The sequence below is a fragment of the Elgaria multicarinata genome, chromosome 4 (assembly GCF_023053635.1).
Source record: "Elgaria multicarinata webbii isolate HBS135686 ecotype San Diego chromosome 4, rElgMul1.1.pri, whole genome shotgun sequence".
Classification (NCBI taxonomy): domain Eukaryota; kingdom Metazoa; phylum Chordata; class Lepidosauria; order Squamata; family Anguidae; genus Elgaria; species Elgaria multicarinata.
This window is the reverse complement of record NC_086174.1, coordinates 4,412,901-4,989,616: the sequence shown is the minus strand read 5'-3', so window position 1 is coordinate 4,989,616 and position 576,716 is coordinate 4,412,901. Positions and strand designations below refer to the sequence as shown.

The 576,716-nt window shown below is 46.6% G+C and overlaps 6 protein-coding genes across 6 annotated transcripts; 4 read left to right on the top strand and 2 right to left on the bottom strand.

The window, feature by feature from the left end:
- Positions 1-41,576: 41,576 nt before the first annotated feature.
- DNAJC27 (DnaJ heat shock protein family (Hsp40) member C27) lies at positions 41,577-54,502 on the top strand. Its single transcript, XM_063123771.1, has 7 exons — positions 41,577-41,813; positions 46,147-46,229; positions 46,970-47,039; positions 49,094-49,258; positions 49,784-49,906; positions 51,205-51,365; positions 54,080-54,502. The coding sequence occupies exons 1-7, from the start codon at positions 41,736-41,738 to the stop codon at positions 54,210-54,212; spliced, it is 813 nt and encodes a 270-aa protein (XP_062979841.1). The 5' UTR covers positions 41,577-41,735; the 3' UTR covers positions 54,213-54,502.
- A 13,715-nt stretch (positions 54,503-68,217) lies between these two features.
- On the top strand, positions 68,218-77,305 carry LOC134398263 (zinc finger protein 420-like). The gene is made up of 5 exons (XM_063125518.1): positions 68,218-68,656; positions 69,495-69,621; positions 70,456-70,526; positions 72,273-72,399; positions 75,270-77,305. The coding sequence occupies exons 1-5, from the start codon at positions 68,243-68,245 to the stop codon at positions 77,303-77,305; spliced, it is 2,775 nt and encodes a 924-aa protein (XP_062981588.1). The 5' UTR covers positions 68,218-68,242.
- A 53,918-nt stretch (positions 77,306-131,223) lies between these two features.
- ADCY3 (adenylate cyclase 3) lies at positions 131,224-254,868 on the top strand. The gene is made up of 20 exons (XM_063123784.1): positions 131,224-132,083; positions 161,451-161,600; positions 189,809-189,939; positions 194,119-194,230; positions 201,766-201,893; positions 206,140-206,298; positions 210,454-210,616; positions 215,114-215,233; positions 217,517-217,659; positions 221,146-221,307; positions 223,171-223,258; positions 228,742-228,858; positions 234,725-234,981; positions 238,743-238,824; positions 239,795-239,953; positions 241,798-241,944; positions 246,344-246,463; positions 248,281-248,407; positions 249,663-249,787; positions 253,845-254,868. The coding sequence occupies exons 1-20, from the start codon at positions 131,409-131,411 to the stop codon at positions 254,025-254,027; spliced, it is 3,348 nt and encodes a 1,115-aa protein (XP_062979854.1). The 5' UTR covers positions 131,224-131,408; the 3' UTR covers positions 254,028-254,868.
- Positions 254,869-258,030: 3,162 nt separating this feature from the next.
- CENPO (centromere protein O) lies at positions 258,031-269,690 on the bottom strand. The gene is made up of 7 exons (XM_063125517.1): positions 269,479-269,690; positions 268,768-268,888; positions 267,033-267,202; positions 264,548-264,677; positions 261,960-262,219; positions 259,301-259,472; positions 258,031-259,085 (listed from the first exon to the last, which is right to left on the bottom strand). Exons 2-7 carry the CDS (start codon positions 268,796-268,798, stop codon positions 258,886-258,888), a joined length of 963 nt encoding a protein of 320 aa, XP_062981587.1. The 5' UTR covers positions 268,799-268,888; positions 269,479-269,690; the 3' UTR covers positions 258,031-258,885.
- A 750-nt stretch (positions 269,691-270,440) lies between these two features.
- PTRHD1 (peptidyl-tRNA hydrolase domain containing 1) lies at positions 270,441-273,518 on the top strand. Its single transcript, XM_063123780.1, has 2 exons — positions 270,441-270,656; positions 272,744-273,518. Exons 1-2 carry the CDS (start codon positions 270,462-270,464, stop codon positions 272,912-272,914), a joined length of 366 nt encoding a protein of 121 aa, XP_062979850.1. The 5' UTR covers positions 270,441-270,461; the 3' UTR covers positions 272,915-273,518.
- Positions 273,519-277,954: 4,436 nt separating this feature from the next.
- NCOA1 (nuclear receptor coactivator 1) lies at positions 277,955-548,570 on the bottom strand. Its single transcript, XM_063123721.1, is given in 22 exon segments — positions 277,955-278,909; positions 285,099-285,185; positions 289,737-289,923; positions 290,775-290,949; positions 291,459-291,861; positions 297,673-297,774; positions 298,302-298,607; positions 300,004-300,172; positions 309,202-309,328; positions 315,070-315,255; positions 316,303-316,474; positions 325,288-325,551; positions 325,553-326,624; positions 328,782-328,929; positions 332,025-332,165; positions 333,644-333,739; positions 339,091-339,270; positions 348,170-348,347; positions 357,073-357,167; positions 397,569-397,735; positions 415,697-415,802; positions 548,392-548,570. Coding segments are annotated over 21 exon segments (4,515 nt in total). The 5' UTR covers positions 415,786-415,802; positions 548,392-548,570; the 3' UTR covers positions 277,955-278,738.
- Between the last annotated feature and the right edge of the window lie 28,146 nt (positions 548,571-576,716).

Sequence of the window (576,716 nt, the reverse complement as noted above, 5' to 3'; positions counted from 1 at the left end):
AACAGTCTTCCAGAATTTAAGAAAGCCATAAAGACTGATCTCTTCCGGCAGGCCTACCCAGCTGAATTTTAAGATGCCTTTTTAAATGGTGTGCTGCTTTTAATGATGCACTGGTTTTAAACGTTTGTATTAGTTGTATGTATTTTATGGTGATTTTTGTGTGTTGTACCCCACCTCGATCCAGAGGGAGAGGTGGGTAACAAATAAATAAATAAAATTATTATTATTATTATTATTATTATTATTATTATTATTATTATGTTTACAGTAGTGTGCATTGATGGGACAAGCCTTTTGATTAAGATCATGCAAGGACAGGTAGCACAGATTCACACCTTATTATCATCACCAAAGACTAACCTTTGGCCAACTCACATTCCTTTGAATGTGCTTTCAGAGGCCTCGCCTTGTAGCCACTGCCCAGGGCCTCTAGCCTAAGTTCTCTGCCTGACAATGCCAGAGCACTTAAGACGATCCATTGTGTTTTGAAAGAAGCTGCTGTGCTTTGTGAGTTGGCCTTGGCAACAACACCTGTAGTTGTGTTCCTAAACTCTCCATTAAAATTCCTCTGGGATTACCGGCAGTCACACATAAGTGGTCAAACCAAACACATAATTTTAAAAAGTGCATAATTTAAAAAGTGCACCTCTCTTCTATTTATTGTGATTAAACCACTGAACATAAAGATAACTGTGGGGTTACTTCTATCTCCTTCCCTCTTTATTGTTAACTACAACTTATTAGATTGTAAGCCTATGCGGCAGGGTCTTGCTATGTACTGTGTTATCTGTACAGCACCATGTACATTGATGGTGCTATATAAATAAATAATAATAATAATAATAATAATTGTCTTTTCGCTGCATCACCGGCCTCGAATGGTCCGGGTTCTAGTCCTCACCCAGCCATGGAAACACACTGGGTGACTTTGGACCAGTCACAGCCTCTCAGCCCAACCTACCTCACAGGGTTGTTGTTGTTGTGAAGATAACATGGAGAGGAGGAGGAGAAGGAAGAGGAGGATTATGTTCACCACCTTGGGATCTTTAAAGGAAAAAAGGCGGGATATAAATGCAATAATAAATAAATACAATATTTTAAAAATGTGATAGTGCAGTCCTAGGGAGCAAGTGCTATGCTATGATCCACAATGGACACAAATCTTTTATTTAAATGCTAATTATGTCCTTTGCATCATGATATTTTCCTGTGTATTTTGAGACCTTGGTGAAAAATCTAGGCAAAAAATAGGAAAAGACAGAACAGCCAGGTATCGCTGCCATCTTATTATCAGGACTTGATGTCACTTAGAAAACAAACTGACCTATGAATAAATATACTGGAAAGAAAGGACAAGAAAGGAGAGTACTTTCCTAGATGTAAACCATACTTGCCCATAGTGAAGAGATACTTGCAGATAAAGAGACATAGGACAGCAGTTGTCCACAGAGAAACCACAGTTGCTCATAGGGATCCATAGAGAAGCACTTTTCCAGAGTGAAAAATAAAGACATGGTTTCTCTATGGACAGGTTTCTCTATGGATCCCTATGAATCATAGAATCATAGAATAGCAGAGTTGGAAGGGGCCTACAAGGCCATCGAGTCCAACCCCCTTTTCAATGCAGGAATCCACTCTAAAGCATCCCTGACAGAGGGTTGTCCAGCTGCCTCTTCAATGCCTCTAGTGTGGGAGAGCCCACAACCTCCCTAGGTAACTGATTCCATTGTCGTACTGCTCTAACAGTCAGGAAGTTTTTCCTGATGTCCAGCTGGAATCTGGCTTCCTTTAACTTCAGCCCATTATTCCGTGTCCTGCACTCTGGGAGGACCGAGAAGAGATCCTGGCCCTCCTCTGTGTGACCACCTTTTAAGTATTTGAAGAGTGCTATCACGTCTCCCCTCAATCTTCTCTTCTCCAGGCTAAACATGCCCAGTTCTTTCTGTCTCTCCTCACAGGGCTTTGTTTCCAGACCCCTAGTCAACCTGGTTGCCCTCCTCTGAACACGCTCCAGCTTGTCTGCGTCCTTCTTGAATTGTGGAGCCCAGAACTGGACGCAATACTCTAGATGAGGCCTAACCAGGGCCGAATAGAGAGGAACCAGTACCTCTCATGATTTGGACGCTATACTTCTATTAATGTAGCCCAAAAGAGCATTTGCCTTTCTTGCAGCCATATCGCACTGTTGGCTCATATTCAGCTTGCGATCTACAAGAATTCCAAGATCCTTCTCGTTTGTAGTATTGCTGAGCCAAGTATCCCCCATCTTGTAACTGTGCCTTTGGTTTCTATTTCCTAAATGTAGAACTTGGCATTTATCCCTATTAAATTTCCTTCCGTTGTTTTCAGCCCAGCACATGGATAAGTTCTGTCCCATGGATCCCTATGGACAAGTCCTGTTCTTCGGATCCCTATGGATATGTGTTTAACTATTTAAACGGATGAACAAGTGGGCTACAAGAGTTCCCTGAGAACGGGGCTCTCCCCATTTTGTAGTTTTTAACAAAGCCTTTTCAAGAAAGTCTTTAACAAAGCTTGGTTAAATTCAGCAAGCTTGCACATCGTTTTAACTGTTTTAATTGTTTTTACTGCTTTTAAATTATATCCTGGTTTTAACTTGATTCATGGTTTAATTTGTGTTTAGCAGTGTATATTTATTGTTTTATATTGTATGATTTTATCTGTACGCCGCCCTGAGGTCCTAGTAATGCAGGGCGGGATACAAATGTTTTAAATAAATATTCTCTCTGTGATTGGCGATGAAGGAATGTAATTCGAGCCGGAGGGAAGGCGGGAGAGGGAGGGGCCGTGTTCTGCTCTGAACTGACCATAGCAGTGACCAAAGTGGAAGTGCAGGTAGAGAAGGAAGCATCCAGGTAAGGAAGAGCGGTGGGGGTGCTTCAAGCCATCTCTGCACAATCAGAAGGGATGCCAAGCCGAACTTATTGGTCAGATCACGAGGTCACCAAACTCATGACGTTGCTCAACGAAAGCCCCTTGGTCGCTCGGCTCGTGCAGAGTTCCTCACGCCCGACTTTGGCTGTATTCCGTAGCGCAGCAAGAAGTTTGGGGGCGAGTGGGTACGAGCGCACAGCTGCTCAGTGCAGGTCCAAATTCAAGACCGTGAAAGCAGCTTTTTTCGCGGCCTTGGAGCAGCACGGGGAGCATCCCGCTCGGGCCTTGCGGCCGCCCTTTTTCACGCTATTCCGAAAACTGTGGATCAACGCCGGAAGACCAAAGCCAGAGGATAGGTTTACTGGAGGTAAGTCCATGACTTCTGCTCCTTCATGCTTCCGTTGGGATGAAATAGGTGGCAGTGGTCACACTATGCAAAAGGAGGGGTGGGTAGCGAATTTGGTCTTTGCTGAATGTCCGATCTACTGGTCACCATCAGGTGCGGCACTGCCTGCTTATCGTTTCCATACGGTGATACCTGCATGGGGGGGGGGGGAGAAGGTCCCTGGTGGTCATCTATTCTGTGTTGTCTTTCTTTATTTAGCACAGCGAAGACGAAGACGAAGACAAGTAGGGGGAAAAGACAGCAGCCCCAGTGAGTCCTCAGACGAGACCAGTGCAGCTTCCAGCCCTGTGCAGGCGCAGCATCCGTGGACAGGCGGTAGTAATTCTCTGTCTCTCTCTTACTGACCTCTGACCTCTACTCCTTTTCCACTGGCCCCGTTCAGACAACACGCTAAACCATGCTGCATGGTTTAGTGTGTTGTCTGAACCAGGCCACTGTGGCCACGTTCAGAAGACACCTTAAACCATGGCTTTAACCATGATGGTTAAGCCAGAAAGCCGGGCTGTGTTCAGAAGACACCTTAAACCATGGCTTTAACTGTGGTGGTTAAGCCAGAAAGCCAGGCTGTGTTTAGAAGACACCTTAAACCACGGCTTTAACCACGGTGAATAAGGCTTTTTGCTTTATTCACCATGGTTAAAGCTGTGGTTTAAAGTGTCTTCTGAACACAGCCCAGCTTTCTGGCTTAACCACCATGGTTAAAGCCATGGTTTAAGGTGTCTTCTGAATGAGGCCACTGTTTGTGATTGTTGAATTTCCATGTTGACCCTTTAGTCAGCCTCAGTTGATGGAAGAGGTTTGCTCATAAATCTGAATGTGCTGCAGTGACCTGGAATGTTTCTGCAGACAATTTGAATATTATGGAGCTGGAAAAAGTGCAGAAAAGGGCAACTAAAATGATGACGGGGCTGGAGCATCTCCCCTACGAGGGAAGGTTACATCAACTGGGACTGTTTAGCTTGGAAAAAGGAGGCTATGATAGGAGACATGATAGAGGTGTACAAAATGATGCATGGTGTGGAAAAAGTGGATAAAGAGACTTTTTCTCCCTCTCTCAAAATACTAGAACCCAATGGGGTCATCTCGTGACGCTGATAGGTGGGAGATCCAGGACTTCTTCACAGAAGAAGGAAGGACTTCTTCACACAGTGCATAGTTAAACTATGGAACTCACTACCACAGGATGTAGTGATGGCCATCAGTTTGGATGGCTTTAAAAGTGGGTTGGATAAATTCCTGGAGGCGAAGGCTATCTATGGCTACTAGCCCTGATAGTTGTGTGCTTTCTCTCCAGTATCCGAGGCAGTAAGCCTGTGTGCACCAGTTGCTGGGGAACATGGGTGGGAAGGTGCTGTTGCACCATGTCCTGCCTTGTTGGTCCCTGGCCAATGGCTGGTTGGCCACTGTGTGAACAGAGTACTGGACTAGATGGACCCTTGGTCTGATCCAGCATCAGGGCTCTTCTTATGTTCTTACATTAGGCCTCATCTAGTTAGGCCTCATTTAGAGTATTGCATCCAGTTCTGGGCACCACAATTCAAGAAGGACGCAGACAAGCTGGAGCGTGTTCAGAGGAGGACAACCAGGATGATCAGAGGTCAAGAAACAAAGCCCTATGAAGAGAGACTGAAAGAACTGGGCATGTTGAGCCTGGAGAAGAGAAGATGGAGGGGAGACATGAGAGCACTCTTCAGATACTTCAAAGGTTGTCACACAGAGGAGGGCCAGGATCTCCTCTTGATCCTCCCAGAGTGCAGGACACGGAATATAAGGGGCTCAAGTTAAAGGAAGCCAGATTCCGGCTGGACATCAGGAAAAACTCCCTGACTGTTAGAGCAGTACGACAATGGAATCACTTGCCTGGTGAGGTTGTGGCCTCTCCCACACTCGAGGCCTTCAAGAGGCAGCTGGACAACCATCCGTCAGGGATGCTTTAGGGTGGATTCCTGCATTGAGCAGGGGGCTGGACTCGATGGCCTTGTAGGCCCCTTCCAACTCTGCTATTCTATGATTCTATGATTCTTTACTTTGGTGCATGGGAGGTACATGAATTTCAAATGGAGCACAGGCAACTGTATCAGTGCATTTGCTATTTCCTCCCCTCTTAATCCTAGAACAGCATAGAGAGCTGGACGACGACTGTGTTGTTTCCACGCCTGAGCAAACTCATCAGTCAACGCAGGACCGCCGAGAAGACGTGTGCCACCCACCACCAGGTAAATGGTGAACTGGGTGTAACACAATCCAGGTCTTCCACTGATGTCTCATGGCCCTCTCCCAAACACCGAAGAACTGCAGGACATCTTATTCGTATTCAACAACTTACTGCTTGCTGTCTTCTTCTGTTTTGTAGCAATGCACAGGAAAAGCAGAGAAAGGGCTGCAGCTGTCAACAGCATGTATTCCAGCAAGGCCGCAGTTGAAGACCTCCAAGCTGTACCTACCGATGTGCTGTTGCAAGCAGGTTACTTTGTTTGCTCTCAATATTGCATTGACTCTTTCGCTGGTCTATGGGCATTACATTATTATTATTATTATTATTATTATTATTATTATTAATATTAATATTAATATTAATTACATTTTTATAGCGACCAATAGCCGAAGCTCTCTGGGCAGTTCACAAAAATTAAACCATGAAGAGCATAAAAACAACCAACAATCTAAAAACACAAATACAAAATACAATATAAAAAGCACAACCAGGATAAAAACGCACAGCAAAAATTGATATACGTTAAAATATGGAATTAAAACAGCAAAGTTTACATTTAAGTTAAATTCGGTGTTAAAATACTGAGAAAATAAAAAGGTCTTCAGCTGGCGACGAAAGGAAAACAATGTAGGTGCCAAGTGAACCTCTCTGGGGAGCTCGTTCCACAGCCGGGGTGCCACAGCAGAGAAGGCCCTGCTCCTAGTAGCCACCTGCCTCACTTCCTTTGGCAGGGGCTCAGGGAGAAGGACCCCTGTGGATGATCTTAAGGTCCGGGCAGGCACATATGGGAGGAGGCGTTGCTTCAAATAGCCTGGCCCTAAGCCGTTTAGGGCTTTGAATGTTAGTACCAGCACTAACATTCATGTAACCTTTAACACTGTGTTTACCACTGTAGCTACGCTGATTGGGGATTCCATTTGGGGGCCAGTGTTTGGCCCGGACACAGTACCAGAACTGCACACAAGGAACTGGTTAAGTCTTTCCTGCCTTGCGTTCAACTGTGAAAGGGTGTGTGAACTGCACTGTCAATTACCTTCTTAAGTTATTCATTTCCTTTCATAGACCACCAAAGAACAGTAGAAGTGCCCTGTGTTGCTTCTTCGGCAGAGGGTGCCGCAGGTGTGAAGAGGGAGCGCTCACCCACGCCTCCTTGGGCCGTGCCCCGTGAACCTTCACCAGCGGAAGTGGATGGAGTCCCTGAGCAAACAACACCTGGTAATGTCACCCCCTGTGTTTGACATTTGTCTTTTACAGATGTTTTGAAATGTTACAATCCACTGATTAATGCAGCCTGGGCTGCCGTTCTGTATTTTCCACAGTGCAAAGGCAACCACTGTCTCATCCCCTTGATCCCATCCCTGGGAACCGCGAGCTGTATGAAATAATCCAAAACATGCAGTCAACATTCTCAGTTACCGGTAAGTGCGCAAGATGACCCACCTGTACAACTCTGACCCTCCCCTCCGCTGACGCTCACAGTACAGCTAGTTTTCTAAGCCCTTCATCCTTTTTTTCTTTCTTTTTATGTTTTTATTGAAAATATACAAGAGATCCAATGATAATAATCAACAAAACAACAACGCGAGAAACAAAAAGAAAAAGAAAAAAAGAAAAAAAAACCACCAAAAAAACGAGGAAAGGAAAAAAGAAAACAATATTCCACTATAATCCAGACAACATATGGAGATTTAGTATAGAACATGGTCATATAAGTTAAAGTAGCCTCGTGCGGCGCAGAGCAATAAAGCAGCAGTTTCTGCAGCCGAAACTCTCCCCACGGCCTGAGTTCGATCCCAGCGGAAGTTGGTTTCAGGCAGCAGGCTCGGGTCGACTCAGCCTTCCATCCTCCCGAGGTCGGTAAAATGAGTACCCAGTTAGCTGGGGGAAAGGTAATCACGGCCGGGGAAGGCAACAGCAAACCACCCCGCTATAAGGCCTGCCAAGAAAACGTCAGCGAAAGCTGGCGTCCCTCCAAGAGTCAGCAATGACTCAGTGCTTGCACGAGAGGTTCCTTTCCTTTCCTAAAAGACTCTGAGGTATATTACAAATACAAATGTAAGCATAGACATTACATTAAAAGGAATGATTATGTTTTATGTAGACCAAATATTCCTAAAAGCTTTCGGAACTGGATGTGTATTACTATCTTTATTCATATATATAATAAAAGTCCCCCATTTGGTGGCAAATGTATCTGATTTTTTTTTGTCCTTTTGCTATACATAGCTTTTGAGTCTAAGCACTTCTTTCTGTTCTCTCCCTTCTCCCCTCTCAGTATCTGTTCTGCACCAGAGGATAGAGCGTCTGGAGGCAACAGTGCAAAACCATCGCCAGCAACGGGGCAGGGGCAATTTGCGTAGCCGTGGGCGTGCACGAGGGCGGGCAGGGCCATGACAGCAGGCCATATTTTGTTTGTGCGTTTCACAATGTTACTGTTATGTACTGTTTCAACTCCGGTTATAGTTCAAAGTAAACTGTTGTTTCACCTGTCTGATTGTCTGTCTGTCTGTTACTGAATAATAATAATAATAATAATAATAGTAATATTTCTTACCCACCTCTCCATTTGGATCAAGGCGCAGAACAACAATAAGTATAAGATACATAAAACTGATTAAAAACATAGTATACATTGTTAAAACATCCTAAAAAAACATCCTAAAACCATCCTAAAATTCCATTACATAGGCCTGCCGGAAGAGATCAGTCTTTATGGCTTTCTTAAATGCTAAAAGACTCTTAAGTTGACGAGTAGTCAACTGTTTGAGTAGTCTGCTGGTTTCCAAAGATTGTCTGAAACCTGATAGACAAAAAAGTATACACACACGCACACACACACAGGGCTGGTGCCAGACTATTTTGCGCCGTAGGCAAGGTGAGCGATTTTCACACACACACACACACACACACACACACACACAAATGCCAACTTTGATTTTTAAGAACGTATGTTTCCTGGAAAAAATAAGAAGCACAAAACTTGAAACTGCTAAATTTATTTCAAAGTGCAAGAAATACATCATGCCAATTATAGCAAACAAATTGGAAAGGAACGTCTATAGGACTAAAATGCATTATTTAATAGGAATATCACCTCCAAATCATCCCCCCAACTCACACGCGCCTGCGCGCACACACACACTCAGCATCACTCACTCCAAACAAACACACGCATGAACACATGCATTCACTCAAAGATCCTATGCACCCCATTCACCCATACTTTCTCTCTCTCTCTTCCGGGCACATTCCGGAGGTCCAAATGTGGAGCCACCCCACCCCCATCCCAGCGTCCCTGGCTTCGCTTCGGCTGGGTGGGTGCAGGGTCCATCTTGCCCGCCCAGGCCCAGCTGAATCCTCAGGCTGGGCCGGCTCACAGCCAACGCGCATGAGTGCTGCGCTGTGCCCGGCGCCCCTCTTAGCTTGGCGCCCTAGGCGGCCGCCTGAGTGGCCTCTATGGTAGCACCGGCCCTGCACACACACACTGTTGAAGTGTGTCTTGAAAATAAACAACACCTAGAGTTGGTGAACTCTGCCACTCGATCTCAATGCAGTATCATAGGTTGCTTGAAATTAGACAGCCATACTGCCAGTTGCTGAATGTTGTTGATTAGGGTCTATGTACATCCGAGGAGTACAGTTTTCAAAAAGATGTATCATTTTTATTTAACTTTAACGCTTTTTTTAGAAGATTTTAAGAACATCAGTAAAACAGATTGAAAACACCAGGACAACTATTTACAATATAGACAGTGTTGTTGACTGCCACAAACCACTAAAAAACAGCAAAAACAACTTTCACTGGTTTTGATCATCCTGGGCACGAAGCTCCACTATACGGCCCCCCTCCAGATATCAGACAGGTCAACCTTGCCTCCACTCTTGATAGGCTGGAGTGCTGGGCTGAAAACAACAGAATGAAATTTAATAGGGATAAATGCCAAGTTCTACATCTACGAAATAGAAACCAAAGGCACAGTTACAAGATGGGGGATACTTGGCTCAGCAATAATACCAATGAGAAGGATCTTGGAATTGTTGTAGATCACAAGCTGAATATGAGCCAACAGTGAGATATGGCTGCAAGAAAGGCAAATGCTATTCTGGGCTGCATTAATAGAAGTATAACTTCCAAATTGCATGAGGGACTGGTTCCTCTCTATTCGGCCCTGGTTAGGCCTCATCTTGAGTATTGCGTCCAGTTCTGGGCACCACAATTCAAGAAGGACGCAGACAAGCTGGAGCGTGTTCAGAGGAGGGCAACCAGGTTGATCAGGGGTCTGGAAACAAAGCCCTATGAAGAGAGACTGAAAGAACTGGGCATGTTTAGCCTGGAGAAGAGAAGAATGAGGGGAGACATGATAGCACTCTTCAAAGACTTAAAAGGTTGTCACACAGAAGAGGGCCAGGATCTCTTCTCAATCCTCCCAGAGTGCAGGACACGGAATAACGGGCTCAAGTTACAGATTCCAGCTGGACATCAGGAAAAACATCCTGACCATTAGAGCAGTATGACAATGGAACCAGTTACCTAGGAAGGTTGTGGGCTCTCCCACACTAGAGACACTCATGGCAGCTGGACTGCCATCTGTCAGGGATGCTTTAAGGTGGATTCCTGCATTGAACACAGGGTTGGACTCGATGGCCTTATAGGCCCTTTCCAACTCTACTATTCCCTGATTCTATGATTCTGTGAACTGAGAAAAGAACAGTAAGTGCTTGTTTCACATTGCGCATTGATGACTGACCTTGCCTAATAAATGAAGCTGTGTAGTATAATGTCAAATACAATTGAAATGGAACACTTTATATTCCCCCTTTGCAGTCTGTAGAAGGTCAACACAGACACATGCAGAGATTTTTCTGTGGTCTCAGTCCTTAGGACCTGTAGCTGAGGGAGAGTGGGTGTGCTACTTACAGCCATGATTAATTAGGCATTGCATCGACTGGAAAGCTGCCATTAGCGACTCCACATGGTCAGCTGAGGGTGGAGAGACCAGTGTGTGCTGTGTCGAGGTGCCTGGCAGATAGGGCTGTGCATGGACCCCCCCAATCGCTTCGGATCCCAATTTGGACCTTCCGAATCAAGCCAGATTCATTTCAGATAGATTCGGACCCAGTTCGCCTCGCCTCGGGTCCAAATCCGAATCGAGATTCAGATGTCCAAATCATTCTTTTTTTCGATTTCCCATAGACCTGCATTGGGAAAAAATAAATGCCTATAACTTTTTTACTTTTTAAGATAGTAATATGAAAGTTGGTGACCTTACAGATGGCCTGGAGGTGCTCATGTGTGCCAAGTTTCAGACACATCTGTGCAGTGGTTTTTCTATAATCCACTGCTAAAAATGTGACTTTTCAGGCAAGCCAGTCAAAGCAAAGTACTATAACTTTCTCATTTTCATGAGACAAACATGTATTTTGGTGACCTTACAGATACCCTGAAGATGCTCATGTGTACCAGATTTCAGACACATCTGTGCAATGGTTTTCCTGTAATCCACTGCTCACAATGTGATTTTTCATGCAAACCAGTCAAAGCAAAGTGCTAAAACTTTCTAATTTTTCATGAAACAACAATAAAAGTTAGTGACCTTGCAGATGCCCTGGAATTGCTTATGTGTACCAAATTTCAGACACATCTGTGCAGTGGAATTTCTGAAATCCACTGCTAAAAATGCAATTTTTCAAGGAAAAAAAACAGCCACTCAAAGCAAAGAGGAATTTAAGAAGGTATGTAATCAAACTCACACTATTCCTTCCCTAATCTCTGTGTGTTCCTGAAGCGCAAATCTCCCCTATTTGAGTTTTCTTTTGTGTGTTCTGAAGCTAACACATCCCTGAGGCCCTTCCCATTCAGACAAGAAACAGGGAAAGTAGGCTGCCTGCAATACACACATTACCTGGCTGGGAGCAATTTACCTCTGAAATTGAGTCAAACCAGCCCTGCAAGGCAGGACCAGGCCGGTAATATTGGAGAAGTGTGTAGGTGCTCAGGCAGGCAGGCAGGCAGGCAGCAGGTAGCTATGCAAGCATGAGTAAGTGAGCCAAGGATTGTCTCAATTCAAAGCCAGAAACACAAACCAGCCCTGCAAGGCGGGACCAGGCAGGTAATATAGGTTTATTTATTTATTATTGCATTTATATCCCGCCCTTTTTTCTCCATGGAACTTAAGGCGGCATATATAATCCTCTCCATTTTATCCTCAGAACAACAACCCTGTGAGGTAGGTTGGGCTGAGAGTCTGTGGCCGTAGCTAGACCTAAGGTTTATCCCAGGATCATCCTGGGTTTGTCCCCGCCTGAACGGTGGATGCCCTGTGTGGCACTTAGATGAACAGGTTTGACCCCAGGACAATCCTGGGATAAACCTTAGGTCTAGCTACGGCCTGTGTCTGGCTACCTACTCGCAGGTAGGGCCTTGCGCCCTTCATCGTGGTTCTCTCCACATCCTTTCGCCAAAAGATCAGAACTGCAGGGTTGGGGGCGGGTTCTCAGTTATTAACCTGTTTTTCCATCTTTTCTTTCGCCCTCTCCCTTCCTTCTTCGTGCCAAGTTTTGCCACCTTTTTTTTAAACTGCTGTCTGCCCTTCCTCCCCCTCCAGGAGGCTTGGCCAGGGCCTTTGTGATGCAGACTTGGTGCATATCAATGCTAAACAGGATTATCCTTCTGTCCTCCGTCCCACCCCTCTCTTGGCCTCCAGGTGGCCAGCCAAGGTTCTTTGACATTCATAATTTGTATTCACTGATATCAGGCTAACTACATAACCCATTGGTCTTCTGCTCAGCGCAGTCTATCTGTTTTCCTTTACAGAAGTAATTATCCATGCCAGTAGATAGAAGCAGAACCAGTAACTTGGGCATCTACTGTTAATCTTTGATTTAAGACTGACTGTTGTTGCCCCAAAGTACAGAACAAGACAGGAGGGCAGTTGTCCCTGGAAAAAAACTATGAAATCACGTCATAGAATCATACAATCGTAGAGTTGGAAGGGGCCTATAAGGCCATCAAGTCCAACCCCCTGCTCAATGCAGGAATCTACCTTAAAGCATCTCTGTCCAGCTGCCTCTTGAAGGCCTCTAGTATGGGAGAGCCCACGACCTCCCTAGGTCATTGGTTCCATTGTCATACCAATTTAACAGTCAGGAAGTTTTTCCTGATGTCCAGCCAGAAAGTGGCTTCCTGTAACTGTAGCCCATTATTCCATGTCCTGCACTCTGGGAGGATTGAGAAGAGATCCTGGCGCTCCTCTGTGTGACAACCTTCCAAGTATTTGAAGAGTGCTATCAGGTCTCCCATCAGTCTTCTCTTCTCCACGCTAAACCTGCCCAGTTCTTTCAGTACCTCCTCATAGGGCTTTGTTTCCAGCCCCCTGGTCATCCTCATTGCCCTCCTCTGAACCCCCTCCAGCTTGTCTGCATCCTTTTGAAGTGTGGTGCCCAGAACTGGACATCAGTTATCCCCAGACAAGTGGTTGTGAGACCAGCACAGAAACATGCATTAGCTGTTATTGGAGGAGAAGGGGGGTAGAGGCGGGACCGAAGGTATCTCAATTCTATTGCCTGGGAATGAGAGCCATTAATCGAACCACCGAACATATGTTCTTTCGTACGATTGGAAGTGTGTGAGAAGGGCAACCTGAAAGTAAAGAAGCTTCTGCTCTCCTGTTATGTGAGCAGTTGTCACATCAAAATACTGTGCAATTGCGCCAGCTATTGGCAGATGAGTGACAGTGATCAATTCCCATAACCATGCAGTTCAAGGAAGGGGAGTAGAGGGAGGTTGAAGTAAATACAAGTCAAATAAACAGGAGGCAACAGTGAATAAGCACGCCCACATCCCTGTGGTCTTTCATGCACTTGGAAGTGTGTTACTCAGGAAACACTGCATCCTCCCCTGGTAGCCAATAATAGTTGTAGCTGGTTAATGAGTTAATGTATGGGTAAACGTTGCAGGTGGGTTATAATCAGTCACTCCGGAGCAAAAAGTATTGGTTCGTTTGGAAATGTTTCACACCAGCTGTAAGAGGCACCCGCCCTGGGAGATACACCACTGCTGGAGATTTCAGAAATAGTTTTATTAAAAGCTATGTATGCAATGTGCCTAAGCCTCCAGGTAGAAACCCAGTTAGCCTGTTCCCGTTTCCACAAACCTTGTGAATAACCATGACAGTACTTAGGGGGGAAAGAGTTCCTTTTCCAAAAGTGTTCAGTAACAAGAGAAGCTACTCCCAGTGCAACACCCGGTTGTCTGACTGGATGAATGGAGGGAGAGTTGTCCAACTTCCAACAACCAAGAAACTATAGGGGGAGGTACAAAGGAGATCAATGGGTGGAGGCGATGGCGGAAAACACAAGGTGTGAGAGTGAACCTCAGCGGGATAACAGCAAGCGCTACAGGAGAGATGTAAAGACGTTTGGAGGTACAAGCGCACAGGTGTAAGTTTGCAAGCTTTCATACGCTATAGAAACGAAGTGGGATCATTCAAGGGAAAATGTGTAGGTGTGATGGAGCTTCTAGCCTTTTTATTAAAGTAGGGTGACCCTATGAAAAGGAGGACAGGGTTCCTGTATCTTTAACAGTTGTATTGAAAAGGAAATTTCAGCAGGTGTCATTTGTATATGCTTACCCTACCCTGTGCCTGTTTGCATTCTCTTCCCCTCCTTATTGTTTTACTATGTTTTTATTAGATTGTAAGCCTATGCGGCAGGGTCTTGCTATTTACTGTTTTACTCTGTACAGCACCATGTACATTGATGGTGCTATATAAATAAATTAATAATAATAATAATAATAATAATAATAATAATAATAATAATAAGGAACCTGGTGGAATTCCTTCTTCATCACAACAGTTAAAGCTGCAGGTGCCCTGCCCTCTTTTGTATCTGGCCACTCTAGTATAGCTCCTGCACCTTTAACTGTGGTGATGAAGAGGGAATTTCACCAGGTTCTCCATATATACAAATAACACCTGCTAAAATTCCCTTTTCTAGGCAACTGTTATAGATACAGGAGCCCTGTCCTCCTTTTCATAGGGTCACCCTAATTAAAGCCATTGAAGCTACTGCTCTTCACCACTGAACTGCAAAAGTTAATTATGTGAAGTAGTACTTGGTTGTTCTCTCCTGAAGCTAAAAAGGTAACAAGAGCATTGTTCCCAGGTGATGTGTGTGATTAAATGGGGACCATTGTTCTGCAGTGGGACGTGCTGTCCCAGTATTCAGATGTGCTTTCTCCTTTGTTTAAAGTGAATTATGACTTGGTCTTGTTTCAGGTGTTCTCTTCTCTCCACCCCAGGAGCAATGGCTTCCCACGTGCATCTTCTCTCTTGCCACTTGGATTCCCTTCCTATTGCTAATCTGTTTACGCAGCTCCTGCAAAGAAACTCAGCTAGCCACACTCGCACACACACACACATACACACACCTGTATCTACCCAAAGGACATAGTGACAGCACTCACAGCTCCCTAATCGTTTTATTTAAAAGTTCCTCGGTAAGAAACAATCCTCAAGGCAATCAATATACTTTGCTTGAAACACACACAATCCCCAAATCAAGGCTTAGTGAAGTTAAGCAGCAGCACTGTTTCATAAAACCCAGAAGGAAAGGATGGAAACTAATAAAAACTGGAGACAATCAAGATCGGGTTAACTTGGCGCTTACCTCAGGAACCACCTCCCTCCTCATAGAATAGTAGAGTTGGAAGGGGCCTATAAGGTCATCGAGTCCAACCCCCTGCTCAATGCAGGAATCCACCCTAAAGCATCCCTGACAGAGGGTTGTCCAGCTGCCTCTTGAATGTCTCTAGTGTGGGAGAGCCTACAACCTTCCTAGGTAATTAGTTCCATTGCCATATTGCTCTAACAGTGAGGAAGTTTTTCCTGATGTCCAGCTGGAATCTGGATTCCTGTCGCTTGAGCCCATTATTCCATGTCCTGCACTCTGGAATAATCGAGAAGAGATTCTCGCCCTCCTCTGAATGACAACCTTTTAAGTATTTGAAGAGTGCTATCATGTCTCCCGTCAGTCTTCTCTTCTCCATGCTAAACAGGCCCAGTTCTTTCATTCTCTTCTTATAGGGCTTTGTTTCCAGGCTCCTGATCATTCTTGTTGCCCTCCTCTGAACCCCCTCCAGTTTGTCTGCATCCTTGATGCAGAGCAGTAGAGCAGTACGACAATGGAATCAGTTACCTAGTGAGGTTGTGGGCTCTCCCACACTAGAGACATTCAAGAGGCAGCTGGACAACCATCTGTCAGGGATGCTTTAGGGTGGATTCCTGCATTGAGCAGGGGCCGGACTCGATAGCCTTGTAGGCCCCTTCCAACTCTGCTATTCTATGATTCTATGACAGCGCTCCCGTATGTTAAAGTTGTATAGAAAAGGGAATTTCAGCAAGTGTCATTTGAATGCATGTAGCACCTGGTAAAATTTTGTCTTCATCATAACAGTTAAAGCTGCAGGAGTCCTGCCCTCTTGACCAGATACAAAAGAGAGGAGGGCACCTGCTGCTTTAACTATTGTGATGAAGAGAGAATTTCCTCAGATGCTGTAGGCATACAAATGACACCTAATAAAATTCCCTTTTTTATGCAACTGTTAAAGGTACAGGAGCCCTGTCCTCCTTTTCGTATGGTCACCCTACTTTATCTGTCAATGGTGGCTTTGGTTCAGGTTAAAAAAAAGTGGGCGTACCTAGGGGCAGATCCCAGCGCAGGGTAATAATAATAATAATAATAATAATAATAATAATAATAATAATAATATTTATTTCTTACCCGCCTCTCCCTTTGTATCGAGGCGGGGAACAACACTAGTAAACTGGAATCAACACATTTTAAAAATTCTTGATTTTACATTGATCTGGGTAGGCCTGCCGGAAAAGGTTAGTCTTCAAAGCTGCCTTAAAATCACAGAGAGAGTTAATATTACGAATCTCCTCCGGCAGGCCATTCCATAATCCAGGGGCGACAAAAGAAAAGGTCCCCTGGGAAACTTATGTCAGCCTAGTCTTGGCTGACTGAAGTAAGTTCTCCCTAGAGTAGGGTGACCATATGAAAAGGAGGACAGAACTCCTGTATCTTCAACAGTTTTATTGAAAAGGAAATTTCAGCAGGTGTCATTTGTATATATGGGGAACCTAAGGAAATTTCATCACAATAGTTAAAGCTGCAGGTGCCCTGCCCCCTTTTAAATCTGGTCACTCTAGTATATCTCCTGCAGCTTTAACTTGTGATGAAGAGGGAATTTCACCAGGTTCTCCATATATACAAAGGACACCTGTTTTCGCAGTCTGACAATGGCACTACTAGGGTGACCATATGGAAAGGAGGACAGGACTCCTGTATCTTTAACAGTTTCATAGAAAAGGGAATTTCAGCAATTGTCATTAGTATGCATGCAGCACCTGGTGAAATTCCCTCTTCATCCCAACAGTTAAAGCTGCAGGAGCTATACTAGAGTGGCCAGATTTAAAAGAGGGCAGGGCTCCTGCAGCTTTAACTGTGGTGATGAAGAGAGACTTTCACCAGGTGCTGCAGGACACCTGTTAAAATTCCCTTTTCAATACAACTGTTAAAGATATAGGAGCCCTGTCCTCCTTTTCATATGGTCACCCTAGAGTAATCTGGACCCTGCAGTTCTAGCTCTCTCCTGCGTAGGGCACCTGTTAGTCCAAAAAAACACCACCACCAAAAGATGTTGCTCATTTGTCATTTTTCCTTGGAGCGGTGAGACCATGGAAGCGGGTTCTAACTTCACATTTCCCCTGGTTCTCTCTGCAGCCTTCCAGTGTGGAACTCATGACGTACAGGGCCTTTAGTGCCAATTATGCCCTTCAGGTTCGCTTCTTCGTCTAATCAGTCTTGCAGTGGTTTCTTACTCCACAGTCAGCAAGGCAAAGGGAAATCGTCTGCAATTACCTCTTAAGTTTTATTGATATTTTCCTTCGCAGCTTCCCAAGGTGTGTTTCTGACAGCAATTGCAGGGGCTTAGAATGGGTTAGATGCAGGTTGATGGGCAGCAGACTCTCCAAAGAACAGCCCATCAGAGGGCTGAGACTCTCCGCATTCCTCCAATCGCAGCCTTGCTTTCTTGCTAAGTTTAGGGGAAGGGAAGGGGCCATGACAATGGACAGTGTCTGTTTTTATGGTTTTAAATTTTGTATATTTGTTTTTAGTGCTCACTGGTTTTAACCTTTGTAAACAGCGCAGAGAACTACGGCTATGGGGCGGCATATAAATGTATTAAATAATAATAGGTTTTGAAAGCGAGGGTGACCATATGGAAAGGTGGACTGGGCTCTCGTACCTCTAACAGTTGAATGGAAAAGAGGATTTCAGCAGGTGTCATTTGTAGGCCTGCAGCACCCGGTGAAATTCCCTCTCCGTCACAATAGTTAAAGCTGCAGAGTGATCAGATACCAAAGAGGGCAGGGCTCCTGAAGCTTTAACTGCTGTGATGAAGAGGGAATTTCACCAGGTGTTGCATGTGATAATGAAAGAACTGGGCGTGTTTAGCCTGGAGAAGAGAAGATTGAGGGGAGACATGATAGCACTCTTCAAATACTTAAAAGGTTGTCACGCAGAGGAGGGCCAGGATCTCTTCTCGATCCTCCCAGAGTGCAGGACACGGAATAACAGGCTCAAGTTAAAGGAAGCCAGATTCCAGCTGGACATCAGGAAAAACTTCCTGACTGTTAGAGCAGTGCGACATTGGAACCAGTGACCTAGGGAGGTGGTGGGCTCTCCCACACTAGAGGCATTCAAGAGGCAGCTGGACAACCCTCTGTCAGGGATGCTTTAGGGTGGATTCCTGCATTGAGCAGGGGGTTGGACTCGATGGCCTTAGAATCCCCTTCCAACTCTATTATTCTATGATTCTATGATTCTACCTGGAGATGCCAGGGATTGAACCAAGGACCTTCTGCACCCAAACCAGGGGTTCGACCACTGCGCTACGATCTGAGTGTGCAGCTTGACAGAGGAAGGCGCAAGCTGCCGTCCTGTGAAGTAATTAACACGACGTTCTCATCCGTCTATCTTTGCCCCTGCCGTTGCCATGGCTACATCCACTTGTAACAGTTTGATGCATTATCATGGTGTTAAAAAAACCCTCTTGTTTTGTAAGGGTTTGGAATAATGGCTTTTGCCTGGACTGTACCACAGGACACCGAAATAAATGGCTATAAATAAATAAATTTAGGAACATCCGCACGCACGCCCTCCGGAAGCACCGCCGCCACCGTCTCTCCAGAGTGGCTCAAAGAGGCTAAAATAGGAGAGTGAAGCGTCAAGTGCCTCTTGTTCCTTCCCCCTGCTGAAGCAGCAACCAGCAGGAGAAGGACTGCCAAAGAGGAACTGGAATCAAAAGCTGAGCAAGAGCCGTAGGTACCTTCCTGCCTTTCAGGATGGATGTTCAGAGGAGCGTGTTCAGTGGAGGGCAACCAGGATGATCAGGGGTCTGGAAACAAAGCCCTGTGAAGAGAGACTGAAAGAACTGGGCATGTTTAGCCTGGAGAAGAGAAGATTGAGGGGAGACAGGATAGCACTCTTCAAATACTTGAAAGGTTGTCACACAGAGTAGAGCCAGGATCTCTTCTCGATCCTCCCAGAGTGCAGGACATGGAATAACGGGCTCAAGTTAAAGGAAGCCAGATTCCGGCTGGACATCAGGAAAAACTTCCTGACTGTTAGAGCAGTACGACAATGGAACCAGTGACCTAGGGAGGTTGTGGGCTCTCCCACACTAGAGGCCTTCAAGAGGCAGCTGGACAACCATCTTTCAGGGATGCTTTAGGGGGGATTCCTGCATTGAGCAGGGGGTTGGACTCGATGGCCTTGTAGGCCCCTTCCAACTCTGCTATTCTATGATTCTATGCAAGAGGCGTGACTTGTGGCACACTTGCCAAAAAGATTACTTGGCTTGCCACTGTTTCAAGGCCTAAGAATGGGGTCCTGGGTTGCACAGCTGTTAATATTTTTCAATTTCCTCTATGCCTTTCCGGGGGTGGGGGAACTCATGGAGGCTGACAAAATTAAAACACAGGAAATTTAGAACAGGTTAAAAAAGATTTATTTATTTATTTATTACATTTATATAATGCTCCATAGCCGAAGCTCTCTGGGCGGTTTACGAAGATTAAAAAAACAGTGGGCATTAAAAACAAATTTACAAATTTTAAAAGCATAAAAACGTATCATACTAAAATACAGCCACCATTTGGGAGAAGAGAAAAACCTCGACTTGGTCATTGAAAAGATGAATATGTTGGCGTGGGGAAGGTGTCCCTGTTGGTGGGACTACCATCCACCTTCCAGCAAACAGAGGCAGTGTTCTCCAGAGCCCCAGCCTGCTATTTAAGACCCAGAAGTAGGGTGACCCTATGAAAAGGAGGACAGGGCTCCTGTATCTTTAACAGTTGCATAGAAAAGGGAATTTCAGCAGGTGTCCTTTGTATATATGGAGAACCTGGTGAAATTCCCTCTTCATCCCAACAGTTAAAGCTGCAGGAGCCCTGCCCTCTTATAAATCTGGTCACTCTAGTATATCTCCTGCAGCTTTAACTGTTGTGATGAAGAGGGAATTTCACCAGGTTCTCCATATATACAAAGGACACCTACTGAAATTCCCTTTTCTATGCAACTGTTAAAGATACAGGAACACTGTCCTCCTTTTCATAGGGTCACCCTACCCAGACAGGGCCGGTGCCAGACTATTTTGCGCCCTAGGCAAGGTGAGCTACTTTCATACCCTCCCCCCCAAAAAAACCGCCAACTTTGATTTTTAAGAACAGATGTTTCCTGGGAAAAATAAGAAGCACAAAACTTGAAACTGCTAAATTTATTTTAAAGTGCAAGAAATACGCCATGCCAATTATAGCAAACAAATTGGAAAGGAACGTCTAGGGGTCTAAAATGCATTATTTAATAGGAATATCACCTCCAAATCATCCCCCCTCAACTCACACGCACGCACGCACACACACACACACACACACACACACACACTTTGCATCACTCACTCCAAAGAAACACAAGCGTGAACACATGCATTCACTCAAAGACCCCATTCACCCATACATCGTCTTTCTTCCGGGCGCGTTCCGGAAGTCCGAACGTGGAGCCACCCCACCCCCACCCCAGCGTCCCTGGCTTCACTTAGGCGGATGTGGGGTGCCATCTCGCCCACCCAGGCCCAGCTGAATCCTCGGGCCGGGCCGGCTCACAGCCAATGCGCATGAATGCTGTGCTGTGCCCAGCGCCCCTCTTAGCTTGGCACTCTAGGCGGCCGCCTGAGTGGCCTCTATGGTAGCACCGGCCCTGTACCCAGAAGGCCAAGGTAGCGGCCAAAGGGCATCATCCGTTTGGTGCCCGTTCGTAGCCCATTTGGGGCTTGTTGCCGCAGGTAGACTAAACTGTGTACTAAAAATTACTGTTCATTTTCAAGGCAGAGCGCCACATTGTCCCATTACTTTGGGCAGTTCTGGAGCCTCAAAACGGCCACCGTTTAAACTTGAAACATTAAGATGGCCCCAGATACAATGTTTTAAGAGGAAGCCAGCATAAAATTGGCCTCAAGTGCCGTGGCCTGGCCCTCCACCAAATGGCAAGGAAAACCAGTTGGCCTTAACTGCCCTCCTGAATTAATACTGTTAAATTATGGTGACCGTGTGGAAAGGAGGACAGGGCTCCTGTATCTTTAAGAGTTGTATAGAAAAGGGAATTTCAGCAGGAGTGATTTGTACGCATGCAGCACCTGGTGAAATTCCCTCTTCATCACAACAGTTAAAGCTGCAGGAGCCCTACCTAGCGTGACCAAATACAAAAGAGGGCACAGCTCCTGCAGCTTTAACTGTTGTGATGAAGAGGGAATTTTACCAGGTGCTGCATGCGTACAAATCACTCCTGCTGAAATTCCCTTTTCTATGCAACTGTTAAAGATACAGCAGCCCTGTCCTCCTTTCGATGGGGTCACATTGGAACAGCTCACCAGGGTTTCAGGCAAGAATTTTTTCTTCCCTTTTTGGAGATACTGGGGATTGAAACTGGGACGTTTTGCATGCCAAGCATGTGCTCTTCTCACTGAGCTACATCTCCTCCCAAATATCTGTGCCATTGACAACAGCGCCACAATGGACTAAGAACGTTGGAAGATGCCTTGTTATATTGCACATCAGTGTGCATCCAATGTGTGACTGGAGGAGAAGGTTATCCATGGCTACTAGCCCTGATGGTTGTGTGCTATCTCCAGTATTCGAGGCAGTAAGCCTGTGTGCACCAGTTGCTGGGGAACATGGGTGGGAGAGTGCTGTTGCACCATGTCCTGCTTGTTGGTCCCTGGTAGACAGCTGGTTGGCCACTGTGTGAACAGAGTACTAGACTAGACAGACTCTTGTTCTGATTCAGCATGGCATTTCTTACATTCTAATGTTGTTGTTACTGTATTTCTTCGATTGTAAAATGCCATCGATTGTAAGACGCACACTAATTTCAGTACCACCAACAGAAAAAAAAACACCTAAGACACACCCACGATTCTAAGACATACCCCATTTTTAGACATGTTTATATGGGAAAAGAAATGTGTCATGGAATCAAAGAAATAGGGTATTATTATATTTATTTATATCCTGCCTTTTCCCCAGTACTGGGACTCAAGGCGGTTTACAAGATTAAAACATGTACAATTAAAACATACAAATTTACAAAAGTAAAATAGAATTAAACCTGCAGTAAAATTAAAAACATGTTAATTAAAAAAAAAAAAAACAGTAACAGATTAAAAGGCAGGGGTGGAGTGGTGGAATCCAATACATTAACACAGGTCCAGAGTAGTTCCAAAAGCTTGCCAGAACAAAAAAGTTTTTGCCTGCCTCCGAAAGTGTAGCACAGAGGGAGCCAGCCTAGCCTCCCTGGGAAGGGAGTTCCAGAGCCTTGGAGCAGCCACCAAGAAGGCCCTCTCCCGTGTATCCATCAGGCATGCCTGGGATGTTGGTGGGACCGAGAGAAGGGCCTCCTCAGAAGATCTCAGAGCACGGGCAGGCTCATATGGGAGAATACGGGCTTTCAGATAACCTGGACCAGAACCGTTCTTATGACCCATAAGTTTACAGAATATTAGTGCCTGCAGTTGCTCTGAAGTTGTATGTGAATGGATGCTTCCCAGAGGCATCTCGATCGAGACTGCTGGATTTCACAGGCCTTTGGTCTGGCTCAGCAAGGCAATTTTTAATGGCCCAAACTTGAACGCATTTTGCCCTTCCGTTGTCGCAGACAAATATGATGGTTGAAAGGCTATTTTAATTTCCTCAGACAAGAACAGAGGATCTTTAAAGGTAGACTGACTCCTGAGGCCCCTAATTGTTAATTGATCACAGAGCTTGAATGTATAAAGTCTGCCTGTCGTGGTCAGATCTCACTCCGAAGTCTCTCCTTCCAGCTTCCTGCAAGAGCAATGACGCGGAAAAGGCTCTTAATTGAAATGCAGACCATGTCACTAATTGATTTCTGGCTTGCAATCTTTCTGTTTCCTTCTTTCGCCTTAAACTTTCCCACTGACAAATCTATTGCCAAAAGCAATATGATCCAGCAAATTGACTCATCTACTCAAACTCTACACTGATGGGTTGTGTTATGTTAATTTGCAGGAGGTGTATACCGGCTGATGAAAATCTATTTTCTGAACTTTTACCTCTTCCAATTTGATCTCTGTAATTAGGTGTGCTGCAAAGTGCTAATTTGTTTGCAAATGCTCTAAGTTGTGTTTTGCTCTGACCGAAATTCAGCTCTTGGGCAGATTTTTGTTGTTGTTGTTGTTGTTAAACACACTGTGGGGAGCCCTCCAAAGTCACTTTACAATCTCTCAGGTTTTCTAGGTTGCTCAGCATCAGTAGCGAGTCACAGGAAAGGGGATCAGGACAACGGCTTTTTAAATGGTTCAAAGGCTCTGAGGGCCTTGCTAGACCTACCTGATAATCTGGTGGGGAGTAGGGGCGACGCCGCGCTACAGCTAGCGTGAGCCGTCGCCCCTTTCTACATGTAACACGCGACGGGGAAAGGGAAAGCCCCGTCGCATCCTCCATTTTTTTTTTACTTAAAGGGCCATGTGCACAGGAGTGCACCAACGGAAAAATAAGCGTTGTTTTTTTTAAAAAATAAAGGGTTCCCCGCTCCCCCTGACCCTGATTTCCCCCACACAATGTCTGATGCCCCCCTGCCCGCTCGCTCACCCGTCCCCACTCGCCATGCCCACCCGATCACCCGCCTGCCATGTCCGATGCCCCCTCTGCGCCCCCCCGTCCGTGATCTCCCCACCCTGGCTCTTTCCCCCCATCTCTCCTGCTGGGTCCGCTCTTTCCCCCAGCCCCCATCTACCCGCCCCGTGATTTCCCCCCCACCGGCCCGATGGGCACAGCGCTCCTGTGGAGTGCTGTGCCCTGTGCGTGGCTTCTCCTGGCTACTCACGAGTAAGCGAGCAGCCGGGAAAAGCCATGGAAGTAGCTAGACCTTCCGCAGCCCCAGCCTCAGCCTGGGGCTGCGGAAAAGCCGGGCCATAAGCGGATCCGGTTATCCCGGGTCAAGGGAGGACTTAGCCCGGCCTGACCCCGGGATCCTCTGTGCGTCATCTGGATGCACAGCAGGGAGCCCGGGCCTCACACCGGGCTAACTCCTCGTCTAGCAACGGCCTGAGTGAGGTGGAGATGGGGCAGAAGAAAGACAAAGCAGGAGTAAAGAGCTTCAGGAGGAACGGCTGGAAGGAGCACCTGGCAAGGAACAAAGACACAAAACATATGAAAAGGGGTAGTGGGAAAGGACCAGTGAGCTGATTAGAAGGCTAAAGAGCTGAATCAGATGAGTGGATGCTATGAACAGTTAAAGAGACCTTCCAGTACAGACAGAAAAGTACAAGACCAAGAGGACAAGAAAAGACTTTCCTATTTCATAGCAGCATTGGCGCCAGGTGAGCCTTGCCAGGGAAATCGTTCCATAGTCTGGGGGCCACCACCGAAAAGGCCCTGTTCCCTTGTTGCCACACTCTGAGCCTCTCTCAGAGTAGGCACCTGGAGGAGGACCTTAGTAGGCACCCGGAGAAGGACCTTAGATGTTGAATGTAGTGACCGGGTATATTCGCTTCGGGAGAGGCATTCCGTCAGGTATTGTGGCCCCAAGCCGTATAAGGCTTTATAGGTCAAAACCAGCACCTTGAATTGGGCTCGGAAACATACAGGCAGTCAGTGCATGCAGACCAGAGCAGGTGTTATATGGTTGAACCTTCTGGTTCCTGAAATCAATCTGGCCGCTGCATTTTGCACAAGCTGCAGCTTCCGAACCATCTTCAAAGGCAGCCCTACGTAGAGCGCATTGCAGTAATCTAACTTGGAGGTTACCAGAGCATGGACAACTGAAGCCAGGTTACCCCTGTCCAGATAGGGGCGTAGCTGGGCCACCAACCGGAGTTTGTAAAAGGCACTCCGTGCCACTGAGGTCACCTGAGCCTCAAGTGACAATGATGGGTCTAAAAGAACCCCCAAGCTACGAACCTGCTCCTTCAGGGGGAGTGCAATCCCATCCAGAACCGGTAGAACACCACCCCCCATCCTGTCAGCGGAATCACCTACTAACAGCATCTCAGTCTTGTCTGGATTGAGTTTCAGTTTATTTGTGTAGTTCTCCACATCTAAAAGGATTCCAGAACAGTGAACAACAAGGGATAAAATTATAAAAAGTTTAAAAGAATGAAATACAAGATTAAAACTATCCTTTTTAAAAACAATATTAAAATTATCCTTTTTAAAAACAGCATCGCTAAAACCATGGCTGGTTAGCCAAGGAAGGTTTCCTGGAAAAGTTGACCTGGATGTATCCCGAGAGAAAACATCAAGTTAAAGCCCTATCATTTGGGCCAAAAAGTTCTTTGAGTAATGCAAACTTTATGCTGAGGGAGGGTGTAGCACTCTCACATAAATGGGTGCACTCTTTTGCTCTAATCAAACCCTGCTATGCCCCACTTCGCAAGGAATGGCAGAAGACCCGGTTTTAATCAAACTTCACGTTTGGCCCTAAATCCAACCAGTGTCTCAATGCTGCATTAAAACATCAATACATCAAGCCCTTTATAACCGAAAAGGGGGTACTTAGATATTCCCAGGCATGCCTTGCAGACATGCAAGTATTAAAGAAAGGCTCATTAAGCTGATTTAATTTGGAACATCACTGCTTTTTAAAAGACGTGCACACACACACACACACAGCTTATGTCACAGCTACCAACCAAAGCTATTTGTAACCATTATAAGCATAATCGGAAGAGGACTAATTTAAGGGTGCGGGGGAGACAACAGAAGACATTTATAAGGGGTTTCTTTTTAAAAAAATAAATGAAAGAACTCCATAATTAATTCCTTGTTATTTATTTATTATCTTTTTGCCATTAAACTAGCCAGAGAAAGTCTGTTATGTCTCTGGGTTTCTGTTGGGAGTTCTTTCTTCTGTAGCCGTATTATGTAAATTGCATTTTGCATCGATTACGTTTTATGACTGCCAGTAACCACTTCTTGGTTACTCTTTGGTCTCTGTGTGTTTCCCGATTCTTATCTCACTTCCAAGTAAACATGTTTAGTATCAGAGAGTGAATCTTGTGTTTCTAAGTACTTAAGATATCTAAGATTATGAAGTACTTAAGATTTCCAGCCCAGGGCTGCCAATTTATAAACTTGTCCCTGTAGGTGTTCCTTTACAACTGTTTATTCCCTGCTCATTGTTGCAGATTTAAGTTTAATGCCATGCCATTAAAACTTTCATCTCTGACTTCAGCCTATCTAACAGCTAAACACACAGGAGCAGGCTACAATGAGTAGATCGCAAGCTGAATATGAGCCAACAGTGCGATAGGGCTGCAAGAAAGGCCAATGCTATTCTGGGCTGCATTAATAGAAGTATAGCTTCCAAATCGTGTGAAGTACTGGTTCCTCTCTATTTGGCCCTGGTTAGGCCTAATCTAGAGTTTTTTTGTGAACCGCCCAGAGAGCTTCGGCTATTGGGCGGTAAAAAAATGTAATAAATAAATAAATAAATAAATATTGCGTCCAGTTCTGGGCTGCACAATTCAAGAAAGACGCAGATAAGCTGGAGTGTGTTCAGAGGAGGGCAACCAGGATGATCAGGGGTCTGGAAACAAAGCCCTATGAAGAGAGACTGAAAGAACTGGGCATGTTGAGCCTGAAGAAGATTTATTTATTTATTTATTTATTTATTTATTTATTACATTTCTATACCGCCCAATAGCCTGAGCTCTCTGGGGAGACATGAGAGCACTCTTCAAATACTTAAAAGGTTGTCACCCAGAGGAGGGCCAGGATCTCTTCTCGATCCTCCCAGAGTGCAGGACACGGAATAACGGGCTCAAGTTAAAGGAAGCCAGATTCCAGCTGGACATCAAGAAAAACTTCCTGACTGTTAGAGCAGTACGACAATGAAATCTGTTACCTAGGGAGGTGGTGGGCTCTCCCACACTAGAGGCCTTCAAGAGGCAGCTGGACAACCATCTGCCAGGGATGCTTTAGGGTGGATTCCTGCATTGAGCAGGGGGTTGGACTCGATGGCCTTGTAGGCCCCTTCCAACTCTGCTATTCTATGATTCTATGATTCTATGAATGTTTTTTTCTTTTCCTGGTCAGTTGGCAATCCTACCGTCACAAGATCAACTTCTTGGTTCCAAACTGCCAACTCCTGACCAGACTATGTCCGGCCATATTCCCGTGCCTTTAGCAGCAGCAGCTCATACAGAATATAGCTAGCGATGCCTCTTCTAGGAAGGTGCGCTAGCTATACTTCTGCACGCCAGCCTCCTGTTTAAATGCGCAGGAACACAGGAAGTGTAGAAAGTGGCAATCCTGTTGCAAGCTAACAGTTATTGAACATGTTTTCATAACATGACACCACTTTGCATATCCAACCCCCGCTCAGGGGTTGTTGCATCGATCAAGCAAACCCGGTGAGCGTTGCTCATGCAAGGGTTAAACAACACTTGCATACCCCATGATCTGTTCTAGGGTTATGAGAGGGTTGTTTAACCTTTGCATTAATTTATTAACAAAAAGTCCAAGGTGTTTTGCCTGTCTCTTGTTTTGAGGCCTTCTTCAGGGAGCTGTCATGTTATGATAATACAAATTACAAATGGGACAACACATAATATTGAAACACTTTTTTGAAATAATTTAGTCAAAAGTTTTCCTTCCCCACTGTTTTGAGGCCTGGGCCTCAGTTGAAGCCTGCGCCAGACCGCGATGGACGCAGGTAAGCCCCCCCTCCCCACTGCCCCCTTACCTAGCTCTGCCGCCGTCGCCACACAGACTGCAGTACCGGCGCCAGGTGAGAACCCTCCCCCCCTTTTACCTGCATTCGGAGCTCTGGATGGAGGCGAACCGCTTCGCCTCGATCCACAGCTCCCCCGACCCGATTCGGATCCGCCTTTGGCGGAGGCAGATCGGGTCGCTCCGCTCCGGATTCGCAATCCAAATTGGAGCGGAGCACAGCCCTAGTTACCACATCTTGTGGCAGCTTCCTTCAATTCGTTATACACTGTCTAAAGGGCCTCCGTTCATCTGTCTGTAATCTCCCACTGTCCACGTTCTAGTAGAGCCTTCCCTAAGCTGGTGTCCTCCATATGTGTTGGACTGCAAATCCCATCATTCCCAGCCAGCATGGCTATGGAGATCAGGCTGTTCTAGCAGTGGCCCTGCCTTCATTCTTCTCTCCCTCAGCTCAGTCTGCTGGAATTGCTACTGGAGGTAAGAGCTCAGGGAGACGAGCCTTCATGAGGGAGGCCTTGCTGTGCACCCAAGTACCATAGGCCAGACAAATGGGTGTAAAGACTGAGTCCTTTGGTTAAACTGCATTTTGTGTTCAACTTCGTCCCCTCCAGAGGTGCTGGACTACATCCCCCATCATCCCCCATGCTGACTGGGGATGATAGGAACTGTGGTCCAACACAAAGTTGGGGAAGGCTGAGATAAAGCTGTTCTGTTTGCAATGGTCCCTTTGTACGTGTGAGTCGTCATCAGGTCATGAACATGCACTTGTGAAGCAGCTCAGGTTTAAGCATGGAGATTTCCCTGCACTGCTTGCAAACTTTTTGGGGGCAGCTAAGTGATCACTGTTGAGAGACAGAACACTGCTGAGCTTGAGGCACCATCGTTTGCCCTGACCAATGTGGCAACGCCTACGTCTCCATCTTCCTCTTCCATGCTGACCTTCTCTGTGCGCAATGATTGGCGCTGTGCGCTCGAAGTTCGCTCTCCACGCTGGGAATTAATCTGGTATAAACAGCTTCTTCCAGCTTCTGTATTCACAAATCAGGCACACACACATCATTCAAAAGTAGGCACGGAACGGGGATTAAAGGGTATGAACTAATCTGCATTACTGATTTGCCCTAAATAAGCCTAATTATGCAATTTGGGAGTATGGATCGTGCTAAATTTGTCCACAGGGAAAGGATTAAACCTTTAAGAGCTCCGTGGTTCAGCTTCCTTACCCCCAGTACGTTGAAACCAAACATTTCGCCGCTTTAACAATTTTTATTTATTTATTTATTTATTTATTTAATTTTAACTTGACCTGATCTTCCAATGTATTTCTAACCACACGTGGGTCACCGTCTCCCGCTAAATTCCCACACTCAGTCAAAGGAAAGCCCACTTCAGTGGCACACAGGGGCACAACAGTGGTAGGCAAATAGCAGAATTGCCCACCCCCGGGGCAAAAGGTGCTTTACCAAACTGTCACATACAGCTAGTTTAGTATCATGTTTAATATCAACATCAGAGGAGGGCAACCAAGATGATCAGGAGTCTGGAAACAAAGCCCTATGAAGAGAGACTGAAAGAACTGGGCATGTTTAGCCTGGAGAAGAGAAGATGGAGGGGAGACATGATAGCACTCTTCAAAGACTTGAAAGGTTGTCACACAGAGGAGGGCCAGGATCTCTTCTCAATCCTCCCAGAGTGTAGGACATGGAATAATGGGCTCAAGTTAAAGGAAGCCAGATTCCAGATTCCGAAAAACAGATTGATTTGGATCTCAGGCCAAAAAGTCGCGAATCTCCAGGAGCAGTGAGTTCTTGACCAGCTTTGATGTCATTTAATATTTGAGCAGTTGTGTGCCAATTAGCATTTTCCCATTTTGTCAAATCCAACTGCTGCCTTCTGCACTGTTGTAGAGTGGCATTTACAAACCATTATGCTTACTGGACATCAGGAAAAACTTCCTGACTGTTAGAGCAGTACGACAATGGAACCAGTTACCTAGGGAGGTTGTGGGCTCTCCCATACTAGAGGCCTTCAAGAGGCAGCTGGACAGCCACCTGTGAGGGATGCTTTAGGGGGTTGAGCAGGGGGTTGGACTCGATGGCCTTGTAGGCCCCTTCCAACTCTGCTATTCTATGATTCTACATCTTTAATGTCAACATCCTCATTCTTTCTCTTTAAAAGCTCATGATTCTAACCTGGTCATTATATGCAAGAGAATGAGATGATAGAATGGATACTTCAAACTGCGCGTGGATGAGGTCTCAGATTCTAAATATTTCTCTATGTTAAAACAAAACTATTCGTGTCGGTAGAAAACTAATACCATAGGAAGCAGGCTGGAAACTTCTCCCTAATGTGCTAGGTTTTTTGTTTTGTTTTGTTTAAGTCCTGCAGATAATTTTTATTATACATGGAGAAGCATTAAAAGAAACATGCCCCATCAGAGGTCTAAAGTGATAGAAACCACCTCAGGATTGAATTGCGATTCTGGTCCGTTGAGCACCAAGAAATAGAATACAGGATGGGGTTTGGTAAATTAATGAGACTATGCAAATAGAAAACAACTCCAGTGACTTCCAATGAATTCTATGGGGAAACAAAACCAGCGAAAACCAGGGATAGTGTTGAGCTGTGTGTGTGTAAAAACCTTCCTCTTACCTAGTGTCAGGGATAGTTTCGGCACTGCCGTAGGGTCTTGTACTTTTATCTAAGATTTAATTAGTAGTAGTCTGGAAGGCTTTGGAGCTGTTCAGCCTCTGGAATGTTAGAATCTGTGAGAGTTGATCTCTGTCAGCGTTCTCAGAACAGGGATCAGGATTTTCCCTACTACCCACAGCCACCTGCTTGCCTAATGTTGGCAGAGAAGCTGTCTGAGAGAATTTGATAGAGAAAGAAGAGGGGTTTGGTGATATAAATAATAGTTAACTAATCGTTAGCTGTTCTCTATCAGAAGACAAGCGGTAAGGCAAATATGAAGCCTAGGCGCCTGGTCAGGAGAGGAGTAACTTATAGGTAACCTTTGCCTTGTCAAACATGCAGCTTAAGCAAAGAGACCACATACACAGCTGGGGTCAAGAGATAAGCGCGTTATCTGGAAAGGCCCAGCTTGCTTAGTCAACAGACAATACACAATGGGTTTCTGCTAAGTCTATGAGTTTCTTGTGGAAATATACCCAAGCATGACACTGTATGACCAAATATGTAACTTGTTTGCCACACAGTATAAAAGTCCTGGATGAGAAGCGTTCAGGACTGCTGCTGCTCCTGAATTTTAAGCAGGCAGTCTTTTCGCTGCGGAAATAAAGCCAAGGCTTTGATCTTACCCCGTGTCTATTTGTTATTTGGTTCCAGCGGCTAAACACGATCCGAGAGAGAGAGAGAGCTCAATTTGAGGGCTCTTACCACGTTGGAGAAGGATCACCCAGATTGAAGCGTTATCTTGGGGGGCTGAGCAGTGCCGTCCTGTCTGAACAGGGGCATTGCTGAAAGGTTAAAAGCCTGTCTGTCAAGTATTCTGGAAGAGGCCTACATCTCCCTTGTTAAGATGGTGCAAAGGCGGGGAGATTTTGCTAGGAACATCTGGTCTGCATTCTCAAAAAAAAACCCGTTTGGATCCATCATCGTTTGAGACCCTGGGGGCACTCTGCACATGCTCCTTCTTAGGTGAAACTTTGTTTTTGTTTATTTTTATTTTTTAATTCCCTTTTAAAACAAATACAACCAAATACATAACAATTACTTGATTATAAAAATGTTAACTACTTGTTATCCATAAACAATCAACAAAATACTAGTGCCCCCCTTCCCTTCGGGATCACTCCTGTTTCCAGAATCTTAACACCTCTTCTGGTGGTGGGTTTCCACTTCCCTTAGAAAACACAAATTTTAGGAACTGTTCCCATATCACATCAAATTCATTCATCTTTGCTATACTATTATTATTATTATTATTATTATTATTTATTTATTTATATAGCACCATCAATGTACATGGTGCTGTACAGAGTAAAACAATAAATAGCAAGACCCTGCCGCATAGGCTTACATTCTAATAAAACCATAATAAAACAATAAGGAGGGGAAGAGAAAGCAAACAGGCACAGGGTAGGGTAAACAGGCACTGGGTAGGGTAAAACTAACAGTATAAAGTCAGAACAAAATCAAGTTTTAAAAGCTTTAGGAAAAAGAAAAGTTTTTAGCTGAGCTTTAAAAGCTTCGGTTGAACTTGTAGTTCTCAAATGTTCTGGAAGAGCGTTCCAGGTGTAAGGGGCAGCAGAAGAAAATGGACAAAGCCGGGCAAGGGAAGTAGAGACCCTTGGGCAGGCGAGAAACATGGCGTCAGAGGAGCGAAGAGCACGAGCGGGGCAATAGTGTGAGATGAGAGAGGAGAGATAGGAAGGAGCTAGATAGTGAAAAGCTTTGTAGGTCAACAGGAGAAGTTTATATTGGATTCTGAAGTGAATTGGAATTGAAGTGAAGTGAATACCTCTTCTTACCTTAATATTACATGTCAATTTATCATTAATAGCAATATCCCAAACTTTTTATACCATTCTTCGATATGATAATCCCTCTGAATCTTCCAGTTCGTAGATATAATCAACCTAGCAGCAGTCAGCAAATTTGTTATCGACTCCTTAATTTCTTTTTTACTCTTTAAATTTTCAAATAGTGAGAGTAATGCCACTCTTGGTGTCGCTTCAATCTTCATTCCAACTATTTCTTCAATCTCATTGAATTTAGGTGGCACTTTGGATTACTAAAAACTTGCTATGAAAAGTAGTGAGGCTTTTCAAAGACCTGAACTCTCATTTGCTGTGGATTGTGTGTCTTTGTTTGTTGTCAGCTCAGTGAACCAGCAGACTGGGTTTGATGACTGTTGGACTTTCTTTCCTCTGCCTGGACTCATGTGGTGAGGAGTTGCCCGTGCAAAAGCAGTGGCTTGCCTTTGAGGGTTTGCCTCAAAGGGTGGATTCCTGCATTGAGCAGGGGGTTGGACTCGATGGCCTTGTAGGCCCCTTCCAACTCTGCTATTCTATGATTCTATGATCTTACGCCTTGACCACGTTGCCTGGAGTTACCAACGTATGATCCGAGGTTAGACTAGCTCTCTTTGACGTGGTTTGTTAGGCCTTTTAAGAATTTGCCCCTTTGATTGCCCAGGTTTGGGACCTGTGTAAGGATTGACCTTCCCTTGCGTTCAGAACCGTGGAGATGGCAACAGGGAAACCACATTGGTGGGGATCTCGTCATGGTAGTAGTGATTAGCTTTTGACTGTTCTGGAGTTTTTTTGAGCCTATAACTACTGACCATCAGCTTTATGATTTCTGAAGTGTGAAACACTTAAGCTTTTGCTGTGAGATTTCCTGCAGTAAAGAAGTCTCACGGATGTGGGTGTCCTGTGTCAGTTTGCCAGAATGTGCGCTTGCCTGAGGGACCGGGAAACCCGACACCTAGGCTCACTTGCTGCACATTTGAACTGTTAACTTCCCTTCCTGCTAACCCTGATCTCTTGCAAGAAAAACTGAAGAGTTCAGTCCAGCACGACTACTTTATATTCCTCATCACATTCCCTATACTCTGTGTAAGGTTGGCAACGCACATTGGAAAGAATCCTCCCTAGGGAATTGCTCTAAATAGGGCCAGCTCCAGATCTGAAGGGGCTTCCAAGACAATCCCCGTGGCTGGGCCTTTTCTGACATTGGCCCTCATCCCCTGCCCCATGAGGCCTGGCAGGGCGACCTGGTGGTGAGAAGTGGCTGGCAGCAATGATTCTCTTTCTATGCCCCAGAGCACGCCTGAGGTAGCCTTCTTCAGAACATAAGAAGGACCCTGATGCTGGATCAGACCAAGGGTCCATCTAGTCCAGCACTCTGTTCACACAGGGGCCAACCAGCCTTCGGCCAGGGATGAATAAGCAGGACATGATGCAACAGCACCCTCCCACCCATGTTCCCAAGCAACTGGTGCACACAGGCTTCTTGCCTCGAATACTGGAGATAGCCCACAAGTTATGAACGTGCAGGCAATAATATGTGGGCAGTGGTAGCAACCTGTAGAGAGAAAGCACACAACCATCAGGGCTAGTAGCCATGGATAGCCTTTGCATCCAGGAATTTATCCAATCCCCTTTTGAAGCCATCCAGATTGGTGGCCATCATCACATCCTGCGGCAGTGAGTTCCATAATTTAACTATGCATTTTGTGAAGAAGTACTTCCTTTTATTTGTCCTGGATCTCCCACCAATCAGTTTCATGGGATGACCCTGGGTTCTAGTATTTTGGGAGAGGGAGAAAAATGTCTCCCTGTCCACATTCTCCATACCATGCATCATTTTGTACACCTCTATCATGTCTCCCCTTAGTCTCCTTTTTTCCAAGCTAAAGAATCCCAGTTGATGTAACCTTCCCTCATAGGGGAGATGCTCCAACCCCTTAATAATTTTAGTTGCCCTTTTCTGCACTTTTTCCAGCTCTGTAATATCCGTTTTTTTAGGTGTGGTGTCCAGAACTGCACACAATATTCTAAGTGTCATCACACCATAGATTTGTATAAAGGCAGTACGATACTGGCCGTTTTATTCTCAATTCCTTTTCTTATAATGCCTAACATGGAGTTTTCCTTCTTTACAGCGGCCGCACACTGGGTGGACATTTTCATCGATCTCTCCACTGCAATCCCCAAGATCTCTCTTGTTCGGTCACCGCCAGCTCACATCCTGTTAGGTTATACTTGAAGTTGGTTTTTTTTGCCCCAACGTGCATCACCTTACACTTGCTTCCACTGAACTGCATCTGCCATTTGGGCGCCTGCTCTCCCAGAGTGGAGAGATCCCTTTGGAGCTCTTCACAATCCCTTTGTGTTTTAATAACCTTAAATAATTTGGTGTCAGTCAGCAAGTTCTTCCACGACTTTGTAGGAAATGTAAATTATATCCCCTCCCCTATACAGGCTGCCATTTAAATTTCCCACAAAGCGCTGTGGCACATTGCTGGCCGTTAAAAGACCTGCCCCATGTCACCCAGCACCCATTGGAGTTCCAGAAAAGGGGGGGAGGCAAGGCACGCACCAGCCATGGGCCTGGTTGTGGTACCTTAGCAGCTACCTGAGACTCTAAATTTTCTTAGGATAGACTGCCGATCCCTGTCTTTTGATTCACTGAACTGCAGACGCATTATAAAGAATGGATATTTAATCCAAATGAATCATTTTATTTATTTATTTATTTATTTATTTATTGCATTTCTATACCGCCCAATAGCCGGAGCTCTCTGGGCGGTTCACAAAAATTAAAAACATTCAAAGTATAAAAGAACAGTATAAAACCATAGTATAAAATACAATATAAAAGCTCAACCAGATAAAAACAGCAGCAATGCAAAATTACAAATTTAAAACACCAAGTTAAAATTTATTTATAGACTGTTAAAATGCTGGGAGAATGAAAAGGTCTTCACCTGGCATCTAAAAGCATATAATGTAGGTGCCAAGCGAACCTCCTTAGGGAGCTCATTCCACAGTCGGGGTGCCATAGCAGAGAAGGCCCTCCTTCTAATCATAGAATAGAATCATAGAATAGCAGAGTTGGAAGGGACCTACAAGGCCATTGAGTCTGACCCCCTGCTCAATGCAGGAATCCACCCTAAAGCATCCCTGACTGATGGTTGTCCAGCTGCCTCTTGAAGGCCTCTAGGGTGGGAGAGCCCACAACCTCCCTAGGTAACTGATTCCATTGTCGTACTGCTCTAACAGTCAGGAAATTTTTCCTGATGTCCAGCTGGAATCTGGCTTCCTTTAACTTGAGCCCGTTATTCCGTGTCCTGCACTCTGGGAGGGTCGAGAAGAGATCCTGGCCCTCTTCTGTGTGACAACCTTTTGTATTTGAAGAGTGCTATCATGTCTCCCCTCAATCTTCTCTTCTCCAGGCTAAACATGCCCAGGTCTTTCAGTGTCTCTTCATAGGGCTTTGTTTCCAGACCCCTGATCATCCTGGTTGCCCTCCTCTGAACATGCTCCAGCTTGGCTGCATCCTTCTTGAAGTGTGGAGGCCAGAACTGGACACAATACTCTAAATGAGGCCTAAACAGGGTCAAATAGAGAGGAACCAGTACCTTACGTGATTTGGAAGCTATACTTCTATTAATGCAGCCCAAAATAGCATTGGCCTTTCTTGCAGCCATATCGCACTGTTGGCTCATATTCAGCTTGTGATCTACAACAATTCCAAGATCCTTCTCGTTTGTTGTATTGCTGAGCCAAGTATCCTCCATCTTGTAACTGTGCATTTGGTTTCTATTTCCTAGCTGTAGAACTTGGCATTCATCCCTATTAAATGTCATGCTGTTGTTTTCAGCCCAGCACTCCAGCCTATCAAGATCACTTTGAAGTTTGTTTCTGTCTTCCAGGGTATTAGCTATCCCACCCAATTTTGTGTCATCTGCAAATTTGATAAGCGTTCCCTGTACCTCCTCATCCAAATCATTAATAAAGATGTTGAAGAGCACTGGGCCCAGGATGGAGCCCTGTGGTACCCCACTCGTTGCCTCTCCCCAGTTTGAGAAAGTTCCATTGATAAGTACTCTTTGAGTCCGATTCTGTAGCCAACTGTGAATCCACCTAATATTTGTTCCATCTAGCCCACTTTTACCTAGTTTATCAGAATGTCATGTGGTACTTTGTCAAAAGCTTTGCTGAAGTCAAGATATATGACATCCACAGCATTCCCACAGTCCACAAGGGAGGTTACCCGATCAAAAAATGAGATCAAATTAGTCTGACAGGATTTGTTCCTGACAAATCCATGTTGGCTTCTAGTAATCACTGCATTGATTTCAAGGTGTTTACAGATTGACTTCTTTATAATCTGCTCCAGAATTTTCCCAGGGATGGATGTCAGACTGACTGGTCTGTAGTTCCCAGGTTCCTCCATTTTGCCCTTTTTGAAGATAGGGACAACGTTAGCCCTCCTCCAGTCGTCCGGCACCTCACCCGTCTTCCATGATTTTGCAAAGATAATAGACAAAGGTTCTGAGAGTTCTTCCGCTAGCTCCTTCATTACTCTAGGATGCACTCCTGTTTGGTAATCTAGAAGTCCTGTGGTAAATAAATAATTCAGGAGATGGTGACAGCTAGTGATCTAAAGTATGTTTGAGATGTGCGGTAAACTTGTCCTAATATAGATTTCCACAGGTCCTGGGATAAGGAGAAGGGGAGGCACCCAGGGATCTGTGTCGTCAGCATTCACGTTTCCCCTCCCTGGGTTCTACAGAGCCTGATATAATTCAGCTGGATATTTCCGCTGTTCCATCTTCGGCTGGAAATACGAGGCAAAATTGTGTTAGGCTTCTGCGCTCACACAGGAAATGTATACCAGAATCCTCCCTGCATTCTTCTCTACAGTTCTACTTCTGACTAGTAATTGCCTGCCATGGACCTCAAGAATTGTTCTTCTAACCTTACGGTCCTTGTTCAGCACTCCAACCATTGTGCAGTTTAGATTGATGGATAAGCTGCTGAACAGAGAGCAGAAAACAATTTAGATTAGAAAGGAATTGGTGGCTTTTTTCCCTTTTAAGCAAGGGGGTGAGACAACTGAATGTGCTTAATACTGTGCCTATTACTGATGTTATTCAGGGCCGCTGTTCCTGAGAGGATAAGGCTGGCGGTTAAGAACTTGCAATAATGCATTAAATGGTGCTATTGTGTTGGGGGGGGGGGGACTTACCTAGCAAATCCTGGAGAGCCAACGTTAGGAGGAGTCTGAGACCTTTGATCCAGGCCATCCGTTCTCAATCTGCTGTTTTGGGAAGCAGACCACTTAAATTAAGAATGAACCATCTTTCTTCAACAGCTGATGAATTTAATAGTGGCTATGTACAAACCTAGGAAACACGAGGTCCCTATCCCAGCACATGTTAAATAGTAAGATCTCTCTGAACATGTGCAGAGTTCATTTCCCTGAGCAGCTGTAGCTCAGTGGTAGAGCATCTGCAAAAGGCCCCAGGTTCGATCCCTGGCATCTCCAGGTAGGACTAGAAAAAACTACCTGAAACCCTGGAGATCTGCTGCCGGTCAGTGTCGACAATACTGGGTTAGATGCACCAATGATCTGAGTCAGAATAAGGCAGCTTGCTATGCTCTTAACCACTCAATAAGCATAGCCGGCACCTATCTGGGATATGGATATTGCCTTCAATGAAAGAGGGTTGGACTTGTAGACAAGCTTTCAGTCCAAATCAATAATAATAATAATAATAATAATAATAATAATAATAATTTTATTTCTTACCCGTCTCTCCATTTGGATCGAGGCGGGGAACAACAGCAAGCATAAAATACATAAAATACTAATTAAAAACAGAGTATACATTGTTAAAACATCTTAAAAGCATCCTAAAATTCCACTGGATAGGCCTGCCGGAAGAGATCAGCCTTTATAGTTTTGTGAACCGCCCAGAGAGCTTCGGCTATTGGGCGGTATAAAAATGTAATAAATAAATATATAAATAGTTTTCTTAAATGCTAAAGGACTGTTAAGTTGACGAATCTCAGGCTATTTCACAGTTTGGGAGCAGCAGAAGAGAAGGTCCTCTGGGTAATACCTGTCAGCCTAGTTTTGGCAGGCTGAAGGAAATTCTTCCCAGAGGACCAGAGTGTGCAGGGCGGATTGTACAGAAGGTGATCCCGCAGGTAGCCTGGACCCAAACCATGTAGGGCTTTAAAGGTGATAACCAACACTTTGTACTTTGCCCGGAAACTAATTGGCAGCCAGTGAAGAGATTTTAAAACTGGTGTAATGTGGTCCCCCCTAGGTGTACCGGTGACCAGCCTGGCTGCCATATTTTGAACTAGTTGAAGTTTCCAGACTAGGCACAAAGGTAGCCCTATGTAGAGCGCATTGCAGAAGTCAAGCCTCCAAGTTACCAGCGCGTGCACGACCGTCTTTAGGTCTTCCGACTCTAGGAAGGGGCGCAGCTGGCGTATCAGCCGAAGCTGATAGTAGGCACTCCTGGCCGTTGCATCTATCTGGGCTGTCATTTGGAGTGACAGATCCAGAAGCACCCCCAAGCTGTGAACAGTCTTTCAGGGGGAATGTAGCCCCATCCAGAACTGGTTGACACACCTCCAAACCCAGGTTGCAGCCTTTTGACAGCAAGCACCTCCTTGTCTGGATTCAGCTTCAGTTTGTTTTTCCTCATCCAGCCCATTACCATCTCTAAGCATTCATTCAGAGGAGACACACTATCCTTAGTTCACACTGTTGTCGAAGGCATAGATTAATAAAATCATTTTTATTAATGATTTGGACGAGGAGGTGCAGGGAACGCTTATCAAATTTGCAGTTGACACAAAATTGGGTGGGATAGCTAATACCCTGGAAGACAGAAACAAACTTCAATGTGATCTTGATAGGCTGGAGTGCTGGGCTGAAAAAACAGAATGAAATTTAATAAGGATAAATGCCAAGTTCTACATTTAGGAAATAGAAACCAAAGGCACAGTTACAAGATGGAGGATACTTGGCTCAGCAATACTACAAACGAGAAGGATCTTGGAATTGTTGTAGATCGCAAGCTGAACAGTGCAATATGGCTGCAAGAAAGGCAAATGCTATTTTGGGCTGCATTAATAGAAGTATAGCTTCCAAATCACGTGAGGTACTGGTTCCTCTCTATTCGGCCCTGGTTAGGCCTCATCTAGAGTATTGCGTCCAGTTCTGGGCTCCACAATTCAAGAAGGACGCAGACAAGCTGGAGCGTGTTCAGAGGAGGGCAACCAGGATGATCAGGAGTCTGGAAACAAAGCCCTATGAAGAGAGACTGAAAGAACTGGGCATGTTTAGCCTGGAGAAGAGAAGATGGAGGGGAGACATGAGAGCACTCTTCAAATACTTAAAAGGTTGTCACACAGTGGAGGGCCAGGATCTATTCTTGATCCTCCCAGAGTGCAGGACACGGAATAACGGGCTCAAGTGACAGGAAGCCAGATTCCAGCTGGACATCAGGAAAAACTTCCTGACTGTTAGAGCAGTACGACAATGGAATCAGTTACCTAGGCAGGTTGTGGGCTCTCCCACGCTAGATGCCTTCAAGAGGCAGCTGGACAACCCTCTGTCAGGGATGCTTTAGGGTGGATTCCTGCATTGAGCAGGAGGCCCCTTCCAACTCTACTATTCTATGATTCTATGAAATATATTTGGGTGTCATCAGCATACTGATAGCACCCGCCCCATGCCTCCAGATGATCTCTGAATTGCCTTCTACCACACCAACTTGTCTGAACTCTGCAGTCATCACTCAAAGCTTGCCATATCCCCTGCCATCTGAAGTTAAGGAAGTTGTTACTGAGGGAAGGCTTGTTTGAATTGCCTGGTCTGCAAAATATCCTTGTGTGAGACATGCACCTAGCACCAAATTTATCATTCTGATATTAGGTAAATTACCTGTTTAAAAGTAATAACATGGGCATTTAAGCTAAGTTTTGAATGTGGTTTTGTGCTGACTTTGATGGATTTGTTTTTAAATGGCTGCTTTTGCTGTTTCGTTGCCAGTCCTGATGGCTGTTTGCCACTTCCAGTATCCAAGGGAGTAAGCCTGTACACACCAGTTGCTGGGGAACATGGGGAGTAGGGTGATGTTGCATCTGTGTCCTGCTTGTGGTTTCCGCATGAACAGCTGCTTGGTTACTGTATGAACAGAGTGCTGGACTAGATGGACTCCTGGTCTGTTCCAGCATGACTCTCTCTCTCTCTCTCTCTCATCTTTATTATTTTAAGTGTTTTCCTGAAGAGTTGCACAAAGTTCCTCGCCCTACTCCTATGGCATTCCCTGCCTCTGGAAGTTAGGCAGGCGCCAACTTTGTACTCCTTTCGGCGCCTCCTGAAAACACCGTCGTTCCAGGAAGCCTTCCTTTGATGACCAGCCGCGTTTCACTTTGCATTTTGCTGTTTTTTAAAAAATCTACTTTAATGTTTTTATATTATCTTCTACACCGCTCCAAAATTTTGAACTGGGAGCATTATAAATAAATAAAACCACTGCAGGTACCATATTTGTCTACAAAAGTTCGGTTTAACAGCTATCCTTTTTCTCTGGCATTATGGATCAAACTGCATTTCCAACCATATATATATATATAAATGAAAAATAAGCAACCAGGCAGCAACTGTCCTTCTACCCCTGGTCTAAACCAGTGTTTAAAATCTGGTGAGCAGATCAAGCCTTAAATAGATGCAGCAAATTCCCTGGCTCTTCAGTCTTAGGAAAAAGCAGCAGCAGCAGCCCTGGCTCCCCATCCTCCAATGTATTGGACTGCGACTCCCATCATTCCCTGCCAGAATAGGTCGTGCTGGCTGGGGATGATGGGAGTTGCAGTCCAAAGAGAGCTAGAAAATCTCGCGGGACTAAACTCGTCGCCTCTTTTCAAACGCAGGCTTGGTTACCGCACAGGTCTGTTGGTGTCTACTCAGAAGTAAGTCCTAATGAGTTCAGCGGGGTTTACTCCCGGGTAAGTGGGACTACGAGGGCAACCTTCAAGCTTAACCCCACGTATCTGGGAATAAGACCTACTGAGCTCATTTGGATTTAATTCTGAGTAGAGACCAAGAGACCTGTGCGGTCACCAAGCCTGCGTTCGAAAAGAGGCGACGCCGTTAGTCTCGCGAGGTTTCCTAGCTCTCGCGTTGCGCGGCCCGAGGAGCGTTCTTGGGCCAGTTCTCGCGAGATCGGGAAGCCTCGCGAAGCGTCGCCTGGGCCCTGGCAGCAGCGGCAGCGCCGAGCGGACCATGGAGAGCGGGGTGGCGGAGGTAAGGGCGCGGGCCGGGGCTCCGAGCGGCGGACTTGTCGGGGGGCCCTGAGCCGATACCCAGCCTCGGTGAAGAGAGAGGCCTTCTCTACTCCTCGGAGATGGAGGCGAAGCGGAAGGAGACGCGCAAGTCGTTGAGGATCAAAGTCATCTCCATGGGCAACGCGGAGGTGGGCAAGGTAAGAAGAGGAGGAGGAGGGGAATAGGAGAAGAGCCGCCTTATTGGCCCGAGGCGGGGGGAATGACAAGGCCGACAGCCAATCAGGCGCTCCTCTCTGATTGGACCGTTATGACAGTTGAGGTGTTTTCAGCGTGGAATGAGGCGATGTGCGCCAGTTCGGTGGCCAAGGCGCAAAGGCTTCTGGGTCAAAATAGGGTGACCCTATGGAAAGGAGGACTGGGCTCCTGTATCTTTAACAGTTGTATTGAAAAGGGAATTTCAGCAGGTGCCATTTGTATGCATGCAGCACCTGGTGAAATTCCCTCTTCATCACCACCGTTAAAGCTGCCCTCTTTTAAATCTGGTCACTCTAGTACAGCTCCTGCAGCTTTAACTGTTGTGATGAAGAGGGGATTTCACCAGGTGCTGCATGCATACAAATGGCGCTGTTGCAAAAAATAGCTCGTTCCCTGGTGTACGAAGTCCGATACAGCACACAAGGAGGAGAGGAGATGAAGTGTGGGTCTAGCAATGTTTATTCTGCAGAATAAGAGACGCAAGGAGCTAACTGCTGCAAAGCATGTGCCTACCTCGCAAGGGAGGTAGCTAGGTTTTATACAGTATCTTCTTTGGTGCTGCAGACGTAGACACCATCTAACAGGAAATTTCTAGCTGAAAAGAGAATACATGGCATGTTCTTTTGGCAAGCACCAACACAAAGAGAGAGGTACTCTCTGTTCCTTAAGAGAACATTAACTTGATTTTTGGTTATCTAGGAATGCTCCGGCCCAGATATTCCAACTTTGCAATTTTTCTTTAGCAACTACCGTAGCAACTCTGCCTCAGAGAGGGCACTTTTCCAACAGCACCTGCTGAAATTCCCTTTTCTGTGCAACTGTTAAAGATACAGGAGCCCTGTCCTCCTTTCCATATGGTCACCCTAGGTCAAAAATTACTTTAAAATGTAATTTTCTTATAATTCTGTCTTGCCTTTCTTTGAAGGAGGTTAAGGCGTATGAAATTGTTCTCTCCCTCTCCCCCCCCCCCCCATTCATATATATAATCATTTATTTAATACATTTTTATACCACCCAATATTTATTATTTATTTAAAATATTTATATCCCGCCCTATATTACTAAGATCTTAGGGCGGCGTACAGATAAAAACATACAGTATAAAACAATAAATATACAGTTAAAAACAAATTAAACCATAATCCAAGCTAAAACAATATATAATTTAAAAGCAATAGATGCAGTTAAAACAATGTGCCAAAAGCTCTCTCACAACAACCCTGGGAAGAAAGTTAGTTTTCATTATTATTAATTAAATTTGCTTCATACTGCAAAAAGTAGTCTCAAAGCGCCTTATACAACCAAATACAAAAATCCATAATGAATATAACAGAGTAAAACCAAAGTCAATATAAACCACATTCAGTGCATTAATACAAATAAATCTGGAATAAATGGCAGCCCTGTTCAGAAGACACCTTAAACCACGGCTTTAACCATTGTGAATATGCCTTTGTGCTTTATTTACCATGGTTAAAGCCGTGGTTTAAGGTGTCTTCTGAACACAGCCTGGCTTTCTGGCTTAACCACCGTGGTTAAAGCCAAGGTTTGAGGTGTCTCCTGAATGGGCCCACTATCTTTCCCACAAAAGTTTGCTGGAAAGGTATGGTCTTAACTGTCTTCATAATACCCATCAATGGAAGGTTTGATGAACCATTCTTGTGACTGACTTCCATAATAGTAGTAGTATTTTTATCCCATTTCTCTGCCTTCCCTGGCTGAGGTTGCCCAGTGTGCTTTATGGCTGAATGGCAGACCTGGTCTCCCTGGTTACCTAGTCTGACACCTTTATCCACTATAAGACACTTAACTCCTTAAGAAACACCTTGATGAACAAACCTAACGGCTCAGTTCAGGCAACGCTGTGCAGTTGAGGCCCAGTATTGGGCAAAAGGCGGGATACAAATAATAATAAAACTCCGTGGTGGAGTTTTTACACCACCGTTGAGAATTGTGTTGTCTGGGGGAGAAATACTCCACACTAAATATCCACACTGTGCAGAGGAGAGTTCCTGCACAACCATTGCGTTGGCATGTTGTGTGGTGGGCTCCATGGAGTTTCCCGTTGCATTGAATGAACTGTTCCCTCTGGCTACAGAGTTCCCTGGCAAGAGCAGCGAAAGGAGCGAGGACCATTTTAGGAGTGCTGCTGGGATTGGTTCTTTTGCAGCAGTGGCTGATGGGATACCATCAGGAGTTGTACTCCAACATATCTGCGGGGCACCAGGTTGGAAGGCTGCGCTATAGAAAAGCCTCTGTCCTTTGCTGCTAATGGCCTCACTTTTGACCGGCAAAACCCAGAGCGGGGCTTCCAGTAATGATGATCTCAGGATACCACTTTAAAGAAATGTGCTGGTCTCTCAGCTGAGCCAGTGCAGTGGCCCTGCTACCCTTCCCTTTGCTGTCGCCTGATGGAATGGCTGCTGTCAGGTGACAGTTGAGGGAGGTAGGGAGGAACCTGGGGTCATCCCATGAAACTGATTGGTGGGAGATCCAGGACAAATAAAAGGACACACTTCTTCACACAGCGCATAGTTAAATTATGGAACTCACTACCACAAGATGTAGTGATGGCCACCAGTCTGGATGGTTTCAAAAGGGGGTTGGATAAATTCCTGGAGGCGAAGGCTATCCATGGCTACTAGCCCTGATGGTTGTGTGCCATCTCCAGTGTCAAAGGCAGAAAGCCTGTGTTCAGCAGTTGCTATGGAACATGGGTGGGAGAGTGCTGTTGCACCATGTCCTGCTTGTTCATTCCTGGCCGATGGCTGGCTTGACCACTGTGGGACTAGATGGACCCTTGGTCTGATCCAGCATCAGGGCCCTTCTTATGTTCTTATGGAGATTTCTTTTCACTCAGTGCTAAGGACTGTGAGACTCTTGCTTTTCGCAGATGATATAGGGACACTTTTTTCATGCTAAGGAACACCCCTGTATACACACGTGTGTGTAGGCACGCTATTTGACAATGCTGAAGGCTCTTCTTCCCTTGGTTTATGCTGTATACATTTATTCCACCTGTCATTTTAAAGCCAAGTGTGTTTTTATGGTTTTGGTTAAAGACATACGAGGAAAAAATGTAACTGGGCTGTCAGCAGTTAAATATACACCTCACCAGCTTCAGCAGCCGCTGAATGTTCCTTAGCATTCATGCACATACATTTACATGCATGTGCATTAGCATCAAGATGCATCCCCCCTCCCCTGAATTAACTTTGAGAGACTCAAGAGGGATCTGAACCCTGAAGAATGACCGCTTTAACAACTGGCAGCAAGAATTCTAATATCCTCAAAAGGCCAAATAATAATAATAAAGACCAGGAGACAGGGACTCTGGCTAAGTAGGGATTCTGGAGCACGTGGGTTCACATGGGAGTGGCAGTCCTAGTCCTCATCGAATAGTAGAGTTGGAAGGGTCCTACAAGGCCATCAAGTCCAACCCCCTTGCTCATTGCAGGAACCTACCTTAAAGCATCCCTAACAGATGGTTGTCCACCTGACTCTTGAAGGCCTCTAGTGTGGGAGAGTCCACCACCTCCCTAGGTAACTGGTTCCATTGTCGTACTGCTCTAACAGTCAGGAAGTTTTTCCTGATGTCCAGCCAGAATCTGGCTTCCTTTAACTTGAGCCCATTATTCCGTGTCCTGCACTCTGGGAGGATCGAGAAGAGATCTTGGCCCTCCTCTGTGTGACAGCCTTTAAAGTATTTGAAGTGTGCTATCACGTCTCCCCTCATTCTTGTTTTGTTTCAGTGAGTTAAAAAAACCCACCCACAAACCTTTAGTAAAGAAGCATTCAGAAACAATAGAAATAATATGGATTGTCTATATCCCCTCTGAAAACACAATTCTGGGAGCTTTCTTTCAGTCATTTTTGTGGATAATGAGGATTTCAATATGGCTGTATGTAAGCTTGATGAAAGGAAGCCTTCTATTTTTGTCTATGGAAGTCTGTAATGTGCTGTATACACTGATGGCACTGTATGAAAAACAGTTATAATAAGATGGAAATATAAGAATCTTTGGGAAGATGTAAATTATGGGACTTTTAAAATAGAAAACTGATACTTTTAACCATTTTGAGATGATAACAGAATTTACAATTGCTTAAATTGTATAATGTTTATCAGACTCTCTCTCTCACACGCACGCATACAGGAGATGTATGTTTTTAAAAGGATGTACATTGCAATTAGCGTTGCAAAACACGTCACACAGAGGGCTGAATGGACAGCGTAGTCAATTTGGTAAAATTCACCATTCTTTTGCTTTTTAGAGCTGCATTATAAAGCGATACTGTGAGAAGAGGTTTGTGCCCAAATACCTTGCAACAATCGGCATTGATTATGGTGTCACCAAGTGAGTACCCTTCGTTCAGAGCAGACAACAGTTTCACACAGCAGTTCCTGAAAATAGTCTGATGTGGTGAGAATTAAGGCAAAGCATATGTCTATGTAAGAGAGAAAGACTGGAAATCATGGTCTGATTGTTCAACCACTGCAATCATTCATCATTTTGCTGCCGTGATATTGCTGGAAACCACTGCTCTAAGGTTGCGTATATATCTGTTGGCATCTCATTGCATTTTGCATTTTTCAGAAGAATGTGTCCCTGTAGATAGCCGGTATATGTATAACCTGGAGAATACTTTGAGTGTCCAAACAATCCCTTAGTGCAGCCTTCCTCAACCTGGGGCGCTCCAGATGTGTTGGACTGCACCTCCCAGAATGCCCCAGCCAGCCGAGCTGGCTGGGGCATTCTGGGAATTGTAGTCCAACACATCTGGAGCGCCCCAGGTTGAGGAAGGCTGCCTTAGTGTGATACTAGTGAAATCCTCAGAGGAAGGAGAGTTTATAATCTGATTTTTTTGAGGTCTCCTTTCACTGATTGTTTGTCCAATTACTAATCCTTTTCACAAATTTACCCTGGATTTTTTTTTATTATCCAATCCTAAATGTCCACATGAGAATTCAGGTGTGCTGGTGGATCAACTTTCATGTTGACATGCTTGCTAATGCCTGTATCACAGAACACCTGAATTTAGTGCTGGACAGAAAGGTGTTTGTAATACTTGAATCTCATGGCTGTCTTTCTTTCAGAGTGCAGGTTCGGGACCGAGAAATCAAAGTGAATATTTTTGACATGGCTGGACACCCCTTCTTCTATGAGGTAAGCAAGATGGCAGATTTCTGGTGATGAAGTCAGGACATAGATCCAAATATTTCTGGCCCTGGTAGATGGCTTCATGGTGTAAGAACATAAGAAGTGACCTGAGGCTGGATCACACGAAGGGACCATCTAGTCCAGCTGTTGAGGAAATCAAGCTGGGTGATTCTTTTACCCATGCCCACAGGTATAGGAAAATGGCGCTATAAATCATTAGCTCTATAAACCATAAAGTTCATGGCTTCCTGCTTAATTAAAACATATTTTTAAGGCTGCAATTGCTTTCACAATTAAGCTGATGCTGAAACCATGTCACAAGACAGACGGTTAGACAGATAGAGGGTGGAGTGAGATATTTTTAAGGCAAGCTAACCAAGAAAAGGAAACAGATAGAGATGCATTTCCTGTAACTATTGCAATACCCATTTATGGTATTCTAGTCAGAGAAGTACTTAAACTCTGTACATGCCTAAATGCTTTGCTTCTCATTGGTTATTGTATTGCAGAGCTGTATTATGATTGGTGTGAATGTTCTGCCATTGTGTCTGAGGGGAACTGACCCTATAAATATGTTAACCTTTCCTGAAATTGTTGGGCTTCCTCAGTTCCTCAGGTCTTCTGAGACTGTCACCTTGCAGCGCTGCTTGTAATAAACCTTCTAAAGAGAGAGAAATTGTGTCTTGAGAGTCTGTGACCACCACTCAGCGAACCACGGGGACCTGCCTTTTCGGGTCCCACCACACAGCACTCTGTTCACACAGTGGCCAACCAGTCATCAGCCAGGGACCCTCAAGCAGGCCATGGTGCAACAGCACCCTCCCACCCATGTTCCCCAACAACTGGTGCACCCAGGCTTACTGCCTCGGATACTGGAGATAGCACACAACCATCAGGGCTAGTAGCCATGGATAGCCTTTGCCTCTAGAAATTTATTCAACCCCCTTTTAAAGCTAGAATGTATGTTAAAATAAACACGCTAATATAATTTTGTTTTTTATAGTGTTGCATTGTATATTTATTTCCTATTTGTAAATTATTATTATTATTATTATTATTTATTTATATAGCACCATCAATGTACATGGTGCTGTACAGAGTAAAACAGTAAATAGCAAGGCCCTGCCGCATAGGCTTACAATCTAATAAATCCTACTCTGCTTTGAGAAGATGGCCTAAAAATAATCTGTTGGAGTCCAAGTGGTTGCTCCAATAAGGTCCACGTGATGCCATAACCTACTATCCATAACATGTAACTACAGTGGAGTACTCAGTTGACCATCCTACAGCTGTAGTAGGACTCCGTCATCTTGTGCAAGCGTAACATGAAATCCATTTCAACCCACATGATTATTGCATCCTCCTTGCTTTTCAAGATGGAACGGATGGGTCACCTTGTCTCATCCCCATATTATATTTATGCTGGGGCAGATTTAGTCGTGTGCAATGAAGCATGGGCTTGCTGTGTACAGCCAAAGCTGCCTTTCCTGAAACGGTTCAGGTGATAGCATTGCAGGTGAATCCTGGAGTTGCATTTTTTGCCTGTGTAGATTATGTCAGATCAGCTGTATGCTGACACCCAAGTGATAAAAAAAAATCCCCATAGACTGAAGATAGCACTCTTCAAATACTTAAAAGGTTGTCACACGGAGGAGGGGCAGGATCTCTTCTCCATCCTCCCAGAGTGCAGGACACAGAATAACGGGCTCAAGTTAAAGGAAGCCAGATTCCAGCTGGACATCAGGAAAAACCTCCTCACTGTTAGAGCAGTACGACAATGGAATCAGTTCCCTAGGGAGGTTGTGGGTTCTCCCACACTAGAGGCCTTCAAGAGGCAGCTGGACAACCCTCTGTCAGGGATGCTTTAGGGTGGATTCCTGCATTGAGCAGGGGGTTGGACTCGATGGCCTTGTAGGCCCCTTCCAACTCTGCTATTCTATGATTCTATGATTCCACAGTCTGTGCACTGATGATTTATGGTACTTGTGGTCCCTTCTCTTTCCTGGAGCATCTTGTTGGTCCATAATATCTGCTTGCTTTGTTCCTGTGCTCTGTTTAAGGTGCGCAATGAGTTTTACAAGGACACCCAGGGCGTAATCCTAGTGTATGACGTTGGGCAGAAGGAATCATTTGACGCTCTTGACTTGTGGCTCGCTGAGATGAAGCAGGAACTTGGGCCGCATGGAAACATGGAGAACATTGTCTTTGTGGTTTGTGCCAACAAGGTAAACCGTTTCTAAGAGGAGTATAAGGCGTAGAAGAGGGTGACCCTATGGAAAGGAGGACCGGGCTCCTGTATCTTTAACATTTGTATTGAAAAGGGAATTTCAGCAGGTGTCATTTGTATATGCGGGGAACCTGGTGAAATGTCCTCTTCATCACAACAGTTAAAGCTGCAGGTGCCCTGCCTTCTTTTAAATCTGGTCACTCTAGTATAGCTCCTGCAGCTTTAACTGTTGTGATGAAGAGGGGATTTCACCAGGTTCTCCGTATATACAAATGACCCCTGCTGAAATTCCCTTTTCTATGCAACTGTTAAGAATACAGGAGCCCTGTCCTCCTTTTCATATGGTCACCCTAGTGTAGAAAGGTTCTTGCTTGTAACACTAGGCTCTTGCAAAGGCTCTCAGATCAGAAAGCAATGCGGTTGATGTGAACTACTGGCTTTTAAAAAAGGATTAGACAAAATCATGGAGTACAGGTCAGTAGCTATAAGCCAGGGTCATGCTTTTCTCCCATTTGTGTTTCAGATTGACTGTGCCAAGCTCCGCACCGTGGACGAAAGTGAAGGACGGCTGTGGGCAGAAAGCAGGGGCTTCCTTTATTTTGAGACCTCAGCTCAGACTGGAGAGGGAGTCAATGAGATGTTCCAGGTAAAACCTGCGCTGTCCTCCTGCATCCCTCTCCCTTGGCTTCCAATGGACGGTGTCCTGTACACTCTCCTAAACAAATGCTTTGAAGTGGCATTTTTTTAGCCTCTGTACAAGAGAGGCTGCATTTTTGCCTGCCTAGAAGCTGCTAGCAAGTGCGACACTGAAGCAAAGTTTGAGTCAGCTGGAAGCTGAAAATTCCGAATGAAAAACGGTGTGTCTTAACGATACTGATGAAACTCTGTCATTATCTGTCTTGGAATTTGAATTTGCCTGGCTTGTAATGCATGGTAGTGTTATGAATGGAATATTGTTGGATGGCAGAGCAGCCTTTGGAAAAGATGAGTTGTGTGTGTTTTTAAAGCTTGTCTGATGAAGCTTGAAAATATCGAGCCAATTCCAAATTGTGTGGAGGGGTGTTCACCCATCACTAACACTTAGTAGTTTGGTTTTTGCAGATCCCAGTAGTTTGGTTAGAAGCTCTTAGCATTTCTGTAACTTTGTGCCTTTTCGTTTTGAATCATATCTGTCTATTACAGCCTTCCTCAACCTGGGGCGCTCCAGATGTGTTGGACTGCACCTCCCAGAATGCCCCAGCCAGCTGGCTGGAGCATTCTGGGAGGTGCAGTCCAACACATCTGGAGCGCCCCAGGTTGAGGAAGGCTGGTCTATTAGATCGTAAACCATTCTGGAAGCAATTTTTCTGTTCTGACCCTCCTCCTCCTCTTCCTCTTCCTCTTCCTCTTCTTCCTCTTCCTATAAAGCCCTTCATGGCCTAGTCCCAATATACCTTAGAGCAGGATTTCTCACATTCAGAGATGAGGCTGATTCTTTTCAGACGTCAGCGTTACCAAACATTTAGAATGTTTAGAGTTTAAGATTGGTCCACTTGTATTGGATCCTAGCCACCATATTTTTTGCATGAGTCACAGTTGAGCTGGGCGGGCCTCTTCACTGGAAGGGTTCATTCAGAGACTCAACAGAGAAGTCTCCTCAAAAGACAGGGAATTTTGCTGGCCCTTTGCACTGGGAGAGATTGAACGGTTCAATTACACCGCAAATCAAGGCGTAGCAGAATTTACCCCACCCCACCCCCCACACATACTCCAGTCATCCTTATTCTGTAACATTCAAAGGTCTTAGGCTTGTAGGATTAAGAATTTTGATCTTCTTCTTCTTCAAAAAAAAAATTGGTAGCCTTTCCCCCTTGTTTCAGGTTTCTGGGCAGTTCATAAAATTCGGATTGTGGAGCGGTTGGCACAGACAAGCTTTTGCGAACTCTGCCTTCTGTGTTCTTTCAGACTTTCTACTCTGCCATTGTTGATTTGTGTGACAATGGTGGAAAGCGCCCCGTGTCCAGCATGAGCATCAGTTTCACCAAGGAGCAAGCGGACACGATTCGGAGGATCCGCAGCAGCAAGGACAGCTGGGACATGCTGGGTGTCAAGCCAGGGGCCACAAGGTAATGGAGTAGAGAGTGGTCCCCGTTGGTGTAGAAACCAGCAATGGAGAATTAGGCTGGGAGAGAATGAGAAAGGGCTTCGGGAGATGTCCTGATCATTTCTCGGCCGGTGCGTAATGTCTTTCTGCACAACAGGGTTCCCAAATACCTCTTTGTGCCAGTGCCTCTACATCTTTTTCTTTCTCCTAGTGGCTATTGGAATATGTTGGCCTAATATTTACAACCTTATTTTAGTTATTGCCAGACTGGGCTTCTGGCCAATAACCTTATAACAGAGTTTTGCAGCGGTTTCCAGCAAACTCAGCACAGACACAGATTAAGACTGAGACTTTCAGTAGGTTTAAAGAAACCTTTACTGGCATATAAAAATATAATTCAGTTATGGCAATCACAAATACAAATACTTACATACGGTCAGTCAATACAGCTCTGATACAGTGATCATTTCTGATATCTGAGTTATTTCTGTACATGGGAATACAATCCTTTTTATAGGCTAACTGTACAATGATGCAACTGCTTGCAATCCCTTAATTGAAACAACCAAGTCACCAATTATTCAATCATGACATCAATGTCCAGGTGCAACGTTGACCTTTAAGTTTTCTGCTGAGTCTTCTGATTCCTCCAGCTCCTCAGCAATTAGTAAATCCATGGAAACATAACCAGAACCCTGATCCAGGATTCCAGCAGTGGCTGTAGACGCCCTATTGCGCATTGGCAGCATCCTCGATGATGCATGTCTGATCCCTGTCCCTGCTGTTGGATTTGGTCTCCTCCCGATCATGCTGTGAAGGGAGGGAAGAGGGGCTCTGAAAGTTCTCTCTGTGATGATTGCCATTCCTCATCTTGACTTGAAATGGTGGGGAACTGCATGAGATGAACACAATGAATTCTGGATGTATTTGTAATAAGGCTGCTTCATCCATCTGTTTCACTGGTCACAGTGGAGATGGTTGGTTGCTTGGCTGATTTTATATTTAAAAAATGACCTGTTCATTCAGAATCATAGAATCATAGAATAGCAGAGTTGGAAGGGACCTACAAGGCCATCGAGTCTAACCCCCTGGAATCCACCCTAAAGCATCCCTGACAGGTGGTTGTCCAGCTGCCTCTTGAAGGCCTCTAGTGTGGGAGAGCCCACAACCTCCCTAGGGAACTGATTCCATTGACATACTGCTCTAACAGTCAGGAAGTTTTTCCTGATGTCCAGTAAGCATAATGGTTTGTAAATGCCACTCTACAACAGTGCAGAAGGCAGCAGTTGGATTTGACAAAATGGGAAAATGCTAATTGGCACACAACTGCTCAAATATTAAATGATATCAAAGCTGGTCAAGAACTCACTGCTCCTGGAGATTCGCGACTTTTTGGCCTGAGATCCAAATCAATCTGTTTTTGGAAGTCTTATGTATTTTATACTCGATCAGGATGGAGAGGCGGGTAAGATGATGATGATGATGAGTAAAAGCCTTTTTGAAATATGAGGAATAAAACTCAACAAATCCTCCTCTTTCCCCAACCATAAGCAGCACTAAGCTTTTGTAATGTTCTGATCCTGACGAAGCAGTTGTGAAACAGGTAGAAATAAAACCGGAGGCCTGTAGCTTAACTGTTCAGTTATCGCTCTGTTATTGTAAACTGTTTGAGAGTTTGGTACTGTTAACAATATGTTCAGTTACGCTTGATCATTGTTATATAAAATGTTTGTTCACCTATGATCAATTTGTTCAGTTACGCTTGATTATTGTTATACGTTTGTTCACTTGTGATCAATTTATACAAAACTTTTGTTTACCACCCCAGTTGCTTTGACATCATTTAATATTTTAGCAGCTGTGTGCTGATTAGCGTTTTTCCATTTTGTAAATACCACTATTCAGGTAATTTCAGTGCTCTGTTTTGGGTCCTGTGGGCCAGTGGATAGAGCCAGGACATATACCACCTCCTGAAACTAGGGCTGTGCTCTGCTTCTCGGACCGGAGAAGCAGAAGCGGATCGGGGTGCTTCGCCTCCCCTTAAGGCGGAGGCGAAGAGGATCGGGGGAGGAGCGGAGCTGATCGAGGTGAAGGCGGATCCTTCGCCTCGATCCGGAGCTCCGCAAAAAAGGTAAGGGGGGTTTACTTGGCCCTGCCGCCGCCGCCCATGCGGCGACAGCGGCAGAGCCAGGTAAGGGGGGAGGGAGGGGGGTCTTACCTGTATCCGTCCACGGCCCCGCGGCTGCTTCAACTGAGCCCGAGGACTCAAACAGGAGGCAGGTAAGGGGGAGGAAGGAGGGGGTGGTTACCTGGCCCTGCCGCCGCCGCCTGTGCAGCAACGGCAGCAGAGCCAGGTAAAGGGGAGGGGGGGCTTACCTGCGTCTGTTGCAGCCCGTCGCTGGCTTCACTAGAGCCCGCGGCTCAACCCGGAAGTGTAGGCCGCAAGCGGGGCCTACAGTTCCTGGTTGAGCCGCAGGCTCTAGTGAAGCTGGCGGCAGGCCGGGACGGAAGCAGGTAAGGGGGAGGAGGGAGGGGGGCCTTACCTGGCGCCGCCCCCTGCCTCTGCGGAGCTCCGATTCAGAGCCGGAGCTCCGGAGCAGAGCGGACCCTAGGCGGATCGGGAGCGGGGCGGAGCGGAGCGGGGGCTCCGTGCACAGCCCTACCTGAAACCCGGCTTCATTATTACGCCCGCAGTTGCGGTGGCAGCTCTTGATGCGTTTCTGTCTTGCCCTCCAGGGACGAGGTGAACAAGGCCTATCGGAAGCTGGCAGTGCTCCTCCACCCGGACAAGTGCATGGCTCCCGGCAGTGAGGACGCCTTCAAAGCTGTGGTCAACGCGCGGACTGCCTTGCTCAAAAACATCAAGTAGAGCGGGGAGGACGTGGCGCGCAGGTGTTCACAGCCCTCCCGAGAGACCTGCCCCCTCCTCGTGTCCGAATGAGAGGCGTCAAGGGTTGCCTGCTGCTTCTAGCCAGGCCAGCAGGAGCACGTCCCAGAGAAACCGCTGCTGCTGCCATAAGCTCGCCGTGACGGCCCTCTGCGACGGCTTTCCACATCCGCCTGAATGCCTCAGCAGCTGTAATGCCCTCTCCTTCCCCTGCAGGGAAGTTGGCCTTGGATTGAGTTGACTCTAAAATATGTTACTTCCATGTGGACGGACACGTTTCTGTGGCATCCCTGTGCTTTGTTATCCAAACGTGGGGCTTTTCAGCCTACCCTGATTTACCGTCGAGCTGCACCTCCTGGCCCTACACTTTGGCAGTTTGCTGTTTCCATTGGGTCCGCTCCCTCGATAAGCGGCCGACGGGCCCCTGCCTTTCCCCAGCTCTTTCGCTGTATATGATGGCCCCTAGATGTCTTTTCCTGGCTCTGATGGTCTCTTATACTGCGCACACACACACACACACACGGATAAAAAAAAAATTGGCAGCTAGAACTGGGGCGCTGGGAGCCACTAAGGCAGCCTTCCTCAACCTGGGGTGCTCCGGATGTGTTGGACTGCATCTCCCAGAATGCCCCAGCTGGCTGGGGCATTCTGGGAGTTGTAGTCCAACACATCCGGAGCACCCCAGGTTGAGGAAGGCTGCACTAAGGCCTACTTCCTAGTTTATATACCAAATGATTCCTAATACAAGCTAGCAGACAAGGAAACCATGGTCAGCCTGGCTTCAAGAAGAAGCTGAGTTGGAGGCAGGCTTTAAGATCTCACTGGCTGCTTCTCCATTTCATGATGAGACTAAAACAGCCAGAAACATTTTTGGTGTTGATCAAATATGTTATGGGATTATTATTTTTTTGCTTGGGAGTCAAAGCAACAGGGTAATTATTAGCCAGTACATCTGAATTGCTTCTGGAAACTGAGGCTTGGCCTGCAGGCTTCACTCCCTCACCTGCCTGCAGCTCAGCCCCTGTCAAAGGTAAAATCCTCTGCCATGGAGTTTCTCTGAAATTGAACTAACGCTGGCTCCAAATGACTGGAAGGGATGGAGTCGGGAGCTGTCCCCTCCCGAAAATACTTTGCGGCCCTTCCTGCTATGAGATGTCAGGGTATAATTTGGGAAAAGAGAAACCAAATTATACTCGGGGCTCAGTAGGTGAGATCCCCAAAGATCCCTCTTCCCAAGGTCAAGGGTGGTGGTGGTGGTGGTAGTTTGGCAATTCCAAAGCTAGAAAATCTCTTTTAGCCTCATCAGGCTACAAATGTAAAGAACTGGCATTTTCAAGATCACTTTCTTACAGCTAGTGTTCTAATTAGGGAATACGGGTGGAATTCTGTCTCAGTTTTTAGAGTGTTTGGACTCTGGGAAAGTCATGTAGCCGCTTTCACTGTGGAAAACATGTGTCTTTATCATACCTTTTGGAAACTTGTTTTGCCCTTGGGCTACTTGGGCCAGCAAAGGGGTGGCGGTTCACCCAGCAAGTCTCCAACTCACTCTGCCTCTTCTTTATCTCTCCCCACCCACCACCACATTGCTATCTAGAACACTTCAAGGTAATACAACTGGAAGTGGAGGAGAGGTGAAGGTGCATGTGGGTACAGGTGAGATCCCCCTCCTAGTGCTCCATCACAATCTGTTTCTCTTCCTCCAATCCCTCTAAAGAATAGCTTATTGGGGTGGGGCAGAGGGGACTGCATGGCAGCCTGATTTGCAGTAGGAGCGGGTGGGAATGGCATTTCTTAGGCAGTAGGGTTTTTTCTGGACTCTGGGAGTTGCCATCTCTTTATCTGATGCCTTTGCATCCCCGAGCTTCAGAGTACCACTTTCAGAAGATAATCACGAGAGCGCCAAAGTGTTCCAATCAGGAGAGGCCTTGAGATTCTCCTACCACAGTCCCGCAGAAGAGGAAGCTCTCTCGACATGGACGTGGGTGAGCCTTGCAGGGCTGCCCTGCTAGACTGGTCTTGACGGCCTTCAATACAAACTGTTTAGCTACTGAACGAGTAACTGGGGGAGAGACTCTCCTCCCCTTAGCCAGAAACGAGGCTCTACTCTGCAAGGTACGTGTATATAAGCTAAATTGATTCACATCTGCACTTTAAGCTTGCAGACTTCTGCAAATCCCTAATAGCATTCCGTCATCTCCCTTTAAAACTGAAGCTCTGTCTTTTGACCACTGTGAATGTCTTGTCACGTAAAATCCCCGTGTGTTCATGGATTTGCTGTATATTTTTGCAATTGCACTTTCCTGCCTTCTGTTTTGTGCACATCGTTGACGTCTGCCTTCGCTCCCGTGCCCTCTGGTGCCAACAGACACTACCTCCTGTTGAGATTTTGACTTCTTGAGCTCCCGTTTCCAACCACCACCTCCCGGGGAAGTTGTGAGTGCTGTTGCAAAGGTCTACTCCCTACAGCCTAGACGTGTTGGAGGGAGCTAGAGCCCTTACCTGTTGCAAATGCAGGCAGGGCTGCCCCAAGGAAAAGGTACCACTTGTCTTTTGCAAGCCTGAGAAGCTGCTCTTGAGTAGATCCGCTACCTCTGGTTCAGGTCTGGCAGGCTGCCCTCCTCCTGGGTTCTGGACTTCCACAAAATGGGAAAGGACAATCGGGGCACCCCAGGAGGCTTGAAACTAAGCTGAGTAAATCTCATAAGATTTTTGTTAATGTGAATAATACTTTTGCGTTTTCTCTATGGTATAGCCGAAAGCCATCTTCTAGTTTCATTCTTAAGTTATTATTTCCCATCCTTGTTTTGGGGTGAAGAGCCTTTCTGTTTTCATTTCGCCAAGGCTGTTAAAAGTTGCAAGTGACTCTCCCTTTGTAGGGGAAACTTTGTGGTCAGCCACAAGAAGCCACTCCGTTACAAAGGCGAAATGCCACCAGGTCACAAAACGCAACATAAAGGGATCAGAAGACCAAATGTCGTGAAGGTGATATAGCCTGGTCAGATCCCGCTCCTGAGAATTTGCCTAGGGAGCAGCTCATCGTGTTCTCGTGATATTGACACACTAAGCAAGACACGTGGAAAGTAATTTCTGCCAGTGCTGGTGGTGTCCTTTCTGGCATGCTGTTCTAGGGCTCTTTTAGTTGCAAAACTTACGCGGTCTTTCTTTTCCCCTTCACTTTTGCACAGCCTGAGGTTTGGATTAGCAGGGAAAGGGTGTTTGCATGGGATAATAAATAGATGTGCTATGGATATGCATTTATCTCCCCTCCTTGCATTGAGAGCCATGAGTGATCATGGCCTTGCAAGGACATCTTCTGCCTTCAGTTCAGATTTCTGTGCAAAATACCCCCCCCCCATCCACACCCAGCATAGGTATTGCTTCTGAAAGAAGAAAAAGCAAATACAGGGTGGTTAAACTCCAAGCCATAAAGGCAGGGATCTCGTTTTCAACGCATTTTCAAAGGGTCCCCCATCCCTCCTTGTGTGATGTATGGATTTCAAGGCACTGTATTTGGTAGGTACAACTTACACAAAAAGGCTCCTCGCTATACATCAGCTGAAGGTGTAGATCAGCCTAACGCGAGGTGACGGAAAATGCTGAAATGCCTGCACTTGCACGTCTTTGTATAGTAAACCTTGGAAATTTATGTATTATTTTTTTACAAAATTAAATCGGATTTAAAATGCACTTGCTGTTTTAGCTGTCCAACATGTGAGTTGCTTTTTTTTTGGCCCCGTATGTCAAAGACCACATAGCGTCAAGCAGACTCCCTGACGCTGAGGCAGTTGAGGTTTTTCTCTCCCATCTGAAGCTTCCTTGATTGCAGAGGGAGCTGTTAGCGGAACCCCTACAAAAGGAAGAAGTTCAGGTAGTGATTAAAAACATGCATGCAAGGAAAGGCCCCTGGCCTTGATGGATTCTTCGTTGAGTACTGTAAAGCCTGCTTTGAAATCTTGACAGACTTTATTTATTTATTACATTTTTATACCGCCCAATAGCCGAAGCTTTCTAGGCGTTTCACAAAAATTAAAACCCTGAAGAGCATAAAAACAATAATCTAACAACACAAATACCAAATACAATATAAAAAGCACAACCAGGATAAAACCACACAGCAAAAATTGATATAGGTTAAAATATGGAATTAAACCAGCAAAGTTTAAGTTAAATTAGGTGTTATTGGAGCATTATTGGAATGTTACTGAAACAGGCACACTATTTATTTATTTATTTATTTATTTATTTATTTATTTATTTATTTCATTTCTATACCGCCCAATAGCCGGAGCTCTCTTTACTTTGCAAAACTCCCACATCTCAGGCCTTAGCTAGACCTAACTATTATCCCAGGCAAATGGAGGGGTCGTCCCTGCCTGCTCCCAGGATCCCCTGTGTGTCATTTGGATGCACAGGGATGATCCCGGGACAATCCCCGGATATAGGCCTGGTCTAGCCATGGCCTCAGTCATCCCCAAACCAGGAAGCGAACATATATTATGTACAAATTCTAGACCACCACCCCGATTAACGTAGATGCCAAGATACTGTTCCACTAGCTAACAGAAATAATAGCAATGTTAATTCACTGTGACCAGGTAGAGTTCATACACACCAGGCAGGAAGGAGCAGGAAATCTGAATTTGTTAGTACACCAAGTGGCACTTAATGCTGCCAGAAATTCACATGCCACCATGATATCGCTAAACACTGAAAAGGCTTTTGATAAAATTTATCGGCCGTCTAGCAGCGTTACGCTTTCTCAGTTTGTCTTGCCTCAAGAATTTCTGGCCTGGGTGAAGATTGATGTAATCCTTTCAATGCTGTTCCCACTTGAAAGGGACACATAGAATCATAGAATAGCAGAGTTGGAAGGGGTCTACAAGGCCATCGAGTCCAACCCCTTGCTCAATGCAGGAATCCACCCTAATGCCAGTGTTGTCCACTCCCCCCTGATATTCAATACTTTACTGGAACCATTGGCTGACACCATCCAACAGAACAGGACAATAATGGGTTTTAGTTATTATATCTGAGTTTATCAGATTAACAGACACATTTAGATCAATATCAAGGTATACGATCAATTTGTCTAAATCAGAATGTATGCCTGGGGGAAGGGCACCTCTTTTGCCCTGATTTTACTACTGTAATTACATTTTTATCCTGCCTTTTCCCCTCTTGCAAGGACCCCAAGGTGGCTTACATGGCACCCCCTCCATTTTATCCTCACAACCACCTGTGAGGCTGGTCAGGCTGAGAGTCAGTGATTGGCCCAAGGTCATCCAGTGAACTTTGTGTCCAGGTGGAGACTAGATCGTGGATCTCCCGAGTCTCAGTCCGACACTCTAACCACCACACCGGCTCTTTTGAGATGGCAGTTCAAAGAATGCCCCAATGCCATAGTTTATCTGGGAATAAAGGTCCTTAGGGATACTACTTATCAGTTTTTTCTGATGTCCAGCTGGAATCTGGCTTCCTTTAACTTGAGCCCGTTATTCCGAGTGCAGGACACGGAATAACGGGCTCAAGTTAAAGGAAGCCAGATTCCAGCTGGACATCATGAAAAACTTCCTGACTGTTAGAGCAGTACGACAGTGGAAACAGTTACCTAGGGAGGTGGTGGGCTCTCCCACACTAGAGGCCTTCAAGAGGCAGCTGGGCAACCCTCTGTCAGGGATGCTTTAGGGTGGATTCCAGCATTGAGCAGGGGGTTGGACTTGATGGCCTTATAGGCCCCTTCCAACTCTGCTATTCTATGATTCTATGATTCTATTTATTTATTTAGTTCTGGGGTATGTACATCATCAGCGTTCATTTAAGGAGTGTTATGCGTGTGAGTGATGGCGTTCTGATCATTGCAGGCAAGTTGACAGTCTTATATTGGAGGGATAAATGAAGTTTACACATTGTTCCTTATAGTTATGAAATGGGCTCCCAATGAAATAAAAATAAGGGATCCAAAGCTCAACAAAGGGGAAGGCATCAAAAAATGAAAGGGGTCACATACGAAAATGGTCTTGTGGAGCTGGGAAAGGTACAGAAAAAGAAACCAAAATGATTAGGATGCTCAGCAGTTTCCCTAGATAGAAAGATTACGATACTTGGGGCTTCTTGGGTTATAAGCAAATCAAGAAAATCAGGACTTGGTAAACATATATAAAATTATGCGTGGTATGGTAAAAGTGGAGAGGGAGAAATTTTTCTCCACCTATTATAATACTAGAACTTTGATTCTGTGATTGTGTGAGTGTGTGTCCTATTGCAGCAATCCCCTCTACTCATGTGGAACCTGGTTGGCATGGCTCATTTGGAAGTTGGAATTCCAGGATTTCTCTCCCCCACCCCACAGCTTGTGGAAATTTAGGGATAAATAAAAGTATGATATTCAAATGGCTTCAGTTCAAAAATATTGTTCTTACATCGCTCTGTGTTTGACACCATTTTTCAATATATAAAGGACCCATTCCAGCATGTTTTGTGACGGCTTTCACAACCTCCCCATGTGAACTAGGGCTGCAATGCTCTACAGCAGCCTCGCTCAACCTGGTGTCCACCTGATCTTATGGACTACAGCTCCCATCAGTCCTAGCTAGCATGGCCAATGGTCAGGAACTGAGAGCTGTCCTTGGAAACAGGTTAAGGTACTCTATTACAACCATGTATGGAGCCGCCTCCTGCATCACTGAGCCCTGGGAGAGGAGACGGGAGCATTGCTGCCTGTGCTGCCTCCGGGACGGGCCAGATGAACCCTCATCCTCACCCTCAGTCACTTGCAGCAGCATTACTGCAAGGAGGTGTATCAACCAGTTCTGGATGGGGCTACGCTCCCCTTGAAAGACTGTGTTCGCAGTTTGGGGGTGCTCCTGGATCCGTCGCTCCAAATGACAGCCCAGGTAGATGCAATGGCCAGGAGTGCCTACTATCAGCTTCAGCTGATACGCCAGCTGCGCCCCTTCTTAGAGTCAGAAGACCTAAAGACGGTCGTGCACGCGCTGGTAACCTCAAGGCTTGACTTCTGCAATGCGCTCTACATAGGGCTACCATTGTACCTAGTTCAGAAACTTCAACAAGTTCAAAATATGGCAGCCAGGTTGGTCACCAGTACATCTAGGGGTGAGCATATTACCCCAACATTAAAATCACTCCACTGGCTGCCAATTAGTTTCCAGGCAAAGTACAAAGTGTTGGTCATTACCTTTACAGCCCTAAATGGTTTGGGCCCAGGTTACCTGCGGGATCGCCTTCTCCCATATAGTCCGCCCCGCACACTCAGGTCCTCTGGGGAGAACTTACGTTAGTCAGCTAAAACTAGGCTGACATCAGTTTCCCACAGGACCTTTTCTTCTGTCGCCCCCAGATTGTGGAACGGCCTGCCAGAGGAGATTCGTAAAATTAACTCTCTGTGTGATTTTAAGGCAGCTTTAAAGACTAGCCTTTTCCGGCAGGCCTATTCAGATCAATGTTAAATCATGATTTTTTAAGATGTATTGATTCCTGTTCTAATGTTGTTCCCCGCCTCAATCCAAAGGGAGAGGAGGGTAAGAAATTATTATTATTATTATTATTATTATTATTATTATTATTATTATTGAAGTCTGGAGAGGAGGGGAGGAGAAGGCTTCAATCCTGTCCCCATTCCAGCGATGTTCCTCAAGATCTCTGGGATGGGAGTGGGATTAAAGCTTCCCCCATGGCCTTGCCAAAAGGTGGGTGGCTTCAGTGGGTTGGTGTGACCCCAGCGGCCAACCAACAATCCATAGAGGATAGCCCTAAACATTTTGTTGCATGAGGGGAAGATGCAAAAGCCAATTGGACTCTGGCATTTGAATCTTTCTTCAACTCTGGTCAGGGCCGGCGCTACCATAGAGGCCACTCAGGCGGCTGCCTAGAGCGCCAAGCTAAGAGGGGCGCCGGGCGCAGTGCAGCACTCACGCGCGTTGGCTGTGAGCCAGCCCGGCCCGAGGATTCAGCTAGGCGGGCGAGATGGCGCCCCACACCTGCCCAGCCGAAGCGAAGCTGGCATTTTTGGGAGGGGGGTGAGCTCACCTTGCCTAGGGCGCAAAATAGTCTGGCACCAGCCCTGACTCTGGTGATGGGACAGCACCCTCCTCACCTGAAGGCAACAAGTTAGCTTAGGGCAGTGGTTCTTAACCTTTTTTGAGTCACGGACCCCTTTGGAAATCTGGTGAAAGCTATGGACCCCCTCCCTAGAAAAATGCACATAAGCGCATAAACACAACTTTACATGCAATGCATATACTTTATTTTATTGAAAACTGATTGACTCATATAGTGTATGGCATACACAAAGTATGAATAAAGTGAACAAGCTTAATAATAAAAAAATGTTTCTCATTCTTTTTCATGCAAAAATAAATGGCCACTCCCTACAAAAATGAAATACAATTATCATGTGCAAATTAAACGAAACAACACTTTTTAAGACAACTCCCATCAGCCCTGGCCAGCAAAGCCAAGCGCGCGAGAGCAAAACCGTGACAACCGAACAGGCACGTGCAACACCCCTTGAACAGTTTCATTCTGCAACGAAACCACAACTAAAACAGAACCTGCCAGCTGCTTGGCTCTCTAAGGGTTAAAGGCACAGAGATGGGTTCCTAGAGGGGAGGGCAATTTAGGGTGGGAAGGACCTTGGTTTCCATGGCAAAGGCACCTCTTCGCCCCCCCCCCCCCGGCCCCCAGTCTCCTCTCTTGTTTTTTCCTTCCAGGGCAAAGGGCACCTGAGTCTTTCCCAGGTGCTGCCTTGATGCTTCCCTGCCTGCTGGCATCAGGTGAGACACCCCCCCCCTCCTTGTGTGTTTCTGGGGTGGGGTAGGGTGGGGTGAGGTTGGGGAGGGGAAATGGGGGGGGGCAAACTCAAAACCCTGGGCTGGGGCGTTCCTACTGATTTCAGGGTGGTGTTAAGAGGGGTCTGGAAAATGCAAGCTGGACCCCCACCCCCTATCCCCCATTTCACCCCATAGAGGAGGTGGCTTCTGCAGCTGGTCTATATGGGGCTTCCCCACTTTTCTCCTCAATAAAGCCAGAAGGACTCTTTCATTTGGGTGGGGGTGGGGGTGGGAGTGGGGGAAGCACTTAAAGGAAATATGCCAAGAATCAAACAGAGTCATGGGTTATGCATCTGTGCATCGCCTAACATAGGGTGACCCTATGAAAAGGAGGACAGGGCTCCTGTATCTTTTAACAGTTGCACAGAAAAGGGAATTTCAGCAGGGGTCCTTTGTATATATGGAGAACCTGGTGAAATTCCCTCTTCATCACCACAGTTAAAGCTGCAGGAGCTATACTAGAGTGACCAGATTTAAAAGAGGGCAGGGCACCTGCAGCTTTAACTGTGGTGATGAAGAGGAAATTTCACCAGGATCTCCATATATAGAAATGACAGCTGCTGAAATTCTCTTTTCAATACCACTGTTAAAGATACAGGAGCCCTGTCCTCCTTTTCATAGGGTCACCCTAGCCTAACATGGTTCTGCACGCCTCCCCCTATTCTTCAATAATAATAATAATAATAATAATAATAATAATAATAATAATAATAATTTCTTACCCTCCTCTCCCTTTGGATCGAGGCGGGGAACAACATTAGAACAGGAATCAATACATCTTAAAAATTCTTGATTTTACATTGATCTGGATAGGCCTGCCGGAAAAGGCTAGTCTTTAAAGATGCCTTAAAATCACACAGAGAGTTAATTTTACGAACCTCCTCCGGCAGGCCGTTCCACAATCTGGGGGCGACAGAAGAAAAGGTCCTGTGGGAAACTGATGTCAGCCTAGTTTTAGTTGACTGAAGTAAGTTCACCCCAGAGGACCTGAGTGTGTGGGGTGGACTATATGGGAGAAGGCGATCCCACAGGTAACTGGGACCCAAACCATTTAGGGCTGTAAAGGTAATGACCAACACTTTGTACTTTGCCTGGAAACTAATTGGCAGCCAGTGGAGTGATTTTAATGTTGGGGTAATATGCTCACCCCAGCCTGGCTGCCATATTTTGAAGTAGTTGAAGTTTCTGAAGTAGGTACAATAGTAGCCCTATGTGGAGCGCATTGCAGAAGTCAAGCCTTGAGGTGCACCACCGTCTTTATGTCTTCTGTCTCTAAGAAGGGGCGCAGCTGGCGTATCAGCCGAAGCTGATAAATATTTATTATTATTTATTACATTTATATACCGCCCCGTAGCCGAAGATCTCTGGACAGTTTACAAAGATTAAGAACACTGAACGTTAAAAAATCAATATACAAAATTTAAAACCATAAAAGCACAATTTTTTAAAATAAATATATATATATATATATATATATATATATATATATATATACACACACACATTTAAAACAACTATCAACTCTCAGCAGATCCGGGGTCAATTACAAACTCAGCATATGCTGCTAACTTATTTATTTATTTATTTTATTACACTTATATACCGCCCCCATAGCCAGAACTCTCTGGGCGGTTTACAGAAATACTAAAATTCAGATAAAAACAAGTATACAAAATTTAAAATTTTAAAACACAGAACATACACACATAAAGCATTAACAAACGTTTAAAAACTAAAACATGTGGGTGATTAAGATGTGCCGCCATATGCCTGGGCAAAGAGGAAAGTCTTAACCTGGCACCGGAAAGATAGCAGCGTTGGCGCCAGACGAGCCTCGTCAGGGAGATCGTTCCATAGTCTGGGAGAAGAGACAAGTCTTGACCTGGTGCTGAAAAGATAACGATGTTGGTGCCAGGTCAAGACCTGGGCACTGCTGCTCCAAGGTCGTTCCTGTGTGGCTGAAATGCCTCCTGGAGGTGTCTGCATTAGCAGAAGCAAACAGAATTGGGCCCAAGGGCAGCCCCACCCCCACCCTCCCCAAGGCTCGCCTATCTTCAGGCAGGGTGTGGTGTGGGCTCAGACAGATGGTTTGGGGTGTCCTGAGAGTCAAATAATGTAAGTATTTGCTGACATGTTGTTGTATTTTTACTGCCAGAGATGTGGGGAGGCGCTTGAGGGATTTCCTGACTCAGGTGCTAAAAGAAATAGACAAGCCTTGGGACTGTCAGGGTGGGGTGGGGGGAACATTTGCCAGCTTTAATACATACCTGCAGAAAAAGACAGTTATATGGAGTCTATTCCAGAATCCCCTATTCTATAGGGTGACCCTATGGAAAGGAGAACTGGGCTCCTGTATCTTTAACTGTTGTACAGAAAAGGGCATTTCAGCAGGTGTCCTTTGTATGCATGCAGCACCTGGCTTGGGACCGCAATACCTGATGGAACGCCTCTCCCAACATGAACCTACCCGTACACTGCGCTCAACATCTAAGGTCCTCCTCTGAGTGCCTACTCCGAGGGAAGCTCGGAGGGTGGCAACAAGGGAGAGGGCCTTTTCAGTGGTGGCCCCCGATTGTGGAATGATCTTCCTGATGAGGCTTGCCGACATGAACCTACCCGTACACTGCGCTCAAAATCTAAGGTCCTCCTCCGAGTGCCTACTCCGAGGGAAGCTCGGAGGACGGCAACAAGGGAGAGGGCCTTTTCAGTGGTGCCCCCCCCCGACTGTGGAATGATCTCCCCGATGAGGCTCGCCTGGCGCCAACATTGGTATCTTTCAGGAGCCAGGTCAAGACTTTTCTCTTCTCCCAGGCATTTAACAACACTAAGTTTGTTTTTTAATGGGCCCCAGAACTGTTGTTTTATAAATGGATACTGTCGTTTTTATATTGTTGTTTTTATGTTTCTGATGGTTTTTAAATTTTGTATACTTTTTAATGTTTACTGTTTTAACTTTTGTGAACTGCCCAGAGTTTTGGCTGTGGAGCGGTATATAAATGTAATAATAAATAAAAAATAAAATTCCCTCTTCAACACAACAGTTAAAGCTGCAGGAACTCTACCCTCTTTTGTTTCTGGGCAGGGCTCCTGCATCTTAACTGTTGTGATGAAGAGGGAATTTCACCAGGTGCTGCTGGCATACAAATGACATCTGCTTGAAATCTTTTCTATGCAACTGTTAAAGATACAGAAGCCCTGTTCTCCTTTTCACATGGTCACCCTATATAAGCCTGTTGTTCAAAATTGCTTTATATATTTGGGTTTTAAATTACGTCATTCTGTTTTACTTTTAGGGTTTTAATCTTTGTAAACTGCCCAGAGAGTTTTGGGTATTTGGCAGGAACATAAAATGAAATGAACTTATGATTTATTTATTTATTACATTTCTATACGGCCCCACAGCCGAAGCTCTCTGGGCGGTTCACAAAAGTTAAAACAGTAAACATTAAAAAGTATGCAAAATTTAAAAACCATCAGAAACATAAAAACAACAGTATAAAAACAAGAGTATCCATTTAAAAAACAACAGTTCTGGGGGCCATTAAAATTATTCTTGCAGAAATTAAACAAGAATGAAAAAGAGGTATTAGGCCATATGCCTCAGAAAATCTGGGATAAATGTTAATTGGTTGTTAAAATTATTAATGTAAGACAAAACATGTCTAAAATAAAGAAATTGTTCCCCTCCTCCTGAATTTCTAGGTTTTATGTACATGTGTATCCAGTTGATTAATACATTGATTTTCATTTAACATTTTGTATTTTAAATTATTATTGCCATGTATTTTTTAAATGTAACAAATCTTTTTTTTAAAAAAAACCCCAACTATTAATCAACAAAGATTTCCTAAATCGAGGGATGACCTTAATTTAAAACAACATCCATGTAGTTTTGTGTAAGAAAGGGTGAAGGAAAATGTGCAGTAGCAGAATGCATGATGGGGAAGTGTGATGGAGGCTTAAGATGGAGAATGGACAGGAGGATTATTAGAAGGCCCGCAGTGGGAGTGTGCTTGGAGGATGAAGAACAGGTTCAAGGGAGGATGCTGCATCTTCTGATTTTTGGTTCATGGCTCTTTGGTAAAGAAACCTCCTCAAGTCTCTAGTTTCTCTTCGAGTCATGGCATTTATTTATTTTATTTATTTATTATTGCATTTATATCCTGCCCTCTAAGGAACCCAAGGCGGCGTACATAACCCTCCTCTCCATTTTATCCTCACAACAGCAACCCTGTGAGGTAGGCTGGGCTGTGAGAGTCCGTGACTGGCCCAAAGTCACCCAGTGGGCTTCCATGGCTGAGTGAGGACTAGAACCTGGACCTCCTGACACCCAGGCCAGATCTACATGTCGTTGCGAAGGCGCCTTTTTTAAAGACGTACCTAAAAGAAGCGCCTCTTTCTTTACTGTGTGTACTGTGAGCGAGGCAGCGCCGCCTGCGGAAGAATCTCTACTCCATTCAAAGATGCTGCTCGGGCCGCTTCCCCCTCGCGTGTTCTTCCATTCGAATAATCCCCCCTCCCACCTGGCGGCTCTTCTGGCGCATCCCGGCGGCGGCGGCTCCTCCTGCAAAACACTTTTCTCCCTCGATGTGTTTGTATTTGCGTTTGCGTGCACGTTTGCACACCGAAGAGAGTCCTGGGGAGATGACACCGCGGGGGAGAGCGAGAGGCAGGAGTTGAACTCGTCCACCGCGAGCACGCAAATGCAAATACAAACACACCGAGGGAGAAAAGTGTTTTGCAGGAGGAGCCGCCGCCGCCGGGACGCGCCAGAAGAGCCGCCGGGTGGGGGGGGGATTATTCGAATGGAAGAACACGCGAGGGGGAAGCGGCCCGAGCAGTGTCTTTGAATGGGGTAGAGATTCTTCCGCAGGTGGCGCTGCCTCGCTCACAGTACACACAGTAAAGAAAAAGGCGCTTCTTTTAGGTACGTCTTTAAAAAAGGCGCCTTCGCAACGACGTGTAGATCTGGCCCCAGTCCAACACTTTAGCCACTACACCACACTTAGACTCCCTTTCCTTCCGGGACATTTCGTAGTTGCTCCTTGGAGTCCACCACATTAACAGATTAGCGTCTTGGCTTTGCAGAGCTTGAGTAGCACTTCCTGGAAAGGCTGTCTGTGGTTTGAGACAGAGATCCGTTGGAGGCTTCTGTGGAGCAAGATGGAAGAGCAAGAGTCAGCTACCCATGGAGCAGGAAGAGGACCAGATGCCGTCAAGACTGGGAGTGGCAGGGGAAACTGGGAGAGAATGGGGCAGGCGATCCTGGCCGAGGCCACGGTCAGCTCCGATGTACAACGCCAGCGTTTCAGGGAGCTCCACTACGGGGCGGCACAGGGCCCCCGAGAGGTTTGCAACCTGCTCCAACAGCTCTCCCGTCAGTGGCTGAAGCCAGAGCAGCACACGAAAAATCAGGTTGTGGACCTGGTAATCCTGGAGCAGTTCCTGAACATCCTGCCCTTGGAGATGTCGAGCTGGGTGAGAGAATGTGGAGCGGAGACCAGTTCCCAGGCGGTGGCCCTGGCAGAAGGCTTCCTCCTGAGCCAGGCGGAGGACACGAAGCAGGAAGAGCAGCAGGTGAGAGCATTGCATTGCGGGAGCTCCAGGGGGTCAAGCATGTGAGAGATGGCATCTTAAAACTCTACTCTTTACCCAACCTTTTCTGGAAAACATTTCATAGAATCATAGAATAGCAGAGTTGGAAGGGGCTTACAAGGCCATCGAGTCCAACCCCCTGCTCAGTGCAGGAATCCACCCTAAAGCCTCCCTGACAGAGGGTTGTCCAGCCTCTAGTGTGGGAGAACCCACAACCTCCCTAGGTCACTGGTTCCATTGTCGTACTGCTCTAACAGTCAGGAAGTTTTTCCTGATGTCCAGCTGGAATCTGGCTTCCTTTAACTTGAGCCCGTTATTCCGTGTCCTGCACTCTGGGAGGATCGAGAAGAGATCCTGACCCTCCTCTGTGTGACAACCTTTGAAGTATTTGAAGAGTGTTCTCATGTCTCCCCTCCATCTTCTCTTCTCCAGGCTAAACAGGCCCAGTTCTTTCAGTCTCTCTTCATAGGGCTTTGTTCCCAGACCTCTGATCATCCTGGTTGCCCTCCTCTGAACACGCTCCAGCTTGTCTGCGTCCTTCTTGAATTGTGGAGCCCAGAACTGGATGCAGTTTGAGGAGTGATGTCCCATACTCTTCATAAAGAATCATAGAATCATAGAATAGCAGAGTTGGAAGGGGCCTACAAGGCCATCGAGTCCAACCCCCTGCTCAATGCAGGAATCCACCCTACAGCATCCCACCCTCCTCCTTCAAGTCCCCACGCCCCTCCACACACACCCCAGTAAAGCTTTGGCCTCTATAATTCCTTTCCTACCTCTTCTTCTAATTGCATGTCTTGGATCCTCATTGCTGTTTCAGGTAGAGAATCTCTTTGCAGAAATGGGGCCTGATTTCCATGTGGAAGGGGAGGCTCCATCGGACACTGGACAGAATCCCCTGCGAAGGGGGATCAAGCAGGAGAGGAGTGGAGGAGCCACCTTGCAGGGTAAGGATTAATTGCTGGGCAGGGGGTGGGGGGCATGCGAGAAATCGTTGGGCTGCTTTTATTTCCCATTGCGTCATTGGGGGCAGGTTGGAAATATAGTTTTATTTTAACATAGAGAAATATTTAGAATCTGTGACCTTCCCCCACGCACAGTTTGAAGTATCCATTCTATCATCTCATTCTCTTGCATATAATGACCAGGTTAGAATCATGAGCTTTTAAAGAGAAAAAATGAGGATGTTGATATTAAACATGTAACTTACTAGCTGTATGTGACAGTTTGGTAAAGCACCTTTTGCCCCGGGGGTGGGCAATTCTGCTATTTGCCTACCACTGTTGTGCCCCTGTGTGCCACTGAAGTGGGCTTTCCTTTGACTGAGCATGGGAAATTAACGGGAGACGGTGACTCACGGGTGGTTAGAAGTACATTGCAAGATCAGCTCATGCTAGAGCTGCAAAATCATAAAATCATAGAATCGTAGAGTTGGAAGGGGCCTATAAGGCCATCAAGTCCAACCCCCTGCTCACTGCAAGAATCCACCCTAAAGCATCCCTGGCAGATTGGAAACTCTTTTCTCCAGCCTTTTTCACAGTAAAAAAATACCCATTTTAATATTCAATACTTGAAGACTTTATATGTCGAAATCAGCACTTTGGATCGTGGGCAAGAGCACAATTGGGGAGAGATGAAGAAAAAAGGATGAAGTATCTGCTAAAACACATCTGCCCTTACACATGCATTACGTAAAGTGCAATCCTGTTACTGGGAACTGTCAGCTTAGTCTCCGAGACTAGTACACACTCCTGTTTCCCTGCTACCTTTCTCTCTCACAGGGGATGGAATGACGCCAGCAGTGAGTGCTCAGACACCTCGTCTTCTTTGTGATGGAATGGGAGCGGATCAGGTATGGGGGTTGGTCACTTGGGTGCCCTGCTCACCTCCCCGGAGCTGAGCCAAAAGGCCTCCAGTTTTCTTCTGCTAAAGCTAAGCGTTTATTAATTTATTGCATTTTTATACCGCCCAATAGCCGAAGCTCTCTGGGCGGTTTACAAAAACTAAAACCGTAAAAACCACTCAAAATACAAAACGAACAGTATAAAAGCAGAATATAAAATACAGTATAAAAACACAGCCCGGATAAAACCAAGCAGCAGTGCAGAAATTAAATTTTGTTGTTTATTCATTCAGTCGCTTCCGACTCTTCGTGACTTCATGGACCAGCCCACGCCAGAGCTTTCTGTCGGCCGTCGCCACCCCTAGCTCCCCCAAGGTCAAGTCTGTCACCTCCAGAATATCACCCATTATTATTATTATTATTATTTATTTATATAGCACCATCAATGTACATGGTGCTGTACAGATTATACACAGTAAATAGCAAGACCCTGCCGCATAGGCTTACAATCTTAATAAAGTTGCAGTAAACAATAAGGAGGGAAAGAGAATGCAAACAGGCACAGGGAAGTGTAAACAGGCACCAGGTAGGGTGAAGCTAACAGTATAGAGTCAGAACAAACTCAATATTTAAAAGCTATAGGGAAAAGAAAAGTTTTTAGCTGAGTTTTAAAAGCTGTGATTGAGTTGGTCGGCCCCTCTTCCTTTTGCCTTCCACTTTCCCTAGCATCAGCCTCTTCTCCAGGGTATCCTGTCTTCTCATTATGTGGCCAAAGTACTTCAATTTTGCCTTTAATACCATTCCCTCAAGTGAGCAGTCTGGCTTTATTTCCTGGAGTATGGACTGGTTTGATCTTCTTGCAGTCCAAGGCACTCTCAGAATTTTCCTCCAACACCACAGTTCAAAATACAAATTTTAAACAGCAAAGTTAAAATCAAGTTGCTGGACTGTTAAAATGCTGAGAAAATAAAAAGGTCTTCACCTGGTGTCTAAAAGAGTATAACATAGGTGCCAGGTGAACCTCTTTAGGGAGCTCATTCCACAGCCGGGGTGCCACAGCAGAGAAGGCCCTGCTCCTGGTAGCTATAAGAAGCTCTCTGCTGAATTGGACCAGAGGCCTGTTAAGTCAAGCATCCTGTTTCCCAGAGTAGCCAACCAGAAGACTTGTGGAATCCACAAGCAGGGCATGGGCCTAATAGCCCTCTGCTGCTTTTCTTCCCTAGTAACTGTTCTTGACATGAGCCTCGTGTGACGCAGAGTGGTAAAGCACCAGTTTCTGCAGCTGAAACTCCCCATGGCCTGAGTTCGATCCCAGCGGAAGCTGGTTTCAGGCAGCCGGCTCGGGTCGACTCAGCCTTCCATCCTCCCGAGGTCGGTAAAATGAGTACCCAGTTAGCTGGGGGAAAGAGAATAACGGCCGGGGAAGGCAACGGCAAACCACCCCGCTATAAGGCCTGCCAAGAAAACGTCAGCGAAAGCTAGCGTCCCTCCAAGAGTCAGTAATGACTCAGTGCTTGCACGAGAGGTTCCTTTCCTTCCAACTGTTCTTGAGAGGCATGCTTCCTCAGATCTTGGAGGCAGCCATCATGACCAGTAGCCACTTGATAGCCTTGTCCTCCAGTAGGAAGGCTGTGAATACTGTCCATGAACATTTAAGTCCTGCAGTTTAATGGACAGACACCTCTGGTTAAAGAGCCTTTTCGAGTTTGTTAGTAGAGCTATGAGGAGGAAACATGGTTGTTTTTTTCTGTCCAGGGTCTGGTGCGCTTTGAGGAGGTTGCTGTGTATTTCAGCGAGGAGGAGTGGTCACTGTTGGATCCTGAACAGAGAGCCCTGCACAGGCAAATCATGGAGGAGAATTGTGGGATCACGGACTCCCTTGGTAAGGCTCCCTCTTACCCTGGCTGACGATAATATCTATTAATAAAATACAGTGATGATAACATTCATAGAATCATAGAATAGCAGAATTGGAAGGGGCTACACGGCCATCGAGTCCAACCCCTTGCTCAATGCAGGAATCCACCCTAAAGCATCCCTGACAGATGGCTGTCCAGCTGCCTCTTGAAGGCCTCTAGTGTGGGAGAGCCCGCAACCTCCCTAGGTCACTGATTCCATTGTCGTACTGCTCTAACAGTCCGGAAGTTTTTTCTGATGTCCAGCTGGAATCTGGCTTCCTTTAACTTGAGCCCGTTATTCCGTGTCCTGCACTCTGGGAGGATCAAGAAGAGATCCTGGCCCTCCTCTGTGTGACAACCTTTTAAGTATTTGAAGAGTGCTCTCATGTCTCCCCTCAATCTTCTCTTCTCCAGGCTAAACATGCCCAGTTCTTTCAGTCTCTCTTCATAGGGCTTTGTTTCCATTCACCTAGGGTGACCATATGAAAAGGAGGACAGGGCTCCTGTATCTTTAACAGTTGCATAGAAAAGAGAAATTCAGCAGGTGTCCTTTTTATATATGGGGAACCTGGGGAAATTCTTTCTTCATCACAACAGTTAAAGCTGCAGGAGCTATACCAGAGTGACCAGATTTAAAAGAGGGCAGGGCACCTGCAGCTTTAACTGTGGTGATGAAGAGGGAATTTCACCAGGTTCTCCATATATACAAATGGCACCTGCTGAAATTCCCTTTTCTATGCAACTGTTAAAGATACAGGAACCCTGTCCTCCTTTTCATATGGTCACCCTACGTTCACCGCGTTTTAGTACTGTATTGATCTGAAGTATTTTTAGGCTCCACTAGATGCTACTGTGTATAATGGTTGGGAGAAATCTTTTCTGCTCTCACCGCCGTAGCTCAGGTGTTAAAAGGGGATTTGTCCTGAGTCGAAGCTGTATTGTGAGGTGATATTTAAGAAGCAGAAAAGCCTCATAACTCAAATTTTAGGATTTCTTTTCTTAGTTTTTCCCCATTCTGTTCAATGCATGGAATCATAATTTGATTGTAGTCTTACAAACGGGCCAGACGTCTAGCCGCTTTATAAAGGTATATCCAGGCAGAGCGTTTCTTCAGGAGATGCACCAGAAATCAGTCAGCCAGAACTTACTGAAAAAGGGGGGATAGAGGAGCAGTTCTTGATCCAAATGAAGAGATGCTTTTATTATAATTGCAAAGAAATGTCCTTTTTCTCATAACGGCAATCCACAAAGATGGAGATTTTTTTGTGGCTGGGTGACTAGCAGGTGAGCGTCTGAGTCTAGCATCTATTTTTAGGCCCAATACAAGACAACGAATATTCCTGGAGGACACCTTTGTATAGGATGACCATATGAAAAAGAGGTCAGGGCTCCTGTATCTTGTATTGAAAAGGAAATTTCAGTAGGTGTCATTTGTATACATGGGGAACCTGGTGAAATTCCCTCTTCATCACAACAGTTAAAGCTGCAGGTGCCCTGCCCTCTTTTAAATCTGGTCACTCTAGTATAGCTCCTGCAGCTTTAACTGTTGTGATGAAGAGAGAATTTCACCAGGTTCTCCATATATACAAATGATACCTGCTGAAATTCCCTTTTCAATACAGCTGTTAAAGATACAGGATCCCTGTCCTCCTTTTCATATGATCACCCTACCTTTGTAAAACCCCAACAATTTCAATAAGGTGAAGTGCTTCTGAGAAGTGCGTTAAACATGGTGGTGGATGAAAGTCAAGACAAAACTTACAACATTCCTCTGCATGGCTAACAAAATCGTTCCCATCACACATTTTGATAGACGTTTGGAGAAAACTACACCCCACAGACATGGCCTTTGCTTTCTACTCAGTCTTCTTGTTGTCTCCCCAAAACCCTCATTCAAACCACTCAGCTATTCCAAATCAAATTAGCCATCTGCAGTTTGAAGTAGCCTCTTCAGTCTTGTTAGCAAAATTATTTAAGCCTTTTCAGTGTCAGATTAACAAATATATGCTGTCATGCATTGAGACATAGTGGAGCAGAAACCACAAAATAATCTAACGCAAAACAATTTAGATGCACAGCTGAAAAGAAAACATAACCCTGCCCTGAAGGATGCAATATAACGCCATGCATCTCTGAAACCTAATGAGATTTTGATCACGGCTGTCAAAGACATTTTGTCTCCCTCAGCAATTCAGTTATAACAACACGCTAAAGGGTATCTAGGAACAATCCTGTCTATTGCCCAGGCAATTTTGCCATTCCAGAGATTGGCACAGACATTGACATAGCTGCCAGTCATAGAATCATAGAATCATAGAACAGTAGAGTTGGAAGGGGCCTACAAGGCCATTGAGTCCAACCCCCTGCTCAATGCAGGAATCCACCCTAAAGCATCCCTGACAGATGGTTGTCCAGCTGCCTCTTGAAGGCCTCTAGTGTGGGAGAGCCCACAACCTCCCTAGGTAACTGATTCCATTGTCGTACTGCTCTAACAGTCAGGTAGTTTTTCCTGATGTCCATCTGGAATCTGGCTTCTTGAGCCTGTTATTCCATGTCCTGCACTCTGGGAGGATCGAGAAGAGATCCTGGCCCTCCTCTGTGTGACAACCTTTTAAGTATTTGAAGAGTGCTCTCATGTCTCCCCTCAATCTTCTCTTCTCCAGGCTAAACATGTCCAGTTCTTTCAGTCTCTCTTCATAGGGCTTTGTTTCCAGACCCCTTATCATCCTGGTTGCCCTCCTCTGAACACGCTAGTTTGTCTGCTAGCAGGAAAACCCATAGGCCTTTGGGGCACATTGTCTTAATTCTCCATTTCTAACTTTGTTTTTTTACCAACATCTTGTCTTCATTCCAGAAGGTGACCGTTGGCAAATGGAGAATAAGAGAGAACCATATGGGATGTCACCAAAAAGAGACAGACCTAAATATAGGGAACAGCAGAGAAGGAAAACTGAAGTAAATCAGAAGAGGAGAAATAAACCCTCTACTCCTCGGGGCGGTGATGAAGACAATACCACAATTCAAGAAGAAATAGTTAAAACACAGGAAAATACGTGTTCAGAAAGTTTCAATTCCAAATCAAATCTTAATGCCCGTTGCAAAAGCCATACAAGGAAGAAACCGTGTATAAGTTTGGAATGTGGGAAGAACTTCAGTCAAAAGACACATCTCACTTCTCATCAAATAACTCACACAGGGGAGAAACCCTATCAGTGCTTGGAGTGTGGAAAGAGCTTCAAACAGAAAAGAAATCTTACTTCTCATGAAAGAACTCACACAGGGGAGAGCCCATATCAATGCTTAGTGTGTGACAAAAGCTTCAATCAGAAAAGAAGTCTTACTACTCATCAAAGAACTCACACAGGCGAGAAACCATATCAATGCTTGCAGTGTGGAAAGAGCTTTCATTGGAGGGAAAGCTTCATGTACCATGAACGAACACACACAGGAGAAAAACCATATCAGTGCTTTGACTGTGGAAAGAGATTTATTTTGAGTACACACCTTACTACTCATCAAAGATCTCACACAGGGGAGAAGCCATATCACTGCATGGACTGTGGTAAGAGCTTCAGTCAGAAGATACATCTCACTTCTCATCAAATAACTCACACAGGGGAGAAACCCCATCAGTGCTTGGACTGTGGAAAGAGATTTAGTCAGAAGATAAATCTCACTTCTCATGAAAGAACTCATACAGGGGAAAGCCCATATCAATGCTTATTGTGTGGCAAAAGCTACAATCAGAAAAGAAGTCTTACTACTCATCAAAGAACACACACAGGCGAGAAACCATATCAGTGCTTGCAGTGTGGAAAAAGCTTTCATTGGCGGGAAAGCTTTATGTACCATCAAAGAACTCACACAGGGGGGAAACCCTATCAGTGCTTGGAGTGTGGAAAGAGCTTTAGTTCGAGTACACACCTCATTAAACATCAAAGATCTCACTCAGCTGAGAACCCATATCAAAGCATGGACTGTGGAAAGAGCTTCAATCCAAAGACACATCTCACTTCTCATCAAATAACTCACACAGGGGAGAAACCATATCAGTGCTTGGAGTGTGGCAAAAGCTTCAATCAGAAAAGAAATCTCACTTCTCATGAAAGAACTCACTCAGTTGAAAACCCTTATCAATGCTTAGTGTGCAGCAAAAGCTACAGTCAGAAAAGAAATCTCATTACTCATCAAAGAACTCACACAGGAGAGAAACCTTATCAATGCTTGCAGTGTGGAAAGAGCTTTCATTGGAGGGAAAGTTTCATGTACCATAAAAGAACTCACACAGGGGAAAAACCCTATCAGTGTTTAGAGTGTGGAAAGAGCTTCTATCAGAAGACACGTCTCACTAAACATAAAATAATTCACACAGGGGAGAAACCATATCAATGTTTGCAGTGTGGAAAGAGCTTTCATTGGAGGGAAAGCTTCATGTACCATCAAAGAACTCACACAGGGGAAAAGCCATATCAGTGCTTGGAGTGTGGAAAGAATTTCTATCAGAAGACATGTCTCACGAGACATCAAATAATTCATACAGGGGAAAAACCGTATCAGTGCTTGGAGTGTGGAAAGTGCTTCAGTCAGAAAACATATCTCACTTCTCATCAAAGAATTCACACAGGGGAGAAACCATACCAGTGTTTGGAGTGCGGAAAGAGTTTCGTCAAGGGTACAGACCTAAATAAACATCAAAAAATCCACACAGGCGAGAAACCATATCGGTGCCTGGACTGTGGAAAGAGCTTTTGTCAGAATATAAATCTCACTACTCATCAAAAGATTCACACTCGGGAGAATACATATAAATGCTTGGAGTGTGACAAAAGTTTCAATCAGAAGAAAAATCTCATTTCTCATCAAATAGCTCACACAGGGGAAAAATCTTAGAAATTATTATTATTATTATTATTATTAATATTTATTTATATAGCACAATCAATGTACATGGTGCTGTACAGAGTAAAACAGTAAATAGCAAGACCCTGCCGCATAGGCTTACATTCTAATAAAATCATCATAAAACAATAAGGAGGGGAAGAGAATGCAAACAGGCACAGGGTAGGGTAAACAGGCACTGGGTAGGGTAAAACTAACAGTATAAAGTCAGAACAAAATCAAGTTTTAAAAGCTCCAAGAAATGCTTGGAGTTCCATTTGGCACAGCACTGAGTACCTGCTATGGACATACATTTTTTAAAAAACTATTCAAGGGCAGTGGGGGGGACATTGGGGGGCATGCATTTTGCAGGCTACAAGTGGCTCACTCCTGGTAAAAATGAATGCCAGGCATGGAACTAAATTTATATGCTTAACCTAAAATAGCAAAGGACAAAAAGAAAAGAACCTCTCGTGTAAGCACTGAGTCATTACTGACTCTTGGAGGGACGCCAGCTTTCGCTGACGTTTTCTTGGCAGGCCTTATAGCGGGGTGGTTTGCCGTTGCCTTCCCTGGCCATTATTACCTTTCCCCCAGCTAGCTTGGTACTCATTTTACCGACCTCGGGAGGATGGAAGGCTGAGGCGACCCAAGCTGGCTGCCTGAAACCAGCTTTCGCTGGGATCGAACTCAGGCCGTGTTGCCCCAGAAGCCTTTGTGTCTTGCAAGACGCCTGCACTGACCTGCATAATAGTCAACTTTGCAAATATTTATCTGAAATGAGGTCTTCCACATTTCCATCATAAATTTCAAAACTGTGCTAAGCTATGATTTTCATAAGCAAAGGTCTCCGAATACATATTCAGATGTATTCCTGTGTTAAGTTTGATTCTGGGCTTATTTGCACCAAGCAGGATATTCCACTATGAAAGCGGTATATAAAAGTCAGGAGCCACACTACTGCTTTGTAGCGGTATTGAAGTGCACTGACAACTGTTGAGGCCCATGGACACATCCCATATACTGTTCTCATAGTGGAATATCCTGCTTGATGTAGATGAGTCCCATATCAGAGGCACCTATAGCTAGAGCATTCATGCTCACATGGTGTAACTTCTCACTGATGTATGAGCCTGTTATTGTTAAAGGAACATGAGAGAAAATCAAAGTATAATTAATTTCCCCATGTAAACTCAGGAAAAGCAAGTTAGGAAAATGTGTATCAGATCAGAAATGTGCATCAGATCCATGATCTAGCTAAATACAAAAAATCCCATATCATTAAATCCCTAAACAAGGACAAAGCTGTCACAAAATATTAAAGTTGTTTAATGTTTTTCTTGTTGTTTAACGGAAAGAGTTAAGTAGAACAAAAATGCGTATTTCATTACTGAATCCATAAGTGCAATTAACAAAACCAAAACAATGGGTTTGTTTTCTTCTTTATCTTGGTTTTGGTGCATGTACAAAGTACCCCCTAGGACTGGGGTTTTCAATGTGGTACCTGTGGGTTTCAGTGCTCCCATGCAGACTTCTCTTGGTCTATGCTGTGATGTGGAAAATTAAATCCTCTGCCTTGATCATAAACTGGATCCTCTAAACCAAAAAATGGGTTCTCCCCCATTGAACTTCTTTTTGCAAAGTAACTATAATTTGTCAAATGCGTTTTCAGCATTAAGTGAAATAATTGCAGCCAAATCCATTCTTTTAGTATCCAGTACAATCAGATTTGGTACAAGGTTTAAATTATCTAGTCTCTGTCTTTGGTGAACAAATCCCACTTGATCGGGATGTATTATTAACGGGATGTTGTAATCATGCATTGTATGTTTTAATTTGTTTTAATGTGTTTTTTATATCATGTTTTTATACTTTTTGTTTTACACTTCGAATTGTTTTATTTTTTGTGAACCGCCCGGGGAACTTCGGCTATTGGGCGGTATAAAAATGCAAATAATAATAATAATAATAATAATGATGTATCACACACTGAAGTATATTAGCAAGAATTGCCATTAATGTTTTAGCATCCATGTTGTTTAAAGAAATTGGCCTATAATTTATTTATTTATTACATTTATATACTGCCCCACAGCTGAATCTCTCTGGGCGGTTTACAACAGTTAAAAACAGTAAACACTGTTAAAAACAGTAATTTGCCCAGTTACTGCAGGACTTAAACAAAACAAAACAAAAAAATACCCTAGCACATTAGGGAGAAGTTTCCAGCCTGCTTCCTATGGTGTTAATTTTCTACCGACAGGAATAGTTTTATTTTAAAATAGAGAAATATTTAGAATCTGTGACCTCCCCCACATGCAGTTTGAAGAATCCATTCTATCATCTCATCCATAGAATCATAGAATCATAGAATAGCAGAGTTGGAAGGGGCCTACAAGGCCATCGAGTCCAGCCCCCTGCTCAATGCAGGAATCCACCATAAAGCATCCCTGACAGAGGGTTGTCCAGCTGCCTCTTGAAGGCCTCTAGTGTGGGAGAGGCCACAACCTCCCTAAGTAACTGATTCCATTGTCGTACTGCTCTAACAGTCAGGAAGTTTTTCCTGATGTCCAGCTGGAATCTGGCTTCCTGTCACTTGAGCCCATTATTCCGTGTCCTGCATATAATGACCAGGTTAGAATCATGAGCTTTTAAAGAGAAAGAATGAGGATGTTGATATTAAACATGTAACTTACTAGCTGTATGTGACAGTTTGGTAAAGCACCTTTTGCCCCGGGGGTGGGCAATTCTGCTATTTGCCTACCACTGTTGTGCCCCTGCGTGCCACTGAAGTGGGCTTTCCTTTGACTGAGCGTGGGAAATTAGCGGGAGACGGTGACTCACGGGTGGTTAGAAGTACATTGCAAGATCAGCTCATGCTAGAGCTGCAAAATCATAGAATCATAGAATAGCAGAGTTGGAAGGGGCCTATAAGGCCATCAAGTCCAACCCCCTGCTCACTGCAGGAATCCACCCTAAAGCATCCCTGACAGAGGGTTGTCCAGCTGCCCAATCCTTATTCACATGAACTTCCTTTCCCTTTCAGTGTTGTCCATTTTCCATGTATGGGTGTCCCCCCACCCCACAAATCGGAGGGAAAAAAGGATAACCACATCATGTGACAGGTGATCTCCATGACGGCTGGTAAATGTTCAGTCTCCCATTCCGGATCTGAATTAAAGCGATCTGGAGACCAGCTCAGCCAGTGAGTGTCCCAGTTACCTTGTTGCTAGGCCTGCCTTTGTGCTGGAACACTTTGTAGGGTGGACACACTTGTCTTCCAAATCACGTGAGGTACTGGTTCCTCTCTATTCGGCCCTGGTTAGGCCTCATCTAGAGTATTACGTCCAGTTCTGGGCTCCACAATTCAAGAAGGACGCAGACAAGCTGGAGCGTGTTCAGAGGAGGGCAACCAGGATGATCAGGGGTCTGGAAACAAAGCCCTAGGAAGAGAGACTGAAAGAACTGGGCATGTTTAGCCTGGAGAAGAGAAGATTCAGGGGAGGCATGAGAGCACTCTTCAAAGACTTCAAAGGTTGTTACACAGAGGAGGGCCAGGATCTCTTCTCGATCCTCCCAGAGTGCGGGATGCAGAATAACGGGCTCAAGTTAAAGGAAGCCAGATTCCAGCTGGACATCAGGAAAAAATTCCTGACTGTTAGAGCAGTACGACAATGGAATCAGTTCCCTAGGGAGGTTGTGGGCTCTCCCACACTCGAGGCCTTCAAGAGGCAGCTGGACAACCCTCTGTCAGGGATGCTTTAGGGTGGATTCCTGCATTGAGCAGGGGGTTGGACTCGATGGCCTTGTAGGCCCCTTCCAACTCTGCTATTCTATGATTCTATGATTCTGTTAAAATAAACTTTGCTGGAGAAGCTACCCGAGTTTTGCTGCATTGACCACTGGGTGCTGCTGTAGGCCCACATGTACCTGAAATTAGCATCCTGAGGACTATTTTCTTAGTTTTCAAATCAGGTCTTCTTTTTTAAAGTGCTTGCTTCTCATTTTTTACTCCAGTGCTGCTGGAGCTGTCTCCCACAGGGCCAGGCATCCCATGAAGCAGGGTGAGGTGCTTGCATCAGGCGCTGGAGCAGGAGTAGCAGCAAATGGGGCCACTCCCTCACTGGCCCTGTCAGGGTGGCTTAACACCGCAGCTGCCCCATCACCTCCGGTGGATGCTCAGGAAAGCCGCCACAGCAAACGAGCGGCCAACAGAGCACTCTGGAGCATCAACCTATGCTAATATGAGCAAGATTTCCTAAAACCTTTGCTGGGTCATCATACTTGGGATCAGGAATTTTCAGTCTTGAAGGAAACTCTTTCCCAACATAGATAGTTGTTTTTAGCCATCCTCTGTGGTATGTGGTTTGGCTCGCTTGCTTGAGTTACTTGTGCCTACTTGCTCTGTAGTGCAAAGGAAGAAGTGGGTCTCTAGGTGCTAGAAGATAGTAATGCATTTTTTTAAAAAATAATGCATTTTGACCCATAGACCTTCCTCTTCAATTTGCTTTGATATAATTGGCTTGATATATCTCTATATATAAAACACTTAGGTATGTTTCCTTAAAGGCTTCAGCTAATACAGGTTGCTAAGCAACAGTAAAAACGTGTATCGTCAGCTGATACAGGTTGCTAAGCCCCTCGCCCGACTCCTCTGGGGTTTCCAAGGTAATCCTAACCCCCTTTCTGCTTCTTCACTCCCCACCCACCCCCGCACGAAGGGGGCACCACCATGGTCCAGAGCATGAGCGAGGCACGGCTGGGGCCCTTGGTGGCTAGGTGGGAGGCTGCTCGCCTACTGCGAGCTTAGGCCCCGGCCTAATCTCATGCAAGCTGGGCGGGCGGCCCAAGGCTGAAAAGAACCCCGGGCACCTGCTCCCCCTCCCCCGACCTCTCTGTCCCCCAGGTCTGCCAGACAGCACTGTATCAGCCTCCAAGCAGCCCATGCCCCCCTCCACCCCGTCTGTCTCTTGGCCGCTTAATGTCTACATGACTGGGCTGAAGTGAGTCATGACTCATAGAATCATAGAATAGCAGAGTTGGAAGGGGCCTGCAAGGCCATCGAGTCCAACCCCCTGCTCAATGCAGGAATCCACCCTAAAGCATCCCTGACAAAGGGTTGTCCAGCTGCCTCTTGAAGGCCTCTTAGTGTGGGAGAGCCCACAACCTCCCTAGGGAACTGGTTCCATTGTCGTACTGCTCTAACAGTCAGGAAGTTTTTCCTGATGTCCAGCTGGAATCTGGCTTCCTTTAACTTGAGCCGGTTATTCCGTGTCCTGCACTCTGGGAGGATCAAGAAGAGATCCTGGCCCTCCTCTGTGTAACAACCTTTTAAGTATTTGAAGAGTGCTCTCATGTCTCCCCTCTGTCTTCTCTTCTCACTCGAGTCCCATTCATTTCAGAGGGAGCTTAGATTGGATTTCGCCCAGGGACTGCATCACGAACGCATATATATATATATGAGCAACAGTAACAACATGTAACGTCTAATTAATCAACTTTAAGGTATGCTACAACGGCGTATGTTACGCCGGGTACAGCTAGTATTTTATAACAATTGCTGATAATTGTTCATCCTTCTTAAAAAAAATAACACGGTTGCCATTATTATTATTATTATTATTATTATTATTATTATTAACTGTTTTCTTGCTTGTGGTGGTTTTTCTTGATGAACGTGACAGACTTTGCCAAGTCATGCTGTCTTTTACTGATTCATAAATTTGCTGACTATTGAACATGTTTGAAGTATGACTGCTTTCTGGGTGTTGGTGTGGATGTATTTTGGTAGGCTTAATTTCTGAAGGTTTTCTGTAAAAATAATTTTTAAAAAATGGATGTGATGCTGGTGACTGATGTGACTAATAGAATAATTGTAACTTTTTCCTGTTACCATAGTTCTTTAATTTCCATAGCCAGTGGTGTATATTTGTCTGTCTTTTCCTCTTCCTTTCCTGCACCTTTTTTGTCATTAGGTATTGCAGTGTCAATGAGATAGGTGTTTTTTTTTTGTTTATGACCATTTGTCTGGTTGATTGTAAAGGATTGTCTTGTCCCAGAATTGTTATGTCCCAGCAAGACAATAATATGAGTGCATAGTGTGCCTTGGCTTGATGTGTTTGAGTGTGTCTGGATCTCCTAGGCTCTGAAAGCATCTTTCTGGAGAGCACCTGCTGGTTGCATGATCCACGAGGCCAGGTTCTGGTGAGTGAATAGTTATTTTTGACAGGAGGGGCTTGCACTTGCTAGAATAAGGTGAACAAATGTGAAGAGGCTGCAATCCTATATTCATTTATCTGGGAGTATGTTTTATTGAAAGCAATGAAACTTCTTTCTGAGGATTCTTTCGGCAGGTTTCTTTGGGTCCCTGGTTGGGATTTCTGTTCTCTGCACACTGAGGGAACAGTATAAATTCAGGAGATATTTGGATAAAAGGAGGGAAAGATCCTTGTCCAGCATTGTGATAATGGGCATCCGTTCTGGCCTTTCTTTGTATTGCTACTGACCATGGTTTTGTTTACATGGCTAATGAACCAGAGGTATAATGACAAATGTTATATTAGTTTCTCATTGATAAACCAGAAGTTGAAACAAGCTAAGTGGTGCTAGTGAGAAGTGACTGAAACAAGCCTTTAGTCCATTTTGTTCTATGGCTAATGTTTGCAGGGTAACAGTATTTTATACACTTTCTGAATGCAAGTTTGCTAGTTTGTTGAACTATATTTTTCGGCACTTGTCAACTGCTTCATTTGTTCAGTGGTAGCAGTATGCTGAATCTGTGAGTATGAATATGAGAAAGGTGATGGGGAATGTGTGTTAAATGTTAGGAAATGTGAGACTATTTATTTTTATTTATTAATTTATTTATTACATTTCTATACCGCCCAATAGCCGAAGCTGTCTTTCAAAGACTATGGTCATCCAGTGATGGATTTGCAGTCAGAAAAGATATTTAAGGGAAGGGGAGACTGTATCATACAGAGTATAGAAAAAGCTTCAAAGTACAGCAAAAGCTACAAAAGTAGGAGTGAGTGAAGTTTATTTCAGATACATTGAATGTCTCACTTGATCTTTATTTCAGTGGTTTTAACATTAAGATGTTGTGTAGAACAGGTTTGTCTTAATTATGTGCTGTAAAATCAGACATGTGACCAAGGCCATGTTCGGGTGGGCACACCCACTTGGGGCTGGACACACCCCCTTCAGGGCCAGACATGTTGGTGGGCACACACCCTTGGGGGCCGACCATGATGTCCTCCTTTTTGGTTTCCAAAATATGGTCACCCTATCTCTGAATCCCTGCTAGAAATGGATGCTCTGATCATAAAGACAACACGCTAAACCATAGTTAGGCTGCTAACCCTGTTGCAGCAAATGGTTAGTGAACGTGTTTAAACTATGGTTATGTAGCCACCATGGTTAGGAATGGTTCACACAACACGCTAAGTTCACATGATACACTGCTTAACCACCATGTCTTAGCGTGTCCGTCTCAACCGTGTCAAAGAGATTGAAGTATAGATCATAGAATCATAGAATAGTAGAGTTGGAAGGGGCCTATAAGGTCAAGATATGTTTGTGGCAGATTGGAATGGATGAAACTCCCAATTTTAGCTGTTCTCAGTGTCTCACTTTTCCTGTCTTAGGTACAGTTCATCCTGAATTTTCCCAATCTTAAATTTGGTTCACCCCAAACATTGAGATTAAAAATAAAATAAAATGGATGAACCTTCATTTGCATTTCTTGTGCACAATTCTCCCAGTACATTCACATTTTCTATGCAGATTGGCCCAAAGTTCACATTTTTTTCAAGTAGGTTTCCCAATATAATGCATTTAAAACATTATTTGCAGTAATATATGCATTTTTGTGAGCACTTTCTCCTAATATATTCATTTTGGAAGGTGTGTATGAATGAATAGTTTATTTTAGCCACAGAGCAGTATAACAAAACAATAAAAACATGTTAATAAAATGCATAAAATCCTTATATTAAACACAACAGTCCCAACCAAAATCTAAAATGCTGTTGTTCAATAATACCGTTTGACCATTCTTTGATTGGAGAGCCCCATTGCAAAATTAGGAGAAATGTAAATTTCAAAGGTTAAGTGAGTTTCGGTTTGCATATTGGTTCGAAAGTGTGAAGGAAATTATAACAACAACAAGAGTTTATAAAGCGCTTTCTAACACAGTGCTGTACATGAGATAAAATAGGTCAGGACTTTACAAAAATGGAATAAATACGCTAATTCTAATAAAAGGCCTTAACTGAAATTAAAAGAATATAAAAATAAAACCTTAAAAAAACCAAACATATAAAATGGGTTGCGGCCACCATGAAAACCATTGGCATGCTTTATCTCAGGAACAACCAGCCAACCCCCTCTATTCAAAAAGAAAGGTTTTCAAACCTTTCTTAAACACTTCCAAATGCTTGGTCAAGTGCTATTTTACTGAAGATAGTCCTCTGTTTGAAGGTCCCTCGGAGGACAGTCCTCTGACTGTCTTCTGAGGGCAACCAGGATGATCAGGGGTCTGGAAACAAAGCCCTATGAAGAGAGACTGAAAGAACTGGGCATGTTTAGCCTGGGGAAGAGAAGATGGAGGGGAGACATGATAGCACTCTTCAAATACTTCAAAGGCTGTCACACAGAGGAGGGCCAGGATCTCTTCTCGATCCTCCCAGAGTGCAGGACATGGAATAATGGGCTCAAATTGAAGCCAGATTCCAGCTGGACATCAGGAAAAACTTCCTGACTGTTAGAGCAGTACGACATTGGAACCAGTTACCTAGGGAGGTTGTGGGCTCTTTTTTATTTATTTATTTTTTATTTATTACATTTCTATACCGCCCAATAGCAGCAGCTCTCTGGGCGGTTCACAAAAATTAAAAACATTCAAAGTAAGAGGCAGCTGGACAACCATCAGTCAGGGATGCTTTAGGGTGGATTCCTGCATTGAGCAGGGGTTGGACTCGATGGCCTTGTAGGCCCCTTCCAACTCTGCTGTTCTATGATTCTATGATTCTATTTAATGTCCCTTCCTCTAGAGGGGCTGCTCAGTCTGGTTTGGGGTCAGCAATTTTCTCCCTCGACCATTTCACCCCTGTATGAATGGAGGTCCCATAACTTCCACCAGCTCACAGGATTGTAGGTAGGGAAAGTGGGATTCCATTGGAGAGAAAACCCAATGATTAGACTCAGTGCAGCTACAAGGGCCTTCCAGAAACTCTCAACCTAAGGGCAAAACTAGCCATGACATCATTCACGCAATGTGCAACTGGATATTGAGTTATGAAGGGTGTTTATTCATTGCTTTGCAGGCTGACCTCACAAAGCAGTTCACATGAAATTATTAAAACAAGAAAATCAATAAAATATCCAATAACAAACAAACAAGATAGACCAACAACTCTTTGTGTTGGAGGAGGTCATTCTGTTTCTTCTCCTGTCACGGCGAGGTGGGAGTCTACGTGTCACTGATGCCACCCTCCAACGGATCTTGGGAACTGGGGCAGGTCTACGGTGCCCACGAAACCCCCGCATAATGACCATCCCGTCTGACTTTCAGACACCGCCAGACCCATCCATGGCTAGTCTCTTGTGAGGAAAAATCTTCCGTGCCTTGATGATAGAATCAGGAATCGTAGCATCGTAGACCAGGAAGGGGCCATTGAGACTAACCCCCTGCTTAATGCAGGAATGAGGTTTCAAGCATCCATGACAGACAGATGCCCAGTCCCTGCTAGAATATTTTCAGTGACGAAGAGCCCAGCACCTCCATAGGCATCTCATTCCATTGTCTGATGGCTGTGACCATTAAGGATGTTTTCCTGAGGTTCAACCGAAGTCTGCCTTCTTCTAAGTTAAGCCTGCTATTTCTTGTCTTGGATGAGAAAAGGACGGGTCGCAGCCCTCTTCTGCAGGACAACCCTTTAGATACTTGGAAAGTGCCATCATATCCACCTTTGGGAGGCTAAATATTACCAGTATTTTCCATCTTTCCTTGTAGGATTCAGATTCGAGTCCCTGATCCTCTTTATTCTCCTTTTCTGAGCTCATTCCAATTTAATTTATCTCAAGCCTTCTTCAGGTGTGGTGCCAAATCTGGACACGGTTCCTAAAGTGAAGTCTGGCTTGCGCAGAGGAGAATGGAACTTCCATTGATATAATCAAAAATCATGGTTGCACTTTTTGCAGAGGATTTGGAATTGCTGGATCACCAAAGCTTCCTCCCTGCCTTCTCTGGAGCATCAACCTCTGAGGACTCCTCCATGACAGACTGCCTCTTCCAGCAACGGCTGCCTTGCCAGGCCCAAAACCTTCCTCCAGTCCTAGAAGAAAAGGCTCTTTGTTTTGCGTGTTTTTGGAAATTTACTTCCATTGATAGAACCTCAAATTGCTTTTGCCTTGTTGCAGAAGATTTGGAATTGGGAGACCATCAGCACTTCTTCCCAGCCTGCTCTGGAGCAACAGCCTCTGAGGACTCGTCTATGTCAGATTGCGTCTGTTGCAGCAACGGCTGCCTTGCCAGGGCCCAAAAAATATTATTATTATTATTATTATTATTATTATTATTATTATTATTATTATTATTATTATTTATATAGCACCATCAATGTACATGGTGCTGTACAGATAACACAGTAAATAGCAAGACCCTGCTGCATAGGCTTACAATCTAATAAGTTGTAGTAAACAATAAAGAGGGAAGAAGAATGCAAACAGGCACAGGGAAGTGTAAACAGGCACCGGGTAGGGTGAAACTAACAGTATAGAGTCAGAACAAACTCAATATTTGAAGGCTATAGGGAAAAGAAAAGTTTTTAGCTGAGTTTTAAAAGCAGTGATTGAGTTTGTAGTTCTCAAGTGTTCTGGAAGAGCGTTCCAGGCGTAAGGGGCAGCAGAAGAAAAAGGACGAAGCCGAGTAAGGGAAGTGGAGGTCCTTGGGCAGGCGAGAAGCATGGCATCAGAGGAGCGGAGAGCCCGAGCGGGGCGATAGTGTGAGATGAGAGAGGAGAGATAGGCAGGAGCTAGACCGTGAAGAGCTTTGAAGGTCAGCAGGAGAAGTTTATATGGGATTCTGGAGTGAATTGGAAGCCAATGAAGAGATTTCAGAAGTGGAGTGACATGGTCAGAGCAGCGGGCCAAGAAGATGATCTTAGCGGCAGAGTGGTGGACAGAGACCAGCGGACTGATGTGAGACGAAGGAAGGCCAGAGAGAAGAAGGTTGCAGTAGTCCAACCGAGAGATAACCAGTGCGTGAACGAGAGTCTTGGCAGAAGAGACAGACAAAAATGGTCGAATCCTGGCAATATTATACAGGAAGAAACGACAGGATTTAGCTACTGCCTCGATGTGAGGAGTAAAGGAGAGCGAGGAGTCATTTTGAGTCCAAGAAGTCCTAGAAGAAATGGCTCAAAGGGCCTGGGCTTCCCAGGAGTTGGGCTCCTGTGGTGTTTACTCCCCTGTGCCCCATTGAACTGTGTTATGGGGCACCATCTCTGTGGCCGGTTGAGCCTGCAATGGGGCAGAGAGAGGTCTCGTCTCCCCCACACATTGGGCACCAAACCCATCAGAGGGGGGGGGAAAGGCGACGTCACATCAAACTGGAAACCCTGCGCCTTCTTTTAACGTGGGAGGTGGTTAACTCTGCCCCTGCCGGAAGTCCGATCCCATCCCCGCAAGTCCCACGTCCGGAGCCCTGCTCCGGAAGGAGGGATCACCAGATGGGGGTCATGTGACCCCTCAACGAACTCATCAGGCCCCATGGACCAAGAGGATGAGGCCATAGACCCCTGCTGTACATGTGGGGGACTGGAAGTGACCCCTTATGGGTCATTTCCGACCCCATGCCAAGAAGCCCTACTCTGGGGGGAGGGATCACCGGATGAGGTCAGGTGACCCGTCTACAAACCCATCGAGGGCATGAGGAGGTTGCAGAGGGGTCACGTCACCCCATCAGGGACGCCGTCCATCCAGGGAAGGACGTTTGTAACTGGGACGTCTTGGGATGGGGTGGGGGATGATCCAGGGCCTGCTGCCTTCCCTCCCAAATCTTGCCCTGCGACTGGTGCTAATTTCTACTGGCCCCTGAACTCCGTTGTGATTCTGTTTTTGGGCTGTGTAATGTGTGTGTGACTGCCTGGCTGTGTTTTGCCCTCTGACTGCTGTGTCGACCCCTCCTGCCTTAGCCTGAACCCATTAGGGATGTCGGAGGGATCCAGTTGGGGGGTGGAGCTCCACACATTTTTCTCAGCTCCGGCCCCCAGATTCTGTTCCCTCTTCCACCAGCTGTGGCAAGAAGACAGGCCAGCTGGCGGAATTTCTGCAATTTTTCTCTTTTTGGTGCACAAAGCGTTTCTGCCAATTTTATGCCAATGTGCGCAATTTATAGCCGAATTCACACAAATTTCTACTTGGACATCCCTTACCCCTATATCTAACGGCTTCCATCCCCCCACTTGTATGGCAGGGGGCTAAAGGGACGAATCTGTTAGAAGAGGCACATGGCCCCCGTCAGGAGATGCCTCCATCTGGGTGGGGCTTCCGGGGGTGGGGTGGGGCTTCTGGCAGAGGCGGGGCTAAACCCCCTGACTATGGGCGCATGGTGGGTTTCGAGTCTGATGTGAGGTGGCCTTTTTCAATACTCACCTGACCTCGACCCTCCGCCTCCCATTGCAGGCTCGCCAGATCCCCAGTCCAAGGAGCTGTCTTTGTGCCGCTTGGACTCAAGAATGGACTGAGGGGGGTGGAGGTGTCCCCATGAACTGGATGAAGGGGAGGAGGCATTTGCCTAGAATCCTTCCCCTGAAGCTTTCGCGATGGCTTTCCTCGCTCCAGTCCAGGCCCCAGGGAAGAGGTCGTCACGCAGTGACCCCTGTCTCTTCTGGGTTACGCTGAGCAAGGCAGCAGCCACATCAGCTCAGGCTGGAGGCAAGGCAGGGCCTTGGAGTGCAGGAAGTGCTGGCTGGAAGATCCTCTCTAAGGACCTGTTCTTCAGGCAAAGGTCTGCAGTCCATAGAAGCCAGAAGAAGGCTGGAGGAGACTTGTGCAGAGGAGAATGAGGCTCTTTGTTTTGTGTGTTTTTGGAAATTTACTTCCATTGATAGAACCTCAAATTGCTTTTGCCTTGTTGCAGAAGATTTGGAATTGGGAGACCATCAGCACTTCTTCCCAGCCTGCTCTGGAGCAACAGCCTCTGAGGACTCGTCTATGTCAGATTGTGCCTCTTGCAGCAACGGCTGCCTTGCCGGGGCCCAAAAATTTCCTCCAGTCCTAGAAGAAATGGCTCAAAGGGCCTGGGCTTCCCAGGAGTTGGGCTCCTGTGGTGTTTACTCCCCTGTGCCCCATTGAACTGTGTTATGGGGCACCATCTCTGTGGCCGGTTGAGCCTGCAATGGAGCAGAGAGAGGTCTCGTCTCCCCCACACATTGGGCACCAAACCCATCAGAGGGGGGAAAAGGCGACGTCACATCAAACTGGAAACCCTGCGCCTTCTTTTAACGTGGGAGGTGGTTAACTCTGCCCCTGCCGGAAGTCCGATCCCATCCCCGCAAGTCCCACGTCCGGAGCCCTGCTCCGGAAGGAGGGATCACCAGATGGGGGTCATGTGACCCCTCAACGAACTCATCAGGACCCCATGGACCAAGAGGATGAGGCCGTAGACCCCTGCTGTACATGTGGGGGACTGGAAGTGACCCCTTATGGGTCATTTCCGACCCCATGCCAAGAAGCCCTACTCTGGGGGGAGGGATCACCGGATGAGGTCAGGTGACCCGTCTACAAACCCATCGAGGGCATGAGGAGGTTGCAGAGGGGTCACGTCACCCCATCAGGGACGCCGTCCATCCAGGGAAGGACGTTTGTAACTGGGACGTCTTGGGATGGGGTGGGGGATGATCCAGGGCCTGCTGCCTTCCCTCCCGGATCTTGCCCTGCGACTGGTGCTAATTTCTACTGGCCCCTGAACTCCGTTGTGATTCTGTTTTTGGGCTGTGTAATGTGTGTGTGACTGCCTGGCTGTGTTTTGCCCTCTGACTGCTGTGTCAACCCCTCCTGCCTTAGCCTGAACCCGTTAGGGATGTCAGAGGGATCCAGTTGGGGGGTGGAGCTCCACACATTTTTCTCAGCTCTGCCCCCCAGATTCTGTTCCCTCTTCCACCAGCTGTGGCAAGAAAGGCCAGCTGGCGGAATTTCTGCAATTTTTCTTTTTTTGGTGCACAAAGCATTTCTGCCAATTTTATGCCAATGTGCGCAATTTATAGCCGAATTCACACAAATTTCTACTTGGACATCCCTAACCCCTATATCTAATGGCTTCCATCCCCCCACTTGTATGGCAGGGGGCTAAAGGGACGAATCTGTTAGAAGAGGCACATGGCCCCCGTCAGGAGATGCCTCCATCTGGGTGGGGCTTCCAGGGGTGGGGTGGGGCTTCTGGCAGAGGCGGGGCTAAACCCCCTGACTATGGGCGCATGGCGGGTTTCGAGTTTGATGTGAGGTGGCCTTTTTCAATACTCACCTGACCTCGACCCTCCGCCTCCCATTGCAGGCTCGCCAGATCCCCAGTCCAAGGAGCTGTCCTTGTGCTGCTTGGACTCAAGAATGGACTGAGGGGGATGGAGGTGTCCCCATGAACTGGATGAAGGGGAGGAGGCATTTGCCTAGAATCCTTCCCCTGAAGCTTTCGCGATGGCTTTTCTCGCTCCAGTCCAGGCCCCAGGGAAGAGGTCGTCACGCAGTGACCCCTGTCTCTTCTGGGTTACGCTGAGCAAGGCAGCAGCCACATCAGCTCAGGCTGGAGGCAAGGCAGGGCCTTGGAGAGCCAGAAGTGCAGGCTGGAAGATCCTCTCTAAGGACCTGTTCTTCAGGCAAAGGTCTGCAGTCCAGAGGTGCCAGAAGAAGGCTGAAGGAGCCTTGTGCAGAGGAGAATGAGTTTGATATGAGATGGCCTTTTTCAATCCTCACTTGACCTCCCCTCTCCATCCCATGTCGCAGGCTCAGGAGATTCCCAGGCCCAGCACCCGTCTTTGTGCCACCTGGACATAGAGTTGAGCGAGGAGGATGGAGGTGTTCCCATGAACTGGAGGAAGGTTTGCAGTCAAGATGGGCCTTAAGAAAACTGGCTGAGGCAGATCTTTCAATGGCTGCAGCTGGTTTGCATTCTAACTGCAGTTTTTAACAGGCCAGCTTCAATTTCTATGTTCTCATGCTCTTGGTGGCTGAAGAACACATATAGAAGAGGGGTGCTGAGGATTCCTCCCAAGCTGGAATTGCATGCAGTCTGTCTTAATCTGAAATGTCCTCAGGGTGTTGTTGAACCTCAAAAGGAGGGGACCAGGCACTGCCTTCTAGGCAGACCCCACCTGGATTGACTTGATCCAGGCTTTGATGATATCGTTCATGAAATTTCTGGATGCGTTGATTTCCTTGGACATACTGGGAGACTCGCACGAGCGTGCTTCTAGTTGATTGCAACCTTTGCAATCAACCAGATATTGGAGTCCGTCCACTGTATTCTTATCCTGGATCTTAAACTCTTCTTCTCTATCGATTTGTATGGGAGGCGGGAGGCTTGATACTGATGTGGGTCTGAGTCAGCTGTGAAGGGAATAAGGAAAGATGGAACACTGGATGAATGTTGAAGGAGCTGGGAAGGTGGAGATCGAAAGCCACAGGAATGATCATCTGGATGATGGGGGAAAGTCCCAGGATGTGATGCTCCAGTTTTCAGCAGGGATGAACAATTTTGGGATACTTGGGAGAGAGCCAAACTTTATCTCTGATTTTTCAGGGTTGGTCTGGTGGTTGCTTCTTATCAGCCTGGGCCTTATATGACTCTTCTGCTTGTTCCCATTCTTCTCTATGGCCCTTCTGGGCACGTGCAACTCCTCTAGGAATTGGTAATCTGCTGGTCCAGTAGGATGTGGGCAGGGATTTGGGAAATACTGGGCATGGAAGTCATCATTTGAGAAAAATGAGCTTCATTGCATAGACACATGAACAGGGTTGTTGTAGGCCAACTCATTCATGGGTTGAATGAGTTGGTGAGGCTCAGTTCTCATGTGGATCAGTCGTATATCAACACAGCTGTGGTTCCAGAAGTTGATTTGTCTATTCCATCTGCCTATCTGTTGGAGGGTGATGAGCAGAGGAGAGCTATCCTATATCCAGTGACTGAAAAATACACCAGCTGGTCCAGGAGGTCTTATGAAAATATTAGTTGGAAATAGAGTTGTTCTTTTCCCTCTAGTGTAGAAGAATGGTACAAAATAAGGTAAAGGCATCAACTACCACTAGATTGTCTGTGTGTTATTGAGGCTTAGGTAGCTCTGTATGAACGTCTAGGGTCACTGTTTCCCAGGGTCCATCGAGTTGACACAGGAGGTATCAGGTCCTCTGCTTTCCCAGCGTGATCGTTCACACGAACGCACAATTCACAGGAGGTAACATAACATGGTGTGTCTTTCTTCATGTGTTTAACCACCAGAGATCTCTGGTTATTCGGTGGAGTGTTTTAAAAAGTCCAAAGTGGCCTGACAGAGGTCAAGAACTTGAGAATGAGTGAGACCAGCAGGGAAATACCAGCAAGAATGCATAGATAGAAGCACGTCAGGGCTGTCATCTTCTGCTGGTGCTTGTACCTGCACAATGGCAAGCATCTTTTTGCTGCCATTGGCGGACAAGGGTTAGCAAGTTGGAGTCTTGGATGGTGGCTTCAAAATTCCGTCAATACAAGAGGCACATCTGGCGCTTTCTACAGATCTTCAGGTTTCCAAGAAAGAGCATCAGCCCAGTGGATTTGGCTGAGTGGAATTCACAACAGTCTGAAAGCTGATCAGCAGAAAAAGCAGAGACCACCGTATTTGGGCGCTGGTTGAGTTTTTTAAGCTCTTCGAAGGTGTTCAAGATTGCACAGATCAGTCTGAATTGTCACAGTGTAATATACTCCTTCTACGCCAGGTTTTGGAGGCTCCCTTGATAACCAGTAGCTCCTTCTGTCAAGTGGAGTAGTTGCATTCCTATGAGGTCTGTTTTTGAGAGAGGCAGGCACATGGGTAGGGAGGTTCTGTGCCACACTTGATGCTTCAACCGTTTCTCAGGTAATGTAAATGAGTACTTGAGCTCCAATGAGCTGCCTTTTGAGAGGGTCAAAGGACATTTGAGCCTGAAGGGTCCACTTGAAGGCCACCTGGGTTCACAACAGGTCTGCTGACGGAACAAGTATTCCCTATTGAAGGTCCGTCTCTACCATGATTGTATTTGAAAAGGACAGAGCGTCCAATTGAAGGTGGAGTGGGTTTTTCCATATTTTGCGCTGTATCTGTTGACTTGTAGTGAATTTTGGTCTTTCCACCTTGGTCAGTTTTGGAATCTTAGTGCCAGGAACCCGTGGTTTCGGGTTCCACCACACTTCCCCTCTTGGACAGGGAGGTTCTGTGCCGTGTCCTGGTTGATATAAAATTACTCCAATGGCCACACGGGATGCATCGGCCATTTCCCAGGTCAGGGTGTCTCTACCTGTCACATCAATGGATCTTAGGCTATGTCTTATTCACCAAAACCTTTTGTGTTGTGCTGGTTGGACGCCGTGACGTCTCTTGTAGAAAGGACTGTCTAGTGCTTCTTTTAAACAAACGTTTTGGCAAGATCCAGTCATTGTTTCCTTTTGGGAGGAGGTTCTCATACTGAGGAATTTTTTTAAACAGTCTGCATAAATGGATTCTCTGCACCCTTTTGTCAGTGAAAAACTGATATTGTGGCAGTAGAAGGATAAATGGACTGAGAACTTTCCAACGCTTCCAGTATTTGAACGGGTGTCCTATAGACATGGTCTTCGAATGGATCCCTATTTGGATATCTGGTCTGCTTTCTGTTATGTACGTAGATTTCCTCCCTCTTTTTTCTTTTCCTTTTGTTGAAATTTCACAATAATATTTTTTAAAAAGTTTTAAAAAATGGCTACACCAAAATGGGACTCTTCGTTGTGGACTGGTGGCCTCTTAAACGTTGATCCAACTGCAGTGGGGTCCATCGCAGTACAGCTTACGGATTTTGCCATCCTCCAATTCTCCAAACATTTTCTCTGGATGCACTGCAGCGCACTGCAAATGTTCTCTGGCCCCATGGCTCCACCGCTGCTGGAAAGCGACTCCAGGTGTGAAAGGGCCGGCACCAATTCCTCTAGGCCCATCCTCCTACACGGCTGAGGGACAGGAGAAGCTGCAGCGGGGTCATTGCCAGAATCCGACAATGGGAGAGCAACAGTCTCGGGCCGAGCAGGAAAAGATGGGAAGGGGTGCTGAAGGCTCCCGCTGAAGTCTGGTTATGTGTGACCTGTCTGAACCGGAGTCCTTCTCGGGGTACTGCAGAGCCTGAGAACCAGGGGAGGCCCTTTGCAGCCAAAGAAAAACTGCCAGCCGTTGTGTCACTGGCTGGATCTCTTGTACCCTCAGGGCTTCAACAGGTGACTCCGTTTTGTCATGAGGAGCTGACACATGCAGGAACCGGGACTGTGCATTTCATCGAGAGGGTCTACGGTACGCGTGGAGTTTGCTGTAGAAATGTGTCAGGAGCCGTGCCAAGAAGGACCGCTGCCCTCGGAACACCTACCGTGGAAGATCTGGTGAGTGGGAGCTTCGAACTCTCAGCCCGACTGAAGAATGAAGGGATCTTGTCACCTCTGCTGTGGAGTTCCAGCCATATGTCTTTCCCCACTTCACCACATGCAGCAAATCCAGGCCCTGGTCCATGGCTGCTGTTTTGGTGGGTGTCTCCCTCCTATTCAAGGCCACAAGGCACCAAGTGCTAGAAAGATGATGGGGAACAAAGCAGTGTTGTATGACATCACCTGCAGGGGAGTCCAAGATCCAGGCCAGCAAGGAGAGTCGGGGAGGGAGGGATTGATCCTGAAAAATGGCAGTAAAACTGTCCATTGGGAGAGTAGAACAAGGGGTGAATGAAGCAATGTTCCAGGTTGGTGAAAAAAGCAACATACTGTAGATCTTAGGTAGATGGACCCTTGGTCTGATCCAGCATGGCTCTTCTGATGTTTTGATCCAGCATTAGAGGCACTAAGCTGATGAACACCAGTTGCTGGGGAACATTGGTCTGAGGGTGCTGTTGCACCGTGTCCTGCTTGTGAATTCTTGGTCGACAGCTGGTTGGCCACTGTGTGAACAGAGTGCTGAACTAGATGGACCTTCAGTCTGCTCCAGCAGGACTCTTTGGATATTCTGATGTTATTAAGGTTTATGTTTAGGGCTTAGCTCAAAGCATGCACAGGTCTCCCTAGTGTCAGAGTTGAGGATGGAGTTTTAAGTCGGGCAGCTTGAGGCCTTCAAGAATTCCCAGGGCACCTTGAGCTCACTGCGGCCTTCTCTGTTGAGGTGAGATGTCTTGAAATGGTTGGGGAACTCTTGACAGACGGATAGAGCAAAGAGCTGGAGGCAGGAGAGATAGGCCAATGGGCCAATGGTGGTCTTGTTGTCCATTGTGCCTTTTGCTTCTAATGCTTGTTTCGTGTGTTCCAGGGCCCTTGTTGACGTCCGTCTTTCTGGGTCTCTGGCACAGGGAAGTGATTTCAAGGAACTCCTTGACAGGGAAGAAACTCCATGGTTCCTTTCTGTTGTCAAGATCGTCTACATTGAGATGTCCTGTAATTGCAGGAGAACTCTTGACAGGTGGGAGCCCTGAGGGAAACGCCGTGGGAACGTGGGAATGGGTTGGCGAGTTGCTGTCCCCCAACTTTCTTGAAAGGAGACTCCTGGAGAGGCAGGATTTCAGCACTCGTCTGTGTTGCCTATGTAACTCCCTGGATCACTTCTGTAGAATCAAAAGGGGTGATTTCTCTAAAGAGAGAGAGCTGACAAGAAAGCCAGCAGTCCCCAGCAGTCCCAGTCTTCAACTGGTTTCTCAAGTGCCCAGCTCACCCCCCAGGAAATTCCACTGTGACCCGCACAGCATGGCTCAAAGCTCCCCTTTACTGACAGAAAAAGATACATCACAAAGAGGACTCACCATCACTGGTTTTCCTCCTGTGGGTTATTTTAAATTTGCTCCCCTCCTCAAAATGGGAGTGGCTGACACCAATGACAAATCCATCACCTCTCTAGCAATATTCTTGGTTGGTGAAAAAAGCAACAAAGATCTTAGGTTCATATCTGGTAGATGGACCCTCGGTCTGCTCCAGCAGGGCTCTTCTGATGTTCTAATCCTGCATTAGAGGCACGAAGTCTATGCACACCAGTTGCTGTGGAACATGGGTGGAAGGGTGCTATTGCACTGTGTCCTGCTTGTGGATTCCTAGTTGACAGCTGGTTGGCCACTGTGTGAACAGAGTGCTGGACTAGATGGACCCTCGGTCTGCTCCAGCAGGGCTCTTCTGATGCTCTTAAGGGGACGTTTAGGGCTTAGCTCAAAGCATGCACACACAGGTCTCCCTAGTGCCAGGGTTGACGATGGAGTTTTAACACGGGCAGCTTTTGCAAACTTCTCACTGATGTCTGAGCCTGTTATTGTTAAAGGAACATGAGAGAAAATCAAAGTATAATTAATTTCCCCATGTAAACTCAGGAAAAGCAAGTTAGGAAAATGTGTATCAGATCAGAAATGTGCATCAGATCCATGATCTAGCTAAATACAAAAAATCCCATATCATTAAATCCCTAAACAAGGACAAAGATGTCACAAAATATTAAAGTTGTTTAATGTTTTTCTTGTTGTTTAACGGAAAGAGTTAAGTAGAACAAAAATGCGTATTTCATTACTGAATCCATAAGTGCAATTAACAAAACCAAAACAATGGGTTTGTTTTCTTCGTGGTTTTGGTGCATGTACAAAGTACCCCCTAGGACTGGGGTTTTCAATGTGGTACCTGTGGGTTTCAGTGCTCCCATGGAGACTTCTCTTGGTCTATGCCGTGATGTGGAAAATTAAATCCTCTGCCTTGATCATAAACTGGATCCTCTAAACCAAAAAGTGGGTTCTCCCCCATTGAACTTCTTTTTGCAAAGTAACTATAATTTGTCAAATGCGTTTTCAGCATTAAGTGAAATAATTGCAGCCAAATCCATTCTTTTAGTATCCAGTACAATCAGATTTGGTACAAGGTTTAAATTATCTCGTCTCTGTCTTTGGTGAACAAATCCCACTTGATCGGGATGTATTATTAACGGGATGTTGTAATCATGCATTGTATGTTTTAATTCGTTTTAATGTTTTTTTTATATCATGTTTTTATACTGTTTGTTTTACACTTCGAATTGTTTTAGTTTTTGTGAACCGCCTGGGGAACTTCGGCAATTGGGCGGTATAAAAATGCAAATAATAATAATAATAATAATAATAATAATAATAATAATAATGTATCACACACTGAAGTATATTAGCAAGAATTGCCATTAATGTTTTAGCATCCATGTTGTTTAAAGAAATTGGCCTATAATTTATTTATTTATTACATTTATATACTGCCCCACAGCCGAAACTCTCTGGGCGGTTTACAACAGTTAAAAACAGTAAACACTGTTAAAAACAGTAATTTGCCCAGTTACTGCAGGACTTAAACAAAACAAAACAAAAAAATACCCTAGCACATTAGGGAGAAGTTTCCAGCCTGTTTCCTATGGTGTTAATTTTCTACCGACAGGAATAGTTTTATTTTAAAATAGAGAAATATTTAGAATCTGTGACCTCCCCCACATGCAGTTTGAAGAATCCATTCTATCATCTCATCCATAGAATCATAGAATCATAGAATAGCAGAGTTGGAAGGGGCCTACAAGGCCATCGAGTCCAACCCCCTGCTCAATGCAGGAATCCACCATAAAGCATCCCTGACAGAGGGTTGTCCAGCTGCCTCTTGAAGGCCTCTAGTGTGGGAGAGCCCACAACCTCCCAAAGTAACTGATTCCATTGTCGTACTGCTCTAACAGTCAGGAAGTTTTTCCTGATGTCCAGCTGGAATCTGGCTTCCTGTCACTTGAGCCCATTATTCCGTGTCCTGCATATAATGACCAGGTTAGAATCATGAGCTTTTAAAGAGAAAGAATGAGGATGTTGATATTAAACATGTAACTTACTAGCTGTATGTGACAGTTTGGTAAAGCACCTTTTGCCCCGGGGGTGGGCAATTCTGCTATTTGCCTACCACTGTTGTGCCCCTGCGTGCCACTGAAGTGGGCTTTCCTTTGACTGAGCGTGGGAAATTAGCGGGAGACGGTGACTCACGGGTGGTTAGAAGTACATTGCAAGATCAGCTCATGCTAGAGCTGCAAAATCATAGAATCATAGAATAGCAGAGTTGGAAGGGGCCTATAAGGCCATCAAGTCCAACCCCCTGCTCACTGCTGGACAACCATCTGTCAGGGATGCTTTAGGGTGGATTCCTGCATTGAGCAGGGGGTTGGACTCGATGGCCTTGTAGGCCCCTTCCAACTCTGCTATTCTATGATTCTGTTAAAATAAACTTTGCTGGAGAAGCTACCCGAGTTTTGCTGCATTGACCACTGGGTGCTGCTGTAGGCCCACATGTACCTGAAATTAGCATCCTGAGGACTGCATTCTCTTAGTTTTCAAATCAGGTCTTCTTTTTTAAAGTGCTTGCTTCTCATTTTTTACTCCAGTGCTGCTGGAGCTGTCTCCCACAGGGCCAGGCATCCCATGAAGCAGGGTGAGGTGCTTGCATCAGGCGCTGGAGCAGGAGTAGCAGCAAATGGGGCCACACCCTCACTGGCCCTGTCAAGGTGGCTTAACACCGCAGCTGCCCCATCACCTCCGGTGGATGCTCAGGAAAGCCGCCACAGCAAACGAGCGGCCAACAGAGCACTCTGGAGCATCAACCTATGCTAATATGAGCAAGATTTCCTAAAACCTTTGCTGGGTCATCATACTTGGGATCAGGAATTTTCAGTCTTGAAGGAAACTCTTTCCCAACATAGATAGTTGTTTTTTGCCATCCTCTGTGGTATGTGGTTTGGCTCGCTTGCTTGAGTTACTTGTGCCTACTTGCTCTGTAGTGCAAAGGAAGAAGTGGGTCTCTAGGTGCTAGAAGATAGTAATGCATTTTTTAAAAAAATAATGCATTTTGACCCATAGACCTTCCTCTTCAATTTGCTTTGATATAATTGGCTTGATATCTCTCTCTATATAAAACACTTAGGTATGTTTCCTTAAAGGCTTCAGCTAATACAGGTTGCTAAGCAACAGTAAAAACGTGTATCGTCAGCTGATACAGGTTGCTAAGCCCCTCGCCCGACTCCTCCGGGGTTTCCAAGGTAATCCTTACCCCCTTTCTGCTTCTTCACTCCCCACCCACCCTCGCACGAAGGGGGCACCACCATGGTCCAGAGCATGAGCGAGGCACGGCTGGGGCCCTTGGTGGCTAGGTGGGAGGCTGCTCGCCTACTGCGAGCTTAGGCCCCGGCCTAATCTCATGCAAGCTGGGCGGGCGGCCCAAGGCTGAAAAGAACCCCGGGCAGAGGGGGACACCTGCTCCCCCTCCCCCGACCTCTCTGTCCCCCAGGTCTGCCAGACAGCACTGTATCGGCCTCCAAGCAGCCCATGCCCCCCTCCACCCCGTCTGTCTCTTGGCCGCTTAATGTCTACATGACTGGGCTGAAGTGAGTCATGACTCATAGAATCATAGAATAGCAGAGTTGGAAGGGGCCTGCAAGGCCATCGAGTCCAACCCCCTGCTCAATGCAGGAATCCACCCTAAAGCATCCCTGACTGATGGTTGTCCAGCTGCCTCTTGAAGGCCTCTTAGTGTGGGAGAGCCCACAACCTCCCTAGGGAACTGGTTCCATTGTCGTACTGCTCTAACAGTCAGGAAGTTTTTCCTGATGTCCAGCTGGAATCTGGCTTCCTTTAACTTGAGCCGGTTATTCCGTGTCCTGCACTCTGGGAGGATCAAGAAGAGATCCTGGCCCTCCTCTGTGTAACAACCTTTTAAGTATTTGAAGAGTGCTCTCATGTCTCCCCTCTGTCTTCTCTTCTCACTCGAGTCCCATTCATTTCAGAGGGAGCTTAGATTGGATTTCGCCCAGGGACTGCATCACGAACGCATATATATATATATGAGCAACAGTAACAACATGTAACGTCTAATTAATCAACTTTAAGGTATGCTACAACGGCGTATGTTACGCCGGGTACAGCTAGTATTTTATAACAATTGCTGATAATTGTTCATCCTTCTTAAAAAAAATAACACGGTTGCCATTATTATTATTATTATTATTATTATTAACTGTTTTCTTGCTTGTGGTGGTTTTTCTTGATGAACGTGACAGACTTTGCCAAGTCATGCTGTCTTTTACTGATTCATAAATTTGCTGACTATTGAACATGTTTGAAGTATGACTGCTTTCTGGGTGTTGGTGTGGATGTATTTTGGTAGGCTTAATTTCTGAAGGTTTTCTGTAAAAATAATTTTTAAAAAATGGATGTGATGCTGGTGACTGATGTGACTAATAGAATAATTGTAACTTTTTCCTGTTACCATAGTTCTTTAATTTCCATAGCCAGTGGTGTATATTTGTCTGTCTTTTCCTCTTCCTTTCCTGCACCTTTTTTGTCATTAGGTATTGCAGTGTCAATGAGATAGGTGTTTTTTTTTTGTTTATGACCATTTGTCTGGTTGATTGTAAAGGATTGTCTTGTCCCAGAATTGTTATGTCCCAGCAAGACAATAATATGAGTGCATAGTGTGCCTTGGCTTGATGTGTTTGAGTGTGTCTGGATCTCCTAGGCTCTGAAAGCATCTTTCTGGAGAGCACCTGCTGGTTGCATGATCCACGAGGCCAGGTTCTGGTGAGTGAATAGTTATTTTTGACAGGAGGGGCTTGCACTTGCTAGAATAAGGTGAACAAATGTGAAGAGGCTGCAATCCTATATTCATTTATCTGGGAGTATGTTTTATTGAAAGCAATGAAACTTCTTTCTGAGGATTCTTTCGGCAGGTTTCTTTGGGTCCCTGGTTGGGATTTCTGTTCTCTGCACACTGAGGGAACAGTATAAATTCAGGAGATATTTGGATAAAAGGAGGGAAAGATCCTTGTCCAGCATTGTGATAATGGGCATCCGTTCTGGCCTTTCTTTGTATTGCTACTGACCATGGTTTTGTTTACATGGCTAATGAACCAGAGGTATAATGACAAATGTTATATTAGTTTCTCATTGATAAACCAGAAGTTGAAACAAGCTAAGTGGTGCTAGTGAGAAGTGACTGAAACAAGCCTTTAGTCCATTTTGTTCCATGGCTAATGTTTGCAGGGTAACAGTATTTTATACACTTTCTGAATGCAAGTTTGCTAGTTTGTTGAACTATATTTTTCGGCACTTGTCAACTGCTTCATTTGTTCAGTGGTAGCAGTATGCTGAATCTGTGAGTATGAATATGAGAAAGGTGATGGGGAATGTGTGTTAAATGTTAGGAAATGTGAGACTATTTATTTTTATTTATTTATTTATTTATTACATTTCTATACCGCCCAATAGCCGAAGCTCTCTTTCAAAGACTACGGTCATCCAGTGATGGATTTGCAGTCAGAAAAGATATTTAAGGGAAGGGGAGACTGTATCATACAGAGTATAGAAAAAGCTTCAAAGTACAGCAAAAGCTACAAAAGTAGGAGTGAGTGAAGTTTATTTCAGATACATTGAATGTCTCACTTGATCTTTATTTCAGTGGTTTTAACATTAAGATGTTGTGTAGAACAGGTTTGTCTTAATTATGTGCTGTAAAATCAGACATGTGACCAAGGCCATGTTCGGGTGGGCACACCCACTTGGGGCTGGACACGCCCCCTTCAGGGCCAGACATGTTGGTGGGCACACACCCTTGGGGGCCGACCATGATGTCCTCCTTTTTGGTTTCCAAAATATGGTCACCCTATCTCTGAATCCCTGCTAGAAATGGATGCTCTGATCATAAAGACAACACGCTAAACCATAGTTAGGCTGCTAACCCTGTTGCAGCAAATGGTTAGTGAACGTGTTTAAACCATGGTTATGTAGCCACCATGGTTAGAAATGGTTCACACAACACGCTAAGTTCACATGATACACTGCTTAACCACCATGTCTTAGCGTGTCCGTCTCAACCGTGTCAAAGAGCTTGAAGTATAGATCATAGAATCATAGAATAGTAGAGTTGGAAGGGGCCTATAAGGTCAAGATATCTTTGTGGCAGATTGGAATGGATGAAACTCCCAATTTTAGCTGTTCTCAGTTTCTCACTTTTCCTGTCGTAGGTACAGTTCATCCTGAATTTTCCCAATCTTAAATTTGGTTCACCCCAAACATTGAGATTAAAAATAAAATAAAATGAATGAACCTTCATTTGCATTTCTTGTGCACAATTCTCCCAGTACATTCACATTTTCTATGCAGATTGGCCCAAAGTTCACATTTTTTTCAAGTAGGTTTCCCAATATAATGCATTTAAAACATTATTTGCAGTAATATATGCATTTTTGTGAGCACTTTCTCCTAATATATTCATTTTGGAAGGTGTGTATGAATGAATAGTTTATTTTAGCCACAGAGCAGTATAACAAAACAATAAAAACATATCAATAAAATGCATAAAATCCTTGTATTAAACACAACAGTCCCAACCAAAATCTAAAATGCTGTTGTTCAATAATACCGTTTGACCATTCTTTGATTGGAGAGCCCCATTGCAAAATTAGGAGAAATGTAAATTTCAAAGGTTAAGTGAGTTTCGGTTTGCATATTGGTTCGAAAGTGTGAAGAAAATTATAACAACAACAAGAGTTTATAAAGCGCTTTCTAACACAGTGCTGTACATGAGATAAAATAGGTCAGGACTTTAGAAAAATGGAATAAATACGCTAATTCTAATAAAAGGCCTTACCTGAAATTAAAAGAATATAAAAATAAAACCTTAAAAAAACCAAACATATAAAATGGGTTGCGGCCACCATGAAAACCATTGGCATGCTTTATCTCAGGAACAACCAGCCAACCCCCTCTATTCAAAAAGAAAGGTTTTCAAACCTTTCTTAAACACTTCCAAATGCTTGGTCAAGTGCTATTTTACTGAAGATAGTCCTCTGTTTGAAGGTCCCTCGGAGGACAGTCCTCTGACTGTCTTCTGAGGGCAACCAGGATGATCAGGGGTCTGGAAACAAAGCCCTATGAAGAGAGACTGAAAGAACTGGGCATGTTTAGCCTGGGGAAGAGAAGATGGAGGGGAGACATGAGAGCACTCTTCAAATACTTCAAAGGCTGTCACACAGAGGAGGGCCAGGATCTCTTCTCGATCCTCCCAGAGTGCAGGACACGGAATAATGGGCTCAAATTAAAGGAAGCCAGATTCCAGCTGGACATCAGGAAAAACTTCCTGAATGTTAGAGCACTACGACATTGGAACCAGTTACCTAGGGAGGTTGTGGGCTCTTTTTTATTTATTTATTTTTTATTTATTACATTTCTATACCGCCCAATAGCCGGAGCTCTCTGGGCGGTTCACAAAAATTAAAAACATTCATAGTAAGAGGCAGCTGGACAACCATCAGTCAGGGATGCTTTAGGGTGGATTCCTGCATTGAGCAGGGGTTGGACTCGATGGCCTTGTAGGCCCCTTCCAACTCTGCTGTTCTATGATTCTATGATTCTGTTTAATGTCCCTTCCTCTAGAGGGGCTGCTCAGTCTGGTTTGGGGTCAGCAATTTTCTCCCTCGACCATTTCACCCCTGTATGAATGGAGGTCCCATAACTTCCACCAGCTCACAGGATTGTAGGTAGGGAAAGTGGGATTCCATTGGAGAGAAAACCCAATGATTAGACTCAGTGCAGCTACAAGGGCCTTCCAGAAACTCTCAACCTAAGGGCAAAACTAGCCATGACATCATTCACGCAATGTGCAACTGGATATTGAGTTATGAAGGGTGTTTATTCATTGCTTTACAGACTGACCTCACAAAGGAGTTCACATGAAATTATTAAAACAAGAAAATCAATAAAATATCCAATAACAAACAAACAAGATAGACCAACAACTCTTTGTGTTGGAGGAGGTCATTCTGTTTCTTCTCCTGTCACGGCGAGGTGGGAGTCTACGTGTCACTGATGCCACCCTCCAACGGATCTTGGGAACTGGGGCAGGTCTACGGTGCCCACGAAACCCCCGCATAACGACCATCCCGTCTGACTTTCAGACACCGCCAGACCCATCCATGGCTATTCTCTTGTGAGGAAAAATCTTCCGTGCCTTGATGATAGAATCAGGAATCGTAGCATCGTAGACCAGGAAGGGGCCATTGAGACCAACCCCCTGCTTAATGCAGGAATGAGGTTTCAAGCATCCATGACAGACGGATGCCCAGTCCCTGCTAGAATATTTTCAGTGACGAAGAGCCCAGCACCTCCATAGGCATCTCATTCCATTGTCCGATGGCTGTGACCATTAAGGATGTTTTCCTGAGGTTCAACCGAAGTCTGCCTTCTTCTAAGTTAAGCCTGTTATTTCTTGTCTTGGATGAGAAAAGGACGGGTCACAGCCCTCTTCTGCAGGACAACCCTTTAGATACTTGGAAAGTGCCATCATATCCACCTTTGGGAGGCTAAATATTACCAGTTCTTTCCATCTTTCCTTGTAGGATTCAGATTCGAGTCCCTGATCCTCTTTATTCTCCTTTTCTGAGCTCATTCCAATTTAATTTATCTCAAGCCTTCTTCAGGTGTGGTGCCAAATCTGGACACGGTTTCTAAAGTGAAGTCTGGCTTGCGCAGACGAGAATGGAACTTCCATTGATATAATCAAAAATCATGGTTGCACTTTTTGCAGAGGATTTGGAATTGCTGGATCACCAAAGCTTCCTCCCTGCCTTCTCTGGAGCATCAACCTCTGAGGACTCCTCCATGACAGATTGCCTCTTCCAGCAAGGGCTGCCTTGCCAGGCCCAAAACCTTCCTCCAGTCCTAGAAGAAAAGGCTCTTTGTTTTGCGTGTTTTTGGAAATTTACTTCCATTGATAGAACCTCAAATTGCTTTTGCCTTGTTGCAGAAGATTTGGAATTGGGAGACCATCAGCACTTCTTCCCAGCCTGCTCTGGAGCAACAGCCTCTGAGGACTCGTCTATGTCAGATTGCGTCTGTTGCAGCAACGGCTGCCTTGCCAGGGCCCAAAAATTTCCTCTATTATTATTATTATTATTATTATTATTATTATTATTATTATTATTATTATTATTTATATAGCACCATCAATGTACATGGTGCTGTACAGAGTAAAACAGTAAATAGTAAGACCCTGCCGCATAGGCTTAGAATCTAATAAGTTGTAGTAAACAATAAAGAGGGAAGGAGAATGCAAACAGGCACAGGGAAGTGTAAACAGGCACCGGGTAGGGTGAGGCTAACAGTATAGAGTCAGAACAAACTCAATATTTGAAGGCTATAGGGAAAAGAAAAGTTTTTAGCTGAGTTTTAAAAGCAGTGATTGAGTTTGTAGTTCTCAAGTGTTCTGGAAGAGCGTTCCAGGCGTAAGGGGCAGCAGAAGAAAAAGGACGAAGCCGAGTAAGGGAAGTGGAGGTCCTTGGGCAGGCGAGAAGCATGGCATCAGAGGAGCGGAGAGCACGAGCGGGGCGATAGTGGGAGATGAGAGAGGAGAGATAGGCAGGAGCTAGACCGTGAAGAGCTTTGAAGGTCAGCAGGAGAAGTTTATATTAGATTCTGGAGTGAATTGGAAGCCAATGAAGAGATTTCAGAAGTGGAGTGACATGGTCAGAGCAGCGGGCCAAGAAGATGATCTTAGCGGCAGAGTGGTGGACAGAGACCAGCGGACTGATGTGAGACGAAGGAAGGCCAGAGAGAAGAAGGTTGCAGTAGTCCAACCGAGAGATAACCAGTGCGTGAACGAGAGTCTTGGCAGAAGAGACAGACAAAAATGGTCGAATCCTGGCAATATTATACAGGAAGAAACGACAGGATTTAGCTACTGCCTCGATGTGAGGAGTAAAGGAGAGCGAGGAGTCATTTTGAGTCCTAGAAGTCCTAGAAGAAATGGCTCAAAGGGCCTGGGCTTCCCAGGAGTTGGGCTCCTGTGGTGTTTACTCCCCTGTGCCCCATTGAACTGTGTTATGGGGCACCATCTCTGTGGCCGGTTGAGCCTGCAATGGGGCAGAGAGAGGTCTCGTCTCCCCCACACATTGGGCACCAAACCCATCAGAGGGGGGGAAAAGGCGACGTCACATCAAACTGGAAACCCTGCGCCTTCTTTTAACGTGGGAGGTGGTTAACTCTGCCCCTGCCGGAAGTCCGATCCCATCCCCGCAAGTCCCACGTCCGGAGCCCTACTCCGGAAGGAAGGATCACCAGATGGGGGTCATGTGACCCCTCAACGAACTCATCATGACCCCATGGACCAAGAGGATGAGGCCGTAGACCCCTGCTGTACATGTGGGGGACTGGAAGTGACCCCTTATGGGTCATTTCCGACCCCATGCCAAGAAGTCCTACTCTGGGGGGAGGGATCACCGGATGAGGTCAGGTGACCCATCTACAAACCCATCGAGGGCATGAGGAGGTTGCAGAGGGGTCACATCACCCCATCAGGGACGCCGTCCATCCAGGGAAGGACGTTTGTAACTGGGACGTCTTGGGATGGGGTGGGGGATGATCCAGGGCCTGCTGCCTTCCCTCCCGGATCTTGCCCTGCGACTGGTGCTAATTTCTACTGGCCCCTGAACTCCGTTGTGATTCTGTTTTTGGGCTGTGTAATGTGTGTGTGAGTGCCTGGCTGTGTTTTGCCCTCTGACTGCTGTGTCGACCCCTCCTGCCTTAGCCTGAACCCGTTAGGGATGTCGGAGGGATCCAGTTGGGGGGTGGAGCTCCACACATTTTTCTCAGCTCCGGCCCCCAGATTCTGTTCCCTCTTCCACCAGCTGTGGCAAGAAGACAGGCCAGCTGGCGGAATTTCTGCAATTTTTCTTTTTTTGGTGCACAAAGCGTTTCTGCCAATTTTATGCCAATGTGCGCAATTTATAGCCAAATTCACACAAATTTCTACTTGGACATCCCTTACCCCTATATCTAACGGCTTCCATCCCCCCACTTGTATGGCAGGGGGCTAAAGGGACGAATCTGTTAGAAGAGGCACATGGCCCCCGTCAGGAGATGCCTCCATCTGGGTGGGGCTTCCGGGGGTGGGGTGGGGCTTCTGGCAGAGGCGGGGCTAAACCACCTGACTATGGGCGCATGGTGGGTTTCGAGTCTGATGTGAGGTGGCCTTTTTCAATACTCACCTGACCTCGACCCTCCGCCTCCCATTGCAGGCTCGCCAGATCCCCAGTCCAAGGAGCTGTCTTTGTGCCGCTTGGACTCAAGAATGGACTGAGGGGGATGGAGGTGTCCCCATGAACTGGATGAAGGGGAGGAGGCATTTGCCTAGAATCCTTCCCCTGAAGCTTTCGCGATGGCTTTCCTCGCTCCAGTCCAGGCCCCAGGGAAGAGGTCGTCACGCAGTGACCCCTGTCTCTTCTGGGTTACGCTGAGCAAGGCAGCAGCCACATCAGCTCAGGCTGGAGGCAAGGCAGGGCCTTGGAGAGCCAGAAGTGCTGGCTGAACGTTCCTCTCTAAGGAGCTGTTGTTCAGGCAAAGGGCTGCAGTCCATAGAAGCCAGAAGAAGGCTGGAGGAGACTTGTGCAGAGGAGAATGACTCTCTTTGTTTTGCGTGTTTTTGGAAATTTACTTCCATTGATAGAACCTCAAATTGCTTTTGCCTTGTTGCAGAAGATTTGGAATTGGGAGACCATCAGCACTTCTTCCCAGCCTGCTCTGGAGCAACAGCCTCTGAGGACTCGTCTATGTCAGATTGCGTCTGTTGCAGCAACGGCTGCCTTGCCAGGGCCCAAAAATTTCCTCTAGTCCTAGAAGAAATGGCTCAAAGGGCCTGGGCTTCCCAGGAGTTGGGCTCCTGTGGTGTTTACTCCCCTGTGCCCCATTGAACTGTGTTATGGGGCACCATCTCTGTGGCCGGTTGAGCCTGCAATGGGGCAGAGAGAGGTCTCGTCTCCCCCACACATTGGGCACCAAACCCATCAGAGGGGGGAAAAAGGCGACGTCACATCAAACTGGAAACCCTGCGCCTTCTTTTAACGTGGGAGGTGGTTAACTCTGCCCCTGCCGGAAGTCCGATCCCATCCCCGCAAGTCCCACGTCCGGAGCCCTGCTCCGGAAGGAGGGATCACCAGATGGGGGTCATGTGACCCCTCAACGAACTCATCAGGACCCCATGGACCAAGAGGATGAGGCCGTAGACCCCTGCTGTACATGTGGGGGACTGGAAGTGACCCCTTATGGGTCATTTCCGACCCCATGCCAAGAAGCCCTACTCTGGGGGGAGGGATCACCGGATGAGGTCAGGTGACCCGTCTACAAACCCATCGAGGGCATGAGGAGGTTGCAGAGGGGTCACGTCACCCCATCAGGGACGCCGTCCATCCAGGGAAGGACGTTTGTAACTGGGACGTCTTGGGATGGGGTGGGGGATGATCCAGGGCCTGCTGCCTTCCCTCCCAAATCTTGCCCTGCGACTGGTGCTAATTTCTACTGGCCCCTGAACTCCGTTGTGATTCTGTTTTTGGGCTGTGTAATGTGTGTATGACTGCCTGGCTGTGTTTTGCCCTCTGACTGCTGTGTCGACCCCTCCTGCCTTAGCCTGAACCCGTTAGGGATGTCGGAGGGATCCAGTTGGGGGGTGGAGCTCCACACATTTTTCTCAGCTCCGCCTCCCAGATTCTGTTCCCTCTTCCACCAGCTGTGGCAAGAAGACAGGCCAGCTGGCGGAATTTCTGCAATTTTTCTTTTTTTGGTGCACAAAGCGTTTCTGCCAATTTTATGCCAATGTGCGCAATTTATAGCCGAATTCACACAAATTTCTACTTGGACATCCCTAACCCCTATATCTAACGGCTTCCATCCCCCCACTTGTATGGCAGGGGGCTAAAGGGACGAATCTGTTAGAAGAGGCACATGGCCCCCGTCAGGAGATGCCTCCATCTGGGTGGGGCTTCCGGGGGTGGGGTGGGGCTTCTGGCAGAGGCGGGGCTAAACCCCCTGACTATGGGCGCATGGTGGGTTTCGAGTTTGATGTGAGGTGGCCTTTTTCAATACTCACCTGACCTCGACCCTCTGCCTCCCATTGCAGGCTCACCTGATTCCCAGTCCAAGGAGCTGTCTTTGTGCCGCTTGGACTCAAGAATGGACTGAGGGGGATGGAGGTGTCCCCATGAACTGGATGAAGGAGAGGAGGCATTTGCCTAGAATCCTTCCCCTGAAGCTTTCGCGATGGCTTTCCTCGCTCCAGTCCAGGCCCCAGGGAAGAGGTCGTCACGCAGTGACCCCTGTCTCTTCTGGGTTCCTCTGGGCAAGGCAGCATCCACATCAGCTCAGGCTGGAGGCAAGGCAGGGCCTTGGAGAGCCAGAAGTGCTGGCTGGAAGATCCTCTCTAAGGACCTGTTCTTCAGGCAAAGGTCTGCAGTCCATAGAAGCCAGAAGAAGGCTGGAGGAGACTTGTGCAGAGGAGAATGACTCTCTTTGTTTTGCGTGTTTTTGGAAATTTACTTCCATTGATAGAACCTCAAATTGCTTTTGCCTTGTTGCAGAAGATTTGGAATTGGGAGACCATCAGCACTTCTTCCCAGCCTGCTCTGGAGCAACAGCCTCTGAGGACTCGTCTATGTCAGATTGCGCCTCTTGCAGCAACGGCTGCCTTGCCGGGGCCCAAAAATTTCCTCCAGTCCTAGAAGAAATGGCTCAAAGGGCCTGGGCTTCCCAGGAGTTGGGCTCCTGTGGTGTTTGCTCCCCTGTGCCCCATTGAACTGTGTTATGGGGCACCATCTCTGTGGCCGGTTGAGCCTGCAATGGGGCAGAGAGAGGTCTCGTCTCCCCCACACATTGGGCACCAAACCCATCAGGGGGGGGGGGAAAGGCGACGTCACATCAAACTGGAAACCCTGCGCCTTCTTTTAACGTGGGAGGTGGTTAACTCTGCCCCTGCCGGAAGTCCGATCCCATCCCCGCAAGTCCCACGTCCGGAGCCCTGCTCCGGAAGGAGGGATCACCAGATGGGGGTCATGTGACCCCTCAACGAACTCATCAGGACCCCATGGACCAAGAGGATGAGGCCGTAGACCCCTGCTGTACATGTGGGGGAATGGAAGTGACCCCTTATGGGTCATTTCCGACCCCATGCCAAGAAGCCCTACTCTGGGGGGAGGGATCACCGGATGAGGTCAGGTGACCCGTCTACAAACCCATCGAGGGCATGAGGAGGTTGCAGAGGGGTCACGTCACCCCATCAGGGACGCCGTCCATCCAGGGAAGGACGTTTGTAACTGGGACGTCTTGGGATGGGGTGGGGGATGATCCAGGGCCTGCTGCCTTCCCTCCCAAATCTTGCCCTGCGACTGGTGCTAATTTCTACTGGCCCCTGAACTCCGTTGTGATTCTGTTTTGGGGCTGTGTAATGTGTGTGTGACTGCCTGGCTGTGTTTTGCCCTCTGACTGCTGTGTCGACCCCTCCTGCCTTAGCCTGAACCCGTTAGGGATGTCGGAGGGATCCAGTTGGGGGGTGGAGCTCCACACATTTTTCTCAGCTCTGCCCCCCAGATTCTGTTCCCTCTTCCACCAGCTGTGGCAAGAAGACAGGCCAGCTGGCGGAATTTCTGCAATTTTTCTTTTTTTGGTGCACAAAGCGTTTCTTTTATGCCAATGTGCGCAATTTATAGCCGAATTCACACAAATTTCTACTTGGACATCCCTTACCCCTATATCTAACGGCTTCCATCCCCCCACTTGTATGGCAGGGGGCTAAAGGGACGAATCTGTTAGAAGAGGCACATGGCCCCCATCAGGAGATGCCTCCATCTGGGTGGGGCTTCCAGGGATGGGGTGGGGCTTCTGGCAGAGGCGGGGCTAAACCCCCTGACTATGGGCGCATGGTGGGTTTCGAGTCTGATGTGAGGTGGCCTTTTTCAATACTCACCTGACCTCGACCCTCCGCCTCCCATTGCAGGCTCGCCAGATCCCCAGTCCAAGGAGCTGTCTTTGTGCCGCTTGGACTCAAGAATGGACTGAGGGGGATGGAGGTGTCCCCATGAACTGGATGAAGGGGAGGAGGCATTTGCCTAGAATCCTTCCCCTGAAGCTTTCGCGATGGCTTTCCTCGCTCCAGTCCAGGCCCCAGGGAAGAGGTCGTCACGCAGTGACCCCTGTCTCTTCTGGGTTCCTCTGGGCAAGGCAGCATCCACATCAGCTCAGGCTGGAGGCAAGGCAGGGCCTTGGAGAGCCAGAAGTGCTGGCTGGAAGATCCTCTCTAAGGACCTGTTCTTCAGGCAAAGGTCTGCAGTCCATAGAAGCCAGAAGAAGGCTGGAGGAGACTTGTGCAGAGGAGAATGAGGCTCTTTGTTTTGCGTGTTTTTGGAAATTTACTTCCATTGATAGAACCTCAAATTGCTTTTGCCTTGTTGCAGAAGGTTTGGAATTGGGAGACCATCAGCACTTCTTCCCAGCCTGCTCTGGAGCAACAGCCTCTGAGGACTCGTCTATGTCAGATTGCGCCTCTTGCAGCAACGGCTGCCTTGCCAGGGCCCAAAAATTTCCTCCAGTCCTAGAAGAAATGGCTCAAAGGGCCTGGGCTTCCCAGGAGTTGGGCTCCTGTGGTGTTTACTCCCCTGTGCCCCATTGAACTGTGTTATGGGGCACCATCTCTGTGGCCGGTTGAGCCTGCAATGGGGCAGAGAGAGGTCTCGTCTCCCCCACACATTGGGCACCAAACCCATCAGAGGGGGGAAAAAGGCGACGTCACATCAAACTGGAAACCCTGCGCCTTCTTTTAACGTGGGAGGTGGTTAACTCTGCCCCTGCCGGAAGTCCGATCCCATCCCCGCAAGTCCCACGTCCGGAGCCCTGCTCCGGAAGGAGGGATCACCAGATGGGGGTCATGTGACCCCTCAACGAACTCATCAGGACCCCATGGACCAAGAGGATGAGGCCGTAGACCCCTGCTGTACATGTGGGGGACTGGAAGTGACCCCTTATGGGTCATTTCCGACCCCATGCCAAGAAGCCCTACTCTGGGGGGAGGGATCACCGGATGAGGTCAGGTGACCCGTCTACAAACCCATCGAGGGCATGAGGAGGTTGCAGAGGGGTCACGTCACCCCATCAGGGACGCCGTCCATCCAGGGAAGGACGTTTGTAACTGGGACGTCTTGGGATGGGGTGGGGGATGATCCAGGGCCTGCTGCCTTCCCTCCCAAATCTTGCCCTGCGACTGGTGCTAATTTCTACTGGCCCCTGAACTCCGTTGTGATTCTGTTTTTGGGCTGTGTAATGTGTGTGTGACTGCCTGGCTGTGTTTTGCCCTCTGACTGCTGTGTCGACCCCTCCTGCCTTAGCCTGAACCCGTTAGGGATGTCAGAGGGATCCAGTTGGGGGGTGGAGCTCCACACATTTTTCTCAGCTCTGCCCCCCAGATTCTGTTCCCTCTTCCACCAGCTGTGGCAAGAAGACAGGCCAGCTGGCGGAATTTCTGCAATTTTTCTTTTTTTGGTGCACAAAGCGTTTCTGCCAATTTTATGCCAATGTGCGCAATTTATAGCCGAATTCACGCAAATTTCTACTTGGACATCCCTAACCCCTATATCTAATGGCTTCCATCCCCCCACTTGTATGGCAGGGGGCTAAAGGGACGAATCTGTTAGAAGAGGCACATGGCCCCCGTCAGGAGATGCCTCCATCTGGGTGGGGCTTCCGGGGGTGGGGTGGGGCTTCTGGCAGAGGCGGGGCTAAACCCCCTGACTATGGGCGCATGGTGGGTTTCGAGTCTGATGTGAGGTGGCCTTTTTCAATACTCACCTGACCTCGACCCTCCGCCTCCCATTGCAGGCTCGCCAGATCCCCAGTCCAAGGAGCTGTCTTTGTGCCGCTTGGACTCAAGAATGGACTGAGGGGGATGGAGGTGTCCCCAAGAACTGGGTGAAGGGGAGGAGGCATTTGCCTAGAATCCTTCCCCTGAAGCTTTCACGATGGCTTTCCTCGCTCCAGTCCAGGCCCCAGGGAAGAGGTCGTCACGCAGTGACCCCTGTCTCTTCTGGGTTACGCTGAGCAAGGCAGCAGCCACATCAGCTCAGGCTGGAGGCAAGGCAGGGCCTTGGAGAGCCAGAAGTGCTGGCTGGACGTTCCTCTCTAAGGAGCTGTTGTTCAGGCAAAGGGCTGCAGTCCAGAGGAGCCAGAAGAAGGCTGAAGGAGCCTTGTGCAGAGGAGAATGAGTTTGATGTGAGATGGCCTTTTTCAATCCTCACTTGACCTCCTCTCTCCGTCCCATGTCGCAGGCTCAGCAGATTCCCAGGCCCAGCACCCGTCTTTGTGCCACCTGGACATAGAGTTGAGCGAGGAGGATGGAGGTGTTCCCATGAACTGGAGGAAGGTTTGCAGTCAAGATGGGCCTTAAGAAAACTGGCTGAGGCAGATCTTTCAATGGTTCCAGCTGGTTTGCATTCTAACTGCAGTTTTTAACAGGCCAGCTTCAATTTCTATGTTCTCATGCTCTTGGTGGCTGAAGAACACATATAGAAGAGGGGTGCTGAGGATTCCTCCCAAGCTGGAATTGCATGCAGTCTGTCTTAATCTGAAATGTCCTCAGGGTGTTGTTGAACCTCAAAAGGAGGGGACCAGGCACTGCCTTCTAGGCAGACCCCACCTGGATTGACTTGATCCAGGCTTTGATGATATCGTTCATGAAATTTCTGGATGCGTTGATTTCCTTGGACATACTGGGAGACTCGCACGAGCGTGCTTCTAGTTGATTGCAACCTTTGCAATCAACCAGATATTGGAGTCCGTCCACTGTACCCAGGAGTCCAGAATATCCTGGATCTTAAACTCTTCTTCTCTATCGATTTGTATTGGAGGCGGGAGGCTTGATACTGATGTGGGTCTGAGTCAGCTGTGAAGGGAATAAGGAAAGATGGAACACTGGATGAATGTTGAAGGAGCTGGGAAGGTGGAGATCGAAAGCCACAGGAATGATCATCTGGATGATGGGGGAAAGTCCCAGGATGTGATGCTCCAGTTTTCAGCAGGGATGAACAATTTTGGGATACTTGGTAGAGAGCCAAACTTTATCTCTGATTTTTCAGGGTTGGTCTGGTGGTTGCTTCTTATCAGCCTGGGCCTTATATGACTCTTCTGCTTGTTCCCATTCTTCTCTATGGCCCTTCTGGGCATGTGCACCTCCTCTAGGAATTGGTCATCTGCTGGTCCAGTAGGATGTGGGCAGGGATTTGGGAAATACTGGGCGTGGAAGTCATCATTTGAGAAAAATGAGCTTCACTGCATAGACGCCTGAACAGGGTTGTTGTAGGCCAACTCATTCATGGGCTGAATGAGTTGGTGAGGCTCAGTTCTCATGTGGATCAGTCGTATATCAACACAGCTGTGGTTCCAGAAGTTGATTTGTCTATTCCATCTGCCTATCTGTTGGAGGGTGATGAGCAGAGGAGAGCTATCCTATATCCAATGACTGAAAAATACACCAGCTGGTCCAGGAGGTCTTATGAAAATATTAGTTGGAAATAGAGTTGTTCTTTTCCCTCTAGTGTAGAAGAATGGTACAAAATAAGGTAAAGGCATCAACTACCACTAGATTGTCTGTGTGTTATTGAGGCTTAGGTAGCTCTGTATGAACGTCTAGGGTCACTGTTTCCCAGGGTCCATCGAGTTGACACAGGAGGTATCAGGTCCTCTGCTTTCCCAGCGTGATCGTTCACACGAACGCACAATTCACAGGAGGTAACATAACATGGTGTGTCTTTCTTCATGTGTTTAACCACCAGAGATCTCTGGTTATTCGGTGGAGTGTTTTAAAGAGTCCAAAGTGGCCTGACAGAGGTCAAGAACTTGAGAATGAGCGAGACCAGCAGGGAAATACCAGCAAGAATGCATAGATAGAAGCCCGTCAGGGCTGTCATCTTCTGCTGGTGCTTGTACCTGCACAATGGCAAGCATCTTTTTGCTGCCATTGGCGGACAAGGGTTAGCAAGTCGGAGTCTTGGATGGTGGCTTCAAAATTCCGTCAATACAAGAGGCACATCTGGCGCTTTCTACAGATCTTCAGGTTTCCAAGAAAGAGCATCAGCCCAGTGGATTTGGCTGAGTGGAATTCACAACAGTCTGGAAGCTGATCAGCAGAAAAAGCAGAGACCACCGTGTTTGGGCGCTGGTTGAGTTTTTTTAGCTCTTCAAAGGTGCTCAAGATTGCATAGGTCAGTCTGAATTGTCACAGTGTAATATACTCCTTCTACGCCAGGTTTTGGAGGCTCCCTTGATAGCCAGTAGCTCCTTCTGTCAAGTGGAGTAGTTGCATTCCTATGAGGTCTGTTTTTGAGAGAGGCAGGCACATGGGTAGGGAGGTTCTGTGCCACACTTGATGCTTCAACCGTTTCTCAGGTAATGTAAATGAGTACTTGAGCTCCAATGAGCTGCCTTTTGAGAGGGTCAAAGGACATTTGAGCCTGAAGGGTCCACTTGAAGGCCACCTGGGTTCACAACAGGTCTGCTGACGGAACAAGTATTCCCTATTGAAGGTCCGTCTCTACCATGATTGTATTTGAAAAGGACAGAGCGTCCAATTGAAGGTGGAGTGGGTTTTTCCATATTTTGCGCTGTATCTGTTGACTTGTAGTGAATTTTGGTCTTTCCACCTTGGTCAGTTTTGGAATCTTAGTGCCAGGAACCCGTGGTTTCGGGTTCCACCACACTTCCCCTCTTGGACAGGGAGGTTCTGTGCCGTGTCCTGGTTGATATAAAATGACTCCAATGGCCACACGGGATGCATCGGCTATTTCCCAGGTCAGGGTGTCTCTACCTGTCACATCAATGGATCTTAGGCTATGTCTTATTCACCAAAACCTTTTGTGTTGTGCTGGTTGGACGCCGTGACGTCTCTTGTAGAAAGGACTGTCTAGTGCTTCTTTTAAACACACATTTTGGCAAGATCCAGTCATTGCTTCCTTTTGGGAGGAGGTTCTCATACTGAGGAATTTTTTTAAATAGTCCGCATAAATGGATTCTCTGCACCCTTTTGTCAGTGAAAAACTGATATTGTGGCAGTAGAAGGATAAATGGACTGAGAACTTTCCAACGCTTCCAGTATTTGAACGGGTGTCCTATAGACATGGCCTTCGAATGGATCCCTATTTGGATATCTGGTCTGCTTTCTGTTATGTACGTAGATTTCCCCCCTTTTTTCTTTTCCTTTTGTTGAAATTTCACAATAATATTTTTTAAAAAGTTTTAAAAAATGGCTACACCAAAATGGGACACTTCGTTGTGGACTGGTGGCCTCTTAAACGTTGATCCAACTGCTGTGGGGTCCATCGCAGTACAGCTTACGGATTTTGCCATCCTCCAATTCCCCAAACATTTTCTCTGGATGCACTGCAGCGCACTGCAAATGTTCTCTGGCCCCATGGCTCCACCGCTGCTGGAAAGCGACTCCAGGTGTGAAAGGGCTGGCACCAATTCCTCTAGTCCCATCCTCCTACGCGGCTGAGGGACAGGAGAAGCTGCAGCGGGGTCATCCCCAGAATCCGACAATGGGAGAGCAACAGTCTCGGGCCGAGCAGGAAAAGATGGGAAGGGGTGCTGAAGGCTCCCGCTGACGTCTGGTTATGTGTGACCTGTCTGAACCGGAGTCCTTCTCGGGGTACTGCAGAGCCTGAGAACCAGGGGAGGCCCTTTGCAGCCAAAGAAAAACTGCCAGCCGTTGTGTCACTGGCTGGATCTCTTGTACCCTCAGGGCTTCAACAGGTGACTCCGTTTTGTCATGAGGAGCTGACACATGCAGGAACCGGGACTGTGCATTTCATCGAGAGGGTCTACGGTACGCGTGGAGTTTGCTGTAGAAATGTGTCAGGAGCCGTGCCAAGAAGGACCGCTGCCCTTGGAACACCTGCCATGGAAGATCTGGTGAGTGGGAGCTTCGAACTCTCAGCCCGACTGAAGAATGAAGGGATCTTGTCACCTCTGCTGTGGAGTTCCAGCCATATGTCTTTCCCCACTTCACCACATGCAGCAAATCCAGGCCCTGGTCCATGGCTGCTGTTTTGGTGGGTGTCTCCCTCCTATTCAAGGCCACAAGGCACCAAGTGCTAGAAAGATGATGGGGAACAAAGCAGTGTTGTATGACATCACCTGCAGGGGAGTCCAAGATCCAGGCCAGCAAGGAGAGTCGTGGGGGGGAGGGATTGATCCTGAAAAATGGCAGTAAAACTGTCCATTGGGAGAGTAGAACAAGGGGTGAATGAAGCAATGTTCCAGGTTGGTGAAAAAAGCAACATACTGTAGATCTTAGGTAGATGGACCCTTGGTCTGATCCAGCATGGCTCTTCTGATGTTTTGATCCAGCATTAGAGGCACTAAGCTGAGGAACACCAGTTGCTGGGGAACATTGGTCTGAGGGTGCTGTTGCACCATGTCCTGCTTGTGAATTCTTGGTCGACAGCTGGTTGGCCACTGTGTGAACAGAGTGCTGAACTAGATGGACCTTCAGTCTGCTCCAGCAGGACTCTTTGGATATTCTGATGTTATTAAGGTTTATGTTTAAGGCTTAGCTCAAAGCATGCACAGGTCTCCCTAGTGTCAGAGTTGAGGATGGAGTTTTAAGTCGGGCAGCTTGAGGCCTTCGAGAATTCCCAGGGCACCTTGAGCTCACTGCGGCCTTCTCTGTTGAGGTGAGATGTCTTGAAATGGTTGGGGAACTCTTGACAGACGGATAGAGCAAAGAGCTGGAGGCAGGAGAGATAGGCCAATGGGCCAATGGTGGTCTTGTTGTCCATTGTGCCTTTTGCTTCTAATGCTTGTTTCGTGTGTTCCAGGGCCCTTGTTGACGTCCGTCTTTCTGGGTCCCTGGCGCAGGGAGTCGCTTTCAAGAAATCCTCCTTGACCAGGAAGAAACTCCACGGTTCCATTCTGTTGCCCAGATCATCTACACCGAGGTGTCCTGTAATTGCAGGAGAACTCTTGACAGGTGGGAGCCCTGAGGGAAACGCCGTGGGAACGTGGGAATGGGTTGGCGAGTTGCTGTCCCCCAACTTTCTTGAAAGGAGACTCCTGGAGAGGCAGGATTTCAGCACTCTTCTGTGTTGCCTATGTCACTCCCTGGATCACTTCTGTAGAATCAAAAGGGGTGATTTCTCTAAAGAGAGAGAGCTGACAAGAAAGCCAGCAGTCCCCAGCAGTCCCAGTCTTCAACTGATTTCTCAAGTGCCCAGCTCAGCCCCAGGAAATTCCACTGTGACCCGCACAGCATGGCTCAAAGCTCCCCTTTACTGACAGAAAAAGATACATCACAAAGAGGACTCACCATCACTGGTTTTCCTCCTGTGGGTTATCTTAAATTTCCTCCCACCCTCAAAATGGGAGTGGCTGACACCAATGACAAATCCATCACCTCTCTAGCAATATTCTTGGTTGGTGAAAAAAGCAACAAAGATCTTAGGTTCATATCTGGTAGATGGACCCTCGGTCTGCTCCAGCAGGGCTCTTCTGATGCTCTTAAGGGGACGTTTAGGGCTTAGCTCAAAGCATGCACACACAAGTCTCCCTAGTGCCAGGGTTGATGATGGAGTTTTAACACGGGCAGCTTGAGGCCTTCGAGAAATCCCTGGACACCTTGAGCTCACTGTTGCCTTCTCTGTTGAGATGAGATGTCTTGAAATGGTCGGGGATCTCTTGACAGATGGATAGAGCAAGGTGCTGGAGGCAGGAGAGACAGGCAGACGGGCCGGTGGTGGTCTTCTTGTCTGTTGTGCCTTTTGCTTCTCAGGCTTCCGCCATGTGTTCCAGGGCCCTTGCTGATGGCCCTTCTTCTGGGTCCCTGGCACAGGGAGTCGCTTTCAAGAAATCCTCCTTGACCAGGAAGAAACTCCACGGTTCCATTCTGTTGCCCAGATCATCTACACCGAGGTGTCCTGTAATTGCAGGAGAACTCTTGACAGGTGGGAGCCCTGAGGGAAACGCTGTGGGAACGTGGGAATGGGTTGGCGAGTTGCTGTCCCCCAACTTTCTTGAAAGAAGACTCCTGGAGAGGCAGGATTTCAGCACTCTTCTGTGTTGCCTATGTAACTCCCTGGATCACTTCTGTAGAATCAAAAGGGGTGATTTCTCTAAAGAGAGAGAGCTGACAAGAAAGCCAGCAGTCCCCAGCAGTCCCAGTCTTCAACTGGTTTCTCAAGTGCCCAGCTCACCCCCCAAGAAATTCCACTGTGACCCGCACAGCATGGCTCAAAGCTCACCTTTACTGACAGGTACATCACAAAGAGGACTCACCATCACTGGTTTTCGTCCTGTGGGTTATCTTAAATTTCCACCCACCATCAAAATGGGGGTGGCTGACACCAATGACAAATCCATCACCTCTCTAGCAATATTCTTGGTTGGTGAAAAAAGCAACAAAGATCTTAGGTTCATATCTGGTAGATGGACCCTCGGTCTGCTCCAGCAGGGCTCTTCTAATGTTCTTATGTTCTTAAGGGGACATTTAGGGCTTAGCTCAAAGCATGCACACACAGGTCTCCCTAGTGCCAGGGTTGACAATGGAGTTTTAAGATGGGCAGCTTGAGGCCTTCGAGAAATCCCTTGACACCTTGAGCTCACTGTGGCCTTCTCTGTTGAGGTGAGATGTCTTGAAATGGTCGGGGATCTCTTGACAGATGGATAGAGCAAAGAGCTGGAGGCAGGAGAGACAGGCAGACGGGCCGGTGGTGGTCTTCTTGTCTTGTGGCTTTTGCTTCTCAGGCTTCCGCCATGTGTTCCAGGGCCCTTGCTGATGGCCCTTCTTCTGGGTCCCTGGCACAGGGAGTCGCTTTCAAGAAATCCTCCTTGACCAGAAAGAAACTCCACGGTTCCATTCTGTTGCCCAGATCATCTACACCGAGGTGTCATGTAATTGCAGGAGAACTCTTGACAGGTGGGAGCCCTGAGGGAAACGCCATGGGAACGTGGGGATGTGTTTGCAAGTTGCTGTCCCCCAACTTTCTTGAAAGGAGACTTCTGGAGAGGCAGGATTTCAGCACTCTTCTGTGTTGCCTATGTAATTCCCTGGATCACTTCTGTAGAATCAAAAGGGGTGATTTCTCTAAAGAGAGAAAGCTGTCAAGAAAGCCAGCAGTCCCCAGCAGTCCCAGTCTTCAACTGGTTTCTCAGGTGCCCAGCTCACCCCCCAGGAAATTCCACTGTGACCCGCACAGCATGGCTCAAAGCTCCCCTTTACTGACAGAAAAAGATACATCACAAAGAGGACTCTCCACTTAATGGTGGCAATTTGCATATTTCCCCCCCCCTGAAATTGGGGTTCCACCATTTGTGCAAATAGTAATTTTCATAATTTTTTTGTTGTTTGGAAACTTGAAAGGCGTGCAAATGTTGCCACCTTTTCAGAAGTTGCACTTTTGTGCAGCTGTGTATAATTGCTTTGCAGCTCCGCAGAAGCATATTATACCGCTCTTGTTAGTGTGAATGGGAGTTGCGAAAACAGGGTGGAGTGTAGATCTCCGTTAAAAGGACTTGCTGGAGAATCGGGGAAGTGTGCAATGGAAGCGGGCACGTGCCCAAATGTTAGTTAAACACTTCAAACCCTGAGGATCAGTTCGTTAAGTGGGTGATCTGGTCTTCCTTTCCCAACCTGTCAGTGGGTAATTTGACAGCTGTCAGTGTCAAGCCTGTGCAAATTACCCTTTTGCAGTGATCAGGAGCAAAGGGGAGGGGAATTGACAAGTCGTTTGACAAGCTGTTTTGACAAGTACAAAATATGGCTCTGATGAAGTAATGCAGATGGGGATGAAACTGACAAGGATATTGACATTGATGCCTTGGTGGCGCTACATCGTGGGCACACACCATATTTGCGATGGTGTGAGTGTCACTGAGTGTGATAATGATGTTGAATGGCAGGAGATTCAGGACAAACAAAAGGAAGTACTTTCTCACAGCACAAGGTGTGGTGGTACCAACTCAGATGGCTTTAAAAGGACATTTGTGAAATTCACGGAGGACAAGATTAATGGATACTAGTTATTTTGAAAGGTTTTAATATCTTGAGGTTGTCAAGACTTGAAAATTCTAAACTCAGTTTCATCCTTCATAGATTTTGGATTCTTTGTTTGGTTGATGAGTTGTGGTTTTAGTGGATGACAAAATTAGTGTGTGTGTGTGTGTGTGTGTGCTGGGGGGAACTGCCTTTTGATATCTCCAACTGTTTAATCCCCTCGGATGATGTAATTTTTATTCTCTATACTATGTTACATGGGGTAGCACCAGTAATTAGCCACAACTTATATAAACAAGTTACATAACTCAGAATAGATGAATATTAAAGAACAAATAAAAAAGCAGGGGGATCCTATGAATACTAAGCAAGGAACTGCAAGCAACTCCTTCTCCGTGAGCCCCTGACGAAGGAAGTGAGGCAGGTGGCTACTAGGAGGAGGGCTTTCTCTGCTGTGGCACCCCGGCTGTGGACCGAGCTCCCCAGAGAGGTCTGCCTGGCGCTTACATTATTTTCCTTTCGTCGCCAGCTGAAGACCTTTTTATTTTCTCAGTATTTTAACACCTAATTTAACTTAAATTTAAACTCTGCTGTTTTAATCTCATATTTTAACCTATATCAATTTTTGCTGTGTGGTTTTATCCTGGTCGTGCTTTTTATATTGTATTTTGTATTTGTGTTTTTAAATTGTTGGTTGTTTTATTATGCTCTTAATGGTTTTAATTTTTGTGAACTGCCCAGAGATCTTCAGCTATTGGGCGTTATAGAAATGAAATAAATAAATAAATAAATAACAGGAAATCTGAAAAGAGGAACAAATTATCGAATACAGAATTACAAATCTTAAAGAAACAAAAAAGTTGAAAACTCACCATGTAAAAAAGAGATGTCTTAAAAGGGTTAGTCCAGATGCAACAGCTGCCAGTTTAAAGGAAATCTTCACAGTCGGGATATGAAAGCTTAATGTACTGATTTCACAGCAGATATTTCGGTACATGGAAACTTTGTGTGAAGTCTTATTTCAGGGCTTGGGCACCATTAGTGGAATTTAACCAACAAAATGTAAATTTCTTTTAAAATAAGTTGTGTTCGTAGTTTCTCATGGGTTTTACACTGACCATGCCGTTCCTAACATACACCAAAGGATCCAGTTCAAGAGATGCCGGCGGGGGGTGGGGGGATTTATCATTCCAAATATTCCACAGAAGAATTGGCAAATCTATATGGTTTGGGGCCATGTTCCCTCCCGAAGGACCAGGTTCATAGCTTTGAGGGTTGCCAAATTCAGTGTTGTCATCAGAGACTTCTGTGTCACGCTGTGACTTTTGTCTGTTGATCCCTTATGGATAAGAGAGAACGTAAGACGTGCCCTGATGCTGGATCAGACCAAGGGTCCATCTAGTCCAGCACTCTGTTCACACAGTGGCCAACCAGCCATCGGCCAGGGATGAACAAGCAGGACACGGTGCAACAGCACCCTCCCACCCATGTTCCCCATCAACTGGTGCACACAGGCTTACTGCCTCGAATACTAGGCAGGGCTAGCAGACATGGGTAGCCTTCGCCTCCAGGAATTTATCCAACCTCCTTTTAAAGCCATCCAAATTGGTGGCCATCACTACATCTTGTGGTAGTGAGTTCCATAACTTAACTATGCGCTGTGTGAAGAAGTCCTTCCTTTTATTGTTCCTGGATCTCCCACTACTCAGCTTCATGGGATATGACCCCAGTGGGTTCTAGTATTTTGAGAGAGGGAGAAAAATGTCTCCCTATCCACGTTCTTCACACCAGGCATAATTTTGTACCTGGCTACAGTTCTCCATACAGTGATTGCCTCTACTTTAGACTACTGAAATGTACTGTATGTGGAGGTGCCTTTCAGGCCTTCCTGGAAACATCACTTCATACCAAATGTAGCAGCTCAGATACTAACTGGGACCCGTTTTACAGAGTATATCTCGCCAGTTGTTTAAACAACTGCACTGTTTCTGGCCAATTTCTGGCACAATTCAGACTGTTAGTGCTTCTCTATGAAGCACGGAGCAACTTGGGATATTGTTCCTATTGCATAGCTGTGCCCAAACACTGCACCCATCCTCTGAAAACCTCCCAATTCCCTCACCATCTGAACTCAGGTGGGTGGCGATTGGGGAGAGGGCCTTCTGAGTTGTGGCACCCCAGCTGTCGGGAGCCTGACGGGACACCCGCCAGGAATTCAGGCAAGAACTTTGTCTCTCTTAAACAAGGACAGAATAGACACAGAAATCTCCTGTCTCCTCTCGGACATGACAGAGTGTGCAGTGTCACTTCATGACTAAAATATATAAGGACACGATGCACACACCACCTTACCTGGCACCAAGAATGCACTATTTTCTGCACCAACGTGTATCTTGAGCTGGCTTTAAGCATTGGCATCTTTTCTCTCTCTTTTTTTAATGGATGTCTTGATTGTTCTCTGTCCATTTCAATTTTGCAATCTCCACTTTCTTACTTTTATGCTACCCAAATAGCTTTGAAGGGGCAGCCTAGGGATTATTTTAAATAAACAAATATTTGAAAAAGGAGCTATCAGCCTTTAGGCCCCGGACTTCTTGAACATTTAGTAAAAGACAGAGAAGGGTGGTCATTCTCTTCTCTCAATGGGGAGACGGGCAAGGCTTTTTGCTGCTGGAAAACATTTAATACCTCCACTCTGCAGTGTGCAATGATTCTCTGTATTGCAAAGTTCAGGATGCAGACAGTGTAGGGTGATATTGATAACTTGAGCCCGGAATAACGGGCTCAAGTTAAAGGAAGCCAGATTCCGGCTGGACATCAGGAAAAACTTCCTGACTGTTGGAGCAGTGCGACGGTGGAATCGGCTACCTAGGGAGGTTGTGGGCTCTCCCACACTGGAGGCATTCAAGAGGCAGCTGGACAACCATCTGTCAGGGATGCTTTAGGGTGGATTCCTGCATTGAGCAGGGGGTTGGACTCGATGGCCTTGTAGGCCCCTTCCAACTCTGCTATTCTATGATTCTATGATATGATATGATGAGAATACAAAAGAGGCCGTATCAGTGTCATTAATTTAATCTACACATATTTGTCTCCTTTGCTTTCTCTTATACCTGGAAACACTTCCCAGAATACCTTCATGACATTCTCTTACTCCCTTTCCTCAAAACCCACATTTACCATGAAGTGTTGATATGCCCCACCTATGCCCCACATTACCTGCTGTAATGCCTAAGGATTTTGACCACATAATGCCTGTGCTTCCTTATTTGTACTGATTCCTGGTCTGTTTCCAGGCCCAACTCAAGGCACTGATTTTAACCTTTAAAGCCCTCCATGGCTTGGGACCAGATGACCTTAAAAGGTTATCACACAGAGGAGGGCCAGGATCTCTTCTCGATCCTCCCAGAGTGCAGGACACGGAATAATGGGCTGAAGTTACAGGAAGCCAGATTCTGGCTGGATATTAAGGTAGTATGGCCGTAGGCCGGCTGGACATCAGGAAAAACTTCCTGGCTGTTAGAGCAGTACGACAATGGAACCAGTTATCTAGGGAGGTGGTGGGCTCTCCCACACTAGAGGCCTTCAAGAGGCAGCTGGACAACCATATGTCAGGGATGCTTTAGGGTGGATTCCTGCATTGAGCAGGGGATTGGACTTGATGGCCTTCTAAGACTCCTTCCAACTCTACTATTCTGTGATTCTATGATTCTATGACCTGAAATACGACCTTCTCCCATATGTGCTCCTTCACACCTTAAGTTCTTCAGAGGTCCGCACCAGATGAACTGAGGCATTTAACCACTAAGGAAGGGGTCTTTTTGATCATGCCAGTGAGCCAGTGTGGTGTAGTGGTCAGAGTGATGGACTGGGAGCCAGGAGATCCAGGTTCTAGTCTTCACTTGGCTATGTTGCCCTCCCATGGTCAGGAGGGACAGTGGGAAAGAGGGAGGAGGGAATGAGCAGACACTCCTCAACCCCCAGCATTGGTAGGGCTTTGTGGTGACACTGGCCGGACGAGGGTCTTGTGAGGCGATATTAGCTTTTGGGGGCCTCTTCCTGGCCTCTTTGAAATATGGCTTCCAGCAGAGAGATATTATTGCTTGAGACATTAAGGTGTGCCAGGGCACACCCCTTGCGCACGCCTATGCTGGGCTAGACGACCAAGGTCTGACTAAGTATAGGCAGCTTCCAATGTTCCTATATTTGAAGACTGTTATCTTGTCTTCCCCTTATTCTCTTCTCTATGTAAACATAGCTAGTTCTTTCAGTCATTTCTCAAGGACTTGGTTTACACACACAAACACACACACACATACACCCCATCCTGGTCACCCTATTCTGGATGCTCTCTGGTTTGTCAAAACCCTTTGCCAATGCCATGCCCCTTAATCTACGCTTGCCAACCACGCAATTATTGTTTTGGCTGCAAGACACTAGATTTATTTCCCTCATTTTAAACTGAATTGAAATAACGGTGTGAACCCTTGTAGAAAAATCTGGTTCTCTTTGGCTAGCATTTGATTTCCTCATAGCTAGAGAAAGAAATACAGTCTGACACCATCATCATCATCAACAACAACACAAATACTTAACATTTCTTTAGTACTTTCAAGAGTTGAAAGCACTTCACGTGCGTTATCTAGCTTTAATCCTCACAACAACCTTGTAAGGTAGGTTAAAAAATAATCCCTAGTGCTGGCAGTTGGGGCCTATTCATTCCAATGAGTATTTAGAAAAGTATAATTGTGTAATTGAAGCAATGAGTAATTTTCCCACTCCCCGTTTTAAGTTGTAGTAAAAAGGTATTCCATTTGCTCATGCAACTAAGATGGTCTTGTGAATCCACCAGTATGTGTGAAATTTGAGATGGCACTAAACATGCTGCTTTCTGAGTGTTTATAGCGGTGGCATGGCCAACCCAAACAATGAACATCAGTGCTACTTACTGGTAGACTTTCCTGCTTGTAGGTCCTCAGTGTTCCCATTTTACTGACAGGGAAACTGAGGCCAAGGCATATTGATTTCCCAGTGGCCACCATCCAAGGAGTTCTGAGTTGAGCGGGGGAATTGATCCCCTAACTTTTAGGCTCAGACCATAACATTGTGGCTATTGGACCATATCAGCCAGTCAAGGCTGTGGCTCCCATTTTTGGTGGGCTATGAATCCACTCTGGGTTTCAGTCAGAACCATCCAGAACGCTAAAGGTGCTAGACCGGTACTAGACCTAGTTTGGGAATAGTGTTCAGCAGTTTGGTTAGCCCCCTTAGAGTTCTGATTGCTTCTGATTGAAACCCAGAATGGATTTACAGCCCCATCGAAATCGGAGCCACCAACCTTCACTGACAACAGGCCTCAGATGTTGGGAGCAAGGCTGAACGAGATCCTGAAATCCTCTTTAAAGGCAGGGGTTGAGTCTTCAGCACACGTGAGCCTAAAGGTTGAGCCTTCAGCATGTTTAGCCTGGAGAAGAGAAGATGGAGGGGAGACATGAGAGCACTCTTCAAAGACTTGAAAGGTCGTCACACAGAGGAGGGCCAGGATCTCTTCTCGGTCCTCCCAGAGTGCAGGACACGGAATAACGGGCTCAAGTTAAAGGAAGCCCGATTCCAGCTGGACATGGTATGGAGAATATGGATAGAGAGTCCTCCCATGAAGCTGATTGGTGGGAGATTCAGGACAAATAATAGGAAGTACTTCTTCATACAGCACATAGTTAAATTATGGAACTCACTACCACAAGATGTAGTGATGGCCACCCATTCGGATGGCTTTAAAAGGGGGTTGGATAAATTCCTGGAGGAGAAGGCTATCCATGGCTACTAGCCCTGATGGTTGTGTGCTGCCTCCAGTATCTGAGGCAGTAAGCTTGTGTGCACCAATTGCTGGGGAACATGGGTTGGAGGGTGCTGTTGCAGCATGTCCTGCCTTGTCGGTCCCTGGCTGATGGCTGGTTGGCCATTGTGTGAACAGAATGCTGGACTAGATGGACCCTTGGTCTGATCCAGCATCAGGGCACTTACGTTCTTATGACATCAGGAAAAATGTCCTGAGTGTTAAAGCAGTACGACAATGGAACCAGTTACCTAGGGAGGTTGTGGGCTCTCCCACACTGGAGGCCTTCAAGAGGCAGCTGGACAACCATCTGTCAGGGAGGCTTTAAGGTGGATTCCTGCATTGAGCCGGGGGTTGGACTCGATGGTCTTATAGGCCCCTTCCAACTCTACTATTCTATGATTCTATGAAACGACCGTAAGAGCGCTTCTTTGTTGTTTATTCGTTCAGTCACTTCCGACTCTTCGTGACTTCATGGAGCAGCCCACGCCACAGCTTTCTGTCAGCTTCTGGCCATGTACAAAGTGCCTTCCCCTCTCTGCCAAGTTCAGTCGTGGCGACCTGGGAGACTGGGCCGCGGGCATCTTCTCCCCGTGGTATCTCCGTGGTGGTGCGGAAAGAGTTACCTCTCCAAGCAGCCGAGAGAAAGAGGGTGGGCTTGGGGCGGGAGCCATCACGCTCCCCCGCCTCGCCTCATAGAATCATAGAATAGCAGAGTTGGAAGGGGCCTACAAGGCCATCGAGTCCAACCCCCTGCTCAGTGCAGGAATCTGCCCTAAAGCATCCCTGACAGAGGGTTGTCCAGCTGCCTCTTGAAGGCCTCTAGTGGGGGAGAGCCCACAACCTCCCTAAGTAACTGGTTCCATTGTCGTACTGCTTTAACAATCAGGAAGTTTTTCCTGATGTCCAGCTGGAATCTGGCTTCCTGTAACTGGAGCCCGTTATTCCGTGTCCTGCACTCTGGGAGGATCGAGAAGCGATCCTGGCCCTCCTCTGTGTGACCTTTTAAGTATTTGAAGAGTGCTCTCATGTCTCCCCTCCATCTTCTCTTCTCCAGGCTAAACCTGCCCAGTTCTTTCAGTCTCTCTTCAGAGGGCTTTGTTCCCAGACCCCTGACCATCCTGGTTGCCCTCCTCTGAACACGCTCCAGCTTGTCTGCCTCCTCCGCCACGGGCTGCCCTTGCCCAGACTCCGGAGCAGAGCGTGGGAGAGGCCAGCCCAGGGCGCGGGGCCCGCCCGGGGTGGGGTCGCTGCCGCTGCCTCGTTTGCTCCAGGAGACAGCGAGCAGGGCGCCAGGGGGGCGATGCGGCCCCGGAGGCTGCCCGGCAGGAGCCATCGCCCTCCCCTGGAGTGAGCCCCGAAGGCTGCGCGCAGAGCAACCCGGGTTGGGCAGGAAGGGGGTGGGGGAAGGATACCCGCCCCCCGTCCCCGCCTCTTTCTCGTGATCTCTTCTGCTGGGATCCTCCGGAGATCTGGAGAGGCGCGAGCGCCCCCCACCCCCTGTCCAAGCTTTCTGGCTGCCGGAGGGATCAAGCAGCCCCCAAGCACCCCTGATCATTGGGAGGTTCTCCCCCTCCTCGGTGGGGGGTGGAGGTTAGTGGGGGGAAGCACCTCCCAGTCCTCAGCGCCCGAGAGAGGGATAGCCAGCCAGCCACGTGGGGGCACGTCCGCGTCTGCCCTGCACTTGTCGGAGTTCATTAAATGTCTCGCGTCTTTTGGCTCGTCTGCAAGGAGCCGCCCCAACCCGGCCGCTTGGCTCCTCCTCCCTCTGCTCCTCTCGCGTTTGGCGTTGCGCTCGGGAGGAGGCTTCGCAGGCGCTCCTCTCTCTTGCGCATGGCCCTGGCGCGCGCCGGCTCAGGCGCACGGGGCTTTCAGGTGCCGCCGGGGGAAAGACGCCCACGCTAGAGAGAGAGAGACAGACAGACACAGAGAGGGATCATCTTGGATCCCTGGTCCAAGGAGCCGGGGAGGCTGGTGCGCTGGGAGGATCCGAGGGCGATGGAGGAGAACAGAAGGGTGGAGAGACCGAGCGGAGACCGGCTGCGCCGAGGATGAGGCGCCGCGGCTCTTCCGTGGGTTAAGGGCGCTGCTGTGGTTTGGGCTGTCTCGCTGCGGAGGAGGCTTCCCTTTTCCCTCCTCTTCCTCCTCTTCCTCCTCCTCCTCCAACCTTCCATCACAAACCGGCAGCCAGGAAAAGGATGCCCGGAGCAGCGTGGCGGAGTCTGCGCCCACCTCCGCCGCTCCCTCTCACCGTGGGAAAGACCTGATTCGCTCGGCCAACCCTGGGGTTCGTTTGGACCGACCCGCTTCTAGACACGCGAGAAACCTGGTAAGCAAGGGGAGCTGGGCGTTTGTGGAAGTGACGCCAGGCAACGGGGCGAGGCGGTGGGGAAACTGAGGCAGTGTGTGTGTGTGGGGGGGGGGTTCTACCTGTTGGGACGTCCACCTGCTTTCCACTTTCCCAGGTTGTTTCCCCCCACCACATCTGGATCCGAAAACTGTCAACCCCTTCTTGACCACAGCTGGATGAGCTCTGAAAAGAAGCCCGGAGGGACGAATCCAACCTCCGCCCAAGCGTGTTTTTATTCCTGCAGTCACAGATTTGGGGGCACAGGAGAAGAGCAGCTAGGAAATATATTATTATTATTATTTTCAGGGGAATCAACTCCATCTTCAAGGACCCTTTTCATCTTTGTGAGGGTGGGGAATCTCCTTTAATTCTTGAAACTGAGGGGTAGAGAGACAGAGTGTTTGATTAAAAAAAAAAATTCTCTGCTGCCTGGCCAGCTATGTCTTCGTTTTTTAAAAAAACAACATGTTAGTTTTTAATTTATTTTTAGCGCACAAACGGTGGGGTGAAGTTTGAAAGGGCGGTGGGAGGGCTCACAGCCGGCGTGTGGGAATTCAGCGTTCGGTTCACTAGGGCGGAAGTGGGCAAAATGGAGGACGTGTTGTTGTTGTGTGTGTTTTTGTGCTATCAGGATGTTCCTTTCTCCATTAGGGGCCTGTATGTGTTGGACGGCGAAGGACGTCGGAAGAAGGCCATGGATAACGGCTCCTGACGCCTCCATGCCTTGACCTGCCCCTCGCCTGGTGTTCATGGGAGACGGATCGTCGCTGAGGTAACTTTTGGCCTTTAGGCAGGTCCTCTTCACAAATTCTCTGCGGGTTGGTTGGCGAAAACGAGCAGAATGCCCCGGAACAGGGCCTTCTCCGAGCCCGAATACTCGGCGGAGTATTCTGCAGACTACTCGGTCAGCTTGCCCTCCGACCCCGAGCACGGGGTAGGACGGACCCATGAGGTTACCGTGAGGAACTCCGGCTCGTGCCTGTGCCTGCCGCGCTTTATGCGCCTCACGTTTGCCCCGGAGTCCCTGGAGAACCTCTACCAGACCTACTTCCGGCGGCAGCGCCACGAGACATTGCTGGTCTTGGTGGTCTTTGCTGCCCTCTTCGATTGCTACATCATCATCATGTGCACTGTGCGGTACACCGCGGAGAAGCTGCCCCCCACCTTAGCCGCCTCCGTGGCTTTGGCCGCCCAGATCCTCCTCTTTGTCCTATGCAAGTATGAGCTCCTGCCAGATCGCGTCACCCGGAAGTTCATGCCTTACGTCCTGTGGATACTCATAGCCGCCCAGATATTCTGCTACCTGGGCCTGAACTTCTCCCGTTACCACGAGGCCAGCGACACGGTTGGCTGGCAGGCCTTCTTCGTCTTCTCCTTTTTCATCACCCTCCCCCTGCGCCTCACGCCCATCGTCCTCATCTCGGCCGTCTCCTGCGGCATTCACACCCTGGTGTTGGGGGTCACCATCGCGCAACAGCAGCAGGAGTTCCTCAAAGGGAAGGACTTGCTGTGGCAGGTAAGGCCCGTCGTCTTTGACTCTGGCAAAAGGGAGAAGGCCTAGGAGTTAATGGAAGGCTGGTCAAAGGAAGGAGGCGGTGGGCCTCTTAGGTTTTGCTTGGTGGATGACTGGGCTTGTCCAGGTGGAAATGGTGGAAGACTCTGGAGACAAAACGCTTCCACAAGATGGAGGAAGTTCTTCTCCTTCCCCCCTTTCTATTCAGGCAAGTTCTACACTAGAGGAGACTTACACCTGCGGTGTTATAAGAATTTGACTTAAATTCAGGGCTGCTAGTCTTCAGCTATTGCACATATGTCATTAGGGTGACCCCATGGAAAGGAGGATCGGGCTCCTGTATCTCTAACAGTTGCATAGAAAAGGGAATTTCAGCAGGTGTCATTTGTATGCATGCAGCACCTGGGGAAATTCCCTCTCCATCGCAACAGTGAAAACTGCAGGAGCCCTGACCTCTTGACCATATACAAAAGAGGGCAGGGCTCCTGCAGCTTTCACTATTGCGATGCAGAGGGAATTTCATGCCTTACGTCCTGTGGATTGTTTTATTAACCTGTTGGTTGTTTTACGATGGTTTTAATTTTTGTGAACCGCCCAGAGAGCTTCGGCTATTGGGCGGTATAAAAATGTAATAAATAAATAAATAAATAAATAAATTTCACCAAGCCCTGCATGTATACAAATGACACCTGCTGAAATTCCCTTGTCTATACAACTGTTAATGATGCAGGAGCCCTGCCCTCCTTTCCATAGGGTCATTCTATACCAGGCTATTTTAGCTTCAAGCTCTTTACTGCCTGGTACTGAGCCATCGGAGAGACATGTAGAATTCCAAGCATCACGAGGGACTCTGTGCACAATTTGGATTCCTCAGAACCTTAGCTGGGGTTTACAAAAGCAAGTGTGCAAAAAAAAAAAGTCCAACAGCAAGGGGTGAAACCGAAACAGGAGTCCTTAAAGAATGTTATTTCTATAAGGCTTTCTTGAAATAATGTTTATTCCGACAAGCCAACGCGTTTCGGACTCCAGAAACAACCTGGGTCCTTCCTGAGGGCAGTTTCAAAAAGCAGCTTTAGTTCCTTATATGGATACAGTAAATTCCTAAGCATTATTTCAAGAAAGCTTTATCGAAATAACGTTCTTTAAGATAAGGAGACCATATGGAAAGGAGAACAGGGCTCCTGTATCTTTCACAGTTGTATTGAAAAGGGAATTTCAGCAGGTGTCATTTGTTATGCATGCAGCATCTGGTGAAATTCCCTCTTCATCACAACAGGTAAAACTGCAGGAGCCCTGCCCTCTTTTAAATCTGGTCACTCTAGTACAGCTCCTGCAGCTTTAACTGTGGTGATGAAGAGGGAATTTCACCAGGTGCGACATGCATGCAAATGACACCTGCTGAAATCCCCTTTTCTATGCAACTGTTAAAGATACAGGAGCCCAGTCCTCCTTTTCAGAGGGTCACCCTATTTAAGAACTCCTGTTTTGGTTTCACCGCTTGCTGCTTGGCTTTTGTTTTGCACACTCCTACAGGGTTCTCCCTTCCTCCCTCCGTTTACAAAAGCAAACTAGAACAAACCCCTTTCTTGGGGCTGGCGCAATTGCAGTTGTGTGTAATAGCAGTACTTTGAAGGGTGTCAATGGGAGCCCCACATTGTGCACTGAGAGGCGTGTCCCTCTGCACAGGATCACTTGCACTGTTGCAGAAGATGGCGGGGTGCAACGGTTGTTCTCACATAGCTGCGCGTAATGTGATGGTTGTGCCTGCAGCAACAGCCCCAAGGTATTCCCAGGGACTGCATGTTCCAACCAGCTGGGGAGGCAAAATGGCTGGAGAAAGTGTGTAACTCAGTGGCAGAGCGCCTGCTTTGCCTGCAGAAGCTCCCAGGTCTGGTCTGCTGCATTTCCACGTAGGGCAGGAAAAATTCCTGCATGAAACCCTGGAAAGCCATTGCTGCCAGTCAGTGTCGTCAGTACTGGGCTACATGGACCCAGGGTCTGACTCAGTATAGGGCTGCTGCCTCTGTTCCTGGCCTTGTCTTTGACCTGTGACATGGCAGGATGAATCCGAGTGCATTTCCTGTACCTACTTACGTCTGTTGGGATCTAAGGGCCCTGTTTGTTGACTCAGGCTGCTGGTCCAAGAGTAAACATGCGATCTACTTTTTCTGTCTTATCTAGTTTTTCTATCTTTGCGAAATCCCACTTTTTCTTTTTTATCACCCAGTAGACTAGCTCCTGTATGGACCTGATGTAGCCGCTTTGTCATAGAATCAGAGAATAGTAGAGTTGGAAGGGGCCCATGAGGCCATTGAGTCCAACCCCCAGCTCAATGCAGGAATCCACCCTAAAGCATCCCTGACTAATGGCTATCCAGCTGCCTCTTGAAGGCCTCCGGTGTGGGAGAGCCCACATTCCTGCTCATCATAAGCGACGCTGATTAATAAGAGACTGATCTATGCGTGCCATAGAACGTGGTGCTAGAACACTGAGCTGTATCGCAGGGACAGCATTGTACTACACAATCACATTTTTTAATGCTCCACTACATGAAAATCTCCCTTCCGTTCAAAAACCGCCAGACCAGGCTTGTGGTAGAACCTTCCACCCCAGGGTGATAATTTCTGTGTGCGTGTGTGCCACGACACAGGCTCTGAACACTAGACCCGGCTGCAGCTACTCCCTGCTCAAGCCAAGCCCCACCGCTTGATACGCCTGAGGCAAGGGATAAAGCCCACCTTCCTCCAAACTATGTGGAGAAAGGGGTTAAAATGGAGAAAGATCTTAATATATATAATAATGCGCTGTGAGTTATATCTACTTAGGTGAATGATTGTCAGAGTGGGTGCTACATGTGTAAACTTAAGATGATAAATGCCAAACAGACACGTGGGATTTTTGTGGTAGTTTAAAAACAAAACAATCAAAATTTATTTTTAAAAGTTCATAAGCTTTGTTTCAAATAACAACATTTAAAAACCTTTTTGAAACCTTTCATACAATCCTGTCACTCATTCACATACGCGCTTTCCTTTTTCTCACACAATCACTCTTGAACTTTCTTTATGCTCAGTATTTATTAATATACTTCCACTACGTGCACACCACACTCCAAAGACACCACTCTCTACACTGACTCTCAAATTTCCCAGAACTTAAGTACCATAAACACAGAGAGCACTACAGACTCTAAGAGTCCCTAACAAGTCCCCCCGAAAAGTTCTCTCAATCCCCTCCGTCCTTCCCTTATATAGGACTCCTCCCCACTCCCCAGACATTCTAACTCCGCCCACTCAGGCCAACATTCTAAAAACCACAGACTTACAAACCGCAGACATACATTTGGAATTGACTTGTGGGGAGTAACGCCACAGTGTGGGCTTACATGGAGGAGGATTTGAAAATGGTATTCTCCACCGGAAATACGAAGTGATGTAGTTCATTCTGCCCTCACCTCATTCTCCTGCTTTTGTACACCAGGCCAGAGTTTGAGGGATAATTTGTGTATGAAAAGGAAATTTGGCCCTGCACCTTTCCCTCTGAAGTGGCACCGGAGACAGAATTTGGGGTTAAAACTGGGGTGTTGATCTAACCTGACCTGACTATATTGGTTTTTGGTTTTTTTTGTAGTAGAGATGTGGGTGTAGCTCTGAGAATGCAAAAGGATCCAGGGGCAAAGAATGAGTGGAGTGACCAGGGTGATTGGGTGGAGAAAGCTCGAGCTAGTAATTATGCACTATCTAGAATAGTAATTTCTTTAGAATAGTATAGAATAGCAGAGTTGGAAGGGGTCTACAAGGTCATCGAGTCCAACCCCCTGCTCAACGCAAGAATCCGCCTCAAAGCATCCCTGACAGAGGGTTGTTCCACTGCCTCTTGATGGCCTCTAGTGTGGGAGAGCCCACCACCTAGGTCATGGGTTCCATTGTCATACTGCTCTAAAAGTCAGGAAGTTTTTCCTGATGTCCAGCTGGAATCTGGCTTCCTTTAACTTGAGCCCGTTATTCCGTGTCCTGCACTCTGGGAGGATCGAGAAGAGATCCTGGCCCTCCTCTGTGTGACAACCTTTTAAGTATTGTCATGTCTCCCCTCAGCCTTCTTTTCTCCAGGCTAAACATGCCCAGTTCTTTCAGTCTCTCTGCATAGGGCTTTGTTTCCAGACCCCTGATCATCCTGGTTGCCCTCCTCTGAACACGCTCCAGCTTGTCTGTGTCCTTCTTGAATTGTGGAGCCCAGAACTGGACGTAATACTCTAGATGAGGCCTTATCAGGGCCGAATAGAGAGGAACCAGTACCTCATGTGATTTGGAAGCTATACTTCTATTTATGCAGCCCAAAATAGCATTTGCCTTTCTTGCAGCCATATCGCACTGTTGGCTCGTATTCAGCTTGTGGTCTACAACAATTCCAAGATTCTTCTCGTTTGTAGTATTGCTGAGCCAAGTATCCCCCGTCTTGTAACTGTGCCTTTGGTTTCTATTTCCTAGATGTAGAACTTGGCATTTATCCCTATTAAATTTCATTCTTTATTGGTCCTTTGCTTCCTGTATGGGAAAGAGCGGCCTGTCTTAGTCAATTGTAGCATTCAGTTTGTGTCCACCAAGGGCATGTCTACACCAGCCATTTATCCCAGGATCATCCCTGCGCATGCAAATCACACACAGGGATCCCGGGAACAGGCAGGGACGATCCCTCCATTTTCCTGGGATAACCCTTAGGTGTAGAAAGGGCCCAAGTCTGGAATTACAAAAAGAGCAACTTGGCCTTCTGTGAAAGCAAAGTTGTACAATGAGCTGTGGTGTTGTTGCATAAATAATTATTAAGTGCCTAATATTAAATATCTCCCCCCCTAGAGGCCTTCAAAAGGCAGCTGGACAACCATCTGTCAGGGATGCTTTAGCGTGGATTCCTGCATTGAGCAGGGGGTTGGACTCGATGGCCTTGTAGGTACCTTCCAACTCTGTTATTCTGTGATTCTATGATTCTATCACATTTCACAGCTCATGTGAAGTTCGTAGAAAATCCCCCATCTAGGCTGAGAGTTGCTTAGCTTTTCCAGAGATTCATTTCCCCTCTGACTCTTCTCTGTGCTTAATAACAATTTCTGTGCTTGTCACGGAATAACCACAGAACTATGTCTATTAGGATTTATTTTTGGCGACATTTAGGTTATTCTTACTTCTCGGATTGTACTTCTCGGTTTTACTATAGAGTATCCTCAGCCAAGTGGGTGTACAGCTGCCGCCTTCTCTGAGGAAGTAGGGTCCTTGCCTATGAAATCTAATGAGACAATTTAAGTCGCTAGTCACCAAGATGCTGCAGCGCTTTTATTTATTTTGGTAATCTTGTAAAATCATGGATATCTCTTGTATCAACATTGAAAAAAAGCAAGAAAGTGATGTCATTGGGATGCTGGCCTCACATTATTTAATCTATCTGAGGAAAGAGGCGATGTGGAGAAAAACAGCAATAGCAAACAAGGTTTTTAAAAGGGGCTATTTTAAGGATACGGTGAGGGCAACAGGCCTTTATCTTTGAAGACAGGTCACTGCCAAAAGCCAGAAATGGTGCGGAGGTGTTGACAATTTCCAACAGAGAAGTGGGGCAGAAGTGGTAAATCCAATGTGCACCCTTCCACCGTCCCCCCTAGCAGCTTTTCTCATAGCTAGGCTCCAATCCTGTAAACTATCCCAATTACAGGGTGAAAAGGACCTGGGAAATGGGTTCTTCTCCACTGGAAATCACCCCATCTCCTGCTGATTAACTTTCTATTTGGCAGTAGAATCATAGAATCATAGAATAGTAGAGTCGGAAGGCGCCTAAAAGGCCATCGAGTCCAACCCCCTGCTCAATGCAGGAATCCACCCTACAGCATACTTGACAGATGGTTGTCCAGCTGCCTCTTGAAGGCCTCCAGTGTGGGAGAGCCCACAACCTCCCTAGGTAACTAGTTCCATTGTCGTACTGCTCTAACAGTCAGGAAGTTTTTCTTGATGTCCAGCTGGAATCTGGCTTCCTTTGACTTGGGTCTATTATTCCGTGTCCTGCACTCTGGGAGGATCGAGAAGAGATCCTGGCCCTCCTCTGTGTGACAACCTTTTAAGTCTTTGAAGAGTGCTCTCATGCCTCCCCTCCATCTTCTCTTCTCCAGGCTAAACATGCCCAGTTCTTTCAGTCTCTCTTCATAGGGCTTTGTTTCCAGACCCCTGATCATCCTGGCTGCCCTCCTCTGAACACGCTCCAGCTTGTCTGTGTCCTTCTTGAATTGTGTTGCCCAGAACTGGACGCAATACTCTAGATGAGGCCTAACAGGGCCGAATAGAGAGGAACCAGTACTTCACACAATTTGGAAGCGATACTTCTATTAATGCAGCCCAAAATAGCATTTGCCTTTCTTGCAGCCGTATCGCACTGTTGGCTCCTATTCAGCTTGTGATCTACAACAATTCCAAGATCCTTCTCATTTGTAGTATTGCTGAGCCAAGTATCCCCCATCTTGTAACTGTGCCTTTGGTTTCTATTTCCTAGATGTAGAACTTGGCATTTATCCCTATTAAATTTCATTCTGTTGTTTTCAGCCCAGCACTCCAGCCTATCAAGATCACTTACATGCCTTTGAAGACACAGGTTGGCCGCAAGCTACCATCATGTGTAGTCCTGCCCTAAGTTGTTTTATAGAGAAAGTTCTTTTGTGGGGATAATGTTGTCTTGTTCTTCATGACGACACTGAAAACTTGCTGGGTAGGACTAATAAGGGGTTGTAGTGACCAATAGGCATTCGGGATCAGTTTCTGAGCTCCATCTAATATTGAAAATAATTGAAATCATGAAACTAGTTCAACTTTCCCACATCCTGGTGCTCTTCATTCATGTCAGGCTACAGACCCCATCATTCCCAGCCAGGGCATGCTGGCTGGGGATGATAGGAGTTGCAGTCCATTGTGTCTAGAGGGCTCCAGGTTGGGGAAGGTGGCATAAAGTATGGGTTGTGAAATCAGGCATAACACCAAACCATAGTTAGCACAAACCATGATTTGCAAACTAGCTGGGGTGTAGTCTTGCAACGGGCTGCTGCGGGAGCCAAGCCTGCTCCACATGGCCACAACTCAGATGCGCCAGAGGCAAAGGTATAAGTAGTCATGGGTGGTCCAGAGGCCAGATTTCAGGAGAGGCAAGCAACAGTTTGCTCAAACAGGAGCTGGGTTAGGGTGAAGGTTTTATGGGCCTGGAGTGTCTCCATCAGCTTGCGAGGTTAGCTGATAGATCTCTGGCCAGTGCTGCAGCTGAGAGACTGTCCCTGAGTTAGAGAGCCTAGGCTGGTGGGGTCACGCAACAGTTAGGGTGACCCTATGAAAAGGAGGACAGGGTTCCTGTGTCTTTAAGAGTTGCATAGAAAAAGGAATTTCAGCAGGTGTCATTTGTATGCATGCCGCACCGGGTGAAATTCCCTCTTCCTCACAACAGTTAAAGCTGCAGGAGCTATACTGCAGCTATCCTGTGACCAGATTTCAAAGAGGGCAGGGCACCTGCAGCTTTAACTGTTGTGAGGAAGAGGGAATTTCACCAGATTCTCCATATATACAAATACCTGCTGAAATTCCCTTTTCAATACAACTGTTAAAGATACAGGAGCCCTGTCTTCTTTTTCAGATGGTCACCCTACGCAACAGAGTTCTGGTGGCGCAGGAAATAAGGCACTGGAGATCTTGGTTCAAGATTTCCCTTGGAACCTCACACAAAACTACTTCAAACTATGCATTCGAATTCTGCCTTGCTGGGCGGTCAGAAGCCATGGGCCATTAATTCGGACATTGCAGCAAACCGTGCTTACATTTTCTGAACTGTTGGGTTTCGGTGTGTGATGTCTGGATTGAGGCCGCGTCTTTCCTGCATAGGAATCAGCGTTTTGCCCTTTAAAGGTTTTTCTCATGGGGTTGCTTGTAACACAGCTGTGGATGTTAACACTAGAGATCCGAGTGTGTCACCGAGCAAGTATGGAGTGTGTGTTTATTACATTGCTATTTCTGGACTTTAGTGCTTTGTGACAGATGGAGCGCATGTTCCTTTTCTCTCTGCGCATTCTCTCTGTGTGTATGTGCACATAGTATTCTGAAAAGCCAGCAATCTGAAACTGCACAGCAGGCCTGCAGAGCGTGGATAGGGAACAGTGGCTTGGACGTGGGCAATAGGTGCTTCAGAGCTGGTTTGCTCGTGGTTTGCACGCTCATCCCATTCCCTCCTTTGGTAAGCAGGTTGGCAAGTTTTTATACTGTTTCAAAAACCTGCACAACCTGGTTGGCCAGAAGTGGTAGTGGGTTCGAAAGAAATACACACACACCTTGGATGTGAAGTCTCTCTGTCTCTCAAGCTTCTTCCATCTCTCTTAAAAGCATTTGTCTGCTTTTAGTCTCCGTCAACCATGCTTGAGATGCCAAAATCTATGTTGCTGTAATACCTTCATGCCTTTATAACACCTTGCCCCAGAGTGTGCATGGCCTAATAAAGGTATTACAGCAACATGGATTTTGGAATATTTCTTATGATCAACATGAGTACCTTCACCTTTTTGTCATCCTGAGAATGTATCTTTCGTTTGAGAGTGCCCTCGCGTGTAGCACGATTCACTTATAAATTATTTTTATTTATTTATTTATTTATTTATTTATTATTTCATTTATATCCCGCCTTTTTTTCCTCCAAGGAACCCAAGGCGGCGTACATAAACCTCCTCCTCTCCATTTTATCCTCACAACAACAACCCTGTGAGGTAGGCTGGGCTGAGAGTCTGTGACTGGCCCAAAGTCACCCAGTGGGTTTCCATGGCCAAGTGGGGACTAGAACCCAGATCTCCCGACTCCCAGTCCGATACTCTAGCCACTACACCACACTGGCTCAATTATTATTATTATTATTATTATTATTATTATTATTATTATTATTATATCCTGCCTTTTGTTCAATGCTGGGCCTCAAGGCGGCATTACAAAAGTTAAAACATACAAATTTAAAGCCTATAAATAGATATATACGAAGTTAAAAATATATTAAATATATTCCAATATTAAAACATTTAAACATTTAAAATGGCAGTTTTAAAAGTCGTTGGCACAGACAGAGGTCCTGATTATTCGCCAAAGGCCTGCCGGAACAGAAGTCATCAGTCTGCCTCCTAAAGCACATCAAGGAAGGAGGCAGTCTAGCTTCCCTGGGAAGAAAGTTCCAGAGCCCCGGAGCAGCCACCGAGAAGGCCCTCTCCTGCGTTCCGACCAGACGTGCCTGTGATGGTGGTGGGACTGAGAGAAGGGCTTCCCCTGAAGATCTCAAAGCACGGGCAGGCTCATAAGGGAAAATACGGCCTTTCAGATAACCTGGACCCGAGCCGTAGAGGGCTTTATAGGTCATAACCAGCACTTTGAATTGTACCCGGAAACAAACAGGAAGCCAGTGGAGTTGTCTGCTCCCTGTAAAGACAAAGACTGACCCTTCTGAGCTAGTTGTGTACGCTTTGCTCTTACTACTTTAAAAATAAAAATGCTGCTTAAATTCTGCTCCAAAACTGCTAAATTCTGCAACCTGTAAATTATGCTAGGTAATAATACACCAAGGACCCAATCCGATGCATCTTTAGACTGAAAAACGCCCTACAATTCCCAACGTACTCCAGCCAGGCATGCTGGCTGAGGAATGCTGTGAGTTGTAGGGCTTTCCCCCCTTGTCTAACCATGCATAGAATTGTGCTCCAATTCAGCCATCCCCCAACCTGGGGGATGCTGGGATTTGTAGTCCAGAACATCTAGAAGGCACCAGCTTGGGGAAGATAAAGCCAGTGTTGAAAGAATAAAACCAGTTTTAAAATAAATGCACTGGCTGGCTGTTAGCTACCGAGCCATGTACAAGGTTCTGCTATTATCTTACAAAGCCCTAAACAACTTGGGACCAGGATACTTTTAGGGTGGATTCCTGCATTGAGCAGGGGGTTGGACTCGATGGCCTTGTAGGCCCCTTCCAACTCTGCTATTCTATGATTCTATGATTCTACCTAGCAGACGGCCTTCCCTTATATACACCCAGGCCTACGACCTTCAGAGGAGGCCCTGCTCGTCATCCTGACACGAAGAGAATGTCACCACGAAGAACCTCGATGGCGGGGCCTTCTCTGTAGCAGCCCCCACCCTCTGGAAAACCCTCCCTCGTGCGGTTCGGGAGGCGGGAAATGTAATAATTTTTAAACGCCTCCTAAAAACATATCTTTTTAAGCAAGCCTTCCCTGGACTGTAATTTATTCTGGTTTTATGTGATTTTAAAGTTTTAGTCTGGATTTTAGGGTTTTAGTTGTAAACTGCCCAGAGAGCTTACACTGCTGGGCAGTATAAATATTATTTATTTATTTATTTTATTGCATTTGTATACCACCCCATAGCCGAAGCTCTCTGGGCGGTTCACATAAGATAAAAACACTAAAAAACAATATACAAAAATTAAAAACCACAAAAACATGCAAAATGCACATTCATTTAAAACCATTCTAACAACTTTACAAACGATGAGCCGAAAAAACAGACCCAGGTTCGTTACATTATTATTATTATTTATTTATATAGCGCCATCAATGTACATGGTGCTGTACAGAGGAAAACAATAAAATAGCAAAACCCTGCCGCATAGGCTTACATTCTAATAAAATCATAATAAAACAATAGGAAGGGGAAGAGAATGCACCAAACAGGCACAGGGTAGAGTAAAACTAACAGTATAAAAGTCAGAGCAAAATCAAGTTTTAAAAGCTTTAGGAAAAAGAAAAGTTTTTAGCTGAGCTTTAAAAGCTGCGGTTGAACTTGTAGTTCTCAAATGTTCTGGAAGAGCGTTCCAGGCATAAGGGGCAGCAGAAGAAAATGGACGACGCCGAGCAAGGGAAGTAGAGGCCCTTGGGCAGGCGAGAAACATGGCATCAGAGGAGCGAAGAGCACGAGCGGGGCAATAGTGTGAGATGAGAGAGGAGAGATAGGAAGGAGCTAGACAGTGAAAAGCTTTGTAGGTCAACAGGAGAAGTTTATATTGGATTCTGAAGTGAATTGGAAGCCAACGAAGAGATTTCAGAAGGGAAGTAACATGTTGCTAAATGCAACATATTGCTAAATGCTTGGGAGAACAGAAAAGTCTTGACCTGGCACCAAAAAGATGACAATATGTAATAAATAAATAAAGTGGCACTTAATGTTTTTGTACTGGTGGTGAAGCTTCTAGCAGCGATTGACTGAGCTGTGCGAATTTCACAGACAGCAAAAAAGACAGGCCGAAAAGTCTTTGTCTGTCTGTCATTGGCTGAGAGGGGAAGGGGGAAATGGAGATACGCTTGGAAGAGCATGTACATTTAGCCTGGACATCCTGGATGCAACTTCAGTTGAAGGATAAATAGTAACACTTGCCTACCTTACAGTGTTGTACTTATTGAGATAGTATATATAAAATGTTTTGACCAATTACTATATAAACACCAAAAAAATATTCCTAACAATAAAGAGGCAGGCAGATTGGCTCATTTGCTAGAGTCGCTTAACTTGAGTCCTTTGCAATGAATTGGCTTCTCCATCAGTTGTATATTTATGGTTTTAACTGTGCACTGGCCAGAGAGCGTGTTCAGAGGAGGGCAACCAGGATGATCAGGGGTCTGGAAACAAAGCCCTATGGAGAGAGACTGAAAGAACTGGGCATGTTTAGCCTGGAGAAGAGAAGATGGAGGAGACACATGATTGCACTATTCAAATCCTTAAAAGGTTCTCACACAGAGGAGGGCCAGGATCTCTTCTCGATCCTCCCAGAGTGCAGGACACGGAATAACGGGCTCAAGTTAAAGGAAACCAGATTCCAGCTGGACATCAGGAAAAACTTCCTGAGTGTTAGAGCAGTACGACAATGGAACCAGTGACCTAGGGAGGCTGTGGGCTCTCCCACACTCGAGGCCTTCAAGAGGCAGCTGGACAACCCTCTGTCAGGGATGCTTTAGGGTGGATTCCTGCATTGAGCAGGGGGTTGGACTCGATAGTCTTGTAGGCCCCTTCCGACTCTGCTATTCTATGATTCTAAATGTAATAAATAAATAAAATCAAAACAGAATACCAGCGGACTGAAATGTGCTATAATAATAATAATAATAATAATAATAATAATAATAATTATTATTATTATTATTATTATTATTATTCTTACCCGCCTCTCCATTCTGATCGAGGCGGGGAATAACAATAAACGATAAAATAAGTCCATTGAGTAGCAGTGCAGAGAAAGCCTTGCCCCCAACACAAGAAAGTGACGCAAGAAAACCGGTGCTCCCCTTTGGGAGATGTGACAGCGCTAGGGAGGCCAAGCAAAGATCTCCCCATCATCCATCCCCCCCCCACAAAAAAAATTGGGGGAATGCCCCTGGATGACAGCTGTGCCCCTGGCAGGAACAAGTAGCAGACTTGTCAGTAGCTTTCTGGTTCTCTCTGTGTTGATTGTTTTCGTGGTACAGGCAGTGGTGGTGGTGGGGGCAGCAAAACCTTGGCAACGCAGCGTGCTCCAGACTCTACACACTGGAAAAAGAGGAACACGGTGTCCCGAAATAAACATCATTTACTAGGACTGCTTTATTATGATCATAATTGTGACATGGAAATTCGGATGGTTCACGCTGGGGAGGTGCTATTAATAGGGCTGTATGTGCGGGCAAGATGAACATGGGAGGATCTTTCGACTCACGATACGCCTGATGAGCAACGCATGTGACAAGGGACAAGGGACAGGTTTTGATAGATTCCCACCCCACTTGCCACATCCCAGACTCCTCTATTTTTCTTCTCAACAAAATGGAGTTTAATAGGGAGAAATGCCAAGTTCCACCCCATGGAAAAAGAAAACAAATCCACAGTTACAAGATGGGGGATACCTGACTCAGCAATGCTACAAGCGAGAAGGATCTTGGAATTGTTGTAGATCACAAGCTAAATAAGAGCCAACAGTGTGATGTGGCTGCAAAAAAAGCAAATGCTATTTTGGGCTGCATTAATAAAAGTACAGCTTCGAAATCGTGCGAGGTACTGGTTCCTCTCTATTCGGCCCTGGTTAGGCCTCATCTTGAGTATTGCGTCCAGTTCTGGGCTCCACATTTCAAGAAGGATGCAGACAAGCTGGAGAATGTTCAGAGGAGGGCAATGAGACGGATCAGGGGTCTGGAAGCAAAGCCCTAGGAGGAGAGACTGAAAGAACTGGGCATGTTTAGCCTGGAGAAGAGAAGATTGAGGGGAGACATGAGAGCACTCTTCAAATACTTAAAAGGTTGTTGCACAGAGGAGGGCCAGGATCTCTTCTCGATCCTCCCAAAGTGCAGGACACGGAATAACCGGCTCAAGTTAAAGGAAGCCAGATTCCAGCTGGACATCAGGAAAAACATCCTAACTGTTAGAGCAGTACGACAGTGGAAGCCGTGACCTAGGGAGGTTGTGGGCTGTCCCACACTCGAGGCCTTCAAGAGGCAGCTGGACAGCCATCTGTCAGGGATGCTTTGAGGTGGCTTCCTGCATTGAGCAGGGGGTTGGACTCGATGGCCTTGTAGGCCCCTTCCAACTCTACTATTCTATGACTCTATGATTCCTCTCACCAGGCAACCTTCCGGCTTGAGTTGCAGGAGGAATTCGATCTTTGTTCAATCTGATACAGGCCCCCCTCATCTGCATCTCCTGGGCTAAATGTGTGAAAGAGAATTCAGTTACCCACCAGTGTTTGTACTTCCCAAATATGCTGATGCAGTTTTTCGCTCAAAAAGGTGTTCCTTTTGAGAGAAGCTGTGTTTAAAAATATATTTTGAAGTACTATTTAAATGCAGCGTAAAATGGAAATGTAGTTTGATGCAGCAATAGGAAGGAGCAGATTTGTGAGCAAAAGTTACATGGCCGGGAATTACACTGGTTCAGCCATCTGGGGTCTCTCTGAAGCCATGGGACTCATACTGTTACCGCTTTCTTCATAACCCCACTGTTCCCAGGCCCAGTTATGTGGCTTCTCCTTCCCCAATCTTTGTCAAGACCTGGCTGTAGTGCAGTGTCACTTGCTCGCTCTTTCTGCAAACTGGTATGAACGTATCTAGACACTGTAGTCCTCACCTGTGGCCCTCCTTCTGATGGAGGTTCGGAGGATGGTAACATGAGAGGTGACCTTCTCGGTTGTGGCCCCCTTGTTATAGTGGAATGCTCTTCCCAGTGAGAATGGTGGTTATAGTGGAATGCTCTTCACAGTCTCTCAGCCCACCTGGTGTCAACATTGTCTTTTTTTGGCACCAGGACAAGACTTTCTTCTACTCCCAGTCATTTGACAGCATATGAGAAGGCTTTTTAATGGCACCTGGTTTTTTTTTTATTGTTGATTGTTTAAAATTTGTATTTTATGTATGTATTTTATTGTATGTTGGGTTTTTTAATATTATTGTGATGATGTTTTCTACTGCGCTGGTCTATGACCGAAATAAACAAACTCAACTCAGCTCCTCTGCAGAACCAGGATACGTCCTTGACAAATGTCACACTTGTAAAATAATAAAAAAAAATTATATGGACAAACGTCACACTTGTCCAATAGGTGAGCCGGCAGCCAACGTGGTGTCTTTGCAAAAGCAGCGTGCAAAACTCTTGCATTCACAGCGGCCCAGTTCAGACAACACGTTTCTCAGTGGTGGTTTTAGAGCTCCACGATGGAGTTTTTACACCACCGTTGAGAAATGTGTTGTCTGGCAGGAAAACTCCACCCCACAGTGGATTTTTTTTTTTGGAAAATGCTCCATGCAGAATATCCACACTGTGCAGAGGAGAGTTCCTGCACAACCGTTGTGTGGCGGGCTCCGTGGAGTTTTCTGTTTGCGTTGACTTTTCCCACTGGCTACAGAGTTCCCTGGCAAGAGCGTCAAAAGGAGTGAGTGCCGCTCTAGGAGAGCCGCTGGGATTGTTTTTCAGCAGCAATGGCTGATGGGATACCATTGGGAGGACTGGGGGAAGAAAGAGGTAGAGGAACTGTCCAACGTCGCGATGGATTTTACTCAACTCCATGGTAGCCCACAGTCACACAACGGTGGAGTTAGAGCATGTTGGGTGGGGAGTACCCGCTAGAAACTCAACCGTTGAGTGGAGTTTTCACACTGTGTTGACTAACGTGTTGCCTGAACTTTGCCATCCTGTCCTGCCAACCAATTTCAGGCAGGTAACTGTTAATTTAACTCATTAAGCACCAGATTAACAGTAATGTAGTGCAGAGTAATTCTCACTAATGGCTGATGGTCCGGCCATGCTGCGGCTAACAACACGAAATGGCAGCAATAAAATTGCTGAATTTCGGCACAGCCGTCCAACTCCCTCTCCTAAGAACAGTACCCTATAGTGCAGTGGTTTTCGAACTTTCTGCCTTCAAAGAACCTTTTGCACATTGATGGATCTGCCAAGCAAGCTTTGAACACCTATGTGCTGCAATGGATTCTGGGACGTATTCGCTCTGCCTAGGCCTGAACCGGGGAAGGCAGCATGCGAAGTGAGCTCATTCCTGGTCCCGCCTGCTCCACCCCTGATCTTCTCGCACCCGTCACCCACTCCATGTGTTGCAGTTCCCTGTTCAGGCACAATACCTGTGCACATTCAGCCCACACATAGAGCACTACTCAGGCCTCTTGGGCCTCACTGTCGCTCTGCATCAACTGAACACGTTCCCTAAATCATCACAACATAAAAAGAGCCATGCTGGATTAAACTAAAGGCCCATGTAGTCCAGCACTCTGTTCACACAGTGGCCAAGCAGATGCCTGTGGGAAACCCACGACATGAATGCTACACCACCCTCCCACCCATGTTCCCCAGCGACTGATGCACACAGGCTTATTGCTTATTACAGGAGGTAGCACTTAGCCATCAGGACTAGTAGCCCTTGATAGCCTTCTCCAGGAATTTATCCAACCCCCTTTTAAAGCCATCCAACTTGGTGGCCATCACTACATCTTGTGGTAGTGAGTTCCATTGTTTAACTATGTGCTTCCTTTTATCTGTCCTGAATCTCCCACCAATCAGTTTCATGCGATGACACCATATTATGGCGGCATATTTTAAGGTAGGATTTGCAAAATACTTTTCCTCCAGAGACCTTTGGCCACCATTTCTGGTCTTCTTACCAAGGAACTTCTGATAAGCATCCAAGGAAAGCCAGACTCCCTTTGAACATAGTTTGGAAACTGCAATTCTACTGAAGGCATATCCTACAGGTGGGGGAACAGTGTTGTGCAATGGTGGGAAACTCCGGTGGAGTTCCTGGCCTGGCCAGAAAGCTGTGGTGGTCATGGGGTGACACGGACACTGAGGTTAAGGGAAAACTTGGGATGTGTTGCTCTATGAAGGGGAAGCAGCTGGCCTACTCCACAGGATTGTTGTGAGGCTAGTAAAAAATAGCCAAAGGCAAGGGTGGAACCAAGTAATCTTCAACAATAATATTAGTAAAAGTTTTATTAAAGTGCCAGGTGGCACTTTAATAAAACTTTTACTAACATTATTGTTGAAGATTACTTGGTTCCACCCTTGCCTTTGGCTATTTTTTACTCCCCTATGGAGTTTTCCTTGCTTTCGCACTTGTTGTGAGGCTAAACATTGTTTCGAGGACTTTGGAGGAATGGGAGACAAGTGAAGGTGGTGTTGTTTTAAAAAAATGTTGTTGGAGAAATGTGACATAGATGATTGACTTGACATGTTCAGAGGCACGCTGCTTTTCAGCCTGACTACTGATGTGGAGAGTCACTGTTCCAGACAGCTTTGTAGCTGCTGTGGGGCATCTTTAAAATACTCTTTTAAGCCTAGGTGATCTGCTTCTCAGAAACGTTCCAACATAACGTTCTGCTTCTCAGAAACGTTTAACACTGGCAGCTCAAAAGTCTGCCACCCCTTTGTCCATTTTTAGACCCCGTTCAGATAACACACTAAACCAGTGGTACCCAAACTTTTTCAGGTAACCGCCCCCTTGGTTCCACAAACTCATGCCCACTGCCCCCCTACCCTACCCTATAAAAATCATTATTCAGAATAGCGGTTTTCAATGACCTACTAAGAAAGATAATAACAATAAAATTCAAAACAGTAACAATTAATTGAATATTTATTCAAAATCCGAAGCACCCGCCGCAGGCTTGCTGAGGGAGGGAGAGAAAAGAGAGCGAACGCCTCTGTTTTGCAGCCGGCGTGACGGGGCACACCAAGCAGGGTATGTCTCTTCATTAGGGTTCTGGTGCTTTTGAAACATTTCAATTCACTGTTAAACGGTATTAATACATGAGTATATTCTTCCCCTATATGGCTTGGGACCAAACTACCTTCTCCTATAAAAATGTCCCTGGGTTTTAAGCCCTTCTGGAGAGGCGCTTCTCGAAAAAGACCACCTGGAGCGCCCCCCTGCCGCCCCTTTGCCTCTTAGCGCCCCCCTATGCAATCCCACCGCCCCCAAGGGGGCAGTACCGCCCACTTTGGGAACCACTGCACTAAACCATGCTGCTTAACCACAAAATGGTTGAGGGATTAACCATTTTGTGGTTAAGCAGCATGGTTTAGCGTGTTGTCTGAACCAGGCCTATGACTCTTAACTTCCTTGCATCCAGGGTTGCCTGGCTAGGTGAGTTGTGTGCTATTGCTAGTGTGCGGTGGCAGTTTTCAGCTCCAGCATTTTTCTTTCCATCTAGCGATGCATCTCGGCTGTTGGGCTTTGTTTGTGTTTTCTGTTTCTTCGTCTCCCGGCCCTTTTTAAAGCTAATTGCTTGTGTTTAACACTGGCAACTGAAGCGCTGGACGGTCTCCACAGGGAGCCAGACACCTCTGGAGTCAGAAACATGCACAATAATAACACACAAGCTGCTTCTAAACCTTCCGCTGCGGTTAAGGCAGTGAGGCCTTTCAAACCCATCTTGTTTCGTAGGCTGCAGTCCAAACCAGCATTGGAGCCAAGGGCCTAGGGAGGTGATGGGGTCTCTGTCACTGGAGGCCTTCAAGCGGAGACTGGACAGCCATCTGTCAGGGGTGCTTTAAACTGGATTCCTGCACTGAGAAAGGCGTTGGTCCCGATGGAGACGGAAAGAACTGGGCATGTTTAGCCTGGAGAAGAGAAGACTGAGGGGAGACATGATAGCACTCTTCAAAGACTTAAAAGGTTGTCACACAGAGGAGGGCCAGGATCTCTTCTCGATCCTCCCAGAGTGCAGGACACGGAAGAACGGGCTCAAGTTAAAGGAAGCCGGATTCCCGCTGGACATCAGGAAAAACTTCCTGACTGTTAGAGCAGTACGACAATGGAATCAGTTACCTAAGGAAGTGGTGAGCTCTCCCACACTAGAGGCCTTCAAGAGGCAGCTGGACAACGGGGTGTCAGGGATGCTTTGAAGTAGATTCCTGCATTGAGCAGGGGGTTGGGCTCGATGGCCTTATAGGCCCCTTCCAACTCTACTATTCTATGGCCTAAACAGTCCCTTCCGATTCTAGGGAACTGTCTTCATGGCACCAGGTTTTCTTCTCCCGGGTAATGCCAGCGCCCAGGATGGAGTGCGGGGTTTCTGGGCGGCCTTCTGGGTCCCCGAGCTGTCTCCCCTCTCTTCCTGGTGGAAGGCGACTGTTCGCTGGTCGCCTTCCACCAGACCCCGCCCTGGGTTGGCTGTGAAGTGCCATTACATGGCGAAAGCACTGTCTTGACGTCACTCCATCGCAGGGAAGCCCCGCGGAGGCTGTGATCCTGCACCTGCGCTGTTTAACCGACGGGGTGCAGATCCAATAGGCGGATAAACAGGCAGGATGCAGTGGTGAAGAGGAGGAGTGGGTCCAGGAGCTCTTATCAGTCAGCCCTCTCCGGGCCATCAGCCGGTGCCCAACCATGCCCAACCATGGCACCAAAGAATTCCTCAAAGGACAGGAACGGAACAGGACTCCCCCACTCCACTCTGCTTCTTTTTTCCCTTTTTATCTAGCAGACCGCTTTGCCTTTCCTGCAACAGTTGCATGCCAGGCAGAAATTAACATTTAAATTAACATTTAAAGCCCTAAAGGGCTTGGGGCCAGGCTATCTGAAGGAACGCCTCCTCACGTATGTACCTGCCCAGACCTTAAGATCATCTACAGGGGCCCTTCTCCATGAGCCCCTGCCAAAGGAAGTGAGGCAGGTGGCTACCAGGAGCAGGGCCTTCTCTGCTGTGGCACCCCGCCTGTGGAATGAGCTCCCTAAGGAGGTTCGCTAGGCCTGATTCAAAGTGCTGGTATTGACATTTAAAGCCCTAAAGGGCCTGGGGCCAGGCTATCTGAAGGAACGCCCCCTCCCATATGTACCTGCCCGGACCTTAAGATCATCTACAGGGGCCCTTCTCCATGAGCCCCTGCCAAAGGAAGTGAGGCAGGTGGCTACCAGGAGCAGGGCCTCCTCTGCTGTGGCACCCCGGCTGTGGAATGAGCTCCCTAAGGAGGTTCGCTTGGCACCTACACTATATTCTTTTAGGCTCCAGGTGAAGACCTTTTTTTCCTCCCAGTATTTTAACAGTCCATAAATTAATGTTAACTTGGCTGTTTTAAATGTGTATTTTAAATTTGTATTTTTGCATTGCTGCTGTTTTTATCTTGGTTGTGCTTTTATCTTGTATTTTATATTATGGTTTTATACTGTTGTTTTGTTTTGAATTGTCTTAAATTTGTAAACCGCTCAGAGAGCTTCGGCTATTGGGCGGTATAGAAATGCAATCAATCAATCAATCAATCAATCAATAATCCAATTGATGCAACCTTTACCATCGCTGCATTTCTGTGCTGTGGGAAAGCTGTATGCAGGAGCAGGGAAAATAACCAAAAGGGCAGGTTCCCTTTTGGGCTAATGCTCTTTCCACCCCACCCCACCCCACCCCTTTTTTAAAAAATATACAGCTATCCCAGAATAGTGAGCTCCCACACATTTGCTGTGTGGCCGGTAGTAGCTGTTGTGACATGGCTTAAAAAAAACCCAACCCTGGAGCCGGCGCATCTTCGGTGCTTTAGAACTGGGTTGTCATGACAACTCCAAGGCGTTAAAAATAGCAAGTCACTGGTGCACATTTATGAGCGGGAGGAGGCAGGGATGGGTTTCCCCCATCTTTCCCTGACGGTTTTTCTTTGTCAGCATGTTCAGTGGGGCATTCTTCGTTCTGCTGATTTTTAAACCTCCACGGTGTCCACAGTCCTTCTTCTGGAAGGACTGCTGTGGGGCAGTCAGAAATCCAACAGGTGCAGCTTTTGTCGTCTTCTTCCTCATTTCAAATCAAATTGTTATTTATTACGGTCACAGACCAGCAAAATCAACACCAAAACATGCAAAGAATAGATAAAAAGTGACATAAAAACAAAATACGGCTTAGTGAGTTACTTCTCTCAGAAGGATTGCAGCGTTATTTTTCTAATTTGCGTTGAGGTCATGAGAAACTTAGAGACCCTTTCAGTAATATGGGAGGACATATCCCTTAAACAGATTAATACCAATGTTGTGGGGTTACATCCAGAGAAGGCTGTTAATAAAGGAAAGTTTAACTTTTCCCCTCATTTATTATTGCATGTTATTTATTTACAACTTTTGTCTAGAGCTTCCCAACAAGTGTTAACGACGGTTTCTAGAGCACTTCATGCATACTGGGTACTTAGTAACTGGTAAATATTCACAAAGATCTTTGTATACGCCTTTACAATCTAAAAAGTGATGGAAAGTATGGTGTGGCTTACAGCAGAGTTGCTTTATATACAGAAAGCGTGGCAACACAGCCTTTAGTATCGGAGGCAATAAACATAGCCTGGAGCCAATTTAGAAGAATTTCAAGACAACTTACTTTATTAGTGCTTGTATACACATCATCAGAGAAGGCTATCTAACACTGTTTAACTACAAGCACCCCTTAACACTGGGTAAGTGAGTGTAAGTGAGCAAATGCATGAGATATGGTTCCTTTGTTCCTTCCTGGAGAGCCCACAAGGTGCTTGTGGCAGAGGGAAGAGGAAGAAGAAAGAGGAAGGGGAGGGAGCAGGAAATGGGAACTTTTCAAGCTACAGGAAATTGTGGGTTTCCCAAGGGCAGCTGACTGGCCACTGTGGGAGCAGATTGCTGGACTGGAAGGACCCTTATACAATCATAGAATCATAGAAGAGTAGAGTTGGAAGGGGCCTACAAGGCCATCGAGTCCAACCCATCGTCAGACTGCTCTAACAGTCAGGATGTTTTTCCTGATGTCTAGCCAGAATCTGGCTTCCTGTCACTTGAGCCCATTAGTCCGTGTCCTGCACTCTGGGAGGATGGAGAAGAGATCCTGGCCCTTCTCTGTGTGGCAACCTTTCAAGTATTTGATGAGTGCTATCATGTCATAGAATCACAGAATAGTAGAGTTGGAAGGGGCCTACAAGGCCATCGAGTCCAACCCCCTGCTCAATGCAGGAATCCACCCTAAAGCATCCCTGACAGAGGGTTGTCCAGCTGCCTCTTGAAGGCCTCTAGTGTGGGAGAGCCCACAACCTCCCTAGGTAACCGGTTCCATTGTCGTACTGCTCTAACAGTCAGGAAGTTTTTCCTGATGTCCAGCCTTGGTCTGATCCAAGCATAGCAATTCTTACGTTCTTATTCTTGATCGCCCCCTAGTGTCTAGCAGCATGCGGAGTTGTTCCTATTATCCAACAAAAAGGAGGAGAAGAAGAGGGGAGGAAGACCAGGACGATGCATGGAACGGGGTTAGAGAAATATATAGAGCAGCCTTCCCCAACCTGGTGCTCATGAGGAGAATGGTTGTGGATGAGCCACACTCGTACTGGCTTGGGGATGCTGGGTGTTGTAGTGCAACACGTCTGGAGGGCGCTAGGTTGGGGAAGGATGCTCTAGAGATGCATAGTGTGACACGTGAATAATCCCCTCCCCCGTTCTTTTTTTTTAAGCGACGGTTCAGACGCAGTGCAGTCTGAAAGACAAACATTGCCCTTCTGTTTATTGTTTCTTAGCAACCCCAGAGGAATAGACTTAAATAAAAACCACAGAAAATAGCTTAAAAAAAAAAACCAAATAAAAAGTATATTTATATGGAAAAACACAACCTTTGGTAGCTACTCCCCAAATTTAAGGTCAGGGTGAGAGAGGGAGGAAAGCCTATTTTGGGCAGTTGCCCCAAATCCACCCTGCCCCCGCCCCGTGAATCCACTGCCTTCCTGCTGCTTGATGGTGTGGCTGGCTGAGAGAGAAGGAGCAGGAGAAGTTTCCATTTCAAGGATGCCTTTGGCTTAGGAAGATTGGAAGATCCCTTCTACTGAATCAGACCAGGGGTCCATGTAGGCCAGTACTGTCGACACTGACTGGCAGCATCTCTTCAGGATTTCAGGAAGGGTTTTTCTAGCCACACCTAGAATTGCCTGGTGTGTGTTTTTTCCTTCATGCAAAGCTGGTGTTCTGTCACTGAGGGCCCACCCTTAGGTGCTGCTGATTCCATTACAGAAAAGGCGGCGTTCAGTTCTAGGGGCTCATCTACACCAAGCAAGATATTCCACTATGAAAGCGGTATATAAAAGGCAGGAGCCACACGACTGCTTTATAGCGGTATTGAAGTGCACTGCAGGATCTACACCACTGATTTATTGTGGCACTGAAGTGCACTGGCAACTGTTGGGGCCCATAACACTTCTATAGCCCGTTTACTAACAGGGACTGGCCGGCGAGATCACATTATGCCAGTCCTTTTACAACTTCATTGGCTGCCAGTCCAGGTCCGGGCCCGATTCAAAGTGCTGGTATTGACATTTAAAGCCCTAAACGGTTTGGGGGCAGGTTATTTGAAGGAACGCCTCCTCCCATATGTACCTGCCCGGACCTTAAGATCATCTACAGGGGCCCTTCTCCGTGAGCCCCTGCCAAAGGAAGGGAGGCAGGTGGCTACTAAGAGCAGGGCTTTCTCTGCTGTGGCACCCTGGTTGTGGAATGAGCTCCCCAGAGAGGTCCGCCTGGCACCTACACTGTACTCTTTTCGTCGCCAGCTGAAGACTTTTTTATTCTCTCAGTATTTTAACACTTAATTTTAACTTAAATTTAAATTTTACTGTTCTAACTCTGTATTTTAATCTTATATCAATTTTGCTGCGTGGTTTTATCCTGGTTGTGCTTTTTATACTGTATTTGGTATTTGTGCTTTTAACCTGTTGGTTGTTTTATTACGGTTTTAATTTTTGTGAACCGCCCAGAGAGCTCCGGCTATTGGGCGGTATAAAAATGTAATAAATAAATAAATAAATAAATAAATACACCAAGCTGGATATAACACTATGAAAGTGGCATGAAAGCGGTATATGATAAGCGTCAATGGGCCCCAACAGTTGTCAGTGCACTTCAATACCGCTACAAAGAGTAGTGTGGCTCCTGCCTTTATATACCACTTTCATAGTGGAATATCTTGCTTGGTGTAGATGAGCCCGGGAAGTCTCTGTGTTTCAGCCAAGTCTTGGATAAAACACCAAAAAAACAAAACAAAAGGAAGAGAATATCCAAGCCAGATCAGGAAAAAAAGGAGAAATGGGTTCTTAGGATGCAAATAAATCATTTTCACGAAGCCCGATGCATTTCAGCCTGTATTTTATTCAAAGGCCTTCCTCGGGGTTGTTAGAAGATAGTGTCTGCAGAATTTCCTCTAGCAAGGTAATTGTCTCCTGTGATATCTTGCTAGAGAGCTTCGGCTATTGGGTGGTATAAAAATGCAATAAATAAATAAATTCCGCAGACACTCTCTTCTAAATGCTGAAAATAAGTTTGGCACCTACCAGAAACATGTATTAATGGAATTGATCCATCTCGCAAAGTTGTTCGTCTCATAAACCTTCTTTGCAGCCCTCCAGATAGGTTGGCGATTAGCCATGTTGGTTGGGAAAGATGGGAATTGTAGTCTAACACTGCGCTCAACATCTAAGGTCCTCCTCCGGGAGCCTACCCTGAGGGAAGCTCGGAGAATGGCAACAAGGGCCTTTTCAGTGGTGGCCCCCCAATTATAGAAAGATCTCCCCAACGAGGCTCGCCAGGTGCCAACATTGTTATCTTTTCGGCGCCAGGTCAAGACTTTTCTCTTCTCCCAGGCATTTAACAGCATATGCTGAGTTTTTTTAACTGACCCCAGAATAGTTGTTTTAAACAGATATTGTCTGTTTTTGTTTGCTTTTTTATGATTTTTATGGTTTTATTTTTGTTTTTAATGTTCACTGATTTTAATTTTTGTAAACCATCCAGACAGCTTCAGCTATGGGGCGGTATATAACTGTAATAAATCATCATCATCATCCATCTGGAGGGCACCAGGTTGGGGAAGGCTGATCCAGTTCTTTAACTGAAGTTAGGAACTGTTTGTTACCTGGTGGTCGGATGCCAGCTCCTTTTAAGAAGTTGCTTTCCCCAGCTGTCTTCGTCCCCCTTGGCACTGAACTGTTTAGAGACTTGACAGTTGTTGTTTTTCCAAAACACCTTCATAAGCTTTAATTAAGAGATTAGACAACGGGCATCTGAGAGAACCAAGAAATGGAGAGTAAAAATCCTCTATATCCCAGGACATATTGGGAGCAGCTCAGACACACCCACATCTCACCGTGGGTGGTGGTCCTGGGAGGGTTGCCAAGTCCCTCTTCGCACCCCAGCCTGTGTTCCTGTGCCTGATTTATTTATTTATTGCATTTCTATACCGCCCAATAGCCGAAGCTGTCTGGGGGGTTCACAAAAATTAAAAACCATTCAAAGTATAAAACAAATAGTATAAACACATGATAGGAGTTATTTTAGCTGGAGCTATATCATTGGTTGAAAGACTGGCTACCCAGACTCCTCTCCTTCCCTTGCTCGGCTTCGTCCATTTTCTTCTGCTGCCCCTTACGCCTGGAACGCTCTTCCAGAACATTTGAGAACTACAAGTTCAATCACAGCTTTTAAAGCTCAACTAAAAACTTTTCTTTTTCCTAAAGCTTTTAAAACTTGATGTTGTGCAGACTCTATACTGTTAGTTTTACCCTACCCTGTGCCTGCTTACCCTACCCTGTGCCTGTTGGCATTCTCTTCCCCTCCTTACTGTTTTACTATGATTTTATTAGATTGTAAGCCTATGCGGCAGGGCCTTGCTATTTACTGTTTTACTCTGTACGGCACCATGTACATTGATGGTGCTATATAAATAAATAAATAAATAAATAAATAAATAAATAATAATAATAATAATAATAATAATAATATAAAATACAATATAAAAGCACAACCAGGATAAAATCAGCACCAGTGCAGAAATACAAATTTAAAATACAAATTTAAAACAGCCAAGTTAAAATTAAATTTCATAGAATCATAGAATAGCAGAGTTGGAAGGGGCCTATAAGGCCATCGAGTCCAACCCCCTGCTCAATGCAGGAACTGAACCCCCTGCTCAATGCAGGAATTTATAGACTGTTAAAAGGCTGAGGGAAGAAAAAGGTCTTCACCTGGCGTCTGAAAGAATATAGTGTAGGTGCCAGGCGACTTAGGGAGCTCATTCCACAGCCGGGGTGCCACAGCAGAGAAGGCCCTGCTCCTGGTAGCCACCTGCCTCACTTCCTTTGGCAGGGGCTCACGGAGAAGGACCCCTGAGGATGTACTGGGCAGGTACATATGGGAGGAGGCGTTCCTTCAGATAGCCTGGCCCCCAGCTGTTTAGGGCTTTGAATGTTAATACCAGCACTTTGAATCGGGGCTGGACCTGGACTGGCAGCCAGTGAAGCTGGAAGACGCCTGACATGATTTGCAATCCTTGGCAAGTGCTCAATGCTTATCTCCCTGTGGCAAAAGCTCTGCTTACTGATTTCTGTGGATGGGCACAGGAACAGGCTAGTGAAAGTGTTGTGGTCACACTTGGCAACTCAACTCTCCGTTTTCTTGCGGGTTTCTTTGTTCCAGGGAAGTCTTTAATTTCTGTGCAATATCCTTTTGAACGATTGGTTGAAAGGTTGCTGCTTGATGTGGAAGACTGGGACAATTCCGTGTGCCTAGATCTACTGGAATACAGGAACACAGGAAATTGCCTTATACCGAATCAGACCTTTGGTCCATCTAGCTCCATACTGTTGACACTGACTGGCAGTGGCAGCAGCCGCTCTCCAACGTTTCAGTCAGGATTCTGCGCTAGCCCTACAGGGGGCACGTCTATTTACTCCCTTGTGGCTGCGAAGTTGCACAGCTTTGTTTATACGATGCAGCCTCCAATTCACAGCCCCATCGTGGTTTCCGTCCCAAAGGTGCGCATTTTCTCAATCCAGTTTTACCGCGTAATTTAACTCTACTCCGCCGTCACTGTGGTTCTCATTGGTAGGGTGAATGCGGTTTAGGACAGTGGGCGTACTTTGAGTGATGATTGGCGGAAGGGAAAGTCGGGTGGGGCGGGGTGACGGGGGAGAGTAGAGCTCGAACCTCGTCTATTTGCGAGTAAGTCATTGCCTTGATACAAAACGATGGTGTGAGCACAATTGGAATACTGTGTACAGTTCTGGCCACCACACCTACAAAAGGGATATTATAGAGCTGGAAAAAGTGCAGAAAAGGGCAACTCAAATGATGAGGGGGTTGGAGCATCTCCCCTATGAGGGAAGGTTACATCAATTGGGATTGTTTAGCTTGGAAAAAAGGAGGCTGAGGGGAGACATGATGGAGGTGGACAAAATGATGCACGGTGTGGAGAATGTGGATAGGGAGACCCGGGGTCATCCCATGAAGCTGATTGGTGGGAGATCCAGGATCTCTTCTCGATCCTTCCAGAGTGCAGGACATGGAATAACTGGCTAAAGTTAAAGGAAGCCCGATTCCGGCTGGACATGGTATGGAGAATGTGGATAGAGAGTCATCGCATGAAGCTGATTGGTGGGAGATTCAGGACAAATAATAGGAAGTACTTCTTCATACAGCACATAGTTAAATTATGGAACTCACTACCACAAGATGTAGTGATGGCCACCCATTTGGATGGCTTTAAAAGGGGGTTAGATAAATTCCTGGAGGAGAAGGCTATCCATGGCTGCTAGCCCTGATGGTTGTGTGCTATCTCCAGTATCCGAGGCAGTAAGCCTGTGTGCATCATTTGCTGGGGAACATGGGTGGGAGGGTGCTGTTGCACCATGTCCTGCTTGTTCATCCCTGGCCGACGGCTGGTTGGCCACTGTGTGAACAGAGTGCTAGACTAGATGGACCCTTGGTCTGATCCAGCATCAGGGCACTTCTGATGTTCTCTCTTATCTATAAGGGATCATCAGACGAAAGACACAGCGTGACACAGAGGTCTCTGATGACAACACTGAATCTAGCAACCCTCAAAGCTATAAACCTGGTCCTTCGGGAGGGAACATGGCCCCAAACCATATAGATTTGCCAATTCTTCTGTGGAATATTTGGAATGATTAATCCCCACCCACCCCAGCATCTCTTGAACTGGATCCTTTTGTGTATGTTAGGAATGGCATGGTCAGTGTAAAACTAGAACCCAATGGGGTGCATGGTCAGTGTAAAACTAGAACCCAATGGGGTCATCCCAGGAAGCTGACGGCTGGGAGATCCAGGACAAATAAAAGGAAGGACTTCTTCACACAGTGCATAGTTAAATTATGGAACTCACTGCCACAAGATGTAGTGATGGCCACCCATTTGGATGGCTTTAAAAGGGGGTTGGATAAATTCCTGGAGGAGAAGGCTATCCATGGCTACTAGCCCTGATGGTTGTGTGCTATCTCCAGTATCCGAAGCAGTAAGCCTGTGTGCACCAGTTGCTGGGGAACATGGGTGGGAGGGTGCTGTTGCACCATGTCCTGCTTGTTGGTCCCTGGTCGACAGCTGGTTGGCCACTGTGTGAACAGAGTGCTGGACTAGACGGACCCTTGGTCTGATCCAGCATCAGGGCCCTACTTTATGTTCTTATGGGAGTACAGGAGCAGAGAGATCTGGAGAATTCCTTTGCCAGGCCTTTTTCATTCAAACTTGCTGTGTTGGGAACGTGGAGTCAGTTGCTGGATAATCATGCTTACTCTAAGTAGGGTTAGGGGACTGAGCCTCAGGATGTGTGAAGAATCGAAGGATCGGTGCTTTGTAAACGCCTCTCCCCCCTTTTCTCTCTTTCTTCTCTGCCTCCTCTCTGGGCTGCAGTTGCAGATCCAGGAAGAAACATCACAGGCTTCTGTTGCTGCTGCTCTCAGCCATTCAGGGCCAGGACCATGGCAGTGTCTACTCTTAGTAGTAGTAAGGATCCGTGCTTTTGCAAATTTCGCTCTCCTCTTCCTTCCCTGCCCCTCCCCTTCTTCATACAGCCACATCTACAGGGGGCAAGGAGATATAAGAGCAGCCGTGGGTCTGGTTTTATTGTATTAGTACCGCTGATGCTCAGTCTTTCATAATATTGGGCTTACGGGCAGGGACGGGCAAAGCTGGTAGTAGGCCCATGCCAGTTGGGAAATGTAGGCCCCATTGCAAACTGCTCATTAAGTATTTTTTTAATCAGTTCTAATTACATACGAACTAGAACGATTTATTTAAAAAAAGGTAATGGCAAGACATAATTTCTTCACATTCAGAAATGCCTTACGTGCTTTTCTTTGGGCAAATTCATCATCAACAACAGAAAAATCAAGCAACTTTGCCCAGGGGGACTTGGAGTAGGCCCCCTCAGAATTGTAGGGCCATGCCAACTGGCCCTACTGCCCCCCCCCTCTGCTTACGGGTTCCCCTCCCAGTGCAGGGAGAAAGAGGGGTGTGAGGGTGGATATTTGCTTATTAACTCAGAAGTAACTCTTCCATTTCACTTTATCCGCATGTGAGATGATTCAAAGCTGATTCAGAGCTTCACAGCTACAACGGAGTCCAAAAGCATGTGGAGGGCCGTGCCTTCCCGACTCCTGCCCTACACGGCCTCTGCCAGTCCAGAGAAATGGGTTGGATGACCCAATATAGAGCCGCTTCAAAGGGTGATGAGTCCTTCATTCTTGCCCATCTTGTAATGTGGGTTGTAATACGTCCATACAGGATCTGTGCCATTTCTGCGTCTATACAGCATAGGCTATAGCAGAGGTGAGCAAGGTGGTGTGCTCCAGATATTTTGGACTACAACTCCCATCAGCCTCAGCAGCATGGCCAGTGGGGGGAATTATGGAAGCTGAAGGCCAAAATTCATGGAAAACACCAGATGCAGGGAAAACCTCACACCTGGGAAAGTGGGCCTAAAAGTGTCGCTATCTCGCATACCTCCATCTTCTGGAGGAAGGAGATCACCCCATCTTCTGGAGACTGATAGCTGTCATTTCTCTCCCCCCCTCATCTCTTTCGTTCAAGATCTTGTCCAATGTTGCTATCTACCTGTGTACCATCTGTGTGGGCATCATGTCGTACTACATGGCCGACCGCAAGCACCGCAAAGCCTTCCTGGAAGCTCGACAGTCGCTGGAGGTCAAGCTCAACCTTGAGGAGCAAAGCCAACAGCAGGTAAGCACCCAAGAATGCCAGCAGGTAAGCACCCAAGCTGTAAGCACCCAAGAATACCAGCTGTTGTTAATATTTCCTCCTTGTCTCGCATCCATGGAGTAGCTCAGCTGGATATCCATGTTCTGGCATTCCATGGAGGAAAGGTCTACCTGGGCAGTTTTCCGGTTGATGAATGTATGTGTGTCTGTGAGTGCATGTGCATGGCAGGACTGGAGTTTTAGGGGATTCCAGTCCCTAAACTATGTCGGTTTGCATAGTGTAGTATTGTCTGGACTAGCCTTCCCGAACCTAGTGTCCTTTGGATGTCCCATCATTCTCCAGCCAGCCCCCAATCTGGATGGGGGACGCTGGGAGTTGTAGTTCAGAAAAAAAGGAGAAAAAGCGCCATTATCTGGTATGAAAAGAGAGACTGGCTCTGGTGCTGTGTAGGATAAAGAGTCTTTTATGGTTGTAGTTCACCACGTCTGTAGAGCACCAGGTTGGGGAACTCTGGTCTGGAGCATGGGTCCTGAGGAAGTGGGCCAATTTATTGTGGGTTCATTGGCGTTCACTCCCCCCTCCCTTTAGTGCAATCGTGCTGTGAAGGACTTAACACAGAAACACATCCATAGCTTTTCAAGGGTACAGTTGGGAGGAGGTTAAAAATACACACGACACCCTTTTTATAGATGTTGCTGTGTCCGATTCATAGCTGCTGGCCCTGTTGACACCTCCCTGCGGCCTGTCCCATGCCAGACACTTCATAACACTTCCCTGACGAGCGTCACCGAGGTGCTATTGATGTCAGCCAGAGCTGCGAGTTCATGAGGAGGGAAAATTTACAGGCGTCAGAGGGTGTTGGGATGGGTCTTTGAAGAGATATTTATGCTCTGTTGGGAAAGATGGTGTTGGTGTATCCTTAATCTAAGGCTTGTCCCACACGTCTGATAAGCACACAAGGGTACCCTCAGATGAGAGGGATCTTGCAATTCTCGCAAAAAACAAAGTGGATCCGGCAAGCTACGGCGTCTGTATTTGTGGCGTTCCTGCGGCACTCCTTGAGAGGCAAAAGGGGATGGGATCTTATGAGGGAAGTAGAAAATTCCAGGGAGTAGATTATGGCAGCATGATAAAGCACATGTTTTGCATGCACAGCGCCCCGGTTCCAGGCCCTGGCATTTCTTTTTTAAAAAAGATCTCAAGTAGCCTGATTAGGAAATACCCTGGAAAAAGCTGTGAGTTGCCGGAGGGTAGACAAAACTGGATAACAAAGAGCTATGATCTGACACATATATTCCTTTTTTTGGGTAGCTTTAAGTATAAACTCTGCTTTTCTGCTCTGTTAAATTGTCAGGAAGAGTTTTTTTGTGACTGCTCTCTGTGTAAGCCCTATAGGATTATTTTAAAATTTGTATTTTATTTATCTTAATTGCACGTCGCCATGAGCGGGTTTTATCCCTTTGGGAAAATGACTGATTTTTAAAATAAAATAACACGATCCTTTTGAGAGGGGGCGGAAGAAGGCTCTTAGAATGCCCGTTCCTTTCCAGATCCCAAATTCTGCAACTATAACCTGGGTCTGTATAAAAGAGCAGGAGGACACAGGAAAATGTCCCTCAGGAATAGCATTTCAGCTGTTTATCAGCTGTGCTTGAATGCGTTCTACTGAACCTGGAGCCGCTTATCGGTGTACATTTTTTCCTATTAGATAAGCATACAGAGCTGAGGTCAAAGGAAGCAGACACTCCATATTTCTCGTCTGTTCCCTTCCTTTTAGCTTCCGTTCCGTTAAAATCTAATCCTTATTTCATGATGAATAACCTTTGGATTATAATGTATCTCAAATAGAAAACTACCTTTAGATAGATTTTTCCTCGAAAAAAAATCTGATTTAAATTAAAAAAAAATCCGATTTAAATTTTAAAAACCGATTTTTTAATTGTTTTTTAAAAAATCATTGATTTTTATCCACCCTGATTCCAAGCATATGTCTTTTGCTGCGGTGAAGGCTCTCTGCTCCTGGGCTTCGTCCAAGCTGCGCATTTGCGCAGTGCAGATTCGGGTAGCATCAATCTGTAGAGTTTGGAGATTGAGACATTTTTCTCCGTCTCTCAAAACCCTGGGTCATATTCCATGAAGCTGATTGGTTGGAGATTCAGGACAAATAAAAGAAAGTACTTCTTTACACAGCAGATAGTTAAATTGTGGAAGTCACTACCATAAGAGGTAGTGATGACCACCCATTGGGATGGCTTTAAAAGGGGGTTGGATAAATTCCTGGAGAAGAAGGCTATCAATGGCTACTAGCCCTGATGGTTGTGAGCTATCTCCAGTATCCGAAGGCAGTACGCCTGTGTGCACCAGTTGCTGGGGAATATGGGTGGGAGGGTGCTGTTGCACCATGTCCTGCTTTGTTGGTCCCTGGTCGACAGCTGGTTGGCCCCTGTGTGAACAGAGTGCTGGACTAGATGGACCCTTGGTCTGATCCAGCATCAGGGCACTTCTGATGTTCCTACCATCTGATCTGTAGCGTTTGTACTCACTTTGTATCTGGCTATATATTTATAAAGCAGCTGCCAAATTCTAAGCACCCCCGAACTTATACGACAGTGGGATATTCTGTGTCAAATGGGTAGAATGATAGAGTTAGACAGGTCCTTGTAAGCCAAGGGTGAGAAATATTTTTATGATCTTAGGGCTACATTCCCTTGTGGCTGCCTTCAGTGGGCAAGGCCAGAGCCAAAAGAAGGCAGGACCAACTCATATGGCCCCTGGGGGGGCGGCTGAGAAAGGGGTCTGTGGGTTGGTTGGGGAGGCTTCACCATTTATAGATACTCCATCCATGTTGTAGGCCAGGCTTCCTGAATCTGGGGCCTTCCAGATGTTTAAACTACAACTCCCACCTTCCCCCAGACAGCTGAAGTCCATTGGATTTCATGAGTGGCAAAATACAATTTAACCTTAGGAAATACAACTTTTCGAGGTTTCATGTGTTTATTCATTGATCACATTTCTATACCGTCCAAGAGCCAAACTTCTCTGGGCGCTTTACAAAAGATTAAAAAGGCATCTACACAGATTCCCTATAGTGTGGTATCCTCCAGATCAGCCTTCCTCAACCTGGAGTGCTCCAGATGTGTTGGACTACAACTTCCAGAATGCCCCAGCCAGCTGGCTGGGGCATTCTGGAAGTTGTAGTCCAACACATCTGGAGCACCCCAGGTTGAGGAAGACTGCTCCAGATGTTTTGGCCTACAGGTTAGGAATCAGAAGCTTAACCTGCCCAGTGTTTTTAAAAGTTTCATTATTAAAACTTCATTTTACTATAATTTTGTAAGAGTTGCAGCCAATAATATGAATGGCTTTTAATTATGATTGTGAGTAGATTTTAGCATTTGGGAAAGGGTTGCTTTTCTGGGGAGGGGATGCATTTAAATATGCTCTCCCTGAAAGTTGGGAGCATTTTATGCTTCCATACTTAGATTCTAACTGCTAACCATATTTGGGGATCTTTCAGACTTTTACTAAATTTGGATATAGCCTGTTTCTTACCCATTCTCTGTTCCTTACTATGGGGAAGAAATTCCCAGTGGATTGCGTCTTTTATTTCTTGCTCACCAAGGCCTCTCTTTCATCTGCTGTCTGCCTGCAGATAGTCTGGACTTGGGGATAAATTACATCCTAGCCTGGTATACATATAAACCACCCTTTCTCAGATCCATTTTTAAATTTAATTATTATTTAAAATATCTTTTTGGGCCGCCTTCCAGGGCAGGAGCCCTCCCAAGGTGGCATAAAACAAAGTGGATTCCTGCATTAAGCAGGGGGTTGGACTCGATGGCCTTGTAGGTCCCTTCCAACTCTGCTATTCTATAATTCTATGATTCTTCTTTTAAAAACTTTTTATTAAACATCAACATAAATCAATACAAATCAATACATCAGTACAATAAAACAATACTATGTAATACACAATAATATAAAATAAACATTTGATCATATATATTCTAGCTTAATTCTATTAACATAATCATACTTAACATAAAAGTGCTTCTCCCACCCACGGGATCTTATTCATGTTTCCAGAATCTCATTGCTTCCTCCGGAGGTGTTTTCCCTCTCCCCTTTGATAAAACAAATTCTAGAAACTGTTTCCATATTCCCTCAAAATCATTCGTTTTTATCATCCCTCTTCTAACTTTTATATTACATGTTAATTTTTCATTAATAGCAATATTCCATATTTCTTTATACCATTCTTCTATATGATAATCCCCTTCAACCTTCCAGTTTCTAGATATCATTAATCTTGCTGCTGTTAACAAATTCGTTATCAATTCTTTTGTCTCTTTGGTACAATTCAATTCTCCATATAATGATAACAATGCTACTATAGGTGTCTCTTCAATCTCCATTCCTAAAATTTCTTTTATCTCATTAAACACCATTTTCCATAATTTTTGCACAAATTCACATTTCCACCACATATGTAAATACGTTCCTTTCTTTTGACAACCTCTCCAGCAGCTTGCTGAGTTCAAGTTATTTATTTGATTTAATCTTACCGGGGTTAGGTACCACCTCCATACAATCTTATAATAATTTTCTTTTATCCTCACAGACATATTTCTCAACACTCGTTGTTTCCATATCCCTTCCCAACTCTGTTGCCCTATTAGTTCCTTCAAGTCAGTTTCCCAAACCATCTTGCCAGTACTTTCCGTCTATGATTCTATGTAACATAACGAAAACAGATAACGATATTTAAAATGTTAAAAACGTCATAAAACCAGCAAAAACGCAATAAAAACAGAAAGAGCGGCAAACCTTCTAAAATACAGGAAACGCCAGCGTAAAATAAAACTTACAACACGCAACTACAGCCACAACCGAGTCCAATAAAATATAATCAGGGGAAGCCCAGAGTGAAATAATATGTTTTCAGCTCTTTCGTAAAAGCCTGCAATGGTGGGGCCTGGCAGAACCCCAGTGGTAAATTATTCCAGAGGATTATTTTTGTGGGGAGTGGTTATGGATTTCAGCAGGTGTCCTTGTATGCACGCATCACCTGGTGAAATTCCCTCTTCATCACAACAATTAAAGCTGCAGGAGCCCTGCCCTCTTTTGTATCTGGTCACTCTAGTATAACTCCTGCAGCTTTAACTGCTGTGATGAAGAGGGCATTTCACCAGGTGCTGTGTGCATACAAAGGACACCTGCTGAAATCCCTTTTTCTATGCAGCTGTTAAAGATACAGGAGCCCGTTCCTCCTTTCCATAGGGTCACCCTAGTTCTGACTGAAGCCCAGAGTGGATTCACCACCAACCTGACATTGCAGCCGCCAGCCAACACAATATGCCAGAGCAGCTGTTGGCAATACTTCTGGGTGATTTTCCTGCTGTACCTGTATAAAAAGGAGCCCTGACATTACTGCCAGAGTTGGCTCCAGCTTTTTAAGGACCTTTGGGCAAGATACCTTCAATGGCCTGCCTCCTTTGGTGAGTCCAACTTCTCACCGCCATTGTCTCAAACTGCTTGTACCCCTCCTCCGCTTTCTCATCATGGCTGCCACTTCCTTGCTTGGCAGTCAGAGAGCCAGGGAGCAAGGAGGCCGTGTCTCCTCCTGCTTCGAACCACCACTGTTGTCTGGACCAGAGCGAGAGGCAGGTGAACACGCAGGTTGCAAGGGTGAAGAGCAGGAACAACTCCAGGGGGCGCACTTGTCAGTGGGGCACTGCTTGGATGTGGGCCTTGGCAGGTGCAAAGCCAAGCCTAGCGTTGATCCCAATCCTGATAACTGGGATGGACTAATGAAATACTGGCAAAAATGTATCTGTGTCGATATTCCCTATGGACCATGGTGGCTTTGAAATTCCCCTGCTGGGGGACCTGCACACAAATACACATAATTGGAAGTTGGGATGACATTTTATTTTTCCCTGAATCTTTTCCATATATGGTGACAATTTGTTCATACCAAGAATGAAAACCAATAAAAGGAATGCTTCTGGGGTATTTATATCAATATCGTTTCACCTTTTGAAACAACACATTCCACCATTTTAGATACACACTTGTCAAGACGTATTTTGCATATAATTAGTTTACTGTATCCTCAAATAAGATGATAGACTTTTTTTAAAAAAAACACACAGCAATGTTCAAAACATCTCGGTATAGACAAGTTTATAGTTTTTAAAGGAATAAAGACACTGGGCCCTTGTTTTCTCATAACAAGGGACATTTATTAGTTTTTATGAAAAAGTGCCTGTGGATGTCTTTCTTACACTCAAATCAACTTACAGGTGGAGAATATGCCACAAAAGGAGTGGAACAGCACACAATGAAACCTCTTTGAAACAACAAGGGATTGTGTAACATGATAGAACTCTTCAAATACTTAAAAGGTTGTCACACAGAGGAGGGCCAGGATCTCTTCTCGATCCTCCCAGAGTGCAGGACACGGAATAACACGGCTCAAGTTAAAGGAAGCCAGATTCCAGCTGGACACCAGGAAAAACTTCCTGACTGTTAGAGCAGTATGACTATGGAACCAATGGCCTAGGGAGCCTGTGGGCTCTCCCACACTAGAGTCATTCAAGAGGCAGCTGGACAACCATCTGTCAGGGATGCTTTAGGGGGGATTCCTGCATTGAGCAGGGGGTTGGACTCGATGGCCTTGTAGGCCCCTTCCAACTCTGCTATTCTATGATTCTATGAACTCAGCTGAAAGCTCTTAACTAGACAGGCCAAAAAAAAAACAGCGCAAAAAGATTTTGAAGCCCTTTCTAAAAGCTGCCCAAGACCTTCAGTTTTGTATGGGGAGATAATTCTGCAATCTTGGTGCCACGGCTGTAAAAGGCCCGATCCTAGCAGCAGACACTTCCCTTAAGAGATGGAATTAAACCCCATTTGCAACAGGGTTGTTGTGAAGCCTGAGGTAGTGTGAAACTGAGGCTCTTCCCATGCAAGCAAGTGATAGGGAGCTTCGGCTATTGGGTGGTATTAAAATGCAATAAATAAATAAATAAAAAAATAGCAATGAGGAGGAAGAGCAATAGCAGCTGTTGGCCATGGTAGTGAGATGGTAGATTCAGGGAGAGGGACCGTTGAGCATAGAATCATAGAATCGTAGAGTTGGAAGGGGCCTACAAGACCATCGAGTCCAACACCCCCCCCCCCCCCCCGCTCAATGCAGGAATCCACCCTAAAGCATCCCTGACAGAGGTTTGTCCAGCTGCCTCTTGAAGGCCTCTAGTATGGGAGAGCCCACAATCTCCCTGGGTAACTGGTTCCATTGTCGTACTGCTCTAACAGTCAGGAAGTTTTTCCTGATGTCCAGCTGGAATCTGGCTTCCTTTAACTTGAGCCCGTTATTCCGTGTCCTGCACTCTGGGAGGATCGAGAAGAGATCCTGGCCCTCCTCTGTGTGACGACCTTTCAAGTCCTTGAAGAGTGCCATCATGTCTCCCCTCAATCTTCTCTTCTCCAGGCTAAACATGCCCAGTCCTTTCAGTCTCTCTTCCTAGGGCTTTGTTTCCAGACCCCTGATCATCCTGGTTGCCCTCCTCTGAACACGCTCCAGCTTGTTTGCATCCTTCTTGAAGTGTGGAACCCAGACTTTCCCAAAGACTCACAAAAATGTGGGCCCTTTCTACACCTAAGGATTATCCCAGGAAAATGGAGGGATCATCCCTCCTTGCTCCCGGGATCCCCTGTGTATCATTTGCATGCACAGGGTGATCCTGGGAAGATCCCAGGAAAAAAAGCGGGTGTATTTATTTTATTTTAATTTATTTTAGCATTTATATCACACCTGTCTTTGTCCAAGGAACCCAAGGCAGTGTACATAATCTTCCTTCTCTCCATTTTTATCCTCACAACAACAACCCTGTGAGGTGGGTTGGGCTGAGAGTCTGTGACTGGCCCAGAGTCACCCAGTGGGTTTTCCGTGGCTGAGGGGGGACTAGAACCCGGATCTCCTGACTCCCAGTCTGACACCTTAGCTGTCTAACTGGTGTAGAAACGGCCCTGGAGCCATCCCTGATTTGTTTATTCATAAGAACATCAGAAGAGCCCTGATGCTGGATCAGACCAAGGGTCCATCTAGTGCAGCACACGGTGGCCAAGTGGCCACCCAGGGAAGCAGCTGGTTGGCCATTGTTGCACATAGGTAGGACATGAGTGCAACAGCACCCTCCCACCCACATTCCCCAGAAAGTGGTGTACATAGGCGTACTGCCTTCAATACTGGAGGTAGCACACAACCATCAGGGCTAGTAGTCATCGATAGCCTCTTCCAGAATTCATCCAGCCCCCTTTTAAAGCCATCCAAGTTAGTGGCTCTCCCTATGCCTTGCGGTAGCGAATTCCTCAGTTTTGATGTTTCAAAACATTCCTCCTCCCCATTCTTTCCAATTCAGAGAAATGTCAAGGCAGCTTCTAAGAATAAAAGCACACAGCAATAATAACCGAGATAAAGTCACATTAAAATGCCATTACAAAAACAGAGCTGATAAAACAGCACGTTACACAGCATCAGCGGCAATAAAAACACAATATTGTTCACAATAGCTTGGGGAAATACAACAAACAGTTTTGACCTAGTGCCGAAAATTCAGTAAATCGGGCACACATCTCTAGGAGAGGGCATTTTTTTAATTTTATTTTTAATAGCAGGGGCACTAGTACAGAAAAAGTCTTCTGGGCAGCTCCTGACCAGATGGAGATACCCAGGTTCTCTGAAGATGAGTTTATTTGAAACACGGAAGGTTGCATTCACTGCCTTCCTCTGATGTAAAGAGTTTTCTCCGACAGGAGGAAACTGTGGAGTGAACTGCTATAACTTGGGTTGTGTGCAAATTTGTTTATTTATTTGCAGTATTTATCACATTGTTTTTAGGTAATGCGGGACCCCTGTCCTGCTCAGTCACCTCCCCACCATCAAAGCAATTTGAGAGGGTTGTGTTGGTTTCTTCTTCTGAACCCACATGAGTATTGTAGGAGAAGATGCATTGAGCAGGGTCAGCCAGTCTTTATCCCAAAGCAGTGGAAGTCCATGTTGTGTGGACCTCACCCCACCCCACCCCACCCCACCACATTCCGTGAATGAGGCAGGGTGATGGGACAATGAAAGCCTTGTCTGGGAGTATCTGGGTGATGGTAGTAGTGGTGGACCAGGTTCAGAAGAAGAATGCAGGAGGCCACAACCTAACCCACGATTTCTCCGGGAGCCGAAGCTCAAATCATGAGAGAGAACACTAGGCTTGCTGAACAGATCCAGGAAGACAATCATTTATTGCATGTTACCTAGGGAAGTTGTGGGCTCTCCCACACTAGAGGCCTTCAAGAGACAGCTGGACAACCATCTGTCAGGGATGCTTTAGGGTGGATTCCTGCATTGAGCAGGGGGGTTGGACTCAATGGCCTTGTAGGCCCCTTCCAACTCTGCTATTCTATGATTCTATGATTCTATGTATTATATTCCACCTTTCTTTCTAAGCTGCTGAAGCTGGTGAACATGGTTCTCTCCCTGCTCACTTTTATCTTCACAACAGGTAGGTTAGGTTGCTAGGCCCAAAGTCACCCAGTAAGCTTCTTGACTGAGTGGGGATTTGAACCTTGATCTAGCCTGGCACTCTAAACCTGACACTACAATCAGCTACTTTTTGAAGTGGATGATTCTTAAAGAATATAGCCCATTTTACAAGCTAGATGAAGCATTGGAGTGACGTTGCACATGTTACAGGAAAATGCAGGTCCTTACGTTTCTGCAGAATGCAAATATACAGGAAACACATGCCTAGAACCCTTGGCCAACTGCAGTTCCCTGGGGGAGGGTGTCCCCCAATATTTGCTGTAAGCATCAGTTGCATATTTAGCCTGGAGAAGAGAAGATTAAGGGAACCGTGATAATGGTCTTCAAATATCTGAAAGGCGGTAACACAGAAGATGGAGAGATGTGTTTTCTGTTGCTCCAGAGGGCAGGACTAGAACTATGGGATGGACATTCCGGAGCAGCAGGTTTTGGCTAAACATTAGAATAAACTTCCTAATGTAAGAGCTTTGGAAGGTGGTGGGTTCTCCTTTGCTGGAGGTATTTGGTATTCGGCCCTGGTTAGGCCTCATCTAGAGTATTGCGTCCAGTTCTGGGCTCCACAATTCAAGAAGGATGCAGACAAGCTGGAGCGTGTTCAGAGGAGGGCAACCAGGATGATCAGGGGTCTGGAAACAGCCCTGTGAAGAGAGACTGAAAGAACTGGGCATGTTGAGCCTGGAGAAGAGAAGATTGAGGGGAGACATGAGAGCACTCTTCAAATACTTCAAAAGTTGTCACACAGGAGGGCCAGGATCTCTTCTCAATCCTCCCAGAGTGGAGGACACGGAATAATGGGCTCAAGTTACAGGAAGCCAGATTCCAGCTGGACATCAGGAAAAACTTTCTGACTGTTAGAGCAGTACGACAATGGAACCAGTTACCTAGGGAGGTGTTGGGCTCTCCCACACTAGAGGCCTTCAAGAGGCAGCTGGACAACCATCTGTCAGGGATGCTTTAGGGTGGATTCCTGCATTGAGCAAGGGGCTGGACTTGATGGCCTTAGAGGTCTCTTCCAACTCTACTATTCTATGGGATTCTATTTCAGCAGGGGCTGGAGGGCCATCTGTCAGAGATGCTGTAGCTGCAACCTGTGGTTCCAAACCTGCATTAAACAGGGGGTTAGACTAGATGATCTCTAAAGCCCCTTACAACTCTATGATTCTTGCTGTGTGTAGCCCATCCATGAGAGACAGATCCCTTGTGAGGGGAGTGACTGAGCACTTCCTCTGGAGCTTAAGATTTGTCTCGCAGTTTAGTGTTGCTCCTAGCTGAAAGGATTTTTCCTTGTTTATATTATTACAGATTGGCCGTGAAATCAAGAGGGAGGCCATGGTGACAGTGCAGTTCCCATAGCAACACACTCTCTGTATATGCTACCAAAGAGTAACCCCTGTAGGCTCTCAGTAAAAAAGTCCACTTAATTAACCAAGTTATTTACATTCAGAGCAAATCCCAAAATAAAATCAGAACATGCTTTTGAAAAATTATTTTTAAGTGCTCTCTGCAGAAAGTATGGATACAAACACCCTAGCTTAGTGAGGCTTTTTTCTTTTTCGGTGGAATGCATTTCTTGTAGGCCTAAACCAGTTTAAGGTATCAGTAAAGGACCCACCGCTGCATATACTGTGGAAGTGGCTTGGGTCTACTGATTCACATCAATGGGCAACGTAATCTTTAATCTAGAGGCATCAAAATGACTAAAATGACCAGATTTTTAAATGAATCAAGAGTTAAATAATAAAATTGTAAGCAAAACTAAACTGAGGGACGGCCTGATCCTATGCACACTTTGGAATTAGCAGCACAATCCCTACGCATGATTACTTGCAAGTAAGTCTTTCTGAATTCAGTGGTGCTTACTTAGGGTGACTCTATGGAAAGGAGGACCGGGCTCCTGTATCTTTAACAGTTGCATTGAAAAGGGAATTTTAACAGGTGTCCTGCAGCACCTGGTAAAAGTCTCTCTTCATCACAACAGTTAAAGCTGCAGGAGCCCTGCCTCCTTTTGTATTTGGTCACTCTAGTATAGCTCCTGCAGCTTTAATTGTTGTGATGAAGAAGGACTTTCACCAGGTGCTGCATGCATACAAATGACACCTGCTGAAATTCTAAGCAACTGTTAAAGATACAGGAGCCCTGTCCTCCTTTTCATAGGGTCACCCTAGTTTACTCCCTGCTAAGTTTATATAAATGTAATAAAATAAATAAATGAATAAATAAATAAGTTGCAGCCTAAATCAGACTGACAAGTGCGACCACCTACATGTCTAGGACTTTACTCCTAGGGAAGCGTGTATAGGATTGTAGGGCTTGCTGCTAGCTAAACATACATAGCATCAGGCCATTAGAATGGCAGGTGGATGACAGCAGCACTGTCTTTCAATTAAAGAAGTCTTGGTGAACTATTTCATATGAATTTTAGTTGATTAATCAATTAACATTTCCAGAGCATATGAGAAAAACCCAGTAGTTCTGGTGGAACATGCATGGTTTCTTCTTTCTTTCTTTCTTTCTTTCTTTCAGTTGAGGCATGTAGATTAGGGTGACCCTATGAAAAGGAGGACAGGGCTCCTGTATCTTTAACAGTTGTATTGAAAAAGGAATTTCAACAGGTGTCATTTGTATATATGGAGAACCTGGTGAAATTTCCTCTTCATCACAACAGTTAACGGTGCAGGTGCCCTGCCCTCTTTTAAATCTGGTCACTCTAGTATAGCTCCTGCAGCTTTAACTGTTGTGATGAAGAAAGAATTTCCCCAGGTTACCCATATATACAAATGACACCTGCTGAAATTCCCTTTTCTATGCCACTGTTAAAGATACAGGAGCCCTGTCCTCCTTTTCATAGGGTCACCCTAATGTAGATGTTGTGGCAGGCATCATGTTAGAAGAAGCATTCCTAGTTATGTAAAAGAAAATAGGAAGGGATGCCTCTTTAAAGATGGTGCAGTTTTTACAAGTACCTGGATTGGTAACAGTTGCCCTCTTGATGCGTTCTTCCAGGGTTCTTAATTGCGTAGGGGAATCTTTAATTATATATCAATGGAGGCTCTTCTGTTCAGACCACTGCCCTCTACTCATTCAGGGTGATGGATGCAACGGCGGAGCAGAAGAACTCATGAAAAGGGCTATATTTTTTAAAACACCTGCAGTCCGGTGAAAAGGAACACCTTTTCAGTCAGTCAAAAAAATGTGTAATCTAACCACTTAATTGATTAAACTTCATAAGCTGTCTAATTTATTTTCAATCAGGGCCTTGCTAGACCTACCAGATAATCCGTCTGGGAGGAGGGGCGACTGCGCGCTACAGCTAGCGCGCGCTGTCGCCCTTTTCCAGACGTCAGCACGCGACGGAGCAAGGGAAAGCCCCGTTGCGTGCTCCGCTTTTTCCCCCCTTAAAGGGCCATGTGCACATGAGCGCACCAACAAAAAAGGTAAGTATTTTTTAAAAATAATAAAGGGTTCCCCACTCCCCCTGATTTCCCCCCCACGATGTCTGATGCCCCCCTGCCCGCTCACTCAGCCGTCCTCCCCCCGTCCGCCATGGCTGTCCTCGTCCCCGTTCTTCTTCCCCCGTCCCCGATGCCCGTCCCGTGCCCATTCTTCTTTACCCCCCGCTCGCCAGGCCCGTCCCCGATGCCCGTGCCCGCTCGCCAGGCCCGTCCCCCATCCCCGATGCCCGTGCCCGTCCTTCTCCCCCCCCCTCCTGCCAGGTCCGGTCTTTCCCCTGGCCCCCATCTCCTCCCCCCCCCGTGTTTCCCCCCCCCCAGCCCGATGGGCACAGCGCTCCTATGGAGAGCTGTGCCCAGTGCATGGCTTCTCCCGGCTACTCGCAAGTAAGCGAGCAGCCGGGAAAAGCCACGGACCCTGCTAGACCTTCCGCAGCCCCGACCTCAGGCCGGGGCTGGGGAAAAGCCGGGCCATAAGCAAATCCGCTTGGTTAAGGGAGGACTTGGTTAAGGGATTCCTGACCCCGGAATCCCCTGTGCGTCATCTGGATGCACAGGAGGGAGACCGGGCCTCACACCGCGCTAACACCTGGTCTAGCAACGGCCTCAGACCCTTGACCCTTCCTAACTCAGTACTCAGTGGCTTTCTAGAGAGTCAGGTAGGACTAGATGGACCCTTGGTCTGATCCAGCATCAGGGCACTTCTGATGTTCTTACATTCTTGGGACTTTTAAAGCCAAATGTACCATAATCCCCAAAGGTTCTTGGCAGATAACAACACTTAAGAATAATTAATAAGTGTGTCTTATATCGGTTATATTGATATATCTTTAAAAGATATCGTTCAGAGGACTCCCTGTCCTTCTCTGGCCAGAAAATGCATTACTTATTCAAAAAGTAACTTAGCCATCATGAACGTAAAAAGAGAGTAGCAAAATAAAATACCTATTAAATACAACACTTCTGTGATATTGATTAGAAGCATGGCAGAAAGGCACACCTTGGGGGACGTATCGAAGAGCAGGAGCTGTCCTGCGTAAAGAAGGCCTTGATTGGCAGAAAGACGCAAATTCCATGTAACAGTGTTAGTTGGTTCCACCAAGGTCTAACGTGAAAACAAAAATTTGAAACCAAGAAGTTGGTAGAGAAACGGCCAAACTGAAAACTGACCCAGCTGAAGCCAAAAAATAATAATAAGGATCTGAAAAAGTTTTTTAAAAAAACATTGAGATTTGTTTATTTTGAAAGCTGGGTTCTGGAGTTTTGAACTTGGAGCATGTATTCTGGATCAGATCAGATGAGTTGTCATGGTAGAAGAGGACAATAGAAGAACCTGGGTAGAGTGATAAACCCGGGTGGTGGAATACAGGGAATAAGAACAAAACGGAATAACGGGCTCAAGTTAAAGGAAGCCAGATTCCAGCTGGACATCAGGAAAAACTTCCTGACTGTTAGAGCAGTACGACAGTGGAATCAGTTACCTAGGGAGGTTGTGGGCTCTCCCACACTAGAGGCCTTCAAGAGGCAGCTGGACAACCCTCTGTCAGGGATGCTTTAGGGTGGATTCCTGCATTGAGCAGGGGGTTGGACTCGATGGCCTTGTAGGCCCCTTCCAACTCTGCTACTCTATGATTCTATGATTCTGTGACCACCTCCCTGGCATTAAGAGTCCAGCGATATTCTTCATTACCAGACTTAAGAATGACTGAATGTGCTTTGCTTACATCAAGGAAGTCGTTATATCTTGGCTCTTCTTAGCAAATGTTGCCCCAGCCTCATCAGCAACCCAGGCAATTAGCTGAGACAGAAGAGCTAATTAGTCTGGCACGCTTCATCTTTAAACACCATAATAGGGTGCCTGGAGAGCTAAAGTAAAGGAGACAGGAGGAGAGGTTTGTCTCTGATAGATTCTGAATTATTACTCCTCTCATCTGGAATTTTCTGCAGATTGAAACTGCTGCAGTTCTTGGGTAAAGGAAGGTGCGATCCAGGCCTCTGATCATCCTTAATTTTAGCATCTGAGAGTTCCTTTACAAATTACTTTTTCCAATTATCTGATTGACAGAAGAACTATGTCTTCGGTATGCAGAGTTCAACTCCGGCACCTGCTAGTTCTCCCTTACACACACACACGCACGCACACACGCACAAACACACACACGGCCAGTTTCACATCCAGGTTTGCAGGTGGGGGTGGGGGGAAATGTATGGGGGAGGGAACTTGAACAGGAGAATCAGAGGCACTGCAATTGCTCCTTACTCTGCTACAATGCTGGGAACCAGGTTGAGCAGGTGGCATCAGCGCATAGTTAAATTATGGAACTCACCGCCACAAGATGTAGTGATGGCCACCCATTTGGATGGCTTTAAAAGGGGGTTGGATAAATTCCTGGAGGAGAAGGCTATCCATGGCTCCTAGCCCTGATGGTTGTGTGCTACCTCCAGTATTTATTTATTTATTTATTACATTTCTATACCGCCCAATAGCCGGAGCTCTCTGGGCGGTTCACAAAAATTAAAAACTTTCAAAGCATAAAACAACAGTATAAAACCATAATATAAAATACAATATAAAAGCTCAACCAGATAAAAACAGCAGCAATGCAAAATTACAAATTTAAAACACCAAGTTAAAATTTATTTATAGACTCTTAAAATGCTGGGAGAATAAAAAGGTCTTCACCTGGCGTCTAAAAGCATATAACGTAGGTGCCAAGCGAACCTCCTTAGGGAGCTCATTCCACAGCTGGGGTGCCACAGCAGAGAAGGCCCTGCTCCTGGTAGCCCCCTGCCTCACTTCCTTTGGCAGGGGCTCGCGGAAAAGGACCCCTGATCCGGGCAGGTACATACGGGAGGAGGCATTCCTTCAGATAGCCTTCAGATAGCCTTCAGTACCCGAGGCAGTAAGCTTGTGTGCTGGGGAACATGGGTTGGAGAGTGCTGTTGCACCATGTCCTGCTTTGTTGGCACGTGGCCGACGGCTGGTTGGCCACTGTTTGAACAGAGTGCTGGACTAGATGGACCCTTGGTCTGATCCAGCTTGGCACTTCTTACGTTCTAACAGTTTCTTCTTCGTTAAGGTTAAACGTATCATGCATGCAATCTATAAGAATGATGCTCATTAGCAAAAGATGTCAGTTAAGTCTTATGGAGGCCTGATATATCCATGGAGCAGAATTAAGTTTTGGAATCCTCAGGTAGCAGAATGAACTGTACTGCTTAGGATTGGGGTTGGATGGGCAGCTTGGGTGTAGTGATGGCTACCAATTTGGATAAATTCCTGGAAGAGGAGGCTATCCATGGCTACTAGTCCTGATGTCTGTATGCTACTTCCAAGTTTGCTCAAGAGTTTTTGATGATTTATTTATGGGGCAGAGTGGTAAGCGGCAGTTACTGCAGCTGAAACTCTCCCCACGGGAAAAGTTGGATCCCAGCGGAAGCTGGTTCTCAGGAAGCCGGCTCAGGTCAACTCAGCCTTCCATCCTTCCGAGGTCGGTAAAATGAGTACCCAGCTAGCTGGGGGAAAGGTAACCATGACTGGGGAAGGCAATGGCAAACCACCCCACTACAATGTCTGCCAAGGAAACGTCAGTGAAAGCAGGCGTCCCTCTAGGAGTCAGTAATGACTCAAGTGCTTGCATGAGAAGTTCCTTCCTTTTTCCTTTATTTTATTACATTTATATCCCAGCTTTTTTCCTCCAAGGAACCCAATCCTCCTCTCTCCATGTTATCCTCAAAGCAACAACCCTGTGAGGTCTGTTGAACTGAGAGTCTGTGACTGGCCCAAAGTCACCCAGTGGGTTTCCATGGCCGAGTGGGGACTAGAACCCGGATCTCCTGGCTCCCAGTCGAACACCTTAGCCACTACACCACACTGGCTTTACAAATTGAGCACTGACCAAGTTTGGCCCAAGTGAGATAGAGCCGATGGTAATGGTTTATTTCATTTCTATACCATGCCATATAGCCAAAGCTCTCTGGGCAGTTTACAAGAATTGATAAAAACATTACAAAATACAACGTAATAAAAACAATCTAAAAAAAATTAACACACTGTAAACAGCTAAAACAATTTATTTCCTAACATACCTGTTTAAAAACAGCACACCTATATGCCTGATTGTACACCATTAAATGCCTGGTCTTTACTTAGAGCTGAAAAGATGCCAGTGTCGGTGCAGGTGGGCCTCAGTGGGAGCTCATTCTGTAGCTGAGGGGGCCACCACTGAGAAGGCCCTTTCCTTCGTTGCCACCTTCCGAGCCTCCCTTGTTGGTGGCACTCGGAGGGAGGCCCCAAGTTGCCCCATGGCTAGATCCAGCCCCCATGATCTTCCAATCGACCAGTCCTACCAGAGAACACCCCCCCCCCCAAAAGAGCAGGGCTGTTGGTCAGCCTGACTTGATTTCATTGCTGATGGCAAATACGGCAAATGTCAGATCCCAATGGCCTCTTCACTTGATCATCTGGGTGTATGGTGGCTTCTAGAACATTCTACACCCCCAGCTTGTGGCAGCTTTACCACATGGCAAGTTACTTCAGGAACTGTATGTTCCCACTTGAACCTGCCCAGTTCTTGAGATGAGCATGAAAGGCATAAGAAGACAAGGGATGTCCTTGTGAAATTCTGTAGGGCATCCCCTCTTTCTGTTTTTAGATGGCTTTTGAAAGCTTTCAAACAAACAAAACCCAGCAAGCTTCTAACGTCTAACACCTCTTGGTCTCTGTCGCTTCTTTTTCACATGGCAGCGATGTCCTTTTTGCAGTCCAGTGCTAGACACCGAGAGCCACGTTAATGCCGCCACTCGCTGCTTATCGCTGCTACTGGAGACTGTCGGCACGGCAACTTCAAGCGCCAGTTTCCTCCTTCCATAGAGAGAAGGGTGATAGAGTCAACGTGTTGACTGTCCCCATGAATACCAACCAGCTGGCCGGCTCTTGAGGGGAGGAAGGCCATGTGCCCACCTCCTGGGTGTCCTCGTGTGAGTGTAGCAGTGTGGGTGTTCACAAACTGTAGAGCATTAAACGTACATGTTCTCACTGTTTCCTTCCCGTACCTATTTATTTATTTATTTATTTATTTATTTATTTATTTATTTATTGCACTTATATACGGCTCCCATAGCCAGGGCTCTCTGGGTGGTTTACAGACATTCTAAAATTGAGAGAAAAACGAGTATACAAAATTTAAAATTCTAAAACACAGAACATACACACATAAAGCATTAAAAACCGTTAAAAAAACCCCTAAACATGTGGGTGATTAAGATGTGCCGCCATATGCCTGGGCAAAGAGGAAAGTCTTAACCTGGCGCTGGAAAGATAGCAGCGTTGGTGCCAGGCGAGCCTCGTCAGGGAGATCATTCCACAGTCTGGGGGCCACCACCGAAAAGGCCCTATCCCTCATTGCCACACTCCGAGCCTCTCTCGGAGTAGGCACCCGGAGGAGGACCTTAGATGTTGAATGTAGTGACCGGGTATATTCACGTCGGGGGGAGGCGTTCCGTCAGGTATTGGGGTCCCAAGCCGTGTAAGGCTTTATAGGTCAAAACCAGCACCTTGAATTGGGCTCGGAAACATACAGGCAGCCAGTGCAAGCGGACCAGAGCAGGTGTTATGTGGTCAAACCTTCTGATTCCCGAAATCAATCTGGCCGCTGCATTTTGCATGAGCTGCAGCTTCTGAACCGTCTTCAAAGGCAGCCCAACGTAGGTAAGGATGGCTTGGGCTTGCCATCTAAAACTAAGGTTGTCACACAGAGGAGGGCCAGGATCTCTTCTCGATCCTCCCAGAGTGCAGGACACGGAATAACGGGCTCAAGTTAAAGGAAGCCAGATTCCAGCTGGACATCAGGAAAAACTTCCTGACTGTTAGAGCAGTACGACAATGGAATCAGTTGCCTGGTGAGGTTGTGGCCTCTCCCACACTAGATGCCTTCAAGAGGCAGCTGGACAAGCATCTGTCAGGGATGCTTTAGGGTGGATTCCTGCATTGAGCAGGGGGTTGGACTCGATGGCCTTGTAGGCCCCTTCCAACTCTGCTATTCTATAATTCTATGACCCTCCGGCTGCTCCACTGCTCCACTGAAGAACTGATGCCTTCAAGAGAGTACCATCACTCCTGGCAGCAGGAATGGAAAAGAATAGCTCTGCCAGTAGCTGTCCTTCAAAGACGCCAGGAAGAGGGCCTTGAAGGCTAATATCACCTTGTGACCCCCTTCTCTAGCCAGTGTCTCCTCGAAGCCCCACCAGTGCTGGGGCTTGAGAAGCATCTCCTCATTCCCTCCCACCCCACTGCAATGGCCATCTTGAGGTCAGTCAACCCGAACATAGAGTACGGCATCAGCGTCTACAGTGTTTAATAAATAAATAAATGAATAACAATAAGGCCCTTTATTGTTGAGTAGTCAATAAATGTTCACCTTTAAAACATAAATCCCTGGGTGCACCCCCTAATGAAATGTGCTGTGCACGCCTGTGCTCTCCAACCACACAATTTAGCAGTCAGAAGTGAAGCATACACATAGATCTGCCCTGTTTTGCATAATGTAATCCAGGAGTGCTGGACTAATTTCACCGGCCCTCCATAGACCAGGTGACCACGGTGGGTACAGCCACGCCCACTCATGTCATCACTCTGCTCCCACCCATTTTGCCTGTCTCCTTGCTGAGAGAGGCACAGAGTTCCATGCCTCTCTCAGCATGGAGAAAGGGACTCGGCTGGACCTGGAAGGAGCAACCGCTGTTCCCAAAGCTGACATGCATTGGCTTCATGCCATGCTTGTTGTTCCATGTGAGTGGCATACGCCACTTGAAAGGACAAGGCTGGGTAGAATGGCTGCTCCTCCGAGAACTGGTTATTCATCACCCACATCCCTGGTGTTATCTCCATTCTCGGGTTGGAGATAACAGCAGGGATTCCTCCAGGAAGGATCCCCCCAGGAGGAACCCAAGGACACTCCATTGGGCCAAATCCAGAACATTCACAGGTTGCATTAGGCCCATGGGCTGGGGGTTCCACACCCTTGACGTAATCAAGTTGTAAAAATCAGGAAGATATTTTAGCAGATAATTCTACACCTCCCACACATCCAATGTTGTCAGGTTGCAGCTGGATTATTTTTTTCTTGTGTTCTTGGTTTGATTATGGAACGTGCAGCTGATGCAGAACAACATTTTGGGCTGCATTAATAAAAGTATAGCTCCCAAATCACGTGAGGTACTGGTTCTTCTCTATTCGGCCCTGGTTAAGCCTCATCTAGAGTATTGCGTCCAGTTCTGGGCTCCACAATTCAAGAAGGACGCAGACAAGCTGGAGCGTGTTCAGAGGAGGGCAACCAGGTTGACTAGGGGTCTGGAAACAAAGCCCTGTGAGGAGAGACTGAAAGAACTGGGCATGTTTAGCCTGGAGAAGAGAAGACTGAGGGGAGACATAATAGCACTCTTCAAATACTTCAAAGGTTGTCCCACAGAGGAGGGCCAGGATCTCTTCTCGATCCTCCCAGAGTGCAGGACACGGAAGAACAGGCTCAAGTTAAAGGAAACCAGATTCCAGCTGGACATCAGGAAAAACTTCCTGACTGTTAGAGCAGTACGACAATGGAACCAGTGACCTAGGGAGGTCGTGGGCTCTCCCACACTAGAGGCCTTCAAGAGGCAGCTGAACAACCATCTGTCAGGGATGCTTTAGGGTGGATTCCTGCATTGCGCAGGGGGTTGGACTTGATGGCCTTGTAGGTCCCATCCAACTCTGCTATTCTATGATTCTATGATTCTATGAACAGTTTGGTGCCCTGTCTCACGTGGACAGCTGCTATGTTTGGAGCAACTAATGGTGTTGGCAATCTATGGGACCGGAGACTGAAAGGCTGCCAGAAGTTCAGTGATGTTTGCTGTTGCTACTGCAACATCCTCCTGGGAGTTTCTCAGGGAGGATGCAGTGGGGTTAATTTGATGCTTGAGTTTTAATGAGGATGATTTGACAATCCAGATACGTTCAGGAAATGAAGGACGAGGCATTAAATGCACGCTGGCTGCTTTCCCTGACGTGGAGCCGTGCCTTGGTGTTTGTTGTTGAAAATGGAAATCAAAATCCCGACCGTTCTGACAGCCAAAGAGAGGACTCTGCAGAGCTAATGGCTGAAACAAAACAGGCAGGGAGGCGTCTGTAATCAGATCTCCCAGCCTTTCTATTTTTCGTTAAAAGGTTATTTTCACTGGGGCTGTGGGCCATGGCTGAGATGTATTGGACAGTCTCCCTGCCTCATTCGTGGAAGGTCCAGGAGGGTCCAGACGCCAACGCCCATTTGTAGCCTTCCTGGGTTTTCCTCCCACTTCTTCCATTAAGGAGGAAGAGACGGAAGAGCGGCACAATGTCTTTGGATTGGCTGTATTAGGGGTCGTCCACCTGCAAGCACCCAAAGCCTCCAGTTCAGTCCCTGGCATCTCCTTTTAAAAGTATATCATGTAGCAGAGGACAGGAGAGACCTTCCTCTGCTTGAAACTCTGGAGAATCACAGTCAGCCAGAGCAGGCCTGGATAGACAAAGAGTCTGACTTGTTATAAGGCAGCATCCTCTGAGAACACCCTGAAGATTAGAATCATAGAATAGTAGAGTTGGAAGGGGCCAATAAGGCCATCAAGTCCAACCCCCTGCTCAATGGAGGAATCCACCTCGCTCGCTATTAAGAACATAAGAAGGGCCCTGATGCTGGATCAGACCAAGGGTCCATCTAGTCCAGCACTCTGTTCACACAGTGGCCGACCAGCCGTTGGCTGGGAAACAACAAAGCAGGACATGGTGCAACAGCACCCTCCCACCCATGTTCCCCAGCAACTGGAGCACACAGGCTTTTAGGGATGATTTTAGGGATTATTTTAGGGGTGATGAGTAGTGGTGGGCATCCATTTGTTTCAGGGAAGCGTCTGCCTTTACTGATCTTGTAATTGGGCTCCTCTAAATGAATGATTTATTGCATGCTTGTGATTGGCCATTCATAGAAGTCTTAGGGTTGATTTCATGATGTCAACAACCAGGAGGTAGTGGGCTCTCCCATACTAGAGGCCTTCATGATGCAGCTAGACAGCCATCTCTCAGGTATGCTTAATGTGGATTTCTGCACTGAGCGGAGGATTGGACTCAATGACCTTGTAGAACCCTTCCAACTCTACTATTCTATGAGGACATCTCCAGCAGAATCCTCTGGAAATCCTGGAATAAAAATAACCGCTTTTAAAGTGGCATGGAGTGCCTTTTACAGACTCCAGTTGGTGGCCCAGCTACGCCCCTATCTGGACAGGGATAACCTGGCTTCAGTTGTCCATGCTCTGGTAACCTCCAAGTTAGATTACTGCAATGCACTCTACGTTGGGCTGCCTTTGACGACGGTTTGGAAGCTGCAGCTCATGCAAAATGCAGCGGCCAGATTGATTTCGGGAACCAGAAGGTTTGACCATATAACACCTGCTCTGGTCCGCTTGCACTGGCTGCCTGTATGTTTCCGAGCCCAATTCAAGGTGCTGGTTTTGACCTATAAAGCCTTACACGGCTTGGGACCCCAATACCTAATGGAACACCTCTCCCGACATGAATATACCTGGTCACTATGTTCAACATCTAAGGTCCTCCTCCGGGTGCCTACTCCAAGAGAGGCTTGGAGTGTGGCAACGAGGGACAGGGCCTTTTCGGTGGTGGCCCCTGACTAGGCTCGCCTGGCGCCAACGCTGCTATCTTTCCGGCACCAGGTTAAGACTTTCCTCTTTGCCCAAGCAGATGGCGGCACATCTTAATCACCCACATGTTTAGTTTTTTAATGGTTTTTAATGTTTTATGTGTGTATGTTTTGTGTTTTAAAATTTTAAATTTTGTATACTTGTTTTTAATCTCAATTTTAGAATTTCTGTAAACTGCCCAGAGAGCTCTGGCTATGCGGCCGGTATATAAGTGTAACAAATAAATAAATAAATAAATAAATATAGTAATAGCTAGGAAACAGCAGGATCTTCTGCCACTGGATGGCACTGTCTCAATAGAACTCAATGGAACTGAACGGAGGGGATGTATTCAATTCAAACCCCTTGCTGCCCCTCTTCTCCTGTGTAATGCAGCCCATAGCAATGGTGCCAAAGAACCAGGAAGCACAAAAGCCCTGAGCAAACAATATGATTTCCTTTAATGTAGAGGCGCTAATTGAATGGGCCACCTGATAAAATTTCAAAGAACCATTGGCAGTGTAGTAGCAGAGGCAGGGCTTATAGGGTCAAAGCACCAGCACTTCCTGATTAGCAGGGATGGTGCTGTCTTCTGCCCCTTCCCCTGTTCTCTTTGTTCTTAGCTGTAATCCTCGCAGTAGCTGGGGGGAAATGGACTTCCCCCATTGTTGTGAGCTATCACTGTTAATTTTGGGGCGGGGTGGTTTTCCATGGGCGATTAAGAACCATTCACTTTTGCAAAAGACCTGCTCCTAATGGAGATAAAATTGCTAGAAGCCCTCGTTGCTTCGAGAGTGAACAAATGATCAGAGCTGTGCAGATAGACAGCAGAATCAGCGATCATAAAGGGCAATTGATTGTAAAGGATGCTAGACTGTCAAGCAAGGATGGAAAAGGTCTTCTCCGAAATCGATGCCAGAAAGAGCAAAAGGTTCTGAGCTTGACAGACCAAGGTTCTTATTCGGTATAAGGCGAATTCATTGGTCTGGATCAGCCTGGATCTTTCTTGCATCTGGCCGTCCCAGCCCAGGGAATTGCTTCTAAAAACATTGCATGCTGGGAATGATCATTTTCCTCCATGTTAAGCATCTCTTCAGAGGGAACCTGCTAGCTCACGTATGCCAGCCTGACAGCACTTGATCGCACTCAGAGAGAGGCTAGCTGCATGCCACCGGGGTGGGAGGGTAACTTTTGCTCCCTGAGAAGATTTCTCATGTTATGTGATCAAGGGCAATTAGAAGAGCAGCCGTCCCCGCCCAGCAGGAGGAACAGGGACAGGAAAAAAATGGCGTTTTCTATTTTTAGAGTCAAATGATAAGGAATCTAGTGGGTGCTGTATGCCACCGAGGAGGACTCACTGATATATTGCAACTTTAGATGGGATCTGTCTCTCCCACACATTCTATCTGCTGATATATTGCTTCTTCCTGGTAACTGACAAGATATGGCAGTAGATAAACTCAAAGCCAATTAAATACTTTGTTTCCAGATCAGGGGTCTGGAAACAAAGCCCTATGAAGAGAGACTGAAAGAACTGGGCCTGTTTAGCCTGGAGAAGAGAAGATGGAGGGGAGACATGAGAGCACTCTTCAAATACTTGAAAGGTTGTCACACAGAGGAGGGCCAGGATCTCTTCTCCATCATCCCAGAGTGCAGGACAGGGAATAATGGGCTCAAGTTACAGGAAGTCAGAGTCCGGCTGGACATCAGGAAAAACTTCCTGACTGTTAGAAATGTAATGTTCCAAGCTCCGTGGCTATCTTTCGTTAGAACAGAAGAAGTGCCCTGATGCTGGATCAGACCAAGGGTCCATCTAGTCCAGCATCTTGTTCACACAGTGGCCAAACAGCCATCAGCCAAGGGTGAACGAGCAGGACATGGTGCAACAGCACCCTCCCACCCATGGTCCCCAGCAACTGGTGCACACAGGCTTACTGCCTCAGATACTGGAGATAGCACACAACCATCAGGGCTAGCAGCCATTGATAGCCTTCATCTCCAGGAATTTATCCATCCTCCTTTTAAAGCCATCCAAATGGGTGGCCAAAACTACATCTTGTGGTAGTGAGTTCCATAAGTTAACTATGCGCTGTGTGTACATTGATGGCGCTATATAAATAAATAAATAAATAATAATAATAATAATGAAGAAGTCCTTCCTCTTACTTGTCCTGAATCTCCCACCCATCAACTTCATGGGATGACCCCATTGGGTTCTAGTATTTTGAGAGAGGAAGAAAAACGTCTCCTTATCCACCTTCTCCATCCCATGCATACTTTTGTACACCTGTATCATGTCTCCCCTTAGCCTCCCTTTTTTCCAAGCTAAACAATCCCAATCTTGTTTGCTGTGACTCCACTGATGTGAATGGGAGCCACTTACTCCTAAACAGCTATGCACCCATGGCACTAAGCCCTGTCTGGCTGTACTTCCTCAGGATTCAAGCAGACTTTTTCTGAACTCGGTGCAAGCATATAACACTCCTGCTTTCAAATGCTGGAGGATTGGTTGGAGTCCTTCAGTTCCTTAAGGTTCTTTTAGGTTGTAAGCCCCACTGAATTCGGCAGAGATCTCTAGTTTAGTCAGTTTCACAACTTATCACATCACACAATGCAGTCTAGTTAGTTTCATAAAACCCTAGCTGTTTCATAATGCAAATAGAAAATTGGCTGGCTTGATTTCCCCCCTCCTTGTTAGCTGGCTCTCCAACATCTGCAGAGAGACTGAAAGAACTGGGCATGTTTAGCCTGGAGAAGAGAAGATTGAGGGGAGACATGAGAGCACTCTTCAAATACTTAAAAGGTTGTCACACAGAGGAGGGCCAGGATCTCTTTTCAATCCTCCCAGAGTGCAGGACACGGAATAACGGGCTCAAGTTAAAGTAAGCCGGATTCCAGCTGGACATCAGGAAAAACTTCCTGACTGTTAGAGCAGTTCGACAATGGAATCAGAGGTTGTGGCCTCTCCCACACTCAAGGCCTTCAAGAGGCAGCTGGACAACCCTCTGTCAGGGATGCTTAAGGGTAGATTCCTGCATTGAGCAGGGGGCTGGACTCGATGGATTTGTAGGCCCCTTCCAACTTTGCTATTCTATGATTCTATAAGATCTTACTCCTGGCCTTTAAGGCTCTTCGATTGCACCACCCAGCTTCCCTTTCATCCCTTTGGTCCTGGTATGTTCTGGGCCAGGCCACCAGATCCATGGGTCAGGCCCCTTGACCTGTTCTACCTCACAGATCATGGTGTCCTGGTATCGTGCATTCCAGGACCTTGTCCCTTAGCTGTGGAATTCACTCCCCCTGCCACTGCAGCTGACTGAGAGATTGGAGGTGTTCAAGAAAGGTTTGAAAACCTTTCTCTTTGAATAGAAGGGGTTGGCTGGTTGTTCCTGAGATAAAGCATGCTGTTGGTTTTTGAAGCGACCACGACACATTCTATATTATGTGTATTATGTTATAATTCAGTTTAATGTATTTGATATTTACTGTTGTTCCCCGCCTCGATCAAAATGAAGAGGCGGGTGCCACGACACAGGCTTTGAACACCAAACCTGGCCGCAGCTACTCCCTGCTCAAGCCAAGCACCACCGCTTGATACGCCTGAGGCAAGGGACAAAAACCACCTTCCTCCAAACTATGTGGAGAAAGGGGTTAAATGGAGAAGGATTTCAATATATAAAATAAAACACTGTGAGTTATATGTGCTGAGGTGAATGATTGTCAGAGTGGGTGCTAAATGTGTAAACTTCAGATGATAAATGCCAAACAGACACGTGGGATTTTTGTGGAAGTTAAAAACAAAATAATTAAAATTTATTTTTAAAAGTTCACAAGCTTTGTTTCAAATAAAACATTTAAAAACCTTTTTGAAACCTTTCATCCAGTCCTTTCACTCATTTACATACACGCTTTCCTTTCCCTCATACAATCACTCTTGAACTTTCTTTATTATCAGTATTGATTAATATACATCAACTACGTGCACACCACGCTCCAAAGACACCACTCTCTACCCTGAACCTCAAATTTCCCAGAACTTAAGTACTCTAAACACAGAGAGCACTAAAGACTCTAAGAGGACCTAAGAAGTCCTTCTCAATCCCCTCCTCAGTCCTTCCCTTATATATGACTCCTCCCCCCTCCCCAGACATTCTAACTCCGCCCACTCAGGCCAACATTCTAAACTCACCACAGACTTACAAGCTGCAGACATACATTTGGGAACTGACTTGTGGGGTGTAATTTAATAATAATAAAATTATTATTATTATTATTATTATTATTATTATTATTATTATTATTATTATGGCTTTATTTTAAGGCCTTATTTTTATAATGAGGAGGTTCTTCCTCATTTGTTCTCCTGCCCTATCTATTCCCAAATTCGTTCTAAATGTTTAGATTGTTTTCTTGAGGTAAAAGTCCGGCTGGTCCGATTCAGAAAGAATATACTTTTTGTTTACATGCAATAACAAGACTGTCCTATTCACGTTGGCCAACTTCGCTCTTATAGCCCAAATGTATAGAGGAAAATTTCTGACCTTCCAGAATGTGTGATTTGTTTTATTCATTGGTTTTACTATGCTTGTTGTAACCACTGGTTGAAACAGTAAAGATCTATCTATCTATCTATCTATCTATCTATCTATCTATCTATCTATTAAATCCAGTTAAGGTCTTTTATTAGAATTATTGTATCTGTTGCCTTTTTATAAACTGCTGACCTATTTTATTTCATGTACAGCGCATTGTAAGAAGGCGCTATATGAATAAATTCTCCTCCTCCTCCTTCTTATTCCGTGGTTCTCCCTCTCTCATGCCACGGGATGAGGAAAAATCCCCATATTGATTCTGATAGTCTAACGATAATTGTATACTCTTGAGCTGGTCTGGTACAACGCTCACAGCTTTGCCAATAACTCTCACCCATCCTTTCATAGACTCATAGAATCATAGAGTAGCAGAGTTGGAAGGGGCCTACAAGGCCATCGAATCCAACCCCCTGCTCAATGCAGGAATCCACCCTAAAGCATCCCTGACAGAGGGTTGTCCAGCTGCCTCTTGAAGGCCTCTAGGGTGGGAGAGTCCACAACCTCCCTAGGTAACTGGTTCCATTGTCGTACTGCTCTAACAGTCAGGAAGTTTTTCCTGATATCCAGCTGGAATCTGGCTGCCTTTAACTTGAGCCGTGTTATTCCATGTCCTGCATTCTGGGAGGATCGAGAAGAGATCCTGGCCCTCCTCTGGGTGACCACCTTTTAAGTATTTGAAGAGGGCTATCATGTCTCCCCTCCATCTTCTCTTCTCCAGACTAAACATGCCCAGTTCTTTCCGTCTCTCTTCATAGGGCTTTGTTTCCAGACCCCTGATCATCCTAGTTGCCCTCCTCTGAACACGCTCCAGCTTGTCTGCGTCCTTCTTGAATTGTGGAGCCCAGAACATTCAACATTTCCTTTCTTGTTTCTTCTACACAGGAAGAGCTGATGCTTTCAATTTTGCCCAAGCACGTAGCTGATGAAATGTTGAAGGATATGAAGAAGGATGCGAGCCAGAAAGAGATGCAGCAGTTTAACACCATGTACATGTACCGACATGAGAACGTCAGGTAACAAGCGTGGCTTCTTTTAGGAGGGGATTTCACACATGGGGTGCTACTACTGAGAAGGCCCTACCCTGTGCCCTGGCCAGTTTTACTGCATGAGAAATCAGGATCCAAAATCCAGAGCTGAAGATTTATGTGTTTATTTAAAGCACGGGAATTGAACTTCAGGCTCACAAATCCCTCAAGCTGAAATAGGTTCAACGCCCTCGATTTAAGGGATTTATTTACTCTCCTCAATTTGATATATCCTATGACAATTCACAATAAGAATCACTATAGCACAATACAATTACATAGTTGAAATACTGCAGAAAGCACCATTAAAATAAACATCAGTTCACACGCACCAGAATGGATAACTCGGCTGATATGAGATTTATTTATTTATTATTTATTTTATTATTTATTTATTTATTACATTTCTATACCACCCAATAGCCAGAGCTCTCTGGGCGGTTCACAAAAAATTAAAAACATTCAAAGCATAAAACAACAGTATAAAACCATAATATAAAATACAGTATAAAAGCTCAACCAGATAAAAACAGCAGCAATGCAAAATTACAAATTTAAAATATCAAGTTAAAATTTATTTATAGACTGTTAAAATGCTGGGAGAATAAAAAGGTCGTCACCTGGCGTCTAAAATCATATAATGTAGGTGCCAAGCGAACCTCCTTAGGGAGCTCATTCCACAGCCGGGGTGCCACAGCAGAGAAGGCCCTGCTCCTGGTAGCCACCTGGAGATGCTAAAAGAAGGTAGTGAAGCGAAACATGCAGAGGTCTGTTCCTTCCCTGGGAAGCACAAAGAAAGAAAGAAAAATAAGCAGGAGAACTGAGAACAGAGATAATGAGGGAAGTAATACCAATAAGCAAAATGTTTCAATAGCAACCACAAGACAGAATGAGAATCTGAATGAAAGTTTTCATCGAATCTCTTGATCAGACTTCCCCAACTGAGATCTCTCCAGACGTTTTGGACTACAGTTCCAATCAGGCCTAGCCAGCATGGCCACTAGCCAGGGATGATTGGAGATGGAGTCCAAAGTATCTGGAGGGACCCAGGTTGGGAAAGGCTGCTGTGACAGCACCGACCTCACCCAGAAGGCCTTGCCTAGCACACCATTCTCAAGCCAAGCGCCACCTCTTGAAAAGCCTGAGGAAAGGGTAAAAACAACACAACCGCTCCCCTATATGTGAGGGAACGAGGTAAAGAGTTTTGGCAAATAGGTTCTATTACTGAGGTACTGAACAGCAGGTGTATTGTTAGATGTTTTTACACTGTGTAATATAGCAGGTAATAACTCCGAGCTGATGCGTGGTTTGTGGTAACAGAACACAAAATAAAGTTTATTGAAATTTAACAGGTCTTTGGTATTTCAATTTGGATCAAACCTGCTTATTTTTATACTTAAAACAACAATCCCAAGTCCCTTAAAATCCTATCTCTTCTCACTCCTCACACACCAAACACTCTCACGAAGCACAAGCCAGACTAAAACTCCCAAACTAAAACCTCACAATCCCCTCAGCCAACCTATTTATACTCCTCCCTCTCCCCTCTCTCACCGCATCACTAGCCACACCCACTCAGTCAAACATTCCGCACTCGCTACATACAAACTTAGAGATACCTAAAGGACAAAAAGGTGGGTTTCGCCACAGCTGCCCTTGATAAAAAAAAAGTACTACCATATTTCTTCGATTGTAAGACGCCATCGATTGTAAGATGCACACTAATTTCAGTACCACCAACAGAAAAAAAAAAACCTAAGACACACCCGCGATTCTAAGACGCACCCCGTTTTTAGAGATGTTTATATGGGGTGGATGGGGAAAGTGCGTCTTAGAATTGAAGAAATACGGTATTAGAACTATAGTGAGAACCAACAAACAAGTTGCATGAACTGAGAAACAAACAGATCAAAGGCTGACTATGAGTGACGTGGCCAGAAAGAGAAGATGGAAATGAAAGGTCAAAGGCAAGGCAATAAATGTTGTCTTCTTCAGGTTGAGATAATGATCTGACTTCCATGCAGAAGAAGTCTTAAGACGCTTGGGACTTCTAGAAAGGGGAGAAGGGAGGGGACAGAAAGATAGAACTCAGCTCAATATCATCAGCCTGACAGTGATATTGCAAGTCGAAAGAGGAAATTGGATTGTCAAATGAAAGAAGTGGGAACTGAGCCAAGAATAGGCCTGAGGGGCCCCAACTTGAAAGAGGAACTGGGAAGTAAAAGAGCCATGGCCAGAAACTTTCAGAGAAAGATCCATGAGGCAGGAGCGAAACCAAGGGAAGACAATGTCACCACATCATTAAAAAAAGAACAGGACTAAGAAGTGGCGCAGTGTTGGACTGCAACTCCAATACTACAAACAAGGATCTTGGAATTGTTGTAGATCACAAGCTGAATATGAGCCAACAGTGCGATATGGCTGCAAGAAAGGCAAATGCTATTTTGGGCTGCATTAATAGAAGTATAACTTCCAAATCACATGAGGTACTGGTTCCTCTCTATTCGGCTCTGGTTAGGCCTCGTCTAGAGTATTGCGTCCAGTTCTGGGCACCACACTTCAAGAAGGATGCAGACAAGCTGGAGTGTGTTCAGAGGAGGGCAACCAGGATGATCAGGGGTCTGGAAACAAAGTCCTGTGAAGAGAGACTGAAAGAACTGGGCATGTTTAGCCTGGAGAAGAGAAGATGGAGGGGAGACATGATAGCACTCTTCAAATACTTAAAAGGTTGTCACACAGAGGAGGGCCAGGATCTCTTCTTGATCATCCCAGAGTATGGGACACGGAATAACAGGAAGTCAGATTCCGGCTGGACATCAGGAAAAATGTCCTGACTGTTAGAGCAGTACGACAATGGAATCAGTTACCTAGGGAGATTGTGGGCTCTCTCACACTAGAGGCATTCAAGAGGCAGCTGGACAGCCATCTGTCAGGGATGCTTTAGGGTGGATTCCTGCCTTGAGCAGGGGGTTGGACTCGATGGCCTTGTAGGCCCCTTCCAACTCTGCTATTCTATGATTCTATGATAACTCCTATCCACCCCAGACAGGATGGACATTGCTGGTTTGGGGTGATGAGGGTTGTAGCCCAAAATATCTGGAGGATTAACTGTATCAAAGACTGATGAAAGTTCAAGCAGAGAAAGAGGAGGGGAAAAAGAATAGGAAGACCAAGTTCAACTGTCCAGACGTTCAGTCAGTTGGGTAGTATCCAACGGTGTCTTTCCACAAACTCAAATATCGCTAGCGGAATTCCACTGAATCTTTCCCTTGCACAAGTGGTTATTTTTTTATTTATTACATTTTTATACTGCCCAATAGCCGAAGCTCTCTGGGCGGTTCACAAAAGTTAAAACCGTAATAAAACAACCAACAGGTTAAAAACACAAATACAAAATAGCTCTGGCTATTGGGCGGTATAGAAATGTAATAAATAAATAAATAATAAATAAAATACAGTATCAAAAGCACAACCAGGATAAAACCACGCAGCAAAATTCATCACAACAGTTAAAGCTGCAGGAGCCCTGCCCTCTTTTGTATCTGGCCACTCTACTATAGCTAGTGTAGCTTTAACTGTTGTGATGAAGAGGGAAGTTCACCCACTTCAATTGACACCTGCTGCAATTCCTTTTTCTACATTACTGTTAAAGATACAGGAGCCCTGTCCTCCTTTTCATATGGTCGCCCTAATATTACCCCAACGTTAAAATCACTCCAATGGCTGCCAATTAGTTTCTGGGCAAAGTACAAAGTGTTGGCCATTACCTTTAAAGCCCTAAATGGTTTGGGTCCAGGTTACCTGCAGGATTGCCTTCTCCCATACAGTCCGCCCTGAATACTCAGGTCCTCTGGGGAGAACTTACTTCAGTCAACCAAAACTAGGCTGACATCTGTTACCCAGAGGACCTTTTCTTCTGCTGCCCCCAGATTGTGGAACGGCCCGCCCAAGGAGTTTCATAATATTAACTCTCTCTGTGATTTTTAGACAGCTTTGAAAACTAGCCTTTTTCGGCAGGCCCAGATGAATATGAAATCAAGTATTTTTAAGATGTGTTGATTCTTGTACTAATGTTGTTCCCCGCCTCTATCCAAAGGGAGCCGCGGGTAATAAATAAATAAATTTATTATTATTATTATTTGGTTCCTGTGCCTTTCATTTCCACAGCATCCTCTTTGCTGACATCGTTGGTTTCACACAGCTGTCGTCTTCATGCAGTGCCCAGGAACTGGTAAAGCTTCTGAACGAACTCTTTGCTCGCTTCGATAAATTAGCAGCGGTAAGTTTGTTGATTATTTCCCACCCCCACCCCCTAGGATTCCTCCCACCCAAATTTATTTTGGACAACGCTAAAGTCTTGGGAAGGAACTGCTTGTTACATTGCAACCATCTATAATTAAGTCCTGAAAGACCGTTTTCTTTTGCGAAAATGCCTGTGGGCTCTTTGATGAGAGGTAGGCCCCAGTCACATGCGCAAAGAGGGGTGGTGGTTAGGATAACGATGGAGAGGGGAGGGTTATTTATTTATTTTATTTATTTATTGCATTTCTATACCGCCCATAGTCGAAGCGGTTAGCAAAGCTGCTGCAAGCAGGCTTGTCAGTGTCACATGACTGTGGAACCAGGCCTTGCTGCATGGTTCCGCTATCCAGCCCTCTCCATAGGTACCGGTCATACTTCGCTGTAGTTTATTTATTATTTATTTATAATAAATAAATTCTAATAGTTTAACCATGTATCCCGGTCTCTATGGCATGAATGGGCTCTCGAGGGCCGCTCTGGCAGAAAAAGTAAAATAATAATAATGGCTATGCGACCATAGAGAAAGCCTGTGGCGGTAAGAGTGTCTCCAGAAGTGGCGGTCGCGCTTGCTGGTGGACTCTGTGGTCGCAGCCTTTCAACCACCCAAAGCCCATTTTAATCACTGGGGCAACCGCCATACGTAATGGCAAGCCACCCCAGGACCTCTTAACCCTCCTGCAGTGGGATGGTTATCCGAGGTGGATCACTAACCACCGTTGTTGCGTTTTTCTCCCCCGCACGACACGCTAAGCCACCATAGTTATCCCAAAACGCTTAGCTATCGTGTCTTAGCGTGATGTCTGTAGAGAGGAAGGTAGTGGCAAAAGCAGACGGGGAGACATTTTAGGGGGAAAACAGGCTTTTGGGGGAAGGGTTAAGCATCCCCCACACACCCGCTTCTCTCCACTTTAAAGAACCTGTGGCGGCTGCAGTAGGCCATTTAGTCTGGCACTTAAGAGTTGATTCTTATCATTGTTTTCTTAGACTCCGATGTTATTACATTACAAAGAAGGATGCATGAATTGCTGGGTATTAATCTGACCCAGACGACAAAGCCTGATGTCTTCGGAAGCCCTGAGGTGTCTCAGAGTCACTTCCCCGCTTAAAAGCGTCGAAGCACAAATGGCCAAATTAATAATTGATAAGCAAGCCGCACTAGCCCAGTCTCAAGAAAGCAAATAAAACCGGAGCGTAAAACACATCTCGGATTTTTCATTGAAAGTCCTGGACAAATAGAAAGGTTTTCACCTGCCTCCAAAAAAGATATCGGAGCCAGTGCCGGAAGAGCATTCCACGGTTGAGGTGCCACAAAAGAGGAAGTCAGGGTGGGGGTTTGTGACGCCACCCCCTCACACACGAGGCTTTGACGTGCACACCTCCCTCAGGCTAAGCACCACCGCTTAAATACCTGAGGAAGGGGTAAAAAGGAAAGTATAACCTTTCCCTTAAAGCAGAGGGAAAAGGTAAGGAGATTTGGAAAAGGCTTTTCTGGGAATGTAGCAGGCTGAAGGTTTAATGTAATGCGTTTATTTATGAACCAATAGAGTAGGAGACACAGCCAAACTGACACGTGGTTTTACGGTAGCAAAATAAAGGAAATGTTTATTGTAGATTACAGTTCTTAGTTCCTTCAAATTCTATTCAACTCCTGCCTATTCTTAGGAATACTGGTAGAAACAAATCTAATAATAACAATCCGTAGTCCCTAGGATCTTATTTTCACTCGCTCCTCACACAACTCCTGACAAGAAATCACACAGCTAAACACATCTACCCTCCAAACCCAACCACCAACTGAACCCCTCAAACCCCTCAGCTCCCCCATATATATAGACTCCGCCCTCCTTTCCACAGCATCACCAGCCACACCCACTCAGTCCAACATTCTGCACTCTCTAGACATACTCATTCTTCTTTTTAGACATACCTAAGGGAATAGAAATGTGGGTAACGGCACAGGGCTCTTATACCAAACACAGAATTTTTATTGCAGTTATATAATACTTGCATGGATTTGGTAGAATCCGTTCTGTCTGCGTTTCCCGGATCATAAGGTGCCTTTTGTTCCATCGTCTGCGCATTGACAGAATCACATTCCCTTCCCCCCCCCCATTTTCCAAATTTGTGCAATTTGGCCTGTGGAGTGTTCCCTATCCAACCTGCTAGCTTTCCCCCCCTGCCCAACCTCATAGAATCATAGAATAGCAGAGTTGGAAGGGGCCTACAAGGCCATCGAGTCCAACTCCCTGCTCAATGCAGGAATCCACCCTAAAGCATCCCCGACAGATGCTTGTCCAGCTGCCTCTTGAAGGCCTCTCGTGTGGGAGAGCCCACAACCTCCCTAGGTAACTGATCCATTGTCGTACTGCTCTAACAGTCAGGAAGTTTTTCCTGATGTCCAGCTGGACATCATCTCTCCACCCAGGGAAAATCTCTTCTTCCTGATCAACTGAGAAGGTGTTTCCCCTGTTGCCTTCCTAGCCTGCCCCCACGTTGCACTAGCCTTTATTTATTTATTTATTTATTTATTTATTTATTTAAGCATTTTTATGCCACCATTCAGCCAAAAAAGGCTCTCACGGTGGCTTACAAAAGTATTTCTTGACAGCCCCTGCCCACAGGTTTACAATCTAAAAGACATGACACAAAAGGAAAGGGGATTGAGAGGGAGGAGGAGGAGGGGGGGAAAGGAAAGCAAATTCAGGCACTACAATCTTAGTTGCAAAGTTCAACAGTGACAGTTGGCAGTTGGCAGCAGGAGGGAGGGGGCTCTCAGCTTGAGCTGGACCCAGGCATGATGGAGAGGTGCCTGGCTGCTACTTCCTCCCTCACTGGTGGCCTCTGCAGAGACACTTGGTAGCAGGAGGGAGAGGGCTCTCAGCTGGAGCTGGACCCAGGCACGATGGAGAGGTGCCTGGCTGCTGCTTCCCCCCTCACTGGTGGCTTCTGCAGAGACAGTTGGCAGCAGGAGGGAGGGGGCTCTCAGCTGGAGCTGGACCCAGGCACGATGGAGAGGTGCCTGGCTGCTGCTTCCTCCCTCACTGGTGGCCTCTGCAGAAAAAAACCTAATTGCCATGTGGGAGGACATTTTTGGGAGTATGGCATGCGCATAAATATGCGCAAAGGGTGTCCTGGGTGTGCCCAGGGACACACTAACGTCTCAAGCAATAAGCGCCAAATTGAGGGGCATTGAGTAGGGATGCAGAAGGAGATCCAGACACAATGGGAATGGGCCTCCAGCTGCCCTCTGGCTGCTCCACTGTCGCCACCCCTGGCCTCAGAAGCGAAAAGGAATCGCTCTGTTTGGAGCCTCTCTTTCAGGAGCCACATGTCAAAAAGGCCAGGAGCGGACCCCCAAAGGCTAACATTGCCTCGTAGCCCCTCCTCTGACCAGTTTCACCACAAAGCCCCACCAGTGCTGCAACGGCCCTCCTGCAGTCAGGCAAGCTGAACGCGGAATAAGGCATCCGTGTCTACAGTGTTTAATAAATGAATAAAAATAATGTCCTTTATGATTGAGTGTTCAATAAATGTTCGCCTTTAAAAAAGAAATCCCTGGGCGCACACCCCAATGAAATGTGCTGCGCACGCCTATGGGCATGTGCGTTCATAGGATCATAGAATCACAGAATCATAGACTCATAGAATAGCAGAGTTGGAAGGGGCGTACAAGGCCATCGAGTCCAACCCCCTGCTCAATGCAGGAATCCACCCTAAAGCATCCCTGACAGATGCTTGTCCAGCTGCCTCTTGAAGGCCTCTAGTGGGGGAGAGCCCACAACCTCCCTAGGTAACTGATTCCATTGTCGTACTGCTCTAACAGTCAGGACGTTTTTCCTGATGTCCAGCTGGAATCTGGCTTCCTTTAACTTGAGCCCGTTATTCCGTGTCCTGCACTCTGGGAGGATCGAGAAGAGATCCTGGCCCTCTTCTGTGGGACAACCTTTGAAATATTTGAAGAGTGCTCTCATGTCTCCCCTCCATCTTCTCTTCTCCAGGCTAAACATGCCCAGTTCTTTCAGTCTCTCTTCATAGGGCTTTGTTTCCAGACCCCTGATCAACCTGGTTGCCCTCCTCTGAACACGCTCCAGCTTGTCTGCGTCCTTCTTGAACTGTGGAGCCCAGAACTGGACGCAATACTCTAGAAGAGGCCTAACCAGGGCCGAATAGAGAGGAACCAGTACCTCGCGTGATTTGGAAGCTATACTTCTATTTTTGCAGCCCAAAATAGCATTTGCCTTTCTTGCAGCCATATCGCACTGTTGGCTCATATTCAGCTTGTGATCGACAACAATTCCAAGATCCTTCTCGTTTGTAGTATTGCTGAGCCAAGTATCCCCCATCTTGTAACTCTGCCTTTGGTTTCTATTTCCTAGATGTAGAATTTGGCATTTCTCCCTATTAAATTTCATCCTGTTGTTTTCAGCCCAGCACTCCAGCATATCAAGATCACTTTGAAGTTTGTTTCTGTCTTCCAGGGTATTAGCTATCCCACACAGTTTTTGCGTTCTTTGTGTGCAACTGTGCTGTGTGAAAACGGCTGTGTGTGTGTAATTGAATAGGTCTGGATAATCATGTTTGGGGGAACGGGATTTGTGACGCTTCTGGCTTGGTTGACTGGAGCCAACTTTGCTCTTAGGTCAATAAATGTTCCCCATCATTGGTTTACGGGGAGGAAGATAATGAAGAGACTCACAAGTGATGCTGCAGGACCCTTATGATAAGCTGTTTAAAAATCCATCTTTGTATGGATAACGGCAGATAAGAATAAACCAGGATGAACCCTGGAGCAAGAATTCTTCTACGTACCTCTAGAATACTTCCCATGCTGCTATTGAGGATAATGCAAATCCTGTTTTAAACTGATGCAATTATTATTATTATTATTATTATTATTATTATTATTAGCAACATTATCTGCTTGTTGTTGTTTTAATAACTGTTGCGAAATGATACCTTCCTCTGTATTTAATCAAAGCTTTGTTCTGTAGGGAAATAAGCACTGTTGGATTGCATGTGAGTTAGTCAGGTTCTTGGATGTAATTCAGAGAGGAAATGACTTGTCTTGAAATGAATGAAGTCACTCAATGAATGCGGAAAATGCCCTAGGCTGCTAATATTTCCAGTTAAGAGACTTCAAACGAGAAGGATCTTGGAATTGTTGTAGATCACAAGCTGAATCACAAGTTGTGGGCTCTCCCACACTAGAGGCCTTCAAGAGGCAGCTGGACAACCATCTGTCAGGGATGCTTTAGGGTGGATTCCTGCATTGAACAGGGGGTTGGACTCGAAGGCCTTGTAGGCCCCTTCCAACTCTGCTATTCTATGATTCTATGAATATGAGCCAACAGTGCGATATGGCTGCAAGAAAGGTAAATGGTATTTTGGGCTGCATTAATAGAAGTATAGCTTCCAAATTGCGGGAGGTACTGGTTCCTCTCTATTCGGCCCTGGTTAGGCCTCATCTAGAGTATTGCGTCCAGTTCTGGGCTCCACAATTCAAGAAGGACACAGACAAGCTGGAGCGTGTTCAGAAGAGGGCAACCAGGATGATCAGGGGTCTGGAAACAAAGCCCTATGAAGAGAGACTGAAAGAACTGGGCATGTTTAACCTGGAGAAGAGAAGATTGAGGAGAGACATGAGAGCACTCTTCAAATACTTAAAAGGTTGTCACACAGAGGAGGGCCAGGATCTCTTCTCGATCCTCCCAGAGTGCAGGACACGGAATAACGGGCTCAAGTTAAAGGAAGCCAGATTCCAGCTGGACATCAGGAAAAACTTCCTGACTGTTAGAGCAGTACGACAATGGAATCAGTTGCCTGGTGAAGTTGTGGGCTCTCCCACACTGGAGGCCTGCAAGAGGCAGCTGGACAACCCTCTGTCAGGGATGCTTTAGGGTGGATTCCTGCATTGAGCAGGGGGTTGGACTCGATGGCCTTGTAGGTCCCTTCCAACTCTGCTATTCTATGATTCTATGATTCATTTCAAGCAGCGCAAGGAACGGGCCCCCAAAAATCCTTTCACCAGATGTAAAATTATCGCATTGAATAGCCAATCAGAAGTGGGACTCTTGCAAACATTATATTCCTTTTTACTGAAAATAGGACATTCAGTGGTATATAAATTAAATTCTGTTGGAGAAGAATGACTAATCCTGATATTCCAGAAGATGTTTGGGTATACATTTTCACAAAATGTATAGCAGCATCTAATAGTGTTAATATTAAGATAATTTTAAAATTATGTATTAATGGTACTTTGCTCCTTATAGGCTAAAATGATATTTATCAAAATGGCCAAAATAAATGCTTCTTTAGTTTTAAAAAAAATCTGCTACTGATTTTATATGGATGCATAAAATTCCACTATTTTTGGTAGAAAAGTGAGATATGAATTTAATAAATAAATAAATACAGTGGTGGGTTTGCCCTAAAATAGGATTTATTTTTTTAAAGGTAGTTTTTACTATTAAGGCTATAATCCTGCATATACTTAGCTGGGAGTAAGACACATTGAACTCAGTGTGACTGAGTTCTGAATGGACATGTATAGGATTGTTTTGTAAGTGAATGACCAATAATAAAATTCCCTTTAAGACAATACATGTCCTCCTGTGTTTTATGGATAATTTGGTAATCCAGTATCAACAAAGCTTAATATGAAACCATTCAATTGAGGCTAACATTTTGATAGCTTCTAAATGGATGTCTCTAAGTGTTAAAATTAACTGAGATTGCTTAAATATAAGGGAGTGTAGAAACAAAATACAGACTTTTAAATTGAGTTGATTACTATTTATTAATTTGTAATCTTGATTTAAATAAATGTGCATGTTTCTTAATCATAAAAAACTAAAACAAATATAGCCATGCTGGTCCGTAAGGGGAAAAAAATCCAGTGTTGAGCAATATACATTTATTAGAACAAAAAGTGTGAAAACTCCAGATGTAGAATCATGGAATCATAGAATAGCAGAGCCTACAAGGCCATCAAGTCCAACCCCCTGCTCAATGCAGGAATCCACCCTAAAGCATCCCTGACAGATGGTTGTCCAGCTGCCTCTTGAAGGCCTTGAGTGTGGGAGAGCCCACAACCTCCCTAGGTAACTGATTCCATTGTCGTATTGCTCTAACAGTCAGGAAGTTTTTCCTGATGTCCAGCTGGAATCTGGCTTCCTGTCACTTGAGCCCGTTATTCCGTGTCCTGCACTCTGGGAGGATCGAGAAGAGATCCTGGCCCTCCTCTGTGTGACAACCTTTTAAGTATTTGAAGAGTGCTATCATGTCTCCCCTCAATCTTCTCTTCTCTAGGCTAAATATGTGAATGTCTTACAGTTTAACTAGCTCCTTTGGCTCACACAGAGAGCTATGCACTGGAGAAATGGGTAGAAGAACACATCTCTGGTTGAGGAGTGAATTTAAAAGTACCCTGTAGATCTCCAACTTATTACCTGGCAACCTTAGGCTGTTGGCATTACTTTCTTTTTTATTATTATTATTCCACTCTTCTAGAAATATCACCAGCTGCGTATCAAAATCCTGGGAGACTGTTACTACTGCATTTGCGGACTGCCTGACTACCGTGACGACCATGCCGTCTGCTCGATCTTGATGGGTCTGGCTATGGTGGAGGCTATTTCGTAAGCATTCCCTCTCTCCCAGGGTGCTTCCAGACAGAGGGTCCCTACTGCTAACAATGAGCAGGCATTGTGAAACATTTCTGTCCTTTTTTTGGTAGGAAAAACAGCGGAAGAAGCGGTGGGAAACGTGGGAAAGTTACAAATGGAAAATGACAATGTCTGGATCCCTCATAAAAATCTCTGAATGAGGCAACCTTGTCTGAACGTAACCCCCCTGCCCAAGTTTTCAAGGTTAGGGCTCATCTACACCAAGCAGGATCTTCCACTATGAAAATGGTATGAATAATGGGCTCAAGTTACAGGAAGCCAGATTCTGGCTGGACATCAGGAAAAACTTCCTGGCTGTTAGAGCAGTATGACAATGGAACCCATGACCTAGGGAGGTTGTGGGCTTTCCCACACTAGAGACATTCAAGAGGCAGCTCTTCCGGCTGGACATCAGGAAAAACTTCCTGGCTGTTAGAGCAGTATGACAATGGAACCCATGACCTAGGGAGGTTGTGGGCTTTCCCACACTAGAGACATTCAAGAGGCAGCTCTTCCGGCTGGACATCAGGAAAAACTTCCTGGCTGTTAGAGCAGTACGACAATGGAACCCATGACCTAGGGAGGTTGTGGGCTTTCCCACACTAGAGACATTCAAGAGGCAGCTCTTCCGGCTGGACATCAGGAAAAACTTCCTGGCTGTTAGAGCAGTACGACAATGGAACCCATGACCTAGGGAGGTTGTGGGATCTCCCACACTAGAGGCATTCAAGAGGCAGCTGGACAACCCTCTGTCAGGGATGCTTTAGGGTGGATTCCTGCATTGAGCAGGGGGTTGGACTCGATGGCCTCATAGGCCCCTTCCAACTCTATCTATGATTCTTTGATTCTATGGAAGCGATATATGAAATGCAGGAGCCACACTACTGCTTTATAGCGGTATGGAAGTGCACTGACAACTGTTGGGGCCCACTGACACACACCAGATACTGCTTTCATACCACTTTCATAGTGTTATATCCTGCTGGGTGTAGATGTGTCCTGGGCCCCAACAGTTGTCAGTGTACTTCAGTACCACTATAAAGCAGTAGCGTAGATCCTGCAGTGCAGCTCAATACAGCTATAAAGCAGTAGTGTGGCTTTTGCCTTTTATATACCGCTTTCATAGTGCTTTTATAGTGGAATATCCAGCTTGGTGTAGATGCGGTTTTATTCTCTCTTTTGTTGAGTCTGGGTTGGGTTTTATTTTCAGTCTACGACACTGTTGCCCATAAAAAGTCATTCTTTTTATGAATTTCCTAAAGAACATGTCTTGGGTACTCCTTTTTGAATTCTCTTGGGGCCCATCTACATGGAGGTGCTTCCTAATCCGATTCAGTTGAAAGCTGTGTTTTTGTAAAATCAGATTTGCTCCTCCCCTGGCACACGCAACCAATTAAAGTGGCTTATACAACAGAAAAAATAACCTCTTTTGCATGGCAGGCTGCACAAGAAACGGCTCTTGTTCAGGCATCAGCCTCATAGCATCAACAAGATCCCTTTAAAAAAACAACAACCCAGCTCTGTGCTGAGTAAGTGCTTCAGAGTAGACATGTTTTCAGGGCAGAAGTGGAAATCTCAGAAGAACAAAAGCCATCCCAAAGAAACGTGCTGACTTTAAGGCTCAGTTGGGTAAAAACAAAACACAATCATGTGCAAGCCCATTCCTCCGGATAGGACGCAACATTCCCTTTCTCCTATCAGCGCTACACACACACACCCAGACAGTGCCAAAGCCCGTGTTACTAATTGAGACCACACAGATCCCCAAACTGCACTCAAGACGGAAAAATCCATCACAAAATGGCTTTGCAAAAATGCAGGGTTTATGGTAGGGCTGTGCACACACACACACACCAAACTGCTTCAGGGCCCGATCTGGACCTTCTGGATCGGGCCCGAACCGGTTCGGGTCGATCCGACCCACCTCCGATCTGGAACCAGATCCGGAGCGAGATCTGGAGGGCCGGAGCGAGATTCAGCCCCCATTTTGCCTCCCCTTTCCCCACTTACTTGCCTCTGTGGCGGACAGCGGAGGCAGGTAAGTGGGGAAGAGGGGACAAAATGGGGGCTGAATAACTCCCACTCCCCCACTTACCTGGTGCCGCCACTGCCAGGTAAGCCCCCTCCCCCCTACTTACCTGGCGCCGCCGCCACTGCATGGACAATGGTGGTGGCGGCACAAGGTAAGCCCCCCTTCCCCGCACTTACCTGCGTCCGGAGCTTCGGAATGGTCCGAATCGCTTTGGACCGTTCCGAACCGCTTCGCGCCGATCCAGACCTCCCCCGATCCACTTCGGAACCGGGCTTCAGAGGTACAGATCGGCCTGCTCCGCTTCAGATTCGGGGATCCAAAACGGAGTGGAGCACACCCGTAGTTTATGGCATGAAAACCCGCAGCTGTTGCAGGGGGGGGGGGAATGTCTTGCGCAACGATCGTGTGTAAGGTGCAGTAGCACTGGAGTAAATCTGCTGTGTAGATGCGGCCCATGATCAGAGCCTTGCAGCTCAAAATTTGGCTGGTTAATTTGCTCCGTGTAGATCTCATTCAGGTGGAAACATCCCTGTGAAACTGTTCTATTTCATTGGATTCTTCAGGCAGTCACCTTGTCCTTTTTTCACCCTACTGGTCTTCCCTGACCTAGGCCAATAGCTCAGTGGCAGAGCACCTGCTTTGCATGCAGAAGGTCCCAGGTTCGAACCCCGGCGTCTCCAGGTTGGGCAGGAAAAATCCCTGCCTGAAAACCTGGGGAGCCATTGCTGCCAGTCAGTGTCGACAGTATTGGGCTTGATGGATCAGTGGTATGGCTAAGCATAAGGCAGCTTCCCATGTTCCACTATTCTTTGCATCGGAACAAGCGGACAATTTGTTTTCCTTGCACAAAATTCTTCTTCTTCTTCTTCTTCTTCTTCTTCTTCTTCTTCTTCTTCTTCTTCTTCTTCTTCTTCATCATCATCATCATCATCATCATCCTTCAAAATCTCCCCTTAAAGTGTGGCTAGTTTTGAGAGGCAAATGTTCGTAGCTGGTGATCTTTTTTTGCAACTGGAGGAAAAAGATCCCTCTGGGTCTTGTTTCCAACCCACAGAGTCACAGCTAAGCAATATCTCTCCAGCTAATTATTCCTCCACTTTTCTAAAAACAACAAAATAATCCGCGCTGAGCTGAGATTTCATGGATGGAAAATGTTGGCTTATGGAAATGATAGGTTTATGGGGATTGAAGCCCAGAAAGCTGGTTTCCCAGCTCAGTATAGAAAGAAGGAGCTAGAATTCAAATTCTAAGGATATAAGGGTTGTACGTCTGTCCCAATAACGCTAAAGCCCATGTTTCTGGCTTTTAAAATTGTGCAGGCAAATTAGCTGCACAAAGCAAGGATAGGCTAACAGTGGACCCAAGAGCTCAATGCAGCTCACGGCCTGATTTTATGCATCCCTCAGCCTAATTTCAAAAGTGCCCTGCGTGTGATCAGTCCAGACCTTTGACAAGAGCACCCTGCCTTTTCCCTAGCTGGCCACTGTTTGGGAAATGAGAGAAAGAGAGAGAGGGCATGGCTAGACGGGGCGATATCCTGGGGCTATCGCCCCGGGATGACGCACAGGGGATGCAGGGAGCAGGGAGGAATTATCCCTCCCTTTCCCCAGGATATCACCCTACCCTTCTATCCTGACTTTTCCTGTTGGTCCTGGGATGATCCCGGGACGTGTGGCCGGGCATTCCGTTTTCATCCTGGCTCCTCGCGAGTAAGTGGGACTATTTTTTAAAAAAACAACAACTTACCTTTGCGCAGGAGTGCTCCTGCACTCTTTTTCGAAAAAAGAAACAAAAGCAAAATGGCGTGTGCGATGTCCTCTGTCCTCCTGGGACATCGCGCACCATTTGTAGGCGTAGGGCGATGATCCCGGAAGTAGGTAAGTCCGGGATTGCCCCCTCTCTGGCCCTCTACACCCATAGGTGTAGACATGCCCCGAGAGAGAGAGAGACAGAGAGAGAGCAAAGAGGGTAGGCCATTTTTGTCTCTGGCCCCGCACATACTACTGGCCTTGGCCCCACACACCACCAACCTCCAGCCCCTGACAAATAACCCTTGATGGAAAGGAAAGTTTCCCACCCCGAGCTAAAGCTTCCACATCTATTAATGACAGATAAATGCTGCCTGGGGGTTAGTAAAGCAGGACCGGATTAAGTCTTGTTCATCATTGTTGACCTCTTCCCTCGAAGCTATGTGCGAGAGAAGACCAAAACGGATGTGGACATGCGTGTGGGAGTGCACAGTGGCACCGTCCTGGGGGGCGTTCTGGGACAGAAGCGTTGGCAGTACGACGTGTGGTCCACGGATGTGACGGTGGCAAACAAGATGGAAGCAGGAGGCATCCCTGGGTGAGTGCTTCTTTGGAAACGGGGTTACTTCCATGTTCTTTTAATGCGCCTGCTATCTATGAAGATTCTCACTATCCTAGCACATGATTTGGACGAGGAGGTGCAGGGAACGCTGATCCAATTTGCAGATGACACCAAATTGGGTGGGATAGCTAATACCCTGGAAGACAGAAACAAACTTCACAGTGATCTCAATAGGCTGGAGTGCTGGGCTGAAAACAGCAGAATGAAATTTAATAGGGATAAATGCCAAGTTCTACATTTAGGGAATAGAAACCAGAGGCACAGTTACCAGACGGAGGATACTTGGTTCAGCAATACTACAAACGAGAAGGATCTTGGAATTGTTGTAGATCGCAAGCTGAATATGAACCAACAGTGCGATATGGCTGCAAGAAAGGCCAATGTTATTTTGGGCTGCATTAATAGAAGTATAGCTTCCAAATCGTGTGAGGTACTGGTTCCTCTCTATTCGGCCCTGGTTAGGCCTCATCTAGAGTATTGCATCCAGTTCTGGGCTCCACAATTCAAGAAGGACGCAGACAAGCTGGAGCGTGTTCAGAGGAGGCCAGCCAGGATGATCAGGGGTCTGGAAACAAAGCCCTCTGAAGAGAGACGGAAAGAACTGGGCATGTTTAGCATGGAGAAGAGAAGATGGAGGGGAGACACGATAGCACTCTTCAAAGACTTGAAAGGTTGTCACACAGAGGAGGGCCATGATCTCTGCTCGATCCTCCCAGAGTTCAGGACGCGGAATAATGGGCTCAAGTTAAAGGAAGCCCGATTCCGGCTGGACATCAGGAAAAACTTCCTGACTGTTAGAGCAGTACGACAATGGAATAAGTTACCTAGGGAGGTGGTGGGCTCTCCCACCCCAGAGGCTTTCAAGAGGCAGCTGGACAATCATCTGTCAGGGATGCTTTAGGGTGGATTCCTGCATTGAGCAGGGGGTTGGACTCGATGGCCTTAAAGGCCCCTTCCAACTCTGCTATTCTATGATTCTATGATTCTATGCAACAGACATGTCTGTACTACGAGCTTAGGGATGCAATCTTATGCATGTTTAGACAGAAATTAATCCATATATTAATTAATTCTCATGCTGGCAGTTGCTTTTGCCTAAACATGCATAAGATTACACCCTGAATTAGTTTAAAACCGGTTAATCTGTCAAGAATTTATCCTAGCTGGCAGCTAGAATATTCAGTGGAGGAAAAAAATGCTCTTTGGGAATTACATTTTTGTGCAATTTGGCATCATCATTTCATTTATTACGATCATAGTCCAGCAAAGTTAATATAAAGCATGCAAAAGATAGTTAAAAAGTGACATGACAGCAAAAGGCAGTTTTGCAGAATTCCTTCCCTGAGGATGATAGCAACATTTCCCCCCCTAATTTGCATTGAGGTCATATATGACCTTTGATTTGGTGTTCGGCTGCTTCTCAAAAGGAAATTGGTGAGAAAAAAAGGAGATAAAAGCAATAGAAAAGACAGATGAATACTGTTTCTTTTCATCACTTTATGCTAGTAAGTATACGTGCCAGTGTGCTGCGGTGGTTATAATTTTTATTTATTTATTTATTTATTTATTTATTTAGAATATTTATATACCACTCCCCATTGAAAAATTTCAGAGCGGTGTACAAGATAAAATGAAAATAAAACCAGAATAAAGCAGTTAAAACAAATTTCAAAAGAAGCAAATACAGAGATTCAAGGCTGCATATTAAGGAAAGGCTTCCTGGAATAAAGATGTTTTTAGGAGGCACCGAAAGGAGTACAAGGATGGAGCCTGCCTGACCTCCAGAGGCAGGGAGTTCCATAGGAGGGGGGCCACCATGCTGAAGGCTCTGAATTATTATTATTATTATTTGTTTATATAGCACCATCAATGTACATGGTGCTGTACAGAGTAAAACAATAAAATAGCAAACCCTGCCGCATAGGCTTACATTCTAATAAAATCATAATAAAACAATAAGAAGGGGAAGAGAATGCACCAAACAGGCACAGGTAGAGTAAAACTAACAGTATAAAAGTCAGAACAAAATCAAGTTTTAAAAGCTTTAGGAAAAAGAAAAGTTTTTAGCTGAGCTTTAAAAGCTGCGATTGAACTTGTAGTTCTCAAATGTTCTGGAAGAGCGTTCCAGGCGTAAGGGGCAGCGGAAGAAAATGGACGAAGACGAGCAAGGGAAGGAGAGACCCTTGGGCAGGTGAGAAACATGGTATTAGAGGAGCGAAGAGCACGAGCGGGGCAATAGTGTGAGATGAGTTAGGAGAGATAGGAAGGAGCTAGACCGTGAAAAGCTTTGTAGGTCAACAGGAGAAGTTTATATTGGATTCTGGAGTGAATTGGAAGCCAATGAAGAGATTTCAGAAGTGGAGTTACATGGTCAGAGCGGCGAGCCAAGAAGATGATCTTAGCAGCAGAGTGGTGAACAGAAACCAACGGACTGATGTGAGAAGAAGGAAGGCCAGTGAGAAGAAGGTTGCAGTCGTCCAACCGAGAAATAACCAAGGCATGAGCAAGAGTCTTGGCAGAAGAGAGAGACAAAAATGATCGAATCCTGGCAATATTATACAGGAAAAAACGACAGGAAGATAGTATAATGTTGGAATAGGACCCAGGTTCAAATTATGAGGCGCAGTGGATTACTTTGGAACAGACACCATCTCTTAGCTCAACCTACCTGTCAAAAACATCTGGAGATCTCTAATTTAGGGGGCCAGCTGTACTCGTCCAGCCTGGGTTATGTCTTTCTGTGCATAAAAGCTGGACGTTGACATCTCAAGATGGCCTCCATATTGCAGGCACGTAAGATTTTCTTTGGATTTATTACAAGCTAGCAGAATGCGCAACTAACTCACTCATAAGGACTGAATTATACTTTCCCAAGGGATCCGATTCAACTTTCTGCCCCAGTCAACAGTAGACGATCAAATTCGGGTCACATCCAGTTAATGGCTAGCCCATCAAAAGCGTCCAGAGAGTTCTAGAAGGCAAGAGGGTCTGGCAGGGTCTCATTCCCATAATGAGCTGTGATTTGCAGAGAAATTACAGGGATTTCCATAAAAGTAATGTAGCCCAAATAGCCATAAAGAAGCCATTTACTCAACATGGAAGGTGTAAACGGAGTAGCCACTCGGCAAGCTGCCCCACAAGTGCGAGCAGGGGCTGTGGGTGGGGGAGAGTCTAATAGACTCCCGGACCTAATCTGGCACTTGTGATATCCCTGGTTTACCTTAAGAACAGTTTGGACAACTTTTCCATGTATCCTGATGAACATGCAAGAACCATGAAGAAGACAGATTCTCCTTGGAAAGGACCCCCTCCTGCCATCCCCAGCGCTGAGGTTTGTCTGCTGACCCGTGTTTCCTCTGTCTCCTGCCAGCTGTGACGAAGTACAAATAAATCTGAGTGCCCTTGAACTCATCGGCTGTCAGAAACGATAGCTGCAGGGCAAGGATCAGGCAAACAAGTGAAGTGCAGCCAGCCAGAAACTAAAGGGAACTAATAAATCTGCATTCTTCTAAGAGGGTCAGTGTCATGGCCCCGTAGAAAGCAAAGGGGCTTGGCTATTAATAGTAATAGCCATGCTTTATTTAGAAGCAGAGACGGCCCTGAATTTTAAAGCACTGACCAGTCGTGGCTTCCACGGAGGCCGGATTTCAGGGAATTTAAGTTCAGCATCAGGATCTCTTCTCGATCATCGCAGAGTGCAGGACATGGAATAGTGGGCTCAAGTTACAGGAAGCCAGAGTTTGGCTGGACATCAGGAAAAACTTCCTGACAGATAGAGCAGTACGACAATGGAAACAATGACCTAGGCCACAGCTAGACCTACGGTTTATCCTGGGATCATCCAGGTTTCGCTCCTGCCTGAGCACTGGATCCCCTGTGTGTCACCTCGATGAACAGGTTTGACCCCTGGACGATCCAGGGATAAACCTTAGGTCTAGCTATGGACCTAGGGAGGTTGTGGGCTCTCCCACACTAGAGGCCTTCAAGAGGCAGCTGGACAGCCATCTGTCAAGGATGCTTTGAGGGGGATTCCTGCATTGAGCAGGGGGTTGGACTCGATGGCCTTAGAGGCCCCTTCCAACTCTACAATTCTATGGTTCTATGAGTCTACCTTTTCTGTGATCCTTTTAGGCGTGTACACATTTCCCAGAACACCATGGACTGCCTGAAGGGAGAGTTTGAGGTGGAGCCAGGAGATGGCGGGTCACGGTGCGAATACCTGAAGGAAAAGGGGATTGTCACCTATCTCATCCAGGTTCCAAAGCAGCCAATCAAGAATGGAATCAATGGTGTGGTGAGTATTCCTGGGCAAAAGTCTCCTTTGTCCGATGTTTGGGCTGGCACTCTAGAGATCCTCTGGGAATAACCGGCCTTTTTGGTACTTACTGTCAGGTGTGGTTATGAGCTGTGGGTAAGAACATAAGTGCTGTGCTGGATCAGACTGAGGGCCCATCTAGTCCAGCACTCTGTTCACACAGTGGCCAACCAGCCATCGGCCAGGGATGAACAAGCAGGACATGGTGCAACAGCACCCTCCCATCCATGTTCCCCAGCAACTGGTGCACACAGGCTTACTGCCTTGAATACTGGAGATAGCACACAACCATCTGGGCTAGTAGCCATGGATAGCCTTCTCCTCCAGCTTGGCTTCTAGGGCAGCACTTGAGGGCTTCTAGCCTTCTTCTCCCCACACACACCCTTTAAAGCCATCTAAATTGGTGGCCATCACTACATCTTGTGGAAGTGAATTCACTGGGCCGTGGGGGGCGGGGGGAAACACCCTGACCAGAACGCAGAAAAACTGGGCGGTGTCCATTTCAAAGTGGGAATGATGGAGACAGCCATGTAGTCATTTAACTTGCACCAAAAGTGGACAAAAGTATTTGAGGCAGTAAGCCTGTGTGCACCAGCTGCTGGGGAACATGGGCGGGAGGGTGCTGTTGCACCATGTCCTGCTTGTTCATCCCTGGCCGATGGCTGGTTGGCCACTGTGTGAACAGAGTGCTGGACTAGATGGACCCTTGGTCTGATCCAGCATCAGGGCACTTCTGATGTTCTTACTAATGGGCAGGGCAGGTGTCTCTGTTTCTATTAAGCATTCCAGTAGCTGAAAAAGTAAAGGAAATTTCATGCCCTGGTTGTTGTTCTGTGTCTGTGTCTGTCTCTCTCCCTCTCTTTCTTTATGCAGTGCATTCGATTTCCATTTACTTGGACAGCCAGGATCAATCAAGTTGATTAATCAGCCTGATTCTCCATTTAGCTGGGAATTAAAATAGCCTGCCCCAGCGGGCTAACGGCTCTCGGGGATATAGCGAACCCTTCCTTCCTCATTTCAGTCTGTCACAATTTAAATGTCAGACCCTGGCTTGCGCTTGGAACTCATTCTCAGCATGAGCTGCAGTGGAGGGTGTGCTGTAGCACATTTATATTATTATTATTATTATTATTATTATTATTATTATTATTATTATTATTATTATTATTATTATCCTGCCTTTTCCCCAGTACTGGGACTCAGGGCGGTTTTACAAGATTAAAACATGTACAATTAAAACATATCAATATACCGTAAATTTGCTAGGGAAAGTGGAAGGCAAAAGGAAGAGGGGCCGACCAAGGGCAAGATGGATGGTTGATATTCTGGAGGTGACAGACTTGACCTTGGGGGAGCTGGGGGTGGCGACAGCCGACAAAGCTCTGGCGTGGGCTGGTCCATGAAGTCACGAAGAGTCGGAAGCGACTGAACGAATAAACAAAACAAATACCGTAAATTACAAAAGTTAAAATAGAATTAAAGGTACAGTAAAATTAAAAACATGTTATTATTTTTTTAAAAACTGTAACAGATTAAAAGGGGCGGGGGAAATCCATGCCTGCCGCCTCTGTGCCAAGGCTGCCCTCGGATTCCATGGCACTGCGCAAGCATTGCTCAACAGTTTCTGATTCGTTGTCAGCTTTTGCAACACACGCCATTAAATTTTAAACAAATTCTCCCAGTTTTTCATCCGCTTTTCAGCCACTGTTTAGCTATTAAAAAACATCAGGTATTAAAGAACTGATGTTTAGCTATTAAATATTCATTTCCCGCCATATCTTCTGTTTTCTTTTTCTGCACAAAATCTGTTAAGGTAGGAAAAAGTGAGATAACTTCACGGTGCCTTTCGACAGGTGGAGCAGCCTTGGAGTATTGTCAGGGATAAAGCATCCTTGACAACCATCTGTCAGGATGCTTTAGGGTGGATTCCTGCATTGAGCAGGGGGTTGGACTCGATGGCCTTGTAGGCCCCTTCCAACTCTGATATTCTATGATTCTATGATTCTATTCTGAAGGCATTGGGGGAGGGAATCTTCATAGAATCATAGAACAGCAGAGCTGGAAGGGGCCTACAAGGCCATCGAGTCCAACCCCCTGCTCAATGCAGGAATCCACCCTAAAGCATCCCTGACAGAGGGTTGTCCAGCTGCCTCTTGAAGGCCTCTAGAGTGGGTTTTGTTTTGCTTGGTTTTGTTTTGTTTTTCTAGATTCAGGCTGAGAACATTCCCCTCCCATTGTTTAATTGTGAATTTGGAATGAAGTAAAAGCAAAAGAGTATGGGAAGAAGGAGCCTGAAAGAAATGCTGATTCCGCAGTGAAGGGGACCACGTCGCTTCAAGTGGAACCACATAAGAACACGAGAAGAGCCCTGATGCTGGATCAGACCGAGGGTCCATCTATTCCAGCACACTGTCCATACAGTGGCCGACCAGCCATCGGCCAGGGATGAACAAGCAGGACATGGTGCAACAGCACCCTCCCACAGGATGTAGTGATGGCCACCAATTTGGATGGCTTTAAAAACAGGGTTAGATAAATTCCTGGAGGCAAAGGCTACCCATGGCTACTATCCCTGGTGGTTATGTGCCACCTCCAGTATTCAAGGGAGTTAGCCTGTGTGCACCAGTCGCTGGGGAACATGGGTGGGAGAGTGCTGTTGCACCATGTCCTTCTTGTTCATCCCTGGCCTATGGCTGGTTGGCCACTGTGTGAACAGTGTTGGACTAAATGGACCCTAAGGACTCATCTACAGTACACCAAGCAAGACATTGCACTATGACAGCGGTACCCTATTTCTTAGATTCTAAGACATACTTTCCCCCCATATAAACATCTCTAAAAACGGGGTGCGTCTTAGAATCGCAGGTGTGTCTTAGGGTTTTTTTTTTCCTGTTGGTGGTACTGAAATTAGTGTGCGTCTTACAATCGAAGAAATAAGGTATAAAAAAAGGCAGGAGCCACACCATTGCTTTATAGTTATATTGAAGTGCTCTGCAGGATCTACACTACTGCTTTATATTCGTATTGAAGTGCACTGACCACTGTTGGGGCCCATTGACACATACCATATGCTGCTTTCATACCACTTTCATAGTGCTATGTCCTGGGCCCCAACAGTTGTCAGTGCACTTCAATACCGCTATAAAGCAGTAGTGTGGCTCCTGCCTTTTATATACTGCTTTCATAGTGGAATATCTTAGAATCATAGAAAAGCAGAGTTGGAAGGGGCCTACAAGACCATCGAGTCCAACCCCCTGCTCAATGCAGGAATCCACCCTAAAGCATCCCTGACAGAGGGTTGTCCAGCTGCCTCTTGAAGGCCTCTAGTGTGGGAGAGTCCACAACCTCACCTGGCAACTGATTCCATTGTCATTCTGCTCTAACAGTCAGGAAGTTTTTCCTGATGTCCAGCCGGAATCTGGCTTCCTTTAACTTGAGCCCGTTCTTCCGTGTCCTGCACTCTGGGAGGATCGAGAAGAGATCCTGGCCCTCCTCTGTGTGACCACCTTTCAAGTATTTGAAGAGTGCTCTTATGTCTCCCCTCAATCTTCTGTTCTCCAGGCTAAACATGCCCAGTTCTTTCAGTCTCTCTTCCTAGGGCTTTGTTTCCAGACCCCTGATCATCCTGGTTGCCCTCCTCTGAACCCGCTCCAGCTTGTCTGCGTCCTTCTTGAATTGTGGAGCCCAGACCTGGACGCAATACTCTAGATGAGGCCTAACCAGGGCCGAATCGAGAGGAACCAGTACCTCACGTGATTTGGAAGCTGTACTTCTATTAATGCAGCCCAAAATAGCATTGGCCTTTCTTGCAGCCATATTGCATGTCTTGCTTGGTGTAGATGAGCCCTTAGTCTGATCAAGCATCAGGGCTCTTCTTATGTTCAGAGCAAGCGTCCATCTTGTCCAGCATTCTGTTTACACAGTGGCCCACCAGCTGCCCACAGGAAACCCACAAGCAGGAGACAAATGCAACAGCACCCTCCCGCCCATGTTCCCCAGCAACTGGTGTATGTAGGCATACTGCCTTTAGGTATCCTGGAGGTAGCACTGGCAGCCATGGATAGCCTACTCCTCCGGGAATTTGTCTAACTCTCATTTAAAGCCATCAAATACGTATTGCGGTAGTGAATTCCGTAGTGTGACGCTGCCGTGTGGAGCAGCACTGTCCTGAGTCTCCCACCAGTCAGCTTCACCGGATGTGACCCCTTTGATTTGGGAATTATGAAAGAGGGAGAAAAATCTCTCCGTATCCACCTTCTCTACAGCCAAAACGGGGCCATGAAAGTCACAATAAATCTGGCTTGTGTGGTGTTTGTGCCTGCAGCAAACCGGAGGAGAGAAGGCAGCCTGCGTTTTAATGGTGCAGAACACTTTCTTAAGCGCCGCCTCCTCCAACCCTGGGTTTGGACGGCCTCAGGAGCTCGTGCGGCACCCTTGACTTCCTTTGTCCCTTTTCTGTTTCATTTCCTGCTGCAGAAGTTGTCCGTCTCGTCTTCTCACGGGAACTCGCCTCAGCTGATCAACACCAAAGAGTGCAATGGGAGCATTAACATCACCTGCACGACCCCAGACGAGGCGGAGGAACTGGACACCAGGGTATGGGGCAGGGGAAGACACAAGGGGCGGGCAGCGAAGGACGAACAAATAATCCAAATCCTGCACTCCAATTCTGATCCAGGGGAACCTCCCTTCTGCAGCGCGTAGGAATGACAGCAGTGTAGCAGATTTGCACGACTGAGCACAGTTTGTTTGTTTGCTTGTTGGTTCGGTGAATATGTAAACTGCCTTTCATCGTAATGGTTCCTGGGGCGAAGCATGTTAAAAGAAATCCAATTAAAAAAACAACCTTCAAGCAAGAAAGATAAAAGCAGCCGTAACCAGGCAGTGGGCCTGTTCAGACAACACGCTAAGCCATGGTTAGGCTGCTAACCCTTTTGCAGCAAATGGTTATTGAGCGTGTTTAAACTGTGGTTATGAGTAGGGTGACCCTGTGAAAAGGAGGACTGGGCTCCTGTATCTTTTTTGTGAACCGCCCAGAGAGCTTCGGCTATTGGGCGGTATAAAAATGTAATAAATAAATAAATAAATAATAATAATTATTATTATTATTATTATTTATTTATATAGCACCATCAGTGTACATGGTGCTGTACAGATAACACAGTAAATAGCAAGACCCTGCCGCATAGGCTTACAATCTAATAAGTTGTAGTAAACAATAAAGAGGGAAGGAGAATGCAAACAGGCACAGGGAAGTGTAAACAGGCACCGGGTAGGGTGAAGCTAACAGTATAGAGTCGAAAAACTCACGATGGATCTTCTGGATTTCCTTTTACAGGGAAAATGACAAAATGTAGTGACATGTCTGTTGATTAAACAAAACTAAGAAATGTAGGATGATTTACCCCTGTTGCATGTTTTGCATACATGACACCATTCCATTCTCCTTCAATTGAGTAGAAGGATTTCTTGTCATTAGGAGAAAAGATTTCTGCTGTAAATAAATAAATCTTTAACCGTTGTGTAGAACAGGGAATTTCAGCAGGTGTCATTTGTATGCATGCAGCACCTGGTGAAAGTCCCTCTTCATCACAACAGCTAAAGCTGCAGGGATGAACTACAGGGGAGAGCTGTTGACTTTATATACATTGTGTATATAAAATTATCATTTTCCATCATATGTATCGTTAAAAAACGGGGGGAGAGAGAGTTACACAAAGGTTTCAAGAAAAGCAGACCAGATATCCATATATTTATCCACTTGCAAGTTGCGTCTACATAACACTCGTTGAAAAGTTGATAATGTTATTAGGTCCTCGATCCATTGCATTATGGGAGGTGTAAATTTGTCCTTCCAATGTGATAATATAAGTCTTTTGGCTGTCATAAGGGCTCTGAAGATCCGTCTGCGCTGACCATGTATTAACTTCCAAGAAGCCGGTAGGTAATTTAGGAGGAGACGCACATTCTTCCATATTATAGATGGTTTCAGTACAAAGTTCATCCTTATTATAGCCTCCTCCCCAAAAGAGCAACTACTGGGCATTGCCAAAACATATGAGTTAAAGAAGCATTAGATGTGTTTCATCTCCAACAATTGTGCAAGTTAGACAAACCCTAATTGAAAAGGCATCGTGGAGTCCAATAGACCCGAAACATGTTTTTTTTTCGCTGAATAAGACATAACCCGAAATGCATAGAAGCTTCAGATACAGATACTAGAGCAACTGTCCATTGGTTAGACAAGATAGGGCCTATAAGAACTTTAAAAAAACTATGAGCCTAAAAAAACAGACCCAGGCTCATCACATATTGCTAATTGCCTGGGAGAAAAGTCTTGGCCTGGCGCTGAAAAGATAACAATGTTCGCGCCAGGCGGGCCTCGTCGGGGAAATTGTTCCACAGTTGGGGGGCCACCACAGAGAAGGCCTTCTCCCTTGTTACACAGAAAAACAACTTAAAACAATCAACGATTAAAATCTAAAGACCACTTAAAAGCTTGTCATATGCTGTCAAATGCCTGGGAGTAGAGGAAAGTCTTAACCTGGCCCTGAAAGAATGACAATGTTGGAGCCAGGCAGACCTTACTGGAGAAAGCATTCCACAACCAGGGGGCCATCACTGAAAAAGCCCTTTCTCTCCTTCGTCGGAGGAGATACCTGGAGGAGGGCCTCAGATGACAATGGTAGTGTTGCTCTGTTGCTTTATTTCCCTTACCTGCATCCTCCGATGGTTTAATCAACGCCTTCCCCGACCGTCGTCCAGTGGAATATGCACTCCTAGAATCCCTTGGCCAAAAGCTGTCTCCTCTCTCCACCCCCTTCCTTGACTTCTGAATTTCCGCTGCGGGCTTTTACATCTCTCTCTCCTCCTGCTCAGGTGGTGAACCCTTCCTTCCCCAACCCTCGGAGGCGCCTGCGCTTGCGTGACCTGGCCGAGAGGGTGGTGGACGCGTCGGAGAACGAACAGGAGCTCAACAAATTGCTGAACGAGGCTTTGTTGGAGAGGGAGTCGGTGCAGGCGTAAGTTTCTCCTTCCCACACTGTGGTGTCTGTTGAGTGGCTCCGCAAATACAACAGAATGACATTTCATAGGGATATATGCCAAGTTCTACATCTAGGAAATAGAAACCAAAGGCACAGTTACAAGATGGGGGATACTTGGCTCAGCAATACTACAAATGAGAAGGATCTTGGAACTGTAGATCACAAGCTGAATAGGCTGCAAGAAAGGCAAATGCAATTTTGGGCTGCATTAATATAAGTATAGTTTCCAAATCGCATGAGGTACTGGTTCTTCTCGACTACTCTATGATTCTATCCTCCATCAGCGGTTTGCCCTCTCCTTGGTCATGGTGCCATCATGGTGCCCACCTCCTTTATGATTGTGGATACCTGCAGATGGCTTCTCCCCTTGGGGGTTCTGGCTCCTTTTCTTCCTCCTTTGGTTGCTATTTTGCACGGACTGTTGCGTTATGGCTTTAGAAGCTGTTTAGTTATTGCACAGACTGGGTTTCTGGCACATAACCTTTTGTGTTAAGTCTCTGTCTGGGCCCTACAGAGACTAGCAGAGATTACAGCGGTTCTCAGCCAAGTCAGCAAAGACGTGAATTAAGACAGAGATTTATGTAGGTTAAAACAAACCTTTTACTGGCAAATAAATATATAATTTAGTTATGGCAGTACAGATACAAATACTTACAAACGGTCAGTCAATACAGCTCACATCAAGTTGGGTAAGGGACATGGAAGTTATACAGGAACTTGAAAACACATTTACTTTTATAGACAACCTGTACAATGATGCAACTCCTTGCAACCCTTAATTGAAGACAATCAGTTAGACAATTATTCAATTATGACACTCAATGTCCAGGTGTAGAGTTGACCTTTAAGTTTCTGCTGAGTCTTCTGTTCCTCCAGATCCTCAGCAATTAACAAATCAATGGAAAACATAACCAGGATCCATTCCAGGATCCAACACGGGCGAGAGGAAAAGACTTCGCTATTATTTTTTAAGTGTTGTTTTAAAATATATATATATATATATATATATATATATATATATATATATATCCATTTACACCTTCCCACATGGAGCGTACCTGGGGTTGCAGGGTGGTGACCGGACCTAGATCTGCCTTGCTTAATCAAGATAGCTGCAACAGTTGCCTTCAGACCATTTATTTGTCTTGTGTATTCATTTCTAAATTTCAGACGTGCCTTTCAGCCCAGGTAAGGCCCTCAAGGCGGCTTACAATTGAAACTTAATTTTTAAAAAAAAACTTTGAAAAAAACAGAACCCAAGTTCAACACTTGAAAACACTATAAACAGCAGAATTAAGAGCAGGAGAAAAATCTTAAAAACCGAGTGTGGACCCTAATACATTTCAAATGCTTAAAAGACATGTGGAACAAAAATGTTTTATTTATTTATTTATTTATTTATTACTTTTTTATGCCGCCCAATAGCCGAAACTCTCTGGGCGGTTCACAAAAATTAAAACCATAATAAAACAACCAAATACAAAATACAGTATAAAAAGCACAACCAGGATAAAACCACGCAGCAAAATTGATATAAGATTAAAATGCAGAGTTAAAACAGTTTTACCACCCTGCCTAAAATTGAACGAAGAAGGGCCCAGTCTCATTTCTTTCGGGGGAGAGTTCCACATACCTGGAGCCTGCCTTGTCCAACCTGATGCCTTCCAGATGTTTTTGTCCCATCTAACACATCTGGGGAGTACCAGGTGGGGAAGGCTGCCCTGGGACAAGCAACCAAAGCCGTGTTTTTTAAGGTGGGTGAACGCAGGTGCGAGGGCCTTTTCTGCAGTGGCCCCACACCTGTGAAGTAAGCTGTCAGCAGGGGTGCACCATGCTCCATCATTGCAGGCTGTTAAGAAGGCCTTGAAAACGTATAATTTTACTCTGCCCTTCCTCAATATGATTGCTTTTGTTGCTGTTTTTATGGCTGGTTTTGTTGATGGCTTCATTGCTGTTTTTATTGTATTCTTACCAGTTTTATTGTGTTTTTATCATTCTTAATATCATGCTGGTTTTATACGTTTTATTGCTCAATGCCATTTTGAGAAGCCTGCCCTGAAAGGGAGCCAAGAAATATTTTTAAATAAATGAATTATTATTATTATTATTATTATCATCATCATATTTATTTATATCATACCTTTTTCCCAGTACTGGGACTCAAGGCAGTTTACAAGATTAAAACACGTACAATTAAAACATAAATATAAATTACAAAATTTAAAATAGAATTGAACCTACAGTAAAATTAAAAAACATGTTTTTTTTTTAAAAAAACTTACAGATTAAAAAAAAGGGGGGATCCAATACATTAACACAGGCTCAGTATGGTTCCAAAATCCTGCTGAAACAAAAAAGTTTTTGCCTGCCTCCGAAACTGTAGCACAGAGGGAGCCAGCCTAGCCTCTCTGGGAAGGGAGTTCCAGAGCCTTGGAGTAGCCACCGAGAAGGCCCTCTCCCACGTACCCCTCAGGTGTGCCTGGGATGTTGGTGGGACTGAGAGAAAGGCCTCCCTAGAAGATCTCAGAGCACGGGCAGTCTCATATGGGAGAATACGGTCTTTCAGATAACCTGGGCCCGAGCTGTAGAGGGCTTTATAGTTAGGGTGACCCTATGAAAAGGAGGACAGGGCTCCTGTATCTTTCACAGTTGCATAGAAAGGGGAATTTCAGCAGGTGTCATTTGTATATACGGAGAACCTGGTGAAATGCCCTCTTCATCACCACAGTTAAAGGTGCGGGAGCTATACTAGAGTGACCAGATTTATAAGAGGGCAGGGCTCCTGCAGCTTTAACTGTTGTGATGAAGAGGAAATTTCACCAGGTCCCCCATATATACAAATGACACCTGCAGAAATCCCCTTTTCAATACAACTGTTAAAGATACAGGAGCCCGGTCCTCCTTTCCATAGGGTCACCCTACTTTATTGGTGATAACCAGCACTTTGAATTGTGCCCGGAAACAAACTCCAGTGGAACCCAAGCAATGCTGGGGCTAATTTGGAGTAAGGCAGTTTCATCTTACCCCAGATAAGAACGTACGAAGTGCCCTACTGGATCAGTCCACTGAGCTATCTCCAGTATCCAAGGCAGTAAGCTTGTGTGTACCAGTTGCTGGGGAACATGGGCAGAAGGGTGCTGTTGCACCATGTCCTGCCTTGTTGGTCCCTGGCCGACGGCTGGTTGGCCACTGTGCGAACAGAGTGCTGGGCTAGATGGACCCTTGGTCTGATCCAGCATCAGGGCTCCTCTTAGGTTCTCTAGTCCAGCCCTCTTTCCCCAGAATGGCCAATCAGATGCCCCAGGTTCACAAGCTGCACGCCTCCCCAGCAGCTGGTCCCGAGAGGCAAACTGGTTTTGCTGGAGGTGTCAGTGAGGTTGGTCTTTGGACCGGTCCTCATGCCAACGTTCTGGAACTCCAAAATCTCCTCGGTGAGGGTCATGTGTCCTATCTTTACGGCAGGCTGAAGGGCCGGTCCACCTATCGCCTGTCCATGCGCTTCATTGACCCTGAGATGGAGACGCGTTACTCCGTGGAGAAGGAGAAGCAGAGCGGAGCGGCCTTCAGCTGCTCGTGCGTCGTCCTCTTCTTTACTGCTGTGGTGGAGATCTTCATCGATCCGCGGTGAGTGCAGCTAGATCTGTGGAGCGGTGTCTCTTGCCACCTTTGCTGAAAGGATGTAGTAAAACTTGTACTTGACTCCAAATGCCATCCTATGTGTGTTTAGACAGAAAAAAGAGTCCTACAACTCCCAGCAATGCTGGGAGTTGTAGGACTTCTTTTTCTGTCTAAACACGCATGTATAGGATTGCGCCCTTCATTATTCATGACGTTTATATCCCCCTGCGACCCCACCCCACCCACCCCACCCCACCCCCACACAAGGCTTTGATGCACACACCTCCCTCAGGCTAAGCACCACCACTTAAATACCCAAGGAAGGGGTAGAACGAAAAGTATCACCTTTCCCTTATAGCAGAGGGAAAAGGTAAGGAGATTTGGAAAAGGCTTTTCTGGGAATACAGCAGGCTGAAGGTTTAACGTAATGTGTTTATTTATGAATTAATAGAGCAAGAGACACAGCCAAACTGACATGTGGTTTTATGGTAGCAAAATAAAGAAAACTTTTATTATTTACAGTTCTTAGTTCCTTCAAATTCTATTCAACTCCGGCCTGTTCTTAAGAATACTGGTAGAAACAAATCTAATAATATCGACCCTTAGTCCCTAGGATCTTATTTTCACTCATTCCTCACAGAACTCCTGACAAGAAGTCACACAGCTAAACACATCTACCCTCCAAACCCAATCACCAACCGAACCCCTCAGACCACTCAGCTCCCACATATATATAGACTCCGCCCCTTTCCACGGCATCACCGGCCACACCCACTCAGTCCATTATTCCGCACTCTCTAGACCTACTCATCTAGACATACCTAAGGGAATAGAAATGTGGGTAACGCCACACCCACCTTTTCTCGAAGTTGCTCAGGGCAGCATACAACATTCTACCTCACCCACATTTTATCTTCTCAACAACCCTGCGAGGTAGGTTAAGCTGAGAGACACTCACCTAATGGGTAGAATGTAACAGAAGTGTTGCCTAGAGTAGACCCATTGAAATGAAGGGAACTTAAGTTAATCATGTCTAATTTAAGTTCCCATCGTTTTAATGGGTCTACTCTTTGTAAGACTTTTGCTGGATTTTACCCAAAGTCACCTGGGTCTCTCTCATCCAGCCTTCCCCAACCCGGTGCCTTTTAGATGTGTTGGACTGCCACTCCCATTTTGCCCAGGCAGCAATGGGAATTGTAGTCTGGCACACCTGGAGTGCACCAAGCTGGGGAATCTGCTCTAACCACTATGCCACGCTGGCTTTCAGGTTGATTTACAGTGTGATTATTTTTTTTAGCAGGGAACTCTACTGCTTCTGCAGCCAGAGTGAAAGCAAGGGGCAGCTGGACAACCATCTGTCAGGGATGCTTTAAGGTGGATTCCTGCATTGAGCAGGGGGGGTTGGACTCAATGACCTTAGAGGCCCCTTCCAACTCTACTATTCTATGATTCTATGTTTGTTTGTTTGTTTGTTTGTTTATTTATTTATTTATTGCATTTCTAAACTGCCCAATAGCCGAAGCTCTCTAGGCGGTTCACAAAAGTTAAAACCATCAAATACAAATCAAAGTATGACACAAACAACAGTATTAAAAACACAATATAAAAGCACAGCCAGGGTAAAACCGAGCAGCACTGCAGATATATATATACAGATTTAAAACAGCAAAGTTAAAAAAAAAAACCTAAGATGATAAACTGTTAAAATACTGTTAAAATAAAAAAGGTCTTCGCCTGGCATCGAAAAGAGTAGAACGTAGGTGCCAGGCAAACTTCTTTAGGGAGCTCGTTCCTCATTTTATATTTGACTTTGCATCTTTGCTAACATCTTGTAGTTCCTTCTTCTGTCTTTCCCTCACTCCTGTGCAGGTTGGTGACGAATTACGTGACATTTGTTGTCGGTGAAATCCTTCTGCTCATCCTGACTCTGTGCTCGCTGGCTGCCATCTTTCCCAGGGTAAGGAGTGTCTCCCCACAATAGTTCTCTTCCCCCCCCCCCCAACGACAAACAATAAATGCACAATTGTTACTCAGTGGTTGTGGGGGAACCCGGGTGCTTGCTCTCTGCAGTGGCAATATCAGTTTTCCAGTACTCTGCCTGGGCAGTAGCTAAATCCTGTCGTTTTTCCCTGTATAATATTGCCAGGATTCAATCATTTTTGTCTGTCTCTTCTGCCAAGACTCTTGCTCATGCCTTGGTTATTTCTCGGTTGGACTACTGCAACCTTCTTCTCACTGGCCTTCCTTCTTCTCACATCAGTTCATTGGTTTCTGTTCACCACTCTGCCGCTAAGATCATCTTCTTGGCTCACCGCTCTGACCATGTTACTCCACTGCTGAAATCTCTTCATTGGCTTCCAATTCACTCCAGAATCCAATATAAACTTCTCCTGTTGACCTACAAAGCCTTTCACGGTCTAGCTCCTTCCTATCTTTCCTCTCTCATCTCACGCTATTGCCCCGCTCGTGCTCTTCGCTCCTCTGATGCCATGTTTCTCACCTGCCCAAGGGTCTCCACTTCCCTCGCTCGGCTTCGTCCATTTCCTTCCGCTGCCCCTTACGCCTGGAACGCTCTTCCAGAACATTTGAGAACTACAAGCTCAACCGCAGCTTTTAAAGCTCAGCTAAAAACTTTTCTTTTTCCTAAAGCTTTTAAAACTTGAATTTGTTCTGACTTTTGTACTGTTCGTTTTACTCTACCCTGTGCCTGTTTGGTGCATTCTCTTCCCCTTCTTATTGTTTTATTATGATTTTATTAGAATGTAAGCCTATGCGGCAGGGTTTTGCTATTTTATTGTTTTACTCTGTACAGCACCATGTACACTGATGGTGCTAAATAAATAAATAAATAAATAATAATAATATTTGTGTCTCTGGGAAAGTGGAATTCATCCCCCAGCTAATAATTTCATTCGTATTGCACATTCTGCATGAGATGTGATGGTAGGACTACAATGCCCCCTTATTGAAAGCGGCTGAGACACCATTGACTGCAAACCAGACAATACCTGCTCCAGCATCAGCTCCACCCACTTGTAGCTGGATTTGATTTTGTTTGGGTTGAGAACTACAGTAATTTCACACACAGGTGCCAGTTCGTTGCATGTGCAATTGTGCTCATTGAATTTGAATTGAGGGACTGTTTCAGAAAGTCGGAAATTGTTTATTTATTTATTTATTTATTACATTTCTATACCGCCCAATAGCCGAAGCTCTCTGGGCGGTTCACAAAAATTAAAACCATCATAAAACAACCAACAGGTTAAAAGCACAAATACCAAATACAGTATGAAAAGCACAACCAGGATAAAAACCACGCAGCAAAATTGATATTAGATTAAAATACAGAGTTAGAACAGTGAAATTTAAATTTAAGTTAAAATGAAGTGTTAAAACACTGAGAGAATAAAAAAAGTCTTCAGCTGGCGACGAAAGGAGTACAGTGTAGGCGCCAGGTGGACCTCTCTGGGGAGCTCATTCCACAGCCGGGGTGCCACAGCGGAGAAAGCCCTGCTTCTAGTAGCCACCTGCCTCACTTCCTTTGGCAGGGGCTCGCAGAGAAGGACCCCTGTAGATGATCTTAAGGTCCGGGTAGGTACATATGGGAAGAGGCGTTCCTTCAGATAACCTGGCCCCAAACCGTTTAGGGCTTTAAATGTCAATACCAGTACTTTGAATTGGGCCCGGACCTGGACTGGCAGGACAGGAATGCTTGGGCTGTGGATTCAATTACTGTATGTTTTTCTCCATGAGGCATTTCTTATGTACTTATGATTCCTTACTCATGGTTGTTTATTTATTTATTTATTACATTTTTATACTGCCCAATAGCCGAAGCTCTCTGGGCGGTTCACAAAAATTAAAACCATGAAGAGCATAAAAACAACCAACGAATTTAAAACACACATACAAAATACAATATAAAAAGCACAACCAGAATCAGTTTGTTAGACAATGTTGTGGTCCTCCAATTTTGCTTCTGTTTTTTAAGAGCACTTTCCCCGTTTTTTTCAGAACGGGGGAAATGGGGCATTACTTCTGAAAGCGAAAGAAAAGGCGTTTTCCAACTAGTGCAATTGTGTTATTCTGCTATACCACAGCCCCACCTAGAGGTTATGTAGCAGAAAAGCAGGAAAGATAAAGGTCTTTGCGTAGAGCTTGGATCAGTTCTGTGATAAAATTAAAGTAGATACAGCGACTAGCAACCTTGTGTAGAAAAGATCCAGATGCATAAGTGCCATCAAAGGCATGAGGATTTACACTAAAACACTTTTGTTGTAGTGTAATGGCAATGGCATTTGAGTTTCAGTTCACATATAAACTTCTATCTATCTATCTGACACATAAGCATCTATCTACCTGTCTGTCTATTTGTCATTCCATCCATCTATGTTTCCATCATTGTAAAGAATTAAGCCATCTAACTAACACACAAATACATAACTGATAAATCAGCAAACAGGCTGGCTTCAATTTTGGCGGTGCCCTGGTCGCCATTTTCAATTTATCATAGTGCCTCATAGCAACCTTTGTAGCATTGGTAAAGACCACTGTGGGAACTTCAAATGGTGTCCCTGACAGCTGCCTGAGGATGCTGGGAGATCATGCTGACCCTATTATTATTATTTATTACGTTTTTATACCGCCCCATAGCCGAAGCTCTGCGGTTTTACATAAGATTAAAACAATTAAAAACCATATACAAAATTTAAAACCACAAAACCACGAGGTGATGTTTGCCCTGTCCTGCACGGGGTTGCACTCTCCCTAAAGGATCGGGTCCGTAGTTTGGGGGTGCTCTTGGATCCAGAACTGTCACTTGAGGCACAGGTGAACTCAGTGGCAAAGAGCACCTTTTATCAGCTTAGGCTGATACACCAACTGCGCCCTTATCTGGACAGAGATAGCTTAGCTACAGTGATCCATGCTCTGATAACCTCTCGTTTGGATTACTGCAATGCGTTATACGTGGGGCTGCCTTTGAAAATGGTCCAGAAACTTCAACTGGTACAAAACAGGGCAGCCCACCTACTAACAGGGACTGGCCAGAGAGACCACATCACGCCAGTCCTTTTCCAGCTTCATTGGCTGCCAGTCCAGGTCCGGGCCCGATTCAAAGTGCTGGTATTGACATTTAAAGCCTTAAATGGCTTGGGGCCAGGCTATCTGAAGGAACGCCTCCTCCCATATGTACCTGCTTGGACCCTAAGGTCATCCTCAGGGGTGCTTCTCCGCGAGCCCCTGCCAAAGGAAGTGAGGCAGATGGCTACAGGAGCAGGGCCTTCTCTGCTGTGGCACCCCGGCTGTGGAATGAGCTCCCTAAGGAGGTTCGCTTGGCACCTACATTATATGCTTTTAGACGCCAGGTGAAGACCTTTTTATTCTCCCAGCATTTTAACAGTCTATAAATAAATTTTAACGTGGTGTTTTAAATTTGTAATTTTGCATTGCTGCTGTTTTTATCTGGTTGAGCTTTTATATTGTATTTAATATTATGGTTTTATACTGTTATTTTATACTTTGAATGTTTTTAATTTTTGTGAACCGCCCAGAGAGCTCCGGCTATTGGGCGCTATAGAAACGTATCAATGAAGCTCAACACATATTGCTAAATGCCTAGGAAAATTGAAAAGTTTTAACCTGGCGCCGAAAAGATAGCAATATTGGCATCAGGCAGGCCTCGTTGGGGAGATCGTTCCATAATTGGGGGGCCACCACTGAAAAGGACCTCTCCCTTGTTGCCATCCTCCGAGCTTCCCTCAGAGTAGGCACCCAGAGAAGGGCCTTAGATGTTGAACATAGTGTACAGGTAGGTTCATGTCAGGAGAGGCGTTCTATCAGGTATTGTGGTACTGAGCTGTGTAAGGCTTTATAGGTTAAAACCAGCACCTTGAATCAGGCTCAGAAACATACAGGCAGCCAATACAAGTGGACCAGAGTGGGTCTTATATGTTCGACCCTTCTGGTCCCTTTTACCAATCTGGCTGCCACATTTTGCACAAGCTGCAGCTTCTGAACCGTCTTCAAAGGCAGCCCCACGTAGAGCGCATTGCAGTAATCTAACTTGGAGGTTACCAGAGCATAGACAACTGAAGCCAGGTTATCCCTGTCCAGATAGGGGCATAGCTGGGCCAGCAACCAAAGTTGGTAGAAGGCACCCTACACATCAGCTATTGAACATGAGCCATTGAGAGCCTGCTCAGACATGAATCATAGAATCATAGAATCAAAGAATAGCAGAGTTGGAAGGGACCTATAAGGCCATCGAGTCCAACCCCCTGCTTAATGCAGGAATCCACCCTAATGCATCCCTGACAGATGGTTGTCCAGCTGCCTCTTGAAGGCCTCTAGTGTGGGAGAGCCCACAACCTGCCTAAGTCACTGATTCCATTGTCGTACTGCTCTAACAGTCAGGAAGTTTTTCCTGATGTCCAGCTGGAATCCGGCTTCCTTTAACTTGAGCCCGTTATTCCGTGTCCTGCACTCTGGGAGGATCGAGAAGAGATCCTGGCCCTCCTCCATGTGACAACCTTTCAAGTATTTGAAGAGTGCTCTCATGTCTCCCCTCCATCTTCTCTTCTCCAGGCTAAACAGGCCCAGTTCTTTCAGTCTCTCCTCATAGGGCTTTGTTTCCAGACCCCTGATCATCCTGGTTGCCCTCCTCTGGACACGCTCCAGCTTGTTCAGAAGATCTTGTGGAGCTCCCAAATCATGCTCAGCCTTAATGTCCCTTTGTGCTTTGTGAGTGCATGGATAAGAAACACACTCACCGGCTGGGTTCACACAGCACGCTAATCCCCCCTGGTGCGGGTTGTTGCTGAACTGTGAGTTACCGTGACGTCTGAACATAGCGTTTTTTCTGCAGGGTTGGTCGTTGTCTCAATGCAGTGGGTTTTTTCTGTAGGGTTGCTCATTAAACATGAAGCATGGCTTGTTAAACACCCTGAACAATCCAGCAACAAGCCATTGGTTACTCAAAGTGGCTTGTTTGAGAAAAATAAACCACGCTGCATGGTTAACAAGCCGCCTTGCAGAAAACATGCTGCATTCAGACCACACGATAACCCACTCTGCTGAAAACACATTGTGTTGAGACAACACAATAACCCATGGTCCCCTTTGATGTTCTAGGAACGTAAGAAGCTGCCTTGGACCAGATAAAAGTCTTTCTCCATGTATTAATTCATTTGTTACATTTCTGTACTGTCCAATAGCCAAAGCTCTCTGGGCGGTTCACAACAAAAGCTCAGTATTGCATACTCTGGCTAGTAGCAGCCCTCCGTGGCCCTTCCCAGCCCCAAAGCTCTTTAACTAGGCATGCTGAGGACTGAACCTGCTACCACTCCGCTACTGTCCCTCCGCAATCCGTTCTCCCTGCCAAGACGTAGGATATTAGCAACATGCTCCCTCTGTGTGTTTCACGCCTTCCTCTCTTCGCAGGTTTTCCCTAAAAAGCTTGTGGCTTTTTCCACGTGGATCGACAGGACTCGATGGGCCAGGAACACGTGGGCCATGTCCGCCATTTTCATCCTCCTCATGGCGGACATTGTAGACATGGTAAGCAAGGCATGAAGCAAGACCTTCTCCTTCCTCTGTCTCCTTGAATTAGGGTGACCCTATGAAAGGAGGACCAGGCTCCTGTATCTTTAACAGTTGTATTGAAAGGGGAATTTCAGCAGGTGGCATTTGTATGCATGCAGCACCTGCTGAAATCCCCTCTTCATCACAACAGTTAAAGCTGCAGGAGCCTTGCCCTCTTTTGTATTTGGCCAGTGATTTGGAGTGACCAGATACAAAAGAGGGCAGGGCTCCTGCAGCTTTAACAGTTGTGATGAAGAGGGGATTTCATCAAGTGCTGCATGCATACAAATGACATCTGCTAAAATTCCCCTTTCAGTACAACTGTGAAAGATACAGGAGCCCCGTCCTCCTTTCTATGGGGTCACCCTACTTGAATCAACCCCTAAAGAAGGGGCATTGGCCCTCTTTCATCCTGCGGGCAGAATTCAATTTCAAAGAAGCTCTCTGGGGCCACCCTACCCAGTGCCTGTTTGCATTCTCTTCCCCTCCTTATTGTTTCATTATGATTTTATTAGAATGTAAGCCAATGCGGCAGGGTCTTGCTATTTACTGTTCTACTCTGTACAGCACCATGTACATTGATGGTGCTATATAAATAAATAATAATAATAATAATAACAACAACAACAACAACAACAACATATCGGAGGTGGGTGGGATATAATAATAATAATAATAATAATAACAACAACAACAACAACAACAACATATTGGAGTTGGGTGGGATATAATAATAATAATAATAATAACAACAACAACAGCAACAACATATCGGAGGTGGGTGGGATATAATAATAATAATAATAATAACAACAACAACAACATATCGGAGGTGGGTGGGATATAATAATAATAATAATAATAATAATAATAATAATAATAATAATAATAATAATAATTTATTTCTTACCCACCTCTCCCTCTGGATCGAGGTGGGGAACAACATTAAATACAATAATACCATATAAATCAAATGCATAAAACTGATTAAAAGAGCATATAAAACCAAAGGCAAAATGGGCAGAGTCCGCAACCCTTAGGAGACGTACTCCAGCCTTTTAGAATGGAGGGAAACCCATGCAAACGTCAGGAAACCAAACTATCAGTAGTTGAGGGGAAAGTTGGGTGTTGGGGAGTGGGCCGTGGCCGTCTGGAGAACCCCAGGGTGGACTGGGGCTCAGGGGAGGTCCAACACCTCTGCCCCCAAACATTGGGAATAATTGTCATTCCAGGAGCAGAAAGTGCTGGACCATGCTGCTTAACCACAAAATGGTTAACGGAATGCATGATGCATAATGCAACAGTTAAAGGTGCAGGAGCCCTGCCCCGTTTAGCTAGAGTGATCAGATACAAAAGAGGGCAGGGCTCCTGCAGCTTTAACTGTTGTGATGAAGAGAGAATTTCACCAGGTGCTGCACACATACAAATGACACTTGCTGAAATCCCCTTTTCTATATCAACGGCTACTAGCCCTGATAGTTGTATGCTATCTCCAGTATTTGAGGCAATACGCCTGTGTGCACCAGTTGCTGGGGAACATGGGTGGGAGGGTGCTGTTGCACCATGTCTAGGGTGACCCTATGGAAAGGAGGACAGGGCTCTTGTATCTTTAACAGTTGCATTGAAAAGGAAATTTCAGCAGGTGTCATTTGTATATGTGGGGAACCTGGTGAAATTCCCTCTTCATCGCAACAGTTACAGCTGCAGGTGCCCTGCCCTCTTTTAAATCTGGTCACTCTAGTATAGCTCCTGCAGCATTAAGTGGTGTGATGAAGAGGGAATTTCACCAGGTTCTCCATATATACAAATGACACCTGCTGAAATTCCTTTTTCTATGCAACTGTTAAAGATACAGGAGCCCTGTCCTCCTTTTCAGATGGTCACCCTAGCCATGTCCTGCTTGTTCATCCCTGGCCAATGGCTGGTTGGCCCCTGTGTGAACAGAGTGCTGGACTAGATGGACCCTTGGTCTGATCCAGCATCAGGGCATTTCTTATGCTCTTCTCTTCCCTTTTCAATACAGCTGTTAAAGATACAGGAGCCCAGTCCTCCTTTTCACATGGTCACCCTAAGATTCTTAATCCTTTTCTTCCTGCCATTTATCTACTAAGTAACTGCCCCATCCCTGGGAAGCAGCGGGGAGAAATTTTTAATGGACAAACAGCAGGAAGGGAAAGGGTTAAGCAGGGTTAAAGGGTTAAATTCTCCAGCCTTGTCTGCAACCATAAATGTGCTCTGGTTCCATTTGGAAAGGAGTGATACCAGCCCTAAAGGTTACCCCGCTGCCTCTTTTTCTAATTCCCCCCCTTGTGGGGCATTTGGCTGACGTCTGTGGCGAACTCCCTTCTTCTGGGTGAGCCGATAATTGTTGACAGAACTGTACCATGCAGATCATTAAAGGGAATTAGCAAACGGCTAGCTGCAGCTGATTATTTTTAGAACCTGTTAATAATTGGCCAGACCTTGAAACCTTCTAGGCTGAAGCTCATATGGAAATGCTGTCATTTCCATGCTGCGAAACCTTTCAGGAGCAGGGCAGGGGAGAAAGCGCTGATTTCTCCCTTTGAAAAAACAACAACATTATTATTATCAATAATAATAATAATAATAATAATAATAATAATAATAATAATAATTTTATTTCTTACCTGCCTCTCCATTTTGATCAAGGCGTGGAACAACAGTAAATATACCGTATTTCTTCAATTCTAAGACACACTTTTCCCCCCATATAAACATCTCTAAAAACGGGGTGCGTCTTAGAATCGCGGGTGTGTCTTCGAGGTTTTTTTCTGTTGGTGGTACTGAAATTAGTGTGCGTCTTACAATCGATAGCGTCTTTTTTATTTATTTATTTATTTATTACATTTTTATACCGCCCAATAGCCAAAGCACTCTGGGAGGTTCACAAAAATTAAACCCATAATAAAACAACCAACATGTTAAAAGCACAATTACAAAATACAGTATAAAAAGCATAACCAGGATAAAAACCACGCAACAAAATTGATATAAGATTAAAATACAGAATTAGAACAGTAAAATTTAAATTTAAGTTAAAATTAAGTGTTAAAATACTGAGAGAATAAAAAGGTCTTCAGCTGGCGACGAAAGCAGTACAATGTAGGCGCCAGGCGGACCTCTCTGATAATCGAAGAAATACGGTAAAATACATAAAACTGAATTAAAACATAATATACATTGTTTGAACATCCTAAAAACATTCCAGAAACACCCTAAAACAAGATTATTTATTACATTTGTATACCGCCCCATAGCCGACGCTTTCTGGGTGATTTAGATATGACACAAGGACCAGTCTTTCCCAAGTGTGCGCTCTGCAGTTTGTTGGACTACAACCCCCATCACCCCAGCTAGCATGTGCCTGATGTGTGGGGACAATGGGAGTTGTTGTCCAACACATCTGGAGGGTGCCTGGGTTTTTTAGCACTCCCTGGTGAAGGTTGAATTTCCCAGGATGAACTGCTCTAATTCTACTAGAATGTGAAGTCCACCGCCCTGACCACACTGGGTTGGGTGGCTAGCAGGAACCCAGATAGAATCACAAAATCATAGAATAGCAGAGTTGGAAGAGTTCTACAAGGCCATCAAGTCCAACCCCCTGCTCAGTGCAGGAATCCACCCTACAGCATCCCTGACAGATGGTTGTCCAGCTGCCTCTTGAAGGCCTCGAGTGTGGGAGAGCCCACAGCCTCTCTAGGTAACTGGTTCCATTGTCGTACTGCTCTAACAGTCAGGAAGTTTTTCCTGATGTCCAGCTGGAATCTGGCTTGCTTTAACTTGAGTCCGTTATTCCGTGTCCTGCACTCTGGGAGGATCGAGAATAGATCCTGTCCCTCCTTTGTGTGACAACCTTTTAAGTATTTGAAGAGTGCTATCCTGTCTCTCCTCCATCTTCTGTTCTCCAGGCTAAACATGCCCAGTTCTTTCAGTCTCTCTTCATAGGGCTTTGTTTCCAGACCCCTGATCATCCTGGTTGCCCTCCTCTGAACACACTCCAGCTTGTCTGTGTCCTTCTTGAATTGTGGAGCCCAGAACTGGGTCCAGCTCCAGCTGAGAGCCCCCTCCCTCCTGCTGCCAACTGTCTCTGCAGAGGCCACCAGTGAGGGAGGAAGCAGCAGCCAGGCACCTCTCCACCGTGCCTGGGTCCAGCTCCAGCTGAGAGCCCCCTCCCTCCTGCTGTCAACTGTAACTGCTGAACTTTACAACTAAGATTGTAGTGCCTGAATTTGCTTTCCTTTTCCCCCTCCTCCTCCTCCCTCCCAATCCCCTTTCCTTTTGTGTCATGTCTTTTAGATTGTAAGCCTGTGGGCAGGGACTGTCAAGAAATACTTTTGTAAGACGCCGTGAGAGCCTTTTTTCGCTGAATGGCGGCATAAAAATCCTTAAATGAATAAATAAATAGACTGGACGCAATACTCTAGATGAGGACTAACCAGAGCCGAATAGAGAGGAACCAGTACCTCACGCAATTTGGAAGCTCTACTTCTATTAATGCAGCCCAAACTAGCATTTGCCAAAATAGCATTTGCCAAAATAGCATTTGCCTTTCTTGCAGCCATATCGCACTGTTGGCTCATATTCAGCTTGTGATCTACAACAATTCCAAGATCCTTCTCGTTTGTAGTATGGTAGATGACCATTAGGGTCCTGGCCATGTCAGGGCGCAGCGTGAAAGCCGTGTGCATTCCAGGGCTTTCAAAACCATAAGAACTTAAAACGGTCTGGAGGGTCAATAAGTCCGAGATGAGCCTGTCTTGTCTACGATCCTGTTTCCCACCGCGACCGAGCTGGGAAGCCCATGAATAAGGTGTGAAGGGAAACAGCCTTTATGTATTTAATCTGACATGTTTATGAGTCGCTCCTTCGGCTGCTCGGCGCTCAAGATGAGAAACCATTTCAAACCGAGCAACAATGAAAACAAAACAAAATGAATACCCCATAAAAATAAGCATCAGCACACAAGCAAGAGCATTCAGTTCAAGAAAACTAGAAAGCGGCGTGAAAAAGCCATGAAAAGCATCACACAACAGAACAGTCTTCTCTGCCCAGCTGAATGGATGGGTAGATATGGGCAATTTCAGATTTAACAGAGGTGGGGGCGTTATGGCTGCAAGAAAGGCAAACGCTATTTGGGGCTGCATGAATAGAAGCAGAGCTTCCAAATCGCGTGAGGTCCTGGTTCCTCTCTATTCGGCCCTGGTTAGGCCTCATCTAGAGTATTGCGTCCAGTTCTGGGCTCCACAATTCAAGAAGGACGCAGACAAGCTGGAGCAGGTTCAGAGGAGGGCAACCAGGATGATCAGGGGTCTGGAAACAAAGCCCTATGAAGAGAGACTGAAAGAACTGGGCATGTTTAGCCTGGAGAAGAGAAGATTGAGGGGAGACATGAGAGCACTCTTCAAATACTTGAAAGGTTGTCACACAGAGGAGGGCCAGGATCTCTTCTCGATCCTCCCAGAGTGCAGGACACAGAATAACGGGCTCAAGTTAAAGGAAGCCAGATTCCAGCTGGACATCAGGAAAAACTTCCTGATGGTTAGAGCAGTACGACAGTGGAATCAGTTCCCTAGGGAGGTTGTGGGCTCTCCCACACTAGAGGCCTTCAAGACAACCATCTGTCAGGGATGCTTTAGGGTGGATTCCTGCATTGAGCAGGGGGTTGGACTCGATGGCCTTGTAGTCCCCTTCCAACTCTGCTATTCTATGATTCTATAATCTTATTGATATAGAGCGGGATATAAATGTTTTAAATAAATAAATAAATAAATAAAATAAATGCTCCTGCAACCCACACGAGCCTTCTCTTCTGCCTCCACAGCTGAGCTGCCAGCAGTATTACAGCAGTGTCAACGAGACGACGCCGGCCTGGATTCCCAGCGGCTGCGTGGAGAACCCCAAGTACTACAGCTACATTGCCGTGCTGGCGCTCATTGCCACCATCATGCTGGTGCAAGTCAGCCACATGGTCAAGCTCACCCTGATGCTGCTGATCACCGGGGCGGTGGGCGTCGTCAACATACTCGCCTGGCAGCACATCTTCGACACGTATGACAAGGAGCGGTTCCAGGAGAGCAGGTGAGGGAGAGCGCCTGGTGGGGGTCAGGAGGGACACGGGTGATGAAGCAGGGGCGCGCGTGTGTGTGTGTGTGTGTAATACGTGGGGTAGGGGGCTGCTGCCGACGCGACGGCCACCGGCTGTGGAGTCCCGGCACCTTTGCCTTCCATGAGCCACCATGATGCAGTATTGCCCAGGTACATTAAATGATTGATTGGTTTCATTTATATTATTATTATTATTATTATTATTATTATTATTATTATATTTATTTGTATCCCGCCTTTTGCCCAATGCTGGGCCTTAAGGCAGCCTTACAAAGTTTAAAACATACATGGGTGGGCGGGGGACAAAACCATAAACATTTAAAATACACAACAAAATTATAAGACATTAACATAGATGGAGGGGCAGGTTATTCTCCAAAGGCCTGCTGGAACAAAAAAGTTTTAGCCTGCTTCCGAAATATATATATTCTTTATATGGAATAATAATAATAATAATAATAATAATAATAATAATAATAATAATAATAATAATTTTATTTCTTTGTTACCCACCTCTCCCTCCAGATCGAGGCGGGGTACATAAATGCAAATGCCATAAAATACATATAATTAAAACATTCAAAACTAATACATTATTAGTATTAAAAATAAATAAATACATTATTAAAATGAGGACATTGCATCTTAAAATTCAACTGGGTAGGCCTGCCGGAAGAGATCAGTCTTTATAGCTTTCTTAAAATCCAGAAGACTGTTAAGTTGACGAATCTCTCCCGGCAGGTCATTCCATAATCTGGGAGCGGCAGAAGAGAAGGTCCTCTGGGTAACAGTTGTTAATCTATCTCTTGCTAGCTGAAGTAGGTTTTTCCCAGAGGACCTGAGTGTGTGGGGCAGATTGTACAGGAGAAGGCGATCCCGCAGGTAGCCTGGACCCAAACCATGCAGGGCTTTAAAGGTGATAACCAACACTTTATACTTCGCCCGGAAACTAATTGGCAGCCAGTGGAGATATTTTAAAACTGGTGTGATATGGTCATGCCTCGTTGTACCGGTGACCAGCCTGGCTGCCATATTTTGACCTAGTTGAAGTTTCCAGACTAGGCACAAAGGTAGCCCTATGTAAAGCGCATTGCAGAAGTCAAGCCTCGAAGTTACCAGTGCGTGCACGACCGTCTTTAGGTCTTCCGACTCTAGGAAGGGGTGCAGCTGGCGTATCAGCCAAAGCTGATAGTAGGCACTCCTGGCCGTCGCATCTATCTGAGCTGTCATTTGGAGCGACGGATCCAGAAACACCTCCAAGCTGCGAACAACGTCTTTCAGGGGCAGTGTACCCCCATCCAGAACTGGAACTGGAACCCTAATTGTGGGTGACGCTTTACAGAGCAGCATGAAGAAGGCATTTTCTTGACAAATCTAAAATTCCAAGACTGGGGAAGGCTTCGGGGCGGGGGGGGGGAGGGAGGGAGGGAGCCAGGATACACAGGGACAGGAAATGCGTTCTGTTAGGCTACACCAACTTGGACTTCTTTCCAATCTCAGAGGAGGAAGAGACGGGGTGTGGGCAAAGCCTACACAGATGTGATTCGGAGGGCCTTTGGAGGGAGAGCGGGAGTGCGGCAGCTTTGTGTAGGTGTTCTGGGATGCAGCTCCAGGCCGTGTGAGGAGCAGGAGGCCTTCAAACGGCTGAGGGTGGCAGAGCCGGAAGGGATATTCTAACGTTCCAAATATCCATCTCTGAGCACCAAGCAAAGACCAGGCTGGTGCTGATTGATGTCCTTTGTATGCATGCAGCCCCTGGTGAAATTCCCTCTTCATCACAACCGTTAAAGCTGCAGCTTTAACGGTTGTGATGAAGAGGGAATTTCACCAGGGGCTGCATGAATAGGGTGAAGGAGGACAGGGATCCTGTATCTTTAGCAGTTGTGTAGAAAAGGGAAGATCAGCAGGTGTCCTTTGTATGCATGCAGCACCTGGTGAAATGCCCTCTTCACCACAACAGCTAAAGCTGCAGGAGCAGTACTAGAGTGACCAGATACTGAAGAGGGCAAGGCTCCTGCAGCTTCAACTGTTGTGATGAAGAGGGGATTTCACCAGGGGCTGCATGCCTACAAAGGATGCCTGCTGAAATTCCCTTTTCGAAACAACTGTTAAAGATACGGGAGCCCTGTCCTCCTTTCCATAGGGTCACCATATTCAGAAGGCATCTGGCCAGGGGCATAACACCAGGTTTTCCTGCTCTTTAAGTTAGGGAAGACAACTCCCTGGGAGGGGAGGAGGAAGGCACAACCTCAGCCACGTTCGATGCAGTCCTGAGAGTTCAGTTCGCCTTCTGCAATCTCCAGTACAGCTTTTCTTCCCTTGCAACATCTGCAGCACAGCACAAACTGAGTTTGAAACTCCCCTGAATTCCAAAAGTGGGGTGCAAGGTATCGGGGTGGCGGGCTGCTGTTTAAAAAATAGATTAATCTCCCCCATGCTAGTTGTGTGGAGTCAGAATTGAGCTACCTATTCAGTGAAATCACATGGTAGAGAATCTTTCTTGGACTGTACTACTTCAAGTATGCTTTTGCATTTTTCTTAACTAGATGCAACTAAATAAATAGATCTCCCTGCATGTAGAAAACTAGCATATGAGAGAGGGTTAGATTCAGCCCTTTCTCACTGATCTGCTAGTTTTCAACATGAAGGGTTTATTTATTTATTTATTTTTACATGGGAAAATATTCAAACGCATGATCCGTCTAACTGCAGACTAAAAGTGGTAGAGCTCAGGAAGGACTCGATTATGTGATTTTGCTGAATGTAGTAGTACTAGTTGTTGTTGTTGTTGTTATTATTATTATTATTATTTACATTTGTATACCGTTGGGCCGAAGCATTCTGGGAGGTTTACATGAGATTAAAACACTTAAAAACAATATACAAAATTTAGAACTACAAAAACATACAACATACACAGAAACATACATTTAAAACATCTATAAACAGCCTTAAAAACAAATCTAGGATCAGTAAAGCTCTTCACATATTGCTAAATGCCCGGGAAAAGAGAAAACTTTGAACCTGGCACCGAAAAAATATCAATGTTGGCGCCAGGTGGGCCTTGTTGGGGAGATCATTCCATGAACTGCCCAGAGAGCTCTGGCTATTGGGTGGTATAGAAATGTAATAAATAAATAAATAAATAAATAATTGAGGGAATGAATTCAAGAAGGACGCAGACAAGCTGGAGCATGTTCAGAGGAGGGCAACCAGGATGATCAGGGTCTGGAAACAAAGCCCTATGAAGAGAGACTGAAAGAACTGGGCATGTTTAGCCTGGAGAAGAGAAGATTGAGGGGAGACATGATAGCACTCTTCAAATACTTGAAAGGTTGTCACACAGAGGAGGGCCAGGATCTCTTCTCGATCCTCCCAGAGTGCAAGACACGGAATAATGGGCTCAAGTTAAAGGAAGCCAGATTCCGGCTGGACATCAGGAAAAACTTCCTGATTGTTAGAGCAGTACGACAATGGAACCAGTGACCTAGGGAGGTTGTGGGCTCTCCCACACTAGAGGCCTTCAAGAGGCAGCTGGACAACCATCTGTCAGGGATGCTTTAGGGTGGATTCCTGCATTGAGCAGGGGGTTGGACTCGATGGCCTTGTATCCCTATGAGGGGATACTCTATGAGGGGCCACCACAGAAAAGGCCCTCTCTGTTGTTGCCGTTCAACTTCCAGCCCTGTGCTTCCCTCGACTGTGGGTCTTATTCATTTTTCACTTCCCTGCAGCTACTGGCTCGTTCCGTCCAAGTACTCCACCACCGTGATGATCTTCGTGATGATGTTAAGTTTCTACTATTTCTCACGCCATGTGAGTAGACTGTCTGATTTCTAGTTGGAGCGATCCAGAATGTGCCGCTAGAACCATAGGTCAGCTCTCTACAACCATGTGGCCTCCTGATGTGGGCTTCAACTCCCATCAGCCACCATGGCCAGTGGCTGGGAATCCTGGGTGTTGTAGTCTGAAACATCTCGAGAGCACTTCATTGGAAAGGCTGCCAGAGGTGTCCCAGCGTGGCAGTCTTCCTTTGTTTCCCGAGCATCTCCTTGGCCATCTTGGTGTTCAACCTGAAGAGGCCTCCTGGACAGGTGTCTCAATTTGCCGAAGTCTTTGATTTAGAAGTCTCAGATCCTTCTGAGCAAATCAGAGGGAGAAATCCAGCATGCCGTGAACTGCCCAGACAGCTTTGCCTATTGGGCTGTGTAGAATTGTAATGAATGAATGAATGAACGGCACAAGATGCCTTCGTTCTCAAAACCTGAGAATTCAGATCCCTTTTGAAACCCAACACCCATTGTTGGCGTCTATAAAAACCGGTCCACGACACCAGTGTAAGGAGTGTGGTGGCTCTTCCTGGGGATATGTGTCTCTCTATCCATTGATAGAAAACTTCTTCGTGTTCAACGTATAACCCTTTTCAGAACATGAATGACCGGGGATGGGATGGGGTGGGATTTTCCTCGAATGTGCTTGTGGAACAATTCTCCATTGTGACCCTGGCTCTATTCTCCCAGAAGACAGACTGCTGTCTGTCTGGTAAAGTTGGCCCAGAAACTGGCGTGTTTTTCAACTACGAAGGAGCGAAGCATGAATGACTGGGTGATTTAGTCATAACCAAATGTCAATTTAATAGTCAGTGGTTGAGTAGTGATGGGAGGGCAATTCACTTTCATGTGTTCCGGTGGGTGTGGTGGTTGTGAAGTTGCCACGCCGTGCTCAACGTGGATCTAAGCCCCTCCTGGGAAGACCTTTGAATCCTAGATCTTCCCCCATGTGGCAGGTGGAGAAGCTGGCCAGGACTTTGTTCGTGTGGAAGATCGATGTTCACGACCAGAAGGAGCGCGTGTACGAGATGAGGCGCTGGAATGAGGCCCTGGTCACCAACATGCTGCCAGACCACGTGGCCCGTCACTTCCTCGGCTCTAAGAAACGGGACGAGGTGAGCGTTGGCGGGGCGGAGGGCCGGCTGCTGGAATGGGGCGTGCCCATCTGTGGCGCCCCAGAGCGCAGATTGGGAACCAGATTTGGGAGCCAGGTTTGGCCCTTGGAGTTGAGATTCTGCCCTCCCTGGCTTAGGGGATAATTGTTGCGCAAGAGTTCAGTGGCCCCTCCGTGTGCAGGTCCTGTATATCGATGCTGGGCAGGAACAATCGCAGGCAGCCATCGGTCTTAGGAGCCGGGCCGTAGCTCAGTGGTAGAGCACCTGCCCAAGGTCTCCGTTTCAGTCCCCGGCATCCCTCGTTTGAAGGATCAGGGAGGGGATGGAAAAGGCCTCTGTCTCTCTCTCTGCTTGAGTCCCTGGAGGGCTATGCCAGTCATCGTAGGTCAACCTTCCCCAGCCCTGTGCCCTCCAGATGCTTTAGACTACAAAACCCAGCATCCCTGACCATTAGTTAGACCATGGCACTGATGGGAGTTGATGTCCAACGCAAATGGACAAGTTGAGGAAGGCTGCAGTAGAGCATTCTAGGGTAGATGGTCACTCACCCCTGACCCTAGGCGGCTTGTGGTGTTCCAATTTCACCACGTTCGTGGGCTTTCCCATCCTGGTGCCCTCCAGATGTGCTGGACTGCAACTCCTACCATCCCCAGTTCAGGAAAAGCTGCCATAGAAATCTAGCCGACGATGGCTGAAACAGCAGGCTGAGCTGAACCAGCCTCTGGTCTCCAACATCTGTTCTTAAGGAAAGGATTACAGATTTCTCACATGCTTCTGTACATCCACTAAAAATCTAACCTCCAACCAGCCGACACACAGATGTCACTAGCTGTCAGATCTGTGTCCACATTTAAGGATGTGGATCTTGTCCATAACTGGGAATCTTGTGTGGGTCAATCTGTAAACACCTTGAAATCAATGCAGTGATTACTAGAAGCCAACATGGATTTGTCAAGAACAAATCCTGTCAGACTAATTTGATCTCATTTTTTGATCGGGTAACCTCCCTTGTGGACTGTGGGAATGCTGTGGACGTCATATATCTTATGTTTAGCCTGGAGAAGAGAAGACGGAGGAGAGACATGAGAGCACTCTTCAAATACTTAAAAGGTTGTCACACAGAGGAGGGCCAGGATCTCTTCTCGATCCTCCCAGAGTGCAGGACACGGAATAACAGGCTCAAGTTAAAGGAAGCCAGATTCCAGCTGGACATCAGGAAAAACTTCCTGACTGTTAGAGCAGTACGACAATGGAACCAGTTGCCTGGTGAGGTTGTGGGCTCTCCCACACTTGAGGCCTTCAAGAGGCAGCTGGACAACCCGCTGTCAGGGATGCTTTAGGGTGGATTCCTGCCTTGAGCAGGGGGTTTAACTTGATGGCCTTGTAGGCCCCTTCCAACTCTGCTATTCTGTGATTCTATGATTCACCTTCCGGCGCCCAATGCTCTCTTGGCCTGGACGATTGCTTAGCAGCCACCTCCAACCTCATGGTCCCTATTCATTGGTTCTTCAGGGCCCACCACTGTTGAAGGACCTGCTATAGCTTCCCTGCTGTAGGAGCATGGAGTAACGCAAACCCCAGGAGTCCCATGTGGCTTTCAGGCTCTGCAATGTCACGAATGCCACACTCGAGGCCTTCAAGAGGCAGCTGGACAACCATCTGTCAGGGAGGCTTTAGGGTGGATTCCTGCCTTGAGCAGGGGGTTGGGCTCGATGGCCTTAGTGGCTTCTTCCAACTCTACTAGTCTATGATTCTGTGATCTTTCCATCCCCAAAAGCTGCATCAATGGACGGTCTGCCTTCCTCTTACTTCTTTCCCTCTTCTTCCTTGCCCCTAATGTGCAGGAGCTGTACAGTCAGTCTTACGATGAGATCGGCGTCATGTTTGCCTCCCTCCCCAACTTTGCCGACTTCTACACGGAGGAGAGCATCAACAACGGCGGGATCGAGTGCCTGCGCTTCCTCAACGAGATCATCTCGGATTTCGATGCGGTGAGTCCTCCCGGAGGAGCAGCAAAGCCAGGCCGCTTGCCAGGGGCCCCCAAGGTCAACAACAAGGCAGACTTCAGGCTTGTGGGATCGATTTGTTTTGTTTTGTTGAAACCCCCAAATTCACCAGTTGGAGCCTGATGCAAAAGACAAACCCTCAAAATCCAAGAATTCTGGACCCAAGTATTTGTTTTGAGTAGCAGAACTGAACAGAGGACATACAGAAATATACTTTTCTTTAGCCTCTGTGAAGGTTTGAGTCCTACTGAGGCAAGGCAATAAAAGCACGTCTTAAAAGCCTGGAATTTTCTGTTGGGGAAGGGATACCCCTGAGAAGAGTAGTTTTATGTCTCTGGTTAAGGTTTATTTAGGGTGACCATAGAATCATAGAATCGCAGAGTTGGAAGGGGCCTGCAAGGCCATCGAGTTCAACCCCCTGCTCAATGCAGGAATCCACCCTAAAGCATCCCTGACGGATGGTTGTCCAGCTGCCTCTTGAATGTATCTCTAGTGTGGGAGAGCCCACAACCTCCCCAGGTAACTGGTTCCATTGTCGTACTGCTCTAACAGTCAGGAAGTTTTTCCTGATGTCCAGCTGGAATCTGGCTTCCTTTGACTTGAGCCCGTTATTCTGTGTCCTGCACTCTGGGAGGATCGAGAAGAGATCCTGGCCCTCCTCTGTGTGACAACCTTTTAAGTATTTGAAGAGTGCTCTCATGTCTCCCCTCCATCTTCTCTTCTCCAGGCTAAACATGCCCAGTTCTTTCAGTCTCTTCCATATGAAAAGGAGGACAGGACTCCTGTATCTTTTGTAACAGTTGTATTGAAAAGGGAATTTCTGCAGGTGTCATTTGTATATATGGAGAACCTGTTGAAATTCCCTCTTCATCACAACAGTAAAAGCTGCAGGTGCCCTGCCCTCTTTTAAATCTGGTCACTCTAGTATAGCTCCTGCAGCATTAAGTGGTGTGATGAAGAGGGAATTTCACCAGGTTCTCCATATATTCAAATGACACCTGCTGAAATTCCCTTTTCTATGCAACTGTTAAAGATACAGGAGCCCTGTCCTCCTTTCCATAGGGTCACCCTAGTTTATTCCCTAGTTAAGTTTCATTTCCTCAAAGTGGGAACTTGACTTTCTGTCTGGAGGAAAGAAGGTATAAAAGAATGAGAGCCAGCCAGGGACCAGACCCAGACCAATACCATAAGGAAGGAGCAGAAAGAAGCAGCTTAGGGTAAAAGAAGTTGCATTTTTGCAATTCTTATTTCCTTTTAATGCCTTTTATATTTATTTCTCAGCTCTATTGACTAAACATGTTTCTTGTAATTTGGTTGTTTTAATTCATTGGTAAACTGTTGTGTTAAGCCATAAGTGTTTGGAGTGCCACTCACCCCACATCTACAGCCTAAAGCTCACATTACTGGGCGGAGAAGGTAAAAAGAAGGAAGGTGGGACTCTTAAAGAGGCAGAGATCCTTAAGTCGTTGCTCAGGGGGTCCAGGTCATAAGAGGAACCCTGACAGCTTCACCTGCCCCAAAATTGTCTTTGTTTCAGCAGTATAATTTTGTATAATTTTGTTGTTGTTTAAAACTTTGGGAGCCTGACATTCTTTCTGATCTACTGCAAGTCACACACAGAGATCTCCCAGTAGATTTTATTTTATTTATTTATTTATTTATTTATTACATTTTTATACCGCCCAATAGCCGAAGCTCTCTGTGCGGTTCACAAAAATTAAAACCATCATAAAACAACCAACAGGTTAAAAGCACAATTACAAAATACAGTATGAAAAGCACAACCAGGATAAAAACCACGCAGCAAAATTGATATAAGATATACAGAGTTAGAACAGTAAAATTTAAATTTAAGTTAAAATTAAGTGTTAAAATACTGAGAGAATAAAAAGGTCTTCAGCTGGCGACGAAAGGAGTACAGTGTAGGCGCCAGGTGGACCTCTCTGGGGAGCTCATTCCACAACCGGGGTGCCACTGCAGAGAAGGTCCTCCTCCTGGTAGCCACCTGCCTCACTTCCTTTGGCAGGGGCTTGCGGAGAAGGGCTCTGTAAATGATCTTAGGGTCTAGGCAGGTACATATGGGAGGAGGTGTTCCTTCAAATAGAAAGGAAAGGAAAGGAAAGGAACCTCTCGTGCAAGCACTGATTCATTACTGACTCTTGGAGGGACACCAGCTTTCGCTGTCATTTTCTTGGCAGGCCTTTTTGCGGGGTGGTTTGCCGTTGCCTTCCCCGGCCATTATTACCTTTCCCCCAGCTAGCTGGGTACTCATTTTACCGACCTCGGGTGGATGGATGGCTGAGTCAACCCGAGCCGGCTGCCTGAAACCAGCTTCCGCTGGGATCGAACTCAGGCCGTGGGGAGTTTCAGCTGCAGAAACTGCTGCTTTACCGCTCTGCTCCACACGAGGCTCATTCCTTCAAATAACCTGGCCCCAAACCGTTTAGGGCTTTAAATGTTAATACCAGCACTTTGAATTGGGTCAATCAGATCCTGATTGACCTTCTCTGCATTATGCTGGTCCAACCATCTGGCTGCCTTCTGCTCTGCTACTGCACCTTCTTTGCTACCCAAGAGATAGGCAGAATGCAAGGAGCCAGATGCCAGCAGGGCTGTGATCATGACTAGGGTGACCCTATGGAAAGGAGGACCGGGCTCCTGTAACTTTAACAGTTGCATAGAAAAGGGAATTTCAGCAGGTGTCCTTTTTATATATGGAGAACCTGGTGAAATTCCCTCTTCATCACCACAATTAAAGGTGCAGGAGCTATACTAGAGTGACCAGATTTAAAAGAGGGCAGGGCACCTGCAGCTTTAACTGGTGTGATGAAGAGGGAATTTCACCAGGTTCCCCATATATAAAAAGGACACCTGCAGAAATTCCCTTTTCAATGCAACTGTTAAAGATACAGGAGCCCTGTCCTCCTTTTCATATGGTCACCCTAATCATGACAAGATCGGCCAAGGTGGCCTCTGCGAAGTAAGAGGGGACGGGCGAGTAGAAGGACCCAGGTCCCATCAGCACTGAGCTTCAGAACCTAGTTTGCATGTGAGCACTGCACTGGGACACTCTAATAAAAAGGGTCCCAGTAGTTCAAATACATCCCTAGAAATACTAATGGCACATCCTATAATGGAATCACCAGCTTGTTGAATTGGCTTTGGGTGCCATTAAAAAGTTCCTGAAATTGCCCACGGTCCAGTCCTCACACCTGCTCCACGGGAGGGATGCTTGCTTGGAAGTGCCTGGCTGTCCAATTTGCTCCACGTATGGAAAGTCAGGGTCAAACCACACACAGTACACAGGAGATGTGTGGTTACTTTCGTGACATGTTTTTTTTCTTCCCGTAACAAAATGCAGAAAGTGAGTTGGGTAGAGCAGTGGTGTTTTTTGATCAGAGCAGTGGGGTTACCTGTTCCTCCGCACCTCATCCTACATACAAACAGCGGCTCCGTGCCTCCTGCCTGCATCATATCACGTCATGCTTGTATGCATATTTGCTGCATTTATATACAGTCTTTCTGCCAAAGTGCTCAAGGTGGCTTACAACCTAAAGTATTTCTGAAAATATTAAAAATTAAATTTTAAGAGTTCAAAATTGAAAATAATAAAACAGCAGAATTCCCTCAGGCCGTTGCCGACTCTTCTGAAGCTGGAGGTCTTTTTATGTGCTCGGTGGGGTGAAGAGGGTATGTATGCCAGCTGCTCTACCAGGTATCGGCTGCGTTCGGACAACACAAAAAACAACGGTGGTTTAAGTCGTCAACCGTTAAGACGACAACCGTTCTTGTGTTGTCTGTCGGGCAGAAATCACCCCACGGTTGACTATTTCCCCAAAATACCCAACGGAGGGGAAAAAAACACTCTGCAGAGTTCCCTAGTCACATTACCATTGGTTAGCGTGTTGTCTGTCAGGCTCCGTGGACTATTTTGCCCCGTTGAGTTGACTATTCCGGCTCTCTACAGAGTCCTCTGGCAAGAGTGACCAAAGCAGTGGCTGCCGCTCTAGTCCAGCCGGCAGAACTAGCAATGGCTGATGGGATATCAGCGGGAGGACTTGGGTGGAGAGAGGGCGGGGGATGGGTCAATCAAACACACAGTTGACTAATGGTCAACTCGACATTGGGGTTAATCCACTCTACGGTTGATTATAATCTTGTTGTGTGGGGAATACCCCTTTGATAATCAACCCTGGAGTTGTGTTATCCAAACGCAGCCATTGATGATAGAGGGAGATTGTTGGCCCAGTAAGAGCATGGAACGGCCTTTGGTGTCAACATTTCTATCAACCCCATGGCACCCCCAACCAATTTCCCTAACTGGTTTGTTTGACCTCTATAATTATGGAGGTGGGGGGTCCCTTTGTCCCCTTGATTCTCACAGCTCCTGGACGATCCCCAGTTCCGGTGCATCACCAAGATCAAAACTATTGGTAGCACCTACATGGCGGCATCTGGAGTGACCCCGGACGTCAACACCAATGGCTATAACAACACTGTGAAGGTAAGCAGAGGGGGCGGAACACTGCACGTCGCCTTCGGTGTCCAAGAATGTGTGCCGTGGGTATACTAACCAAGGCCGCCTGCAATTACTTCCTCTGTGGGTCAAACCTGGTTCCCCCCTCACTTCACAACAAAATTGACAGCTGAAAGGGCCAATGAATCAAATGCCAATTCAGAAATCTATTTCGTTCATCCCCCTCTACTTTAGGTGGGCTGCCTGTTGTGTTTTTAGTAAGTGCTAAATTTTTAGTTAATCAAAACAAGAAGATACCCACTTATTCATTAATTTAAGTGGTTATCACTCATTGATTTATTCAATTAACTCCCCCCCCTCTTTCTTTAAAACCATTGAAAAACTGCTCTGTAGAGGAACCAGGTGGATGGTTCATGACAGCACCTGTTTCAGCCAGTCAACACAGTGCAGAGCTTGGTTCTCCTGTAAAACATGCGGGACCAGTTTCTTCGATGCACAACCCGACATAGACGCTTTTACCTCCATGTCTGAGTGTTATATGCAAAGTTGGCTTCTGAAAAGATGGCCATCCGGGTGCGCCCCGGCTCCACTGTCTTGAGTGGCTGGGTTTCAGTACAGCTGTGCGAGATAATCTCCGTGTTGGTGCCGCCCCCTTCCCCAGGAGTGCTGCTATTTTGAAATAAGTTGTGGCCCATCTATTAGGATTGTTTACCAGCAAACAGATCTGGCTTTGCACAGGTTGGAGCAGCCCGTAGTTCGATACAGGAAAAGCCTTCGAGGGAATGTGCTCAGCTATCAGAGATGCATTGTGCCCACCCTGTCTTAAGTGAAGCCTTGCCCACTGGCAAACCTGGGCACAACACCTACACCCCTTTGCTATTAAATTATTATTATTATTATTATTATTATTATTATTATTATTATTAATAATAATAATAATAATAAATTTATTTCTTACCTGCCTCTCCATTTGGATCGAGGCAGAGAACAACAGTAAGTATAAAATACATAAAATACTGATTAAAAACATTGTATACCTTGTTAAAACATCCTAAAAGCATCCTAAAATTCCACTGGATAGGCCTGCCGGAAGAGATCAGCCTTGATCGCTTTCTTGAATGCTAAGAGACTGTTAAGCTGACGAGTCTCCTCCGGCAGGCCATGCCACAGTCTGGCAGCAGCAGAAGAGAAGGTCCTCTGGGTAACAGTTGTTAATCTAGTTTTTGCTAGCTGAAGTGGATTCTTCCCAGAGGACCTGAGTGTGCGGGGTGGATTGTACGGGAGAAGGCGATTCCGCAGGTAGCCTGGACCCCCAAACCATGTAGGGCTTTAAAGGTGATAACCAACACTTTATACTTCGCCCGGAAACTAATTGAGGACTGACATTTGTTCCTCTAGTTCAAGTGACAGAGCTTTGAAAAGGAGCCGGGAACCGCCCAGAGAGCTTCGGCTATTGGGCTGTATAAAAATGTAATAAATAAAGAAATAAGCTGTAGACTACTCCCGTAGGGTTTACGGAGAAGGTCCCGCGTACCCAGTTTTATTTGTTCAAGGCTTTGAAAGGAAAGAGGGGTGGGGAAATTCTCTCAGAATTAGGAAGTGAGCTTTAAAAACGTCCGCAAAAGTAATGAATTATATTTGATTGCATGTAACTTGGGAGTTTTGGACCCTGGACCCTGTGCAAAATAGGTCATCATCATAAAGGCGTGGGTGGATTTACTGCTCAGAATTGGAGAACTGGTTGTGTGGGTTGGGTGTGGAGAAGGTCTCCCTCCTGGGAGTTTAGCTTTTCTGCTATTTATGTTGTTGTTGTTGTTGTTGTTGTTGTCTTTTGCTCTCATCAGAAGGAAGAACTTTCAGAAAAGGAGCGCTGGCAACATTTATCGGATCTTGCTGACTTTGCCTTGGCCATGAAGGAGACATTGATGAACATTAACTACCAATCCTTCAATAACTTCATGTTGCGAATAGGCAAGTGGGCTTCGCTCCCTGTGTGTGTGTGTGTGTGTGTGTGTGTCTTTGTGTGTATTCCAAATACACACACACACTCTCTGGAATATGAATTAATTCTGGGCTCAGAGAACCTCTGAAAAGAAATTCGGGAGAGGACATTGGAAGCTCTTACATAGTGTGGAGAAAGTGGGGAGGTATTTTTCTCCCTTTTAGTGGTAGAACGTGGGATCACCGAACGACATTGATTTGGAACCAGAGTCTGGACAAGCAAAAGGAAGCCCTTCCGCTGGAGGCTCCAATGTCAGTGAGAGTGGGGAATCCGCTTCGGGTTTTAGTCAGAACTCTAAAGGAGCTGTCCAAGGTGCGGAAGCGCCACTGACATGGCACCTTGGACAGCCCCTTTAGAGTTCTGACTAAAACCCGGAGCGGATTCACTTCCCCACTGACATGGCATCTTGGACAGCTCCTTTAGAGTTATGACTAAAACCCAGAGCGGATTCACCGCCCCACTGACATGGCATCTTGGACAGCTCCTTTAGAGTTCTGACTAAAACCCGGAGCGGATTCACCGCCCCACTGACATGGCACCTTGGACAAGTTGGACAGAACTTTAGAGTTCTGACTGGTTCTGCCTGAATCTCAGAGTGGATTCACCACCCCACTGACATCAGAGCCTCCACTGGGTCCTTCTTCTCACAATCCATAATAAAGGTATGGACTTTACTGCTGCAAACCATAGAATCATAGAATAGTAGAGTTGGAAGGGGCCTCTAAGGCCATCGAGTCCAACCCCCTGCTCAATGCAGGAATCCACCCTAAAGCCTCCCTGGCAGAGGGTTGTCCAGCTGCCTCTTGAAGGCCTCTAGTGTGGGAGAGCCCACCACCTTCCTAGGTCATGGGTTCCATTGTCATGGTGCTCTACCAGGGTGAGAGCTGTTGGCTTAGAGAAGTTTAAAGGAGGACAGGACCAACGCATGGAGAAGCAGCAGGAAGATATGTCAATGGCTTCATACTCCAAGTACAGGGGCAGTCTAGCTGCCAATTGCTGGGGAGCGACAGCAGACACTGGCTCTTGCCCCCATGTCCTGCTCTGGGCTCCTCAGAAGCTTCTGGTTAGGGTCTTTGCTCTCGTTCAGCAGGGATTTTTCTGATGCTCTTAAGCTTCTCCTGACCCCAGTCTTAACCAGGCCCCGAGCATGGGGCTGAAGCCTTGGAAAATGCATTTCCTTAACTTGAATGTGTTTTTTACTCTCTCTTTTCATGGTGTGGACAGGCATGAACAAAGGAGCGGTGCTGGCGGGAGTCATTGGTGCCCGCAAACCTCACTACGACATTTGGGGGAACACGGTGAACGTGGCCAGCCGGATGGAGTCCACAGGTGTCATGGGGAATATACAGGTGGGGCCAGCGAGGGAGTTTGTGGAAGGGGTGAGAGAGAACATAAATGCAATCAAGGCAGGGAGGGGGTTAAGGCTGCAGACCCTGTCCGCTAAGAGCAGGACTTTGAAACTGGGTTGCAGGCGTACATGAGATCTAGCCGCCTCTTGTGGACTACGATGCTGACACACAGGTGGATCGCGCCACCTGCAGAGGGTCCCCCATTCATTCACTTCAGCTCAGGTGACAACAGCAAGTCTGTGTACGGCTGCCAGTGAGCATCTGTGGAGCCTCCGCTGAAATGAACTAAGAGGAGTGGAGCGCCTACAACCTCCCAGAGCGGGACAGAGAAGTGGCGATCCGTTTCCTTGGTTTCGGGGGACCGTGCTTCCAGGCAAGGATGCTTAGGATCGTAGCCTAATGGTCTAGTTCAGCCTTCCTCAACCCGGGGCGCTCCAGATGTGTTGGGCTGCATCTCCTAGAATGCCCCAGCCAGCTGGCTGGGGCATTCTGGGAGATGCAGTCTAACACATCTGGAGCGCCCTGGGTTGAGGAAGGCTGGTCTAGTTTGAAAATAGTTGCACTAAAAGGGGCGACCCAAGTGATCAGATTTCATTAAGCCCGTCCCATTTCATTCCACCTGCACAAGTGTGCGTTAGTGCAAATTTGCATAAATTCTTCCCCCACCAAAGTAAAAAAAAAAAATGGTCTGCAAGTCCATGGAATCCACATGAGTGGGGGGATAGCCAGTGTGCTGCAGAGTCTTAAGCTTGGATTCACAGAAATACAAACACATTTGAATAACTTACGGATCTCTCTGTCATCTTTACCTTCAGGGAATACTTTTTGTTTCGGCTTCTGCCATTAATACGTAAGCCTCACGGAGGGTTCTGGGGCATCTTCTAGGAATCACACTCAGGCTCATGTGGAACGTCAGTCAGAGCTTTTGCCCTGCTTGAAATCAGAGTGTACTCTAAAGTACACCCAACACCCCTAATGATGCATAGTGTAAGGCAGCCTTCTCCCAGTGATCCAAAGGGCCAGGAATGATGGAAGTTCTACTCCTATATACAATGCATGCAAAAAGAAGGAAGGCAGTAGTATAATCTAATGTTCCAAAGTGACAAGCCACACTACTCCACAATATATACAGGGCTAGATAATGAACATTAACCTTATCTATTTACAAATATACCTGATGTATCACCTGCACGATCATAGATGGCAACTCTGCATACAATTTACTCATAAGACAATCTGGCCAGCGAGATCACGTTACGCCAGTCCTTTTACAACTTCATTGGCTGCCAGTCCAGGTCCGGGCCCGATCCAAAGTGCTGGTATTGACATTCAAAGCCCTAAAAGGTTTGGGGCCAGGTTATTCGAAGGAACGCCTCCTCATGTATGTACCTGCCCAGACCTTAAGATCATCTACAGGGGCCCTTCTCCATGAGCCCCTGCTAAAGGAAGTGAGGCAGGTGGCTACTAGGAGGAGGGCCTTCTCCGCTGTGGCACCCCGGCTGTGGAATGCGCTCCCCAGAGAGGTCCGCCTGGCGCCTACACTGTACTCCTTTCGTCGCCAGCTGAAGACCTTTTTATTCTCTCAGTATTTTAACACTTAAAATTTTAACTTAAATTTAAATTTTACTGTTCTAACTCTATATTTTAATCTTATATCAATTTTGCTGCGTGGTTTTTATCCTGGTTGTGCTTTTTATACTGTATTTTGTATTTGTGTTTTTAACCTGTTGGTTGTTTTATGATGGTTTTAATTTTTGTGAACCGCCCAGAGAGCTTCGGCTATTGGGCGGTATAAAAATGTAATAAATAAATAATAAAAAAAATCTTTTTACAATAAATACTTTCTAATATACAATATACATATATCACAGTCACAGTTTTAAGATACAGTCAAGTGCAGGTAATGACATCAAAGTAGTACCGTTTCAACTATACAGCTGCCATTTGCGTTTCTCCAAGCTTGAGGCATATCGGCTGTTTTTCATTTTGGAGGCTTCAACCTCACAATAATCTTTGGAGGTGTCTAACCCACAATAATTAACTGGGTTCAGCTGGCTCGTCGTTTGTTGCGTTTCTTCCGTCGACGCTACCGTGCAAACAGGATAATAATCCGGAGACCTGTCAAGTTCATAATGCTGATAAGAATCAAGAAAATAAACAAACGTAATCTTGTACTAGAAATATAGTTGAAACAGTATTGACTGTATCTTAAAACTGTGACTGTGATATATGTATACTGTGTATTAGAAAGTATTTATTGTAAAAAGATGATTGTCTTATGAGTAGAATCATAGAATAGCAGAGTTGGAAGGGGCCTACAAGGCCATTGAGTCCAACCCCCTGCTCAATGCAGGAGTCCACCCTAAAGCATCCCTGACAGATCCTTGTCCAGCTGCCTCTTGAAGGCCTCTAGTGTGGGAGAGCCCACAACCTCCCTAGGGAATTGGTTCCATTGTCGCACTGCTCTAACAGTCAGGAAGTTTTTCCTGACGTCCAGCTGGAATCTGGCTTCCTTTAACTTGAGCCCGTTATTCCGTGTCCTGCACTCTGGGAGGATCGAGAAGAGATCCTGGCCCTCCTCTGTGTGACAACCTCTTAAGTCTTTGAAGAGTGCTATCATGTCTCCCCTCCATCTTCTCTTCTCCAGGCTAAACATGCCCAGTTCTTTCAGTCTCTCTTCATAGGGCTTTGTTTCCAGGCCCCTGATCATCCTGGTTGCCCTCCTCTGAACACGCTCCAGCTTGTCTGCGTCCTTCTTGAATTGTGGAGCCCAGAACTGGACGCAGTACTCTAGATGACGCCTAACCAGGGCCAAATAGAGAGGAACCAGGACCTCACGTGATTTGGAAGCTATACTTCTATTTGTAAATTGTATGCACAGCTTGCCATCTATGATCGTGCAGGTGATACATCAGGTATATTTGTAAATAAATAAGGTTAATGATCCATAGCTAGCCCTGTATATATTGTAGAGTAGTGTGCCTTGGGCACTTTGGAACATTAGGGAGTTCTACTCCAACATATGGAGAAGGTGCCAGACTGGAGAAGGATCCATTGCAGTGGGTGAGCTGGCTGTATTTCAAGTGTCCGCCGTGACAGCTCATCTCACAGAAGAAGTGGCGATAAAATTGTGAGGAAGCCCTGCGCTGTCCAGAACTTAAGGGTGGACACAACACTCTACCAGCATGCTGAGATAGGGAGCGAGGCCTGCTTGCATTTTGCACCGACAATCCCTGCCAGCCTCCAATTTGCCAGCAGGGTGTGTTGCTGAAACATCTGGGCCAGGATCAGGGGTTCCAAAGGTTGCGCCTGCATACATAACCCAACTCCCCCACCTGAACTTTACCAGGGGGTCCGGACATCATTGCCTTCGGTTTGTGACCCTCCCATGTTTTTCCACCCCTTCCATCCTTTTCCTTGCAAGCAAATTCCATTAAGGAAGAGAAGAGGAATAGTTGCACAAGGGTCATTTGATGGGTCCTCTTAGGAGCTCTTTGTCTGGAAGCATGAGTTCCAAATTATTATTATTATTATTATTTATTTATATAGCGCCATCAATGTACATGGTGCTGTACAGAGTAAAACAATAAAATAGCAAGACCCTGCCGCATAGGCTTACATTCTAATAAAATCATAATAAAACAATAGGAAGGGGAAGAGAATGCACCAAACAGGCACAGGGTAGAGTAAAACTAACAGTATAAAAGTCAGAACAAAATCAAGTTTTAAAAGCTTTAGGAAAAAATGATCTTCTTGTGGTCTTATCTTGCGTTCCCTGGGCTGTGTGACCAATCACATGCCATTGCAATCTGCATACGTATTTTCTGCCATTGGTGGCATGTTCTATGCACAAACAATATCCCCCCTCCCCTTGTTTTATTACAGGATGCAGCATAATCTCTGCAAGGGCACTTATTATTTGGCTCAGATCATTAGTAGAAGAGGTGGGTGGGTGTTGACCCAACACAGATCAGGATAAAGGTTAGCCGCCCAAGACTGGTCGGGAAGCCCTGGCCACGCCAGATAGGTGCATCCACGTGTGTTCTCACTTCTGCAGGTGGTGGAAGAGACTCACTTCATCCTGAAGGAGTACGGCTTTCGCTTTGTGCGTCGGGGCCACATCTACGTCAAAGGCAAAGGCGATCTGTTGACCTACTTCATGAAAGGGCGCGAGAAGCAAGGTTCCTTCATCAACGGCTCCTGCGTGACTTTGCCCCACCAGGTGGTCGACAGCTCTTGAAGCGTCTCAAGCGCTGCACGCAGGTTACTGAGAGGAGCAGGTGTCTCCAAGGTGCCCAAAGGCAAGCAGTTTTCAGCACCTGACGTGCCAGACGGGAGATTGCTATAAACACCTCTAACATGATTAGATTTACAGGAAACCAACCCCTTCACCCCTCCCTTTCTTCTCGAAGGCTTATTATTTGGCGAGGCTCCCTTGGCCATCAGTGTCCGCATTTGCCTCCTGATGTATCTGCGGGAACGGGAGGAATTCCTGCCCATTCTGCACGTCTGTGGCCTCTTGCACATTTGGGACTGGAATTGGGAGCAGGGAATAGAATCGTAACTGCAGCATCGCTTGGGTAGATCACCGTGGCTATGTTAGTCCAAGTGAGCGCCAGGCACTGTGGCTTTGCTATAATAAATACAAACTCAGGATGGCTAAAGTAAATACAAACTCAGGATGGGTACTAACAGCAAGCAGATGAGCTGTGCCACGCTTGGGCCGTTTGTTCTTAGTTCACGTGGGCTCACCTTTGCCGCAAAACCACTGTAGGTAAGTAGAAGAAAAAGAAGAGCAAGTGCAATCTATTTCTTTTGTCTATAAAAAAGATGTCCTATTTCAAATATATAAATATATATATATAAATATATATATAAAAAGATACAGATTAACTTTATATTTTTAATTGTGTCTTAATTCTGAAAGTGAGGTGCCTCTTTCAGGCTGCACCTTTGCATCTTTTGCTGCCCTCACCTCTGCTGATGCTTTGAAAGGAAGAGATTTATACAGCCTGGTTCAAGACTGTTTTTTATTAAGAGCTTTCATCCGATTGTTATGCTGGAATAAAAAGGCGTAACCGTTTCTCAATAGAATCAGTTTGATTTTAATGTTATGCTGTGTCTTATTTTCCTTTGGGGAGCAGTGGGTCAGTCACTTCACTGAGGGGGTGCTGAGAAGGTGCCATTACAGTACAGGGCTATATTACACAGCTGCGGCATTTAGATTGATGGCTGTACTGGCTTCAGCGTGGCAGGTGTTTGGGAATGGCAACTTTCGTTTAAAGACGAGCAAGTTTCTGGATCCCAGAGTAGCGAAGCGAAGGTTTACGAATATAAATAGATCAAGAGTAGGTAAACATGGGTCGTAGCCCACAGGTGGACTGCTGCTCAATTTTAGGTGAACCACCTAGCTAGCGCCCACTGACTGGCGAGATCCTTGAAGAATAAAAACCCAGGCTAGGTAGACGTTACTTTGATCCAGCAGGACAGTTGTGTTAAGCAAAAGGGCAGCCTCAGGATCACTTAACACAGGTGATGTACGTGCCTTAACTGGTAAGAAATTGGTAAGAGATCCTGAGTATGTACTCGGGCTTTGTCAATTTAACACACATCAGGGATTCAATTTTTTTTTAAGTGGTGTATTCAAGAGTGAAGGTGGCAGACTCTTTCACACGTGATTAAGAACTCTACAGATCTAGAACATACTAAACATTCCTACTACAATTCATTCTGCCGTTTATTCCGCAGTCGATTTGTAAAAATGAGGCGTCAGAACTATGCCTGGCTAAAGCCAAACCCACTTTGTCCTAGGCTTATGGGGGGGGCTTAGCTGTGGGAACGCAAAACTTCGGCCACACTCAGTAAAATGAAATGAGGCACTTTTGACCTTCACAACCTGTTCTGTGTGATTTCGGCATTTAAATGGGGAACAACACTACAGAGGGTTTAAGGCACCCATGGCATGGAAATACAAGCCTCCCTTGCCCTGGGCTCATAAGCCTGGGTGTGTCTCAAACATCACAGGTGGGTCCATCTCCATCAGTTCAGTAAAGGACACTGCTAGGGAGCTGATTCATCAACAAGACCCTTGTTCGGTCCCAATTGTTCAACTCCTGGTACACACACATGATTATAGTTTGGGCCAGGCACATGGTAAGATGGAATCCTTATGACCTACCGTTTTACTTCTCCTGTACAGAGCACCCAATTGGAAGCAATGGGATCAGGTCCATCCACTGCATCCAACCAGATCTTCAAAGTGCAAACCAGGATCAGCTTCATCTCTGATAAAACCATGAATGATAGGTGGTTCATTTTGAACTAGCCAATGGTTAAAAAGGAGCAAGTGGTGAATCTATTGAAGGAAACTGTGCCATAGAATCAAAGGGGTCAGACCCCTTAATTTACCTGACACACACCCCTCCTCAGCTCACCCACCAGCACTAACTACATCACATCTAAGATCTGATTAAAATTCCAGCAGTAGCAGGCTATTTAATAAGTAGCAATTTAAAACAATCATTAGCAGTAATAAGTTAATTTTATTTGGTGAATTCGTTTATTTATAGTGACTTTATTGGCACTGGTACATTAAACGAAATGAAACTGCAGGATAGTTAACTCTGGGGTTAAACAAGGCCATAAATAACAGGACTAAAAAAAATGCTTTACTGGAAAGACTAATATTTACTTGCCCAAACTAATTAATATCCTGTTTTGACCAGCATAATCGTTATTGAACTATATAGAAAGCACTTAAAAAGTCAACTTGTAAGGCAAAACTCCCACTAATGGAGTATTTAATTAAATCATCTACCATCCCCACTCAGGAAGTAGTGTTGTGCTCTTCAGTTTGCATTTACTACCAAATGTAAACTCAAGTGAACAAGCAAGTACTCAAATAAATAAAACTGGCAGAATAACTAATTATTTCTTACATTTCTATCTCACCCAATAGCTGAAGCTCAACTATGGGGTGTCCCAGAGGGAATAGTCTCTTGGTTTTATCTACCTTTCCAGACGTGGAAGTCATTAGAGCACTCTGGAGTGCTTGCAGGAACATCTTGGTTGGGGCCATTCATCCAACATAAATGACACACACAGGGTCAGGCTAGAGAGCCAAGTCTCACGGAACGTAAGATTGCGGAGTGCTGGGGAGTTGGGTAGCAGTCAACGTCTCCCATCCTTGCTCGCTCACTGTAACATTGACTGCCAAAACCGAATCAGCTATTATTTGTCTGTCTGTCCCAACAGTCCTGGGTGTAACCAGAAACCTGCATAGAGCCTAATCCGTTTACGCCTGTGATTTCCTCAGTTCCATGTTAAGGCAGACTTCAAGCCAGGTTTTGTCCCCTTGGCTTTTTGTAATATTTTGCCTGACGAAGATCTCAAAAGCTTGCCCACAATTTCATGCATATTTGGTATGGTCCTATTAAAGATACTGCCAGTCTGTGAACTTTGGGATTTTTTTCCTCCGGGACCACTATGACTTACTTGGTCTTTATAGCCATGCATTACTGCTTAGTATTTGACCACCTTACCACTTGAATGTTTGTGCTTAGGAACCACTGGTATGAATCTTAATATTAAGTTATATTGTTAATACGGATTTTTCTTAGTAGCAACGCCGCTCAGGGAAAGGCTGTAGCTCTGCAGCAGAGCACATGCTTCCAAGGCAAAAGGCCTCGGGTGTCTCCACTTGAAAAGTTCACAGGCAGCCGAATTCGGAAAGGGCCCTGCCCAGTCCCTTGGAAAGCTGCTACCAGTCAGAGCAGACAACATTGAGATAAATGGAACAATGGCTGGCCTTGGTACAAGGCAGCTTCATATGTTGGTAATGAATGATAAATGGAACAATGGTTGGCCTTGTACCTAAATTGAACCATGCCCATAGTTTCTCTGCAGCTGCAGAGGCAAGAGCCATCTGGCCTCACTCATTTGCCAAGGAAAGATGGACTGTTGGAAGCTCATACTCTCTCTCTCCCAACAAGAGGCAAATCATTTGGAGAGGAGTGGGTGTCGTCTCTTTTTAAATATAAAAGGTAAGTAATGCTTATCAGCTGCCAACAGCCCTTGGAATGGGGTAGGACAGAGGGCACCATAGGCCAATAGGGGTGCTTTTAACTCTGGCAAAACTCTGGAGTGTTTACCATCAGTTCCTACTTGGAATTTACAAGGGGAGAAATGAAATGGCAAAACTAATAGAGATTGTACAATTAAGGAAAGTAAGAAAGCAGCAACAAGCATTTGAATTAAGCTGATCGCCTTTTATTAACTTCTCTAAACAAGATAGCCTTGACATTAATAAGCACAAGTGCTTTAAGATAATGCTATAGAATTTTGTATGCCTTTCCCATTAAGCCTGCTTTGATGTCACATCACTTCACATATGAGCAATTCATTTGTTCTATTATGTTGCAAAAATTATGTATAAACTAGTACAAATTTTAAATTAAAAAAGATTGAAAGCCATATTCTATATTAAATGTTGTTTACAAAATTTCAAATCACTTCTGCAAAACAGTCAGCTGCTTTTGAAATAGCATCTGAGTGTCCTCAATGAGGGCCAAGCCTCAGTCCAAGGCCAATTCTCTGGGAAACGCCAAGGAAGGCTTCCTCTTCCTCTGTTTTCAGGCCTGCAGGATCAGAGCTTCAGGGGTAGGCTCAGCAGCAAAACTGGCGCTCCTGCATGGATGGTGCCACATGAATATGCTTCCATCCCACTCATGGTATTTGTAGTAGGCAGGATTCTCACACCAAAGCGTCACAGGAAGCACTAAGATTACTATACGGGAGCCGATTAATAAATGGGTATTGAGAAGTGAAAAGGCTTCCACTCCATCTCGTCCTGACTCAGCTAGAGGTTGCTTGCTAATCAAACAAGATTTCGCTGCCACGTGCTTCCATCTCTCTTCAGATTCCTAATGTAACTTTGAAAGCGCAAACTTTTCCCATTAGGCTAAAGTGTCCCCAAGAAGCTTGCCGTTGGACTGAAGACAGCCCATAGTTACGTACATGGTGGAGGTTTTCTGGGTAGGAAAGAGCTGTAGTACTCAGAGATGCTTCTTGCCCTCCCTTCCTGGAGAGAGAGAGAGAATTTACACAGCAGCGGCCTCCGTGGGAATCCTGTGGCCGCCAGGAGGCACAGCTGTGGACGGGGCAGGCAATTCCAGTGCAATGGATTGACTCAGATTTTCTGCTGACGCTGTGATGGAGCTGAAGACCTCATGAAGAGGCTTCTCATGGAACAAGGCCAGATGAACTGCTGCCATCTCTGCCAAAGATGCTGGAGCATCTTCTGTTGAAGAAAAGCAAAGAACAGGAGTCAGCAGTTCAGTGAACGGGAAGAGTTTGCTTTCCCCTCACCCGTGCCAAATCTATTCCTTTGCTCCAGACTTTTGATGGCCAACTAAAATATTAATGCTAAACACGACAAGAGTCCTTGGGATTTTACTGTCTAGCTGTCATATGGTACTCCATTATCAACCCAATCGCAAGCGGTTGTTCTCTCACCTTTACATTTGACAGTGATGTCGGTTGGTCGGTCGCTCACAGGATCTCCATAAGTGAGTTTTGCTGTGAAAGGAAAACTCCTGTCTTCTCTTGTCACACTGTAGGTAAATTCCAACAGGTTGCACAAGGGATTTCCCAGTAAGCGTCCTTCAAGGAAAGCAGCAAAGTGCTCCTGCAAGCAAAGGAGGATCTTACCCAGACCGTCAACTTCAGAGGCTAGATGAGGTACAGGGAGTGACTCTCAGCAAAGGTCTTCTCTGAGTCTGGTGACAACCAAGGTGCTCACTCCCTCTCATCAGGCACCTGTTTCTTATTTTGGGGGACCAGGGGAAGACTTTCTTATTCTCTCAGGCTTTTAAAAGATGTTTATGTTTTGAAGGTTCTTAGGGGGAGGAGGAGTTGTATAATGTTGGAACTCTGATGTTGTTACGATTGGTTTGTTGCCCACTGTTTTAATGCTATAATTTTACCTTTGTGGGATAAGAACCTAAGAAGAGCCCTGATGCTGGATCAGACCAAGGGTCCATCTAGTCCAGCACTCTGTTCACACAGGGGCCAACCAGCCATCGGCCAGGGATGAACAAGCAGGACATGGTGCAACCCTCCCACCCATGCTCCCCAGCAATTGGTGCACACAGGCTTACTGCCTCAAATACTCTGACTTTTATACTGTTAGTATTACTCTACCCTGTGCCTGTTTGGTGCATTCTCTTCCCCTTATTGTTTTATTATGATTTTATTAGAATGTAAGCCTATGCGGCAGGGTTTTGCTATTTTATTGTTTTACTCTGTACAGCACCATGTACATTGATGGTGCTATATAAATAAATAAATAATAATAATAATAACAACCATCAGGACTAGTAACCATTGATAGCCTTCGCTTCCAGGAATTTATCCAACCCCCTTTTAAAACCATCCAAATGGGTGGCCATCATTACATCCTGTGGTAGTGAGTTCCATAATTTAATTATGCGCTGTGTGAAGAAGTCCTTCCTTTTATTTGTCTTGGATCGCCCACCAATCAGCTTCATGGGAGGACCCTGGGATGGATTAGATACAGGACATTTTGCATCCTCATAAGTCAAACGCCGCAGAAAGCTAAAGATTATCTTCCATTATTTGTGGACTATTTCATTAAAAGGGCAAAGGTTTGTTCTGAAACATCAGCCTGCCTTATTTGGAGATTTTCCAACTTCACTGGAAAATCCAATTCTGGATTCCCTTGCTGTAAACCACATAGAAGACAGGGAATTCAAATCAGAGCTCTTATTCTGGGTGTGTGTGTGTGTGTGTGAGAGAGAGAGAGAGAGTGAGAGAGAGAGAGAGAGGGAGGGAGGGAGGGGGGGAGGGAACAAAATGAAATTACAACCAAAGAGGAACCTAAATTTCCCTTTGAAACTGCTGGGAGATCATGGCCATTAGCAGAGTTTATATTATTATAAGTACCATTCAGTGTCTAGAAGCATTAAGAACAACACCTGAGAGACACATTAGGACAAGATGTATTATTTATTTATTGCATTTCTATACCGCCCAATAGCTGGAGCTCTCGGGGCGGTTCACTTGCTCAAGGCCACCCAGTGGCCAGTTTGCAGATTGCGAGTGTGCAGGCGCTGTACACTGTGACCTCCTAAGAGGCTATTCTACCAGATGCCCTTTTAAATGTTGGGGAGACAGAAGCAGCAAGGCCTCTGGGGACCCCTCATAAGTTCACACCCGTTAGCTGCTTTCTTTCAAATGAAGACACAGGCAAATGCCCATCCTGTCACTGCCTTTGCCTCTTATCCATCGCAGCAGCTGATCAAGTGCACAAACTAACATGAGAGAGAACATGAAAAGATGTGCAGGAGGTTACATTGGGGCGAGTTGGCTAAAGACCTCTTGCCTGCTTTGCAACACACCTGGGGGCATGTCAGTCAGCCAAGGCAGCATTGATAAAATGCTGGCAGATTGATAAAAAAAAATGTTTTCTCTCTAAATTAAAATTAGATTTTTTTAATTTAAAATTTTGGTTATACTAACTGACCCTTAAAAAATAAATAATCCAGTTTAAAATAACCCCACACATATACATCTATACTCAGTTTCTTAAAACTAACAAGCTGCTGGGGAACATGGGTAGGAGGGTACTGTTGCACCATGTCCTGCTTGTGGGTCCCTGGTTGGTCACTGAGTGCTGAACTAGTGGACCCTTGATCTGATCCAGTATGGCTCTTCTTATGTTCTTAACTATCAAAAACAGAGTTGAAATCTGCTCTTCTAAATAACAACTGTGCAGGTTTTAAGGTCAAACATGTGTGCGTGTGTGTGTGTGTGTGAGAGAGAAACAGGTCAGGAATTATTATGCTTCAAGAGGCAGCTGGACAGCCATCTGTCAGGGATGCTTTAGGGTGGATTCCTGCATTGAGCAGGGGGTTGGACTCGATGGCCTTATAGGCCCCTTCCAACTCTGCTATTCTATGATTCTATGATCTCCAGGGCAGAAGCTTTGAGACTGTAGCAGCTGCAACCCTCTGATCTCGTCCCTCTTTTGAAAGGCCATTCAGTTGCAGGGACCAAACAGCACAGCTGTATGAAAGGCTTCTTTCCTGATTCACACATAGCTCTTGAAACATACTAAAGGATGTCAGATTTTCTTACCCCATTTGGAGCGTACCTGTAATTGATCAGCCTGGAACTTCCTCCTCGCGTAAGCATTCAGGTGATCCGAGAGCTCAGTCAAGAAGCGTTTGATGTCCATCTGTAAATGCTTGCAAGCAATTTGCTCCAAGGGGATGAAGGCTGGGACTGAGTGCTGCTGGATCTGGACCGGCTGCTGTATAAGGAGGTCCAGGTAGTAGGAGTCCAGGTAGGTGCCATCAAAGGCAGTGGTGATGCACAGGCAGGCTCCGCGCTTGGTCAGTTTCGCACTGAAACCTAGAAAAGGCATCCTTGCACATCTTAAACTCAGAACAGGGCAGATAGAGCAGTATGTACACCCTGCTACTCTTCAAGAAGGGGGATCAAACTGAACAGAGGGGTCAGGGTTCCCTCTCATGAACGCGGGTGGGCCAATTTTTATTTCATTTTTGACAATTTCCATCCTGCCACATGGTTTTGTAGAATTCTCAAGGCGCCTGATTACTGCTAGCCTATACTCATTCTCCAGGTCTTCCCTCCCCTTTCGTCCTCTAGACCAGCCTTCCTCAACCTGGGGCGCTCCAGATGTGTTGGACTGCATCTCCCAGAATGCCCCAGCCAGCTGGCTGGGGCATTCTGGGAGTTGTAGTCCAACACATCTGGAGCGCCCCAGGTTGAGGAAGGCTGGTCTAGACCAAAGGATTTGACAATGTTGGAGATGTAAAACTTTCAGAAATTTTGAGACCGTGTGAAAATAAGTCTTTTTTTCCCTGGAAAAATAGAAAAACAAGCAATACTTTTTTTTTTAGTGCTCTTTACAGATCTCAAGTCACTTTGCTGTTTTAAGATAGCCTTCCCCAACCTGATTCCCTCCAGATGTTTGGACTACAGCTCTCAGCAGCCACAGGTAGCATGGCCAAAGGTCAGGAGTGCTGGGCACTGTAATCCAAAACATCTGGAGGGCACCAGTTTGGGAAGAGCTGCTTTAGGAACATAACGCTATTTTATGTATTACTTAATTTACTCATAAAATTATCGCTGTATTTTTCAAGTAAACTCAATTAGTAAATTTGTAATTATTTTGTGAATAGATTAGAACTACGTACATTAAATGAAAGCTTCTGCATTAGAAACACAGGGCTCTATAAAACAAAACCCAAATTGTCAAGTATGCCCATTTACTGTAAAGAATGCACAACGGTGACTTTACTCATACGCTGGGAAACTCAGCGTAAATGTCTCTCAGCAAAATATACATTAGATCAATAATTTTAATCAGGAATGAAAGAACTAACTATGCTGGGAATCTTTCAGAGAGGGTTAAAAATCATTTTCCCTCATGGCTTTATTATTTCCAGACAATTTACATCTCTAGTCTTTGGATAACAGTTTTCTTATTACATAATTTTTATAAGTCATTCTGGAGGGACATATATAGGGAAAATATATATGTCAAATTCTAAGAGGAAGTATTTCATAACCCAAACGTGTTCAATTTTTCAGAAAACAAACACAGTCCTTGGGGAAAAATAGTCCCCCTTAAACTCCAATTTTCAGTTGTTGTTGTTTCTGGGCCTTCACATCTCTACAGACAGTATGCTCCAATTTTATGGGAAACCTGAGGAATTATGTAAAAAATGAACATGTAGTTGTGGCGAATGGGGGGCGGGGAGAGATTGGAGGAGATGGAGATTAGCATAATGCCCCGTCCTCGGAAAGGAGACAGCACCCTCAGGCTCAAAACGTCTATCCAAGTCCCCTAAGCCTCTTTCGTATTTTCTAACTACAGTTATATGAGGACTAAAAACATGATCAAAACTTTAAGTGAAGAAATAGAGATGGAGAGACGTTGGCTCAGTTCGATCAACACGTTAGTCAACGGTGGACTATTTAATCAACCGTTGATTAAACAGTCCCCTGTTGACTAATGTGTCATCTGTCGGGCAAAAACCAGGCCACGGTTGGTTATTTCCAAAAAAAATAACCAACGGTTTGCAGAGTTGTTTTTCTGCACAACCGTTGGTTATCGTATTGTGTGGCGGGCTCCGTTGATGATTTCCCCTGCTGACAGAGTTGCGAGGCAAGAGTGGCACAAACCCCATCCACTCTATCCCAGAGGGGCTCCAACGGCAGGGGATATAATCCCATGCTGGCAAGTGCTTGGGACTAGAGCCCCAACTGTGCCGTCCCTTGGTGGGGCGGCCCAAACTTCAGTTCCCCATGTGCTTCCTGGCTCAGGTACATGCTGTCCCTGGGTGGAGTGCCACCAATCACAGCACCCCACGTGTTCCCAGGGATGTGCACGTCCCTTGCCACCCCCACCCGATCCATCTGGAGATGGTCTTGAGGGAATAGAAGGAGCCACTTCCATCCCCTCGAGCCGATCCCCAAATGCATCACGGGGGGCGAAGGATGCCTCCTGCGGCTGGACATATAACATCCAACTGTGGGAGAAAGCCATCCACTGATATCAAGGGGGGGGGGGCGTGTTCAAGGGTCCCAAGCTGCTGCTGTGACAAAGAACACGGATTCATCTGTGTCCTGGCCTGGTCCTCATTCACGAGAACTGATGGCCAATCCTTTACTGAGGCAAGTGGATGTCTTGCAGACATCTGAGGGAGGTACCTGTCAGACGAAACACTCGTAGCAGACCCTTGACATTTTCCATCTTCCATTCCAAGAGGGCTTGTTGGCCGATTTCTGTAGCCTGGGGAGCCTGAGAATTGCTTTTTGTGGAGTCTTTGGCCCCGATGAGCTACAAAAGACCAGAAGAAGATTGCTCAGCTACTACTTGTTGGCGTGTCTACATTGCCCCTGAAACCTGTTCAAGTGCTGATACTTCCTCTGAGAGGGGGCTGTTGCAAACAACTTATAGGGAAGTCAGGACAGAGACAGAGACTGGAGAAGAAAAAGATGCTTCTGTAAGACACTTCTTGCAATGATCCACACATACAGCTATACATGGGCAAATGTCCCTTTATGTTCAAAGTGCTTATCCCATTTTTCTTTTCTTTTGGAAGTCCAGTATGAATTATTAAGTTATTAATATTGGGCTAAATGGACCACTGCTTTGACCCAATCAAGATCTCAAGCTCAGCTCCCTGTCCCACAGGGTGGCACCAGTAAGGCACATCTGAACATCTATGTACATCCATTTAGGGGATCAAACTCCTGTTTACAGGTAAGAGGACCAGGGAAAGATCGGAACCTACTTGCCTCCATGTTGCCCTGGCTCAGGTGAATTCACAGGCGGCTGCAGTTTTGTGTGACTAGTATTATCACTACACAATTTACCATTATCTATTTTCCTGGGATGAATCACAACAGATCCTTTTCATTTGTAAATACTGGCAGGTAACCAACAATGCCAACTAAGTTGGGTGGTGACAAGCCTACTGTGGATGGGATGGCATTGAAAATGCAGGATAGAACACAAAAGAATCATGAGTCAGAAGAAGAAGAAGAAGAAGCGTCCACACATTCTAACAGACAGGTAGCACGGTAGTGCCAAAATGGCGTCAGGAAGGCTAAAGCTGAGAATGAGCTGAGATTAGCGAGGGATGCTAAAAGCAACAAAAAAGCTTTCTTCAGCTATGCACATAGTAAAAGACAAGGGAAAGAAATGATGGTTCAACGGCTTAATGAGGATGGCAAATTGATAACAAATGACAAAGAAAAGGCTGAAATGCTGAATTCCTACTTTGGCTCAGTCTTCTCCCGAAAGTGGGTCTGTGACCCACCCACCCACCCTGGCAAAAGTGAAGTACAAGCTGAAGGGGAAGGATTACAGTTTGAGATTGATAAAGAATTGTTCAAGGAACACCTAATTTCTTTGAACGAGTTCAAATCTCCAGGGCCCAATGAACTGCATCCTAGAGTAATTGAAGGAGCTGGCAGAAGAACTCTCAGAACCTCTGTCTATTATCTCTGCAAAATCATGGAAAACAGGTGAAATGCCGAACGACTGGAGGAGGGCTAATGTTGTCCCTATCTTCAAAAAGGGCAAGAAGAGGGAACCTAAGAACTACAGACTCAAAGAGTGCTTATCAACGGAACCTTCTCAAACTGGGGGGAGGTAACGAGTGGGGTACCACAGGGCTCAGTCCTGGGCCCAGTGCTCTTCAGCATTTTTATTAATGACTTGGATGAGGAGGTGCAGGGAATGCTTATCAAATTTGCAGATGACACAAAATTGGGTGGGATAGCTAATACCCTGGAAGACAGAAACAAACTTCAAAGTGATCTTGATAGGCTGGAGTGCTGGGCTGAAAACAACAGAATGAAATTTAATAGGGATAAATGCCAAGTTCTACATTTAGGGAATAGAAACCAAATGCACAGTTACAAGATGGGGGACACTTGGCTCAGCAATACTACAAGCAAGATGGATCTTGGAATTGTTGTAGATCACAAGCTGAATATGAGCCAACAGTGCGATATGGCTGCAAGAAAGGCAAATGCTATTTTGGGCTGCATTAACAGAAGTATAGCTTCCAAATCACGTGAGGTACTGGTTCCTCTCTATTCGGCCCTGGTTAGGCCTCATCTAGAGTATTGCGTCCAGTTTTGGGCACCACACTTCAAGAAGGACACAGACAAGCTGGAGCATGTTCAGAGGAGGGCAACCAGGATGATCAGGGGTCTGGAAACAAAGCCCTATGAAGAGAGGCTGAAAGAACTGGGCATGTTTAGCCTGGAGAAGAGAAGATGGAGGGGAGACATGAGAGCACTCTTCCAATACTTAAAAGGTTGTCACACAGAGGAGGGCCAGGATCTCTTCTCGATCCTCCCAGAGTGCAGGACATGGAATAATGGCCTCAAGTTACAGGAAGCTGGATTCTGGCTTTCTAACTGCAGTGGGGCTAACATAACTGAGGCTTTGGAATAGAAATATTTCGGAAGCCTTCTTACATGTAACCAGTTTTCCGTGAGTTTAAGGCTAGAATTTAAAACTGTTCTGAGTTGGAGAATGAATTTAGGCGAAGTTCAGTTTGTATATGTTTGTTCTTGTATGCATAACTTTCTTTACCCTTCATGCTTAGCCTGATACTTTAACTAGACGGATGGAAGCATGCAGTAGCCTTTTGTTCAGCATACAGTTTGCACCCACCTCAGAACGACACACATCCAGTTTGGTCCTCAGCTCATCTCGCTGACGCCTCAGTTCCCGGATCCTTGCTTTCATCCTGGCCACTTTCTCCTCATGCCGCCGCTTTTCCCCTTGCTTCAGCGCTGCTTGGTTGGCACGAGCCTCCAACTTTTCCAGATGGGATAAGACACCTACAAAGAACATGTGCAGACAATGGAAGCAACCAGTGCTTGTTTCTATTGCAGAAAACTTAACTGAGCCAACTTCACAACAGTGCAGTGACAAATGCCATTCTTACAATTCAAATCACCCCATGAGAATTCAAATCACCCCATGAGAATTTTCTTCGCTGCTTCTAAGTTAAGAACATAAGAAGAGCCAGGCTGGATCAGAACAAAGTTCCACCTAGTCCAGCACTCTGTTCACACAGTGGCCAACCAGCTGTCAACCAGGGACCAACAGAGCATAGTGCAACAGCACCCTCCCACCCATGTTCCCCAGCAACTGGTGCTTACTGCCTCGAATACTGGAGATAGCACCCAACCATCAGGGCTAGTAGCCATTGATAGCCTTTGCCTCCAGGAATTTATCCACCCCTCTTTTAAAGCCATGCAAATGGGTGGCCATCACTACATCCTGTGGTAGTGAGTTCCATAATTTAACTATGCACTGTGTGAAGAAGTCCTTCCTCCCACCAATCAGCTTCATGGGATGACCCCATTGGGTTCTAGTATTTTGAGAGAGGGAGAAAAATGTCTCCGCATCCACATTCTCCATACCATGCATCATTTTGTACACCTCTATCTGGTCTCCCCTCAGCCTCCTCTTCTCCAAGCTAAACAATCCCAGTTGATATAACCTTCCCTCGTAGGGGAGATGCTCCAGCCCTTTTCTGCCCTTTTTCCAGCTCTATAATATCCTTTTTCAGGTGTGGGGACCAGAACTGTACACAGTATTCTAAGTGTGGTAGCACCATAGATTTGTATAAGGGCAGCAGGATACTGGCCATTTTATTCTCAATTCCTTTTCTTATAATGCCTAACATGGAGTTTTCCTTCTTTATAGCGGCCGCACCCTGGGGGGACATTTTCATCTATCTCTCCACCACAATCCCAAGATCTCTTTCTTGTTCAGTCACCGCCAGCTCACATCCCATTAAGTTATACTTGAAGTTGGGTTTTTTTGCCCCAACATGCATCACCTTACACTAGCTTACATTGACTGCATCTGCCATTTTGACACCCACTCTCCCAGCTTGGAGAGATCCCTTTGGAGCTCTTCACAATCCCTTTGTGTTTTAATAACCTTAAATAATTAGGTGTCGTCGGCAAACTTGGCCACCTCACTGCTCATTCCTAATTCCAGATTGTTTATGAACAAATTGAAAAGAATTTGTCCCAATACCGATCCCTGTGGGACCCCACTATTTACTTCCCTCCATTGGGAGAACTGACCATTTATTCCTACTCTCTGCTTTCTGTTCTTTAACCAGTTACTGATCCATAAGAGGACCTCTCCTCTTATTCCATGACTGCTAAGTTTATTGAGGAGTCTTTGGTGGTGTCTTTATCAAGTTAATAACCTGTTTTTTTTAAATGTGCCCAGGTATTCCCGAAGATCCATAGATGCAAAAATCCCCTTTTCAGAGTGGAAATATAGAAAATCAGACCTAGAGAAAAAAGTATCACCCTTCTCTTGCTCTCCTAAACCCTTGTAGCTAGAATAGAGAAGTCACCTACATTTCCTGTCAACTTACCACCCTGTAAAGAATCTGCAGCTTCACCCATTTTCACTTCTTTTAAAAAAGAAGATACAAGCAGAAAAGCAGGACCTCCTTCACTGGTTTGAGACTTTGGGGGCACAATTTCTTCGAGTTCCTGTAAAATTAGAGCATTGAGACAAGGGAGAACCTAGTTAACGACACAATAAAACAGGAAGGGAACGAATATTGGATTATATTGGGGGGGTTTTGAGTGTGTGTTTTTCTTTGGCTTGCTTTTAATGTTGTGTACTTCCCCCGCCCTCCCTGGATCTCTTGCAGATGAAGAGCTGTTTATACATGTTTATTTATTTATTTAGAATATTTATATACCGTTCCCCATTGAAAAATAAATGTTAGAAATAAATAAATAAAAATAAATAAGTCATGAACGCCCCTGCTGCAAAGACTACTTTTGCCTGTCGTTCAGTATTATGGCTCAGCTGGTTGCAAATAGAAATTAATAGGCAATTAATAGATATATATACACACCAAAGGATAAAAGACCTGTAAACAGGTTAGGGCCTCCCAAATAGTGTCAAAGAAAATCATTACTCAAGAGTAGTATAATACCAGACAGGCAAATACCCCCCCCCCTCACACATTTATTTATTTATTTATTTATTGCCTTTTTATACCGCCCAATAGCCGGAGCTCTCTGGGCAGCTGACAAAAACTAGAACCAAAGTATGAAACAGACCCACCCACGGGCTTTGCTGAATAAAGGCTGACAGGATCCTGGGGCAGCTGAGGCGTCTCGTGAGGATGGAGGGGCCGAGGCCGGGAGCAAAGGGCGGAGGCGGCAGCGAGCAGGAGCGATGACGGGGGAAGCGCTTCGGCCTTTACGGGAAACGGCGCCGGGATGGTGGGCGAAGGGGAGGCCTCAAGGCCCGGAGAGAGCTCGGCTGCCTGGGACCGGCCAGCCGGCGTTACCTTCCCTCAAGGGCCGGAGAGAGGCCTTCTCTTAGTAGGCCTCGTAGGCCTCCCCGCCGTCTCCACGGCAACCAACCGGCCGCGATCGAAATTCCCGCGCGCCCAGCGACGTCCTCTACGCGCCGCCCGTCACTACGTCATCCGACAGCGACGCCACGGCGAAGTCCACTTCCTGCCCCGGCATGCTCCGCGTTCGATGGCGTCATTCTCCTCGAATGGTCTGTGTGGCCAAAACCAGCGACTCAGGAGGACTCGTGTCCTCCCAGTACAAAATCACGATCATCATCATCATCATCATAGGGGCCTTCGCTGAACTTCCGTACAACAAGATGGCTGCCCTCTCTCCCTCCCTTTCCACACAAGAGGTGAAGTCATTCTTTCCCAGGGTTCCGCTCGGCGTCGCTCGGCAACCAATGGCGGCGCCCAGTCTCCGACAGCGACCCCACGGCGAAGTCCACTTCCTGCCCCGGCATGCTCCGCGTTCGACGGCGTCCCGCGAGGGACATTCTCCTCGAATGTTCTGTGTGGCCAAAACCAGCGGCTCAGGCAGACTCGTGTCCTCCCGGTATAAAAACACGATCATCATCATCATCATCATTATAATCAAAGAAGGGGCCTTCGCTAAACTTCCGTACAGCCTTCCGTACAACAAGATGGCTGCCCTCTCTCCCTCCCTTTCCACACAGGAGGTGACGTCTCGCTTTCCCAGGGTGCCGCTCGGCAGCCAATGGCGGCGCCCAGTCTCTTCCCTCAGCAAGATGGCGGCGCGCTCGCTGGTGCAGTACGTGGTGCTGCGGGGGGACCTGCGGCGCGAGCCCCTGTCGTGGCCCTTGGGGGCCTCGGTGGCTCAGGCCTGCCACGCGGCCCTGGCCGTGGTCCACGCGCACTACGAGCACCCGGACACCGCAGCCTACCTGGCCCAGGGCGGCAGCATGAGGACCGTCGTGCTGGAGGTGAGGCCTCCCCTCCCGACAACCCTGCGAGGCAGGCCAGCCCCACGGCCTGGGAAGAACGGAAGAGCCCTTGTGGAGCCGGCATCCCGGGAAAGCCGCCTCCCCTCAGCTCTGGGGGGTGGCCGTAGCATCATAGAATAGCAGAGTTGGAAGGGTCCTCTTAAGGCATCGAGTCCAACCCCCTGCTCAATGCAGGAATCCACCCTAAAGCCTCCCTGACAGAGGGTTGTCCAGCTGCCTCTTGAAGGCCTCCAGTGTGGGAGAGCCCACCACCTCCCTAGGTAACTGGTTCCATTGTCGTACTGCTTTAACAATCAGGAAGTTTTCCCTGTTCATAGAATCACAGAATAGCAGAGTTGGAAGGGGCCTCTTTGGCCATTGAGTCCAACCCCCTCCTCAGTGCAGGAATCCACCCTAAAGCATCCCTGACAGATGGTTGAGAGTGGTGAGAGAGGCTGCTGCGTGTAGACATGTTGGGCAGCAACTCCCATCCTGCGGATGGTGGGAGGTGTAGTCCCAACAGGTCTGGAGAGAGCACCCCTGCTTGGGTGCGCAAGACTTCGGCTGCTTTTCTGCCACCGAGTAACCCATCTGCCGAAGCCCCTCTGGAAAATGGTGGCCTTCTGCTCGGCCTTCCTTCCGTCCCCTGTTTTTTCGCCCACAGTCTCTGGCCTGTGGCTCTGTCTGGGGGCTTCCCCCCCACCCCAGCCAGCTCTGCTACCCGAGACCCCCTTTTTAAAGTGGTGGTCAAACCTGGGACCCTCTTTGTGGAAGGCAGGTACTTGCTTGGCTGGGGGCAGGGTGATGAGAGCCCAAAAAGCACGGTTGACTGAAAGCTTATTCTGCTTAACTATCTTTTAATTGTTTGTTAACAGCATCTACATACCGCTTCTCATTCAAAACAAATGTTATAATAGCAAAAGAGGGCTTGTGTACGTCTGCCTGTCAGTGCCATAGCACCAAGACCATGAAACTTACACACCTGAAAGCTGGCGGGCATATGAAAGGGGGTCCTAGGGGTATGCATCTTGGGGTTATTTGGGGTTTGAAATGCTTTAATTACTCTAAATGTGACTCTTGTGTTTGAAAGCTGCAGCACCATCTTCGGTCAGACTTTCCAGATCAGCACATACAGCTTGAAGCCAGCCAGGGGAACTTAATAGAGCGAGGGACAGAATTATTCGTCTGCCTCCTGCCGTGGGGTAGCCCTCCTTCAAGGGAATGGAGTGACAGACCTCTCTCCCATTGTAGGGGTCGTGCTTAGAGGTGCCAGTGGGCCGGGGTTCACTCACATGGGGCGGGCACACTGTGCCCAGCTTTAGCATTTGTGTATGCTTGCTTGAACAATTTAAGGGCTAGATATAAATGACAGAAATGCGCTGACCCCAAGCCATGGGTATGATGCCTTGAAACCCAAGAGGTATTAGCATATGGAAATTCACAGATGGCAGGGGATTTTTGTCGTGTCTCTCTACTGCAGCTACCAATAAAGCCTCTTTGAGGGGTTGGGGGCTCACCTGATTAATGTGAAAGAAGGAAATTTTCCTCTCATGAACTCCCTTAACTTAGTATTCAAACCTATTCCTTGTTGTGTTTGACAGGCTGTATTGTCTTTGTCTTAACCAAGAGCAGGCCACATTTAAGTGGTGGTGATGGAGGAGGATAGATGGACATCTATCCCTCGTTGCCCAGTCATTGGGACGTGTTTCTTCCCTGCCCCGTGATCAAAGAAGCAACAGCAGCGCTTGCCAACCTGTTGCCAGTTGCCTGCCCTTCCCCCGGTCCTATGTACAACTTAGTGCACAATCCTAAATGTTTATACTCAGAAGTAAATCGCAGTATTTGGGATTGCACTTACTCCCTTTTCCATATATCTGGCCCAGCTTTGTTAAGTGTCTGCAGAAGAGGGTCTGCCAGAGTATATATCAGTTGATAATTTTTTATTTTACGTCAAGCAGGTGTCTTTCATTTTATTCCAGCTTAAGAAAGCGGTGAATTCGTCCTGCTGTAACGCTGTGTAAGGCATTGCTGCTAGGCCTTGTTTGATGTTGTGTGTTGCATAAGACTGATCTCCCTTTTTCCCTTAGGCCCCCGATGAGTGCGCCTTGAGTGCATTAGCAGAGACGCTGCAACAAAACAGCATCGATCACAAAGTATGGGTGGAACAGCCAGAGAACGTAGCCACTTGCATTGCCCTACGCCCGTACCCAAAGGAACACGTACACCACCATCTGAAGAAATTCAAACTGCTGAAATGAACTTCTTCCTCGCGGGCCGTGTGCAGGGTTGACCAGGAAGAGCAGCCCTCCATCAGGTCTCTGTGGGTTTGTGGACAACTGGCTCCTTTTGCAGTGCCATCGCAAGATGTAAGAATCTGCTGAAGAACCTTCGTCTCATTGCATGTTGCTGGCAATTATGCAATTTCAACCACAGTGCTTCTGCAGAGGCGATTAAACATTGGTCGATTTGCACCAATACAGAACTCGAGTTTTCATATTTGGTGTGATGCACGTCTCTCTCAATTTAAGAAGAAATCTTGGGGCACCTTGATAGATTTGAAGAAGGGATTCAGGGTGGGAAGGAGTTGTGCCTAATAAAATGCCCTTCGGGATTTGGTAGGTGGGTTTTGCCCATTTTGAATTCTGGCAAGTATATTAACGTTAGAAAAATGTCCTTAGCTTGGATTAGCTTAGAATCCTAGCTTGTTTGTTTTTCTTTCTGTGGTCGTGTTATATTACAGATTGCATAGACGTGTGTGTGGGGTGATTGGCAGGTAGATTCTTTTGCCTTGTGGCTGGGTGTGAGTTGCAGTGGTTGCATTGACCTTGTTTGGTGCTATGAATATATGAGAACAAAGCTTGATCATTGACAGTGGTTCTTTGCTAAAGGCTTGGGAAGCCGGGTGGGGTCAGTTCTTCAGAAGAACAGTAGAGACCTGCTGAGCTTTCAAAAAGTTTTCGACATAGTCTGTTGTCAAAATTTCCTCAGTAAACTTTGCAGTCATAGAATAAGGGGATGTGTTCAAAGGTCAGGAAAGAAAGAGCAGGAATAAATGTGACATTTTTACAATGGAGGGATGGAAGAAGTGCCCCCCCCAAAAAAAATATGTATTGGGATTGATGCCTTTTAACTTGTTCATAACAATCTGGTGTCAGGAGTAAACAGTGAGGTGGCAATGTTTGCTGATGGCACCTAAATGATTTGGTGATTATATGAAAAGGGACAACAAAGAGATTTCTCCCAACAAGGTGTATGGGGAATTAAATGGCAAATATGGTTCATTAGGACAATTCCCCCACCCTCAATTTTACATCTACAGGTCTGCACTAGCACTGAAACCCCTCCAAAAGGGGTGTTGAGGTTGTAGTAGATAGGATTCAGTGTGTGGTAGTCGTGAAAAAGGCAAATTGCATGCTAAGCATAATTAGGAAAGGGATCCAAAATGTATGGTGTAGAGGAAGCAGATGGGGAGATATTTTCTCCCTCTCATAATGCTAGAACTATGGGTCATCCAGTGAAGCTGACTGGTGGGAGATTCAGGACTGACAAAGGGAAGTGCTTCTTCACACAGCACATGGATGATGGAATTTTCTTTCACAAGATGTAGTTACGGCCACCAGTGCTTAGACAAATTCATGGAAAATTAGGCTAGTAGTCACAAGGGCTTTATATTACTTCCAGTATCAAGAGAAAGCTGTGAATGTGAATGCCAGTTGCTGGGAAGTGATGGAATGTTATGGCCTTCATGTCCCGCTTGTGGGCTTTCCAGAGGCATCTGGCCAGCCGCCGTGGCAAACAGGATGCTGGGCTAGCTAGGCCTTTGGCTTGATCCTGCAAGGCTTCTCTTAGAGCAGCCTTCCTCAACCTGGGGCGCTCCAGACGTGTTGGACTACAACTCCCAGAATGCCCCAGCCAGCTCGGCTGGCTGGGGCATTCTGGGAGGTGCAGTCCAACACATCTGGAGCGCCCCAGGTTGAGGAAGGCTGTCTTAGAGGCTAGACCAGACACCTGTCTAATCCAACTTACCCCCAACAGCAACCAACCAACATGTGAGATCCGAAGGCGGCAACCCTCTAGAAATTTGCCTTCAGCACATTGTTTAGAAGTAGACCATTTCTGCTGCTAAAACCCAACGCCAAATATTCCAGTGAGGTTTTGCACATGTTTAGGCTGGGAGTAGTAATAATTGTGGGGTTCAAGACAAGGATGGGACAGAGTACACCATGTTCCGTGGACTAAGTTAAGCGGGAATGGCCTTCATTGATGAAGAAGCTGTTAGAAAGGTCTGGAAGGAGATGGTTCAAATCTAATCTTCTGGGAAAGGTGGGGGGGACCTATACCAAAGTTAGGTGGCTCCAGCCCTCTGCACTCTGTAGCAGGAAGCCTCAAGACCCAAAAGAGAGCTGACCAGTGTTTTTTTGGGCAACCTTAACCATGCAGTTTAGAGACGGGGACTGGAGCACGACACACTACAGCACCAGGCAGGGGACCAAGGGCCACTGGGAGGTTGTATTCCCTGCCTCCCAGGAAGAACATCCAGGCAAGGGGAGACCGACCTGGCCCCATGCATTGGCCAGAGACAGAACAGTTTGATTCACCCTTCCCTGCCAGGAAGAATACATGTGAGAACTAGTGCCAGAAGGTTTTTTCCTCTTCCATTCCATCCCTTTTCCTTTTGTGTCATGTTGTTTAGAACAAGGTGGGTGGAAGGATTAGAAGAGAGACTGAAACAATTGGGCATGTTTAGCCTGGAGAAGAGAAGATGGAGGGGAGACATGATAGCACTCTTCAAATACTTCAAAGGTTGTCACACAGAGGAGGGCCAGGATTTCTTCTCGATCCTCCCAGAGTGCAGGACACGGAATAATGGGCTTAAGTTAAAGGAAGCCAGATTCCGGCTGGACATCAGGAAAAACATCCTGACCGTTAGAGCAGTAGGCCAATGGAATCAGTTGCCTGGGGAGGTTGTGGGCTCTCCCACACTAGAGGCCTTCAAGAGGCAGCTGGACAACCCTCTGTCAGGGATGCTTTAGGGTGGATTCCTGCATTGAGCAGGGGGTTGGACTTGATGGCCTTATAGGCCCCTTCCAGCTCTACTATTCTATGATTCTAAGGTAGATGATGTTTTGGACATCAACTCCCAGAAGCCCTTGCTGGGATGGCCAAAGGTCAGGAAAGCGGTGAGTCAAAGTCCAAAACATCCATAGATCTCCTGTCTGCCCAGCCCTGATTTACAGCATAAGATGAAGAGCAGGGACTGCCTTATCTATGTAAGCTGTTCTGTGACTGTTTTTTGGCTGAAAGATCGGGTAAAAACCCTTTATATAATAAGATAGTGTTTTGCTCCATGTTCCACGAAAGTGTGTGACAGTCTGTTGTTGTTATAATCCCAGCACTCAAATCGTGTCTGCGTATTTGCGAAGTACCCAGGGCATCTCATTAGCCCATTGCTGAAGGATGAGGAGTGTTACTTTGCGGCTTCTTTCTTAGCCGTGCAGCTCTGGGTAAACCTGGATTGTCTGCTCAAGGGCTATTAAAGCAGCTAACTAGGGTGTGTGTGTAGTGCTGCATCGGTCACCAGAGGCTGGCTGGAACCACGCAGTTATTTCTATGCACGCACGGATGCTTGCTATCCGGGAGCCACAGATGCTACTCCCAACGGGAGCTGACATTTCTTGAAATTGAGCAGCTACTGAGACCCAGCTAGTCCTTAGACTCTCTTGTAGACCCATCATGAGTATTGGGCATTATGTTCAATGGGATTCCTGGATTCAACTTCTCTTCCTAGTATTCACCTTGATGCAGGCTTCTGCAGGATCAAGCTCTGTTGTGTGAGTAGGGCAGAGAAGTAAAACCAGGAAGCAGGTACCTACTTTCCAACAAGAGTGTGTTGGAAGTGTACCGTGAAACCTGATCATCTCTGCTCCAGCAGAGAACTCTTTTGTTGGCTTTATAAGGAACCTGTCCGACGCATGCCAGGAACCATCTGGAACAGAACCCAAATACTAGTTTGACCCTATGAAAAAGAGGACCGGGCTCCTGTATCTTTAACAGTTGCATAGAAAAGGGAATTTCAGCAGGTGTCCTTTGTATATAAGGAGAACTTGGTGAACTTCCCTCTTCATCACAACAGTTAAAGCTGCAGGAGCTATACTAGAGGGACCAGCTTTAAAAGAGGGCAGGGCACCTGCAGCTTTAACTGTTGCATAGAAAAGGGAATTTCAGCAGGTGTCGTTTGTATATATGGAGAACCTGGTGAAATTCCCTCTTCATCACAAGTTAAAGTGCAGGAGCTATACTAGAGTGACCAGATTCAAAAGAGGGCAGGGCACCTGCAGCTTTAACTGCTGTGATAAAGAGGAAATTTCACCAGGTTTCCCATATATACAAATGACACCTGCTGAAATTCCCTTTTCTATGCAACTGTTCAAGATACAGGAGCCCTGTCCTCCTTTTCATAGAGTCACCCTACCAAATACTGCTCACCAGTTTAGGGTGAGTTTAGGGTTGCCGTGAAATTCACGCTCCCCCCACCCCCACCCGGCCGCCCTACTCACTATCCTGGGCTTGAGAATAAAATAACTCCTTCCTCCTCCAGCCCATGAAAAATCCACGCACACCGCCTTCCTTCCCCATTGCCTTTTTTTTAAAGCAATAATGCAACATTAACCACCAACTTTTATCTCTTTGTTTTTTTAAACTCTTGCAAATTCAATTAACAAAAGCTACACATTTTTTTTCCACACATCAACAAAATTTCAGAAAGAGAAAGAGGAAAGAAAGAAAGAAAGAAAGAAAGAAAGAAAGAAAGAACTCCCCCCCCAATCCAAAAAGCAACGCTACTTAAGAGCAACATCCCCCACCCCAACTAAAAAGAGAAGGAAACCAATTTATACAAGAGGTCTTGAGCTATTTACACTGAAAAGGCCGGGGGGGGGGGGCAAAGAATAAGCTCGTCTCCCATTCCACAGAGAATTGCCTTTTTTTATTATAATCTTAATATTATTTTAAATAGTTTTAAGCTACCTTGGCTGTTAAACAGAATCAAAGCAGAGAGAACTGACTGCTCAACTTTAATCAGATTTTTTTTAAAAAAAATCTACAAGAGTGGCCAGAGGGAGCAACGTTTTCCGCGAGCTGATCCTGCATCCTCCTCCGTTTCGTTTTGACGGAGTTTGTGGCACAGGTACCTCCACCCACAAACCCCATGGAAACGGAACGGAGTAGTCACAGTGCTTGGCTCTGAACCGCCTCTTCCTCCTCCTCCCCTAAAAAATATTGCAATTTCCCCCCCACCCCCACCCCAAGAACTGTACTTTAACTGTTTTATTTTCAAAAATTATTATATTAGTTTTTGCACGAGCTCCGTCCCACCCTGATGCCATATACACAGAGGCCCCTTTCTCGCTAAGGAGGCGGTCTATAATATCCCAGCATAAAACATGGAAAAAATGGTGGGTCAAAATACTCTGTCATTATTATCATTATTATTATTATTATTATTATTATTTAAAACTGACAAACTCACGATTGCTAGAAAAAGCTGATTGCACAAACGGATTTGGAGGGCGGGGTCAGGCAGTGAGCGAGGTGTCTGTTTTTAAGAACAGCTAAAAACGATCCCTTCCCAAAGAAGAGGCGAGTGCGATTATTCACCCAATTCCTGCTTCGCTGAAGACGCAGATCAGTAACAGATCCAGCTGAAACTGAGAACTCGACTCCTCTTCCTCCTCGGTTCCCCCCACCCCAAAGCAAGACACCTTCCCTCGAACTCCCCGCCCCGCAAGTAACTTCCGTCGGGGATAAGAAGCCAGCAACTGATTACAAAAATAAGGATCATATGTAAATTTTGGCTCAACTGTTCTGTCTTGTAACTTTGCTGACATCCAACGCCTTTTTTTTAAAAAAAGAAAACAAAACAAAAAAAATTTTTTTTTTGCTCCAAACACTACAAGAGCTGAAGAATGGCTGCAAGTTTTGAGATATCAAAAATCTCAGAAAAATATATAATATATTTATATATATTTATATATATCTCTGTACGTCTTATTATTTAAATTTCACATTCCTTTGAAAAGCGGGTTATTCAGTCAGTAGCTGCTGGAGGAGGCTTTTCTGCTGGGCTTGTGGGGTCTGGGGGCCTGCGGAACTTTTCTGGGCCCCCACCGGGCCCGGCTGGTTCAGGTAAGAGTCTCCGCCGACCAGGTTGACTGTACACTGCACGTCAGCAAAAACCTGGACCTGCTGGACCTGCTGAAAGAAGGAGAAAAGGGGGGGGGCGGTTAGCCCGGCGCGGGAAAGGGCCTTCTGCGGATGGAGCAGGTACTACGGTTAAGTGGAAACTCACTAGAGAGAATTCCTCTAGCCTGTAGTCACCACAGAGAAGAAGAACTCTTCTGTCTTCTTGCCCTACAAAAAGAAAACCGCTGCACTCATTTGGATCAGAGCTCGGAAAAAGTTCACACGTTCTTGCTTGAGAGAGAAATTGGGCAGCCCTGACCCTTGAAGCTCTAGGGCAGCCTTCCTCAACCTGGGGCGCTCCAGATGTGTTGGACTGCATCTTCCAGAATGCCCCAGCTGGCTGGGGCATTCTGGAAGATGCAGTCCAACACATCTGGAGCGCCCCAGGTTGAGGAAGGCTGCTCTAGGGGGCAAAATGGGAGCCCAGGACGGGCAAGTTTGCTCTCTCTCCCCGCCCGCCCCTCCTGTTGGGCAAGAATGCAACCCGGATGAATCCCCAAAACCAGGTTCTTGGGGGACCAGGCTGTTGAAATCCCACCCCTCTCTCTCTACCCATTTTTTCTGGACCCCCTTCTCTCTTGGTACAGAAGGAGGATAGGGTGTGCCTCCCACTGAACCCCGCTCTTGATGCCGCTCAAAACACAGCCCGGCGGTAACTTTCCAGCCACTCTGGAGCAGCAGAAAAGTCAGAGCAAGAGAGGCTTAATGTAGGGTGACCCTATGAAAAGGAGGACAGGGCTCCTGTATCTAACACTTGCATGGAAAAGGGAATTTCAGCAGGTGTCATTTGTATGCATGCAGAATCAGGTGAAATTCCCTCTTCGTCACAACAGGTAAAGCTGCAGGAGCTATACCAGAGTGACCGGATTTAAAAGAGGGCAAGGCACCTTGCTCGGCTTCGTCCATTTCCTTCCACTGCCCCTTACGCCTGGAACGCTCTTCCAGAACATTTGCAAATTACAAGTTCAGTCGCAGTTTTTAAAGCTCAGCTAAAAACTTTTCTTTTTTCTAAAGCTGTTAGAACTTGACTTTGATCTTACTTTTATACTGTTCATTTTACTCTACTTTTATACTGTTAGTTTTACTCTAACAGTATAAAAACAGTATAAAAAGTTCAATTGCAGTTTTTAACGCTGAGCTAAAAACTTTTCTTTTTTCTAAAGCTTTTAGAACTTGACTTTGATCTGACTTTTATACTGTTGGTTTTACTCTCCCCTGTGCCTGTTTGGTGCATTCTCTTCCCCTTCTTATTGTTGTATTACGATGCTATTAGAATGTAAGCCTCTGCGGAAGGGTTTTGCTATTTTATTGTTTTCCTCTGTACAGCACCATGTACACTGATGGTGCTATATAAATAAATTAATAATAATAATAATAATAATAGTGTGATGAAGAGGGAATTTCACCAGGGTCTTCATATATTACAGCCTCGTGTGGCAAGCGGCCGTTACTGCAGCCGAAACTCTCCCCACAGCCTGAGTTCGATCCCAGCAGAAGCTGGTTCTCAGGCAGCCGGCTCAGGTCGACTCAGCCTTCCATCCTTCCGAGGTCGGTAAAATGAGTACCCAGCTAGCTGGGGGAAAGGTAACCACGACTGGGGAAGGCAATGGCAAACCACCCCACTACAAAGTCTGCCAAGGAAACGTCAGCGAAAGCCGGCGTCCCTCTAGGAGTCAGCAATGACTCAAGTGCTTGCACGAGAGGTTCCTTTCCTTTTCCTTCTCCATATTTACAAACGACACCTGCCGAAATTCCCTTTTCAACACAACTGTTAAAGATACAGGAGCCCTGTCCTCCTTTCCATAGGGTCACTCTACTTAATGCCAGGTTCTGGAAACCTCCCCCAACTCCTGCCCCCACCCCCGAGGACAGCCGCCATTTCCTTTTTGCTTGTGTTTTCCTCAGTTCTTCCCTTTCCAGGTTCCTCAGCATCTGCTTTCGGTTCTAGAATCAGGGACCCAACACTTTACATGAAACTCTCACGTTCAAGCACTTTATATTGTCCCAGGATGTCACAGAAAGTGGACTGAGTCTTAAAGCAGGATATTCCTGAGGCCCCCCCGTTCCAGCTATTCCTCTGGTCCGCTCCCAGCTTCTCAGTGTCCACCTCCAGAATTCCCCCATGTCTCCTCCTCATTCCTGTGGGCTCCTAGTTTCCATACAGATGCCTGTCCAGACTGCCTGCTGAGTATTCTTGGGCAGGGCGCTTAAATAGATATATACACATCGCTCCATTGTGGCCCCTCTGTTCCAGAGTCAACATGTTCCTTGTTGGAGTGTCCATGAGCGTGAGAATCCAGATCTCGCTGCAAGGAAAGGTTAAAAGCTAAAGGTGGGAGTTGGGTTCAAGATCAAAAAAAGCGTTTGCAGCTGCCCCTAAACGGATGGACTTTAGAGAAGCCTCCTGAACACAAGAGCTGTCACGTGAAACCAGTTGCCGTGACTGGTCAGCGCCGGCCCAGTGCTCTCCCAGTCTTTTAGGGAATTTTATGGGTCAAAACTACTCTCGTTTATTTCTGGGGTTGAATTATGAGGCTTGCAGATGTTTAAAATTGTGCTAAATAGTTCTTCGGAGCACTCCTAGAACGACCATCGGATCCCGCTGGCCCATATTTACCCAAACAGAGCTGGGATTCCAATCCACGGAGGTACATGGCCATACAACCATTTTGTTGACTGAAAGTCTGGCATAGAGAGAGGGTCTCAGCCAAGCAAAGCGGAAGGGTCAAATAGACAGATGGCAGAGGGGTGGTCGTACCCCTCGGGCAATCTATCTTGGTGCCCTATTTGCTGAAGATGGATTTAACTAGTGCCAAATCTTTGGGTAAATTAAACATAAGAATACAATATAAGAATACAAGATACAGTACAGATTTAAGAACATCAGAAGTGCCCTGATGCTGGATCAGAGGAAGGGTCCATCTCGTCCAGCACTCTGTTCACACAGTCGCCAACCAGCCATCGGCCAGGGATGAACAAGCAGGACATGGTGCGACAGCACCCTCCTACCCATGTTCCCCAGCAACGGGTGCACACAGGCTTACTGCCTCGGATACTGGAGGCAGCACACAACCATCAGGGCTAGTATCCATGGATAACCTTCGCCTCCAGGAATTTATCCAACCCCCTTTTAAAGCCATCCAAATGGGTGGCCAGCACTACATCTTGTGGAAGTGAGTTCCATAAGGTTCTACATTTCCCTCATTCCTGGAACACAGTTACAGAGGCTAGAGCGTTGTCTACATAACTTCCCATCTCTTCCCTTACGTAGGGATTGGGCAGCCCTCGTTTTCAGAGAATGCCCTCCATGGATTGAGAAGGGTGATATGAAATGCCAAGGCACTTATTGTAAACAGATTGTTTGTCTGAGGGCAACAGCTATTTAATGCCAGATTAACAGAAGATGCTCTCATCCCGTGAATACAGAGCGCATAAATAGGATCTAAACTGATTCATAATAAAACAGACCTCTTGAGAACTATTACTTCAACTTGTCCCAGTTGAGGGCCAATGCATCATCAACCATTCTCCATTCCTGCTGAGGCTAGCAGCGTGGGGAGAGAGGCTCAGTGTTACCGGATAGCTCCGCTTTTAACTTTTATTGTTTTTAAGCCATGATAGAACTGTGGAAATGTCTTTTCAATGTGAAAAAACCCCACTCCTAAGGTTGGGTTCACACAACACACTAACCCACCATGGGTTATTGCAGCCTTCCTCAACCTGGGGCGCTCCAGATGTGTTGGACTACAACTCCCAGAATGCCCCAGCCGGCTGGGGCATTCTGGGAGATGCAGTCCAACACATCTGGAGCGCCCCAGGTTGAGGAAGGCTGGGTTATTGTATTTTCTGAACGTAGCGCATTTTACGCAGGGTGACTTGTTAACCATGCAGTGTGGTTTATTTGTCTCAAACAAGCCACCTTGAGAGACCACGGCTTGTTGGTGGGTCGTTCCGGGTGGTTAAAAAGCCACACCGCATAGTTAACGAGCAGCCCAGCAGAAAACGCGGTGCTTTCAGGCAATACAATAACCCACCCTGTGGAAAAAGCACGGTGTTTAGTCAAAACAATAACCCTCCCTGCAGAAAACGTGCTGTGTTCAGACAACATGGTAATCCACGGTTCAACGGCAAACCACACTGGGTGGGTTAGTGTGTTGAACCATGTGAACCCAGCCTAAGGGTGCAATTCTATGCAAGTTTAGGGAGAGAGAGAAATTCCTACAACATGCTGGCTGTGGAATGCTGGTAGTTGTAGGTCTCTCTCTCTCTCTCAACATCCATACAGATTGCAGAATTTAGCATTTCTTGGTGATGAAGTATTTTGATTTTTTAAAAAAGCATTTGCAAATGAGTACACAGCTGTAGCTCAGAAGAGTGAGCCTTTCTTTTTATAGGTGAATCACACGACATGTGCGACAAACAGAAGACATCCTGAGATAGTCCAAAACAAAGAATCAACCAAAAAAGGGACCCGTGTTCACCATAAGAATTATTCCAAAATCCATGTTGGTTTAATACCTTTATCACCAAACTGTTTAGTACCTCTATGGCCACAAACTACGGTGGCCATAGAGGTACTAATCACTCAAAGCCCCTGCGATATCTTAAAATCGCGCGCGGCCTGGTTATTCTCACATGTGTCGGCGGTGCCGGAAGCCGGCAGGAGCGAGGAGGAGGAGGCAGCAGGGATGGCAGCAGGTAAGGCTCGCCAAGTGCCGCTTCGTACCGGCCCGAGGCGCCCCGAAGCTTCGGAGCCGATCAGCTTCGCGGCGCCTCGGGCTGAGCCGGAACCGCCTCAGAGCCGAGGCAAGGCAGGCTGAATCAACCCACCATGGCTCGGATTCGGGTCCTCGGCCCAAGGCCTACATTTCACCAGTTGAGGCTGAGACCTTTCGGCAGCCTTTACCATGGTTATTCATGTACTGGTGATGCTGTTTGGACCATTGCACCTTGTTGCACCTGGGGTTGCCCTTGAAGAGAGTTTAGAGAATACACTTAGTACAAAATAATGGCAGCAGGGTTACTGCCTGGGATTGGGTTTAGAGAACACCACTCACCAGTGTTAACAAAGCAGCACTGGCTTCCGGCCTATTTTCAGGCCCAAAGTAGTGGTTTTGACCTTTAAAGTCCTAAGTGGCTTGAGACCAGAACATCTCCGGGACCACTCCTCTGCACTGTGGTATTAAGATCCTCATTGGAAGCTCTTTTGGGGTAACCCATGCTAGGGTCTTCTCTTTTGTGGCACCTCATCTCTCGATGCTCTCTCACCCCGGGGAAGCTCCCCTGCTGCTGATTCTCCCACCCCCCAGTTTCTGTTGAAGATCCAGCCTTTTAAAATTATTATAAATGACGATTTTCTCTGCCTGTGTTGCTTTTCTTGCTGTTCCATTTTCATTATTCATTGTATTTTTGTAATTACTGGCTGTTGGTTTTAATTATTTTAGTGGAAACTACTTCGGGATGTCTGCCCCAAAAGCGGTATAGAAACATTTAAAATAATTTTAAAATAAAGTGAAATAAATTGGACCCGAGAGCCCGGATGAGCTGCCAACGTTGGCTCAGTTCAGCGCCAACTTTTCCAGTTCTTCCCGCTCTGCGGAGGACAATTCTGTATCCCGCTGCCTTCACGGGCTGGATAGCCAGGCAAGGGGCATGCTTGTTCCCACACCCTAAAGCAAACTTCCCCAACCAGGGGGCCTCCAGATGTGCTGGATTAAAGTCTCAACTGGCCCAGCCAGCACACATCTGGAGGGCACCAGGTTGGGGAAGGATGCCCTAAACTTCATGGAGTAAGCTTGATTTGGAAACTATTCGGCCAGAAGGAATTTCAACTCTTGCAGGACATGTGGCAAAAGCTTCCCCCACGCTGCTGGTCTAGCAGGAAAGAAGAGCCCCTCAAACAGAGGAACTCCGCTGCGTGAGGTTTTTGTGCGTCTGAATCACCTCCGCTGCCGAGGGATGTCAACAGAGAATCGCCATGCGGGGCTCAAGGGCAAAAAAGCCTCATGCAGCCATGCTCAAGGGCGAGACCAGGGACCGTCCACCTCCAGCCCAGTTCTGCTCCAAACCAGGGCAGCCTCAAGCGAGGGGGCTTTTCTGGAACCAAGCTGGCTGAGCTCCGTCTCTTTTCAGTGGAAATGCAAGGCGGCCGAGGCAGCGGCCGTCCTGAGAGAGTGCTGAGCTGAAGAGAGCGTTACTGACCTGTGCTCCATCTGCTTCTGTCTTCAGAAGGTCAGAGGACAGCTGGTTGCAGTAGAGGCCCGTGGGTCTGAGCGCCGAGTCGTTTACCTGAAGGCAGGGCGGGGATGGGGTGGAGAAAGAAAGAAGGCAAGATGAGAACTCAGAAACGGCTCGGCACCTTTCCCTCCCCAACGCCTCTCAGGCAATTCTGGTGCCTCCTCCAAAGCCTCCAAAGACTCAATCCAGACAAGACGGAGGTACTGTTAGCGGGTGGTTCATCTGTCCGGCAAGGTGATGTTTGCCCTGTCCTGGACGGGGTTGCACTCTCCCTAAAGGATCGGGTCCGTAGTTTGGGGGTGCTCTTGGATCCAGAACTGTCACTTGAGGCACAGGTGAACTCAGTGGCAAAGAGCACGTTTTATCAGCTTAGGTTGATATACCAACTACACCCTTATCTGGACAGAGGTAGACTAGCTACAGCGATCCATGCTCTGATGACCTCTCGTTTGGATTACTGCAATGCGTTATACGTGGGGCTGCCTTTGAAAACGGTCCGGAAGCTTCAGCTGGTACAAAACAGGGCAGCACGGTTACTAACAGGGACTGGCCGACGAGACCACATCACGCCAGTCCTTTTCCAGCTTCATTGGCTGCCAGGCCAGGTCCGGGCCCGATTCAAAGTGCTGGTATTAACATTTAAAGCCCTGAACGGCTTGGGGCCAGGCGATCTGAAGGAACGCCTCCTCCTGTATGTACCTGCCCGGACCCTAAGGTCATCCTCAGGTGTCCTAATCCGCGAGCCCCTGCCAAAGGAAGTGAGGCAGGGGTTACCAGGAGCAGGGCCTTCTCTGCTGTGGCACCCCGGCTGTGGAATGAGCTCCCTAAGGAGGTTCGCTTGGCACCTACATTATATGCTTTTGGATGCCAGGTGAAGACCTTTTTATTCTCTCAGTATTTTAACACTTAATTTTAACCTAAATTTAAATCTTACTGTTTTAACTCTGTATTTTAATCTTATATCAATTTTGCTGCGTGGTTTTTATCCTGGTTGTGCTTTTTACACTGTATTTTGTATTTGTGCTTTTAACCTGTTGGTTGTTTTATTATGGTTTTAATTTTTGTGAACCGCCCAGAGAGCTTCGGCTTATTGGGCGGTATAAAAATGTAATAAATAAATAAAGCTACGAGAGATTCTGATACAGTCTATAGTTATTAGCTTGCTATGAGTTGTGGGGGTTTCAGCATCTGGGGGAACGCTCTTGCGTTGTAGGCCGTAGCCAGCAGAGGGTCCTCATCCCATGTGGAACGTTCTACAGCTGGGGGTCATAATCCCTCAGGACTTCTCGGTGCCACATCACCCAAATGGAAACATGCAGGGCAGCCTTCCCCAACTTGGTGCCCTCCAGATGTGCTGGACTACCACTCCCATGATCCCCCAGCCAGCTATGCTGGGGGGTTATGGAAACTGTAGTCCTACACATCTGGAGAGCACCGTGTTGGGAAAGGGCTGATGTAGGACGTACCGAAACCCAGACTTAAAGGGTTGCACCTAATGTTAGTCCTGCTTAGAGTAGACCCTTTGAAATGAATGGGGATAAGTGTGACTAATATTGGAGACAACCCATACCGTTTGATGATCATCCCTTCTGCCCAGAGAACCCTGAGGGAGGAGGAACATAAGCAAAGTCCTTCTGGATCCGACCAAGGAAATAGGTAGTTCGGAATCTTGTCCTCCAGTGTAGCTAATCAGGAAACCCGCAAGCAAGGCGTGGAGGCAACAGACCAGCCTCTCTGCCGGCCTTGCTGCCAGTGGCATTCAGAAGCTGACTGCCCCTGAAGATGGAGGCTCCACTGAGCCATCACGCTGAACAGCTGTTGATCAACTCTGCTCCACGGGTTGGTCTAATCCCCCTTTTACAGGCAGCTTTGTCAGTGGCCATCACCACATCTTGGGGCAGTGAATTCCGGGAATAAGATTCTACGTTGTGTGAAGGACTCCCTTCTGTCTGTCAAGAACCGACTGCCGTCCAGTTTTGTTGGGTGGCCTTCAGTTATTTTGCGTGGCCTTGTAAGGGCTTGTTGAATGGCTTTCAACTCACAGGGGCTGGAGCATCTCCCCTAGGAGGGAAGGTTACAGCAACTGGGATTGTTTAGCTTGGAAAAAAGGAGGCTCAAGGGAGACATGCTAGAGGTGCACAAAATCCATGAACGGTGTGGAGAATATGGACAGGGAGACATTTTTCTCCCTCTCTCAAAATACCAGAACCCAAAGGGGTCATTATCCCATGAAACTGATTGGTGGGAGATCCAGGATAAATAAAAGGAAGTACTTCTTTACACAGCGCATAGTTAAATTATGGAACTCACTACCACAAGATGTGGTGATGGCCACCCATTTGGATGGCTTTAAAAGGGGGTTGGATAAATTCCCGGAGGCGAAGGCGATCCATGGCTACTAGTCCTGATAGTTGTGGTTGTTGTGAGGATAAAATGGAGAGGAAGAGGATTATGTACGCTGGCTTGGGTTCCTTGGAGGAAAAAAGGCGGGATATAGATGTAATAAATAAATACATTGTGTGCTATCTCCAGTATTCAAGGCAGTAAGCCTGTGTGCACCCGTTGCTGGGGAACATGGGTGGGAGGGTGCTGTTGCACCATGTCCTGCTTGTTCATCCCTGGCCGATGGCTGGTTGGCCCCTGTGTGAACAGAGTGCTGGACTAGATGGACCCTTGGTCTGATCCAGCATCAGGGCACTTCTGATGTTCTTATGCTGAGACTACAATTCTGTGCCCACTTATCTGGCTGGGCATAAGCCCCATTGAAATCAAAGGCTCCTACTCCTGAGTAGACATGTAGAGGCAATTGTGCTGTTGAGTGAGTCCAGGCATGCTTATTCCAGGGTAACTAATGGAAGAAACATGCCCAGAGGAAGGATCTGCCGCTGTAAGCCCTAGTTTGGATCTTTTCGCGTGGGAACACGATCCGCACCCCCAGCTCTCAGAAGTTGCCGTCACTGAATGACACTGCTGCTCTCGACACGAACGGAGAGTTGGGGATGGAAATGGCCTGGAAATCTTGGTTTGTCTCGATGACAACCTCAGAGCATTTTCACACATCAGGTTTAAATGGCCTCCCACTGTTTATGAGAATGAGAACAGAGGAAGAGCCCTGCTGGATCAAACCAAGGGTCCATCTGGACAGCCATCAGTCAGGGATGCTTTGAGGTGGATTCCTGCATTTGGCGGGGGGGGGGGGGTTATTTATTTATTTATCTGTTATTGCATTTATAGCCTGCCTTTTTTCCTCCAAGGAACCAAAGGCGGCGTACATAATCCTCCTCCTCTCTGTTTTATCCTCACAACAACAACCACCCTGTGAGGTAGGCTGGGCTGAGAGTCTGTGACTGGCCCAAAGTCACCCTGTGAGCTTCCCTGGCCAAGTGGGGACTAGAACCCGGATCTCCTGCCTCCCAGTCCAACACTCTTAGCCACTACACCACACACCTTATAGGCCTCTTCCAACTCTTACTATTCTGTGATCTAATCCAGCCTACTGCTCATACTAGCTGCCCAACTAGCTGCCCATGAGAAACCCACAAGTAGGACGTGAATGCAACAGCATCCTACCTCCCATGTTCCCCAGCAACTGGTGTCCATAGGCACACTGCCTCTGATACTAGAGATAGCAGATGGCCATCAGGACTACTCGCTTTTAATTGCCTTATCTTCCATCATCAGTGAACGCTGCTTGGGGAATGTGGAAGAGAGGCACCGGTAGTGTGAACGTTGCTTTTATTGGCCAGAATGTCCAGAATGGGTATCTTAAAGACTGTTGTGAAAAAAAGAGGGGAAAAGCACCTCGAAAAGGCTATAGGAAAAAGAGGCGGCTCGCTCTGGTGCTAAGAAATGTCAAAATAGGTTTCTCTATTTTTCTTATTCGATATATATAAAAATGTTCTAAAAACTTTAAACCAAACTTGTACGACGCTCAACGTTTCGGATCTGTGGCTCCTTCGTCAGGAGCTGCACAACGAAATGAATTACTTTTCAAAGTAATTCTAAACTCGAAACTTTATAGATATTTTTTTTACAAGATCGCAGTTGTATTCATTCTGTCTCCATCAGCTGTCAAACTGTACAGCTCCTGACAAAGGAGCCACAGATCCGAAACGTTGAGCGTATCTTAAAGACGGGCTAATTTGTTGCGGCCCAAGCTTTCGTGTGGCGCAGAGTGGTAAGCAGCAGTTACTGAAGCCGAAACTCTCCCCACGGCCTGAGTTCGATCCCAGCGGAAGCTGGTTCTCAGGCAGCCGGCTCAGGTCGACTCAGCCTTCCATCCTTCCAAGGTCGGTAAAATGAGTACCCAGCTAGCTGGGGAAAAGGTAACCACGACTGGGGAAGGCAACAGCAAACCACCCCGCTACAAAGTCTGCCAAGAAAACGTCAGCGAAAGCAGGCGTCCCTCTAGGAGTCAGCAATGACTCAAGTGCTTACACGAGAGGTTCCTTTCCTTTCCTTAAGCTTCCGTCAGCTTGCTTCACCCGTCCCTTGGTGTGACCTGCACGCTCTCCGTGAAGGCAAAAAGCACCGACTTCCCTAAGGAGGGCTGCTAAGCTGAGCCGGGGCGTGAGGGAGGGCGAGGCAGTGAGGCGCACCAACCTGCTCGGAGCATAGCTGGTTCATGACGGGCATCTGCAGCGAGTTCATGGGCATTTGCCCGGCCATCGGGTTCATGTTCTGGACACTGGCGTTTCCTCCGGCCATGGAGACCGTAATGCTCATGTTGTTGTACATTCCCTGCTGGGCTGGTGGTGGAGGCTGGGTCTGCCCAGCTTGGCCAAAGACACTGCGGGCCGAAGGAACGAGAGGCAAGAGTTACCCACAGAGGTGAGCCTGCATTTCCCACGCAGTTTGAAGGGTCAAAGGACGGCACGGTTTGGGGGCACACAAATCACCCTCCCCGGGGCGGGTCCACCGACGACAGTCTCGTTCCCAAACCTCGTTCCCAAACATTTCAACTTGGATTAGGAAAAAAAGATTTTAAAAGGCAGGAGGAAAAGGAGAGAGAGAGAGAAAAGTTGTGAGACTTGAGTGTCTCAGCTCTGGGATTATCAACAGCAGGATCCTGACCGGTCCGGCGGAGGAGGTGTCCGGAGGCACGCAATGCCAACGCCCCCGGTGTAGGGCACATGAAGAGAAGCTGAGCAAGCTGTGGGGGTGCTTGGCTTGGGGCGCCTTTGGACACGCGCATGAGGGAAGGGTCAGAAACAGTGCCCTCCCTCCCAGCTGAACCCAGCCCCTAAAACAGCCTTCCTCAACCTGGGGCGCTCCAGATGTGTTGGACTGCACCTCCCAGAATGCCCCAGCCAGAGCTGGCTGGGGCATTCTGGGAGTTGCAGTCCAACACATCTGGAGCGCCCCAGGTTGAGGAAGGCTGCCCTAAAAGGACACCAGCTTGTCAACTTGGAAGCGAGAGACTGCTTGCACGGGGCCAGAAGGGCTGCAGGACGTGCCAGCCGGCAGAGTCCGCTTTGGGGAGGGGTGCAAACTGAAGTCCCGTCTCCCCCTGCCCCACAGAAGCCGTTGACCAGCCAGGGATGTCAGGTCAGAGTGTCCCTCTTGCCCAACAGGGCTTTGCTTGCGTCCGGCCACGTACAAAGGACGGGGGGCCAGGGGTCGTCCAGGGGCCCGGCTTACCTGTTGTTCCCCATGGCTCCTTGCTGCCAGGTCTTCATATCTGGTGACTGGTACCCAGGCGTGGGCGGGGCCGACTGGAGCAGGGGGCTCTGGGAAGGAGGTAGCTGCGGCGACATCAGGGGGCTGCTGGGGCTGAGCGACGGGGCGAACGCGGCCTCCCCTTGCTGACCCATGCCTGGGGAACAGCGCAAAGCACGGCCGTTAGGGTGACGGCAACCGCCGGAGGGGTCGTCCCCAGGGAGGGGACGCTCAGGAGGCCAGAAATCCCGCACGATGGGAGTTGGGGTTCAAACCCTGGGTAATTCCTGGGGTTCCCAAATCCCTCGCGGACTTGGCTGGGCAAAGGCTCACGGCTCACTCGGTGCCAGGGCTGATCCCAACCCCAGGGCTCACGCCTGAATCTGCTGCCAAGAGGCTGGACGGTGTGGACGGTTGGCCCACCGTCATCTCTTGTCAAACAGGTCTGGCAGGTTTCTGAAGGGAGCGCACCCCGCACCCCGCCACGAGCAAAGCTGCTGCGTTTAACCCGCCTTCAGAAGCTGCGGTCTGGCCCCAGTGGCCATCCCCGGGGTTTTCTGCCCCGGAGTCGGACAAGGAGCAGTTACGCGATCAGACCGCCCCAGTCCCTCCCTCTCAGAAAGGCACCACGGAGCAGGTTCCCCCCCCCTTTAGCCCGAGACGTACCTGACCCCGAATACTGGAAGAGGTTCTGCTGCATCTGGGGGTTCATGCCGGAGCCGAACTGCCCCCCGACGTTGCCCATCATGCCCCGGTTGACCATGCTGTTCCGTCCGGCCAGCGCCGCCTCTTGGTTGGACGCCAGCTGCGAGAAGGGGCTGGTGGAGGCAGGGGGGGTCCCTGGATTCGTACCGTAGTTGGGGGGGAAGGGGAACTGCTGCGGGGGGCCCTGGGGGTGGCGCCCCGGCCCCAGCTGCACCGGGACCCCGGCCGAGGGGGGGAGGCTGTTCCCGAAGCTCTGCTGCTGCCTCATCAGCATGGCCCGTTGCTGCATGAGCTGCCGCTGCCGGTGCTGCTGGCTGTAGAGTTCGCGCTGGCGCTGGGCCAGCATCTGCGCGTTCAGGGGCGGCTGAGGGAGGAGGAGGAGGAGGAGGAGGAGGAAGAAGAAGAGAGCACAAGGAGGTGGGTTAGGGTGGGAGAGGCGAGTGGCGAGCCAGGCAGCCTCCCCACAAGGCTTGGCGGTGGCCCAGCGGGTTGCCCAACTCTCATAAAGCCGGCCACGGAACCGGAGGGCGCAAAGGGGCACTGGAGACCCCGCAGCCCAGCCTCAGCCCTCCACGGTCCCTCCCGCACCCAAAGCCTTTGCCCCGCCCCACTCCTTTCCTTCGCCCCCCCCCCCCCCAGCCGGACGGCCTGACTGGCAGGAAGCACAGCTTCTGAATTCCCAGCCCTGAGAACCTCTCGGTCCCAGATGTTTTGCTGGGCCTGTACTTAAAGCCTCGATCGTTCCTGCTGGGCCAGTCCGGGCCCCCCAACCCGGCTCCCGTAGGCCAGAGCCCAGGGGTGGCGCCCAGGCGTCGCACGCAGCGAGTCCGAGGCTCGCTCCGCCAGTGAAGGAACACCCTGCGGTCAGGTAGGACCCCTTTCTGCCTAAGACCCTAGAACACCTCTGCCAGTCAGGAGAGACGATGTTAGGGTGACCCTATGAAAAGGAGGACTGGGCTTCTGTATCTTTAACAGTTACATAGAAAAGGGAATTTCAGCAGGTGTCATTTGTATATATGGAGAACCTGGTGAAATTCCCTCTTCATCACAACAGTTTAAAGCTGCAGGAGCTATCCTAGAGTGACCAGATTTAAAAAAGGCAGGGCACCTTCAGCTTTAACTGCTGTGATGAAGAGGAAATTTCCCCAGATTCCCCATATATACAGATGACACCTGCTGAATTCCCTTTTCAATACAACTGTTAAAGATACAGGAGCCCTGTCCTCCTTTTCATATGGTCAGCCTAGACGATGTCCACTAGCCATCACAACCCAACGGAGAGGGACGTCCTTCTTTTGCGGGGACAGAGAACGGGTGGTGGTGGTGGCTAGCATCATGCCCTGCTTGAGAGCGCTACAAAAGCAGCTTCGTCCCACATCAGACCCACACGAAGCCTGGGCTCTTGTCGCTGCACCGTGGCCCCGTAAGGATCAATTGCAGTCCAGGTCTTGGCACCCCCCTCAACCCAGGAGACGAGGGAATCTGAACCCACAACCCCCCGACCGCACACCTCGTGAGAAGGCCGGGCTCGTGCCAGGCATGGCGAGCTTTGACAGGCCTCTGACCGGCTGCCGTGAGGAGTCCGGCCTGCCGGAGTAGATGGAACTGGGCCTCATCCAGCCTCCGTGCACCACTTTGCCGGAGCTCCACAGAGGCGGCCAGAGAAAAAAGGCAGGCAGGCAGGCAGGCAAGGCAGCGCGGAAAGGAGCCCTGCCAAACTCACAGAGGCCTCTAAGAGCAGCCCTTTCAGACAGATCCGCCTCGTGGCAACCCAGAGGGCTCCCCCGTGCCCAGCTGCGGCCGGGAGCAGCACAGTGCAAATACCCCTGCTTTCTGCTTTTCCGTGCAGCTGCTAGCCGGGAACGAAGAAGTGTGGAGAGACGCCAGCTGCTTCTCCCGCCGCCACCGGTCCTGGCCTTAAGGAACAGCTGTTGCCGGCCTCTGACGCGGCTACGAACACCCGCTTCTTTGTGGTCCGGCCCCTCCCTCAAGAGGCCTCTTGGAACACGCACCCAACGCTCCTTTCCTCTTCCCTCGGGGCTCGCTAAATGTGCCTTCCAGACGTGTCGGGCTACGATTATCATAGTTCCAGCCGTGCAGGTTGAGGATGATGGGGCTTGTAGTCCAACACATCTGGAGAGGGCCTGGTTGGAGAAGGCTGCTCTAAACCCCGCCAGCCGAGAACTGGGTCGCTGACCAGGCTGACGGTCCACCGAGAGCTCGGCCTTTTTGCCTTCCAGGCGTGGCCAGGCAGAAGCCCCACGATGCCACGGCGGCGACACCCAGCCACGGTTCCAAATCTACGGTGCAGCCGCACTTGGAATGCGGTGTAGAGCAGCTTTCCCCAACCCGGTGCCTTCCACATGTGTTGTACTACAAATCCCATCATCCCACGGCGAGCTTATCTGGAGGGTGCCGGGTTGGAAAAGGCTGCTGTGCCTTCCTGTTGACTACATCTCAAACAGGATCTTGCAGAGCTGAAAAGGGCAAGCCAAAGACCAGAGGGCTGTCACAACGGCCCTGGGGTGTGTGGAGTAGTGGTTAGAGTGTTGAACTGGGAACTAGGCCCCACTCGGCCATGGAAGCTCACTGGGTGATTTTGGGCCAGTCACTGACTCTCAGCCCAACCCACCTCACAGGGTTGTTGTTGTGAGGATAAAAACGGAGAGGCGGAGAGGAGGGTTATGTACGCTCCCTTGAGTTCCTCGGAGGAAAAAAGGCGGGATATAAATGTAATAAACTAATAAATAAAAGATTGGCGCTATTTTACTTTAAGAAAAGAGGTAAGAATCGGAGAGGCGGGTAAGAAATAAATTATTATTATTGTTGTTGTTATTATTATTATTATTATTAAGTGCATGACACAACTTCAGAGCACTGTGCCTGATGTGGAGAAAGTGGGAAGGGAGACACGTGTCTCTCTCCCTCTCAGTGCTATCTCAGAGCATCTTAAAGGCCATGTTACCCTCCAGGGTGTCAGCCACACCAAGGGCTGAAAACCCTGTGCAACCAACACCAATGTAGGGGTTGTGTGAATTGGCTCTTGGTTGCATGGACAGGCCCCCAACCCCCAGGCCCTGAATCTAGGCAGCAGGGGCTCCGGGGCTGCGATGGCCGGGCAGTCCTGAGGCCTCTTGCAACGGAGCCATTTCATCATCATCATCATTTATTGCATTTATATCCCGCCTTTTTCCCTCCAAGGAACCCAAGGCGGTCTACATAATCCTCCTCCTCCACATTTCATCCTCACAACAACAACCCTGTGAGGTAGGTTGGGCTGAGAGTCTGTGACTGGCCCAAAGTCACCCAGTGGGTTTCCATGGCTGAATGGGGACTAGAACCCGGGACTCCCGACTCCCAGTCCAACACTCTAACCACTACACCACACATTATTACCTTCAGCCCTGTCTTCCTTCCGGCAGCAGCAGGGCCTTTTCGGTAGCGGCCCCACAGTTATGGCGCCAACACCGATGTCCCTTCGGCGCCACATTAAAACTGCCCTCTTCTCTCAAGAGGGCGGAATGCAATTTGTGCTTTTAACCTGTTGTTTGTTTTATTACGGTTTTAATTTTTTGTGAACCGCCCAGGGAGCTTCGGCTATTGGGCGGTATAAAAATGTAATAAATAAATAAATAAATAAATAAATAAAATGCAATGAGTTTAAATCAGTTCTGGGATTCCCTTGCCTGATGGTGTAAGAAGTTGTTCTTAGATATAGGTTGCCTGTGGTTTACGTAAATGCCTTGTAATGCACTTTTAATGGTTTTAAATTTTCATAAACCGTCCAGCAACAGGGCGATATAAAACCGTAATACATGAAACGAAATGGAATTATTCTGGAAGCAGCCAAACAACGGAAGACAGGGAAAAACAACGGCTAGAACGCAGGTGGAGGAAAACTCGTGCTGGGTCTGATCGAACACGGGCTAGAGCTCACTATCGAGCCTACTCTGTGGCGGTGAGGGTGGCAAAGAGGCAGTTCTTTTCCACCAGCATTGCGTCTTCTCGGTGTCGTCCGGCGGAGCTTTTCCGAGTGGTTCGTGGCCTGTTACACTCTGGGCCAGGGCGTGAGATAGTTGAACCCTCGGTAGCACGCTGTGACGAGTTTGCACGGCACTTTGAAGATAAAGTCGCTCAGATTCGTCATGAATTGGACACCACACTTAATGCAGCACCACTAGTAGAGGTGTTCAGAGCGCCGTCCGGCTCAGTTTTATTGGATGAGTTTCAGTTATTGAGGCCCGAGGATGTGGACAAGGTGCTTGGCCAAGTCCGGTCGACCACCTGTGTGCTTGACCCTTGCCCCTCGTGGCTCATTACATCAAATAAGGAGGGGATCGCCGGCTGGGTCCAGGAGGTTGTAAATGCCTCCTTGAGAGAGGGAGTGGTGCCGGCCTCTTTAAAAGAGGCGGTAATTAGACCACTCCTGAAGAAGCCTAATCTGGACCCGGAAGATGTTAACAACTACAGGCCGGTGGCTAATATCCCTTTCCTGGGCAAGGTGCTTGAGCGGGTGGTTGCAGGACAACTCCAGGCACTCTTGAATGAAACGGATTATCTAGATCCATTTCAATCGGGTTTCAGGCCTGGTTTTGGAACGGAAACTGCCTTGGTCGCCCTGTGGGATGACCTCTGTCGGGAGAGAGACAGGGGGAGTGCGACCCTGTTGGTTCTCCTGGACCTCTCAGCGGCCTTCGATACCATCGACCATGGTATCCTTCTGGATAGGTTGTCTGAACTGGGAGTTGGAGGTACTGCGTTGCAGTGGTTCCGCTCCTACTTGGATGGCCGATTCCAGAAGGTGGTGCTGGGGGATTATTGCTCTGTGCCGTGGCTCCTAAGCCATGGGGTTCCGCAGGGCTCTATTTTATCCCCTATGCTGTTTAACATATACATGAAGCCGCTGGGGGAGGTTATCCGGAGATGTGGACTGAGGTGTCATCAATATGCGGATGACACCCAGCTCTACCTTTCCTTTTCATCAAACCCAGGTGAGGCAGTGACTGTTCTGAACCAGTGCCTGGGCACGGTAATGGACTGGATGAGGGCTAACAAACTGAGACTCAATCCAGACAAGACGGAGGTACTGTTAGCGGGTGGTTCATTTGTCCGGCGAGGTGATGTTTGCCCTGTCCTGGACGGGGTTGCACTCTCCCTAAAGGATCGGGTCCGTAGTTTGGGGGTGCTCTTCGATCAAGAACTGTCACTTGAGGCACAGGTGAACTCAGTGGCAAAGAGCACCTTTTATCAGCTTAGGCTGATATACCAACTGCGCCCTTATCTGGACAGTGATAGCCTAGCTACAGTTATCCATGCTCTGATAACCTCTCGTTTGGATTACTGCAATGCGTTATACGTGGGGCTGCCTTTGAAAACGGTCCGGAAGCTTCAGCTGGTACAAAACAGGGCAGCCCGTTTACTAACAGGGACTGGCTGGCGAGATCACATTACGCCAGTCCTTTTACAACTTCATTGGCTGCCAGTCCAGGTCCGGGCCCGATTCAAAGTGCTGGTATTGACATTTAAAGCCCTAAACGGTTTGGGGCCAGGTTATTTGAAGGAACGCCTCCTCCCATATGTACCTACCCGGACCTTAAGATCATCTACAGGGGCCCTTCTCCGTGAGCCCCTGCCAAAGGAAGTGAGGCAGGTGGCTACTAGGAGGAGGGCTTTCTCCGCTGTGGCACCCCGGTTGTGGAATGAGCTCCCCAGAGAGGTCCGCCTGGCGCCTACACTGTACTCCTTTCGTCGCCAGCTGAAGACCTTTTTATTCACTCAGTATTTTAACACTTAATTTTAACTTAAATTTAAATTATACTGTTTTAACTCTGTATTTTAACCTTATATCAATTTTGCTGCGTGGTTTTATCCTGGTTGTGCTTTTTATATTGTATTTTGTATTTGTATTTTTAACTTGTTGGTTGTTTTATGATGATTTTAATTTTTGTGAACCGCCCAGAGAGCTTCGGCTATTGGGCGGTATAAAAATGTAATAAATAAATAAATAAAAAAAATAAATAAAAGCCAGACTGTCCCAGGCGTTACCAGTCCCAGGCAAGAAAAGGCTCCAAGCCCCAGTGGAACGCACAGATAACGCCGCGGGCACCAAGGTCTACCAAGGCCCGACCTTCCTGGGCCTGGCTCTCAGGGCCCCGAGCGGCCTCCCCGCGCTTACCTGTGGCGTGATCTGCTGCTGCATGCCTGCCCTCATGCCGATGCCGCCCGGAGGGTTCCCCGCAAACTGGTTCAGGAGAGCCTGCCGATTCTGGTGTATCAACTAGAGAGAGGGCGACGAAGGGGAACTCAGAGCTGACTGCGTTGTTCGCCCCCATCGCCCATCCTGCCCGATGGGCAGTCAAAAGGGACCTCCCTCGCGGGGCGGGGAGATGCAGAGCTGGGGAGGAGCGAGGCCCCCCCGGGAAAAGGATGCCGTTTCCCCTCGGATGGTACAGCAGGCCCCCTGCTCCCTCTTTGCTGAGATGCCCTCTCTTCTTTTGCATCTCCACCTCCGGTGTCTAGAGAATTCCAGACCACAGGGGCCGGCTGCAGGTTAAGGGAAAGCCCGGGACGGGAAAACAGGCCTGCCGCTTGTCTGACATCCCGAACGGAGGGGAAGGAGCAGCTTTGTGTGAGCCAAGCCAGGCGGGGGCTTTCAGAAGCCGGGCACAGCGCTTACTGCTTCCTACAAAGACCCCAATCACATATCTCTCTCTCTCTCGCTTTTGGCACAGGGCAGTGAAGCTGGAGGGCCCCCAGGAGGGCTGGGCAGCGGCCTCCGCCTGGCCAGAGGACGGTGAGACTCACCTGCTGCTGCCCCTGGAGCCGCTGCTGCAGCTGCAGTCGCAACTGGTTGGGGGCCGTCGGGGGCCGGCTGAGCACCGGGCGGGGCTGCATCCCCATGCTGGTCGGGAAGGGCCCGCGTGGGGGCGGGACCTGGACGGGCATGGGCCCGAAGGACTGCTTCTGCCTGACCATGCCTGGAAAGGGGCCGGCAGGGGAAGCCGAGGGGTACTGCTGCGGGTACAGGCCGGGCTTCTGGTCCATCACCAGAGACGGCGGTGTCGCTTGCTGCGGCTGGAACCGTTCCGTCAGCACCTCCAGGCCGCCTCCCTGCTCAAAGAGAGAAGCGGGTGTGAGATTCTCTGAGCTTCGTGCGGCACATCCGTGGGAAGGAACACTGGATTTCCTGACTGTTAGAGCAGTACGACAATGGGATCAGTTACCTAGGGAGGTTGTGGGCTCTCCCACACTAGAGGCATTCGAGAGGCAGCTGGACAACCCTCTGTCAGGGAGGCTTTAGGGTGGATTCCTGCATTGAGCAGGGAGTTGGACTCGATGGCCTTGTAGGCCCCTTCCAACTCTGCTATTCTATGATTCTATGAATCTATGATCAGGAAAAACGTCCTGACTGTTAGAGCAGTACGACAATGGAATCAGTTCCCTAGGGAGGTTGTAGGCCCTCCCACACTAGAGGCATTCGAGAGGCAGCTGGACAACCCTCTGTCAGGGAGGCTTTAGGGTGGATTCCTGCATTGAGCAGGGGGAGGGTTGGACTCGATGGCCTTGTTGAACCCTTCCAACTCTGCTATTCTATGATTCTATGATCAGGAAAAACTTCCTGACGGTTAGAGCAGTACGACAATGGAATCAGTTACCTAGGGAGGTTGTGGGCTCTCCCACACTGGAGGCCTTCAAGAGGCAGCTGGACAACCCTCTGTCAGGGACGCTTTAGGGTGGATTCCTGCACTGAGCAGGGGGTTGGACTCGATGGCCTTGTAGGCCCCTTCCAACTCTGCTATTCTATGATTCTATGATTCTATGATCAGGAAAAACGTCCTGACTGTTAGAGCAGTACGACAATGGAATCAGTTCCCTAGGGAGGTGGTGGCCTCTCCCACACTACAGGCCTTCAAGAGGCAGCTGGACAGCCATCTGTCATGGATGCTTTAGGGTGGATTCCTGCACTGAGCAGGGGGTTGGACTTGATGGCCTTGTTGGCCCCTTCCAACTCTGCTATTCTATGATTCTATGATCAGGAAAAACTTCCTGACTGTTAGAGCAGTACGACAATGGAATCAGTTGGCTGGTAAGGTTGTGGGCTCTCCCAGGGATGCTTTAGGGTGGATTCCTGCATTGAGCGGGGGGGTGGGTTGGACTCGATGGCCTTGTAGGCCCCTTCCAACTTGCTATTCTATGATTCTATGATTTAGTGGCGGTAAGAGCTGCCTCTGTTCGTGTGTTTTGTTTGGGGACAGGGCCTGATGGGCGTCTTTTGCTTTGGAAAGGGTAGAAATTAACAGGTGGAGGGAGCTTCCACATAGTTATAGCTACTAGTCCTCATTCAGATGGTATTCTAGTGATGGGATCCCGCTAGCTGCCACTCTCTTAGTGAGAGACGGCAGCGTCGACAGAGGTCCTGGTTGCGTGCAGCTCAAGGCGACGCCTCGCCCTCCGGGGGGGACGTTCCCCGCACGCCCTTCACCCCCACCCTGGGGCCGCTTCCTACCTGGACCAGTTTGTCGATGCCAAGGGCGCGGTCCAGCTCCGCCAGCTCGGTCTCGTCTTTGCCGCTCAGGAAGGACACCAGCTGCTCCAGAAGGGCTTTCTCGTCGTTGCGTCCCTCCGGGGTGGTGGGGGGGCACAGGAGCTCGTCCAGCTGAGAAGTGATGCACTGGCTGTGGGGGCGACAATGCAAACAAGGGAGGTGAGAAGAGGGGGGCGGCTTTGGCTCTCTGCCCGGAGACACAGGAGTGGCTGTGGATGCGCTGAGCCTGTGCCTGGCTGCGACACTGGACTGGATGAGGGCTAATAAAATGAAACTCAATCCAGGCAAGACTGAGATGCTGCTGGTGGGTGGTTCTGCTGACCGGATGGAGGGCGTTCGACCGGTTCTGGACGGGGTCGCACTCCCCCAGGAGGAGCAGGTTCGTAGCTTGGGGTTCTCCTAGGACAGCTTCCTCAACCTGGGGCGCTCCAGATGTGTTGGACTACAACTCCCAGAATGCATTCTGGGAAATGCAGTCCAACACATCTGGAGCGCCCCAGGTTGAGGAAGGCTGTCCTAGAACCATCTCTGTCACTTGAGGCTCAGGTGGCCTCGGTGGCACGGAGGGCCTTCTACCAACTCCGGTTGGTGGCCCAGCTACGCCCCTATCTGGACAGGGATGACCTGGCTTCAGGTGTCCATACTCTGGTAACCTCCAAATTAGATTACTGCAACGCCCTCTACATGGGGCAGCCTTTGAAGACGGTTTGGAAGCTGCAGCTTGTGGACAATGCGGCGGCCAGATTGTAGCTGGAAGAGGGAGGTTTGAGCATACAACACCGATTCTAGCCTGCTTGCATTGGCTGCCTACACGTTTCCGAGCCCAATTCAAGGTGCTGGTTTTAACTTATAAAGCTCTACATGGCTTGGGACCACAATACCTGACGGAATGCCTCTCCCGACATGAACCTACCCGTACACTGCGCTCAACATCTAAGGTCCTCCTCCGAGTGCCTACTCCGAGGGAAGCTCGGAGGATGGCAACAAGGGAGAGGGCCTTTTCGGTGGTGGCCCCCCGACTGTGGAATGATCTCCCCGATGAGGCTCGCCTGGCACCAACACTGTTATCTTTCAGGCACCAGGTCAAGACTTTTCTCTTCTCCCAGGCATTTTGACATTTTAACAGCATTTTAACAGCATTTAACAAGGTTAAGTTTGTTTTTAATGGACCCCAGAACTGTTGCTTTTTAAATGGATGCTGTTGTTTTTATACTGTTTTTATGTTTCTGATGATTTTTTAAATCTTGTATACTTTTTAATGTTCACTATTTTTAACTGTTGCAAACCGCCCAGAGAGCTTCGGCTGTGGGGCGGTATATAAATGTAATAAATAAATAAATAAATGAGGGCAACACTTCTGTACGTGCCCTTCTGCCGATCTACAAATGCTTCTCTCCCGTCGTTTTGGGCTCCGCGTGAGAAACCTCACCGTGTCATCGCATACGAACGGGGTGCAAGGGTTTCAGAAACCCAGGGGCAACATTCACTCCAGGAAGGCCAATGAACAGGACTGGCCAGTGTTTGGGCCATGACCCATGAACACATGGCGAACTGAGTTTGGGGTGATAGATCTCTCCTGCCTACCTGCCCGGTCACTGAGGGCATCCGAGGGCCGGCTCCTGGTGGTTCCTCATGGACCTACGGCCCAATTGGAGTCTACCAGGAGAAGAGCCTTCTGTGTGGTGGTTCCCTTCCTATGGAATTCCCTGCCTCTGTAGGTCAGGCAGGCGCAACGTTGTGTTGCTGCCAGCACCTCCTGAAACGCTGTGTTTTGGGGAAGACTTCCTTGAGTGACTGGCCATGGGCTTATTAGATCTCTGTTTCTTTAAAAAATAGTAACGTTCACATGTTGTTGTTGTTTTTAATTATTTCACTTTTAAAACTTATTGCTCTGAAATCTTGGATGTGGAACGGTATACCAGTATTGTAAATAAATACACAGATCCGGATCTCGTCCAACACTCTCTTTCCATCCGTGGCCCGCCAAACCCGGCTGGCCTTCACTCCAAATGAAAGTGCGCCCTAGAATCCCCCCACGATGACAGTGCAAACCCTGCAGCGTTCTCTCCATTGGCGCACTCACTCAGGGGCCTCTGTTCCCCATCCCAGAAATTCAGGGCTCTCCCCCCCCCCGCCACAAATCTTTTATCCTCTTCATCTCACTTCCTGTCGCTACACTGTCAGCCGCTGGGCATCACGATGTCTCTTGATCTTCTGCCTCTCTCTCCTTTGTACAGCACCCAGGGGGTCACCATAAAATCATCAACAGCAGTTAAGGAAAGTGACGTCTTTAGAAACCAGAACTTGGACCGGCTCGGGAAACGACAGAGCCAGCAGTCCACCGAACCCCCGCCTCGCTCGTGCGCCACGCCGTCCTTCCCACAACCGGCAAGGCTGTTTCCAATCTCCTCTGCGTGAGCGGGTGATAAGGAGACGCGTCCTGTTGACAGGACTAATTGCAATCAATGGGACCACTGGGCCAAAGCGTCACCAGGAGCAAAGCACGTCGGTCTGGCTGGAGAGAGTCAAGAATCCAGAGGAGGGAAGCAGCCAGACGCAGAAGCGTCGGAGGAGTCAGAAAGTCTGCCCATTCAGCTCCAGATGGGCACCAGATGGAAATCACTGGAAGTGAGCTAGTCCAACACGTGGTTGCCAACGCACATGGGATTTTGGGCCGGGGAGGGAGAGAAAGCAGAAACAAAGCCCGCACGTTGGGGGAAGAGAGGCAGATGTAAAGCGAGGCAGGCTTAAAACTAATCCATTACAAGACACAAGTGCCCCCCCCTCCCAGCCCATAAAAAAAACCTCGCTGTGTGTGTGTTATGAATTGTGGGACACACACACACAGACACACATGTTTCTTGTAATGGATTAGCTTGTAATGGACCAGGAGACCTAGCAGGCCGCCTTCCCTTATACACACCCAGAGGACATTTGCGATTGTCAGATGAGGCCCTGCTCGCCATTCCGAGACGGAGAGATTGTCGTCACGGAGAACCTTGACGGCGGGGCCTTCTCCGTAGTGGCACCCACCCTCTGGAAAACCCTCCCTCGTGCGGTTGCGTTCTTCCTCAGGGCTAGCAGCTTCTGCAGACGACTGCACGGATGTTATAAAGCCCTGAGGAAGAATGCAACCGCGTTCGAAACGCATAGGCACCTGGCACTTTAATAAAACTTTTACTAATATTATTGTTGAAGATTACTTGGTTCCACCCTGGCATATTTTTAAAGACCATGAGGCTGCATTCGTCCATATTGATCCAAGCCCCCTCAAATGAGTCGTGCAGCGATGGCAACTGGAAATGCACACTCTTCGAGATCTATCATTTTTCAGTACCCCATTAAGCACTTACCGAAAGGATCATAGAACAGTAGAGTTGGAAAGGGCCTCAAAGGCCATCAAGTCCAACCCCCTGCCGAATGCAGGGATCCACCTCAAACCATCCCATTCGGCCGCCACCGTTGTTGCAAAAACAACAAGCGGTCTTGTGGCGCCTTAAAGGCGAACGGGTTTATTCTGGCACAAACTTTCATGTATTTATAGCCCACTTCACCAGATGCATGGAAGATTATGGAGCCTTTCAGTACCTATATTCAGTGCATGTGGTGGTAGTGGTGGTGAGAATTATAAACAGTGAGGTCAGAAGGAAATTGAAATCAAATGCAGAACGTACCGCCAGTGACAAAAGTACGGCGTATATGCAGCCCTGATCGTGGAGGAGGAAGAGGTCGAATTCCAACCGTTCCCTCCCCAGCCTGCCATTGGCAAACCCACCCAACGCAGGCTGCAACGTGTCACTGCCAGGAAGGCGCTTGAACAGCCAGCAGCTCCAGACAAGGCAAGCAGAAGAGCCTGGCTGCAAATTGCACAGGGAGTTGACACAAGGAAGTTGGATACTGGATCGACCAAGGGTCCATCTAGACCAGCATTCTGTTCACACTGGCCCACCAGCCATCGGCCAGGGATGAACAAGCAGGACATGGTGCACACAGGCTTACGGGAGATAGCACACAACCATCAGGGCTAGTAGCCTTTGAAGAGTGCTCTCATGTCTCCCCTCAATCTTCTCTTCTCCAGGCTAAACATGCCCAGTTCTTTCAGTCTCTCCTCATAGGGCTTTGTTTCCAGGTCCCTGATCCTCCTCGTTGCCCTCCTCTGAAGATGCTTCCTTCCCTCAGTTAGACAGTCCCCCCCAAATAATGTAGCATCATCCTTGTGCTCCTCCCCCACCGACCCCCAAGCCAACACCCAGGGAAAGGACAGAGGAGTCCCAAACAGGCTTCCAAAGGGCTGTCCTATGGTTGCTGCAGCCGGTCTGTGAAGAGCCCTGCCAGCATGGGTCCTCCTTGCAGAAGACCTTCCCAGAAGGAAGGACGCGGCTCCCTCCGGCCTTGCTGGGCATAGATCTCGCAGCAAACAGCCGCCACAGCCCTCTAGGGAAAGCCCTGCTTGACAACAATTGGGACCGTAAGAAGTTTTTTCCATCCAGCTCCGTTTTCGCTTCAAGGCGGCTTGCCAACTGGGGCACAGGGGCACGAGGCCAGGCGCCTGTAACGGGATCCTCTCCCGGTCAGAGCTCACGCGCTGGGTCTCCTCCTGCCCCGGGTCCCCTCCTGGCTCTCCCGAGCAACTCAGCCGTTCCGAAAGAGCTTAGGTGGATTGTAACTGGGGAAGTGAGACAAGGATGGCTGGACAAGGGGTGTGGGGGTGGAGAGGAGAGGAATTCCTGTCCCCCAAAGCACAATTTCCCATTAGTCACCCAAATGTAGGGTGACCCTATGGAAAGGAGGACAAGGCTCCTGTATCTTTAACAGTTATATTATTATTATTATTATTATTATTATTATTATTATTATTTATTTATTTATTTATATAGCACCATCAATGTACATGGTGCTGTACAGAGTAAAACAGTAAATAGCAAGACCCTGCCGCATAGGCTTACAATCTAATAAAATCATAGTAAAACAATAAGGAGGGGAAGAGAATGCAAACAGGTACAGGGTAGGGTAAGCAGGCACAGGGTAGGGAAAAACTAACAGTAGAAAGTAACAGTAGAAGTCTGCACAACATCAAGTTTTAAAAGCTTTAGGAAAAAGAAAAGTTTTTAGTTGAGCTTTAAAAGCTGTGGTTGAACTTGTAGTTCTCAAATGTTCTGGAAGAGCGTTCCAGGCGTAAGGGGCAGCAGACGAAAATGGACGAAGCCGAGCAAGGGAAGTAGAGGCCCTTGGGCAGGCGAGAAACATGGCATCAGAGGAGCGAAGAGCACGAGCGGGGCAATAGTGTGAGATGAGAGAGGAGAGATAGGAAGGAGCTAGACCGTGAAAAGCTTTGAAGGTTAACAGGAGAAGTTTATATTGGATTCTGAAGTGAATTGGAAGCCAATGAAGAGATTTCAGAAGCGGAGTAACATGGTCGGAGCGGCGTGCTAAGAAGATGATCTTTGCGGCAGAGTGGTGAACAGAAACCAACGGGCTGATGTGAGAAGAAGGAAGGCCAGAGAGAAGAAGGTTGCAGTAGTCCAACCGTGAAATAACCAGTGCATGAACAATATGCCCAGTTCTTTCAGTCTCTCCTCATAGGGCTTTGTTTCCAGGTCCCTGATCCTCCTCGTTGCCCTCCTCTGAACACGCTCCCTTCCCTCAGTTAGACAGTCCCCCCCAAATAATGTAGCATCATCCTTGTGCTCCTCCCCCACCGACCCCCAAGCCAACACCCAGGGAAAGGACAGAGGAGTCCCAAACAGGCTTCCAAAGGGCTGTCCTATGGTTGCTGCAGCCGGTCTGTGAAGAGCCCTGCCAGCATGGGTCCTCCTTGCAGAAGAACTTCCCAGAAGGAAGGACGCGGCTCCCTCCGGCCTTGCTGGGCATAGATCTCGCAGCAAACAGCCGCCACAGCCCTCTAGGGAAAGCCCTGCTTGACAACAATTGGGACCGTAAGAAGTTTTTTCCATCCAGCTCCGTTTTCGCTTCAAGGCGGCTTGCCAACTGGGGCACAGGGGCACGAGGCCAGGCGCCTGTAACGGGATCCTCTCCCGGTCAGAGCTCACGCGCTGGGTCTCCTCCTGCCCCGGGTCCCCTCCTGGCTCTCCCGAGCAACTCAGCCGTTCCGAAAGAGCTTAGGTGGATTGTAACTGGGGAAGTGAGACAAGGATGGCTGGACAAGGGGTGTGGGGGTGGAGAGGAGAGGAATTCCTGTCCCCCAAAGCACAATTTCCCATTAGTCACCCAAATGTAGGGTGACCCTATGGAAAGGAGGACAAGGCTCCTGTATCTTTAACAGTTATATTGAAAAGGGATTTTCAGCAGGGGTCATTTGTAGGCATGCAGCGCCTTGTGAAATTCCCTCTTCATCGCAACAGTTAAAGCTGCAGGAATCCTGCCCTCTTGGCCAGATACAAAAGAGGGCAGGGCTCCTGCAGCTTTAACTGTTGCGATGAAGAGGGAATTTCACTAGGCGCGGCATGCCTACAAATGACACCTGCTGAAATTCCCTTTTCTAGACAACTTTTAAAGATACAGGAGCCCTGTCCTCCTTTTCATAGGGTCACCCTAGATGATGTCCACTAGCCATCACAACCCAACGGAGAGGAATGTCCTTCTTTTGCGGGGACAGAGAACGGGGGTGGTGGTGGCTAGCACTAGCACACGCCCTACAAAAGCAGCTTCGTCCCACATCAGACCCACACGAAGCGTGGGCTCTTGTCGCTGCGCCGTGGCCCCGTAAGGATCGATTGCAGTCCAGGTCTTGGCACCCCCCTCAGCCCAGGAGACGAGGGAATCTGAACCCACAACCCCCCCGATCGCACACCTTGTGAGGCCAGGCTCGCGCCGCTGGGAAGCCCCTCTGGGGCACAGCGAGCTTTGACAGGCCTCTGACCTGAAATTCCCTCTTCATCACCACAGTTTAAGCTGCAGGAGCCCTGCCCTCTTTTAAATCTGGTCACTCTAGTATAGCTCCTGCACTAGAGTATAGCTCCTTTCACTAGGTTCCCCATATATTCAAATGGAACCTGCTGAAATTCCCTTTTCTGTGCAACTGTTAAAGATACAGGAGCCCTGTCCTCCTTTTCATAGGGTCACCCTACCCAAATGGTTTTACAGGATTTCCTTTCTCCAGTCCTTTCCTTACCCTCAGGGGTGGGGGTGGGCATTGCAGGACATGGGGCAGTGAAGGTGGGGAAAGTTAGGGTGACCATATGAAAAGGAGGACAGGGCTCCTGTATCTTTAACAGTTGCATAGAAAAGGGAATTTCAGCAGATGTTATTTGTATATATGGAGAACCTGGTGAAATTCCCTCTTCATCACCACAGTTAAAGCTGCAGGAGCTATACTGGAGTGACCAGATTTAAAAGAGGGCAGGACACCTGCAGCTTTAACTGTGGTGATGAAGAGGGAATTTCAACAGGTTCCCCATATATACAAATGACACCTGCTGAAATTCCCTTTTCAATACAACTGTTAAAGATACAGGAGCTCTGTCCTCCTTTTCATATGGTCACTGTAGGAAAGTGAGCATGGATTGCAGCTGTGGCGTGAGAGGAGCACATTCCCAACCACTCAAGGCCACAAGTCAGATATTTGTTCATGAAAGCAGCGGTCCGGGTTTTCTTTCTTTTCTTTCGCAGCTTTAAGACACTAGATCAGCCTTCCTCAACCTGGGGCGCTCCAGATGTGTTGGACTGCATCTCCCAGAATGCCCCAGCCAGCAGCTGGCTGGGGCAATTTGGGAGTTGTAGTCCAACACATCTGGAGCGCCCCAGGTTGAGGAAGGCTGCACTAGATGGAGCAGTTTTAAACCGATGGCACCACGAAACACCTCCCTCCCCTCCACTGAAAAGTCTAGTTATAAGTACAGACAAGAAAGGGCCCCTGAGATGGAAAGGGCCCCACTTAAAACATCTCCAAGAAGCGGCCAGTCAATTGCTGCCACGTCACACTGTTGGCTCATATTCAGCTTGGATAAGGGGAATAAAAGTCATGATTTCCTTCTGCCTGCGAGCAAGAGGGATTGTCTTTCCAAAGAGGGCACTTGCCACCTGCAGGTTTTTAATCATGGCTCATATTAAAGTTTAAAAAAAGCAAAAAAGCAGAAGAATCACTTGGAACGTTGCATTGCTCTTCAAAGAAAGCCCTTGGCCTGCGCTGACCGGGCCCCTCCTCAGCAACCGCGCCCGAGCTCAAGAGGTTTTGCAAACTGCAAATGCAGTTGGACCGCATCAGCTGAGAGCAAACTGGCAGCCTCCTCGGGGCCACAAGTGCCAGACTTCCAGGAAGCTCCTGGCTGACCATCAATGCACTGCCACCCGCAGCAAATGTCCTGGTTGTTTCTGCAGCCCAACTGGGCTGATATGGCTGAGATTCTCTTGTTTCTGCCTGGCTTTGCGTGGGAGTCCAGCTCCCCTGTGTCCCAGTTAAACAACCCCCCTACAGTGATCCATGCTCTGATCACCTCTCGTTTGGATTACTGCAATGCGTTATACGCGGGGCTGCCTTTGAAAACGGTCCGGAAGCTTCAGCTGGTACAAAACAGGGCAGCCTGGTTACTAACAGGGACTGGCCGGCGAGACCACATCACACCAGTCCTTTTACAACTTCATTGGCTGCCAGTCCAGGTCCGGGCCCGATTCAAAGTGCTGGTATTGACATTTAAAGCCCTAAACAGCTTGGGGCCAGGCTATCTGAAGGAACGCCTCCTCCCATATGTACCTGCCCGGACCCTAAGGTCATCCTCAGGGGTCCTTCTCCGTGAGCCCCTGCCAAAGGAAGTGAGGCAGGTGGCTACCAGGAGCAGGGCCTTCTCCGCTGTGGCACCCCGGCTGTGGAATGAGCTCCCTAAGGAGGTTCGCTTGGCACCTACATTATATGCCTTTAGACGCCGGGTGAAGACCTTTTTATTCTCCCAGCATTTTAACAGTCTATAAATAAATTTTAACTTGGTGTTTTAAATTTGTAATTTTGCATTGCTGCTGTTTTTATCTGGTTGAGCTTTTAGATTGTATTTTATATTATGGTTTTATACTGTTGTTTTACACTTTGAATGGTTTTAATTTTTGTGAACCGCCCAGAGAGCTCCGGCTATTGGGCGGTATGGAAATGAAATGAAATAAATAAATACATAAATACATAAATAAAGAAAGAAAGACTCCCATACTCACTCGTCCGGTTTGCTCATCGGTCCTCGGTTGATGGAGGCCATGGAGTTGTCTGCCCACGGGTTCTGCTCCGCCATCGCCGGCTGCCCAAATGGATGGTCTGCGACCGGCAGTTCCAGGTCGGGCAATCCTGAGGAAGGAAGGAGGGAGGGGAGAAAAAGTCACAGGTCGTGCTGTGCCCTAGTCTCCCTTGGCCATGTGGTGGGCCAAAGGCAGAGCACATGCCTGAGGCCAGTGGACAGGGGGAATGGGCTATCGAGCTCCATCGCACCAGCGACTTATCGCACACTCGCCATGCCTGGTACGCGATAAGTCCGCTAGAGAGCTTCAGCTGTGGAACGGTATATAAATGTAATAAATAAAATAATAAATATGTGGATTTGCAGCGTGGTACTCATGTGACGCCGCCCCTGTCCTGCATTCATCTCGCCTCTTCCCTGCCTTGTTGCGTTTTATTTTGGTGCGGGGAAAGTCTGGATTATTTTCCCCTCTCGCTTTTTCCCTTGTTGGGGGCGTGTGCTAGTGGAGTCTTGTTGATGAAAGGGGAGGGTGGGGTGGTTCTCCTCCACCAGCACTGTCGTTGTAGGGACTTGTTAGTTGGTTGAATGGGCTTTTTAGTGCTCCAACCCCCCCCCCCTTTCATTGCCTGCAGAAACGGAGCCCAGATGAAACCTTAAAAGTAATTGCTGGATAACAAAGCCCACGCCCATCAGAGTACCACAACCAATGAACTGGAGGAGGAAGGAGAAGGGGCGGGGTGGAGTGGAACAGCAAACAACAGAAACCACACGTGAAAGGGACCGTGTGTGAAGGAACCCTTGATGCGCTTATGAAATGGAGGTAAAAAACGTGAAGACAAACCAGAGGAAATAGGTGTGATGGATCCCATCGTTTAAGACTAGCCCGAAAACAACGTAGCAGAGGGCCACCTGCCATTCCAAGCACGGCCTGATCTAACCACAGCCCCTTATGATGGCTGGTAGTTCAAACACGAGGCAGCTGTGGGCCAGGAGCACAGCCTTACCGCCAGGCACGAATGGACAATACGGGCCACTTTCACGCCCCAAAGAGAACGGCAGCACACCATCCGAGAGCATGAAGCACCCCAGGATCCCGTGGGGGGGGGGGGAGGAGTCCTCTGGAGTTACTGCCTTGCATGGTGCTACACTGGTGCGTTTTAACGTCACAACTAGCCCAAGCAATCAATGGCCTTCAGCCCGATTCAAAGCGCCAGTTAACGCTCAGTAGGTCCTGGGGCGCAGTGTGGGACAATGCGTCTGAAAGTGGCAGGGACACCCTCTGTGCTGGGCTGAGGTTCAAGCCTGTTAGAGGCAAGACCCTTTGACCTGGAAACACTGCCTGAGAATCTTCTGGGTTCAAGGGTGTGGTGGTGGTTCTATGGCGGTGAAGGAAAGGCACTCTGTACATATATAATAATAATACAGGAGTGTAAGGCTTATAACACGAGATCTACCAGGCTGATTTGGCTCATTTTTATAATAATAATAATAATAATAATAATAATAATAATAATAATAATAATTTTATTTGTTACCCGCCTCTCCCTCTGGATCGAGGCAGGGTACAACACAAATAAAAACACCATAAAATACATACAACTAATTCAAACGTTTAAAACCAGTGCATCATTAAAAGCAGCACACCATTAAAAAAAGGCATCTTAAAATTCAACTGGGTAGGCCTGCCGCCAGAAGAGATCAGTCTTTATGTCTTTCTTAAATTCTGGAAGACTGGTAAGTTGACGAATCTCTCCCGGCAGGCCATTCCAAAATCTGGGAGCGGCAGAGTAAAAGGTCCTCTGGGTAATAGTTGTCAGCCTTGTTTTTGTTGGCTGGAGTGAATTCTTCCCAGAGGACCTGAGTGTGTGGGAGAAGGCGATCCCGCAGGTCGCCTGGACCCAAACCATGTTGGGCTTTAAAGGTGATAACCAACACTTTATACTTCGCCCGGAAACTAATTGGCAGCCTGTGAAGAGAATTTAGGGCTGAAGCTTGAGCAGGGTGGACATACAGAAAATTTTGAAAGTTCAAAAAAGTTCAAAGTTAGAGCTTTAATGGCCAAACAGTGTGTTTCCACGTCCTGCCCAGGAGCCTGAGACTGTCGGGGAACTACAGCTTCCATGTAGCTCAGGCACGCAGGGAGAAAAACCCAAAGTCAGGGCCTTGGGATTTGTGAGCCAAGACCGCTCTCAAAGTGGCCATATTGGCGGCACGGGTGGCGGTGGTAGAAGTGGTGGCAGCGGACGCTCTGAAGCAGTGTCAGTGGATGAAAAGAAGCGGCCCTAGGAAAAGCTGGGTTTTAAAATGTGGGGAAAGAGGGAAGAAGTTGGACCGGACACCTGAGGGGAAGAAGCAAATGTCGGTCAGCGGTGACGGGAGTGAGGAAGCGAGGGCCAAAAGTCTTCGGTTGCGTTGAAGGAAAATAACCTCCACACAGCTTCCTTTAACTTGAGCCTGTTATTCCGTGTCCTTCTCGATCCTCCCAGAGTGCAGGACACGGAATAACGGGCTCAAGTTAAAGGAAGCCAGATTCCAGCTGGACATCAGGAAAAACTTCCTGACTGTTAAGAGCAGTACGACAATGGAACCAGTTCCCTAGGGAGGTTGTGGGCTCTCCCACCCTAGAGGCCTTCAAGAGAGATGCTTTAGGGATGCTGTCAGGGATGCTTTAGGGTGGATTCCTGCCTTGAGCAGGGGGTTGGACTCGATGGCCTTGTAGGCCCCTTCCAACTCTGCTGTTCTATGATTCTATGATTTGCCCTCAGACTACTAGTGTCCATGGCGAAATGGGTTTTTCGTTAGTAGTAGTAATAATAAAAATGATAATGTTTTAAAATGCACAAGTTCTAGGGCTGCCCTCTGGCTTTGCATATTCAGAAAGAAGCTGGCCGCTGGCCACCAGCGTCTCCTCCCAGTGTGTGAGTGGATATTGTGGCCTTTGGGCATGACCAGCGCGCCGGAACGCAGCCACGGATTGGAGAAGAAGGTGGACCGGGGCTGTGTGTCACTCTGTGCGTGAACTGGCAGCACAGCAACCAAGAAGTGTTCTTAAGGGTTGCCTGGCAACAGGAAAATAAAGGAGCCGTTGGCAACAGGAGCGGCGCCGTGGATTAGGGCTGAGAAAGGGGCTGTGGTCCCATGGGGAGAGACTGGTCCGGGTGCCCAGCAAAGGGAGGGGGGGCTGCCCCATGGCGAGTGTAATTAGCAGCCAAGCCGTGAGCTCCCAGCTCTGGAGCCTGCATTTTTCAGGCCCAAACTGAGTCCTTCCAGGACATCCTATCAAGCAGGAACAAGTGGTGTCCTTCATTTTTAAAAGATCTTTCTGAGCTTTCTCCTGTTTTTGAAAGCAAGGGACATCCCCACACCAGCACTCCAGGCAGCTGAAATGGGACTGGGAACATCTCAGGGGCATCCAGCTAACTGCAATTGGAGTTTGAATGCCTGCATTAAAAGCTCCTACGGTCTTTGGCAGCAGAGCCATTTTCTGGCGTTTTGTCATCTGAGCAAAAGTGGATTTATGAAGCTGGCAAAATGGGAAAGCCAAGCCAAGTTCCATCATACTGTGGCAGCACATCCCTCATCTAACAGGGAAAGACTTTGCAGGCTAAAGGCTTCTCTACATTGAGGAGAAATCCCGCTGCCTTACTGGGGCTTGCGGCTTCCGCATACTTTGTGGGATTGCAATCGGCTCCATTACACGAGCAGACATGAGGTTTGAATTGAAACCTTCCGTTTCAACTCCCTCCTATGTTTTTCATTAGACAGCCCCATCTAGTGGCTGAAACGGCACATCACGCCAACATTACGTGCTACGGTTTGTGTGCGTTTTATTTTAATACTTGATTATCTCCGGTGGTTTTTAAAGCAAAGTAAACCTGTAAAAACACGGGAGGGGCTCTGGATGCTGACAATGCCATGTAATGGGCCTGCAAATTTCCGTGGGTGGCCAATCACGAGTGTGCAATAAATTGCTGATGTAAAGAGGTTCTAAAACTCACAGTTCTGCAGTCCTGTTCCTCCAACTACGGGTTCTGCACCAAAGAAATACTGAATTCTTGGTCACTTATCACTTAGAGGTGAATAATCAAAGACCCGTAACTTCATCAGCCTTCTGCAGACAAGCTACCATTTCATCTTAGATTTTGGTTGCTTTCGCCAAGGTCATTATTTTGTTTATTTGTTTAGATATGAACTGGGTGGGAGAGAAGGAGCTAGTACTGTCTTAAAACTCACTAGAGAATTAGTTCCTGATTCTGTTCACTGGGGCCCAGAACAGGATTGGTGCCAGAAGACTGGAATCCCTCACGATCATAGTAGAGTTGGAAGGGGCCTATAAGGCCATCGAGTCCAACCCCCTGCTCAAGGCAGGAATCCACCCTAAAGCATCCCTGACAGGTATTTGTCCAGCTGCCTCTTGAAGGCCTCTAGTGTGGGACAGCCCACCACCTCCTTAAGTCATTGGTTCCATTGTCGTACTGCTCTAACAGTCAGGATGTTTTTCCTGATGTCCAGCTGGAATCTGGCTTCCTTTAACTTGAGCCCGTTATTCCGTGCCCTGCACTCTGGGAGGACCGAGAAGAGATCCTGGCCCTCCTCTGTGTGACAACCTTTCAAGTATTTGAAGAGTTTGGTCAGGAGCAGTGTCTGTTGCCCAACATCAGGCCAGAATGCTTGTACATAGGCCATCATGATGTGCTCAAACATTTCCTTCAGGTCCCACCGCACACACAGGCTTTGTACATTGATGGTGCTATATAAATAATAATAATAATAATAATAATAATAATAATAATAATAATAATAATAATAATGTGGGTTTAAAAATGCTGAAAAACACAGAACCGTCACTCTGCCACTGAGTTTGTTGCTCATGCATGCCCAGCAACATGAGATTTGCGGTGGCTGATCAGAAACACTGTTTGCAAGGGACAGGAAATACAGCGGACAGTTCCTTGATTCATAATCCCAAAAAATCCCCCCCAAAACCCAGGAGTTGCTGATATCCCAGGTGTGTTGTTGGCAAAAAACCAGAACAAATGGCTTTAGGATTTCATGTGCAAAAACGGATGAGACTGGGGTACATAAGAACCTAAGAAGGGCCCTGATGCTGGATCAGACCGAGGGTCCATCTAGTCCAGCACTCTGTTCGCACAGGGGCCAAGCAGCCATCGGCCAGGGACCAACAAGGAGGACATGGTGCAACAGCACCCTCCCACCCATGTTCCCCAGCAACTGGTGCACACAGGCTTACTGCCTCCGATACTGGAGAGAGCACCCAACCATCAGGGCTAGTAGCCATGGATAGCCTTCGCCTCCAGGAATTTATCCAACCCCCTTTTGAAGCCATCCAGATTGGTGGCCATCACTACATCTTGTGGTAGTGAGTTCCATCATTTAACTACGCACTGTGTGAAGAAATACTCCTAAGTAATTCCTCCTAAAGGTTTACACGCACTTCTATCATGCCATAGTGCAGGTCTTTCCGTGTTGTCACTGGGTCGCTGCTAGGAGGTGACTTTTCTAGGTTCTGCTGTGAAGACCCTTTCCCCCGCTGACTTCCAACGCGGCCGTTTTCTCCCCTTTCGCGTGAAGCGCTGCCTTTGCTTCCATGTCACAACTAACGTTGGGCTGACTGTGCTGCGCTTGGGACTTCCCATCCTTGCTCCGTCTTGGGGCGCTTGGGCCAAGACGTCATTTCGCAGGTTGACCTACCTCCAAGAGTGGCTTTTGGGAGAAGGAAGGCCTTTCGTATATGGACGGCGCTAGAGAAATCCATCACACCACCTCCTCCCTGCATGTCTCCGCTTTTGGGGAGAGGGTGTCTCTGGTTCATCACAGCAGAGGTGCCTACCTGTGTCAGGCCGGAAGGGGCTCGGTCCAGGTACTGCCCCCCTGCCTTGCTCGGGCGGTAATCCAGGATGAGGGCTGCTGCCATTCGTTGCAGGGAACGGTGCCGTCCGGAACGGAACAGGCTCCATGGGGTCGCAGAATTCAAAGGGGGACTGGCCGGCCTGCATGCCCTGGCCGCCGTTAACAGCTGGAACACAGAAGTACAGTTTAGGGGAGACATGACAGCACTCTTCAAATACTTAAAAGGTTGTCACACAGAGGAGGGCCAGGATCTCTTCTCGATCCTCCCAGAGTGCAGGACACGAAATAACAGGCTCAAGTTAAAGGAAGCCAGATTCCGGCTGGACATCAGGAAAAACTTCCTGGCTGTTAGAGCAGTACGACAATGGAACCAGTGACCTAGGGAGGTTGTGGGCTCTCCCACACTAGAGGCCTTCAAGAGGCAGCTGGACAAGCATCTGTCAGGGATGCTTTAGGGTGGATTCCTGCATTGAGCAAGGGATTGGACTCGATGGCCTTGTAGGCCCCTTCCAACTCTGCTATTCTATGATTCTATGAACCTACCCGTACGCTGCTCTCAACATCTAAGGTCCTCCTCCGAGTGCCTACTCCGAGGGACGCTCGGAGGATGGCAACAAGGGAGAGGGCCTTTTCGGTAGTGCCCCCCCCCGACTGTGGAACGATCTCCCTGATGAGGCTCGCCTGGCACCAACACTGTTATCTTTCAGGCACCAGGTCAAGACTTTTCTCTTCTCCCAGGCATTTAACACCATTCAACAACGCTAAGTTTGTTTTTTAACGGACCCCCAGAACTGTTGTTTAAATGGATACTGTTGTTTTTATACTGTTGTTTTGGATGGTTTTAAATTTCGTATATTTTTTTAATGCTTACTGTTTTTACCTTTTGTAAACCGCCCAGAGAGCTTCGGCTATGGGGCGGTATATAAACATAATAAATTAAATAATTAAATAAATAAAAATAAATAAATAAAAGTGCTTTTATGAAGGGTCAGGGACGGTTACAGAACTTGGAAGGAAATTGTTCCGTGTCTTCTTATGCTCAACCAACTCTTGGCTTTTAGCAAGTCAGTCTCAACATCACAAGGCTGCAGTCTAAGCAAACGCAGGAAGCAGCGTGAAGAACGGATCCAAAAGAGTCAGACCAGCCTTGGGGTGTGTGTGTGTGTGTGTCATGGAATGAGAAGAAACCCTCCCCAGGAGCAAAGGTACGTACAGCTCATCCCTGTGGGAGTTCTTGCGGCGTTACTGGTCTGGAGGGAGGGGGTCAGGATCTCGGACTTGACGACAATGCCGCTGCTTTCGGCCGTCTGTGATCCGCACAGGCCGGGCGGCAGTTGGGCTGCTTTTTCCAGCGACGGCAGGATCTGGTCATGGTCGGATGCGAACTGAAGGAAGAAAGCAAGGTCAGCCGCTGAGCCTTTGAGGGAAAGCCACGGAAGGGGGACACGGAACGCCAGCCCCCTTGCTCTGGTTTGGTGCCGCCGCCCCCGTCTGCCTCTTCGCCCCATGTCTCCCTCTCGCTTGCCACGAGCAGGCGTGCACCGAAAGGCCCTCGACACCACCGCGCGTTCCTGGTGGCAAAACGTTTGCAATCGGAGCACTGGACAAAAGGAGGGAACCCTGCCATGTAAGTGCGACCTAGAGAGAAACATTTCCCATATTGATTTTGCGCGTTTCTAGGGCTGCCTTTGGTACGTAGCACTCTCTAGACCGTAGGCCAGAATAAAATTACAAGAAAACAACACAAAACTATCGCTGCGGTTTGCCTTGTCTTCCGGGGGGATTTGCATCTGCTGCGAAGCTTCTTTTTATACACATAAAAGCCCCAAAGATAAAAAGCATAGGAACAGCAGCCATAAAACCAAGAAAATCCAGAAGAGCTACACCACAGGGCAGAAAAGAGTCTTTTAAAAGGCTGAGATGCCTGGGAAAAAAAGGGGAGGAAGGCTTCCCATGACACCAAAAGGACGACAGGGTTGGTGCCTGGGGAGGGTCACAGCTGAAAAGACCTTCTCTACAGTCAACCCTTGCTTAACCTCTGACAGCTTGGAGGAGACCTGGAGGAGGACCTAAATGAGGAATGGGGCCTCTGGGCAGCCTCTCTTAACACAACATCACTCCTCAGCTCCTTGCCTGTCTGCTGCATCCTTGATGGCTGCCAAGGCGGGTGGCGAAACAGCTTAAGAACATCAGGACATGTGGCGAACATCAACCTTGCCCGTGAAGCCTGAAAAGTTCATCGCTTTGCCCACTGTCTTCGTAGCCCGCCAGTTTTCACATGTACCTGCCAAACTTAGTCTAGAACAGCCCTCCCCAACCTGGTGCCCTCCAGAATGTATTGACCTGAAACTCCCATCATCTCCAGTAGGGCTGTGCTCCGCTTCGCTTCGGATCGGAGAAGCGATAGCGAGGCGGCCTGATTCGCCTCCGACAAAGGCGGAGACGGATCGGGTCGGGGGAGCTGCAGATCGAGACGAAGCGGATCGAGACGAAGCGGATCCTTCACCTCAATCGGGAGCTCCGAAAAAAAGGTAAGTGGGGGCTTACCTGGCGCTGCCGCAGTCCATGCGGCAACAGAGCCAGGTAAGGGGCAGGGCGGCTTACCTGGCTCCATCACGGTCTGGCAGTGGCTTCAACTGAGGCCGAGGATTCAAACCGGAAGACCAGGCCGCGCTGCGGCCTGGTCTTCCGGTTTGAATCCTCGGCCTCAGTTGAAGCCGCTGCTGGACCATGACAGAGCCAGGTAAGAGGGGAGGAGGGATTACCTGGTGGTGCCAGCGCTGCAGCAGTCTGTGCAGCGCCAGGTAAGGGGCAGGGGTTACAGCCACTATGTGTTACCAGACTTTCTGTACCACAATACAGAGCGTAACTTTAGTAAGTTGCCCTGGACTGTTGCAGGTCCACACAGTGCCTGGGAAAATCAGTTAAGTCCACCACCATAATGCAACAGAGGCAAAGTGCGGAAGGACTCCTTGTTACATTCCGTTTGATCCAGAAAGGTACTAGTTCTGAGACTAAAAAGTGAGCATCCAGAAACATTCTGAGAGTGAAAACATTGGCAAGGTGAGATGAGCTTACTTGGAGTAGAGACTGTTCCAGTTTGGAAACAAGACATTTCAACTGTCACACCCACATATCAAGATGTTAGAAAGACTGACTCAGTCTTGCGCATAGGAAGAGAACAATTTCAGCATCAGGAGCCTGGAGAGCAAGCGCCACCAGCATGCTCAGGAAAACGTGTCTGCGCTCTGTGAACTGTAGTCATCAACAATGTGAAATGGCTTTACTCTTCCTGTGCCACGACATCTCCACTGCGGCCACCAGGACCTAACGACAACAATAATGTGGAGAACGTGGACAGGGAGACATTTTTCTCCCTCTCTCAAAATTCTAGAACCCAAAGGGGTCATATCCCATAAAGCTGATGGGTGGGAGATCCAGGACAGATAAAAGGAAGGACTTCTTCACACAGCGCAGAGTTAAACTATGGAACTCACTACCACAAGATGTGGTGATGGCCACCCATTTGGATGGTTTTAAAAGGAAGCTGGATAAATTCCTGGAGGAGAAGGCTATCCATGGATATGAGCCCTGATGGTTGTGCGCTATCTCCAGTATCCAAGGCAGTAAGCCTGTGAGCACCAGTTGCTGGGGAACATGGGTAGGAGGGTCCTGCTTGGGGGTTCCTGGTTGACAGCTGGTTGGCCACTGTGTGAACAAAATGCTGGACTCAATGGACCCTTGGCCTGATCCAGCGAGGCTCTTCTGGTGTTCTTCTGATACACACACACAGGAACGGATCAGTCCGTGGACACAGACAAGCTGGAGCGTGTTCAGAGGAGGGCAACCAGGATGATCAGGGGTCTGGAAACAAAGCCCTATGAAGAGAGACTGAAAGAACTGGGCAGGTTTAGCCTAGAGAACAGAAGATGGAGGGGAGACATGAGAGCACTCTTCAAAGACTTCAAAGGTTGTCACACAGAGGAGGGCCAGGATCTCTTCTCGATCCTCCCAGAGTGCAGGACACGGAATAACGGGCTCAAGTTACAGGAAGCCAGATTCCAGCTGGACATCAGGAAAAACTTCCTGACTGTTAGAGCAGTACGACAATGGAATCAGTTGCCTGGTGAGGTTGTGGGCTCTCCCACACTGGAGGCCTTCAAGAGGCAGCTGGACAAGCATCTGTCAGGGATGCTTTAGGGTGGATTCCTGCATTGAGCAGGGGGTTGGACTCGATGGCCTTGTGGGCCCCTTCCGACTCTGCTATTCTATGATTCTATGTCTGCTCCACTGAAGCTGAACTGGTGCTGACATTGCTACCATTCCAGGAAAGGAAAGGAAAGGAAAGGAAAGGAAAGGAACTTCTCGTGCAAGCACTTGAGTCACTGCTGACTCCTAGAGGGATGCCTGCTTTCGCTGACGTTTCCTTGACAGACTTTAGAATCATAGGATCATTTTGTAGCGGGGTGGTTTGCCATTGCCTTCCCCAGTCACGGTTACCTTTCCCCCAGCTAGCTGGGTACTCATTTTACCGACCTCGGAAGGATGGAAGGCTGAGTCGACCTGAGCCGGCTGCCTGAGAACCAGCTTCCGTTGGGATCGAACTCAGGCCGTGGGGAGAGTTTCGGCCGCAGTAACTGCCGCTTACCACTCTGCGCCACACGAGGCTCATTCCAGAGCCAGGTGAAAATTTGCCCAGATGTTTTAAAGTATTGTGCTTGGTCCTGTTTAGTTTGCTCTGCTTTTTCTGTTTGTTGTAATTTTGGTTTATGGGCTATGTTGTATTATAATCAGCGTTTCCCCAACCTGGCACCCTCCAGAAGCGCTGGACTACGATTCCCAGGATGCAGCAGCCAGCCATGATGGGAGATGCAGTTCAAATGAAGGATGTCAGGTTGGGGAAGGATGTATGATATTGTGGCTTTCTTTAGTTTGTACGTCTGCTGGTCTATTTTGGTTTGTATGCCTCTAGTTTGCTGCCTCAATGTCTCAGGACAGTTTATTCTCCCAGCATTTTAACAGTCTATAAATAAATTTTAACTTGGTGCTTTAAATTAGTAATTTTGCATTGCTGCTGTTTTTATCTGGTTGAGCTTTTATATTGTATTTTATATTATGGTTTTATACTGTTGTTTTATACTTTGAATGTTTTTAATTTTTGTGAACCGCCCAGAGAGCTCCAGCTATTGGGCGGTATAGAAATGTAATAAATAAATAAAATAAATAGGAAGAGAACAGAGGAAGAGAAACAGAAGTGGCCAGACACTGCTGAGAAGGACAGGTCTCCTCTACCTGTGGACGCTGGTCATTCTTGCCTGTTCCCCAACTAATGGGAGGCTTTGATGTAGGATGGCTCATTCTCATTTGCTCAAATTCAAGTCTCTCTCTCTCTCCAAAGATCCAACTTCAATACTTCTCTCTGTATTTATTCATGGGAAGTTGGTAGAGCTGCAAAAGACAGCCCTGTCTTCCCAGATTATTTCATTCCTACTCATTCTCCCTCCCTGTCTCTTTGCTGACACAAGTTCTCCAATTTAGCAAACCTCCCACAAAAGGGAAAAGTACTTCAGGAAATGTACTTGAAGATGGGAATGTGATCTAATGAGACAATTAGAGGGAAAGCGATATAATGAGAAATCACAACACCACTGTGCCTTAAGAAAGAAGAGTTCGCTCACATTATTACGCTCCACAGGTAAAGAACCGAGCAAGCTCCATCTAATACAGCCTTCCTCAACCTGGGGCGCTCCAGATGGGTTGGACTGCAACTCCCAGAATGCCCCAGCCAGCTGGCTGGGGCATTCTGGGAGTTGTAGTCCAACCCATCTGGAGCGCCCCAGGTTGAGGAAGGCTGATCTAATACAACTTCCGCCAGCTGTGGTCTGTTCTGCTATTGTCCCTTTGGCAATTTGCGTGTGGCTTAAATTGTGACCTTGGAACTACTTTGCCCACCTCCGAACAGAGATATGGGGGGTGCCTATGCATTCTGGAAGCCCTGCAGTAGGTGCACAGTGGCGCTTCGTCGGTTATACAACGCAGCAGCCATCTCGCAGCCGTTGTGCAACTAAGAATCAAGTGCCTGAATTTGCTTCTTCTTTTTTCCTCCTCCCTCCCAATCCCCTTTCCTTTTGTGTCATGTTTTTTAGATTGTAAGCCTGTGGGCAGGGGCTGTCAAGAAATATTTCTGGCTAAAGGGCGGGATAAAAGTACTAAAATAAATAAATAAATAAATAAATACCATGGGGCTTTCTTGCGAAGCTGCGATTTTAAAGAAGTCAGGGACTCACCCAAACCTTTTCGGCAGAGTGAGGTGAGTATGGCGCTTATCCTCGCTTCGGCGTTGTGGCAGAGGCGTTCCCAGGCAGATGGTGACCTCTGATTGGTCACCATCCTCCCAGGCAAAGGGTGGTCCCAGCAAGCCGAATGGCCGCTGGAAACCATGTGCCCTCCCTCTGCGTCAGGATTAGCTGCCGTCACCGCATAGCAGAGAAAGAACAGGGGATTGTTTAACATGGCGGCAGCCCCATGGTTGCCACTTTGGCTAGAGTCACGCCGGCATTAAAGATCCACAAACTACACCTCGCCTACAACCCACAATTCTAGTTTGTGTCGCAGAAACAATGAAAAGTAAAGGACTAGAAAAAGATCAGCGAATTATACAGAGAAGGAAAACTGAGATGCAGAGCACTTTCTGAACCTGGGGGATGCTTATACTACTTTGCATTTATACTGTGCTTTTCGAGTGTGTTTGAAATGCATTCTTATGGCAGGCCTATGAGGCAGGCTCAGTGGAATTAACCCCTGGTTGCAGAAGAGGGTCTGAGGCTGAGTGAGGGTTAAAGGAGCACCAATTCCGGTTGCAGCCTCTGCATCTCTGGGGCAGCCTTGCAAGGTTCATAGCAAAACTCAAAGGCCCGCTCTGGGCAAGCAACGAGGGTGAGTAAGAGCATGTGTTGTGATTTTAAAAAATACCTCATAATACTGAGACACTAGAGAGAAGTGCGATATGGCTGCAAGAAAGGCCAATGCTATTTTGGGCTGCATTAATAGAAGTATCGCTTCCAAATCGCATGAGGTACTGGTTCCTCTCTAGTCGGCCCTGGTTAGGCCTCATTGAGAGTACTGCGTCCAGTTCTGAGCTCCACAATTCAAGAAGGACGCAGACAAGCTGGAGTGTGTTCAGAGGAGGGCAACCAGGATGGTCAGGGGTCTGGAAACAAAGCCCTATGAAGAGAGACTGAAAGAACTCGGCATGTTTAGCCTGGAGAAGAGAAGACTGAGGGGAGACATGATTTGTTGTTTATTCATTCAGTCGCTTCCGACTCTTCGTGACTTCATGGACCAGCCCACGCCAGAGCTTTCTGTCGGCTGTTGCCACCCCTAGCTCCCCCAAGGTCAAGTCTGTCACCTCCAGAATATCATCCATCCATCTTGCCCTTGGTCAGCCCCTCTTCCTTTTGCCTTCCACTTTCCCTAGCATCAGCCTCTTCTCCAGGGTATCCTGTCTTCTCATTATGTGGCCAAAGTACTTCAGTTTTGCCTTTAATACCATTCCCTCAAGTGAGCAGTCTGGCTTTATTTCCTGGAGTATGGACTGGTTTGATCTTCTTGCAGTCCACGGCACTCTCAGAATTTCCCTCCAACACCACAGTTCAAACGCATCTCTCTTCCTTCGCTCAGCCTTCCTTATGGTCCAGCTCTCGCAGCCATAGGTTACTACGGGGAATACCATTGCTTTAACTATGTGGACCTTTGTTGTCAGTGTGGTGTCTCTGCTCTTAACTATTTTATCAAGATTTGTCATTGCTCTCCTCCCAAGAAGTAAACGTCTTCTGATTTCCTGGAGACATGAGAGCACTCTTCAAATACTTAAAAGGTTGTCACACAGAAGAGGGCCAGGATCTCTTCTCGATCCTCCCAGAGTGCAGGACACGGAATAACGGGCTCAAGTTACAGGAAGCCAGATTCCGGCTGGACATCAGGAAAAACATCCTGACAGTTAGAGCAGTATGATGATGGAACCAGTTACCTAGGGAGGTTGTGGGCTCTCCCACACTAGAGGCCTTCAAGAGGCAGCTGGACAACCCTCTGTCAGGGATGCTTTAGGGTGGATTCCTGCATTGAGCAGGGGGTTGGATTCAATGGCCTTGTAGGGCCCTTCCAGGTCTACTATTCTATGATTCTATAAGTGCTCCAGAGCAGTGATCACATGTGATCAGAAAATATTATTTATTTTGTCCATCCTTAACCATTCGGAGCACTGTCTGTTATCTGAGGCTTTTTAAGGGCTATTGCATATCACCTGGGGCACCTGTTAGGTTGAGGGGCAATCCGTAAATGTACTAAAGAAATGAACAGATATTCCACACCACAGCCCTTTCTGACACAAGTCTTGAAGTGGGCTCTGTGGCTTTTACTTAACTATCAAACTCTCCCCTCGGTCGATTTGACAAGAAGGAGTAACAGTCCTATTCGCATTGTCATTTCCTCGGCTTTTTATAAAAAGACACGAGTTGGGAGAGGGGGTGTTGAAAAAGGCAGCACCCGCTCCTATTCATGAATATTTATACACCAAAACCACTCCTGCAGGGAACTGTGATTGCTATTTAATAACTCTATCGTGAGAGATAACGGGACCTTAAAATTGCTGGTTCCCAGCCAAGAAACGGAAGGGAGACTGAACATTCGCTTAGGCTTGCTGAACATTCGCTTAAACGGTGGAGAAGAATAGCCAAGAGCCACTTTAAACTTGAGAATATTTTCTCATGGGTGAATTCAGGGAGTCTTCTAAAATGGGGCCGTGTCTCTCTGCCGCGCCAGGAGGATATGAGAACATCAGACCAAGAGTCCCTTTAGTCCAACATTCTGTTCACACAACCAGAGTTCCACAAGCGGGACATGTGTGCAACAGCACCCTCCCACCCATGTTCCCCAGCAACTGGTGGACGCAGGATACATTACCACCCTGCCCTAGTATACAGGAACTGTTTTAAGAATCATTAACTATCAAATCCCTAAATATGTTATTTGTTTGTATTCTTAATTCTAGAAAATAACTCCTAGTCATTCCAAAACCACCTTACCAGGTAAGGACAGGAGGACATACCGTATTTCTTCGATTGTAAGACGCCATCGATTGTAAGACGCACACTAATTTCAGTACCACCAACAGAAAAAAAAAACACCTAAGACACACCCGCGATTCTAAGACGCACCCCGTTTTTAGAGATGTTTATATGGGGAAAAAAGTGTGTCTTAGAATTGAAGAAATACGGTATATAAAAGCTACTAAATTGGCAAACAACTTGAGTTCAGTAAGCTTTTTACAGCCTTTTAAAAAGCAACAGAATAGGGGTAAGTAGAAAACAAAGATTAAGAAAGAATAAAGATTTTTGAATTATATTGTTGTAAACTTGTAGCTCCAGTATAAACATGAATATAATTAACATTACACTCCTTTGACTTGCAGGCTAAGACATTCAAAAACAATTTTTGTACTTCATGAGTATGTAAATTTTAGTATACCGCTGAAGAAAACGCGTGTGGCTTTGGTTTTATTGTTCATTGTGGTTTTATTGCTTATGGCTTGTATTATGTTTTTTCATGGTTTTATGTAATACCATGCAGTAGCGGTCCCCAACCTTTTTGGCACCAGGGACCGGTTTCGTGGAAGACAATTTTTCCACGGACTGGGGGGGCGGGGTTTGAGGGGATGGTTTTGGGAAGCCACACTCACCCCCTCCAGCGTCCTGTCTTTGTTTCGGCTGGTGGTGGCCCCCAGACTATGGAACGATCTCCCTGACGAGGCTCGCCTGGCGCCAACGCTGCTATCTTTCCGGCGTCAGGTTAAGACTTTCCTCTTTGCCCAGGCATATGGCAGCACATCTTAATCACCCACATGTTTAGTTTTTTAACGGTTTTTAATGCTTTATGTGTGTGTGTTCTGTGTTTTAGAATTTTACATTCTGTATACTCGTTTTAATCTTAATTTTAGAATTTCTGTAAACCGCCCAGAGAGCCCTGGCTATGGGAACGGTATATAAGTGCAATAAATAAATAAAAGAAATAAATAGTCAACCTTAGCCAAGGAACACCTTCAAGACTGCAGCTGCATCCGGAGACTTACCATGAACGGAGCATGGTATTGGTGCTAACAGGAAAGGACTCTCAATGGGGGGGGGGGAGGGGGGGAACCCACCTGGCCCTGTGGCTGCAGCTTCGCCTCCTCCTGAGCCGAGGGCTTCGTCAGCAAGGCCGGAGCGGCACTGCAGGGATCCAAGTGCTCGGTGCTCTCTTTCACCTTCACATCCTCCAGGCTCAAGGTGGGGTTCGACACCAGCTCTTTATCGTCATTGTCGAGCAGGTAGCGAAGGAGCTGGTGGTCCTTGGAATCCTTCTTCTTCGCAGCATCTGCCTCCAGCCTGACGTCCACGGTCCCGGGGGCCTGGCCCTGCGGGGGTGCCAGCGGCGCCTGCTCCGCCGGGCGCACCGTCCTTCTTGTCGTGCTCCATGGACAAGTTGCCAATGTCCGAGGGGCTGCCCTCCTGGAGGAGCCGGTGCAAGATCTTGTGGCGCTCCGTGAGGGAGCTGTGAGAGGAGGGGCACGCGCTGCCCACGGGGTTCCCGGAGGCCGGGGCCCCGGAGGCGCCTGTGCAAGACAGCGGCTCTTTGCAGCTGGTGTCGGCGTCCGTGTGCCGTAGCTGCTCCTGGGCCGTGGAAGCCAGGAGCTGGACGAGTTTGTGGCTGGTGACCTGCAAGCACTTGCTCTCGCCCTCGGAGAGTCTGTCCCCGCCGTGCAGCAAGCCGGAGTCCAAGGGGGGCTTGCTGTCGCTTGGGCTGCCGTCGGAATGAGCCATGCTGCACAGCATGGAGGAGATCTCCTTGCTGTCTTTAGGCTCCGTTTTCATGGGCGGCAGGCTCACGCGGCCGGGCGAGTTCTGGTTGCTGAGCTGCCGCAGCGCAGGGGGGGGCGTGGAGTAGCCCACCGGGGGGCTGGGCCCTTCGGCCAGTCCCTGCATGGAGTTTAACGGGGTGCCCGGGTAAGGCCTGCTGCCGACGGCACCGCAGCTGCCCACCACGCCCCCCGGGGAGTGTGTGTGGGGCATCGTGGGAGAAAAAGGGTTGCTTGGCATTCTGGGCCGATGGACCAGCCCTGGGCTGACCCGATGCCTGGGGGACATGAACTGCGGCGGGGTGACCCCGGGGCTGTTCATTGGGGAGCTGCTGAGGTTGAGCGCATGGTTACTGTTCTGGGGACCGGCCTGTCCCTGATTTAAGGCAAAATTAGCTCCCATCTGGCTGCCGGGGGAACATCCGAAAGAGGCTTGGCCGGGGGCAGTGTTGCTGTTGCCGTGCAGGCCGGATCCCGGCGGGTGGTTCGCGCTGGCTGGTAACATGCTGCCGTTGGCAGGAGGGAGAGGGGAGGGCAGAGCCAGGCCTTGCCCCGGGGAAATGTTGGGATTCAGCGAGGGACTGACTCGGGGCAGAGGCATTCCGGAGTTAGTGTTCTCTTGGGGCGACAGTGCGCCGTGTTCCCTGGGTTGGGAGAAAGAGAAGGGAGAAGGTGATTGGCGGAGAAAGAAGAAGGGGTCGTCCACGCGGCGTTTACGGGAGGGACCAGTTTCTTCTGGCTTCTGCCTTTGTGACTGTTCCAGAAAAACCCATGTCGCCAGTTCAATGGCCGGTTCCCATGTAACATGCATAGGCCTCTGGGAGAAACCACCCAGTGGAGGTAACATCGCAACAGAAGAAGCCCAAGAATCCAAAAGAAGGGAAAGGCACTCACCATAGCAGGTGTCTCATCCAAATATGGTCCCCACCACCACCATTTCCTAACCCCCAGAATTGCTGGCTTTAGTTCTGACCCCAAATTAATGGCCACTCTTCGCCACTGAAGCTGTTCGCGCATTCAACTCCCCCACGCCAATAAATTGTATGCAATGGGCCCAGAAGGGAAGGGGACCGCCCCCCCTTCCCACTTGGAGATGGGATCATGGAGGGAACCGCCCAGAAAGCTTCGGCTATTGGGCGGTATAGGAATGCAATAAAATAAATAAATAAATAAATAAATAAATAAGGGACTCCTTTCCAAGAACGTGAAGGGGCTGGGAAAAGCTTCTACTTGAAAAGAAATTATTGGGGGTTGGGGGGAATTAGCAGTGTCAAGGCAATTAAGAATGTATGAATGAGCAAAATATTCTTATTAAAAAAAAAACAGGGGAAAAACACAATAAAGCAGCAATGAGGCAAAGGCTGGGTTTAATAATAATAATAATAATAATAATAATAATAATAATAATAATAATAATAAAATAAATAATTCCTCCTTTTCCCCAGTACTGGGACTCAAGGCGGTTTACAAGATTAAAACATGTACAATTAAAACATATAAATATAAGTTTCTGTTCACCACTCTGCTGCTAAGATCATCTTCTTGGCTCACCGCTCTGACCATGTAACTCCACTTCTGAAATCTCTTCATTGGCTTCCAATTCACTTCAGAATCCAATATAAACTTCTCCTGTTGACCTACAAAGCTTTTCATTGTCTAGCTCCTTCCTATCTCTCCTCTCTCATCTCACACTATTGCCCCGCTCGTGGTCTTCGCTCCTCTAATGCCGTGTTTCTCACCTGCCCAAGGGTCTCTACTTCCCTTGCTCGGCTTCGTCCATTTTCTTCGGCTGCCCCTTACGCCTGGAACGCTCTTCCAGAACATTTGAGAACTACAAGTTCAACCACAGCTTTTAAAGCTCAGCTAAAAACTTTTCTTTTTCCTAAAGCTTTTAAAACTTGATTTTGTTCTGACTTTATACTGTTAGTTTTACCCTACCCAGTGCCTGTTTACCCTACCCTGTGCCTGTTTGCTTTCTCTTCCCCTCCTTATTGTTTTATTATGGTTTTATTAGAATGTAAGCCTATGCGGCAGGGTCTTGCTATTTACTGTTTTACTCTGTACAGCACCATGTACATTGATGGTGCTATATAAATAAATAAATAAATAAATAAATAAATAAATAATAAATTACAAAAGTTAAAATAGGCTAACCTTGTTGTTGCTTTTTTAAGCACCACCTGTGTTTATTGTCAACTTGCAGGGTTACGCGGGCAAAACGAGACTGGTCCCTCCCCAAGGTATACTTGGAAGGTGGTCACCCAGAGGAGGGCCAGGATCTCTTCTCGATCCTCCCAGAGTGCAGGACACGGAATAACGGGCTCAATTAAAGGAAGCCAGATTCTAGCTGGACATCAGGAAAAACTTCCTGACTGTTAGAGCAGTACGACAATGGAACCAGTGACCTAGGGAGGTTGTGGGCTCTCCCACACTAGAGGCCTTCAAGAGGCAGCTGGACAACCATCTGTCAGGGATGCTTTAGGGTGGATTCCTGCCTTGAGCAGGGGGTTGGACTCGATGGCCTTGTAGGCCCTTTCCAACTCTATGATTCTAAGTATAATAATTAGTGATATACAACAAGATGGCTACCCTTGTTATTGTTGTTGTTGTTTTAATGTGTTTCATGTCAACTTGCAGGGTTATGTGGGCAAAACGAGACTGGTCCCTTACCCAAGGAACAAAAAACTTAGGACGAAAAGCACGTGAATGAAAACACAGACCGAAAACAACAACCAGGGTTGGGGTGTGGGGACATAAACAGAGGGGCGGAATAGCAAGCAATGAAACTGGGCGTCTCTCACCTCTCAATGATGTGAATGCCCATGATGAATGGCTGCATCTCCGGACTTTGAGGGCAGCAGAGTTTGCACTTGGTATGAGCGCTCAGGACGGTCCCATCGCTCAGCGTGAACCGGTAAGATGGGCTGAAGGCTGTGCCCCGGGTCATCACTGGGGAGAAAGAGAAAGCGGCGGGGTGGGGTGGGGGGGCGGGGAGAGAAAAAGAGAGGATGGCTTCATGAGTTGATATGCTCTGCTTCTATGATCATCAGAAGTAAGGACTCCGATAGAGGTTTTACCGTAGAACAACTCGCAACCCTTCGCTTCCTTTGGTGGGTGGGTGGGTGTCCTCCCATTCGCACTGTGACCTTTTACAAATGGGAGCACTGAGACGGAGAAAGCAGCTTCTCAAGTTTGTCCGAAGATTGAGATTGAGCAGAGGTTTGGACCCTGGTGCCACCCTCTCTCCAGTGACTCTTAAATGCCATTTGTTTCCCAAGGCGACAAAGCTGGGGGAAGCGGGAAGGAAAAGCCAGAATGTGGACGAATACCATATGGGTAGGGGGTCTCAAAAATCTGAGACCTTTTTACAGCCCCACCACATCTGTGTGGCAGACCAAGGCCATAGCTAGACCCAAGGTTTATCCCTGGATCGTCCAGGGGTCAAACCTGTTCATGTAGGTGACACACAGGGGATCCAGTGCTCAGGCAGGGGCAAACCCGGGATGATCCCAGGATAAACCTTAGGTCTAGCTGTGGCCAAGTCTTTTTGGAAATTTCAAACATAATGGGAGGAACTACAATTAAATCTCCAGAACTGGCACTTTTAAACTTATTCCATGGACACCATAAAGACCTATTACATAAGAAATTGGTGGGATACCTCCTAACAGCAGTGCGAGTGCTTAAAGCCATTGGAAGGATCTACAAGGAATCTCAATAACTACCGTGTTTCTTCAGTTCTAAGACACACCTTTTTCCCCATATAAACACCTCTAAAAACAGGGTGCGTCTTAGAATCGCGGGCGCATTTATTATTTCTTAGAAATAAAGCTTTTTTTCTGTTGGTGGTACTGAAATTAGTGTGTGTCTTACAATCGATGGCATCTTAGAATCGAAGAAATGTGGTAAATGGTGTAATAAGGTATTGGGAAGGAGCAGTAAAAGAAAAATTATCTCAAAAGTTATGTATAGCAAAAGGACCAAAAAAAAAATTAGATACGTTTGCCGTTGAGTGGACGACCTTTATTACCGTATTTCTTCGATTGTAAGACACCATCGATTGTAAGATGCACACTAATTTCAGTACCACCAACAGAAAAAAGCTTTAATTCTAAGAAATAATAATCGCACCTGCAATTCTAAGACGCCATCGCTTGGAAGACGCACACTAATTTCAGTACCACCAACAGAAAAAAAGCTTTGATGCTAAGAATAATAATCACACCTGCGATTCTAAGACGCACCCCGTTTTTAAAGATGTTTATATGGGGGGAAAAGTGCATCTTAGAATTGAAGAAATACAGTACATATATGAATAAAGATAGTAACACACATCCAGTCCCGAAAGCTTTTAGGAATATTTGGTCTACATAAAACACAATCATCCCTTTTAATGTAATGTCTATGTTTACATCTGTATTTGTAATATACCTCAGAGTCTTTTACTTTATCTTATATGACCATGTTCTGTACTAAATCTCCATTATGCTGTCGGAATTATAGTGGAATATTGTTTTCTTTTCATTTTTCCTTTCCCTGTATTTCTTTTTTCTGTTTTTTCCCTCTTTTTGTTTCTCGTGCTGTTGTTTTGTTGATTATTATCATTGTATCTCTTGTATATTTTCAATAAAAAATTAAAATATATATATATGGGCAGGGGTGGGCTTCACACAAGCGCCTTGCGCCCCCCCCCGCCATCCCACAGGGCACCGTCTCCGTCCCTCCATGTCTATTTTCTTGTAGTATAAAAGTAAGGCGGAATGGTTGCGGCTTTCCACTGGTATTTGGCAGCAAACCACTATAGAAGCTTGGAATGGACACATTTAGCTTGCTTTCAAGCAAAATTGTCCATGTTAAGCCTCCGACACTTCTCGTCTTTTTCCCCTGCCTTTTTTTTTCCAGCGGCAGGGGACTGCGGCCCACAGTGGGGGCGGAGGGGTGGGAATTGCCTCCTGGACCACCCAACGTTGCCCACCCCAGCTCTATGGCTTAGGTACCAGGAGGGAGCCTCGACACGCACACCCTCCTCCTCCAGCCCTGTGGAATTCATTCACAGAGGATGCTGAAACGTTCCCGGGCTACAAATAAAGAGAGAACAAATTCATGCACAAGCGAAGATGTTATTCTCTCAGCCAAAGGAATACGGGCTTATAGTTGTACTGACCCACCTTGCAGGCGTGTTGTAAGGATTAACCAGATACTGATTCCTATCTCTCTTTTATTAAGTTTATATCCTGCCTTTCCACTACAATTAGTGCTGAGGGGCTACTGGGCACTTTGCTGCAGTGCGGCCCGGCATCATGAAACGGATTCGTTCTAATCCAGATCAGCTGTTTTATGTCCAAGCGGTCTCGGGGCACTCACTTGACAACAGTCTGGAGCTTTGGAGCCTCCTCCGTCCTCTTCGAATCTGGCGGCGTCTCCATGGAGACATTGGGGTTAGGAAAACATTCAGCACGCCCCACAGATCATTACAATGTGATCCCACCCTTTCTCCAAGGGGTTCCCTCCTCCGCCCCCTCCGTTTCGTCAGGCTGGGAAACCGTGTGTGACTGGCAGAGGGGTCACCCAAGGGAGCATCGTGGTTGAATGGGGATAGAAACTCAGGTCTCCCTGGTGTGTGTCCAGCGCTCCAAGACCACCCTACTAGCTCTGAACAGAAGCAGCCATCTTAGGAGACTTTGAAACCTCTCTGTTCCCCTTCGGGGGCCAACCAGGCAGCCAAGCCGTGAATAACTTGGCTGCTTGGCTTCTGTCCTTACTTCCTGAAAGGGCTGCAGGAAGGCCGCTGGGCTGGCATGCCACCCCCACGCTGGAGGCCAACCGCCTCCCAGGCCAGGTTGCCACGGCAGTGCCGAGCCATGACCGGCGGCTCGGCGGAATCCTTGGTCAGCCGGAGGGGCCGCTGGCGTTACTCAGCCATTTCGGCAGCTTCCTTTGGCAGCAGGATTTGCCTGCCTCATTGGTTTTTTTTTTTAATTTTCAGCCCGGAAAGCACTTCTCCAGCGACAATGGCCGTGCGTGTAAAGAGAGGAGGCTTTTACCTTCCTGAAATAGCTGCTTGGCGTACGATGGCTCCCTGCCCTGTGGCTGGAAGAAAGCGTAGATGCACTTCCTCACTAAATCCTCCCAGCCGGTCCGGCCCGCCGCTCTCAGGGAGCTGGTGTCGATGGAGATGATTTTACCTGAGCGGAGAGGAATGGGAACAGACACGTCAGAACTGGAACCCCAAAAGCAGAGCAATAAAGGACGTGGATTTAACAGCAGGCCCTGCGCCCTCTCTGTGTAATCTGCCCACCCGCTGTAAATGGTCTCAATGCCCCACCTTGTGGGCGTTAAAAGCCTTCTCCTCCATGAATTTACCTGATTCCCTTTTAAAGCCATCCGCACTGGAGGCCATCGCTACATCTTGGGGTAGAGAAGCCCGTCGTTTAATTGTGCGCTGTGTGAACTTAACTCTTTAGTCTTCACCTGCAGCTGAACAGCCTAAATGCCAGAGTCTATATATGTATAACTGTACACGTTTGCATCCATCTCTTGCTACCCTTGCCTCTCCCACGCTAAAATAAGTTAAGATAAATAGGCCGGTCTTCATTGAAAGGTACCCCCTGTCTTAGAACGTAAGAAGGGCCCTGATGCCGGATCAGACCGAGGGTCCATCTAGTCCAGCACTCTGTTCGCACAGGGGCCAACAAGCCATTGGCCAGGGACCAAGAAGCAGGACATGGTGCAACAGCACCCTCCCTCCCATGTTTCCCAGCAACTGGAGCACCCAGGCTTACTGCCTCGAATACTGGAGGTAGCACACAACCATCAGGGCTAGTAGCCATGGATAGCTTCTCCTCCAAAAATTTATCCAACCCCCTCTTAAAACCATCCAAATGGGTGGCCGTCACTACATCTTGTGGCAGGGAGTTCCATAATTTAACTATGCGCAGTGTGTGGAGAAGTCCTTCCTTTTATTTGTCCTGCATCTCCCACCCATCAGCTTCATGGGATGACCCCACTGGGTTCTAGTGTTCTGAGAGAGGGAGAAAAATGTCTCCCTGTCCACGTTCTCCATACCACGCATCATTTTGTGCACCTCTATCATGTCTCCCCTCAGCCTTCTTTTCCCCCAAGCTGAACAATCCCAGCTGTTGTAAACCTTCCCCCATAGGGGAGATGCTCCAGCCCCTTCATCATTTCAGTTGCCCTTTTCTGCACCTTTCCCGGCTCTACGATATCTTTTCTTTAAGTCTGGTGACCAGAACTGTATGCGGTATTCTACGTGTGGTCGTACCATAGATCTGTATACGGGCAGGAGGCTACTAGCCTTCTCTCCTCCCTTCCCTGGCTCGCCTCCACTGACCGCACACCCCTCTCTGCTCCTTCTGGGGGCAGCCACATTTTCTCATGAACTTCAGCACGGGCACAACTGGAACATGCCCCTGCAGAGAACGGAGGCTCCCCTGCTAAGGCAGAGCGCCACGCGCACGTCGTAACGGCAGGCTGCGGCGGCCAGGTGAGCGCGCCGAGGCTTTGGGGACATAACCCAGCTCCTCCAGAACAAAGCGTCTCCATTCCACCACGGATGGCTGCCCCGGGGGAATGTCCCCTGCGGTGGGCCAAACCTTCCCCAACGCTCCGGGACCAAGGGTCTGGTTATCCCCCTGAGTGGTACCTGTAGTGTCTTGCTTGGTCATGAAAGACTCCGATGTGACAGGGGCTGTGGAGCGAGGTAATCTGCGGGCGATGCATATCAGGCAGGACTGCAAATCTGCCGTGAACAGAAGAAGAGCAAAGTGGGAGGTGGGAAAGGAGAGACACAGGGTGGGGGAGGGGGATCATCATCATCATCATCATCATCATCTATTTATTTATTTATTTGTATGCCACCTTCCCACAAAACTGCACCCAAAGCAGCTCACAACGTGACCAATGAATAACAGTAAATATCACTGACATCCCAGAGTGCAGGACACGGAATCATGGGCTCAAGTGACAGGAAGCCAGATTCTGGCTGGACATCAGGAAAAACTTCCTGACTGTTAGAGCAGCACGACACTGGAACCAGTAACCTAGGGAGGTTGTGGGCTCTCCCACACTAGAGGCCTTCAAGAGGCAGCTGGACAACCATCTGTCAGGGATGCTTTAGGGTGGATTCCTGCATTGAGCAGGGGGTTGGACTCGATGGCCTTGTAGGCCCCTTCCAACTCTACTATTCCATGATTCTATGACGCCTGTGGGGATAAGGAAGCAAGAAGAAGGCCTCCCAAGCAAGTCCTGAGAAGGAGCCTCTCCCTAAGTTGTCCTCAATACAGGCAAATACGTCAGACCCAGCCAGCCATCTCTCCCCGCTGCCCCCATTTGATCCAGCAATCTGTTCCAGGCACAAGAAAGCCCAGGAGTTTCATATCGCACACTGGAGGCCTTCAAGAGGCAGCTGGACAGCCACCTGTCAGGGATGCTGTAGGGTGGATTCCTGCATTGAGCAGGGGGTTGGACTCGATGGCCTTGGAGGCCCCTTCCAACTCTGCTATTCTATGACATCAAACAGCAATAAATATAACAATATTAAAAAAAATACAATAGAAACAATTACAAATAAACATACCGTTGGCCAATAAATACGTAGTCAAAATATCAAACCATACAATACCCAATAAAACAGCACAACTGAACTAAACTAATCCAGCCACTGAGCATTAAGCAGGAGGGAGAATATAGCCCAATACAGAAATATTGAAAAATATAAAGAAACCTCCGTTGCGTTCTCCACCCTAAGCACAGGTGGGCAGCCACACTTCTCACTTGTGGCAGCCTTTTTCCCTCCCAGATCTCACCTGTGCCTAGCGACTAGCGACGTTGTAAGGAAGAACGTCCCACTTTTCACCCCCTTCCTCCATGCCCACCTCCGCACAATATTACCCCTCCCTCCTTCTTCCCATGCCTGCCATCTGCATTAGGTCCCCCCCCACACACAACACAGAGCACGCATGCTGCTATGAGTTCAAAACGACCTTTCTCAAAGAGTAAAGCAGGCCATCCCCAAAAGACATGCAGACCTTTGCCAAAGGAAGCGGATGTTCCTCTTGGACCCTTTTTTTTTTAAATGAGGAATTTACTTTCCCCATAACCAACCTGAAAATGGAGCCCTAAAACAATGACTCTGTCTGGAATTTGGGGGTGAGCAGTATGAGCTGTTCCTGGGATACGTCCGGCACACACGCTGTAAGAGTTGTGGGACTAAGAGGAAGTACCCTTAGTCTTAGAACCTTAGAACTTGGATAAATGCCAAGTTCTACAGTTAGGAAATAGAAACCAAAGGCACAGTTACAAGATGGAGGATACTTGGCTCAGCAATACTACCAACGAGAAGGTTCTTAGAATTGTTGTAGATCACAAGCTGAATAGGAGCCAACAGTGCGATACGGCTGCAAGAAAGGCCAATGCTATTTTGGGCTGTATTAATAGAAGTATAGCTTCCAAATCACGTGAGGTACTGGTTCCTCTCTATTCGGCCTCATCTAGAGTATTGCGTCCAGTTCTGGGCTCCACAATTCAAGAAGGATGTAGACAAGCTGGAGCGTATTCAGAGGAGGGTAACCAGGATGATCAGGGGTCTGGAAACAAAGCCCTATGAAGAGAGACTGAAAGAACTGGGCATGTTTAGCCTGGAGAAGAGAAGATGGAGGGGAGACATGATAGCACTCTACAAATACTTAAAAGGTTGTCACACAGAGGAGGGCCAGGATCTCTTCTCGATCCTCCCAGAGTGCAGGACACGGAATAACGGGCTCAAGTTAAAGGAAGCCCAATTCCAGCTGGACATCAGGAAAAAGTTCCTGACTGTTAGAGCAGTACAACAATGGAATCTGTTACCTAGGGAGGTTGTGGGCTCTCCCACACTAGAGGCCTTCAAGAGGCAGCTGGACAACCATCTGTCAGGGATGCTTTAGGGTGGATTCCTGTATTGAGCAGCGGGTTGGACTCGATGGCCTTGTAGGCCCCTTCCAACTCTGCTATTCTATGATTCTATGATTCTATACCCAGGATATAGGATGCTGCCTTATAATGAGCCGGACTTTTGGTCCATCTAACCCAGGATTGTCAACGCTGACTGGCAGCAATGACTCTCCAGGGTTTCAAGGCAGGATCCTTCCCTAGCCCTACCTGGAAATGCCGGGGATCGAACCTGGGACCTTCTGCAGGTGAAGCAGGTACTCCAGCACACTCAGCCCCCGTCTTTACGGAGGCGCTTTGGCGCCGCGAGTCACCTGGTACCCGCACTTGCATTCCTTCCCAGCCTCTGCACAGAAAGGAAGGCAAGTGCAAATTTTCCGGCCCCGCACCTCCGGAAAAGTAAAAATAAAATGAAAATGGTGGGTGGGGGGAGGAGAGGAATGGGACTGTTCCTCTTCTCCCCCCTTTTAATTTTATAATCTTTATCTGTGGAGCTCCGTAGATACAAATAATAAAAATAAAAATGGGGGGGAAGGAACGAGGCAGCTAAAGGAGGACGCGAGAAGCACTGGGTGAACCACGTCTCCTCCCTCTGGCTGCCCGTTCCTCCCCAACCACCCCCATTTATTTTTATTTTTATTATCTGTATCTGTGGAGCTCCGCAGATGTAGATAATAAAATTTAAAAAGGGGGGTTGGAATGGCCCATTCCTCTCCTCCCGCCCACCCCCGTTTTAATTTCATTTTTACTTTTCCAGAGGCGCCGCGCCGCCCATGGAGACCAATTAGGGGGCGCCATGGGCTCCACTGCCAAAAAAGTTGGGGTACGTGCCCGACTTTCTTGGAGCAGAGTTTCCAGGGTTTGCCCCCAGATGGCTTCGCAGTGGTGGCTGCGTCATGTAGATCAGTGGTCCCCAACCTTTTTGGCACCACGGACCAGTTTCGTGGAAGACAATTTTTCCACGGACCGGGGTGGGTGGGTGAGGGGATGGTTTTGGGATGCCCCCACCCACCCCTCCACTCCAGTGTCCTGGCTTCGCTTCAGCTGGGTGGAAGCCCAGCTGAAGTGAAGCCAGGACGTTGGGGCGGGCAGGCAGCTTTGGAACGGCGCGTCCGGAAGTCGCTCTCCCAGAGCGGCTTCCAGCTGGGTGCGCCATTCTGAAGCCGCCCACCCCCACCCCCACCCCAGCATCCTGGCTTCGCTTCGGCTGGGCAGGCGAGATGGCGCCCCGTGCCCAGGTACGCTGGGGTGGGGGTGGGGGTGTGAAAGCAGTTCACCTGCGCGGCCCAATTCCTAACAGGCCACGGACCGCTACCAGTCCGTGGCCCGGGGGTTGGGGACGCCTGATGTAGATGACGTGGCGCTACTGCAAAGCCACCCTGGGGCAAACCCTTCATGTAGCCGTGCATTTTGCAGTGAAAAGCAGTAGCGTTTGAGCAGAAGTCATCGTAGGAGCTATTTTCAATAAATGATTGAGAGTTTGTTTGGAGAAGACGGATTGGCACGGGGCGCGTTTGTGTGCGTGTGTGCGTTTCACACTGTTTGGGGAGAATTAATTCTAAGGCCATTTGGATGTGGCAACGCTGTAAAATAAAAGACAGCAGCGAAAGCCAACAACTATCAGCTCAGGGCAAAGTATGTGCTCATAAGCCCCTCTGTGATTTATTTCTTCCAGTCATGATCTCCTGTGTAAGCTGCAATGGATTAATTCAGCTAATGCACTGGAACGAAATGGCCGTTACGGAGAAATGAGCCCAAAGTGTTCCGCTGGAAAGTGTCTTTGGCATTCTGGGGCTGAGCCAAAGCACCGGTACGTATCAAAACCCCAATCCTGGATCCAGAGCTGCAACGCAAGGGCATCCAGCATCCAGGCAGGTATTCAATCATCTGTCAGGGATGCTTTAGGGTGGATTCCTGCATTGAGCAGGGGGTTGGACTCGATGGCCTTGTAGGCCCCTTCCAACTCTGCTATTCTATGATTCTATGATTCTATGAAACAAGATGGACCCTTGGTCTGATCAAGCATCAGGGCTCTTCTTATGAGGGGAGACATAATAGCACTCTTCAAATACTTAAAAGGTTGTCACAGAGAGGAGGGCCAGGATCTCTTCTTGATCATCCCAGAGTGCAGGACACGGAATAACAGACTGAAGTTAAAGGAAGCCAGATTCCAGCTGGACATCAGGAAAAACTTCCTGACTGTTAGAGCAGTACGACAATGAAATCTGTTACCTAGGGAGGTGGTGGGCTCTCCCACACTAGAGGCCTTCAAGAGGCAGCTGGACAACCATCTGTCAGGGATGCTTTAGGGTGGATTCCTGCATTGAGCAGGGGGTTGGACTCGATGGCCTTGTAGGCCCCTTCCAACTCTGCTATTCTATGATTCTATGATCTCCTGTGGTACTGTGGGACTTGAGCAAGCTCTACCACTGGTCGAGCACTCCTGGGGTCCAGCTAAGGATCGGAGTGAGTGGAGACCATCAGGGGGATAACCCGGCAGAACACCCTAACTTCACTGTCTGGGGAGGATGGAACTTGCTACCTTTCAACCTATTTTTAGATTGTCTCCAATTACAAGCCGGTGCCCCTCTCAGGTGACAGGAGAGACCTTTTGCTTTTGTTTGCAGTAAGATCCAGAGGACTTTTACTTCCCTGGCAGCTGGTTCACACAACTCCAAAATGATAAAAGTCTGCCAATACCGGGAAACAGATAGGTATGTCCTCTGTTCACTCCTGTAGGAAAGATGGCGTGAAGGACAGGCATTCCTTGCGAATGCAACGAGCAAAAGGCAAGAGCAGGGGTGCGTTGGGCCGCCTGGCACTCCTGCGGCTGCCTTCCTCGGCTTTCACTCATCTTCGCAATGCGGAACGACCTGTGCGAGCAACGGCTGCACGCCCTCAGGGGTGGCACAGGTAGCCCGGCTCCCACCTCCCCGAGGATGAGCTGGCAGGCTTTCTGCCGGCTAGAGGCATCACAAGACCTGCTGCGAAGCGAGCAGGAAATGCCGCAGGGAGAAATCGAGCCCTAGCAAAGCTGCAGTCCCCTTGCAAGGAAAGTCCTGCAAGGGGACAGCGGAGGACAATTTGTCGCTCGTCCCCAGAAACGCCACGCGGCACGAGCACGCACTCCTTCCCTCTCCCAAGGCGGCTGCCCTCCGTTTCTACCTTCGCCTTCCTCCTTGATCAGTTTCGGCTGGGACACCGTGAAGCACTGCATGACCTCGTAGCGCTGCCGGGCTTCCTGGTTCTCTGCCCCGGGCTCGTCCGGGGGACGAATCAGCATTCTGCAGTTGAAGGTATGGCTGTTGCGTCGGGTGGATTCTTGAGGCCACGGCACTCCGTTGACTGCAGAAAGACAGGAGGAATCCTCGTGAAAGGTTTGGGAAAAGCAGGTGTGGAGGAGACCAGAGTTTGGGAGTTGGCAGAAAGACTGAGAAACATGGTTAGAGCAACACCTCACAACACACACACACACACACACACACACACACACACACACACCCTGTATGAACGTATGAAGCTGCCATATTGACTCAATGCTTTGGTTCATCTACTGTTAGACCAGCCTTCCTCATCCTGGGGCGCTCCAGATGTGTTGGACTACAACTCCCAGAATGCCCCAGCCAGCTCTGCTGGCTGGGGCATTCTGGGAGATGCAGTCCAACACATCTGGAGCGCCCCAGGTTGAGGAAAGCTGTTTTAGACCATTGTCTAGTGTTCCTTCTCCATTTAGAAGCACCTCTCCAAGGTCAAGCCTCTTGACCCAACATAGTAACCCAATTTCCTGGGACGGAAGCTATGACGTTCCACATGCAACGCGTCTGCTCAGTCGCTGAGCTATCCATCACCCCTGCCTTGTATTTCTCTGCCTGCTTCGCATGGTTCCGTCTTATCGTCAGGCCGGTAAGCACTGTTCAAATCGCACCTGAAGCTTAGGGGACAGTTTGCGGTCGTCAGAGCCATAAAGAACCGAATGATTGCGTCACGATGGCATTTGCGGAAAGGAATCGACGGTTTCGGCTAGGTCTGGACATGAATGGTGTGGAGTTAGACAATAGCATACCCTAAGCAGTATCTCATCATCTGAGAACTAAACCCTGCTCTATACGCACGCCATCTAGAATAAACGAGATAATGTATCAGAAGCACTTCGGATGACGCGAACACTTGTATTAATAAAACTATTATTATTATTATTATTATTATTGTTGTTGTTGTTGTTGTTGTTGTTGTTGTTATTCCTCCTTCTCCTCCTACTCCAGAGAACTTGTATCTGGGCTCCACAATACAAGATGGACGCAGACAAGCTGGAGCGTGTTCAGAGGAGGGCAACCCGGATGATCAGGGGTCTGGAAACAAAGCCCTATGAAGAGAGACTGAAAGAACTGGGCATGTTTAGCCTAGAGAAGAGAAGATTGAGGGGAGACATGAGAGCACTCTTCAAATACTTAAAAGGTTGTCACACAGAGGAGGGCCAGGATCTCTTCTCGGTCCTCCCAGAGTGCAGGACACGGAATAACGGGCTCAAGTTAAAGGAAGCCAGATTCCAGCTGGACATCAGGAAAAACTTCCTGATTGTTAGAGCAGTACAACAATGGAATCAGTTGCCTGGGGAGCCTGTGGGCTCTCCCACACTAGAGTCATTCAAGAGGCAGCTGGACAACCATCTGTCAGGGATGCTTTAGGGTGGATTCCTGCATTGAGCAGGGGGTTGGACTCGATGGCCTTGTAGGCCCGCTATTGTATGATTCTATGATTCTATGATTCTGCCACAATTCCCTCTTTCGATAGTCGCATTTGAATTAAGTGTAGCGGTTCCCTTGGCAACCATACTCACAAGTTCAAATCCCCACCCCCCCCCCACCCCACCCTGGTCGGTACAAAGAAGAAGCGTTCCTTGCATCACCCTCCCCAAAAGCAGCACGGGAGAAATCTTGTCCAGCTGTTGCACGCTCAGAGAAGCCTGGATTTTACGATTCCCTGCAGGAAACTGGCCGGTGTGGCCTTTTAAAGGCTACGATGACATTTCACAAAACATTAAACTTCGTCTACGCGCGAGCGTGCGCTGCAGTAACCTGAAATCAGTTTAAGGCCTGATTAAGTGCAGTATTGATTTAAGCCTGCCTTATATTGAATTAGCTTAAGTCGATTTCATATTGAATGGAGCTAATTTGAGACAAGCCACGCCGGAATCGACGTTCAGGTGCTGTGTGCGGGAGGCTTAGCTGGATGGATTTTGAAAACGGCAGCGTTTGTTAAAGGGCCCGGCTGCTGCCCGCTCGCTTTAAATCCTGTCGTGCCGAACGCGCTTGCAAGGCAGCTAATGGGGGATCTAGAACACGAGATCCCACGGGGGACCAGAGGACGCTCAGGAGGACTCTCCCACCCCGGTTGGCATGGCAAAAGAACCGCCGGACGAAGCTGCGACTGCAGCGGCCAGGAGATTTGGCAGGCTAGCTCTGCCCTGATATCTACAGCCTTCCTCAACCTGGGACGCTCCAGATGTGTTGGACTGCATCTCCCAGCATTCTGGGAGATGCAGTCCAACACATCTGGAGCGCCCCAGGTTGAGGAAGGCTGATCTAGCAGCTTTTGAAGTGGCAGCAGACACTGCAACGGTGAAATTTATATCAAGGCTTTCCTCTTGGGACCTCAGCGGAAGTGTCCCCTTAACCTTGTAACACCCCTGGGCGGGAGGCTGAGCCTGGTTTGACTGAAAGGCCATAGCTAGACCTGAGGTTTATCCCTGGATCGTCCAGGGGTCAAACCTGTTCATCTAGGTGACACACAGGGGATCCAGTGCTCAGGCAGGGGCAAACCCTGGATGATCCCAGGATAAACCTTAGGTCTAGCTGTGGCCCAAGGGAGCAACTGGCCCGAGGCCAGCTTCACGGCTAAGCCAGGATTTGAATCCAGATCTTTTCGGTCTAAATAAAAGTCTCGCCTTACTATGTCACACCGGCATTCATATACTGTTGTGCACCTGAGCCTATGCTACAGACTCACAGAGTGCTTCCACTATTGGGCGGTATAGAAAGGAAATGAAAGGAAAGAAATAAAACATTAACCCGACCGTGCATTGGGCGCTTTGCCAGAGGGCGGTTGTGCTGCTATTGCAGCCAACCTTATGTCAATACCCACCCCCACACCTTGATCGAAGACCAAGGCTGGATTGCTGAGGCGGGGACCATGTGGCTTGTCAGAGGCTGTTGGACTGGAGCTCCGGTCGGCCCCGGCCAGCATTATTATTTATTTATTTATTTATTTATTTATTTATTTATGTAGCACCATCAATGTACATGGTGCTGCACAGAGTAAAACAATAAATAGCAAGACCCTGCCACAAAGATTTATAGATTTATGTAAGCCGCAAAGGCTTACATTCTAATAAAATCATAATAAAACAATAAGGAGGGGAAGAGAATGCACCAAACAGGCAGTATAAAGTCAGAACAAAATCAAGTTTTAAAAGCTTTAGGAAAAAGAAAAGTTTTTAGCTGAGCTTTAAAAGCTGCGATTGAACCTGTAGTTCTCAAATGTTCTGGAAGAGCGTTCCAGGCGTAAGGGGCAGCCGAAGAAAATGGACAAAGCTGAGCAGGGGAAGTGGAGACCCTTGGGCAGGTGAGAAACATGGCATCAGAGGAGCGAAGAGCACGAGTGGGGCAATATTGTGAGATGAGAGAGGAGAGATAGGAAGGAGCTAGACAGTGAAAAGCTTTGTAGGTCAACAGGAGAAGTTTATATTGGATTCTGAGGTGAATTGGAAGTCAACGAAGAGATTTCAGAAGTGGAGTAACATGGTCAGAGCGGCGAGCCAAGAAGATGATCTTAGCAGCAGAGTGGTGAACAGAAACCAATGGACTGATGTGAGAAGAAGGAAGGCCAGTGAGAAGAAGGTTGCAGTAGTCCAACCGAGAAATAACCAAGGCATGAACAAGAGTCTTGGCAGAAGAGACAGACAAAGAGCACAGCCAATGGTGAAAGATGCCGGCAGCGGCCGCCCAACAACCTCTGGAGGGCCACAGGTTCCCCGTCCCTGCTGCACAGCGCATGCGCCGAGAGGAGCCAAGGCCTCTCCTGAACAGCCCTCACCCAATCTGCCTGGCTACAGCAATCCCTGCCGATATCAAGGCTGTGAGCTGATTTTTTTAAAACAACAACAACACCCATTTATATCCCGCCCTATATCATTACGATCTCAGAGCAGCGTACAGATAAAAACATACAGTATAAAACAATAAATATACACAGTTAAAAACACATTAAACCATGATCCAAGTTAAAACAATATATAATTTAAAAGCAATCGAAACAGTTAAAACAGTTAAAAAATTGTGCCGGTGAGTTTAACCATCAAAGGCTTTGTTAAAAAGCCATGTTTTTACTTGGCGTCAAAATGAAATCCATGTTGGCGCCAATCGGGCCTCCAAGGGGAGGGCATTCCACAGTCGGGGTGCCACCACAGAGAAAGCCCTCTCCCTTGTCCCATCATAACATCTATGTTGCATTGGTGGGATGTGGAGAAGGGCTCCTCCAACAGATCTAAGGTCTCCGGAAGGCAGATATAAGGAGAGGCGCTCTCTCAAGTATCGAGGTCCCAAGCCGTTTAGGGCTCGAAACGTCATTACCAACACCTTGAATTCCGACCAGAAGCGTATAGGCAGCCAGAGCAGTTCCTTTAAGACCGGTGTTCTGTGGTCTCTGTAAGATGTACCCGCCAGCAGTCTAGCTGCTGCATTTTGCACTAGCTGCAACTTCCACGTCGTCTTCAAGGGCAGCCCCACATAGAGTGCATTGCAGTAATCTAAGCGGGAAGTTACCAGTGCATGCACTACTGTGGCTAGATTGTCCCTGTCCAGGAAAGGCCGTAGCTGGCGGATCAGCCGAAGCTGACCCCAAGTACTCCCTGCCACAGAGTCCACCTGGGCCTCCAGTGACAATGATGGATCTAGGAGTACTCCCAAGCTATGCACCTGCTTCTTCAGAGGGAGCGCCACCTCATCCAGAACAGGTCGCTTACCCAATTCCCGGACTCGGGAACCACCAGTCCACAGAGCTTCCGTCTTATCAGGATTCGGCTTCAGTTTATTGGCCCTCATCCAGCCCATTACAGTCTCCAGGCACTGGTCCAGCACTTTCACCGCCCCAGCTGACTCCGATGACAAGGAGAAGTAGAGCTGAGTATCTTCAGCATGATCGGTCGGAGGCCGCTGGTTCAGGCGGAAGCTTCCCTCTCGCTGGTGCTCTGGCACCCCTTGAGCCTCTGCATTTCAGGGTACCCCCGCGCCCCCCCCCCTGTCTGTCGCTCCCACATCTCTGCTGGTGCTGACTCTTCTGGTTCACTGGATTCATCCCTGCTGAGAGCAGCCCTCTGATGGATCCCAGCCCGCCTGCACGCCCTGACTCTTTCCAGGTTTGACATTCCTGAGAGGTGACACTCTGACAGCACGGGGCCTCGTAGAACTGCTGGTGTACCTGAGAGCACACATCACGGGTAGGGGTGTGTGTTTGTGTGCATGCATGGCCATGCAGGACTCCGGTGGTGGAGGCATCCAGGTAACGAGAGGGCGGAGATCCGCCTTTTCCACCTCTGTCCTCACTTTCCACCGACCAAACGGAGTTCCCGAGGGCACGTGCAGAGTGTGGAGCAGATGAGGCATGAAGCGCCCCTTCCAGCCGCCCCCCCTCTCTTGTTGTTTATTCGTTCAGTCGTTTCCGACTCTTCGTGACTTCATGGACCAGCCCACGCCAGAGCTTTCTGTCGGCCGTCGCCACTCCTAGCTCCCACAAGGTCAAGTCCGTCACCTCCAGAATATCATCCCTCCATCTTGCCCTTGGTTGGCCCCTCTTCCTTTTGCCTTCCACTTTCCCTAGCATCAGCCTCTTCTCCAGGGTGTCCTGTCTTCTCATTATGTGGCCAAAGTACTTCAGTTTTGCCTTTAATCCTATTCCCTCAAGTGAGCAGTCTGGCTTTATTTCCTGGAGTATGGACTGGTTTGATCTTCTTGCAGTCCGAGGCACTCTCAGCATTTTCCTCCAACACCTCAGTTCAAAAGCATCTATCTTCCTTCGCTCAGCCTTCCTTATGGTCCAGCTCTCGCAGCCATAGGTTACTACGGGGAATACCATTGCTTTAACTATGCGGACCTTTGTTGTCAGTGTGGTGTCTCTACTCCTAACTATTTTATCAAGATTTGTCATTGCTCTCCTCCCAAGAAGTAAACGTCTTCTGATTTCCTGGCTGCAGTCAGCGTCTGCAGTAATCTTTGCGCCCAGAAATACAAAGTCTGTCACTGCCTCCACGTTTTCTCCCTCTATTTGCCAGTTATCAATCAAGCTGGTTGCCATAATCTTGGTTTTTTTGAGGTTTAACTGCAACCCAGCTTTTGCACTTTCTTCTTTCACCTTTGTCATAAGGCTCCTCAGCTCCTCCTCGCTTTCAGCCATCAAAGTGGTGTCATCTGCATATCTGAGATTGTTAATGTTTCTTCCTGCGATTTTAACTCCAGCCTTGGATTCGTCAAGCCCAGCAGTATCACAAGTCCTCACTGGTTTTCCATAAAACCCTCTGTGGGCTACTGCTGGTTCTGGTTCTGCTCCGGGGGACTGTTGATTTCTACCTTTGCAGCCTTCAGCCGGCTCCTGCACTGAAAGAAGGCAGCGACGAGAGTTTACCGGGTCAGCGGCTCGTCAACTAATCAGGCTTTAGCTAATAGGCCATAACTTTGATAAACGGAGCCGCGTTAAGCAAGAAGAGCCTGGTCGTGGAGTCGATGAAACACTGGCAAGGTTGGCAGACCGCGGGCCTGACCTTCCTCGAACGAAACATTGATCCCTGAGCGGCAGCAATCGCCTTGATGGGAACCAGCCATAGCGCTCAGTGCGCCACGGCCGTAAGGGGCTGGCTCAGGAGCATGTTTGGCGCCTGCCACCACAGGTTTTGCCTGCTGGTTAGGCTAGCGCATAGGAAGCACCTCACGCCTTTAGCCTCTCGGCCTCCACCGTGGCAGGAAGCACGGCTTTCGCATCGGTTGGGGTTTCTGGGTTGAGTAGTCGACTGAGGTTCTCACGGGGAATTACATTATGATGCTCTTGAGTAAGCATATTATTCAAAAAATGAGCTTAAATGCGGATTAAGGGAAACGCATTCGGAATGACGGCGAGCGAGTCGTGGGTAGGATTAGGTTGGATCCCGCTTGCAGAACAGAGACGGCTCCTAATCTCCCCAGCCGCCCGGCTGCACTCTCGAGGGGGGGCCTGCCCCTCCTCCGCTGCACCTCCCGAGTAGCAATTCCACCAACCAAGTGAAAGCCCCCGAGTGTTGGAAGGACACCAACAGCTACAAACGCTATTGCATGAAGGAGCCCCACCAGGAAAGGAGGGCTCCGTTCCCTACTCTACCCAGGCAGTGAACACCACCTTCCCAGCCCGTCTTTTGCCCCCGAACTAAACGGTCTCAGTTTCTTCAGCCTTCCTTCACGAATAAAACACTTCAACCCTTTGAGCTCACTGAGAAAACCGACCCTTCTAATTTATTTCTACTTATTTATTTATTGCATTTATATCCCTTTTTTTCCTCCAAGGAACTCAAGGCGGTGTGCATAATCCTCCTCCTCCTCCTCCTCTCCATGTTATCCTCACAACAACAACAACCCTGCGAGGTAGGCTGGGCTGAGAGTCTGTGACAGGCCCAAAACTCACCCGGCGGCTGAATGGGGACTAGAACCCGGATCTCCCGGCTCCCAGCCCAATGCTCTCGCCAGTACACCACACCGGCTTTGCACTTTTTCGCTTCCTTTTAATCAATGTGTGCATTCTTGAGAGAGTGAGATCCTCCTTTTTGAAATGAAAAAGGACGGCGACAGGGCAGTGTCCCATGCACATGCGGGCTCAAATTCTTAAAGGAATTGCATTGGCTGCCTATACGCTTCCGGTCAGAGTTCAAGGTGTTGGTTAATGACGTTTAAACCCCTAAACGGCTTGGGACCTCGATACTTGAGGGAGCGCCTCTCCTTATATATGCCTGCCCGAGACTTGAGATCTGTCGCAGGAACTGTCCTCTGTGTCCCATCAACGCAAGACATTCGCTATGATGGGACAAGGGAGAGGGCTTTCTCTGTGGTGGCACCCAGACTGTGGAATGCTCTCCCCTTGGAGGCCCGACTGGCGCCCACGCTGATTTTATTCCGGTGCCAAGTGAAAACATGGCTTTTTAACAAAGCTTTTAATGGCTGAATTCACTAAGTTGGCACGTTGTTTTACCTGTTTTAATACTTTTACTGCTTTGAAATTATATACTGTTTTAACTTGGTTTATGGATTAATTTGTTTTTAGCTGTGTATATTTACTGTTTTATACTGTATGCTTTTATCTGTACACCACCCTGAGATCTTATTGATATAAGGCGGGATATAAATGTTTTAAATAAATAAATAAATAAATAAATAAATAAATAAAAATAGTGCCCCAGTCACAGTTTGCAAGCTGTCCTAGATTGTGGGCACTGCTTAGGAAGCCATTAGAGACTCTCTATTCGGCCCTGGTTAGGCCTCATCTAGAGTATTGCATCCAGTTCTGGGCTCCACAATTCAAGAAGGACGCAGACAAGCTGGAGCGTGTTCAGAGGAGGGCAACCAGGATGATCAGGGGTCTGGAAACAAAGCCCTGTGAAGACAGACTGAAAGAACTGGGCATGTTTAGCCTGGAGAAGAGAAGATTGAGGGGAGACAGGATAGCACTCTTCAAATACTTAAAAGGTTGTCGCCCAGAGGAGGGCCAGGATCTCTTCTCGATCCTCCCAGAGTGCAGGACACGGAATAACAGGCTCAAGTTAAAGGAAGCCAGATTCCAGCTGGACATCAGGAAAAACGTCCTGACTGTTAGAGCAGTACGACAATGGAATCAGTTACCTAGGGAGGTTGTGGGCTCTCCCACACTAGAGTCATTCAAGAGGCAGCTGGACAACCCTCTGTCAGGGATGCTTTAGGGTGGATTCCTGTACTTAGCAGGGGGTTGGACTCGATGGCCTTTTAGGCCCCTTCCAACTCTATTCTATGATTCTATGATTCTATCCTCCCTGTGCCAAGGCACAGTGACTTTGTCCAATTTCTAGAAAAGCCGCCCCTCTGCCGTGACCTGAATTTTACATTGACTGAACTTGCAGTCGGACGGCTTCACTGATGCTGTGGCATCTCTGGCGGAGGGCAGGTGAGCATGGGGGTGGGGGAGAAGTCAGGTAGCTTACCGAGTGACTTGGGCAGCAGGTTCTTGACGAATTCAGCGTGGTCTCCCACGTGCAAGATGCTGTAGACGCTGGTGTTCATGAGCTCCTCCTGGTTGTAGCCCAAGTAGCTGGTCACATTCTCGGAGACGAACACGATGCGTCCTTCACGATTCACAACGAAGAAGAAGCCGTCAAGCGCCTGCAGGGCCAGAAGAAGGACCATCAAGACCAGTGCAGCGAGCGGGCGGGGCAGGCTTTGGCTCGGGCGCTTCCCAAGATGGACGTGGTCAACATCACAGCAACCTCCCTAAGTGTAAGGGTTGTTGTGAGGAAGAAGGGCTGATAAAGGGGGTGATGCTGGGGAACCACATGTTGATCGGCTCAGGGATTGCACTAGGCTGTCATCACCGGTGATGACCCTGGGCTCCTGTCCAGTAGAGAGGGCTGGGCAATGGTGGGCAGCTGCTGCCATGGTGCCACTCTAATTCTGCTGGGAACTGGGCTCCCCACAACTTGCCCAACGCTCATTTGGCAGGCGGCTGGGAGGCAATTCTGCTTGGGAACAAGGGGGCACACGCCCTACTCGCCTTTGGTTTCCCAGGAGAATCGCTGGCATCCCAGTGCCACGGCCACTTCCACTGGCAGCAACGGGACATGGTCCCCACAAGGTTCCAGAGAGGAGCAATGAGCCCTCACCCCAAAAGTTTCCCACCCTTGCAGGAGTGTGTACATGTGTGGGAAATGGATGAGAGTGACTTCAGCAGGGCAGCAGAGTCCAGCCTACGAGGGCCAGACAATTTCAATTGAGGATGTCGAAGTCTACAGTTCTGGTCTACATCCCATCGGGTCTGCTAAACCTCCAGAACCAGCCCACCAAGCCTCTACTGTTCTCCTGCTACCTAAGAACATAAGTAGAGCCCTGATGCTGCATCAGACCGAGGGTCCATCTAGTCCAGCACTCTGTCCACACAGGGGCCAACCAGCCATCGGCCAGGGACCAACAAGGCAGGACACAGTGCAACAGCACCCTCCCACCCATGTTCCCCAGTAACTGGTGCACACAGGCTTACTGCCTCGGATACTGGAGATAGCACACAACCATCAGGGCTAGTAGCCATGGATAGCCTTCTTCTCCACACACCCCCTTTGAAAGCCATCCAAATGGGTGGCCGTCACTACACCTTGTGGTAGTGAGTTCCAGAGTTTAACTCTGCGCTGTGTGAAGAAGTCCTTCCTTTCATCTGTCCTGGATCCCCCACCAATCAGCTTCATGGGATGACCCCATTGGCTTCTAGTATTTTGAGAGAGGGAGAAAAATGTCTCCCTCTCCACATTCCCTCTCCACCAGGCATCATTTTGTACACCTCCATCATGTCTCCCCTTAGCCTCCTTTTTTCCAAGCTGAACAATCCCAGCTGTTGTAACCTTTCCTCTATAGGGGAGATGCTCCAGCCCCCTGATCATTTAGTTGCTGCATTGAGCAGGGGGTTGGACTTGATGGCCTTATAGACCCCTTCCAACTCTGCTATTCTATGATTCTATGCTCTTCACTACCTTTACTGCATTTGTGCGGTTCTTTGCTGTCCCAGGGAGCTGTGCCAACAGTCCTCTCCTAATGGGCATGTTTTCTTACGACACAGAGCGTTCCTGGTATAACGAGGGGAAATGGCTGTTAGCAATGAGGCTCTAACAGCCACCATATGCCCGGGACAGATGGCAACCCCCCGGGCAGATAGGTAAAAGGGTGGGGGCTGCTCTATCCCACAGTTTGAGCAACTCTGGTCTTGATGTTCAGCAGAGATCGTGTGAAATGTTGATTTCAGGCACAGATTTTGGCTCCTTTTCTACAAGCCCAGCTTGGGTTTAAAAGGAAGGGGGGGGGGGAGAAAGAACTACCCCTCAGACATTTAAAGAATGAACGATCTAGATGAGGCTGGCCCAAAAATACCTGTAAGAAGCTCAAAGAAAAGACTTGTACAAATGTATAAAAACCACAGCCTTCAGCTCATCCCATCTAGACATGAGACATTTCTGGTGTAAATAATTTCTGCAGACACTGTTACGTGTGAGTATTTAATATTTTAATGGTTTTACAGTAAATATATGCACAGGGCTTGCTTGCAATGAGCCCTATAAACTTTTTAGATGTAATACTGTTTTATTGGTTATAAATTTATTTATTTATTTATTTATTTATTTATTTATTGCACTTATATACCGCTCCCATAGCCGGGGCTCTCTGGGCGGTTTACATATGCACAGGCCGTGTTTGCAATGTGCTTTCTTAACTGTAATGATTTTAGTTCTTTATTGTCTGATTCATTTGTTTGTATATGTATTATTACAGCCCTCCCCACCCCGGAAGAAGGCCTAACAGAAAAGCCAGAGGCTGAAACGCGTCAGGCTTGTTCACCGTAAAGCTGTCTACAACAGCCTTCCTCAACCTGGGGCGCTCCAGATGTGTTGGACTGCATCTCCCAGAATGCCCCAGCCTGGGGCATTCTGGGAGTTGTAGTCCAACACACCTGGAGCACCCCAGGTTGAGGAAGGCTGGTCTACAACATCCTGAGACGTTGTCTCCCCTTTTTCTGGCTACCAAAAATCACTCCGCAGCCAGAGGTGAAAAATGCAAACGGCACCACCTTTAACGACGGACCTGGGATGCCTCTGGATTTCGATGGAAGATCTTGAACATTTGGGATCACAGGGGATGGGGCCAGGGGAGGGGGGACGGTGAGGAATGTCGAGCAAAGAGGCATGATGGATTTCTGATTGCTGTACGTTTTTCAAACACGTGGGGAGACCTCCCTCAGGTATGCTTCAGAGATCAGCGGGGGCTGATGGACGCCTGTCCAGTCATAATTTGAGACTGTATATTCATAGGCACAACCACCCACGTGTGCATAAAGCTCCCCTCTCCGGGAGAAGGCACTGCCTGGCTAAGCAGGCAGACACAATTTACTCGGCTGCACACATGTTTATTTTATTTCTGACCGGATGGGGTGTTTTCAACCAGTTCTGGATGGGGTTGCACTCTTCCTGGAGGAGCAGGTTCATAGCTTGGGGGTTCTCCTAGAACCATCTCTGTCACTTGAAGCTCAGGTGGCCTCGGTGGCACGGAGTGCCTTTTACAAACTCCGGTTGGTGGCCCAGCTACGCCCCTATCTGGACAGGGATAACCTGGCTTCAGTTGTCCATGCTCTGGTAACCTCCAAATTAGATTACTGCAATGCCCTCTACATGGGGCAGCCTTTGAAGACGGTTCGGAAGCTGCAGCTTGTGCAAAAATACAGTGGCCAGATTGATAACTGGAACAAGGAGGTTCGAACATATAACACCGATTCTGGCCCACTTGCATTGGCTGCCTATACGTTTCCGAGCCCAATTCAAGGTGCTGGTTTTAACCTATAAAGCCCTATATGGCTTGGGACCGCAATACCTGACGGAATGCCTCTCCCGACATGAACCTACATGTATACTGCGCTCAACATCTAAGGTCCTCCTCCAAGGGAAGCTTGAAGGATGGCAACAAGGGAGAGGGCCTTTTTGGTGGTGGCCCCCCCGACTGTGGAACTATCTCCCCGATGAGGCTTGCCTGGCGCCAACGTTGTTATCTTTCAGGTGCCAGGTCAAGACTTTCCTCTTCTCCCAGGCATTTAACACCATTCAACAACGCTAAGTTTGTTTCTTAACGGACCCCCAGAACTGTCGTTTTTAAATGGATACTGTTGTTTTTATACTGTTGTTCTGATGTTTTAAATTTTGTATACTTTTAATGTTTACTGTTTTTAACTTTTGTAAACCGCCCGGAGAGCTTCGGCTGTGGGGCGGTATATAAATGTAATAAATAAATAAATAAATAAATAAATTTATTTTCACTGGAATTGACGTTTTCCCATCCTGCGGTATTAGCTGCTGGAAACAAGCAATCTCAACCCGACCCAACCCCCCTCCCCCCCACTCCAAAAATTGGCCCATGACAGCTGCAATTTCCCTTAGTCACAGCTGTTGCCTGTTCCTAAGCAACCAGGGGCTTTTGCACCCCGTGCTCCCACCCCCTCCGGGGCAGCTTGCGGAATGGAGCCGAGCGAGTTCCTGTCTGCATTAAGACTCTCTCTCCTTCCCTCCCACCTCACCCAACTTTCCGCCTGTTCCAGCACTTCTTCCAGCCCCGCCGTAAAAACCAAGTCAGGCGGGATATACAGGCGGGCCAAAGGAACAGAGTGAATCAGCCGCTTGAAATGGTATCGGGTGTAAATCAATCTCCGTTCCATTAACGCAGCCCCGCCTGGGGGCTAACCAGCGCGCAACGGGTCCTGAATAATCCATTTCCGGAAATTAGGAGCAGGGCCCCTGCCTCCCTCTCTCCCGAGTAGCCTCATAGAATCATAGAATAGCAGAGTTGGATGGGGCCTACAAGGCCATCGAGTCCAACCCCCTGCTCAGTCGGACAGCAATGAAGAATGTACATTCTTTAATTCAAAAAATATTGACAACAAATATAGAAATGAAACCAGAAGCATTCTTACTTGGACTAATGGACAAACAAACAAAAGCGAAGGATTGGGGGGGGGGATTTGTTTTTGTATATGGTGACGGCAGCAAGATTGCTTTTTGCACAGAACTGGAAAGGCCCAGCGATACCGACAATGGATAGGGTGACCATCTGAAAAGGAGGACAAGGCTCCTGTATCTTTAACAGTTGCATAGAAAAGGGAATTTCAGCAGGGGTCCTTTGTATATATGGAGAACCTGGTGAAATTCCCTCTTCGTCACAACAGTTAAAGCTGCAGGAGCTATACTAGAGTGACCAGATTTAAAAGAGGGCAGCTTTAACAGTTGTGATGAAGAGGGAATTTCACCAGGTTCACCATGTATACAAATGACATGTATACAAATCCCTTTTCAATACTACTGTTAAAGATACAGGAGCCCTGTCCTCCTTTTCAGATGGCCACCCTAACAATGGAGGAATGGATATTGAAGATGTTGGAACTGGCAGAGATGGCAAAACTTTCAGTAATAATGAGAGAAAGGTCAACAGTCACATTTATGTTGGAATGGAAACCTTTGATGGAATATCTGAAAGAGACAGAGAAAAATGATGTATTTGTCTGTGGATTTTAAATCAAGAGGGGGAAAGGGAACAGAAGCATAATTCTGTGAATCCAATGTACCGTATTTCTTCGATTGTGAGACGTCTTACAATCTTATTGATTGTAAGATGCGCACTAATTTCAGTAACACCAACAGAAAAAAAAGCCCTAAGTCACACCCGTGATTCTAAGACGCACCCCGCTTTTAGAGATGTTTATATGGGAAAAAAATGTGTCTTAGAATTGAAGAAATAGGGTATGTAAATTAGGTGGAAGGGTAATTGAGAAATTAAGGGGCATTTCTGGCATGAAAAGGGCGAAAGAAGAAAAATATATCCTAACCTCACCCCTAAATGTTTTTTTTTTAGCGTAATTGTAGCTGTTATATGTATTTTCGTTGGTATGTATTACGTGTGTTTGTATGATGTATGATGTTTGTTTAGATGTTGTTGGAAAAGATAAAAATGATGAGGGGGAAAAAGCAATGAAGAATTCACACGCAGAGAGACCCTTGCGGCTGGTTTCTGAAAGGTGGCAGGGAGCACAGCTCAGAAGGAGCAACACATTTGTGAATGAGATGCCGGGCTTTTCCAGAAGGCAGTCCTGGGGGTGATAATGTGGCGTTTGTGTCCCACGCTTGCCATGCCCCAGCTGCCACGTTCGCTGTCTACACATTATGGGAAAGGAGCACAGCAGCCTTTTGAAAATGAGTACAGTGGATGCCAGTGGCTCCGATGTTAGTGGGGCATGAATCCGCTCCAGGTTTTAGTCAGAACTCTTCAAGGCGCTATCCCCGGTGCAAAGCGGCTCCTTTAGGGTTCTGACTGGTACCAAATGAAACCCGGAACGGATTCACCACCCCACACTGACACTGTAAGCAACATCACACCTTGGAAGAAACGCTGGCTAACGCTGGCTACCCTCACTTCTCCGTGGAGACTCAGGCCATAGCTAGACCTAAGGTTTATCCCTGGATCGTCCAGGGATCAAACCTGTTCATCTAGGTGACACACAGGGGATCCGGTGCTCAGGCAGGGGCGAACCCGGGATGATCCCAGGATAAACCTTAGGTCTAGCTGTGGCCTCAGTGACTTCCTGTTTTCAAACAGGAAGTAAACAAGGTGCACGAGGGCCATTCAGTCCCTGGTTGTGAGCACGCTGCTTCTCCCGCACACAGCAGGAGAGAGCAGCAACTTCTGGTTTAAAAAATATTCTGCAGTTTTTCTTGCGGCGCAAGGCAGACCAGAAGGGGCGGAAGGCGAGAGAGAGGCAGACGACATCACGTGAGGGACCTCCGAGGAATCCGTGAGTGCCCAGGAACGTGCGTGCAAGAAAATGCTCGTCAGATGGGGCTTTGTAATCTCCATCATCCACTGCCCCAGAACCAGTGAGAACTCCTTTAGATAGGTTGGATAGCTGCTTTTGACTTTTGCCTGGTTCCCACTGAAAGCTGGAGCAGATTTACCAGCCCACTGACATCCTTTAGAGATCTGACTGGTTCTGAACGATCGCTCCGTCAGCGTTATTCACTGCCCTGACTTCACACTTCAGATGGCTCCATTAAGAGTTCTGACTGGTTCTGACTGAAATCTGGAGTGGATTCACTGCCCCACTGACATCAGAGCCACCAGCCTCCACTGACTGTGTGCTTGGGTGGGTCCACACTAGGGTGACCCTATGAAAAGGAGGACAGGGCTCCTGTATCTTTAACAGTTGTATTGAAAAGGACATTTCGGCAGGGGTCATTTGTATATATGGAGAACCTGGGGAAATTCCCTCTTCATCACAACAGTTAAAGCTGCAGGTGCCCTGCCCTTTTTAAAATCTGGTCACTCTATGTATAGCTCCTGCACCTTTAACTGTTGTGATGAAGAGAGAATTTCACCAGGTGCTGCATGCATAACAATGCCTCCTGCTGAAATTCCCTTTTCTATGCAACTGTTAAAGATACAGGAGCCCTGTCCTCCTTTTCATATGGTCACCCTAGTCCACACAAGCTCCAAAGTGGGGAGGAGGAGAGGAAACACCAGGAGAGAATAAAGATGGGAACAGGTGATGTGTTCATGGCTCAGCTGGGGAGGGACTTGGGACAGGTCTCCCAGGGCCTGTCCCTAGAAAGGGATTGGGCAAATTCATGCAGAATTTCTCAAAAAGCTGCAAGAGCCCTGCCCTCTTTAGTATCTGGTCACTCTAGTATACCTCTTGCAGCTTTAACTGTTGTGATGAAGAGGGGATTTCACCAGGTGCTGCATGCATAACAATGCCTCCTGCTGAAATCCCCTTTTCTCTGCCACTGTTAAAAGATACAGGAGCCCTGTCCTCCTTGCCATAGGGTCACCTTAGGATTGCCTTTGGCTGAAAGTTTTAAAAAAATGTTTTTACATATATGTTCTCTGTATGTGTGTTATCTGTACATACGTTTGACGTAAATGGTTTTTGTACTTCGTATAATGCGTTTTAACGTTTCTTAATTTTTGTGAATTGGCCAGAAAGCTTCGGCTACGGGGCAGTATAGAAATATAAAAAATGAACGTACGAAGATGTGAAGGTGCCCAAAGTGTTGTAGTCTTTAAAACTCTTTTTAAAAAATTCCCTCCCCCTGCAACTGTTATGGAAAAATAACTGATTACCCCCCCCCCCCTACTCCCAGGTAGGAGAGAAAAGTCCCATTTACCTATTTGGGTAAGGTCATTTACTCAGGGGTAAGGACGAGTCCTAGCTGCTGGTTAAATCACCAGGTGCTTGACACACACACACACACACCCACACACACACCCTCTTATTTCCTTACCCCACAGCTCAGTGGGAAACCAGGGAGAGAAATAAGAGGTGGGAATCTCACCCATCGAGAGGAATGTCAGGTGACAAGGGAGGGTGAAACAGGAAGGTTTCTGCCACGTAGGCAAGGGGAGACAGGAATGTCCCAGGGGACATTGCGAAGGGGGGGAACCAGGGAGGGAGTGGTGGACAGAGATTAAATGGAATACGTGACAGGAAGGTCCCAGGATTCATTACTAAGGGAATCGTGTGATAATGGAGTTTGCAAAGTCAATAGGGCAGCCTTCTTCAACCTGGGGCGCTCCAGATGTGTTGGACTACAACTCCCAGAATGCCCCAGCCAGCTGGCTGGGGCATTCTGGGAGATGCAGTCCAACACATCTGGAGCGCCCCAGGTTGAGGAAGGCTGCAATAGGGTCTCTCACCCATCTGGGCATGTCAAGAAAACAGGGAGGAGGATCAGCTGTGACGATCTGAGCAAGCAACCAATTATTTGCATACAATGCTTCCCCCCCCTGTATAAAATGAAACGTAAACTTCTGTTCCGGGCCTTTTCCCTTACCTTGACAAGGGAGAGGGACCTTTGTACAAAGAGATTTTTGGTACCCGAGGTGGAAATAAACTTTCCTTTTGGAACTGCATCCGGATGCCGTTTTATTTGATTTCATTGGGTTGCAATCCACAATTTTCTAACACAACCATAAGTACTAGAAACATTATTATTATTATTATTATTATTATTATTATTGGGATTCACCCAAAGGATCTTTGAAATAACCGCCCAGAGGCTGCCTGTTGTGCCTGTTCTCGCCTAGATTTAAAGCACAGCTTGGCATACTTAATCCATTTGCCTCAGGCCTTTTTCCAACTTCTTTGGCAAATGCTAGGAAGGCAGGGCTTCACGGCCCCTTGCGGGAGGCCTCAATTCCCTCTTTCCAGCTAATTTTAAAGGAACAACCCTCCCCGGTTTCCAAGAGGTCGAGGCATTGCGAATGCGGGAAAGCGTATTCCCACAGACCACGTGGAGCAGCTGCTACCCGAAGCGCATACCTCCAGGAGAAGAGGCCCCAGGGATTCCTTCTCAATCACTCCTTGACTGCTGGACGAGATATCGGACTTCTGGACATCGTCATCAGCTGTTTTCTCTGCAACACAGAAGAAGAAGAAGAAGACACGTTTTGCTCAGAAAGAATTCACTTTCAGTTTTGAGCATGTCTGAGCTGTTTCAAAGAATCCGTAGAGAAAGCAAAACCATTGTTTTACACCACTTTTGCCAATAAGGTCACGAGGCTAGGAACACGACAAGGAAAAGGAGAAAACAAACCCGGGGGGGCGGGGGGAACCTGCACGGCTGAAGCCAGATAAGCCCACCCATTCACTGGCAGGGGTAGTCCATTATTATTACTATTACTATTATTATTATTATCATCCCAATGCTGGGCCTCAAGGAGGCATTACGAAATTTAACACATATACATTAAAAACCTATAAATAGACATTTACAAAAGTTAAAAATATAGAATCATAGAATAGCAGAGTTGGAAGGGGCCTACAAGGCCATCGAGTCCAACCCCCTGCTCAATGCAGGAATCCACCCTAAAGCATCCCTGACAGAGGGTTGTCCAGCTGCCTCTTGAAGGCCTCAGTGTGGGAGAGCCCACAACCTCCCTAGGTAACTGATTCCATTGTCATACTGCTCTAACAGTCAGGAAGTTTTTCCTAATGTCCAGCTGGAATCTGGCTTCCTTTAACTTGAGCCCGTTATTCCGTGTCCTGCACTCTGGGAGGATCGAGAAGAGATCCTGGCCCTCCTCTGTGTAACAACCTTTTAAGTATTTGAAGAGTGCTCTCATGTCTCCCCTCTCCAATATTTAAATACTTAAAGTGACAATTTTAAAAGTCCTTCGCACAGACGGAGGGGTTCAGATTCTTCGCCAAAGGCCTGCTGGAACAAAAAGGGTTTTGCCTGCCTCCAAAAGTACATCAAGGAGGGAGCTGGTCTAGCTTCCCCAGGAAAAGAGTTCCAGAGCCCTGGAGCAGCCACCAAGAAACACAAGCATAGACCCCTTGGCCCCGAAGAGGAGTTTTTCAAGTACAGCTCAGGTAGAATAATAGAATAGTAGAGTTGGAAGGGGCCTACAAGGCCATCGAGTCCAACCCCCTGCTCAATGCAGGAATCCACCCTAAAGCATACTTGACAGATGCTTGTCCAGCTGCCTCTTGAAGGCCTCTAGTGTGGGAGAGCCCCCAACCTTCTTAGGTAACTGATTCCATCGTCGTACTGCTCTAACAGTCAGGAAGTTTTTCCTGATGTCCAGCCAGAAACTGGCTTCCTGTCACTTGAGCCCGTTATTCCGTGTCCTGCACTCTGGGATGATCGAGAAGATCGAGTAAAAGGTTGTCACACAGAGGAGGGCCAGGATCTCTTCTCGATCCTCCCAGAGTGCAGGACACGGAATAACGGGCTCAAGTTAAAGGAAGCCAGATTCCAGCTGGACATCAGGAAAAACTTCCTGACTGTTAGAGCAGTACGACGATGGAACCAGTTACCTAGGGAGGTTGTGGGCTCTCCCACCCTAGAGGCCTTCAAGAGGCAGCTGGACAACCCTCTGTCAGGGATGCTGTAGGGTGGATTCCTGCATTGAGCAAGGGGCTGGACTTGATGGCTTTGTAGGCCCCTTCCAACTCTGCTATTCTATGATTCTATGATTCGGATTGCCTAGCGATACTTTCCCCTTGCGCCTTCTCCTACGCTACATGGTTTGGCTCAGCACCACCCGCTCTCTCTGCAGGTGACCACCACGCCGTGGCTGCTTTCTGCTTGTGCCGCCTGGTGGAACGGAGCAGACAGATTCCTCTGGGGGCAGCTGAAAGTGCGCAGAGCCCGGCCTGCAGATGAGGGGTGTCTGGGGAGCGGCGGGAGGACGACTCTGGGTGCCTCACAGCTCTGCAATTCAGCGTGATCTCCTAAAACTCAGTGCCGGCTGCTCTTCTCAAGAGCATTTTGCACAGGCTGAGCTGGAAATCACACGTCAAAAGCAGGCACACAACGCACAAGGCAGGACAAAAGGATTTTCCTCCCCCAAAACCAACCCGAGCCCGGAGCACAGTCAGAATAAGGCTGGTTTAGAACGAACACAGATTTCTGTCCTGGGTGCCATCCCCAACTTCATAGATTCGTTACTTAGGAATAAGGCAACGGCTTTCCCCTTCTAATCCTTTAATTGGGCTGCGGAATCCTCCTCCAACTTGAGCAGAATGGTTTCATACAGCACTTCCAAGCCTATTATTCAAAAGGATTAGTGGGTGGAAGGAGGCCTCCTCTGTTGTGCCTGGGAGCCCTTTCCACCCCCTCGGCTTCAGAAACACGGGGACATTCAAAGAAGAAGTGTCTTTGCTGAAGCAGAATTAAGATCGGGAGGAATAATAATAATAAAAAATTCGACATCTCCAGCCCCCAAACCAAGCCTCAGCTTTAATTTAAACACACACCTCCTTATACGCGTTTAGTTTTTATGGTCGAAGTGGCAATTTAACAAGCGTTTTCGTACATTCCAGAGGCTGAAGTACCTCTCGGTCGGCTCTGGGCAGAGCTGGAAACCTGGGAGTTGCAGGAGGAGGCGTCTGGGTCTTGCCTTTCTCAGGTTGAATAAGAAATTTAGAAACTAGTCTGAAATTGGATGGGGCAGATAGTGGTGTACCCCAAAAGCAAAACGGGAGGCTCCCTCCCTCCTCCTGCCCCCAAAAGAGGCTGCATTGACATTTGCGCCTACCATTTTAGTCAAATGCAAAAATTCCAGCCGCTGTGATACCTTAAAATGTAGTTACATTTATGGGAAATCTAGGAAGGCATAATATTTAAAACACTATTCCTATCCAGTGGGATTCTGAGATGCAGAGTGGAGAAGGCAGTCAGCTTTCTGCCTTATTCCTAAGTAGCGAATCTATGAAGCTGGGAATGGGACCATGAGCCCAGGTCACAGCACCACAGTCAGGTCTCCCGTGGAAGGAGCAAGGCCTTTTTGGTAGTTGCCCCAAGGCTAAGGAATGACCTCCTGGATGAGGTTTGTCAAGGCCCCTCCCTGTTAGATTTGCACACACACACACAAAACCCTCCGCACCCAGGGCCTCTCACAGGTACGCGGCAGCTGGCTTTTTATCTGCTGAGTTTGCAGCACCACTGAAATCCTGGACGACAGAGCAAGGCGGTGGAACGGTTACTCTGAGCAAAAGACGTACAGAAGCAGGGAAGAGCAAGATGCAAAATCCAGAAGTCAGACATAAAAAGAAAAGAGAGCAGGAATTGAGGACAGCGCAAATGCTGAAAATGAATGAAAAATAAGAAGCCTCTTATACAGTGCAGGGGAAAGTTTTGAGGGAAACAGCTTCATTTCGAATCAGCCGGAAACGCAGCGTGGTGCCTTCACGGCCCTTTACCGAGAAATTGTTTCAGGTCACAAGAAAGGAGAAGGAAAGTAGATCGCTTGCCCGTGACTTTCGGTGTAAATGAAAACATCACAGCCTCCCCACTCCCCGTCTCAAAGCTCCATCACACCGTGGACACTCAGTTACTTCCTGTTTTCAAAAATATTTTGGCGTTTTCCTGGTTTTTCTTGTGGCGCAAGGCAGACCAGAAGGGGCGGAAGGGGCGCGAGAGGCAGACGACGTCATGTGAGCTCCCTCCGAGGAATCCGTGAGTGCCCAGGAATGCGTGTGCAAGAAAATACTCGTTGGATGGAGCTTTCATTCTTTCCATCTCTGACTGCAAGCACTGGAATTCAAAGGGTGGCCCTGGAAAATCCTTCCCCAAGGAGAGGCAAGGAGAGGTCCGCCTGCTTCCACAGTCCCAGAAGCAGCCCCGTTGCCACACGAACTCCAAACCCGGGCGATCTCCTATAGTGGGCCCTGCCCCGTGACACACGGAGCGCTGGGGTGGAGCGTGCCACAGGGATGGGAAACCTGGCCTCCCCCAGATGTCTGATGCCCATTGGACCCACCGGGGCAATGGGCAGGGATGATGGGACTTACAGTCCTACATCAGGGCCACAGGTTCCCTATCCTTGACGTCCAAAAAAGGAGGAAGAGTTCACTGCAGCATTGGGGCCGTGCCCCCAGGGACCTCGCCCAGATTGCTCTTGCAAGCAGACCATCGTCCGCTGACCCCCGTGTCAAGTGAGTACGACCGGCTCCAGTGTGCCAGCATCCTCGTGCTCTGCATTTGTTCACCTCTCTCCCGCATTTACGGCTGGTGGGAACAGGGAGACACACGGCACGGTGTCCCCAGACAATAGGGGCATTTCTCTCTCTCTACACATTGCTGAGGTGGAGAACTCAGTGGCAACCCCACATTTCTCAAAATGTGTGGTTCAGCCCTCGGGAGAATCGACATGCATTTTCATAGAATCATAGAATAGCAGAGTTGGAAGGGGCCTACAAGGCCATCGAGTCCAACCCCCTGCTCAATGCAGGAATCCACCCTAAAGCAGCCTGACAGAGGGTTGTCCAGCTGCCTCTTGAAGGCTTCGAGTGTGGGAGAGCCCACAACCTCCCTAGGTCACTGGTTCCATTGTCGTACTGCTCTAACAGTCAGGAAGTTTTTCCTGATGTCCAGCTGGAATCTGGCTTCCTTTAACTTGAGCCCGTTATTCCGTGTCCTGCACTCTGGGAGGATTGAGAAGAGATCCTGGCCCTCCTCTGTGTGACAACCTTTTAAGTATTTGAAGAGTGCTATCATGTCTCCCCTCAATCTTCTCTTCTCCAGGCTAAACATGCCCAGTTCTTTCAGTCTCTCTTCATAGGGCTTTGTTTCCAGACCCCTGATCATCCTGGTTGCCCTCCTCTGAACACGCTCCAGCTTGTCTGCGTCCTTCTTGAATTGTGGAGCTCAGAACTGGACTCAATACTCTAGATGAGGCCTAACCAGGGCCGAATAGAGAGGAACCAGTACCTCACGCGATTTGGAAGCTCTACTTCTATTAATGCAGCCCAAAATAGCATTTGCCTTTGCTATGATAGCGAACCACACGGAATAGGTCCTGTGATTTCTATGTGCTCTAGAAGCAATGCAGCTCCACACTGGCCCCCAGTCCGTCACCCCCCCACACACACACCCGCCTCCATTCTGGGAGCAAGGCATCACAGAGGCCCGAGCGCAGGGTTGGCGTTGCTTCCCATCCCAAGCCACTGGGGAGACAACAGAACACCCACCCACATGCACAGCTGCGGCTCCCTTGATGCAGAGCTTTGATTTCCAGTTAATTAAAATCAGATGTCACAGACTGTGGTGTGACCATCGATCAAGGACTTGACATACAGTCATGGCATTCATTAGCACCCAATGCGGAATTCGTTAATGCAGCATAACCCACCAGGAAGGACGAGCAGCAGAACAGCTACTCTGCGTGGCAGAAGGATTGGGGACGTGTGTGTGTGGGTGGGTGGGGGAGTTCACAAGATACATGTTTGACAGATGTGTGGCTTGAGCAAGCCTTGGCTAGCACAGCCAACGGCCAATAGTGCTAGGAGTTGAAGCCCCCAAATGCCTGGTGCTCAACTTTCTGCCCACCCCTGGGCTGGAATTTGTCACCCTGATCTGCTAATTTCCACCTGTAGGATTTTTCTTGTATGGAGGAGAGTTTATTCATGTGAGTTTCTACTTGCAAGGTGAAGTTGTACAACCCAGAGAACCACATTATTTATTTATTTATTTATTTGCAGCATATATATATATATATATATATATATATATATATATATATCTGAATATGATAGAATCTCTCAGCGGTTCACAACATTAAAACACAGTATTAAAACACAGCATTAAAACACTTCCAACTACAATAAAGGAGCAGTAAAACGGAGCAGTAAAATGGAGTGGCCTAATTAATTCACTCATGGCCCAGGAAAAGCCTGCGTGAACAAGTGAGTCTTCAAGAGGCGTTTAAAAGATGTCGCATTTTCTGCCTCCCAAACTACATGAGGGAGGGTTTTCCAAATGGTGAGAGCCGCTACAGAGAAGGTCCTTGCCTGATGTTTGTGAGAACTGGACTACAGGATAACACAACATACAGACAGCGGGCCTTCCACTTCTTCCACATCCCTGGCCAATTGCTTTCGCTCTCTCACCACCTTGCTTATTCTCCTCCACTTCCCCAACCAAATCCCACCGACTCTCCTACCCTGCTCTTAATCTTGGACAAAACAAACAGATCCTGAAATAAAGAAAAAATGGGTTTTTGCAAACCAAACTGTATACATTCAGACACAGATTAAGGGCTCCATCAGACGAGTGTTTTCTTGCATGCTTGTTACTGGGCATTCATGGATTTTCACGGTTCCCTCTCACAATGTCATCTGTCTCCCGCACGCCTCGTACCTCTTCTAGCCTTCTTCGCGCGACAAAAAAACCCCACCCCAGTAAGTCTGACTTCTTTTTAAAGATGGAAGTTGCCGCTATCTCCTGCTGTGTGACTGAGAAGCAGCCCAATCAAAATGGCCCTCTGAATGGGCCATGTGCAGGTTGTTTACTTCCTCTTTCAAAAGGGGAAGTCATGAGAGACAAATGTGCGGGCGGAGAAGCGACGGTAACCAAACGCGATTTTCCTCTGTGTGATCACGCTCTTAGACACCTACCTGTTCCACCAGCCATTTAATCTTTAATCTGTTGTTCTGATTATTAATTTTACTACTGGCTCCTTTTAATGATTTTATGTTTAATATTGTATTATTGATATGTTTATTGTATTTTTTGGTAGGTTTCTTTTTAAAAAATACCTTTATGATTGTAAACCACCCTGAGTTCATTTGCCATTTGAGTGGTAAATAAATCTAACAAATAAATAGTCACAATAACAAAGCATAAATACATACACACTGCAATGTTTGGGATTTCCGGCTCCATCAACGCAAGATTCAGCTCACGGAAGAGGCTCCATCTCCCAATTATGGTCCTAAAAGGGGTGGTGTCAAACTCTAGTCTCAGGCATCGACTGGTGGATTATGTACTCTGGAAGACCTCGGGGTGGGGCTAGTGGTGATTTGCTTGTGAAAAAACATCGCCTGCTCTTTACGGCAGTCCCCAGTGGACTTGCTAAAGCCTCCGCCAGCCTGCCTCTGCACCCCGTGGCTTTTGGGTTTCCACAGGAAAGAGCTGAAAGCTACCTGCCCGATTCATTCTGCCGGGAGATTAAAATCCAGCTGTATGTTAGTTCATTTCCGCTGAAGCTTCTCCTTCACTTTTTATTTATTAGTAATAATTCCAATAGCGCTCTTCAAGGAAATTACTTTCTAATCTTTATTTTCAGAGGGACGGCCCCTTTTGACTTCTTTTTCCACTCTGCTTTCTGCCAGCTGAATCTCCCTTCAGGCCTTCCGCTCAATACACCAAGGTCATGGGTGGAACCAGGCAGGAGAAGGACGTTGGGGGGACAGCTAACGTGCCCCTCGCCCCTCCATGTGATCTACTTTGACTGGCATCAGCCTCCTGGGGCACTCCAAGTTACCTACGATCCTTTTAAACAGGAAATGCCAGGGAGGGGGGGGTGTCAAACTTTTCTACAGGCAACACCTGTGCTCTGCCACTGAGGTATTTATTTTTTATACATTCATTGCACTGATATTCCATCTTTCCTCCAAGAAGTCCTAGATGCTGTACATGATCCTCTCCATTTTATCCTCACAACAACAACAACAACCCTGTGAGGTAAGTTAGGCTAAGAGTCAGTGACTGACCCAAAGTCACCCAGTGAGCTTCCATGGCCATGCGGGGACTAGAACCTGGATCTCTTGACTCCTAGTCCAACACTCTGACCACTACACACCCCTTTGCCGTCAACGGCAAAGGGGTGTGTAGTGGTTTTTGTGAACCGCCCAGAGAGCTCCGGCTATTGGGTGGTATAGAAATGTAATAAATAAAAAATAAATAAAAAACGGCTCTCCCTCTGTGATTGAAAAATGCACATCAGACCAGGATTCGGTTCAAGTTCAACTGAACTTGAACTACTGAGTTCAAATTCAAACGTAGATTTGAAGGAAGTACTTTCTTCACACAATGCTTAATTAATTTTTGGGACTGGCTGACACAAGATGTGGTGAAGGTGACTGGCTTAGATGGCTACTTATTTATTTATTATGTTTATTTATTTATTTATTACATTTACCGCCCGAAAGCTGAAGCTCACGGGAAATCTGGGCAAATTTGTGGAGGGAGTTGGAATTTATCAAAGAGACAACCACCTGTCAGGGATGCTTTAGGGTGGATTCCTGCATTGAGCAGGGGGTTGGACTCGATGGCCTTGTAGGTCCCTTCCAACTCTGCTATTCTATGATTTTATGATTCTATACTAGACGTGATGGCTATATGTAACCTCCATATTCAATGGCCGTGCTGGGCGGGAATGATGGGAGTTGTAGTCCAACACATCTGGAGGGCACCAGGTTGGGGTAGGCTGGCATAAGTAGAAGCCAAAGGGCTTGCTCCATAAGAGCAAAAAGATCATAGAATCATAGAATCATAGAATAGCAGAGTTGGAAGGGGCCTACAAGGCCATCGAGTCCAACCCCCTGCTCAATGCGGGAATCCACCCTAAAGCATCCCTGACAGAGGGTTGTCCAGCTGCCTCTTGAATGCCTCTAGTGTGGGAGAGCCCACAACCTCCCTAGGTAGATGCCATTTCTAAGCATCCAGAAACTGTGCAAACAGTCACACTGCATTAAGAAGTGCCCTGATGCTGGATCAGACCAAGGGTCCATCTAGTCCAGCACTCTGTTCACATTGGTGCCTTATGAAGTGGAAGAGGCTGCTTGTACTTAAAAGGTTGTCACACAGAGGAGGGCCAGGATCTCTTCTCGATCCTCCCAGAGTGCAGGACACGGAATAACGGGCTCAAGTTACAGGAAGCCAGATTCCAGCTGGACATCAGGAAAAACATCCTGACTGTTAGAGCAGTACGACAATGGAACGAGTTACCTAGGGAGGTGGTGGGCCCTCCCACACTAGAGGCCTTCAAGAGGCAGCTGGACAACCATCTGTCAGGGATGCTTTAAGGGAGATTCCTGCATTGAGCAGGGGGTTGGACTCGATGGCCTTAGAGGCCCCTTCCAACTCTACTATTCTATGATTCTATGATTGTCTAAACTGTGATAAGGAAAACTCTGTAGCATGAGTCCAACATAAAAGGAATAATTAGTGCCTGGTGATGTACAACCTTTTAAAGAAACTGATACTAATTACACATTCTCCTCTCTTGCAAGTCATTCATCCAAAGATGGTTAGTTTCCCACCCATTAAAGAACCAATAAGGCTTTTCCAGTCGCTCCCTCACTCATTTCCCTGACCTTGATAAGCACATGAAATAATACATATCCAGAGGTTCCACAGATGGCTACCCCTGACATTCGAGGCCTGGCTTCAAATATCATAGTCATGTGAATGTGCTCCGTGCTCATGTCTTTCGATTCCCTCCGTCACTTCCTGTTTCATAGGAAATACAGTTTGTCGTAACATCTGAACTGGGCAAACGATGGTTACCACAAACCACCATTTGCCTCCAAGTCAAACCAGCTGAAAACTGTGCTTTCCAGTTCTGGTTTCCAGGCCAACGTATTTGTTGATTTACAATAAACGGCACTATATCATTTTTTAAAAAAAAAGTTGCCAAGCTATGAATAGTAAATGGTCATTCAGGAAGAGCGTGTTTTAAAAAAAGTGTCTTTAGCAGACACAGATAACTGAGCGATGTTGGTGCCTGCCTGCCATCAACTGGCAGGGAATCCGGAGGGGCGGATCCACAGAGACTCAAAGCTCTACTCTGAGTAGACGTCAGCAGGACCACAGGTCCATGTAGAACCACCAGCAGCTCTGCATCAGTTGACCTCAGTGCCTTGGCAGGCTGGTAAGGGAGAAGGCGCTCTCTCAAACTTCCCGTTCCCAAGTTGCGTAGGGCTTTGTACACCCCCTTACGCCTGGTTTGGTAGCAAACAGGCACCCTGTACAGCAAAGGTGTTGCATGCTGAAAAGGGGCAGCCCCCGACAATGGCCATGTTACTGCACTCTGCACTAGCTGCAGCTTCCGGGCAGCCCCACAAGGCCTGTGTTGCAATCGGTGCTACCCCTCAGCAGTGAGGGTCAAACAATGCAGCACATGACTTGAGCATCAATGCAGGTTTGGTTTTTGACCACTCAAACCAGCACAGCTTTTGGCAATTCAGGATGCTGTACTAACATTGCCTTCCCTAATCTGTAGCTTGCCCGTTACAATGATCAGCCCAGCCCCTGGTTCTCACTCAACTATTCCCCTGATGCATCACTGGCCCTGTTCAGAAGACACCTTAAACCATGGCTTTAACCATGGTGGTTAAGCCAGAACACCGGGCTGTGTTCAGAAGACACCTTAAACCAAAACAGGGCAGCATGGTTACTAACAGGGACTGGCCAACGAGACCACATCACGCCAGTCCTTTTCCAGCTTCATTGGCTGCCAGTCCAGGTCCGGGCCCGATTCAAAGTGCTGGTACTAACATTTAAAGCTCTAAACGGCTTGGGGCCAGGCTATCTGAAGGAACGCCTCCTCCCATATGTACCTGCCCGGACCCTAAGGTCATCCTCAGGGGTCATTCTCTGCGAGCCCCTGCCAAAGGAAGTGAGGCAGGTGGCTACCAGGAGCAGGGCCTTCTCTGCTGTGGCACCCCGGCTGTGGAATGAGCTCCCTAAGGAGGTTCGCTTGGCACCTACATTATATGCTTTTAGACGCCAGGTGAAGACCTTTTTATTCTCCCAGCATTTTAACAGTCTATAAATAAATCTTAACTTGGTGTTTTAAATTTGTAATTTTGCATTGCCGCTGTTTTTATCTGGTTGAGCTTTTATATTGTATTTTATATTATGGTTTTATACTGCTGTTTTATACTTTGAATGTTTTTAATTTTTGTGAACCACCCAGAGAGCTCCGGCTATTGGGCGGTATAGAAATGTAATAAATAAATAAATAAATAAATAAACCATGGCTTTAACCATGGTGGTTAAGCCAGAAAGCCGGGCCGTGTTCAGAAGACACCTTAAACCATGGCTTTAACCACGGTGGATAAGGCAAAAGCCTTACTGTGGTTAAACCTGTGGTTTAAGGTGTCTTCTGAACACGGTCTGGCTTAACCACCTTGGTTAAAGCCATGGTTTAGGTGACTTCTGAACGAGGCCACTCTCTTCCCCATGAGAACAAGACCTACCGATGGCAAGGCGAAAGATGTTTCAGGCACAAAATGTTGCCTTTCTGTGAGTCCAGCCCTGAGCCCAGCCTCCGGGTTATCTGGCCTTTCATTATTGCTTCCGGCTCTGATAAGAAACCACTTGGGTAATATAAACAGGCCATTCAGCATTTCAGCCCGACTTGGGAGTGCTGGCGGTTCCTAAACATTAACCAGCCCTCTGCTCGATTATTGTGATTTCGCTGCGGTGACAACCACAAGCCCTCTCATTTTTCTCCGGATATCCTGCAGACAGAATGAACTCAACAGGGCCAATGCACCAGCAACAGACAAATTCATAGGCTTGAATGTGTGACGTACACCACACCAGGCTATCCAACAAAGGCAGGTATCTCATTGGCCTCGTCTGGCCCCTTAAAGGCCAGACTGTTAGTTTTATGAAAAGCACTGAGCCCTTGAAATGCACTACATCAGTGGTTCCCAATTAGCTAAGTACTGTGGACCCCTTGTTTTTCAAATGCCAAGCCATGGACCCCCTACTTTTGAAAAAAAAATGTTATCTCTATGGTAGTTACCTGTATGAAGCAATTTTTTGGAGAGAGTAAGGATTTTAGGTATACTAAAAACAGACCATAAAATTTGTGATTATTACCACGCAAAAATGACAATGATTTAGTTAGGAATATAAAGATGAATTTAATTTTACTAACATCGAGTTTACAATTGAACAAATTATGACTTGTCTAGCAGCTACTAAACCGAAATGGGATGGGAGAAATCGTGCCTCTTGTTGTCCCGAACAATCCCTTCCACATCTGGTTCAATATTTCCTACTTTTAATCTCAAATCTGGATCAATATCGAGCCGATTTCTCTGCTTGTTCTTCATATAACAAAATGTCGAAAATGTTTGTTCACAAAGATATGTGGAACAAAAGGGAACTTGATGTTTCAAAGCTTTTTCACCTAACTTCTTATAATCAGGAAAAACGTTCACCCAGAATTTGTCCAGTCTATATTCTTTGAAAAACGATTTCAATGAACCATCACAAGTCACGTCAACAAGTGTGTCTTGCTCTTCCGCAGATAGAGTTGTTAGTTGTACGTGCATCACCACATTCAAAAGGATTCCTTCTCCATGAGTTTTCAGGATTAGGTGCAGGGAAGTAATCTCTGAAGCTAGTCGCTAAATCACACAGGTGCTCAGTGATGTTATATTTTACTTCTGGTAGGAATTCTTCATCAGTGAACTCCAGAAAGGAATGGTGAATATGTGAATGGTGCCACAGACCCCCTGGGTGGGTTACGCGGACCCCCTGGGGTCCACGGACCACCAATTGGGAACCACTGCACTACATAAATCGCAGATACTTCCAGTCTTTTCAACACATCCATGAGGACCAGAAACTTTGCTAGAACAAAGAGCTTTGGCTATGGGACGGTATACAAATGCAATAAATAAATAATAATAATAGCAAAAAGATTATCTGAATGGCACATTTTGAGACAACTAGTATGGCAGGACAGTAAACCTGAAGAAACTGCACAGGCCTGGGAGAAGGAAAAGGCAGGGGCAATTTAGATGGTGCCTTCATAGTCTCTCCTTACCCTTGTTCTATATTTATCTGTCAACTAGATTGAAACTGTCAGCAGAGGAATTAGAATTTTATTGACTTGCTTTCTGGAGGGAGGACTCTATAAAATAAACACATGCAGAGCAAAGTGCCCAGCGCTGCTGCGCAGACAGATTTTTATAGCGGTGACCGTAGTTTGTATCCGAAATCAATCCCTGATAGAAACCAGATTCAAAGGGAGAAGACAGGCAGACCAGCGACCCAGCCCTACGGAGTTTCTCAGCTGACTGGAATTCATGACCCAGGGAAAACATTTACGACTTCTTTATAGGGGATGTGTGGTGCAGCAGCATGCTGAAAAGACCTCTCGCATAACACATTGCTGTAGGTGGGCGGGCCATGAGTTTACAAGCTGTGGTGCTCAGCAAGATCATAGAATCATAGAATCATAGAATAGCAGAGTTGGAAGGGGCCTACAAGGCCATCGAGTCCAACCGCCTGCTCAATGCAGGAATCCACACTAAAGCATCCCTGACAGAGGGTTGTCCAGCTGCCTCTTGAAGGCCTCGAGTGTGGGAGAGCCCACAACCTCCCTAGGTAACTGATTCCATTGTCGTACTGCTCTAACAGTCAGGAAGTTTTTCCTGATGTCCAGCCGGAATCTGGCTTCCTTTAACTTGAGCCCGTTATTCCGTGTCCTGCACTCTGGGAGGATCGAGAAGAGATCCTGGCCCTCCTCTGTGTGACAACCTTTCAAGTATTTGAAGAGGGCTCTCATGTCTCCCCTCCATCTTCTCTTGTTATAATGTTATAATGCCTTTATAGAAATCTAGAAATCAACTATGTTCAACATCTAAGGTCCTTCTCCGGATGCCTACTCCGAGGGAAGCTCGGAGGGTGGCAACAACAGAGAGGGCCTTCTCTGTGGTGGCCCCCCAACTGTGGAACAATGTCCCTAATGAGGCCCGCCTGGTGCTGACACTGTCATCTTTTCGGCGCCAGGTCAAGACTTTTCTCTTCTTCCAGGCATTTAGCCTGGGTCTGTTTTTTTCGGCTCATCGTTTCTGAAGTTGTTACAGTGGTTTTAACTGTATGCGCATTTTGTATGTTTTTGGTGCCAACACACTTGGAAAACTGTGTATAGTTCTCATCGCGCACAAGGATATTGTAGACTTGGAAAAGCTGCAGAAAAGGGGGGAACGCAAACAGTCGAGGGGCTGCAGCAACTCCTCCAGGAGAAAAGGTTACATTTGGAGCTTTTTAACTTAGGAAAAAGGTGAGTAAGCAGAAATATAATGGACCATGTCTAAAGTTATGCATGATGTGGTGGAAACGGACAGGGAGACATTTTTCTCCCTCTCTCATAATCTAGTGCCTGAATTTGCTTCTTTCCTCCTCCATCCCAATCCCCTTTCCTTTTGTGTCATGTATTTTAGACCGTAAGCCTGTGGGCAGGGACTGTCTTAAGACGTATTTTTGTAAGCCTCCTTGAGAGCCTTTTTTGGCTAAAGAGAGGGATAAAAGTGTTAAAATAAATAAATAAATAAATAAATAAATAAATAAATAAATAAATAAATAATACTAGAACCCGGGTTCATCCAATGAAGCTGACTGGAGGGAGATAAAGAGAAGGAAACACTTCTTCACTCAGCACATGTTTCAAGCATGGAATTCACTACCACAGGTTGTAGTGATGTCCAACAATTTGGATGGTGGTAAAGCAGAAGTTTCTGCAGCTGAAACTCTCCCCACGGCCTGAGTTCGATCCCAGCGGAAGCTGGTTTCAGGCAGCCGGCTCGGGTCGACTCAGCCTTCCATCCTCCCGAGGTCGGTAAAATGAGTACCCAGCTAGCTGGGGGAAAGGTAATCACGGCCGGGGAAGGCAACGGCAAACCACCCCACTATAAGGCCTGCCAAGAAAACGTCAGCGAAAGCTGGCGTCCCTCCAAGAGTCAGTAATGACTCAGTGCTTGCACGAGAGGTTCCTTTCCTTTCCTAAAAGAGGATTAGACAAATTCATGGTGGATAAGGCTATCAATGGCTACCAGCCATGATGGCTTTACATCCAGTATCAGAATATCAGTTGTTAGGGAATCCAAGCAGGAGAGTGTTGTTGCTCTCATGTCCTGCTTGTGGATTTCCCGGGGGCAGCTGGTAGGCCACTGTGTGAACCGAATGCGGGACTAGATGGACCCTTGGTCTGATCCAGTCTGGCTCTTCTTCATGCAAACCATCACAGGGCTCCATCACACCGGTGTTTTATCGCACTCTCATCATGCCTGGTGTGGTTTGGGGTTTTGCAGCAGGGCACTCAGATGACGTCCTGCAGACACCCTGCTTCTTCCCCTCTCTTTCTCGTGTTTTCCTAGAGTGGGGAAAGTCTGGATTATTTCCCCGAAATGGAATTAAAGACCCCTTCAGCCCCTGCGTAGTGCCGTCCTATCGCTATTTCTTTTGTTGAGGGCCTGTGCTTTGAAGGGACAGCTTGCTGACGAAAGGGGAGGGAGGGGCGGTTCTCCCCCTCCAGCACCGTGTCGAACCAACGGACCTGTGCTGAGTCGGTTGAATGGACTTTTACTGCTGCAATCCCACTCTCATTGCACGCACAAACAGAGCCCAGCCAATGAAAAGTTAAATTGGTAAATTGCTAGACAACAAAGCCAGAGCTGGCGGGGCAGCTAAGGAGCCCACACCCATCACAATGTTACAACCAATGAACAGAAGCGGATGGAGATGGGGCGGGGCGGAGTGGAAAGCAAACAAGTGAAAGGGTGGTTTTATCGGTAGAGCGCGATACCACAAACCCACATGAAAGGGGGCGTTAGCTTGACGCGCTAATGAAACAGAGCTAGAAATTGTGGAGACAACCCGGGGGGTGGGAGAAATAGGTGGGATGGAGGTAAAACTGGTAGCTGAGGTTCGGGTGCAGGGTGGGGAGAGAAAGGCAGCTGGGCAAACAAATGAAAGCAGGTATAAAGCACTCCTGGGTCACTGTCATAACTCAGACTTCCTGCAGTGACATGGACACGAATTCAGAGAACGAGGAGACAATGGAATCAGGAGTACCAGTAGCACAACCCACAGAGGTGCTGGATCTTGGCCCTGACGCCATTGATCTCCGCCACCACGGACCTTCTGAACTGGAAAGCCTCAAACAAGGGCTCACAATGATTGCGGCCTCCAAGCGAAAGCTCAACATGCTTGCTTTCCCCTAAGGCCTCATGTGCCACGGAGTCTGACACACCCTCAGGCAGAAGGCCCCAGATTTCAGGCCAATGCATTTAAGAATCTCCAGCCGAGGGCTGGAACTTGGCTGGGGTGCTCACACTGAATGACTAGATGCCAGCCTTCCCCAACCTGGCACCCTCCGGATGTGTTGGACACATGCTGGGAATTGTAGTCCAACACATCTGGAGGACACCAGGTTGAGAAGGCTGCTCCGTACAGCTGAGGAAGAAGCCCACCCAGTCCAATGGCTCTCTTCCCTGGGACCTGTCCAGGGTTCTGAAAGACCTGTCGCTTACTCCCTGTTCCTGAGTACCCCCTGACACCCTTGCTTTTGCAATCTGCCTCAGACCACCCCCCAACTTGCTTCCTCTGGACTCCACACAGTGGGCTAATCCTTGCCAAGACAAGACACCCACCACCAGCACATCCAGGGAAAGCAAGGGGTCCAGAAGCACTCCCAAACTGTGTACCTACTCCCTTTGGGGGAGTTCGGCCCTCTCTAAAACAGGTTGTTAACCATTATCTCCTCTTCTTTTGTCTTGAAACCCAGCGGCCATCTTGATGGCCTGGAATTTTAGCCATTTGAGAGAGAAGCCACTTTGGATATACGCTCCCTCCATGCTGTTTCTAGCGTTAGACACGCCTGTTGCATTTCCCTCAGGCAGAGCTAAAAATCTGAGCCAAGTCTTGGCAAGATAATTAAGGAGGCTGGGACATGGCAGCATGAGGTCTTCCTTATCGGTTTCATTCCCAAATATGGGACCACTGAGTTGCTCGTACAGAATGCATTGATCGATTCAATTTTGATCTCCCTTAAACCAAAAGAGAAAGAGAGGAACTCCATTAAAATTCAATGCAGCTCAACAGAAGAGATCAGATTTAGGCTGACAATCAAGCTTGGATGAGATCACAATCTAAGTTTAGATATGACATAGCCTTTTAATGTGGCAGCATGGAATGTTCTCATTTTAAAAACCTTCTGCATTTGTTTTAAACTTTAGGAAGAACTTTCTGACAGCTGCTCAACAGCGGAAGGGAATGATGGCTCCTCTTTTGTGAGAGGTTTTGAAGCAGAGGCTGAGTGGCCCACCTATCAAGGGTGTTGTAGTGCAGGATTTCCTGCACCGAGAAGAGTTGAACTGGATGGCCTTTGGGGTGCCTTCCAACTCTATGATTCTAACTTACAAGTCAGAGGACTTTAACAACAGTGGCCAACAGAAAACCTGGAAAGACAAAGAACGCGGGTGAAACTAGCCTCAAATATTTTAACACAAATACAATTCTAGGCATTGAGGTCAAGAGAGAAGGAAAGTTTCCGTAAGATTCAAGAGCATATGGATCAGCTTGCTGGGTCAGAACTGAGAGCCATTAGTCTAGTACTGTAGTCTAGTACTGTAGTGATGGCCACCAAATTGCATGGCTTTAAAAGGGGGTTGGATAAATTCCTGGAGGCGAAGGCTATCCATGGCTACTAGCCCTGATGGTTGTGTGCTATCTCCAGCATTCGAGGCAGTAAGCCTGTGTGCACCAGTTGCTGGGGAACATGGGTGGGAGGGTGCTGTTGCACCATGTCCTGCTTGTTCATCCCTGGCCGAAGGCTGGTTGGCCACTGTGTGAACAGAGTGCGGGACTAGATGGACCCTCGGTCTGATCCAGCATCAGGGCTCCTCTTATATTCTTTTCAGGGTTTAATTGTCTCTGCCCATGAAGGCACCATTGATCCATCATGGCCAAGACCACCAATGGGTCTAATCCTTTCTTAAAGCCACCTAAGCTTGGAGAAATCACTGTACACTAAGAGTTGCATGAAGAAGTCCTTCCTCATAGGGAGATCACCCCCATTTCACCCCATTGGATCAAGCTGTCAGGGAACCAGATCTCTATTTTTATAAACGGGAGATGCAACACTATGCATCAGCAAAGGAAAGGAAAAAAGCTCTCTCCACAAATGCACAGACTCTCCCTTCAGATCCTGCCCTGGATAACTTTTGTTTTTGCTTCTTCCTGGGATTTCTGCTACTTCTAAGAACAGTGGGCACAATTTGGGGGGGGAGCTATTACTCCTGCCCTCACCCCACATGGAAGTATGTTTTTCCAGGTTTTAGGGACAGCTAGCTCTGCTGTATAACACTGAAGGAGCAGGGCCAATTTCATCATACTGCGGAGAATAAGAGCAGTGCGCTTTCCTCCTGTGCTCATCAAGATGAGGCCTGCCCCTCTCTGTAGCCAGCGCAGTGTTTCTTGCCCTAAATCAGTGGATCCCGAAGTGGGCGGTACCACCCATTTGGGGGCGGTGGGATTGCATAGGGGGGCGTTAAGAGGCAAGGGGGTGGCAGGGGGGCACTAAGAGTCAAGGGGCGGCGGGGGGTGCTAAGAGGCAAAGGGGTGGCAGGGGGGTGTTCAAAGTGGTCTTTTCCGAGAAGCGCCTCTCCAGAAGGTCTTAAAACCCAGGGACATTTTTATGGGAGAAGGTAGTTTGGTCCCATGCCATATAGGGGAAGAATCCACGCATGTATTAATACCGTTTAAGAAGAGTCCTTTTAACAGTGAATTGAAATGTTTCAAAAGCACCAAAACACTAATGAAGAGACATACCCTGCTTGGTGTGCCCCGCCACACCGGCTGCAAAACAGAGGCGTTCGCTCTCTTTTCCCTCCCTTCCTGCGGCGGGTGCTTCCCATTTGAAGGGGCCACGTGCAGTATGGCCCCCTTTCATTCTCAGCTCCTCAGCTCAGCTCCTCCGCCTGGCCGCTGCTCAGCCTGGGCACCCAGACCAGCACGAGTCCCTTTGAATGGGAGGCACCTGCCGTGGGCTTGCCAAGGGAGGGAGGGAAAATATGTAATCGGATTTTGAATAAATACTCTATTAATTGTTACTCTTTTGAATTTTATTGTTATTATCTTCCTTAGTAGGTCATTGAAAACCGCTATTCTGAATAATGATTTTTATAGTGTAGGGTAGGGGGCGCCAGGCATGAGTTTGTGGAACCAAGGGGGCGGTGACCTGAAAAAAGTTTGGGAACCACTGCCCTAAATCTTTTCCTCCTAAATCCGGCATGGGCGGGGTGACAGCAGAAGGCTACACATGGCTACCCAAAAATAACCCATTGCCCCCCATTGCGCTTTGCTGAGTACAGGTGTGGGGAGGGGAACCACTCTGCTACTTTGAAACTGCATAATGGTGAATATGGGCTTAATCGTGAACATAGCATAGGAGACTGGTGGTTATAAAGCAGATGATGTCCCTTATATTCTAACAAATATACTTGAGAAAGGACCTAAGGGTCCGAAACACATCAGAGGTTTATTATTATTATTATTATTATATTAAACATACTTTTTTCTACCTTCTTGGGGGGGGCAGGGGGCTTTTCTTGTGGGCTTCTCCCTTTTCTGGCTTTGGTAGAATAGCTCGAAGCTTAATATCAAGGGAATTGGCACTGGGCTGAATGCAGAAACAGATGGTAATCATCTGAAACTCCCCGTTGAGTTCAGTCCCAGGCAAAAAAAAATATTTTGGCAGAAAACGACCAGGTGTGAAATCCAGAACTTAACAAAGTCAGTTGTGTTCCAGCAGAGAATGTAAAAGGGATTAACACTGCTGAACAAACACATGCATTTTCACAACTGTGAAAAGCAATTTTCAGATGTAATCTGGATGCTCAAACGTGCTTCCTTCCAAATGAATACGCTGATGTATTCAAACCGTCTTTTGTTCAAGGTGGGTTCCTTTTCTTTTCTTAAAAAAGGAGAAATAAGATTGCACGACAGAGTTTTGTTATGCTACCTTCCTGCCTTCTGCAGGGAGCCGCTTTGCTCTGGATCATCTGTCCCCCTTTTTATTTTAAAACAAAAGTAAATATATTTAAGAAGCTGCCTTGTACGGAGTCAGACCACGGGTTTATCTCAGCAGCATTGTCTATTTGGGAGTGTGGGCGTCTTTCCTGGCTCTGTTACCGAAGGTCCTTTTATTAATGGAGATCCCAGGGATTAAACCTAGCCAGAACCTCATGAATGGAAAACACATGCTCTCCCACTGAGCAGCTCCAATGGCAGCACTGTTTCTTCAACGCTGGGTGCTTTTGCACTCACAATGCACTCCTGGAACTGGATGCTCCCACACGGCTATATAGGGGGTTGCACCTGCCCAGCGGTTGTTGAGGATCCAATCGCTACTGGAGCTAAAGCGTGGTGATATGAAGGAACTTCCCTTGGCTTCTCATACACAAGGAGCCCGTAGATAAGTGGTTCCCAAAGTGAGTGGTACTGCCCCCTTGGGGGTGGTGGGATTGCATAGGGGGGTGTTAAGAGGCAAGAGGGCGGCAGGGGGGCGTTAGGAGGCAAGGAGGCAGCAGGGGGCGCCAAGAGGCAAGGGGGCGGCAGGGGGGCGCGAGGTGTTCTTTTCCGAGAAGCGCCTCTCCAGAAGGTCTTAAAACCCAGGGACATTTTTATGGGAGAAGGTAGTTTGGTCCCAAACCATATAGGGGAAGAATCCACACATGTATTAATACTGTTTAAGAAGAGTCCTTTTAACGGTGAATTGAAATGTTTCAAAAGCACCAAAACGCTAATGAAGAGACATACCCTACTTGGTGTGCCCCGCCACGCCGGCTGCAAAACAGAGGCGTTTGCTCTCTTTTCCCTCCCTTCTTCAGCAAGCCTGTGGCAGGTGCTTCCCATTTAAAGGGGCCAAATGAGCTACAAAATGACATTGAGCTGAAGCCAAAGTTTAAGAAATCGTACCAGGAGTTTTGGTTCAGAAGGAAATTTCTGATCGCTATCCTGCACTACGAAGAGTGGTTCAGAAGCTCCTGGTTGCATTTCCAACATCATATTTGGTGGAACGTGGTTTTAGTGTGGTCTGCCTACTTCTCTCCAAGCAAAGAAATTGACTCCAGATTACTAAACGTGGTGATTTAAGACTCATGTTAAGTGACTTTAAACCAGACATTGGGAAACTGGTATCACTTCATAACGTCAATAATTTACAGAAGAGTGAGGTACTCTACCCTAGTTACTAAATGAGATGTCAGATATTCTTGCTAAATGACTATCAAACTTTGAAAAGATGATATCACTGGATCAAGTTTAATTGAATACACTAAAAAAATGTAATTGGATTTTGAATAAATATTCAATTAATCGTTACTCTTTTGAATGTAATTATTATCTTCCTTAGTGGGTCGTTGAGAACTGCTATTCTGAATAATGATTTTTATAGTGTAGGGTAGGGGGCGCTGGGCATGAGTTTGTGGAACTAAGGGGGCGGTGACCTGAAAAAGTTTGGGAACCACTGCTGTAGACTTTCCAGAGGCCACATGTAGGTTTCTGCTTTATACAGAGTGCAAAACAAAAAGTCTTCTGGGGAACCTGCTCAAAGATGTGAAAGGTGAGGATTTTGGAAACAGGGCAAGCAGACAAATAAAAGAAGCCAGGGACAGCTGGAAAGGGGTTACTCCTCCATGCAGTGAGTTCACCATGCTCAAAGGACAAATGGGACCTCGTCGGCAGTGCATCAAGAAAAGATCGAGTAATAGAAAGGGGGAGGTCATGGAAAGAGGCAACCTTCCAAGTACTTGGAGAGTGCTATCATATCTCCCCTTACGTTTAAGGATAAAACTTCAAAGCAAGCTTTTAGTGGAGCCACATTGGTTTCTTCTGTTGTCTTCTATCTTTTTTCCTCGTTGGAATTGCTTGTAATTGCGCCTTTAAATTTTCCTTTTTTAAAAAACTGTCACCCACTCGTCACAGGGCCATGCCGCCTTCCTTCGGGTTGGCTTTTCAGCGGCCACGATTAAGTCTTTAAGGGTATCCGGCTTCAGTGTGTCTTGCTTTAGCCTGATTTTTATTTGATCGATTTAACATTGGTCAATAGTCCTACAAATGTAATTAAATCAAGTTGTGGCCTGCTTTAATTAGGAGGCTACGAAGAAATCCATATGGGAGATAACAGGCAGATGCTGCTTTGAGGCTGGAGGCTGAACAAGATCACCCCTGGGTCTGTTCCACAAAGAGATGAGAAAAGGAGTGGCAATTGCAGCATGGTGAGACACGCCTGGAGCGCACGGCACTGAGATGGACGGCGGCATAAAGAGGTCAACAAAAGTTTCTCATCTTCTAGCTTTGGAGCTCTGGAGCCCAAAACATGTCCGGTACCTGAGGCGGAGTATCTAAATGCCCACCCCAAATACGCAAACACACTCCCCATAGAAACACACACCAATTAAGAGGGGTCACAAGACATCCGGACATTCTCTTGCACAAGCCTCACTGGCAAAGGCCCATTGCTTTTTGGCATGTGGCCAGTGGTGGGAACACTGTGAGCCTGACACTTCTTGTTGGGGGGCGGGGGGAGGGCAGGAATACATGATTTGGTGGATTGATGCTGCCTTTAAGGTGCAGTTGCTTTTGGTGTCCTGCACACCAATTTTCCGAGGCATCCAACGGCAGAAAACGGACACCCTTCCAATGAGCACAGAGCACACTGTGCCCCACCCGTCCTTTTGAGCCACATGTCACAATGTGGGATCATAGAATCATAGAATAGTAGACCTGGAAGGGGCCTACAAGGCCATCGAGTCCAACCCCCTGCTCAATGCAGGAATCCACCCTAAAGCATCCCTGACAGAGGGTTGTCCAGCTGCCTCTTGAAGGCCTCTAGTGTGGGAGAGCCCACCACCTCCCTAGGGAACTGATTCCATTGTCGTACTGCTCTAACAGTCAGGAAATTTTTCCTGATGTCCAGCTGGAATCTGGCTTCCTTTAACTTGAGCCCGTTATTCCGTGTCCTGCACTCCGGGAGGATCGAGAAGAGATCCTGGCCCTCCTCTGTGTGACAACCTTTGAAGAGTGCTATCATGTCTCCCCTCCATCTTCTCTTCCCCAGGCTAAACATGCCCAGTTCTTTCAGTCTCTCTTCAGAGGGCTTTGTTTCCAGACCCCTGATCACCCTGGATGCCCTCCTCTGAACACGCTCCAGCTTGTCTGCATCCTTCTTGAATTGTGGAGCCCAGAACTGGACGCAATACTCTCGATGAGGCCTAACCAGGGCCGAATAGAGAGGAACCAGTACCTCATGTGATTTGGAAGCTATACTTCTATTAACGCAGCCCAAAATAGCATTTGCCTTTCTTGCAGCCATATCACACTGTTGGCTCGTGTGTGTGTGTGTGTGTGTATGCAAATTTACCACCCTCTCCAAAGGACAGATTTTTCCACAGTGAAGCCCTCCGAGTTCCGCATCTAGTATTAAAACAACCGGTACCACACAGTAGCCTGATCTAGAACAACAAGGCCATGCTGCGTTTTCTCCCAGTCTGTTCGGCTGTTTCCCTCAATAACTACGGTGCCCTAAGAGGCCGGTCGTGGGAGCTGCTTTTTCAGAGGCTCAACTCAAGGCATGGCTACAAAACATTTACAGGGAGACGAAGCTGATCATGGTATTCCCTGGAAAAATGGTGATGCCGCACTGGGAAGGAGGGTTCTGATTCCGGAAGAAAGACCCACGTGGTTCCAAGCTTTTAGATGTTATGGCTGCACTACAGGCGGAAGCCACAGAAAAAGGACTCCCAGGGTGGTGGTGGTGGGGCTGCAAAGTGCACCTTCGTTGTGCTTCTCACTGGGGAAAAACCCGCAAAAATTAAACAGCTTTGCACTGGTTTAATGGCTCTGTTTCAAGTTCGCTCTGATGACAATTTTGGCAGGCTGAGCAACTGCTGAAACATAAAGCCATGAAGATGCACTTTGGGTCCAAACTACTGGCAGCCCACAGGGACAGGACAAAGGATTTGGAGCCAAAAGCAGTTCTCAGCTGCGGCATGACCACTGAGTGGCAAGTTATTGGTTTTGGTTGCAGCTCCTCATCCGTAAAATGGAAATAACCGCAAAAAGCCATCCGGAGGCAGCCTTGAGGACTGTTGGCGAGACTGACGTGCAAGATTAAAACGAATCTCATTCATTCGCACTCGGACTATCGACAGTTTTGAGCCATGATGGCTAAACAGAGCCTCCAGGTACAGAGGCAGTATGCCATTAAATACTAAATGCTTGGGACAAACAACAAGGACAGGCATGGCCTGACGTTTCGCTGCTGCTGGAAAGACAATGCCGGACAGAGGAGGGCCAGGATCTCTTCTCGATCCTCCCAGAGTGCAGGACACGGAATAACGGGCTCAAGTTAAAGGAAGCCAGATTCCAGCTGGACATCAGGAAAAACTTCCTGACTGTTCGAGCAGTACGACAATGGAACCAGTGACCAAGGGAGGTGGTGGGCTCTCCCACACGAGAGGCCTTCAAGAGGCAGCTGGACAACCCTCTGTCAGGGATGCTTTAGGGTGGATTCCTGCATTGAGCAGGGGGTTGGACACGATGGCCTTGTAGACCCCTTCCAACCCTGCTATTCTATGATTCTATACAGCAAAGCACTCGATCTATCCAGAGGTCCTAGATCCAGAAAAGGGCAACTGGAGCATCTCCCCTTTGAGGGAAGGTTACAACAGCTGGGATTGTTCAGCTTGAAAAAAAGGAGGCTAAGGGAAGACACGATGGAGGTGTACAAAATGATGCATGGTGTGGAGAATGTGCATAGGGAGACATTTTTCTCCCGCTCTCATAATACTAGAACCCAATGGGGTCCTCCCATGAAGCGGATGGGTGGGAGATCCAGGACAAATAAAAGGAAGGACTTCTTCACACAGCGCAGAGTTAAACTATACAATTTGCTACCAAGACATGGTGATGGCCTCCAATTTGGATGGCTTTAAAAGGGGGGTTGGATAAATTCTTGGAGGAGAAGTCTATCAATGGCTACTAGTTATGATGGCTATGTGCTACTTCCAGTATCAGAGGCAGAAAGCCTATATACACCAGTTGCTGGGGAACATGGGTGGGTGGGTGCTGTTGCACCATGTCCTGCTTTGTGGGTCCTTGGCCAACAGCTGGTTGACCACTGTGTGAACAGAGTGCTGGACTAGACAGACCATCGGTCTGATCCAGCAGGGCTCTTCTTATGTTCTTACCAGCCTTCGTCACCTGGTGGGAATTGCAGTCCAACAGATCTGCAGAGCACCAGGCTAGGGAAGGCAGTCCGCTACAAATTTATTTATGTATTTATTTATTACATGTATTGCATCCAGTTCTGGGCTCCACAATTCAAGAAGGATGCAGACAAACTGGAGCGTGTTCAGAGGAGGGCAACCAGGATGATCAGGGGTCTGGAAACAAAGCCCTATGAAGAGAGACTGAAAGAACTGGGCATGTTGAGCCTGGAGAAGAGCAGATTGAGGGGAGACATGATAGCACTCTTCAAATACTGGAAAGGCTGTCACACAGAGGAGGGCCAGGATCTCTTCTCGATCCTCCCAGAGTGCAGGACACGGAATAACCAGCTCAAGTTAAAGGAAGCCAGATTCCGGCTGGATATCAGGAAAAACTTCCTGACTGTTAGAGCAGTACAACAATGGAATCATTGACCTAGGCAGGTTGTGGGCTCTCCCACACTAGAGGCCTTCAAGAGGCAGCTGGACAATCATCTGTCAGGGATGCTTTGGGGTGGATTCCTGCATTGAGCAGGGGGTTGGACTCGATGGCCTTGTAGGCCCCTTCCAACTCTGCTATTCTATGATTCTATGATTCTATGATTCTATATACCGCCCCACAGCCAAAGCTCTCTGGGCAGTTTGCAAAAGTTAAAAACAGTGAACATTAAAAACAAATATACAAAAATTTAAAAGCACGAAAACAACAATATTGTTTAAAACAACTATTCTGGGGTCAGTTAAAAAAAAACCTCAAATGGCTCAACGCAACTTCCAGTGATGCCGGCTGGGAGATTCTAGGAGCTATAGTCCAACAGTTATAGCTTGGGGAATGTTGTCTTCTACCAACGGCTCAACAGCAACCCAATACTGCTTTTGCCAAGACGCAGGCATTTAATCCTTCTATCTCGTTCACTTGCAAAACCCAGCGAAATTATGACTTCATCAAGAGAGCTTTTCTTCTCGTCTCTGGCAAACCGGGGCGAGAGGGGGGGAGATTAAGAGTGCTTGAAAAGCAGCATTCACGGCGCGGCACTGGCTCAAAACCGTCGGGCCACTTTTGTGGGATGGCGGAGTGCTGAAAAATTAACTGCCTGGCCCCTTCCGTTGCCGCGTTTATGGCTGCCTTGGCAGGCGAACGCCAGGCCGCTGCCACAGCCGCAAACTCCATGTCCTGCCAACTGTATATTACTAGCCTTGGAAGCGCTCCAGCCCCGGGAAACCATTCGAAGAGCATTTGCTGAATGCTTTTAAGCAACAGCCGCCCGGCATGCAAAGCAGAGGACGGGGAGCCGGCCTCAGCGGATGTATGGGCTGGCGGGCAGGCAGGGCCAGGGGGCAGAAGGCCTGCTCTGTTCTCTCCGGCCCCTTCCACTCTCCTGGGGGGAGAGAAACAAGCAGGGGAGGAAGCACTGGCCTCCCCCACATCTTCAGGAGAGGCAAGCTCCGGAATCAGTCGACAGGAACAATTGCTCCGAGCTAACACTTGGCGCGGGGAGGCCTAACTGTGGACGGTTTCCATTCATTGCTTGCCTCCACCTGCCGTTCCGCTACTTTGCTGTTTGCAGAGAGCGCCAATTAGTGCTCCGTGCCAGGGCGCCTCTTCCACTTCGAATCTCGCTGGTGGAATTTAAAGGGGTGGCTTTTGGGGTCTGTCACCTTTGGGTTATTTCCAGACCCCTGATCAACCTGGTTGCCCTCCTCTGAACACGCTCCAGCTTGTCTGCATCCTTCTTGAATTGTGGAGCCCAGAACTGGACGCAAAATCCTTCGCAGAATTTGGATTTTTTTTAAAAAAAATCTCTCCCCCACACCCAGATTATGCTCCGCCGCCCTAAAAACAGGAAGGTCCAACTGTGCCACAGAATCTAGATATAACCTATTTCTTCGATTCTAAGACACACTTTTTTCCCCATATAAACTTCTCTAAAAATGGGGTGCGTCTTAGAATCACGGGTGTGTCTTAGGGTTTTTTTGTTGGTGGTGGTGGTACTGAAATTAGTGTGCGTCTTACAATTGATGGCATCTTACAATCGAGGAAATACGGTAGCTACATCTCTCTCTGAAAGAGATGAACAGCACCAACGGCAAAAGGAAATGTTGTCTTTGCATCGGGACACTTCGCTCAGGCAGAGTTTTGTTTGTTTATTCATTATATTTCTATACCACCTAGCAGCCGAAGCTCTCTGGGTGGTTCACAAAAACCAAAACCCCAAAATAATATCGTAACGTGCCGGATAAAAAATAAGAGCTTAAAACTGCAGTATAGAAGGGCAAGCATTTTATACTGCAGTTTAAAAACCTAGCAGCAGTGCGGAGATTTTAAAATGCAAAGGCAGATTTAAAACATCAGAGCTAAAAAGAAAAAAGCTGGAATGCTAAAATGCTAAAAACGCCTGCGGAAAATAAAAAGGTCTTGTCGTGGCGCAGGCAAGAGCGCAAGGTAGGTCTGGGAAGGTGCTCACCTGTAATATCAATTCCAGAAATATTCATTTCCAGGGCAGCACCTTTCCCGGTCTTTCCTGCAAACTCTCTGTGTGACAAGCGGACCATTCTTGGCCCTGTCATGACAGATATGCATGGGAGGGGTGGAAGTTCAGGTTCACAGCCATGCTGAATTCCTGCTAGGGCCCTTTATCATAGAATCATAGAATAGCAGAGTTGGAAGGGGCCTACAAGGCCATTGAGTCCAACCCCCTGCTCAATGCAGGAATCCACCCTAAAGCATCCCTGACAGATGGTTGTCCAGCTGCCTCTTGAAGGCCTCGAGTGTGGCATTCGTGACATTGCAGAGCCTGAAAGCCACATGGGACTCCTGGGGTTTGCGTTACTCCATGCTCCTACAGCAGGGAAGCTATAGCAGGTCCTTCAACAGTGGTGGGCCCTGAAGAACCAATGAATAGGGACCATGAGGTTGGAGGTGGCTGCTAAGCAATCGTCCAGGCCAAGAGAGTATTGGGCACCAGAAGGTGAATCATAGAATCACAGAATAGCAGAGTTGGAAGGGGCCCACAAGGCCATCAAGTTAAACCCCCTGCTCAATGCAGGAATTCACCCTAAAGCATCCCTGACAGATGGTTGTCCAGCTGCCTCTTGAAGGCCTCTAGTGTGGGAGAGCCCACAGCCTCCCTAGGTCACTGATTCCATTGTCGTACTGCTCCAACAGTCAGGAAGTTTTTCCTGATGTCCAGCTGGAATCTGGCTTCCTTTAACTTGAGCCCGTTATTCCGTGTCCTGCACTCTGGGAGGATCGAGAAGAGATCCTGGCCCTCCTCTGTGTGACAACCTTTTAAGTATTTGAAGAGTGCTATCATGTCTCCCCTCAATCTTCTCTTCTCCAGGCTAAACATGCCCAGTTCTTTCAGTCTCTCCTCATAGGGCTTTGTTTCCAGACCCCTGATCATCCTGGTTGCCCTCCTCTGAACACGCTCCAGCTTGTCTGCCTCCTTCTTGAATTGTGGAGCACAGAACTGGACGCAATACTCTAGATGAGGCCTAACCAGGGCCGAATAGAGAGGAACCAGTACCTCATGCAATTTGGAAGCTATACTTCTATTAATGAAGGCACAGGCCGCGTCTCAGAAGCGAAGCATGCGCCTCAAGGCCCCCAACAACCAGGCTCTGCAAGGTCTACTCAAGAGCAATGGCCTCCCCAGAGGTAGGGAGGCTGCACATGGGTGTGGCTGGGAGACCTGATTATATAAGCTCTCAGTGGAGCCCTGCTGTTGGCAAGATCATCACCTTTATTTCACTCCCTGTACTTTGAAAACTTGACCTTGCTTCTTTTTGGACGCTGATCCCCGATAAGACCCTGCTTTTGAACTGCTCTTTTGCTGCACCAGTGAAATGTCGCACTGACGTTTTGCCTGCCTGCTAATATTGCCACATGGATGGGGCCCAGGGCTGAGCTCAACCCAGCCCGAGCAAGACATAGGCCGTTGCTAGACAAGGCCTTAGAGCGGTGTGAGGCCCGGTCTCCCTTCTGTGCATCCAGATGACGCACAGGGGATTCCGGGGTCAGGCCGGGCTAAGACCTCGCTTGAACCGGGATAAGCAAATTCGCTTATGGCCTGGCTTTTCCGCAGCCCCGGCCTAGCAGGGTCCGTGGCTTTTCCCGGCTTCTCGCTTACTCACGAGTAGCCGGGAGAAGCCACGCACTGGGCACAGCGCTCATACGAGCGTTGTGCCCATCGGGCCGGGGGTGTGTGTTAATCACGGAGGGGGGGAGATAGGGGCCGGGGGAAAGGCCGGACCTGGCAGGAGAGGGGGGGGAGAGAAGCACGGGCACGGGCATCGGGGGGGAAGAAGGACAGGGGACAAGGCTTCGGGGATGGGGGAAAGAAGGACGGGTGAGCGAGTGGGCATCGGGGAGGAGGGGGAAAGAAGGACGGGGGACAAGACATGGCAGACAGCGGGAGGACAGGCGAGCGAGCGGGTAGGGGGGCATCAGGCATTGTGTGTGAGGGGGGAATCAGGGGCGGGGGAGCGGGGACCCTATATTTATTTTTAAAAAGACTTACCTTGTCTGGCGGTGCGCTTCTGCACACATGGCCCTTTAAAGCTTAAAAAAAATGGCGGACGTGACGGGGCTTCCCCTTGCCCCGTCGCGTCTTGCGTGTGGAAAAGGGCGATGGCGCGTGCTAGTTGCAGCATGCCATCGCCCCGACTCCCAGCCGGATTATCAGGTAGGTCTAGCAAGGCCCATAATCATGTTCTGCCGGGGCCAGCACGGATTTTATAAATCTGAATCTTTGCGGCAAAGGCACAGGATCTACCATCCTGAGACTTTGGCTTTTATTTTTAAAAAATACTGCAAAAGTCTAGTTCTCTCTTAATGTTAAAAATAGCGCAGCAAGGAGTGGGGTAGCACCAGTTAAATGCCCAGGAATCAGGAGGACTAGGCGAGGATTCCTAACGGTCAGTATGCGGAGAAGAGATTTCAGCACACGGCTTCTTATCTATCCCCCACCCCAACACTAATGCTTACCTTACACCACTATCACCTTGCCCTCCTGCCGCCTCTGGAATAAACAGCCCTAGGCCTTAATCTTGCAGAAGGCAGCTGCTATAGAGTGCTGAGCTCCGATTCTCCTGTGTCCCCAGCAGGATCAGAGCTCAGCAAGAAGAACCCTGTGGTGTCAAGGCCGGGAAACGCAGAGATCAAACGTGTCCAGGAGTCTGCTTCCGTCAGAAATCAGTCCAATGCCCCTGGAAAATTACAAGCAGCACTTCCTGTTTTGCTTGTCCACAGAAGCTGGTACTAAGACGTAGACTGACTCCAAACAAGAACATAAGAAGAGCCCTGAGGCTGGATCAGACCAAGGGTCATAGAATCATAGAATAGCAGAGTTGGAAGAGGCCTACAAGGCCATCGAGTCCAACCCCCTGCTCAATGCAGGAATCCACCCTAAAGCATCCCTGACAGAGGATTGTCCAGCTGCCTCTTGAAGGCCTCTAGTGTGGGAGAGCCCACAACCTCCCTAGGTAACTGGTTCCATTGTCGTACTGCTCTAACAGTCAGGAAGTTTTTCCTGATGTCCAGCTGGAATCTGGCTTCCTGTCACTTGAGCCCATTATTCTGTGTCCTGCACTCTGGGAGGATCGAGAAGAGATCCTGGCCCTCCTCTGTTTGACAACCTTTGAAGTATTTGAAGAGTGCTATCATGTCTCCCCTCCATCTTCTCTTCTCCAGGCTAATCATGCCCAGTTCTTTCAGTCTCTCTTCATAGGGCTTTGTTTCCAGACCCCTGATCATCCTGGTTGCCCTCTTCTGAACACGCTCCAGCTTGTCTGCGTCCTTTTTGAATTGTGGAGCCCAGAACTGGACGCAATACTCTAGATGAGTTCACACAGTGGCCAACCAGCTGTCAACCAGAGACACACAAACAGGACACGGGTGCAACAGCATCCTCCCACCCATGTTCCCCAGCAACCAGTGCACATAGGCTTACTGCCTCTGATACAGGAAGTGACACATAGCCATTGGGACTAGTAGCCACTGATAGCCTTTTTCTCCAGTAATTGATCCAACCCCCTTTTAAAGCCATCCAAATTGGCCATCACTATAAGGACCTCAAACTGCACCCTGTTTTAACCCCTTTTCTCCCAGCTTTCACTACTCCTGAGTCAACATCCCACATTGCTGATCCTTCCCCAGTTTTATTTATCTATTTATTTATTACATTTATATACTGCCCCACAGCTGAAGCTCTCTGGGCGGTTTACAACGGTTAAAAACAATAAACATTAAAAAAAAAGTATACAAAATGTTAAAAACCATCAGAAACATATAGATAACAATATAAAAACAACGTTATCCATTTAAAAACAACAGTTCTGGGGGCCGTTAAAAACAAACTTAGCGTTGTTCAATGCTGTTAAATGCCTGGGAGAAGAGGAAAGTCTTGACCTGGCGCCGAAAAGATAACAATGTTGGCGCCAAGTGAGCCTCATCGGGGAGATCATTCCATAATTGGGGGGGGGGCACCACTGAAAAGGCCCTCTCCCTTGTTGCCATCCTCCGAGCTTCCCTCGAAGTAGGCACTCGGAGGAGGACCTTAGATGTTGAGCGCAGTGTACGGGTAGGTTCATGTCGGGAGAGGCGTTCCGTCAGGTATTGTGGTCATCAAGCCAGTTTTGGAACTCTCCGGTAAAGACTCCCATTGCAGAGAACACAAATGCTTGAAAAGGGGGGGGGGGGCGCAACCGTGGAAGCCACTCACACTTTCTCAAGGACAATGGTGAGTCTGTTTATCCTCTGTGGACTCCAGTTCAAAATACATTCACAAATCACATTTCCCCCGATATCTGGAGATGGAGATCACGAACGACCAGGAAAGGAAACCTAACTTGGCACCATTCATGGATTCTTTTTTTTTGGTGGTGGTGGTGGTGGTGGTGGGAACAGGATCGGTTTTGGAACAGAGAGACAAATTGGATACTCTGTGTAAAATGCAGAAGTTCAAAGAGCACTTCTGGACCAACAAGGTTGGCCTCAGATACTTCTCAGTCATGTCACGCGCAACAATCCGGAGATAAATGGACTGTAAGCCTCTGCGGCAGGGTCTTGCTATTTTATTGTTTTACTCTGTACAGCACCATGTACACTGATGGTACTATATAAATAAATAAATAAATAAATAAATAATAATAATAATAATATGAAGCAATGAGGTTTCCTCCCTCCCCCAAACAACGCTGGCCAGTAGAAGCAGATAAGCTGGTAATAGAGAGCAAAGCTCAAGGAATAGCACAGTGAAGTAGCACCGTCCTAGTTAATAATGTTCAGCCGTGCCGCGCTATGCCAAGAAGACTAATCACAACTGACGTGCCAATAAGTTGGAGACTTAAGCACTTACCTCCCATCAGATTCCATCCGTAATTTTCATGAAACCTGATGAATGCACACACCACTGAACAGATATTTCCAAATCAGCCACCCACCCAACCCAAAATGGCGTACGACATCTGGGTTCTGCAACAGCATTCCTAAAGTAACAGAAAGCTAGAGGTTGATGCAATTGACTTCTCCATATTTAGCCTAAAACGACGTGTCCTACTATTATTTTCCAGAAAGACCGAAACCGCCAAGACCCATAAACAGGCAGAGGGAAACATTTTACTGCAGACATTTTAACATGTGTGGAAGTAATATTCAGTTCTCAAAACCAGCATCGTGTGTTTGAGCAGAAGAAGCATGACGACCTCCAGATGTGCTGGACTACAAATCCCATAATTCTTGACCATTGCTATGCTGGCTGAGGCTAATTAGAGCTGCAGTCCTAAACATCTGGAGGGCGCAGTTTTGTGAAACGTGGAAGCTCTCATATCCTTACAGCAATAGAAGTTGAAATGCCTCCATTATCTGGTATCATTTATTTATTTATTTATTTATTTCATTTCTATACCACCCAATAGCCTAAGCTCTCTGGGCGTTTCACAAAAATTAAAACCATGAAGAGCATAATAAAACAATCAACAATTAAAAAAAAACAAATACAAAATACAATATAAAAAGCACGACCAGGATAAAACCACACAGCAAAAATTGATATAGGTTAAAATATGAGATTGATTAAAACAGCAGAGTTTAAATTTAAGTTAAATTAGGTGTTAAAATACTGAGAAAATAAAAATGTGGAGCGTGTTCAGAGGAGGGCAACCAGGATGATCAGGGGTCTGGAAACAAAGGCCTACGAAGAGAGACTGAAAGAACTGGGCATGTTTAGCCTGGAGAAGAGAAGATGGAGGGGAGACATGATAGCATTCTTCAAATACTTAAAAGGTTGTCACACGGGGGGGGGCAGGCGTTTCCCAATCCTCTGGTCTGGATTCTGCTGTTTGACCTGTGGACGGCTGGAATCATAGAATAGCAGAGTTGGAAGGGGCCTACAAGGCCATCGAGTCCAACCCCCTGCTCAGTGCAGGAATCCACCCTAAAGCATCCCTGACAGAGGGTTGTCCAGCTTGAAGGCCTCTAGTGTGGGAGAGCCCACCACCTCCCTAGGTCACTGGTTCCATTGTTGTACTGCTCTAACAGTCAGGACATTTTTCCTGATGTCCAGCTGGAATCTGGCTTCCTTTGACTTGAGCCCGTTATTCCATGTCCTGCACTCTGGGAGGATGGAGAAGAGATCCTGGCCCTCCTCTGTGGGACAACCTTTTAAGTATTTGAAGAGTGTTGTCATGTCTCCCCTCAATCTTCTCTTCTCCAGGCTAAACATGCCCAGTTCTTTCAGTCTCTCCTCCTAGGGCTTTGTTTCCAGACCCCTGATCATCCTGGCTGCCCTCCTCTGAACACGCTCCAGCTTGTCTGCTGGACAAGCTGGTAGGTGACATCGCACATGGTCTTGCCACTGGATGGGGATGCACATGGCCACTCTGGTTACCACCAACTCTATGAAGCCTTGTGTGGAATGAGGGGGTGAAACCAGCTGCACCAGAATGGCTAAGAGTATGGCCCTGTAATCCACAAATTCTCTCCTCAGTTGGGTATGCTGGCCGACCTTACAAGGCTGTTGTAATGGTTATTGTGACAGTGGTTGTAAAACACTTTGTATGCTATTGCGCTGATGTCATATCTTAGTGTTGCCTCTCACAGGCAGCTGGTTGGCCACTGTGTAAACAGAATGTTGGACTAAATGGACCCTTGGTCTGATCCAGCAGGGATCCTCTTGTGTTCTTATGCTGAATGCTATGTAGGTGAATAATAATAATAATAATAATAATAATAATAATAATAATAATAATAATATATTTATTTCTTACCCACCCCTCCCTTTGGATCAAGGCGGGGAACAACATTAAAACAGGAATCAATACATCTTAAAAATTAATTATTTAACATTGATCTGGATTGGCCTGCCGGAAAAGGCTAGACTTTAAAGCTGCCTTAAAATCACACAGAGAGTTAATTTTACAAATCTCCTCCGGCAGGCCGTTCTACAATCTGGGGGCGACAGAAGAAAAGGTCCTCTGGGAAACTGATGTCAGCCTAGTCTTGGCTGACTGACGTAAGTTCTCCCTAGAGGACCTGAGTGTGCGGGGCGGACTGTATGGGAGAAGGCGATCCCGCAGGTAACCTGGACCCACACCATTTAGGCTTTAAAGGTAATGACCAACACTTTGTACTAACAAATGTACAACATTTAATACTATTATTACTTGATCACTTAGATGGCTACAAACTGGACACAGGGTACAGAGTGGATGGTGCAGATTCAAGATCTGAACTGGACATTCCAGCCTTCCAAGTGTACTTCAAATCCTCCTGTGCAAAATTAGTTAACCGTCACTGGGGATGCGAAAATGAAAAATGCAGAAGTGCGGATGTGAGGAATGCTATTGCAGTCAACGTACCCCCCCGCCACCCCCAATAATATGAATAACTGCATTTTTAAAGATTTAAAATCACTGTTCAACTTTTAAATGTTTAATTCCAGGTTTTAATGTTTAACAATTACTTTGTGTAGAATGAAATCTGAATGGAACATACGAAGACGTCCATAAAAATCGTGGAGTTGGAAGGGTCCATTTAGGTCCTTGAGTCCATCCCCCTGCTCAGGGCAGAAATCCAGTTCAAAGCATGGTGGACAGATGGCTGCTCCGGTCCCTGTTTGAACACCTCCAGCGACAGAGAGCCCACCGCCTCGCTGGGCAGTGGGGGCTCCACTGTCTGACTACACTGTCATCTTCAGGGGTCCTTCTCCGTGAGCCCCTGCCAAGGAAGTGAGGCAGGTGGCAACCAGGAGGAGGGCCTTCTCTGCTGTGGCACCCCAGCTGTGGAATGAGCTCCCTAAGGAGGTTCGCTTGGCACCTACGTTATATGCCTTGAGACATATAATGTCTCACCAGGTGAAAACCTTTTTATTCTCCCAGCATTTCAACAGTCTATAAATAAATTTTAACTTGGTGTTTTACATTTGTAATTTTGCATTGCTGCTGTTTTTATCTGGTTGAGCTTTTATATTGTATTTTATAGTATGGTTTTATACTGTTGTTTTATACTTTGAATGTTTTTAATTTTTGTGAACCGCCCAGAGAGCTCAGCCTATTGGGCGGTATAGAAATGTAATGAATAAATAAATAAATACTCTGAGCACTGGGAAGTTTTTCAGGATGTTCACCCGAAATCTGTTTTCTCGTAACTTAAGCCTGTCGTTTTGTGTCCTAAAATCTTTAATTATCGAGGACAGGTTGTGGCCCTTTTCTGGCTGGCAACGCACCTACGTGTACGCTTACATGTGGTGCGAAAACTAGAGTGAAGAGACTAGTCTCTATGGCTGATTTAAACTCAGAGAGAAAGTTAAGCTGACAAATTAAGCTGGACAGGGATGCTTTAGGGTGGATTCCTGCATGGAGCAGGGGGTTGGACTCGATGGTCTTGTAGGCCCCTTCCAACTCTGCTATTCTATGATTCTATGACGGGAAGCCCGATTCCAGCTGAACATCAGGAAAACCTTCCTGACTGTTAGAGCAGTACGACAGTGGAACCAGTTCCCTAGGGAGGTTGTGGGGTCTCCCACACTAGAGGAATTCAAGAGGCAGCTGGACAAGCATCTGTCAGGGAAGCTTTAGGCTGGATTCCTGCATGGAGCAGGGGGTTGGACTCGATGGCCTTGTAGGCCACTTCCAACTCTACTATTCTATGGGCCTTGCTAGACCCAGCCAGATAAGCTGGCATGGAGGCGGGGCGACAGCGCGCTAACTTTAGCACGCGCCACCTTGGCTCCTAGACGCACGACGCGCAGGGACTACGGAAGCCCTGCAGCGTCGGCCATTTTTGTTGTTGTTGTTGTTGTTGTTAAAGGGGCCACAAGACTCTGGAGAAGGTAAGTGGGTTTTTTTTAATTAAGCCTCCCCATCCGCTCCTGATCCCCTCCCACGCCTCCTGCCCACTCTTTCCCCGCCCTCCCTCGCCGTCCCCGTCCCCTGTGTCGCCCTCCGCCATCCCTCGCCGTCCCCTGTGTCGCTCTCCACCATCCCTCGCCATCCCGTCGCCCTCCGCCATCCCTCGCCGTCCCGTCCTGCCCTCTGCCATTCCTCGCCATCCCGTGTCGTCCTCCGCCATCCCGTGTCACCCTCCGCCATCCCTCGCCGTCCCGTGTCGCCCTCCGCCATTCCTCACCATCCCCTGTGTCGCCCTCCGCCATCCCTCACCGTCCCCTGTGTCACCCTCCGCCATCCCTCGCCGTCCCCTGTGTTGCCCTCCGCCATCCCCCTCTCCTGCCGGTCCGCCCTCCCCCCCATGTCTCCCCCCCCAGGATCCCCCTGGCCCGATGGACACAGCGCTCATATGAGCGCTGTGCCCAGTCCGTGGCTTTTCCCAGCTACTCGCAAGTAAGCGAGTAGCCGCAAAAAGCCACAGACCTTGCTAGACGTTCCGCAGCCCCGGCCTGAGGCTGGGGCTGTGGAAAAGGTGCGCCATAAGCAACTTCGCTTATGGCGCGTTAGGGGAGGCTTCAGCGCGGCCTGACCCCGGATTCCCCTGTGCGTCATCTAGACACACAGCAGGGAAACCGGGCCTCACAGCGCGCTAAGGCCTCGTCTAGCAAGGCCCTATGATTCTATGAATCTCTCCCGGCAGGCCATTCCATAGTCTGGGAGTGATAGAAGAAAAAGTCCTCTGGGTAACAGTTGTCAGCCTTGTTTTTCTTGACTGGAGAAAACCCTTCCCAGAGGACCTGAGTGTGTGGGGCTGATTGTATGGGAGAAGACGATTCTTTGGTAGCCTTTGGCCAGTCACTATCTTTCAGACGAACCTACCTCCCAGGGTTGTTGTAAGGATAAAATGGCCAGGGAGGGAGGGAGAACTACATATGCAGCCTTGAGGAAATATGGGATATAAATATAATTAAATGAATGAACAAATAAAACAATCTCTTAAGAATTTTAAGACCCTCTGTCAAACACAAAGCCCGTTTTTCTATGTAAAAGGAAAAATGGAGGAAATTATTTGACTTCTGCAGAAAGCATTATAAATTATGAAAGAACAGGTTATATAATGTATTCATTATTGTGGCATATTATGAATATTCATCAGCCAGTGTGAACATTTAATTTCCATCTGATGGAGAAACACTTCTTTGGACCAGTAATTACAATTCTTGCTTCCAGAAAGTGGTGGGCATTTGTTCACAACCCAGCATACTCCTAACTCTGCTGTGGCTCATGGACCTGGTCTTCAAGTCAGTGAGTCAGGCTATAGAATCATAGAATCACAGAATAGCAGAGTTAGAAGAGGCCTATAAGGCCATCGAGTCCAACCCCCAGCATCCCTGACAGAGGGTTGTCCAGCTGCCTCTTGAAGGCCTCTAGTGTGGGAGAGCCCACAACCTCCCTAGGTAACTGATTCCATTGTCATACTGCTCTAACAGGAAGTTTTTCCTGATGTCCAGCCGGAATCTTGCTTTCTTTAACTTGAGCCCGTTCTTCCGTGTCCTGCACTCTGGGAGGATCGAGAAGAGATCCTGGCCCTCCTCTGGGTGACAACCTTTCAAGTATTTGAAGAGTGCTCTCATGTCTCCCCTCAATCTTCTCTTCTCCAGGCTCAACATGCCCAGTTCTTTCAGTCTCTCCTCTTAGGGCTTTGTTTCCAGACCCCTGATCATCCTGGTTGCCCTCCTCTGAATAAGAGGAGGGAAACCTCTTGTTCAAAGCTACTAGTCCAGATGGCCACTTCCAGTATTGGAAGCCAAATGCCTCTGAATACCAGGCTGCTATTGCACTCATGTCCTGCTTTGGGATTCCCACACAGGCATCTGGATGGCCACTGTGTGAACAATATTCTGGGTGAGACAGGCCTTTGGTGTGGTCCAGCCTGGCTCTTATGTTTTTATGGTCTTGCAGTCAAATAGAAATCCATTAATTTCACAATTGCCACGCTAGTCTCTAAGCAGATACAATAATCAAATGCAAAAACAAAAACAGGAGAGAGCGGAATAACCAAAGCTTCTGGCTACCAACCAACGTGTTTTATTGTTATAGCAACCAATTAGTGTGAACTCTTTTTTACCAATAGTGCTTTTAACAAAATAAATCTGATGATGAGGCGGAAGATGATTAGGATGGATCCTTGTTTGGGAAAAATATGAATTACCAAATTGGAAACATTATTTAAATCCAATGTTTTAAATTGGTCTTGTTCTGGGCAATTTAAACCACTGATTTAAATTGCTTTAATTTAAAGCAATCCACACTGTATGCATCTCCCTGTTACCAACTCAGCACTATTTGGATGAAGCTAAAATAAAATAAAAGCGAGGAAGGGACTGTTCGCATTAACATTACAGCATTTGGAGGACATTTCCCTAGCACTGGAGAAGAAAGGATGATTTAGTTACAGCTGAAAGATCCCTCAATAATTCTAAGCATCCAGACTTAAAGCGGAGGCAATTGACGACTGTTGTGCTCTAAACACAGAGCGGCATTTCACACACTACATCTCAACAGGCAAAAGAGGGCAATAAGCACCTCTGTCTAATACAAATGCTTGCTGCATCACACTTTAAGTTTACACGCCTAACGTTTGAAGCCTGCCCCTACGTGTGCCATGGGTGACGGGACTGAGAACTACTTTATCAAATGTAGCACCTTCCCCTCCTTCACTCCACGCAAAGGAATGTCTCCAACTATGCACCCAGGGCCAGTTGTTGGGGAACATGGGCGGGAGGGTGCTGTTGCACCGTGTCCTGCTTGTTCCTCCCTGGTCGACTGCTGCCTAGCCACTGTGGGAACAGAGTGCTGGACTAGACAGACCCTCGGTCTGATCGAGCAGGGCTCGTCTTCTGTTCTTAATAAGCCATGGTGCGTGCTTTTTGGAATGAAAAGCAGCTTTGGCAAGGGGCTGTTTTGAGCAGAGAAGCAGTCAGGGAGGGGAGGCGAGAGGATGCTTGACCGTTCTTGGTTGGCCAATTTCCCATTCCAAATCTACCCCTGCAAAGCAACTCCTCCCCCAGTTCTGCTGGATCCAGACATATGTTTGCAAGAGTAAACATGTATCTGAAATCGTATGGAGGGGGAAATAGGGGTTTCATGCGGGGAGGGGCAGCAGGGGAAGGGCTAAGCAATTCCTCCCTCCTGCCATTACTTAAAATAAATCCTCCCTGGAGCTGTTTTTCTTTTCAAAAAGCAGCCAGAGGGGCTTTATTACATGCATTTGCAGATAACGTGGAGTTTGTCCCTTAGACCAACGTTTCTCAAACTTCTTGAAATTGCCCACCCACTTCTAAACTCGCTCTGCCTTGTGGCTCGCCAAACCCACCTCTCATGCGCTGTCCCACAAGTCACCAAGTAGAGATTCACACAGTGCAGTCGCCATGTGAGCATCAGTGGGTGGGGATACTAATTCAACAAAGGCATTAGAAAGGGTCTAGATGAGAAAATCCCAGATCCCCTTCCTAACCCTAGTGTGGTGTAGTGGCTAAGGCGTTGGACTGGAAGTCGGGAGATCCGGGTTCTAGTCCCCGCTCGGCCATGGAAACCCACTGGATGACTTTGGGCCAGTTGCAGACTCTCAGCCCAGCCTACCTCACAGGGTTGTTGTTCTGAGGATAAAACGGAGAGGAGGAGGAGGATTATGTACACCGCCTTGGGTTCCTTGGAAGGAAAAAAGGCGGGGTATAAATGTAATATATAAATAAATAACCCCCACACAGGGGAATTATCGTCGGAACTAGGAAGCAGCTCTCACTGAACTCCCCCTTTAAAAATCAGGTTGGGATTATGGAGCAGTGAAGGTTCCTGTTAATCCACTGGTCTACTGTGGATCAGTAAGAAGATCTCATGCTGCAGGAGGCTTGCAATCCACTTATGTCTTGGCTGGTGGTGGGAGGAAGGCACCCAAGTGCCGTAGCGTCCTATCCTTTCCCTGGACTTCGCACAGCCGCTCTGGTTGTCCTGGGCCCTCTCTTTGGGCCATTTGCTCCATTTATGAACCACTGCCTGGAATTTTACCTGCACCTGCACCAGGAAGCGACAACAGAAGACCAACATAAGGTTTGCAGGCTTACCTTGCTCAAGTCTCTTCATCTGCTGAATCTGATCGACGGTTTTCTTCAGAATCTTGCATTTGTCAGGTTTGACGCTCAGGCTGTCAATCTCCCCGATATTGGCCGAGAGCAGCTCTGCCAGCTCCTCTAAGTATTTGTTCTCTTGCTCCCTGCGCCGTTTCTCATTGCTGTTATAGAAGACCAAGCCTCAGTTACTGAACTTCTCTATAATCAAAGTCTATGCATGCCCCATGCCAGAAACCCACACCGAGGATCGCCCCAAAGCAAGGCCATAGCTAGACCTAAGGTTCATCCCTGGACGGTCCAGGGGTTGAACCTGTTCAATCAAAGGCCATAGCTAGACCTAAGGTTCATCCCTGGACGGTCCAGGGGTCGAACCTGTTCATCAAAGGCCATAGCTAGACCTAAGGTTTATCCCTGGATGGTCCAGGGGTCGAACTTGTTCATCAAAGGCCATAGCTAGACCTAAGGTTTATCCCTGGATGGTCCAGGAGTCAAACCTTTTCATCTAGGTGACACACAGGGGATCCAGTGCTCAGGCAGGGGCGAACCCTGGATGATCCCAGGATAAACCTTAGGTCTAGCTGTGGCCCAAGTATCTGAGTTTCCTGAATGATTTTGGGTGCTTGGTGAACATACTCTGAGCAGCGACATCTGTTGCAACCCAGTCCGTTCAAACATTAAACGGGTCTGGGGGTGATGTGAATAGGTATGGTGTGATTAGGTACGCCCTGAGCACGAGCATGTGTCCGCCAAAAACTTTTGCAAACTTGCGCTCGCCCTCGTCTCATTCCTGATTCCCAGTTCGATTTTTGCAAATTTCCTCAGGAGTAGACTGAATCAGCCTCATTTCAGTCTATGCAGGGAATATGCACAGATTTGGAGAGGTTTGCGCAGATCTCTCATTTGATCGCTTCTTGCTATGCGCAATTTTCCTATTGCGCAAAGCAAGCAGCAATTGCAAACACGAATGGGAATCGAGCCCAAGACGAGCGGTGAGATGACCGTTCAGAGAATCCTAGAGATCTCAAACATCGATAGGAAGCCCATCCCTAAGTGTCGGTTCCAGTTACCAGTTCTTCAAGATTATCTGGTCCAAACCCCTCCATAGCATATCTTTGTTCCATTATAGACACCAGCAAAATAACTTGACCACTTGATGTTTTTCTGGATTAGTTATAATCTGTGGTACATATACATCATCAGCTAGCAATAAAATCTCTCTCTATAAAACGCTTAGGTATGTTTCCGTAAAGGCTTCAGCTGATACAGGTCGCTAAGCCCCTCGCCCGACTCCTCCGGGCTTTCCAAGCTAATCCTAACCCCCTTTCCTACCCAAATCCTACCCAAATTTGCAGATGACACAAAATTGGGTGGGATAGCTAATACCCTGGAAGAGAGAAACAAACTTCAAAGTGATCTTGATAGGCTGGAGTGCTGGGCTGAAAACAACAGAATGACATTTAATAGGGATAAATGCCAAGTTCTACATTTAGGAAATAGAAACCAAAGGCACAGTTACAAGATGGGGGATACAAACGAGAAGGATCTTGGAATTGTTGTAGATCGCAAACTGAATATGAACCAACGGTGCGATACGGCTGCAAGAAAGGCAAATGCTATTTTGGGCTGTATTAATAGAAGTATAGCTTCCAAATCACGTGAGGTACTGGTTCCTCTCTATTCGGCCCTGGTTAGGCCTCATCTAGGGCGTTACTAGACGAGGCTCTAGCGCGCGTTACCTTCCGCAGTCACGTCGAGGCTTCCAGATGACGTTCACGAGGATCCGCCGTTATCCCGCGGTGAAGCCTCTTTCTCCCGACTTTAAAAAAGTGAGTTTTAGGACGCCTTTTCCTGCTGTCCCGCGGTAATTCGGAGTACGTGTGGGAGGATGTGAGGTCACTGCGGTCCGCACTGGGCAGGAAAAGGCGTGCTAAGGGGGAGTGGTCAGCGGCTTCGGTCAAGCCGCCTCCGCCATTTGCGCGCAGTCCGGCAGCTGGGGCAGCGCGGCGGAGCGGCTTTTTTTTTTTATTTCCCCAGTGACAGTTTGCGCAGGACCGGAGGACCGGAAAAGTGGCTGGTGACTCCTTGCGGTGGGCAGCTACCGTGGCCGCATAATGGCGGTGCTGTACGCTGCCTGTTAGTGTGGGTACCAGGCTGGCAGAGGGCAGAGCTGTTTGTGGGCTGCTGCCATGGCTACGGCCAGATGTGGGTTGGCTCCTTGGGATGGGGCACAGGGCACAGAGGCGGTCATCGCCGCCGACACCTCAGAGGCATGATGGGAGATGTAGGCACAGAGTGGCCATGCAGACGATTGACCTCGGGTCATATGACACCCGCCACGACCCCCATCAGGAAGTGAGCGCATCAATGTTGACCCTCAACAGCACCAGCAGCACTTCGGCTGGCACTGGCACTGCCGCCGCTGCCGCCGCCAGGGCCGGCGGCGGCATCGCTGACGGCTGCGCAAGTTTGCGGTCTTTCGGACGTGCGCAAACCGTGCAGCGAGCGAAAAAAAAAGCCGCGGCAATCAGGCCGGTGTGGCTGCGCAACCGTTCTCGCGGCGGCAGCAGCACAACCGGCGCAAACTTCCGCCACAAATCGAAGGCAGGTGTGGATGATGAGGCGTCACGGCTGAACGGGAAAAGCCGCTTTCACCGCTCCTCAACGACGGAACACCCGGTACGTCTAGCAACGCCCCTAGAGTACTGCATCCAGTTCTGGGCTCCACAATTCAAGAAGGACACAGACAAGCTGCAGCGTGTTCAGAGGAGGGCAACCAGGATGATCAGGGGTCTGGAAACAAAGCCCCATGAAGAGAGACTGAAAGAATTGGGCATGTTTAGCCTGGAGAAGAGAAGATTGAGGGGAGACATGATAGCACTCTTCAAATACTTGAAAGGTTGTCACACAGAGGAGAGCCAGGATCTCTTCTCGATCCTCCCAGAGTGCAGGACACGGAATAACGGGCTCAAGTTAAAGGAAGCCAGATTCCAGCTGGACATCAGGAAAAACTTCCTGACTGTTAGAGCAGTACGACAATGGAATCAGTTACCTAGGGAGGTTGTGGGCTCTCCCACACTAGAGGCCTTCAAGAGGCAGCTGGACAAGCATCTGTCAGGGATGCTTTAGGGTGGATTCCTGCATTGAGCAGGGGCCTTGTAGGCCTTGTAGGCCCCTTCCAACTCTGCTATTCTATGATTCTGCCTCTTCGCTCCCCACCCCCACAAAGGGGGCAGCACCACGGTCCGGAGCATGAGTGAGGCACAGCTGGGGCCCTTGGTGGCCAGGTGCCTGCTGCAAAGCCCCGGCCCCGGCCTAATCTCATGTGAACTGGGCGGGTGGCCCAAGGCTGACAGGAACCCCGGGGAGAGGGGGACACCTGCTCCCCCTCCCCCCGACCTCCCTGCCCCCCAGGTCTTCCAGACGCACCATATCGGCAGCCTCCAAGCAACCCGCGCCCCTGCGATGATATTTAATTAATAAACTTTAAGATATGCTACAATGGCGTATGTTCTGCCAGGTACAGCTAGTGTATTAATAAAAGGGTTACAACAGATTTCTATGAATCTACTTGCAGCAGTACAATTCTCCAGCTGCTGCATGTGTGAGTGTGTTCAATGGGAGTTTGGTCAGCTAGCCCATTACATACAGCATGAAAAAAAGAAACTTCAGAATGATCACAGGTGCGTATATTCTGTTCTTGAAAGTTTGCTTTCCATGCTCATTATTAGCAGATGTCAAGATGATGTAGACTTTCTATTATTACATGTTCTGATTAGCAGATCATCTTTGCACCACAGATGTTGTGTATTTTCACATTTATTATTGCTTGTATTATCTTACCAAGTATTTATAATGCATCCATTATCACATCCTGTATTTTTTTGTGCTTGAGATTTTACTGGGACTTTGCTATGTCAGTCTTGAGGTGTAGCGCTTTTTGACGTTTGCACAGAAATATGCAAGAGAATCCCTCTCACTGGTCTGGACTCCTAACTTCTCTCCTATTTTGCACACGCCCTGCCCCCCACCCCGCCCATCCATATGACTATTAATGCAGAACAGCCACTCAACTGATCAAGTTCTAAGTATCTCCAACCGATCAAGTTTACAAGACCAGTAAAAGCAAAAAGGAACTGGTAAGACGCCAAAGGGGATAAATCGTGGCGGCAGCATGCCAAGAAACGGAGTTAATAAGCTAAAAGGCAAAATGTGAATTAAAAAAGGAAGGAAGGAAGGAAGGAAGGAAGGAAGGAAGGAAGGAAGGAAGAAAGAAAGGAAGGAAGGCAATCATTTTGCTTGCAAAAGCCACTAAGGCAAACAACCCATAAAAAAATCTGATTTGCCATGAAATGTTGCGGACAAAGACGGAGCAGTTTCCATTCGGCTGCAACGACTCACTTCTGTACTTTGCACAACTCTCTTAGAGTGCTGTTCCAAACAATTTGTTTTTAACTGCAGTGATACCGAATTTCTTCGATTCTAAGACGCACTTCCCCCCCCCAAATAAACATCTCTAAAAATGGAGTGCATCTTAGAATCAATGGCGTCTTAGAATTGAAGCAATATGGTAGATGCAAAAAGACTCTATCCTATTAAAAACGTGTCTGAAACATCCATTCCAACTTTCTCTCTCTGGCTTTATTGCTTTTGGAAAGCTGAGCATGCAGGGTTTTTTGAGATCGCTTTGCAAGTGATTGGTTTTTTTTTGAGATTGCTTGGCAGCCTGATTGGGGCCTCCAGCGCACCCCGCGCAGCGCCGGGTGGCCCTCGTCAGCCACGCCCGGAAGACACGCGGCTCCAAGAGTCAGGAGGCTCACCCCCCCAAAGCACCAGGTGCCCCCCCAGCTGCCGCGCTGGGAAGTCGCCCAGCTGGGTTGTACCCAGCGGGCGCGCCCACCCGGCTGCGTCAGCTGGGAAGTGCGCGTCCCGAGTGGAGCCTAGAAGTAGTCCCCGCCCCCTGGTCTGCTGGAGGGCAGGACAAACTGCTAATACTCCTCACGCCTGCGGATGCTGGGCCAAAGTGGCCCGAAAAACCTGTGGCCAGAGGCCAAAGTAGAATCATAGAATTATAGAATAGCAGAGTTGGAAGGGGCCTACAAGGCCATTGAGTCCAACCCCCTGCTCAAAGCAGGAATCTACCCTAAAGCATCCCTGACAGGTGGTTGTCCAGCTGCCTCTTGAAGGCCTCTAGTGTGGGAGAGCCCACAACCTCCCTAGGCAACTGATTCCATTGTCGTACTGCTCTAACAGTCAGGAAGTTTTTCCTGATGTCCAGACGGAATCTGGCTTCCTTTAACTTGAGCATGTTATTCCGTGTCCTGCACTCTGGGAGGATCGAGACGAGATCCTGGCCCTCCTCCATGTGACAACCTTTCAAGTATTTGAAGAGTGCTATTATGTCTCCCCTCAATCTTCTCTTCTCCAGGCTAAACATGCCCAGTTCTTTCAGTCTCTCTCCATAGGGCTTTGTTTCCAGACCCCTGATCATCCTGGTTGCCCTCCTCTGAACACGCTCCGTAGTGTTGCTCCATAGTGCTGCTCCGTCGAAGCTGCTCTCACGCAGCAGCTCCAGTCGTCTCTCTCCTCCTCGTACAGGTAGGCCGCCAAAAGAGGAAGCTCCTGCAGCAGCCGCGAGCCGTGTGAGCGAAGAGGAGCTGGGAGGGTAAGCGCCTGGTTTACTGCTCACCCCTAAGCCCCTCCCAGCCCAGTGGCACCAAAACCCAGCTCTTTCTAAGATCTTTCTAAGAAATTCCTAAGAAATTCTACTCATAAAAGAAATGTATTTTTTCTTAGAATCAAAGCTTTTTTTTTTTTCCTGTTGGTGGTACTGAAATTAGTGTGCGCCTTAGAATCGATGGCGTCTTACAATTGAAGAAATACGGTAGCTTATTGTTACTTGGTGAGCAGCGTTCAGATGCTTTTACAGCACTCCAGCTGCAATATCTTTGTTTATGGGAAAATGCAATCACTTCCCCTCCCCTCTCCGCCAGTGGCTCTATCGACTGAGGGGGCTGTGTGGTACAAACATACCATGGCTTGGCCCTATTGGTCTGTGCCAGTGACATCAGCAGCGATGAATAACACAACTCTTCACTCCCCTGCCACACACAAATTCACACTATTTCCCCTCCTTCTGTATCACCCAAGCAGTGGAGTTGCTCATCCCTTCCCAAAAATGCAGCCCCAACAGAAATGTTCTGCCATTTTAAGAACCCTTTGCTTCTTCTTTTCCCCCCCATGTTGTTCTCTGAAGACTGTTCACTGCCCTGTTAAAAGCACTGGAAGCCGTAACGAGCTCACTTATCATAATTATTTTCCAAAACCAGTGAAGAGGAGTACAGCAAGGCCCTCCAGTTCCCCTGCCACCAGCCCCTTCTCTCAGATAAGAGCTACTGTAAAAATGGTGATAAAGAAAATAAGAGCTCCATCACACCAGTATTTTATCGCACTTGCATCATGCCTGGTTTGGAGTTTTGCAGCACGGCACTCAGGCCGTTGCTAGACGAGGCGTTAGTGCGGTGTGAGGCCCAGTCTCCCTCCTGTGCATCCAGATGACGCACAGGGGATTCCGGGGTCAGGCCGGGCTAAGACCTCGCTTGAACCGGGATAAGCATGAGGCCGGGGCTGCGGAAGGTCTAGCAGGGTCCGTGGCTTTTCCCGGCTGCTCGCTTACTCACAAGTAGCCGGGAGAAGCCACGGACTGGGCACAGCACTCCATAGGAGCGCTGTGCTCATCGGGCGGGGGGGGGGAAACACGGACGGGGCCCCCGCAGGGGGGGCATTGGACATGACGAGCAGGCATGGCAGATGGGGGACGGGCATGACGAGCGGGCATGGCGGACGGGGGACAGGCATGACGAGCGGGCATGGCGGACAGTGAGGAAGAAGGACGGAGACAGGCCTAGCGGACGGGGGGAGGAAAGGTGAGCGAGCGAGCGGGCAGGCGGGCATCAGACATTGTGTGTGGGGGAAATCAGAGGCAGGGGAGCGGAGGAGCCTTTATTTTTTATGGAAAAAAACCCTACCTTTTCCAGCGGTGCACTCCTGTGCACATGTCCCTTTAAGGGGCAAAAACCCGGAGCATGCGATGGGGCTTTCCCTTGCCCCGTTGCGTGTTTACGTCTGGAAAAGGGCGACGGCGTGCGCTAGTTGTAGCACGCCGTCGCCCCTCCTCCCAGACGGATTATCCGGTAGGTCTAGCAAGGCCCTCAGATGACGTTATGCCTGTCCTACGGACAGACCACCTCTTCCCCTCCCTTTCTCGTGTTTTCCTAGAGTGGGGAAAGCCTGGATTATTTCCCCCAAATGGAATTAAAATGCCCTTCAGCCCCCGCGTAGTGCCATCCTTCATTATTTCCTTTGTTAGGTGTGTATGCTTTGAAGGGAGAGCTTGCTGACGAAAGGGGAGGGAGGGGCGGTTCTTCTCCTCCAGGAAGTTTCATCCGTACAGCGTGGTAACCCAAACCCACGTGAAAGGGGCCATTAGCTTGACGTGCTAATGAAATGAAGCCAGAAATCACGGAGGAGAACCAGGAGAAAAAGTAGATGCGATGGAACTCTAAAACTGGAATTTTAAAAATATCTGGGAAAACTGAGTTTGCTCCGGTTAATGAAGGGCTGGTAAATATCACTTAGGACAGTAGTATGATTATTTTGGTTGAGGTCAAATTTAGAAGAGGGGGGCAATCAGCAAAGCAACTTGTGTATGAATTCATTTAGGGATTAAAAAAACAAAACTCGATGCTACTGTTGCTGTGGCAACTCAAGCTGTAGGGGACAGAAGAACAGGGTAATATCTCTTACAGAAAAGCATTATAATAATACGATTTCAGCCAGTTTGTCTTTCTACCATACAACAGTACCGTCATCTGTAATGCTTCAAACTTTCTAGACCTCAATGCAGACGAAAATTCGGGCTGACAAACACTTTAATCATACAAGTTACTCATACAAGTTAATGTGGGGCTCGTGTTGAAATTAGCACAGATGTGCATGTGAGTAAAGTAATAACTTAATGAAAAAAAGTGTGGATGCGTATTATTTCATGCGTGCACATAAAAGGGCTAGAGCTATATTAGAAAAGACACATGCTCATACTCACAGAGAGAGAGAGAGAGAGAGAGAGAGAAGGAGGAGGAGGAGGAGAAGGAGGAGGACATTTTCTAACTAAGGATGAAGAGATTTCACCCATTCCACTATGTTTAAATGGGAGGGGTGGAAGCCTCAAAAAGCTAACTCCCCGGTCAAAAATAATTGAGTCTAGCTTTGGCGCTGCCCGCCAGTCCTTAGCTTTATGAATGGGAAGGGGGTGGAAAAGGTGCAGAAAGAACCACTAAAATGGTCAATAACCAAGCACCAGACTTTGCAAGGGTTGAAGGGCTCACATTTATTTCTTCTATTTATTTGTGACACTTCTATACCGCTGAATATAATAAAATCTTTCAGCAGTTCACAATATTAAAATACAATATTAAAAACACAATATTAAAACACAGCATTAACAACACTTCCAACTACAGTAAAAAATAATAATCAAGGAGCAGTAATTAATTTACTTGTAGCCCAGGGCTGCCTTTGAAAACGGTCCGGAAACTTCAACTGGTACAAAACAGGGCAGCACGGTTGCTAACAGGGACTGGCCGGCGAGACCACATTACGCCAGTCCTTTTCCAGCTTCATTGGCTGCCAGTCCAGGTCCGGGCCCGATTCAAAGTGCTGGTATTAACATCTAAAGCCCTAAACGGCTTGGGGCCAGGCTATCTGAAGGAACGCCTCCTCCCGTATGTACCTGCCCGGACCCTAAGGTCATCCTCAGGGGTGCTTCTCCGCGAGCCCCTGCTAAAGGAAGTGAGGCAGGTGGCTACCAGGAGCAGGGCCTTCTCTGCTGTGGCACCCCGGCTGTGGAATGAGCTCCCTAAGGAGGTTCGCTTGGCACCTACATTATATGCCTTTAGACGCCAGGTGAAGACCTTTTTATTCTCCCAGCATTTTAACAGTCTATAAATACATTTTAACTCGGTGTTTTAAATTTGTAATTTTGCATTGCTGCTGTTTTTATCTAGTTGAGCTTTTACATTGTATTTTATATTATGGTTTTATACTGTTGTTTTATACTTTGAATGTTTTTAATTTTTGTGAACCGCCCAGAGAGCTCCGGCTATTGGGCGATATAGAAATGTAATAAATAAATAAATAAATAAATAAATAAATAAGTGTGTTTTCAGGAGGCATTTAAAAGAGGCCACATTTTCTGCCTCCCAAATTACACGAGGGAGGGTTTCCCAGAGATTGGGTGCCACAAGAGAGAAGGTCCCGCCGCCTGGGTACTTCATGGAGATATTCCGTCTGCTTCGGAATGACCAGCAAGACCTCCTCTGCTGATCCTAAAGCTCACGTGGGTATGAATAAAGGAAGGGGGTCTGCCAGGTATGCTGGTCCCAAGTTGTTTAGGGCTTTATATGACAGTAACATAACGTTGAGCGTGGCTCAGAAGATGATAGGCAGCTAGTTCAAGGTTTTTTTTCTTAACACATGTGTTATGTGAGCATAGCTGGGTGTCCCAGTGAGCACCCTAGCTGCTGCATTCTGCACTAGCTGCATCTGAACCATGCACAAGGGCAGTCCCACATAAACCGCATTCTAGTATTCTAATCGTGAGGTTACCAGTGCATGGATCACTATGGTTAGGCTATCCCTATCCAGGAACAGGCGTTCTAGGCGTACCAGCTGAAGTTGGTTGGTAATGGGCACTCTTGACCACCAAGGCCATCTGGGCCTCCACTGACAGAGATCGAACCAGGAGCACCCCCTAATTATGGACCTGCTCTCCTTCAGAGGGAGTACAACCCCATCCAGAACAGGCAAACACCCCAATCCCTGGAAGTGGGAACTGCCAACCTACAGGGTCTTTATCTTATCGGGATTCAGCTTCAGTTTATTGGTCCTCATCCAAGCCGTAACTGCACCCAGGCTCTCGTTCAGAATGTGCACGGCCTCCCCCGATTCATAGAATCATAGAATAGCAGAGTTGGAAGGGGCCTACAAAGCCATCGAGTCCAACCCCCTGCTCAATGCAGGAATCCACCCTAAAGCATCCCTGACAGAGGGTTGTCCAGCTGCCTCTTGAAGGCCTCTAGTGTGGGAGAGCCCACAACCGCCCTAGGTAGCTGGTTCCATTGTCATACTGCTCTAACAGTCAGGAAGTTTTTCCTGATGTCCAGCTGGAGTCTGGCTTCCTTTAACTTGAGCCCGTTACTCCGTGTCCTGCACTCTGGGAGGATCGAGAAGAGATCCTGGCCCTCCTCTGTGTGACAACCTTTTAAGTATTTGAAGAGTGCTATCATGTCTCCCCTCAATCTTCTCTTCTCCAGGCTAAACATGCCCAGTTCTTTCTTTCAGTCTCTCTTCATAGGGCTTTGTTTCCAGACCCCTGATCATCCTGGTTGCCCTCCTCTGAACACGCTCCAGCTTGTCTGCATCCTTCTTGAATTGTGGAGCCCAGAACTGGACGCAATACGTCCAGTGAACTGGATGAGGCCTAACCAAGGGCCGAATAGAGAGGAACCAGTACCTCACGTGATTTGGAAGTTATACTTCTATTAATGCAGCCCAAAATAGCATTTGCCTTTCTTGCAGCCATATCGCACCGTTGGCTCATCTTCAGCTTGCGATCTACAACAATTCCAAAATCCTTCTCGTCTGTAGTATTGCTGAGCCAAGTGTCCCCCATCTTGTAACTGTGCCTTTGGTTTCTATTTCCTAAATGAAGAACTTGGCATTTATCCCTATTAAATTTCATTCTGTTGTTTTCAGCCCAGCGCTCCAGCCTATCAAGATCACTTTGAAGTTTGTTTCAGATGGCAAAGAGAAATAAAGCTGGATACTGCTGACTCCTTGCCCCAAATCTCCTGATGACCGCTCCAAACGGCTTCATATAGATATTAAATAACATTGGTGAGACATGGGGCAGAGGTACAGTCACCTAATGCTATTGTCTGGGACTGATCCCAGAAATACAAGTCAAACTACTGTAGCACATTGACACCAACTACCAACTCATGCAGACGGTCCAGGAGGATACTGTGGTCAATGGTATCAAAAGCTGCTGAGAGACCGAAAAGAAGCAACAGGGTTGCACTCACCCTATCCCTCTTCCGAAGAAGGTCATCCATCAAGGTGACCAATTCCATCTCCAAACCTGGCCTGAACCCAGACTGGAATGGATCCAGGTATCAGTTTCGTTCAAGAGCACCTGCAGTTGAGACGCTACCACTCTCTGATGCTCGTCCTCCACCCCTGTTCGACTTTGCAAAGACAAACAATTTTGGCTGGTAACGAGGGGTGCAACTGGCAGAAGAGGGCGAGGGCCCAAGAAAACTCTCCTGGGCTTGCGAGCACTCCTGTTGAATCCTCAAAACAACTCTCAAGATTCTTTAAATGTTTGACATGAATGTGCAAATAAATTTTTTTTAAAAAAATGACGTGATATTCAAGGCCAGCTAAGGGGTGGAGATGGGGATGATGTAGTATAGCCTTATTTATGGTTCCATCATTCTGCTTTCCCACTGGTTCCCCTCCACTTTACTTCCATTCAGCATGGAGAATTCTGCAATAATCCCAGGACTGGCACGTGCACCATGCATGCTGCTCTCGTGCCATAATTTTGCTGGCATTAATTGATTTTTCTATGGCATTATTATATAAGCACAGAGAACAAAGGGGGAGATCAGTGCACTGAATGATGTTGTTTAAGTAAAAAGCTTTTATCACTGAATGGGAACATTTTCAGGAACATCACTGAATAGGCAATATCCTTCCTTTTATTCCACTTCATTTTTTAAAAAAATATACTTCTCACATGAGTGGTCCAATGGAGTTAGAGGCATGAATAAGCACAAAGTTGCAACTTTACATCATATTTTAAAAAAAACAACATTGATTCTGTATGATGGATGTGTGTATGCCTATATGAGAGACTGGGGCCGTTGCTAGACCAGGCATTAGCACGGTGTGAGGCCCGGTCTCCCTCCTGTGCATCCAGATGACGCACAGGGGAATCCGGGGTCAGGCTGCGCTAAAACCTGCCTTAACCTGGCATAAGCGGATTCGCTTATGGCCCAGTTTTTCCGCAGCCCTGGCCTGAGGCCGAGGCTGCGGAACATCTTGCAGGGTCCATGGCTTTTTCCAGCTGCTCACTTACTCGCAAGTAGCCGGGAGAAGCCACGGACTGGGCATAGCGCTCATAGGAGCACTGTGCCCATCGGGCCGGGGGGGGATCCCGGGGGGGGAAGATAGGGGCCACGGGGGAAGGCCTGACCCGGCAGGAGAGGGGGGGAGAAGGACGGGCATCGGGCCTGGCAAATGGGAGGTGAGGGAAGAAGAGCGGGCATTGGGAATGGCGGATGGGGGCAGGCGGGGGTAGAGCAGGCATCGGGCCTGGCAAGCGGGGGGTGGAGAAGATCGGGGATGGGGACAGGCCTGGTGGATGGGGGGAGGACGAGCGAGTGGGCAGGGGGGGAATCAGGGGCAGGGGGAGCAGGGAGGGGCTTTATTTTTTAAAAAAACCCACTTAACTTCTCCGCGGTGCTCCAGCGCACATGGCCCCTTTAAAAGTCTAAACAAAATGGCTGACGTGACGGGGCTTCCCTTGCCCCGTCGCGTGTTACGTCTAGAAGACAGTGACGGCGCGCTAGCTGTAGCGCGCTGTCGCCCCTCCTCCCTGCCGGATTATCCGGCAGGTCTAGCAAGGCCCAGAGAGAGAGAGAGAGAGAGAGAGAGAGAGAGAGAGAGAGAGAGAAACTCAGTTCAGACAACACGTTTATCAACGGGGTTTTCGAAATCCACAGCGGAGTTTTTACACCACCGTTGAGAAATGTGTCGTCTGGCAAGAAAACTCCACGCAACAGTGTAGTATTTTTGGAAAGCACTCCATGCAAAATATGCACGCTGCGCAGAGGAGAGTCCCTGCACAACTATTGTGTTGTGTGCTGTGTGACGGGCTCCGTGGAGATTTCCGTCGCGTTGCATTGACTTTTCCCACTGGCTGCAGAGTTCCCTGGCAAGAGCAGCGTAAGGAGCGAGTGCCACTCTAGGAGAGTTGCCGGGATTGTTTTATTTAGCAGCAATGGCTGATGGGATACCATTGGGAGGACTGGGGGAAGAAAGAGGGTAGAGGAACTGTCAAACGTTGTGATGGATTGTACTAAACTCCACGGTAGCTCACAGTCACACAACGGTGGAGTTAGAGCATGTTGGCTGGGGAGGACCCCCTAGAAACTCAACCGCTGAGTGGAGTTTTCACACTGCGTTGACTAACGTGTTGCCTTAGCTGAGCCAGAGGGAGAGAGAGATCTGTATCAAAGCAAGGATTGACATTAGCATCAGCCAAAGGAAGTCAACTAAAGAAATGGCATATATATATATATATAAAATGAATAAATAGTTAAACCCAAGCACTACATGGGAACCAAAGGTCTGCATTATCACACAATTTGCTTGGTGGATACTGGGGTTTGCGTTTGTGCCTAAGTAACTGCAGACTTCTAGCTTCCATCTAGAATATATCACAAAATCCATAGTCTGTAGCCAAGCCCTAGATTACAATCACATTTATTCCATCTTCTTTATTCCCAGGGACTCACACCTTAAAAGATTTACACCAGGCATTTCTTAAACTCCAATATCCACTCAAAGAAGTCAACAAACAGATTGTTGAGGCCAAACTAAGGCCTAATAATCCGCTATAGGGCAGGCCCGGAAGAGAACGCAAAAGCACACCGCTTGTTGTCACAGTTCCCAGCTAAAACCATTTCAACGGATAATCGATGATTGACAGCCGATCCTGGACCATGACAACTCCCCTCTCACACGCCCTGAGCAGCAAGTCTCTGCTTGTTTACAGATACAGCCTTCCAGGACCTTGCTAGACCTACCAGAAAATCCGTCTGAGAGGAGGGGCGACGGCGCGCTACAGCTAGTGCGCGCCGTCGCCCTTTTCCAGATGTAAACACGCAACGGGGCAAGGGAAAGCCCCGTTGCGTGCTCCGGGTTTTCGCACCTTAAAGGGCCATGTGCGCAGGAGCGCACCGCCGGAAAAAGTAGTTTTTTTAAAAAAATAAAGGGTCCCCCGCTCCCCCTGCCCCTGATTTCCCCCCCACAATGTCTGATGGCCCCCCGCCCGCTCACTCGCTTGTCCTCCCCCCGTCCGCCAGGCCTGTCTCCGTCCTTCTTCCCCCCACGTCCACCATGCCCGCTCGTCATGCCCATCCCTGCCCGCTCGTCATTCCCGTCCCCCGTCGCCATGCCCGCTCATCATGTCCGATGCCCCCTCTGCGGCCCCCCTGTCCGTGATTTCGCCCCCCCCCCCCGCGGCCCAATGGGCACAGCGCTCCTATGGAGTGCTGTGCCCAGGTCCGTGGCTTCTCCCAGCTACTCATGAGAGCAAGCAGCCAGGAAAAGCCACGGCCCTTGCTAGACCTTCCGCAGCCCCAGCCTCAGGCCGGGGCTGCAGAAAAGCCGGGCAATAAGCGAATCTGCTTATCCCGGGTTAAGGGAGGACTTAGCCCGGCCTGACCCCAGGATCCCCTGTGCGTCATCTGGATGCACAGGAGGGAGACCGGGCCTCACACCGCGCTAACTCCTCGTCTAGCAACAGCCCAACAATGGGACCAGACCATGCAACAAACCCAGATACCAACTCTTCCCCCATAGCTACACCGGCAACATTAGTAAAGGACCAACAATATCAAGAGAACTTTTTGACCTCCCAGAACACTCTGCTGCCGATCTGAACATTGAAATGCCTCTGCTGGAGAATGACAAAGGGAGACTCCAGACTCGAGGTTTGATTCCATCTGTTTAGAGTTGAATTGAGATAATGGTTTCCTGTTCACTATAGCTGTTAATTAATTTACCAATGCTGGATTATTGTGTTAGAACCAATTGGTCCTGTTGTGAATGCTCACTTGGCTCATGCAATTGATGCCAAAGGAAGTGAGGCAGGTGGCTACTAGGAGGAGGGCTTTCTCCGCTGTGGCACCCCGGTTGTGGAACGAGCTCCCCAGAGAGGTCCGCTTGGCGCCTACACTGTACTGCTTTCGTCGCCAGCTGAAGACCTTTTTATTCACTCAGTATTTTAACACTTAATTTTAACTTAAATTTAAATTTTACTGTTTTAACTCTGTATTTTAATCCTATATCAACTTTGCTGTGTGGTTTTATCCTGGTTGCGCTTTTTATACTGTATTTCGTAATTGTGTTTTAAACTGTTGGGTGTTTTACTGTGGTTTTAATTTTTGTGAACCGCCCAGAGAGCTTCGGCTATTGGGCGGTATAGAAATGTAATAAATAAATAAAATAAATAAATAAATAAATAAATAAATAATGCAAACTGCTTCATTCATTTCACGGCCATCTGATTTCACTTTACCCAGGTATATATACACACACACATCTCCCAACTGGGAATAAAGACTTCATGCATCCGATGTGGGATGCATGCATAAAGTGGGCTCTAGTCCATTTAAGCTTGTGCCAGAATAAATCTGTCAGTCAGGCTACATGACCCTTTCTCGTTTTTACCAAGCAAAGAAAAGTACACCTTCCAAACCTTCCTCTCCACTTCCTCGTTCCTTCCTCAAAATTTACAAAGCTCAACCAGCATCCCTCCCTTTTGCGCCATGTTTTTAGATTGTAGGCCTATAGTCATTATTGATCTCATGATTGTACACTTGTAGTCATTATTGATCTCATGAAGAATGGGGTAAAAATGCTTCAAATAAATAAATAAATAAATATACATTTCCACATGGCTGCATTTGAAGAAGGAATGAGGCAGCAGCGGTTGCTCCCACCAGCTCGACTGGATTCGCACTGCCATTTTGCTGGGTTCAGTTGGTCTGTGCCAAGACTAAAAAAATCCAACCCCAGTGGGAGCTGGATTCGGAATGCATCAATACCAATCTAGGCCTCATCTAGAGTATTGCGTCTAGTTCTGGGCTTCACAATTCAAGAAGGACGCAGACAAGCTGGAGCGTGTTCAGAGGAGGGCAACCAGGTTGATCAGGGATCTGGAAACAAAGCCCTATGAAGAGAGACTGAAAGAACTGGGCATGTTTAGCCTGGAGAAGAGAAGACTGAGGGGAGACATGAGATAAATGCTTAAATGCTTAAAAGGCTGTCACACAGAGGAGGGCCAGGATCTCTTCTTGATCCTCCCAGAGTGCAGGACACGGAATAACGGGCTCAAGTTACAGGAAGCCAGATTCCGGCTGGACATCAGGAAAAACTTTCTGACTGTTAGAGCAGTACGACAATGGAACCTGTTACCTAGGGAGGTTGTGGGCTCTCCAACACTAGAGGCCTTCAAGAGGCAGCTGGACAACCCTCTGTCAGGGATGCTTTAGGGTGGATTCCTGTATTGAACAGAGGGTTGGACTCGATGGCCTTATAGGCCCCTTCCAACTCTACTATTCTATGATTCTATAATCTGAAAGAAGGCTATTAAGCTGAGATCCAAGATTCTGCTGAGAAATTCATACAGGCGAATTCCAAATCACCCCTACTTCTGAGAAAGTGCCAACCATCTGCAGGTTTTGTAAGTACTTGAATTTAAAATAAACACTTCCTTTCAAATATAGGCGGGATAGGTTTTAAGGTGGAATCCTGCACTTAACAGAGGGTTGGACTCAATGGCCTTATATGTCCCTTCAACTTTACTATTCCATGATTCTATTCTATGATATTTTTTGTTACTCTGTTAATGGGCGAGGGGATTTTTGATTGATCAAATGGCTGGGAGAAATTCGTCAACTTAACAGTCTGCCGGATTTTAAGAAAGCTATAAAGACTGATCTCTTCCGGCAGGCCTACCCAGTTGAATTTTAAGATGCCTTTTTAATAATGTGCTGCTTTTAATAATGTATTAGTTTAAAATTCTTTAATCATATGTAGCAATACTACAAACGAGAAGGATCTTGGAATTGTTGTAGATCACAAGCTGAATATGAGCCAACAGTGCGATATGGCTGCAAGAAAGGCCAATGCTATTTGGGGCTGCATTAATAGAAGTAGAGCTTCCAAATCACATGAGGTACTGGTTCCTCTCTATTCGGCCCTGGTTAGGCCTCATCTAGAGTATTGCGTCCAGGTCTGGGCTCCACAACTCAAGAAGGACGCAGACAAGCTGGAGCGTGTTCAGAGGAGGGCAACCAGGATGATCAGGGGTCTGGAAACAAAGCCCTATGAAGAGAGACTGAAAGAACTGGGCATGTTTAGCCTGGAGAAGAGAAGATGGAGGGGAGACAAGATAGCACTCTTCAAATGCTTGAAAGGTTGTCACACAGAGGAGGGCCAGGATCTCTTCTCGATCCTCCCAGAGTGCAGGACACGGAATAACGGGCTCAAGTTAAAGGAAGCCAGATTCCAGCTGGACTTCCTTTAACTTGATTAAAGGAAGAATCATTTTCTATGATTCTATGTATTTTATGGCATTTGCATTTAAGTTGTACCCCGCCTCGCTCTGGAGGGAGAGGCGGGTAACAAATATTATATTATTATTATTATTATTATTATTATTATTATTATTATTATTATCTAAATATTGCAGTCGTAGTTATAACTGGGCACTTGGGTGATGATAGATAGGAAGAGGTTTCTTCCAAGATTGCCGTCTGCTAATCAAAAAGGTGAGGTTATAATACCGAGGGGGGAAGGTCAATATTCCTCCCAGGAGCTCTCAATGACCAATGAGATTTTAAGATGTGGTTTGTTTAACCGGGTTTGGGATTACAAAACAAAAGAGCGAATGTGAAGAGCGAAGAGCGAATATGAAGAGCGAAGTGAGCTAGAAGCCCGAATCCATCAATATGTTAAAACAGCTTCAGCAACAAGTCACCAGTTGCTCCCCAAGAGTGAAGAGGAACAGATGGGGAGCCCTGTGCCATCTTCCACAGTAGCTACTCACAAACACAGAGCCAAACGCTGGTGGGATGTGTGAACTTATTGGAGTGGATGAAATCTGTTCCCATCTGCTTCTGCAGAATGAGTATCAGAATGACAGAACGCCCCCTCCCCCCCCCCCACCGCCATCCCCGGAAGGAAAAAACCCACAACGCCGCGCTTACCTCTGGGCTAGAGTGTTGCACGGCGACCCCTTCCTCTTCTGGGAGTCCGGGTTCGCCGAATCTGTTGCATTGTTCCCAAGGCCGCTCATGTTGAGTTAGTTCACACCTGAGGAACAAACAAGGAAACAAGGCTCAAGAACCCAGCATGGGAAAGAGATAACGAATGATTCACCCAGAGCAGTTTCAGGAAGCAGGTCTCAAGTAACCGAGAAGAGGGAGGGAACGGCCCTCCGGCTCTTTGGGGGGCTGGCCCCCACTCTTTCAACAGCCACAGCACACCATGTCCCAATGTCCAACCGGCTTTCACTCAAAACGGTTTGCAGCACGTTATTTTGTCTTCTCAGCTTTGCTGACCTTTCAGAGAACATCCTAAAAGAGTGGTTGGCCAGGCTGGACATCATACATAGACAAAAGTTGGCCATGTAGCCAGCAGATCTGCCTCCATTGCTGCGGATGTGCCTACAAAACCCCTTCAGCACAAGACTACAGCTCATAAGAAACTCTTATTTGGACACCCGCCAGGGGGGAAAAGTGCATTCGGTTACTGAGCTATTGCCACTTTCAGCGCAAGGAAAAGGAGCAAAGTTCCTGAAAATGAAACGATCCAAGCTTGCACCAGCAAGTGACTCAGGCCATGAACGATGCAAAAGAAGCTTTCCAAATAGTCAAATAATCAGCAAAGTGTGTCCACTTATATAGCCCCAAACGAAGTTTTTTGGGGCTTGAATTTCATGCTGTTGTCCCCAGTTGAAGCAATCCACATGTTCACCAAATGATTTTAAACGACCATGCTGTTTCAAAAGAAAACAGAAAAGAAGAGCCCACCATCCTATGAGAACAAAAAGGAATACCAAGGCTGTAGCTAGACCTAAGGTTTATCCCCGGATCATCCCGGGTTTGTTCCTGCCTGAGCGCTGGATGCCCCGTGTGGCACTTAGATGAACAGGAGTGACCCCAGGACAATCCTGGGATAAACCTTAGGTCTAGCTACGGCCCAATTCTCCATTAACATTCCTCTATTGCTTTTGATTTTTCAGGGTGTGATGCTGCCAGCACCTTGCTGATGCTATAGCTCATTCTAAATCCCCCCTCCCCTTTTCTTCTTCCCTTGGTGGAATATGATTGTTTCCTACAGAAAACAAATGAGAACTCCAGAACAACTGGTCCCAAGCCAGGGATGGGTCGAAAGGGTGCCAGTGGGGCTCAATCATCCCCTCCTCCCACTGCTGTGTCACAGTCTCGCAACCAAGGGCAGGAAGTAGAGGCAGCAGGAGCAGACTGGATAGACAGGAGAGGAAAACCTTGCCGCTTTCTGGCCTATCCTGATTTATTTTAGCACTTGAGCCATCGGGGGAGTTTAATGTTCTATTGCAGTGGTTCCCAAACTTTTTCAGGTCACCGCCCCCTTGGTTCCACAAACCCATGCCCAGTGCCCCCTACCCTACACTATAAAAATCATTATTCAGAATAGCGGTTTTCAACGACCCACTAAGGAAGATAATAACAATAACATTCAAAACAGTAACAATTAATTGAATATTTATTCAAAATCCAAAGCACCCACCGCAGGCTTGCCAAGGGAGGGAGGGAGGGAGGGAAAAGAGAGCGAACACCTCTGTTTTGCAGCCGGCGTGGCGGGGCACACCAAGCAGGGGATGTCTTTTCATTGGCATTTTGGTGCTTTTGAAATATTTCAATTCACCGTTAAAAGGACTCTTCTTCAATGGTATTAATACATGTGTGGATTCTTCCCCTATATGGCTTGGGACCAAACTACCTTCTCCCATAAAAATGTCCCTGGGTTTTAAGACCTTCTGGAGAAGCGCTGCTCAGAAAAGGTCACCTCGAGCGCCCCCCTGCTGCCCCTTTGCCTCTTAATGCCCCCCTATGCAATCCCACCGCCCCCTTTGGGAACCACTGTTCTATTGCATCTCTGCCTGGGAGTGGTCCGGGATGGGGGGGGAATCCTTTCGTGACCCCCTTGCCCCTGCCCATTGCCCCCCCACCAACCATAGAGGCCACTTTCAGCCACTGAACGCCAGCCTTTAAACTGAGCAGTGTTATCCCTCTTATCTTTCCCTCTCTCTCTATTGGTGAAAATCTGCTTTATTTTTACATAGAGTACTGGGGATTTATGCAACTGGTTAAACTGTGGAAACTGCATATGCTCTGAAAGTCCGCGTCTGAGTGCTTCACACAGACCTGCAACCTGCCTTCCTGAGGCAACAGTGCACGGTGCCCTATTAATGGTAGGCTTTTGTGGCACCTCAACCCAATATCCTAAAGAAGGTTTCACAGGAAAGGTCCTGTAAATATGCAACCTGGGCCACAGCTAGACCTAAAGTTTATCCTGGGATCATCCAGGGTTCGCCCCTGCCTGAGCACTGGATCCCCTGTGTGTCACCTAGTTGAACAGGTTTGACCCCTGGACGATCCAGGGATACACCTTAGGTCTAGCTATGGCCCAAGTCTTTTGGTAAGGCTTTCCCATGCCATCCACTCATGACCCTAACCCTCAACTCTGCTCTTAATCCCAGGCCACAGCTAGACCTAAGGTTTATCCTGGGATGATCCAGGGTTCGCCCCTGCCTGAGCACTGGATCCCCTGTGTGTCACCTAGGTGAACAGGTTTGACCCCTGGACGATCCAGGGAGAAACCTTAGGTCTAGCTATGGCCTCAGTTATCACTTTCCTTCATGCTGCTCCTAACTCCATACCCTAAAGTACAGTGTACAAGCCAGAATAATACTTTCTGTTCTAAAAGGCCTAACAGAAAGTCTGCCTAAAGTTCAGTAACTTACAATGTAATCCTATACAAATCTACTCATAAATACATCCCATTGAGTTCTGGTATAAGGCTGCAGATACACACACACACACACACACACACACACACTGGTATGACTCAGACTCAAAAATGCCAGCTGAAAGTGCCATGACTGACAAAAAAGAAAGAACGCCTCAAACTACATACAGGCCTTTTCAGCGGTGGCCCCCCAATTACGGAATGATCTCCCCGACGAGGCTCGCCTGGCGCCAACATTGTTATCATTTCGGCGCCAGGTCAAGACTTTTCTCTTCTCCCAGGCAGTTAACAACATATGCTAAGTTTTTAACTGTCCACAGAATAGTTGTTTAAAATGGATATTGTAGTTTTTATGGTTTTGATGGTTTAAAACTTTTATATTTGTTTTAATGTTCACTGTTTTTAACCTTTGTAAACTGCCCAGAAAGCTTCGGCTATGGAGCAGTATATAAACATAATAAATAAGTAAAATAAAAATAGATAGGAAACAGAAGATTGGGTTTTCTTAGATTTTTGAGCATATAACATGTTTGAACTCTCAGGCCGTAGCTAGACCTAAGGATTGTCCTGGGGTCAAACCTGTTCATCTAAGTGCCACACAGGGCATCCAGCGCTCAGGCAGGGACGAACCCGGGATGATCCTGGGATAAACCTTAGGTCTAGCTACGGCCTCAAAGTCTAAGGCTGCAATCCGGTGCACACTTTCCTGGGAGTAAGCTCCATTGAACACAGCGGGACGTACTTCTGAGTAAACATGCAGAGGATTAGACTGTTTCCTATCTGTAAAGCGACTTCGAAAGGGGTGCTTTGGACTGGGACACAACTTGCATAATTAGCAGATGGTTTGCATAATATGCAGATGAGGCTGTCCAGAGCTGGGGAACTGGAATGTGGCAACGATACGTTATCTTGACGCAGACGATAACACTCTGATAGTGCAAAATTGAAACACAGTTTCCTTATTTGCAATGTTCTTCTGGGGAAAACGCCACTGGGCTATTGGTGTACATTGGACGTTTTCCATTATTTAGTATGAGCCCAGTATTCCATCTATGCATTTGTTTTGCTTTCTTCTTATGTTTTCTCCTCCAATGTTTCTGAAGCCAGTGAAGATTGCTTAATTGGTGTTTTAAAAGAGATTACCTTAACTTTTGGGGATCTGATGTGCCCCAGTAGTTTTTGGGTTAGACTCGGAATACGACGTCAACAAAAACTATATTAAACTGAAGTCATTTTGAAATCAATCACATATTTATTTCCAGCTAGGACTTTAAAGAGGCCTGTTGGATCTGAACGGCAGATAGATACTGGCAAAACAGGTGGTATAGGTACGACGCTTAAATCCCCTAGCTGGTTTGAATTGATCCTCCATGCATTTTTGCTAATGCTTGAAGCACTATTGTTGAGATGAAACCCTTTGTTCAGAGGCAAAGTTCCTTTTTTGCAGTATTACCACCACCAATCAATAATCCACCCACCCCTTGGGCCAGAAGCAATAGACGCCGTGGTCAGCTGTCCTGATTTCCAAGGACCAGGGTAATGAAGAACAAGAGAACTACTGGTCAGGATCCAGCAGGCCAGTCAATGACCACAGATCTAATTTTATTCCTCCTCTTTGGCGTATTTGAAGTGTAAAGTGATGCCAAAACAAACGTAACGGGAGAGAGGAGGAGAATCTTGGCTCTCTCGAAACTAGAGACTGCAAAACCCATCTGCTCCGGGTACAAGAACTGCACATCCATTATAGACTTGACTTTAGTTTATTTTTCATCCCTTTCCTCCAGTGCTTTCCAGTTTGCTTAAACCGCTACTTACTTATATCCAGCCCTGGCTTTGCTTCAAAAACAAAATTTAATTCACACAAGAAATTATTACGTCAATGTGAAAACTTTTGGCTTTGGCTCATGCAGGCCAGAAACATCATTCACAAAAGCCTAAAAACGCCATTGATGAAGGCAAGGTCCCTTGTTCAAAAGCAATGTTTTTTGGGATCAGGGCCACAAAACACACACACACACACACACCACCCGCTCAAAACCCATTCAGGGAGAAGACAAGAAGATTGTGACCTTGGCAATGTGTCCAATAAACCCAGGAAGACTATGGACAGAACTGCAGGCATAGCTGAAATCTTTGGCTCTGTGCAGACCCTTGATGTAATATGTTCAGGTTTTGTTTTTTTTTTAAAAATTGTAAATCCAGTTTATTTTGCAACAGACCATGCCAACGCTGACAAGCCAAAGACAATTTAAGCTATCCTAAAAATAACTCTTGATGGTTCAGCTGGAAAAATGATTTGACCAAGAGCTCGAAATGAGTCTTCTGACTCTAAAGGTGCTACTTGCGCTAGGCAAGGGTGAGGAGGGGGCAGCAGGGGATTTGCAGTTTTGTACACCCACAACCCACACACCCTGTTCTCAGTTACAAGAAATCCACATTTTGCACGTTGTATCCTAGGAAAAGGAAATCAGAGGGGTGGCAGGAGGACCTAAACCAAGGTCTTGCTTATTTGTATTGGGGAGGGTGAGGAATCGACATGGTGCAACAGCATGGGTTGAAATGTTTACACTAAATAAAGCAAAGTCCTGAAATGTTTCACCGTATTGTCTGGAAAAATACTTAGACCGGGTAAACTCAGAGTGAGAATGGTCTCGCAGTGGCCTGAGGGGTTGATGTACAAAGGGATGGATGTGGGAGGGTCTACTGGGTGGCCTCAAGCTCAGCTTCCCAGCTGGAAGAGAAGACCAAGAACCACGTTACAGGTATACCATCTTACAGGTATACCTCTGGACAGGCAGAGCCATGGTCAGAGCTATGCAAATGGGAAGGAGATGGGCCAGGTGAGTTAGAGGTGGAGAACGTTACAGGCTGAACCCAGAGGTAGGCAGAATACGTGAGAGCGAGAAATCCTGCCTCCTCAGCTGCGTGCTCTGCTCATTCTTTCCATGTTGAGCTCCACAGTCCTACTCAGCAGCCAAGTACAGAGGGACACAGTCCAGAATGACGTAGCTAAAGAAGTCCTCTCTTCCTTGGGTGCTCTGATTTGTTTCCCTCTAATATTCAGCTCCAGAGATTCCCAGGAGCTGATCAAGAAGAGAAGAAGAGTCCTCTCCTAGGATGGTTGCTACCATTTACTTCGTGGCCGGCTTGTCCATTCTGGCACAGGTACAGCAGCCGCCGTAGTTGGAAGGCTGTTGCCTTTCAAAAAGGTGTTCTACCCATCTGTGTCTGTCAGGAAGAAAGATGCTGTTACAGTGGACTCTAGAACTGACATTTATGATTCTTTGATTACTGCTTCTCCCGGTATCCTTGAAACTATGGTTGAAGTTGAAATACAGTTGGTCACACAAAAACCTACAGTCAGAGGGGGACCCACATCCTGGCTTAGTTCCTAGGAAATCAGGGGGAAACTGGTAGCATCCACAGGTAGCGAGAAGCCGAATTACGGAACTGCTGCTCAAACATTATTATTTCCTGGGCACTAGTTATTCAATGTTCTGGTCTCCATCATCCAATTCCCTGTCATCTGCGCAAACGCAGGCAGAATCACAATTAGAAATTATTAAGAGCACACTTAGCAAGCCAAGACAACACATCTAGCGCTCCTCTCCCTCATAGACTGTTGGTTGCTAAACTCAGTATTTGAGACTTCTCTATTTTTTGACTTTTGCGGATTGCAAAATACTGGAACCACCTGTCAGTGCAGCAAGGAGATCTATGAATCATTAAGCAAAACGCCCGACTGAGCCAGGAAAGGCAGAGTTCTGACTTGATTTGGTAAGTGGAATTTTCTGTCTTTGACCGCCCATTAGGGAGAAAGCCTCAACAGTCCATGTCAAGCCAGCCACGTCAGTTATCAGCCAACGAAAACAAGCACACCACTGCCTGAGGGCAACGTGGGGAAAGGGTGAGAATGCAGAGATCCATCTGTCATTGGACGCTTCCATGCCAAAGTCTGCTCGTATTTTCATCTCACCTGTTGCAGCAACTGTGCAACTCAGGGTTCCTGGAACGTAACTGGACCGTTGATCCTTGACAGGCAGCTCCTAAGCCATTACCTTGTTATGACCGGATTATTAACAGCATGCCCTCATTAGAATAAAAAATACATTCCCACAATTCTCTAAGCTGTGTTACTCTCCAGGCCAGCATTATGGAGATGCCGACATTATGCAGTGTGGTAATTGCATGACAATTGAGGCACAGGTGAACTCAGTGGCAAAGAGCACCTTTTATCAGCTCAGGCTGACATACCAACTACACCCTTATCTGGACAGAGATAGCCTAGCTACAGTGATCCATGCTCTGATAACCTCTTGTCTGGATTAATGCAATGCGTTATAGAATCATAGAATCATAGAACAGCAGAGTTGGAAGGGGCCTACAAGGCCATCGAGTCCAACCCCCTGCTCAATGCAGGAATCCACCCTAAAGCATCCCTGACAGATGGTTGTCCAGCTGCCTCTTGAAGGCCTCTAGTGTGGGAGAGCCCACAACCTGCCTAGGTAACTGATTCCATTGTCGTACTGCTCTAACAGTCAGGAAGTTTTTCCTGATGTCCAGCTGGAATCCGGCTATATGTGGGGCTGCCTTTGAAAATGGTCCGAAAACTTCAGCTGGTACAAAACAGGGCAGCACGGTTACCAACAGGGACTGGCCGACGAGACCACATTACGCCAGTCCTTCTACAATTTCATTGGCTGCCAGTCCAGGTCCGGGCCCGATTCAAAGTGCTGGTATTAACATTCAAAGCCGTAAATGGCTTGGGGCCAGGCTATTTGAAGGAACGCCTCCTCCCATATGTGCCTGCCCGGACCTTAAGATCATCCACAGGGGTCCTTCTCCGTAAGCCCCTGCCAAAGGAAGTGAGGCAGGTGGCTACTAGGAGGAGGGCTTTCTCTGCTGTGGCACCCCAGCTGTGGAACGAGCTCCCCAGAGAGGTTCACTTGGCGCCTACATTATATTCCTTTCGTCGCCAGCCGAAGACCTTTTTATTTTCTCAGTATTTTAACACCTAATTTAACTTTAATTTAAACTCTGCTGTTTTAATCTCATATTTTAACCTATATCAATTTTTGCTGTGTGGTTTTATCCTGGTCGTGCTTTTTATATTGTATTTTGCATTCGTGTTTTTAAATTGTTGGTTGTTTTATTATGCTCTTCATGGTTTTACTTTTTGTGAACCGCCCAGAGAGCTTCGGCTATTGGGCGGTATAGAAATGAAATGAAATGAAATAAATAAATAATCTATCACTAGATTCTAGTGATGGTGCATTGTCCAGAGGGTCTCTTCCAGAGGTCAGAAGTAGCACCAGTCTAGATGTAAAGAATCGAGCTAGAGTCCTCATTCATGGGGCGCTTACATGAAGGCTCCCCATCTTGTAGTGGAGCCATGAAGATAATCTTTATTCACTAATATATATTTTTTAAAAATTTGCCTGCCCACACATCCTGGTTGTGCTTTTATATTGTATTTTCATAGAATCATAGAATAGCAGAGTTGGAAGGGGCCTACAAGGCCATCGAGTCCAACCCCCTGCTCAATGCAGGAATCCACCCTAAAGCATCCCTGACAGAGGGTTGTCCAGCTGCCTCTTGAAGGCCTCTAGTGTTGGAGAGCCCACAACCTCCCTAGGTAACAGGTTCCATTGTCGTACTGCTCTAACAGTCAGAAAGTTTTTCCTGATGTCCAGCCGGAATCTGGCTTCCTGTAACTTGAGCCCGTTATTCCGTGTCCTGCACTCTGGGAGGATCGAGAAGAGATCCTGGCCCTCCTCTGTGTGACAATCTTTTAAGTATTTGAAGAGTACATTAAGTATTTGAAGAGTACAAGTATTTGAAGAGTATGTTATGGTTTTATATTGTTGTTTATACTTTGAATGGTCTTAATTTTTGTGAACCGCCCAGAGAGCTTCGGCTTTTGGGCGGTATAGAAATGCAATAAATAAATAAATAAATCCATGTGCTGCAATGGTAGGCTGAGCCATGTGTCTGGCAAGCCACTTGGCCAGAGTTCAGGAAGCTCAAGGGAATGTGCAAATGCCCAACCACAAGTAATCAGCCAGATGCACAGGGGAAAAAATGCTTCCAAAAAGTGACAGGAAGCTCTAGCTCTCCCACAATGCTGGCACCGGGCGTCTCTGTATCTGGGGCAAAGTCAAAAGAAGACCCACTGAGGGGGAGTGTTGCATGTGCTTGTCGTGTTTCTCAAAACCTCCCGCCTTCTTGGGAAACAATAAAGAGGTCACGTAATCCACAAAGCTTTATTCAGGCGATCTCTTCCCACCTGAAGAGAGTCAAACTTCTAGGACCTTTCCTCTAGGCCATTGGTTCCCAAAGTGGGCGGTACCGCCCCCCTTGGGGGCGGTGGGATTGCATAGGGGGGTGTTAAGAGGCAAGGGGGTGGCAGGGGGGCACTAAGAGGCAAAGAGGCAGCAGGGGAGCGCTCGAGGTGGTCTCTTCCGAGAAGCACCTCTCCAGAAGGTCTAAAAACCCAGGGACATTTTTATAGAATCATAGAATAGCAGAGTTGGAAGGGGCCTACAAGGCCATCGAGTCCAACCCCCTGCTCAAGGCAGGAATCCACCTTAAAGCATCCCTGACAGAGGGTTGTCCAGCTGCCTCTTGAAGGCCTCTAGTGTGGGAGAGCCCACAACCTCCCTAGGTAACTGATTCCATTGTCGTACTGCCCTAACAGTCAGGACGTTTTTCCTGATTGAAGGTAGTTTGGTTCCAAGCCATATAGGGGAAGAATCCCCCCATGTATTAATACCATTTAAGAAGAGTCCTTTTAACGATGAATTGAAATGTTTCAAAAGCACCAAAACGCTAATGAAGAGAATACCCTGCTTGGTGTGCCCCGCCACGCCGGCTGCAAAACAGAGGCGTTCGCTCTCTTTTCCCTCCCTCGGCAAGCCTGTGGCGGGTGCTTCCCATCTGAAGGGGCCACGCGCAGTACGGCCCCTTTCTCATTCTCAGCTCCTCATCCCGGCTGCCACTGCTCAGCCCGGGTGCCCAGACCAGCAGGATCTAGAGGAGCACAGCCCCTTGGAATGGGAGGCACCCGCCCCGGGCTTGTCGAGGGAGGGAGGGAAAAGATGTAATTGGATTTTGAATAAATATTCAATTAATTGTTACTGTTTTGAATTTTATTGTTATTATCTTCCTTAGTGGGTCGTTGAAAACTGCTACTCTGAATAATGATTTTTAGTGTGGGGTAGGGGGCACTGGGCATGAGTTTGTGGAACCAAGTGGGCGGTGACCTGAAAAAGTTTGGGAACCACTGCTCTAGGCAAAACTATGCGAATTACGCGAGACAATTGTCCTTCCAAGAAAAAGGGAAAGCCCTTTCCCCAGAATGCTTTGACTTCAAGGAGGCTGGTTCTGAAGAAGACTTTGGTGAGAAGCAAGCCAGGCCGACTTTCTCTTGCCTTCCTTTAGCTCCGCCAGTTTGAGTCTGCGGCAGGCTCCAGGATCACCTAGTGTCAGGATCTGTGCTAGTACAGAGTATTCGCAGGACCCAGGTTCACTGTCAGGAGCTGTTCTGCTGTAGAGTGCTCGCTGGACTCAGGCCCTTTGCCAGCAGTACTCCATGGGGGCTGATGTGGATCAGCTGGGAGCAGCTAGGGTAAGAGCTATATAAGACCAGCATTTCTACTCTAGCCTTTGCTGCAGCAACGCGATTTCTTGGATCTGCTGTAGCCTGCTCCTTGGGACTCTGGACCCTGCCTTGCCTGAACCTCTGGTTCGTTGTGACCACGTCCCTTGCCTCTGGCCCTGCTGGAACCCTGTTGCTCTTGGACTCGGACCCCAGCTTGAACTCAGGTTTGCCTTTGGCCTCTGAAACCTGCTTATTCCTGGACTTTGCCTCTGGCTCTGCATGGACTTTGTGTACCTTTGGCCTCAGAACCCTGCCATTCCTAGACTCTGCTTTTGCTTCTCGCCCTGCTTGGACTTTGTGTCCTCCTGGACTCTGAATCCTACTCTCGCCTGGACTTTGCTTTTGCCTCTGGCCCTGCCACACCTTGCTAGTATTATTAAAGTAAGACCTTTCCAGACTACCCATCTTGTGTGGGGATTTTATGTTTAGCTCTCCCGGGTCCCAGCGGCCTAGCCCTAGAGTCCAGCCGCCCACGCCTCAGATCAATACACCCAGCCCTGAAGTGCCCTCCCCCTCTGAAGAATATTGATTTCCCACAAACTGTGTGTTGTTAACGTTTTCAGTGATAAGGTCGGGCGAAGGCTCATCCCCAGCTGGGGAAGAGCCCATGAGAATCACCTCCCTCACTTCCCATGTAGGCTGGTACGTTTCTGACGCTGCCTCTTCTGCTTCAGAATCTGATTCCGATGGACCACCTGAACTCCTTCCCCCAGCCGAAGGGGAACAGGCTGTGTTGAAAAAGCACATCTATCTGATCCATGAAAAATACCCCATGTCGATCAAGGGTCCTGTCATGTGTTGTGCCATTTTATCTTATCACTGGCCATTTGGACTTTCCATCTCAGGCACCAAAATATTTCAGCCATCAGATGTCTCTCTATAGCACATGAGGAGCCATCATCTCCCTCACTGAGGCTGTTACTTTCTTATTTTGCAATGGTTTATACAGAAAGCGCTAGTTTCAACCAATGAAGTGTTCCTTCTGTAGAGGAATTCTGAATAGGGGAGACGAGTAAAAGAAATTAAACCCCGCCATTACGATGAACTGAAGTCTAGAGTGATTAGAACTGTAACAGGACTTTAATCAAATAAATTGTAATTTTATTATTGATTGCACAGGGATACGTTTGCACCCCAAGAGATTTGCTCTTGACCAGGTTTACTGAAGAGCCGGTGATACTGGCGCGGTGACAACCACCAACTCAAGATAAAATGGGTGCCAAAGGCAGCCCTGATAGGAATCTTCTTTTCTCCACCTCATCTGGGTTGCAAAGAAGCCTTCCTATCTGGCTGGAGCCCTGGAGGCGTAATTGGCTGGTATTTACCAAGCACTTAAGATCCACTTGGGGGGAAGGTGCTACAGGAGTGTGAAGAATGAATAGTATTAGCTGCCAAGATAGTGTTGAAAGACAAGGCCCTGCTCAGCAACTGAGCAAGAAGGCACTCAAAGAGCACCCACACCCACATTCTGGGCTGCAATTTGTTCTCCAGGGAAGACCCCCCCCCCCAAGTGGGGCACAGTCGTCAACAGCACTCTAGCACCAAAACTAAAACCTCACCACGAGCTGTCCTTTGTGCGGCTGCCTCAAGGCCTGGTCTTCCTCAGTAATGTGAGTGAGATCCCTGGACTAAAATTGGTCCTACAACGACAGGAGACCGTGACTTCCATGCAAGGAGAAACATCAGGTGGAGGAGGGAAGGAGCCTGCCTAGGTAGTCCAGTGAACAGCGGCCGCAATCAAACTTCTCCGGTGCCAGAGCTGAGCCCTGGGGAATGACTTAAATTCAGGCATGGTAGGTCTAATCAGTTACAACCCAAATTGGCTATCATTCATTCATTGCATTTATATCCCGCCTTTTTTCCTCCAAGGAACCCAAGGCGGTGTACATAATCCTCTCCATTTCTATCCTCACAACAACAACCCTGTGAAGTCGGCTGGGCTGAAAGTCTGTGACTGGCCCAAAGTCACCCATTGAACTTTCATGACCGAGCAGGTACTAGAACCCGGATCTCCTGACTCCCGGTCCAACACGCTAGCCACTACACACACTGGCTCTCCAGGTCCAGAAACAGTATAAGAACATAAGTGCATGGATGCTGGATCAGACCAAGGGTCCATCTAGTCCAGCACTCTGTTCACACAGGGGCCAACCAGCCATCGGCCAGGGACCAACAAGGCAGGACATGCTGCAACAGCACCCTCCCACCCATGTTCCCCAGCAACTGGTGCACACAGGCTTAACACCTCAAATACTGGAGATAGGGTTGTTAACATTTTCAGTGATAAGTTCTGATGAAGGTTCCAAGCACCAGATGACGGTAATGATGATTATAATATCAACTTATTTACCACTTATCAAAAGATACCTCTAAGAGATTTACTGAAACAGATTAAAATACGTCGCTACAAATATTTATTTATTTATTGCATTTCTATACCACCCAATAGCCGAAGCTCTCTGGGCGATTTACAAGTTCTCTGTTAAAATATTTAAAACCAAAGCTACGAAACAATGAACAAGTGATAGCCAAGACCTCCACGTCTTACTTGGCTAGCCGATATTGAAAACAACATGCTGGAACAGTTGTGTAATGGCTCAGTAGTTCTTATGCCCCTAAATCAGTGAAAGTCTGAAGCAACACAAATATTCGCAAAACTGACGAAAGAGCACGAAGGGCTTTGAGGTTTTTTTATTCCACTTCCACATGTAGTCATACACATCTGTTTATGGTATTTAGTATCCCACACTTTTAGTCCCAAGGTGGCGTTCAAAGAAGTTGAAAAACAAAAAAGAACAATAGAAAAGCCACATTGGGGGGTGGGGGTGGGGAACCCAGCAGCATGAATAAAAACATCATGGATACACAGAACAGGGCCTCAATATGTTAACTTGAATTTTCAGGTTGGTATATTTGATAGCCAACAATGCGATATGGGTGCAAGAAAGGCCAATGCTATTTTGGGCTGCATTAATAGAAGTATAGCTTCCAAATCGCGTGAGGTCCTGGTTCCTCTCTATTCGGCCCTGGTTAGGCCTCATCTAGAGTATTGCGTCCAGTTCTGGGCTCCACAATTCAAGAAGGACGCAGACAAGCTGGAGCGTGTTCAGAGGAGGGCGACCAGGATGATCAGGGGTCTGGAAACAAAGCCCTATGAAGAGAGACTGAGAGAACTGGGCATGTTTAGCCTGGAGAAGAGAAGATTGAGGGGAGACATGAGAGCACTCTTCAAATACTTCAAAGGTTGTCACACAGAGGAGGGCCAGGATCTCTTCTCCATCCTCCCAGAGTGCAGGACGCGGAATAATGGGCTCAAGTGACAGGAAGCCAGATTCCAGCTGGACATCAGGAAAAACTTCCTGACAGTTAGAGCAGTACGACAATGGAATCAGTTCCCTAGAGAGGTTGTAGGCTCTCCCACACTAGAGGCCTTCAAGAGGCAGCTGGACAGCCCTCTGTCAGGGATGCTTTAGGGTGGATTCCTGCATTGAGCAGGGGGTTGGACTCGATGGCCTTGTAGGCCCCTTCCAACTCTGCTATTCTATGATTCTATGATATGTTTCCAAGTAAAAGCCATTTAATTGTGCTATTCTGTCCTAATGCCACACTTAGAAAAAATGGATCCCTTTGAATAATAGGAACATAGGAAGTCACCTTATACTGAATCGGATAATTGATTCATCCAGCCTGGTATCAGTGACCCTGACTGGCAGTGGCTCTTCAGATTTTCAGCAGGATTTTTACATCTCTACCTGGAAATACCAGGGACTGAACCTGGTACCTTCTCCATGCAAAGCTTTGAGCTATGGTTCCTTCCCAAGAAGGCTTTCAAAGGGGAGACATGATAGAGGGGTACAACATTATGTATGGTATGGAGAACGTGAATAGGGAGACATCTTTCTCCCTCTCCCATAATACTAGAGCTCCATGGGATCATCCTATGAAGCTGAGTGGTGGGAGATTCAGTATAGATAAAAGAAGGACTTCATACGGTGCACACTACCGCAAGATGTAGTGATGGCCACCATTTTGAATGGCTTTAGAAGGGGATTGGATAAATTCCTGGAGGAGAAGGCTATGAATGGCTGCTAGTCCTGATGGCTATGTGCTACCTCCAGTATCAGAGGAAAGGCTATATACAATTGCTGGGGAACATGGGTGGGAGGCTGCTGTTGGACCCGTGTCCTGCTTCTGTGTCCATGGTTGATAGCTGGCTGGCCACTGTGTAAACAGGCGTTGGAGTAGATGGAGCCTTGGCTTGATCCAGTATGACTCTTCTTATGTTCTTATGTAAAGGAGCCACCATCCACCTGGAACTCTCCACATTAATTTCTACCGTCCTGCAAGCTCAGGACTAATTATTAGCAACATGGTATGTCAACTCAGATGCTTCCTGCTAAAACAGCCTGTCTCGTAGGTTCTCATATCCTTTGCCCAGAAGGTGACTGTGCACAAGATGGTTCAGATATCTGACTCAACATATCAGAAAGGATCACAGTTCTAAGTAATGACATTAGAATTATCTGCATTACTGAAAAATAAAACAAAAACCAAGCAGAAGTGACGACTAAAATAGTGTTGCATGAGATGATAGCAAGGGTTTGGTGTGTTTTGTTTTTGTTTTAAATTCCATCAGCAATTTATAAACTTCAGCATCAACAAGCACAATACTCTGTCTGCACATGTTTGCTTTATACATTAGGGAGGCTCTGGTTTTGAAGTCTACATTTCAATCTGTGGCGAACACAAGCCAGAAGGCAAAAGGAGCTGTCAGGATGAAGTCAGCATGAGAGATGAAGATGACTGCCCAGCGTTAAATGGGGGTGGACGCTCTCTCAGCTCCATCTTTAGGCCACTGCAGCAAAACTGCCCAGTTCATGGTGTCCGTTTTAGTTCGAGCAGCAGTGGTTTCCAGGATCCAAAGGGGCTGCCCGCAGGTGATCAGTTACATAGTGCCAAAGCAGGGTACATGATGCTTTCAGCGTAAACGAATAATAATAATAATAATAATAATAATAATAATAATAATAATAATAATCAGCCTCTCCATTTTGATCGAGGCAGGAAACAACAATAAACGATAAAATACATAATACTCAACTAAAACATAATACGCATGGTTAAAAACATCCTAAAAAACATCCTAAAAACATTTTAAAATCATCTTAAAATTCCACTGGATAGGCCTGCCGGAAGAGATCAGTCTTTATAGCTTTCTTGTATGTTAGCATTTATTTATTTATTTATTTATTTATTTATTTCATTTCATTTCTATACCGCCCAATAGCCGGAGCTCTCTGGGCGGTTCACAAAAATTAATAATAGTAGACTGTTAAGTTGACGAGTCTCCTCCGGCAGGCCATTCCATGGTCTGGGAGCAGCAGAAGAGAAGGTCCTCTGGGTAACAGTTGTTAATCTAGTTTGTACTAGCTGAAGTAGATTCTTCCCAGGGGACCTGAGTGTGCGGGGTGGATTGTACGGGAGACGGCGATCCCGCAGGTAGCCTGGACCCAAACCATGTAGGGATTTCAAGGTGAGAACCAACACTTTATGCTTTGCTCGGAAACTAATTGGCAGCCAGTGGAGTGATTTTAATGTTGGGGTAATATGCTCACCCCTAGATGTACCGGTGACCAGCCTGGCTGCCATATTTTGAACTAGTTGAAGTTTCCGGACTAGGCACAAAGGTAGCCCCATGTAGAGCTCATTGCAGAAGTCAAGCCTCGAAGTTACCAGCGCCTGCACGACCGTCTTTAGGTCTTCCGACTCTAGGAAGGGGCGCAGCTGGCGTATCAGCCGAAGCTGATAGTAGGTGCTCCTGGTCGTCGCATCTATCTGGGCAGTCATTTGTATCAACCAATCCAGAAGCACCCCCAAGCTTGAAAAAAAACCAACAATGGATGGAGGGCAGGCCAGGGAATGATTCCCTGCCTTGAAAAACTTACAATCTAAACTGGTGACTGAGGGAGCAGGCAGCGAGGCAGCAAAGGATAAATCTGACCAAGCATAGTTGGACTTAAAAGTTACCATTTTCAACGACGCTTCCCCTGCTTACTGGTACTTATTTCCATATTGTAGGACCCAGATCTTCCTCGCTTCGGCTGCTTTACAGATCCCTCTGTTATTAAGATGCCGTTTTGAATCACAGTTCCGTCGACTTTGTCCTTTGTTTAAACTTCATTCATCCTGAGTAGAAGCCCTGTGCAGAGGCGGTGTTTTCTCTTCAAACCCCTACCCCATGCCCCAACCCCAGCCCCGCTTTCTCCGCAATTCGCTTCCTTCTTTCCTGCCTAAAACTAATTGCTCAGAATCTGAGGAAATGCAAAAAGGGAAGAAAGAGAGGAAGCAGTATTAGCAAAAACGTTGAGCTATAACTTTGGTTTGACTGATGTTATGACGCTGCCTCTTTTTCTGGATTTGACCATTCCCTTTCTTCTCTGACTGGCAGCGGCGACAACATGGTAAAACGGGGCACAGTGGTCACAGAGCCTGCCTAAAAGGGAGCTGCCTAAAGCAGGGGTGTTGAACTTTAGGGTTGCAGGGTCTGAGTTTCCACCTCCCAGGTCTCCCAGATGGCCAGGGACCCTTTCCCCAGAGTGCCAATCATTTGATGGTTTCCTGGCTTTGGGGGGTTCCAAATCATTTGATGGTTTCCTGGCTTTTGGGGGCTGCAAATCATTTGATGGTTTCCTGGCTTTTGGGGGTTGCAAATCATTTGATGGTTTCCTGGCTTTTCCCCATTCATAAAGATTGAATTTCTTCTCCCAAGTCAGCAAGAGCTTTCAGCTCAAATATCCTGGTATTTTAGAAGTTGTGGGCCAGGATCCTATTGACATCGTTCCCACTCACCCCTGGAATATGATCCCCTGAGAGCGTCTCCAAAATTGAATTCGGATTTTGGGCTGAAATAGGTTCAACAACCTTGGCCCAAAAGGAGCTTCATCCCAATTTCCCCACGATTTCACTGATACCTATAAAATGAAGAAAAACTACATAGGAGCAACTTGAATCTCACAGGTTTTCTCTGCTGATATTTCACACGGAAGTCTCAAAGTATCCAGGTAGTTTACAGTCAATAACAGAGGACCTCGCTTGCATGATTTCCAGAGGAACCAAATCCAGGAAGGGTTTGGATGGTTAAAATTGAGAACCTGGCAATGTCTACCCCAAGGAAAAGGCTGCTGCTGAAATTGGGTCAACATTAGCACACCCAGACAGTGTAACATCATAGCAGAATCAGGTTTCACATTAACAGTCTGGACTACAAACACAGGGCACATCCAATAAGCAAGCACAAACAGATCCAGCCAATGTGACATTTATTGAGCAAAACCGGAAAAGGACAAACATTATATTTTGATTAGCCATGAAGTACTTCAAATGAGCAGAGTACTTGGCCTGAGACCAGCTCCTGCATTCATTACTGCAGAAGAGGACGATTTTAACAAAGCATCATAAAGCCAGTATGATTGACACATGACAAATGCCTAGATCTCCATGGAAAAATCAAGGTTCCTATTTATTTAGACACAGAATGGCATTTCTGTTTCAAACTGGAGATTCTGCCTTTTACACAAAACTTTCATCTATAATAGCAGAAGACAAGAGTCAAAGGTTGCTTCCACATCCTTTTTGCACTGTCCAGTCATTTTTTATCGCGTATCCAGAGAACACTATTGCCAGATCATAGAGTCATAGAATCACAGAATCATAGAATAGCAGAGTTGGAAGGGGCCTACAAGGCCATCGAGTCCAACCCCCTGCTCAATGCAGGAATCCACCCTAAAGCATCCCTGACAGAGGGTTGTCCAGCTGCCTCTTGAATGCCTCTAGTGTGGGAGACCCCACAACCTCCCTAGGGAACTGATTTCATTGTTGTACTGCTCTAACAGTCAGAACGTTTTTCCTGATGTCCAGCTGGCATCTGGCTTCCTTTAACTTGAGCCCGTTATTCCGTGTCCTGCACTCTGGGAGGATCGAGAAGAGATCCTGGCCCTCCTCTGTGTGACAACCTTTGAAGTATTTGAAGAGTGCTATCATGTCTCCCCTACATCTTCTCTTCTCTAGGCTAAACATGCCCAGTTCTTTCAGTCTCTCCTCATAGGGCTTTGTTTCCAGACCCCTGATCATCCTGGTTGCCCTCCTCTGAACACGCTCCAGCTTGTCTGCGTCCTTCTTGAATTGTGGGGCCCAGAACTGGACGCAATACGTCCAGTGAACTGGATGAGGTCTAACCAGGGCCGAATAGAGAGGAACCAGTACCTCACGTGATTTGGAAGCTCTACTTCTATTAATGCAGCCCAAAATAGCATTTGCCTTTCTTGCAGCCATATCACACTGTTGGCTCATTACAGTCCAGTGTATTCTGAATTATTCCTTGTGGATTTTCAGACTTGATTTATAGTGATTTCTCTCTCCCATTGAAACATAACTGAAGCACTACCTTGTCCAATGTGGAGAAGCAATATCCCACTGAGGCTTTTAAGGGCTCCTGTACCTTAAATTAAAAGTATCCTGTTTGCAGGATCTGCCTATTTTATTGCTTCGTATTGACTGCAGGTAAGGGATTAGTGATGAATAGTCTCTTAATTGCTCCAGCATTACAGAAAACCCGTGCTGCCCATTTCTGTTACAGGTTTCATCTCTTCTAAATCGCGAAACAGCACAAATAAAGAAGAAAAACAAAATGATACAAAGAAACCAGCAATTAAGGCCTTCCTCCTTGTCTCCTCCATCCCAATCTGCCCTAGAAAAAAACATAAATGGACACTGAAGCAATTAAGGAAGGCTACTCAAGAGGCAATTAAGGGCAACTCATTACTTGGAAAGGATGAGTTTCACTTTGCTGAACAGAGTTACTTTTGAATAAACACTATAGCAGGATTTGGCAACTGGGAAGAGCACTCCTGGATAACACTGCGCTAACCTCTGCTTCAATTCCAGCTTATTACGAAAATCGATGCCTCAGCAGTATTTAAGGTCTCTAGTGTGGAAGCAACCAAATTGTTTCAGGCTATTATAAACATCTCCTCTTTATGTTAGAAGAGCATCTTATTCCATGTTATTCGTTATGAAGTCATTGGAAATTCAAATTGACTTCTTTCTAACAGCTGTTTCCCCTCTGTGTGCCAAATGGTTTCATTACTATAGAGCTGTGCTTATGGAAATGACACGTTTTTTGTAAGCAGGAACGCAGCATTAAAACACACACATATTTGTTGTTAACAGAGAACACGTCCCACCTGGTTGTCCTTCCACTTGCAAAGCCAAACTCCTTGATGTTTGCATAGTTGGAGAGACGTTTCCCAGCGCAGGCAGCCTTTGGTTCAACACGATGTATCTCATTATCAAGTCTGTGGCTCTCAGATGAACACAGCAACACCCTATCCTAAAGTCCGGCATCCATTCTTTCTACAGACAACCTCAGCCCTGCTGTAACTGAAACACCAGAACACAAACTCACACGAAAACGACTGATTCATCCAGTCCGTGACATCTTCGTTGCAACCAACAAGCCTACAACTCATGACGAAGGGCCCATCTACACTAGGGTGTTTGCTCCGTACTGCAACATTTATGTGGCGCACATCATACTCCCCAACACGCTGTCTTGACACTAACTAGTTCTCTCTCAATATTCCTTTCCAGCCCTCTGGACTACTTTTACGATGTGTGTGTGTGTGTGTGTGTGATTGAGGTTTCCATGTGTGTACCAACGTTAGTGGTATTATAACTCCTAAGAGGACACTTGGGGCCTTGCTAGACCTACCTTTGAATCCGGCCTTCAGGCGCGGCAAGCCCGTGCTACAATTTGCACGGGCCGTCGCGCCTATCCAGACGTCAGACGCGACGGGGAAAGGAAAGCCCCGTTGCGTCCTCCATTTTTTTAAAGAAGTTAAAGGGGCCATGTGCGTAGGAGCGTGCCAATGAAAAGGTAGGTCTTTTTTTTAAAAAAAAAAAAGGGTTCCCCACTCCTCCCTGCGCCCAATTTCCCCCCTCATAATGTCTGATGCCCCCCTGCTTGCCCCCTGCTCACCCGCTTGCTCGCCCCCCACTCGCCCGCTCCTGCCCGCTCGCTCGACCCCCCCCACTCACCTGCTCGCTCAACCCCCCCGCTCGCTCGACCCCCCACTCGCCCGCTCACCCCCTCACTCGCCCGTATGCTCGCCATGTCCGATGCCCCCTCCACCACCACTCCGGCCCCGATCTCCCCACCCTGGCTCCGCTCTTCCCCCCCATCTCTCCAGCCGGGTCCGCTCTTTCCCCCCTGGCCCCCATCACTCCCCCCCCCCCCGCGATTCCCTCGCCTCCGGCCCGATGGGCACAGCGCTCCATAGTGCACGGCTTCTCCCGGCTACTCGCAAGTAAGCGAGCAGCCGGGAAAAGCCGCGGAACCAGCTAGACTAAAACCAGGCCACAAGTGGATCTGGTTATCCTGGGTCAAGGGAGGATTTAGCCCGGCCTGACCACGGGATCCCCTGTGCGTCATCTGCATACACAGCAGGGAGCCCGGGCCTCGCACCGGGCTAAACCCTCATCTAGGAAGGCCCTTGGTCTCAGGACTTCATGAAACTATAATAAAATATAGCACATTTAGATGTGCTTGCACTCTTGTTACGCAATGACCAACGCCATTCCAGAGCTCATTTTTGTTTCTTTCCAGAGTATACACATTTCCCCTTCCAAGAATTGCAAGAATTGGGGACTTATTCCTTCCCAAGAAATGTGAATTTGCACAATTGCACCCATGTCACCACCCACTTTGATAAATGGAGGCAGTGTACCAAACTGGAGATGGGGTGGGTGGAGTCCCTTGAGACGGGCTGTGACGATCTTCAATATTCTGAACAGACTGAGTGTGCCCCTAGGTCAGTCCCCTTTTCATAGAATCATAGAATAGCAGAGTTGGAAGGGGCCTACAAGGCCATCGAGTCCAACCCCCTGCTCAATGCAGGAATCCACCCTAAAGCATCCCTGACAGAGGGTTGTCCAGCTGCCTCTTGAAGGCCTCTAGTGTGGGAGAGCCCACAACCTCCCTAGGTAACTGATTCCATTGTCATACTGCTCTAACAGTCAGGAAGTTTTTCCTGATGTCCAGCTGGAATCTGGCTTCCTTTAACTAGAGCCCGTTATTCCGTGTCCTGCACTCTGGGAGGATCGAGAAGAGATCCTGGCCCTCCTCTGTGTGACAGCCTTTTAAGTATTTGAAGAGTGCTATCATGTCTCCCTTCCATCTTCTCTTCTCCAGGCTAAACATGCCCAGTTGTTTCAGTCTCTCCTCAAAGGGCTTTGTTTCCAGATCCCTGATCATTCTGGTTGCCCTCTTCTGAACACGCTCCAGCTCGTCTGCGTTGCCAGGCTGGGTCTGGATCCCGATTCTTGCCTAGCAGTGGGTGGCCGTCTAGAAGTTGCACTGTATCACCTTCAGTTGCTGCCATTATTAAAGTGGGAAGACAAGCTGCAGCGTGTTCAGAGGAAGGCAACCAGGATGATCAGGGGTCTGGAAACAAAGCCCTATGAAGAGAGACTGAAAGGACTGGGCATGTTTAGCCTGGAGAAGAGAAGATTGAGGGGAGACATGAGAGCACTCTTCAAATACTTAAAAGGTTGTCACACAGAGGAGGGCCAGGATCTCTTCTCGATCCTCCCAGAGTGCAGGACACGGAATAACGGGCTCAAGTTAAAGGAAGCCAGATTCCAGCTGGACATCAGGAAAAACTTCCTGACTGTTAGAGCAGTACGACAATGGAATCAGTTACCTAGGGAGGTTGTGGGCTCTCCCACACTAGAGGCCTTCAAGAGGCAGCTGGACAAGCATCTCTCAGGGATGCTTTTGGGTGGATTCCTGCATTGAGCAGGGGGTTGGACTCGATGGCCTTGTAAGCCCCTTCCAACTCTGCTATTCTATGATTCTATGACTTGCATTCCTGTTTTCTCTCCTCTCCCCTCTTCCCCTATCCCAAATAAATTGTGTTTTCATACCTTGACATTTAGATGCTGCTACGGTAGCTTACACTTGCATACACACCTGGGAGAAACTGCTGCAAGGGCAAACCGTGTCACAAACCCAGTTCCAGTTTACGACGGGGCCACAGCCAGATGGCCACACGCTCCTTGCTAGGTGGAACATGTTCGATTATTCACAGCGGCTTTTTCAAACTCAGACCCGCATGAGTTTGAAACCTTGAAGAACTCTTCCAACAACGCCTTGCGGACGTCCTCCCCAGGCTGCCCTTCACATTTTCCAGGTGGAATTCCAGATCAAACAGAAGTGCCTTCCTGCCCAAACCCCCACAACGTGCTGCTTAAGTCTCTCTCCTGGGCTCAGCGTGAGCATCTGCTGCTCTCCCTGAATTGCTCCGCTTATTGTTTGCTATCACCAGCACCAAAAAGCAGTCGGAGCTGTGTTCCCCTGAACGCTAGATCGCGGGCCTTAAAAATGCTAGGGAGAAGATGCGCTGGCAGCAAGGTTAAGAGCTATGAAGACACTATTTGAAAGTTGGATGGTAGGCAAGAAAAAAACTCCCTTTCATAAAGGAGAGTCAAGGATAGGTCTGTATCATTTCAACAGAGCATCACTTCACTAATTTTTATCCTTTCCCCAGTGCCCAATACTTGTAAAAGCAGCAATGCCACTGAGTTCCCTGCTTAAGGTCACCGCACAGACAAATATACATCGGTCAGCAACATGAAGCCAAGCTTAGAGACCAGCAGAAGTGAATTGGTTCTATTCTGCAGGGCCTAAATATCCACTTGAAATAATAATAATAATAATAATAATAATAATAATAATAATAATAATAATATTTCCCACTCAGGAACTAGAAGAGGGACCTGCTTTGTCCCCCTTCCCTTGTCCTGTCATTAGGACCCTCTGTGTAGACTCACTCTAGTTCAGCCTTCCTCAACCTGGGGCGCTCCAGATGTGTTGGACTGCATCTCCCAGAATGCCCCAGCCAGCTGGCTGGGGCATTCTGGGAGTTGTAGTCCAACACATCTGGAGCGCCCCAGGTTGAGGAAGGCTGCTCTAGTCCTTCTTTCTCCTGGGCTTCTCCTCTACACAGAATCATAGAATAGCAGAGGGAAGGGGCCTACAAGGCCATCGAGTCCAACCCCCTACTCAATGCAGGAATCCACCCTAAAGTTCAGAGTTGGCATCACTCCGCATCCACCAAGCGAATACATTTGTAAGACATGCTGAAGGATCCCAGTTTAAAACATCCACACGTTAGAAAAGGAAGCCCCCACGCTACGAATAATCCAAGATCAAGCTCCACTGATGCTCAGGTTCAACTCTGCTTACCCAATTTCTGGTGCCGCCCATCCCACCTACCCTGTTCTAAATGAATCCCTGTTAAGATTCACCCACCGGACAGGACATCTGGGGTCCCATCGCCCCTCATCTGTTATTAACCAGCAGCAGAAGGCAGCCTGGACACATGCACAGGGATCCCAGAGCATGGTCTGAAGGCACATGAGGCAGCTGCCTTGCTGAAGCTAAGTAGGTCTGGGTATTATTATTATTATTATTATTATTATTATTATTATTATTATTATTATTATTATTATTCCCAGTACTGGGACTCAAGGTGGTTTACAAGATTAAAACATATACAATTAAAAAATATAAATATAAATTACAAAAGTTAAAACAGAATTAAGCCTACAATAAAATTAAAAACATGTTAAAAATTTAAAAACTGTAAAGGTTAAAAGAGGGGGGGGGGGAATCCAATACATTAACACAGGCCCAGTATAGTTCCAAAAACCTGCTGCAACAAAGAAGTTTTTGCCTGCTTCCGAAACTGTAGCACAGAGGGAGCCAGCCTAGCTTCCCTGGGAAGGGGGTTCCAGAGCCTTGGAGCAGGCACCGAGAAGGCCCTGTCCCGCGTACCCGTCAGGCATGCCTGGGATGTTGGTGGGACTGAGAGAAGGGCCTCCCCAGAATATCTCAGAGCATGGGCAGGCTCATATGGGAGAATACGGCCTTTCAGATAACCTGAACCCGAGCGCAGAGCCCATATGTGTGATGCATAGAGACCACGAATAGAACCAGCACTTTGAATTGTGCCTGGAAACAGACCGGAAGCCAGTGAAGCTGTTTTAACAGGGGAGTTGTATGCTCGCTGTAACTAAAGAGCGCTCCCTGTTCTGTTATCCCACAAGACCAGGATCATGAAGAGGGAATTTAGACTAGGAAAGTGCCCACTAAATGCCAAATCATACTATGAACGCAACGCCTCCCTGCCCGCCCCTGGGACATCAGGGTGGGTCCGTGAAATCAAGACATGCATTGCTAGCCTTTAAAGTGCTACAAGACTCCCTGATGTTTTAAGACACAGATGCTACAAGACTCTCTGTTTTATATTCATAGAGACACATTCAGCGGCATTCGGTTTCACACAGGAAGAAAACTACATGGCTACGGTAGTCCCCTCCTTCATCTGCTCTGCTTAGAATAAAGGGCGGGCTTGTTTTGATCTGTGCTGCTTCTTCATCTGCTGCACAAGCATTGAAAAGGAAGGCATCCTCCAGGATTACTGGCAATCTGACACACGGCCCTTGCTGCGTTTAGAGGCATGAGTTTAGGCAGGCTGCAGGGACAATAGAAGCCGTCACCACTGGCCGAATTTCATAGAATCATAGAATCATTTGTGTCATCTGCAAATCTGATCAGCGTTCCCTGCACCTCCTCGTCCAAATCATTCATAAAAATGTTGAAGGGCACTGGGCCCAGGCACTGCTCAGGGACTAGAAGCGGGATCTGCTTTGTCCTCCACCCTTGACCGCCTCCTGTCATAGACTCACTCACCCCAGCCCTTCTTTCTCCTGGGCTTCACGTGAAAATGGCATCACTCCGCATACATTTGTAAGACATGCTGAAGGATCCCAGTTTAAAACATCTACACGATAGAAAATGAAGCCCCCACGCTATGAATAATCCAAGATCAAGCTCCACTGATGCTCAGGTTCAACTCTGCTTACCCAATTTCTGGTGCCGCCCATCCCACCTATCCTGTTCTAAATGAATCCCTGTTAAGATTCACCCACCAGACAGGACATCTGGGGTCCCATCGCCCCATATCTGTTATTAACCAGCAGCAGAAGGCAGTCTGGACACATGCACAGGGATCCCAGAGCATGGTCTGAAGGCACATGAGGCAGCTGCCTTGCTGAAGCTAAGTAGGGAAGGAAAGGAAAGGAACCTCCCATGCAAGCACTGAGTCATTACTGACTCTTGGAGGGACGCCAGCTTTCGCTGAAGTTTTCTTGGCAGGCCTTATAGCGGGGTGGTTTGCCGTTGCCTTCCCCGGCCGTGATTACCTTTCCCCCAGCTAACTGGGTACTCATTTTACCGACCTCGGGAGGATGGAAGGCTGAGACGACCTGAGCCTGCTGCCTGAAACCAGCTTCCGCTGGGATCAAACTCAGGCCGTGGGGAGAGTTTCAGCTGCAGAAACTGCTGCTTTACCGCTCTGCGCCACACGAGGCTCTGTGAAGCTAAGTAGGTCCGGGTCTTATCAGTGCTTGAAGGGGAGGCCACCTGGAAACCACACATAGGATGCAGGTCCTATGCAGGTCCACAATGGAAGAAAGGTGGGCTATAAATGAAATACATACATACATACATAAATACAATGTTCCTGTTCCTATTTCCCACAATCGCCAGATCCCTCCAGTTTATTCTTAAGAGTTCTAACTGAACCAGAACGGATTCAGATAGAACTAGGCTTGTGCTGTTCTCAAAATGGCCACTCAGCAGGAATCTCACATGCCGTGAACAAAGGTTCTGGCTCCATGTTTGTGGGTGGTTGACCTTAGCCCGGATTAATGAACGAACGTGGTCTCGTGTAGTTCCTCCTCCCTGCACCTCAGCATCTTCGATTTCCAGGCAGGGACTGAAAAGCCTCCAGATCTCAAGCACAGCCTAAGGGCTGCATGGAGGCTTATCGATCACTGCCATTAAGCACGTCAAAGCTGCCAAGAGTATAGAACTAAACACTGTTCTGGAGATTTGGAACCTCAGATCTGGTGACAAATTCCACTGCCACATTCTAGGAAGGGCAGAAGGAGGAGCTGAATGCCGGGCAAAGCCAGAACCAGTTTCCTGACGGCTTTCGCCTCTCCCATGCATCCTTTTCACTTTACTCATAGCTGGCCTACTTTTGGTTTCTCCTCTCATCTCCTGTTGGTTTTCATCCACTAGCTCGTCTCAGAGACAGCTCTACCCGTCCACAGTTCACAGCATTAGCTACAACCAAAAGACAAATACCAGCCCTGCCTACTGTATGTGCTGGTATTCAAAGTGCTGGTATTAACATTTAAAGCCCTAAATGGCTTGGGGCCAGGCTATCTGAAGGAACGCCTCCTCCCATATGTACCTGCCCGGACCCTAAGGTCATCCTCAGGGGTCCTTCTCCACGAGCCCCTGCCAAAGGAAGTGAGGCAGGTGGCTACCAGGAGGAGGGCCTTCTCTGCTGTGGCACCCCGGCTGTGAAATGAGCTCCCTAAGGACGTTCGCTTGGCACCTACATTATATGCCTTTAGACGCCAGGTGAAGACCTTTTTATTCTCCCAGCATTTTAACAGTTTATAAATAAATTTTAACTCTGTGTTTTAAAGTTGTAATTTTGCATTGCGGCTGTTTTTATCTGGTTGAGCTTTTATATTGTATTTTATATTATGGTTTTATACTGTTGTTTTATACTTTGAATGTTTTTAATTTTTGCGAACCACCCAGAGAGCTCCGGCTATTGGGCGGTATAGAAATGTAATAAATAAATAAATAAATAAATATGTCCCATCTCCCTCTGTTTTTCTCCCTTGGTCTGCCTGCTCTAAACCTTCCCTAGGACACGGACACACACAGGACCCCTGTATTTCGACAGAACTCCGATTCCTTTCCATAGCTCCACGGTGAGTTTGGCATGGTGAACCACAAGCTGTGCAGGCCTTCACAGACGGAAAAAGAAGGTCTGCAATTGATCCTGCTTCAAGACTTGCAATATGGGCACGTGTCCCACCATGCTGAGGTGTAGGAGGCCCAAAGTGGCCAGCAGCTCCACACCCACCCACCCATACCTGCTGCAAAAGTCAGAAGTGGTTTCAGCTCTCAATCCCAACAAAAAAGACATTAAACGTGGAAATCAAAGCCAGGAATTAGGGACAACAGAGATCCCTTGTCAACAATCACTTTCTCTAGTACAGTACAACTGACAATCCAGGGAAAGCTTGTCTGAAAAGACGTACTTTCAGGAGGCACCTTCCCCAACCTGGCACATTCCAGATCTTTTGGTAGTACAACTCCCAGAATTTTCCACATGCTGGCTGGACCTGAGGAGAATGGAAGTCTAAAACATCTGGGGGGCAACAGGTTGGGGAAGGCTGCTGTAAGGGAACCAGGCCAGCCCTGGAATTCCAGCATTTGAATTGTCTTGAAATAATATTAGTAATAAATAATAATAAATTATTTCTTACCCGCCTCTCCGATTGGATCGAGGCGAGGAACAACAGCAAGCATAAAATACATAAAATACTGATTAAAAACATGGTATACACTGTTTAAAAACATCCTAAAAGCATCCTAAAAACATACTAAAATGTCCTAAAATTCTACTGGATAGGCCTGCCGGAAGAGATAAGACTTTATTCCTCTGGGTAACAGTCGTTAATCTAGTTTTTGCTAGCTGAAATGGATTCTTCCCAGAGGACCTGAGCGTGCAGGGCAGATTGTATGGGAGAAGACGATCCTGCAGGTAGCCTGGACCCAAACCATGTAGGGCTTTAAAAGTAATAACCAACACTTTATACTTCGCCTGGAAACTAATTGGCAGCCAGTGAAGAGATTTTAAAACTGGTGTAATGTGGTCCCCCCTAGGTGTACCGGTGACCAGCCTGGCTGCCATATTTTGAACTAGTTGAAGTTTCCGGACTAGGCACAAAGGTAGCCCTATGTACAGCGCATTGCAGAAGTCGAGCCTCGAAGTTACCAGCCCGTGCACTAACGTCTTTAGGTCTTCTAACTCTAGGAAGGGGTGCAGCTGACGTATCAGCCGAAGCTGATAGTAGGCACTCCTGGCCGTCGCATCTATCTGGACTGTCATTTGGAGCGACGGGGCTATTTGAAGTTGCATCTTTATGCCAGTTCATGGCATTATTATTGCCGCCATGTACTGGTAGCGCAGTGTAAATTCTCTCTAGCCCTTGGTTATAAAAACTCTTGATTATCCAAATGCGTTTTTATATCCTACAGGCCATTTGGATAAGCGATGCTGCACTGTATTGTATTTTAAATACGAACAATTGAATTCACGCTCGTTCCTCCTTCGTTAAGAATTGGATGCAACCATGGCAACCACTGCCAAGCAATGACGGTTTCCCTTGGGACAACTTTATAGATTTAGTGTTGCATAATTAGGGTAGTTATTAAATTCTGATAGGAACTTCAGGGGCTAAATAATGCTGTTCCTCGCCCCCCCCTTCACCTCCTAAAATGAAATGCTTGCTTTTTGCTCCCTCCCATTGGTTTATACCAATATGCCATAGCCATGCATCAGGAGTTAGATGTCAGCTCTGTAAAGGAAACAAGCAGGTGTGTGGCGCAAGGTAAACATGGAGCCGTGAACGACTCACGTTACTGTGAAGGAAGGAGCAGAAATTCCACCCAAGAGAAGCAGCAGCTGCAGCGAACACCAACTGCAGGAAAGGCAGCATACAGACACTTCCCCCCACCCCGCCCCCGGCAATACAACCCTTTCTCCAGAACTTCAACAGAAATGGGGGGAGGCTATTCGTAGAGAGACAAGGGATCCAATCACAGATCCTTGTCGTTTCTGTCCTTAGAACATGGCAAATCACAGAATCACAGAATAGCAGAGTTGGAAGGGGCCCACAAGGCCAAATGTAAACTCAAACATCCCAAGAAGAGCCTCTGTATCAGAAAGCCAAACAGACAAAATGCTTTAGAGAAATCTAAGTGAGCTCCATCGTGACTCCTACTTATCAACTCTAAATCCTACTCTGTGTAGCTGCATGTGAAGAGGGCCCTGTTCACACGGGTGCACACACACAGGGACCCTGTTCAGACGACATGCTAAGCCACAGCGGTTAAGCCTTTTGAGCTAATCATTACGGCTTAGCGTGTCACGTTGAACCATTCCTAACCATGGTAGCTACATAACCATGGTTTAAACACGCTCACTAACCATTTGCTGCAAAAAGGGTTAAGTATGGCTCAGGTGTGTTGTCTGAACAGGCCCAGAGTATTGTGCATGTAGAATCATAGAGTCATAGAATAGCAGAGTTGGAAGGGGCCTACAAGGCCATCGAGTCCAACCCCCTGCTCAATGCAGGAATCCACCCTAAAGCATCCCTGACAGAGGGTTGTCCAGCTGCCTCTTGAAGGCCTCTCGTGTGGGAGAGCCCACCACCTCCCTAGGTAACTGATTCCATTGTCGTACCGCTCTAACAGTCAGAAAGTTTTTTCTGATGTCCAGCCAGAATCTGGCTTCCTTTAACTTGAGCCCGTTATTCCGTGTCCTGCACTCTGGGAGGATCGAGAAGAGATCCTGGCCCTCCTCTGTGTGACAACCTTTTAAGTCTTTGAAGAGTGCTCTCATGTCTCCCCTCCATCTTCTCTTCTCCAGGCTAAACATGCCCAGTTCTTTCAGTCTCTCTTCAAGAGAAAAGTCTTGACCTGCTACTGAAAAGATAGCAATGTTGGCGCCAGGCGGGCCTCATCGGGGAGCTCCTTAGATGTTGAGCACAGTGTATGGGTAGGGTCAAACTGGGAGTGGCACTCCATCAGGTATTGCGGTGCTGAACCATGTAAGGCTTTATAAGTTAAACCCAGCACCTTCTATCAGTCTCTCTAAACACGCCCAGTTCTTTCAGTCTCTCTTCATAGGGCTTTGTTTCCAGACCCCTGATTAGACTTGCAGCAAACAAATGTGTCAGAAGCACCTCCCTGCTCCCATTCTGCCCATGTTGCTTTCTCACGTGGGAGGAAAGAGGCGGTGGTGGTGGTTTTGCGTCGGCTCTGACTTTCTTCAGAACTTTCTGCATGTCGCAGTAATGAGAAGACAAATTAAGCTGTTAAGTTGCCACCATGCCGGTATCCCCTCGTGTCTGTGTGTCATCTCCGTGACTCAAGCGAGCGGCGGCTGGGCCGCTCTTTGCAAAGCCCGTTTCAGGGGATGCAGATCCCATTATCTCAAACCTGAATGGTGTTGTGATACATCGTCATTCAAGCGTGGTGACAGCTTGGGTGGGCGGGGGGAGAGAATTACCTGCACTCTTTTGTGCTGAGGGAGAACTCAGCGAAGATCTTGCAGTTGCACAGCCCTAGAAAGTCTCAGAGGTGGAACCGATTGTTCTTAACTTGCTGCAATTATTCCGATTTCATACACACGAGCCCTGGATTATTATTTATTATTTATTTATTTATTTATTTATATAGCACCATCAGTGTACATGGTGCTGTACAGAGTAAAACAATAAAATAGCAACACCCTGCTGCACAGGCTTACATTCTAATAAAATCATAATAAAACAATAAGAAAGTGAAGGGAATGCACCAAACAGGCACAGGGGAGAGTAAAACTAACAGCATAAAAGTAAGGTCAAAATCAGGTTTCATGAACGAAAAACAAAATTAAAATACAGCAGCAAACCCAGGTAGGGTGAGCAAAGACAGCTTTGCTGAATATGCCTTCCCCAACCTGGTGCCCTCGAGATGTTCAGGCTACAACTACCAGCATCCCCTAGCCCACCATGATAACTGGGGATGCTAGGATTTGTAGTCCAACACACCTAGAGGGCACCAGGTTGGGAAAGGATTAACATTTAAGCCAGCCTTCCTCAACCTGGGGCGCTCCAGATGTGTTGGACTACAACTCCCAGAATGCCCCAGCCAGCTGCTGGCTGGGGCATTCTGGGAGTTGTAGTCCAACACATCTGGAGCGCCCCAGGTTGAGGAAGGCTGATTTAAGCAATATAAGCACGTGCTTAGGGCACCACCGAAATTGAAACGCATGCTCTCGAGATCACATAATTTCCGTAAAGATAATATCAGATCTTATTTTGTCTTATAATCTTTTGGAGGGTGATTAAAATCGTTTTCAATAAATTTTTGCATTTGCATTTTCCCCCTTATAACAGTCTTATTTAAAAAAAAGCATAAAACAGTGATGATTTTTTTTAAAAAAAAATTCTATTGCCCTAGTTATAAGTAATTGGCTTATATTTCTTGCTGCTATTTAGTGTTAAATATTTATTTATTTATTTATTTATTTATTTAAAATATTTATATCCCGCCCTATATCACTAAGATCTCAGGGCGGCGTACAGATAAAAACATACAGTATAAAACAATAAATATGCACAGTTAAAAACAAATTAAACCATGATCCAAGTTAAAACAATATATATTTAAAAGCAATATAAACAGTTAAAACAGTTAAAACAATGTGCCAGTGAGTTTAACCATCAAAGGCTTTGTTAAAAAGCCATGTTTTTACTTGGCGTCGAAATGCAATCAATGTTGGTGCCAATCGGGCCTCCAAGGGGAGAGCATTCCACAGTCGGGGTGCCACCACAGAGAAGGCCCTCTCCCTTGTCCCATCATAATGTATATGTTGCATTGATGGGATTCAGAGAAGGGCTCCTCCAGCAGATCTAAGGTCTCGGGCAGGCATATATAAGGAGAGGCGCTCTCTCAAGTATCGAGGTCCCAAGCCGTTTAGGGCTTTAAACGTCAATATAATTTAAAAAAAACAGTTTGTATTGAATATAGTTAGGTGTTCTGGTGCAGAGTGGTAAGCGGCAGTTACTGCAGCTGAAACTCTCCCCATGGCCTGAGTTCGATCCCAGCGGAAGCTGGTTCTCAGGCAGCCGGCTCAGGTCGACTCAGCCTTCCATCCTTCTGAGGTCGGTAAAATGAGTACACAGCTAGCTGGGGGAAAGGTAACCATGACTGGGGAAGGCAATGGCAAACCACCCCGCTTCAAAGGCTGCCAAGGAAACGTCAGCGAAAGCAGGCGTCCCCCTAAGAGTCAGCAATGATTCAAGTGCTTGCACGAGAGATTCCTTTCCTTTCCTTTCCTTTCCTTTCCTTTCCTTCTGGCTTGGGGGATGGCCTTGAAGAAAACTGAGTTTTTAATATCTTATTTCACCTTCAGCACTTATTCAGTCTTAATGTCTTGCCAGCTAAGCAATGGAAGGGCCAAGAGGGCACTATTATTGGGCTGTGTTTAGGGCACCAGCTGGCCTTAATCCAGCCCTGATATACACACACATATATTTAAAAGAGGGCCTCAGAGAACCGACGGTCTCAGAGATGCCTACAGATTAGAGACAAATGCAAGTACTCGGCAACGTAAGAACTTGTGTAAGTAGAATCAGAATGAAGCTGAGCAGGTTTCGTCTGCTACGTGTCCAGTCTCTTTACTCACTGGTAAGAAAGATTAAATCTGCCCTACTGGTGCAGGTGGGTGGGAGAAAGAGATTCCCCCAGACACCACACCTCACCTGAAAGCCATAGCCCAGATCTAGCAGGGGTTGTTGCTCAGTGACAAAGGAATGGAATTCTGCATGTGTTCATAGGAACTTCATATGTTACCCCTTGACACATGTTCCTGAGATAGACCTGGGCATCCAAAATCGGTTCTGGTGAGCTCTGTCTTTGACTAAATAAGTCTCTGAGATTTGTGTACAGAGAGAGGCCTGAACAGTGACAGATTAGGCTGGCTAATTAAGGGCTGGCAGCCTGGACAGGCAGGTGGGCATGCAGTTCACACTCATTCAAGAGGAGCTATAACACATTTAAAATTAGCTGCAAAAATATTTATTCATTTATTAAATTTATTTATTTATTTATTAAATTTATATACCACCCCATAGCCGAAGCTTTCTGGGAGGTTTACAAAAGTTAAAAAACAGTGGACATTAAAAAGTATACAAAATTTAAAACCATCAAAAAATATAAAAACAACAGTATACAGTATCCATTTTAAACAACAACAGTTCTGGGGTCCATTAAAAAACAAACAAACTTAGCCTATGTTGTTAAATGCTGTTAAAATGCCTGGGAGAAGAGAAAAGTCTTGACCTGGCACCGAAAAGATAACAGTGTTGGTGCCAGGCGAGCCTCATTGGGGAGATCATTCCATAATTGGGGGCCACCGCTGAAAAGGCCCTCTCCCTTGTTGCCATCCTCCTAGCTTCCCTCGGAGTAGGCACTCGGAGGAGGACCTTAGATGTTGAGCGCAGTGTACGGGTAGGGTCATGTCGAGAGAGGCGTTCTGTCAGGTATTGTGGTCCCAAATAAGGAATTGTCATTCTGGATTATATCCCATCTTAATCCTACTTATAGTAGACCCACTGAAATGAATTTAAGTTACTAAAACCGTAATAATGATGTTCACATTCCCCATGGCCTGAGTTTGATCCCAGCGGAAGCTGGTTTCATGCAGCCGGCTCAGCCTTCCATCCTCCCGAGGTTGGTAAAATGAGTACCCAGTTAGCTGGGGGAAAGGTAATAACGGCCGGGGAAGGCAATGGCAAACCACCCCACTATAAGGCCTGCCAAGAAAACGTCAGTGAAAGCCGGCGTCCCTCCAAAAGTCAGTAATGACTCAGTGCTTGCATGAGAGGTTCCTTCCTTTCCTTCACATTTATTTACAGGTTTGTGTGACCTGCTGGATGGCAAGTGATGGGGACGCTGATCAATAGCCCTCCCTGGAAGGACTCCATTTTAGCAAAGAACTGCTGAAGAGTTGGGTCAAAGGGCACTCGCTGTTTTGGGAATGTTTGGAGAAAATCTATTCCTTGTAAAAGTTTTGAGGGTCCCAGGTGGCTGTGGTGGGGAAGAGTAGATGGGAAACTTCCCTTAACTTCCTTAAGTTAACTTCATCTTGGGATGGAAGCTGATACGTTTTAGGTCAAGGACTGGCCAACAGGTAAGATCCAAATGTCTTAAGACGGAGTGAAAGTTGGTGTGTTGGGGAAGAAGTTCCCTCCATCTGAGCCCAATTCAAGGTGCTGGTTTTAACCTATAAAGGCTTACACAGCTTGGGACCACAATACCTTACGGAACGCCTCTCCCAACATGAACCTACCCGAACACTACGTTCAACATCTAAGGTCTTCCTCCCGGTGCCTACTCCAAGGGAAGCTTGGAAGATGGCAACATGAGAGAGGGCCTTCTCTGTGGTGGCCCCTCAACCCTGACAAGGCCTGCCTGGCACCAACATTATTATATTTTTTGTGCCTGGTCAAGACTTTTCTCTTCTCCCAGGCATTTAGCAATATGAAATGAGCCCGGGTCAGTTTTTTAAGGCTCATAGTTTTTAAAGTTGTTGTGGTGGTTTTAAATGTGGTTGTATGTTTTTGTGGTTTTTAATTTTTGTATATTGTTTTTAAGTATCTTAATATTATGTAAACCGCCCAGAGAGCTTTGGCTATGGGGCGGTATACAATTGCAACAAATAATAATAATAGGAGAAGGAATCTAACAAGGGGGACAGACTTTCTATGGGACTACTTTAATTATTAAGTTTTCACATCCCCCAACCTCTCTTCTTCCCCAATTTAGATACTTTACTGTGTGAAATTAATGTGGTTAATTAATGTGGTTAACAAACCTTTCATCTTGACAGACTTTGACCAATGTATTCCTCAAAATTACAATGGATTAAGGGATAGATCAGGTGGCTTTTCTGTGGAATACGTAATTGTTTTTTCAAGTGTTCTATTTACCTCCCTGCATCATATATGCTGTTCTCAAACTTCGGCTACCAGATAAAAGCCAACAGACAAGGAAGAAGCACAAACATATCTGACAGTTACCTGGATAACTGCCCAAGGCAACAAATGTCAAAAGGAGGTTGTGTATGTCTCCTTGATAGCTTTTGAAAAGACGAAATACTGGATATCGAAGGAGGCCACCTTAAGTCTGAAGCCAACCTTCAAACAACATGTTACTCAGGCCAGTTTCACATATTACACCCTGAGAGCATACACTGTTTTGTACACTAGTGTACACAGTCACGTGTGAAATAGCTACATTCGACTCCATGTACATGCCTAATGAACCATAACTGCACGTGGCTTATTTCCGTGGTAAAACAGAGGTGTTTAATTGCATCATCAAATGTGATGGTGTACACCACACGTACACAGAGTGTACACTTAATTCATATCATGTGAGGCAATTGTACTTGTCAGTCTGCAGGTGTCCATTTTATGGAGCTGATCAGCTGCTTAAACAGTAAGCCACTTACTAAAATGTTCTTTCATATGTAATGAGCACCCAATTTCAAAGTTCACAAGTAACATTCTCTTATCTCATTCATCTACCACCCAAAGTAGGTGATTCATTCATTCTTTCATTCATTCTTCATTCCTCTATACTTCGTTCTTTAACCCCAAACCACCAGGTCTCTACATCCCCGGCCTGCTTACATCTGGGAGAGGACCCATAGTTCAAGCGGCTGAGCACCTGTTGGCAGGCAGACAGTGCCAGGTCCAATCCTGACATCTCCGATTAAAAGGGCCTCAGCAACAGAGCTGGGAAAGATCCTTATTGGAGAGAGACTTTGGAGGGTTCCTAGGCAACCAGGGATTTTTCTAGTTCTGCTCATTATTTTTATTGTACAGCACTTGGAGTGGGGGAATATTACTCCGATTTTCCAATTGGAAAGCTAAGGAGATATCAGCAATTGTCCAAGACGTTCAAGTGATTCTCATGGCTGAGCGAGGATATGGACTCGGACTCGAGACAAGCACTCGATCCACGGGACTGCACAGGACCTCTTAATACCTAGGGAGGTTGTGGGCTCTCCCACACTAGAGGCCTTCAAGAGGCAGCTGGACAGCCCTCTGTCAGGGATGCTTTAGGGTGGATTCCTGCACTGAGCAGGGGGTTGGACTCGATGGCCTTGTAGGCCCCTTCCAACTCTGCTATTCTGTGATTCTATGATCTCCAGGTCAGTTGAATGTAAAAGAAAAGTGGTAGGCATGGGGGGTTATCATGCAGTGTAGCAGTTCCCCGCACAAAAGGAATTTTCATAATAGGTCACTGTTAATTAGGGTGACCCTATGAAAAGGAGGACAGGGCTCCTGTATCTTTAACAGTTGTATAAAAAAGAGGATTTCAGCAGGTGTCATTTGTATATATGGAGAACCTGGTGAAATTCCCTCTTCATCACCACAGTTAAAGCTGCAGGTGCCCTGCCCTCTTTTAAATCGGGTCACTCTAGTATAGCTCCTGCAGCTTTAACTGTGGTGATGACGTAACTCCTTTTCATATGGTCACCCTACTGTTAATCCATTCCAGAGATTTGGAACAAGGGCTAATGGACAAGATCTTCTTGAAACCTATATGGGAGTGGCTGACCTGGTATTTCAATGCTGGACTGCAAAGTGCAGGAACAACACTGCTCTCTGCTAAACCACACCGCTTCCTTGTTGTTTTCAATGAGACTCTCTCTTGGGAGGCAAGGAATTGCAGTGTACCGTTTCCCCAACCCTGTACTTGTCAGATTTTGGCCAGAAAAGTGAGGTTGAACTTGCCGTGTACAAGCCCATTGTTTTCTGCATGCATGGCCTTCTCTTCCAACACACAGACAAGCACATGTCCCAAGGTGGACCAAACATGTACAAATTCTACACAACCGAAAAAGCAGTCAGTGAACTACTCTGCGCATGGTAGAGATCAACCCACATAAAAAATGGACTTCAGCATATATATATTTAAATGTACATTTTTCAAATCAATCACAAGTTCAAAAAATCGCTCCCCTTTGCATTCATGACCACAAACGGGGCAGGCCTGGATTATTTGTGAACTGAAACGAAATTCTCACAGATCCCTATGGAATACAGGCTGGTATTATTAATTCTCCTAATATTGCAGGCCTGAGGACGAGGGACAGTGGCTTGCCTAAGGGCACCTAGCGAAGGCCAGACTTGAACCAAGGACTTCAGCATTCACATCTCAGGCTCTTGGCCACCATGCTATACCAATTCTGTAACCTTAAGTGAATTGGGCAATCTATTTCCACAAATATTAGGTGAGGGATGTTAAGTAAACTCATAATAGCATACCACATTCAATGCCTCAGGCTTTATGGAGACAAGTCCACATATGCAATTCAAAGCAGACTTTTGGCCCACAAGATCTTTCCAATCGATATCTTAATTGACAGGCTTGCTGGCTACAGCAGCTCACTGCTCTTCAGAGATGACACAGAATGAACTCTCTTGCTGCCCAGAGGTCTAGGACAGTTGAACAAGTCCAGGATGAGGGCTCCTGTGGCAGACACGTCCGAATGCGGATTTTCTTGTGGCACTGGAGCAGGCAACTCCCTGAAACCTTCCTATGTGTGACTCGATCCAATTTATTTTTCATTGGGGAGGGAGGATTAATTAAAGGCTGGATATTCAAACTGCTGCAGATTGGGGGGGGGGGAATCATAGGTTGAATGCACAAACACACAACTGAGTGCAATGTCTTCCAGCAGCACCGCATTACTTTCAACCGGATGTGCATTCCAGCATGCAATCAAATACGCATTTGCATCCGCCACATGACCAGAACTGATTGTGGTGCATATGGGGCAAAGACTAATATGTAATATATACAATTTATTTATTTATTTATTTATTACATTTCTATACCGCCCAATAGCCGGAGCTCTCTGGGCAGTTCACAAAAATTAAAAACATTCAAAGTATAAAACCACAGTAAAAAAACCATAATATAAAATACAATATAAAAGCTCAACCAGATAAAAACAGCAGCAATGCAAAATTACAAATTTAAAACACCAAGTTAAAATTTATTTATAGACTGTTAAAATGCTGGGAGAATAAAAAGGTCTTCACCTGGCGTCTAAAAGCATATAATGTAGGTGCCAAGCGAACCTCCTTAGGGAGCTCATGCCACAGCCGGGGTGCCACAGCAGAGAAGGCCCTGCTCCTGGTAGCCACCTGCCTCACTTCCTTTGGCAGGGGCTCGCGGAGAAGGACCCCTGTGGATGACCTTAGGGTCCGGGCAGGTACATACAGGAGGAGGCGTTCCTTCAGATAGCCTGGCCCCAAGCCGTTTAGGGCTTTAGATGTTAATACCAGCACTTTGAATCGGGCCCGGACCTGGACTGGCAGCCAATGAAGCTGGAAAAGGACAGACGTGATGTGGTCTCGCCGGCCAGTCCCTGTTAGTAACCGTGCTGCCCTGTTTTGTACCAGTTGAAGTTTCCGGACCGTTTTCAAGAGCAGCCCCACGTATGAACCTATAGTTGAGCCATTTGTTCCAGGGTGGTCTGCGGCCACGTGCTTGCAGATCCAACCATGTTATACCTCTCTACTCAATTGCACATGTGTTTTTAATAATGTAATAAATGTAATTAATAAATAAAGTAGTTGTGAGTCAATGTCAAGGCATGAAAATGGAATGGAAACTGTGGCACCACCATCAATGTTGCATACAAATTTGTCAAATGGGCCTGTTCGGACGACACTTCAGGCTCTGCGGTTAGTGAAACTGGCCCTGTTCAGAAGACCCCTTAAAAACCACGGTGGCTAAGGCTTTACTCATGGTGGTTAAGGCTTTTTTGTGAACAAAAAAGCCTTAGCCAACATGGTTTAAGAGGTCTTCTGAACAGGGCCAATGTGGTTCTCTGGGGTTAGCACTAATCACAAGCCGTGCCGTCGCACACAACACTTTAAGCCACGGTTAGAGCCGCTAACCCTGTGGTTAGTGAGTGAGCAGGGTTTAGCAAAAAGCACCGCACAAGACACCGTAAACCCCTGCTGCTTAACCAAAAGCCTTAACCAGCAGGTTATGCCTATGTGCCCCAGTTGCTGGGGAACATGGGTGGGAGGGTGCTGTTGCACCATGTCCTGCTTGTTCATCCCTGGCCAAAGGCTGGTTGGCCACTGTGGGAACAGAGTGCTGGACTAGATGGACCCTTGGTCTGATCCAGCAAGGCACTTATGTTCTTATGTCTTCTGAACAGGTCCAATGTAAAATGTCAACACACATGTCAACACACGTGCATTGGCCTGTTGCTATAATGCACGGCAGCTCATGCAGAGTGGAACAAGGCTCCACGTGTGCAGATGTTGCTCACAAATGAAAGGATATCTGAAACAATGCATGGACTTCCCATGGTCCTCTAAGAATGTGTGGAGACGGAGGCAAACCGTTCATTTCCACGGAGATAAAGGGACGTTCCTAGTGCAGGAAGAGACACCCACTGGAACTGAGTGGGTCCAAGCACGGCCTGCTAAAAAAGGCCTCTGGATCAATGGAAGAGCACTGAGGGGAGAGAGGAAGGCAAAACCTAACCCACTGCTAGCAACCGGCTTTATCTTTCTCCACTTCCTAACAAGCAGAGTGAAGCTGAAATAAACTGCTAAATAAACCACAAGAGAAGCTTTGCCATGACAAGCCACAGGAAGTGAGATCAATGTAAACTGCTAACACTAGCTGGGAAAGCTCTTCGAATGCCCTGGGATGGCAAGGACGCTGGAAAGGGAGTCCTTTTTCCGCAAAGGGGAACTGGTGATTGCATCATCTCCTGCCCCTTGGACAACCTCTGGGTTCTAATGTCATTGCTGGAAGAATAATGGAAGTCAGAGGGATTAAGCACAGAATATGCTCACAGTACGGAATGTGAAGCAACACTCAAAACCTCGAGGAGCGAGGAGACGCGCCGATCCTAGCTTGGGTTTCACATTGTCATGCTTTTGGAAACCATCGAGGTGGTGCAGAAAAGCGCAAGGTAAACAACTAGCATTCGTCTGAGTTTGAAAACTGGTACTCCTGAGAGGATTCCGAAAGGATGGATCCCTGATTTCTCGGCCAACATTAAGAAAGTCGTTGAATAGGCTCATGAAGAAGAGCCTGTTGCCATTTCGGCAGCTAACGGGCCAAAAAACACACAAACAAACTGGTCTCATTCTGGCAACATGGGGGAAACCGAGTCCACAACAGTGAAATCTGTTGTGCACAAAAGTAAATGCTTGGTAAACACTTTTGATGCCATGCTTGCGTTACCTATAAAAACAAAACAAAAATTTCTTTCTCTCAGTGACACGGCTCACACGTAATGACGAGGGCTTGCTGCTTCCACTTTGAATCCAGTTTAGCAACCAGGAATGCCCCGTACCTGCATTGTTTGACATAGAATCATAGAATCATAGAATAGCAGAGTTGGAAGGGGCCTACAAGGCCATCGAGTCCAACCCCCTGCTCACTGCAGGAATCCACCCTAAAGCACCCTAAAACATGATGTGCAACCCTCGCATGCTGGCCGTTGCAAGAGATACAACTCAGAGTTTTACTCAAAAACAAACCACGGGTTAAAATTCTGGGTTGTTTCTCCCTCGACAACCCAGGGTGCTGGGATTGGATGTTGCCGCAAACAACTGAAGAATAAAGGGGTTTGCTAAACTGGATGCAAAGTGGAAATGCAAGGGGGGGGGGAGGCAGTGTGCTTGTTCTCATGTGGTCCTGGGTCACGAACTCTCAGTCACTCACACACACACACACCCCTACTGTCATAGCAAACACATTTTGGGACTGTCTCAGTGTAGAATTTCAATGGGTCTGAAACAAGTTTAAGCCACCAAGTTCCCCTCAACGTACCCTGATAACTATAGTTTTGTCAGGATAGTGAATGAATGAATAAAACTTTATCGAATAAGTCTTCCGACCATTTCAAAAGACCACGTCATCGTTAAAAACATACAGGCATTCATTAAAATTTACAATTTAAAACAATATACGGTACAGTTCCTATATGATATATCATTTAAGACTAACAGTTAATCAAACCCCTTGTGTTGCGAGATTTAATAAAATCTACTTATTAAGCCATTTTTCTAATTCTTTTTTCCTTATGCTGGTTGCTTTGAGAGCAAAAAGGGCAACCCTCTGAGTCACAAAATAATTAGAACCACATAGGAGGAAGGACAATTTATCCTTCACTGTCCAGTTTCTCATGCGTATTAAAAACAGAAATAGATAGATTTCTCTACTTATTATTATTATTATTATTATTATTATTATTATTATTATTATTTATATAGCACCATAAATGTACATGGTGCTGTACAGAGTAAAACAATAAATAGCAGGACCCTGCCGCATAGGCTTACATTCTAATAAAGTCATAATAAATACATACAACATTCAAGTAAATAGTGAGCTAGAACTTCAATAGCAGGAATGCCACATATACATAGAATCATAGAATCACAGAATAGCAGAGTTGGAAGGAGACTACAAGGCCATCGAGTCCAACCCCCTGCTCAAAGCAGGAATCCACCTTAAAGCATCCCTGACAGAGGGTTGTCCAGCTGCCTCTTGAAGGCCTCTAGTGTGGGAGAGCCCACAACCTTCCAAGGTAACTGATTCCATTGTCGTACTGCTCTAACAGTCAGGAAGTTTTTCCTGATGTCCAGCCGGAATCTGGCTTCCTTTAACTTGAGCCTGTTATTCTGTGTCCTGCACTCTGGGAGGATTGAGAAGAGATCCTGGCCCTCCTCTGTGTGACAACCTTTTAAGTATTTGAAGAGTGCTATCGTGTCTCCCTTCAGCCTTCTCTTCTCCAGGCTAAACATGCCCAGTTCTTTCAGTCTCTCTTCATGGGGCTTTGTTTCCAGACCCCTGATCATCCTGGTTGCCCTCCTCTGAACACGCTCCAGCTTGTCTGCCTCCTTCTTGAATTGTGGAGCCCAGAACTGTCCCATAATCTGTCTTTCAATGGGATGCCTAGAAATCTACCCTGTAGCATCATTGTATTCATCAACTCGAGACGAAGCCAAGTAAAGGCTACTCAATGGACCCATTTCATATCGAAGAACAGGTATTTTTCTTCTTTAAAATGGACTTATTATTATTATTATTATTATTATTTATTTATATAGCACCATCTATGTACATGGTGCTGTACAGAGTACTTTAGATGTTGCTGCTAGCCATTTCATGGCCCTTGAATTTGCCACTGCGGCTATATCACTCTGACTTCTAATATCTGAGATCCTAAGTTTAACAGCATTTCTTCTGTTAGTATTGGGGGTGCTGGTTGCCAGCAGACTGAAACCATAGCTTGGTAACATCTTTATAAATTTATACAGCCAGGAGGTTTCCAAGGTTTTAGCCATCTGCTCGAGAATACACCTCTTGGGCAGCCTGGCCTCGTTCATCAAAACTAACTTACACCAATAATTGTATAGCCTACAATGTATTTGATCTAAGACTGCCGTAATACCGACTTCCGATCTAAGCACGTGTGCTGGACAGGTTAGCGCAACCCCTAACACCGTACGCAAAAAACAATTTTGGACCCTTTCTATTTCCCTACTATTGACGAAACCCCATATTTCAGCCCCATAAATTTGTACCGGCAACACTTTAGCCTTATATACATTAATGATTGGCAAGAGAGAACCAGGTTGTCTATAATTTATGAGCCTGTTCAAGGATTTTGCACAAACTGTTGCCTTTAACTCACTTCTTTTTAACTGCAGTGCCCATGATCCTGTGGAAGTAATTAATCCAAGATAGAATTTGAGATTCCCAATGCTTTCACCAAATAAGCTGACGTACTTCAATACAGCTCCCATCATTCCCAGGCAGCATGGCCTCTGTGGATGATGGGAATTGCAGTCCAACACATCTCACAGATGCAGGCTGGGGAAAGCTAGTATAGACACACCCTTACTGATGGATACTTTGTCAATTTTGGACTACAGAAGAGTTTGGAGTGTGTGTGTGTGTGTGTTGGTTAACACACTTGGTATTGCTTGTCTACCCAATTTCCCATCCATGCTTTATTTGGGCCCCCTTTCTCATTTATCCATAAAATATGCAATTCACATGTCTATTAAATAAATACCAGAGACATGCAATCCATGAAATAGACGAGATATTTCCAAGAGTTACTTAAAAGCAAACAAAACAATAAGAAAAACAGCTGCAGCAACAGAAAATTGCCTTTAAAAATCAAAGAACTCCCGTCGGTGACATTTAAAGGGGCCTTGCTAAGTAAGACTGTTTTGACTGGCCGGTGAAATGAGTAAAGTGACAATGCCGGGCAAATTGCCTGGAGACTGAAGTGCACTATGTTGAGCTTCATGATAGAGGAAAGGCAGGATAACAGTCAAATAATTAAACAAAATTTCTCTTGGCTTAAGAGGTGCCACAGAGGAGGCTCCTGCTCAGTCACCCCTCACCATTCTACTTTCTGTAAATAAGAGAAAGAAGAGCAGAGTCCCTGCCCACTGGTCTGGGAGAACGGAGACACCACAGCGCAGTGGTGCTCAACCTTTTTTGCTCCATTCCCCCCTTTCACCTTTGTTCAGAATATAATTCCCCCCCTTCCCAAGATAGTCTAACTCAAAAGGTGCATGCCAAATAATATGCATATAATACTGAAAATCTTGTTATTTTTTTTCTATATTAGTCCCATTTAAAGGGGCAACGCAAAGCATGGCCCCTTTTACACTCTCAGCTCCCATGCTTTGCGTTGCCCCTTTAAATGGGAAGCTTGAAACTTCTGGGATTGCGAGGGAGGGAGAGAAAAGAGAGCAAAGGCCTGGCTTTTGCAGACGACATGACACTTTTCTGGGACGTTTTTAATAACAAGTGTAGGAAGACATAATCTACAGGACATCATACTTTGCTGAATAGTGGTCTCAAATCCCCCCTAGGAACCCTAAAATTCCCCCTGGGGAGGGAATTCCCCCCCCCCCTTGTCGAGAACCTATGCTATAGGGTATTCTGCCCCATTCTGGTTGTATTTAGCATTATTATTATTATTATTATTATTATTATTATTATTATTATTTATATAGCACCATCGATGTACATGGTGCTGTACAGATAACACAGTAAATAGCAAGACCCTGCCGCATAGGCTTACAATCTAATAAAGTTGTAGTAAACAATAAGGAAGGAAAGAGAATGCAAACAGGCACAGGGAAGTGTAAACAGGCACCGGGAAGGGTGAAGCTAACAGTATAGAGTCAGACCAAGCTCAAAGTTTAAAAGCTATAGGGAAAAGAAAAGTTTTTAGCTGTGTTTTGAAAGCTGTGATTGAGTTGGTAGTTCTCAGGTGTTCTGGAAGAGCATTCCAGGCATGAGGGGCAGCAGAGGAAAATGGACGAAGCCGAGCAAGGGAAGTAGAGACCCTTGGGCAGGCAAGAAGCATGGCATCAGAGGAGCGAAGAGCACGAGCGGGGCAATAGTGTGAGATGAGAGAGGAGAGATAGGCAGGAGCATCCAATGACCATTCATCGGACTAAGTAGGTGGCTGCTCAATAGGTTGAGTGTTCAGGTAGAACCCCCCGGCAGAACACAGACTTTGCACAAAGAAGGCCCCAGGTCCCGTCCATGGCATCTCTAGTTGAAAAGGAAGGTCGGCAGCAGCACGGGAAAAACTTAGAGGGCAAGTATTGGGCCATCAGGACGAAGATAGGGCCAGTCTATCTCTCTCTCCTCACTCCCAGCACAAAACCTCTGTGCCTTTCTCCAGGCATACATGCTTCTTCCGTCCAGAACTGGTGCGTGCCTTAAATTTCCCCGCAAAACCAAAAGGGTATATGTGTCACCGCATCCTTGCACTGAGACACAATTTAAGTTGGTGCTGTGCACCCATGGTGATAGGAGGGGGGAAACCTGAGGACAGGAGTCACAGAAGCAGGTGGGCTGAACCTCGGCTGATATAAATATGCAAATGCCCACTTTGGAATATGTACAATGATAGAAATTCACTTTGGAAAAAGAGGGAGAGCTCCAATAAGGAAGGAGCAGCAGCAAGGCAGTGACTGTGAAGAAGGGGGTCCGGTCTTGATCAGTCATAGGAAAAACTGGAACACCAAACAGGATCCAAAGGTTGTAAGGTAATTGAATCTCATGCTGACTGCACCACCTCACTACAATTACTAGTAGCAAACTGCACACACACACACACACACACACACACACACACACACAGAGCTACTGATCCGGACACATCCACCAAGGACTGAAGCATCTCCCCTATGAGGGAAGGTTACATCAATTGGGATTGTTTAGCTTGGAAAAAAAGGAGGCTAAGGGGAGACATGATAGAGGTGGACAAAATGATACATAGAATCATAGAATAGCAGAGTTGGAAGGGACCTACAAGGCCATCGAGTCCAACCCCCTGCTCAGTGCAGGAGAATGTGGTGTGGAGAATGTGGACAGAGAGACATTTTTCTCCCTCTCTCAAAATACTAGAAGCCAGAGTCACCCCATGAAGCTGATTGGTGGGAGATCCAGGACAAATAAGAGGAACCACTTTTTCACACAGCACATAGTTAAATTATGGAACTCACTACCACAAGATGTAGTGATGGCCACCCGTTTGGATGGCTTTAAAAGGGGCTTGGATAAATTCCTGGAGGTAAAGGCTATCAATGGCTACTAGCCTTTATGGTTGGGTGCTATCTCCAGTATTCAAGGCAGAAAGCCTGTGTGCACCAGTTGCTGGGGAACATGGGTGGGAGGGTGCTATTGCACCATGTCCTGCTTCCCTGGCCGACAGACCCTTGGCCCCTGTGTGAACAGAGTACTGGACTAGATGGACCCTCAGTCTGATCCAGCATCAGGGCCCTCCTTATGTTCTTATAACTGCATTCTGCGTCATAACAAGACAATGCAGAATTGGACCTCCCTGAACACAAGCTAGTCCGCTACGCAACGCGCTGCACATGCACTAATGTATCGTATCGGACTGCGGGCGCCCGCAGTTCCAAGTTGGGAAGGAATCGTTGCCCCAGCGCTCGTCTAACCAGTCGCACGCTTCCCCTGCGTGCTGTGTGGCAACTGTCACACACAGCTCTCTGTGCCAAGCCTGTCCTCTCAACACGTGCAGCTCTGTCAGAGACATGTTAGCACAACACAAGCAGTACGCATTGGCTGTAACGGAGCAACTTGTACACAGTGTTTGCAAGCCACACTGTGCCGTCCTGAGCCACAAAACACAATGTTGATAACACAGTCTGTATGCTGCTCAAGTCTAATGAAGTATCAAAAACAACTGGCCTGCCTACTTTTTTTTCCTTTTCTCTTTTAATGGTTGTGCTTTCAAAACGTGCCTGTAAAATCTCTGGAGCAATGTCAAGTCAGATCAAGGAATCCAGTGCTTACACTCACAACATTCAGAACTTGCTGATACAAGAGCAGCAACAAATCAATTTCCACCAGAGGAAAGACTTCCTTTCTATTGTGCGATGGTTGTTAAGAGAAAACAATCTGAAATAATTAACTTTTTTCTGCTGGTTAGCAAACGTTAAGCCATCAGCTTCTCACTCTCTCTCTCTCTCTGTGTCTTTCTCTCTCTCATTTTCTTTCCCTTTAAGGACGTACCCTCCCCTCCACCGCCCCCCAAAAACCTGTGTGTCTACTTCTGCAAGCCGCTGAGAGGATCTTTGCCAAGTATGACCAATTTAAACATTTACATGCCGATTTTCAAGGTCACCGCTGAAACACACAAGTTTTCACTTAAGACGTTTTCAAAAACCAGCCGGCACTCTGGAATACAAAAGGCAAAAGGTGGGGGCCGGGGGGGGCGGCAGGGACGGGGGGAGAGGAACGATGGAACACGCGACCCAAGTTAAGTCTACAGTAAACGTGAGCTGAAATGCGGGAGGGTGCTCTGGGCTGGAAAAATCCAGACGTACTCATGTGGGTGGACACTGGCTTTTATTTGCACTGTTACATAAACAGAGATAGCAAGCCCCAAAGGGTGTCTTGCTCAGCTTCCAGACTTCCAAGTCCATGAAGAGCGCCTACAAGCAGGGGAGGACAGCCGACACTCGGAGCTGCAAAAGCGCAGGAGGGGAAAGCAGGAGGGGCGCAAACACACGGCAGAAGGTTTGATGGGTGGAACAGCAGCGCTCGGGGCAAACGCAGCCAAAACATAAACGGAGCCACTGCCCTTACCTGGGCGATTTCCGGCTAGACACGCGTGCTCCCGGGCTGTGCGGCGTCCACCTGGCGACTAACCTGCGGCCCCCGCAGGGCTCTCTCGCCCGCCCGCCGCCCCATGTGCTCCGGGTTGTTTGGAATACAGTCGGCAGGTGCTGCCGCACGCGGCTGCGACAGGCAAGGGACTGAGCACCCGAGCAGTGCCAGTGCCGCCGCCGCCGCCGCTCGATTCCCCCACCAGCTGACTGGATAATTAAACTGAGCGCCCGCCGCCAGAGCCGCTCCAGCCCAGCGACACTCCCGGGATGCCTGGTGCCACCTGGCAGGCTCTGGCCAAGCACAAGGGACCTGGGCAGATCCAGAGCTCGGGGAAACAATGCTCAGAGGCACCGCGCGCACGGGAAGCAGCCCGGGGGTGCGCCCCCGTGCCCCGACGACGCTGACGTGCCCACACAGAGAGGCCAGGGAGCAGGCAGCGTAAACCCACTCCACGCTTCCATGGCGCTTTACCGTGCCCCAGAGGGAAGGCGAGGCATTCTGCTGGAAGGATGGAGCCAGCGTCAGACGGCAGGAGCCACCCACGCTCCGCAGGAGCTTCGAGCGTGCCCCCACCTGGCCGCCTCCACACTTCTGCAGGGCAGGGGAGATTGGCGAGCCACATGGAGCCGGGGCACAGCCCAGGAAAGCCCCCTCGAGATCTGAAGATCTGCGGGGTCGGCCTAACCGAAACACGGTCGGAAACTATCATCCGTGGATGCCGCTTCAGGGGCTGGCTCAGTTTAAATGTCTCCATCCCTCAGCTGTCATTATATTCACACACCCTATTTCCAGCTCCCAAACTGGATCACAGGGTGTTTCTATAGGAAAATACAAAAAAATAAAAAAAATCCGCATAGTGCATCATTATTAACCTATGGAACTGGCTGCCACATAGTGTGGGGATGGACATAGGCCTAGCTGTTTCTAAAGGGGAATCAGACAAATTCATCGATGAGAGTCGGTCAACTACCAGGCTGCTAGTTACGATAGCTAAATAGAACCTCCATGTTCAAAGGCAGTATGAATACCAGTTTATTTATTTATTTATTTATTTAAGCATTTTTATGCCGCCGTTCAGCCAAAAAAGGCTTTCACGGTGGCTTACAAAAGTATTTCTTGACAGTCCCTGCCCACAGGCTTACAATCTAAAAGACATGACACAAAAGGAAAGGGGATTGGGAGGGAGGAGGAGGGGGGAAAGGAAAGCAAATTCAGGCACTACAATCTTAGTTGCAAAGTTCAGCAGTTAAAGTTGGCAGTTCGCAGCAGGAGGGAGGGGGCTCTCAGCTGGAGCTGGACCCAGGCAGGATGGAGAGGTGCCTGGCTGCTACTTCCTCCCCCCACTGGTGGCCTCTGCAGAGACAGTTGGTAGCAGGAGGGAGGGGGCTCTCAGCTGGACCCAGGCACGATGGAGAGGTGCCTGGCTGCTGCTTCCTCCCTCACTGGTGGTCTCTGCAGAGACAGTTGATAGCAGGAGGGAGGGGGCTCTCAGCTGGAGCTGGACCCAGGCACGATGGAGAGGTGCCTGGCTGCTGCTTCCTCCCTCACTGGTGGTCTCTGCAGAGACAGTTGGTAGCAGGAGGGAAGGGGCTCTCAGCTGGAGCTGGACCCAGGCACAATGGAGAGGTGCCTGGCTGCTGCTTCCTCCCTCACTGGTGGTCTCAGTTGCTGGAGGATAGGCAGTGTGACAGACAGGGTCTTCCTTCATGCCCCGCTGGTGGGCTTCCTGGAAACATCTGGCTAAGCACAGCTTGACACAAGATGCTGGACTAGACTAAGCAAAGAACATCCCAGCTAGATCAGACAAAAATATGTTCATCTAGCCCAGCTTGCTGTTTCCAACCGTGGCCAGCTCACAAATAAGGCATGAAGGCCATAGCCATCCCCAGCAACTAGCATTTAGAGGCACGTTGTCTCTGAACATGGAAGTTCCTTGAACTGGAGAAGGCAGGCTTAGCCACAATCATTCATGCAATGCTAACCACCAAAATGGACTACTGTAATGGGTTCTAGGTGGGGCCGCCCTTGAAAACAGCTCAGAAACTTCAACTGGTGCAAAACGTTGCAGCCAAAGTCCTAACTTGGGTTCACTGCATGGAGGATAAAACTCAGAGGGTATTTCATAGAACCATAGAATAGTAGAGTTGGAAGGGGTCTATAAGGCCATCAAGTCCAACCCCCTGCTCAATGCTGCACTGGTTACCAGCTTGTTTCTGGGCTCAGCTCAAGGTACAAGTGCTAACCTTTCAAGGTACTGGGCACTCAAGGACGCCACAGGATGCCAGCTTATGGTGGCCTATTGGCAATGTTGCCTTTCCAAATAGGTGTCAGGAACAGCCAGCACTCAAAACCATGAGCTGCTGCTCTTCAGCGTGAGTCACTTGAGACTGCAAGGTGGAGGGAAAAGTGACCAACGTCATCCTCCCAGGCCCCAGCCCGGCTCCATTTGTGTCCCCACCAGGTAGTTCTCTCCTTCCTCCTGACGTGGCCAGGCTGTAAATCTTGCCTGGGTCTTTGCCTGAGCTTCTACCGCTCCCCAGTCTAACTCCAACAATCGACCCGTTCCGCCTATCTTGCTGCCAATCTGTTTGGAGTCTTCTTGCACAGAACATCTAGGACCACTTGCCCTGGGTCACAATTGCAAAAGCTAACAGAACAGAGCGGGAAAGAGAAAAGCATGCAAAAGGAAGACCGCCTAGTACAAGGTATGTGACCCTACACCTTATGGAGGAGAACTTGGCAAGGGGAAGCCCTTTTCACTTGTAGTCTGGACATCTGCAATGTATTGCACCATCATAAGAAATGTTATACAGGGTTAGTCCAACCGTTGGGCCTTCCAGCACAGCATCCCATCAGGCAATGGTGGCAGGAGGCAATATCCAGTAACAATAATATATCCAAGTCCCCACCACCTGGCGTTCAGGAGTTCACTGACTTTTAATGTGGCTATCATGGTTTTTAGCCACCAACGGGCCCATCCTTCCACATAGTTGTCCAATCCCTTTTAATAGCCATTTATAGCGGTTGCCATCTCAACATGTCATGGTAACCGATTTCTACCGATTATTCATTGTAGCAAGTAGTACTCTAAACCTGCAGCCTATCAGTTTCAGTGGATTACTATTTATTTAGAGATAAGTGGAGAATTATTCTCCACTTCCGCTGCCTCCTGCCCCCTGGTCCACTCTTATTGTGGTTTTATAGGCCTCTGCCATGTTTCCTGCAGCTAGCCTTTAATGGCCAAACTAGTCAATCATAGAATCATAGAATAGTAGAGTTGGGCCTACAAGGCCATCGAGTCCAACCCCCTGCTCAATGCAGGAATCCACCCTAAAGCACCCCAGACAGATGGTTGTCCAGCTGCCTCTTGAATGGCTCTAGTGTGGGAGAGCCCACCACCTCCCTAGGTCTTTGGCTCCATTGTCTTTTCCCCCATAGATGAGGGCTGTGGAGCTGAGAGGAGTGGATCACAGCCTTGTGCCCCCCTGACACAGGTTCTCCAAGTAAAAATGGGTTTCCAGGTGAAAGCCAGAGAAGAGGAAAGGAAAATGCAAGTACCTTTCTGCAATCAGCAGTACTGGGGAAGGGATTTGAACTGGGAAAACAATGCAGGGAGAGTAGATTCAATCTTATTTAGACTCCCCGTACTCCCACCCTGCCCTTAACAGAAGTCTCTGAGCTTAAATAAATACATAATCCAGTGGGCGATCCAATCACAATCTAGTTTGGCCCCAAGATCATAGAATCATAGAATAGCAGAGTTGGAAGGGGCCTACAAGGCCATCGAGTCCAACCCCCTGCTCAATGCAGGAATCCACCCTAAAGCATCCCTGACAGAGGGTTGTCCAGCTGCCTCTTGAAGGCCTCTAGTGTGGGAGAACCCACAACCTCACCAGGCAACTGATTCCATTGTCGTACTGCTCTAACAGTCAGGAAGTTTTTCCTGATGTCCAGCTGGAATCTGGCTTCCTTTAACTTGAGCCCGTTATTCCATGTCCTGCACTCTGGGAGGATTGAGAAGAGATCCTGGCCCTCCTCTGTGTGACAACCTTTTAAGTCTTTGAAGAGAGCTCTCATGTCTCCCCTCCATCTTCTCTTCTCCAGGCTAAACATGCCCAGTTCTTTCAAGATGATAAAACATGTTCGGTGTCTATTTGGCCTGCCAAGATTCTTCCACTGAAACATGCCATCTTGCTCAGGTGCGCCATGTGGCAGCTCACAGGTGGTGCCCCACAGATCTCATATTGCCTACCCCCTTTTTGCCTCAAGGGGAAAAAATCCCAGGTGCTTTCACTGTTTCTTCAGAGGGTGGATGTTCCACCCTGGGCATCTTTTACTTGTCCCATGTCCTCCAACAGTTGCCAGAACTTACGGCAGCCCCATTATTCCGCCTGAAGGCTCCTTTGGCTAAAAGAGCATGCCCTGCGCCCCACCTGCCTCCGACAAGTTATGCTGCTTTCAAGGAAATGAAATAGCAGCACATGACACTATTAGGTGCCAGAGAGACCAGCCGGCCCAAGGCCACTCTCCAAGGCCACCTACCCACCAAGATCACGCTCTGAGGGAGAACCCCTCAGAGCAAGGCATGAGGGGAAGCCGTTGGCCAAGGAAGAATGGGGCAGACGAGGGGGAGGGGGGCAGAAAGTCCTGCGCCCTTGTTGATTTCTGTTAGCGCTAAAGCATTCCTGGCCCACAGACTGCCATCTTGCAGCCACCTGGAAGCAAGCCTTCTGTGTGGTAGCACCCACCTTGTGGAATGCTCTCCCGCCAGGCATTCAGGAGGCGTCAACTGTGCCATGTTTCAGGGGCCAGTTTGAGACCATCTCTCTACCCAGGCCTATCCTGATTTACTGTGCTGCCTAGTTTGTTGACTGTCTGGATTTAATGTTTTTACAAAAGTCTTATATAAACATTTTTGTATTTATGATGATGTATCTTAATCCTTGCTTTGTACACCGCTTAGAGATATTTTTAGGCGTGGTAAGTAGTATAAAGAAATAAAGAAATGAGGAGAGACTGAAAGAACTGGGCATGTTTAGCCTGGAGAAGAGAAGACTGAGGGGAGACATGATAGCACTCTTCAAGTACTTGAAAGGTTGCCACACAGAGGAGGGCCAGGATCTCTTCTCAATCCTCCCAGAGTGCAGGACACGGAATAATGGGCTCAAGTTACAGGAAGCCAAATTCCGGCTGGACATCAGGAAAAACTTCCTGACTGTTAGAGCAGTACAACAATGGAACGAATTCCCTAGGGAGGTGGTGGGCTATCCCCCACTAGAGGCAGCCGGACAGCCATCTGTCAAGGATGCTTTAAGGTGGATTTCTGCAGTGAGCAGGGGGTTGGACTCGATGGCCTTTTCAGCCCCTTCCAACTTTACTATTCCATGACTCTATGATTCTATGATTAGTGCCAACGAAATGCCACAATTGGCTACTACCCCAGAACCGCCTGCATATCACTGAGTTATGCCCCCTCCCCAAGATAAAAAAACCCACCTCTTTTCTTTAGAACATTTACATTATTCTGCTTCTCCAAAGCTTGAGGAGGCTTCCAACACAGTGACGCACACATTCTGCACCTTCCCCAAATCAAGACAGTTCCCCCCTCTCTCCCCCAAATCACTTAACAGGCAGTTAAATATTGCAAGCTGTGAAGACAAAACCAGCACGGGACAGGGAAAGAGGAGAGACGAAAATGAAATGAAGTGAGCCTTAGGAATGTGGAAAGACGGCTCCAGATACCGAGGACTCGTTGCAAAAGGGAAAACGTTTGCCCCAAGCCAAGGCTACAGGAGGGGAGGTGTTTCTTGCTGAACTTGAGCTTTCTGGATAGAGAGCAGAACAAGGACTCAGCAATCAAGTATGTACTGTACAGGGCTTGTTGGTCTCGCTCCAACCCCAAATAATCAGGGGTAACCAGATGCCAACATCGTCTTAGCCATCTCTTCAGCACAGGGTTGGGCAACTCTGGGCGGTCTTGGTGCCAATTCCCACCCACGTCCAACTGGACGCAATCAATTTTACTTCCACGTGAAAAAGCGGGGGTGGTTATAATGTCCGCAGGTATCGCATAAGAAGAGCTACTTCTGTGCAACAGCACCCTCCCACCCATGTTCCTCAGCAACTGGGGTATATAGGCTTACTTAGCACTTTCCTGGCTTGCATGGTGTGGATCCTAAAACCTTCCCCTAAAGTATGCAGTTTTGTGTGCAGTTCCCCCCCCCCCCCTAAATTGGAGAATTGCATCGTAAAATTGGGATAAAGTGTGAATATCGAAGTATGACCGTGTTTTAGTTTGTGCATAGGTTTGGGAGATGGAAATTACAAGTTTGCATTAAAATGCAAGCTGAATGTATGCTTTAAAATTTGTAATACTGCCTTGAGGCCCAGTATTGGGCAAAAGGCGGGATAATAATAATAATAATAATAATAATAATAATAATAATAATAATACAACAATAATACCTCACAGGTTTGTTGTAGTGAGGATAACATGGAGAGGAGGAGGATTATGTACGCCGCCTTGCGTTCCTTAAGGAATAAAAAAGGCGGGATATAAAAGTAAATAATACTAATACTAATACTACTACTACTACTACTAATAATAATAATAATAATAAGCCATGGGAGATTTGTTTGAGTGGCACACGCTATATACCTTGTTTTGTTTTAACATTTTATGTTTTAATATCACATCGTTCTACATTTTTTATGCATATCACCCTGAAATCCATTTTGGGATGAAGGTGCAGTTTAAAAATGCATTAAACAAACACCCTACAGGAAAAGGTTATTAAGGGCCACCTGCACTGGCTCCTCTAGAAATACAAACTCTTTCACTGTACGAGGGCAAGAACGGCATACTTCAAGATCTTCCGTTCCGCCCCAAGGGCGTAACAAGACCCGCAATTGCAAAAATGGTCGAAGCTGGCAATGCTGCTAAAAAGAGAAGGAAATGAAAGAACTGTGATAGGGATTCTGAGTTGGTAAAGAAGGATGTCAAGGCCCCAAAGTAACATATGGAGCACAAAATCCATTCTCTCTCTTGTTCTGCTGGACACTGTGATTAATTACCAGGATGGCAAAACCCAAGGAAACGGAAGGGACAAAGTTATCCCCCCTGTAGTCCCTTGTTCAAAACCCGGCTTGCCTGCTCATCAATCACCCACCCAGCTGATAATAGTGAACAGAGGAGGGACTGCAGAAAGCAAGGCCGCCAAGGAGAAGTGCTTTTGAAATGAGCACAACGCTGCCGAAATGGCTTTTTGCCTAGATATGCTGGCTTGAAACACAAAAAGCAAAGATGGCAGTGAAAACACACACACACACACACACACACACACACACACACAGAGACCTCTAAGCCTCTACATCAACTTGTGATGAAAGTGTCTCCTTTACCTCTTACCAAATGGGACGGGGTTCAGTTGCAAAAGCAGATTTAGAATTAACTATCCAAAAGAACTGTTTGCATCTGCTTAGAAGATGATCTTGTGGAAGAAGAAAGCCCTCGACAAAAATCCAACAACCCTGGACATCCTAGGGCAAAATTCCCTACTAAATTATGGGCTTAAAGAAGGACACAATAGAGATCAAAAGGTAACAATAAAATTAACCAGCAGAGATTAATTCAATGAAAAAGTATCAACGTCTCTCAATAAAACTTTCCCCGGCACCTTCATTGAGCGTGCATGTTTGCGCTTGTGTGATCTGTGGGAAGCCTCCATTTCTCCAAAAAGGAGGATGGAAAGGCAGGAAACAAATGACTGCTGGTTTATAATCTTGGCTTTAACTTGTCGAATTCATTACTAGAAGATGTGGTGACGGCTACCAGCTTAGAAAACTTTTTTTAAAAGGACTAGAACAATGTTCCCTAACCCAATGTCCTCAGGATATGTTAGCCTGCAAATCCCATAATTCTCAGGCAGCATGGCCGATGGCTAGCATGTCTGGGAATTATGGGACTTGCAGCCCAACACATCTGGAGGGCACCAGGTTGGGGAAGGCTAGATTAGACAAATTCAAGGAGGGGGAGATATCTACCAAAGGTTATCAACCATGATTGCTAAATGGAACCTTCAGAGATACAGAGACCTTTGAATAAGAACGTAAGAAGAGCTGTGATGGATCAGATGAAGAGTCCATTCAGTCCAGCGTCCTCTTCCCAGTGGCCAACCACCCGTGCACAGGAAACCCAAAGGCAGGAGATGAGTGCAACATCACCCTCCCACTCATGTTCCCCAGCCACTGGTGTACATTGGCATAACTGCCTCTGAAACTGGAGGCAGTATATGGCCATCAGGACTAGTATCCACTGATAGCTTTATGCTTCAGGACAATATCAATGGGCATAGGCAGAGGGGAAGGCTGCAAATAGCAGGGGAAAGCTATTGCCCTCATAGTGCTCTGTTGGTGAGCTTTCCAACAGCATTTGGGAAACAAGACAATTGAATAGGTGGACCACTGGTTCAATCCAGCAAGGCTGTTCGTAACTTCTGAAGGCAGTGCAGATGGTATCAAGCACATGAACCAGAAAAAACCTCTCCTTCTGTATCCTCCTCCCACCCAACTACCTAGGGGGATTTTTTTCACATATGACATACCTTGAAGCCTCTCTCATATAAATTAAATGCACGTGTTCACATGGCATAGAAAGTGGGAAAGATTTTTTTTTTTTAAAAAAAATCCAATATACATTCCAATCACTGCAGAGATTACTTTAGGATTACAGATATGGAAAATACAAGCACCAATTTAAGATCATGCGTCAAAACAGATTTGAGACCAAGTCTAAGTCAACAACGGCTTCCCAGATGGAAAGGCAACTTTGAGGTGTGTTGCATCACCTGGCAGCTTTAGTAATAATCAGTGCCCTGGCTAATCAGTCTTTTTAATTGGGAAGAAACAGTTTCTGTAGCTCGCAGATTATTTGAAGGGCCTTAATGATGCACTAAAAGATCTATTTTCCCTCTGTGTCTTTAAAACAACAACAACAGCATGCTTAGGTGCCTTCAGCACATTTGCTTTGAGGCACTACCTTGGAGATTCAAAAAGGCTTTCCACAAAGACCTCTCGATCCAGAATTGGCATCGCTCAGCCCGGAACATGGACATGAAATGAAGGCTACTGAATGCGTGCTTGTCTCCGTGCTTTCTTATTCTGAAGAAGGTTAAATCTTCTCTGTACTGAGCTCAAGTATTTCTCACATGTCAAGTGTTGGATCTAATGCACCCACTGTGTCCCACGGGTGAGACTTCAATGGAGGGGGCAATTACTCACCTACTTACACAGTCCCTAAATCTTAGCTCCCGATCTCATAGAATCATAGAATAGCAGAGTTGGAAGGGGCCTACAAGGCCATCGAGTCCAACCCCCTGCTCAATGCAGGAATCCACCCGAAAGCATCCCTGACAGATGCTTGTCCAGCTGCCTCTTGAAGGCCTCTAGTGCGGGAGAGCCCACAACCTCCCTAGGTCACTGGTTCCATTGTCGTACTGCTCTAACAGTCAGGAAGTTTTTCCTGATGTCCAGCTGGAATCTGGCTTCCTTTAACTTGAGCCCGTTATTCCGTGTCCTGCACTCTGGGAGGATCGAGAAGAGATCCTGGCCCTCCTCTGTGTGACAACCTTTGAAGTATTTGAAGAGTGCTCTCATGTCTCCCCTCAATCTTCTCTTCTCCAGGCTAAACATGCCCAATTCCTTCAGTCTCTCTTCATAGGGCTTTGTTTCCAGACCCCTGATCATCTAGATACTTGGTGTACTAGTTCTCTTTCCACCTTCACCAAAATGTTTCTTACTATATTCTAATCCTGTAGCAGGATTATATCGACATGGAGTGCGTGTCTGGACCCAGAGGGAGGGGCACGTGCATCTCTGAAGCATATCCAAACACACTCAGTCTTATCTGGTAGCCACGTACTTCTGCTTATCAAGGAGGATTTCAAGTTTGTTAAAGGAACTGGTGGAGGAAAAAGTAAAGGAGCAGGAACCCCACCCACTAGTTCTCAACTGAGGTTGGTCAGCTCTGAGCTTACAAAGTTCACCAGCAAGGTGGAAGAAATCCGTTTGCTTCAAACACAATTTTCTACTTACTGGGGAGAAAGGCTGCACGCAACTTTCCTCGGGATGTCAACTTATCTGGAGCTTTGATTTAAGAGAAGAGACAGGGCCTTCAAGAATGCTTACTTGCATGTGGGAAGCAGCCAAATAGCCTTCTACTCTTCTATAGCATGCCATAAGAGAGAGATTTAATTGGAAACAGGCTAAGAGAAAAGGCTGACGCTCACTAGGCCAAATCCTGAAAATCTCACTGCAGAAAACTTTCACAGCACAAGAGGAAAAGCAGCAAAGTGCATACAAAACCACCCTCCCATCTCCGCTCATCACGTCACACATTGGCTGAGCTCAGACGACACGCTAATCAATGGTTGCTTCCCATTCTGTTCCTAACACACACTGTTGATTAGTGTGTTGTCCGAACTCGGCCATTTTCTAACTTGCTGGCGCAACAGTGCTTGTGCTGACTGAGTTCCAGAGCAGATACGAGTGTACTTAAAGGAGGCAGAGCAGTAGACAGCACCTGTGTTATGATGTAATGTCTCTATCACCCATGAGTCCAAAACATAGAATCACAGAGTTGGAAGCGGCCATTTAAGCCATCAGCTCGAACTCCCTGCTCAGGGCAGGGATCCAGTTTAAAGCAACCCTGACAGAAGGCTGCCCAGTCTTCCGGCGGTGGAGAGGGTTCCATTGTCTGACTTCTCTGTTAGGAAGTTTTTCCTGATGTTCAACTGAAATCTGCCTTCCTGTAACTGAAGCCTGTTGTTTCGTGTCTTGTGGTCTTGGATGATAGAGAAGAGGTTGTGGCCCTCTTCTATGTGACAACCCTTAAGGTCCTTGCAAAGTGCTGTCCTGTTTGCTAGGTACAGCAACATCCCATCATAGACGTCAGGCTTGCTAGAGAAGGAGCTGTCACTCCCTCCACCTGAGCAGTGCAGGTTGAAGAGACAGCAACTTGCTCAAGGTCAAGTTGCAAAGTCTCAAATACGTTTATTAATTTAGTTCACCATTTCTCTAAGGTGTGGGGTGGATAACTCCCTGGGAATGTAATTGAAAAGAGCTATAAAAATACCCATAATAAATACATAGCTGTTAAAAATTAACAGACATAATTTAAAAATCTCATTAAAGTTCCTCGATATATGCTTAGTGCCACCACTGAAAGCCAACCCAAAAAGAAAGGCCCTTTATCATAGAATCATAGAATAGTAGAGTTGGAAGGGGCCTACAAGGCCATCGAGTCCAACCCCCTGCTCAGTGCAGGAATCTACCCTAAAGCATCCCTGACAGAGGGTTGTCCAGCTGCCTCTTGAAGGCCTCTAGTGTGGGAGAGCCCACAACCTCCCTAGGTAACTGGTTCCATTGTCGTACTGCTCTAACAGTCAGGACGTTTTTCCTGATGTCCAGCTGGAATCTGGCTTCCTTTAACTTTACAACTTTACAACTCTTCTAACCTTGATCTCGAGGCCAGGCAATTCATGACTTCCAGCTGTTTTGGTCTACAATTCCCATCATCCCTCACTATTATCTATACAGGTTAAAACTCATGGGAGTTCTTGGCCAAAACATCTGGAGGCCCCCAAGTTGGCATGTTCTAGGCAAAGGATCGTCTACAAGTGAGGGACAAGCCACAGAGAACTTCTCTCTATGTGCCTTTCCTGGTTGAACTTGGTGTATGAATTGTACTCTCAAGAACATACTTTCAGCAGATCTCAACTGAGGATCTGCCCTTTTGGCAGAGAGAACAGTTTCTGTGATATTTATATTAGACTGACAATTTCCAGACTCTGTAGGCCACACCTATAACTACAGCAGCAGCAGGAGAGAGCAATTGCCCTCGCTTCCTAGTTATATTCTGTCATCCTACAGACATCTGCTCAGTCACTATGGGAAGCAGGATGCTGGACTAGATAGGTCTTTGCTCTATTCCAGCAGGGCTCTTCTTAACAACAACGCCCCCATGACCTCTGGTTGCCATTTGCATACATATAGACCATAAAAAGAGAGTTAGCGGGATCACCATATCAGGTTGGGTCAGTTTTCCCCGACCTGGTGCCACCCAGATGTGCTGGACTACAAGTTTCCTCGTCCCCAGCCAGCATGACTAATAGGCCTGCTGGTCAAAGGCAATGGGGAGTTGTAGTCCAATGAATCTGGGTGGCAGCAGGTTGGAGAAGGCTGCTATAGATTGCGTCTGTGTTGAGACAAAACTGCAGGTAATCTCCGGCTACTTGCTTTTACAATGGAAGGATTTACAACGGAAGGAGAATCTGGCTATGCCCCTTTCATTGCCAAAGCCAACCAACAGCATCCAAGCGCCACATTCAAAACAGAGAGAGCACGTTAGCGGGGCATGCGCGGGGGCCACTCAACCCCTACGGAACTCTTGCCTGTGGAAATTTACCCAACCCGGAGAACACTTCAGAAATATTGTACAACAACTTCCATTCTGACTGTTCTTGGGAGTGACGGTTTAGCCAACAAAGGGCTGAGCCATTTGCAACTATTGCAACTTTACTGTTTTGACTGGATTTTAACTGAAATGTAATGGCGCAATTTCGTTACCTTCTCAGCCAGCGACTCAACTCCAATCTTCCAAGATGGGGCAGGCAACTTCTTCAAAGATTTGGTCAAATCTGACCTAACTAATCAGCATTGTCTCCTGCTTGGTTCTACCTCAGCTCATGCACGGGCCAAGCGTGGACACAGCGACGGGCCATGCAACTACACCGTGGCACCTCACCAGGTGACGCGAATTTAGTCACCCAGCTGCTTCCCTGGACTTGTGTTCTGATGCGGGGGTGTGGTGAAATTCCCTTCACCGTGAGCGGATACTACAACTCCCAACATGGCTGCCTGCCTCCTCCTCACACGGTGATTACCAGCTGGTTTGTATTCCAACACCAGGTAACCGGTCAGCATCTGCCAGACCACAATTCTTACGCAGTACGAGGCAAATCTTCTTTCAGCCGGGCAGGAAGAGCTCCTGTTTCTGCACAGAAGGAATTGGCGAGGTTCTCACGGGAGTTACTCCAGCTTTGCGGATTTTGCTTCCATTTCCCCCTCTCGACCACATTTGTGTTCGAGTCAATTATGCGCTTCTTTAACCTTTGCTCAGCATAATTCTGCAGCTCCACGGCGATGATGACCGTTATTATTCTCATTAGCGTGGAGAGCCCTCAGCGCCTCTACGGCACTTCACAAACAAAGCCATCGAGAAGCAGCCGCCCGCCTTCCGCCAACCCCTTTCCTGCCGAGGGATCAATATCTCACTGCCCTTATTATTTTAATTTTAATGCCTCACGTGGGGTTTCACAACAGAAATAATTATAAGCCAGTGATGAAAGTATCTTGCTTCCCACAGAGCAAAGGAGACCTTGGGGTTCAATTAAGCAGCAAGAGAAAACAACGGAGCCGGTACCCTGTGTTTGTGCTCCCTCTCCTCCACAACACATCTCCCTTGTTATTCTTATCTAACGTAACGGCTTAGGTAACCAGGCGAAATTGTCGCCCAGATGGTGAAACGTGCTTCGTATCAACAAGCCTGCAGAAGAAGAGCCCTGCCGGGTTAGACCAAAGGCCCATCACGACCAGCATTGTGTTCCCGCAGTGGCCAACCAGGGCCCCAGGGGAGCTCACAAGTAGTCCATAGGCCCCAAAGCTCCCACCAACTGCTACTCAAGAGTCACACTCCGTCTGTGACTAGAGGCAAGATACCGCCATGATCACTAGTGGCCACTGACAGCCTTATCCCCCATGAATTTGTCTAATCGCCTTTTAACGCCTTCTAGCATGGTGGTCATCATCACGACATCTCGTGGTAGCAAATTCCATATTTTTAACTATGCACTGTGTGAAGAAGTCCTTCCTTTTTCTGTCCAGAATTCTCCCCCATCCAGCTTCATGGGATGGATCATAGAATCATAGAATAGTAGAGTTGGAAGGGGCCTATAAGGCCATTATTATTTATTGCATTTGTATACCGCCCCATAGCAGAAGCTCTCTGGGTGGTTCACATTGAGTTCAACCCCCTACTCAATGCAGGAATCCACCTTAAAGTATACCTGACAGATAGTTGTCCAACTGCCTCTTGAATGTCTCTAGTGTGGGAGAGCCCACAACCTCCCTAGGTCATGGGTTCCATTGTCGTACTGCTCTAACAGGAAGTTTTTCCTGATGTCCAGCCAGAATCTGGCTTTCTGTAACATGAGCTCATTATTCCATGTCCCACACTCTGGGATGATCAAGAAGAGTTCCTGGCCCTCCTCTGTGTGACCACCTTTCAAGTACTTGAAGAGTGCTATTATGTCTCCCCTTTTATTGCACGCTCATCACTAGGCACTCACAGATTTTTCGCTGGTCCCTCCCGTGACCTCGTCTGCCTCCCATGACGCCGTCCACCCCATCTGGCCTTCCTTGTGCAACAACTCTCAAGACAGTCCGATATAATTTTAAACCCGGAAGTTGAGAAGCAGCGGGATTAGAACAGCCTACTGAATGGGCCTCGTGCTCATTGTTTACTTCCTGTTTTGAAACAGGAGGCAACTGAGCAATGAAAACAGGAGTGGAGAAGTGACGGTAGGGAGCGTGTTTTCCCACGTGGGATGGAGATCAATGCCAGAACTTGCCCTTGCTCTCCTCCCCAATGCAACCTCCAAGTTGCCTTCCAAATTTGCTATAGAGGGTCCTCCAATCATATGGAACAGATTTGGAAGGTGTGCAGGGAGCCGCAGGGAGGAGGGCAAACCTGTTCCACTGGCGGACAGCCAGGGCTGAATACAATCCATTGAATGTATGCAGATTTTTCACCAATAAGCTATTAAAAAAATTAATCTACGCAGCACATATATTCATCCTCCAATCATAATACCCATCTCTAATGAAAGTTGCAGATTAATTTAATGCCAGAACAAACATGATTGGCTTTTCTTCCACAGCAGAAAATAGAAGCAGCAGTGATTTCTCACAGAGGCCCAAATATTCACTGCTACTGACGCCAAACAAAATTAAACCCAGGATCAAACCATACATTTGGTGGGAGATGCAAGAGAGAAAATCAGCTATGGAACCTCCAAATGGGATCGAAGCAGCTGCATGTGAGGGTACGTGAGGATGCCAGAGACTCGCAGAACCCTTCTCCTCTGTGACGTTACCCCAATCTAAAGCTGCTATCAGGCCTTATGGCAAGAATGCGGAGCCTTTTCTCATCCAGGGCCCACCTGGCATTTGCTCACCATCACTTCTCCGCCCACGCATTTGTCCCTCATTACTTCCTCATTTGAAAGAAGAAGTAAACAACGTGCCAGTGGCCCATTCAGTGGTCCGTTTTGATTCCGCTGCTTCTCCTGCGCACAGCAGGGGATAGCGGCAACTTCCGTCTTTAAAATAAGTCAGACTTACTGGGGTGATTTTTTGCCGCATCAAGAAAGCTAGCGGCGGAAGGCGCATGGGAGGCAGACGACATTGTGAGAGGGACCGGCAAAACTCCGTGAGTGCCCAATAATGAGTGTGCAATAAAACACTCATCTGATGGAGCTCTTAGCCTGGGAAAGGAACTTTGCTGTGGGTGTCCCAAGAAGTTATGCTAAGAGGGCCTCCAAAGAGGGCTCTAAATCCCATGCTGTATGTATCCTTTGACATTTGGAATCCAAAGTGAATCTGCATTGACCCTGAATAGTGGAGATGATAGATTCACCTAGCAGCATTGAGCAGGGGGTTGGACTCAATGGCCTTGTAGGCCCCTTCCAACTCTGCTATTCTATGATTCTAGTCTAGTCTTGATTTTGAGGTACCCTAAAGCATCCCTGACAGAGGGTTGTCCAGCTGCCTCTTGAAGGCCTCTAGTGTGGGAGAGCCCACCACCTCCGTAGGAAACTGATTCCATTGTCGTAATGCTCTAACAGTCAGGAAGTTTTTCCTGATGACCAGCTGGAATCTGGCTCCCCGGCCTCCTGGCTCCTTGGCTCTCTGCCTGACAAGCAAGCAAGGGTGGATTCCTGCATTGAGCAGGGAGTTGGACTCGATGGCCTTGTAGGCCCCTTTCAACTCTGTTATTCTATGATTCTATGAAGTGGGAGCCATGATGAGAAAGAGGAGGAGGAAACAAAGGGTGAAGAGATGAAAGTAGATCATTTATTTATTAATTGCATTTATATCCCACCTTTTTTCCCTCTAAGGAACTCAAGGCAGCGTACATAATCCTCCTCTCCATTCTATCCTCACAACAACAACCCTGTGAGGTAGGTTGGACTAAGGCCTTAGCTAGGCCTAAGATTTATCCCGGGGTCGTCCCTGCCTGCTCCTGGGATATCCTGTGTGTCCTTTACATGAACAGGGTTGACCCCGGGATGATCCCAGGATAAATCTTAGGTCTAGCTAAGGTCAATGAGTCTGTGACTAGGCCAAAGTCACCCAGTTAGCTTCTGTGGCTGAGTGGGGACTAGAACCTGGATCTCCCAACTCCCAGTCCAACACTCTAGCCACTACACCACACTGGCTCTTAGATTCACTAAGAGTGGGGGGCTTTTGAGGGTATCTTGCCCAGGGCCCCTGAAACCCTGGAGCCAGCATTGCCTGTGTGCCAATGTCTAGAACAGAACCAAAGACAACAGAATACATTATCACAGACACCACATCTAAAAAAGTATATGGTATTGTAAGGCTTATTACTCAAGATCTACCAGACCGATTTTGCTCATTTCTGTTTTAAACTAAAGCTTGAGCAGTGCAGACATGCAGAAAACTCTGAAGGTTCAAAAAAGTTCAAAGCTCGAGCTTTAATAGGAGTTAATTTTCTCCACGCCATGTCATGCTTGTTCATCCCTGGCCGATGGCTGGTTGGCCCCTGTGCGAACAGAGTGGTGGACTAGATTGACCCTTGGTCTGATCCAGCCTCAGGGCACTTCTTAGGTTCTTATGATGGACAGCTGTGCTCGGCCAATCAATATGGTGTGAAGGCGGGCCTCAGGCACAGCTGCATGATTAGGCTGTCACTGCCAGTGGTGAAGGGGTTAGAGGTGACCAATCGGGGTGCATGAAGGCTGACCCACATTTGCATTATTCACGAGCCCCTCTGTGGTAAAGGAACTGAGAGGCAAACAAGCAGGAAAGGAGCTGGACTCCTAGCGCCACGGTGTCATGGGCTCACACGAGTTTCTACCAGAATACTGCTTTTCAGCCCTTACTAAAAGCCTTATTTCATTCATCATTGCCATGAAGCAACCTGTGGTTTATCTCACCTATCTTTCTAAAAACAACAACAACAACAGATTGTAAGCCTGTGGGCAGGGACTATCAAGAAATACTTTTGTAAGCCGCCGTGAGAGCCTTTTTTGGCTGAATGGCGGCATAAAAATCCTTAAATAAATAAACAACGTCACTGCCAAAGTTTTTAATAAAGTTCCCAAACAGACCTCACTGTTACAGGAATGCTACCTCAAACAATAAAAGCTTTAATCGTTGTCGCTAAAATAAACCCTCAATAACTAAAATTAACACAGTAGCCTCGATCCTATGATATAGCAATGGGATTTTCCCCTCCTTTTTTTAAAAAAATGTGAATAATAATAATAATAATAATAATAATAATAATAATAATATATTTGTTACCCGCTTCTCCCTCTGGATCGAGGCGGGGTACAACACAAATAAAAACACCATAAAATACATACAACTAATTCAAACGTTTAAAACCAGTGCATCATTAAAAGCAGCACAGCATTAAAAAAAGGCATCTTAAAATTCAGCTGGGTAGGCCTGCCGACAGAAGAGATCAGTCTTTATGGCTTTCTTAAATTCTGGAAGACTGTTAAGTTGATGAATCTCTCCAAACAGAACAGAAAATACATTGTATACATAGAATTAGATACAGGAATGGGATGGATACCACCACTAGCGACAACCTTTCAAAATGAGCAAAAATGTACATGCATTTTATTAAGGGGAATTGTTTATAAAAGGGAATACATTGTCACACTTCAAATAATAGCTTGAGATTGCTTAAAGGCACTTGCATATGATCGGTTATCTTTCCTAATAGGTAAGAGAATCTTCTCCAGCTAAATAAACTCTCAGTAGCTTTCCCCTTAGACCAGATTCTCTAAACTCCACACCATAAACAGGAATAGATGCTGTACACTACACCAGTCTTCTTCTGCCTCCAACCCTTCCTGCTTCTTTTGGCTTCTAAGATGATTCAGATGTTTCAGGGACTACTTGCTCTGAGATCCTTGTGATATAGGGCAGGTTACAAATGTCTTAAAAAATAAATAAAGTAAGTTCCCTCTAGTCACATATAAAATAGGAACCTAAACTATATTGTGGTAAATTCGTTTGCTCATAAAATTATCATGTTTAGTCTATTAAATTTAAAAATAAGGTTTATTCAGACAATAATGATAAATTTCCTTTTCAATGTTTTCATTATGAGCAAACCAAGTTATACACAGTATATTTTACGTTCCTATTATATGGCCAAATACTTACCCACCACCTAACGACAGTTTGTTGCTTGGAGGAAATTCTCCATCCCTCCCCAGCCTTAGATAGTATTATTTCCCACTTTAATAATGGCAGCAACTGAAGGTGATACAGTGCAACTTCTAGACGGCCACCCACTGCTAGGCAAGAATTGGGATCCAGACCCAGCCCGGCAACGCAGACGAGCTGGAGTGTGTTCAGAAGAGGGCAACCAGAATGATCAGGGATCTGGAAACAAAGCCCTTTGAGGAGAGACTGAAAGAACTGGGCATGTTTAGCCTGGAGAAGAGAAGATTGAGGGGAGACATGAGAGCACTCTTCAAAGACTTAAAAGGTTGTCACACAGAGGAGGGCCAGGATCTCTTCTCGATCCTCCCAGAGTGCAGGACATGGAATAACGGGCTCAAGTTACAGGAAGCCAGATTCCGGCTGGACATCAGTCTGACAACCATCTGTCAGGGATGCTCCAAAGTGGATTCCTGCATTGAGCAGAGGATTGGACTCACTGGCCTTAGAGGCCCCTTCCAACTCTATTATTCTATGATTCTAAATTACAGGATGCCAGATTCCGGCTGGACATCAGGAAAAACGTCCTGACTGTTAGAACAGTACAACAATGGAACCAATGACCTAGGGAGGTGGTGGGCTCTCCCACACCAGAGGCATTCAAGAGGCAGCTGGACAACCATCTGTCCGGGAGGCTTTAGGGTGGATTCCTGCATTGAGCAGGGGGTTGGACTCGATGGCCTTAGAGGCCCCTTCCAACTCTACTATTCTATGATTCTATGAAATATTGTTACCAAATGGGTTAGCTAGACACATGATCCACATTGAACTTAAGCCACTGGGTTAAATGCACGCAAAGGAGCCCCAGCGCTGTGCAGTTTGACCCTGAATGTTAGGATAAGAGTCTTCCATAGCAGTGGCCATATCAGCCTGTTGACCCAAAGCCAACAACAAGTCCAGTGGCCCCTTAAAAACTAATAAATTTATTAGGGCATAAGCTTGTGATAAACATCCTACCTCCAGCAATAGGCTGGCAATGGCGCATATAAGGTCTCCGTTTTGGAGGGTTTTTGAAACTGGATTTTCTGCCAGCCACAATGGTGCAGAGGAATGGCGAGGGTTAGTATAACTTTGAAACAGCTAAGAGGTCTGTCTAAGCACGTAGGAGAGACCAAGGGAGAGATAAAACACAAAACTGCAATGGGTAAGGAGCACTCTGACAAATAAGCATTGTACCTGGCTATACCAGAGATGTACAGTAGACCGCGAAAAAAAATAGGGGGGGGTGCGGGGAGAAAGGCACACCCGCTCTAAGGGTCAACTCAATTAAGTGCAATGTTCATTACATCATGCCCAGAGATTACACTTGTCCAGGATAAATTATTGCAACGAACGAGGACGTTACTTACGAGTGCTCTCTTTAAAGACTGGTTTTCCACAGTGGAGATCCACTATGCTGTGGCACCACCAAGACTACTTTGCTTCAGCCACACTTGGCAGCGCAATTACCCAAGTCTGTAATTCCCCAAGAGTTCAGAAGCGCAGCAGAGAAATGGTTTGCTTCGAGCCGCCGTCTCCTAGTTGAGGAAAACTGGCACGCGGAGCCTGCTCTGGATGGCTAAGGAATATTTCGCTGCTCCTGAAAGCCGAGACCAGAGAAAACAGCCCCATTGACTTCAGCCTATAATTGAGAGGCTGTTAGATCTCTGTGTCAGGTGTCATGATCCCAGTGACGATAAGCTTACATTTCCAGACAGCAAAGGGAATATTACACGTTGTTCAGCCAGAGTATGGGCTGGGGCAGAGAATTCACCAGAGACGCAGCTGCGAACACTGAAACTAATTCATGGTTATTAATAGCTGAATCTTTGCATTCTCAGAGGCAATGGGGAGATGCGATTCTCAGGCGCTTAACCTTGATGTTCTAAGAGGAAGCTCAGTTTTCTGTTCCCAAAGGAGACCTTGTTACACCAGAATGAAGCGCTTATGAGCTTGCTTCTGATTTGACTGGCTTTCACTCCTGACAGAGGCCCCATTCAGAAGACACCTTAAACCATGGCTTTAAACATGGTGGTTAAGCCAGAAAGCCAGGTCACGTTCAGAAGACACCTTAAACCACGGCTTTAACCATGGTGAATAAGGCTTGATTTAAGGTGTCTTCTGAACATGGCCTGGCTTTCTGGCTTAACCACCATGTTTAAAGCCATGGTTTAAGGTGTCTTCTGAACATGGCCTGGCTTTCTGGCTTAACTACCAGGGTTAAAGGCATGGTTTAAGGCGTCTTCTGAACGGGTCCAGAATCTTGCTAAGGGAGGCTCCAATGGGCATCCTCTTCTCCTGCCATTCAATGCCTGGCTCCTCTCTCCACTGCTGGTGATGACTGCTAGTAACCATGGCCTGGCTGTGCTCTTTTTCATATAATGCAAAACTGCAGCTACGATTAGGGTCCCAGCAACTAGGGCTGTGCTCCGCTTCTCCTTGGACCGGAGAAGCAGAAGCGGATCGGGGTGCTTCGCCTCCCGGTGGAGGCGAAGAGGATTGGGGGAGCAGCGGAGTGTCGCGGATCAAGGTGAAGGCAGATCCTTCGCCTCGATCTGGAGCTCTGCAAAAAAGGTAAGGGGGTTTACTTGGCCCTGCCGCTGCTGCCCGTGCGGCAACGGCGGCAGAGTCAGGTAAGGGGGCAGGGGGTCTTACCTGGTCCGTTGCGGCCCATCACTGGCTTCACAAGAGTCCGCTGCTCAATCCAGAAGTGTAGGCCGCAAGCGAGGCCTACAGTTCCTGGTTGAGCCGCGGGCTCTAGTGAAGCTAGATGGACGCAGGTAAATGGGAGGAGGGGGGGTTACCTGGCGCCGCTCCCTGCCGTTGCGGAGCTCCGATTCGGAGCTGAAGCTCTGCAGCAGAGCGGAGCGGACCCTAGGCGGATCAAGGCGGGGCGGATCAGGAGCAGAGCGGAGTGGGGGGGTCTGTGCACAGCCCTACCAGCAACCACTGACAACAGGTGCTTAGGAATCTGATGCCCCCCACCCCAAAACAGCCAGCTGAAGCAATCGAAAATAATGTCAAGATAACTTTTAAATTTAGATCTTTCATGGTACTAATGGAGTTTGAATCCCACCACAAAAGGTTGTCACACAGAGGAGGGCCAGGATCTCTTCTCGATCCTCCCATTGTGCAGGACATGGAATAACGGGCTCAAGTTAAAGGAAACCAGATTCCAGCTGGACATCAGGAAAAACTTCCTGACTGTTAGAGCAGTACGACAAAGGAATCAGTTACCTAGAGAGGTTGTGGGCTCCCCCACACTAGAGGCCTTCAAGAGGCAGCTGGACAACCATCTGTCAGGGATGCTTTAGGGTGGATTCCTGCACTGAGCAGGGGGCTGGACTCGATGGCCTTGTAGGTCCCTTCCAACTCTGCTATTCTATGATACTATGATTCTGTGACCCCTATACATCTATTCTAGCATGCTACTAGAATTTGAGTAAGAAAACAATTAAAGAAGACCTTTCCTCAATCGCTGTTAATTTTTGTTTATGAATATACACTTAAGGATCTTATGCTTAACTTTTTTTTTCCGGGTTCCTCAAAAAGACACCATCATATTGGCTTGCACAAGAGAATTTCTTGTTGGATGTTGCCCTTCGACTACCGCAAGAAATGTAGTGGCACCTTAGAAAGGTTATTGAAGTTTCCAAGACACAGCGGCACTTGTACCTTTGATTTCATAATGGCATTTGTGGTTAACTGCTAGCAGCCTACTATCTGTACAACAAAAAATCTATCTGTACAACAAAAAATTCTGAAGATCCAATTTTCAGTTATCTCCCCCACAACAATTTGCAGCACTAAAATCGAAGCATTTATTCACAACGTGAGCATGCCTCCTAAAGGCACAACCTAATTATTGGGTTCCCTGATATGCCCACCTTTGGTATTTATTTCAGTTCACAGAATCATAGAACAGCAGAGTTGGAAGGGGCCTACAAGGCCATCGAGTCCAACCCCCTGCTCAATGCAGGAATCCACCTTAAAGCATCCCTGACAGATGGTTGTCCAGCTGCCTCTTGAAGGCCTCTATTTTACAGTTTTGTATCATGCCTCCTAGTAAAAATAATAATTGCAAGACAGCTTGCAATAATGTATCAAAACAATTAAAACAATACGAATAATGAAACAGAACTGCAAAAAAAAAATGTAACTAAACAACTCAGCACATATAAAGCTAATCAACGCCCTTCCTGTTTTTTTGTTTTTTTGAAAAACAAAATTTAAAAAAACATCATCAAACTGCAATGAGAAAGGGTTTGCCAGATAGGCCCAGGAAGGGAACTCCCCTATCTTGGTGCGGCTGCAGGAAAGCCCCTGCCTTTATCTGTGCGATAGCTTTGTGAGCCAAGCATAACTTCTGTCTTATTGCAGGGCAACTTTGGGCTATGAAGCATACTTAAAATGCTTTTTTGTAATGCCTGCTTTGAAATACACACAGGGCTTTCATAATGGTAAATGCCAACCAGTTTCACAGTTATGCTCTGGACATAATTCAGGTTGTGTGTAGAAGCCGGAAAGTTCTCATAGCTACTGACAGTGTTTACAACCCACCTAGTAGCTTGGTGTTTCATTTTGGAGGATGCAGGAGACTTTTAAGCTTAATTTGACATCTGATTGACAGTCTGCCAATGCTGCCAAGGTAATGACATGCCAGCAGCACACTGCAGTTTAGGCTTTAAACATTCAGGTGGTATGTTAACTTCGATTTGATGGGTTGATTTACACTAGTCAGGAAACCCTGCGATTAAATACTTAGGTCTGCTGGTCACCATTTCTGACACAGATGGAGAGACTGACAGAAGCAGTCTATATCTTTTCAGCAATCTGACAGGAGATACTGCCTTTATGTAAAATTAAAAAGCTAAGGAACAATCAATACAGTATCCTCAAACCAACTTCTAGGACAAGCTCATGGCACAAGAACTATTTAAGCAAAGGTTTGGTCCTCTGCTATACCAGCTGACGTGAAAAGGCAATTACTTGTAGGTGGAACAACATAGAATCATAGAATCATAGAATAGCAGAGTTGGAAGGGGCCTACAAGGCTATCGAGTCCAACCCCCTGCTCAATGCTGGAATCCACCCTAAAGCATCCCTGACAGGTGGTTGCCCAGCTGCCTCTTGAAGGCCTCTAGTGTGGGAGAGCCCACAACCTCACCAGGCAACTGATTCCATTATCCATTATTCCATTTTCCATCCGGATAAAGAAAAAAAGCGCACAGCTCAGCAGGCAACTTTGCTGTGTACTACCAGCCAGAATATGCCCACTTTCCGCCAGCAATTCCGCACCCAACCATCCCGGGATGACTGTATTAATAAAAATTACAAACTCAATTTTTCTGGAGAAAAAGATAGGAAGCACGCAGGATTCCCCACAAAGAAGCCCATTCTGCCAAAAGTTTGTACAACACCAAAGCCTAAGGAAAGCAGAATCCCCACTGAACACAGAACAAATTCCTGTCAAAAATGTTTCTTGACACCCGTTCTAGCTACGGCACTGCTGTCAACTTGACACAACCGCTTCTCAACTTTCCATCAGCGGCCCGGTGAAGAATTCCTCATCTCACCTTTCGAGCCACAGCCTGAGTGGCAGAGCAGATGCTTTATATAGGCAGAAGGCCCCTGGCATCTCATAGAACCATAGAATAGCAGAGTTGGAAGGGGCCTACAAGGCCATCGAGTCCAACCCCCTGCTCAATGCAGGAATACACCTTAAAGCATTCCTGGCAGATATTTGACCAGCTGCCTCTTGGACTCGATGGCTTTATAGGTCCCTTCCAACTCTACTATTCTATGATTCTATGAATGCCTTTAGCGTCCAGTTAAAAATAAGTGCCAGGGCTGGGAAGGACCACTCTTTAGGTCTGAGGCTTGTCTTCTTTCTCTAGCTTGGTGGGTGAGAGTCAAGCCAGAGTTCAGGGTTTGCACATCACACTAAACCAGCCTTCCTCAACCTGGGGCGCTCCAGATGTGTTGGACTGCAACTCCCAGAATGCCCCAGCCAGCTGGCTGGGGCATTCTGGGAGATGCAGTCCAACACATCTGGAGCGCCCCAGGTTGAGGAAGGCTGCACTAAACAAACCCTGGGCAGAGCCGCTCCTGTGTGTAACATGAGTGATCTGACAGCTTGCATGAGCATGAAGGTTGTAAACAGTAAGGCAGAGCAGACAATACTGGGCTCAATGGACCAAATGTCTGACACCTCGTAGGACAGCTTCCTAATTCTTTATTTAAAAATGGTCTTTTCAGCCTGCTGTCATGTCCTCAGTTATCTTTTCTCTGCGTGCAAGATTATTTTAGATACCATTGAAATTCACAGCAGACAACCTGGCCGAGTGCTAAACTATTTTCTGCAATATTCAGTAATTGTTAAAATTGTTACTTGCTCTGTGCCAAAACGACAGGCTGAACAGCTGGCTTTGGCCAAGCCAACATTTGACTGCATGTAGTTTATGTATCCTTATGTAACAACTTTGGGGTTGCTACTCCGGTGCTAAACACATAATTATATTTCTGTTCTGTACATCCTGAAATATCAGGAGCCTGTTTTCTAATTAAATAGGTTGTTTGTGCAAAAAGAAAAAAATCCCTAAAGTTCAGTAGAGAATTATGTAAGAAAAATTACATACATTTTGTACTGTAAGCTATATCCCCCAAGTATAGAATCATTATCATTATTGCAGATGGAAGCTTACACAAATTTACCAACCAATCAAGGTGTAATAAGACAGGGAAAGTGTGTTAAAATCATGGAAGCGTTTTTTTAAAAAACAAAGTGGTTTTCAAGTTACATAGAACGGTCATGTTATTAAAGAAGACTCCAAGGAGAGACAGAGAATTTCTGCTTCTTACCACAACATTAAAGATGCTTCATGCTTTACATTCTCATTTGCTCATATAATGGTGCTGAGTGGATGATCATTCATCATTTCCCAGTGGAGACTATAAGTGGTCCAATCAAGGCCATCCCAATGAATTCTGGGATTAAAAGATCCTATATAAACAGAGACCAAAGACCTGCTGGGACCCAACCGAGAGAACTATGGGTCCCAACAAATGATGTCTATGGCCTTAGCTAGACCTAAGGATTATCCCAGGCAAATGGAGGGGTCGTCCCTGCCTGCTCCCGGTACCCCCCGTGTGTCATTTGGATGTACAGGGATGATCCCGGGATATAGGCCTGGTCTAGCCATGGCCTATGTCTGTCTTAGCTCTGCCATTAAACAATGCTATTCAGAGGCATCCTAAATTAGCCAACCGTAAGCCCCAGGGGTGATGTTATGCTGTTTTTAGAGCACATATCTGGTGCCACATCCTAGAAAATCTAGAGTGAACATCACCACCCATGACCCACAGTAAATGTGTTTGGTATAAAAGCAGAGTACTTACAAAGGGGCATTCATTTGCTAGAGTCCAGATAGCCCCAAGGAAGCCATAAATTTAAGGGTTAATATTGTGGCAAACCTTTCTGGATGTTCTCAATTCATCTGTTGTTGTTTTTTATTTTTTTATTTTTTTATTATTATTATTAACAGAAAATAAAACATTATACATAAACACAAAATTACATTTGTATCATATATTCAAGCTTAATCTATTAAACATAATCATACTCAGTTCTCAATTCATCTGTAGCCCCATGTTGAAGACAACTCTGGCCATGGGGAAAGTACGACAAGCAAAAGGCCACACCCTTTCTTCCATACTGTTTATCTTCTCACCCTGCCTCTTTTCCCATAAAATGTTATAAATCTCCAGCATTATACAAGCAAAGGAGTGTCTGTATCGTTATTTTAAGTATCTTACCTTGCACAAAACACTCAAGGTAGAAGATAAGCAGTAGCTTATCCTGAACTGAATAACAGAGTAGAGCATGCAGTTGCCTTGCTGAAAGATCGATGGCCTAGATGTTTACTGGAGCACTGGTACTGACTTTATTTGTGGCCATTTGGTGTTGAATTTGAACTAGGCCCTCATGTTTTAGTAGCTTTCACATAACCAAAATGAGAAGAAAGGTAATTGTCATGTCTAGCCCTGCTCCCCCTGGGTTGGAAGAAGGTGTTTCAGGTGATCAATCAGAATCAGACTCTGAAGTAGAGGAGTCGGCGCCAGAAACAGGCCAGCCTGTACCAGTGGGGGAGGAAGCTCTCATGGGCTCTTCACCAGCTGGAAGTGAACCCTCTCCAGAGCTTATCTCCTCAAGGACAAACAATACACAGTCAGTGGGAAGCCAACATTCTTCCGAAGGAAAGAGCACCAACAGGTTAGCTGATCCTAGAGTACGCCGCAGACTAAAACAGGAGGAGCGAAAGGAAGGCGAGAGAAAGTCAGCCCGGCTCACATCACGTCAGAAGCCGCCTCAGAACTTGTCTCTCTGAAGTTAATGCGTCTTGGGTAAAAAGCTTTCCATTCTTCTTAAAAGGACAATTGTCTCGCTTAGTTTGCATAGTTTTGCCTAGGGGAAAGTTCTAAGACATTAGACTCTCTTCAGGTGGGAAGAGATGTTTATTGCTTAAATAAAGCTTTGTGGGTTACTTAGCAGGCCTCGTTATTGTCTCCCAAGAAGGCAGGAGGTTTTGAGAAACACGACAGTAATTTTGCTTCTGTTAATGGGAACGTTTTTACAAAAAGCCACTGGTATCAGAGGCGTGTGAAACCACACTGTCTTTATTGCAGCCCACCATAACACATCACTCACCAGCCCTTGAAGGGTCCGTGTTCCATTGTCAGGATTTGCTCATACTCACCCACTGTCAATACTCCAACTAGATTTCTTACTCCTTCCCTCTGTATCTACATTCTTTATTTCCCACAGTCTCTCTTGCTTCTTCCAATCCCTGCATCCTGCGCAACGTATTTTGTTCTCATTGAGTTTGCAAGCAGCGCTTGGGTGGGTAACAACTGCACTCATTTCTTTTACTTTCAGTTTTCTCTCTAACTTTCAGTCTCCTCGCTAACTTTTGTTAAAGCTCTGTCTGGCTCACAGTTTAAATCAGTGGCTCCCAAACTTTTTCAGGTCACCGCCCCCTTGGTTCCACAAACTCATGCCCAGTGCCCCCCCACCCTACCCTATAAAAATCATTATTCGGAATAGCGGCTTTCAACAACCCACTAAGGAAGATAATAACAATAAAATCCAAAACAGTAACAATTAATTGAATATTTATTAAAAATCCAATGACATTTTTTTTAGTTTATTCAATCAAACTTGATCCAGTGATAATCATCTTTTCAAAGTTTGATAGTCATTTAGCAAGAATATTAGATATCACATTTAGTAACTACGGTAGGATAGAATACCTCACTATTCTTTAAATCCTTAATGGGATGGATGGGCTTTATGAAGTGATACCAGTTTCCCAATGTCTGGTTTAAAGTCACTTAACATGAGTCTTAAATCACCACGTTTAGTAATCTGGAGTCGATTTCTTTGCTTGGAGAGAAGTAGGCAGACCACACTAAAACCACATTCCACCAAATATGTTGGAAATGCAACCAGGAGCTTCTGAACCACTCTCCATAATGCAGGATAGCGGGGCACACCAAGCAGGGGATGTCTCTTCATTAGCATTTTGGTGCTTTTGAAACATTTCAATTCACTGTTAAAAGGACTCTTCTTAAACGGTATTAATACATGTGTGGATTCTTCCCCTCTATGGCTTGGGACCAAACTACCTTCTCCCATGAAAATGTCCCTGGGTTTTAAGACCTTCTGGAGAGGTGCTTCTCGGAAAAGACCACCTTGAGCGCCCCCCTGCTGCCCCTTTGCGCCCCCCTGCTGCCCCCTTGCCTCTTAACGCCCCCTATGCAATCCCACCGCCCCCAAGGGGGCGGTACCGCCCACTTTGGGAACCACTGGTTTAAATTGAAGACAGCTGACAATGGAAGGCAGTTTGAAAGAAGGATCTCTACTCAAAACTTCAAATGGAGATTAGAATGAGAGACTGCTGAGTTGGAATTCATCAACAGGTTTAATTCTATCAGCAGAGGCTTGAACTGGGATACAGGATTTTCATCACACTTACTTACCAGGGTTGTTTGTGTTATCAGGAGCAACTGCATGGTGAATGACCACTGTGAATAATGTGACTGTCACTATCGATACTTTCTGCATTTAATTTCCTTCGGATCTCACTGCATATAATTCTTTCCATACCACCACCACCACATGTGCTGTATATAAACCTGAAATGCTCCATACTACTCCATGCATCTGATGAGGTGGTCCATGATGACGTCCACAAAAGCTTATGGCTGAGAGCCAGTGTGGTGGTGTTAGTGGCTAAGGTGTTGGACTGGGATTCGGGAGATCCGGGTTCTAGTCCCCACTCAGCCATGGAAACCCACTGGGTGACTTTGGGCCAGTCACACACTCTCAATCTGAACCTACCTCACAGGGTTGTTTATGTACACCACCTTGGGCTCCTTGGAGGAAAAAAGGTGGGATATAAATGAAATGGAATGAAATAAATAAATGTGTTAGTCTTCAAGACTGCAGTAGGCTAACACAACCACCCCTCTGGAAATGACTCCAAAGGTACACTCTTCTCCCACTTTCACCTCTACTAAACAAGTTCTGCAGGTTCTTTCAAATTACCAGAGGTGTCAGAGGGACAAAAGAGGTCGGTGTGCACCTCATGGGAAGTGATGCCTCTTTCAACGCACTTGAAACTCTTTCGATACGTGCAGACCAAATATAAACAAAGCATTTCCACAGTGCTGAGAGCCACTTTTTAATACAAGCGTGGCCGTAGCAGTGCAGCAGGCAGGCAGCACATCATCTTCTTCATTGGCTGTCTGTCTCTGTCTCTGTCTCTCTCTCTCTCACACACACACACACTTTTGACAAAGCCTCCTCCAATCGCAGAATGAAACAGGCTCTCAGTTGGTTGCTTGAGACAGGTAGAGGTTGCACAACTTCCATCTCAGAGCCCAGGCTGTGGGGCCCTTCGCCCTCCTTTGCATACCTGCCCCCTGCTACCACCTCCACCACCTGCTGCTGGGAACGAAAATGCCCCACAACCTCCCCCCCTCCCGGCCCGTCGCGGGAGGAAGTGCTGTTGTTGCAGCAACAGGGCATCCAGCCAGTCTACAAGCATTCAATTTGCGGCTATGCTGCAGTCACAGGGACACCGAAAAGAGGCTCCTCAGGCTGTAAGCGTGTGTTGAGCTCTTTTATATTTTATCTGTAGAGACTCTTTAAAAGTGTTGTTTCCATAGTTTCCTTGTGCAGCACAATCCTAAGCTTTTATACGTCAAAGCCAGTCGCACTTAGCTCAATGGCGCTTGTTCCTTAAGGGTACTTTGGAGCGGCACCCTCAGTCCACTGCAAGAAGAAGGAATGGACCAGCTTCCTGTCACTGCAACCTGCTCTGATGTCAGTTGCCCCCACACATACAGAGGATCTAACCCACCCCTCAAGCCTCCAATCCACAATGACGCAGGCAGGCAACATTTACGCCGTCACTTCCGTGTCCTGCTAAGCACCAAGAGGCCTGACTGCTGATGGAAACTACCCTATTTCTTCGATTCTAAGACACACATTTTTTCCCATATAAACATCTCTAAAAACGGGGTGCGTCTTAGAATCGTGGGTGTGTCTTAGGTTGTTGTTTTTTCTGTTGGTGGTACTGAAATTAGTGTGCGCCTTACAATCGATGGCGTCTTACAATCGTAGAAATACAGTATATGCCATACCAGATGGGCTTTGGTCTGACCCAGCAAGGCGATCCTTCTGCTGTTATTAAACCAGCAACCTATTTGACCTCCAATGACAGTCGCTAGTTATACATTCTTACTACAAAAGCTCAAATTCTTCCCCCAAAATGCACGCTGGGTTTGTTTATGCAAAGCAAGTGTGCTGAAGTGCCTTGATCTGCATTACTTGAACAGATAATTTCATACCTGGATATTGGTGGGAAACAAAACATTTACAGGCCTCTCCCGGTGAATTCAAAGTGCTGGTATTAACATTTAAAGCCCTAAACGGCTTGGGGCCAGGCTATCTGAAGGAAAGCCTCCTCCCGTATGTACCTGCCCGGACCCTAAGGTCATCCTCAGGGGTCCTTCTCCGCGAGCCCTTGCCAAAGGAGGTGAGGCAGGTGGCTACCAGGAGCAGGGCCTTCTCTGCTGTGGCACCCTGGCTGTGGAATGAGCTCCCTAAGGAGGTTCGCTTGGCACCTACGTTATATGCTTTTAGATGCCAGATGAAGACCTTTTTATTCTCCCAGCATTTTAACAGTCTATAAATAAATTTTAACTTGGTGTTTTCAATTTGTAATTTGGCATTGCTGCTGTTTTTATCTGGTTGAGCTTTTATATTGTATTTTATATTATGGTTTTATACTGTTGTTTTATACTTTGAATGGTTTTAATTTTTGTGAACCGCCCAGAGAGCTCCGGCTATTGGGCGGTATAGAAATGTAATAAATAAATAAATAAATAAATAAATTCCCTTGGCAACATGCACAGTCCTTTTTGGTGGCAGAAGGAAGAGGTACTCAGCAGTCACCTTCTGGAAGACGGTTATCGCTTTTGCAAAGTTACTCCTCCCGTGAATCTAGTGGAACAGTTCCTGAACTAACTTTTCACCAGGCTTGGAGGGCAGCTGCCTCATCCAGCGTTATCTCAGACAGCATTAAGGGACGGGAGACAGAAGGCCCCAATCCATGAACACGGAGTGCTCTTTCACGACAGCTCCTATTTCTTTCAATGACGCTTGCACTGGGGATTGTGCCAATTAAGTGCTTGCAATGTCCTGAGCTGGCACCGGTTTATGGAAATTGGCCTTTTCATTCTTGTTAAAGGTTCGCTCAATGCGCTTTGTGTAAAAAAACAAAAAACACCCCTAACTTGCATTACACAGAAAGGTGTTTAAAACAGCGCTATTTTTAGTTGCAAAAGGTATTATTTTAAATTTGCATTAAATTACATAGATTAGCACGCACTAAATTACATGAATTAGTCGTGTCCCATCTTCTAACCTGGGACTGTTGGCAAGCTCAGGAAAAAAACGTGTTGCTACACAACTGTGGTTTATGACGCTATTTTTCTTCCAGAGCTCACACGTTTTCACTCTTTCCTTTCTTTCTAGCTGCCTTCACATGGAAAGAAAAGGAAAAAAGGGGAGGGGTGTGGCGTTACACCCCACAAGTCAGTTCCCAAATGTATGTCTGCAGTTTGTAAGTCTGTGGTGAGTTTAGACTGTTGGCCTGAGTGGGCGGAGTAAGAATGTCTGGGGAGGGGGAGGAGTGATATATAAGGGAAGGAGTTAGGGGATTGAGAAGGACCTCTTAGGTCCTCTTAGAGTCTTTAGTGCTCTCTGTGTTTAGAGTACTTAAGTTCTGGGAAATCTGAGGTTCAGGGTAGAGCAGCCTTCCTCAACCTGGGGCACTCCAGATGTGTTGGACTACAACTCCCAGAATGCCCCAGCCAGCTCTGCTGGCTGGGGCATTCTGGGAGATGCAGTCCAACACATCTGGAGCGCCCCAGGTTGAGGAAGGCTGGGGTAGAGAGCGGTGTCTTTGGAGCGTGGTGTGCACATAGTTGACGTATATTAATCAATACTGATAATAAAGAAAGTTCAAGAGTGATTGTGTGAGGTAAAGGAAAGCGCGTATGTGAATGGGTGAAAGGATTGTATGAAAGTTTTCAAAAAGGTTTTTAAATGTTTTATTTGAAACAAAGCTCGTGAACTTTTTAAAATAAATTTTAATTATTTTTGTTTTTAACTACCACAAAAATCCCACGTGTCTGTTTGGCATTTATCATCTGAGGTTTACACATTTAGCACCCACTCTGACAATCATTCACCTCAGCACATATATAACTCACAGTGTTTTATTTTATATATTGAAATCCTTCTCCATTTAACCCCTTTCTCCACATAGTTTGGAGGAAGGTGGTTTTTGTCCCTCGCCTCAGGCGTATCAAGCGGTGGGGCTTGGCTTGAGCAGGGAGTAGCCACGGCCGGGCCTGGTGTTCAGAGCTTGTGTTGTGGCAGAGGGAAACGTTCCTCTCCTCGAGACTAATTATCCAGACACAAATTGAAACCTAGCCAAATGGTGCAATAATTGCACCATCTGACCCTTGGAGGATTTCACCAGATTGAGAGTCCTTCCCACAACCACCTGTGCATTACTCTAACCAGAAGAAAGAAGAGTATCAAAACCCCACACCTTATTCAATAGCTCAAGGGTTGTCATGCCTCATCTGTATACAGTTTTGGAACATATACAAGTATTTATTTTATTTATTTATTTATTACATTTTTATACCACCCAATAGCTGAAGCTCTGCCTGGGAGTTTTCTCCTAGCCAGGCTTTCAAATCTTGTTGAAACATTTGGGTCTGGGGGTTAGCACCCATCCTCCCCAAACACGAATGCTACAGTAGGACCTTCCCGGCAATAGAGGAATCTGCCTTATACCAGGCCAGGCTATTTCTCCATCTATTTATTTATTCATTATTTATTTATTGCATTTCTATACTGCCCCAATAGCCGAAGCTCTCTGGGCGGTTCACAAAATTAAGGCAATTCAAGTATAAAACAACAATATAAAACCATAATCTAAAATACAACATAAAAGCACAACCAAGATAAAAACAGCAGCAATGCAAAAATACAAATTTAAAATACAAATTTAAAACAGCAAGTTAAAATTCATTTATAGACTGTTAAAATACTGAGAGAGAAAAAGGTCTTCACCTGGCGTCTAAAAGAATATAATGTAGGTGCCAAGTGAACCTCCTTAGGGAGCTCATTCCACAGCCGGGGTGCCACAGCAGAGAAGGCCCTGCCCCTGGTAGCCATCTGCCTCACTTCCTTTGGCAGGGGATCATGGAGAACGACCCCTGTAGATGATCTTAAGGTCAGAGCAGGTACATACGGGAGGAGGCGTTCCTTCAGATAGCCTGGCCCCAAGCCGTTTTGGGCTTTAAATGTTAATACCAGCACTTTGAATCGGGCCGGACCTGGACTGGCAGCCAATGAAGCTGGAAAAGGACTGGTGTGATGTAGTCTCGTCGGCCAGTCCCTGTTAATAAACGGGCTGCCCTGTTTTGTACCAGCTGAAGTTTCCGGACCGTTTTCAAGGCAGCCCCACGTATAATCCATTGCAGTAATCCAAATAAGAGGTTATCAGAGCATGGATCACTGTAGCTAGGCTATCTCTGTCCAGATAAGGGCATAGTTGGTATATCATCCTAAGGTGATTAAAGGTGCTCTTTGCCACTGAGTTCACCTGTGCCTCAAGTGACAGTTCTGGATCCAAGAGCACCCCCAAGAGCACCCCATCTAGTCCTTCCCACTCAGGAATTCAACATGGGACCTTCTGCACACAAAGATGAGATTTACCACTAACCACAGGAAGGGCTACTGGGAATATTAGCGTGAGTGAAGTAAGCGGGTATCCACCTTTTTATGGAGGGAAGGCACACAGAGGGCTATTCCAACAACTGCTACAAATCTGCTCCACCTTAAGGATCTTCAAGTAGAAAAGGGAAGAGCCTCATAGTTGGGCCAACCAAAAATCACTGGTTCCAACAGGCGACTGGCCCTGTGGATCCATCTGGCAGATGGATACACTTCAGCAGGAAACCAACTACCGCAACTCTTCATGGGGTCCTCATGCTTATATACAATAACACAGCATACTTTTCAGCCCTTGGAAATCTCATTATTTTGCCATCACATTTCCAATTGTGCATGCATAGCAACTAGATTTTTTTAAAAAAACATATACTGTTGAAAGGTCTGGATAAAAGCTTCCTATCAAGTAGAATGAGATGGTGAACATCGAGGGATTGAATACTACGGTACACACAAGAGTGAAGAAGGTACAGGATGTATAAAAGTGCATCTGGCATGAAGAAAGTGTGGAACTCTTCCCTAATAATAGTGTGCAGCTATATGACTGCTTATGGTCATGGGTCATGAAATTAACAAGCGAAAGACTTAAAAACAAGAAGGGTACTATTTCTCTCTCCCACACAATTAACCCGCTAACTTTCCAGTTGAAGATCAACATGGCAACCGAGATGGAAGGACAAATTAAAAGAGCTAATGTCTATTAATGGTTGAGAACAAAGATGGTTGGGGGATGAAACGGTTCGTCTAAGGTCTGGACTGTGCACTGCTGGAAGATGGTAGCAAGTGAAATGGAAGAATATTGCCAAACTGATAGGGTAAGGATTTTGCTACGACCACAGAAATCGCCTGTGCTTCTGTAGGCTGACCAGAAGCCGTTAGCAACGTAGAATCAGGATCAATCCCCACATTAGTCTTCACCAATGTGAGTCTGATTGGAGTAAGGAAAGCGCTCAGTGGTCGTGCGCACACACAAACAAAGATCATGGACACGATCCTCAGGATTTCTAGTTTAAAGGATCCTAGCTAGTCGGCCTGGTAAACATCCTTGTCCAACACCCTGAAGAGTTTCTGCTAGTCAGAAGATACAGAAGATACTGACTAGTCGGAGGGAACAATGTTCTGACTCAGAATAAATAACGTAACCTAATAATGGGCTGAAGTTAAAGGAAGCCAGATTCCAGCTGGACATCAGGAAAAACTTCCTGACTGTTAGAGCAGTACGACAATGGAATCAGTTACCTAGGGAGGTTGTGGGCTCTCCCACACTAGAGGCCTTCAAGAGGCAGCTGGACAACCATCTGTCAGGGATGCTTTAGGGTGGATTCCTGCATTGAGCAGGGGGCTGGACTTGATGGCCTTGTAGGCCCCTTCCAACTCTGCTATTCTACGATTCTATGAACATAATCTGAGTAAAAGAGGCCATTCAATGTACATTGACATGCACCCACCACCACATATCTTAAGACCTATGCTACCAAAAAGCAACACAGCCATTCATCTTTAGCAGAAGCTGAGAAAGTGTGTGCCCGTGGAGTGCAGCAGACAGGGCTCTGGCCTTGGACATGGTATCCATGGATTAAAACCCACAACTTGCAGCATGGCCTTAAGCAAGTCATTATCACCTAACCTCAGTCTCTGTCTGTAATATGGGAATGGCAGCAATCAGTTTCACAGAGCGGATGCAGAAATTAACAAGATAAGAATTGTGAAATGCTTATATGTTAAGTGTTCCTTCCAAAGGGTTAGAAGCAGCAATTTTGCAATATGCCCCCCCCCAAAGGTTTTAAACATATACTTTAACAGTATGCTGTTTCAGTTGTTAATTAGCAACCATCTTGCCTGATAATTAGAGGTATAATATGCTGCATATGGCATCTTTTCTCTTTTAAGAGAAAACATAGCAGCTTCAATATGTTGGCTTGTCAAGGTTCCCACTCTTTTATGAGATCACATTCTCACAAAAATTGCGACTCAGAACCCTTTATTTATTGCATTTTTATGCTGCCCAATAGCCGAAGCTCTCTGGGCGGTTCACAAAAATTAAAACCATTCAAAGTATAAAACAACAGGATAAAAACACGATATGAAATACAACATAAAAGCACAACCAAGATAAAATCAGCAGCAGTGCAGAAATACACATTTAAAATACAAATTTAAAACACCAAGTTAAAATTAATTTATAGACTGTTAAAATGCTGAGAGAATAAAAAAGGTCTTCACCTGGCATCTGAAAGCGTATAGTGTAGGTGCCAGGCGAACCTCCTTAGGGAGCTCATTCCACAGCCGGGGTGCCACAGCAGAGAAGGCCCTCCTCCTGGTAGCCACCTGCCTCACTTCCTTTGGCAGGGGCTCGCGGAGAAGGAGCCCTGAGGATGACCTTAGGGTCCAGGCAGGTACATACGGGAGGAGGCGTTCCTTCAGATAACCTGGCCCCAAGCCGTTTAGGGCTCTGAATGTTAATACCAGCACTTCAAATCGGGCCTGGACCTGGACTGGCAGCCAATTCCTTCTCCAGCTCCAACTTTACTACTCCTAGTAATGCTACTCAGCTGGCACCTCCAACACTTCAGTTCCGTGCCAAATATACTGACTTGAAAAAGAGCTCAACTGGTTTGAAACCTTATCTCTTTTGCTTATAAAAATTATGTGATAGGGTTGCTCACACAAGGTGCTTGCTTAACATACAGCACACCGCACAGTCTGTGTTTTAAGACCTAGCACCCTGATCCCCGCTGCTTGTGCTGGCCTCCCTTCCAGCAACACCATGCTCTGAGAGACCACGGTAATGTTGCTGTCAGTACTCACGCTTCTGAATCATATGAGCACAGGCAGCTGTTCCATACTGGTGACCAGTGCTCTATCTAGCCCAGTATTGTCTGGTCTGACTGGTAGCGACTCTCCAGACCCGCTACCAGGAATCCTTTAAAGAGGAGATGCTGACAGTGGATGCAAAGCAGGTGCCTTTTCCCCAATTAGACTGGCGGAGCAAGTCTTTGGGTTTGGCCATCAGGACCAGTTCCACCAAGAACGACAGTTTCTCACCCAAGCTCCCTTGGAGGCGTGAAGGGAAAGTTTAATGCTCTATGTGTGTATGTTCTGTGTTTTAGAATTTTAAATTCTGTATACTCGTTTTTATCTCAATTTTAGAATTTCTGTAAACCGCCCAGAGAGCCCTGGCTATGGGGGTGGTATATAAGTGCAATAAATAACTGAATAAATATATAAAGTGGCAGGAGGGCGCTTGGGACCCCGACTATGGGGAAAGGTGGAGAGGGGCTGCCAGAGGCAGAGGGGCTGCAATGCCATGGAAGGCAGCAGAAAGGAGCCTGGTCTGCAGCAGGGCTCTTCTCCTGCACAAACGTCACTGCTGAGAAGAGAAGCTGGACCAGAGCGTGACGGTACTGTTGGGCAGCTCCTGTTCGTTTCAGCACAACATGAGAGCATCTCGGTAGATTGCACCCCATGTCAAAGACTGCAGAACTGTCCTCCGGCTTGTCTGCCTCAAGCACTGGAATGGCTTGGGCTGGCCCTGTCTTAGTGTATGCTCCCAAAGACATTTAACGTCATAGCAGACCAGCTGAAATCACGGAGAAGAAAGAAATGCCAAGGGTTTCGGAACTGCAGCTCTGACGGGGCACTCAGGAAGGTGTGTAACTTAGGGAGGGTGGTGCTGATGGCCAAATCTCCATTACCATCCAACCTGGATATGTCACTGCCGCGACACAGGCTCTGAACACCAGACCTCACGGCTGCCACCACTTATTATGGGGCGACACAGGCTCTGAACACCAGACCCGGCCGAGGCTGCTCCCTGCTCAAGCCAAGCACCACCGCTTGATACGCCTGAGGCAAGGGATAAGAACCGCCTTCCTCCAAACTATGTGGAGAAAGGGGTTTAAAATGGAGAAGGATTTTAATATTTATAATAACGCGCTGTGAGTTATATCTGCTCAGGTGAATGATTGTCAGAGTGGGTGTTATATTTGTAAACTTAAGATGATAAATGCCAAACAGACACGTGGGCTTTTTGTGGTCGTTTAAAAACAAAACAATCAAAATTTATTTTTAAAAGTTCATAAGCTTTGTTTCAAATAACAACATTTAAAAACCTTTTTGAAACCTTTCATACAATCCTGTCACTCATTCACATACACGCTTTCCTTTTTCTCACACAATCACTCTTGAACTTTCTTTATTATCAGTATTGATTAATATACATCCACTACGTGCACACCACACTCCAAAGACACCGCTCTCTACACTGACCCTCAAATTTCCCAGAACTTAAGTACCCTAAACACAGAGAGCACTACAGACTCTAAGAGGACCTAACAAGTCCCCCCGAAAAGTTCTCTCAATCCCCCCAGTCCTTCCCTTATATATCACTCCTCCCCCCTCCCAAGACATCCACTCAGGCCAACATTCTAAAAACCACAGACTTACAAACTGCAGACATACATTTGGAATTGACTTGTGGGGTGTAACGCCACAGTCACCCCTGCGGCTGACATATGTAACTATTCTGACATGCTGGTGGCAAAAGGTAAACTGTTTTTGTCTTGTGAATGTGCGAAAGGCTTCCCAAAGAGACGTTTTCAGAATGCATCTCGCTATTCACATCATGCAAACTGGAAGCTCCCAGATCCAAAGACCACCCCTGCTCAGTTCTGAATCAGGGCTGACTCACACAACGCTAAATCGGCGTTGAGAGCCTGGCCGGTACAAAGCATGAAACTGCTAACCAGGCAGGAAGGCAATCATCCGATTGCTCCATCTTACGGCATGTCATTCTTTCAGCGTTTGAAGCAGGTTGTCAGTTTTCCTGCTTCTCTTGGTACGTGATGAAATTTCTTCTGACCGCAAGTTGGAGAAGACAAGGGGACTGCTTGCTATGGAGGAGTCTGCTTTGCCATGCAGTCAGCTACAAGACGCTCTCAGTGTGAACTGGGCACCCTGGGCACCAGCCTAAATTTGCAGAGTGCAAACTTTGGATGTGGAGAAGGCTCAAGTTTAAACCCCGAGTTGGCTCACTGAGTGGCCTTGAGCAAGTCACTCATACTAACTGTGAGGAGGGGGCAGGAGGAGTTAAGAGTCCCAAGAGCTAGAATTATGGTGTTTTGTAAAGGTCTTGTACAGAATTGAGAAGGAAAAAGCTCCACCTTGACTCGCTTAGCAACAGCATCACGTTCAGTGCCTCGGCAACTAGGCAACCGGGATATGACCAACCTTCTCTTAAGTGCCCACATGGCTGCTGTGCGGATAAATGTGGCAGCCATTCCTGGTGCTCAGCCCACTCTCTTACTCAGAGGGCCCCAGTAGGAGTTGCTCCTGGAAGGAGTAGCTACGGAAGAGTACCAAAGGATGTCAACCTGGGAAGACCGAGAGCAAGGGTGATTCCAGCCCTACAAAGAAATCACTGCGGTTCTGTTCCTGGTATTAGCCCTTAATGTAGCCATCTCCAAACGGGTGCCCTGTCAAGTGGGGATGATGGGGGTTGTAGTCCAATACATCTGGAAAGTGCCAGGTTGGAAAAGGCTGCCTTCACGTGATTTTTAAAATAATTTTATTACAGGCAAGAGTTTCCTAACCTCACCGTTTGAGTATTGTTATCCCCTTGGGGTTATGGAAATCGCTGTAAAGGGAAAATAGGGAATGGATCAGAACCCACCATGGAGCTCTGATGAAGCAAAACAGGCTCAGCCTCACGCGTTGCCTGGACGTGAGATCGTGTGGGAAACATACAGCAGTCACTCTGAGCTCCTTGGAGCAAGAGTGGCCCAGAAGCCAAGAGTAACGGAGCACTGTGTAGTGAGAAAAGGGCTGCAGAAGTGGCTTAATAATCATCATAATCTTTCCAATAGAAAAATAATTAGAGTTGTAGCCTTTATGCAAACACTCAAATTCAAGAGGGAATGCAAGATGGCACTCCCTGACGTTTTAATGGTGTTTGAGTAAAGAGCTATTTGAACATCACTTTAAGGAGAAAAACACAGCAGAGGATGAAAGGTCAGCACCAAGCGATCATAACAACAAACGGTCAAGAGGAACTTCAACTGTGGCGCACGCATGTTACACCTAGCAATATTTACTCCCGTGCAAACTATCTAAAGTCCAATCCCAAAGACCCGGTTACCTAACAACATCTTGCTTCCAAGCACAGCTGATAACACTTGTGTAAAATGTCTAATATGCCGACCACCGCTGCAAACACACATTCCGTTTAAGCATCTGGACCATGTTATCAGCACTGTGGAAGCAGGAGCAATCTGCAAGTCTAATTACACCTTGGGATTCCTAACATGGCATGCTCTAATAAATACTCCCCGCAGCATCTGCTGATCTAATAATTGGCACTAGAAAATAGCGCGTGCTTATCTCTGTGGTTATTAGCTCTCACCGATTAAGAGCCTGGCAAGGCAACGGGGTGTGTCAGGCACAGTGGGAGGGGAAGGGATGAGGAAAGATTAAGAAAGGAAATGGAGAATGCACCCATCCTATCAGCGAGCGTTTCTCAAAGCACCGGCCCAGCCATTCCCTTTCATCGCCACGAAGAGCTGAGCTTAACTCACTTCCCTTTTGATTCACCCTGTTTGCAGCTTATGGTTGTCGTGGGCTTCTTCTCTTGCTCCCATATGGCCACCTGCTCTTTGAAGCACCTGTCCGGTCGTTACAGGTTGCAGGACGTCCGTTTTGTAAGGCTTCGGCTGGCGCTGCCTCCTTAACTTTTAAAGGTTTGGAAAGAACATGCTTTCATAGGGCAGCGGATGAATTGGAGTTCAATTTCCTTCAACTTGGCTTCACGACTACCGCGCCCAGCTCTCTTGACATGGCCTGTTCAATCTAGCCACTGAAGAAATATTCATGAGCGTTTCCCTCTGAACAGCCTGCTTAGAAGCATATATTTTAATTTTTAAAAAGAAGTGTAGAGATTTGCAAGAGCTACTGAAAAGGAAATTTGCCACCAGTTTTGCACACATCTCTGTTTCCTGAGTTTCCCTTTCAGCCCCTCAAATTACTTTTTTAGACTTTAGGGAGCTTCAACGGCTGCTTGTTAGTCCCATGGGATCACGGCTGAGACAGAAAACTCCCACAACAACTGGGGTGGGGGGAATGATGTGCACATACGACACAGAGCTGGAACCTACTCTACTGTGTTTTTAATCTTCTCTCTGTTACCACTGGAGCTGGGAGGCTGACACCACCATTGCCACCACCCCTATGACATATACAGAATAGGTAACGATAAGAACATAAGCACGTAAGAAGGGCCCTGATGCTGGATCAGACCAAGGGTCCATTGAGTCCAGCACTCTGTTCCCACAGGGGCCAACCAGCAGAGGAAAGGCATTTGGGTTCCTAAACACCTGCCCAAGACTTCACGCTAATGCAGGGGTGTTAAACCTCACATGCATGGGACAAATCTGGCCCACGAGGGGGGCTAACCCCTCCCTACAGGGTTCTCCAGAAGGCCTCTTCCCCTTCCCCTGACCCTTTTCTCAACCGCCAATCGTTTGGGGTGAGTTGGTTCCCAGCTTTTGTGTGTTTTGTTCCTCCATTCTACTAGCATGAAATGCACGTCCCAAAGTTTAGTTAGTGGCACTAAAAATACTAAGATAAAATATGCCAACATTTTTGGCCACACTCACTACTCCAACGCAGACCTGGGAGCGTCACCGAAACTGAATTCAGCTCTTGGGTTGAAAGAGGTTCCACACCCGTCTGGCCGAAGGACTAGAGATCTGAAGGCCCAGGAAAAAAAATAGAAAAATGCCGGGTGGGGGTGGGGTGGGCGAGGATCCTCCCTCCCCCCTCAGGGCCATTTTTGTTATGGTTTATGAAATATGTTCCTTTACAATGACAAATAAAATATTTAAGATGAGGTGTCTAGCTATTGCTATCCAGGCTTTACTCCCTGCCAAATGATGTCTAAAGCTAGGCAATAAAACTTTTATAGAAAGACTAGAGATGTAAAATGTCTAGAAATAATGAAGCCATGGGGGAAAATGATTTTTTAATCTTCTCTGTACGATTCTCAGCATAATTATTCCTTCCATTCCTTATTAAAATTATTGATCTAATGTATCTTTTACTGACAGTCATTTAGGGATGCTCCCAGTCACACTCCATTTCCCAACATGTGAGTAGACCAGCACTCCCAACGGTATCATAATAGTGTGTGTGTGTGTGTGTGTGTGTGTGTGTGTGTGTGTGTGTGTGTGAATTCTTGACAGTTTAGGTTTTGTTCTACAGAGTTTCTTGCTTCTGAACTTGTTCTGCTTAGATGCTAGAGCAATCAGTTAATATAGTTCTAAAACCCACATGTGAAAGAAACACTTGTAGAGCTTTATCACACCAGCGTTATACTGTGCAATCACTGTGAATTGCATGCAAAGGGCTCAGAAGTTTCCCACCTTATAATCTGCTTTGATTGTGAAGTACTCCCATGCATCCTGCCTTAATTGTGCTATAAAAGCAAAAGACTCGCTGTATTTTGATACTAGTTTTTGAGCGTATCATCCGAGCGGCCACTGGGGCGCAGGAGCAGGATTTTTAAAAAATTAAACAAATGCTTACATCTGCATAAGCTTTAAAGATAAAGACATCAAAATTGGCACAGTAATAGATATTAAGGAGAGCTTTAAGCATACCAAATTTGAATTGGACTGGGTCATCCGTTGATTTTTTATGATTTTTTTACATTTCCCCCCTTAAACCCATTTCCTGGTATGCAAAGGATCTAGCCGCCCGGTAGCAACAACAACAACACCGACAACTTAGCGCTGTAGGGATAATTCAAGGGAAACAGGTACGTGGGATGAAGCTAGTAGGTTATCCCACCACCTACCACCAGATGTGAAGGAACAGCATGCAAGTTATCCCATTTCTGTTGCTTTTTTTAAAAAAAAATAACTTTGACCCTTGGCTCTATAGAACTCACTGTCAGAATTCTTAATAACATTCTTAACCACTAGGGAATGCTGCCTAAGCTATAAACCTTTAACTTCAGCCCGTGCCACAGGAAGTGAGGAGGGTGGCTACTCCAAAGAAGGCCTTTTTGGTCGTGGCACCCTGGTTGTGGAAGGAGCTCCCAGGGAGGCTAACCTGGCACCTATGTTGTGCTTTTTCTGGTGCCAGGTGAAGGCCTTATTTCCCAAACATTTCAGTCTTTCAGTTTCTTATTGTTTTAAATCTGTTACTGTATTTTAAATCTTTGCACTGCTGCTAGGTCCCATTCGGTTATTATTTTTATTTTATACTGCCAGAATTGTTGTTTTTATACTGTTGTTTTTATGTTTCTGATGGTTTTTTAAAATTTTGTATACTTTTTAATGTTTACCATTTTTCACTGTTGTAAACCGCCCAGAGAGCTTCGGCTATCGGGCGGTATATAAATGTAATAAATAAATACTGTAGTTTAAAAATGTTTAAACTTTTATATTGTATTGCATCATGTTGTATTTTATGGCTTAATTGTTGCGTAGTTCAACAAATAAAGTATTGTTTATAGAGGCAATAATTACGAATTTACTCACAGAGTTTACTTTTTAAAGTGTTTTAATTTTAATTATAATTTTATGAGCAAACTAAGTTATACATAATATCTTTCACGCTCCTAAAAAGTATCCTTCACCGAACTCATGCCCTCCAGATGTTTTGCAAGGGCATCAGATTGGGAAACGCTGTCCTAAAAAAATAAGTTACCGTATTTCTTCGATTCTAAGATGCCATCGATTGTAAGACGCACACCAATTTCAGTACCACCAACAGAAATAAAGCTTTGATTCTAAGAAATAATAAACGCACCCGCGATTCTAAGACACACCCCATTTTTAGAGCTGTTTATATGGGGGGAAAGTGTGTCTTAGAATCGAAGAAATACAGTATGCCTTTTTTAAAAAATAAATAAAAATACCAGTCTTTTCCCATGGCTTTAACATTTCTGGAAATTTTACATCTCTACCATAACCTTGTTTTTATTCCCCCTCTGTAGAACTGAGAACTGATATGTACGTTTGGTTGAGCAGAAAATGGATTGGTCTGCTGTTAAAACATAAAAGCAAAATGACATTAGAGCAAACCTTTCCTGGCATTTTCAGCTCAAATGCTTGTATTTACAAAATTGACAATCCCTGGAGAGACTGTTCAGTTGGACATGATTCTGGGAATGCATGCTCCCAGGAGCAATTGCTGTTGCTGCCCCTGCCACCTTAATGGCAAAGTGAACGGAGAATGCAAAGATGACTTAAGTAGATGCTATTCTTAAAGATTCAAAATAAAAAAGGCATTCAAATTACTGTCATCGAAGTTGGAAAAAAGGAAGCCTTATTCATTATTAAATAGCACCTAGAAACAGATGCCTACTGTTTTCCATTCCTTCCTACAAAGAAGATATTTTAACAGGGATACTTGTTCGCTACTGAAACTGTAGTTAGTTGACATTTTAAAAATTATCGTCTGCCTTCAGCATTAGGAGAGTTAAAATGTTTGAAAACATAAAAGCATTGTGTACACTGCATTTTAAGTATACTCCTAAAGATCTACGTCTGGCCTGCACAACTTGTGAAGCTCAAATTCACTCAGCTTCTCATTTTTCCATAGCTATGTTTGTGCTGTTCTCTTTTTACGTCAGATTGAGAAGTTATTTTTGCCAGGATGCATGCAAATGTGGACATACTTTTTTATTTTTATTTTTAAAAAAACATGCATTTTTGTTTGCATTTTTACAAGCATTTTTTCCATTGAATAAAGCATTTGCATGCCTTTCCCCCAAATAAACACAGTTTTATATGCACAGTTTCAAATGTACAATCTTGTGTGTGTGCAGGTTTTTAAAAGTATATTTTGTGTTTGTGCAGGTACACAATTTTGTACATTTTGTATATTTCTTGCGAAATGCATCTCAGAAAGTATGAATGTCAACATATAACTGTGTTTAGTTTCAAGTTCTGGAAGTGCGAATTTGGTAAATTCACAAGGAAATGAGAGCCAAATGAATCTCTCACCCAGCCCTATTTCTGGCCCACCTTGCCAAACACAGCCTACCTGCCTGACAGATATTGTAGCCTGCCAGCTGCCTGACATCATTCCTGTTTATAAATTCCCGGGAGAGGGGAGGATGTCAGTAAAAACAGGCCATAATTCAGGCCTCCATGGTACTACCCATGGAATTAGACACGAATGAGATACTAGAAGGAAAAACTGAATTGTTCTGGGCTCCACAATTCAAGAAGGACGCAGACAAGCTGGAGCGTGTCCAGAGGAGGGCAACCAGGATGATCAGGGGTCTGGAAACAAAGCCCTATGAAGAGAGACTGAAGGAACTGGGCATGTTTAGCCTGGAGAAGAGAAGATTGAGGGGAGACAGGATAGCACTCTTCAAATACTTGAAAGGACAGCCATCTGTCAGGGATGCTTTAGGGTGGATTCCTGCATTGAGCAGGGGGTTGGACTCGATGGCCTTGTAGGCCCCTTCCAACTTTGCTATTCGATGATTCTATGAAATAAAATAATGGCCATATCCGCATGAACAGTTACGTAGCTGCAAAGTTTTGGACACAAGACGTTTCATGTCCTGCTCTGTTCTGGGAGACAAATTAAAATGAGTACTGAGGAAGATACTCCCAACTCTGAATGACTTTGTGTGGTTTGCTCCATCTTTCCCAGGGTCCCTCTTCCCACCACTGGGACTAACTGCTCCCTCTCTAGAAAAAAAGGAGAGGAGGATTATGGGATAGGTTTAGTGAACATCCTCCTTCCTGATGTAGACAAGGAGAAGGAGGACGTATTCCAGGAGAGAAAGACAGAGAGAGACACCCCATGAATAAACTCTAGATACGTACCCAGTGTTGCTTGACTTTGTTTATGTGAACGCAGCCAGAATGAGGCCTTTAAACTGAGGCGCTTTCATTCCTGTCTTTGTAACCCTAGAAGCTGTTCCTGCAAAAGCGAGCTCAAACTGTGTCTGAAGTATCCAAGGTGGAAGACATTCGCCTAAAGTGGTCACACAATGGACGAGATGAAGAACCCGAAGCCTAAGCTTTGACTTCAGTGTGCTATTTCTTGAGCTTAGATGCTCCTCAGTATGAAACCATTGCAGAACAAGCTTTTAATGCTTCTGTTATTGCCCTGCTGACCATCTTACTGAAAGGCCCAACAGACAGATCTTGCCTGAGTTTTTTCCATGTGGGGGTGAGCAAAGAATCGTGAAACCGCAGCAGTTCCTCAAAGTATACCCCCCCCCCAAAATGGTTACATAAAGTCAAACACTGGAACGCCCCGGGGTTTACACAATGCCACAAATAGGATGGTCACATGTGCTACGCTTTCCCCACGCACAAAAGGCATATATAGCAAAAAGAAAATAGAAAAAAAGTACAGCAGAAATAGCCAGCGAGAACAAACTATACGACTTCTTCCCAAGCACGTGTTCTGTGTTTCAGAAAGAGGGAGAAAACTAAACTAAATGCTCGCACTGCCGGCTTCACCATCATCTGCTATATTGGCTTCATAAGCATATGAAAATGAGAATAAACAGGAGCAAAGAGTATGAGATGAGCTACGGAAATTTAGCAAAACGGTGCAATGCCATTCTTCCTGGACGAAGACCATTGTTAGGCTGCAGGTTGGAAAATTACATTTGTGAATGCTGCCCAATGAACGAGAAGGGGGAAAAGCCCCTGCACATTGACAGCTAGTGTGTAGGGGAGAAAGAGGTGACAGCCGTATCTGGAAGTTATATAAGCAGGGCCTGGGAGACTATTCTTTAGCTACACCCAACTGTGCCCTAATTCACATGTTCCGAAGCTGAGCTAAGACTCAGATCGTGCCCTGTTACTAGGACAACTCACCACAGTAATTGACATTGGACTTGTGAGTTCATGCTTTACTGCCTGCCTTTGAAACTGAGAAGCAAAACGTCAGCCAATAGAGCAAAACCCAAGACGTGGAATGGGAAGCCAGAGTAACAGAAAGATAATATATTTTACTTTTCCCTTAGCTGCAGGTGATGTAGAATCCATATTGTTCTTGGGAGGAGATGGAAATAGCCAGCCTACTGTACTTTGGCAGACCCATATCTATGCAAACAAGGCAGTTGGCTCAAGAGACATATTGTCTCAGTCTGGCGGCGTTGTTTTGGTTAAGAAATAAATATGATGAAACTTGTCAAGTATGGAGGGGAAGGGCCCATGGCGATTATGAACGGAGTATATTTTATGGATCAGTTTGGCTGATTTATACAACTCATCTTTGTGTGTGTGTGTGTGTAGGTGTAGAAGTAACAAAATAATTTATTTTAGAAGGAATCTTATAACTTCACTGCTAGCTCAAATAGTACTTTGCATTCCCGTGTGTGTGTGTGTGTGTGTGTGTGTGTGTGTGTGTGTATCTGTGTGTGTTTTGGGGCGGGAGGATTCAACCACTGAAAATACCTTTGCACTACTAGAGGAACACCCATCAAAATCAATGAGACCTCACTTGTGTAAAGCTAAGAAGCAAAAGTATCAGGGATCTGGAAATAAAGCCCTATGAGGAGAGACTGAAAGAACTGGGCATGTTTAGCCTGGAGAAGAGAAGATTGAGGGGAGACATGAGAGCACTCTTCAAATACTTGAAAGGTTGTCACCCAGAGGAGTGCCAGGATCTCTTCTTGATCCTCTCAGAGTGCAGGACACGGAATAACGGGATCAAGTTACAGGAAGCCAGATTCTGGCTGGACATCAGGAAAAACTTCCTGACTGTTAGAGCAGTACGACAATGGAACCAGTTACCTAGGGCGGTTGTGGGCTCTCCCACCCTAGAGGCCTTCAAGAGGCAGCTGGACAACCATCTGTCAGGGATGCTTTAGGGTGGATTCCTGCATTGAGCAGGGGGTTGGACTCGATGGCCTTGTAGGCCCCTTCCAACTCTGCTATTCTATGATTCTATGATTCTTTCACTCAAGCAATGCCAAGTTGCCTTACAAAGCCAACTGTACAGGTTTCTGTTTAGTAATCCAACAGCATCAAGCAATATTTTAGATACTAAACTGGCAAATGCCTATTTAACTACGGTGAAAACTTGGAATTTTAAGAGCAACAATCATACCCTAATCAGGGAAAACAGGAAGACAAAACTGCAAAGCTAAATGGGATGACACCAGTCCAGAAAAACAAGCGCTTGGTGATCATAACAGGAGACCGTTTGAAACTATTTCAGATTAAGCAAGGCTGTGAAATATATTCACCTTGCTGTACGCACGTATTTTACTCAACTCCCTTCTGATCTGCGCAAACATTCTCATCTCACCTTCTAAGTCCCTGCACTGACTCCCTGTCACTCTTATCCATATATCTATTTGCAGAGTCAAAGCCAGTTTTGTATAATTTGTTGGAGCACTTCCTGTCTTCCAAAGGAAAAAGAATAGAGGAATCAAAGCACAGAACATGCAGATTTAAAGAATCATTACGTTTTTTCAACATAGACCCCAAATCTGATAAAACTGACAGTCCGAAAACTTACAGGCTGAGGAACTCCAGATGTGGGGGATTGAAATGTGCCTTTTGTACCCAATTAGCGGGTGACAATATAGCTCATAAGAAGAAACCCTACTAGGCCATGTAGGCTAATATCCTGCTTCTCAGAGTGGCCAGTTATAGACCTTCAGGACGCCCACAAGCTGCGTAAGAAGGCAATATTCCTCCTGTCCTGTCGTCCCCAGCAACTGGAATTGAGAGGAACCAAATCGCTTGGTACCATTTTGCCCATGGAGAAAAGAGGGAGAAAAGAGCATGGGAAAATTTGAGGCACTAGGAGAGAGACGTGAAGAGGGATGTTTCAGCTGAGTAATAACAATATCCTAAACAGAGAAACATACGGACTTGCCATTGCCATATACCAGATCAGACCACAGAGCCATCTAACCCACTATCATCTCCATTGACTGTCAGCAGATCTCCAGGGTCCCAGGTAGAAAAGCATCTTTCCAAGAACCTGCTACCTTAGAATCATAGAATCATAGAATAGTAGAGTTGGAAGGGGCCTACAAGGCCATCGAGTCCAACCCCCTGCTCAAGGCAGGAATCCACCCTAAAGCATCCCTGACAGAGGGTTGTCTAGCTGCCTCTTGAAGGCCTCTAGTGTGGGAGAGCCCACAACCTCACCAGGCAACTGATTCCATTGTCGTACTTGCCTGGTGAGGTTGTGGGCTCTCCCACACTAGAGGCCTTCAAGAGGCAGCTGGACAACCATCTGTCAGGGATGCTTTAGGGTGGATTCCTGCATTGAGCAGGCGGTTGGACTCAATAGCCTTTTACGCCCCTTCCAACTCTGCTATTCTATGATTCTATTACTACATAATTAAGGGGCCATCTTGAGTAATGAAGAATAGAAACACTAAAATAAAAATAAAAATCAATGACTCTTACTATACGGGCATGTAAACAACAATAAGGTCATAATCCCTGGTGGGTGGAGTTTACATTTCAATGGAAAAAGAAAGCTATCTTTGAATGGCCCAGGGACTGTGTCTGAAATATCTTGGAATTGTTTGTGCTGTTCAGAGGGAGTTCTTGTCTCTGGATCACGACGTCAAGATTACAATTCCTAAATCTTGACTGTTAAGCAATGCCGCTTATTGTATGGCAGAGTCTTGCAAACTCAAATTTCCAAATCATAGATTTACAAAACATAAGCTTACCATATCATAGAGGAACAAAATGAATTGCTATTTTCAGTTTGTGAACTGCCTTGGAAGTTCTTTGAGCTGAAAGGTGGGGTAGAAACATTTAAAAGTAAACATCAATAAAAAGCAGGGATTCCAAGATTTGGTAGTAGGCACAACTCCAGCTCAGAGAAGACACCTGAGAACCTTTTCAGGCTTCATTATGATGCTAAAAGAAAGGGCTAGGCACGATACCATTTAGAAAGAATTTCCCCTGACTCTATTTTATTGTTGATTTAACTCCCCAAACCCAAAGAGAACGCCTAACATGCATGACATCAGCAGTGACATTTTAGCTTTCTGCGTAATATGTATTTTAAATCTTGCTGTTCAACCTTCCCGAGTATGGTTCTCCTTTTGTGGAGAAGAATCATATTGCATTTTTTAAAAAGCTGCTAATCCTATTGCATTCTGTTCTAATAGGATACTCTATGCTGTCTATGGTGTTTATTGCTACACTCCAAGGCCTTGGAGTAGGGCAGACTACAACAGAACGCAAGGTACAAGACCGGGCGCAAGCGGGCGCAACCACAAAGAGGAAGCAAGGCTCAGCACTCCGGCTGTACAGCTCCCCTGATTCTGGAACCGCTCTCGCAGAGGTCTACCCTGGAAGGGGCAACCGTTCCCACCCACTCACGTCCTCTTTCGTGTGTGGGCGCCTACCTTCTTCTGCTTACTGCTGCCTCTGCAGCTGGTGTCTGCGATCCATCCGAGACCTAGGCCAGGAGCAAACAGGGGCTTTCTCAAGCAGCTTTGGCCGCTGTATTATATCAAGAAACATTCTGCTTGCGGTGCCTTGGAGATGAAGAGATGCCACATGATCGCAGCAAATCCCAGAGAGGGTGCTTTCTGCACCACTCCCTCTAGCCAAGCTGCCGGCCTCAGAGGCGGGAGGAACAGAGAACGAAGAAAAGGAGAACCGAAAGCCCTTTGCTCACAGAAGCCTCTTCGAAAAGGGCACTGGCATGTGCCTCCCCAAGGGGGAATTTCTGGAAACTCTCCCTTGGAGTAAAATCACCCAGACCGTCAGCTGAGGTAGAAACCGTACGACAGAGACTGAAAGAACTGGGCATGTTTAGCCTGGAGAAGAGAAGATGGAGGGGAGACATGAGAGCACTCTTCAAATACTTAAAAGGTTGTCACACAGAGGAGGGCCAGGATCTCTTCTCGATCCTCCCAGAGTGCAGGACACGGAATAACGGGCTCAAGTTAAAGGAAGCCAGATTCCGGCTGGACATCAGGAAAAACTTCCTGACTGTTAGAGCAGTACGACAATGGAATCAGTTGCCTGGTGAGGTTGTGGGCTCTCCCACACTAGAGGCCTTCAAGAGGCAGCTGGACAACCCTCTGTCAGGGATGCTTTAGGGTGGATTCCTGCATTGAGCAGGCGGTTGGACTCGATAGCCTTTTACACCCCTTCCAACTCTGCTATTCTATGATTCTATGAAAGGAGCACACTTCTGCTGCCCTTAGCTGCACCCGTGGCCCCAGCCCACCCCCACCCCGTCTCGGGTTTTTTAGCCCTGGCACGTTCAACCGACTGAATGCAGAGAGCCTCGGTATGAACTGTTCCTAACAGAGTGCTTGTTTTCAAGCATGTATCTGTAAGTTTTATTTTATTACCATGTTATTTCCTCCATGAGCTAAAAGTCTCTCCGCTTTCATTCCCACAACAAATCTGTCAGGTAGATTTAGGGCTAAGAGCTACTGTGGTCTGAGGTCACCCAGTGAGGAATTGGTGTGGTTGGATGGGGCGGGGGGGGGACACGACATTTGCTTGTCTACCTCAGGCAACGAAGGGCCTGTGCATGTGTGCTCACGTGTGTGCGAACATGCTGTCCTGTTTGTTGGTTGCGCCCGAAGGAAGCAGCGTGTCTCTTTCAGGAAGGGGCGGGGGAGAGAAAGTGTTGGTGAGAGAGCCTGTATGCGTCTTGAGGCTTCCTGTGTCTTGTGTGCTGTGTGCTGTAAAAGGGGGAAGTGATCAACGGCAGCCTCGGTTTCCGATTTGAGTTTTTATTTTATTTATTTATTTATTTATTACATTTTTATACCACCCAATAGCCGAAGCTCTCTGGGCGGTTCACAAAATTTAAAACCATCATAAAACAACCAACAGGTTAAAAGCACAATTACAAAATACAGTATAAAAAGCACAACCAGGATAAAACCATGCAACAAAATTGATATAAGATTAAAATACAGAGTTAGAAGAGTAAAATTTAAATTTAAGTTAAAATTAAGTGTTAAAATACTGAGAGAATAAAAAGGTCTTCAGCTGGCGACGAAAGGAGTACAGTGTAGGCGCCAGGCGGACCTCTCTGGGGAGCTCATTCCACAGCCGGGGTGCCACAGCAGAGAAGGCCCCGCTCCTAGTAGCCACCTGCCTCACTTCCTTTGGCAGGGGCTCACAGAGAAGGGCCCCTGTAGATGATCATAAGGTCCAGGCAGGTACATATGGGTACATATTCTCTACCATGAACGGTATTAGGTCCTCTGCTTCCAGGAAATCAAGGAATATCATTTCCATTTCATTCCCGCCACCCACAAAAATGTTTTTTGCATTGTTGTACATAAAACAGAGGAAGAGAAGAGACATCTGAGAGGCAATATGATGGTATCTTCAAATATCTGAAGAGCTGTGATGCAGGTGATGGAGCAAATTTGTTCCCTGTTGCTACAAGGGGTAGGAACCAAACCAATGGGTTCAAATTTCAAGAAAGGTGATTTCCACTAAATATTGGGAAGGACCTTCCAATGTCCCCTCCAGCATCAAGCAATTATGAGTGTCTCTACATTAAGTAAAAAACAACAACCCTGCATCCTTACTGGGGTTTCTTCTTTGAAGTCTTTCCACATTTACGACTGGCTCATTTAGACAGCAACCACATGATTTTGAGTTGAAAACTTCCCCTCATGGCAATGCTATTTTGTTCAATGCAACACAGCCTTCTAGTGGCAGAACCAGGATGATCAGGGGTCTGGAAACAAAGCCCTATGAAGAGAGACTGAAAGAACTGGGCATGTTTAGCCTGGAGAAGAGAAGATTGAGGGGAGACATGATAGCACTCTTCAAATACTTAAAAGGTTGTCACACAGAGGAGGGCCAGGATCTCATTGAGCAGGGGGTTGGACTCAATGGCCTTGTAGGCCCCTTCCAACTCTGCTATTCTATGATTCTATTATTCTTCTCGATCCTCCCAGAGTGCAGGACACGGAATAACGGGCTCAAGTTAAAGGAAGCCAGATTCCAGCTGGACATCAGGAAAAACATCCTGACTGTTAGAGCAGTACGACAATGGAATCAGTTACCCAGGGAGGTTGTGGGCTCTCCCACACTAGAGGCATTCAAGAGGGATGCTTTAGGGTGGATTCCTGCATTGAGCAGGGGGTTGGACTCAATGGCCTTGTAGGCCCCTTCCAACTTTGCTATTCTATGATTCTATGAAATATAGTGCTATGTTGGCTTTACACATGGGGGACATCCGCAAAAATTTAAATACTGCATTGTCTCCGATTGTTTTAAAAGTAAGATCACAGGGGAACGTTCAGGAGAGTCCTGGAGGTTGATGGTGTCATGTAAAGGCAAAATCCCGTGAATGGCCAGTCATGAGTGTGCAATTAATTGCTCATGCAGAGAAGCTCTTTGTGGAGTAGGGCAGGGAAACGCAGAGCATAAGTAAGTTCAATTAAACATTATGGAAATGGAGGCAGGAGCTTGACACGGAGCACGTCTGTGTTCTCTGGAATGTCTCGCTCCATGTGGGTAGCGTGAATTGTGTAAGGATTAGATGTGTGAGTAATTTCTTCTGATCCTCCCAACAAAAGCCCTTGCAGACACATCCAATCATTGACCAAGAGGCTGGTGAGACAATGGAACAAATTGCCAAGAGAAGTTGTGGAGATCTCCTCTCCTGCAGATTTGGGGGAAATGACTGCAGTGACCTTTCCTAAGGGTGATTTTAATTCCAGGTTATCTCCCCACTCTGCAAGGAGTTGGAAGGGTTAAATGTGTGATGCAACTGAAGCTCTGAAAATAACCATGTGGCAGTAGGGAGTGGAAAGCGTGTATATACAACCATCTTTTGTGCTGCAATTCACATTTCTTTACAGTACTCCTCTGGTCCAGTTTGGAATATATATACGTTAATCCAGTTTATTACAAGAGATCATTTAAAAAACAAAAACAAAAATCAATTCCAAGCAGCCCCATCTTTTCATTCCACGCATTCCCGTAGTAATTACTTGCAAAGAGAAGATCCGGATAAACACACTCTGGACTAGCCAAGTCCTTACTTCAAGCAATTTTTGTGGAACTCAACATCTATTTCAAAACCTAATTAAAAAAGACTATTGAAGGGTAACTCCAAAGACCAGAGCCAAAGCTTCAGGACAACTTCCTAATGATGATGCATCTTCAGATATGCTCTCCACAAAAGAAGAGATTATGCAATATCAAATCCACTTTACTTTCCAGGCATGCCCAAGTTTATTAAGTTACTTAAGATAGTACTTCATTCACAGATACTGTATGGGCAATGTACTTTCCTCAAGGCTATAAGGAAGCATCCGGGTTGCACTTGAGGGAAAGAGCTTGGGAAAAGTCATTTGCTAATCCCATTGTAGGAGAATGCGAAAGCAGCCAGTACATAAAATTACAGACACCAGACCAGTTCTGCATAAGACAGCTTTCGTGTTTCCCAAGAACTCCCGCCTTCTTGGGAGACAATAAGGAGGCCTGCTAAGTAGTCCACCAAGCTTTATTCAGGCAATAAACATCTCTTCCCACCTGAAGAGAGTCTAATCCCTACGAACTTTCCCCTAGGCAAAACTATGCAAACTAAGCGAGACAATTGTCCTTTCAAGAAGAAGAATGGGAAGCCTTTTCCCACCTTCCTTTAGCTCTGCCGGTTTTAGTCTGCGGAGTACTCTCGGATAGGATCTGCTAGCCTCTCCGTGCCCTTCCCCTCGGAAGAATGCGGACTTCCCACTGACCGTGTGTTGTTTACCCTTGAAGAGAAAAGCTCTGGAGAACGTTCATTCCCAGCTGGTGAAGAGCCCGTGAGAGCTGCCTTTACCACTGGTATAGGTTGGCATGTTTCTAGCACCGTCTCCTCTACTTCAGAGTCTGCTTTAGGGTGGATTCCTGCATTGAGCAGGGGGTTGGACTCGATGGCCTTGTAGGCCCCTTCCAACTCTGCTATTCTATGATTCTATGATCACCTGAAACTCTTTCCCCCAACCTAAGGGGAGCAGGGCTAGACATAACACCAGCTACCTCCTCACTGAAGGGCTCTTCCATTTGTCGAAAAACTGGTCTATGCAAGTAAGATGTTGAGGTTGTTGCGCCAGGATGGCTATCCCAGAATTCCAATCCCAACTACAGAAAAGAGAAGTTCCGCCTTCTCAGACCACACTCCCTTATACTGACTCTCTTGGGTCATTCCCATGTCTCTGATGAGTCGACAGAGATCCACCCACATCCGTTTCATGTTCACTGGAAGTGCCCTTTAGACATTATGGCCAGGACGCTGCTTAGCCACCACGTCATCTCAGGCTGCTACCGCAATGTTTGTCTCAGGCCCTTTGCCTCCCATCCCAGCTGAGCAAGGAGAGAGCAGGAAAGGTGTGTTGCAAGGCTTTTCTACATTGCAGCAGCATGAGATCAACCCACGGTTTAAGGCCTCCCACATCACGACCAAAACATATAGAGGGTGTCTTGTTTTTGACTGAAAGGCAGTGGAACCAAAGGCAAAAGGCGGCTAAAACTTGGTGACCCCCTTTTTTATCTACAGTAACTTCCAAACTCAGCCCTTCGACTTCTGTTCTGATTGCAGATTCAAGGCTCAGGAAAATTCTGGGATTGTTCCCAGGACTTAGGGAAGGTTTTTTTTTTTTTTTGCTGCACTAGGAGATGGAACGGACTCTCCTTTTGCTCCTGAAACTTTGGTGCTCCAGCTTCTGGAGGCGGGACTCCATCTCAGCGGTAGAGCACATGCGTTGCATGCATGTTGCCAGTCAGAGTTGATACTACTAGGCTAGATGCACCAACTAACTCGCTTGGGATAAAGCAGCTCACAAATTCCATTTGATTAGGAAAGGACTACAATATAGCTCAGTGGCAGGGCCCCTGTTTTGCATGAGGAAGGACCCAGGTTCGATCCTTGCCATCTCAGGTAGGGCTAGAAAAACTGGAACCTGGAGAGCTACTGCAAGTCAGCGCCGACAAGAGCAGGCTAGATGAACCAAGGGTCTGACTCAGTATAAGGCTGCCTCCCTATGTTCCTACATTCTGCTGCCTAAGCACAGCAAAGGCTGAAGAAAAGACCGGGAAATATTGCTACAGGGAGGCCAGCAGGGGCACACAGAAATCACTTGGAGGGTTTCGTTCGAGAGTTCCAATGCACGGCATGCTGAATGGGCAGAAGACGTCGATCCACCAGAATTCTTGGCTCATTATGAATTGAAGAGGGGGCAAGGTAGGGGGTGGGTGCAATGAGGAAGGAGGAACAGCGAAGTCTGAGGTTTTCCATAATGTGATGCGGGTGGGACCACCATTCTGCTCCTAGAGGGCAAACTTTTCAGGAACTCAGAAGGTCAACCTTCACGCTGCTTGCAGCTAGTTAATGGATGTGTATCCAGTCTTCATGGTCAGGAAATAAATGAAAATGAAGAATAGAGAGCTTATATGCACCCGGACGACAACTACGATCCTCAGAGGACGTCCTACTGGCAATTCCGAGATGAACAGAATGCCGCCATGAAGAACCTCGGTGGTGGGCCTTCTCTGTGGTGGCCCCCATCCTCTGGAGGACCCTCCCTCGTGCGGTTCAGGAGGCGGAAAACATAATATCTTTTAAACGCCTCCTGAAGACAACTTTTTACACAGGCTTTCCCTGGTTTTTAATGTAGCCAGTTTTATATTGCCTTTATTAATATTTAAATTTATATTTGTTATATTGTATGGTTTTTAATTGTGCACCGCCCAAAGAGCTTCAGCTGATGGGCAGTATAGAAATGTAATAAATAAACTAAACAAATAAACAAAGTCAGGAAAGCTCTTTTTCCCCACTCAGGTTAAATCCTCCATGGTCAAACCCCAGAAGAACAAGCTATGCGTTTCACAGGTATTATGGTCCCCTTTGGCCTGGAACTCCCCCACCTTTTCTGTGAAGACTTTCTTTAAACCCCCACTAGTTTAAGCCACACACCTCTGCATTTGCTCACGTTCATCCTTGTGACCCCTGCCATTCCATTCCTCTTCCTCATTTAATCCCCCAGTGTTGACATTGAGAATGTAGGCTCCTCGAGGCACAGACCTGTTTTTGCCGCTTATGTTTATTAGTAATGTTTATTACACCATCCTGTTTGCAAATTAACAGTTCGGTCCTTATAAAAGTGAGAGTTGGGTTTTATCGTGGCACAATGCCAAATGATTTATTGAATGATAAAGAGCAAATGTAGGTCATTAGCACATCCCATTATTTAGATCTGATCAGATGTAAACATACTGTCCAATTCAACAACCTTTTAAACATAGAATAATAACAACACTGCATGTAAGCACATAAATTCTATCATTCTGTAACCGCGGCAAACAAAACGTTCTGCTGGAGAACAGTGATTTATCAAAAGGACATGTGGGAAATTAATAAGCTGAGGGAAATAAAACAGTCTTGCTTGAGTTGCAAAACACAGGGACCATTCCCACATTTCCTGCAATTGAGCTAAAACATTTCCTTTGTGATGGCCTCTTCGAGGAACCTTCAAAATACTGCCTCACACACTTAGAAGGGGGTCTGGTGGTTATCCTATTATTCACATTGCTGGAATTTGACATCAGCGATGGTGAATGCCCTTATTAAAAATGAATAATCATCTATGAACTGCTGCCTGATTACTGAAACAGGAACAATAGAAGTCTTTCCCAAACCCTGATCATTGAAAGAGCTGGACAAATTCAAGAGAGGCAAATGCATATAGAAGGATGTACATTGACTAGTATTTTATCATTAAATCTAAATTGGCGGGTTAAATGTGTGTTATAGGAAGAAGCAAATTCTCCTGGAGAGCAATAGCTTGGTCACAGTGGTACAGGTTCCTCTCTATTCGGCCCTGGTTAGGCCTCATCTAGAGTATTGCGTCCCATTTTGGGCACCACAATTCAAGAAGGATGCAGACAAGCTGGAGCATGTTCAGAGGAGGACAACCAGGATGATCAGGGGTCTGGAAACAAAGCCCTATGAAGAGAGACTGAAAGAACTGGGCCTGTTTAGCCTGGAGAAGAGAAGACTGAAGGGAGACATGAGAGCACTCTTCAAATACTTGAAAGGTTGTCACACAGAGGAGGGCCAGGATCTCTTCTCGATCCTCCCAGAGTGCAGGACACGGAATAATGGGCTGAAGTTACAGGAAGCCAGATTCCGGCTGGACATCAGGAAAAACTTCCTGACTGTTAGAGCAGTACGACAATGGAACCAGTTAACTATGGAGGTTGTGGGCTCTCCCACACTAGAGGCCTTCAAGAGGCAGCTGGACAACCATCTGTCAGGGGTGCTTTAGGGTGGATTCCTGCATTGAGCAGGAGGTTGGACTCGATGGCCTTGTAGGCCCCTTCCAACTCTACTATTCTATGATTCTAAGACTGGATTACTTTAATGTGCTCTACGTGGGGATGCGGTTAAGGCTGCTCCGGAAGTTGGAGCAAGTGCAGAACGCAACAGCTCGGCTGTTGTCGGAAGCTGCCCCTTTTCAGCATATAACTCCTTAGCTGAGGAACTGCACTGGCTGCAGGCACTGGCACCAGGCCAACTTTAAGGTTTTGGTACTAGTGTACAAAGCCCTAAACAACTTGGGACCAGGATACCTCAGAAACCACCTTCTCCCTTACCAACCTGACCAGTCACTGAGGGCACAAGAGGGCATGCTCCAGGTTCCACATGGACCTATGGCCCAACCGCAGTCCATCAAGAGAAGAGCCTTCAATGTGGTGGCTCCCATTCTATGGAACTCCCTGCCTCTGGAAGCCAGGCAGTTGCCAACCCTGTGTTGTTTCCAGCGCCTCCTGAATACAGCTTTTTTGCAAGAAGCCACCCTCAAATAACCAGCCATGGGTTTTATTGGTACTGTTTTTTAAAAGAATGCTTTTAATATGCTGTTTTACTCTCTCTATCTATATTTTTTATTATTTTCTCTTATTGTTCACTGCTTTGGAATCTGTTTAGATGTGGAGCAGTGTATAAATGTTGTAAATAAATTAAAAAACATATGGTAGGATTGGGATGGACGGAAGACAGGATTTTAAATTTGGTTATGGTGTTGCAGTCGTTGTTATATTGTTATTCTTGACATTGCAGCCACGATAAAAAGTGAGCGTATTTAAAAAGAGGAAGAGTACTTTTCCCCCCAGTTTCTCTACTCTTCTGAATAATGTGTGTTTGAGTATTTAACAAGGTAGCAAGAAGGAAGGAAGGATGAAAGTAAGAAAGTTTCTACATCAGCTACTGAAATTCACTTTAAAATCCTGAATGGAATTTTTAGTCATCACCACAACTGTGGTGGGAATGCAAATATGTACAAAGATTATGGAAGATGGTGTTTTTTGAAATTGAAGAAATAGTGGGAATGAAAATAGAACAAACACCAAAAATTGCATTACTGTCACTATTTGAAGATTTAAAATGTGGAAAAGAAATTAAAGAATTGATATCGAGTTTGCTGACTGCAGCACGATTGATGGTAACTAGGAACTGGAAGATTCAGGGGGAATATTCTATTGAAGAATGGTATAGAGAAGTTTGGGATATAGCTATTAATGATAAATTGACTTGTAATATTAACTGGAGGAAAGATATAACCAAAATAAATGAGTTTGAAGGAATTTGGAAACAGTTCCTAATATTTGTGTTCTCTAAGGGAAGTGGGAAACCGCCAGCGGAAGAAAGCATGAGATTTTGGAAGCAGGAATAGATCCCGAGGTGGGGGGTGCACTTATATGTTAAGAATGGTTATATTGTATGATAGAATAGGTTATAGATAATATTTACTCAATATATATGTATTCAACATTTATTCAAAATGTATGTAGTATGTTGTGTTGTTGTTTCTTTTTGTAAGATGTTTATTTTGTGTCTTAAAATAAAAAATTAAAAAAAAAAGAATCAAAATTTGAAAAAAAAAAGTCATCACCACAACAAGGCAGGTTACTTACTATTCATAGAGTCTAGAAGAAAAACAAAGAGGTGTTTCAACGCAGATGCAATCCCAAGCAAGAGTCTTAACAGCCCCATCTGAGTTTAAAAATGCATTTAAAAGATCTATATATTGCCAAAGGAGGCGATAGCGGGGATTAACTGTAACTGAAAAGCATTCAAATCCCTAACTAGGTCAATAGTGAGACGACCAGAAGTGCCGCGGCATCTTAAAGACAAACTGGTTTAGTGTGGCATAAGCTTTCGAAGGCGACAGCTTATAAGTGATTAAAAGACAACTCAATTATGTACTGAGAAAGAGAAGCTCTCTCAGGCTCACGGAGAGCAGTGGCTTGGGCGAAGGAGCTGCTGGCAGGGACCAAGAGCTCGTAGGAACCGAGAATTAAAAGAGGGGGGAAGGTGATGCACCCAAGGGGGCCACTTCAGCGACCACTTAAGACACGTGTAGCTTCACCAGCTTCCACTAGGGGCCAGCCACGCTCCAACCGTGTCTGCAAAACCCACGAGAGCATTTTCTACACCGAGAAAACTTTTAAAAAATAAATCTGCACTTCAAACAAACTCTGAAAACCAGTATTGTCCCCCACAGTCGGCCTGCTTTATTTGAACCCAACACTAGAACCCGGCATTTTTAATTCAAAGAATCAGGAAGGAATTTAATCCAAAGAATCAGGAAGCCAGATTCCAGCTGGACATCAGGAAAAACTTCCAGACTGTTAGAGCAGTACAATGGAGGTGTGGGCTCTCCCACACTCGAGGCCTTCAAGAGGCAGCTGGACAACCATCTGCCAGGGATGCTTTAAGGTGGATTCCTAAATTGAGCAGGGGGTTGGACTCGATGGCCTTGTAGGCCCCTTCCACCTCTGCTATTCTATGATTCTATGACATGCAGGACTAAGTAAGGTACAGCAGAAGTCCACAGGGGAGAGGCAAGAGAATGCCACTGGTAGCCAAGTCAGGCAAGCTCAAGCATCCATCTTCAAGTGGGAGGATTGTGACCCAAAACCGGGGCCAGATCTATACCAAGCAGGATATGACACTTTGAAAATGGCTTGAAAACTGCATGTGGAGTGTGTCCTGGGGCCCAACAGTTGTCACTCCTGTTATCCTGCCTAGGTTGCACCCAAGGTGATTCCCCAGAGAGAAAGATGGATCTACATGGTAAAACAATCAAGTGTGTTGCTGTATTGCAAGTTTGGGATTGAAGGGGAATCCCAACCCTGAAGCACCATGTACATTGATGGTGCTATATAAATAAATAATAATAATAATAATAATGAAGGTTACTGGCCTAATGAACACAAGCACTGTCGATTCCCATCAGAAACCGTCCAATGGATGCCATATCCAAACCCACATGTAAGGTGTGTATTCTCCAAGCCAGGGTTTCTGGTCAAAGGCTGAAGCTGAGAGTTTCAGCTATACATGGACCCAACCCAAGGCCAGCTGGCGCCCATATGATTCTGCCTGCCTGTTGAGATCTTTGGAGGGGGCTACACTTCACGTTCTTCCACCATTTGAGATTCAATTTCTGGGTACACAGAAAGGGGGGGGAGTGCCTGGTGTCTAGAACACACTACCCTCAAGAGGCACATCAGGTACCATTCCTGCTCGCTTTCCAAGTTGTAGTAAAGACCACTCATCAGACCTATTATAATGATTCACACAGAGAGACACGTACGCGTACAGCAATGTCATGTTAAGCCTGGGAGCTAGAGAATGTGCAACTGGCTAGCACTAGTAGAGTGAGAACATCATTATTATTATTATTATTATTATTAGTAGTAGTAGTAGTAGTATTCTGCATTTTGCCCAATACTGGACCTCAAGGTGGCCTTACACAATTTAAAACATATACATTTAAAACACATGGCAATTTTAAAAGTCCCTAGCACAGACGGAGGCCCAGATTGATCGCCAAATGCCTGCCGGAACAAAGAAATTTTTGCCTGCCTCCGAAAGCACATCAAAGAGGGAGCCAGTCTAGTTTCCCTAGTAAGAGAGTTCCAGAACACTGGAGCAACCACTGATAAGGCCCTCTTTTCCCACGTTCCCACCAGGCACGCCTGTGATGGTGGTGGGACTGAAAGAAGGGCTTCCCCAGAAGATCTCAAAGCACGGCCAGGGAGAATACCATCTTCCAGATAAATGTCAAATTGTCATCAAGAAGCAAAGCACCACCAGCCAGAAGGCCCCTGTCTCAAGCCCTGGGAACTCTTTCCCTTCAAAGGCAACCTACAAGGGGGGGATTTTCCAACCACGGCCCCAGACTTCAAGGCCCTTGCAGTACCTGGAGCATTAGCTGGAGATGCCGATAACCATGGAGGCAAAAGGCTGCCTCCAACTCCCAGCCCAGCCTTCCGCCACGCAGCCCGACTTCTGCAGCCAGCCAGCCAGCCAGCCAGCCAGCCAGCCAGCCAGCCAGCCAGCCAAGCAGTAAGAGCATTTAGCCTGTAATGAAGAAGCTGCTTTATCCTGCTGTTGATGAAAATAAAATCAGGAAGAGTACATAAGCATATTTAACAAGCAAGACAGCTTCAGAGCCATCCATGTAGCCAAAGTTTCACCAAGCACTGCGATTTGATTTACAGGGGCAAGTCTGATTTGCCTTGATATTATATAAGGCTGCCTACATTTTCCGGCAGGCTTCCTCCTTGAATCAGACAGCAATGGCCTCACGGAGCTGTAGTCTGAGCTCCACAACAAAGGGCCCCTTGCAACCCATGGGCAGCTTTCCTTGCTAGTAAGAGAGGAGAATACCCTGGGGGAAAGCAGAGAAAGGGATGAAATGATCCGTGCCTGGTGAAGAGGTATAACACAGCTTTGTTCTATGTTCTCTTTCCTACAAACACTCCCCCCCCACCCCGCATTCACTAACCCACACTTAAAGAGAAGCCACAATAGGGGAACACAACGAAAGTGCCGTGTTATTGCGCACCAAGGAATTAAACCTGATGGTTCCAGAGGCACAGCCGTGTTAGCCTGCACAAAAGACTCTTTGTTGTTTAAACCCAACGGGGAAATATAAAACACAACGTGCACCGCAACACAGGAGCCTGTCTTGAACCACGTACAGATTGTCACAGCTGGCTAAGTGAACTCAAAGGCTGCCAAAATCGCAACAGGGTTTTGTTTTGGTTTGGGTTTTTTTACACCCAGCTCTACAGGATACCCTCAGACTAGCAGAGCTACAACTGTGTTTGAAGGAGGACTGAAATTTACTTATGAGAAGCATAGCAGTCCTTCAGTCTTGATGCCCCTTTTCCTAAACGACTGAAAAGTATTCCCAAACACATTCCCGCTGGATAACCAACTTCAAAGCCCGCAATTGCTTTGGAGGAGAAGGCCATCAATGGCTAGTAGCCCTGATGGTTATGAGCTACCTCCAGTATCAGTCAGTAAGCCGATATACACCAGTTGCTGGAGAATATGGGTACGCGTTTTTTTCTGTTGCATTATGTCCTGCTTGTGGGTTTCTAGTTGACAGCTGGTTGGCCACTGTGTGAACAGAGTGCTGGATTAGATGATAAAGAAGAGATCCTGGCCCTCCTCTGTGTGACAACCTTTGAAGAATTTGAAGAGTGCTCTCATGTCTCCCCTCAATCTTCTCTTCTCCAGGCTCAACATGCCCAGTTCTTTCAGTCTCTCTTCCCAGACCCCTGATCATCCTGGTTGCTCTCCTCTGAACACGCTCCCTTGGTCTGATCCTGCATGAGGGCTCTTCTTACGTTCTTATGCTTCATCCATACAATCCTAAGAACCAGATATTGCTTCTCTTTGATCCCATCACAATTTCTAAGATCAGCTGAAGGAATCCTGAGAATTATAGCATTCCCTGCACTCGGGTCATGCAACAAGGGCACCAACTGGTGTTGCCCTGCAGTATGAGCTGATTTCCACAGATTTAAGTTAACCTGGTTAAAAAGCTAGTGTGTTTTAGCAGCCTTTCCCAACCCTCCAGATGTTTTCGACTACAACTCCCAGCATTCCTGTCCACCGGTCATGCTGGCTGAGACTAGGCTGACCCTATGAAAAGGAGGACAGGGCTCCTTATCTTTAACAGTTGTACTGAAAAGGGAAGTTCAGCAGGTGTCATTTGTATATATTTTATTTATTTATTTATTTATTTATTTATTTATTTATTTATTTATTTATTACATTTTTATACCGCCCAATAGCCAAAGCTCTCTGGACGGTTCACAAAAATATATGGAGAACCTGGTGAAATTTCTTCTTCATCACACCAGTTAAAGCTGCAGGTGCCCTGCCCTCTTTTATATCTGGCCACTCTAGTATAGCTCCTGCAGCTTTAACTGTTGTGATGAAGAGGGAATTTCACCAGGTTCTCCATATATACAAATGACACCTGCTGAAATCCCCTTTTCTATGCAACTGTTAAAGATACAGGAGCCCTGTCCTCCTTTTCATACGGTCAGCCTAGCTAAGACTGATGAAAATTGAAATCCAAAACATCTGGAGGGCACAAGTTGGAGAAGGCTGTTTTTGCAATATCATCTACATTCACCTTGATATTATGCAGGCCAACCCCACCCCAGCAACAGAGGGAACATTTAAAAAAAAAAATGCTTGCGAAAACAGTGTTTAGAATTATTGAAACAAAAGTGGGACCTGCAGCAAAACAGACCCGCCCAGCCCCGAACGCTCCTGTTCAGTATACTAGCCAGCCTGCTACAGAAATCATGCAGTCGTGGTGTGTGTGTGTGTGTGTGTGTGTGTGTGTGTGTGTGTGTGTGCTTTCAGGAGATGGGGAAAGGAAAAAATGCCTTTCCCCCGCCCCACTCCTCAGAGGCCTTTGCTCACTGTGCTAAAAGGTGACGCTGCCAGTGGGCTATGTTGAGTAACAGCCAACTTCCTATGTCCCTATAGCAGGATTTGGAGCTGCCCGAACCAAACCTGACACTATCTCTGTATAGCGACAGAGTGGTTGGTGATAGCCTGGAGTCTTCTTTTCCTCTGAAACATGCCTGCATAGCACAGGGAGGAGAACTGTTCAACATCTCTGCACTTTCACCCCAACACGAATCTCCCCATGAGACACACACATACACACACACACACACACACACAGACACACACACACAATCTAATTCTCACCTCTTCCCCTGATCCCTCCGGTTTCATGTATCTGGAGGGTCACAGGTTCTAGTTAGGACCTTTTGAGGTTTTAAAAGCATTGTTTTTCTTTTACATTTACAAACCTATGCACTTCTGCCACCCAGTCTCCCAAGTATGTAGAAACCAGTACCTTATTTATAGGTGGACCCAGTTTTCTTCCAAACTACCCTATTTCTTCAATTCTAAGACACACTTTTTCCCCCCATATAAACATCTCTAAAAATGGGGTGCATCTCAGAATCGCGGGTGTGACTTGGGTTTTTTTTTTTCTGTTGGTAGTACTGAAATTAGTGTGCGTCTTATAATCGATGGTGTCTTACAATCGAAGAAATACGGTAATACACATTAAACTGACCAGCTTTGTTATTAGAGGGAATTATATATCAAGAGAACACAGTAAAATGAGATAGCATAAGGAAAAGGTATCTCCCCCTTTCCCTTTGCGGAAAAAAATCATAGTCACTCAGCAATCCTGGAAGTTGGGACCAGGTAATATTTATTTATTAATTATTTATTCATTACATTTCTATACCGCCCAATAGCCGGAGCTCTCTGGGCAGTTCACAAAAATTAAAACCATTCAAAGTATAAAACAACAGTATAAAACCATAATATAAAATACAATATAAAAGCTCAACCAGATAAAAACAGCAGCAATGCAAAATGACAAATTTCAAACACCAAGTTAAAATTTATTTATAGACTGTTAAAAAGCTGGGGGAATAAAAAGGTCTTCACCTGGTGTCTCAAGGCATATAATGTAGGTACCAAGCGAACCTCCTTAATGAGCTCATTCCACAGCCGGGGTGCCACAGCAGAGAAGGCCCTGCTCCTGGTAGCCCCCTGCCTCACTTCCTTTGGCAGGGGCTCGCGGAGAAGGACCCCTGAGGATGACCTTAGGATCCAGGCAGGTACATACGGGAGGAGGCGTTCCTTCAAATAACCTGACCCCAAGCCGTTTAGGGCTTTAAATAATAAACCAGGGATTCTGGATTCTCAAAGTCAATTTAATGCTGCCTATTGTGATGAGTATGGTGTAACACACTCCAGTGTCATAGCAATGAAACATAGCAGATTTTGGGAAAGAGAGGCATGGGCCATGGCCAAACTACCTAGCTACACAACACCCTTCAGATAGTCTTATAGAATCATAGAATAGCAGAGTCGGAAGGGGCCTACAAGGCCATCGAGTCCAACCCCCTGCTCTTTACTATATGCAAACCTTTAATGCATGTAAACCTTCATTTATTTATTTATTTATTGCACTTATATACTGCTCCCATAGCCAGGGCTCTCTGGGCAGTTTACAGAAATTCTAAAATTAAGATTAAAACAAGTATACAAAATTTAAAATCCTAAAACACGGAACATACACACATAAAGCATTAAAAAAAACGTTAAAAAACTAAACATGCGGGTGATTAAGATGCGCCACCATATGCCTGGGCAAAGGAGAAAGTCTTAACCTGGTGCCGGAAAGATAGCAGCGTTGGCGCCAGGCGAGCCTCGTCAGGGCCAAACTTCCTGCATCAATTAATTAATTAAAGGTTTAATAGCCACAGCAATTAAATCATTATTATTAACATCAAATAATGACATTTGACATTCAGATTACTAGTCTCAACATTTAAAATATGAAACCCAAAGACAAAACAGAGCAATACCTATACAGAAGCAGGAGAGAACAAGCACCTTCTTTGTACCATATTTTGGGGGACTTGGGTCTCCTACAAAATAGGTGGCTGAGAAGCAATTCCTACTGACTTCACAGCAGCCCTCTGAAAAATTGAATTTAGAGGCCTTGAAGCAGTTGTTGCGTGTGTGCGGTGTTCACCAATTCAAAATTCCAAAGGGCCTTCCCGGAAATAATAATAATAATAATAATAATAATAATAATAATAATAATACGGAGTGTTTAAAAATCGTAAGAGAGTGGGCCAAGTGGAGTTTCTGGAGGATAGAATTCCACATGTGTGAGGTCACCACTAAAAAAGACCCTGTCACTAGTACCAGCCAACATGTTCAGCACCCAGCAGGGCTTCTGAGGTCAGTCTCAGGGGCCCAGGCAGGTTCACAAGAATGTAGGCAATCCTTCAAATAACCAGATCCGAGAATGTGTTCAGGGATCAGCACTTTATTTGGCACTTTACAGAGATCCTGCCACTGAGGCAAAAAATTGTGATATATGATGCAACCGCCAAAAAGCATTCTGGTGGCTGAATTCTGCTCATGTTGACATTTCTGGACTGTGGTTAAAGGCAAACCTTCAGAGATGGCATGCTTTGCATGCAAAGAGTCCTGGATTCAACAATCCCTGCCATCTCCAGGTAAAAGGATCTCTAACAGCAGAAGCGTACATCAAGATTCCAAATTGTTCACGCAAAATCTCAAATGTGGAGTTCCATAGAGAACAACCATCACCAGAGCAAATGTTTTAATGAATCGTGGCTTGGCTATTATTCCTCTGGAACATAGAGCCTACAACTGAAGCTAAGTGCAGAAAAACAAGTTCATGAAATCCTTCTTCAAACTTTGATAAATAACTATGGGTAGGTAACAAACAAAATTTCATAAAAGTCTAAACAGATGTAGAGAGCTGCCATTAAGTATTTGTTAATTGGTTGAGGAGGTAATTAAAGTGTTGAAATAAGATCTTTAGATTGGCCACTAGGAATTATTTATTTTTCAGAGCCTGGCTTTGATAATAGATGGGCAAGTACAGAATGGATTTATTATTTTTAATGCCTCACTCATTTGACTCATCAAATGCTCTAATCTTGGTTAATGCTTGGAAGAGTTCGCCTCTAGTTTTAAAATATGCAGAATAATCTCACAAATTATATTGACAAGGCAAACAGAGACTGTACATTAATAAGAAACATTTGTCAAACAATATACTCTTGATAACAGCACTAATACTTCCTGGTCAATAAAGGATTAAAGTAACATGGCAGTAATTCACAGCAAATACAATCTGGCATAAACATTTATGACTGTGGTTTGCTTCTAACGCTTGATATGAAGAGTAAAAAATGTAAGAGTTTATGGCTTCCTTACAAAATCCGAGCTCTGGAACTTGGTAGGGCGATGTGGTTACGCTTCCAGAGATCCATATAAAACTCATCAACCAATTTGGATGGCTTTAAAAGGGGGATGGATAACTTCCTGGAGGCAAAGGCTATCCATGGCTACTAGCCCTGATGGTTATGTGCTATCTCTAGTATTTGAGGCAATAATTCTGTGTGCACCAGTTGCTGGGGAACATGGGTGGGAGGGTGCTGTTGCACCATGTCCTGCTTGTTCATCCCTGGCCGATGGCTGGTTGGCCCCTGGGTGAACAGAGTGCTGGACAAGATGGACCCTCGGTCTGATCCAGCATCAGGGCACGTCTTATGTTCTTAAATTCTTAAATCCAGCGCAAGCTTATTGAACTTTGGGATTGAGTGAAGAACATAGGAAGAGCCCTGCTGAATCAAAGGCCATCAAGTCCAATTTTCTGTTTCCACAGTAGCCAACCCAATGCCTATGGGAATCCCACAAACATAAAAATATCTTAATAAATAAATAGCACCCTTCCACTCATGAACCCTTGCAACTGGTTTTCAGAGGCATACTGTATTCAGCCATTGATAGCTTTAACCTCCATGAAATTGGCTAATCCCATTTTAAAGCATCCAAATTGCGGCCATCACTATTTATTTATTTAAAATATTTATATCCCGCCCTATATCAATAAGATCTCAGAGCGGCGTACAGGTAAAAGCATACAGTATAAAACAATAAATATGCACAGTTAAAAACAAATTAAACCATGAACCAAGTTAAAACAATAAATAATTTTAAAGCAGTAAAAGCAGTTAAAACAGTTAAAACAACGTGCCAGTGAGTTTAACCATCAAAGGCTTTGTTAAGAAGCCATGTTTTCACTTGGCGTCGAAATAAAATCAGTGTTGGCGCCAATGGGGCCTCCAATGGGAGGCATTCCACAGTCGGGGTGCCACCGCAGAGAAGGCCCTCTCCCTTGTCCCATCATAGCGTATGATGGGACATCCACTACGTCTTGTGGAAATGAGTTCCATAGTTTTAACTATGTGTTGTGTGAGGAAGTACTTTCCTTTGTTTGTCCTGAATCTCCCACCAATCAGCTTCCTGGGATGACCCCACTGGGTTCAAGTATTATGAGAGAGGGGGGGAAAGTTCTATCTGTCCGCATATTTGCATTTTTTCTAAACTAAAAAGCTTTCCCACTTATTGTAACTTTTCCACTTAGGGTTCCTGCCCCTTTCACATTTTGGCTGCCCCGGTCTACACTGTTTCCATCTCTACAGTACCCTTTTTGAAGTGAGGCGATCAGAATTGGAGTGTTTTCTCGTTCCCCTACCATTGCTATGGCTTCCTGCTGCTGTCCCACAACAGTGACAATTTCTTTACATGGAAAGAGAAAAAGGAAGCAGCAATGGCCACATGGCTCTTTCAGGGGCCGTTTTCATCGCACCGCTTTTCCTGCACACAGCAGGAAATAGCGGCATTGACAGCCATGGATCGCCTTCGCCTCCAGGAATTTATCCAACCCCCTTTTAAAGCCATCCAAATTGGTGGCCATCACTACATCATGTGGTAGTGAGTTTCATAATTTAACTAGTGAGTTCCATAATTTGCAACTTGATTTATTATTATTATTATTATCATTATCATCATCATCATCATCATCATCATCATGCGTGTGCTATGTGTTTCCTCTCTCTCTCTCTCTCTCTGTGTGTGTGTGTGTGTACTCTTTCATCTTTAAAAACACTATCCCTAGACCAAAGGAAAAAAATGGTGGTGATGCCATTGGTGTAGCTCACCTTAAGTCCAGATACGGCCCACTTGAAGTTTTAAACCTACCACTGAACAACAATGCCCAAAACAATAACTAGTGTACAACCTGACCACAGACTAATCACGTTCATGTTAAATGCTGGTAAAGCAAAAACCCAGACAGCAAATAAATTTATGATTTCACTCTACGTCAATACATAATTTCAATTAGAAAAACCTACTACTGTCATGTCAACCAGGTTTTTATCGGAACCTCACTTTCCAAGGGAAGGAGCAAGAGAAAGAGTGCGCACTAGCCAGAACAAAATTAAAATAGTTCAGAGGATTAAATACAAGAATGTGCCAATATGCAGCATACAACATGAAAAATTAGACAAGGTTCTCAGATTCAAGTAATGCTAGAACCAGCAATTACTTCATGCTGTTTCCCACCCTTTAATTAAATCAACAAATGGGGGAAAAGAGAAAGCTCCAAAGAAAATATAGCAGAACAGGCTGCAAAGGTTCCTTTAAAAAATAATGAATCCAAATGCATATCAGCCTCTGAGACAGTCTAAGATAAATCTTAAACTTCCCAAAACGAGGCTTAGAGCCATTCATTTTCACGGCAGGGCCTTGCCCTGGATAGCTGCCACATACTGTCAAGAGGTAGCAGACATAGGTGTAGACACACCTTAATCCAGGTGGCATTCCAAGACACCTCATCTCTCTTATTTGTACTGTATCAAGTATAATATGATTCAAGGGTCTGGCAAAGCATTATGAGATCCCAGAGTTAGAACGACCCAGACTGAAGCAAGAGAATTACATAAAAGCAAGGTGTATTTGGAAAGACCACGCATAAATGCAGGATGATATAGAAAACACAAAAAAGGTATTATAACTAATACTTTCATATAGTCTTTAAATACTATAAGCTAGACATGAGGTACAATCTGCATATGGATTTATCTAGACAATTGCTAGAAAGCAGCGGTTTCATCCATACCAACTGGCAGTGGCTGGCAACGGTGTTCACAGAAATGAATGAGTCAAGGTATCGTAAATCCACATAGGCAAGAAATTATCTTTAGTAACATTTGAAGTTAACATACAACAAGAAGTTGTTAGGGTACAAAACACACACACTGTGCGGGCATATTAACATAGTTTTATCTGCCTTGAGTTTGTATTTTTTTTAAACCCTCCAACTATTTTGTCATAGGAAACACACTGTGAAAAAGTAACAAGGGTCACCTAATGTCCCTCCAATACATCATTGTCAGCAATGAAAATGCTAACGCACATAACGCGACTTCATGGTTTAGTTAACCTATGGTTAACCCATGGCTTGTTACTCTACCAAGGGTTTGTTTAGCAGACGATCAAACAAACATTTCCTGGGTTGTTTGTTTTCCTCTTTCTTCCCCTGGCTTCCTCAGTGCATCCTAAACACATTTGCAGTGCTTGTAGTACCAGAATGTAGTGCAACTGTTTGTTTATCACTCTTGCCCACGCCTCTGTAGCCTGGTGAAACAACCCAAGATTCTAGTGCACACATAACAACAATCTATGGTTTAAACAACCCAGAGTTCACATCCCAACAACAAACCATGAGTTCTCTTTCTCGGTTGTTTGTGGTTTGTTAGCGCAGCACAAAACCCCAGAACGTAACAAATCATTTGTTTATTTGCAAACCAGGTCTATAAGTCCATTGAACTCCGAACCTATCTATTCTGACAAGCGGCAACACTCCAAAGTCTCAGTGTATCTTCATTAAAGTTGGAGATATTTATCCATCGAACTACCTGTAAAATCATTAACTACTTTTCTGCTCTACGAACCTGCCCTTGGAGAAGCAGCCACATTCACCTAGCATCTTTCAGAGAAACAGTTTCTCCCTTAGGACACAGTCACATCAACAAGACTCCACTTTCTGTGAAGGAGCCAGGAAATGATCAATGTGGTTTGAAGCACCCATTGGAAAAGGAACTGGATTCCTCTGTTGTTTATTCGTTCAGTCGCTTCCGACTCTTTGCGACTTCATGGAACAGCCCAAGCCAGAGCTTTCTGTCGGCAGTAGCCACACCTAGCTCCCTAAGGTCAAGTCTGTCACCTCCAGAATATCATCCATCCATCTTGCCCTTGGTCAGCCCCTCCTACAAAGGGCACATGGGTGCCAAAACTTGTTTTAATCACCCCTATTGTCATTCACGCATTACAATGTTAATGGGTACATTCTACAGATCAGCATTGTGCAGCTGCTAAAGATGTAATGACTCATGCGGATCTTTTAAAAACCTTGTTCACTATGGGCCATATTAGGAACAGAGGTATTTATTTACATTCATATCTTGCTTTTTTTCATGATGGAACTCAAGGCCTGGTACCTTTGGCTTCCAGGTGATCAGACTGGACCCACAACCCCTTCTCTTCAGCATTTCTGCTCCATGTGCCTTTGGACTCTGTTTTGGGCTAGAGAGGTTACAGAGAAATGTTTTGGTGGCCAAGAGATACCAGCGATGTCACAGCTTTTACAGAGGACCGGCTCCTTAGATATGGCTGCAAGAAAGGCAAATGCTATTTTGGGCTGCATTAATAGAAGTATAGCTTCCAAATCACATGAGGTACTGGTTCCTTTCTATTCGGCCCTGATTAGGCCTCATCTAGAGTATTGCGTCCAGTTCTGGGCTCCACAATTCAAGAAGGACGCAGACAAGCTGGAGCGGGTTCAGAGGAGGGCAACCAGGATGATCAGGGGTCTGGAAACAAAGCTCTATGAAGAGAGACGGAAAGAACTGGGCATGTTTAGCCTGGAGAAGAGAAGATTGAGGGGAGACATGATAGCACTCTTCAAATACTTAAAAGTTTGTCACACAGAGGAGGGCCAGGATCTCTTCTTGATCCTCCCAGAGTGTAGGACACGGAATAATGGGCTCAAGTAAAAGGAAGCCAGATTCCAGCTGGACATCAGGAAAAACTTCCTGACTGTTAGAGCAGTACGACAATGGAACCAGTTACCTACTGAGGTTGTGGGCTCTCCCACACTAGAGGCCTTCAAGAGGCAGCTGGACAACCCTCTGTCAGGGATGCTTTAGGGTGGATTCCTGCATTGAGCAGGGCGTTGGACTCGATGGCCTTGTAGGTCCCTTCCAACTCTGCTATTCTATGATTCTATGACTCGTCTCCTTCATTAAGCTAAGGATCATGTTAAGGTTTCACTCTGAAGTTTAGACTTCCTCCAAAAACTCTAAGCAGTCCATAACTGGCTACAGAAGTTACACACTCATTTTACAATACAATAAACCAAGAGACTATTTCTGGTGGGAATTCATTTAATTAAAACTAGGCTCCAGTCCACTTTCATGATTGCTAGCATATTATTTTATCTTGCTGCAAAGAGAGACACCTGCACGCAGAGGTGGTAATGATTTACGGGTCTTGTTTGCCCTGCACTTTTGCAGTGAAAGGTTCTTATTTTTCTCCCATGAGGGCACACTGAACCTCAAGTCTGATGGTGATGCCTTTTCTAACGGCTAGCCTTAGTGACCACTGGCACACGTCACCAGCTGCATTTCCCAGTTTACGGCTCATTCTGCAGCCTTGACATATTTATACATTCCTGATCGTTTTCTGGCACAAGGAATGTTTGCCCTGTTAATTTTGTTTTGCTGCTCTCTGCAGCTGTGAGATGATGTTCCTTTAGCAAAAAAAAATTGGCTTCCTACTTGCCATTTTCATGGTAAATGTGAAGAGTTATTTTCTTTTTGTTTAAAAAGAAAGTTCTTCTTAGTATACTCCTGCCACAGTCAAAGAAAGTGAAGGAACAATTTTATCTTCAGTTATTATATTCAAGATATAACAGGAATGCGCCACAATGTGTAAAACCAGTAGTTATAAGTGTACTGTTAAAAACATCTGTTCTCTGAGATACTGTGACTTTGTTATTGAAATTCACTAAGTAGCCTAGCAATTTTTTTATTGAGCCTAATTTGAGTTGGGGTCCCTAATGTTCCCTTAATTTTCCCCAAAAGTAATCCAAGCGCCTTTTAGCACGCCACTCCTCTAACAAGAATGTCTCTAACTCCTAGGTGATGTTTTGAAGTGAATTATAAAAGTCAGGAAGAAACAGCTCCCCTTGATATTAAAATTAGCTTTAGAACTTCTCCAACTATATTTTAATTGACATTTGTATGCAGCACAACCAAAACCAAGGCTTCTGAAGTTTCTATATTCTAAATGTATTCTTTTCATTCTCTAAAGCAGCTTTAACGTAAAAGATGACAAAGTGAAAGAGGGGAAAAGAGCAAACCCATTAACCTAGAGGCTTTCATTAACCTCATAAGTTGGTTTATTTTTTTTTGAAAACTGCAAGGAGAATCTAAGGTTCTTTGTTTCAAACTGCTAGGCACTTTATAATACTCTGTGCACTTGTTTAAGGTTTTTAATTCACCCTATTGAGATAGTGCAAACTTGAGGAACGGACACTTTCCTGAACAGGGATTCCTTTCTCACACCAAAACTGTTGTCACAATTTTGTTCCTCAGCCCATGTGCATATAACGGGCTCAAGTTAAAGGAAGTCAGATTCCAGCTGGACATCAGGAAAAACTTCCTGACTGTTAGAGCAGTACGACAATGGAACCAGTGACCTAGGGAGGTTGTGGGCTCTCCCACACTCGAGGCCTTCAAGAGGCAGCTGGACAATCCTCTGTCAGGGATGCTTTAGGGTGGATTCCTGCATTGAGCAGGCGGTTGGACTCGATGGCCTTGTAGGTCCCTTCCAACTCTGCTATTCTATGATTCTATGCATGAAGCACTAAAGGCAAACATGACATCGTGCATTCAGACAAATGTTTCTGCTTAACACCAGCAATGTTGAGTTCTTTTAGGTTCCAACAAGAAACTCAGATGCTAGGAACAAGCAAACATTTGTTTAAGCTGCAAATATATTTCACCGGGTGGTGGTATGATTGTTGTTGTTTGTTTATTTATTTATTTATTTATTTATTTATTTATTGCATTTCTATACCGCCCAATAGCCGGAGCTCTTGTTGTTGTTGTAATCCATTTATAACAAACAATTTCTAATAACTGCTCTGTAAGTGCTGTTACCTCACATCTTAACCACTTTATCCCTAATCGAATTACTTTAACATCCTATTCCAGAATGGGCACGTGAGGGTAAGAACCAAAAAAGGTTTTATCTAAAATTCGTAATATTTGTAAGAAGAAAACCAAAATAAAGCCACCCTCTCTCAGGAGAGAGTTTGCTTCAGCTTTCTGTTCATTCCTGTGCTCCAGCCACGGAGCACCAGACGAAGCTTAAATGGAGAGGCACGCCATGAGGGCCCCAATCCGCTCCTTGCCTCCTGCAGCCGTGAAATCTTTTGCAGAGAGTCTTGGCACAGGGCAGATAACAATTCGAAAGCTTCTTTGGCTGCCTGCTTGTTTTAGCGGCAAACTGAAGGTTCTTACTTTTAGGACACTGAGGCTGCAATCCTAAGCAAAATTTCCTGGGAGAGAATCCCACTGAACTCAAAGGACTTTGGGCTGCATTAATAGAAGTATAGCTTCCAAATCACGTGAGGTACTGGTTCCTCTCTATTCGGCCCTGGTTAGGCCTCATCTAGAGTATTGCGTCCAGTTCTGGGCTCCACAATTCAAGAAGGACGCAGACAAGCTGGAGCGTGTTCAGAGGAGGGCAACCGGGATGATCAGGGGTCTGGAAACAAAGCCCTATGAAGAGAGACTGAAAGAACTGGGCATGTTGAGCCTGGAGAAGAGAAGATTGAGGGGAGACATGATAGCACTCTTCAAATACTTAAAAGATTGTCACACAGAGGAGGGCCAGGATCTCTTCTCGATCCTCCCAGAGTGCAGGACAAGGAATAACGGGCTCAAGTTAAAGGAAGCCAGATTCCGGCTGGACATCAGGAAAAACTTCCTAACTGTTAGAGCGGTGCGACGGTGGAATCAGTTACCTAGGGAGGTTGTGGGCTCTCCCACCCTTGAGGCCTTCAAGAGGCAGCTGGACAACCATCTGTCAGGGATGCTTTAGGGTGGATTCCTGCATTGAGCAGGGGGTTGGACTCGATGGCCTTGTAGGCCCCTTCCAACTCTGCTATTCTATGATTCTATGATTCTATGACTTGCCTCTGAGTACACATGCATAGGATTGTGCAGCAGATACAAGAAGGAGCACCAACTCGTATACTAACCGGAGCTGGGGTGTCACCACAGTCCCCTGACCAACACCCACCTAGCCTCCACAGGTAGGGGAATCTACCTTTAATTCATTCAGCATATTTGACAGTAGGTCATTAATTCCATTTTAAGAGATTCAATCTGGCATTAACATGGCTGTTTGTAGTAAATTCAGCTTTCATTTTGAATCAGTTTTTTTTAAAAAAAATTAAATTAAATTAAAAACACACATATTTATTATAATTGATTTTTTGGGGGGTAAAATCTTTGTTTTTAAAATCAGATTTTTCATCAACTTCTTTGGGCATCAGGGACAAGATTTAAAAGTCCTCATTGCTAGGCTGGTGGTGGGAGAGGCTGGATGGTCAAGAGTTTGCATCTGTAAGCTGCATGGTCTTTGACCATGTGGGTTCTGTGGATTGTGCAGGCTTTGGACCTGTGAACCAGGTTTCATATCCGTGCTTAGTCGTGGACCTTCTCCTCCGCAGAAAGAGGGCTCCTAGCACTAACAGTCAAAAGGCACGGTGCAACTATTCCATCTTTTCTTCCTTAGCCAGAAGAAGCTGTGGAAAAACACACTGTCTGGACGCCATCTAAAATCCCACGAATGAGGCAACGCAGTTGCACAGCACCCCTCATTGCCAGGTTTTGTTGTTGCCAGGGTACCCCAAGGGAGGGAGGTGCTTTTTATGACATGCTTTTCATTGCAACTTGTTCTGTAACTCCAGAAAACAAAAGACCGCCAACTACGTTATGTGCTTCTCCTAAGGCAAACAGTACTACACTCCTGAGGGCAGCAAGCCTCCACGGGGGCTGAAAAAAGCAGTTCCTGCCCTCAGTCAGAAACTTCGCAAGCTTGCTTTCAATCCAGAGACAGGAACCCTTGGGAAAATCTGTACAAAAAAACCCCTCAAGCCATTCAATGAATTAAAACCATGCCCTGAACATTAAGACTACTGAGAAACAGCTGGCCAAAAAAGTCTCTAAGCTGTGTGCTATAAACGGTGTGGTGGCAAACATTCCTCGCTTTCAGGGGAAGGGAAACAACCCATTAAACATTTTTATGGGAGAGGGAATGCAGACGGATGACACTCATTTGTCAGGCACCCTTTTCTTTTCGTTTTAAGAAGGGCCTAACAAGCCAGACCAGTTTTCAGTCATGGCACAAGAAGGGCAGAACATCAGTTATGTCACTGCTCTTAGATGTTCAGCACCTTCCTGTGTTCCTTTGAACACTGTTCCAAGTTTAGGTTTAACAGTAAAGCTTTAAATGGCTCAGGCCCAACATGTTTAAGATGATCGCCTGCAGCCATGTATTTTTTAAAAACATGTGGCTCGTTGTCCCTGAGACTTCTGGTTGGGATGGCATACAAACAGTTGGAAGGGGCCTATATGGCCATCGAATCTAACCCCCTGTTCAACGCAGGAATCATAGAATCATAGAATAGCAGAGTTGGAAGGGGCCTACAAGGCCATCGAGTCCAACCCCCTGCTCCACCCTAAAGCATCCCTGACAGAGGGTTGTCCAGCTGTCTCTTGAAGGCCTCTAGTGTGGGAGAACCCACCACCTCTCTAGGTAACTGGTTCTATTGTCATACTGCTCTAACAGTCAGGACGTTTTTCCTGATGTCCAGCCGGAATCTGGCTTCCTGTAACTTCAGCCTGTTATTCCTTGTCCTGCACTCTGGGAGGATCGAGAAAAGATCCCCCTCCATCTTCACTTCTCCAGGCTCAACATGCCCAGTTCTTTCAGTCTCTCTTCATAGGGCTTTGTTTCCAGACCCCTGATCATCCTGTTTGCCCTCCTCTGAACATGCTCCAGCTTGTCTGTGTCCTTCTTGAAGTGTGGTGCCCAGAACTGGACGCAATACTAAAGATGAGGCCTAACCAGAGCTCACGCAATTTGGAAGGTATACTTCAAAAGAAGTATACCAGTAGTCTTACAGATACTGTCAGGGTAATAGTAGCATTTTGAAACCCCTTTCAGCCTGTTAGACATGGCCACCATACAAGTAAATGTGTGTCCACTCCTCAGTCAGTCCTACTTCTTGCTTGACTCCTTGGAAAAAACACCATACACAGAAAGTGGCGCATTTTGGGTTGACCTCTCAAATCAAAAACATGGGAGTTCCATTGCGCACAGAAAATGGGTACTACACAAAGGCCATTCTAAAATGCTCCCTGCCACTCACTCGTGTGTAGCAACTTACTAAGAAAATCAACACTACAAGCAATTTAGAGTGACCTCAGAAGTGAAGCCCATACTAAACTTTGTTAGGATCTTATGTGAACTGCCCAGAGAGCTTCGGCTATGGGGCGGTCTACAAATGCAAATAATAATAATAATAATAATAATAATAATAATAATAATAATAATCTGAATTACTATCCAAATTGAAATTTATCCAAAATTTAATTGAATTTTGACCCGCACATCTCCCTTTCTGGCTCTCTTTATAAGATTCACGTATGACTATAAGTAAGATGGCAAACTCTCCTATGCACCCTAAAGTAATTGGCTTACTGAAGCATGAACATTCATGGACAACCTATAACATCGGCTGTACCCTAGGTTCTCTTGAAACAAGTTGTTATCTACCAATGAATTCGCCTGTTTCCCAGACATCCATGTACTCTATCTGCTGCCACAGGTTTTAATCATAGAATCATATCATAGAATCATAGAATAGCAGAGCTGGAAGGGGCCTACAAGGTCATTGAGTTCAACGCCCTGCTCAATGCAGGAATCCACCCTAAAGCATCCCTGACAGAGGGTTGTCCAGCTGCCTCTTGAAGGCCTCTAGTGTGGGAGAGCCCACAACCTCCCTTGGTAACTGGTTCCATTACCGTACTGCTCTAAAAGTCAGGAAGTTTTTCCTGATGTCCAGCTGGAATCTGGCTTCCTTTAACTTGAGCCCGTTATTCCGTGTCCTGCACTCTGGGAGGATCGAGAATAGATCCTGGCCCTCCTCTGTGTGACAACCTTTGAAGTATTTGAAGAGTGCTAACATGTCTCCCCTCAATCTTCTCTTCTCTAGGCTAAACATGCCCAGTTCTTTCAGTCTCTCCTCATAGGGCTTTGTTTCCAGACCCCTGATCATCCTGGTTGCCCTCCTCTGAACACACTCCAGCTTGTCTGCGTCCTTCTTGAATTGTGGAGCCCAGAACAGGACGCAATACTCTAAATGAGGCCTAACCAGGGCTGAATAGAGAGGAACCAGTACCTCACGTGATTTGGAAGCTATATTTCTGTTAATGTAGCCCAAAATAGCATTTGCCTTTCTTGCAGCCACTGGTGCCATAGAATCATAGAACAGTAGAGTTAGAAGGGCCCTATAATGCAGCCACTCAGCTGGAAAAAGTAGGCTAAGTTATTCAATTAGAAAGTTAAGAAGTTGCTAGATAAAATATAGTGAGTTTTACCATGTGTGGTCAATGTCCTTTGGCCTTACAATGAGATAACAACATACCAGCCAGACAAGTGTTTTAAAGCAGTCATTTAGCATTAAATATTGTTCATTATTGTCTCCCATACATTTGAAATTTCAAAACAAAATCTTATCTCACAGACACTTAAGACAATTAAAGCCAAGTTGAGTGTGCAATTAGTCAAAATACACTGCAGGACCTTCCCCTACAGTAAGAATCCTCCAGACACTTGTTAAGTGCAGAAACTCTCTCACTGCACATTAAAATAAAATAAAAAAAAATCTGCATGATTTGGTGAACATAGAACACAATGCCCAAGTTTATAATTGAAATCAAATGTCTTTCATTCAGTTCTCATTCATCAAAGACTGAAAGGTTTGCTAATGGGTTAGGTCTCTCCATCAGATTACCTAAAGCGCTCGGACTGTGTCTCCACCCAACCTTGAATCCTTTTCAATATTTACTGTGATCTACGCCAAGCAGTCAACTCTGGTTCTTATAAATGTAACATGAACGCACAAGGAAAGGGGAGGTCTATTTTCAATGCTAACCAAATTATTCTCACCACTGAGCTGCGGACTGTTCCAAGAAGAAAGTGTCTCGTTAGCTACCTTACAACACATTTTAATACTGTCTAAACAAAACCTTCCAGCCATTTATTCTGTTCTCGCATTGTAGATCACAAAGTGACAGGCGTTTCTCTTGCATCCTCTCTCCAAGCTGAGGCACCCAACATATGACTAAGTGTGAATGTGTGCAGCAGCTCCAGTGTAACTCACACCCCGCTCACAGCTCAAAGAGGAAGACACAATATTAGGAAATGGGGTGACCTAGTTTCACCCTCTCCCCTCTCTCCTGTAATCTGTCCCCACCCTAAACTGCCTCTGCACTTCACCCAAGCAGTGCTGGCAGTCAGGGTCAGACCGTGGACAGCACAGCACTAACGGAGTGCCCTCAGACGCTTTCTGAATATTCCTGTTTGAAACGGGAATGCTTATTCGCTTAGGCTCCAGTTCCTCTCTTGAGACAAAACGGGAATGCCCCACCAGTGCAAGTTAAGGACTAGGCTTTGCTTTAAACGTTGTTTTGCATTTTAAATTAGCTATTTATTTGGATTGGCATTCTGCCTTTCAGGATACGTAACCCAGGTAATTCTCAATAATTAAACAAACAAAACTTCTTCTTTTTTCTTTTTCTTTTTTTACAGAAAACTGCAGTAAAGCCAATATAAAACCAGAGTGAGCACTGTATAAACGGCATTGTTCATTAGATGGGCAGTTGCAAATGGGAAGGGAAAAGACAGGTGAAGAAATGGTCTCGTAAAAGTTGGCACCCGATAGTGGAGAAATCTGCCGGTGCACTTTGGCACGAGGCAGCTATGCACTAATCCCAATACCGTGTCTCCTCCCATCATTTGAAAAGGAAACCAGAGCCTGCTCCCTTTATTTATTTATTTATTTATTTATTACACTTATATACCGCTCCCATAGCCAGGGCTCTCTGGGCGGTTTACAGAAATTCTAAAATTGAGATAAAAACGAGTATACAAAATTTAAAATTCTAAAACACAGAACATATACACATAAAGCATTAAAAACCGTTAAAAACCTAAACATGTGGGTGATTAAGATGTGCCGCCATCTGCCTGGGCAAAGAGGAAAGTCTTAACCTGGCACCGGAAAGATAGCAGCGTTGGCGCCAGGCGAGCCTCGTCAGGGAGATCGTTCCACAGTCTGGGGGCCACCACCAAAAAGGCCCTGTCCCTCGTTGCCACACTCCGAGCCTCTCTCGGAGTAGGCACCCGGAGGAGGACCTTAGATGTTGAACGTAGTGACCGGGTATATTCACGTCGGGGGGAGGCGTTCCGTCAGGTATCGTGGTCCCAAGCCGTATAAGGCTTTATAGGTCAAAAACAGCACTTTGAATTGGGCTCGGAAACATACAGGCAGCCAGTGCAAGCGGACCAGAGCAGGTGTTCTATGGTCGAACCTTCTGGTTCCCGAAATCAATCTGGCCGCTGCATTTTGCACGAGCTGCAGCTTCCGAACCGTCTTCAAAGGCAGCCCTACGTAGAGAGCATTGCAGTAACCTAACTTGGAGGTTACCAGAGCATGGACAACTGAAGCCAGGTTATCCTTTCTCCAGAGGACTACGGACATCAACTGCCTTGAGGAAAAGAAGAAAGAGGAACAGGCAAAGGAAACTCCATGGCCCACTGCAGCTGGAGAGCCCCCCACTGGGGAGACAAAGGGGAAGTAGGCCCATGCCACCAGCCATGCTTCCAGTTAACACCGGTAGCACTACATCAGTGATTCCCAAACTTTTTCAGGTAACTGGCCCCTTGGTTCCATAAACTCATGCCCAGCGCCCCCCTACCTTACATTATAAAAATCATTATTCAGAATAGCGGTTTTCAAAGACCCACTAAAGAAGATTATTTATTTATTTATTTATTGCATTTCTATACTGCCCAATAGCCGAAGCTCTCTGGGCGGTTTACAAAATTATAAAAATAATAACAATAAAAATTATAAATAACAATAAAAATTATAAAAACAGTAACAATAAAATTAAAAAGCAGTAACAATTACTTGAATATTTATTCAAAATCCAATTGCATTTTTTTAGTTTATTCAATTAAACATAATTGATGGACTTGATCCAGTGATATCGTCTTTAATATTCAATTAATTGTTACTGTTTTGAATTTTATTGTTATTATCTTCCTCAGTGGGTCGTTGAAAACCGCTATTCTGAATAATGAGTTTTATAGTGTAGGGTAGGGGGCACGAGTTTGTGTAACCAAGGGGGAGGTGACCTGAAAAAGTTTGGGAACCACTGCACTAGATTAACACTGGTGTACTGAATTTTTTCCTCTCCCTCCCCAACGCTTTTTCCTCATGTGTTATGTCTTTTTTCAATTGTAAGCCTATGGGCAGGGACTGATTGATTATTTGGCTGATTGTAATCAATTTGCTGATTGATTGCAAGATGTTCTGGGAGCCTCCTTTTTTGTGTGTGTGTGTGCAGGAATGGGATGAAAAAACACCTTTAAATAAATAATAAATTCTCAACAGCACTAGAGATACTGGGATGAAAGGGAGAAAGTGCCCAGAAACATATAGATCCCAAGGGCTTGATGCGCCCCAGTACAAGCCATGGCTTGCTGAACAGGGAAGGGGCAAATATATAGAGCTTCGCCTATTGGGCGGTATAGAAATGCAATAAATAAATAAATATTTTCTGTTTCTAGATCTGGTTCCAGTTCTTTGCCTGCACAATAAGCCTTTCCTGTTTTCAATTAACCTAGATTCCATGCACTCCATTTATTGCTTCCAGTCAACAAGATTTCTACTGAACCGCTCACCCTGGACTAAATGTGCTGAGACTTTAGTCTTTACCCCATATACGAACCTGTATGTCCCCTTGGCCCCAGACCTGATCTTTTTTTCTACCTATTCCAAAACATATTACTGGGGCACCTACACAAGAGGTAGCAATACAAAGTAATGCTAATATGTGTTAGCTTGGATCTTCTCCAACAGAAACTGTGATAAGGCATCTATGATTAATTGCCCTGGTGGTTTATCCTTTTATTTTGTTTCATTTCTGCATTTGGCCACATTTTCCAACGAAGTTACAGTCAAGTGTGCTTAGTGGTGCCTCATCCCATCAGCTATTCCTCAGGCAACCACCCAGAAGAGGGCTTTCACAGTGAGAGAACCTATTCTTTGGTTCTCTCCTTCGACAGAAGGCATGAGTCAACGATATTACTATTTTGTTGCATGCCAAAAGCGTATTTGCTTCAAGAGGCATTTCCTGACATGTCATATTGTCAACATACACTGCCACCAGATTTGATATTTTATTTGTTATGAATCGTTCGGGTTTTCAAATCTTGTTTTTACTGTTGTGATTTTTGGTGTTTTTTTTTATTTGCATACCACTTTTATACTGAAGTAGTTTTTCATTGAACCATGGCAAGGATGCCTTATCACACCCCTAATGCACCGTACAACAGCCTATCACTCTCTGCGAAAATGCTGAACCATCATTAAAGTTAGGAAGCGGATGGCCCTAAGAGTCAAAGTCATTGATATCTGCTATTATTTGCCACAGCACCATGTGGACTAATTTAGCATTATGAGAATAAGCTGCAGCAAACCATAGCCTTTCTATGCTTTGCTTCAGAGGGGAAGAGACTGAACACATCAACATTCATTTTTGAATATGCTACAGTTTCCCTTTCTGTCTGGACTCAGGAAGCTGTGGTTTGGTCTAACTATGAATAATTAACAAACCATGATCTAAAACCATGGTTTGATCTTGGTTTATTTGAACTAACCATAGTTAGAATAAACATCAGAACAACAGGAAACAGTTTATTCAAAACCAAAAATAAAAGCTTTCGATCTCTTTTTGCATGGAAATCATAGAATCAGAGAATAGCAGAGTTGGAAAGGGCCTACAAGGCCATTGAGTCCAACCCCCTGAGATGGGTGGCAGGACACACAAAGCCAAAACTCATCAAAGGCCATTCTTGTAATGCTAAACCTTTACCGCTGGACCAGGCCACAAGCCTATTAATGCTATGAATATTTAAGAAGACAACTTGCTGAAACCGACGAGACTTTTTCTATTCTTTCCAATTTGAGCAACTAATTTTGGTGGAATTTACTTTTTTTATATAATGAAAATGCCTAAGTGTGGGCCCCTGCTCGGAAGGGAATATTATCTTCCAACCTATTTCAGTTTAACACCTCTAACGTAGGGTATGTCCACATAAAATTAAATGGTTTAGTGGTTGTGTTTTTGTAGTTTGGCAAGGTTTCTAACAGACAGCTCTGCACCCTCAAAAAACTATACTGCTCAGAGTTGGGTGGTGGCGAAATACACAATGAGAACAAAACAGGGCTAAAACCATCAGCTTGCAGTGTACATCTGCCCTTAATTGATGTACACATTATGAGTGTTGCGAACTCCAGAATTTAAATACCTAAAAACCAGCCTTTCCAAAAATCAGTTGTAGAATGAATCAGATGTGAATTTTAATTGCCTTGTCATTTTTGAACCTTTGACATCAACTCTCGAGAAAATTTACAAGTGATTCTTCTAAAGGGAGGGGAAAGCCTGCAATTTGCTAGATATGTAGGTCATCACTTGGGGGAATGCACTTGGGGGAAGACTTGGGGGAATGCACTCCGCACCCTATTCTTCTGGAATGGTGCCCCTGGTAAACCAGAGTTTGCACTATGATGTGGAAGATTAGCTGCCAGCATGGGAAGGAGAAAGGTAGATTTTCCTACTGTGAAATGCTCCGTTTCCATCAGGGCTATTCTCTGGTTACACCTTAACAAAAGCTCTAATTGCTGCAATCAAGCAAGTAACTTCAGCCTCCCCGAGCCCAATGCCAGGTGACAATTTGCACTTGCTGTAAGGAGACAGCCCTGTTTTCCACACCCATTGAATCCAGCGTTATCTCTTGTTGCAATGCGCACTTTGAAGACAGGTTTGGAATCAGCAAATGCGGCATAATTTGGTTCTGTGTTCAGTGATACGCTGAAAACAAAGCCACAGAATCCAGAGCACAGAAGGAAGAGAAGGATTCCTGTTTTGGGAAGGTCCAGTTATTAGTTCCACATGAGGAGATTCCTCTGCACAAGGCATCTCTGACAGATTTAAGTCATCGTCATCATCATCATCATCATCATCATCATCATCATCATCGAGGTTGGTAGAGGAGAAGGAATGAGAAGAGAAATAGTTTGGGGAAAACAACTTACCTCTATCTTTCCAGAGGTGGAAGATAATTCATGGGGAATCGAAAAATCAGACTCTTCAGTAAATCACACACACCGAGCTAAGGAATATTAGAACTTCAGTAAAACATGTACATCTATCTTCAATGGGCAGCCGTCAAAATAACTCTCCTCTTCAGGGGCCCAGCATCAATTATCGAATTCTGGAGAAGAAAAAGGCAAGTCTTCCAATTAGCCCAGTGACCTAGGACCCAAATATCAGTTTAACCACTGCATCTGCTAACCATGTTCTAAGTAAAGCTATGGGACGGGTGGCATTTTCAGATGGCCCTGATTGGAGGGGTCAAACATGTCCCCAATCCTTGCAGACCAGGCATGAGCGGTGTTTCAGCCAACGCTGGCCTTGGCTTGATAAACCAATCCACAGCCTGACAGTCCTGCACAGCAGGCCACTCAGGTTACACATAAGGACACCATGGGGAGAAGCTACCTGACTTGTTCTCCAACATTTCCTGCATCTTTGCGCTGCAACACCAGCTAGGAGCTGTGGATATTGCTGTGGGTGCACACAAAGGAAAGAAATGGAACTGTTGCCCAAAGGTGTGTGTGCTGCGACTCCAAGGTGGTGCAGGAAAAGTGGGCAGTGACCGGTGATGGACACAGAATTCAATTTCCTGAGAATCACTGAAAATAAACCTCTAGTCCTTATGACTGAAAAAATATATGCTTGTAAGTGCATAGACAAGGCTGGCTGAAACCTCACAAGAATAGTGCCAGCATGCCTTGCGAACTGCCTCCTCCTCGAAGGGCCTGCCTGTGACCTGCATTCAGCTGGAGAGGCCCTGCAATGTCCCTCACCACCAGCTAAGATGGTTAGTGGAAATAAGGTAAAGGGCCTTCTTTGTGGCTGCACCCAGGTAATGCAATTCCTTGCCCCGAGAGACTTGCTGTGCTTTTTCCTTGATGGCTTTCCTTCCCCAATTAAGGCCCTATTTGTTTCAGCAAGCATCTGGCTTACTTTCTGGTTTATTTTATTAGTCTCCCTTTTGTTCTGATCTGCTGCTTCATTTTAGTAAGTGCTATGATTCTTTTAAGCTACTCCTTTTAGAATTGTAAGATGCCTTCAGCACTACTTATTGGAACGGAAAGACAGGGTAAAAATCCCAATAATAAGGACAATAATGCATAAAAGGATTCCCAACCAGACCACAGAAAAAACAAAATCGACAAAGACCACCACACACAGGTTTGCTAGCTTTTTGTATCATAAGTTTCTTTTCTTTTTTAAAATGCTTTATTTATTTCAATAAAAAATATATACAACATACTGTTATACAACATATTCATTATACACTGACAATTACTTCAGCTATTCAACAACAACAACAAAAACCAACATAACACACCTGTTAACACCTAAGAATAAATTAAGTAAATTTTGTATCAAATAAATATAATTTTTATAACACTACACAAAACATCCCAAAATAAATTAAATGTAAACTGAACTAAATAGATTAGATCAGTGGTTCCCAAAGTGGGCGCTTGGGGGGGGATTGCACAGGGGGCGCTAAGAGGCAGCGGGGGGGGGGGCACTCAAGGTAGTCTTTTCCGTACCAGGAGTTTTGGTTACAGAAGGAAATTTCTGATCGCTCTCCTGCACTATGGAGAGTGGTTCAGAAGCCCCTGGTTGCATTTCCAACATCATATTTGGTGGGATGTGGTTTTAGTGTGGTCTGCCTACTTCTCTCCAAGCAAAGAAATCGACTCCAGATTACTAAACGTGGTGATTTAAGACTCATGTTAAGTGACTTTAAACCAGACATTAGGAAACGGGTATCACTTCATCAAGCCCATCCATCCCATTAAGGATTTACAGAAGAGTGAGGTCCTCTACCCTAGTTACTAAATGAGATGTCTGATATACTTGCTAAATGACTATCAGACTTTGAAAAGATAATACCACTGGATCAAGTTCATCAATTATGTTTAATTGAATAAACTAAAAAAATGTAATTGGGTTTTGAATAAATGTTCAATTAATTGTTACTGTTTTGAATTTTATTGTTATTATCTTCCTTAGTGGGTCGTTGAAAACCACTATTCTGAATAATGATTTTTATAGGGTAGGGTAGGGGGCACCGGGCATGAGTTTGTGGAACCCAGGGGGCGGTGACCTGAAAAAGTTTGGGAATTATTATTATTATTATTATTATTTATTTATTTATTTATTTATTTATATAGCACCATGATTAGACAGTACAGGAGATCAGAATATCACATATCTCCCAAGCAATGTAAAACAAGAATATATATTAATTTCTCTATCATAATTATTTTTTCCACTAATCAATAAAAGGTTTCCATTTTGTATCATAGTTTCAACCAATCCTCCTGGACAGATTACTCCAGAGATAGCGTCATCCTTAGTCTCAGTCTCAGCCTCAAGAACCAAAGCAACTTTTCCAAGGACAGAACCAAGACAAACTATGCCAATCTGTTCTCTTTCCGTCAATGGATCCCTAAGGCCCAATGCACTTGAACGAAATTGACTTGGCGCACTGTTAGTAATGGTGAGGAAGCCTTGATCTGCGGGGGCAAGGACTCAAAAGCCTAAAAGATCCATACGCACCAGATGAAGCCCATTGTAATCCCCCCTCCCCCGCCCAATCAATTAAGCCTGAAACATGCCTAGCAGACTGTTTTTAAACCTCATGTTAAAGAGTTCATCTCCTGGTGGGTTCCCTAATTACAGTTAAAAGGCTTTTGTTCACAACAAAGACCTGCTGCTGAGCTTTGGTTTTGCAGCCCTAAAACTTTTGCTGTCAATTCCTAGTCTAACCAAACAGATAAATTCGGTGGGAGGCTAGTTTTCTTGAAGTAATGAAGGAAACAGTAATACAAACGCTGGCCCACCACTACAGCAGCCATTGGTTACTAAAAGTGCCTGAGTTTCCTTCTTGAGATGCCTAGAAATGTAATGATCACATGACACAACAGCCCGCCTTGGGTTATTTAACCTACGGTGCGGCTGTGACTGGTGCCATCTTGAATATGCGATCCCCATCTGGGTGTTTTTGTGTGTGTGTCATGCGAATCCAGAGAGCGTGGGTTATACAAGGGTTGTTTAACCCTAGGTTTGCATGACACCACAACCTCCAGGTGGGGATTAGATCTGCAACTTGGCACCTGTGGGTACTGCAAGTCATCAAACCACTTCATGATGTGGAGAAACCTGACACTGTATCTTGAACATGTCTTCTGCTACTAGCAACATGTTCTCCAGAACACACACTCACAAAATAACGGGCTCAAGTTAAAGGAAGCCAGATTCCGGCTGGACATCAGGAGAAACTTCCTGTTAGAGCAGTGCGACGGTGGAATCAGTTACCTAGGGAGGTTGTGGGCTCTCCCACACTAGAGGCCTTCAAGAGGCAGCTGGACAACCATCTGTCAGGGATGCTTTAGGGTGGATTCCTGCCTTGAGCAGGGGGTTGGACTCGATGGCCTTGTAGGCCCCTTCCAACTCTGCTATTCTATGATTCTATGAAAATTGGGGGAAAAGCTGACTTTTGTTGAGTAGGAATCTGCAAACTCTTAAGACACATGAATGTGGCATTTGCACATCACACTAAACCATAGTTTAGTGCCTCATATCCTGTGAAAATGCCACATTTGTGTGTGGCATTAAACCATAGTTTCGTGTGACATCCACAAGACACAGTGAGTTTTGGTCTACTACACTACCCCCTCCCCTCTCTTCATCTCTTGAGGCTGAGGAGGAAGAAGGGTTCCGGAGCTTTCACTTCCTCCTTTAGTTAACAGCAGTTCACGCGTTATCCAAACCAGGAACTGTGTGTTACACAAACTATGGTAATTTCAACGAGCCAGCTTCAGAAACCACCATTTGAAGTTGCCTTGTTTGAGATTAACAATAATCTATAGATTGTGTTATGTACTTTACATCACACCAGATGACATAAACCACAGTTAAGTAAAAGTGAAAGCTTCCAAATGCTTTTTCCTGTCTGCACAGGAGGAAAGGGAAGGGGGCCCCATGCAAACCTGAGGCTCACTGTGGTCCAGCTGTGCTTGTGCATATTGCACTAAACTATGGTTAGCATGATGTACAAAGGCGGCCAAAATCTCTTAATTGGGCAGAATGGAAAGATCACTAAATGTCAGCTGTAAACACTAGGAAGTTAAATTAATGACCTAAACGCAAAACCCACTACCTGTAAATGTGCACTTTCAAAGCAAAAAAATTGGTATGCCTTTCCACTCTGCTTGATGAAAAAGCTTTGAGAAATTCAAATACTTTTATAGTCGTATACCAAAGAGTACATCTTTCCTATTTTTATAACTCACATAACCTACCGTGATAAAATTATAAAAGGAATAGTATAAGAGTACAGTAGCCATAACATACTCATTCAATTGATTTGTGGAGGCTCCAATAACATTTTTAATGACTAGACTTCACTTGCAAAGGGAGCAGATTTGGCCTGCTTCAGTTGACTTTTAGTTATTAGTGCAAAAGAATGAGGTCCAAATCTCTGTTTTTTATTTTTAAAGAATTGCCCGTTTTGAAAAATAAATACAACTGCACTAGATTTTCTGGCCATCATTCCATTCACATATATGTCGAATTTGATAGTGTTGTGGTCACTATTTCAACAATACTTACACCTTGCATTAGATGCTGGGCACCACTTAGGCATACATCAAGAGTACTGTCCTATCCACTCCATAACTACATATTCTAAGGCACTATCATATGTGGAATCTATAAATCCTGTCCCTTCCTCATATCCTGAATTTACATTTACCCAGGCAATTCGAGGTAAGTGAATTCGCCTATTTATTCCTATATGTTTTTATTTTGGCTGCTCTCTGGATCTTTTTTGCCCCTGTAGGCCTCTATCAGAGCTTGGACCCATGGGATGATAGTACACATCTAGAACAATATTACTTTTTTGGATTAGATTGGAGCATCAAGGAAAAGGTTCTGGAGGTTTTAAAATCATCATATGTAAAATCTGTGAATGAAACTTCTGCAAAATGATCACATCAATAATCAATTTGCTCCTCCAGATGGTCAAAACTAAGCACTACTTTTTACAAGTGATTTATCTGGATTTATAGCCCTCCAATGCCAAGGTTCAGGAATTAAATTTAAATTAAATACAAAATTAAATTCATCAAGTCTCATTAAGCAATTCTGCAACTACGTCTGGATTTGTTCGGGTGGGATGGAGGAACCAAAATTTAATCCCATTTTTGGATGATCCCTTTTTTATTATTATTACTTGATTGTCTATATTGTTAATTTCAGCCACAGCCCAGAAGTAGCTTTGGATCCAACTGAGTGATGACCAATTTTGCTCCCTAAAGCTGCTCGAAAATCAGAAATGAACACACCCAAGACTTAACATAAACCAGCACACCAAAACCTTTATGCAACACAAGGATTCATCCCTGGAAAATGCAAAATATGTTATTAATGCACATATGTTAACTGCTTTGCTGGGGAAGGACTCCTAATACCACCTATCTTCAACACTGCTTGACCCATTTCACAATTTTTTGGCATGAAAAAAGAGTAAACCATAGGTGTGATTCACAGAGACCACGAAGAAGAGTAAATCACCACGAGTATTGTGTCTCATCAATTACTTTATTTCCCCCCATAAATTCCCCAATATAATCTGCTTTATTAACATTTGATACACCAAGATAAACACATATTCAGTAAGTCACAAGATTGTCTCATCTGTGCCTATTCAAATCAATAAACGGAGACCAGTTCTTTTTTTAAAAAAAGCTCTGAACGAGGTTCAACCTAGCATCCCTTAACAGTTTATAACTTGTTATCGTAGTCATCAACGTTGTAGCTCGGGGGGGGGGCTGTCCATATGTGAGGAAAGCCCTGTGGTGTCTGCGAATCTATGCTGCGTCAGTTGTATGATACCATCGCAGCTTTGCAGACACCCTGGGGCTTTCCGGCGAAGTACAGCTCTTCTTAGGGCTAATCAAGAGGTTGGTCCTGGTGGAAGGTGACTGGCAATTGGTCACCTTCCACCAGGAAAAGAACAGGGGGCACCTCCAATACCTGGAATGCAGCCAGAAACCCCATGCTCCCACCTTGGTGTTGGGATTACCCGATACCACTCCAGGTGAGTAAAGCTATGGGGTTCTGGGGGGAGGCGGCACCATCTCGGTGCTGTAAAGACAGGGCTGGATCTTCTTTCTCTATTTCTAAGAATATAAGAACGTAAGAAGTGCCCTGATGCTGGATCAGACCGAGGGTCCATCTAGTCCAGCACTCTGTTCACACTGTGGCCAACCAGCCATCGGCCAGGGACCAACAAGGCAGGACATGGTGCAACAGCACCCTCCCGCCCATGATCCCCAGCAACAGGTGCACACAGGCTTACTGCCTCAAATACTGGAGATAGCACCCAACCATCAGGGCTAGTAGCCATGGATTACCTTCGCCTCCAGGAATTTATCCAACCCCCTCTTAAAGCCATCTAAATTAGTAGCCATCACTACATTCCATAATTTAACTATGCTCTGTGTGAAGAAGTACTTCCTTTGATCTGTCCTGAATCTCCCACCAATCAGCTTCATGGGATGATCCCATTGGGTTCTACTAGTACTTCATATGAATGAGGATGAGATAAAAGGGTGCTTGAGGACAGAGAGCAAAAGGAGTGTCAACCAAATTCAAAATAACTACACCTGAGAAGCCTTTTATTTCTCCATAAGAAAAACCTTTCAGCTGATTCTTGGCATTAAAAACAGGAACTAGGATTTTAGATTTTTTGTAGGCTAGGCCTTCCAATCAATATAAATACATGTTTCCATCCAACACCCTTGCACTCCGCTTTACACGTATGATGAAGTAGACTCCCCCAACGCTCACACCAATCAGCTTCATTAGATAACACCAGGTTATAGTATCATGAGACAATGCTATATAGAATTGCAGATAGATAGATAGATATTATATATTTTATTTATTTATTTATTTATTAAAGTTTTATACCGCCCAATAGCCGAAGCTCTCTGGGCGGTTCACAAAAATATATATCGGCTTTCCCAAACCTGGTACCCTCCAGATGTTTTGCACTTCAATTCCCATCAGCCCCAGCTAGCTTGGCCATTAGTCAGAAATGGTGGGAGTTATAGTCCAAAACATGTGGAGGGCACTAGGTAGGGGGAGGCTGTTAGATATAATGTTCCTTGTTTTTACTTGTAGTGCCCCTGGAGAAGAGCTTTAATCTTAAACTTGTTAGGCCAATAAAGTCTTTATTATTATTTTTTGCACCTTTGGGTTTAATTCCCCAACACCTTTTCCCTCCTTCAGTGTGTGTGTTATACAGAATGGGCCACCTTGTTTATGTATTCCAAAGCCCCAGAGGAGTGAAGTCAAGACACAAATCATCTGAGATCTTTGCTTTGAGGTGAAGCTCTATACCTTATTATAAACAGGATCTTCCATTTAGCCGCTTATTACTGAATATGGCAATCTGAAGGAGTTTTCGTAATCCTCCTAAAATGTACTCCCAGCGTATGCTACGCTGCCAGCCACACAGATGTGTCGATTACATTTTCCATTACATATCCCTGCTTTAAAGATTATATAAAAGTTGGTTATAGGAATCGTCCGGGAGCTAAAACATAGCAAATCATGAAGCTCCACAGTTAATGTAGTGTTCAAGGAAAACACACACAACAAACCATGCCCATCCCACAGAGGCCAAGTCCAATGTCCACTTGTTGTATTACGGTTCAAGGCATTCAGTTCTCTCAGAGATGACACAACAAGGGCTCACTTTGGTTTCAGTAAGAGGTGAAAGACAGCTGCCCAAGATCATTTCCATGGTTGTCTGGGTTGTCTCTACATGGGCGATTTATTGCGCACTTGTGATTGGTCACTCATGGAAGTTTGCGGGTCCTTTACATGACACTGTCAACTTCTAGGACATCTCCCATGCTTTCCCCCAGTAATCTTGGCTGTTGTCTGGAGCTGCCCCTTTCCAGGATGTAACTCCTCTGCTGCGGGAACTGCACTGGCTGCCTCTTCGCTACCGGGCCAGGTTGAAGGTTCTTGTACTTGTGTACAAAGCCCTAAACAACTTGGGACCAGGATACCTGAGAGAGCTCTGCCTTCTCCCTTACCAACCTGCCCGGTCACTGAGGTCATCCAAGGGCCTGCTCCTGGTGGTTCCACATAGATCCATCCTCCAATTGGAATCCACCAGAGGAAGAGCCTTCAGCATGGTGGCCCCCCTCCTGCGGAACTCCCTTCCTCTGGAGGTCAGCAGGCTCCAACCTTGTACTCCTTTTGGCGCCTCCTGAAAACTTCTTTATTCCAAGAAGCCTTTCCTTAATATGCAGCCTTGAATCTCTGTTTTTGCTTCTTTTAAATTTTGTTTTAACTGTTTTATTCTGTTTTTATTTTCATTTTATCTTGTACACCGCTCCGAATTTTTTTTCAATGGGGAGCGGTATATAAATATTCTACGTAAATAAATAAATAATCTCACTTTTTTAAAAAAATCAGACATAATGCAGTATTTAAATTATTGTGGGATGTTCCCAGTATGTATAGCCAGTGTAGTGCTATAATTGTGCTGCATCATTGAACACAATAGCACAGCTGAGAAGGGAAGTTTTCAATTTAAAATCACATGACCACTGTCTAAAGGAGCCAGATATAAATATAGAAAGGCTCCAGAAGAGGAAATCGGAGGTTTTTTTCTTAATGCAGAGACACCCTGGGCCGAACTGTGTGGTTTTTGAGGAAGCCTCTCCAAATTATAGTGCATTACTTTCACTTCAGCATTCATAGGGCTCAGTCTATCCATAGAAACTCCCTCAACAGTTTTAATGGTGCAAGTTGAAACAGGAAGATGTTTCTTAAATGACTTCCTTACATCCTAATGACAAAGCCCTGGTTCAGTCAGACCTATGGTCCGCCCAGCACAGGACCGTCTTGCAATTTTTGGAGCGAGAGGAAAAGGCAGACTGAGTTAACTATGAAAAGTGGGCCCCATGTTGGAGAATGGAGCTAGAGGTGGGCCTTCGACCTGAACATCATGACCACCAAAGGCACCATAACCTCTGAATATCAGTTGCTGGGGAGTCCCTTAGGGGAGGCCTATTTCCCACCCCATGTCCTGCTTGTGGGCTTCCCTTGGCATCTGGCTGGGCCACTCTGGGGAACAGGACTACACAGGCCTTTGCTCTAATCCCATAGGGCTCGTATGTTCTTCTTTTATATAAGGCTCAAGACTGCTGATCTAGACTGAAGAGCAGCAGGTTCTCCAGGGTTTCAGGCCGAGTCCCACCAAGCCCTGATATCTGGTACCCTTAACGAAAAACGGTGCTCGGAATCTGAGATCTTAAGATGCAACTGTAGGTTCTGCCACTGACCTACAACCCTCACCTGTACATTGAGGGTCCGACTTACCCAACGGCAAAAATTCGGTCTGATAGAAGCTTATGACTTCGGCCAAACCTCCGCTTCAGAAAACCAAGCCCCCTCTCTTCTTGAAACCCATGGGCATACCTTGCAACATGAACTGCGCACAGGCCAGGATGGATGCAAGGCCCTTTGCCACCTCCCATTTTACTTTTATCTCATCTAGCTCCTTCACAGCCTCAGAGGGGCTTACTCAATCCAGGGACATCCGGAGCCTAGAGTTCAAAGCGAAGGGATCAACTCAAGGGCTCCTGATTTGTTTCACTGTTCAAAGGGAATGTTGTCAAGTTCAGCTTTCTGCAGGGACAAAAGGTTGCCTGTGGATGACTTGAGTGAGTGAGCCATGGGCTCTAGCAGAAATAGTCAACGCTGGACCTACAATTAGGGGCAAGGAAAACACCATGTGGATAATCAGGCAGCTACAGTTTTCTGTGGCCTCATCTCTCCTTTCACCCTCCTGGTTTACGGGTTCCCATGATGGGATTGATCACGTCAGGCCCTGATATTTCAATGAGCTCAGAGAGCAACCAGGATGATCAGGGGTCTGGAAACAAAGCCCTATGAAGAGAGACTGAAAGAACTGGGCATGTTTAGCCTGGAGAAGAGAAGATTGAGGGGAGACAGGATAGCACTCTTCAAATACTTGAAAGGTTGTCACACAGAGGAGGGCCAGGATCTCTTCTCAATCCTCCCAGAGTGCAGGACACAGAATAATGGGCTCAAGTTAAAGAAAGCCAGAGTCCAGCTGGACATCAGGAAAAACTTCCTGACTGTTAGAGCAGTATGACAATGGAACCAGTTACCTAGGGAGGCGGTGGCTTCTCCCACACTAGAGGCCTTCAAGAGGCAGCTGGACAACCATCTGTCAGGGATGCTTTAGAGTTGATTCCTGCAATGAGCAGGGAGTTGGACTCGATGGCCTTATAGGCCCCTTCCAACTTTGCTCTTCTATGATTCTATGATTCTAAGTTCCTGTTGTGGGTCTTTGAACCAACGTCTCTGTCCTGCCCACCCCTAACCCTGTGCAATTTCCTGTTCCCCTCCAAACAACAGGCAACACCAGTGGTGTGCAAGGAACTGAATCAGTGTTAAAGAAAGTAGTAATCTCTACAGCAAATTTAACATGCTAAGTGCATTACATTACAATTCTTATGTCGTTACCCAAGATCCTCTGTCTCACCTGCCTAACGGTAGGGCCTGCCCTAATCATTTCAGAAAACATCTCAGTGACTATGACAAATATGGTTGTGTTCTGTAATTTTGGAAACTCACTTCAGCGCATGACGTTTTTACACTCTCAGACTCAAAAACAATCGTGCCGCTACCACCAACCCCAAATTTTGCCAAAGGGGGATGAAAACGACATCAGAGAATAAAATCGAGAATGGAAGAATTAATGACTGTAAATCCCTCTGCATATTAATGATTACCCTTTAAGGACGTCTTGTCCTGCACCATGCAAACTCAAACGACAATTCAGCTAAATTTGAGCTCATCTCTCTTCCATCAAACTAGGCTTTGAATTCAATTTGTCTAGATCAAAACCCAGACTAGCCACTGGACAAAATTCGGAGGTTTCACTACTGCAAAAGTAGGATTAATAGTTTGCTTCTGTCTCTCCCTAGCATAAGAAATTGTGTGTTCTATATTTATTTATTAATTACATTTCTATAGCTGGAGCTCTCTGGGCGGTTCACAAAAATTAAAACATTCAAAGTATAAAACAACAGTATAAAACCATAATATAAAATACAATATAAAAGCTCAACCAGATAAAAACAGCAGCGATGCAAAATTACAAATTTAAAACACCAAGTTAAAATTTATTTATAGACTGTTAAAATGCTGGGAGAATAAAAAGGTCTTCACCTGGCGTCTAAAAGCATATAATGTAGGTGCCAAGCGAACCTCCTTAGGGAGCTCATTCCACAGCCAGGGTGCCACAGCAGAGAAGGCCCTCGTCATAGAATCGCAGAGTTGGAAGGGGCCTACAAGGCCATCGAGTCCAACCCCCTGCTCAATGCAGGAATCCACCCTAAAGCATCCCTGACAGAGGGTTGTCCAGCTGCCTCTTGAAGGCCTCTAGTGTGGGAGAGCCCACAACCTCCCTAGGTAACTGGTTCCATTGTCGTACTGCTCTAACAGGACTCTCCTGGTAGCCACCTGCCTCACGTCCTTTGGCAGGGGCTCGTGGAGAAGGACCCCTGAGGATGACCTGAGGGTCAGGGCAGGTACATAAGGGAGGAGACGTTCCTTCAGATAGCCTGGCCCCAAGCCGTTTAGGGCTTTAAATGTTAATACCAGCACTTTGAATCGGGCCAGACCTGGACTGGCAGCCAAAGAAGCTGGAAAAAGACTGGCGTGATGTGGTCTCGCCAGCCAGACCCTGTTAGTAACCGTGCTGCCCTGTTTTGCTGCAGCTGAACTTTTCGGACCGTTTTCAAAGGCAGCCCCACGTATAACGCATTGCAGTAATCCAAACGAGAGGTTATCAGAGCATGGATCACTGTAGCTAGTCTACCTCTGTCCAGATAAGGGCACAGTTGATATATCAACCTAAGCTGATAAAAGGTGCTTTTTGCCACTGAGTTCACCTGTGCCTCCAGTGACAGTTCTGGATCCAAGAGCACCCCCAAACTACGGACCCGATCCTTTAGGGAGAGTGCAACCCCGTCCAGGACAGGGCAAACATCACCTCGCCAGACAGATGAACCACCCACTAACAGTACCTCTGTCTTGTCTAGATTGAGTCTCAGTTTATTAGCCCTCATCCAGTCCATTACCGTGCCCAGGCACTGGTTCAGAACAGCCACTGCCTCACCTGAGTTTGATGAAAAGGAAAGGTAGAGCTGGGTGTCATCCGCATATGGTGAACCAGCAGCCTGCAGAAGGCCACATGTCAGCATAAATGCTGTGCCTATTCCACCTTCCAGTTCATCTGCATGAAACAGCGCAGCTGACGTGACTATCTCCCTCCTAGTCCCTTAAACCCTGCTTCAAAAAGCACTATAAATGCCATATGACAAACAAAGGGGAGAGCTACTGGGAGGCACCGTCCCTTCTCTGTCCTCATTACATTGAAGGCATCCCCGGTTTGATCAGATTTCACTTTAAAGCACTTAAAGAAATTATATACTTCTAAACCAGGAGAGGGCAAATGCTGACCCATTTGCCCCAAACACGAGGGCGAGAGGGCTCCCGAGAACAATGTAGATTCTCAGTTTCCTTTTTATTGTTCTATCAAGTTTCTACCCCTGTGAATGCAGGAGTAAATTCAAACTTGTGGCAGCCATTCTTTTAAAATGGAAAACAAAGTAAAACATAATAAAACAAATCCTTGTATTCCCACACCTCACTATATTTGTCCATTTATCAAGAGCTATCAAAATATTTGGCTTTGGGCAGTAGCAATTTCAGAATAAAAAATCCTGTAGGATGAATGAAATGTATCCAACTGGCATTCAGCCACCCGTCGCATTTATGAAACTCGATATGCTAATTTTATTAAGTGCATGGCTATAAAATTGCAAGTTAGCTGCAACCCATAATATTTATTGAGATCCTCTCTGCCGATCAGATTCTCGGGGCTTGCTTTAGTTTGACCCCAGTTCAAACGTGACATTAGCAATGTGGGAGCCAAGAAAATGCACTCCCAGGTGGGCAGGTCTCCACACAGGTAGTGTCCCATCAGTAAGCAGTAGAACCTATAGTGTGCCCTTTTATCAGCAGTGGCAGCCCCCAGAAAAGAGGGAGGGTCACCATGGTGTGGAGGGATTCCACGCAACAGGCTAAGCCATCCGCGAGCCTCTGCCAAAGGAAATGAGGCAGGTGGCTACCAGGAGCAGGGCCTTCTCTGCTGTGGCACCCCGGCTGTGGAATGAGCTCCCTAAGGAGGTTTGCTTGGCACCTACATTATATGCTTTTAGACGCCAGGTGAAGACCTTTTTATTCTCCCAGCATTTTAACAGTCGATAATTTTTTTTTAACTTGGTGCTTTAAATTTGTAATTTTGCATTGCGGCTGTTTTTATCTGGTTGAGCTTTTATATTGTATTTTATATTATGGTTTTATACTGTTGTTTTATACTTAAATGTTTTTAATTTTTGTGAACTGCCCAGAGAGCCCTGGCTATTGGGCGGTATAGAAATGTAATAAATAACTAAATAGGGCTCCATGCTTAGGAAAATGACCCTAGCCACGTGGAAGCTGTCTTCAGCTAGCGCCACACCGATCTGAAGTCTCGAATTGTACTGCAGAAGGTGGTAGATTCACAGCAAAAAAGACTTCCCTCAAAGAGTTAATTTTGCAAACACTGTTTCTCTCCCCTAGTCCAAATGCATTGTCAAAGGTCGCTTGGCTCCTTTATACAAATTTCAAGCAGAAAACTCCCCAAGGGCCTGCTAAGAAAAACTAATGACCACTGAGAATACATGTGCTGATTCCTGACTCCAAGCTGATTGGACATTCTGATTCCTGACTCCAAGCTGAGCAGAAGCAGAGAAGAGGAGCTGCAAAAGGAAGCCAGCTCCCAGAGAGCAAGTGATCAGAGTGAGAGAACAGGTGGAGCAACCAGGAGTTTGTCAGTGGGAGTTTGGCAGGGGAGGTCCTTAAAAAAAATCATCTCTTAAGTCACACTTCTATAGTAGGGGACTTTGTTGTTTACCTTCAGAAATGACAGGACAAAGCACAGGCAATTCCAATACAATCAGAAAGGAAGAAACAAAACAAAATATGGACAGAAAGGAGTTTCTAGTGGTGACCTGCAAAGTGGGTGCAATATTCATGCCCCTGCCTGAGAACAACATGGCGGATACCTGCAACAAGTGCAAGCTGATTACACTATTGGAAGAAAAACTCAGAGGACTTGAGCAGCAAGTGTCCACCCTCCACGGAATAAGAGACAGCGAGGAGTTCTTAGACAGAGCGGTGGAACTGCAACAGCAACAAGAAGCACAAGAGATTGAAGAGCAACAACAAGCTGAAGCAGAAGTGGAAAAAGCTGAGTTGAGGAAAGCCAATGAAGAGGAAACTCCCTGGAAAAGAGTGACAGGAGCAGAAGAACTAGAAGACATTCTGCAACAGTGGAACCACTAGAGCTATGTAACCGCTTTCAGCTACTGGAAGATGAGACTGGAGGACAGCCTGCAGAGGAAGAATTACAGGGAACACCATGCAAAAGTGAACAAGAGGCAGAAGGTCAGTCAACCAAGAAGAAGAGAAGAGTTGTCATTGTGGGAGACTCCCTGCTGCGTGGGATTGTAATCCAAGTATGTCATGAAGACCCATTGTCTCACCAGGTATGCTGTCTCGCTGGAGCACAGATTAGAGATGTGATTGAAGGGTTTCCAAAGCTCATAAAGCCCACTGACACATACCCTTTTCTTCTCATCCATGTGGGAACAAATGATATTGCCAAGCGGAGCTATGAAGAAATCACGTCAGACTTTGAAGCTCTGGGAAGGAAACTGAAGAACTTTGGGGCCCAGATAGTTTTCTCATCCATCCTCCCAGTTCTTGGAAGAGGATTAGAAAGGGAAAGAAGAATTCTATGGGGTGGGTGAACGACTGGCTACAAAGGTGGTGTGGATGTGAGAGATTTGGATTCTGGGATCATGTGCTGAGTTACTTGGAAGATGGATTGCTGGCAAGGGATGGGTTGCATCTCACAAGGGCTGGGAAGAATATGTTTGGCCACAGAATGAAGAACTTCATCAGGAGGGCTTTAATCTTACGGGGGTGGGAGACGTAAACTTCAAGGCAACAATGGATGAATTTATTTATTTATTTATTTATAATTTATAGCCGAATTTATAGCTGAAGCTCTCTGGGCGGTTCACATTTATTATGCTTTACGGTGGATTCCTACATTGAGCAGGGGGCTGGACTGGATGGCCATATAGATCTCTTCCAACTCTACTATTCTATGATTCTATGCTACAGCGGCAAGAATCAACCTTGGACTGGGACGATGCGGTGGCTCCCCTTTCTCTGCTTACCGCCTAGAAAATGCAGGATCGGCTTTCTTTTCTGTGAGTGTAGGAGCAACCAATTTATTTTTTAAACAAGTAATTGGCACGGTAGATGGGAGAATACTTCACCCACGGCCCAGTGACATCTTATTATCAGGATACCTGCAATTCAAAGGATAATTAACACCCACGAATGGATCTCCCTGGCAATCCACCCATTGTGCTTGGATTTCTCTTCCTTTTCAAGGCTATGCATTTGCCATAAGCTGTATTTGTTATCTGCAGGGTTTTTTCTTTCTTTATACTTCTGCTAGACCACATTAATGGGTGCCAAGGTCTTTGCTTGCCTCCCTTAATGTCATCACAGGCTGCTGCTTCTAGAGTCATCTGTATTTTAAGTGATTCCACAGAGGTGATCATTTGTGGGAGGATTTGACTGTTTTTAAGAGGAGTCCTAATGCGGTTTCCATGTGCTTAAAAAGGCAGGACAGAAACTGAACTTTAGCCTGCTACAAGTTAATTGCTGCTACTACTACTAATTTGCATAGCACTCTACAATCTCCTTTAGAGAAAGATCACCACAAACCTATGCATTGAGCCGCAATTACTCCCTGTATTAAACCACCTGGTGAACTCGAGTCCATGAGAAGTCCAACGCCATGTAGCAAGTCTTTGCCAGATGCAAGAACTGAAACCAGATTGCCCAGAAACGGCTCTCTATACAATGGACCGCAATAGACCTCATTTACTTAAATAGATTAACAAACAAAATTAGTTGACATCTGAACAAAATTATCCATGTGATATACATGATTCGGTCATATAAGACCAACTCTGGTCAGCTTACATTGATTGCCTGTACTGAGCCCAATTCAAGGTGCTGGTTTTAACCTATAAAGCCTTACACGGCTTGGAACCACGATACCTGACGGAATGCCTTTCCCGACATGAACCGACCCAAACACTACGTTCAACATCTAAGGTCCTCCTCCAGGTTCCTGCTCCAAGGGACGCTCGGAGGACAGCAACAAGAGAGAGGGCCTTTTCAGTGGCGGCTCCCCAACCGTCTCCCCGATGATGCTCGCCTGGCACCAACATTGTTATCTTTTCAGCACCAGGTCAAGACTTTTCTCTTTCCCCAGGCATTTAACAGCATATGCTGAGTTTTTTTTTCTTAACTGACTCCAGAATAGTTGTTTTTAAATGGATATTGACTGTTTTTATGCTTCTTACGGTTTTAAATTTTGTATATTTGTTTTTAATGTTCACTGTTTTTAATCTCCTTAAACTGCCCAGAGAGCTTTGGCTATGGGTCGGTATATAAATGTAATAAATGATAAATAAAAATAATGATTGCATTGCACTGAAGTATTTACCCAACGCTCTCAAACTCCCATCTGCTAAAAGCAATGTTTTAACATCCACAGGCTACAAAGACCACCTAATGAAAGTATGAAATAAGTCCTGCAGCCTCGACATACACCGTGTTGAAATCCAACCTGCTAAGGGTTCTGAACAGCTGCATTTTGTATTACGAACATGGTAAAGCACTCCAAAGAGGAATTTTCCTCTCTCCCTCCATATTAAGATTTGATATTTTATAACAGGAATCCCAACAGCCTGGAGCAGATGTTGCTGTCATTCTCTCTGCCAAAATCCATAACGTTTGATGGCAAGTAGTACTTTAAAAAAAAATACAGCCAGCAAAATAATGAAAAATTATTATAATTTGCTTAAATCCTGAAGAATGGTGGCTACTGCCTATTACTGGTTTTAATTTAAATCACCCCAGAATTTTAGTTGTCAGCTACATTTTTGGGGCCTTATGTTTTTATAAAAAATGGGTCCTGAAATGCACTTTGACAGTAACTCGGTTCAAGCTCAACATTTGTTTAGAATATTTTTTTCTGTGCAAATCAGAAGAGACATTAATACACAAAGTCAATCATTTTGTTTAGACTTCCATCTCCTCAGGCTCGTGCAAGAGCTCATTCTAAGAGAATTTAATTCAAGAATAAATTTTGAATACTTTGCAGTTCTGTTTCATACTTGACAATTCACATTGAATCACTTCTTCTTCTTCTTCTTCTTTTTGCCCCGGGAGGTTTTTGTATAGCAATTCTCACATTGACCAGTTTGCAAAGACACGGTTCACAACATAGCACCAACTTCTCACTCCTAAAAGGCAAGGAGTTGATCACAGAAACACAACTGTGAACGTTAGAGCAAACGTAGCTGCAATAGGGTAACAAGATGTAAGACTGGAAATAAACAATCGTGTCTGTCCCCTTTGGAGGGAGAAGAGACCCTCTTATAACACTTGCAAACTGGGGAGGCTTAAAATTGTCACAGACTCTCTATTCACTAACATTACTCAGGGCAGAAGAACGTAAGAAGAGCCCTGCTAGAACAGACCAAGGGTCCATCTAGTTCAGCATTCTGTTCACATATTATCCAACCAGCTGTCAACCACGAGTAAGGACACGGTGCGACAGCACTTCCAGTCTCAACCATAGACCCCAGCAACTGGTGTCCACAGACATACTGCCTCGGATACCGGAGGTAGCACATAACCATCAGGGCTGGGAGCCATTGATAGCCTTCTCCCCCAGGAATTTATCCAACCCCCTTTTAAAGCCATCCAAATGGGTGGCCATCACTACACCTTGTAGCAGCAAATTCCACAGTTTAACCATGAGCTATGTGGAGAAGTCCTTCCTTTTATCTGCCCTAAATCTCCCAACAATCAACTTCATGGGATGACCCCATTGGGTTCTAGTATTACAGGAGAGGGAGAAAAATGTCTCATGATCTACATTCAACCACACCATGCATAATTTTGTACACCTCAATCATGTCTCCCCTTAGCCTCCTTTTTTCCAAGCTAAACAATTTATTTATTTATTTATTTATTACATTTTAATACATTTCACAAAACAATCCCAGCTGTTGTAACCTTCCCTCATAGGGGAAACGCTCCAGCCCCTTGATCTTTTTAGTTGCCCTTTTCTGAACTTTTTCCAGTTCTACAATATATATTTTTAAGTTGTGGTGACCAGAACTGTACATAGTATTCGAAGTGTGTTCAAGCCATAGATTTGTATAAAGGCAATATGATACTGGCATTTATTCTCAATTCCTTTTCTAATTATACCTAACATGGAGTTTGCTTTCTTTACGGTGGCTGCACAGTAGGTTGACATTTTCATCAAGTTGTTCACCAAAACCCCAAGATCCCTTTCTTATTCCGTCACCACTAGCTCAGATCCCATCAGGTTATACTTAAAACTGGGCCGGGGGGGGGGGGGTTGTCCCAACATGCATCTCTTTACAATTGCTTACATTGAACCACATTTGCCATTTCGATGCCCATTCTCCCAGTTTGTAGAGATCCTTTTGGAGCTCTTCACAATCCCTTTAGAGTTTTAATCATCTTAAATAATCTGGGCAAACAAAGTTCATTCAGAGTGAGGACAATGCTTCCTGAATAGGCATAGAATTTCATCCCTTTCAAAGCAAACACCAACAAATGCTGGGATGTGTTTCTGCTTTCCATCTTTTGGCAATTAGTTAAAAAGGAATGAAATACTGCCAATACAGGAAGCATCTCCCTCCCTCTGAATGGGCTTTATTCAAAGTGGCTACATGTTTAATATTTATTTATTTATTACACTTATATACCGCCCCCATAGCCAGGCTCTCTGGGCGGTTTACAGAAATTCTAAAATTAAGATAAAAATGAGTATACAAAATTTAAAATTCTAAAACACAGAACATACACACATAAAGCATTAAAAACCATTAAAAAACTAAACATGTGGGTGATTAAGATGTGCTGCCATATGCCTGGGCAAAGAGGAAAGTCTTAACCTGGCGCCAGAAAGATAGCAGCATTGGTGCCAGGCGAGCCTTGTCAGGGAGATTGGTCCATAGTCTGGGGGCCACCACCGAAAAGGCCCTGTCTCTCGTTGCCACACTCCGAGCCTCTCTCGGAGTAGGCACCCAGAGGAGAACCTTAGATGTTGAACATAGTGACCGGGTATATTCACGTCGGGAGAGGCGTTCCGTCAGGTATTGTGGTCCCAAGCTGTGTAAGGCTTTATAGGTCAAAACCAGCACTTTGAATTGGGCTCGGAAACATACAGGCAGCCAGTGCAAGCGGACCAGAGCAGGTGTTATATGGTCCAACCTTCTGGTTCCCGAAATCAATCAGCTGCATTTTGCACGAGCTGCAGCTTCCGAACCGTCTTCAAAGGCAGCCCTACATAGAGTGCATTGCAGTAATCTAACTTGGAGGTTACCAAAGCATGGACAACTGAAGCCAGGTTATCCCTGTCCAGATAGGGGCATAGCTGGGCCACCAACCGGAGTTTGTAGAAGGCACTCCGTGCCACTGAGGTCACCTGAGCCTCAAGTGACAATGATGGATCGTAACATCACCGTATTCACTAAGGGCATCTTCAGATGGGCGTTTTTTCATGCGATCATCATGGTTTGGTCACTGTTGTTGTCTCATGTCTCCCCACCCACCCCGCTTTTTGCATTTTATTCTGCTTTGTGTAGGCGGGTGTCGGGTAGTGCAGCGTTGACGTCAGGATAAGTTGGGAGTGTCTCCTCCCACACCTCAACTCCAGAAATGCCTAGACAGATGGGCGGTGGGGTGGGGTGGGGATGGTGGTTGCAACGGATGTAAGCACATGCAACCCGCTTCCATTTAATCCCCTCTTCCAGTGTATACTCAAAGGAGAAAAGTGCTACTGTTGCTCTTACAGGGACAATCCTGACTTGCAAGGGTTGGAGGCAGATCTCCGAAGACGCAGACTTCTGAACTTGCGAAGAAGTGTTTCATTTCACACCGAGACAGGGGAGGGGCTACACCAGGGGGTGGACAACTGATAACATCCTGCCAGGCTCCACCCACCCTTGTAAATGGCATATAGCATTACGCATAAGCAAAACAACCTGGCTGTATAAAGACCCTATTTAAATCCGGGGGGGGGGGGGAACAGAACAGGAAGAAGTGGTAAATCGCGGAAGAAAATGCCCATCTCAAGACACCCTAAGTGTCCTGCAGTTGGCCGGGATCACTTTAGGAAGAATAAAGTGCTAATTTGAGGGTAGTGGGGAATGGCAGCGCGTGGTTATCACCCTTTTTAGGTAGTTTCAAGCTAAAAATTGAGAAGAGATACATTTGGCACTGCCTCCATGTCAAAAGTAACACGGGTTAAGGAGTGGTGAAGGTTTTGTGCCAGGCTTTTATTCTTTTCAGCCACCGGTCTTCACCTAAGTAATATAATTATATTTTTAATATGTTTATAATGCTGTAATGTGATAGATCAACTACATAAATAGAGAGGCTATGGATACAAACCAGACTTGTTTAGTGTAATCCTAGGTTGATCATTAAACATACAAAAGCAAACAATGATAATGCATAATTCCGTGAAGGTAACTCAGCCAAGACACGATCACAGCAAGTCTGAAAGGCTTGAGTGTAAATTACAAATGTACGTAGAAACGAGAACGTCACCTAAGCCAAGCCAAGCAAACACCACACCACCTCTAGTCAGAAGGGGAATGAGGGTAGGGGCAGACAAAGTGCCCAGTATAGAGCTCACAATACAAGAAGCATTACTACGAACATCCATGCACTGCGCATTTTCTTGAAAGTTTAAACATCAGTCTAGTATTCCAGCAGCAGTATACCAAGGCACATGGGTTGAGCAGAGCCAAAAAGGTGAGAGCAAGAAAGAGATCTGAGGTCCAAATGGAATATCCATGAGTAGTTTCACAGACTCAAGAGGCAGCTGGACAACCCACCTGTCAGGGATGCTTTAGGGTGGATTCCTGCATTGAGCAGGGGGTTGGACTCGATGGCCTTGTAGGCCCCTTCCAACTCTGCTATTCTATGATTCTATGACTCCCAAGCACAGATGCTGGTGCTGATGATAGGTGTTGACTTCCTCGAGCTGGAAGCTGCGTAAGAGGGGTCCATGGCTGAGTGGTACAGCACCTGCTTTGCATGCAGAAGGTCGTAGGTTCAAATCCCTGGCAACTCCAGGAAGGGCTGGGAAAGAATTCTGCCTGGAATCCTGGAGTGTTACTGCCAGCCAGTGTTGAAAATACTGGGCTGGATAGACCCAATGGTCTGACTTAGTATATGAGGCCTAACTGGGCATGTTTAGCCTGGAGAAGTGAAGACTGAGGGGAGACATGATCGCCCTCTTCAAATACTTGAAAGGTTGTCACACAGAGGAGGTCCAGGATCTCTTCTTGAGTGCAGGACAGAGAATAATGGGCTCAAGTTACAGGAAGCCAGATTCCGGCTGGACATCAGGAAAAACTTCCTGACTGTTCGAGCAGTATGACATTGGAACCAGTTACCTAGGGAGGTTGTGGGCTCTCCCACACTAGAGGCCTTCAAGAGGCAGCTGGACAGCCATCTGTCAGGGATGCTTTGAGGCGGATTCCTGCATTGAGCAGGGGGGTGGACTTGATGGCCTTAGAGGACATCTACTCTACTATTCTATGATTCTAAGGTAGCTTCCTATGTTCACCCTTCTGGCTATGTGCACAAGAAGGATCAGGCAACCAACTCCAGCTACTTGCCAGCTGCTGAAGGGAGTAAGGTGCCTAGGTACTGCTACCTGTTCAAGACCCTCAGGAGCCTAAAGGCAGGGTTCAGTGCAGCCAGCACCTGCTCACCCACAGTGGGCCAAAGCCAACTCCCAAATCACTGGTTTAAATGGGCTATCCCTGCCAGCACAGGGGCTGCAGTGACTGTGGCATCCTACCTCCGTGGGCCAATTGACAGAAGCATCCAGTACTCTTGAAACAAAGTCTGTGAAGTAAGAGGTCTGGATTCTTCCGATATTTTTTCTGCATAAATTGACGCCCCCCTCATCTAATAGAAATGTGAATTAGCAGCACATGCCTGGTCACAGTCCCAAAATGCAAATGGGAAGAGATGGATCCCCGTGTCCCATTTAAGAAAATTGCTGATCTTCAAATAAGAAATGTGTAAAGCCATTAAGAAAATGGGGGCAGGGAGCTCTTGACAGCTGTTTGGCCAGCCTCTCGCATCATGATAATAAGACTATTATACATTCAACTGCTTTAAAGCTGTTAAAAGCTTTTAGGACTATCCGCTGGCAAACTTTTGCATCATTTCCAGCCTCTCTTGACACGACAGGAAAGATGGGGTTCCTTCCACGATCCATTTTGGAAGACTAATAAAAACTTTCCACTTCCATCTCGAGCATTTTTAATACCATTAAAGTACAGAGCTCCTCTGACCAAGCAAAGCAAGCATTCAGATTTTTCAGCATCTCACCAAACTAGACCGGGGATCTCCCGTTTCAACTGCAGGGCAACTTCGTAAAAGACGCAGGCATATTTTGCCAAGCAGCAGACCTTTTGAATTGGTGCATTAAAGGATACAAAGATGAGTATATTCGACTATCACCTGCACTGTCCTATAAAACTGTGGTACTGGATGGGCTGCTCCAGAAAAGACAGGGGAGATGCCAAAACTCCATCTGCCCTGTGCAAATAAAAAGTAGTTCCAACAGTGGAAGGAAGAGCCGGCAGCCTTCCTGAGCCTGCGTAAACACTAATGTGTTGCCTCGTCCTCCTTCCTCCTCTCAGATGAGGGAGACGAAAGAAGTAGATTACTTGGAGTCCTGGGGTGGTTTTGTGAAGCCTACCACCATACGGGCTTGCTCAGCAGACCACTCCCCAAGCCCAGCCCACCCCACCCGGCTGCATCTCATCAGCTACTCACTAGCTTGGAGAAAAGACTGTAAAGCGGATCCACCCGGGAATCCAGCCTCGGCCCCTAGGATGGATTTTCAACAAATTGCATGGGTGGCCCATGGGGTGTGTGTGTGTTGCAGAACATTTTCACATACAAATCCATGGGGCTCGCTCCAAAAGCCACCTGTGGTAAGCTGCACGTATCACAGTGGCACAGCTACACTGAGCAGGAAGACTTCAAGGCAGGAGCAAGCAGAGAGGCTCCCAAGAGACCTCTCCCCGGTCTCCTCACACGGATCTCCTTTAGCAGAGTGAGTAACAGGACTTGTGGCGATGGCCTCCAAGAATCCAGTTATTGTGGAAAACTGCTTGGGTGTGGGGGAGTCAGTTTAGCTTTCCTTGACATGGCCACCAGATCTCTCCAGGACTTTGGCATCTGCTTGGCCCAGTAGTTAACTTAGGGTTCTGCCATTACCCTGACAACCAGCCCAGTAGCTAATCGGGGAAAGACTGGAAGTGAAAGTAATGGAAACCCAATATGCACAATCTCTTCCTCTCAGAAAGAGGAGGCAGGTTATGCAAAATGGGCCTACATCCTACAACTATATCACGTTACCTTACTGAGGAATAATGGACTAGCAGAGTTGGAAGGGGCCTACAAGGCCATCGAGTCCAACCCCCTGCTCAAGGCAGGAATCCACCCTAAAGCATACCTGACAGATGGTTGTCCAGCTGCCTCTTGAAGGCCTCTAGTGTGGGAGAGCCCACAACTTCCCTAGGTAACTGATTCCATTGTCGTACTGCTTTAACTGTCAGGAAGTTTTTCCTGATGTCCAGCTGGAATCTGGCTTCCTGTAACTTGAGCCCGTTATTCCGTGTCCTGCACTCTGGGAGGATCGAGAAGAGATCCTGGCCCTCCTCTGTGTGACACAACCTTTCAAGTATTTGAAGAGTGCTATCATGTCTCCCCTCAATCTTCTCTTCTCCAGGCTAAATATGCCCAGTTGTTTCAGAGAGAACACTGGCTCCTTGTCATGCATATTACTCATTCGTTTTATTCATTTCTATGCAACTCTTTAAAGATAAACATTCTCAGGGCAGGACGAAATGAATGCAAACACATTCGCATATGGCGTTGTTGCCCAGGTGGGTGTGCACCAGCCACTGAGGACTAGCAGCTGCATGTGTGAACTGATGAGCGAACAGCTGCTTGCAAAGACACATTAATTCTGCACAGCCAAACACCTGAAGCAGAAGGAAACTCTGCCTGAACATTTTTGCATGTTTAAAAAAGAACCTTGCATGCCGGCTGGATTTTCTCTATCCCAGGGCAAGCCATTTACAAATGTTTTATTTGTGTTTTCAATCAGGCTACAGCAAATTAACTCCCTGGTGTTTGAAGTCTGAAGCAAACTTGCCTCATCATAATTGCCTCTTATTCATACAAGCAGAAGCCTCTGCCAACTGAGCTTGTGCTTTTGTCCTGGGAGAAGGGAATGCAACCCAGCACATAGTGTCGCCGCGCCTTCTCAAAGATGCTTCGAAAAAGCTGCCTCTCTTATCTGCTCTGGAACACCCCCTGGGAGACTGTTTTCCACCTGTGTAACACTACAGTGCATCTACAAGGCTGATTAACATGAAACATGAGGAAGCCCACACATACAGGTACCTCATGCTCAGCCACACGAATTCAAGTGTCCAAATATCTAACAGCAGCAGACAGAGGTGGCGGTGGTGGCAGCAATGGCTATTAGCCATGAACAGCTAAAAATGTAACCTCTGGGTACAAAGGCAACACATCTCTATTACCATAAGCTCCGGGATATACATCTAATAGCTTTCCCCATCACAGGGACATTGGAAGCTACCTTATAACCGAGTCGCACCATTGGTCCATTTAGTCCAGTGTTGTTGAGACTGAGTTGCAATGGTTCTACAGGGTTGCAGGCGGGAGTCACAGAATCATAGAATAGCAGAGTTGGAAGGGGCCTACAAGGCCATCGAGTCCAACCCCCTGCTCAATGCAGGAATCCACCCTAAAGCATCCCTGACAGATGGGTGTCCAGCTGCCTCTTGAAGGCCTCTAGCGTGGGAGAGCCCACAACCTCCCTAGGTCACTGGTTCCATTGTCGTACTGCTCTAACAGTCAGGAAGTTTTTCCTGATGTCCAACTGGAATCTGGCTTCCTTTAACTTGAGCCGGTATTTCCGTGTCCTGCACTCTGGGAGGATTGAGAAGAGATCCTGGCCCTCCTTCTTAGCCCTACTTGGAGATGATGAAGATTGAACCCAGGACATTTTGTATATAAAGCATGTGCTCTACCACTGAGCCATGGATCCGCTCACAAGCTGGTCACTGCTGGAGGCAGAGTGAGGTAGAGGTAGAGATTTTCACTTGATTTAGCCAGCCAATTGTGTTCTAATATAGAAAAGAGGGCTTCCTTCAGAAAATGGAAGTCTTGCCCAATAAAAGGGAACACAAGCTTGCACAAAGGTGATGCAATCAGACAATAAGTAGTTGGACCGCTGGATGACAATGGAGTTAAGGGAGTACTAAAGGAGGACAGAGAGATTGTAGAGAAGCAGAATGAATTCTTCACATCAGTGTTCACTGCAGAAGATACAAGACAGATACCTGTGCTGTACCTTCCTGATGCTTTCAGGAAGGGACTCTGAGGAACTGCGGCAAATAGTGGTGTCAAAAGGTGAAGTTCTCAGCCTTATTGACAAATTGAAAGCAATTAAATCACCAGGCCCAGATGGTATCCATCCTAGAGTTCTCAAAGAACTCAAATATGAAATTGCGGACCTCCTCACAAAAATATGCAACATGTCCCTAAGCTCAGCCTCTGAAATGTGCTGTGCATGCCTATGGCTCCCCTCCCCTTTAACTGCATGGAGGTAACTTATGTGTCTACTCAAACAAGAAATTCCAGGGGGCAGCAGGCATCTCCAATCTACCTTCTGTCATTGCCAGGTTCCTGGTCCTCTGTACAGAACTCCCCCTACATGAGGTAACAGGCCTGCCATGTGGTACGTCAGAAACCGCCTTATACCATCAGAATATTTCTCCACCTAGCCCAATACAATCTTCTCTGAGTGGAAGTGGCTCTCAGTGCCATTCACATCACTGGCTACTCCTTCCCAGGGATTGGACATCTCTACCATACAGCTACAATACCTCCCCATTCTACTCCCTAGCAAATGGGCCCAGCTTCACACAGGTTGGAATAGACCTTATTTAGATACAACAAAGTCTTCAAGCAAATGTACACAGGTGTCAAGAGTTGGACACACTGTGCCCACCCGTCTAAGAGAAGCCTCTGGTCCCTGCCATAGTGCACCCCTAAAGCTCCAAGGGAAGGCTCTGTTCACTCCATTTCTTGGGGGGGGCGTTGTCTGCCCCACAGCAAGGGGGAGAGGGCAGGCCTATTACGCTGTCCCTTGGCCTCCTAATTTCCCCTGGCTTCAAGCTGTATGGACTGCAAAGTTATGCGCTGGTTAGGGAAGACTGCTCATAGTGGCTGAAGGTGTTATTGCGGACTTCAACCACACGGACACATTTATATTACGCTATAATGTGTTTTGAATAAAACAATAACCTGGAGGTGCATACCCATAAGATCCCTTCGGTACAGATGCTAATTTTCAGGTGTCTGGGTTTCGCAATCTTAGTGCTACGGTGCTGACAAACAGACAGACAGACATCCTCTTTTATATTATTATAGGTGCACTTCCATATCTTGAGATACACAGTCAGGCAAGTCCACAACCCCTTTATAACAATATTAGTATTTAACCCAGTGTGCTGAACACTGTATAGCAGAACAAAGGAAATTAGGAAACTGCCTTATACTGAGCCAGAGCCTTGGTCCATCTAAACCAGTATTGTCAACACTGACTGGCAGCCATGGCTCTCCAGGGTTTCAGGCAGAATTTTTCCCAGCTCTACCTGGAGATGCTGGGGATTGAACCTGAGACCTTCTGCCTACAAAGCAGGAGCGCTTCCATTGAGCCACAACCCAGCAATCCTCACAATAACCCTGAACCGCCGAGAGAGCTCCGGCTATTGGGCGGTATAGAAATGTAATAAATAAACAAATAAGATTATTGTTCGCCCTATAACAGATGAGAGGCAGAGTTCAGGAAATCCTGGCTCAACGCGTGAGTTAACGGTGCACTAGTTTGAACTTGCCATAATTCTGGAATAGTGCTTTGGAACCAATAACACCTTTTCTAGGCAGTATACAAATTAAAGACATAAAATACAAAGTAATGATAAGATAACGATAATAAAAGAAGTCAGATAAAAACAAAGGAAGTGCAACAGAACATGATAAAAACCAAAAATAAAAACAGCAACGGGCATAAACAATACAAAGATCTAAAAGCACTAAAAAAAATAGTTCCTAAAATGGGGCTGAAATAAGTTGAGGGGTTCTTGCCTCAAGATACTATCTTGGGTCTTACGGGTAACCAAAATAACGGACAAGCGTGATACAAGGTCACAGTCCAGCTTTTCCCCACCAAATATTCTTTAGTTTTCAGAGCATCTCCATCGTCAACGAAAGTCTACGTACCAAACTGAGGAGTTCCAAGGACACAAAAACGGGAGCAACGTGAACCGAATAAACGTAGATTGAAAGACCTGGAAGTCATTCGCCATTCCTGCCTTCCTCCCACAACCCACTTTATTCCATTTGCATGTATTCAGCGTCTTCCTCTCTGAAGAAGAAAGGAATTTCTCTTGTGGTAATAAGAACAGGCTGCTGCAGCGCCCTAATTCTGTGCTCTCTCCTTTCTTTCCGTGTAGATGTGGCATCCTGACAGCTACGCTGCTGTGTGTCCCATTTCCAGCCTCAGCTGGGAGGTCTCCACTTAATAGGCTGCAAAAGCTGCACAAAAATACTGACTGGCTCCCCTTTAGGAAGAACAGCCAAAAGCATCGACACTTCTTAATTAAACCCAACGCATTGTAATACGCATCGCCTGCACCGTCTTTATGACGTTTGCCTATTAATCAAAACTGAAAAATCAATCTGAGCCCTTTTGATGAAACAGCGAAAGAAAAATGGTTTTCCTATGGTCGTTATAGAGACACACCTTAAATTGAGCAAAGAGACACAAGTTTGT

What these genes read in the sequence shown, in the direction of transcription:
- DNAJC27 (XM_063123771.1), top strand. Translation starts at nt 41,736, where the DNA reads ATGGAGGCGAAGCGGAAGGAGACGCGCAAGTCGTTGAGGATCAAAGTC. An exon ending in ATTGATTATGGTGTCACCAA is followed by an intron (nt 46,230 to 46,969) that starts GTGAGTACCCTT and finishes TCTTTCTTTCAG; the next exon opens with AGTGCAGGTTCGGGACCGAG. An exon ending in TTGTGGTTTGTGCCAACAAG is followed by an intron (nt 49,259 to 49,783) that starts GTAAACCGTTTC and finishes TTTGTGTTTCAG; the next exon opens with ATTGACTGTGCCAAGCTCCG.
- LOC134398263 (XM_063125518.1), top strand. Translation starts at nt 68,243, where the DNA reads ATGGAAGAGCAAGAGTCAGCTACCCATGGAGCAGGAAGAGGACCAGAT. An exon ending in ATGGAATGGGAGCGGATCAG is followed by an intron (nt 70,527 to 72,272) that starts GTATGGGGGTTG and finishes TTTTCTGTCCAG; the next exon opens with GGTCTGGTGCGCTTTGAGGA. An exon ending in TGGGATCACGGACTCCCTTG is followed by an intron (nt 72,400 to 75,269) that starts GTAAGGCTCCCT and finishes TCTTCATTCCAG; the next exon opens with AAGGTGACCGTTGGCAAATG.
- ADCY3 (XM_063123784.1), top strand. Translation starts at nt 131,409, where the DNA reads ATGCCCCGGAACAGGGCCTTCTCCGAGCCCGAATACTCGGCGGAGTAT. An exon ending in TACCGACATGAGAACGTCAG is followed by an intron (nt 189,940 to 194,118) that starts GTAACAAGCGTG and finishes TCATTTCCACAG; the next exon opens with CATCCTCTTTGCTGACATCG. An exon ending in GAGAGGGAGTCGGTGCAGGC is followed by an intron (nt 217,660 to 221,145) that starts GTAAGTTTCTCC and finishes TCTTTACGGCAG; the next exon opens with GCTGAAGGGCCGGTCCACCT.
- CENPO (XM_063125517.1), bottom strand. Translation starts at nt 268,798, where the DNA reads ATGGGTGAAGCTGCAGATTCTTTACAGGGTG. An exon ending in TGCAGATTCTTTACAGGGTG is followed by an intron (nt 267,203 to 268,767) that starts GTAAGTTGACAG and finishes TGTTCTTTGTAG; the next exon opens with GTGTCTTATCCCATCTGGAA. An exon ending in CATCACTGTCAAATGTAAAG is followed by an intron (nt 259,086 to 259,300) that starts GTGAGAGAACAA and finishes TTTCTTCAACAG; the next exon opens with AAGATGCTCCAGCATCTTTG.
- PTRHD1 (XM_063123780.1), top strand. Translation starts at nt 270,462, where the DNA reads ATGGCGGCGCGCTCGCTGGTGCAGTACGTGGTGCTGCGGGGGGACCTG. An exon ending in TGAGGACCGTCGTGCTGGAG is followed by an intron (nt 270,657 to 272,743) that starts GTGAGGCCTCCC and finishes TTTTTCCCTTAG; the next exon opens with GCCCCCGATGAGTGCGCCTT.